Source organism: Parasteatoda tepidariorum, chromosome 7 (assembly GCF_982258835.1).
Source record: "Parasteatoda tepidariorum strain Cologne lab strain chromosome 7, Ptep-v5.0, whole genome shotgun sequence".
Lineage (NCBI taxonomy): Eukaryota > Metazoa > Arthropoda > Arachnida > Araneae > Theridiidae > Parasteatoda > Parasteatoda tepidariorum.
Window position 1 is genome coordinate 74991127 of NC_141761.1, and position 576716 is coordinate 75567842.

At 28.4% G+C, this 576716-nt stretch overlaps 1 protein-coding gene across 2 annotated transcripts; it reads left to right on the forward strand.

Moving 5' to 3' along the window:
• Positions 1 to 12883: 12883 nt before the first annotated feature.
• LOC107449400 (lachesin-like) lies at positions 12884 to 316465 on the forward strand. 2 transcript variants are annotated; one of them, XM_087168085.1, is made up of 12 exons: positions 12989 to 13233; positions 137389 to 137454; positions 150144 to 150209; positions 223801 to 223907; positions 249651 to 249858; positions 262555 to 262713; positions 264539 to 264574; positions 284862 to 284993; positions 295180 to 295467; positions 303018 to 303086; positions 311804 to 311887; positions 314781 to 316465. In XM_087168085.1, exons 1-12 carry the CDS (start codon positions 13140 to 13142, stop codon positions 314882 to 314884), a joined length of 1413 nt encoding a protein of 470 aa, XP_087024211.1. In that variant the 5' UTR covers positions 12989 to 13139; the 3' UTR covers positions 314885 to 316465. The 2 variants fall into 2 exon arrangements, with proteins under 2 accessions (XP_087024212.1, XP_087024211.1); XM_087168086.1 differs by lacking the exon at positions 137389 to 137454 and having other exon boundaries at positions 12884 to 13233.
• The last annotated feature ends 260251 nt before the right edge of the window (positions 316466 to 576716 follow it).

Here is a 576716-nt window from a genome sequence, read left to right on the forward strand (position 1 = left end):
CTTAGAGTATCAGACCGTCATATTAACGTGTCATTGCACTATAAGTGGAAACTTTTGCTAACTTTGGCTACATATTTTAATATTTTTTCGATCTCATTCTTGGTCAAAAACATTTTATTGCAAACGCCTGTGCCATTATCTGTCTGAATTTATTAAGTTTTTAATTTCCGGTGGTCTGGTACTTTTATTATCTGTATCTTTTCAAAATATGTCGCGATTGGGTGTAGGCGTTCGCTATGTTAAATTTTACCATTTCTAAACGCTGACTTTGTACACTTTAATTAATATCTTGCTGTTTATATTTTTATCTAAAATTTTTATATTTCTTTCTCCCAATTATTTCTGATTAAACGACATCTTTCTTTTTATTTTATCCCCTCCCTCTGATTTTATATAAATTTCTAAAGTCACATCACTTTTCCATTATTAATGGTGATCTATTCTCCATAGCAATTTGTAAACAATATTCATGATGAAAAACGCAATTAAGTGCTTATCATCAAGCCATATCCATCATTTCGTTAATAATTAAAAATTTTTAATTCTTTTAAATTGTTCTGTGACAATTTCATTTTATTGCTGTCATATACCAATATCAAAGTCAGTGTTTACATTTTCGTTAGTTTTTGATTTTAATTCCACTTAGGTATTTAATTCCACTTTTTTACATTATCTTACATATGCTAGGGCTTTATATTTTTATTTTGTGTTTAATTTTTGCTTGCCATTAAATTGTTTTCTATCATGTCTCTATGTTTTACTATCTTACAACTAATATTTCTTAAGTATCCACATATTTGTACAATGTTCTGTTACATATTTACACATAGCTTGGGGTCATCACTTAACAAGATTTGCTCAACGGCATAGTCCCTGACCATATCATCAGCTGTTGTTACCAAAAATGCGTTTAACAATTAAATCTTGTCTTAAGTTTGCAACTTTTTCGTCATAGCGATTCCCTATAACCAATTAATTTTTATTTACTATCCCTGACCAAGTGTCAATTTGTCAATAGCAATTATTAATTTTACCAATTTCAATCATGTCTTAAACATGTTTTGTATTTACCAATGTTTCTATATTGCGTTCTCCTTTCTAACTGTGCTTAACACAACTCAACATAAATTTCCTGAGCTTTATATCTCTCACTAGTAGGGGACCAACTACACTGGTTATCATAAATTAAGGAAAATTCACAAAAATCGCGATAACTCAAGAAATTACACATGGAATTTTATGAAACTTACCCACAATATACAACACATAGTAAGGTATTAAACAACATAAAAAGAAATTATCAGACATTAATAGTAGTATAGAAATTAGCACATGTATAAAATAAACAAATTGGAAGTATCGGTTTGCAATAGAAAAAGTACCTTTAATATGGAATATGATTGCCTCTAGAAGCAATACAGCACAAACAGCGATGTGTGATGCTTTCAATTATGCGGTCTATCAGTTCAATAGGAAGTGAGAGCCATTGCTCTTGTAAAGCAGTTGCAAGCGTGGCAAGGGTCTGAGGGGGCGGATTGATGGCAGATACACGCCTCCCTAGAGCATCCCAAACGTGCTCGATAGGATTCAAGTCCGGGGATCGAGCTGGCCACTCCATGCGAGTAATTGTTTCCTGTTGAAGATAATCATCAACAATGCGAGCTCTGTGTGGTCTTGCATTATCGTCCTGTAACAGGAAGCAATCACCAATTGCCCCGGCATATGGGCGCACATAAGCATCAAGGATGTTGTCTCGATAAACCTGAGCATTCACGGTTCCCCTTGGAAAGACATGGAGGTATGTGCGCCCTCCTAAGGATATGCCTCCCCAAACACAGACACTGCCTCTTCCGTATGCATCTCTTTCACGGATGTTTGATGGATGATAACGGGTCCCAGGTTCTCTCCATATCAAATAACGTCTACTGTCACTTTCTAGACTAAACCTGGACTCATCCGTAAAGAGAACAGGCCTCCATTGATCTGACGTCCAGTGGACATGTTGTCGGGCCCACTGCAAACGGTCTCTCCTATGGCGTGATGTGAGCGGCACGCAAATGGCTGGTCGTCTCGCATACAGACCACCTTCGTGGAGCCTTCTGCGCACAGTTGACGTTGACACCAACCTTCCGGTGGCTGCAGCAAGAGAGGATCTAAGATGTGTCGGAGTAGCGGTTCTATTCCTGCGTGCACTTAATGTCAAATATCGGTCATCGGCACTGGTCGTAACAGTTGGCCGTCCTTGACTGAACCTCCTAGATGCCGAATCTGTGGTTTGAAATTGCCTCCAAAGTCTATGAACCACAGATGGACTCACATTTAGCCATCTGGCCACTTCTGATTGACTCTGCCCTGCCTCTAGTCTCCCGATGGCTCTCCATCGTAGTTCTTCAGGCAAATGATGCCTAGAGGTCATTATTACGAATTGGCTATCTCAGATTTTCAATGTCGCAATCACAGTAAAATTTGTGTGCTTTCTCTCAAACTTGGACTTTTATGCTCCAGGCAGATGACGTAAGCCGAGTGCAGCGCCACTAATTTGCATATTGCAATTTTACTCAGCTACTCTTAGTGGACAACATATGCAAATTTTGCACGGTTTGGCTTACTTTTGAAAGAGTTATCGCTATTTTTGTGATTTTTCCTTAATTTATGATAACCAGTGTAATTTAGCCTGTTTTCTATTCTTAGCCTTTCATAGTCTAATACCATCTTTTTTTTATAGATAAAATTTTGTTCACATGCCACCACTGGTTGCATCGTTACATATTCGGCTTTTGTTCTGTTTTGGTCTATTTAAAACTAATTTCGCTTCGACCACCGGCACCACTCTTTATCTTTTGAGTTTTCATAGTATTTTATTGTTTCATAGTCTGTTTAATTTTTAGCTTAGTATCACAGATCAAAATTTAAAAAAATTTCATACTCGCTCCGACCATCGGACATTTCCTGTTTTTTACAGCTTTAAGAAATATTGGTTGCCTGTACTCAATATATTTTGTTCCAAATCAACATAACCAATATGCTATAAATTTACCACTCGCTCCGACCACCGGCAAAATTTTGCCATACATGTATGGCAGAAATTTGCCATATAAAAAAATGCTATAGGATATTCCTATGGGGTTTTGCCTATGGCAAAATTTTGCCATACGTATATGGCAAAAATGCATGGCAAAATTTTACCATAGACAAAACCCCATAGGAATATCCTATGGCATTTTTTTATGGCAATCCTGTGGCAAATTTTCCTAAAGGTCAGAGATGACAACATCACAGCGATGCTTAACACAAAAAGCCTAGTACTTCCGGTACCTAACGACAGATGGTATCATTAAATTACATAATTAGGCTACAAATGTCAATTATCTGACAAAATGCCTGGCATAACCTAACACCAATTACCAATTAAAGAACCATGCTAGTGATAATTAATTATAAAACTGTATAGTTTAGTAACTCGTAAAGGTAAAGAAATGGTGTTCCTAACCATAAACTTCAAAATTGATTGGATAGACAGATTGCTGACAGTCATTTTACCATAACTATAGAATGAAACCTCTAACAGTTTACTTAGGAGAAATGGAGTATTTTTCCTTTACTCACTGTTAAAAATTCTGGATCAAGTTTCAGTAAAATGCACCAGCACTCAGGGGGCCGTTGCCTTTTAGCGTAAAATTTATTTTTATCAGAAAACGTTACGGAACAAAAAAAATCTGATATACAGTAATTTTTACACTAATACGTATTACAATTGAACTCACTGAATCACTCTAATTATATAAATACTGCTGTAAAAATTACGGTATAATATTTTACGGTAAAAATTGATTTTACTGAAAAATTAGTTTTGACTGTAAAATGGATTTCACGGATGATGCACCTAGAGTACCGTTACGTTATACCATAATTTGGTGCAGTATTTTTTTTACAGTGCAAGAGAAATGTGACAAATTTCTTACGCTTGGAAAGATTGCACAGTGCTTGGTGAATCCAAATGCTAAAAAACATTCCAATTTTCATTACAGTTGAGTTTTCAAATAAAAGCATAACAGTAAAATAATTATGTATGGCTATAAATAAAAGGTGTATACAGTAAAAAAGTCTGGATCAAATTACGATATAGAGTACCTGCACTTTGGGTGCCTCATCCGTAAAATTCATTTTGGCGTAAAATATTACACCGTAATTTTTGCAGAACTATTTATTTAATAAGAGTGTTTCAATGAATTTATGGCATAGATTACTGGAAAAGTTACAGTATTTCGGATTTTTTTCCCTTAAAATATACTGGTAATAATAGATTTCATGGTAAGAAATACTTAAATATCTAGAGTGTTGTTACTTTTTATCATAGTACTTTTGATATTTTTAAGGTGTAATCAACATTATTGCTTGTTAATTCAGCAAAAAAATCAATATTTACTATTTTTTTAAAAATATTTTGTTGTATTACGCACAAATTCACTTAGAATCGCTATAATTATTTGCAATAGACCAAAAGAAAAAAAAATATATTGCATATTTAACACAAAAAAGCGCAAAATTTTATACCTTAACAAATATTTTTTGTATCTGATATAATCCATCTTAAGAAGAGCAGTGTTTATTCTGATCACGTGCCAAACCAAAATGTGACCACCAACTATCCTCAACGCTTTTATTTTTCGATAGAACATCTTTAAAAATACTTTTGAAAATGTCTGTATAAGAGGCAGAATTGTGTTTTGAAGTTAGCCGTTATAAAGTAAAAAAATTATGACTTTTTTTATTTTGTCCTTCTTGAAACTTTATACATTGATTTTATTTTGTATTTTTCTTATTACTTTTTTTCCACTGACTGGAGTACGTGATATTCTCGAACCACTGCAATTTTAAAGCCAGTCATGTATTTAACAACTTTTCATGTCTCGACAATTGTTGTATTTTTTTATTTTTCTTTTGAAAAAAATATTTCTTTGTTCTAAAGCTATTTCATTCGCATTACATAGAGAAATATTTATAAATGGCTTAGTATGTATGTATAATATAAGTACTATACATAAAAGAAAAAGTTAAAAATCATTTTATACCTGCTGTAAAAATACGAATTTAACATTTGTTTGATAGTGATTTCTTCATGAATGATTTTGATTTTTTGAGTGATGATTAGTGATTCCTTTTATTTATAATAACAAGAAAAATATTAAAAATATATATGCTTTGATATGATTTATTGCACTTCGTTATTCAGAAGATAGGATTTCGTTTAGGAAAAGTAGAACTTACTAAGTGAAAAGTTTAAATTTTTTACCTTTAGAAAACATAGTTTTTCACTAGTTAAACTAGTTTAATATGTACAATATTGTATTTATAAAAAAAACTACTAATATTAAACATTTAAGAGTTTTAATTTTTACGAATACTTTGAAATTGTTCAGTGGTGTCTGTTAAAGAATAACATATCTTCCTTTACATTTTAAATGCATTAAAAAAATTTGTGAATAAAAAATTTTACAGGAAGCTGTATAAGCGCATGTAAATATGTTTAAAAAGAATAGATAAATAGTAATACATAAATATGGTAATATATAAATAATATATAAATATAAGTAATTCAGTAATATATAAATAATATATAAATATAAGTACTTCAGTGATTTATAAATAATATTATATATAACATTATAACATAAAAAGTTCTTATAAACAGGAATTTCTAAAATTTAAATTAAAAATAAAGAAAGAAATTTCGCTTTGTGGAAACTTTGTAGAAATTTAGCATTTAAAATAAAATTTTTATAAAAATTAGCTTGTTACTAATTTATTAAAATTGATGTGTATATGCTAGCATGCACATTTTAAAATTTTTGACTCAGTGTAATTTTATATTAGCGAACTGAAATATCATAAAGTTATTTATCAGATATTTTCAATTTAAATTAAAATTATTTTGAAAAAACTGAAATTTTCTTCTTTCTTCGCTAAACATGTTCTTTTGAGATTTTTTTCCGACTTTTTTTGAACATCTTTTAAGCAACAAAAAGTCCACGACACATGCTTGCTCCACTCACCAAATCCCATTATTGTGTTTTAAAATTTCTTTATTTATTATTAATATTTCATTTTTACCAAAAGGCAACAATTTCTAAAAAAAAGGAGATCGTTTTGTTTATGCAATAAATGGCTTAGTATTTGATTTAAGAGCATTATTTGATAATTATCACTATTAAATGATATAAGAAAATTTCGTTAAGATGCTAACTGTAACAAATACTTACTACATAGATTTGAAAAATTATCAGCTGTACTTGAGAATGAAAGTAAGAAAGAAAAAAACTAAAGTTAGGGAATACCGACATTTTAAAATAATAAATGAGAAGTAATTTTACTTATTAAAAATCTAGAATAATAACCTCATTTCATATAACATTTTTATTTAAAACGTTTCCACAGTTTTGATCACTCATGAATCTTTTATATTTTGACGAATGTCGATATAAATGTGGTCTGGTAACATGTGGGTAACATCTGGTAATCTTTTTCTGGTAACATCTAATATTTTTCTCTTATTTTTTATTTAATTTATTTGTTTTATTCTTTTTTTATTTTCTAACTTTTGATATCAAGTCAAGCGAGCAAGCTCATGATACGAAAATCTTTGGAGAGATACATTTTTCTTTTACAATGGATATATATATATATATATATATATATATATATATATATATATATATATATATATATATATATGTATAAGTTCAAAATGAAGAATAAAACAAAGAAAAATAATAGACATATGAAAAAAAGGGGGTGGGAAATAATAAGTAAAAAATAAAAAACAACATTTTATTTAAAAAAAAAAAAAAAAAAATGAATTGTTAATAAAATAACCGGAAAAAAAAGATATAATCTTTTCTTCAGCCCACACGATTATATCCGCAAAACAGAGTGCTTTCTGATATTGTATCAATAAAGCCAAAGCAAAATTTATTAATACAATAGTGTGAGGAGCACTCAAAAAAATATTTTTTATAAAATAACTACATAAAAAAAGATCATAAAAAGTAAAAATAACATGTAGAAACAGATCATAAAATAAAAAGAAAAAACATTAAAAAGGGGGGGACTATAAAGCGAGTAGCAAAATCATAACAACTTACATGGACTGTTATTTTTCAAGAATGATTTAAAAATGTTTTCGCAGAGAGATTGCCAGATTACAAAGTATGAAAACAAAAGATGAAAACAAAAGCGCAAATTGAGTGTAACAAGAGGGTTTTAAAGTGTCGTTCTTACTGCACTGCTGAAGTGATTTGTTATTCTGGGTTTTGATTTGTTAGTTACCAAGGATGGGCCCGAAATGGATGTGCGCAAGGTAATATTATACTGGGTAATTTTAAAAATTGATCATAAATAGTTTTAGAAGATAGATGTTTATTTAAGAAAAAATATAAAATAGAAAAGAGAAACATAAATTGCCTGCTTTGCAAATAATTTTAGCCGCGGATTTGCACAATATGGATTAGCACATAGAAAAATTATTTAAATTATCAAAGAAAAAACTTTTCAATAGATAATTTTAACACGGATTTGCCCGAAATGGATTTGCACATGGAAAAATTAAGAAAGAAAAATTTTAGCAGATAATTTTAACCACGGATTTGCCCGAAATGGATTTGCACATGGAAAATTATATAAATTAATAAAGAAATTTTGAGCAAGCAAATGATACTTATTGTTTTTCTTAACTTTCTTAGTGTTTTCTTGTATTTATTTATTATATATATATATATATATATATATATATATATATATATATATATATATATATATATATATTTATAAATGTATTTATTATAAAATTTAATAATAAATACAATATTACAATATCTGTATTACAAAAAGATTTATGCAACTAATAGTAAGATCTATCTTAGATTCGCATTTCTTTAAAGTGATCCTTACACAATCAATACTTAGTAGGATAACCCTTATTTTTTAAGACAGCTTCACAGCGTCTTTTCATCAAGCGAACAAGTGTTTGGAGTTCATCTTTCGTAATCATATGGTGCAAAGAATCAATTATAGCTTCAATATAATGTCTTTTATTGGATGCACGTTTTTTTCGTATAAGAATTTTGTACAAGAACATTTAAAGTCCTATTTTAATTAAGCTAATTTTAAGCAATGTCATCAGCAAGAAGAACTAATTGGACATCTACAAAAATAAGCCGAATTGTCATATTGAGAGAAAATGGCCTCTCTTATGCTGAAATTGCAAGACAAGTTGGTAGTTCAGTGACTTGTTCTGGTGTACGAAAGTTCGGCTTACGTTTTGAAAAAACGAAATCAAGGGAAAATAAAGCCAAATCAGGCCCAAAGAAATGCACAAGTGCGACTGTCGATAGAAAAATGAAACGGCTATGTTTTCAAGACAGAAAAATTTCATCAGATGCCATTAGATGTGAAATGAATGCAGCGGGTATTGCAGTAGGTTCAAGAACAATAAGAAGAAGGTTATCAGGATTTAGACTATAAGCTAGATTTCCAAGGAAAAAACCATATTTAAATCAAAAGCAAAGCAAAAAACGAGTTTAATGGGCAAAAGAACACATTAAATGGTCACAAAATCAATGGAAGCAAATAATCTGGAGCAATGAGAGTAACATATCGCTCTTTGGTAGTGATAGTAGAAAATACGTGAGACGTAGAGTAGCCGAAGCACTTCATCCTGATTGCATTGAAGCAACTACAAAAACCCCAACAAATGTCATGATTTGGGCATGCATGTCTGCAGATGGTGTGGGCCGAATTCAAGTGATTGATGGCATCCTGAATGCCAAAAAAATACATCGAAACTGTCCTGAAACCAAAATCGATACCTTCCATCAGGGATCTCTTCCCCAACAACGCACCATTCATTTTTCAGCAGGATTAAGCTCCATGCCACACAGCAAAAGTATGCAAAGCATGGTTTCAAAATAAAGGCATAGATATATTACCATGGCCAGGAAACAGCCCTGATCTAAATCCAATTGAAAATTTGTGGCGACGTTTGAAAATTCTTGTACGAAAAAAAAGTCCATCCAATGAAAGACAACTTATTGAAGCTATAATTGATTCTTGGCACCTTGTGATTACGAAAGATGAACTCCAAACACTCGTTCACTCGATAAAAGGACGCTGTGAAGCTGTCTTAAAAAATAAGGGTTATCCTACTGAGTTTTGATTGTGTAAGTATCACTTTAAAAAAATGCAAATCTAAGATAGATCTTACTATTAGTTGCATAACTCTTTTTGTAATACTGATATTGTAATACTGTATTTATTATTAAATTTTACATTAAATTACATTCAATTTGATATATAAACGTTTGTATTTAAGTGAAAATTAATATGTTCTATAAGCACGCAAAGTTTAAAAACATGAAACTTTCAAAAAATGTCCACACTTTTGGCCACACTGTATATATATATATATATATATATATATATATATAAAGAGAGAGAGAGAAATATTCATAGATATTCATAGCCAAGTCTTCTTTTAATTTTATATTTCATTGTTGATAATTCTAAAACTAAATGTAGAATCTTAAATAAGTTTTTTTCAAATATTTTTTAAAAGTTTTTTGATACAACTTCAAAATTTTAAGCTTCTATATATTATAGTCTTAGCTGAATAAAACACAAAATAAGCAAAAAATCATAAAAATCACAAAAAAGTGATTAAAATTTCAAAAATATTCGAACAAGTTAGAATAAAGAAAAAAGTTCATGATATACTCGTAAACAAAAATTCTCCTTTCTGCAATTGAGTCTTCAATTCTGTATTTGCAATCCTTCGTATGTATTTGCATCTGTTAAGAGTTTCGTAATTCGTATGTATTTTGTATTTCTTCCTACTAGTTTAACAGTTAATACTGCATTCACTAATTACTTATCCAATGTTAATTAATTTTTGTTCTAACTAACTATCTGTTTCTTTTTCATCTTACCTTCGTAAAAGTTTCTAGCTCCTATAATTTTTGCGCACCTAAATGCAATGTAATGGTAAGTTGAAAGCTCAAATCGGTGACTGAGGCAATCTTTACAATTTTTTAATGTAAGGAGACAAAATATGATTTCTATTGAGTGGTTAGGAACTATCATAATTGATTTTTATTAAATCCAATGTATCCTTGCTTAGTAAAGAGATTTCTTAGTTGAGGAAAATAATTGTCTCCCCATTTTTATTTCTTTTCCCTCAGATCTGAAGTCTTTACACATTTTGAAGTTTTTATCCCTAAAATAATTAAATTATTCTTCTATTAAATTTTTCTTTTGAAAACGTTTCTTTTCTGTATAATTTCCAGCTGTTTCTAAATAATCATATAATATATTTTTTAGTGTTTTAGAAAAGGAAAAAGGTATTGTTAGAAAAGCAAAAATAAGAAATAAGAAATAAGTCGTCAGGTGGTATGGAAGAGAAAATGCTTTCTATAGAATTTAATTATCTTTCATTTACACTGAACCGTTTATTGCTGGTAAGCAATTTAATTTTGAAACTTGATCTGCACTTTGGCATAAAAGGATATACCACAAAATACGAATATAAAAAATAATACTCATCTTACAAAGCAGAAATAAAATGGATTCAAAAATTAGAAAAACGAATAATTATATTGTACAACATGAAAATTTTGCTTTGAGTGAAAATATGTATTTCCTATTTATTTTTTGCTGATAATAATGAATCTATCATTGCTTTTATTCTTTTAAATCATCAGTTGTTTAAAAAAAAACTATCATCTTAGCTTAGCGATAGATTTTTTAACAGCACACAATGGCATCTTACAGGTTTTTTTAATTGCTAATGAATCCACTACCACTGGCAATTGGTAGCAATTGGTAAGCATTTAGAAAACTTTGGCTGATTTTGGCTACGATGTCCTTTTCTACCTTCTCGAATTTTTCTGCTCTCGATGCATTAGGATGTTTGAGAATTCAAGTTACGCTTGGCAACTTTTTTTCCTACAAAAGCAGTACATGATGCAAAATTTGTTCTTTACTGTATGGTACGTGAACAGTTTATTTTTACATAATAAATAATCACGTAATTTCCTCTATGGGGCAGAAAAAACTTTTAATTTTGCAGCACACATTACTTACTAGTTTAGTATTTTAAAGTACTGTTGTCAAAGTTCAAAAAAACCGTGACCGCCCATTTTATGAAGAATATATTTCTAGGTATGTAATTTTTTTTAAAATTTTAATTAGTGTCCAGATTTTAAAGCACGCATTTCAAGCTTTGTCAATATTACCCAATATGCATTTTGAGTTAGATCAATCATTCAAATGAAGTATATTTTTTACGTGAAACTATAGATAAATCAAAAATAGAAGAAAAAAAAGTACCTACGATGAATGTCATATCTTCGATAAGGAAACTTATACTTTATTTAAGATATTTTTTTATTATCTTTTATTTAAATCATTTGTGTGTTTGGTTGTTTTTCTTCGTGAGGATTTCTTTTTTCAAAACCAGTTATTTAAATTACTTAGTTAAGGCATTATTACATTAAATTAATTTCCATAATAAATCATTTTATTCTGTGTTAAATATTGTTTATCAATCATAACTGCAAGGGTGATGCTAATTTCTGAGAACGAAGTGGCTAGCAATATTTGTCCAATTAAACTTTTGTACTCCCTTGTTTTTTCTGTGAAGACATCGAAAGTCATCTATATCTTAATAATATTTTTTATATCTAATTTTTATTACTTAATAATAACTAACTATATTATTTTATTAATTTTAGAAATTATAAAACAAATATTTAAGCCATGAAGTTTAAATAATTTAGAGCTTAAATCAGTTCAAACAGCATTGTAAAGTACTGTCTGCAAAAAGTTAAATTTTTAAGAATTGTGCTTTTGAACCCAGACGATGGTAAATTTGCATTTTTACATTGTTACGTTTCTATGTTGATATAAATTGAATTAATTTCTAAGAAGAAAGTCTTATAAATATGGAGTTTATTTAGTTGAAGAACGAGAGCAGCTCCGAATTATTTTTACATATTTCTATCTCTGTACTTTTTCTTTAACTTAAATGGTTTGTATTCTTATATTTTACTATGGCAGAAGTATCGAATTTAACTAGTTAACAATTGAACACAATTTTCTATATTTTAAATTTGGTTTTTACACTTTCAAAATTATTAAAATAGCATATGCTTTAAATTTTAACTACAAAAATAATAAAGCAAAATGGCAACAAGGGATTTCTCCATTAATTTTCAAATCTCCTACCGGCAGCAGAGTTGTAGACTAATAAACCTCATATTAAAGAGTTACTAAATAATAATATGTAAAATTAACTCCTCACATAAATTAACTATATATTATCACTTCCGATATACTGAAAAAGATAAAATCCATTTATAATTTGAAGGCACGCAACTTCATTGAAAAAAATTGATAGAATTATCTGAATTGATGTTATTTTGCTCGGAAGAGAAAAAAGTAAATCAAGTCGATATCACAACTATTTTAATATCACTTAAATGCTATACCTTCTCATCATTTTCAACACTATTATTTTCTAAATTAATAAAATATTTTTATACCCGAAACGCATTTGTTACCGTCAAATTCTAATGTAAAATAGAGTCAACTTCACAATATCAGCAAAAAAATGTCCAATTGCGCTTTCTTGTCATATCTAACAAATATCATATTTTCTCCCCAACTTGACACATTTGACATCTTAAATGAGACTATGTCAATTCAATCTTTTCAACCCCAATTGGTCCTTATTCAGGACTTAACATCTTTCGCCCAATCCCACCGTGCGCACAATTTGATTAGAGATTGAAGCAATACGTTCTTTAACATTACTTTGCCACCCTATTCCGGACAGAATAGCGATATCAAAGGGAAGTAAAAGGAAAGGATGGCGCTAGCGGCGCTCCCGCCACAGTCCGGAATGCCCCAAAACCCTTCTATCGGTTTGCCGCTTGTTATTATAACTTTGGCTTGGAATCAGGCATGAGTGTGACTCCGGAATCTGCTTCGCCCCGGAGAAGAACGTTTTTAGTAGTGTAGTGTGTATGTGTGGACAAAGACGCTTCGTCATTCCTTAGAGCACATCTTTTCGGTGGTCCCAAATAGAGATGACGAAGTGGATATGTCTTTATACGTGTTTGACTATTTTGGGACTGTGTGTTCATTGCTGTGGAGTGAATTATTACGAAGACATTCCTCACAGTAAGTTTCGATATTTGCATTAGGGATTTTTTCTCCTAAACATATGAATAATAACATAACTTGGTCGACAGACAAAGAAAAAGGAATAAATGAATTCTCAGTATAGTCTTACCAATATTTGTACACTGTAAAAACTTCCGCATCAAATAATGGTAAAAAGTACTGACAATTTGGTGGTACGACCATAAAATTCATTTCCATCGGGACATGTTACGTTGCTAAAAAATCAGATATGCCTTAATTTTTACAGTAATAAATACCCCAAAATCATTGATTTACTCTAAATTAGTAAATATTACTCTAAAAATTACAGTATAATATTTTACCGTAACATTAACTTTATGGATGATGGATCCTAATTTTCGGTACTTTGTAACTCAATTTGAAACGAAACTTTTTACAGTGTAATGGAAAGCGGGACGATACATTCAATAGTTATAATTTTGAATTAAATAAATAACACAAAAATTTAAGCAATATATTTTACTTTTATATTACAGAAAAAAAAGAATAGTTTTAGTTTAGGTCACATGTGAATGGTCTTAATAAAATCAAAGTGGGATTGTATGGGATATCTAGTATGGGGTATCCAGTATATTATCTATATAGTAAATACATTTATGAAATAATAAATTATAGCATTTGTTATATCATTTCATTAAGTAATTTACATTCTAAATTTAAATCGGAAATTTTAAATTTAAATTATTATGCATAATTTATACTGTGAATTCTTTTAATAAAAATGACCACTCTAAATTTTTGATTTTAATTGAGGTATTTTTTTATACGGAATAATAAAAAAATAAATTGCGTCACAAAATTTAAAAAAAAGTTAATTTATTGAGAAGCACTATATTAGCCATATTTTGATAATTCCAATAACTCACAGTTTGTTTTAAATGAAAAAAAATAATTAAAATTTCAGTTAATAATATTTCCTGCCATTGTCTTTCTTCTATTCTCAATAATGTTTATAGACCTTTGTAAACATCATTACAGACCGAATTATGGCGATATAAGTATTTGATTCAGAACTACTTGTGTTTCAAGGTTTCATAAACTTTCAAGGTTTCATAGTTTTTCCATGCTCTGTTTCACACCAATAAAAAATTTAAGTAATATAATACGCTTCCAATACCTCACGTATAATCACTGCCCTTATGATTAGTTTAAATGATTTTTTAAATTAATTTTAATTTTGCTCCAATTATGCGATATACTAAATTTACAAAATTTATATTATTAAATAATAAACGTAAACAACAATTTAAATAGATAAAAATACGCAGTTAGTAAATAATGGAATTATGTTTTTGCTCATTAGCTCATTTGAGGCAGATTTAAATAAATTCTTTACATTAACTAATTTAAGTAACCAGTAAGCTCGTTATATAAGGTGTACATATTAATGTATTAATTGTTATATTATTGTAAAAAGTAAACACGTTAATTTTTTTGAATGTTTTTATTTGTATACTGTAGCAATTATTGAAACTAATTTGTTGTAGATGAAAATAATTAAAAGATAATTTAGATAAAAGTATATATCTCTCTCGATAATAAATATTAGATTTTGACGAATGTTCTAAAAATGTTAAAAATTTAAACTAATTCAAAAATTTTACAGCAATTAATTTAAGTTAGTAATTAAACTTTTATAGTGTTTTAAATTCTTATTTATGGTCGAAATTGGAAAACTACATAAACATACATTTCTACTTTTACAATTTTTACAAAATGTATAAGCAACTGTTTTTAATGTAGTGAATTCACTATTTTGCATCCATAAATTAAACAATATATATTTTAAAATACTTTTAAATAGGAATATCTATAAAATATCCAAATATATTTAGTAAAACATTGTTTAAATATTGACAATATTTAAACTGAGAAAAAATTATGGCCAAAACTACTGGAATACTATGAAATTTACTATGTTTCTGCGTCTGAGGAAATTACAAAACGTCCGCTAACTTTGGTTCGTTTGACAATAATTTGGTCAAATTAAAAAAACTATATTTGTGATAAAATATATATAATTGGTGATAAAATTTGGTAAATATGGTAAATATAGATAATTTTATTGCACCTTAGAGTATGGCATAAAAACTATTTGCATTTTTTATTAAATGTGTAGTAATAAAAACAATTTTATACCCTAGCATTTCCGGTAAAACATTACCATATGCATAGAAAGATTACCAAATGAATGATTTAAGTAAGGTATATTATGATTTCATTTACCAAAATTATGTTGGCGTTTTTTATAAACAGAAAAGTCGTTCACATTCCTTATGGTAATTTTACATGAAAATTTTTCCCGTGTGTAAAAAAAAACCTTTTTTAATACCTTATTTTCGAAAAAACATTCAAAGTTAACCACGTGAATTAGGTAATTTAGCGTTAAAATACTTGGACATTTTCAGGAATATTGACAAAACTGTGCGTACTGCAAGCGAAAAATTATATAAGGATTACATGTTTAGCACATTAGGTTTTTAAGATTTCGCTTTATATAAATAAATTTTTTTCTTGAAGCTATATAATTAATTTGTTTGGTAATTTCTTTTTCATTGATTTAGGCCCAATTTATTGTTATAAATTCTTTATTTTGTTAAATTGGTGATTTTATTATTTTTAAACTAATACTTTGTTTTTCGAACAAACATATTTTTATAACAAAATCAAATTTTCATTACTTTTCAACAGAAAAAACAACAGAATTTTTGTTGAAATTTTTAAATTTTTTGAATACAGATGCTCAGTGCAGGAAAGAAAAACATGTGATAAAATTGGCATTAACAAAACCCAGCTTTAACGCGTTATAGCGTATTATTAAAAGAAAACTATGACGCGTAATTTTTTCACCATGGTGACAAAACAACTTTTGTATTTTATGAGTTAAATGCAATTGGAAACACAACGATTTACATGATATTTTCCTTGAATATAACGTTGGTTATCTTAACAGCTGCTTACAGCTATAAGCTATTAGCTCTTATGCTAGCTGCTGTCAAAGAAACTTCCAATACTGTATGCAATATATGTTAATATCACATTATTAGCACAGATTAAAACCATAACTACCTAAATCAATTTCTTATATAGCAATTTTCAAATGAAATTTGAAAACACTACAATTCTTTAAACAAAAAAAGTGTAATTAATCTAGTTTAAGCTGATTAATTTTGTTTTTTGAATAAACTTGCAGAAATAAATATAATTTTTATGGCAGTAAAACTTCATTCACGATGTTGTTCATTAAATTTCTATTCATATATTGTGTACTAAGGAATTTATTAAAGCTTTATAAAAATGATAATTTTATAATAATTTTGAGCTTTTACTAATAAACGAAACTGAAGACAATGAAAAATGGATTTTATTAATTCTATGATAATGCCTTAGAAATGTATATTATTCACTTAATCAGTTTCGTTTCACGCAATTAATCAAGAAAAATCAGCGGGAGGAATTTGATAATATGCGTTCAGAAACACTGAGATGACAGCAATAATTTAGTCGCCTGGTAATTGTGAAAAATATTTCGCAAAATATTGATAGATTTTTTTATGATAATATGATAAGAAAATAAGAGATACTTTTAATATTTTATAGTATTAAGGCACTTTATAAGTGCTTGTTCTTTTTTACAGTAAATAAATTGCACCATCAAGGGATAAACATGGATTAGTTGATAAAAAATAAAGTATTATATTAACTTAGGTAAAGCGTTTTTAAATTCAAAAATGAATATTTGTTTTGATAATTAGAAATTCAGAAAACATTTTTTGACATTGGATTTTTTGAATTCTGTAAAAACCTCTTAGAGTGTTTGTAAACATATTGGAATATATGCTAACTAAAGCATTTCTGAACGAATTATTGGTTTTCAATTAATCATGATGATCTTAAACTCAAAAACTACTTTAAAAATAAATGTTATACTGCATTGCGCAATATATTTTGTAGATATTTTTTTTGAAATTCATTAAATTATAAATACAATTGCTTTTACATAATGTAAAAGTTGTTTAATCTTTTTCCCATTTTGTGAATAAAAAAATATGTTTTTAAAAATTAGCAATGCAACTTTAAAAATAATTTTCAATTATAGATGTACGCCTTACATATTTTAAGATGTTCTAGATTTTATAATCTTTATTTTAATAATTTCTCGTTACACTTAAATATCTATTTTAAAATATTTTTAACCTATCTGAATACAAAGAAATTGATGAACAAAGAGTTAGTCAGATGCATATAATGAAAAATAAAGCTGAAACAAATTGCATCATATAACTTATCCTTTTCTCAGTATCGGTATATAAAGTCGAAAATTACCAAATTATTCTCCTTTGATCAGCAATCATAGCTCGCAATCTAATCGTAAATCATCGCCTCTGACACGCTTTTGTTTGCCAATTATGAACACACTGTTGCAACGTTCTGGCCAGATTAACTAATTTACGATTTTCTCTTGAGTGAGCTGGTCCTTTTGTCTGTACTTCCGTCTTTAATTTGATGTATGGGCAAAGTGGAGCTGCTCCTGAACTCTACCCATTTGTAGGGTTTTAGGACAGCGGGATTTTGCGCTTCAAAGTAATTTATTCCTTTGGATCAAGTCCAAGTGGACGGCACTTGCTTTGATGAAGAACCATATGGCTTGTCCTTGAAGTTTATTAGAAAGTTATGGTGTTCTTTGCACACAGAGCTCTGTACTGGATTCTTCATTTCAAATTTCGTTTAATGTAGGTGGAGCATTATAGGTAAGGAACATACATTAGAGGGGGAAAGTAATTTAGAACATGCCTTATGATGGATGCTGTAAATGGCTCATTAAAACCCTAAAATGAAATTTAAGATTCGCTTTAATAACTTAAATTATTGTGCGCAACTGGAGTTTTTGAAATGATATTTGGAACTGTTACAAGGAGATGTTTGTTAAATGTTAAAACTTGTATTATGGAAATGCTGCTACTATAACAGCTCAAACTGTTTGGAAAGCGTTTGAGGAAAGTCTCATACAGGTTTTGATTTTGTTTATTTATTTTTGTGCTGAATTATTAAGTTTACTTTTTTTTATTTATTGCTGTTTTTTGAAATAAAACGAAACAATAATGATTTTAAAATAGTTTTGATTGATACAATATAACGATTCAAAATGTTTATTATAAGAGAAGACTTCCTTTGCTTACGTTCGTAATTAAGGCATGCCGTTTTGCGTCAACTGAGCTGTTCAAAATGCTTTTGAACTTATTGAACTTATTTATTTGAAACTTATTTATTACTCATTTGTATCGTTTTTTTTCAATTTTTTTTTCAAACTACTATAAAAGATGGTTTTAAATGATGGTTAGTAGACAATGGTTACTTTAGAATAGTTTTCATACATAAAAATGGGGTTAAATAATAAATCATTGAGACATAATGTTTGTTTGATACCAAAAGTCACATTTTTTCTGCTATATTTAAGGTATATGATTTAGCAAACAGCTCAAAGAGTTTAAAAGTAAACAAGCGTGCTCTCGCAAACTCAAACAGTTTGCGAGGCATGCCGAAACCAAATATATTCGCTTTCTTTTCTTTATTTGATATAACGGAAGTCAATGACAATGTTAGAAATTTCTCACAAATGGAAAATGTCACAATGGAAAAGAATAAAATTTTTCAATATTTATATTATTTTTTTAAAACATTTGGCTTTGATGTAATTACAGTAATTTATTTTCGTGGAAAAAAATATATTGTTTGTTTAATTCGGGTAATTTTTAAGAAAATATTCGTATATATTTTCCTTTTTCTTAAATAACAAATAAGAGTATTTTTCCTACATTAGTAAATAATTTGTTTTTAGTGAATAATATTGGGGAATGATGTAATTAAAAATAATTAGCTAGCACAATTCGTAATCAAATTTATTTTTAATTAAATTTGTTAAAACAAAAGATTTTTTTAAATAAATAAATATATTTGGTTTAGTTTCCTTTTATTTTATCGTACGTAGGGTTAGAATTAATATACTACGACTCTGCAGAGAGAAATATAAATTCTTTTAAAAATTTACTATTACCAAAATTTACTATTACCATTACTACTACCATTAATAATTTACTATTAATGGCAAAAATTTACTATTACCATTAATAAAAAAACGATATTAATTTGTTATGAATCTCATTAAAAAGATTTGGTGATATTTAACGTTATGGATTTAAATGATTCTGTTTTTAGTATTTAAGAACTGTAATAATTTTCCGCTATTTTAATTATTCATAATTGAAAGATTATTTATAAAATAAAATTAGCTCCAATTTTTTATTTAAAAATATGATACAAAAACCTTTTAAAAACTAGTAAAATATTAAGCTAGAAAATTTTTAATAAATTACGATTCTTTTTTTATTGCATTGCGATTTTTAGTATATGAAACATTTTCTAAGCATAAAACATAAAGTGGATAATTTAGTTAAAGTGACGTTTATCTAAAATCATAGATCAAGTCTCAATTTTCTCAAAGCACTAAAATTGTTAAGAGGAAAATTAAATAAGAGCAAAACTCTCAAACTTAAATATTTTTTTTTCTAAAAATAAAATGCTTATTAATGATTTTACTTAACTATATTATACAATTGAACGGAAATACATTTATCAATTACTTTCAGAAATATTTTTTTTTGTAAAACCCATTTACATTGTTTAAGAAAATTACTGTATAATAATTTTTAAAGCAAACTTTATAAGATAGTTTTAAAGATAATTTTTAAAGCAAGCTTTTTGAGTTCAAAATTAATTTTCAAATTTTACCGAGCTCATAACGATATCTGTAAATAAAACGTATAATGTTTGTTAGAGAGCTGTACTCATTCGTTTTAATAAAGCATTAGAAGAATATGTGTCTACAATGCTTGTAAAATAGTTAATGCAGAATTCAAAAATAATATATTCGAAGATTATGGTGGAATTTCAAACTATTGAAACGAATATTTCTGCCCGAATTTAAAAGTGGTTTTCTTAAGTTAATGTGATACTTGAACTGGATATGCAAAATCCATTTATTATATGACGCATAGGGGATGAAATTTTATACATACATAAGATGAAAATAGAAAAGCAAGCGACTGGTATGATATTTCCTTGTATCGAATGTAAGTTTTCGAAAATCACAGGTATCAGCAAAAATAGATAAATATCTAGAAAATAAAATGTAAATATTTTACATACTCTTTTATTGCCACACTTTACAACTTAATGATTTTGTTATTTGAATTATTTTATATTTCTGAACTAAAGAAACCTCTTTTCAAAACATTCATGCAGAAATAATTACATTTTAGTACTATTGTAAAAGAAAAGTAATTCACTAGCCTTTTAAACATTATTTAATTTGCTGATATGTAAAGCTAATTTATTTTTTAGTGACAAGTAAAATATATATTCCTCATCTATGAGTATGTCTAACTTCAGAATTTTTTTCCAATGGAATGTTAATGTTATTTTTATATTTAGGGAAATCGTGATCATTACATAAAGTATTATTTAAATTTGTTTCCATAACATAAACGTGATATTTTATTTACATAAAAGTATTTTTCGTATCAGTTAAATTAAAAGTTTAAATACTTTAAAAAGTAATTTAATGAAAAATAATCAAATAAGCATTAATGGCTGACTTTTTACCAAACTTCAGTGATCCTAACTTGTAAAAATATAGCATTCTTGTACATAGGCAAAGACATTTTTCATTGAAAAAAAAAAAGAAAAAACTGTAATTTTCTTATTTTTTTTCGAAGTTGCATCACATATCTTATTAAGATTTTCCCTTTCGTACGAAATCACTAGATAAAGATATTTATAAAGGTTTAAAAATAATAATAGCAATAATAATAATTCTGGAATTATTTTCAATCTTGAAAACATCAACTATCATCTTTTAATTTCATTTCATTCCTTATTATTATCTTGTTTTTGCTCATTATTTAATTGATAATTACAAAATCGATACATTATTGTAAAGATTATTGTATACGTAATCGATATAGGAAATCGATGTATTATTTAGCGTAGCATTATTGTATACGAATAATGCTACGCTTACTCTGCTTGAAACTGAGTGATGAAATTGTGAGCAAAGCCTTAGAATATATTTAAAAACTGTCATAGCAAAATTTTATTTGTATTGAAAAAAAAAACTTCCATTTTACATTACAAAATGGACATTTATTTTTCTTCATATTAAAGACGCATCTATCTCCTCAAAGTTTTAGTATTTATTAGATTTGTAAGATTTACGGAGATAAGATATTTAAATTTCTATTGAAAATGTATGTGTTCAAACTTCAAGATTTCAGAAAATGTACGTCTTGAGAAATTCAGAAGAACCTTTCTCAGATTTTCGAAGCTTTAATCCTCAATTGGAAATAATATTTCCTTTTACTGATACAATATCTGGCATCTCTTTTGATCTTACTAAAAATTTAATAGACTTATAAGTTTCATTTTAAAAAAAAAGATATTTGGAGATTACTTAATTTATGATATTTTTTGCAGTACAATTTTGTAAAGTAGTAATTTAAATATTATAAAATCTATTTTAGTTCTTCTTCTTCTTAGTTAAATATATAGTTGAATTACTTAATTTATTTCTTATTTTATTTTATTGATTCGGATTATAGTAATTAATATGTAGGGAAGGATATCAAGAGGTGAAACAAGTCAAATCAAAAATAATAAATGTGGAATTTGATGTAAGTGTTAATACTTTGGATTCAAATTGTTTTATTTGCTGCAATTGATATCAGAAAATTTCAGAAGATAGATAGGAATGGAACTATATTTTTTCCCTTGGGCTTCTTGCAAATATTGTTTGAATTTCTTAATGTACATTTCAATAAATAAAATTTAATTAAAAGTATTGATTATAAGTACTTTTACTTTATATTTCAGCAAAATGAGTTTGTGGATGCATAAAAATCAAACTAAATATTATTACAATAAATCATTCCATCACTTAATGTAAGCCTGCGAAGAAAACAAAATAGTAGAAAGGTTCGATTAACTATCGAAACTATTATTAAAACTATGCATTAACTAATAAAAGCAAAAAAAAAAAATTATAACTTTTGAACTTAGACATTTTTACCAGAATTTTCCGAGCATGAACATAACTGGACAGGTTTCTTCGAAATAAATGTGTTTTTATCTGTATATATACTTTAACTTCTTAGCACAGTTTATATGTTTCCGTGTAGCACTAGGGCATATGATATCAACTCAGAATTCTATCAGCAATTGTTTTAAAAAAATCTGTTTTATTACTTAAATTACTCGACGCAAAACGCTACGTTCCACTTTGTCAACTTTCTGGTTAATGATTTTATAGGACAAAATGTTACAAAATTATTTCTTTACATACACGCTATTTGTGGAGAAAAAACTTTCGTCAATGCATTTACTAAAACACTAGGCAATTTAATCCAGAACATAGCAAATTAAATTTCATGAAAAATACTCCTTATAATTCTTTCGGTTTCCTAAATAATCAATTCTTCGAAGAAAAGGATATTTTTGTTGCGTACCGTAATTTACTTTGTGCAGCGGGGGCTACTTTGTGCAAATTCGAATTTGGTACTTTTCAAGTGCTGCTATTCGGAATTATGTTTTTTTCAAGTTCAAAATGTGTGGAATTTGAAGATAGAAGTCTCCTCTATTACTACAATCATTTTTTTGAATTTTAAAACAATCTCAGAGTGTGTTTTGCTTATCCAATGTCAACAACTTTCCGAGAATGTCGGACGTCGAAAAGTGCGCGTGGAAACTTTAACTGTGAAATGCAAAGACGTTGATAAAACAATTGTCGTAAGTGCAAAATTTTTTATTCATATATTAATAAACAATTATATCATGTTAGCGCTAAAAAAATTTGAAAATTAATAACAAATAAACGGAAAATGAAAAAAAAAATACACTGTGGGGCTACTTTGTGCAAAGTTTCATTCGTTTTTTTTTCGACAGAAAAATTGTCAGACGTTATAAAAAAAGTACCTGGAACGAGAAACTACCGTGATTACACTTTAGAAAATCTGCAACAATGTTTGCAAGCAGTTGCTGGTGGTATGTTGATTGCAGAAGCTTCTCGGAAGTACAAGATCCACAGAAATACTATCTCTAATAAAATTCACAAGAAACACGTGAAACGTGCTGGTAAACTATTATTTTTCTTCTACAAAGATTTTTCGAAGGAATTAATCAAACGATTTAACACATAGAAACATATTTTATAGGACATCAGGTGATTTTGAAAGAAACTGAAGAGCAAGTTCTGTCATGTTCATTTAAGCATATTATGTTCAAATTTATCAATATTATAAAAGTTAATGAATATGTAATGATTATTATTTTTGAAATTTCATCCATTTCAATGTTAAAAAATGTATATGGTTTCCTTTTGTTTAAACTCAAATGTTGTGAAATGAACATTCTTTTTAAGAAAAAAATTCTTTATAAAAAATGGTTTTTTAACGCTGAAAATTATTTTCAAACTAATATCTTTACACATCTTGATGTTTTTTTCATTAAAAATGTCAACAATTAACTTTTTTAGCAATTTTATATTAATATTTTACTAAAAACATGATTATTAAACTGAATTCCTATCGCAGCATAAAGTAGCCCCACTTGGGGGCTACTTTGTGCAAGGTATGTTATAACTTATTATTTGCAAATATTACATACTAATAATACCAATATTGATCAAATTCACTCGTCTGAGTCCAGTTATGAATATAATATCGATAAATTTTACTAAAGTTTGAATTAACATAGTTTTTTTACATGCCTAAGTTCAAAAACTGCGAAATCCTGCACAAAGCAGCCCACATGACGGTAGGCCTTTTGAGAAGTAAGAAATGTTTAGATTTATAAATTTAGGTAAATTATTTTACCTATATTTTTCAACTGATGAAAAGGCTGTTTTGCTTGAATTTGAAAATTGTATTTATTTTATGATATGTGGAAATCATGATATCAATATGTATATACAATTTTCTCTTTTAGAATCTTTGAACTTATTGGCAAATGTAAATTTTATTGCTAATTTTCTTTTAAGGATAAAATTGGCTTGTTTGGAAAAAATGTTGCAGATTTTCTTTTTTTTTTTGTCTTTCGTAGTACGTTTTACTCTCCACATCGCGCGAAAGCGGGTTAGTTCCATGAAAAAGTCCTCTACTAAGACAAATTTTTCTCAATGCATGATCCAGGAGTCTCCTTGTCTTTTAGACTGGGTTCAAAACTGCAAGGCTATGGAGTTGAACATTAGTAGTCTCAAACCCGAATTTGAATCTAGTGTTGAACAAGAGTTTTAAAATAAAATAATTAGGTATTAGAGTAGGCTTATATTGTATATCAGCGGGACATGAAAGTCAGTCACAACAAAACATCAGCAAAATATTTTCTGGCATTTCGTTTCATTCTGTTCCTATAAGGTATGCTCCTTATATTTTATGAACTAAATTTCATCGATTTGGGCTTATGTAGAGCGCAAATTACTAATTTGTAATTCTTCAACAAACACGGGAATAATTGCTTGTCAAAGGATTCCTGGTAAAAAATTCAAGCATTAAGAACAGTAATCTCACAAACGTTGTAAAGAATTGCAATGCTACAGTAAGTTCCACTTCTTGTTGAAAAATTCCTCAGCAACTAGTCTGCTAAGCTTATGTTACATTTCGTACAGTTATAATGATTGTCGGAGTGTCGCTTTTAGTTTGTGCAATCGTCCGCAAGCACATAGGAATGAATACTAATCAGTACATGGTAATCTTTTTGTTATGCACTTATATAGTAAATACATAGCTTTCATTTTAAATTTCAAAATATAAATATCCTGACGAAGAAGTAAGACTAAAATTACTAGGAAATTTTCTTCTTTTCAAACGTAGTATCCCTGTTAATTAGATTTTTTTGCGAAAACAAATCATCGCCAAAATTTACTGAGGCAAAAGACCGTAATCCCACTGGGTCTGGTGTTTACGTATAGCTCCATATTTAGAGTACTATACTTTCCCCAAATTGCCCGTTTTTCAACTTCCACAAATAAGGATAGCATTTTTTTAAAAAAAATTGTTTTGATGTTATATCAGTTGAAATCAAAGTTACGTGACTTGAACGTCATACAATGCATTTTTATTATTATATACATGACCTGGTAACGTTTGGTAATTTCATCATTATATTTTACAGCATGGCATGAACTAAACTGTTAAGTTTGCTTTTCAGTTTTGTAGTTCTTACTTAATGTGTTTGTCAACTAGAGTCACTGATTTCGAATTAAAATTAATGATGCTGATTTCCTTCTTTTTCTCTTTTCTTCATGATATTAAACGAAAATACATGCTTGAAAATAAATAAGTTGAAATAGGCAAGTTACTTTCCAGTTTTAATGAATTTTTACTCGTTGAACCAAATCAATCGTTATAGCTGAGAAAGATCCAGAACTGTAATTTGAAAGCAGGTAAATTTAGAAAACGAATGCCAAAAAAATAAATTAAATGCCGTACATATTTGTTTCATTTACCAGAATTATATTCTTATTTTACCCGAAATGTCTTTACCAAACCAAACGGTAATTTCACTTGATTTTTTTTAGTGCACTTTCTAAAACAAGAATTTTAGTCGTAAACCCATTATATCCTGTTAAAAAGAACTACATCAAAAAAATTTAATAAATGAAACCAGCACTAGAATCACATGTATTTGATAAAATCTGAATTTAACAAAAATCTTTTAAAAAAATAAAACGTGGAATTCCAGTTCAGACATTTCTGAAATTTTATTTAAAGTCACGATCCTCAAATAACACACGCTGTCATGTTAAATTCATGAGTTCAAATATAATATAAACAAACTGGCGACTCAAAATATCATATGATACATATTTTGCCTTAGGTATTTCATTTACTTCAAGGACATGCTGTTTACATTTACAGTTTTGTTTAAACAGTGAAAAAAGAACCGTAATGGCTCAGGGGATGGATCGGGCGCCTTTCACATTGGCGAACAGGGTTCAAATCCCAGTAATGGCTAGTTGATACGAATCAATATCCAGGTCCCAGCGACCATAGTGCTGACGTGAAATATTCTCAGTGGTAAACGGATCACGGGTTAGAGTCCTCTTACCATCAGGCTAACCGTGGGAGGGGCTCTCGTGGTCTTACTCTCCATGGATCGCAAATGCGGGTAAATTCCCTCAAAAAGTTCTCCACGAAGGAAAATTTCTCCCAATAATTGATCCAGGAGTTCCCTTGTCTTCTGGATTGGGTTCAAAATCACAAGGCTACGGAGTTGAACATTAGTAGTCGTAAAACCAGAAACAATTGCGTCGGCTGTTCAACGACGGCTATAAAACAAGGTAAAAGATACACAACTCAATTACAGACTCGAACTATCTAAAGTGATTCAGATATGTTTATTTCCTATTTCCTCAATTATGTAGAAAAACTGCAATGTCGTAAATAATTTACATTCCATACATTTTAATGCTACATGGTAAAAAAGGCAGGATATACTCTAAATAGCTTTTTGCTGTGTTTTTTAGCATATTATTTGATAATCTATAAAAAATAAGAATACAAATCAAAGCTAATTCGGATAAAAATGTATCTATAACTGATATAATTTCCTTGTGCAAAATGACAAAGTATGGAAATTTTAATTATTGGGAATTTCTATTATGTAAATCAATAACATGAATATTATAAGTAATCATTTGTTTTAGATATGAATATACTGTAATCATAATAATTAGTATGAAACAGGTGATTATTTGTGTTTTCATTAATTTAGTTTTATTTTACGATAATATAGAATTACTTCTGATTACCATTTCTTTAAAAACAAAGTTTAGAAATAGGGTTATTGCAGGCTAAATGTAATTTTCCTGAATTAACTTATTGTTTTAAGGCGGAAAAATAAACAATAGCGTTAGTAAAGAAAACTTCTGAAAATTAAGATTAAATTCTGAAAATTAAGATTATTTACAAATATAAAACAATTTCGAGACTTGAATGAAAGCTTTTAAATTGATTTCAAAATTATTCTAATTATATCGAGAGTTTATGGATTGTAAAAAGTACCTTTACCGAAAATAAAAATTTATTGCAAACAATTATTTCTCACGTGATATTTAATATGCTCTGCCGTTAATTTTTCAACTGAGAATGATTTTCATTCGTTTTGGAATAGATTCTATTACAGTTTTCGACAGTAGTTTCATCTTACCTATTATATTTAAATCAGTGGACATATGAATCTCCCATGTAGTGGTACATTTTTCCTAGTTTGTATTAGCAGATACATACATACTCTTTATAAGATTAAAATATAAAGATTTCGGGGTAAAAAACCCCAAACAATTTTCGCAATATATATATATATATATATATATATATATATATATATATATATATATATATATATATATATATATATATATATATATATATATATATATATATATATATATATATATATATATATATATATATATATATATATATATATATGTATATATATATGTATATATGGATATTATAATGGTACTAAAAATGATTCTAAATTGCAGAATTAACGACTGAGTCTTTACAATAATCTGTTGATTTTTGGTTATGATTAATGGATTTTTTGTTAAAACTGTTTATTTTATTCAATCAATATCAATAAACTCTCGATATAATTTGAGTAACTTTCAAATTTTATTAAAATCTTTAACTTTTTTTTCTTAGAAGTATAACAAAAAGTGTTTTAAAAATAAGTAGAGAAATTATTTTCCATTTGTAAACAATCTTAATTTCCAGATCGAAATTTATTTTACTAACGTTATTGTTTATTTCTTCTCCATAAACAAATAAGCTTTTTTTGGAAAAAACGAAACAAAAAATGAAATTAAACTGTTGAAAACACGTAAGAACGAGTCTGCTTCATATTTGCTTTAATGATCATGTTATATTAATTTGAGATAAATGATTGCTTATGTTGTTCATGTTATTGATTTACATGTTAAAAATCAAGACTAATTAAAAATTAGGAAGACAAATTTTTAAAATATCATATTTAAAAGTGAAGAAAATAAAAAGAGAACACTTTTCGAGACGTAAGGCTAAGCAGCAAGACATGATCCACTGTTAGAAAGTTTTTTAAACCATCATAACTTTTTCTCAAATTAAGATAGGAATAAAATTTGAATTATTTTTTTGATGTTTCAAACATAACTCTGGTACCTTTAACTAATTGCAAGATTGCGTTATTCTTTTTCCTCTTTTTTTTAAAGCACATTAAGTCATTATCTCTATTTTCCAAGCACTCTACTTACCAATAGGTGTAAAACATTTTCTATTTATATAGTACAACTCAGCTTACAAGGGAAACTAGGGAAGTGTGACTCGCCAATTTTGAAATAAACTAGTGGGATGCATGCCTTATGAGGAATAATTTTAGGGGACAACATTCGTTTCGGCCCATAGAAGGTCCTGTGAGAGATAAAAAATAATTCAATATATAGAAAAATCGGTATTTTATTACTTCAATGCAGACTATTAGTTATTGTAATTGTCTCATACTCCAATTAATTTGTAATTAATTGGATAATTAATTAATTGGCTAATTAATAATTTAATTAACATTCGTTTCGGCCCATAGAAGGTCCTGTGAGAGATAAAAAATAATTCAATATATAGAAAAATCCGTTTTTTATTACTTCAATGCATACTATTAGTTATTGAAATTGTCTCATAATCCGATTAATTTGTAATTAATTTGATAATTAATAAATTATTCAGAAAATTAATTAATTGCAAATTAATTATTAATAAATTGCTAATTAATTATTAATTAATTAATTGATTTGCAATCACATACTCCAATTAATTTGGAAAATTTAAAAAAAAAAATTTGAAAAATTAGATGTCAATTTTTTTTTAAAATTAACCTAACAGGTTTTTCTGATGAACTACAGATATATAAAATTTTCGAAATCAATTTTAACAGTAAATATTATATAGTGCGTTAAAGTACCACAAATTTAATTGGAGTCTGAGACAATTACAATAACTAATAGACATGATGCGGTCATTGAAGTAATAAAATACCGATTTTTCTATATATTGAATTATTTTTTATCTTTCACAGGACCTTCTATGGGCCGAAACGAATGTTTCCGCCTAAAATTATTCCTTATAAGGCATACATCCCACTAGTTTATTTTAAAATTGGCGAGTCACACTTCCCTAGTTTCCCTTGTTAGCATTGTCACGTGGAATGATGAAGTTTGGTCATCAATGATGTAATACAAAGCTTCCCGATCATAAGTGTTAAATCGCATTTTATTATTCAAGTTTTTTTTAGTTATTTGTAAAACGCAGATACAAACACAGAATATTTTTTTAACTAAAACATATGTGAAAAATCATTTCCATATATTTTGTTCAATTGATAAAAATCAAAAATAACAGTTTTAATTAATGCAATTTTAACAGTTCCGCTGAAATTTGATTTCTGTATTACGCTTAAGCAGGCACCAATACTGTTTTTCAATTTAATTTGTTACACCTTTCATTGAAAACATCGCATGTCTATTTCATCCCGTAAAGATCAAATCATTCTGTTTATTTTTAAAACAGAATTTCCAAGAATATTTTAAAAATCACGTTTTCAAATTGAAATATAAAAGCTGCATTCCATTTTATTCCCCATGAATTATTGAATCAGGGAAATGCTTGCATCACTCAAAAATACTCAGATAAACATCTGATTTGTTTTCTTTTTTGAAGCGAAGGTTTTCTTGATCTTTTGAAAATTTGCATTCACAATGAGAAGGAATGTTGAATAATTTAGAGTTATAGTAATTTATAATAATTTAAAGCTATTTATTAATTAACAAAATAATAATCTATTTATAGAACTCCAGCAATATTTTATCTTCATTTCAATTTGAAATGTTAAACCTATCTTGAATGTCCTATTTTACTCCGCAAGAATAATAGAAGCAGCGAAATGTCTGTATCATTCCAAAATACTCTGAGAAACATTCGGATTTTTTTTCCTTTTTTGAAGAAAAGAGTTTTTCAGCTTTCAAAAAAATTTTACACTCATTAAAAAGATCTAGATAAATTTATAGTAAATTATAATTTTCGAGAAATCCGTTTTATTTTGTTATAATTTATTTCTTATTTTTCTCGTGTTCTCCCTTCATGTTCATGAATTTCCCTAATTTTCCCATGCCTTAAGACCAATGATTCTATATTCATGATATTAAAATTTTTCACATTACATATTTAATAAAATTAATTACTACATACTACTGTTGATTGCCAATATCTTCACGTTTATCATTAATATGATAATTAGTAATCCATTTGTGAAAATCTAGATAATAAAATACCCTTTCTTTGGAAATATCTGATTTATAACCAGGGATGTTTAGTGCATATAAAAGAGTAATTAAATACACTAATCTTTAATAACTGTTACAGAGATTCCTGAAGCATTAAAGTTCTTTATTTCTTTAGTAACGAAATCAAATGCCCCATGAGGTTTAGATAACATGCTCTAATCCCGGCATTAAAAATAGATAGTCAAATTCCTCACATTGAAACTTTTCTCGAACTTTGAAAATGATCTAGGCAAATTTATAGTAATTTGTAAGTTTCGCAAAATCACTTTTATTTTCCTGTAATTTATTTTATATTTTTCCCGTGCAAGGTCCAATGATTCTATCCTCAAGTAATTAAATTTTTCACATTACATATTTAATGAAACTGGTTACAACATACTGTTGATAATTGCCAACATTACTATTTGTATCATTAATATGATAATTAGTAATTGAATTATGAAAATACAGATAATTAAATATCCCCGCTTGGAAAATAGCTCTAAGGGTATTGAGAGCTTGTTAAAGAGTCTTTAAATATACCAATCTTTAATAACTGTTACGGAGATTTCCGAAGCACTAAAGTACTTTATTTCTTTAGTTACGGGATCAAATGCCCAGAGAGGTTTAGATAACATGCTCCAACCCCGGTATCGAAAATAGAGAACTAATCTGTAGTCAAAGTCTCTTCGCCCGGATGTGATCTTGAAATACAATGAACTACTGTAACTGAACGCCCTCAAATCTGATTTGTATTCATTTCCCGCAAACTCTGATGATCGTATTATTCGGCATTTGTTTTGTTTTGTTTATTCGCCAAAGAAGAAAAAACAAAAGCATCTGAGCGAAAAAGGAAGAACCAAACCACGTCATGTCCCCAAAGATGTATGTATTTTAATATATAAATACAAAGGAAACTTTTCATTTCTAGTGCAAAAATTATATTGCCTGAATCAAGATGTGAATATAAGAATCTGTCCATTAAAATATTTTTGTATTTAAGAACATGTTTAAATGTTTATAGTGTTTTTTTTTGCTCAAATAAACTTATTTTTATTTAAGTATTTAAAATTTTTTCATGTATGATTTCATTTTAAATCTCATTTCATATTCATGACATATGTTTTAAAACAAAATTTCAAATACATTTCAGAGTATTTTGAGCATTTTCACTACTCAGATCTTAATGCAACATATTTTTTTGGTGCTTTTTTCAACCGGTTTTCTTTACTTTTATTTTTCCTTTACTAATTTACTATATAATAAACTCACAATGAATTGAAACGACAGTTTATACACTCACAGAAACAGAAATTCTGCACTTTGATGATTCAGCAATCATTGAGCTGAATTTCGTTAATTTTGAGAATCATTTCGTCAAGAAATCTCTTGATTTGTGAGGAGGCACGAACTTTCAAATATATGACAAAATGTTTTTTTGACTAGGAACCGCATATATATATATATATATATATATATATATATATATATATATATATCCATCCCCCCAACTTTAAAAAAGTTTAAAAGATACAATAAAATATACTCAAATTTCTCTCTTATATCAAAATTGATATTCACATCGATTATTTTGCCTTTAATTAGCTTCTAAGAAGATTTTCAATATATTCAAATTATGGTATGAAATATGGTCTCCTTTGCTATATCAATAAAACCAATTTAAAAAAACAACAACTTTAAAGCAAGTACATTAGTGCTTGAAACAAAACTCTATTTGCCTCAAAAAAATATGAAGATTGTAGTAAAAATTACCATCATTCGAGAGCTCAAAAATAAGCGCCCTTTCTCAAGACTGACTCATTAGACCTGAATAATGAAGACAAAAGTGATTTAAAGCAGAAAATGTATGGTAAACAACGAAAAAAAAAATAAAGGGGAAAAAAATTTCATTAAAAGTGGCAACCGAGAGCGAAACGGAAAATAAAAAAATAAAGAGAAAAAAAAGCTATTAAAATCACAGCGTCTAAGTGATAAATCTGGACAATATACATTTCCACGCATTATGCAGAGGTGGTTTGGAACTCATGTCCTTAAGAAGGGAATTGGCATTCATATGAAAGAAAGAACAGTTTTAAGCATCAGAATGAACAGACATGACGGGGGCGGAAATAATTTTGGCATTATTGGAATTTAATTTGTTCCCAAGATTACAAAAATATATGACAATGGATAATGTATCACGTTCTTGATAACGGCCGCGTTTCTTCAGTTTAAATTTTCAATTTTACTACCATCTTCATATTTTTTGAAGCAAATGAAGTCTCATATCGTCAAGAATATGTTTCTCTTCAGTCAATTTCTGGATATTATTCATTTAAGTACAGTAGTGTTTTTCTAAAATAATTAACACATATACAATATTTCGCACAAGATAAACTAGCAATTTTACTATTTTAAGAACTTTGTATGCTAATCTATGCATTGCAAAAATGAAATCGTTAGTTAAAATATTACCAACGCGCATGTGAATTACATTTCATCGTAGGTTCATTTGTAAGTCAAGATTTAAGCCTTAGTCTAGACAGTCTTCTAAGTTTTACTTTGTCATTCCTACACATATATCAAAAAGCGCAATTCAAAGGCACTAAGTCCACATCAAAGACACTTCAAAATGTTTACAGATTTTTTTTGAGAGGGACAGAATTCTATGTAATTGAACATTTTGATATAAAGTATTTGAAATACTTTGAAAAGCGCGGTAAATATATTGTAAAACCTTTTTTTTTTTTAATTTAGAAAAATATTTCTTTGTAAGAAAAACGAAACATTTTATTATAATTGGATACAAAATAATATAATTTATAAACATGGCTATGTTTAGAGCTATAGTATACAATATTAAGCATTTATATATTTTTTTTATATAATCTAGACTTATTAAAGAGATGTATTTTAAATATATAATTACATATTTAAGAGAGTGCTCTACAAATTGATTTCCAAATACTTTTATAACGAGCGATGTCAGAAAAGACAAGTGCAGTTTACAGTTATCTTTCAAAACCAAGTATGTTCTTCAACAAACAATGAATTTCAACCAAACATGATAAAAAATTAGATTAAAATGGCTCTCATGATACTTTGAAATAAAAACCACATTCGCAAAATTATAGGAATTCCAGATAGCAAGCAGTATTTTTAAAGCTAAGAGACTAACTTTAGAAGTTGAAAAAGCTCTTAAACCAAATATATTAATAAAATTCTCCCTCTTCTAATGAATGTAAAGCCGTTAACATTAAAATTTGATCGATAGTTTTTTTTAAGATCAAATTGAAGGGATATACCTTGAGCTTGCTTTCTCAAAATACAATTTGAGATCATTAGAACAATTTTTTTGTTTAAATAAATTAAAGATAGCAGATAGCATCCACCCCAAAAAAGAAATTAATTAATATTCTCATATAGAGATATCATAAAATGTAAATTACAATACCAATATGTCAATCAAAGTACTGGAAAAAGAAATAATAAATACTTGTAAAAATATTAATTGCTCTAAAACGTATTTATTACAAGAAGCATTAAAACAATTCAATATATATAATTTTTTTCGCAATTACACTTTTTCCAACTACTTTTTTTTGTATTAAAGTTTTTATCCGTACTTTTTGGAAATATTTTTTTAAAATATGTTTCGTATATTCTCAAAACTCCGAATCTTGAAGTGCAAGAGGGGTTCTCTAAAAAAAAAATTCATATATTCTTTACTTATTTGTAAATTTCTCAAGGAAGTATTATATATATATATATATATATATATATACTTCCTAAGTTCATAGCTTTGGCATATATAGCATTCATAGCATTCATTTAATTTACAAATACGAATAAAATGAAAATAAGTGTAAGTAAAATTCACCTGTATGCAAAAGGGTCAACTGTAAATTAAGTAAAATAAAAGCTTTAATAGTATGTCATTAAATTAATTAAAACTATACCAATTGAGTTTGACCACAACTTGTTTAACCAACTTTAGTCGAATTATAAAAACACATGGAGGAACACTCTTGAAAGAAATGCTAAAATGAAAGTTTGAAGAAAAGTCGTAAAAAAGATAAAAGTCCAAAGTCGGTAAAAAAAATAAAGAAAAATGTCTTGAAGCATGATTTTTCTTGAAGAACCAGTCAAACAGTTAACGAAAGAATGTTTGGAAAAGAAGAAAACCCTCTTACAGTCACAGCCGAAAGAAGTAAAGGTGTCCTATCGTCAGATCATCTAATCTGATTGGTTCGTCTTATCTAAGTATGTCTTGTGGTCCCTAGTGTATGAGAAACGTTTCGTCTTAAGTGTTGTGAGCCAAAACTATCTGGTGGAGCGGATTGTTTTACTTTTAAACTTTATGTTTTTTACCTAAGATTCTTTCTTTGAACATATGTATTCACTAAACTTGAAATATTTTAAATATTTGTTTTTTGAAAGCTATGGAATAAAATGTAGTGTCATAATATCATTTTTTCCGTTATAAAAAATTATATTTTTTAAACTATTGCTAAGAGTTATGCTTTAACATACACACACACTTACATATATATATATATATATATATATATATATATTAATTTCTTACTCATTTTTTCCACATTTTAGAAGTTTATTTTAATCCTGGTGGCATAGAAAGAAGTAGGCCTTGTAGAGAGCCAATTGAGGGCTAAATCTCTTACCTCTTCATGGGATTCAAATATCTCTACCCCAAGGTTTCTTTAAGGGATTCAAACAAAGGATACTCCTTGGGCTTTTTGCTGTGTTTCTACAGCTTTATGAATAGTCGCATAGTCCTATTTTAAGAGCACATTTGCCAATCAGCGAATCGGCAGAACAGGAGCAGATTCATTTTTCCTACTCCATTCCATACTGGAACGCTTTGTTTCAGGACTGTAGTGGTGCATTCAAGAATCATCACTAGTTATGATTCGAGTTCTTAAATAAATAATTTTCTGCCTCATTGAGTCTCAATAATTTTTAGCAAATGTCTTTTCTTGCATTATATTGATGTGTGTTAAAAATTCTAGGCACCAACCTTGCTGAGAGTCTTCGATGTTTTAAATTGCCATTCTTCCATACTCTGGCAATTGTCATTCTTCCATCTTTGCATACCTCTATATGCCTGTGAATTAGTTATGGATAAGAACTTCGTCAATTTTCCTTTTCGTTTTTGATCGAAGAGCATGATTCAAGTTTTCAACTTCTTCAGAGTGTCTTGTTTAAAAAACTTATGCCATTTGCATACTTGATCCCTCGACAAGGTACCAATGCGGAACTGTACCCTTTATCTGTGTAAAATTTCAGTAGGCTTGATATTTTCGCTTGTTAAAAATTTAAATATTATGCGTTGTGCTCACTCATGATTCAAACTACTGAAAACAAAAGGAACTTGAAATAAACTAAACACTGTCAAAACCTATTTAAACTCTAGATAAAGTTCCATTGCTGAAAATACAATGAGAGTAAAAATTGTGTGCTGCTATTCAAAAGAATATATTTTATGTTTAATCCATCTACATATATACAATATCAACCAATAAGTATTTGGACAACTGTGTCCAAATACAATTTATTTATATATTGTATAATATATAATACAATTAATTACAATACACACAATTTATTTATATTCAATACTTAGTTGGGCCTCTACATGAGGTAATTAACCAACTTTATCCTCCATTTCACGCTTTCTACAAGTGTTTGAATAATGGGCAGTAGTATTTCTTTCACTCGCCTTGGAGAAGATTTGTAAGTTCTTTAACCGATTTTGGACGGTTTCCATACCCTTTAATTTGGTGATCCAAATCATTCCAGAGGTTTTCTATAGGATTCAGGTCTGGATTCTGGGCAGGCCAGTCCACTCTGTTCACTCTATTGTGATCATACCCATTTATGGTGGATATCGCAACTTGACAAGTGACGTTGACATCCGGGAAACAACAATGATCCTACCAGTAAAATTGCAACGGCGTAGGAAGCACATTAGTGCTTAGAATAGTGGAGTAGGATACGGCGTTTAGTTAATGTAGGTAAACAGAAATAATTATTTTTGAAATAATTCAAGTGTAATATTGCTTTTATAAACTAGAAGCTTAATTGCTATATCCCAGCCTTTTTTGCCTCTTATTACGCTGCAATCAAACCGTTCGCTATTGGAAAATATTTTTAATTTTTCTCGTATGGAAAATTGTGTTACATGTAATATATAGCACAGCTTAACTAATATACAGTTTTCAAATTGCTTTCGAGTAAAAATCAAAAATTTTAATGTTGTTCCTGGGGTTTTTTTTTACTTTGTTACCATAACTATGGCATTAAATTATTCCTGTTTAGTAGGCAAAAATAGGGCTTATGGCTTTCTGAATGTGATATTTTAAGATAAGGAAGTTTTTCAAAATTTGTTATTACATTTGCTGTGTTCTAAGAAAATGAAGCTTAGTTAGGATTATTTATTAACCTTCCCCTTTTCTACTGGCATATTTTTTTTAAAAAAATATTCACTGTTTTTATGTTCATTTGAATTTAGATATTAAGATCAAATTATGATTTTCGGTTTTATATAAATATACATCTTTTCAAGTAATTTGACTGGTAGTTTCCTTTTTCCACTCTGTTATAATGGTGATGGCAGTTAATTTTAAATGCATGTAGTTTCAAGATAAAAATTAGCTGAATAAGTTTTGTTTTTTATTAATAATAATATTACTATTGAAAAATAAAAATAAAATTTAAAATTTAATTTTAGATAGAAATTTAATTTCAGGAAGGAAAATTTAATTTCAAGTAATATATGCATATTGAAATCAAAGAAATAAGCTATCCAGAAAGAAAGAGAAATGGAGTGAAGGTATTTATTTGTCTAGAAGAACCGTGAGAAGTCGTCTTACTATCATTGACGACAATGATGCTTAATTAATGTTGGTAATACTGGTAATTGGTAATGTTGGTAATGTTGGTAATTGAAATAAAAAAAAGTAACTTCTGTGCTAAAAAGCAAAAATAAGGAGGAAAGCACTTTGGGCAACCGTAAAAAATCTGCATATTATTATTGACACTAATGTTCAATTAATATTAGTAATGTGTAGCAAATGAAGTAATATAAAATAAGCTATGTGTTAAAAAGCCATGCCCATGGAAGAAAGATTAATGGGAAATTCGCTTAAGAAAAAATTAAAAAATCGCCATTCACAGGTGACGCCTAATTCATATGTATACCTGACGGTAATACGTACTACTTATACTATTATGGTAATTGGCGATTTCGTTTTGATAAGAATTCTACAACGAGTTTTCCGTAGTTTCAGATTATACTTTTTTCTAGTGGTAGCTAAGATAGTGTATTAATATTCTAATCAATTAGAATTAGAATAACTTTTATTCCATCTCTGCTTTTAATTATTTTAACGGAAAATCAAAGGTCTGATAGAGAAATGGTCATGCTCCAAAATCTTTATAAAGTTCTGTTTTTCTTTCTTCTTTTTTTCAATTAATGCGGCTTTATTGGCGGCCACTGACAAATACGTATGAACTCAAATGTTAAAGGGTTACGAAATAAGTACCAATTATACTTATACAAAATATATCGATATATTTGGTGATTATTAAAACTGCACCAATCAATTTTAATACCTATACTTAGAAATTAAGTGTTTTAAGCCCCCTCAAAAGGGATATGTACCTGAGAAAATCACTTAATAGTGGTAAATTTTAACAATCATGAATCAGTAACGAGTAATAGCATCATGTCAAGAGATGCTAAATACATTTTATCTTTGTTCTATTGATATGAATTACAAATAAAAAGCTCTTCTTAGTTCAATAACGTAATGCCCCCAACATATAACATTAAGCAACATAGATCACAACGTGTAACATTAATTAAAATAAGAAGATTATTTTAGCTATAGTTAGTGGAAGAACCATATAAGTGCCATTTTCAGAAAGAAAAAAAGAACACACGCATCCGAATTATTTTATTACCAATTTATTAGAAGGTGGGACAAATAATTCCTTGTTTTATTTTATTTACCACTGCCTAATCTATGTGAATCTATCTAATCTATAAAAATGAATATCTCTCTGTGTGTTTCTGTATCCTTTACAGACTCATAAATCATCCAAATGAAATCGACGAAACTTAGCATACAGATAGTTTGAAGCACGAGGCAGGTAACTGTCAATATTAGAGCATTCTACGACAAACCGGTCGAACGGGATGTGCGAAAAGCGAAATGAAATTTTCTGATTGGCTAAACGTTAGTCATTGTCTTGAATTTAACTATAGACAATTCAGTTTTGTCACATATTTTGAGAATAGCACCAGTGACAATATCTAGTTTATAGCTCTATTTGATAAAAAAAATAGTTCATTGCACGAATTTAAATATGGAATTATTTTACATTCGCTATGTCAGATAAATTCAATGAGCAACATGATGTGACGACACGCGAGGGTTTCGTCACCAAATTTGTACTTTTAAAGTTGTCTGATACCACGCATTTTTTTTTTTAAATTTATATTTCTTTTAAAACATTTTTCCAAAAAATTTTTAATTTAAAATCATCGGTAATTTAATAGAAAAAAACATGCATGCATTTAAAAACAAAACTAATGGGAATGTTGTATTTATTTATTTAGGTGAACCGTAAAAAATCGCCACATTATTATTGATGCCAATAATTCTTAATTAATTTAAATAATCTATGCATATTGAAATAAAAGAAATAAGCTTTGTTCTAGAAAGCGAAAGTAATGAAGTTAAGCTATTTATTTGTCTAAAAGAAGCGTAAGAAATCGTCACATTATCAATGACGACAATGTTGCTAAATTAATGTTGGTAAATTTTTTAATTAACACAACTAACTGATCAAAATTATAACGAAAATATTGGAGAAAAGATACTTATTCATTTTGTTTCAACAACTTATTACTATCACTAATAATTTATTAATATTGATACTATGTTTTAATTGTAATAAAATACTATAGGGTATGCGCAAAGTTAAGGGAGAAAAGATCAATAAAAAATTAGCTTAGGAAAACCGTAGAAAATCGCCATTTACAGGTGACGCTTAATTCATATGTATCCCTGACTGTGATATGCACTACTGGTATTATACTAATTGGTGCAGCTTGAATTCTACAACGGGTTTTCCATGATTTCAGAAAATATTTTTCCTGTGGTAGCAAAGACAGTTTATTAATATTCTAATGAATGAGAACAAAGGAACTTCCACTACTAAATATTTTAATTGTAAATTAAAGGTTAGATAGAGGCATGGCCATTCTTCAAAATCCCTATAAAGTTTTAATAAGAATTCAATTTGTTTTTTTCTTAAATTTCATAAAACTTAAATGTTGAAGGGTTGTGTAATAAGTAAATAAGTACCCAATATGCTAATTTGGCTATGAAATATTATAATGATATATTTCGTTATGATTAAAACAAAACCAATACTAAGCCGTTTAAATACCGTTACTTTAGAACGGCCCCTCGAAAAGGATATGTACCGGAGAAAATTATTTGATAATGGTAAATTTTGACTTAGCCGCGAGTAATCGCATCATGCCAAGTGATGCTAAATACATTTTCTCTTTATTCTAATAGGATGAATTACAAAAAACACGTTTTACTTACTTAAATAACGTAAAGCCACCGTAAATGGCAGCATATAATATTAAATAAAAAAAATTAAAATATTTTAGTGTTATTAATTGAGAAGCTTAGTGGACGAACCAGGTAAGCGACATTTTCAAAACTAAGAGAAAGTTGCATCCGAACTTTTTTATTGCCAATTAGAAAGCGGGACAAATATTTCTTTGTTTTTATTTATTTACCACTGACTATTGTTACTAAATGCATGCATTTTAAATAAAAATAGCGCAAGCATACTAAAAACTGATGTAATTAGTTATGTTACTATTTAAGTAAAGGCAAAAGCAGTTCTGTTACATTAAACATACCCGTATTGATGCAACCACTTTTTTATTCTCTCTGATTCATTAATTCCCCAAAAAAAGTTCATATACCTCGTTCTTCCACCAAGTTTTTAATTGTGTCGGTACATTATTTTCAGTTTGGAGCATGATTTCGTAGCGTTTCTTAATACTGATTTATTTATTTTTTATTTACTTTTTAATATCCCCCTGCGAAGCACGGGTATTTAGCTAGTAATATATAAAAGTAAATTCATACCACATGTTGGTAACAATAATATTAGGGATAAAACTGTGATGTTTACTGTTTTAGGTAACTTAATTCGTTCTTTAAACATTTTGAATATACGTAACAAAGATGAATATAAAACAGATTTTAGTAATTTTTTTAATTTTTTTTTTCTAATTTATTTATTTTATGTTCCAAATAAAAATGTGAAATACTCTAAGTTTCAATTCCAAGAAACATTCCAATTGAAGCTGAAGTTTTTATAAGTAGTTAATCAAATATTTATTTTTTCAAGAAAAAAAAACTTCCAAATGGCTTTCTATTCTGAAAAGTATTCAGGTACACACTCTTTTTAAATTATTTCTTCTATTCAAATCTTTTAAAGATAAGATCAAAAGATTAAAGTTAAATTGATTAATTTTTTCAACTAAATTCTGGAGTCCAAATGCAAGCAAAACAAGTTCTTTAATATTAATCCTTTTATTTATTTGTCCAATACAAATACTAAGTTAAATTTTACTAATTAGTTACTAAGTTCTAGATTATGCGTGTACTAAATATTTTAAATATATCCTCGCAAATTTTTTTAATATCACTCGACTTTAACATTTACAAATAGAAAATCAAGAACAGCCATCATTTTTATACTTTAGTTCGGACATATACTTCGTAATATTTTAAAATATGTTCAGAATTATCTCTTACATCTTTGCTTCAAATGTCTTGAGAATCTCAATGCATTACTATTTTAAGTGAAACTTTCATTAAAATTTAACGGCACTGCCCCTCAGGCCTTACATACTTAGTTCAGCTCCCATAAGTTTTCTTTACTTGTAGTTATTTTGAGTGATAATAAAGCTATTCATTCTTCTATGCAAGCGACAGTTTTGATCTAACCTGAAAAGAGAAAGTTATTTTCTATGAAAGCATTATCATGTAATGCTTTGTTTCTTTTAATGTCGTTTTCTTATTTCATTAATATTTTCATAAATTAGGAAAATTAAAAGCGTCACATCATTTCGTGATCTGGTAACAAAATTCAGCTTAATATCTTTTCAAAAGTTGATTTATTTTTTCTATTTGGAATTCAAAATTAATAAATATTTTCTTAAGCATTTCAATTACATTTAATAATGTATGAGCGCTTTGAAATGAAGAAAAAATATTCCTCATCTGTTAAAAGTGAATAATATATGCTAATGACCCAATTTCTTAGTAGGCAAGAATACTGGTTAACAAATGCAAAATTAAAGTTTAAAATTAAGGGAACCGTTTATTTAAATATTGATTTACAGCTTACCAGAGCAACGATTCACTTTTAGATACTGAAATTAATAATCATTTACCATGATTTGACATTTTTCTATCAAAAATTGATCACCAGCTACTTCTGTTTACTATAAACATTTCGCTGTTAGTAGATATTTCCAAATGTCCTATAATAGTTAATATTAGAAATACAATTGATGTATTTCTAATTGCCATATATTCCTTAAAATGTATTGTGAAGTATAAAAGTAAATATATAAAAAATAATTGGGGCCTTTAAAATTATTTCTACTTTATGTAATTCCATTTCTTCTTATTTTTGTTATCGTTAATAGAGCTTTTCTATTTCAATTAAGAATATATATATATATATATATATATATATATATATATATATATATATATATATATATATATATATATATATATATATATATATATATATATATATATATATATATATATATATATATATATGTATATATGTATATATATATATATATATATATATATATATGTATATATATATATATATATATATATATATATATATATATATATATATATATATATATATATATATATATATATATATATATATAATACAGCTCTTAAGCTATACCAAAAACAGCTTATTTGTTTATGGAGAAGAAATAAACAATAACGTTAGTAAAATAAATTTCGATCTGGAGATTAAGATTGTTTACAAATGGAAAATAATTTCTCTACTTATTTTTAAAACACTTTTTGTTATACTTCTAAGAAAAAAAAGTTAAAGATTTTAATAAAATTTGAAAATTACTCAAATTATATCGAGAGTTTCTTGATATTGATTGAATAAAATAAACAGTTTCAACAAAAACTCAATTAATCATAACCAAAAATCAACAGATTATTGTAAAGACTCAGTCGTTAATTCTTCAATTTAGATATATATATATATATATATATATATATATATATATATATATATATATATATATATATATATATATATATATATATATATATATATATATATATATATATATATATATATATATATATATATAATAGTTAAACCAATAAAATGTTTCTTTTACGAGGCATAAAAATTATTGTAAACAGAACTCTGACTTATGAAATATTGAAATATAAGAAAGAAAAATAAATTCTTTTATTTGGCCTTTTAAACATATTAATTTAACAGACAAATTTAAATAATCTACAATTATTTCTTAAGTAAATATCTATTCACTTTTAGTTAAACTAATATTAGTTTTATATAAGAATAATATATCAATGTTAGGTTACATACATATTAGGCTACGCAACCAGTAAAATAAACTCGTTCATATTAACAGAAATTAAGATTGATAGGATTATATATAAATAGTAGATTGAATGAAAATTCACGATGTTGTATTTTCTCATAACGTAGAACAAAATATAAAATCTAATATTTATAACCAATTTAATATTCCAACTTAGGTAATATTATTTAATACAATAAAAATCAATTGTAAAATATTCTTGGTTTTAAAAAAATAAAGTCATATCATTTTTGCTTGAAAAAAAAGCATTCAAGGAAGGGAATAAAATCTTCTATAAGAAGAAAAGTATGCCAAATAAGAAAAATATGATTTTCCAATTATATTAGGATATCTGAGTGAAACATAAATAAAAATCTTACAATCTTCTCCTTGAACATTCAATTTTAGCTTTATTTTCTTCTTAAATTCTCCTTTTACTTTGCTTTTTTAGTTTTACTTTTGATTATAATTATCCATTTATTACTATCATTATTATTATTGAGCATGAATAATCAAAGTTATACTTCGAACTACGATGAGAGTTTCTTTTTCCCCTATTAGTCATAAATTTGCAAATCACATTCGCACTTAAATTACTGTTTTATTATGACCATGAAAAAAATTATCAGAAATTGAATCAGAATTTTAAATATCTATCTATATATATGTATATATATGTATTGTACTTATTATTAGTACTGTATTTTTTTCAATACTTTAGTACCAAATACGAAACCTAGAAGTTATGACGAATTTTAGATTCCAGTAATGGTAATAATATTTAATGCAATAAAATCCATATTAATTTGATTAGTTATAAAAAAAACCATGTCGTTTTCACTTGAAAAAATAAAATACTTTAAATAAGAGAATAAAAACTTCTAAAAGAAATAAATTATACCACGCAAAAAAAAACGTGATTTTCCAATTATATCAGGATATCTAAGTGAAACATAAATATCAATTTTATGATCTCTTCCTTGAACATTCAATCTTAGTTTTACTCGTAAAAGAGCATTAATGGAAGGAATGTTAAAATAAAATTTACACTGTTTATTAATTAATGTTGCTAAAAGAAAATGCACTGTTTCAACAATCTTTTTGCATATTAGCAGTAAAATGTTTATTTGTTTGGTTTTATCTTCTATTAAATTAAATAGACCATTAGATGTAATTGCTTTGCCGCAAGTTTTGATATTTACTGCTTTAAACGAATTGCATTAAAGGAGTTTATAAAAATTCGCAGTCATAATCTTGGAAGTACAAGAGTCTGAGGCGCGACTGTTATTTTCTAAAATGTTTTTATTGCTCTTATATTACATTTCTCTAATTATGAAAGTCATTACGTTTTCATTTTAGAATAAGTAATAAAATGTAAACAGGTAATGTGTTTGAAATTGCTAATAAAAGTAAAGCTCTTTTAGAATAAATACTCTTTGGTTTTTAATTGACCCTCGTACGTCGTTGCTTAATTAAATGGTTAGTTTTTCAATTTTTTTTTACAATTGTGTATTGTTTTGTCTTGTTACTTCTTTGTGAAATTCAATCCTCTTAATTTCTACATTACTTCTTTATTGAGTTAATTATATTATTTTTTAAAACTTACCATTTTCTTGCTTCTTAATCTATGAAAATTGAAATAAAATTTATGCTCCTTTTTTACACCTATTTTAAATTAATTGCAGAAATAGAATATAAAATCATTATGAGTAGTTGAGAATAACGTAAATTTACTTTTTAAGGTAACTCTTCAGCACTGTTATTCTGAAATGTTTAAATGAAATCAGTTTTCTATTTTACCTAAAGCTGTAAATAAGAATTATTCTTATTTCTTTTACACATAACAGCATATAATAAGGAAATGACTATCATTTAACACATTCTTCTAAGTTTGCTATTTTACTAAAGTAATTTTTTGTACTGTTATATTTGAAAACCTAAATCTTGTCACGTTTAAATTACATATTATGCCTCCCCTAAAGTCTAAAAAAAAGAAAGAATATATGTACTTGATCGTTAAATAATAGAATATTCCAGTATATGTAGTTTTCATTAAAGCAGAATAAAAACATGCAATTGCAATTAGCATTGCAATCAATTTGGTAGTATACTCGGTTTTCAAAACAATTTTTTTGTGTTATAGAGTCTATAGTTTAGAACGAAGTTTCCCAATTGTTTTAGTATCTCCCCCTACTTTATGGGACAGAATTTTTTTTCTCATGTTCATTAACATTTTCCATAAGGTACACGTTTAATCACACAATTATTTTTTTAAATTCCTTTTTACCTGAGCATTCACTAAGCTTAACTAATGCTTAACTCGCTCTGTTTAACTGGAACAAGTTGACCAATGCATATTTTAAGCTTTTTGGGAGCAAAATGAAAGTATATGTTGGGCTGGAAAAGTGTTCTGAATTTATGTTCCAAATTTATGGTAATCGGTTAATTTTAAAAACTCCGTTTCGAAAAAAAAAATCAGTTTTCCTAAAGATGGTGGTTTTAATTGTAGAATTCTTGAACCACTTAGTTATGCACTCCAACTCATTGAAGGAGTTTTTCATAGAGTGCGTAAATGTTTATAAAATCAGTGATTTACTACCCAAGAGCACTATTTAAATGAAAATTAGCGTGTTTTTGAACACCATATATAAAAAAAATATCGCAATGAGTCTGTGACTTGAATCGATTACTTTCAGTTATATGCAATAGCTGCACAGATAACCATTTTTGATTTACGTTTCCTTCTTATAACTATTAGAGTAAAGAAACGGAATAATTATTGCTTAATAACAAACGTACAATTTTAAAATTTGAAACAATTATTTTTAAAAAATGCGCAAGATATAATTGATGGAATTTACTTCGTAAAATATAAGAAACATGCCTTAGAACACAGCAAAACACAGAATAAATCGAGCACTTACTATGGAAAATGCTAGAAAACAATTTCTTGATATTTTATTGTGACTGACTTTCACGTAAAGCGGATATACAATGTAAGCGTACGTTAATACCTAACTATTTTATTTTATAACTGCTGGTGAACAGACGATCTAAAGTCGGGTTAACGACTGCAAATGTTCAACTCCGTATATTTGTAATTTTAAACTCAATCAGAAAGATAAGGGGACTCTTGAATAAGTTATTGAGAGAAATTTACCTTTGTGAAGGACTTTTTGGTGAAGCTAACCAGCATTTTCGTTACATGAGGAAGAAAACCACGAATACTTCCTACGGTTAGCCTGATGGCAAAGGGAATCTAACTCATGATCTATCTACCGCTGAGGCTATCTTACGGCAGCACTGGATCAACTCATTTGAAGGCAAGTACTCCGTCCTCTGAGCCATCGCTTCTCAATGATCTCGATTTTTTTACTTTTTATTTTATGATATTTTATTACCGCCATTGAACTGCCGACCCAATTTTGAGTTTATGACTGCCATTGTTAGCTCCATGGCCTTGTAATTGTGAATCCAATCCAGAAGACAAGTGATCAAGTATTTAGAGAAATGTGCCTTTGCTGAGGACTTTTTGTCGGAACTAACCTGCAATAGCATTACATGGAGAGAAGAACCACGGAAACCTCGGACACTGGGTCGAATGGACTCTGATACACTATTCGACTACCTAAGGATATATTACGTAAGCACTGTGGTCAGCATGACCCGGGTGCGGAATTCGTAAAGACCAGCCATCACTGGTATTCCAACCCGGATCACCGTATTGGGAGGCGTACGCTTACTCCCTTGTACCACCACGTGTCTAACATTTGATGTATATCAGGAATCACATGACTTAAGCATATCCAAAGCTTTAAAAAATTCTACAGACATTTCTTTTAAAAAAGTGCCAAAAGTGTGAGTTCCAGGATTGTAGGCTAGTATATATTAAGCACCGTTCCTTTTCTTAATATCTACGTAATGCAGAGATTCAGTAAAAAATAAAAGCTATTTCCTAATTTGTACCTTGTTCATATTTTTAAACTCTAAAACTGGCATGATATAAAAAATAATTTAGGATAAAGAAATTTATTTCATTATGTCTACACTTTCTTAAAATCACAATATTAAAGAGAATACTTATCAACGTATGTAAAATTAAGAAAGCAGCCATTTACTATAGCTTAGAAATAAGGAAACTTGTAGTTCTATAGTTCTTGTAGGAATCTATGCAGTTTACTTTTAAAGTTCACGGTCTCGGAAAGTTTATGGCTTTGAAATATTTAAACGTATTTTCGAAGAAATTTAAAATCAAGATAAAAAAAATAATATATGTATATATGTATTTAAATAAGAGGCAGAGATGCAATTGAATTATATTTAGTGCCGACTTCAAGACAGATACCTTGTGCAGAATATGCGTGTGCATTTTAAAATTTTAATTTGATAAATTAATCGAAATTTCTGAAATATTTTTTTCTTACCGTTCATTTCTTACCGAACCCTTTTTTACAACATAATTTATTTATCATATCACTTTGATTAAAAAAACTTGCGCTGTATAGTTGCATTATTTTTAGATTATTTTGCATTACATTACTGTGAATAACCGAAATTGGAGGTTGTTGAATTCCACCGGGGAATGTTATCACATAGTCACTTTGGTATATGTCCGAAATATATACAAGGTTTAGTTAAGTGCTACTGCCCGGTATACATTTTCCCGGAACTCCAAACACTGATGTTTCTCCTAATATCAACGAATAAATTTATATCAAATAGGATATTACAAATATTTGTTATATCCGATTTGATAATAATTTATTCGCTGATATTATTATATTTATTCTATATTTTAATATCATCCGAGGATAGATTAGGAGAAACATCAGTGCTTAGACTACCGGTTAAATGCATACTGGTCAGTGGCACTTGACCTTTAAAAACATCGATGTAGGGCATACCGGGCAAATGTATACCGGCAGTGGCGCTTAACAAGACATAGTATGTATTATGGACATTTACCATAGCGACTATGTGATTGTCAACAACCACAAATTTCGGTCATTCACAGTATATATATATATATATATATATATATATATATATATATATATATATATATATATATATATATATATATATATATATATATATATATAGATAGATAGATAGATAGATAGATAGATAGATAGATAGATAGATAGATAGATAGATAGATAGATAGATAGATAGATAGATAGATAGATAGATAGATAGATAGATAGATAGATAGATAGATAGATAGATATAGATAGATAGATAGATAGATAGATATTTACGTACTTCTGTCTGCAAATTCATTTTTGGGGTGAAATTATCATACTTAATCATACTTAATCTCATAATATCTCTCTTTAATATCATACTTAAAAATGATTTTTTATGCTATCGTATTCAATTCTTTGTTGATATTTGTTTATTGATATACTTATTTATAAAAACAGTCATGTTTTTTTTGTTTAAAAACACTATTTATAAAAAAAGATCAATATAATGTAAAACTTTTATCTAAAATAATTTTTTTTCAGTTTTAGTGTATGTATTGTTGTATGTAAAATTGCCTTTTATTTATCTTTTTCGAATATGTTCTCCTCCACGCAGAATGTATTTACAAAATGTCCTCATGATTAACGCATACCTATAAGTATAATATACATAAATATTAGAAGTACATTTAAGTTTTACATTCATTAAATAATAACTAATTACTTCCAGAAATACTACTTCTTTCCATAAATAAATTTACAGATTCCAATTTAAATGTTTGAAAAATATAACTGCACTGAAATATCTAAAAATAAAGCGTCCCACAGAACGGAAACAATTCTTTACATTTATATTTTCCGAAATTTATTCGAAGTGTAACTGGAACAATCAGAACACCACTCACGTTCGAGACAGAGACAAATTATACTTCAACAATTTTTCCGTTTCCTGTACGCCATTCATGTTGCCATCCAAAACAACAGAAAGCTACATTATGCGGAATGCTTGTGCTCAACGCTAACAACCTCTTTCCCATACGAATTAAAACGAAATTTGTACATGTATCTTACAACAACCACATTGCAAACGAGCATATCTCGTGACACTACCGATGTGTTCCACTATTTTTTTTTATTTATCACAGACAGACATTTTTACTAAAAAGGACAAACTGCGTGAAACAAATGACTACCGTTTGGATGTTGCCAATTTCATGTTTAGCTTACTCTTTGTAAATGGTTATTATTTTTCGAATTATTCTAGAGAAATGTTTCTCTCTCTTCGTTTCGAGAGGTTCTTTTTTTCCCAACATTTTATTTTAACATAGAATTTTTTAAAGTGATGGAGTGTTTTTTCTAAATCTTTGTTTAAACATTTTAATTTCTTTTAGTAATTAAAACATAATTTGAAGGATGTTGAGCCTTATTTATTTAAATTATATTTGTCAAATATAATTTAAATAATTATAAACGTAATTATAATAATAATAATAATTTAGCAAAATCATAACATTGAACCTACATTGAATAACATTGTTTACATTGAATAAAAACATTGATAACATTGAATAAAAAAATACATTATTTATATCTTTATTTTATTTATTTCATATAAGATTTCATGTATTGTACATTGAATAAAAAGGGCGAATAACACTTGAACATAGTAATATTTACTGTGTTTCTGGCTCTGTGGGAACACCAAAATCTCGATGAATTTTAACCGAAGTGTTTTGATATTGATTTTGGTAAAATTAACCATAAAATAATTATTTTTTACCACATAAATGTTATTTTCTATATGTTTGGTATTAAATGAGGTAAAATTGTAATGAGTAACATTTTTTTTCCATCATGACACCTTAGAACATGGCATTTATTCTGTGAAATGTACTTTCCTGGTTTTTAACAAAATGTGTGATAATGACTTGTGATGGTGTCACTGTTTGTAAATGCATCGAATGTCAATGAATTCGAATTAAATTAAATGATACTGATGTTTCATTTCTTATCTTTTAAACAATTACAGGTTTAAAAATAATTAAATTGAAGTGTGAAAGGTGTTATTTTTCGGTTTTAATGTATTTTTACTGTGGTAAATTGCTAGTCCTAAGAGAGATTTTGTGTGTGAGATTAAAATCATCACGAAACTGTTACTATTCGAACGGAAAAAAGTACTTAATGAAGGATTTAAATACTGTACATTTGAACTACACAAAAAAGAGATATGCTTTTTTTTACTATAAATATCATTACCAAACATTACGGTAATTTTGCCAAAATTTTTTATTTCCGTGCATAATTAATGAATTTTTAATAGTTTTCGTTTTTCAAGAACATGAGTTACCTTTATTTATATTAAAACCATTACTTTGCATTCGAAATTCAAAGCATCGAAAAATGAGTTGGTATTTTGAATATTTAAACTTGAATTAAACTTGAATTTTCAATATTTAAATAAATAAGAAATAAATCAAAAATAAATCATTATTGAGAAATAATGGTCAAAAGAATCAACTTTTAAAGTGCTAGATCAAAATCTTTAAAATTTTTATATTCTCAATGCATTTTATAGTTATAGATTAATATTTTACAATAATATTTTACTATTTACTAATACTATATTGTATTTGTGTTTATTTTCTCAGATTCAAAGATAAAGATATTAAGCATAAGCATTTGCAGTTGTAATTTCAACTTAGTTTATTACATTTACAAAAGGATTATTTATTATATTGTTTTTATAAGGAGTTATAGGAAAATCTAGAGTTAAAATAATCGAATTTATGTATAATATTTTACTATTTACTAATACTATATTGTATTTATGTTTATTTTCTCAGATTCAAAGATAAAGATAGTAAGCATAAGCATTTGCAGTTGTAATTTCAACTTAGTTCTTCACATTTACAAAAGGATTATTTATCATATTGTTTTTGTAAGGAGTTATAGGAAAATCTAGAGTTAAAATAATCGAATTTATGTACAATATATATATAATGAGAATTAACATGTACATTACGGATTTTAATGTATAATTCTCAAAATAGCTTTACAGTTAACTATTTTAAATGATTGACAAATTTTTGATTCCACATAATTTTATTTTACTATTAAATTGATTAGAAGCGCATGTATTTAAAGTAAGAACTGTGTTTAATGTATGTATAGTGTTTTCCTACAGAACGAAAAAACGTTATTATTGAAAATATAAGAAACCAAGTGAATCAAACTGAATCTTACTGAAATTGGATTCGGTTTCAGAACATTTTAGATAATTACCGAATTTGGAGTATTTAGCATACATTATACTATGCCGAAGATAATCGACGTATAAAATGCAATAATGTAAGGATATTTCCTAAAGTGCAATAATATATTTATGTCCTGCAAACTATATATAAAACAACGTTCGTTAAATTTTCAAAATACAGAGTCAACCTGAAGCAAGAATAGAAAATAATTAAATTAGCCAGATAAGAACAAAATTCCTAGTCAGATGGTAATTAGTTCATAAATAAATACATTTTTTCCAAAATCTCTTAACGCTAAAAATACATTTATCATGTCATTAAATAAAACTATTTTTATGTTTCACTAAAATATATATGACGTGACTAGTTAACAATAGTAAAAAATATATAGATTTCTAGTTTAATATTTCTGAGAAACACTTTATCTGTTTGATCTATAATCCTACCTTATTTTTTTCCGACCGTAACATATCTATTTAAGAATAACGATCCTGGAAAAACAAATAATCCTCAGTTTAGTTAGGATGAAAGCATTCGCATGTTTTCACAGAATAAAATGGATATCAATAAAGAAGGAATATTAGGCATTATTATTATTTTGTTGTTTTTTATGCAGGCGAGTAAAATTAAACAATTTCCTCATATTAATTAATATCCAAAAAAATATGTTATGCCTTATAAATCATGTGTCCGCTCTCCTCTATACGCTTCCATCACTTATGAAGGGAAATTGTGTGATTTGAGAAAAAGAAATAATATTTCTTCGAATAAAAAAAATGTGACATTATTTCTAATTCAGTTCTTACTCTAAATAGAATAAGGGCAGTCTTGAGACAACCGGACTAATAGCTTAGAAGTTACAAGTGTTTTAAGTGAAAAAACAGCTAGATTTATTGTACTAATAGTATAGATTTATACTTTTCATGCATTTGATATAGCTAACTAAGCAAGTGATGCATTGTTCCTACGCATTTTGTTGCGCTAAATCGAATGAGTAGATATACAAATCAATAGAACAAATTATTCAAAAGTTGCAAGTTTTTACAGACAATAAATTTTTAAGTACACATTTGTATAAAATTTGCATTGCAATCCAAGATTTATCTAAACATGTAATGCATATTTACCAATACAATTTTTTATAAATTGTATGAGACTAATCTCGAGGAGATTGGACAAGTAGTTTAGAAACTCGTTTTATGTACAAAAAGTACAATTTTCTACTTGTACTTATTTACGTATCTCACATTGCTATTAGACAATTGAGGTACTTTTTCTATTTATTTTACTCATCTAATTGAATGAGAACAAACAAGAATCAAAAGAGCTAATATTTAAGAAAAAATTAATTGTTTCTTTATTAAAACTACTATTTTTCGTTAATGTTAAGACGTTAATGTTAAATGTTAAGACTAAAACATCTATAATTTTTTAATTTGAGCCAGATTGTTCTGAATTAAATTTGGCGTAAAACTACGAAATATACGAAAAATACATTGCGTGTTCGAATAGTTCTCTGGTGGCATTGAAAAATGTATACATAATTGCGTGTCAAATATATTACTTTTTAAACATAAAAACCATAGCAATGTTTGAACAATTACTTTTATTCACTCATTTATAGCCTCACTCGATTCATCTTAAAAATGCATAAAACACAGTGTCTCACTCATTTAAGTAGCAAATTGCAGGTGCGCAAATAGGTACAAGTACAATTTTGAATTTTTCGTATGCAGAACACTTGTAACTTCTAAACTATTACTCTAATCGTCTCGGTCTTATAAAAATCAGCATGAAAAAATAAATCGGAAAATATACCTCATTAGCCTGCCTAGAAGAAATTATGGTCCCTCACTTAAAAAACCCATTTTCTCTGAAAAACAGGTAAGCTACAGATGAAAGTATGGGAGTTTTGAAGTATCATGTATAAAAACATAACAAAGCTTTTTGTCAAAAATATCTCAGGTGTAATTTTTTTTGAAGAAATTCCTTTGTTGTTGATGCTATAATTACTGAACTAATAACAAAGTACATAATGCTAAATGAATTGCTTTTAATTAGTTATTAAGTGCAATCAATAGAAAAGAAAACAAGATAAAGTAAATGCATAACTAATCTTTTATTAGGTAAAAGAATAATGCCTTCTCCGTTTCTTTCTACAAAAAATTAAATATTGTGATTAGGTAATAAAGGAAAAACTGGAATCATCATCTAATTGAGATATAAATATTGATTGACCGTAATTTTTTCCATCTTAGAGAGAGTTTTCAAAAATTATTAATGTACTCTCAATGTACATACTTACTATTATGAATTAAGTAGTAGAAGCAAATCTCACAAGTTCAAACGCATTTCTCAGAGAATTAAAGCTAAAATTAGTTCAGAACACGAGTATTTCGATTATTTTATTCCACACGCCATTCATATTACGTAACATAAATTCCCTCCACGTCACGTCACATAAATTTCACAAAATATATTTTATCAACATTATCTCAACATTATCTATACGTGAAACAAGTTATTATCGAAGGTAAATACATTTCCAAATTTACTCTTGAAAAGAAACAGTGTGAAATTATACTTGATAGTTGTGTCTCCACTGTAGGGTTTTCCATTTATTTTCTGATGAGAAATTTTATTTCTATATTGTTTCTTCGTTATAGAAATTCTCATCAGTTAAGTAATTCATTCCCTTAGTGAAACCTTAAAAAATAATTTCATTTGGTTTCCTCTCTATTAGGTATATCCTAAGCATTATTATAAGAAGTTCCTGAGTACAATTCGCAAAACACTGCATTTAATTATCAATCATTAAAAATTAAAAAAATAAATATGTTTTCCTATCACCCAAACTATTACTTTTTTTAAAGATTTATGCAATTTTTCTTAAACATAGTATCCAAATTCAGACCCCGAATCTAAATTCAGCAGCAATTTGCTTACACAAGTAGCTTCATAGATCTTGAAAATACTTTTATGCATAAAGTATCTAGAGTTACTTAAATCATACTAGTTTTAATATTTAATTTTCTTCAGATCACTTTTATTTTTAACAGATCACTAAAATCATATCATTCTAAAATGGAGTAATTCAGCTAGGGGAGGGTGTCCTAATAATAAACTCTCAAACGTTGTAGTTTTTGGGCTTTCATCGCAGCGTTTTTTATTTTATTTCTTAAGAGAGATCTTCAACTTTAAAATAAAAAATGATTATTGCCTGAGTTTAAATTTTATGATTATTTATCATCAGAAATAAAAAACACTGAAAATACCCATTTTGCCCTACAAGGGACCTAAAGCGGGTTAGCCGTTCGGGCAAAGCGGGTAAGCGCCATAGATTTTACAAATATAGGCGCATATAAATTTTCTTAAACATTAATAATGAGATCTTAATCACACGTATAATAAACGCTAAAAATAACATAACAAACGCTAAAATAACAAAGTAACAATTTTAGACTTATTTTATCAGTATCAAATTATGATTTGTTATTCTTGGCATAGTTCGCAAAAATAAGACCCTCTTCCTGAATAAGTTGCGCAAGCCTCATGAGCCCAGTCTTTACAATCTCCACATTCCATCCAATCTTCTATCGGTGGGTCCTCATAAAGGCACCCCCACAAACAAGGCAAAAATATTATATTACAATTTTTTTCTTTGAAGATCTTTGTTTTTTAGTTTTACCTGGTTTACTTGTCGGAGGAAGATTTAAAAAAAAATTTTTAACAGCAGCATTGTTACTAAGACGTTTCCTCATTTCTTCCTTTTCTATTTGCATATTTTTAAATGGTGAACTTATTAAGACTTCAGCTCTTTGAGGTTTACGTTTACGGCTAGTTTTGTTCTGAGTAGGTTTTGGTAGCGATCTAATATCCAAAGGCTTCACATGAGGTGTCAATGGCTCTTCTACTAGTTGAAATGAATTGTCACTAGTTGTCGTAGAACATGAAGGATCATCTTCAACAGCTGGATCATACGAAGTTTCTCCGTTTGTGCGTCGTAGCGAAATCCTTGAAGCTTGAGAGTAATTGAGATCCACGTTTTCAAATACAGATGTAGAAGTAGAGCAATTAGAATTATTAGAAAGACGACCAGCATTAGTAGATTTGATCTGCGATGGACTATCGTTGGTGTTTTCAATAACCTCAGTCCTGTATGCCTAACTAGCTGGCAAAAAGTCAGCATCACTAAATATGTGTCGGTTCGTGGGCCGTATTCCTGAGGATTTAAATCCTTGAACAGCATTTCGTGCGCTAGCTGCTTTTAAATATGATTTTCCAACAAGTGAAGCTACGTCGTACTGAGTGATTATTCTACCTACATGGCATCGTTGAAAAGTAGAAACTTCTTGTTTAAAGTAAGTTTTGAACGGTCCATAAACGCAACTGTCCAGAGGTTGCATGCGATGAGTTGTAAGAGGGGGCAGCGATTAAAAAATCACATTATTTTTCCTAGCATATTCAAGGGCCTCAATATATTTGTGAGATTCATTGTTATCTAATATTAAGATTACTTCTTTCTCAGGAGTTGGACAGGTGTTCTCGACGAAATGATGAGGCCAATCTAGGAATTTCGGTCCATTAATCCATCCGTTGTCAGTGCAAGCACCTAGGGAACCAGGGGGTGCTCCATCTAACAATCTACCAACCATTCTTTTTCTACCATAAATAAAAAATGGAGGTGTAAAAGATCCAGCCGCGTTGCAGCAGCGGATAACAGTCATCAATTTTCCTCTTTCCGCGCTTGAAATTACACCCACCTGTTTTTTCTCTGATTTTGACAAAATTTTCGGAGGTTTATTACTAGATGCATGAATGTCAGTTTCATCCATATTGTAGATTCTTGTTGGATCAATGTCATGCTCATCACTTTCTCTTTAAAACAAATCATAAAATCTGTAAACTTGAGGCCGATTGAAACCTCGTGCTCTTGCAAAAATACAGAAAAGTTAGTATAAAAATGTATCGGGTCAAATCGTGTATCTACCCGTTTTGCCCTACCCGCTTTGCCCAAAAGCATATTTTTTACGAAAAAAATTATAACCTTAAATTTAAAAAAAAATTTAAAAAATTGAACATCGTAGTTTATAGGTGAATAGTGTTAGAATAATGTAATAATATTGACAATAAAAAAATAAGCCGGCTTTCGACTAGCCACAAGCTACATACCTTGTTTTTTTTAATAAACTTATGAAATTTTTCTTATTTTGTGCTTGGTTACGCCATGTCGCTTTACTTCCGCTCCACTGGGACTGATTGAAACTCGTGAGTATTCGGGTAATCACGGCATACTTAGATATCGCTGCTTGCGCTCCATGCGGCGGGATACGTATGCCTACCCAATTTAGGCGACCTACACGCTTTAGGCTACCCTCCCCTACTTATTTAAATTTTTTGGTAATAATATTAGTAATTTATTTTTTTCGTAATAGTAAATCGTAAAAATTAATTGTGAATGTCAGTGGTATGATTTAGGAAAGTGGTTGCCATTTCTTTCGAATGATCCACGTATAAATTGAGGTTTTCCGTGATTGAAGTTTGACGTGCAAGAATCGTTAAACCCTTTTAAATGGCATTTTCAATATAATTATTCAATATAATTTTCAATTAGTTTAGAAATAGTCTTCACCCCATTTTTGACATTAGGGGTAAGTATAATTCAAATCGCTTAAAACTCAATCTGTTTAGTAGTCGAAATAGTTAAGGTAGGTACGTTGCTCTTAAATCATATCCATACCATTCAGTAATGCATACGTAGCGCTTCAAGCAAAGTGTTAATCCATGCTTTTACAAAATTACAAAAAGGCATAACAGCAATGAGATGTAATAAATAATCTGTATAATACTGTAATTCTACTATATATTTACACTGGATAACATTGAAGGCTGAATTTAGAACTAAAAATCTTATATCAATTTTAAATAATTTCTACACACAAGAAATATTATATTACTATTGCAACAAGCAAGGACACAGATTAAGTCCTTTTATTCCGAGGTGACGTTCTATACACACACACACACACACACATATATATATATATATATATATATATATATATATATATATATATATATATATATATATATATATATATATATATATATATATATATATATATATATATATATATATATATATATATATATATATATATATATAAATAAATACAAGAAAACACTAAGAAAGTTAAGAAAAACAATAAGTAACATTTATTGCGCTTAAGCTGCAAGTAAACAGCACTCATTAGATAAGTTCAAAATGAAGAATAAAACAAAGAAAAATTATAGACATATGAAAAAAAGGGGGTGGGAAATAATAAGTAAAAAAACAACAAACAAAATTTTATTTAAAAAAAAAAAAAAAAAAAAAAAAGTGAAATGATAATTAAAAAACCGGAAAAAAACGATATAACCTTTTCTTCAGCCCACACGATTATATCCGCAAAACAGAGTGCTTTCTGATATTGTATCAATAAAGCCAAAGCAAAATATATTAATACAATAGTGCGAGGAGCTCTCAAAAAAATTTTTTTTATAAAATAACTACATAAAAATATATCATAAAAAGTAAATATAACAAAGATCAAATTCCAGGATAAAGTACTGGTATTTCAGATGCATGATCCGTAAAATCCATTTTTACAGTAAAATATTATTCAATAATTTTTACAGTAATATTTACTTAATTAGAATGACCCAGTGATTTCAAGATGAATATTACTACAAATATTAGGGTATTGCAGATTTTTGTTCCGTTATATGTTCCGGTGAAAATGGTAAAGTGGATTCTACGGTAAAAAGTACAGTAATTAGATAAGATTATTACTACAGTGTATGTTGTTCCTCTAAATTGGGCTGAACATAAATTCAAAGTTATATATTAATTATCTTTCAGTATTTCATGTTATATCATATTCTAAAATATGTTTCTCTTTGCCCTTAACACAATTAAAATAAATCATAACATTAGTTTATCCCAAAATAGTTATATTTTCCTATGTGTAAAATATCTTTTCAGCATAAAACTATTATTAGAAGTACTAACTGACTAAAAAAAAACAATAACTAGCAAGTAATTATGATATTATCGTTCTTTTGTACAATAACATCATTTCGTGAGAATGTCTATTTGCTCTTTATCGAGAAAGTGGCTATTTACATTCGTAGCACGCAAATTGAAAACAGGAATAAATACTGCGAGATAAATATTTACAAATGCGGAGCTTTTAATTCTTATTATTCAATCATCTTATTATTTCTATCACAGTAATTTGATCCGTAATTTTAATTCATTGATTCAAACAACTCATATATAAAAGATGTTACTTAAGTTGATAATGTAACAGTGCTGTCCGTGAAATAAAAGCAACAAAATAAATTTCATTGATAAAAATCTCAGAAAGATAAGAATGTGATGTAGAATGATAAGAATCGTTGAAAGTAACCATTGATTCTCAATTTAACATAATTTGAAGCAAAATATGCACTTATTAAACAAAGTTTACAATATTTATTTATAAAAAAGGGCTACATAACATTTTTAAAAATATTGTTAAAACTGCATAATTTTGTTCGGAATAGTGCTGGTGCCCAACCTGATAGGCAGCCAAATCGTGGCATTTGTTCATACCACATCCGTGAAAATAATTAACAAAATAACCTTTCCTATTTTTAAATAATGAATATATATATATATATATATATATATATATATATATATATATATATATATATATATATATATATATATATATATATATATATATATATATATATATATATATATATATATATATATATATATATATATATATATATATATATGACGCTCGGTGGCTGAGCGGCAGCGTTTCGCGCTGTCGTGCCACAGGTCCCTGGTTCGATCCTGGGGCCGGGGGCAAGGTTGACTCAGCCTTTCATCCCTTTAGTGGGTCGATAAATGAGTACCAAGCATGCTTGGGAACTAAACACTGGGGGTTCCGCGTTCGGCTGACCACCTGACCGGAATCCTGCACACCAGAGCCCAAGGTCAAGAAAACTGAGATGGGCACAGTATGCCTTGGCCCTCTATGGGCTGTCGTGCCACTTAGTTTAGTTATATTATATATATATATATATATATATATATGTATATAAGTTCAAAATGAAGAATAAAACAAAGAAAATTATAGACATATGAAAAAAAGGGGGTGGGAAATAATAAGTAAAAAAACAACAAACAAAATTTTATTTAAAAAAAAAAAAAAAAAAAAAAAAAAAAAGTGAAATGATAATTAAAAAACCGGAAAAAAAGCCGGAAAAAAAAGATATAATCTTTTCTTCAGCCCACACGATTATATCCGCAAAACAGAGTGCTTTCTGATATTGTATCAATAAAGCCAAAGCAAAATATATTAATACAATAGTGTGAGGAGCACTCAAAAAATTTTTTTTTATAAAATAACTACATAAAAATAGATCATAAAAAGTAAATATAACATGTAAAAACAGATAATAAAATAAAATAAAAAGAAAAAATAAAATAAAAATAAAAAACATTAAAAAGGGGGGACTATAAAGCGAGTAGCAAAATCATAACAACTTACATGGACAGTTATTTTTCAAGAATGATTTAAAAATGTTTTCGCAGAAAGATTGCCAGATTACAAAATATGAAAACAAAAGCGCAAATTGAGTGTAACAAAAGGGTTCTAAAGTGTCGTTCTTACTGCACTGCTGAAGTGATTTGTTATTCTGAGTTTTCTGAGATTCAACAATTTGTTAGTTACCAAGGATGGGCCCGAAATGGATGTGCACAAGGTAATATTATACTGGATAATTTTAAAAATTGATCATAAATATTTTTAGAAGATAGATGTTTATTTAAGAAAAAATATAAAATAGAAAAGAGAAACATAAATTGCCTGCTTTGCAAATAATTTTAGCCGCGGATTTGCACGATATGGATTAGTACATAGAAAAATTATTTAAATTATCAAAGAAAAAATTTTAATAGATAATTTTTAACACGGATTTGCCCGAAATGGATTTGCACATGGAATTGTATAAATTAATAAAGAAATTTTTAGCAAACAATTTATCCACGGATTTGCCCGAAATGGATTTGCACATGGAAAGATTAACAAAGAAAAAATTTTAGTACATAATTATAGCCACGGATTTGCCCGAAATGGATTTGCACATGGAAAAATTACATAAATTAACAAAGAAATTATTTAGTAAATAATTTTGGCAATGAATTTTGGCCTGAAATGGATTTGCACATGGGAAAATCATAAAAATTAACAAAAAAAAAAATGTTTAGAAAATATATCCACCAAAATATACGATTAATTCAATGATTTTATATAAAATTTTATTACATTAGTTGGGTATCCATTGTTTTTCATCAGATTTTGAAAGAGTTTATCGATTTGTATTTTGGATAAATAAATATTACTACATATTCTTTTAATTCTGTTCATTTCATTAAAAGTGGTATTTAAATAGATGCTCCTAGAAACATTAGAATTCCAAATAACTAGTTTATTAATATTAAAATTAAAATCATTTCTTTTATCGTATAAATCAACAAAGCAGATATTTTCAACTTTCATAATACCCAAATCCAAAAAATTGAAATTAATATTATCATCATGATTACGAAGTAAGATTAATTCCTCAGGGTATATATCACTCAATAAAACAGTAAAATCTTGGAAATTAAAGATAATTAAGTCATCAATATATCTAAAAACAAATTTAATACTCAGAGTAAAATTTTTTTCATAATAATGCAAAAATAAGTTAGCTAAGAGAGATGAATAATTAGATCCCTGTGGTATTCCATTAATTTGAAGAAAGATATCCCTTCCATTGTAAAGATAATTACTAAAAAGACAAAAATTAATCAGAATTTCCCAATAATCAAAATCGCAACAAAGGATATTTTTAAAATCATGGTAATAATTCAAAAGGACATCTTTTAGTTTAGAAAGGGGAATGCTATTGAAAAGATCCTGGAAATCAAAAGTCGCAATAGAATTAATTTTATTATGTTTAATGAAATCTAAAATCGGTTGATTATTAGTGATTATCCATGAGAAACCTTCTTTAGTAATATAGTTAATAATCTTATTTAAGTAGTTAGAGAAAATGGTGCCAGGTTTAGTTAAATAAGTATTCGACCCACATGTGATAGTTCTAAATTTTACTGGAATTTTATGAAATTTAGGACTGATAATTAAGTAAGGAAATTGTATATTGCTAATTTTAATTTTTAATCTCTTGTAAAAAGCTAAAATTTTTTTAATGGCAATATTATTATTGAAATTACTAAGTTCAAAATTTTTACTATTTTTTAATTCCGTATTTAAAAGTTCAGCATAGAATTTTTTACAGAATATAGCATAATTATTGTTAGCTTTGTCTATGGGAGTAATTACAAAATTTTTTTGAAGTTGCTTAATTGATTGAACAATATTAGAAAAATTTGTTGAATTGTTATTCTTATTTAAATTATCCTTATTATTGAAAATAAAGTTTTTAAAGTAATAATAAACTTCCCATTTCCATTCTGTTAGCATACCTAAAGGAAAAGAGAATCTATTTGATATCTTTAAACAAAAACTATTGAGATCATTAAGAAAGTATTTTAGAATCTTATTGATTGATATATGGTAAATGGGTCTAAATTTTGTGCCTTTTATCATTAAATTCCTAAGTTCCAAGTTTTCTATAATATTTAAATTACCAGTGATAATATGTTTATGATGTTTATCAACAAAATCAAAATATTTATCCTCCTCACAGTGACATTCATAATCGGATATATTAATACTCCCTAAATTTTTGCTTATATCATTATAGTTAAAAATGGTTCTACCAAGTGATTTGTTATATTTAAAACTTTTAATAATGTTAAAATCTTTTAATGGAAATAAAGCTTTAAAATTTTCAAAAATGTTGCGAAACCTGATCTTATCGAAAATCAGGAGAACCATTTGGTAGAACCATTTTTAACTATAATGATATAAGCAAAAATTTAGGGAGTATTAATATATCCGATTATGAATGTCACTGTGAGGAGGATAAATATTTTGATTTTGTTGATAAACATCATAAACCTATTATCACTGGTAATTTAAATATTATAGAAAACTTGGAACTTAGGAATTTAATGATAAAAGGCACAAAATTTAGACCCATTTACCATATATCAATCAATAAGATTCTAAAATACTTTCTTAATGATCTCAATAGCTTTTGTTTAAAGATATCAAATAGATTCTCTTTACCTTTAGGTATGCTAACAGAATGGAAATGGGAAGTTTATTATTACTTTAAAAACTTTATTTTCAATAATAAGGATAATTTAAATAAGAATAACAATTCAACAAATTTTTCTAATATTGTTCAATCAATTAAGCAACTTCAAAAAAATTTTGTAATTACTCCCATAGACAAAGCTAACAATAATTATGCTATATTCTGTAAAAAATTCTATGCTGAACTTTTAAATACGGAATTAAAAAATAGTAAAAATTTTGAACTTAGTAATTTCAATAATAATATTGCCATTAAAAAAAAATTTAGCTTTTTACAAGAGATTAAAAATTAAAATTAGCAATATACAATTTCCTTACTTAATTATCAGTCCTAAATTTCATAAAATTCCAGTAAAATTTAGAACTATCACATGTGGGTCGAATACTTATTTAACTAAACCTGGCACCATTTTCTCTAACTACTTAAATAAGATTATTAACTATATTACTAAAGAAGGTTTCTCATGGATAATCACTAATAATCAACCGATTTTAGATTTCATTAAACATAATAAAATTAATTCTATTGCGACTTTTGATTTCCAGGATCTTTTCAATAGCATTCCCCTTTCTAAACTAAAAGATGTCCTTTTGAATTATTACCATGATTTTAAAAATATCCTTTGTTGCGATTTTGATTATTGGGAAATTCTGATTAATTTTAGTCTTTTTAGTAATTATCTTTACAATGGAAGGGATATCTTTCTTCAAATTAATGGAATACCACAGGGATCTAATTATTCATATCTCTTAGCTAACTTATTTTTGCATTATTATGAAAAAAATTTTACTCTGAGTATTAAATTTGTTTTTAGATATATTGATGACTTAATTATCTTTAATTTCCAAGATTTTACTGTTTTATTGAGTGATATATACCCTGAGGAATTAATCTTACTTCGTAATCATGATGATAATATTAATTTCAATTTTTTGGATTTGGGTATTATGAAAGTTGAAAATATCTGCTTTGTTGATTTATACGATAAAAGAAATGATTTTAATTTTAATATTAATAAACTAGTTACTTGGAATTCTAATGTTTCTAGGAGCATCTATTTAAATACCACTTTTAATGAAATGAACAGAATTAAAAGAATATGTAGTAATATTTATTTATCCAAAATACAAATCGATAAACTCTTTCAAAATCTGATGAAAAACAATGGATACCCAACTAATGTAATAAAATTTTATGTAAAATCATTGAATTAATCGTATATTTTGGTGGATATATTTTCTAAACATTTTTTTTTTTGTTAATTTTTATGATTTTCCCATGTGCAAATCCATTTCAGGCCAAAATTCATTGCCAAAATTATTTACTAAATAATTTCTTTGTTAATTTATGTAATTTTTCCATGTGCAAATCCATTTCGGGCAAATCCGTGGTTAGAATTATTTACTAAAAATTCCTTTGCTAAATAATTTCCCTTGTTAATCTATACAGTTTTTCCATGTGCAAATCCATTTCGGGCAAATCCGTGGATAAATTGTTTGCTAAAAATTTCTTTATTAATTTATACAATTCCATGTGCAAATCCATTTCGGGCAAATCCGTGGTTAAAATTATCTGCTAAAAATTTTTTTATTTGTTAATTTTTCCATGTGCAAATCCATTTCGGGCAAATCCGTGTTAAAAATTATCTATTAAAATTTTTTCTTTGATAATTTAAATAATTTTTCTATGTACTAATCCATATCGTGCAAATCCGCGGCTAAAATTATTTGCAAAGCAGGCAATTTATGTTTCTCTTTTCCATTTTATATTTTTTCTTAAATAAACATCTATCTTCTAAAACTATTTATGATCAATTTTTAAAATTATCCAGTCTAATATTACCTTGTGCACATCCATTTCGGGCCCATCCTTGGTAACTAACAAATTGTTGAATCTCAGAATAACAAATCACTTCAGCAGTGCAGTAAGAACGACACTTTAGAACCCTTTTGTTACACTCAATTTGCGCTTTTGTTTTCATATTTTGTAATCTGGCAATCTTTCTGCGAAAACATTTTTAAATCATTCTTGAAAAATAACTGTCCATGTAAGTTGTTATGATTTTGCTACTCGCTTTATAGTCCCCCCTTTTTAATGTTTTTTATTTTTATTTTATTTTTTCTTTTTATTTTATTTTATTATCTGTTTTTACATGTTATATTTACTTTTTATGATCTATTTTTATGTAGTTATTTTATAAAAAAAAATTTTTTGAGTGCTCCTCACACTATTGTATTAATATATTTTGCTTTGGCTTTATTGATACAATATCAGAAAGCACTCTGTTTTGCGGATATAATCGTGTGGGCTGAAGAAAAGATTATATCTTTTTTTCCGGCTTTTTTTCCGGTTTTTTAATTATCATTTCACTTTTTTTTTTTTTTTTTTTTTAAATAAAATTTTGTTTGTTGTTTTTTTACTTATTATTTCCCACCCCCTTTTTTTCATATGTCTATAATTTTTCTTTGTTTTATTCTTCATTTTGAACTTATATACATATATATATATATATATATATATATATATATATATATATATATAATATAACTAAACTAAGTGGCACGACAGCCCATAGAGGGCCAAGGCATACTGTGCCCATCTCAGTTTTCTTGACCTTGGGCTCTGGTGTGCAGGATTCCGGTCAGGTGGTCAGCCGAACGCGGAACCCCCAGTGTTTAGTTCCCAAGCATGCTTGGTACTCATTTATCGACCCACTAAAGGGATGAAAGGCTGAGTCAACCTTGCCCCCGGCCCCAGGATCGAACCAGGGACCTGTGGCACGACAGCGCGAAACGCTGCCGCTCAGCCACCGAGCATCATATATATATATATATATATATATATATATATATATATATATATATATATATATATATATATATATATATATATATATATATATATATATATATATATATATATATATATATACATATATATATATATATATATATATATATATATATATACATATATATATATATATATTCATTATTTAAAAATAGGAAAGGTTATTTTGTTAATTATTTTCACGGATGTGGTATGAACAAATGCCACGATTTGGCTGCCTATCAGGTTGGGCACCAGCACTATTCCGAACAAAATTATGCAGTTTTAACAATATTTTTAAAAATGTTATGTAGCCCTTTTTTATAAATAAATATTGTAAACTTTGTTTAATAAGTGCATATTTTGCTTCAAATTATGTTAAATTAAGAATCAATGGTTACTTTCAACGATTCTTATCATTCTACATCACATTCTTATCTTTCTGAGATTTTTATCAATGAAATTTATTTTGTTGCTTTTATTTCACGGACAGCACTGTTACATTATCAACTTAAGTAACATCTTTTATATATGAGTTGTTTGAATCAATGAATTAAAATTACGGATCAAATTACTGTGATAGAAATAATAAGATGATTGAATAATAAGAATTAAAAGCTCCGCATTTGTAAATATTTATCTCGCAGTATTTATTCCTGTTTTCAATTTGCGTGCTACGAATGTAAATAGCCACTTTCTCGATAAAGAGCAAATAGACATTCTCACGAAATGATGTTATTGTACAAAAGAACGATAATATCATAATTACTTGCTAGTTATTGTTTTTTTTTAGTCAGTTAGTACTTCTAATAATAGTTTTATGCTGAAAAGATATTTTACACATAGGAAAATATAACTATTTTGGGATAAACTAATGTTATGATTTATTTTAATTGTGTTAAGGGCAAAGAGAAACATATTTTAGAATATGATATAACATGAAATACTGAAAGATAATTAATATATAACTTTCAATTTATGTTCAGCCCAATTTAGAGGAACAACATACACTGTAGTAATAATCTTATCTAATTACTGTACTTTTTACCGTAGAATCCACTTTACCATTTTCACCGGAACATATAACGGAACAAAAATCTGCAATACCCTAATATTTGTAGTAATATTCATCTTGAAATCACTGGGTCATTCTAATTAAGTAAATATTACTGTAAAAATTATTGAATAATATTTTACTGTAAAAATGGATTTTACGGATCATGCATCTGAAATACCAGTACTTTATCCTGTAATTTGATCCGGAAATTTTTACAGTGTATTTTATTATATTATTATATAGATAGTAACCGTTTTAAATTTACCAATCATAATTTCCCTTTTCCAAGTTATTTCTAAGCTTAGGTTGTGGAATTAGATCTATTATATGAATTGCAAAATTATGAAATGTTTTGCGTTAAATTAATTTATAATGCAATGGCGAACCATTTCTATTATAAAATGCATTGCGAGTTGTTGTCCTTATTATGGTTTTCCTTTTAATAATCTGGGAATAATTTTCACTTAGTTTTACCCGGTTATGAAAATCCTATTATTGAAATTATCTTTTGTATTAACAGTAAATGTGTTTTGAAACTTGGGGAAAAACAAGCTACAGTACAACAAGTTTCTCCTTTTAACCATTTCATGAGGGGTGAGATAAAACAGTCCCAATGTAAAGACAAAGCAATGTACAATGTAAGAAATTTAAAGACAAAGCTAATCAATTCAGCTAGGACGTAAATATGATGACCACACTTCTATTGACTTTTGATTTGACTATGACTATATTTTTTATTATTTTAATGAATATTTTTATATTTTTTATTATTTTAATGAATATTTTCATATTTTTTAATTATTCTGATAGTATAGTTTTGAACAATTTTTTTTTCTCCCATGAAATATAAACTCTTCCGATTTCTCTAATTGACTCAATTCCAAACGTTCAATACTTTTGCGGTTGTAAATATATTTTTCAGTATTAACTTTTTTTTTTATGAATACGCCGATTAGAAGGATTACCTTCAATAGTTAAAGTTTACACTGCTTTTCTCGAAGAATCATGAAGTCACGTCTTTATCTGGGACGCAATTCTTGGTGTAGCAATTTTGACATCAATTATAATGGGTGAAGTTGTAAATAAAATATTGTTTTCGTTACAAATTATGGCAAATGAATTTCTTTGCCTTCTTTAAATAAAATGAGAAAACTATATTTAATATACATGGACAAATTATGAATTTGCATGGAGAATTATAACATCTGAATCTTGTATTTTACACGCATGCACTAAGAAGTAAAATAAATAATCTTACATAAAAATTTAATAAACACCATCAGTATGTTTTAAATGTTATTAATTAGAATTTTAAGTACAAAGCTCAAATCATTACTTCATGCTAAAGATGGGGTCATGTTCTCCTCAAGGTCATCTCTTATGTTAAGGCCAAATCGATTAAAGATTTGTGAATCACTGACCATGGACATTTATTAGAAAGAGCTGGGCGCAAAAAATACAACATTACGAGTATTTTAATTAGCAGAAATACTCAAATGGGAGAACAACAAAAGCATTATTATCTCGTAAGAGTAAATTTTGTATAGTATTATATTTATCTACCTGTAGCCCTTTCTCCGGATGTCCCCTGACGGGGGCGGGACGAAGTTAAGCTTTGATCTACCTTCAGCCCTCCTGTACATTTTCCTGAGATCCACGGCAAAAACTAACACATAAACTATGTCAGTAACTTACGGGCATCCTGGGGACTGTTATATTTTACCGGAATTTGGTCTGGAACTTTTTGTGCGAGAACACTTGTTATCGTAGGACAACTAATACTCATTCTGAGTTTTCCGAATTGATTTAAATAAACAATTGAACCCGCATAAGCCATTATTAATTGACCAATTTTATGAAACAGACTTTTAAATGCTATCAAAAATAATAGTAGCATGCAACTTTCAAAGGAATAAAAAAAAAGAACAAAATTAGGGGTCGATTTGGTCACCCGTGACCAAATTAACTCGATTTTAGCAACATAATGGTAAATATAGTAAAATGAATAACGCTGATAAATTATTTGAAGCTGACGTAATTTTTCTGTTGGAAAAAGTTTTCGTCTAGACGTTAGTAATATTTTGCATAGAAATGGGTAATGAAATATAGTACAAAACTATTTGTTTTACTTGGAACCGATTAGATTGAAATCCCTAAATCAATTTATATTACCAGCGCATGCATATTAACCACTTGTTAAGGCATGGTTAACCAACCAATAACCCACGTGATCTATTTTAACACCAATGTTTTCCCTTTTTAGTTTGCTCAAGTTTTACTAATCCACACACGTTTTACCCATCTCAGTTTGGCGTGAGTTTTATAACCTCATTAAGATGTCGCCAAGCCATTAATCATAAAAGGGAATTATTGCACGCCTTTGTTAAATGCCGCAGAAAGTGACAAATCACGTGTAGGTTGTGATTCAGAGCATTTGACATCCTATTCAGCATGTTCTATTTATCTGCCAACAATATTTGAGAATGACATATTTGGTAGGAAGAGGGTTAACTTTTAGATTGGGAGCAGCTCGTCCCCTGTCATCCCGACCCTTTCATAAAGTTTCCGTTTTGTTTTCAAACCTTTCATTCTTTATCACGCTATATTGTATAATTTATACGAAGTATTTTTCTTGCAATTTCCTTTTTAAAAAAATAATAGGCTGTGATTTTTTACTATTTTTTTATTATTTCATTTTAGGGATTATAAAAACGAAATAATTTCGCAATAGTTTCAAAAAGTTTTAATACTCCCCGAGCAAATTTATATAAATTTTTTACTCCGTTTTTCTCACTGTAAAACATTTTGGTGAACTGATGAAAGCCTTTTTGGTATTGAGGTAAATTAAACACATTTTTAAAAGCATAAATGCAATTGAAATATTAAATAAAATTGATAAAATAACAGTTGTTTAATTACTATTATTTAATTACTATATTATTAAGAACTTGTTACTTACTAGTTTTTAGAACGAAATGTTTTTGCAATCAAGACAAAAATTAATTCGAATGCACTAGGAAATATGTATTGTTAGTTAGCAAGCAAACTACAAAAATGACTAATTAAATAAATAAAATTATAACGCAAAAAAATAAATAAAAATGTGACTACATGCACAGCGAAATGTTTTAGTTTACCTCAGCATTATAAATAGTGGCAAGTTTACAAAAAAACATTGTATAAAGCAGTTTTTTTACAGTGTATAAAATAAACAAGTATGATGGTGTAAAATTGTAATAAGGATAAGAAATGACGCAGTTATTTTATAAAAATTGCATGAAACAAATATTTTTATAACTAAGAAATCTATTTATCTTGATAAATTATTCATTTGATTATTTCATAATCATGGTAAGGATGCTTTTATAAATATGAATTAAATATTCAATATTTATTATTGCATGCATAAAACTATATGTACCAGCTTTAATAATCTTAAAACACTCTTAGAATATTGAAGAAATAACATTATACGAAATAAAAATGTTATTTTTTAATCAAAAATGTGCTATAGCTCTTTTACAGATATAATACTTGCTTGTCTTCTAAAAACATTCATTTTTTATTTATTATTATTTTTATTTATTTATTTTTTAAGTTAAGTTTAATGAAATCACTCTTTAAGAAATGGTGCATTAAATTTCCATTTCAGAAATATGCATTTATTCCTTAATTTAGAAGAGTTAAAATAAATTCCTTGCAGAGTCGTTGAATATCAATTAATAATTTTCATTTTAAACATGATAGCTTTTTTCTCACCGACTAAAGTGATTTAAGGGTTACTAATCCAATTAAACCCTTTTTCGGCACTGATTCAAGGAAAATGAAGTTATTTTTTTATTTTTTTAACTAACTACAAAACTAAGTAAGTAGCCTTTTACATTTTTACTATCAATGTGACTTGCACATTTCATTATACAAGTTTTTCCGCAAAGACCGCCCTTACTATGATTTTTTTTTAAATTGTCATTAAAATGAAACCAAATAGGTTTGCACATTGGGTTATTGAAAGCCGACAAATCGCAGTGTAAGAATACGCGCGTAGCAAGCAACAATACTGGTTTGGTTTTAGAATTGAAACAACTTTAGCTTTTAACTTCTCATCAAACCTGTTGTAATGTTTATTGTTTACACTTTCTGCATTGTGATTTGTCAGATTTTGCTAGCTTTTTTCTTTTCTCCACTTTTAAATATTAATTTGCGACCACAAATGTGCATCCTTTTTGTTTTCATTTTTCAATAAGCATTCTAAAAGTACATATTTGTCAGAACAGTCAGTATATTAAAATGTTAGAGGAAATTTTCCTTATTCTCTTAGATAATCGTAATAGCTAAATCTTACCATTTTTCATTACATTATATTTTGTACAATATTTCTTTGATTAGCCTTCTGAAATTAGAGCTTTAAAAATGTATTTACCATTTATTGCAAATTTTAAAACTGTTATTAAATCTTTTTAAAATTATTGTTATTAAATCTATTTGATTAATGGCAATCTTGAAAATTAAAATAGATGGCATTTTACTGTCTAACTTTTGACTAGAAGGTAATTAGTGATTTATGAGTTTTAGTATTTTTAAACTAAAATGGATTCTGTACTAATAAGGAAAAACTTTTTTTTTCTTTTGATAAAGTAAAACAAAGCATAATAAAAAAAAAAGTTTTCGAAATGAAGTCTTCAATGGTTAAGTGCTGCAACTTTTCTTTTTTATTTATTTATTTACTGTTTACGCCCAGTGGTCACTTTAAGACAGAGATTCTTGAAAACGTTTCTCTCCCCTTACCCCTAGATACCCTGGTTTTGACGTGTGTCTTGTTTCACTCATTTTATGGTACCCCAGGGTACATCTAATAGTACGGAAGACTTCTAAATTTCTGAGAGATTCCCAAAGTTTGCTCAACCCCTAGATCGTGGCGCATAAAACTTTTTTGCTGTATACCCGGGTCTTATTTAACAAGACTTCAGATTCCTTTCGCTTTTTACGGCTTGAAGCTTTTTTCTTCTCACTTAAGAGATACCTTTGTCTAAAGAAGAAAATACTTTTCTGCACTTAAGATTTTTTCCCGTAATTTAAAGCCTTTCCTATGTTCTATTTTCTATCAGTTTTATAACTTGCTTTACCTCCATAGGAGTTTGAACTTTGAAATTATTTTATTATCAGCAATTATAGGTACTTTTATCAACAAAAAAAAACTTTTAAAGTAAAATATATATTGTATGTTCAAAAGTTTTTTAATCATGCAGTTTTTAAATCTAATATACATAATTCTCTTACGTGGCTCCCAAATTTTGGCTGTATTTCTTTTCGCCGGTGGCAACGTTCGCTTTGTTTTGTTTACGTTACTATTTTTCTTACACGGCGAATCAACCAATGATTGCCGCTAAAATTGTCGCATGCCAAATCTAGCTGAGGTGGCTCAACATATAGCTCTTTTAAAAACGGAAACTGAAATAACCGGCGAGCATCTGCTGCGGCAATCTCATACTATTAATCTAGGCGGAGGTGAGTAGTCTTTGTCGATAGATCTCTATTTTAGTATTTTGTCGAAAGCGCTTTTTTTCGCGAATTCGTATATTACGAATTTATTTGACGATTTTTGATTTATATCACGAATTATACTATTGAAAATTTCTAATAGATTTAACGAATTACATGTCATATATTTGAATTCAAATTTATTTTAATGACTTAGTATTTACTAAAAAGATGTAATTTAAAAAAAAAATGTTGATATGGATTTGAATGATTGTTTTTAATTCTTAGAATTTTGTGCATTTGCAATGTGCGTAAGTTAGTAGTGAGAGAAGCAAACCATATAAGATTGCGTAACAATTTTCGGAGGTTGGCGAGCGTTAGCGTGCAGGGGGCACAACCCACCAGTATTATTAATTATAAAAAGTATCAAATATAACGAGTCATGATTGCTTGTAAATAATACATGATTATTAAGTTAACAATACATAACACACTGTTAAAAGTTTCATTGTGAAATAACATTAAAATAACTGACAGCAGTCTGTTCATCCGAATAACAATAATGTTTATGATTAGAATTTTTTTTTTACAGTCAAGGTTTTAAAGCAGCTTAAAACAGGTTTGGTTAATAAACCGTGAATAGAAAACTATTCGGCTTTTTAATCATTTACAGCTATAGACATGTTTCTACATTATAAAAATAAAACTTAAATGAATGTTCGAGTTCTTTGAGTACTGCGCCATTTATGCGTCAATGATAGTTCCGTATTTTAGTCCAGGGTCACCGATTCACGGGTGGAGGGCACTGGAAACACTTTGTGCATTGAAAGTGTGGAAGAAATATTGTAGTATCAAAGCTGGGATTCGAACCACTGTTCTGACGGGCCTGAGATTGGCCGATTAGTTCTTTCAGCTACAACTTATAACTAGCTTCACGGAAAAAAATGTCTAGATTGCTCGGATAGAATTCTGGCTTTTAAACCGTATTAGGTTGAACTCCGACCTGCCCCAGGGGGGCATACGGAGATAAAAGTTAAATTATTTCATTAAAAAAAATTTCTCTAAGCCGTATTAGGTAAATACAATCAATAAAGATTTTTCAAACACTTAACGGTTTGAATATCATCTTTTTTATGGTTATTTTACTGTTTTCGTTGAGTATTGTAAAATAACAATTAATTAAATTGCTATACTACCATTTCTACTGACATTTGTACAATATATAATAATTGAAGTTCCTTCTAGTTTACAACAACATGAGTCAGTGGCGAAAATCACGAGGTATTCAAACTTGCACACATGCTTGATTCTTATCAAGACTCGGCCAAAGTTACAATTGTTAGAAATTTTGCTTCGTCTGAATCAATAAAAAATGCATGAATTCTGTTCCTTCGTATTTCAAACGCTATTATATTTAAAAACGTGTAAGTCTACCTACTTATTAACTGAGATAGGAGCCATATTTTCAATATTACGTCTTAGACAAATTAGTCTCCTACAAAAGAATTCACGGAAGAATCGAAGTAAACCAAATCAATCGCATCAAACATCAATTTACGCAACTTTTGAGAAATCGCATTGAAAAGAAAATTATGGCTGAGATTACAAGAATATGGAAAAATGAGAATGTTATGAAATATATTTCAATACTGACGTCTGCTTAAAAATTTCTGTAATGATATAAATTTATAACTCACACAAAAAGTTTATTTTCATTAAAAAATAAAATTTGCATACATACAGAACATATAAAATAAAGTATGCTTTATACTTAAAAAATATGGATAAAATTTGGTAATTTTATTTTAACTTAGATCATAGTTCAAGAACAATTTATTCGGTTAAATAAACTTCTCAGTTTGGTATTTTCTCACAAAAGATTTGATAATAATAAATATAATTTAAAAAAGCAGAATTTTTGGCATACCGTTACCATATGAACGGAAAAATTGCCAAAATGAGTGGTTTATATGTTGTATATTTTAATTTTAATAACCAAAATTATGCTTTATTTTACCAGAAGTGTTATTACTACACATTGCAGTGATTTTAACAGAATTATTTCTCCATGCGGGATTATTTGAAAATAATCTAACCCTTTTTGCTTACAATTGTTGCTGTGTAGAACATCCAATAGGTCATCTATTGTAATGCTCCTGTATCATTTCAAACATATACCGAATACAAGATGGATATAAAATAAAAGTACAAATATGTACAATACGTAAGATTAATATCTAAAATAATCGTAAAGTAGTGGTATCTTTTCCTTTTTTGTCCTAGCAACCATGGCGAAACTTGCTGATCGAATAGTGACCGCTCTTTCCCTCAGACAGTTGTTATTTTCCCCCCATTAAACTGATTTTTTCATTAAATGCGTGTTATAATCTGTTTGCCTAAAATTTCCACTTATTAAATTTAAATCAATGCTTGAAACAAACTAATTTTCCTCCAAACATATACTGTTGAAGCAAGTACAATTGAATCAATAAATTTTCAGATTTATCAGGTTGAATTATCAAGTTCGGAAGTACCAGTTTCTTAGCGAAAATAAAAGTAAGAAGATGACTTAATGATTACCATTTCGCAACCCAATCTACAAACGTAATTGGATTACGTATACCAACCAATTTCGTATATCAACCAGTTTCGTAACCTAATTACCCCTTTTAATCTAAACCCTTTTTTGCACAAAAAAAAACGGATTCCCTCATCAAAATACATTACACCTCATTATTAAAACGATAGTAAATTAATAACCCAAAGGTTTGAGACAACCCGATTTTTATACGTTCTAAGTGAAAGCTTTTCTGCAGCATTGTAGTACGAAAATTAGATTAAATCGATTTTAAAATAATGTAAAAAATTAAAGAAAAAACATCTACAATCGTAGGTAAACAAACTTGTTATAATTTTCCATCAATCAAGTTTCGTAAAATTTTTTGTATATACTAAATTATTTATTGTTCTAATTATTTATATACTAAATTGTTTATTATACTAAAAAGTCGCCATGTTGTAGTCTGATAGCAACCGAAAACTTAATAAGAGTCACAAAAATAGTTATGTGGATACAATTTCTACGGTAACTGAAGAAAATTGGTTAGATTTAAAGTTTGTCCCAATAGAATTGGAAACTACATGTGCTGCAAATTCTGTATAAATACAATAGTTGAATAATTTTAAATTTTAATGACTATGTAACAATCGTCGGATTTGTTGAGAGAAACGAGCAAGGAACATAGCTTAATATTGTTAAATGAATTCTTTACTCAATTACTTAAATAAGATGGCAAATGTAATTAAATTGTTTCATTAGTTTAAGTCTATACAATTAAGCTAATTTCATCAGATTCCGCTAGTGAAGTTACTAGAACAACCTTCTCTTTTCTGATATTAGATAATGTCGTCTGAACAAAATTTGTAATTATTAGGTACGTCTAGAAGCTGAAATAATGTACAATTGCTGGAGTAATGTATCAAAAATTTTATTTTAGAACAAAGGAAAGCCAATTCTGAGTTACTGGCTACCAATATTCAACTCTGTAGCCTCACAATTTTGAACCTAATACAGAAGACAAGGGAACATCTGAACCGAGCATTGGGATAAAATAGCCTTCGTGGTGGACATTTCGATGGAACTAACCCTAATTTGCGTTACATTACGAAAAAACCCACGAAAATCTACTTCGGTTAGCATGAGGGAAATAGGTACCTAATGCCTAATCCATCTTTACCTGGACAAATTGGTGGGTATTTTTATTTTTTGCCAACTTTTGTTTTTGTGCTATTGAACGTGAATTTGTATTTTGAACCCAAATCGGTTTCCGTAGAATATGTTTTTTTTCCGGGAAAAGCAGGAAAGTCTGTTGCAAATAATTTTTGTTTCAATTTAGGACAGAAAAATTCTAATGATATCTCTGATAGCTAGAGACAATTTCTACAAATTCCATACCTACATATTTCCTTAGGATAATAAATCAAAAGTTTACGAGCTCTGGTAAAGTAACTATTGCACTGAAATTTTAGCACTTCAACGGAAACATTGGTGAGTATAATTTATAGTAGTCAGAAAGTTTTGAAAATTTCCATGTCAGGTCTTGCTATGTAGGATTTAAAAAAATTTCTAACACCTAACGGGATTGCTCTCTTATCCACGAATAATTATGAGCTTCATTTAAACTTTCCCAAAATCATAACTTTCAGGAATTTTTTCAATTTTTTGATTTTTCGCTCCTTTACTTAAATTTTTCTCAATTAAACTTTGGAATAACCCTCATGTGCTTATTCTAATCTCCCTCATCAATTTACTTACAGCCCATTGTCTTTATCCCCCCTTTTTATCCCTATGCCCATCTTTCTAATAACTACAATTTGCTTAAATCCTCCACTGTAATTATGACATTTCATCTTCTCTTTCAATTTTTACGGAAATAAAGTATGAAATGCGAGTTCTCTCCATGTTTTTATTTTATACTATGGAGCAAAAAATAACCCCTCCTGTTCGAGTGCCTATCCCTTAAATTCATTATTTTAAAAAAACTTTTATGCTTTTTTTTCCTTAATTTTAAACAATGAAACTTTCTTTTTCCTTCTCTAAATTTCACAAAGAATTGTTCTTCATCTAAAAGGAATCTTCTTCTAGGTCATCTACATCATCTATTTTATAAACATTTGAACTTTCTTTGCAATGTAAACAAAGTGAGCAGCGTATACTCGACTTCCAGCATTTACATACTCCTATACACGCTTTCTTACTATCACATTTCATTTAATAAGTTTAAAACTTAAGAGCAGGAGGCTGAAAGGTTAGTCATCGGTTCAAGACCAGCAGTTGATATTTTCAATCCCCAATTCTTTGCAGGTTTTACAAAGCCAAGCCATTGATGAATTTGAATGTAATACTCTAAAATGTGAACAAGGTGAACAGCGTATACCCAATTTCCAGCATCTACATACTCCTATACACGCTTTCTTACTATCACATTTCATTTAATAAGTTTAAAACTTAAGAGCAAGAGGTTGAACTGTAGTCATCGGTTTAAGATCAGCAGTTGATCTTTGCAATCCGCACTTCTCTTCAGGTTTCTGAACTCCAAGTCATTGATAAATTGGAAAGTCGAACCTGTAATAGAGTTGCTTGGCAGCGTTTGCTGAGGGTGACAGAGTGTGTTTTGTTGTATAGGCCGATTTTACAAAACAATGATGACGCCAATGATCATACATGGCAATACTTATACATTCCATACTTGTTAAATGTAGCATTTTTACTTGTTTTTATGTTACTTCTTGGAGAAAAGGTATTTATAATGAAAATGTCGAAAGAAATCGTTATTTTCCTTTAAAGTTTTTTTTAAAAAAAATTCCGTGAAAAATTGTAAAAATATATATTTTAAAATTTATAAATTTAATGCATTATATATTTCAGCTATCTTCTTTTTCCATACACCTCTAGGCATTTCAATTTCCTTAAGGGGAGAGGGTAGCTTTTTGAATACTCAATAGCATTTTTTCCAAAAGTCACTACAAGTTACGACAAATAACGAAAGAAAAAACAAACTTCTGAAAATTTGGTAGTTTTAAAATTAACATAATTTGAAACTCCTTTTTATATGCAAACACTGAATTTTAATTCCTTATTTGATTTTTGATATTTTTACGGTTCACTATTTCAATGCATTTCGTAACATTTCGCTGCATAGTTTTATAAATGTCAATAAAAATTTAATGAATTTTATTTTTTTTTTAAAGAAAAACTTTTTTTTTTTTACCTTAAATTGCATAAAATCTTTTTAATGCCTTTCAGTTTTTGATTTCTTTGAAATATACTTTAAAATCGCTACTTTTCAGTTTTGTACTTGTACTTTTCACTCGGTGCTCTTACAAATCAAAACTTTTTACTTTTAACAAATTTTTTCTGCTTAAAGCACATATGCATTTACTCGTTACTTTTTAAAGGTAATGCTTCCATACATGCCAATGATACAATGTTGATTGTATAGAAGAGCTGTCTATTTCTTAAAAGCAAAAAAAAAAACTTTTCCCCTCACTCTCGGGTATCATTTTGGGTCTTAAAATGTATTAATAATTTTAATCAAGTTGGGACTTGCTTTAACGTTGTTATGTACTTCATTTTGCCAGCCCTGTCACGGGATGGAGCTGAGCCGCTGTCTCCAAAAGCGTGGAAGACAAAACACGAATTATATTGTGATTGTTTTCGTTTTCTCAATTGTTATCGCTTATGCCTTTTAGTTTTGTACATGATTTCGTTCAGTAATGATTTATTATATGATATACTTTTTTTTCATCCCCGTAAGAAAACTATTATTCATCTATGTAGTGAAGAAATAAAAATTAACAGCTTTTGCTACTCTACTGGAGGTCGCAAAAAGTATGTAAAGAGTTTGATGGAATAATAACATACTTTTTTATAGAAATTATTATGAAACTTTCAACGAAAATATTATGAAAATCTGCACTGTTAACAATGAAAATTCAATTTTCATGGAACTATTTTGCATTTTTGTCGAAATTGTTTCCTGGTAGGTAATTTGAGTAAACATGACGGAATAATTGCCATCACTTCTTCTAGGATTTCATCAAAATTAAAAAATATTTTATAATTATTTAGAGAAAATTTATAATTATTTAGAGAAAAAATCCTGGAAGCATGGTATCTAACGGGAAGTATTGTTGATGACTTCCTAGGTGGATCAACGTAGCCCCAACTACACATGAAAAACACATTAATCATACAGATAAGTTAAATCCCAGCACAAAGCGGGATTTAAACCCGGAATCTTACCACTATGAAGCTAACCTCTTGACATTCATACAGACCGGTCTGCTTTTTCTTCCTTCTAGTTTCGATCAACTAGTCTCGGTCCTGCCATCTAGTGTGGAAGAAACTAGACGTCCAAATTAACATGACCAACGGTATCTCACCCATTGTGGTGGTCCTGAAAGAGTGGACACCACCTCTGGAGAACGCACTAGGTCTGCTCATCGGCAAGACCGATTGTGCAGCTCATTGGGAATAAAAAAAAAGTTTCGATCAACTAGTTCTTCACACTATTTAAGTTGTTAATAGTCTAGTTTACAAAATGTACTGGATGAGATTCCAAGTTGACTAACCTTTTTCTTACATTAAAACCTACCGTCCAAAATCTAGTTTTTGCCAAGCAGTTTAGCTTACTCTACGACACTATTTTATTGCTAAAAATTTTACGGGTATGTTCCTTACTTATCCTCTATTTCAGCAATTATTCTATGATTCTCGTGTTTCGTCACGAATCACGTAGTTTCATGACGAAGAGATTCTCAAAATTAGTTCAAATACAACTGAAAGATTGATGAATCATGAAAAGCGAAAGTTTTGTAGCTGAAAGTATATGCATTACCGAATTAATAATTAGACTAAACTCCAATTCAGTGCTTATTTAATTTAAATTTGTATGATATTATCTCCTTATTCTAACGAACAGCATTTAACAAAATTATATGTATTACATAATCGTTAATCCTTTTTTATTTTGCACCATTCATTCGATACATCATGCTCGTTTTTTTTTTGCTAATTAAAGATAACGTGTTTATTTTTACACGAATCTTATTGCTTTAAATTATCGTGAGATGAGAAAATGGCAATTTGTACAGGGATGTCACTATTTTATCTCCGAAAGATCTAATTAAAGTACCGAAATTCCGCTGCATAAATAAATGGACCTAATTTCATCTATGGAGGTAGCAATTAAGTTTTCAACCAAACTCTTGAATCAGGATGTCAGTTTCTGTAGCTTTTTTTTAAAACTGCCATGGGAAGGTTCGAATTTCTCCTATGTTAAGGTATTTAGGTTTATTCTACTTGTTATGTACTAATTATATAAATGTAAGGTAGGAAAGTATGTTTTACTTAAATATATATTTTTTTATCTTTCAAGAATGTACGACAAAGCACTGTAATTAATGCTAGAAATTGTAATAACAGAATTCTTTTTTTTTCAATCAAATTGTGACTTTTCAAAACAACCACGGTTTAAGTTATAATAAAAATATTAGAAAATACAAAATTATGAATATAGTATTATTGCTATATGCAATTATTTAAACGTAATGTATTATTTTTTTATTTTTGCTCGTCATATTTCTGCAGCCATTGTTTTTGGGTAGTTTTAGTGTATTTCAAAATTTCAATTATGAATTCAATTTACATGCGCATAAAACACCCCAAACAAAAATATTGATACAAATTTCATCGAAATACTAATTTTGGCCACGAGACATTGAATGCTAGCCCACTGCGCAGTGTTGTGATCGGAGCGAGCCGAGATCAGCAATCGTTGGATCAGTTGACGAAGGGATTTGGACTTGGATCACTTCCTTCGGGGTCAAGTGTTCTGCTTTAGTGGCTTAGTATAAAAATAATAAAATTAAAAAAAATTTAACTGTTTTTGTCTGGCTTGTTGAAATAATATTTAATTATGAAACTGCTTATAACTATAGTGACCCACTCGTATTAAATAAATGTTTGGATACTTAACTTACCAAAAAGTTATACTCTCGTAGAGTATCAATTTGATCTTTAAGTCGAATCACCGCAGTTTTACGTATACGCTGTTCAAAATCTTAGAGTAATTGCTGAAATAGAGGATAAGTAAAGAAAATACCCGTAAAAACTAGATTTTGGATTGTAGGTTTTAATTCGTTTCTGATAAGGATGACATAAATACAAATAAATAAGTAAATATATATATATATATATATATATATATATATATATATATATATATATATATATATATATATATATATATATATATATATATATATATATATATATATATATATATATATATATATATATATATATATATATCGGTTATAGAAGTTTTTCTTATTTGAAGAAAAGTGATTTCAAAGTTTTTGCTATGAATTTTTCCAATTGATAATTGTTACCAATTTTAAACCATTAGAATCCTGAAAACTAAACATTTGTTTAACACACTATTGACTGTTTACTGTTTCGGAAATCAAGATACAATCGTCGCACTTTAACCTCTTCTTAAGCTGCAAGTTTTAAATTCCATTAGATATCTCGTTTTTTTTTATTAAAAACAATAAACATATTTTATTTCAAGCTATACATGATTGTTCAATGTAAACAAGAGTAATATAGATAATAAAACATTATATAAATTTTAAGGCAAGCATTTTTAAAGTGCACTAAAAGGGAGAAAACAATCCTATTTTCGTAGGACCAAAAACAGGAAGCATATGGCTCGTAGCTTTCGAACGCTTCGGGGGGAAATTCGGTGGTGTAAGTTTATTACATAAGTAATGCGCTCTACGTTTTATTTTAATTTTTGTTTAAAAAAAACTGGATTATTTTCTGCTTTTTTAGTTAATTTAAAAACATTTCTTATTTTCTTCTCTTTTATTTTGTGCCTGTAATTGTATGCCAGAGGGTGATTTCTTTTGGGGTGGGGGTGTGGGAGAGATATTTTTTTTCATCAATTTTAAATTGACCGAAGACCATATTTACATGGTTTATTCATGAAAAATTACAATACTATTTGAAATTATAAATTTAAAAAAATATATACATGAGAGAGGATATATTTTTAAGTTCATAGGCACATTTTTCCCCAAAATAAACCGCATTTTAAAAAATAATATTTTAAAAACAGAAAAATCAATTATTTTTAATGTCTAAGTTTTCTGAAATAGAGAATTTAAGCAGCAGGCGTCAGAATTTTAGAGACTAATTCATGTCAAAACAAGTTTTGCAATCAAAATTTTTCTCAGAGCCGGAAAGATTATGCTTTACTTTTAGAGACTTGTTGAAAGTGCTGCGACGCTCCAGCGAAATATTTATGACCGAAATGCCTCCATAGCTACAGTTTCACTTAAAGCAACATGTTTTGAAAAGAAGTTAGTTCTGCTTAGTGACCCCTTTAGACGGAAAAGGGAGTCGGAAATCAAAACTAGACTGGAAAGAAGCCAAAAGATTTGAAAGCCTCGCTTAAGACCTAACGAGCCTTGGCCTACTCGAGAGAAAGAAACAGATTACACAGAGATTGTAAAGAGGGCTTAGTGAGAATTATAATGTGCAATAGGATTTTTGAAGTTTGTGCAGATTTTATGATTTTCATCAAATAGTTTAAGTGTTATACTTTCAGGGTAACTTGTTTCGGTAAACCTAATCAATTTCAATGTAGCCTATCTGAATGCAATAAATTCATATGAAAACATTTATATTTATTTTTCTGAAAATACCCAAAATTGTATCAAAAATTTTAAATTACAATGAAAAATATTATTTTCTTTTCAAAATAAAAAATTTGTTTCTTCGTTACTCAGGGCTGAGAGAAGAATAAATCTTATTTAAAAGAGTTGCTGATTGTAAGGCATATTTTAATTGCTAGATTCGAAACCATTAATGGTTTTTCAAATGATTAAAAGAATAATATTTCATATTATGTTAGAATACATTTTAATAATAAAATACCTATTGTATAACCTCCAATGTGGATTAGAAATTCCTTTTACTGTTCATGAAAAAAAAATACTTGCTGTACTTGAACCATGTTTATAACATAAGGTAGCATACAGGATATGTGCAGCCAAAAACTACAATTCACTTCCAAATATCCTAATTGTCAATTATTTCAATCTAAAATATCTTATATATTTATTTCATTTTTGCATTGATTTTCCTTCAATTTAGGCATTAATACCTATATTCTTCTGATAATTCTTTTTGGTCTTGATCTAGACAACAAGTAAATTATTAGACTTACATTTTTTTTCTCCAAACTAGTTTAAAAAAGATTACTGGTCGTCAAAATTAGCATCCCAGTTTTAAGTTACAATAATAATCTAAAGTATTGCTACCTTATTTAAACAATTTATTATAGCTTTTGAAAGTTAATGAAAGAAATGTAGCAGCGAATGCACAATTGTTTATTGTGCATGTTTAGCTGCGTAAGTATATTTATATATTTAAACTCGTATATTTAAGTTATACAAGGAGACTTAAATTTATTTTTCTTTGCTTCTCTTTTAACTTTGCTCGCATGATTTTACCACACACTTGTTACACTAGTTTTTTTTGTTAATCTACACATTTCTGACCATTTTTTCAAAAAAAGAAAATAGTTTAAAAATTCTTTATTGTATATTAATGATTTGAATTTTCGTTAGACACTAATGCAAAACTTCTGAATTGGTGTAAGAAAAATGACCATTGTTTCATTAGGTTTTAAGCATATTAACAATTATTTATTAGTTTTAAAACATTTAGAAGTGAGGAAATTTTTAAATTTGTTAAAATAATTTCTAACTGACATTCAAAATAAGTTTAGAATTTTATTTACTACTTTATATTCATTTAAATTGGATTTATGCCTCATATTATTTACTAATCTATCGTAAATACAATTATTTTATTTACTACTCAATGGAACAAATCCATCACCATTAAATTCCTTTTGATTTCTTTTATCTAAAAAACTAGCAACATTGTTGCTTTTAAAGCACACTATATTTCATAAAACTATGAAAACATAAAATGACAGCAAAATATACATTTTAAGTTATCACAATTTTAAGGATTTTGAACTGTGCAATTAAACGTCAAGTCAACGCTGATGTGAGACTGCTTATCTGAAGCTGTGTATCTTATGGAGAAATGCGATATTGTATACTCGAATTATATGGACATTGGAATTCTCCTGAGCCCGAAATTGGAACAAATTATGCCGCAAGCAATATTCTGAGCTAACTAGTCAACTCTCCTATCACGTTATAAGCATTCATTGCATTATGATTGCCTAAGGCTGCTTCATATGTCTAACTGTCATCTAGCTGCCCGGGCACGGATAATTTTAGCAAACGGAGTAAGTAAAAATTTATCCCTTTCAAATAGCGGTTAACAGACAACTTTGAATCTCTTGGGACTTATTTCAACGTTTAGTAACATTAATGCAAATTTAAATAAGTATGAATGTCAGTTGAACGAAATCTAGTGGTAAAATTCTTGAAAAAATATCTTATATATCAACATATGTTATGATAAATAGATTTTCATTCGTAAACTGAATCGTACATGTTGAGTCTTATATATTGATAAAAATGTTTAAGTTTTAAATATTTTTAACCAACCTTAAGTAATTAAGCAGATTAAGCTTTGAGTATTCTGAATTAATTTTGAAGATAATTAATAATTGTTCTTTAGATATTTAAAAAGGAAAAAAAAACTTAAGTTTATGAATTATTTTTATGTTCTCTGTAAAATATCATTTAATTAAAAATTTATTTAGATGCAAAATCGTTAGAATAATATTTTCAAAAATAACAGAGAAAAAATTCCTAAATTAATAATATCTTATTAAAAATTTTAAATTTTGCGACTACTTCGAATTTAATTGAAAAATCACTTATTTGTACTTTTGAAATATATTAAAAATTGCGTTGTAAAATTTAACTAAACATGAGAATTTTTTTTAAAAATATAACTGGATCTATTCACTTACCACGTAAAAACAACGTACACGCAATATTATTTTATGTCTGTGTAATCATCGCTAACTAAAGTGAGTTTTTAGTTTTTAAAGACAATTTAAAGACACGTTTTTTTTAAAAGAAATTTAAATATCCTGTAACGCTTTTCCTTCATGTGTTAAAAAAGAAGAACAACCTTATTATTCTATAAAAAAAATATAAAAATTAGTCTCAGCATAAAATTGTATTCTTGAAAATTTAAGTATACTTACGAAAATGTTTACAACATTTGTGCACAGCATTAAGTTAAAACCTTATTTCATCGTCTTATTTTAACTTCGCTAAATCTATATGACATTGATTTAATAAGCTTAGGGTGCTCTTCTTTCGTTATTTTATTTCTTATGCATGTTTGCTTTAACTAAATATTTGTTGCATAATATTACGTAGAAATAAATAACAATGCGTTGCTACATCAATAAAATGGAAATATTTATAAGCATTAGCTTTAAGAGATGAAACTAACAATAAACTCAAGGAATTTGTGGGTGATGAATAAATATTTTAAGTATTGTGAATCAACAAAAAAGAAATAAATATTTTTTAAAAAAATTTAAAATAAACGCTAAAAAAATTTATGAATGTAATATAAATAAAATGTGACAAAAGACAGTTCTGACGTTTTTATTAGGTTGGAAAATATTATTTAAAACTAAAATTTGAGAACAACAATTACAGATGTACATTTTTCTTCTTTAGCTTACTTAAAAAAATATGCATGCACAAAATACTACAGAAGTTTGCATAACTTCTACATAGATTGAATAAGTAAAGAACGAAAAATTATTTTTCCTTTCAGTGCTTTTTTTCAACAATTTGTCACTTGAAATGTGTCACGAACATATGCCTAAGCCTTTATAAAAACAAAGGTAGTTCGATTTCTGGATTAGATTGCCGCTATTTTCAGGAAAAGGCTTTACTTTGTGTGAACGACATATGAAAAAAGTTATTTCAACTATTTTAAGTTTCAAATAAGAATAAAAATCACATTTCTCATCTTAATCATAAATAAATTTATTTCTCTTTTCCTATAACAATGTTTTATTTTGAAATTTCTTAAAACTAGATGATATTGTTTTACTAAAAAATGCATAAAATACGCATCTCTGAAGTTGAAATTGCTTAATCATATGTTATGGACAAAATATACAGAAAATAATTAATTTTTAAACACTTATTTAATAAAGATAATTGTTTCTATCTATCTAAATAAATAAAGAAATTGATATATATTTCTGTTACGTTTTAAGTTTTGCAGTTAAATAAGCAGAAATCTTTTAAATTAAAGTTAGAACTCTAATCTTTTAAGCAAAATTATCAAGCATTTAGTGCCAAATTTTTTATTAGCTTGTTTAACTCATTACTTAATTATAAGTTACATAAAAAATAATTATTGAAAAAAAGTATTTTTCAAAAAGAAATGCAGTTATTCAATATTTTTAAAATAAAAATAAATAGAAAACGAATGTCCAACTTAAACTATTTAAATAGTTATTCAGCAAAAATGTTAATTTAACGAAATATTTTTTGGCTATATAAATTTACAAACTCAAAACTAGACATTTCACAAATTCCTTAAAATTCCTAACAATAAATAGATAACGAATAAACATCTTTAACTTATTCATCATATTAAATAATAACTCCCACGATAAAATGAGCTTAATACCTCCGATCAAAAAGCTGCCAGGCAGGTTCCTATAAAATCTAATAAAATGGCATATCATTGTTAGAAAACACAAAAAATGCTTAGAAAAAACCTAGGAAAAAAGAAAAATAGTCTCATGACAGGGCATGAGTTTTCGAGAAACTAACAACGAAACTTAGGCAAGAGTAAGTTTCCGTTTCGAATTGCCACAGGGAGCCTTGTTAGATGAATAGCTGAGCTCCATATCTGGTACGGGAGTTTATTGAATTCCTTTCTATCAAGTTATTTGTTGAAGTTATTGGATATTGCCAAAAAGACAAAGGTTTTTTGTTTCTAATTCAAAATCCGCTAAGCCGTAAAGCAATACAGCAGTTTAATATTTCCTTCAACTTTTGGAGAGTTATTGTTTTGCGTTAGTAACACGAGTGATTGCGTCGGACAAAGTAAAGTACACCATGATGGAATTATATTTGCTCAGTGAGATACTTATCTATTTAGAATTAACCCTGTCAGGGGGGGGGATGAAATAATATTATATAATATTATTTAAATGTAATTATTGTAACTTAATATAGTTCAAATATTTAAAAATGTAATTAGAAAATGTATTTTCTCGAAAGTAAATATATGTTGTTGCTATTTTTAAAATAATTGAAAACTTCTATGTTCTTTTTATTTATTGTTGCAATAATTAATAATTAGTCTTATTGAAAATATTTTAAATGTCCAAGAATTTAAATACTTATAATGTGTTTAAACTGTTATGCTTTACATGCCAATAAAATAACTTATTTTTGTTTCTCTAATCTCTTTTATGAAACTACAATGAAAAATCACTTTTTCTGTTTTGAAATTTAATGTTTTTATTATGTTTTGGTGAGAAAAAAGGAAACTGGAAATTACAAAATGTGTATTGAAAAATGAGCAGGTGTGCAATGGAATAAAAAAATATATAATTAGATAATTATTTTGATACTAACTGTAATTATTTCGATACTACACTTTAATGATTATTACTATATTAACTGTTAAACATGTATAAAAAATCCCATGTGGGTTGCTCGATTGGCCAGGGAATGAGACTAGAGAATTGTAATTTGACCTGTTAAAAGAACTATTTTTGTTTATGAGTTTAACACAATCTTATTTGTAATTCCAATATTCCAATTTGAGGTTAAATTGCTGCAATTTTAAATGCTTTTTTGCAAATTTTTTCTCCCTTTATTAGTTTAACGATGAATTTTGTTTCGTTGAGTTAAATGTCACTTTTGAAATTAGAAAAGGCTTGATGAAAAATGTACAAAGGACTTTGATTATAGAGTCAAGAGAAAAATTAGGATACGATTATTTGTTTAAGAAATATAAACTGCGAAATTTGCATAATGGAAAAAAAAACAAAATGACTGATCTAGTGCCCTCAGAAATGCAGGTACAGTGTAGAAATTTGAGTGGCTAATAAGGCCGTTTTCAATTTTAAACTAAATGCGAGTGTTTTTCGAAAATTTTAATTTGCTTAGAAGTTCAGTTTTCTATTTAAAGATAAAGAACTAGTTCAGTTTAAGGATTTTATTTAATGTTTTTTTTCCACTTTTTACTTAAACTAATAATTATTTTTCATCTGATGCTGAAAAATGTATATCTCTCGTGATCGTGCTCCAAGCAGGAACACTGAAATTTGGCATACTGATAGTTCAAAACATATGTAAAGTCACGGACACTAGAATATTTTACTACTATCCGTTAGAGTGGGATGGTCCCAAAAGGAAAGGAAATTTTCTGACTAGTTACCGATGGGTATTAATTTAAATTAAACGAGTTAAATAAGACAAATTTATTTTGTCAATTGTTTGAAAGATAGCATCAGTGATATTTTCTATTTTATAGATCAATTTGTTAAAAATAAGAGTTTACAGCACGTACTTTAACATTTGAATGTTTTCAAATAAATCCGACAAAAAAGGGTGAAGTGGTAGCATGAGAGAACTACGTCAGAAAATTAGTATTTCTAAAGTTAACTGAAACTTCATGTTTACTTTGTTTGCAGTGATTCTTTTTTTAAGGTGGTTCAATAAAAGTAAATAATTTAAAATCAATGTTAATTGAAGTTCCGAAAAATTAGCTGTTATTCCAAATGCAAAATTAAGTGAAAATTGGTATTAATTTGTTTAGGAGAAACGTAAAAAAAATCGCTCTTCTATCTCTGACTCCAATGATTCTAAAATATTTAGGTGATAGATGCATATTGAAAAAAAAAAGAAATAAGCTATGTACTAAAAAGTAAAATCAGTGGAGTAAAGGTACTCATTTATTCCAGGAACCGTAAAAAAGCGCCATATTAATATATACACTAATGCCTTATTAATATTTGTAATGTGTATTAATTGAAATAAAAAAAAATACTTAGAAAAGTTAATGGAGAAAAGGTACTTATTTGAGTTCGGGAGCCATGAAAAATCAATATAAGCAGATTACGCTTAATTAATTTTGGTAATATGTACTATCGGCATTATGATAATTGGAGTAGTTTGAATAAGAATTTTAGAACGGCTATTTCGTAGTTTTAAAAAATTTATGTTTAGAAATGTTTCATAAAGGTTCAGAACATGAAGCGAAGATAGTGTATTGAAATTTACATGAATTAAAATGTAAAGAACATTTAACCTTCAATTCTTATAAATATTTTAATAGCATATTAAAGATCAGATAAAGAGATAATCAGGCTATAAAGCTCTAATAAAGGCATTCGGCTTTTTCTGTCACTACTAATAAATGTATTTAGCACAAAAATCGAATGATAACGCGTTATGTAATAGGTACCAAATATACTGATGAATGTATGAAGTATTACACTGATATGTTTCGTAATTATAACACTACACCAATACTGTGCAGTTTTAATAACGATTGAGGAGAAAAGTGTCCCTTTGAAAGGGATATATATCAAAGAAAATTATTTGGTACATTTTAATTTAGACTATCGTAAAATTGGCCGCCACCAATAGTACTAAGCCAAGTGAGATGTTGAGCACAGTTAATCTCTGTTGGGATGGGATGAACTGGAAAATCTCGTTTTTAATTTAATAACGTAAAGTCACAGGGAAGGGCAGCAAATATTAATAAATACATATATTTAAATTATTTTATTTTCATTAAATGTGCTGGTATGTGCCTTTCAGTTCTGTGCTTGAATTTTTAGTATTGTTCATTTTTGATTTATGGATTCTTTTTTTTTTATTCACTACTTATGAAGAGCGGGTATTCATCTAGTTTTACGTAAAAATTGCAAATTAACACTATTGTGCAATTCAAAAAAAAAAAAAACAATGTAAGTACTTCACAATTCATTCCGAGAAAATTGGCTTGGCAACTATTTACCTCCTATTGCTAATGCTATGAACATTAACATAAAATTTAAAAAAACTGATGAAACAAGTTTTAATTTTTTTCAAAAAAATAATATTTGCAAATATTAAAAAAATTCAAATTTGAAATGTTTGGCTCTTACGTTTAATTTTCAACAGAACGGCAGATTGCATAGAGCTTACAAAAATGAAACTTAAAAGGCATGTCACCCAATTTTATCGCTTTAAAATATTGCATTTTATTATCTTTTCATAGATGAATGATAGAAATATCGCAATAGGAGATTTAATAAAAATACATGATTCAAAATATGAATATAATTAGTGTGACGCAATCTAAAATCAAGGAATCCACATTGAAAGTTTTTTTTAATTCATCTTTATCAAAATCTAAATGACATATAAACTATTTATTTTCCTGCACAAAAATTATCACTTTTGACAATGATACTTAAAACACATCTCAATATTTTTTTATCTCTTTAAAGAAACATTAACTTAAAAATAAATAAGGCAAATGCAACAAAATAACCTTTTCAAAGAGCTATAGTAAAAATAGGCATTTCTCAATGTTAGTGTATTCAATAAGACTTAATAGGGAATCATCGAATCCACTTTTATTGAATATTAATATTTCATTATTTTATTCATATTTATAAATATTTTAAATATTTTAAATATATTACACTTGGAACCAAAATATGTTGCTTTAAGAGAATAATTTTAAAAAGTATTAACCATCCTATTTTGTGTTATGCCTTCCAATATTACAAAATGTAAATTTCTAAGGTCATTTAAAAGTTATAAAATATAATTTGAGATTTTAAATGTAATTTTTGTGAAGTAAGAAGCAATTGATAAAATATTTGGAATAATTTTAAACTATTATTTATTTAGACTAAATTCTTAAGAATTAAACAAAAAAATATTTTGTTTCCAAATTCAAGTCTATTTCAAAAGAAACATCATAAGTATTTAAAACAACTGAAGCATTAAATACATTCGTACACTTTCGTTTTAATGAATCCAATTTTATTCGATTATATTTCATTTTTTCTCGATTTTAATTTTCCAGTTTTTGTAGTTAATTTTTTTTAGTATATGCATATTTTATTCTAAAAATCTTACTGCACCACACAAATTTCAGCTATGACAGTGCGAATATTTTCTCATTTCGAAAAAGATATCTTTGCCTTGATTTAACATTCTTCGATGAATTTAAAATTGAATTTATTCTCAAAGCTTATTTTTATAAACACACTTTTTCTCGGTTATTTTAAAAATATGTAATTTAATTTATGAGAGAAGAAGATACCTTAAGATTTTTAAAGGATTACACGATGTTCTTATAGAATCTTTTTAGCTGAAAATATATTTTCCTTCAAAAGTTGAAATACATAAAAAAAAATGGTGAGAAAAGTATCGAAAATCGTTGCAGGCAGTCTGCCAGGTTGTATATATCTCCCTTTTTCTTAAAACTTTTCTTTCTTTTATCTGAACTGTTATTACAAAAGATATATATTTTTTCTGTTCCCATGTGTACTTTTACTTATCTCGAAAAACTTTTATTATTTGATTATTTACTTCGCGAAATATTTTTCTTACTATGTGGTTTGCTTTCTTCCTCAAGTATTCAATTGTATACTTAAAAATTTGATGCAAGCTCTCTTCAGAATTGTTTTAAAGTATTATTTCGTCTTAAAGTGAAACAACAAAATAAACAAGTATAGAAAAATACTGATAAAGTATACTTCAAAATATAATGATAATAAAGTTCAACAAATCAAACTTAGACATACATATTAATTACGTTAAAGAAAGTGAAGGATTTAGGTTTATAACTATTTTTTTGATTTAAAAAAAAAACAACTTTCTGATACATTTTATAAGATTTTATTTAAATATTAACTTTTACAGATAGGCATAATATCCTTAGTTCTTCTTAACTTCTCAATTGTTTTATTCTGTAATTATATTTCAAATATCTTCTATAATTATATCTTCATCTTTCAAAAGAATAAGTTTCTAACAAAATTTTATGACTTTTATGACATTTATCAATTATTTCATGGATTTTTAGAGTAAAGAAAAATACACTCATGGACAAAAAAATTAGGACACCAAGAAGGAGTCTTCAAAATGAAACGAAATTTTACATACGTAATGACTATTTTGATATAAGTAAATGATTAGAAAATCAAAGAAAAACGATAATCTTTGATTTTTTAATCCTTTACTTGCATCAAAGTAGTCATAACGTATGTAAAATTTCGTTTCATTTTGACGACTCCTTCTTGGTGCTCTAGTTCTTTTTGTCCATGAGTGTATGATATCTTAAGGTAAACGAATTTTGTTTTTAAATTAATTTTCTTTTCAATCATTATTCAAGAGTGCTTTCATAAAATGAAAATCGAGGTTCCACATCGTTTTTATAAACTAATAATTATTAATCTGTTAATTAGTATCGTCAGATTTTTTCGTCTTTAAAATACTTCAAAATACTGCATAACCCATTTCAAGCTATATAATTAATTTATAATAAAAAATAATGTACTATCTATAAATTCTACATTCAATTTAGTTTGTTGAAAACTTTATTAAACTTGTTTTTGTACTTTATATCGTTTGTTGTGAATTTCTATAAATATCCTCATTAAAGATTTCACGACATTTCCTTTAAGCACAATATTCTTCATTTATTCACAACAAATTTGAACAATTAAAAAACTACATTGCCGATAGTTTATTGATTTTTATTTTAGTTAATTTTGCTATATAACTCTTAGTTTGGTTAGACTCATTTTATCGTAAAACATTTTATAAACATGTTACATAAATATTATAAAAATAAAATAAAAGCTAAAACCTATAGCTTCATAAATAATATTATAGAAAGGTATTAAAATAATAAGTATGTCTTATTTACGTGCCGATCATAATTATGTACGTGTATTTTACATAGATGTGTATTAATTTTACGTATCTATTGTTAAAAGGTATACAGTAACTGCAACATCATTATTAGCTCCATAATTTTACAATAAACTATTATGAATTATAGCTTAATAAAACTGGTTTTTGAATTATATCCAATGCAATATTTGATAAAAAAACCAATATTGTCTGCATGTATTTTTAAGCTGAAATATTTTAGTACTGTATATTACATACTTTCCGACTATATTCTTCGTTTTTTAAATTCAAAATGAAAGAAAAACAGGTTCTTTATATATTCAGTCACTTAAGTAATCCTTAAATGTGGTGATCTAAAACTATTTTGATGTTTTTCATACATTGATAAAGCTATAAGAACAATTTTTAGTCTTGTGTTACAGAATATCATGGCTTTAACAGGTTTGCAACTTAACTCACTTTTTATACAGAGGGAATTAAATACAATGAAAATGTTCTTTATTCATTAGTCCATACACATTTTTTGTGCTCATTTAAACTTCTATTCAAAAACCCTATTTTAATCATATTTAATAATCTAATTAATATCGATTATATTTGTACATCGCGAAAAGATGATATTTGAAAAACAATATTAAAATTATTAATAATGTAAAAAAACAAGAAAAATGCTCTTCTCTTGCTTTTTTAACTTTTATTTAAATAAGAACTAACTTAAATAGTTATTATATAATACATAATAACTGGAATTTGGTATCAATGGTTTTAAACAATTAATTCATTAAAATATGAATGTCATGTTGATATATCTCAGCATATATATATTTACATAGACTGGTAAGAACACAATGTATTTTTTGCTAATTTTATATACATTTTAGGTTAAGTTATGCTTAAAAAATCTTGAACCGTTTACAACTCAATCATATCCAAATAATAAAAACATGAATGAGTTTACACTTATTTGAACTTAATAGCTAACACGTCAATATAAAAATCCAAATATGTCAATTGCAGCTTTTTTTAAATAAAGTAAGATAAAGAAATATGACAGAGTTGCCAGGAAAATTTTTTAGTAAAAAATATGGTTTGAGGGAAAAAAAACGAATTTGAAGAAAATAAAGCTCCTTAGTATAAGCAGAAAAAAAGTTGTCAACGAAGACACTTGTCAACAAAGGTAAAGCCGGATTTAACAAATTCGTAAAACATTTCACATCTTGTATTTTCTAATATCATCTGGAATAGCGATATATATATATATATATATATATATATATATATATATATATATATATATATTAAAATGAACCAATCACCGTCATTGTTTCAGCATCATCTAAAATTAAATACCACATACAAAGGCATATTTTGTGCTAGGTAAAATTTTTAAAGTGTTTGATGCTTATTCATTTCTTCATATGCGCACATTTAGCAATTTTATTATTTAAACCCCTTTTTTCAGATAAATCTTTCGTTAAATTCCCTTTTCAAGCTATGTCCATTTCTTGAGAAAACATTTTGATCTACGTTCAAAATAAACATATCACTGTTATCGTTTACAATCTTCTAAAATTAAACACCTCACAAAATTCTTAAATCTTTATACCTGCTAAGAAGAACGAATATTTGTGTAAAAAGTACACCTGGAAGAAATATAATCTAAGCTACAAGAAAATGGTTAACTTTACTGTATTTCCGGTTCTATGGGGACTCCAAAAAGTTTAGTAATTTTTACGGAAGCATCTTGGTAAGGATTTTGGTTAAATTATGCTTAAATATAAGCGTAATAATATCTGATAAAATTTAGTAAATGTAGCAAAATTCTGTAACTTTATTGTTATTTCTTAGAGCATGGCATAAAAACCATTTATTTGTAAAATCTGCTTTTCAGTTTTGAATCTTTTAATAATTTGCTTAATAATAAGAACTACGATTTAGAAATCCAGAATTTTCGGTTAACTGTTATCATATGAATGGGATAATCATAATATCGTAATATATTAGGTTTATAAATAATGTTATTTATATCTTATATATTTTTAGTTATTTATCGATCATTTATATATTTTTAATATTTTTTATCAGAATTATGGCTTTTTTTACCAGAAATGTAATTACCATGTATGGTAATGACATTTTACCGTAATGGTACAAAAAAATAATTTTATCAGAATTTTTTTTCTCCATGTAGTATTACGAGAAAAGTTTACTTTTAACTTTTGCTATTAAAATTAATAAGAGGTAATAAAGTAAAAAGTCAAATGAAATCAAAATTAGATATTGAATGTATTATTTATATATTTTATTATAACAGTTTAGTTTTCCGACATTTTACACATTTGTGTTAACTTTGAAATTTGTGTTTTTTTTAATTATTTTCCAGAATTTGCTTCTTTAAATTATGTTTCTTTAATAGCTTTCTAAAATGCAAACGTGAAAGTTGAATTATTATTCTTAGTACCTCAAAATAAAAATTTTAAATTAATAACATGTAGGGTAAAAATACTATTTACTATCCTCTCCCATGTGATTTAATAAATTCAAAAAATTTTTGACTCGTTCTCGGAACCAAAATATGATGGAATTAACTTGAGAACTAGTCGGTAAACATGGCAACTAATAGAATAAGCTGAGTTTTAAAATGAGCTTATTCCGTTAGTTGCTAAGAGTTTAATCGATTTCTAAGAATTTTATAAAATGCAACATGCAGAATTCGAATCTTTAAATTAGCTTAGGAAATACTGAAACAAAAATTAAATAGAATTACAAACATTCTGGGTGTGATTTAATCACTATTACTATTTTATGTGTAAAGGGGGTTTGAATGTGGTAATTAAATGAAGATATTTATAATATTATTGGATTTCTATGTAATGTAAAACTGAATAATGCTTTTCTGAAATTGATTTGATTGTATGGTTAATTTCTTTGTTCAATATTACAACATATTTTATATCAGCTGCTGATTTTAGCTAAATTAGGTAAAATTTTGCTGCATTTCTTGATTTGGAATCGACGCATATAATTATAAGAGAAACAAGAAAGAGAATTTTTTTTTTGAAATCTTAAGTGTAACATTTTAGCATCGAACTGTGAGAGTATGATTCCATAAGCTATGTTAAATATGGAATTTGTTGGTTGCATGATTTTAGAATGAAAAATTTTACTTCTTGCAAACTTTGAAGGGCGTTTCCAAAAATGAGCAATTTCATTCGCACTTGCAAAATATGCATACTTCTATAATATGTATAGTGGCGTAAGGAGATAGTTTTATATTTGAAATCACAAGTTAGATAAAATATTTTTTTTTAATCCAGGAATGAGTTTTAGTGTTCCGTGATTTGTGAGAAACATTAAAATAGTAATATGAGTAAAATTAACATAATTCCATAAATATAATAAAATAAAGAACTTGTGCTTCTGTTTGTCTATTTACATCCTTATGTTCTATAAATACGAAATTCAATATGTCGGTAAATGAGTACAATTGTAAACAAATTACGAAAACCGATTTTTAATTATATTTTTATCACAGAGACATTTAAAAAAAGAAATTTTCAGATTAGTTCAGAGGAAGCCATTGTGTTAAAGTAAACTGTTAACCATTGAAATTTGTCAAATAAATTAAAAATTACTTTAATGAAATTTGATAGCTTATAGCTAGAATCAAAAAAGCTTATAGCTCTAATCAAGAAAGTACAGAAAAGTTTATTTTTCTTTAATATCTGATTACTTTTATTTGCTATGCAAGTCTGAATAATCAACGTGATAGGTGGGCTGCAAGACCAAATTATTTTTTCTAAGATCATCTGAAACTACGTGTTTATTTTGTTCACAATTAAGCTTTTAAAACGGGTTAACTATAAATCTAAAAAAAAAAAAATCACAGGTAATTGATATAAAACAAGTCGTGTATTTCAAATCAATATTAATTTTAAAATTTTAGTCATTTTATTTAGAATAATCATAAAAAAGAGCCAATATAATTATTGATACCGAGGATAATTAATTTTGGTAATAGTTGCTAATTAAATTAAAATAATGATCTATTTACTAAAGTGTAAAATTAATGAGAAATGGTACTGATTCGTAAAAAATTGACAAACTATTACTGATCCCAATAATGCTTTTGTTAATTTTAGTAATAGGTATTAATGACAAATTAAAATAAAAAAGTAATTTCTAAAGAGCAAAATTAAATGAAAGTATTTACTTGTTATTAAAAACCGTGAACAATTGTCATACTATTTTTTACAGCAATTGTACTTAATTTTTAAGCACTACTTGCATTATGGAAATTTATGTAGTTTAAATATGAACCAAATATAATCTTATACAGGTACGAGGTGTTTAATGAGTTAATTTGGAGCATCAGCTGCATCAATACTGTGCATTTTTCTGATATATACAGAGGGTTTTTTACTGTTTTTACTGAGGTTTTTTTATTGAGGCCTTTTACCTTTGTTTTTTACTACCAAACAGAACCAACGGCACCTTTGTTTTTTACTACTCAACAGAAGAAAGTACCTTTATTCTGAAATTTTTTAAACATCATGAGTTGACTCGAGCAATAGCATTATTACAGATGATACTGAATATAGTTAATCTTCATTTTGAGAGGATAAACTACTAAACACGGGCTTTGAATAACCTGGTAACATAAAGGCACCGAGAAGGGCAGCAAACAGTAATAAATAAATATTATACTATTTTTAGCTTTATTATCTGTGTCGTTACTTATCTCAAAGTTATGTGCACGGTTTTTTAGCATTGTTCAGTAGTGATTAATTCATGCTTATTTTTTCCAGCTAGTAATGAAAAAATAATTTCAAACAAATTGGTAAGAAAAACTTATCTTTCAAAATGTTTAATATAAGAAGGTTTTTCTTAAAATGTTCCATTAAGTATAAATTTACTGTTTAATTTCCAAAGTATTTGCTTTTGATATTGGTGCATGAATTCATTGTATCACTTAAATAGAAAAAAATATATACTTTAGATAACTCTGAACTACCTGCGAGCGACAAGATAAGAAAGAGGGATTTCATGAAACGGCTGAACATAATGACGGCATTGACTTGAGAATGGAAGAGGTAGGGAATTCCTGAAAGACGGCAGAAGAAAACTTCGAAAAAACAAAAGAACGAAATATCTAGAATAAAGTAAAAAAAAGACAAAAAAAAGAGCCATCATGATATGCGGCTACTTATGCTTAATGGGTGATATGGCCTAGATAGTCGGGTAGACTTAGTGGTCATAGTCATGTTGATGTATATGTATGTCGATGTTGCGACTGAATTTCCTATTCTAAGGTTTGCACCTTCTGTTGATAAAGAAAACATCACAAGGAAAAGAAAGGAAGAATTAAGGATTAGGGACCATCTGCAAGTTGCGACATGGATAGAGGAACCTGGCCCACAAATCATGGCAGGAATAAAGGCAACTTTTTTTCGTCTGAAAAAGTCGATGTGTTTTTTTACAAAAAAGAAAAAAAAATGAGGCAGAATATCCGTCAATACTATAAAAAGGATGAGAATTCCTTCTGTTTGGCATAGAAGAAGGGATTTGTGAAAAATGCTGTTTTTCCTAGGTGATCCATGAAAAATTCATAAGTTAGCAAATAGGAAATGAAGACAGGGCTTAGGGAGGTGCAGTAAATTTTTCTTTGCTTCATGCAAAACTTTAGAATAATGCTGGTTTTTATTTCGCAAACATTTATGTTTTGTGTGTTGTGTAAGGGAGGGGAATAAATGTAGCTAAGTAAGCTTAACGTAAGTCGAATAATGTTATTAACAATATATTAAATAACAGGAAATGATCAAGCAACAAATTTTACACTCCTAAACATGATTTTAGGTTTCATGGCAAAGAAGCTGTAAAAATGAGAATTTTTGACAAAATCTTTTACATACTACAGAAACATTTTCAAAAATGTAACATAAAGAAGCATTACGCATTATTTATTAAATGCAAAACCTTACATTAAATTTTCAAAACTATCATATGATTGTTTTGAGATGCATTACATATTATTTATATAATGTATTTTTTATATTTAATTTTTCAAACTACGATGCGCTTTTTATGCACATTAATGAGTGATTCTCATGATAAAATTATTTAACCCGATGAGTGACGTGAAATTATGGTTCTAGATTAGGCATGACACTGCGTCACAAATATGATACGATATAACCATAAGTGATTATTATTAATTTCTATACATGTTTAGTTATATACAAACGTAACTTATATTTGCAACTCTAAATCTATCGGCCGTTATCTAATATGTCTTATATAATTTGACAAAATTCTTATTTTGAAGCATTGTCCAAATATTTATGATTTCCTCAAAAAAGGAAAATACATACAGAAACAAACGCTTTTTATCAATTTACTTAGAAATGATGAAAGCTCTAAAAAAGTATCATTGCGAAGATTTTTCTTTTTTCTTAATGTGTTGCATTGTGCACAAAAGAAAATTAACGGACCAATCTGAATAACAATTGATGTAATGATCGGATCTTCACTTTCTAGAACTCAATCTCAATGGCTCATGAGGGTGACCTCAGATATGCTAATTATTTTAATCAGATGATATTTTAAGATGCAAAATCAGAAACAAAAACGTATTTACTTGGAACAAGCATAATTTTTTCAATAGATTCGGATTTCAGATCCTCAAAATATGGGGGTAGTCGAAAATCTGAAAAATATGTTCCAAATAGTTGCCTTTTTTTCAATATATAGAACCGTTATTGAACAGCCTACCCAGTTTTGAGTTAACCATTGCTAATGATTAACTCCGTAACCTAGTAATTTTGAACCAGATCTAAGAGACAAGGGAACTCCTAGATCAAGTATAGGGAGAAATTTACCTTCGTGGAGGACTTTTTGATAGAGCTAGCCCGCATTTGCGTAATATGGAAAGGAAAATCACGAAAACTTCCCACGGTTAGCCTGACGGCAAAAGAACTCTAACCCATGAGCCGGCTACCACTGAGAATATATTTTGGAAGCTTGGCCAAACTATAGGGATCATATTCACCGGAAAACGGCTACTCCCTATATTTTGGATGTCAAAAATCTGAATCCGTCAAAAAAAGGTATGTTTATTCAGAGAAAGTAAGTTTTTGTAAGTACTAGAATGTGAAGATCCAATCATTAAATCAAACGTTTTTCTGAGTTAACCATTTTTTTAATGTGCGTTCTGTGCAACATTTGTAGTTTTAAACCCAATAAAAAGCAATATTTTGTCATAAATAGGATTGCAATCATTAACATACGTCTGTAACTTTTGCCAAACCTTAATAATTAGTTTATAAATTCTCATTTAATTAGATTTCGAAATATTTATCAAAGACATAACAACTTCCACAAATTTAACTTAAAGTGAAGTACTCCGAAAATAGGAAATATTCTTTCTTTTCTTTCATTAAAACAACCTGCATTTGCATAGGAAAAAATCCGGTTACTAAAACCAGTTACATCATATTAAAGTGGACAATATCAAATTTGAGGAAAGCTCCATATTTCAAATCTCTTCTGCGAATAAAACGTCAGTTTTCATTGTTGATATCAAAGTGGAATTGCTTTTAGACAGCCTCTTTAATGAAATTTATCCCAGTATTCTTTGATTAAATAACATAGTTTGGAAATTTGTTCAATGTTTGTGATATAAAGGGGAATTTAAAAATATCTACTTAGATAAGGCTTTAAGATATTTAAATTATGAAAAAAAAAGATCTTAAGACGTTTATAGTATCTAACTACACTTTAATATTTTTTTCTTTAAAATAAAAATTGAATGCAATCAAATTAATTGTAGTAAAATCTTAGTTGATTCTAGAATTTTACACAAGATTATGATCCATATCATTTTAATCGCATTTACAGGCGAGAATTTCTTTCCAAAATCCAGGGCAATTTGTAAACATGCATAGAAAAAATCCTAAAATACAAGCAAGTGCTTTTTTTATTGGTAAATTTAATTATTGTATTTATTTAAAAGGATGTAGGCAGTAAATATTGGAAAAAGAAGGAAATAGGAAATTTATACTTATAATAAAAGAAAATAATATTTCGATTACTTTTTCGGTAAATTGATACCTGAATCGTATGCAAAAAAATAAACTTACCGTCCTGAATAACTTTTAATCGAAAGATACGATCTTCAAAATTTAGGACTCAATTTTAATGGTTCACCTCAATCGGTAATTATTTGCTACTTTTTTATTATTTTATTAAGTTACAGCTTAAGTTTGTTTTTTAATTCGTTTTTATATTTGAAAAAAATTTGACTTGCAAGGTGTAAAAATTTTATAAATCTTATTAAAAAATGTAACCTTATATGACAAAATACAAAATGTTAACCGAATCGGTAGAATATAATTCCTAAGAAATCGAATTTTAAATTTGCGATTTTTTATACTAACATATTTTAATTATCCATGCCAATAATATAAATATTTCATTGGCTTTCGTTTAAGTTTAAGAGTTGAAATAGAAAGTACTTAATTTGAATAAACATACCTGTGTTTCGTCGGATTTGTATTTTTGTCCCTCAAAATATAGGCAGCAGTCACAATCTGTGAAATATGGTTCCAGCAGTTTGGTCAAAAGAGCAATCCCAAGTTTGGACATTTAATATTAATTTTATGTTTTGCTCAGTTCATTTTATTTAAATTCCTTTTTTAGGCAGATCGTAAATTTTTACACATAATTTATAAAATCGTTTACACAAAGATAGTTTTATGAAAAAATAAAATTTTTGCCATTATTTGTTAATTTTTATTATTTTATTTAGATCAAGCTGAAAAAATGTTAACTTGTAAAGCGTAAAATTTTTTAAAACATTTTAAAAAATGTAATTTTATGTGACAAAATACAAAAGTTTAACGGAATCGGTCAAATAAATCCTAAGAAATAATATTTTACTTTTACGACTTTTTTATACTTCCATATTTAAATTATCCATACCAATAATAATAAATTTAAGATTTTTTATCATTTCATATTTAAGTTATCCATGCCAATAATATAAAAGTTAAGCGGACGGAAAATTTTTACACATAATTAATAAAATCGTTTAAGTAAAGATATTTTTATGAAAAAATTAATTTTTTGCAATTATTTGTTAGTTTTTTATTATTTTATTTAGTTCAAGCTGAAAAAATGCTGACTTGTAAAGTGTACAATTTCTTAAATCATTTTTTAAAAAAATGTAATTTCATGTGATAAAATACAAAATTTTAGCGGAATCGGTCAAATAATTTCTAAGAAATATAAATATAAAAGTATTAATATAAAAGTTTCATTGGTTTTCGTTTAAGTTTAAGAGCTGAAACAGACAAGTTCGAACTCTTGAAATTTCATATTTAACCACTTGTTCAAATTTCATAACCAAGAGTGAAAAAAGCAAGCATTGTTCAGTTATAAACAACTGGTATGTTTTCAACGATTTGTCTTTTGCAAGATTAAATAAAATGTTCAGAAATTTTAAACTTTATAATAACATTACGTATTCTTTACAAAATCCAAGTTTCAAAGTCACGATAGCAATTTTTATGTAATCCCTAATTAAGTGTTCTGAAAATAAAAATAATGCAACTTTAAAAAAAAATATTTTACTCACTTAAATAATGGTAGAAATATAAAAAAGGAAGAAGTGTCAAACGCAGATCTATTGCTTTCATAGAACATGTCATTTTAAGTAAGTCAAAACAGCGTTTAGTGACAGATTTCGAAGAAAGATAAATATTTTTCAAAGCAAACTGTTTAGATTTAGAATTATTGCGAAACCATCATTTCTTATGTCATAGAATTAAATTTTGTAATCCTATTTACGTAAAATGGAGAACTAAAAAACAAAAAGAAAACGAAAAAAACTGAATTACTTTTGATCTAATCATCTTAAGTTTTTAATTGCAATCTTACATTATTAGAAAAGTTTACCTAGTGTGTTCTAAGGTACTTAAGTATAAGTTAATCTTATATGTGCGCATCGTATAAATGCAATGTGAATTATAATTACTTACAAAATGAACATGAATAAAAATTTTTCTAAGTAATCATGTGAGATAAAATGGTTCTTAGATATTTCAGACATAGGGATGTAGTTATGATATACTTCTAATAAAATATATCAACTAACTTCCTGCATTGCAAAACACACAAAATTTCTATTAAATATATAAATAATATTTTGAGAAACAAAATTAGATACGAGATGAAGCGGGAATTACACTAGACGAGAATTTGAATTTAGATTTTTCACCCTTAAAACGGAAGATGTAAGTAACATAAGATTGAAAAATGTGCATGTCTGAAAATATTTTAATTTTACGCCATGTTTGAAACAACATAAACGAAACAAAATATTTTCGCCCATTGTTATAAATGTTCTTTATCCAAAGAAAACTTCCTTCGACATAAAAAGTCTTCAGTTTTCTTTATATTTATGTTATTTTGTAAAGCAAGAATTAAATTTTTAGCAAAATCCATAATTTTTCCTTTATTTATTTTTAATTTTTATTTCGCAACAAATATTTAACTAATGTTCGTTATGGGCAATTTTGAGATAACATTTAATCATAATTAGTTGAATTTAAGTCATTTTTTAATGTGCGTTCTGGGGAATATTTTTATTTTTAACTTTGTTGTTTGAATATTTGTTTCTTAATTCATATTTTCATTGATATTTTATTTATTCAACAATTTTATAAATATAATAAATTTTATTAGTTCATATTTATCCGCATCATATAAAATATAAATGATTTAAAAAAAAAACTAATAAGATTCCGATAAGATCTACAAATAACCGTTTAAAATCTAGCATTGCTTTTAAATGATAAATAATTTTACTTGTTTTATTTAAAAGTAAGTTTTATATCATAGACACATTAGTTTTTCGTGCATTTGCCTGTAGATATCTTTTATTGGAGTTCTTTTTCTTTTCTTTTTTCAGTAAATATTTATAGCAGGGTAAACCTAACAACTGGTAATATAGTTACATATAATGGTGAGGTAGTGTAGTTTAACAGCTGCAACAGAAGTTATCAGTCGCATAATAAATTGGTGATACTTAGAGCCAATTTTTTTGTCTTTTCACTTACGTATTCCTTAATAAAAAATATTATAGACTATTGACTTTAAAATCGAGTTTTAACTATTTGTAAATAATGAAGTATGATGCAAATTTTCTTAAAAAAAATTATTCTCGTTAATAATTTTTTTCTGTTCTTTTCTTCTTCAAATTTGAACGAAAGTAATTTTTGCAGGAGTATTTCTTTCTCTCCTTTTTTTCTTTTTTAAATTTTTTTTTATGAAAATTGAATTAAGTTCGTGTTAGACTATCGTTACCCTTTTAAACAGTAATTGCTAGTAAAAGGACATGGAGGATATAGTAAAAAACATTTAAATACTTAAATACAAAAAAGGAACAAATTTCTATATTTAAAAAGGAAATTCATGCTAAAAACTTTATTTTATATGCCTTTTAAATGATAGCTTTTTATTCTAACTCGTAATCAACTGACTCAAAAAAATTAGTTATCCACGTTTCATTAGCTTGGGTGATTTTTTTTCTAATTACTTATCCCTTCATAAAGAAGAATATCATTTCCACTTGGCTCATACTGGTGGAAATATTTCGGTAAAAATGGTTATATAGCGATTTATTTAATTGCTATTTTGTATTCAAACAGTCAAAAAGATAAAAACCATAAAAAAGATGATGTTCAAAATCTTAGATATGTGAAAAAATGTTTATTAATTATCTATCCACGCTAACTAGGCGACGCTTAAAAAGCTATTTTGTTTCGTGGTGTAACAGTATGCATACTGTAGCGGAAAGGGATAATCGGTCAATCTTATGACAGGGCTGAAAAGGGGTTCGAATACAGCGTTGATGCTATAATATTCCTCCCCTCCCTCAATGCATAAAGATTTTTCATTATCATACATTTTTCATTCAGTGACCCTCGACTAGTAGAATGAAAAATTATCATTCACGAATAAATGGTGCAGCTATGTACGTTTAAGTTTCTTTTTTTGTGGTGCAGAAATTAAGCTAGTTTGAAATGGTTGCAAAACCGAATGGTTGCGTATTCACGGTTTTACAACCATACCTGTTGTAAACTATTTCAAAACCGTGAAGGAAAAATATTTTTTCCTATCTATGAACTGTATGGTTAATCAAATGAACAGACTACTGCCGGTCATTTTATTGTAATTTCTAAAATAAAATTCTAACAGTGTAGTTTTACAGACTACGTTCTCGACTCGGAGCTTTAAAATGTATCATTGGAATGAAAATAACAAAATAACCATTTAAAACAAGGATCACACATTAGTAGTAGGTTTTAAAAGCAATACTTTGTCACTTACATTATTTTTCTCACGCTACTGGAATTCTATTCAATAAAAAATTTGGAGTAAACTTAAGTACTTTACAAAACTCAAGTGAGTCTAATTACGAAGTGTTTAAAATATCCATAACTATTAAAATACACCCAGCCATTTTTTAAGCCTAAAAATACAAATATGTCTTGTTTTGTTTATTCAGAACAAAGTTTTACACTTTTTTTTAAAGTTGGATCCAAGAAATCTCGTTACCGAAGTAGCCCAGATTGAGTGTATACAATTGTAATCAAGAAACTGCATTGCGAAATATAAATTTATGATATTTTTTTTACTATAATAATACATAACAGATAAAAAAATATAGACATAGTATTAATAATAACAGATTAAAACATGAAGTGATTTAATATAAATTTTCTAAAAAAATACTGTGTATTGATCTCTAACTAAAGTACCGCCTTACTTTTTGCTCACCTCCTTTAGTATCAGGATTTAAAAATTTGAAATACAATCAGCGTCTCTTTATATTATTCATAAGCATAGTTATTGTAAATTGTATGAGTATAAAAATATTAAGAATTTTTTTTTCGTGTATAGCCCTTAATGACAAAAAAAATTAATTCGACAAATTTGAGAACAAATTTGGCAAATGTATAGTAAATAAATTATGTAAATTTCAATATTTTTCAAATTTCATACTTTCAAATTAATTAAAAATTATGAATTGATGTGAACGTTTGGAAAAATGCTTTTATTTTTTAAAAAAAACTGTTGAATACAGAAATTGACTTGAGAACTACTTTGAAAACAAAAACAGATGCATTTATGTACAAAACCTAAGATTGAAAAAACCTAAGTTTCTAATTTATAACTTTCAGTATCTGTAACATATACCCTGCATGCACTAATACCTGTATACAGACGTATAATACAAAACATATCTAAAAATGTGTATAAAACCTGTAATACAGGACATATATAAACATGATAACAAAGATTAAATTATCTGTTAGTAAAATTTGAAATGAAATTTTAATTTTACTTTCTCTTCATAGAACAAAAGTTTCTCTTTAAACTTCTATTTATTTTTTAAACCAAACAAACCGCTTTGAATTTAAGCAAATAGAGATTTGTTTAAACGTTTTCATACTGAAATAGCTGAAGAAAATATTTATACAATTCAGGAAAAAAGGTATGCTTGTTTCAAAATATTTTCAGTTATTCAAGAAAAGAAAGAGAAAACTAGAGTTTTTTTCGTTCCACTCTTTTAACATTTTTCTAACTTCAAATGCTTTTATCTTTAAATAATTCATGAAAACGATTTTCTATGCTTTTCTCTCTTAGCACGAAACTTTTTCTGTTAATAAAATGATTATTTACACTTCGCAATTTTATAAATATGAGGAGAATGCTTCACAAGTCCTAAATCAGAAGGAACATGAATTTTCTATTTTCTAAAAATTTCATGTTTTTTTTCTAAAACGTTCTCGCGTTATTTTTAAATGTGAATATCATAAAGTCTTTTTAACATTTGTTGTTTTCAATTATTAAAGTTATAATTTCACTATGAATAAATTATTAAACTAATCTCCTTGAGAAGTTAACTAAAAATGGAATAAAAAAAATTAAGTTAAGATGAATTTAGTAGAAATGCTGACCTAATAACACTTCAGATAAGATGAATAATTACCATTTAGAATATCATGAAATTGATGCAAACTCATATACCAAATAACTACTTTCCATTAGTGACTGTCAAATTTAAGGATTAATTTAAAAAAAAGGAAACTATATTATTACTGATTACAGTAACGTAGGATTCAACTGGTTTTCGAAAGTTAGCTCAACATGTCCTTCATTCAATGTCGAACTTTAAAAAAAACAGTTAAACTAAATTCAGTGAATAGAAAGGTTTAATTCATAAACCTTTTGTGATAAAGTAAAAAGAGCAGATTTTATAAAACATCAAAATTAATACTGAGAACTTCCTATTTAAATTCAGAACTCTATTTTAATTGCGCGAATACGAGGCAATTAACTTTTTAATAATAAATTAAATAGCTTTGATTACCAAAAGTAGAAATCTTACCAAGAAGTTAAAAAAAAACTAATTGCATGAACTTCAATGCTTCTAAAACACTTATAAGAAATATGTATGAAGGTATCCCTCTTAAAACAAATGAGCTAAAATGAGAGAAATTTTCTAATATTTTTTTTGAACAGGGAAAAAGTAATCAAAATAATACTTGCAACCTCAGAGGAGCTAAAATGATGACTTCTCATGATTATGATAGACAATAAGATATCTTTAATATGTCTTGTAGATTAAAATATATTTAAAACGAGTTTAAGGTTTTTCAATTAATTTGCTTCATCATAGAGAACTATAACTTCTTCAAATAAACTGAAATGCTGAATTTTATATTTAATCTAAAATAAAAGATACTTTTATCAATATTTAAATCTCCTTTTAATTTCAATCAAAGCATACTCTGATCTTAATTATATTTTCAAAAAAATGAAAATTAATAATTAGAATATGATTTGAACGAAATCAGTACCGGAATATTTCTCTTTCTTTCTTAAATCGATTGATTTTCCTTAGTATTCAACAGGAATTTATACCCCCAAATAAAAGAATTCTTATAAGACATACCACAGATCCTAATAAACTTCCTTTAAGACTCATCTTTAGTTCACTGACCAGTGGTCAGCGTGTGATGAGAATAGAAACCACCCTCATAAATGATGCCTCATATCATTTGGGGTTACAAAGGAATGGAAAAACGAACCTTGCTGATGCCCAGTTATTATTTCCGCTATCTCTGCAGTTCTATATTATCATTTTTTTTTCTTTTGCGGCCTTCTTCATATCCTTCGTATTATGAGTCTATGATTTCTGTCATTTTCAGAAACATTTACCATGCGAAGAGAAAGGTGGGGGTGTTGACGTATATTTCTGTGATAATGTCCTGTAGAACGATATTTTCTAGATATTTTTTTTATTTTTTCTAGTGTGTATACACATAAAAGTAATTCTAAGTAAAGGACGTTACTTTCGTTCGTGCGAAGCTTCCTTTTTTTGAAAACGTTGGATAGTCAACTTCAAGTTGATGTATTGCATGTCTGGTTCAGGTGTGGAAAAAGTCTTTTTTTTTGTACTGTTAGATAACAGTTGGGAAAGGAAAGGTATCTTTTTTGTAGTAAAAAATAAAATACATTATTTTCTATATAAGCTGAAAAATGAAACAAAATTTATACTTGAACACACTATTTCAGAAACTGACGCAATTGAGTTTGACAAATTCTTTTAATGCATTTGATTTTTTTTTTTTTTTTTAAACTTAAGTTTGAAATCTTTTCCAAACTATTAATTGAAAAACAAGTTTACTTCTTTCTTTCTTATTTTTTTTATCGATTTTTTCAACAAGGTGATAAATTATACTGTAACATATCCCAGCTCAAATTACAGTGCAAAGTATCGGTACTCTGGTTGTACATCTACAGCTAACAAATAAGGAAATTGGTCTCAAGATTCGAAAAAAGAACAGTAAATATCGCACTATAATTTATAGTAGTAACAATATAAGCAGTTCTTTTATGCCGACAGTAAGAATAGAATATTAAATATTTCAAGGCATTGCATTTTTTCGTTATTAATGTTTATACTTTTTCATTTGCTTTCTTTTTTCCTTATTTCAGTAGAACGAAACAATTTTACTGGCTAGAAAACATTTATTCGTTGGTCAGTTTTGACTTAGATGCTAATCTCCATTTAGTTCCATGCATACACAAGGAAGACTTTTGTAACGAAAGAAATGCACAATTTCATAAAACAGAACGAATCATAGCATTGTCTCGTGAATTCGCAAATGAAATTGATATTTCATCATAATGTATCAATGATATTTTTTTAATGATAAATATTGTTTTTAATGCTTAAAATTTTGTTTTAATTTGTTTAATACTTCCAAAATGTTTGAATCATAAAGATCTAAATGAATAGAGACAACAGGAACGCAACTTAAGTTTACTTTTAATTTTTAATATTTGTCTGTCACGTACCCCTTAAATATGGCCAGGAACATATTTTTTTATTAAGACTATTTTTATCAGCCGTTTCTTGAAAGTCACGTAACTTTGACACTGACCAGGGGACGTGAATAGCATCATGCCCAGTACAAGATCTCTCAAAACTTTCAAACTTCCCCAGCTGGAGCCATGGTGTCTCAAAGAAATCTGCACCCGGCTCGCACCGACCACATTGTTAACGTAAAATATCCTTAATGGCTGACGGATCACAGGTTAGAGTCCCCTTGCCTCCAGGCTAATCACGGGAGGTTTCCTAGGTTTTCCTCTCCATGTAACGCAAATGCGGTTTAGTTCAATCAAAAAATCCTCCACGAACTCAAAATTTTCCCCATACTTGATCCAGGAGTTTCCTTGTCTCCTAGATTGGGTTCGAAATTGCAAGACTACGGAGTTGAACATTGGGAGTCGTAAACCCAAATTTGGGTCGGGTGTTCAACGACAGTTATAAAATAAAATGAAACTTCCCCATCTTCAGTAATGACGGATATATAGCACACTTTTGAGAATACGCGAGTTGTTTATTTAATCGGTCATCACACTGTAAGAAGATTCTCTGAAAAAAATAGTTAAATAACGATTTATGAAATTGTTAATTTACCTTATTTGACCAAAACAGTAAAGTAACAGTATAAAAATATTATTTGCTAAAAAAATATTGTTTTCTAATTATAATGCTTGTTGACTGTTGTTGTTTATTGACTCTAATTATTAATGTTGAAAATCGTTTATTGACTATTTTCACTTAATACGGTTAAATCAGAATTTTATCTGTGCCAATTAGCCAATGAGAATTAAGCGCACATTTCTCGAAAGTTGGAAGCTAAGCCGTGTGATAAGGTTTAAGAGTATATATTCTATTTCCCACATTCGAATGCTTAACACAATAGAGAACGCCTAATAATCTTATTGTAATAAATGTGAGGTGAACACCTTAAGAAATCCCTTAATTCGTTGCAACTAAGTACAAATATTGGCCGAGAGGGCCAATCAGTTTATCCCATAACTGTCTAAAGGTATTTTTTTTTGACAAAATATCCCTTTCCTTCAACAGATGAGGTGTCTCAACCATTCAACACTCGTCAATCGGCGTATCTGGATCACTGTGATAAGAAATTGTCATTCACATAAGTGATGGCTGCTCCACAGCGCTACTCAACACAACAATTCTAGTAATTTTTATCTCCTACAATCGATGGCACCACTAGATAAACAAATTAAGTCACATTCCAAGGATTACTTGACTTAACATGCTTCTGCCATAATTTAACTTCAACGTCCATTACTTAACAAAACGCCTAACGTAGCCTTACTCCAATATCCAGTTACATTTCGTTTTTACTGTTTTTGAAACCATGCTAGCTCTAATGGCATTAATGGTCATACCAGTTGTAAGCGATTTCAAACTTGTGAAGGTAAAGAAATGTCTGTAACCGTACGCTTTACAGTTCATTGAATAAACAGACTTCTGTCGGAATAATTTATTGATGAAAATTTTAAGAGGACAATATTTTAAACATAGACAGGGATTTACGTTACATCTTAATCAATGGCACTAATAGAGCTCTAAAAATAACGCTATAATCATTTTGAAATGGAAGAAAATGTAATAAAAATGTAAAACATCATTTTTTGATATTTAACACATGCGAATAGAAAATTGGTATATTTGTGTGTAATACTTATAATTTTTAATATCTGTCTTCGTTTATTTTTTCTCTTATTTATTTATTTTCAATGTAAACGTCTCTATATTTTTTAAAATTGACTTACGATATCTGAAACTGTATAAATAAACGCACAAACAAATAAAATGAAGTATAACATTCGGCCATTTAGTTAACAAATATTTTTATGTGCAAGATTTTCAAATATGTTAATTGCAGTTAAAAAAAAACAAATCACAAGCATCAATTATGACGAGATAAAATATACATTTCCTTAGAAAAAAGATAGATCGGTTTTATAATTTAAAACAAAAGAAGAATTCGTAACTGACGTATTGATTTAAATTAAAACTTTTTATAACTCATAATAGTATAACTTTATATAATGAAATATATAATTAGAATATAAATGTGCTTACTTTAAGGAATTATTTCTCTCCCAAAAGAAAAGTGTATTTATTTTTCTGCGAAAGAGAATATTGACGTTTGCCTACTATTGTATAATCTTATCAAGTGAATCTATCAAGAAAAAAAAATTTTTTTCGAGAAAAATAATATCAAACACAGCCCCTGACTCATAAGTCACTCTTTATTGCAAAATATGAAAAGAACAAATCTTTATGTGCTAACGTTTTCTTCATTCAAATACTGCTATTGTGCCTCTATCGCAAATCAATACAGTTAGTCGTAAACAAAGAAACCTTCTTACGACCTTTTATTTCCGTGCAAGCAGGCAACTAAATAGAATAAAAAAATCATTTAAAAAACCTCGTAAATTAGGAGATAACAAACAACCAAACATGCATATACAAAGGCAACACCCGTTCTGACACTGCGATTCAGAACTGGGTGCTAACGCGAAAACGGAAATCGATGGAACCACGAACAATCGGAGGGAAATAATTTTCTCTGCAAGAATTTTATCCATTTTCTACAAAAGTGAAGGGAGTCAGAATTGAAATCGAATTCTGGTACTCGTTTCTTGAGGAGAATAATGCTTTTTGAGTCAATCAACGCTTAGCGAGTCGGCAACTAATTGGGAAGATCGCTTTTGTATCGGTATTCGGAAAAGAGTCATCTTTTAAAAAAAGACTTATCTCGAAATCTCGTATTACTTATTCCAAATCAATGAAAGAGATTCAATAAATAGGTTCTTAATTTAGAAATATGACAAGGAGATTTTGAAGCTTCTATCAGTAAAATATTTCAAAAAACTATTTATTTTTTTTGCAAATACATTTCTGTTTGTCACGTTTGTATGTTTGATTTGAGGAAGTTTTCCTTCATCCCTATTATCGACAGTTTTCTGTAAAAAATTCTGGATCAAATTAAGGTAAAATTCAAAGGCACTGACAAGGCCGATACATTTTGCCCTAATTTTTACAGTAATATTCACCGTGAAATCACTGCATTACTGTAATAAAATAAATATTCCTGTAAAATTTAAGGTATAAAATTTTACGATATAAATGAATTTTACGGATGCTGCACCTCGAGTACCAGTAGGGGAGAGTAGGGTAAATTGTAACAGGGTACGATTGTAACAGAGCAAAATTTTTGAGTGTCGGGTTCTAGATTTGGTTCCTTGGTGGCGCACAAGGTGTATTTAATAAATCTACATGTACTACCCTGCTGGCAACCATTTTTATGTACTTTTGAAAGAGTTATATCACAAAAAATATTTTCACGCTGCTTTTTTTGGTATTAGAATATTATATTGTAACAAAGTAATTTTGTCTAAACAAATAAAAATTATTAACTGAATATGTAAGTGGACACCTTAATTAACATTTAAAAAAAAGTTTAGTTTTGTTAATTAACTAGCATTGTTTTTAACAAAGAAAGCTGAAATGGCGTCTTGGGGACAATTTTAACAAGTTTTAAAGGGACGATTGTAGCATCTGAAAATAAATAATCTTATGTTTACAAACCATTACTTAACTCTTTAAGAACCACCAGTAGTTTCCTATATCATTTATATTATGTTGCATTCGCATTATTTTATTTGTCGCCTTTCACAGCATAAATTAAAATTTTTAACCCCTTAATGTTAAAAGTTTAACCCTTTAGGTCTCTGCTCATTATTATTTTTAAGCCTAAAATATCACTACTATTTTGATCAATAAAAAAATATATCACAACTATGATAATATGTATAAATAACTATGTTTTAGTTGAATTTATGATCTGCTGCAATGAACCCCGTAAGTGGGGACAATTGTAACAAGTGCACGACTGTCAAAAATTGTTAATAACTGATATAATAACATTTAAAATAAGGTATTTATTTTTTTTCTAGTAGAGGATAGTCTACTTTACTCGTTTGTCAATTAATACTAATAATATATTGAATTTTTTGTTAGTTAAAAATAGTTAAGTAAAAAATGTTACAATTGACATCACTCTCCCCTACCTTTTATTGTAACTTGATCAGGAATTTAATACAGTGTTATGATGAGTAAAATTTCATGTTTTCACAGGCATTAAGCTTCAGTTTAAATAAAATGAATCAACATTATAATTTTTGAATATAACTATTTATTGAATTAACTAAAACTATTTTTCAAATTATTCATTCTAACATTTTCAAACTTATTTGTTAAATTATAATTTTCGAATTTGATGTTAAAAATTGTTATTATAACTGATTTGTATTTAAATTCTAAATTAAAATAAATTTTTAACTGCGGAATTTCTATTTCCAAAAATAATGTGCACATTTTTGTGCTGGAATTAATCTATGCTGTATAAATTTAGTTCTGATGCAATTTCTGTATATATCATGTGCTTTTCTAAGGGTATGTTGCAATATACGAACTTTTTTTAAGACAAAATATAGATATCGATTTAAAAAATACCAAAACTATTGCGAAATATTAAATATGTTTCGCAAAAATATTTAAGTCAAACAGTTTTATAAAGACAATTGCGAGCTATTAATAATTTATTATTATTTTGATCTTGATGAAAATGAAAAGAAAATACTAATAGTGCGGAGTTTGGATTATTTCATTCTCGATACATTCCAATACATTTTATTTAAGAAAACCTCTTGACCCTTACTGTGGGGGAAGTTTGGTCCTCCATCCTTAGCCGCCAATATTCGTATAGTGGAATTCATGATTGTTCATTTAGGCCATTTATAAAAGTAAATGTATGAAACAAAATGAAAGTCTCCAGGAAATTAATATGAATCGTGAATATGGAAATCCAATTTATTAAGCAATATTTCTTGAAGATTATAAAGAATGGCCATCAATACAAATCATCATGATAATTACTAATTATCAAAAATAAATCCCTTGCAGGGATCAAGGAAATATAACTTCCACATAAAGAAGTTTTTGTTAGCAATGCATATCTTTTTTTTAAAACCGTTAGGATGACTGAGACAGGAGCGCCCCCAAGGGGACTCCTTGTCATCACAAATTTTGAATTCCAAGTGAATATAATTATTCCCAACGGACGTAGAAAGTATGGGTAGAAGATCCATAATTTGGCGATTTATCATAATATATCATAGCCAAAACAAAGGCCAACCAGCATATCAATATGGGTTTAACGGAATACCTTGGCGATGACGAGTCGCCAACAAATTTATGAGAATTATTACAACCATGCAACCGAAACATTTAGCCGTTGGAAATTTAGACTAAAAAGTTATAAATAGATTTTTGTTTTCGATTCGAGGCGACAGTGAATTAATAAGTCTGCACAGTAATGAAATAAAAATTATCCGTTACATTGATCTAGAAGAGAAGAAATAAATATTTTATGTTCGTGTTCGTTTTAAAAGATTAAGTTTTTGATTTATTTTAAATATAATTCTGTTAATAAAAATAAGCTTAAGTAATAAAAGATATTTTAAAAGATAGGAAATAAATATGTAATGCCAATTGTGGCATCACACATACTTATAAATTTTATTCAGCATTGTGGGGGAGAATGTATATTTTCTTCAGGACGTCCACAGAAGAAATTAATTATAGAACTCTAAAGTGTAGAGCATTTTCATTGAAGCTGTTGCGCAATGCGTCAAATTGTAGCATGGCAAATCGTCATTATTTCGGTATATTTGGAGATCAGTAGAAAGGATTCATAAATCTCTAAAATATACAATTCTGTTTTTGATAATTCATCAACCAAAGAGAGTTACCAGAGAATTGTAACATGAGTATATACATTCAGTTAATAATTTTTGCAAGAATGATGGTAATAAATTTATTAATTTAATGTAATTCATGAATAATTTATTCGTAAATTTATGAATTAGCGCACAGACTTATTCTTCTTAATTCTTATTATATTCTGCTTAAAGTGCAGAGATTTGTATTGTTAGGGATGCATGTTAATAATCTCCTACTTATGAAAATATTAATAAAATAATCAAATAATTAGTTTTAATGACACTTTTTAAATTTGTGAATATTTATTAATACACTGCTAGAATTTTCATTTTAAAATTGTGGTAAAATTGCCAGCAACAGTCTGTCCTCTCAACTAAGAGTAAAGTTTGCGGTAAAAAACATTTTGACATTTAAAATCATTTAAAAACTATGAATAAAAAACTATATGGTTTTCTAACCATTTACAAGTAGCATGGCTTCAACACCGTGAAAAATTTAACTGAACATTGGCGGTTAATTAGCAGTTAATGGTGCTGCTATGTATGTGTGAATAAGAGTATTGTATTCTAATAGCCCACAATAGTAGAGTACTGGACACTGAAAACTCTTTATGGTTATAAAGGGAATGGAAGGCTCGAATTGAACGCTCTGAATCGAGCCCTCGCTCTGTTTATCATGAGCTTGACTGATTAGCCCTCTCATCTATAATATGTACCGATTTTCAAGAAACTGAGGGACATCATTAGGTGAGTCTAGTTAGTGCGACAAAATTCTGGTTGTTTAACCGTATTAGGTGAAAGCAACCATAATACTATATTAGGAAACAAAATGCTTTCTTATTAAACGTTTCTTACGAGAAATTTAATTAGTAAATTTGAAAATGAAATATGAGTATTAATAGTTTATATCAAGGCGTATGTTAAATATGAACTGTAGTTTATTTATGTGAATTTTATGTATAGGTCGAAAATATAGTGTGAACCATAATTATTAAATTTAACTAAAAATAAATTACTGAGTACTTTCTCTGCCATATACTCGATTGTTTCAAGCACGTTTCAAAATGAATAATGCAGCATATTTTTTCTAATATTACGAATTTAATAACTTTTCTTTCCATTTACTTCTCACCCTATAACCTCAAATTATTTCAAAAATATAATTTTTTTCGCAATATTTTCGATTATTTTCTTATAACCATTAAATGTTCTTCTTATGGAAACCTTTGCAGATCCATTACTGAAATCTTTCAATTTTTGTTTTCATTTCTGAAATTTATCTCTGTTAAGATTTTTGATCAATGATCGAGTAACGTAAGTGTTTTTTTTTTATTTTTCATGTAAGTATAACAATTTTACATTAATTTCCTCTAGGGTCTCAATGATTGTAAGTTTTTAACCAATATCTTAGTTTTTATTTTTTTACTCTCTAGAAACGCTATCCAAATTTTATTATTCTGATAACCTTCATTTTTATGTTTAAACAAGAACTCTAGCTGCTTTATTTCGCTGCTTACTTATTTACATATCAATTTCTGTTCTACCTAAAAATTTTAATGTAACTAAACAGTGTTTAAAAGAAATACAATTCCATATAAAACAACAACATTTATTTCAATTTATATTCATAACAAAAGTTTGAGCAGAAAAATGCTAAGATTATTGTTTAATATGGTATTTGCAAATTAATTTCCCTCGATATTACTGAGGAAATTACAGTTTTCATTATAAGATGAATTCATTTATATTCTGTCTAATTCTTGCATCATGACAGTTCTACTTTTTCTAAATATGTTTAGTTTATTGTATTTGCTACTTGGATTTTTATAGATTTGGTTGATTATTTTCTTCTTGTTTGAAATAGTTCCTGAAAAAGGAAATGCATTATTTTAAACTATCGATAATATGGGAGTGCACTTTTATTCGTATGGGTATGCAGTTTAGTCGTTAGTTACGAAATCTTATTTATTTTTGTATTCTAAAATCTTCAGTGTCAAAATCTGTTATCCGGCATTTATAAATGACATTTAGAATCGAAATAACTTTTATTTCTTTTTAGTTACATGTGCTATTAATTTATTTTTTAATAAGTAAATATGAAGGTTTTTTGAGTCGAAGAAAATGTCATGCTGGGAAATTATAATTAATTACTACAATTTACCAAGTATATTACTTTATAATTATATTATTAATATAATATTATTGTTATTATAATACTATTGGAATATTAATATTTTCTATTATTATTAATTATTATATTATTACAAGGTTTTTATATTATTTTATTAAAATTAGTGTTTCAATTTTAATGTTTATGAGAGGGATTTTATTTACCTATACTGTTAGAATTTTCATTCCACAATTATGGTAAAATTACCGGAAGCCGTCTGTCTATCCGAGCAACTGTAAAGTTTACGGTAAAAAACAATAACTTTGAAACTGTTTACAACTAATATGGTTGTAAAACCATTAAACCAAAACTGTACGATTTTTTAACCCCTGTCAGCTATTATACGTGCGCAGTTGAAAGGAACTAAGATTCATGGGTTTAGCGTGTGCGATAAAATTCTGACTGTTTAACCGTATTAAGTGAAAGCAGGAAATAAACTGTTTTTCTCATAGTTTACGGTTTGATTACCATCTTATTTATGGCTATTTGACCGTTTTGTTTGAATATGATAAAAAACAAATAAATAAATTGTCATATAACCATTCTTTCCAAGAAATGATGAACAGTGTATTTTACGAAAAGTAATTTTTGTAAAGACAGAGATTCATATAGAATTTAAACCCACTCTCTAAAGTAAATATATGTATCTCATTGCTAAAAAAAATTTAAAGGTAAAGCAATGATTTTAAAACTTATAAAATGTTTAAAAATATTACACACAAAATTTTATTTTGTAAAATTCTTCACACTACTATTTTTCAACTTTTGTTTCCAAAAAGTGTCCCTCAAAAATTCGACGGTTATTAACTGATAGCACTGATCTACATAATTTAACATTCTGTCTGTAAAATGAGTTTGAATAGCTGTTTGTTTTGAATCTCAATTTCAATCTTTGATCTAATTATTTTTGTGAAACAATCAAGGTATTTTTGTTACAAGAAACTTACTGTTCATACTATTGGAAAAAAAGTAAATTTATTTAAGATACTCACAGGTAAAAATCTAAGGCAAAGTGCTTTTTGAGTACTTTTGTACTGAATTTTATCGAGTAAACCTTCTTTTAAGTGTTTAGCAGCAGTTGGCAAGCGTATTTGAATCCCATTCCTCTTGATAACGATTTCCTAATTTTAAAATATTCTGGTAAAATTCGTTTTCCAGGTTTATCGCTCAATGCAACGACAATTTTGTTAATAAGTCCAAATGTGCATCTAAAAAATAAATTTTTTGGAACAGGTTATATTCCAGAGTCTTACAATTTTAAAAGAGTTCGACAGTTTCGTAGTATTCTAAGTTTATCTATTGTAAAGAAATTGAACTGCCTGAGATGGTATTTACATTAAAAACCATTTATTAATTGCATATTTGCTTTTATTTTTAACGCAAAAAAATTCTAAACATGAAGAGAAACTTTTTTCGTGATATTAGGATTTAGCATAGAAAAGCACACAAAAAACCGCCAAATTTATCCTTTTAACGAAATCAATTGGCCCCAATGTAACGAATTGCTGTCTTGTGTACAATTGATTAAAGTTTTAGTAAAAAAAAAAGGTTTAGTTTAGCTGATAGAGGATAACTGATAAGATATCAAGCCTATTAAAATTATTTAAATCGAAGTTAAGGGAAACAAATAATGGTTATTTTAAGCGACATCAATATATTTAAATAGTTTGGTAACTTAACTTAATTAAATTGAATTTCTGCTGAAATCGGGATAAATGACAAAATCTGTAACTGAATTTTCTTTTAATCTGTAACTGAACTGAACATAATCTGAACTGACATAAATCTGTAACTGAATTTTCTTCCATATGTTACCTGTGTATACAAATAAAAATTATTTTCTTTTAGATGCCAGCAAAAATATTAATATTCAAACAATGATTTAAATTTGTGCAACAATTAAGGGCTCACAATACCTTTGAGACAATTTTTTTAAATAAAGGTATAATCTTTCATTTTGAGGACGCTTTGCATGCTTATTTAACTTATAATCAATAATTTATCGTCAAAAAATAATCAAATTTTTTAATTTCTTATAATTTGAAAATAATTTGAAATTTTTAAATCCCTATGGCTTTTCTATTTTAACACATTTTCAAAAAAACTCGTTTTTCTTAGTGTTTACAATATCCATCTTAACAATTTTATGCATTCATTTGCTGATATGTCAATTAGAATATTTTTTTATAGATTATTTTGTAAAAAAATAGAAAAAAAGGTTAAAAATTCCTGTTCGGTATATATAACATGCTGTAAAAATTGTAGTACCTCGTAAAATGCTTATTCCATGCATAGTTTAAATAAGTGCATTATACTTAAGGTAAAAAGGTTTACTTCAAAGCTTTTTCTTAAATAAAAAAAATTCCTTCGGGATTTAGTAAAGATTAAAACACAAAACCATGATCTATGAATAAAAGCATTTTAAAGTCTGTCTGCTGAGCAAGTTTCTGCATTAGGGCAATCTAAAATCAGTCATAACTTTTTTGAAAATGTCGATAGAGAAAGGATTTTTTTTCAGTACATTTGAAATAGTTTGAAGCTTTTTTTATAACCAATTAAAAAATTTCCATATTTTGGTCATTTTTTGGGTACTGTGACCATTTTACCAATTTTACCAATCATACCAATTGTATTAAAAAAAAGTTTTTTACTTAAATAAAGTCGTTAGTGTATTTAGCTTCAAATAAAGATAAATGTCATTTGAAAAAATCAGTTCTTATTAAAAATACGTATGATATCTTGCCAGCGAACATTCGTAGACGATTTTTACATTGTTTTATCGTATTTAATAAATAATTATTCAGTAAATTATAATGAAACCTGGTCAAGGTCAAAATAGAATTGCATTGTCTAAAGACAGCAAACCAAAATTTGCAAAATTACTATTTAAATTACAGTCATAAAATATTCCAAAATATCCCATATGCTACATTGTATATGTTACATGGCTGCATGCTTCATTGTGTATCCCATATACTACATTGTGTCCCATATATATACATTGTAATAGATTTTTATGTTATAAAATCATTCATTTTCTCAAATCAATTTCTTATAAAAAAAATAACAAGCATTAACTTATTAAAACATCAGTTATATGCACAGTATTAAAATCTTCATGAATATAAATGAAACCACACTTTTCCTAACTGACTAAAATATTTTAAAAAATAGATTTATTTATTTTTAAATTATTTATAAATGAAGGTAGTTTAGTTAGAATTTCGAAAAACAGTTACTTTAAATCTGTTTCTTTAAATCAAACTATTTTTTAATACAACTAATTTTTCCAATCTTAATTGCACGATTCAACATTATACTAGAGATTGTTGGAACTTGAACAGTATCTTTACTTGAATTATTGTTCGATATTTAATAAAAATACTTAAAAGTAATATATTTATCAAAATCTCAGTAAATATGTAAAAAATCAGTTGCGCAAGTAATATCCAAAAACTGAACAAAGTGTTTTGGTGAATAATGTCTGAATGACATAGTTCTTAGAAACTAAAATATCAAGATATAAATATATTTAAGCTTCATTGTATTTAATATTCATTCTAAGATAATATTCAATGTGAATAATTGTGATTAAATTCATAAATATGCGAAGCAAAGGAAAAAGTATGGTCAAAATTACCTGAATATGGTAAAATTTAATTTTTTTTTGATGCTATGGGAGCACCAAAAATGGTCAAATATTTTTTGGAGCTAATTTGTTAAGCTAATGAAGTCAAATCAATGAAAAATTTTTGTTTTATAATATGTAATAAAATTTCCGGTAAAAAGTGCGGTAAAATCAGATGAATTTATCATGGTATAAAAGTTATTTATTCGATTAAATGCTGAAAAAGTACCAAATGAATCCTTTAAATGCCATATATTTTGATTTTATTAATAATTTTTTTTCTAGAAATGTCATTACCATACAGTACGATAATTTTTATAGAAATATTTTTCTGTATAATGAATTAAGCATTAAGAGCATAATATGAGTATTCATTCTGTATAATGAATTAAGAATTAAGCATTTCTGAATAAAGCTTTAAATAAATATGAGTTAGATGGCTAAAATATTTATAATTCTCAAATGATTTAAAATTCTATTTGTACTTTAAAAGTGCTTTAGATATTTCATTTAATAATCTACCTTTCAATTATCTTTACATTAAAATATCATATTTCAAATAAATGTATTTTACATTATAATTGCTATATATTGCAAAATAAGAAAAATATCGAGTTTGTTAGCATATTTTAAAAAGCAAAAATAAAGGAAATAAAATTTTAGAAAAACAAACAAACAAGAAAAACTAACATTAAAGAACTTAAAACACTGAAGTGTACGTTTTTTTATACAAATTTCTTTTTTTGTACAAATATTACATCAGGGGAATGATACTGTTGAGTTTGGTTTCCGCATTTTTTGCATTAGTTTAGTTATTAACAAAAAATTCCAAAGTTTGATAAGTTTCCCTCGCGAATTTCAAGAATTCTAAATGAAAAGAACTCTTAAAAGAAACAAAAGTTTCAATTCCTTTGAAAAATAAAAACTGCTTTAATAATTAATTTTCAAATAATACTTTACTTACCTTGCTTTTCCGCAAAACTTATTCTGTTTTTCTCCCTTCGTTAACAATGAAAAAGAAGAAAGATATTGGAATTTGGAAAAGACAATCATAGAATATGGTTTCAGTTTTTCTTAAAGAATTTCTTTATCATTATGATTATTTTTAACATTTTCTTCTTAGTTCAAGATAGAATCTAATTTTTCCATTTCCTTTTATTAAAGTTTTAAAAAAAAGTGAACTATTCGATCTCTATCTTTACCCTAACTACCGCAATGAAAGAGCGAAGACAAAAAATTTTCGTTAAAATAGGAGGAAAAAAATGTTTTCTTATGAAAATTAATCTTTAAAGAAAAAATGCTTCTATTCGTATGGAATAAGTGCTATTAAAATGTTGAGAAAAATTTAATCACGTCGTTTTGTTTTTAAATATGTAGTAGGAACGAATTAAATTATGAATAAAATTAGCTTTATTACTTTTATAGAACTAATTTGATATTATATGTCAGTCAAACTTTTGTAACATGGATTTACATTTGAAAGACATTGTTAAATATTTTGTTGTCTAATTTGATTATTTTAAAAGAATCCTGAATTTACTCTTTGCTGAAAAGAAAACCATCATTGTTTATTATCACTTAAATAAACATGTCGTTATTGATATTTTTTTATTTACTACATTATTTATACCGAAAGTTAAATTCGTTCTTTTTTTCTGAAACTACTATTGTATTTTTTATTTGTTAGGACAGACATTATAGATTTGTTTTATTACAATAACTACAACATATACTTATTAGAATATATGTATATATTTTGCTTAAGTAAAAATTAATTTATATTAAAGTTGAATTCAATATTTTTAAAAGTAATCACTCAAGCAAATAAGAGGAACCCCAAAAGATAATGTTTTATGTCTATTTTCATTCGGATCGTCCTTAGATGAATTCTGAGAATTATTAAGTTTTGACAAATCAATAACATGAAAAATCAGATTTTCTCGTGAGTTATTATACAGTAAAGATGGACTGCGCTAGGGAAAAGTGGCTCCCGTCCACGCTTAGATGATAAAGAAAACAAATAAAATTATAGTGTAGAAGATGACTTAAATACTTGTGAGGAAATATTGATTGGGAAGGGTATTTAAGGAAAAAAAATGGAATTTGTCGTATAACTCGACATTTAAATTTTATTTCTCTTCAACATTAAAAATTAAAATTTTTTTAAAAAATTTCCAGATGTTGTAAAAAATCTTGAAAATCTTTTTTTTCCTCATAATCAACTCTTATGCAGACAAACAAATTCCCTTGTTTGGTCTTCAAATATAATTTTCCCCATTTTTTATCACGCAATAATAAACATATTTTTAAACATTGTAACACCTGATTTCTTATACGACGAGACGAAAAAAAGATTCTATTAAGAAAGTGGTTATGTTTTTTAACTAAATAAATATTTTCTTCTGATAGCTACTAGTTGATTTTTGAAAAGAATAAAAATAATTTGCTTAATATGAAAATAGTCCCATTTCAGATAAAAATAATTTTTGTAATTCATGAGATGTATATGTCACGCTAACACAACATGAGTTTCATACTCTTCTGATTTTTACAATTGGTGATTTTCCTTCAATTATTATTGAATTTTATATTAGTTAAAATATTATTTAATACATATTTTCATCATGATAAAATAAATATATGTAATATTGCCCAATCTATTTCTATTAGCCTACATCGATTTCCCATTGTAATTAAAAATTTCAAGGGTAGTTTAGAATAAATCAAAAGGAATGAAAAGTAAAGTTTAACTAAAATTAAACTTTTAATATATAGAGTTTTAACATTTAACATAATTATAATTAATAGGGTATCAACTAATAGGGTTTTATTTAATAGGACATAATATTTTCCTCACAACAGTTTATTTTTAGAATTCAGAAAAATTCTCTTCCAGATTAGAATAAATTTCGTAGAATTTTCGAAATTCGCGAAACGTATATGTCATGATAAGTCAACATTAATTTCATACTTTCTTAATTCATACAATTGGAGATTTTCAAAATAGACATGATTTTTCTTAAATTATCACTGCATTTTATTAGTTAGAATATAATCTAATACATATATATATTATAATGATGTAAAATCAGATTTTCCATTGCCATTAAATTTTTTAAAAGTAGCATAGCAAAAATTAAAAAAGAATAAAGAATAAAGGTACAATTTAATAGAAAATAATAATCTGCTTTTTGTTATAATAGTCGAGTTTTTGAATATAAAAAATAAGGAATATTGCACGAAACCAATAAACGTAGGCGTGAGTTGAACTGAATTTTTTTCTTTCTGTCACATTTTTTTCTGATTTTATTTTCTTATTTTACGATTTGAGAGCAAAATGACTGAGATATAATGAATGGAGCTGATGATCATAGAGAGTGATCATTATTTTAGAAGTAGCAGTAGGTTTTTTGGTACAAACCACAGTGATAGCAAAATTTATCACCAGCATTTGTTTTCTCAAAGATTAAATTCATTTTCTCCTTAGACAAAATTGAAAGGTTTTGTTGGTTTTTCTTTTTATGTAATTACAATAGAGGCTAGTTGAAATAGATCAAAAACACATTTTAAAAACATGTTTCTCTTACAGTCAATGCTCATTTTCTCAATTTAATTCAAAATTGAAATAAATGAGGGTGGCACTTCAGTGTAATAGGTAAAAAGTTATAACAAGTAGGAATTATTATAAAAAGATTATTTTTTTCAAGTGGAAAAAGGATAATTATAAATCAATCGATAGATACAAAGTCATCTATATTCCTTTTCTTAGACAGAATTGAGATATTTTGCTGCTTTTTCTTTTAATCTAATTACCGTGGAGGCTAGTTGGTTAAAATCAACAGTACATTTTAAAGAAGTTTGTTTCAATGCCAATACTTAGTTTTTCGATTGAATTTCAAAATCAAAATAAGTGAGAATAATGTTTGTTTGTAAATGGATAAACAACGATAAAAATTGTAGAAATCGGAAATAATTATATGAATATAATTCTTTGCAAATAGAAAAACGTAATTATGAATCAAGCGAGAAAAATGAGTTCATCTAACTAAAGAGGTAAGATCTTAGTGAGTACAGGGTGTTTCACAATCAACAACCTTAATACGAACTTCCGATCTAACTGCAATGAAGAATTCAGGCCTTAGGGATCACAAATTAATATTAGTGAGGGAAAAACAAAGCTGATTTAAAATCCTGCAATTTTCATTTATGAACGTAATATTGTAAATATCAGATTCAGTTTGGTTGTCATATCGAATGCGGTGGTGATTCTTAAAATCACCTTGCACCCGCTTTAAGTTTAAGCATTGAAACATATCTCGAAGTTTTTTGAAACATATCTTGAAGTTAGTTGATCCCATCAACTTAAATAATATTTTGTAAGGTTTTGATAAAGATTTCTTTCTTCTTAGATATAAGATTGTTGTTATTAATATTTTGAAATGCATTTTTAAAAACAATATACAGTATGTATTTAAAGAGTGGCATTACTAAGTTCGTAGGAACATGTCTTGAAATAGCAAATAAATATAAATAAGACTAATAAAAATAGCATAGATTTTCTTTTGACTCCCCAAAATATTAAAGCATTCTTAATTTAAATCAGCATTTCCAATAGAAAGTTCGTAAGCATGTTTTTTTAACGGCGTTCTAACTCAAATGATGGTCAATTTTGTAGAGTGCATAAGTTTATTTTTCTTTATTAAACTATGAAGGCTCTTTTTTTAAAAAATAATTAATGCGAAAATAATATTATATAAATTAAATAAATATAAAACTAAAAATAATAATAATTAAATTAAAAAAATTGTTTTATATATATATATATATATATATATATATATATATATATATATATATATATATATATATATATATATATATATATATATATATATATATATATATATATATATATATATATATATATATATATATATTTATATATATATATATAATTTTATCACTGGTGAAAGTTCAAAAACATTGATTTACATACAGAAAATTGATTATGGATACTGAGTCATAAACATTGTTTACAGTACAACTTATGTATTTTTCCTGATAGATTACCGCATGTAAAGACGACAAGGAAATTCGCTCAACTTATCTCCGCTTATTTCTCATTTCTTTATTTTAATACTAAATTGTTTCTATTAGTAGAATGACTTAAAAAACTTTTTACCATTTCAAAAATATTTGAAAGTTCAAGGATTTTGCTTTTATTGCAAGGATATTTTTCGATAATTTCTTACTAAATATGTGTACATTAAAAATAAAAATATAACACGAGTTTTCAATTTAAAATGAAAATATTCTCTTGATGTCTGCGCACTGAATACTTTACTTCTTGATCTGTTTCAGTGATTTTACTGGAAGATAGAAATTTTAATTTTAATAATTGGATTGATTGTTGTAATTTTCTAATTTCTAGAAAATGAAAGAAAGCATTGAATGAAAAAAACTTTTGCTAGCTTCTTTATTCTTTTAAAATACTTTGAAGATGAATTCGGTAATAACACGTATGGAATGAGTTTTCGTGTTTAAAAAATTATTCTAAAGTTTCGTAACCTTAAATTTAAACAATTAGAAGCTGGGTACAATAGAACGCATTTTAGTGCATAAAACAAAGCAAGAAAGGTTTCATAATGTTAATGTGTTCATTAATAAATGAGCAAATAATTTTCGTAGGTTAACATGTGAGAGAAAAAACCTTTAATGATACTTTAAAATAACCTGAAAATAAATCTTATGCTGCCTTTTTGGCTATCATCGTCTTCCGGTAGTGGGTGATTAATTGATTGTGAACAATAACAAGATTCCTTAACCTGAGCTCCAACTTAAATAAGTACGGTAAATCTCCCCACTTATGTAATGTTTACGAGACGAAACATGAAAAAGCTTGACGGTAAAAAAATATTTGTAAATAAGATTTTTTTAAACTTACACGTAATTTTATCATTCGTACGTTTTTTTATTTTCTTATTTATTTACTTTTTTTTCAGTTTTAAAAGGTCATAAAGCATAAATCTGTTTAAAGAAGATATCTAGACCTAAATAGAAGGAAAGGGCTATCATTATTTGAGTTCCTCTTTCTTTTTATTTCATATTTTTAGCTAAAATTAAATAGATTTACAAAATGAATGGTATATAACCCTAGTCATATTGTAAAAAGGTTAAAGTACAATTAAAAAAACAATAGTGAGTGATTTTAAAGCTTAGACAAAAAAAGTTGAAAATAGTAGCAGGGAAATCATATTAGGATTTTTAAATGTTATGATCAACTGGACTTATCTTAACATAGTTAACCATCCATAGCAGAGCCGTGAGGGCTCAGGAGATAAAGTTCTCACCTCTTAACTTGATAAATCGGGTTCGGATCCCAGTGATAGATTGCTGATACGAATTTGCTACTGATACTAGCATTCACTTTGATACTTGCGTCGACTGCAGTGCTGACGTCAAAAACTATCCTCGGTGGTAGACGGATTATGGGTTAGAGTCCCATCGTCACCAGGTTAACCGTGGGAGCTTTTCATGGTTTTCATCTCCATGTTACGCAAATGCCGGTTAGTTCCCTAAAAAAATCCTCAACGATGGCAAATTTCTCACAATACTAGTCAGGTATTCCCCTGTCTCCTGAAATGGGCGGAAGGCTGCGGAGTTGAACAATGGTAGTCATAAACTCAAAATTGGATCAGTTGTTCAAAGTTTTCCTTTTACCTTTTCCTTAATTTCAATATGTTTCAACGCATTAGTCATTCAACTGTTGTTTAGACAAAAAGCACTGTGTTTTGAACATGTAAAACCTGATGATATTTTCCTCATTTACATCTTAAAGAAGTATTTTGTTTCAAGTGATAAAAGTCTTTCATCTTTTTTATAATAATTGGGATTGCCATTTTGATGCTGAATATATCTATCCACTTTGTGAGTTTTAGTTGTTTCCTTTTGCGTACGTTTAAAAAAATAATTCTTTTAGAATGATCCCCACACATGATTGATCAGTTTCATTTTCTATTTTTTTTCAAGTTTTGTATTGTAGAAAAATTGCATTCTGCATGATTATGGTAAAAAGTTAGAATTAAAAAAAAATCCATTGTGGTCTCGAAAATTAAAAAAAAGGCTCACATCTATTTACATTTATTTTTTAATCAGATAAGATACTTAAATAGGAAGCCTTTCATTAAAAATTTATGATGAATTGTAAAAATGTGGAATTTAAAAAAGTTCCGGTTCGGAAAAATTATAATCCTTAGAAAAAATTATAAATGTCCTGATTCAGTTTTTTTAATCGATATATTCACGCTGGCGTTCTTTGAAAATAGTATTTTACATAAGCGATGCAAATTTTTCACAAATGTATCTTAAAAGTTTAGTAAAAATAATCTTCATATAAATTTTTCTGATATGACGCCATGCATATTCTTTGAGTTTCATTCATTTTTTAACAGAATATTTCATGACCCTAATGGAAAAAAGGCAATTTTATAGATCCAGAAAAAGTTTGTTAGAGGAAGGGAAAAAGAGGAGACTTTTTGACAGACAGAATAAAATATAGGAAACTTTATATCAATAATATATTTAACTTCACGCGTCCAGTTTTGCTTCTTGCTACCAAGCAGTCTGTCTGGGATTTTATGCTTCTGAGTGTTGAAAAGTTTAGAAAGACATAGATAAATTATTTTTGTTTCATATATAGATTATTCAAACAGAATTAGAAAAGTTTATATGAACAGCTCTCATATAACAAACCTGAATCATTGGTTTTATGCATTTTCTGTTAAATATTGGTATTTTCACGAAAGTTTTAAGAGCATTATGAAAGCGTTTTTAAGGTCATGGTAAGCAGAACTGGTTAACTTAATCATTGTTGTTCATTGAATCGATGACGATTATTATACAAGCTGCATAATATTGGCCAGATTTCTTTCATGCCTGAGAATCAGAATAAATCTTATTTTAAAAGCTCTTCCCTGAAGTTAGTTATCTCAAAATACTCATAATTTAAAGCTATTATAAGTTGGACTGAAAATTACACTCTAATCCTCTGTCTGTAGCGATTGTTAGGCTATCATTAAACGAAAACGGAAAAAAAAAATTTCTGAACGTTGACAACCACCCTCGTTCTGTTGATGATGCATAAATTATGACTGTAATATTTTTACTTGTTGGTTTTCAGCATGAGCTTGCATATTCGAATCACAAAGTATAATAATTGGATCCATTGTGTTTCTCTCAGTTCATTTAAGTTAATCATTTTAATTCAACAGAGCAAAATAAAAGTTAATAAGAAAGAAAGAAAATATGTATATATTTTAGCTGAGCTTAATGCATATTCTAAAAAAGATTAAAAACAGCTAAAAAAATAATCAGAGACCTTAGAACAAATTCGTTCAATACGGTTTTGTTAAATGACGTCAGTCTGATAAGCATATCTGGATGAGACATTACTTGACCTCTTCGTTCTGAATGGCATGCAACGCCCCCAGCTGGTAACGTTGCATTCGGTCAATGGTAGCAGATCTTTCTTCAAAACAGCTCGGACACATGGTTAATTTAATTTCAAACCGTTGGATACATGGTTGTCCCTCACCATTGGACACATTGCTCGACACATGGTTGATTCTATCGTTCACCCTTCTTCTACATGTTAACATGGCTCTTCCCAATTTACTATACCATGCGGTACTCAAGAAACTTCAACAGGAATTTTGCCTGCAGATTTTCTCAGAAAACATAACTGATCTCCACCAATTACATCTACTTCTGCGTTTCTGGTTGCAGTCGTATTACACGGATAGAAAAAATTCTGGTAAAAATGCGGTATTGCATAGTTATGGCATTTCTGATAGAAAAAAAAACATAATTCTGGTAATAAAAAACAGATTATACGTCATCTAAACCATGTAGTTTCTCAATTCAATATGGTAACAGCTTATCGGAAATTCAGGTTATCGAAATTATAGTATTTATACCACATAATTAATAAAAAATACAAAACTGGAAATTAAATTTATTCGAATAAATCGTTTTATGAGAGACTCTGAAGTGTCATAGTAAAGTTATAAAATTTTTTCACTAATACCAAATTTTTTTAAAATTATAAAACCATATTTTATGGTTAATTTTAACAAAACCATTACAAAAACTCTCTTTAGGTAAAAATTATCGAGTTTTTGATGAATTGAGTCAGAAAAACAATACATTTTACCATATTTTGTTATATTTGACTATACTTTATTTTACAGAGTATAAATGCCAGGTTTTCAATAATTCTTGGAAAAAAATACTTAATAAAATTGTGCAGAACTGTAAATATTGTGCTAATTTTTTGGTATTTCATTTATAATTTAATATTTATCACTATTATTACTAAATAGATTCTTAATGATCAAGTCGAGATATTCGTTTTCAGATTTTCAATAACAGAAATAAGGACATAATCAATTACTTATATGGTTATGTTTCATGGATTATTAATTGAAATAAAATGGAAATGAAAGCTTCTATTACTTCAGATTTCAAATGTTATTTTAGCATAAACATTAATATAAGTTAAAAAAATAAACCTGCTTTAATATTAGCTGAATTTACATATATTTCTGACAGCAATAGAAAGTGTACTTTAGCAAAATTAATTTTCCAAGCTCCAAGCGGGAATCCGTTCCATAATTAGATTTATTGTGCTTTAATTTTTCTGACGTTTTTCTATATTAATTCCCAATTTATAATATTTGCATATATTGATGCAAACTGATTTTATATAGCAATATTAATTATGCGATTCATATTGTTTTATATAGTTTTGTTCAACAGGGAATGTGTAGAAGTTAACAAATATATATCAGAATTGGAATTACTATCATAAAACGGTTATGTATTTTAAAGTTTTGAAGGAGTTTCTTTATATCTTATATCAAATTCATAAGATTCATAAGATTTTCATAGCAAAGATTCACAAATTATAATTTATATAGTATTTACAATACAGTTTCAAAAACTTCTAAACTCAAACATTTTCCAGAACAAATTTATTGATACAACTGCTCTCTAACTGTTTATGCTAGAAATATTCATGCACAAACTAGTATGATTTAAGCATTTGCAAAGTATAAAATTCTATAAAATTAAAGTCTCTTCTTAAATTACGTCATTCATACACTAGTTAATATTATGGGAAATTTTAAGAAGAGTAAAGTTTCATCTTGATACAAGTTTTTTTTTCGTGATTAATACATCTTTAGAATGATATAACTCACTTAACGTAGAATAGCGTCAAAACCTTAGTACTTGCTTTTAATTGTATGCAGTTTTTGTGTTCACATATATGTTTATTGTAAATATTTACACTTCTAGCTAAAATTTCACCTTGCTCCCAGTTAGGCTCAAAATTGGCTCAATATGGGTCCTATAAAACATACACCGATGGACCAATATTAGGACAACTAGATTTTTAAATATTGGTCCTTTACCGGTCCAATATCTGCCTATATAGGGGTAATATAGAGCCTATATTTTCTGAATAATGAATATAAATCATCGGAAGAATCTGTCAATTCTGTAGAGAGCAGATATTGGCTATAAAGTGGCTATAAAATATTAGGGGAATCAGTCAATTCTATGTAAGCCAAATGTCAGAAAAATAACTGGCCTTTGAATCCTTATTGAGTCAAGATTCGTGAATATTGGTCCCATGAGGGCCCAAGTTATTTTGCTGCTAGGGCACATGTATCAGAAGACGATAAATGATTTAAATTGTTTTCTAATTGGTTTTCATTGCAAAGTTTAATTTTGAGTTGATATGACAAACTATGATATGAATAGCTATGAATGATGTGACTAACTGTTTTTTGAGTAACAATGTGAAAGTATTTTTTTTTAAAAAGCTAGTTATTTTCAAATAATTTGAGTTTATAGAGCCTGGGAGCTGAATGGTAATGCTTCGATCTTCCGTGTCACAAGTTCGGGGTTCTATTATCGAACCGGGTAAGGTTGACTCAATCCTTCATGCCTTCAGTGGGTTGATAAAGTGAGCACCAAGCATGATTGGGGACTAAACACTGGGGACTCTTCATTCATTTGAGCACCTAACCGAAACATAGGCGTCTGCACCTCAGAGCCCAAAGTCAAGAAAACTGGGATGAACACTGTAGGCCCTGGCCCTGAATGGGCCATTGCTCCTCTGATTCCAGTTAGAGTTCTTGAAGAAATTACTTTATTTGTTTCCTAAATTTCAAACAAAATTTATTTAGTTTGATATTTGCGTTTTAGCATTTTTATACATTACTTCCAAAATGCAATAATAAAATTTATCCTTCAGAGAGCGAAAAAACATTAACAGAACACAAATAAATTACCTTTAGAAAGTATTTACCCATGATTATCAAGAAATAAATAGTTCATAAATTTTTCATTTTATTAATCTTTATTATATTTATGAATACGTGCCATATTTTGCATACATAAAAATGTATTTATGAATGCATTTATGGAAAGTTCGAAACATTTAAAGTTTCATACTTCCTTTAAATACTAAAAAATACCAATATAAAGTTCAATTATTTTTATTATTAAATTGTTCGAGTTAATGACGAAAAACAATAAAAACTAGGTCTTACTTTCTAATCGTAAAAATTGAAAAATAGCAGAAAGTTTACAAAATATATATATACAACAAGTAAAATAAAACTAGCCTTATAAAGAAGCTAAATTTATTTTGTCACTTCTTGGGAGTTGAAAAAAAATTCTTTTCAATCTCAATACAAACTTTTGAACACATAAATAGGACTCATCAAATGAATCCTTGAGCTGGCCAAAAAGCAAATTTGAAAGCTATAAATCATGTGCATTAGGGATCTAGTCTTTGTATGTTGTGCTTTAATGAAAGGAAATTGTTAAGTATTCAAAATTTAAAGTGCGTCGAAAGTTTTGATGATATTCTAACGAACTATTAAATGATGTATTCTAGTCGAATCACTTTTGCGTTCCATATACAGACCATTGGAGTTCTCTATAATCGTGCCTTTAATTATTCGGAGGAATCAACATTCTAAAATGCGCCTGCGCCGGAGAGATCCTCTTTAATCATGTTCGTAATTGCGAGCCGTTAATGCGAATTAAAATAATTTTCACATTACGCTCTAAGTTATGCGTGAAATTCAAGCAACTACCAGGATGTTTTCGCAGTAAGTGAAATTTGCTCAGATTAATAAGCAAATGGAGTTGTGCTGTTGCTCTAATGATTCTTGAGTCCTTTACTTAGTCAGGTATTTCAACCTAACTCATTTTATTCTTATGAATATGAAGAAAAGTTTGGCTTTCAAAGGAATTATTGTTCTTTTACAATTTTAACAGTGAATATTGAAACTTAATGCTAGCTACAAGTTAGTTACTCGCATAAGCTAAACTTATTTTAATAGTTATATTCGGATCGATGTCAAAGTGACTCACTGAGTATACGTGAGTTCATTTGTTGCTCCAAAAGGAACTAATATCAGGTATAACTGGTTGATTTGTATACTACACAATAAGAAAAAGTCCTGTAATATTAAATAAAATCTTTAGCAGCAAGATTAATAGTATGCTTAAAGTGAAACATTAACAGACATTTTCTGTTACAAAACCTTACAGAAAAACTTCGTCCGGAAATTTTTTTTAATAAATCCCTGTAAGAGTTTGTGCTGTCAATGTAAAAAATTTTGATGGTGATTGCGAGTCATATGATTTTACATGTCTTGTGTCAAAATGATTAAAATTAAGGCGAATAAGTTTACTGTTAGCATATATTAAGGAAATATGCTACTGAAGATAGTGTATTACTGAAAATACTATATTAACAAAAATTTTTTGTATCAAAATCTTACATAAAAATTTCGCCCGTAGCAGATTTTTTTAACAAAGGAGCAGTAAAAGCCTGTGCTGTCGATGTTAGAAATTTTGAAGTCAGTTGCGAGTCAGATGATTATACCTGTCTTGTCTCAAAATGATTAATCAAATAAGGTAAATCAGTTTACTGTTAGATTAGATCAAGAAAAGAAGTAATTGTATGTTCACTGTGCGTGATAGCTAAGGTTGCGAAAAATATGTGTGTTGACTGCCGGCTGTGAACGAACCATGGATCTTTTGGCTCTTAGCTGGATGGTAACTCAAGGAAAGATGTTATTCACTAGGGTGGAATGAAAAATTGAATGTCCAAACTCTTAAGAAGTATAACTTAAAAATTGTTTTACATTTTTTTTAATCTATCTACATTTGCATTTGAGTTAAGTTAAAAAAATATTAATTTAACTTTCACTTAAAAATATTTTTTCTACATCGTTTTTAAGAGCATTACCTAGTGGTGTTAAAACGATTTAGAAACTATTATCTAGTGTGTTATCTAGTGTGTTCAGTATGGAAATACAATGCTGAGCTGTCCTGGCATATTTTACAAATTGTCTTGGTGATTTTTACATAGTATTCGTTTCCTCTCCATGATACCTAGCGAAACGTTTTTGTTTATAGTCAAGTGAAATATGTAAAAAAAACCTTCTAATTGTATTATTTTTAGAAATATGTAAGAGCCGAAGGATAACACGTTATCAGCCTGTAAGATGGTAATGGGATTTTTTAATTATTAAATATCACCTAAAGCTTAAATCCGATACACGAAAAGAGTCCATTTTTTCATTTATTATGGAAATTGCTTCTTTGAGAATTGAAAGTATATGGCATTAGACTTCGATTAAAGACATATCTCATAATCAAAATACGAAATTAATTATAGTTTATCACTTAAAATGCCTAGAATTCTTGAAAGAGATAGAAGAATACAGAAGATAAAAAAAATCCTTCTAACAGTAATAATTTTTTGATACTTACTCTTGTAAGTTGAAAGACTTTAAACAATGTAAATGTCCCAGTGAAAAAATATTTGTCAAAGAAGAGAAAAAAAGCTTTTGATGGATCATAAATCGGTAAAAAAATGTTAATTGGTACCTTTGATATTTTAGAAACAAAAGAATTGAGGAAAGAGATGATAGAATTCAAAAATTAGATCTTCATTATGCTTCTGTGGCAAATAGAAATAAACAAAAATATCAGGCTGTACTTTTTTTACGAAATCCTTCGATATCAAACAAAACAAAAAATATTCCAAAAGCAGAAAAAAAGTAAAAGCAAAAGCCTTAGCAACTTCTTGCGTCCAAAATAAAGCCAACGCTCTCTTTACCATGCTCATCAAAAGCATGCGACAGATCCTGAAAAATTCCAGAAAAAATTACGGTATAAATTACTGGCACTTTGGACGCATCATCTGTAAAATCCATTTTACCGTAAAATTCATTTTTCCGTAAAATTAATATAACCGTAAACAATTTACTGTAATTTTAACAATAGTTTTTACTTAATGTTTGCAATTAATACAATTTTCGGTAAATATTACTTTAAAAATTACGGTGAATCAGATGTTTTGGTCCGTAACATATTCCGGTAAAAGGGATATTAAGGTACAAAGTGCTAGTACCTTTTTACCGCAATTTGAACAGCTCGTCATGACATAAGTACAGATATTAAAATAATAATTAAATTAATAATTGAAATAATAGTTATTAAAATAAAAATTGCTTCTTGAAAAAGCAAAATAGCACAAAAAATTATTAGATAAACATTGAGGTCTTAGTATTCCAAAATCTATTTTTATCTCAGTATTCGAAAAAACAATCTTTATTTCTTTACAAGATGATTTAAATTTTATCGGTGATATTACAAAGTAAATATAGAGCATTAGATTTTTTTCTGAGCTTGATTTAAAATATTAATTTAAGCATAAAAAGCCAAAAAAAATATGTATAAAGGTAATCTGTGAACACAGATCTAATGTCTCTATTTTAATTTCGGAATAACTTAAAGATATCGGAGGAAAAATTCATAGTTTTCATTTTATAAAAAGTTTGCATTGAAAGCAATTATTTTTTTTCAGGAAAGGAAATAAATATACCCTACTAACAAGTTTATGGATGCACAATGCTTTATAACGAGATTTTTAAACATATCTAAAATAAACTATATTCTGTGCATTGAAGAAAATTTTTTTGTTATCTAAATTGCCTCCACTCAAAAGTAAAATATTGTATTGTGTTTTTGAATCTCTTCGTGCTTAAAACTAATTTTTTATTATCTTTTCTACTTTTTGGAAATAAATGTTTAAAGTCGGAAATTTCTTGATATGACCTTATTTGGAAAATTGCTTACCGCTAACAAACTCTCAGATATTATGTTCGTTAAAATATATGGAAGTTTCGAGTTCATTAATATAAAAAGGAGATCCTGAATGTCGCGAATATTTTTGATGCTAAATAAGTAATGAAATATCTGCATTTCGAAAAAATGTTCAAACATTTTTAATGCATTAATTACAGAGGAATTCTGTCAGTTATGTTCCAGTATCTTACGCTTGAAAACACAGATTTTAGGCTATTTTTTCAGTGCATCAGAAGAAAAACTAACTTCTGTAGAGTTTGTATTTCATTGATTAATACAAAAATAAATTTCCTTCACTAAAGCATAGTTAAAATTTACCAAATCAAATTAAACCAGCTAAAAATACACCCACAATTCCATCTTAAACATTATATTACTTTTCAGAAATTAGGTTATGTTGTGAACAATAAGCTCAAAAGAGGAAATTTCATTATATAGATAGCTTTCAAAAGTTTCTATTTTTTAGGTTATATTTTAGACCATTATTTAGTTATTTAATAATTCTCATGTCTTAATTTTGCAGCTCAGCTTCAGCAAAAAAAAATTCTGCTCACGAAATGTAGGGTAGATTATTATAACTATTTTCGAAATTACAAATTTTAAACGAATTTCGATTAAAATGCATAAAAAAATTTTTTTTTTATAAAAAATATCAATTTCAAACATTATAATATATGTTTCTATTTATTTTAATATCTATATATTGTTACGTAAATCATTTGAATTCAAAGTATGAAAATATATTTATGATCTCATAATTAAAAAAAAATTCCGAACTATAAAAATACCTATTTTCTTATATATTTTGCAGCACATCTTTTATAATGCTGCACAAAATGCCTCACTAACAAAACGCGTCGCAAAAATGTGGTAAAAAACTCAAATCATAAAATAACTTGATAAACTTTAGTAGCATCACATTTTTATTTTTAGTCGCATATGCTATTTTTATGTTTCTATTCTAAAAATTATATTCCTAGATTGGATTGAACATTCAGTGGTTAAAAAAAACTGCGCATAAAAAATTATAATTAGATCAAAATTTTAATTCATATGATTTGTTTTATCTTTATCATGATATCATGATGGCAACACATCCGTTTTTCAACGCCAAATTCTGATAGGTATTACACCACAGTTTTTACACTTTACCAGATATTTGATAATTTATTTTTCAGTTATTAAAGCAAGAAATACGCTTAAAGCATCGTATAATCAGTGAGATTAAAAATATTTCCTTGCAAATATTTTAGCAGTCTAATTATTATAAATGTCTATCTTTTAATGTGTTAGTTTTTACGAAAGGTTTTGTTTTGTTTGTAGGGTGGGGAACCGAAGGAAAGATTCATTCATCAAAAATCAAGCGAATTCGTCACCATCGTTATAAATGTAAGCTTATTATATATTTCTCTAACACTTAAGCACATTTACATGCATTGGTATTATAGATAAGAGTAAAAACCCTTTGTAAATATTTCAAGATGTAATATTGTTAATCGCTGTGATACTAAAAAACTGTTTTGAGAAAACGGTGATGTAACACACTAAGTAATACCCTAATATAAATCATTATCAGTAAGAGTTCGAAGTCTAAATTCAATCAAAAATGATTAAGCGTAATATTTAACGCGATAGGAAGATTGATGAGATAGATGTTTCCTTTTATTTTTTTCCAACAAAAGGGAAAAAAAGTTTAAAGTTTATAATGTTAATAATGTTAGTTTAAATTTTATTTTTAAACATATTTTGTTTATTTTTTTCTGTAAAAAATTGCGCATGAAAGAGATCATTAAAAATATCACTCTGCTGTAAGACAAATGTTACAAAATAATGCAAAAAGTTTAGTTTAAGTTATCAAGTTGAGTTCTGAAACTGTTAAGAAGAGAAAAAATTCTCACCTCCTAACTATTAAGGATAAATGTTTCTACTAAAGTGAAAAACGCAAATCAAGTATAGAAATGAACAATTGTGCTTAATTCCAGGTTTTTTCAATTTAGTCAAAGTAGCTCAAAGTATACCCTATCTTTTTGGATTCATATTTTTATTATTTTATCAAAAACAAAATTTGGTTAATTACTGCACAATGCAACAATAACATTATTTTCAATGAATATCAGTTTATTTGATTTTTTTATGACAAATAGGAAATTAACATTCAAACATTGTTTTTTTAAAATATTAACCACAGGGTGGATTCTAAATATTATAATACTTAAAAAAAAATAAGAATTAATTGTAATCGGTTATTAGCTCAATTTCTTTTTCATTATTTTTGTGGATTGGAACTTTCTATAAGTGAAGACGATTTTTGCTTGAAGCAAAACAATTAGAATAAACTTAAAGATGAAATTGAAAAGGTTTATGGTTAAATAGCTTTTAGATCATGGATTTTCTGAAAGTCGAATTGTTAAGCAATTAAAATCTCATGTGTATGTAGAACATATATATGTAGAACTATAAATTGATTATTGGATTCTAAAGATCGAAACAGGTCTGGTCCTCCACTCTCAGTTCGTAGAAAAAAGTACATTAAAGGAATTCGTGAAAATATACAAAGGCATTCACAGGGCTCTAATAATAAAATGACTGCAGAAAAAAGCGTGAGTTGAAGAACTATGCAAGTAATATGAAATGAAGAAATGGGACTTCTCCCTTTTCGCAAAAGAAAAGTTTAAAGTTTGACAACTGCACAAAAATTAAAATGATAACAAGGATGTATGGAATTGCTAAGCCGGCATGGTAAAAAAAGTGTTGGCTGAATAATTCTTTCTGATGAGAAAATAATTTGGAAAGAAAAAGTATGTTATAATGCTAAAAGATAATGTTATATATTCAGAAGCCTTCCATGATATTCCCGAAAGTGAAAGCGCAACGCTTCGGAGCAAAAATTCTGTAATAATTTAGGCTGCAGTGTCATATAACGGACAATTTCTTCTGAAATTCATCGATAAAGGGGTGCAAATCAAGGCTGAATATTGCAGAAAGGAAATATTGCCAGCATATTTAATGCCGTATGCTGACATATTGTATCCCAAAAAGGATTCGATATTTCACCAAAATTCTGCACCGTCACTCCGAGTTAAACAACACAGGCTTGGGTCCATGTCAATTGTCCGAAATTTTTTTAGCAAGACGATTGGCTTCGTTCTTCACCTGATCTAAATCCTTTAAACTATTGTGTACTGTATTCTAGAGTATAAAGCTAATGCTAAGCAACACAGAAGTTTGAAATCCTTTAGACGCTTCTTTATTGCTTAAATGGGATAAATTATCTCTAAATTTGATTCGTGCTCGACAGTGGCATTTCAACAGTGGCATGACATATTATCGTAATAGATATTATTGTAATAGATATTATCGTAATAGATATTATCGATATTAAGATATTATCGATATAGTAGTCGATAAATATGATGGTCGATTCGAATAAAAAAATTTTAAGGTAAACTTCCATTCATAGTGTTCCTCAAATTTGCGTACTTACCTTTTACCATTTAATATCTGTACAACAAAACGATTCGATATTTTGCAACAGTATCTTGTAGTCACACTGTAATTTAAACAACTTATTTATAATGTAACACATGCTTCAAAAATTTGAAATTCATTTTAAATTTTAATAAAACAGGGATTCTTAAATATGTTCCGGGACATAAATCACAATATTAAGGCAATAAACTATGGAAACTGAAGCGGTATGATACTACTTGATTAAAAAACTTCATTCGCCCCAAAAGTATACAGATTGAAAATCACAGTCAACATATTTCAAGCACTCAAAAATAAGCGCTCATTTTCGAGAATTGCCAAACGTGGATGAGAAAAAAAAACGTGATTTGAAATGCAAAACTTTAAAGTTGTCAACTAAAAACCGATGAAGAATTTTCGTATTATCATTTTTATTATTTGAATCAATTGTTTTCAGTTCCATTTCAAATTTCTATTTCTAATTATATCATTATATCCATTTCTCATTCTTTTATACCATTTAGGAAATTTTAAATAAGTAAAAAAAATGAATAAAAATGAAATTTAGCCTAACTATACAGACGCAGAATAAAGTTTTCGTCTGTTATACGTTTTTAGCTCTAATTCATGAGCAGCAAAGGTCGATGGATAACTTTATTGCACATTGTATGTTCTAAACGTAAGTGATACGCAACCTGACAATTTAAATGTAACTATAGTGCTGTCACGAAATTCAATGTAGGAATCAATTATTTTCATTTCTGTTTCAAAAGTACTAGTTCAATTATATCATTATATCTGATTCTATTTCTTTTATATCACTTAGAATAATTCAAAATGAAATTTAAGAAAAAATACTAAAAAATAAAAACAACGTATATATTAGCAGGACCATAGAAACACAGAATAGATTTTTTACGTGCTCGTCTTCGATTCTTAGTTCTTAGTTTTACTCTTTCTTAGTTCTATTCCATGAGCAGTAAAGATCAATGGATAAATTTATTCCAAATTGAATATCCTAAACGTGGGTGATACGTAACCTGGCAATTTAAATGTAACTATAGGGCATTCACAAAATTCCCAGGAAGAAAATAAAAGGAAGAGATGAAAAAATATAAAGAGTATCCAGAACGTTTAAGCTTGATATTCTTGTCTTCATTTCCATTTCAGGGCGGCTCTTCGGTTTGGATTCCTTTGTATTTTTTTTTTATTTCCTGTTTTCCTTTCTTAATTTACAAACTGCGTGTTCACCCCTGTTGCTTTGTATTTATTTTGGGAAAGCACGGACTGTTTTTACGGACTGTCAACTCGAAAACAGTTCATGACGTTTGGCAATGCCTTACATTTTCATTTCGAAATCATTCGAGATTTTTGAGAAATAACCTGTCAGTGTTTTTAAAGTGAAATAATGTCACATTTGTCTCATCTAATATGTTACCTTTTTTTTTCTTGTTTACTGGATTATTAATTATATTTTGGAGTTAAATTGATGTTTTTTCAACAAACTTGTGCATGGTAGCTCTAAGTTAAAATTTACACTAAATTTGAAATTTCATTAAAGTTTTTAAACAGTTTTTTTATTTCCTATAACAGTAATTCTAATTTATGTGATAAGAATGTAATTTAATAAGCATTAAAAATATTTAATAATTTTTTTTGCAGACCTTAACATATCAAATAGAAATAATAGTGAAAATAACCTAGAAAAAACTTCCCCTCTCCCAATTAATTACGAATTCTTATTCTACTTTTATCATATTAATATTTTTTAATTAAAATGCCTTTCGTAATTTGTGTTGCTTTTCATCGTCAAATGTTTAATTTTGAACTGCATTGCCTAGGTTGTAGAAATGATTTTTTACATTAATTTTGTTACGTTTATATGAACGAAAATATTAAAAAAAATTAAGAAACTTTTTTGCTTTAAAAATATTTAAGTATATGGTGTCTACTAAGTTTTGATTAACAAAAATCAATTTTTTTTCCACAGGAGATCATAAACTGATAGATAATCTGTAAGAAAAAAATACGTTCTTGAGGATGACGTAAGAAATAGTGTACAAAATTAACTGAAATTTTAATTTAATATTTGTCAAACTATGAAAAAAAAACTAGGATAATAAAAAGGTAATGACGCCGAGTTTATTATGAGTTTTTGAGCATCAAGTTTTGCAATAAAATTTCATGTAATTTTCGAAATTATTTATCAAGTTTTGAGATAATAAATAATAAATTCAGCTTCAAGAAGGTGCTCAATTCAAGTAGTTTTTCTTCAGGAAGAAAATTGAGAATTAAAAATGCTCTGCTAAGAGAATCACAGAATTTTTTTTTTATAATATTCAGATTTGAAGATCAGACTGGCTATAAATATCATCAACTTCAAGGTATTACTAATTAAAATTAGTCATGTTTTGACACATGTTCTCCTTTATAAGAACAGAAATGGGTAAATGGTGAATAATATTTTATAAGGAGCTATGATCTATGTGTAATACCTCAGAGAAAGCAGTGAGCCTTCACTGAGGATGCACTCCAGGATACAGGATGCAGGAGAGTTCACCCATATTGATTCCCGCTTGGATATAAGTGCAGTTAGTCTATGATTTCATCACTCAGACTAAGTTTCCAGTTAGTTGGTTCTTAGTTGATCCCAGACTTAGTTTGAACAATAACTATCAACATTTTTAGGTACAAAGAAATGCAGAGTTTCTGTACCCACCAATAACATCATAAGAACTAACCACCATAGAATTTGAAGTGTTATGATATTGGATTGATCTTGGACTGCTCTAAATCTTTGTGTCTTTCAAGGAAGACATTTTGACTATTCTGATATACAGAACAGTCTTAGAGCCCTATGTAATATTGTACAAAGTCGCTTTGCATTCTAATTTTTCATAGAAGAAAACACGCCACCGTATAAAGCTAGCCTGGTAATTGAACACATTATATCAGAAGGGATTCAGAGAATGTAATGACCTTCAAATCTCTAGACCTGATTCGCATAAATCCTATCAAGGATCTTGGCCAAGTATTTGTAACTCGCCATTTCTTCCGAGAACCATCTTAGGTCTAAGATTGGCGTCATTGGAGAGGGATTTAGCACTCCACGACTTCGAAATTTACCTTGTAAAGAAAATTAAAATTTGTCGGGAGACCTGCATTGTCACCAATGAGTGTCATACCATACATCGTTTAGCAAGTGATTTTTTACTGTATATTTTTTTAAAAATATTATTGATGTCCATTGAATCCATGACGTATGATCAGTTTATTATCATGATTTTTGTCCCAGTAAAAAATAGTCACATAAAATTTCACGTTATATGGTTCACATTAAAAAAAAAATTGCTAGGTTTTTTTTATTAACTTTTATTAGATATTCTCAATTTGTATAGAATAAAATGAAATTCCATAAGAAACATTTATCTAATTTATTAAATATTGGAAATAAGTAAAGCGCTAATTCTGTTAGGAGGCATGTAATATTTTATAATATACACATGAAATTCACATGTAAAATGTTTCCGAAAGCTTCAATTTAAAAGAACATCGAAGTTTTTGTGAGTTGGAAAATTCTTAAGTTAATTAAATTTAATAACTTTTTTATTTTGTAGTAATTTGATTGCTTATATTCATATTTATTTTTCATATTAATATCTTATTACTTTAGAATACAAAGTATTTTATGTAATATGATAATATACAATATTCTTGCAATATAATACTCTGTTGTAGATTCATCTTTTTTTTATTTTAAGGGAATATAAAGGATAAAAATGCTAAAATGCAATATAAAAAATAAATATTAGCTAAAGTAAGCTATTGACTTGTTGATTTATTTATTATCTTAACTGATATATCATCAAATGATTTTATTGTATTTCCCATTTTGTATATTAATAATTTTTCAGTTACCACAATCAGTTAGGTTTTTGTAATAAGTTAAAAATACTAAAATTAATTTCTCAACTTCTTCCCAATTAAGTATTTAGGAGAATTTTATGAAATCTTTAATCCCATGGAGAAATACTTATTGTTTCAAAACTGTTAGCTTAACAAGAAATAGTTAAATATATAATATATTTAAAAGTAGTTGCTTTATTATAGCTGCTTTAATTTTCTCCAAAAGTAAATTGAATAATTACTACAGTTAGTAGTAAAGTAGAAATTATTATTTTTAAAAGTGAATTTTCGAGTATTATTTGAAATTAATGCAGTCTTTTATAAAGGTAAAATAAAACTAAGGTTCTGAATATTTTCTTTGACAACACTACACATTATATGTATCTACACTAAATAATTGCTAATCTATGTACCCACGATAAATATAATATCAATTTTGAAAGTATTGTTTAAAAAATGCTGTATAACATAATAAAAATATATATTTTATAATACAAAGATATTATTTAATAAACTGTCGAGATTATTATATAATGGAATAGATAAATATATAAACACAGAAGCTTCGTCTGAAATTGTTTTTCTCTTCGAAAAGAAAGAACAATAAAAAAACAATGTAGTTCGTAATAGTTAAGGAAATCGCAAATATCATAGGTTATTTTAAACTTAGAGAAATAGTTAAACAATGTCATTGAAAAGGACAAACATAGAAAATGATTTTTCATGAAAAGCTAGCTAGATGTTACCTGCGACTTAGGCCTCTCGGAAGTATTTCTATTACCATTTTAACTATTTTCAAGAGTTGGTCACTACATTGTCAATGTTCTCTATGCATTGAATTTTAGTAATAATTTTAATTCTCTCCGACATGCTTTAAATCGCTAAAACCTCCTAACCACTAAAAAAAGAAGGTAAGTATATATATATATATATATATATATATATATATATATATATATATATAAATCTCTTGTCACAGTTTTAGTGGTTAAACTCCTCCTAAACGGTTCGACCGATTTTGATGAAATTTTATATGCATATTCAGTAGGTTTGAGAATAGGTATTTAACAAATTTCTTTTCATTTTTTGGACAAATTTAACTTGTATTTTAAATATATCTTTATTTAAACGTATTATGATCCAAGCTGGACATAGAAACATAATGAATTAAAAAACAATATTCAAGCACGTTGCAACAAGGCAGATTAAACTCTAAAACTTATGCTCGCCCTTAAAAGTATATCATCAAATATATTTGCAAGTATGTGGATAAAGACAGTGATATGGCAGTATTTCGAGTTGAAAATACCAATGTGACTGCTCTTCCGGTGAATAACAACGATGAAATAACACTGTTCCAAATTGGCCGGTACACCAGTTCAGTTGAAGCTGCTTGACTTATCTTTGGTTTCCCAATTCATGAACGGGAACCAACCGTTATTCATTTAACCGTCCATCTTGTAAACGGTCATCGCGTATATTTCACGAACGAGACAGTGATTGACCGAGCTATATAAATTCACCAAAAACTACACTCACCGAATTTTTCGAATTGCGTAATCGTGCGGATGCTTTTGGTGCCTTTGCACGGACATTACTCTACTTAGAAGTACCACACTATTTCAGTTGGGCTCAAACAAAAAAAAATGGACTTCCCGCAAGCAAGGCACACCGGTTGATGCATGTCCCGGTTTATTCAAATCAAACACCTTGGGGAGAGTATAGATGTAAAGTCGATGGACATCAGCATTCAACGTTTAAAGATGCATGTCTTGCAGTCGGCTTGCTGGAAAACGACAACCAGCGGGAATGCATGCTTTGCCGAAGCAGCATTGAACTGTACTGCAAAGCAAATTCGTCTACAATTCGCTATAGTATTAACTACGTGTTTCCCGGCCCGTATAGAAACGTTATGGGAAAATCACAAAGATTCAATGACTGATGATATACTGTATCAACATCTCACACGTTTCAACGATCTAACGATAGTATTCAGCTATGCTATGTACAATGAAGCACTGATTGCTATTAAAGATCTTTGCATTATTATTGACAACTTGCCGCTCAGTCATTTAGGTATGCTTTCGCCAAATTGAAGTGCATCTGATTTATTAAACAATGACATGAATCGTGAACTTCAATACAATACGATAAAAATGGCAGCGATTGTTACTCGCAATGTTCCGCTAATAAATGAGGAACAAAGGAACATTTATGACCGCATTATGCTTTCAGTTTCAGCAGGACAATGTTGATTTTTTTTTGGGATGCACCAGGTAGATATGGCAAAACATTTATTATTTCGCTAATTTTCGCTGAAATACGATGGCATCGCGTTGGCCGTTGCATCATCTGGCAATGCGGCAACTCCATTGGATGGAGGCAGAACAGCTCATTCAGTATTTAAGCTGCCACTAAATATTCAAAGCAACCCAGATGCAGTGTGCAACATAAAAAAGAAATCGTCTAAGGCTACAGTATTGAAACACTGTAAAATTATCATCTGGGAAGAATGCACTATGGCACACAAGCATTCACTTGAGGCGTTGAACAGAACATTGAAAGATATTAAAAAAACAATGACAAATTATTTGGCTTCACTCTGTTACTCCTTTCAGGAGATTTTAGACAAACACTTCCCGTCATTCTGCATTCAACGTACGCTGATGAGATCACTGCTTGCAAATCATCTCCACTGTGGCGTAATGTTGAAAAAATTCAACTAAAAGTAAATATGCGCCTCCAAATCCAAATTCTTCAAGATCCAGCTGTTGAAACATTCTCGAAACAATTGTTAGATATCGGTGATGGAAAAGTTACTAAGGATGAGACTGGAAGCATAAAATTACCGAACGATTTCTGCACAATCATTGATTCACAAGATGCTATCATTAACCTAATATTTCCCGTGATGTACACACACAATACAGGGGCGATTTTAGCAGCAAAAATATGGACGTCAACGAACTAAATCTGAAGATACAACAGTTATTGCCAGGTAACTTGGTGACATATATATCCGTTGATGCAGTTTGCGATCCCTTTGAAGCTGCAAATTTTTCCAACATTTTTTAAACTCATTGGATTTACCTGGCATACCACCGCATAATTTAGTACTCAAAGTTGGATCTCCGGTTATTTTGCTTAGTAATTTGAACACACAAAGGCTGTGCAACGGCACGCTATTAGTCGTTAAAAAATTAATGAACAACGTTATCAAAGTAATTATTTTAAATGACAAATTCCGTGTTGAAAGTATATTTTTTCCACGAATCCTTATTATCCCCACAGATGTGCCAATTTAATTTAAACACATTCAGTTCCCCATTAGATTGGCATTTGCAATGACAAGGCCAAGCAATGTCTGTTGTTGTCCTAGATTTGAGCAAACCATGTTTTTCACGCTGAAAATTGTACGTGGCATGCTCTCGATTGTGCAAACCATCCAGTTTATTTGTGTTAGCTAAAGATGAAATGACAAAAAATATTGTACACTCCATTTATAACAAAAAGTTACAATAAATTTAAAAAAACTATTATTTGATGTGTTAATATTTCCACATTCCGTCATCGTTCACAGCACTCCATGCCTCTTCCACTCATATATCACACACGCACACACTTACAATAAATAAGATATATTTTCATACCCTAGAAATAATTCATATATCAAAACAACGTTTGCCAGGTCAGCTAGTATATATATATATATATATATATATATATATATATATATATATATATATATATATATATATATATATATATATATATATATGTATATGTATATATATATATATATATTTATATAGATAGATAGATTGATTGACTAAGAGGGAGGGATAGAAGTACGTCATACTTTCTTTTTATTGAAAAATATTTAAGAAAAAAATTAGGTGAATTGAAACATTAAAGGTTTTTAATTGTTTGCTTCTTTATCCTCATTTTACAAGTTTAAATACATAATTGAAATGTAACTCTGAAAGACAAAAATAGCTGATGTTCCTAAAATAGAATTCGTATCCAGTCGTTAAATTATCCCCATATAATATTTATCTCTTAGCATCATGGAATATAAATTACATTTGAGAAAAAAGGTTTGGCATTGCCTATATTTACGGCACAAAAGGTCAGTCAAGAAAAATAATTGAAAAAAAATTTCTGACAAAAAGTGATTTTAATCTTCTTAATTTTTTACAAATATATTTCCTTCTTTAGAAAGATTAAAGTATGCAAGGAGGGTAAAATGTTAAATATTCCACGGTTTGTTGCGACTGAAAAACGTTTCCCATTTTAATTAGAATTAATTAATTAAATAAATTAGAATTTATTTGTCTTAGACTTAGTGTCCTGCAATTGTAATTCTATATTTTCTATTGAACCAAGCACAATACATTTGAAGTCCAATCATATTATTGATCTACTCACATTTCCATCGATTCAGACGATGGTATGTTGCAAATGCATTTTTTTCGAGATCATCATATATAATGTTTCAGTTGTTTTTTGAATAAGTGTATTGTGGAAAAAGTAAAGGGTTTTTACAACATCTCATTGGGTTTGTTGTCAAAATTAAGAGCATGTTAAGTCATGGTTGACGAATTTGTGGTCAGTATAATGTTGTCAGGGTAGTAATCTTTGCCAGCAGACTTACTTCACAAACTAGCTGGTATTAACCGATCTGAATTTGAATGGGCTTTTACCGAACACTGAGAATCGATACGCTGATCTCGTTCGTAATTTTTTTCCAGATATGTTTGTTTTTGTTTAATTAAAAATTCATTGATTTAACCAAAATTATTATTGTTTTCCTTCTTATTTCAGTGAATGCATAAATACATAGCATATTACAGGATAAAATATAAGACTATTAAAAAATCATTTAATCAATGATTTGACGTGTCTGTACTTAAGCGAATAATTGAATTGCAATATTTGCGCGTTTAAAAATAAATATAGTTATTTATTTATTATTTTTTTTAAATTTCTCTGTTATTCTTTTAGTGACTAAAAAAATATTATAATTTCGCTTATTGGAGGGAAAAAATATGGTGCTAAATTTAGTTTATTTTAAACCTTTATTTAAATAATTCTAAAAAATTTCAGATCAAATTAGAGTTCAAAATACTGGAAAAGTGAGTGCAGTATCCGTAAAATCCATGATTACCAGAAAATGCAATACCGTTTTTTTACAGTAATATTTATTTAAATACAAGGAATCAATAATTTTCCACAAATTTTTTGCTGTAAAATCACGGTGTATCAGATTTTGTATTTTGTAAAATGTTACAGTTAAATTAGTGTTTACGATAAAAAGTACTGACACTCCCATCCACACAGTTTGGGGATGTAGACACATAGTAGGCTTTTTCATTGTTTCGGATGTTTCTAGATACCATCAGAGTAGTAGCATATCAAACAAGTTTTGTAAATAAGTTTAATTTGTTGACTTGATTTTCAAAATGAATTTTTATTTATTTATTTATTTATTTATTCTTTTTTTATTAAAAAATTTAATTGATGCTTTTTATTTATATTTCGTCACATTTAAGAGAAAAGTATTACTTGGGCATCTTTCTTCCTACCTTTTTCCTAATTATTAAAAATGTTTACATTTTATAATGAAATCACAGCAGTATTTTATGAAATTAAAGAATAAAGCCACCATTATTATAAATTTTTATTACCAGAGAAAGGAAACAAAATATTATCTATGACGCCTTCTAATAAAAGTATGTTATTTTTTTATCTAAGAAAATAATACTTGTTTTTTTTTTCTTATATAGAATTTAAAAAAGAAATAAATAGTATTCTTAAAAATAAATCCCTTCAAAAATGTAAAAATTTACAAAATACTTTTAATATGTCTATATATATATAAATTTATATTTAACTTTGGAGAAATTGAATTCTAAATGCACCATTTTTTATAAATGAATATCGATCCATTCCCATATCGTAATTTTTACAACTTTATCTGTAATCCATCCCGTATAACAAATTAATTAGAAAAGTGTTGCACCGGCAGTTTCATGAATGGAAGAGCGATAGCGAGCAGGAAAAAATTTGAGAGACATTGAAATATGAATTTTAGGGTGTTAAACAAGACCAAGATCGAAGTAATCTGAAATAAGCCGCATTAGCATCGGAGTGTTGAGAAAATCCGATGAGGGCATGGAGCTCACCGCCTTTTAAAATAACAGATCTAAGTTTAAAATTCTTTTTTTAAAAAGTATAATATTCCAAAGTTCATTTTGTCTGAAGTTAAACCTATGACGATAAAATAAAACATATATCATATTATTATCGTTTTGTCAATTATTCATTATTCAATTATATTATTATAAGTTTACGTAAACTGTAAAATAGGTTTTGAAATTGTAATTTGAAATTGAAAAACAAATATTATATTTTTGAAATGTATTCGAAATGGTAGTCACTCTGGGCTGCAGCTCTGGGGAAACAGTGAAACAGGCGAGCTTTAACAAAAACAGATCGCGAAACCTCATTAAAAGCTGTTCCGAGGGCTAGTGAGTGGCATATTTTAAAAATACACTGTACCTTTAAATAGATTAATTAAGCAAATAATTACTTTTTTGATACCCAATAACGACAAATTAAATGTTTGTCTTTTTTATATGCTTTGAAAAAATTTAAATTATTTTGATCATTATTTCTAATTTTCATTTTTTTTTCTATTTCAGTGTTTGAAAAAGACATGTTTCCTTATTTATGGGCGCATAAAAAATATATTCGCAGACGATCAGAACGTAAGTAATTTTTTTATTTAAATATGTTCTTGTTTTATTTACACATTTGCGCGGTGTGTTTTAAAAGAATATAATCCTTAAAAATTTAAATTAAATATTCTATGTATCCTTATTTATAAGAAAACTAGTATTATTTTATTTTAAAATATTTCTTTTGTTTTATTTACTTTTTTTTCCAATTGAAAAAAAAGACAGACTTTGAAATAGAATTGACTTCTGATAATATAATTGAAAAAGTAAAGTAAATTAATGAATTAATAAAAATGGCCAATGTTGTGAGTTAGAAAAAAAGCTTTGATTCATGTTAAACTTAAGAGAAAACTTTTGCTTTTTCCTATATATGTCTACACTCGGAATTTTTTTATTATTATTTTTGTTTTTTCTCTTTGCCATTTTTAATACCCTAGACGTCCTTTTGAATTTTAATTTTACTCCATAATTTTCTAAGTTTCCTGACCATTTCTGAGCATATCTAAGCAAGTCAATTCTTAAAGTGATTGGAGCTTGCACCAGAAAACTATAATTCACTCCTTTGCCTATATACTTTCTAAATTTTTTTTAATCGTAACTCAAATAATCATTGATTTTTGCATGCAATTCGCACTAAATAAATTATAACTTTTTGTTGATATCGAAATTTTTTTCGATCAAATTAACAAAATGTGAAAGTTAATTTTTCAAAAAACATAATTTCGAACTAATAAGTGTCTTAAAATTCACCAATAACCTGAAGATATTAATTATAAACTGAGTGTTTAGGTTAAAGATGTCCTTAAACATATAAATCCCCCCTCCCCAAAAAAACTGTTTTTCAAAAACCAAAGTGGAAGAAACTTAAAATTTATGGTTTGTCTGCTTGGGAAGAAATTGTTTTAGTCGCCATGGCTTAAAAGAAATGCATTAATCGTCAGCAGATGACTCTTCTTGAGATAAACAATTAAAATAATTATTTCAAATTAATCACTATTTGAAGCAATCACTATTCGAAACGTTGTAGAGTTCAAAGACAAAATTTATAAAGGTCTGTGCAAATATATTTGCTGGAATAACACGGAATGCATTAGAAAACTATGTTTTATAGTTCTTTTCTTTTTCAGTACATAATGTTAACTGTTGTTTAGCTTCGCAAGCAGTTTTTTCTTCGATTAAGATTGTATATTTTGGTTTAAATATCAGAATCAAAAAAATGCACACTTTTCTGCTTCTTCAGTTATTTTTAACTGTTTCCTTTTTAAACGAACACTTATAAGCATGGGAAAAGTTCCACAATTTGGCAAGTTATCGCTAGATAATATTGCCAAAAATGTAGCTATCCCTGCATTAATAATATTGAATTTTAAATTATCTGGATACAGCTTAATCTTTAAATAAACCAATAAAATTTAATAAAGCCCTGTAACTGAAACATTTTTGTGGTTAGAGAAGTAAAGTAGCTAAAAGAAAAATAAAGTTAAAAATAAATTTTGTTCTTGGATAAGTCGCTACACTGCTTTAATGAGTTATATATTTGTATTGAATTAAAATGTTAGCCGTTGCATTGATTGTTAAAAGAATGATAAATTTTTTTACATTCGCATTTTATAAACGAGATAAAATTTAATTATAATTGAACTAAGAATGATTAAAAAAGTTTAATTTAAAAAATTTAAGAAATTTTAAAAGGCCGGAAATATGTAATGCCTTTTATGGCATCACATTGTGATATCTGTTAAATTAAGTATTATAATATATAGTTTACATATTATTTCTTTTTTTCATTTTGTAATCGTCGTTTAACAGCCGACCCAATTTTCGGGTTTACGGCTGCTAATACTCAACTACGTAGTCTTATAATTTTGAACCCTATTTAGAAGACAAGGGAACAAGTATTGGGAGAAATTTGCCTTCGTAGAGGACTTTTTTGATGGAACTAACCGACATTTTCACTGCATGGAGAAGAGGAAAACGAGAACCTTTTACGGTTAGCCTGAGGTCAAGGGGACTCTAATCCATGATCTTTCTACCACTGAGGATATTTCGCGTCAACACTCTCATCGGTGCTGGGTGGATGCAGTATTCCTAGCGCAAAGCCATCTCTGGGATTCGAACCCGGTGCACCTCATTTGATGGCCAGCACTCTATCCCCTGGGCAATCGCGACTCAATTTACATATCATTATTAAAACCATGGGGAAAGGTTAAGGATTGCAGACACGTTAGAATGAATTAAAACTTCTAAAATATTATAAAACACTTTTACTTCACTCAATTGGTGAATCTTTATAAATTAGAGACAGAATCCATAAATATTATTATAGCATGTATCTTCCTTATCTATATTTGTTCTTTCGTGAAATTTTAACTATTCCACAATTTTCCATACATGGAAAGTCACCTTATGTTGCGGAAAGGAACATTGTAAATCACATTTTTTTCATCAATAATCTACACTGTACTTACTTAAAAATATATTGCATGGAAATCTAAATGCTACTATTAGCACCGAAGTATCGTGTTTCGAATATTCTTTTCGAGTGTTTAGAACAGAAACACTTTAATCATACTCCAAATGCAAAAAACTTGTTGTTTTGTTTTAAATCGTGACTCATACATTTAAAACATTTTTATATTTTTTCTTGAAACTTGAATATTAGTTCATTTTTGTAACAAATCAAAAATATCGCAATATACATGGATGCATGTTGCCTTATTTTAGATTTTAATCTTCAATATCCCGGTAATGTGTGAATAAACGGTATATACTTAGGAAAGATTGCAGACACCTGAAATACATTTCGGGTGAAAGACATATTTGTTTTACTTTGCACATTTTAGTGTGCAAATTAGGAACAAAAATAAAATATTTCGGATTTTTTTTGTTATTAGCTTCAGATAGTGTTATTAAGTTAGCAGCATTAATGTATGGTGCTCAAGCTTATATCAGCATTGTTATTGATAAATAATTGATATAAATATTTCAATCGAAAATTTTTTCCAATGCCCACCTGAGGAATGCTCTTTTGTTAACAGGCATCGGAAGGGCAGAACTGTTGGCCCCTTTTACTGAGGCTCCATATTGGATGGGCCAACTCTTCTCCCAGTGAAAGGACAGATAGCACTGAGAATAAAAGAAGATCTATATCTTGCCTGGGATTCGAACCCAGAAACGTTCTGATGCAAGGCCAGTTCCTTGACCCCTACGCATGCCAGTCGGCATTTTAATCGAACATGTTATGAGTAATTAATTGATAACTATTAACGTTAAAATGAAAATACTTTTTACTTATTAACAAGCTTGGAAATTATATAATCTTCATTTTTCACCCAATTTGCTAAATCAAACTAAATAATCAATGAATAATTAATTTCAAACTGTCCCAGTTTATTAAAGATAAATCTCGGACAAACTGAACATATTAAGGAGGGAGGATCATTATACAGTATGATCACTACGATTCTACATATTTGCAGAACAGCAGTACTGCAGTGTGTACTTGAATAAACAAGCTTATAGTTAACAGCAATGTCAAAAAAAGCATATTTATCTTTTTCTCAAAGCAAATTCTCTCCATCTCTTAATTTTCTATAAAATTCCAATAGTATTAAATATTTTAAAGTTAAACTAATTTCTATAACTTCTGATTCAGGTACCTATTTTCAACTAACTTTGGCTATCAGCGCCTATACGAGTCTTTTTTTTTTTTTTTTTGGAAGTGGTTGTCTTTAAGTAAAAGACCTCGCAATCTCTTCTACCAGTATAGAGAAGTTTGGAGAGAGGATTGCTTAGGAGAATTGAAGAACGATGCACCTACTTAAAAAAAAATTAAATGATCACAACAGCCAAATAAAGCAATTGAACAATACAAGGCAGCTATTCAAGGGATAGCAATTCTTCATAACAAAAGCTACATGTTATGGTTCTTTCTTTCGTCATTATTACTTCTTATTTTATTTCGCTTTAATTAAAATTCATTAGTTTTACTCATTTCTTAATCATTAACTTGAATTATTTACTTCTTCAATTTTAATATTTGCTTACAAAAAAATCTTATAAAATAGGACAAGAATATTATTAGGTACAAGTATCATTCACGATTTAATTGCAGGTATTTTTAATAAAAATCTTTCCTAATTATGCGCGCAATCTCACTCCTACCCCATAAGGACAGATTGTTCAAGAGATCTTTTTTCGTTTTAATACAACTGTTGCTTAAAATTAAAGCACAACGACAAAATAATTATGAAAATGGATGAATAACAATGGTTAATTTAGCAGAGAATTAATATTTACTCTCCTTTTAAAATTACTTTGTTGAACTGTGAGCAAACTCTCCTAGCTTTATCCCGCGAATTTTCTTTTTACTTGGATTTTTAAAACGAAATAATCGATAATTAATTCGGGAAATATAACAATGGTAAAAATCATTGTTTTTTCTAAGTTTATCTTTTTTTTCTTGGAGAGAGCCTTATTGAGCTTTTTTAATTACTGAAAATCAATTTTGTTTCTTGAATTTTAGTTGACTTGGATATAAAGCTGTTTCATAAATTTGGTTTGGCATACTTCAGATGTAGTATATTAAAAGCTCATTTTTTTCCAAAATATGTAAGATATATTGCATCCAGCTAGTATTTATAACTATAATTCCTCAATTTATTCTAAAAAATGAATTGATTATTAATTTTATGTCGTAAGAATGAGGTTTCAATCTTTCTCTTTTTAATTATGCAGTTTTCCTACTAGTTGCAGAGCTTATTAGTTATGCTTTCAATTGATATTCAATGAAAACAATTTATGCTATGTATATATACGTTTTATTTTTTGTCTCTTATTTCTTATAAACGGCGCTGAACAGCCGACCAAATTATGAAAATAAGACTGTCAATATTTATCTCCGCAGCCTTAAAACTTTGAGCACAACCCAGAAAACAAGGGAACTCCTGGATCAAACATTTGGAGTAAATATTCATCGTGAAATGCATTTTGATGGAACTAAAACTTATTTGCGTTACATGGGAAGGAAAAGCACAAAAATCACCCACTGTTAGCCCGAAGATACTACTATAGATACTTCTATAGGATATATTACGTCAATACTGTGGTTAGTGTGAAGAGGGAACAAAATTCATACCAATCATGTATCGCTGGATATTGAACCTGTGCCACCTCATTGTGAGATGAAAGCTTTATCCCCTCAGCCACGCTCTTAGAAGTTATATTTTCATCATTTTATGCGTTTACAATATTTTAAAACTTAATTGTGCTAGTGCAAAATTATTGCTTGACTTGAAGAATTATGCTTTTAATATAGTTAAATGGAAAGCAATAGTTGGCTGTTAGGAGAGGAATGCAAACTTGCATTTATTCAATAATTTTAAAAAATTAACATGCGTCAAAAACAATTCTTATTTTGATACATTAAGTAAAATAGGTAACTGCTAAAAAGACAACTCCATAAACCATGGAAAGTGGGGAGTTTAAAAAAAGTGTTCCTTCAATGACTTTTCAGATAAGATTTGCATCACAAAATGAGCACATGAAGTTAAAAACATTTTTGTTTCCTTTTTTAATACAGCTATAATTATAAAAGTAAATAACTAATTTATACCAGTAGAAATTTTTTCACTTATTCTACTATCGTAATATATGAAGAGTGACTAATCTTTTTGAATTAATTTTTGTGTTTGATGTTTTGCTTTTGTTTTTGTATTTTGTATATTTCATCTCCTTCTGTATTTGCATTTTTGTTTCATTTTGATCTCTGTACGGCGTTAGGATAATGTCCGTATCGCCTGCTGCATTGGAAATAAAAAAAAACTATCGTAATTCTATCGAATGGGTTCAAAATTTCAGATATTCAAATGGAAAACAGTTATTAACTTCCTAATATATATATATATATATATATATGCAACAAAATAACTAAATACAAAAAAAAACACGAAGAAAATTAAGAAAAACAATAAGTTTCATTTATTGCGCATAAGCTGCAAGCTGCAATTCTGTTTTTCGTTTCATTAATAAAATTCTATATAAAATCATTGAATTAATCGTATATTTTTGTGGATAGAATTACCAAAAAATGTCTTAGTTAATTTGTAAAATTTTCTTATGTGTAAATTTATTTCGGGTAAGTCCATTGCCAAAATTATTTACTAAATAATTTCTTTGTTAATTTGAATACTTTTTCCATGTGCAAATACATTTCGGACCAATCTCTGGTTAAAATTATTTAATAAAAATTTCTTTGTTAATTTATAAATTTTTCCATGTGTAAATCCATTTTGGGCAAATCCGTGGCTAAAATTATCTACTAAAAAATGTTCTTTGTTAATTTATATAATTTTTCCATGTGCAAATCCATTTCGGGCAAATCCGTGGGTAAAATTATGTGCAAAACAGGCAATTCATGTTTCTCTTTTCTATTTTATATTTTTTTCTTAAATAAATATTTATTTTCTAAAATTATTTATGGTCAACTTCTTTAAATTCTCCAGTATAATATTACCTTGCGCACATCCATTTCGGGCCTATTCTTGGTAACTAACAAATCAAACGCACTTCACAATGCAGTAAGACAGGTCACTTTAAAACAAAACGCCTCTAGTTACGCTCAATTTGCTCTTTTGCTTTCATATTATGCAATCTGGCAATCTTATTATGAAAATGTTTTTTAAATCATTCTTGAAAAATTTCCCGTTCATATAAGCGCATTTGAATTAGCTACTCGCTTTATAGTTTTTGTTTTATCCTGTTTTTCTTTCTATTTTGTTTCATTTTCTGTTTTTACGTGTTATTTTTACTTATTGTGTTTTATTTTATTTGTTGTAATTGTAAAAGGAAAAAAAAAGAAAACTTTTTAGGAGTGCTCCTCACACTATTGTATTAATATATTTTCCTTTGGCTATATTGATACAATATCAGAAAGCACTCTTTTTTGCGGATATAATCGTGTAGGCTGTTGAAAAGATTTTATCTTTTATTTTCCGGATTTTAAAAAAATTTTTTTTATCCCTTTTCTTTCCCCCAGATGTTTTTTTTTTTACTATTATTTTTCTTCGCCCCCCTCTCCTTTCATTTCATTTGTGTGTAGTTTTCCTTTGTTTTAACTTCATTTTGATATATATATATATATATATATATATATATATATATATATATATATGGCGTTACATCTGTACGTGGCAAGTTTGTATGATATACACTAATGTGACGAAAGTGATGGGGTAGAAATATAGAAATATACAGATGGCTGAAGTATCGCATCATGCAAATTGTACATAGGTAGTACACTCATGTTCTACTCTCGTGTGCCCTTGAATAGGGTGGGTCGAGATAAGAATAAACAATATAGGTAGTGCACTGTCATAGCACTGTCTAGAATTTTATTTGCGTTCAAGTTATTCATATGAGAATGTTTCTGATGTAATTATGATCACAAGGTGAGAACTAACAGGCTTTGAACGTGAAATGACAGTTGGAACTAGAAGCATGGCGCATTTCATTTCGAAAAGTTTGACGGAATATATATATATATATATATATATATATATATATATATATATATATATATATATATATATATATATATATATATATATTATATACACACAAAATATATATATATACACACAAAAGGATCATTTTACATAGATTTTTAACAAACAAATGTAAATATAATGCTGTAAAAGTATTAGTCACGAGATTAAACATTCATTTAAACACGTTTTTTGATAACATTTAAATTGAAGCTCTAATTTTTATTAAATACTAAAAAACGTCTAAAATAATTCTATGATTATTAATGAAATTTTTTTTCCATATTGCCTAAATAGCACTTTCATTTTCAGCAGATAGATTTCATTAGATAATGAAATAATAGACGATAAATTTTAATAGATAGATCTAATAAATGCAATTAAATCTATTAAAACTATGATTTCAGGAGAAAAAAAATTCATTTCCCTAACAAACATTTTTTTTTTTCAATTAGATAAAAAAAAAATTTTTTCAACGCAAGATATAGCTAATATTTTAAACTTAGTTAAAGATCTAGCAAGATATTGAAAGTAAAATAATAGTTAAGCAAAATAATTACCTTACTAGTTTTGAGATTTTTTTAATAAAATTTTTCATAAACTTGAAGGTTGTTATTAATTAGAAAATCATCTCCCTATTCAACAAAATTACAAACTCTTTATTTGATATACAAAAATTTATGAATATTTCATTTGTCATTATAGAGATTTTGTCTTTGATAATTTAAACTATTTTTGATAAGCATCAGATTATTATTTTTTCTGTTACCGTCTTTAATTTCGCGGCCACCAGGGATCTTACTAATAATGAAAATCTTAAAAAAAATTATATTTTTAGGTTTTAATTTAGACCACCTCTCTACTTCTAAAAATAAGTTACTACTTTTAAAAATAACTACTTCTAATAATCTATTTTTATTAGAAACATTGAGGCGTTGATTTTGAAATTATCATACAAACATAAAGAATTTTAAATGGAAATATTATTAATAAGGAAATCATTATTAATAAGGAAATAAATAAATCAATTAGTTTCATTATTAATAAGGAAATAAATAAATTAGTTCTTACTAAAATTTAAATTTTAACTGCAAATTGAAACGAAAGAAGGTAAAAAAGTGAAGACATAAATCATTTTCTGCATTATCACGATTGATAAAATTAGAAATAATCTGGTATTATATGAAAAAAAAGTTTTTTTCAAACAACTTACTTTTGATGAACTACATAGCAGTATTCCCTACAAAAAACTTAACACCAATGGTGATATTATTATCAATAAAAATAAAGCTATTAATAAAAGACCTACTATTAAACTAAGTGTTATAAATTCTTTTGTGAATCAAAAATTCCTTAAAACCCTAACAGAATTCAGGATTATTGCTAGGGGCTTGAATTATAAATATAAATAAAAAAGCCTTTACTTTGAAACATCCCTAAAAGTGCACTAAAAATAACAAGCATACTAAAAAGAATAATAAACGGAATTGGAATAATAAATATAGCTGAGACATTTTAAAAGCACTAAAATCTTAAAATAAAATTGATTGTCTATGCGGGATTTTGTTCTTTTTTGTAAAGACATTTCTTACACTTCTTTCAATTAAGACATTTCTTAAAATATTATATCCCTTTGGAATCTAAATGATATAATTGCTATGAAGAAAGGTGATAGTTTCTCGTTTATGTTAACCTAAACATTAAATATTTTGTATTTAATGATCACCCTATTCAACAAAATAATAGTATCCCTAGATTACAAAAAAAAATCAAGTTCATTATAATTTTTAAAATAACTTGATAATTTTGAAACAGATCTATTTAGCACCGCCTTCCCTTTTCCACTCCTTTAATTTTATGTTAATTAAAATATTATACATATATATATATATATATATATAAGTAAAAGAGACAGTTAAGTAGACTTTATATAAAAATAAAGTATCAAAAGTAGATTAAATTATCAGGCATAGCTTCTCTTAATATTAAATCATTTTATTATGTCTTTTAAAATATAGTAAAAAGGTTACGCAAAAGAAAAATTTAGTTTACATTCGAAATATATCACGATGTATTGGGGGAGAAAGATTGATTATTGTCTTGATAATTTCACTCTTTAGAGGGCTAATAATATTTGAAGGAAATTAAGAAATTCGTTTAGGTAAAATATTTGTATTAAAACATACCTTTTAATAATTATTTTTTCAATGTTAATGTAGAACAATAATAAATGAGTAGAATCATGAGAAATTGTATTAAACAGTTTGAAATGCATTACTTTAAAATTTATTCCTCGAAAAATTTACAATAACACTGACAATTTTATGCAAGTATGTCTGTTTTTTGTCCTTTATCTACAGAGAGAGAAGAAATTTGGAATATTGATAGTTCGGTAACAATAAAAGCCGTTATTAGAAAATAAAATTTCAATTCAATCCTTCGTAAGAGCCCTTTAAAAAAGTGAATTTTTTTCATTGGGTAGTGATAAAAATTAAACAGAAAACTATTATTATTATTATTATCATTATTTTTTTATAAGGAGAAGATAATTTTAGTAATGCTCTACGATCCTGCTTTCTGTTCATTACACGTTATTTAACATTGACTTATTTTTTTATTATTTTTGTAAGTGATCAACATGTCAATGGTACTTTTTGTTAGTGATCAACATAAGTATTGTAGCATAAACGGACTACGTTTTAAAGTTAGTATTTCTAAAATTTTCCACGTGTTCACATTTTTAAAGTTACTCTTTTAAATAGCATTTATTTCAATTTTAATAATTTAAAATCAACAGCCATTAAAATAAAAATTATGTACTGAAAAGCAACACTATTGGCGTAATAGTACTAATTCGTTTAGAAGAAACTTAAAAATTTACCGCATAATTATAGATACCGATATTGCTTATCTATTTTCGACAATAAGAAATACTTGAAATAAAAACCAATTAACTATGTAAAGTGCAAAATTAGCGACAAATTGGTACTAATTCGCTTAGGACATAGGAAAAAGATCGCCATACCCTTTTTGGCTCCAATGCTGTTTAATTAAATTTGTTAATAGGTACTATTTTGAATATAAAAATATGCTATTGTACTAAGAATGAAATAAATTGAAGAAATCTTATTAATTCATTTAAAAGAAACGTAAAAAAATAGTCAAACTATTATTTACGTTAGTGATCCTTAATTAATTTCTGTATTATTTATTAATTGAAGCAAAAAAAAGGCCACCCACTAAAAAACGAAAGAATAATAAAAAAATGGTACTAATTCTTTTTAGAGAAACGTAAAAAAAAATTACATACCTTTTTTGACACTAATGATGGTTAATTAAATTTACTAAAAGGAACTAATTGAAATTTAAAATAATAATAAGCTTTGGATTGAGAAGCAAATTTAAATAATCCTTATTGCTGATTTGTTCTGGAAAAAGATAAAAGTCATTTACAATTTTTAACCCAAATGATAGTTACATAATTTTGGTAATAAGTGTTAATTGTAAAAACAATTAATTTTTATATTAAATTACTAATTTGATGTAGAAAATGGCATTAATTCGTTTTGAAGAAGGGTAAAAAAGCTGCCATACTCTTATTTACGGAAATTATTCTTGATTGTTTAAGTTTATATGCACTACTGATATTAGGAGAATAGGAGCAGTTTTGATAGGTAACAAACATACTAATATAAATACAAAGCATTTTCTGAGTTTTCGGTGCCTAAAAACTGCGCCAGTACTCAGCATTTTGCTATTCATACTATGAAAATTGGTTTATTATGATCCCTCAAAGAAAATTAATCTTTATTTTGATTGAATGAACAACTCAAGACACACTTTCCTCAATCTAATTACGTAAAGTCACCGAGAAAAGTAACGCATAATAAATTATTTTAGGCTTATTAATTGTGTCGGTACATGTCATTCAGCTCTGTGCGTGGTTTCGTCGTCTTGTTCAGTACTGATTTTGATTTGTCAAGTCTTTTTTTTTTACGCTGCACGAAAAACGGACATTCAGCTAATGCTACATAAAGAAGAAAAAAACAAATAAATAAATTTTTTCTATATATATGCGAAATAATCTAAAAAAGCAATTCAAGAGCTCAAACAAAAGAATTTAATCAGAAACGTTAGAAGCTTTGAATGCACAATTTTCTGCATTTATTTTCTTTTATGTTATTTTAATAACTCATAAAAGTTATCTAAATTAAAATCTGAACAAAAGTTATTCGCATTCTTCCGATCGTTTCTCGTCATTAAGAAATCTAAAATTTCTCTGTAGTTAAAACAAAACGACGAAATAAAATAAAATCATAAAAGTTCGTTAAAGCAGTGAAGAAGATAATAAGGGAAACGCAAAAATCTTCGGAAATAGCCAACAAGCAAGAAAACTTAAGGATTCCAGCCAGTCTCATTAATGTTTCTCCTGGGGTTATTTCAAAAGCCTGTTTCCCCTTCTTGTCAATGAGAACGAAAAAAAAATGGAAAAAATGATAATAAACTAACTCCCGAAAATACAAAGGAGACAGCCTAAAAAATAACAGACGCTATTTATTTTCTCAACCAATCGATACTAACTTTCAAGCTCTCTCAAATAAGCGAGAGTCTTATTTTCTAGAATTTTTGGACGGTTCGTTAATCAGGTTAATGCTCACCGGATTCGTATTTGTTGTTACACGCAATAGTAGAAGGAAAGGTATTTAACTGGGATACAATATTCTCGTTTTGTTTGATTAACTTACTGGTTATTTTGCTTCTAGAGAAGCAAAAGCACAACACTAGTGAAGCAAGCTAAACACATGGAATTCCGGTAAACAGAAATAAAAATTTCTTCAAAAGCCGTTCGCCTTGTTGCCCTGCAAATATCATTAAATGAATATTTCCTTTTCTATATTTATTTCTTCTGTTCAGAAAAATTCTTGCGCTTACTTATTATTTAAAGCACACTCTGTTTACCTTGTAAAATTACATTGATTGAATTTTTAGATGAAAAGAATTATTTTTATATTTTCCAGGATGTACGCATGCATTTTAAGCTTAGAATTTTCTGGAAATAAAACATTCAGACAGTGTTTTTATTTTGAATACTGGAGCTCTCGTGATAATATAAATATTTGAACAGAAAGGAGTGCTTAAAATAATTAATTTCATTCATGATTTCAAACATTAGCTAATAGCTTTGACAAATACAGGTAAAAAAACTTTTTTTAGATTCTGATTATTTGCAACCGAGGAACAAATAAGATGTTTGCACAATAAAACAATTTTATTATTTTGCTAAACTCTAAAGTAATTACTACTGTTTTAATCACGATTCTCTAAATTGTAATTCAGTAGAAGATGGTACTTATATGCACTCAAATGCAATTCTCGAGAGTAATAATTTTCATTCGCTGAATTAATGTATGCTTATTAGTTTTAAAGCAAATGTTTAGTAAAATTTAAACTGAGAACTATTTTGAAAATATTTTATATTGCTCAAGTAGTGCAAGACAAAAATGAAAAAGCGTATGATATTCACGAGGATAATTTCGTGTTCATTAAATTTTAATTTGAAAAAATGCTAAATTCGATTCTAATCGAATTACGCTAATTGCAAAGATTTTAATCTCTTTTATATAAGTATGTCATTGTCTTAATTTCAATTGAAAAGAAAAATAGATTAAAGATCAAAATATTTAAGTTATTTATTGACGTTATTCATTGTTATGTATCTAGAAAAGGACAAATTAAATCTTGTAGAAGTAATTTATTTTAAAATTCTTCATTTATGCTAGTAAGTTTTATTTTTGTTTTAAAGCTAAATGGAAGTGAAGTAATAAAAATCGCAATAATAATATATATTTTTTTTACATTTAATTTAACTACCAAACCAATTTAATGTAACTACGAAACCATTTAAGGTAAGGAGCTTATCGATGAGTAAATATAATTTTTTTTTGCTTTAGTACAAACTGATATAAAATTTGAGGGAAATTGGTCGAATGGTCCTCGAGAAATCAAATTTCAAAAAAGTCGTAATTCAAAAATTCGATTTCTTAGGAGCTATACGACAGATTTCACACACAAAAGTAAGTTCTAATATCCGATTTCGTAACTGTAGACATCGTCTGTACTGAATAATTGGCATATTAAATGATACTCCTTAGATTACTATCATTAAAAATGAGTCCCAAAATTTGGAGATCCGATTGTTAGATCATAAATTATTAAGGTTGGTCCATTTCTTATTTAGCGCTTTGCACATAAATCTTAATATAGATCTTCATGAACAGGGGCATAAAAAACATTGGAAGTAGAATAATCATTAAAAACAGAAGAAAAAGTTATAAATTGGATGTTGTAATGCAAAATTCTTTGCATTTATATTGAAAATTTTAGAAATATAAAAACTTTTTTCAAGAATAAATTATAGGAAAGAGGAATGTACGTTGTTAACTAAATTAATCATGTCAATGATTTATGTTTTTCACTAATATCACTTTATTGCTTATACAAGTAGTAGATTTAACGCAATGAAAAATGTCTCTCATTTCTCAAAAGTCTGAGCATGAACAAGAAATCAAAGAAAATTCTTAATATGTTATAGAGACACATTCCTACACTAAAAGTTTTCTAACCCAATCTAACATTAGTTATATGAGAAGACATCCTGCAAGAGACTACATAAGCCCTTAATAATGTACTTTACAAAATATTTAATAAAACCACTGCAAAAAATGGATGCTTAAATTTCACGAAACTTATATCGTGAGTGAAGAAACAATTTCCTGGTATATGATCTGAGTGAATATTTCATCAGAAAGACGAAATATCTATCACGCTTCTTTGCGGAAACTACTTTCGACAAAATTAAAGAAATATATCGTCATTCTTTGATTCATTAAGTATATAATGATATCTAACGGTGGTGTTGTTACTAACTTTTTCATTTGCAACTATTTAAGTGGATCCACGTCACCCCAACTACACAAGAAACACAATCAGAATCAAGAAATTTATTACATCTATGCCCGAAGCGGGAATCGAGGACGGTATCTTTCTGGTACGAGGCCAATTCTTTCAACATCATACAGACCGGTCGTTTCTATATGGCCATTTTAATTTCGATCATCTACACTTTATTCTAGTTAACAATCTCTCGCAATGCACTGCGATAAGGTCCCGAGTTGAGAATGCATTTTCATCACGCATTTGAAATTTCGCGGTTCGTTGCAAATCATGTGATTTCGTAACAAAAACAGCTCAAACAGCGAAAAAACAACTTAAGGTTTTTCTGAATCGCCAGTTTTATTTCCGAATGAGTTTTTTTATTTTATTGCTTTATTAAGTAATTGACCCATGTCCAATAGGTCGTGTTTTTGATCACCGCTGGACGAAGCAAAATGGTGGTAAGAGAATGTTAAATCTGTTGGGGTCACAAAATCCTCCAAATTTCTATAACAAATCAATACCTCTGAGCGTACTAGATTGGAGATTGATTATGATCTGATTCAAGTCGAATATAATATCTACGAATCATGATTATTCAATTCATAATCACTGAATCGATGGGGATTTTTTTCTTCTACAATAAATCAAATTAATTACAAAGCAAAGGTATTATGCTGAAATACTACACACTATAAATCCCATTCCCACTTAATTTGTTTACGGAGTCAAAATCAATCAAAAAATTTAAAACATATATATATATATATATATATATATATATATATATATATATATATATATATATATATATATATATATATATATATATATATATATATATATATATATATATCTATATATATAAAAATCTCTTGTCACAGTTTTAGTGGTTAAACTCCTCCTAAACGGCTTGACCGATTTTGATGAAATTTTATATGTATATTCAGTAGGTCTGAGAATAGGTTTATAACTAATTTTTTTTCATTTTTTGGACAGATTTAACGTATATTTTAAATATATCTTTATTTAATCGTATTCGGATCCAAACTAGACGTGGAAACATAACAATTAAAAAACAATATTCAAGCACGTTGCAACAAGTCATATTAAACTCTAATACTTATGCACGCCCTTAAAGGAAGAGCATCAAATATATTTGCAAGTATGTGTATAAAGGCAGTGATATAGCAGTATTTCGAGTTGAAAATACCAATGTGACAGCTCTTCCAGTGAATTGGGTATAATATAAAAAAAAACACAACTACTTCCACTTAGTAGGAATAACATTTACCATGACGCAATGCTAAATTCTATGCCACTATCCACATAAATCAATTATTAATCAAAAATCGAATATCAATTACTTTTCTTTATAATGCAATAAAATCTGGCGAGCAGCTATTTAAACGATCAAACACTTCGTTTGTTTATTTGTGGCTTGAAGTTAGGCTCGCAGAAAATGCCGTTCATGGGTTAAATTTAGTAGGAATAACACAACCTGTGACGTAGGCTATAGTATACCCAATAGCAACGACGAAATAACGCTGTACCAAATAGGCCGGTTCATCAGCTCCAATGAAGCTGTTTGGCGTATCTTTGGATTCCCAATTCATGAACGGGATCCAACCGTTAGTCATTTTAGCCGTTCATCTTGAAAACGGTCAGAGCGTATATTTCACGAACGAGACAGCGATTGACCGAGCTACAAATCCACCGAAAACTACACTCGCCAAATTTTTTGAATTGGGTAATCGTACGGATGCTTTTGGTGCCGTTGCACAGACATTACTCTACTCAGAAGTACCACCCTATTTCACACGGGTTCAAAAAAATGGATAATACGCAAGCAAGGCACACCGGTTGATGCATGTCCCGGTTTATTCAAATCAAACGCCTTGGGGAGAATATTTACGGTCAATTCAAGGCAGACTGAGTGCTTTTATTTTCGACTGTTGTTGGTTAATGTCACCGGCTCATTGTCATTTCAAGATATACGTAAAGTCGATGGAAATCAGCATCCAACGTATAAAGATGCATGCTTTGCACTCGGCTTGCTGGAAGACGACAACCAGTGGGAATGTATGCTTGCTGAAGCAGCATTGAACTGTACTGCAAAGCAAAATCGTCTACTATTTGCTATAGTATTAGCTACATGTTTCCCGGCCCGTATAGAAACGTTATGGGATAATCACAAAGATTCGATGACTGATGATATACGGTATCAACATCGCACACGTTGCAACGATCTAACGATAACATTCAGCGATGCCATGTACAATGAAGCACTGATTGCTATTGGGGATCTTTGCATTATTATTGCCAACTTGCCACTCAGTCATTTCGGTATGCCTTCGCCAAATCGAAGTGCATCTGATTTATTAAACACTGACATGAATCGTGAACTTCAATGCAATACGATAGAAATAGCAGCGATCGTTACTCGCAATGTGCCACTAATGAATGAGGAACAAAGGAACATTTATGACCGCATTATGCTCGCAGTTTCGGCAGGACAAGGTGGATTTTTTTTCCTGATGCACCAGGTGGAACTGGCAAAACATTAATTATTTCGCTAATTCTCGGTGAAATACGATCAAATAATGGCATCGCTTTGGCCGTTGCATCATCTGGCATTGCTGCAACTTTATTGAACGAACCAACGAATTGAATCTGTAGATGCAACAGTTATAGCCAGGTGACTTGGTGACATATAAATCCATTGATGCAGTTTGCGACCCCATTGAAGCTGCAAATTTTCCAACAGAGCTTTTAAACTCATTGGATTTACCTGGCATATCACCGCATAATTTAGTACTCAAAGTTGGATCTCCAGTTATTTTGCTTCGTAATTTGAACCCACCACGGCTGTGCAACGGCATTCGATTTGCCGTTAAAAAATTTATGAACAACGTCATCGAAGTCATTATTTTAAATGACAAATTCCGGGATGAAAGTATATTACTTCCACGGATCCCTATGATACCCACAGATGTGCCAATTCAATTTAAACGCATTCACTTCCATATAAGACTGACATTTGCAATGACAAGGTCAAACAATGTCAGTTTGTGTCTTAGATTTGAGCACACCATGTTTTTCACGCAGACAATTATACGTGGCATGCTCTCGAGAGGGCAAACCACCCAGTTTAATTGTGTTAGCTAAAGATGGAATGACAAAAAATATTGTATACTCCATTGCACTAAGAGATAAATATTGTTGACTAATATTTTCAGAATTCGTTGTATATATAATTTATAAAAAAAAGTTACAATAAATTAAAAAAAATATTATTTGGTGTGTTGTTATTTTCACATTCCGTCATCGTTCATAGCGCTCCATGCCTCTTCCACTCATATACCACATACGCACACACTTACAATAAATAAGATATATTTTCATACTATAGAAATAATTCATGTGGCAAAACAACGTTTGCCGGGTCAGCTAGTATATATATATATATATATATATATATATATATATATATATAAGTATATATATATACATATATACTTATATATATAAGTATATATATATATAGTAAGCTATCTCCTTTAAAATTAGACGCACCATAAGATTCCATGTAAAATCGTAATTATCAGGTGATACTATGCAGCTTTATTGTTTTTAAGCAACTGAAACTAGTTTGCGCTTGTTTAGGTTCGTATATAGATTTTTTACTTAGACGATAAATTCGACAATTGGATAAATTAGACGATATATTATAGAAATATAGATTAGTTATTACATCAGGTATTATATTAGTATGTTATAATAATTATACCAAATTATTAGACGCACTTTAGTGTTTTAATAATTGCATGCTTTGCAATAGTTTGTATGCAATACTTTTATATTAAAACATGCATGTAATGAGTTTTATTCAGGATATTTTTATATACTTCTTTTTTGCATTTATTTTTAAAGTATTGCATTTCAATGATACACGAACAAAGTGATACTAAGTGATACACGAACATAAACAAGTGTAAACCGGTTTCAGGTGAGCAAAAACAATAATGCTGTATAGTGTCACCTGATTATGAAGATGTTACAAAGAATCTTAGAGCGCATCTAATAATTTGGCCAGGTACTCTATATACTTTTATCAACTCTACTTTCCTTAAGTATGGTAAAAGCTATCTCCTTTAAAATTGGTTTACGTTTAATCGAATGCCAGATAAAAGAACGCATACTGCAAACCTTAGAGCATACAGATTATTTGTCATGTTTTTATTTCAGCTGGATACTACAAAATATTTAGTTTTGGTACTTAATCTTATTTTGATCAAATTTAACAAGCTTTATGTTTTTATATCGCAGAAATTAATTACTTTATTCTCTTATGATAATAACTAAGTAATCAATAATAAGCTTCTTTAAATAAAATGCATAAAATAAACCCTATCGAATCTTCTCTTAATCATATCTTCAAAGTAAAACATGTATCTTTCTTATGTATCCTAATTGAAGATTAAGATCATAATTATAGCTAATAAGATTTTTCCCTCAAGTGAATATGATTATATAAATATCTGAATATGTTACGTATAGTTATTGAATCATATAATAAATAAGAAAAGGTAATTTATGTTGTAGGAAGCCAATTCAGTTCGTTTTCCCAAGTGAGGGTCGATTGTTTGGGAACATCTTCGGTTTAACATCCCGTGAGGATACTTTGTTTGAATTACACTGATTGCTTAGGAAAGTAAACATAGCTTCGTAAGATGATTTTTGTTTTCTAATTTTCTAATTTAAGATGTTGAAGTAAGCCACTTTGTTTTCCTGAAATCGAAAATTAAGCGATTATTAATTTGGTTTTTTAAAATAGTCTGTATATATGAAATAAAATATTTTATTTTATTTTCAGGAAATACATGCATTTTATTTTGATTAAACGAACAATTGCTAATCAGTTTTTAAAATACACTTTCAGCATTTTAGAGTTATGCTATTTCTGTAAAAATTTCCTAATCGAATTGCGGTATAAAAGAGTTGTATTAGGGATACATCATCAGCAAAATCAAATTTACCGTAAAATCTATTTTTACCCTAGCATCTATTTTACCGTAAAATAATATACCGCAATTTTTACAATAATATTTATTTAATTAGAGTGATTCAGTAATTTTACTTGTGTTATTACTGTAAAAATTACGGTATAACAGATATTTTTGCTTCGTAACATGTTTCGGTAAAAATGGATTTTAAATGAGATGCTTTTTATCAAAGCATGATATTTCCACAGTCAATTTTTTTTCAAAAGAGCATATTTCTTTAAACTGGTTTTATGTTAAAATATGTGCGTCAAATTTTCTGAAACTGCCCATATTTGTCCCAAAGTACTGAAAGAATATCTTTAAATTAGATTTTTCTTAAATCAAAGTAAGATATTTCCACAGTCCATATTAAAGAAGCAAAAGAAAGGACACTTCTTGAATTTATTTAAATTTTTCGAAAATGCAGATTTTTTAAAACTGGTCTCAGGTCAAAACATGAGCGTCATAATTTCCGCAGTGGATCACACTTTCCCAAAAGTTGCTCATTGAATGTATTTAAATAAGATAATTGCTTTTTCTCCAGAGCATATGTTAGTTGTTTTGTGTTAATTATTACTGTAAAAATTACCACATGCCAGTTTTTTTCTTCCATAACATGTTCTGGTAAAAATGATTTTTACGGAAAAAAAGTATCGGCACCCAGAGTGTCAGGAATATTTAATAATTGAAAAGAATTAATAAAGAATTGAATAGGGAAAAGGAATATTTTAAATATTAGGAATCTTATCGAAATCTTATGAATTTTAGAAACGATAATAAATAGTTTTTTTAATATATTGAATGCAATGCGTTTAGTTTTACATTAACAACATACATTCTCACAAAATTGATTTTTAGTTGAACTGTAATGAAGCTACCTTGAATTGCAAAAACGGACGAATTCGATGCAGATATATAAGAGCTCGATTAAACCATGTAACCGCTCAAACTCAAATGAATTATCCGTAATTACGTTGAAGAAGAACAAAAAGAGAATGCATATTAAAAGTTGAAGGAAAATTGAACAATGATTAAGTTCAATACGCTCAAAACTTCTAACACTGTTGGGAAAAACAAGCATTTATAATTTTAAATTTTCATCATTCTAACTCATATCATAAAGGAATTTATCATCTAAAAACAATGACTATTAAAAACCTTAAATGCTAAAAAAAAATTTATCTTAAATTTCTAATGCTTTAATGCTAATAAAATATTAATGCCGATGAACTATACTGTATTACTAAAGAAATATTTAGTAAAAAATACATAATTGAGAAGTAACATTGATTGAATTGAGAAGTAACAAAAATACATAATAAATTGAGTAAGAGTTTGGTACATTTTACCACAATTACAAAATTTTATCACACATTATGAAACTATATTTTATTTTTTAATTTTACCAAAATCATTGACAAAGTGTTTCGATAAAAATTGTCGAGTATTTGATGATATCATATAATGTCATATAATTTGATGATACCATATATGTAGTTTTGACCATACTTTTCCGCTCAGTGTGTGTCAATATATTTTTGATCAAATCCCACGTTAATACTGATTCTTCATTGCAGTTTTAAAAAGTGGTTTATTTTGATGATAAACAATTTTATCATAACATAAAATTGTTTTTGAGTTAGAAAATAGAAATAAAACTTACTTTGCAAGTTTTTGCTTATAAATCTTTTAAATCAAGCTTTTAGGTGCTCAGAAGATCAAAATAAATAAGTTGAAATATTTTTCATTACGACCGTTTCTTTAAAAAACATTTTTTTTTCAGATTTCAATAATTTAATTATTTGAGTTTCACAAATTAAAATAATAATGACGTAATGGAGAGACTACAATTAATTCCAGATTAATAAATGAATTATAAATGTCCTTTATTCCAAATTTTACCTTGACTTTTTAGAGAAACAAAAATCGATACATTCATTTTCTCGACACTAAGTTGCCTGATAACTTTAAATCTATATTCTCTTGTCACGGCAGCTCATTTGCCTTATAGATATGTTTTTCCAACTACTCATTTTAACAATATATACATTTATTCGCTACTTTTTTTCCGACACTGGTGCATTTTATCCGAGGGATACATTGCCCAGCCAGGCTGGAAAAAAAATAAGATTCCTTGTTTTCAACTGCATAACCTTTTGAAAAAGGCTGAGCTGAGCCGCGATGGCTCAGGGGACAGAGCGGTACCCTTCAAATGAGGTGAACCGGGTTCGAATCCCAGTCGATACGAATTCCGCATCCGGCTTGCACCAACCGCAGTGCTGACATGAAATATTCTCAGTGGTAGATGAATCAAGTGTTAGATTCCTTGCCGTTTGGCTAACCGTGGGAGGTTCTCGTGATCTTCCTCTCCATGTAACGCAAATTCGGCAAAGTTCCATCAAAAAGTCCTCTACGAATTCGTCCAATACTCGATCCAGGAGTTCCCTTGTCTTCTGGATTGAGTTCAAAATTACAAGGCTACGAATTTCAACATTAGTAGTCGTAAACCCAAAAAATTGGATCGGGTGATCAACGACGGATATAAAAAAATAAGACTGGGCTACTTATGACAAGAATGTTCAGGTTATAATTAATTACTGTTTATGTAGTAACTGTTCATGCTGTAAACTTTTTCCTTTGCCTAAAAAAGAACATGTGCCCTTCCAGAATAGTTAAATCTGGGCAGCATTTAAATGTAAGAAAGTGCATTGGTGGAAAAATGAGTTGTCGGGGAAATGAACAAGTCTGGCAAATTTGCCTGTCGGACAATCGAGGAAAAATATACCATATCTAATACAAATTAATCGTAGCAGAAAGCATTTAAAGAATTCAGGGCATAAAACATTTGGATCTAAATTAAATAAGAATCTTAAAAATATTTTTATTCTTATTATTATGCTAAGTGAATTGCCGAGTTACAGGCGAATATTACTTAAAGGCTAATATTAATTATTAAGTTATGGGTGATCTAATAGATCGCCTATAACTCATTTAACTTACTTTTTCCATTGCGAATGACTTTTTATATTGTTATTTCTTGTTAAAGCTCCTCTTTTCTATCATAACTACTAATGTTCAAATACTATTTTGTGTATTTTACTAGTGTTTCCTGCCTTATAATTTATTTGCAAATTATTTACATTGTAAAACTCCAACATTAATTTTTGAAATTGCAAGCACAACTTTCTAGAAAAAAACTTTTATAACTTGAATTATGAAATCTCGCTTGAAAAAAATAGTTTTGAATAATCCGAGTGTCATGGACAAAATAATCTTCATAATTTGGATACTAAACATACACACAGTTACCATCTATAACGTGCGATCTGACGGTATAAAAACTTAAAAACCTTTGTAGCATAAGTTTAAAAGTTCTTAAAATATTATTATTCAAACTTTAGTTTAGCTTCCATAAAATTGTGATACCAAGGAATAAAAGCTTATGTCATATCCTGAAACGTTGTTACGATTCAGGATAATTTAGATTCATTATCTACTTCAGGATCCTGGAAAATCCGGCAATTTGATCTCAAAATACTTACATTTTTTGTAAAAAAATACGATGTATTGGAAATAATAATAATAAAGCAATCATTTGGATAAAGAAAATATTTTGCGCTATATATTTTTTATGTTGTAAACAAGAATTATAAATCGAAAATATGTGAAAAATGTTGGTCGTTAGATAACTATGCTATGCAATTAGCTTCAGTTTAAAGACAGTTTTTTTATTGTTGAATAATTTATGGACACATTAATTTTTTTGGTGTTAGTAAAGCATTAGCACGAAGAAACAATATGAACAATTATGATATTTCAGGAACGATTTAAGCTGCGACAAAAAATTTTGAGAATTTCAAAATGATTAATTTCAAAATTATTAGCGACATTCATTCTTTTAGAAATTTCAATGGCAAGTAATATTAAAATTGATTTATTAAACAAGAAAATTAGTGAATATATAATTGAGTTTGAAAGTAATTCAAATCAGGGGAATGAGTCTAAATCATAATATCATAAACTTATTGTTTCTTTATCTAAGCTTAAATATGTAATAATAGAGTCATATTTGCAATATAATATGATTTTAAATGAGAGTTTTCAGCAAGCCTCCATAGGATGATTCTTAATTGATAGCTGCGGATTCTTGTTTCCATATGCAAATTTAGAGGAATGTTTACAAGTGTTTTTGTTCTTCTTTATTTCATTTTTTTTTTCATTTTATAGAAATGCTAGTTGGTTCTCATAGTTTTTCAATGCAACCAAGAACAATCCAACACCCATTCTCCACATTTATATATTTTTTCCCTCTCTTTTCTTTTCACCTGTTTTGATATACAGTAAGTTCGGTGAAATGAGAAATTGCTTTTTCGAAATCTAACTCTCTTTTCAGTTCTTGCTGGTCGGTGTTTCTGAAAGTATCTGAAGAACAATGTGTTGAATAAGCGTTCGTATTCTCCAAAAAATAATATTCATATATGCATGTATATTGATACAGCAGTGCAGTATGGGATAGAAAATGCGCTGTCATTGTGCTCTTTTTGTTTTAGACAGTAGATACTTTCATAAAGCAAGGATCAGTTGCTCTTTCTGCATCCGTTGCTTCGATATTTTGAGAAAAAATGAAAGAAATATTTAGTGATCAGCATATCATTTTCAGAGTATGAGTTTTATGTTAGGATTATGAAAATATTTGAAAGAAACTGAATTTGCATTGTTTATGGAGAGTTTTTGGAATGCTGCAGCAATTGAGTTAGATAAAAAAAGCTTCTCTCAATCTCTCTTTTAAGGTATACGTTCATTTTTGAGATGTGTATCCACTTTAAGGAAAATACTCCTTGGCTCAGGAATATTACTAAACTTTTTTTTTCTAAAATAAATTATTCAATTTTTTGAACTAAATTATAACTATGGTTCATTTTCTGAATATGTATAGTAATAATTTTATACGAAATAAATATAAATTGCGCACAAATAATTTATTTGATGTAATTTAAAACTTAAGGTAAACATTTGTTTGTTTTTTTTAATTCTTTATGACACATAATTGAAAATTTGTATTGATAATTCGTTAGAATTCTACAGATTTATAAAATAATCATTATTATATAATTTAAATTACTTATGTTTTGTAATTTATAATTGAAAATTTGTATGCATTTCATGCAATTACTGATGTATTTTCTGAATTGTTTAGTCTAGGTTTATTACATAAGATATTGAATCATGTATTAGCTTTCCTAGTTAATTACCACACATACCCTGCAAAATATTTTCCAGATCAAAATGCGGCATTCAGTATCAGCACTTTGAATACATCATTTGTAAAATTCAGTTTACGTTTATACTATGATTTTTACAATAATATTTTTTAAATGAATTGGATTGGTAATTTTACTGTAAATATTATTGTAAAAATTACGGTGAATATGATTTTCAGTTCTGTAAAATGTTTAGGTAAAGAATAGATCTTACGATTAAAGACACTGACACTTTTTACTGTAATTTAATTTGGAATTTTCTACAGTATGCATGACGCAACATTATTCATGATTGAAAATTCGCAAGTATTTCCTACTTTAACTGATGTATTTTCTGAATTGTTTAAGCTAGTTTTATTGTATTAGATTTAGAATAAAACAGTTACTTCTTTAAGTAATTAACACACGGCTTCCTGAAAAACTTTTTATTTCTCATCGCTACACAAATGTTCTTCCAAAATATTTTTTTTATTAATTTCAAGAATAAAACTCTTATATTTATTTAAAAAAAATAATAATTTAGCATTTTGCTTTAGATCGTTTTAACCGTCCGCTAGCATTCAAAATTTTGATTAATGCATACCATTTGCTTTATAAAAATATTCACAGTTTCAAGTGAACAATATATGTAGAACTGAAATTATTGAGCTCTAGTTCTTGAGTTCGAGGTAAAATATTTCCAAAAAACAAGAATTTTCAGTCATATAACCATTTTTTATAATAACCACGTATATATATATTCATTTTATGAACTGCTAAATTTGTCAACAACCAGTTAGTACAACTGTGAAATATTAATAAGAATCTCAGTAAAATTTTAATATAAAACCAAATAGCAAATTATTTTTATTTTAGTAAAATTTAGCACCTTATAGACTCAGAAAAGCATTTGAAATATTTTTGGTAATGGAATATTTCCTTATTGTCCAATAAATATTAATTGAGCGAAGGCCTGAATAAATATAAAAGTGAAAGTTAGTGAATAACCTTAAGTCTATTTTTGCAATATATATATATATATATATATATATATATATATATATATATATATATATATATATATATATATATATATATATATACATGTATTTCTATAAAATAAAATTCCTTTGCACTTAAGATAATATTGAAAAAGAAAAAATATCGTTTCTCGAATCCTTTTCCTCTCATTTAAATCCATTTCTATTTTGAAAAGATATGTGAATGAATAGGGAAGTTTTGAAATCACAAATCTTTAATCAAAATAGTTCCAGCCAAACATTGCAGAGAGGTTCCATTTAAAAGGTGGGAAATTCATTTTTTTTTAATTTCCTTACATGAAAATGCACCGATGAAAGTAAAGAGTTTTATAATAAATTTTTTAAATACTTCTTGGATTTATATGTCCAAAATAATAATTATTTCCATTATAGAGATAAACACGATTATTTTTCTCCTCATATGTATAGCAAAACGATATTCATCTTACATCATGCTAAGTTCGAAACGTTTCATTTGATACGGAGACATGTTATTTATATTTTAGGGTCAGGAATTCAAAAATCATAGGAAATCTTTAATTTTAATGAAAATCTTAGTAGTGTATTTCCACCTCAGACAGAAGTTTCATAATCTTCCGTTTGATCTAGAGTTCTTCAAGAAACTCTGAGCGTCTTGAACATATATTATTTAATTTCTGATTTAAAATTTAAAGCTATTTACGAGATTTCTATGTATAATTTCTTTTTAAATAGAACAGTTGAGCAGTTGAAGAAATATCCGCTCACACTATTATATCTTTATACTATTTTGTTTTACGGCTGTTTGATATTTCTTAAAATATTTTATTTTAAATATTATTCATTTTTTTTTAAATATTATTAAATATATTTTATTTTAAATAAAAAAATTTCTTCTTCTCATTTCATTACACTTTATTGCATTATTTTCTATGATTTCTCTATATTTTGAACTTATTTTATGAGATTTATATACTTGCTGCTTGTGCGCAGTAAATAGAACTTATCAATTTTCTTAATTTTCAGCGTTTTTCTCTCCTTTCTATATATATATATATACGTAATTGACTAATCAAACTTGTTTTATAAGTATACTTTAAATGCTTTTTACATCATAAGGTTGTTAAGTAAATTGTTCATTTCATTTTTACACCGTCAATATTTAAAGAAAAAAATCTTATTTTAAATAAGTTGTTTGCATGAATAATTTCCTCCATTATGAAAACCCTTTTGTTTTCAATAAAAAATTAAAAAACGCAAGATGTTAATATTTATTAAGTTTAGTTATTGATCCAATGTGTATAAACTATAAACTTGTACAATAAAGAGTGAAGGATGGCTTAGAATATTTTACTTTTTATCCTTTATTGCTCTTTTGTTCTTTTATGTCTTCTCGTGCGCCAGATGTTTTAGATATTAGGCATAACAATTTTTCTACCAAGCGAAACCTCTATCATCGTAAATTAAGCGGCTGAATTTATATGGTGCCTTTAGAACATACGTAAAGTATGGTAATTCTCATTCTGGATTCGTGAAACGATAACGTAAAGAAAATTAAATCCTGGAACTGAAACTGGAAGAGTTACGATTAAATTTCGCCCATTTTATAAAATAATGTAAAACCATTTCCCTTCGTTAAATAATGGCGGTAATATCTTAAAATACCAAAAAGAACACATCGCCAACATCGTTTGCGAAAGAAAGGTGGAAATGTAAAGAAAAGAAATAATGAAGCATATTTTTTTCTACTATGACGTAATGATATCTATCATAATAGGCATAATTTAAAATATGTAATATCTTTTTAAAATCTAAATAAAAAATTATTCACGCATAATCAAAAAAAAGCAGTCATAATCTAATAATTCAAAGATGCTATGACATATGTATTTAAAAGATTCTGTACATTTTGAATCGTAAAACTATAAATAAAAAAGCTTTTGAATAGTATTTCAGCAAATATATTTTGGTGAAAAGATTTCAAGAAATAAATTTTCATTGAAATAACTATTAAAGCAATATGTTACTTTATAATTGTGATTTATTTTACCATCTATTGTTGAACGAAAATCTTTTATTTTAATATAAGTATCTGAAATAAGAACCATATTTAAAAATATGTGTGAGGTTGTGTGTAAGAGGGTGGTAAAGGCACGTGTATGCTTAAGTTTAATACTCAGTACTAATAGAACTGCTCGTGAACACGAATTAAAATGGACGACGAAAAAATTCAGTCAAAAAAGAAAGAATATAATTTATTTATTTGTTTCATAAATATGATTTCAAACACTATAAGTAACCCCGCATTGATACTGAAACAAGAGTAATATGCTTTATTCTTAATAGCCAAAATCAATAGAAAAATGTGAAAACTAAGTTGTTTTTAAATTGCGAAAATTTCAAATGAAAGATATTGAGTGAAAAAATCATGTGTCAATCATAACTCCTCAGTGTAGTGATCTTTATTATACTGATTAATTAGTACTGACTATTAATTAAGATACAAAAACCACTGAAACGTTTTTCTCTGAATGAATATAAATTTTTACTCAGATTTCGTTTTTTTGAATTCTAATATACAAAAACTTTTACATTATTTTAAGTTTTGTAATGGTAATATATAGAAATCGAACAAAAGTCATATAATCGTTTTTCATTTATAGTATTTAAAAAATCATAGATTTAAACTTTTATATTTCAAGGATTATTTGACCAATTTGTGTCCCTTGAACCACTGAGTTAGTACAGATTTTGTATTTTATTAAAAAATAGGCTTTATAACTTTCATTTTTTTAAACGCAGTACACACTACTATATTGTATTAAAACAAAATCATGAAAACAAAAATCTTATTTACCATTAATGAGGGAAATATAATATTGTCTTCTTAGATAGTTATCTTTTTTACAGTTGTCTTCTTAGATAGTTGTCTTCTTTAGATTTTTAATCTTTTTTTTTTCCTTTTGGGCCACGCGTACGCGGATTAGTTTCAAGTAAAGGTAGTGAATGAACGCGAAGCGTAATTCGAATGTTTATTATGAATAAAGAACGGTGCGTGCGAGTTTCTGCCTCAAATTAACTCGTAGAAAATATCTTTATAGAAAATAATGTATATAAAAAGATTTTTTTCATTTTAGTTTTCGTAGAAGACACTTATTTTGTAACGAGGAAGAAAAATAATTCCACAGAAGTGATGGATATTGGTGAATTTTAAAAAATGGCACAAAATGGACGAGTAAAATGGACAAAGTTTTCGAATGAAATATTAGTTATAAGTTATATAAATAATCAAAGATACTGCCAAAATGCATCTCCAGGGATACTGATCAAAGGAAAGAGAATCGGTAGGGGAGAGTGGGGTCAATTGTAACAGGGTACGATTGTAACAGAGCAAATATTTCGAGTGTCGGGTTCTAGATTCGGTTCCTAGGTGGCGCACAAGGTGTATTTAATAAATCTACATGTACACCCCTGCTGGCAACCATTTTTATGTACTTTTGAAAGAGTTATATCACAAAAGATATTTTCACGCTACGTAAGTACTTTTTTTGGTGTTAGAATATTATATTGTAACAAAGTAATTTTGTTTAAACAAATAAAAATTATTAACCGAATATGTAAGTGGACAACTTAATTAACATTTTAAGAAAAAAAAGATTAGTTTTGTTAATTAACTAGCATTGTTTTTAACAAATGAAGCCGAAATGGCGTCTTGGGGACAATTGTAACAACAAGTAAAGGGACGATTGTAACAGCTGAAAATAAATAATTTTATGTTTACAAACCATTACTTAACTCTTTAAGAACCACCAATAGTTTCCTATATCATTTATATTATGTTGCATGTGCATTATTTTATTTGTCACCTTTCACAGCATAAATTAAAAATTTTAGCCCCTTTAAAGTTAAAAGTTTAACCCTTTAGGTCTCCGCTCATAATTAGTTTTACTCCTAAAATATCATTACTATTTTGATCAATAATAAAATATATCACAACTATGATAATATGTATAATTAACTATGTTTTAGTTGAATTTATGAACTGTTACAATTGACCCCGTAAGTGGGGACAATTGTAACAAGTGCACGACTGTCAAAAATTGTTAATAACTATTCTAATAACATCTAAAATAAGGTTTTATTTTTTTTTCTAGTAGAGGATAATCTACTTTACTCGTCTGTCAATTAATACTAATAATATATTGGATTCTTTGTTAGTTAAAAATAGTTAAGCAAAAAATGTTACAATTGACCCCACTCTCCCCTACTGATGGGTGAATTCGAAAGCTTTTCCTGATGCGCCACTATACATTGATACGGTAAAATTCATAGGCTGGTGATTATATATAATAACCGATAGTTATGCATAATCATCACTAAATTTGGCAAATATGAAAAAGTTCTGAAAATTTATCAAATTTAGCCGTTTGTTTGCATAATTTTCAACTCATAATGTTAAATTTGATAAATATCAAGACTGATTGGGCCAGGAGAATAGAGTGCGGTTATTTTTGAGTAGTTACTTCTCATAACGATATTTTTTCGTATAGCAATAGGGCCAACGAATAACCATATTTCATATTTTGCAATTAAAAAGTCTATAAATGGTTATTTTAAATCTCATACATTTATTTAGCTCGAACAAAATTTGAATAAGGGTCTGACAGTTGTGCAAGGAAAAAAAAATACAATTTGCATGAACTTGTGCAAAAGAAAACATAAAAAAAAAACACACACTGCAGTTGCATATATAAAAAAGAAACTAAGCCTATATTCTGGAGAAAAAAATGTTATTACTTTAATGCTATTACTGCAAATTACTAAATATTTGAAGTTTACTTATTTAATCACATTAGACTGTTATGACATTTAGAATTGCAACGCTTCTCAGATTTTTTACATTTCCACTTATCAGACTAGCATTGTCCCTTACAAACGCATCGCTAATATCCCTGACCTCCAGATAGACATGTCTTTCTAACGCATTCTTGAAGTGATATTGCTAGATCTGGATCATCGTCAAGCATAAATTTTAAATAAACGGAAAAACAAAGAACATTTTGACTAACTAACAAGAATTATGGAGTTTTTGCTATCAAGGGGGAGATTTTTTTATTTTTTACTTAAAATTTGAAAAATAATGCGTCTAAACAAGTAAAAGAAATTTCCTTAATTTTCCTCTGACAAACTAGTAATGACTTCACGTTTGTGGAATGGTAACATGGTTCTAGCCAAAAGAAAGATTAAAGAATTGGATAAATATAATTAAAAAATTTCCATCTAAGTTCTTGATTATAGCCAGGTGTCTAAAGAGCTAAAATATCAGATTTTTAAAAAAAAATATTTTTTACGTTTCTTACGTTGTTTAAAATTAAATTAAATGCTGTTCACTTAATTTAAAGGTTGCAATTTTTTTAAAAGTCAGAGAAAAACTTATTATAGACAAAATTTATTAATAATGGAAGGCTTGAAATATAGAATGTAGAATTATTGAAATTTGTTACAAACAATAATTGAACTTCATTAATTGAATTGAACTTCAAAGTCTTAAGCATAAATTCATTCTATAATTCATATAAAATGAATAAATTATTTAGTTCTTTGAACTGTTAGATTGAATTTATTGTTCTGTTTAAATTTATGCTTAGATACTTTCTAGGAGTTAAGCATTTAAACGTTGTTACAGAAAAAAAATAGCGCTTTTAAAAATATTCTTCGTTTTATTGTAGTCAGCAAATTAAATTTAATAAATAATTATACGTTTTTTTTAACGATTTGCAACCATCATGGTTTTAAAACATAAAAAATAAATTTAAATGGGCATTGGAGATCGGCATTTCGTTAGGTGATGGGCTTTGGAGTTAGTTTGTGATTGAGTTGTGTTTTATCAAATGAACTGTAGAATATGGTTCAATTAGACTATCTTGGTGCTTCACCAATCGTAAGAGATGGGGAATACAAGACTTTTTTGAACTTGGCCACTTTATGGTGCTGTCATCTATGCATGAATAAGAGTATCGCATTCTAATAGTCCAGGATCACAAATTGGGGAGTGCACTGGAAATTCCTCATGTGTTGAAGAGAAAGAAGGAAATAATTGTACTGTCAAAGCTGGGATTCGAACCACTGCTCTTTCGTTCAAGAGATAGACAGATTAGCCCTCGTGGCTATAATATGTACCCAGTTGTAAGGGACTAAGTGCCTTCATTGGGTGGGCCGATTTGGTGCGATAAAATTCTGGTTGTTTAACCGTATTAGTTTAAACTAGCTAGCAACTGGTGATTCTCACAGCTATAAGTTTGAATGCCATTTTATTTCAGGTCATTTGAATGATTCGTTTAAATATGGCAAAATAACAGAGTATAAACTTTCCAACAGTGCATAAAAATTCATTTTATTTCCATAGAACAAAGGAAAACACGAAAGTATTATTACTAAATGAATTGATAATAAGAGTAAGCAGCTCTAAATTACTCAATTCCAAAGTTTCAAAAAATAAACTTTTGAACTTTATATCTCTTTGCTGTCCTCCTTAAAAATATAAATGAATATTTGAAAAATTCTGATGATGATATTATTGAAAAACATAATTTAAAAACAAAAACACTCTAAAAAAAAAGACCAAACTAAAGTTACACCAAAAGCTGCTGCATAAGTTCGGCAAAGCTTATAAAAGGTAATGAGTGCAAGGGAAAATATCTTGAGGACAAATTACTAAACAAATTATATTGCTCTTATAAGAGCCCTATTTCGAACAAAATAATCTCTTTTCAAGAAACTGCATTAAAATAAATAAATTACGTTTACAAATATTGAAATATTTACTTACAAGGGTGTTATTCATAAAATAAAAATATAACGTTTTTTTTACTTAAAAGATGTATTAGATTATAATTTATTTATAATCAATACGTTACTATGTTTTTTCAAAAAAAAAAAATCAAATTAAAAATTTAACTGAAGACACTGAATAAAAAATTTTTTATAATATGCCAGAAAAGCTTAGCGTAAAATTAAATTAAAAATAGGAAAGCATTCCGAATAAACATATTCTTAGTAGTATTCATCAAACAGTTAAGTAAATGTAACAAAAAGAGTATAAATCATTAAATTTTTAATTGCATAAATTGCTAAAGTAGCTCTGAAATAAATTAGGTATGTAAAATTTTATTTAAGAGAAAAAAAACAACGATAAGTTTATATCAAAGAAAAAATATTTAAATGAATAGGAACGTTAATTTAAAAGCGAAAATACTCGATGCAATAAAGTTAAAAAATTAAATTTGCTAAATATCTTCTTTAAGTAAACAGCACTTAAAATATAGCTAATACTCATGCCGTATCATTTGATCAATATTTTCGTCGTAATTTGTTTGTTCAAGAAATATTAACATTCAATTTTACGATATAATTTATCTAACTTTTGATTTTTAATTTTTCAATTTATTCGATAAACAAATGTGTTTTTTAAACAAAACAAAACAAACTTTTGCTTACGTAACTACACCATAATCGTAAAAAAACAACTTTGATGTTATATTTTCTTTTTTTAATTGATACATTGAGTAGACGTTATTAATTCATATACATATATATATATATATATATATATATATATATATATATATATATATATATATATATATATATATATATATATAAATACAAGAAAACACGAAGAAAATTAAGAAAAACAATAAGTTTCCTTTATTGAGCTTAAGCTGCAAGTAAACAGAACTCATTAGATAAGTTCAAAATGAAGAATAAAACAAAGAAAAATGATAGGCTTATGAAGAAAAAAAAAGGGGGGGGGGGATAATAAGTAAAAAAATAACAAACAACAGTTTTTAGATAAAAAAAAAAGAATGAAATTTTATTTAAAAAACCGGAATAAAAAATATAATATTTTCTTCAGCCCACACGATTATATCCGCAAAGCAGAGTGCTTTCTGATATTGTATCGATAAAGCCAAAGCAAGATATATTAATACAATAGTGTGAGGAGCACTCAAAATATTTTTTTATAAAAATAACTATAAATAAAATAGATCACAAAAAGTAAAAATAACATGTAAAAACAGAAAATAAAATAAAATAAAGAGAAAAAACATTAAAAAGGGGCTATAAAGCGAGTAGCAAAATCAGATCAACTTACATGGACGAAAAAGTTTTCAAGAATGATATAAAAATGCTTTCGCAGAAAGATTGCCTGATTACAAAATATAAAAGCAAAAGCGCAAATTGAGTGTAACAAGAGGGTTTTAAAGTGTCGTTCTTACTGCACTACTGAAGTGATTTGTTATTCTGAGATTTGATTTGTTAGTTACCAAGGATAGGCCCGAAATGGATGTGCGCAAGGTAATATTATACTGGATAATTTTAAAAATTGATCATAAATAGTTTTAGAAGATAGATGCTTATTTAAAAAAAAATATAAAATAGAAAAGAGAAACATAAATTGCCTGTTTTGCAAATAATTTTAGCCGCGGATTTGCACGATATGGATTAGCAAATAGAAAAATTATTTAAATTATCAAAGAAAAAAATTTTAATAGATAATTTTAACACGGATTTTCCCGAAATGGATTTGCACAGGGAAAAATTAACAAAGGAAAAAAATTTAGTAGATAATATTAGCCACGGATTTGCCCGAAATAGATTTGCACATGGAAAAATTTTATAAATTAGTAAAGAAATTTTTAGCAAACAATTTTACCCACGGATTTGCCCGAAATGGATTTGCACATGGAAAAACTGTATAGATTAACAAAGGAAATTATTTAGTAAAGAAAGTTATTTAAGTTATATATTTACTAAACATTTTTTTTGTTAATTTTTATTTTATTTTGTTAATTTTTTGTTATACAGTTTTTCCATGTGCAAATCCATATCGTGCAAATCCGTGGGTAAAATTGTTTGCTAAAAATTTCTTTATTAATTTATACAATTTTCCATGTGCAAATCCATTTCGGGCAAATCCGTGGTTAAAATTATCTGCTGAAATTTTTTCTTTGTTAATTTTTCCATGTGCAAATCCATTTCGGGCAAATCCGTGTTAAAATTATCTATTAAAGTTTTTCTTTGATAATTTAAATAATTTTTCTATGTGCTAATCCATATCGTGCAAATCCGCGGCTAAAATTATTTGCAAAACAGGCAATTTATGTTTCTCTTTTCTATTCTATTTTTTTCTTAAATAAACATCTATCTTCTAAAACTATTTATGATCAATTTTTTAAAATTATCCAGTATAATATTACCTTGCGCACATCCATTTCGGGACCATCCTTGGTAACTAACAAATCAAAACTCAGAATAACAAATCACTTCAGCAGTGCAGTACGAACAACACTTTAAAACCCTTGTGTTACATTCAATTTGCACTTTTGTTTTCATATTTTGTAATCTGGCAATCTTTCTGCGAAGACATTTTTAAATCATTCTTGAAAAATTTTTCGTCCATGTAAGTTGATCTGATTTTGCTATTCGCCTTATAGACCCTTTTTAATGTTTTTTCTTTTTATTTAATTTTATTTTCTGTTTTTACATGTTATTTTTACTTATTTTTACTTTTTGTGATCTATTTTATTTATTGTTATTTTTATAAAAAAAATTTTGAGTGCTCCTCACACTATTGTATTAATATATTTTGCTTTGGCTTTATTGATACAATATCAGAAAGCACTCTGGTTTGCGGATATAATCGTGTGGGCTGAGGAAAAGATTATATCTTTTTTTTCCGGTTTTTTAAAGAAAATTTCATTCTTTTTTTTATTTTTTTTTAAATATATAAACTGTTGTTTGTTATTTTTTTACTTATTATTCCCCCCCCTTTTTTTCATATATCTATAATTTTTCTTTGTTTTATTCTTCATTTTGAGCTTATATATATATATATATATATATATATATATATATATATATATATATATATATATATATATATATATATATATAGATATAGATATAGATATAGATAGATAGATATGAATTTTTTATCTAATTATCCTAAATTTAGAAAATAAACTTTAAAATATTAGCGCGAAATGTACTTTGATTCACTTCAGAAAACCCTTCTGCTCAAGTATAATTTATTTGTAAATTTCTCGTAAAATTCATAATACCATTATTTATTTTTTGAAATGTTTCCATACTTGAGTTCTTACTATAATCATGGATTCAAATTAATGGTTTTAATAGAATAATTTTGATAGAACGAGTTTTTTTAAAATTTTTATAGTCAGGATGAAACTAGTTTGGTGCTCTCAATCTATCAATTTCGCAAATATTATGCACTTATACAAATATTGCTCTGAAATCTTTATTTTTCATAAGGCAATTTCACTCCTATTTACTATCGATCTTTTATACATAAACAAGTAAAATCAAATCTCAAAGTAAAAATTACATAGTTATTTTATTGAAGTACTATAATTTTGACGATTATGATGATCATTAAAGCAGAAACACGCATGCACATATGAAATATTATGAGTGGCTGCGTAATTTAACTTTTTTCAAATCGAAATAAAAGTGGACTTAAAACTTTTCAACGCAAAAAATTGCGAGAATTTCATTCCTTTCCTATATAAAATAAAAACGTGAATAACACAATAAGATGAAATTTCTCAACAAAATCTAACGTGGTCAAGAGCATTGGGAAATCGTTATAAGAAAAAAATTTAAACAAAAGAAATAAAAAACTTATGGGATAAAGAACACTCAAAACAAAAAATAAGAGAATCCTTGCCAAGAAACTTGAAAAGAAGACTGAGTAAAGAAGCAAAGACTATTCAACCAAAAAGACAGAAAAAATAGAAGGAAAAAAAAAACGAATCAAACAATAATAATAATAACAACACTGCAAGTTCGTACTTCGATACAGGAAGAACGGCCATTGCGTTGGAGACAGGACCGTGTAATGGCAGACGAAGAAGAGAGAGTACCTCATACATGATGACATGCTTGGTACCTTAGATGACACCTAACGTCAGGACGACTTCAAATGAGTCACTGTGATTTCCACGCCTAAGTTTTATTCTTCAAAAAAGGGGGCACTTCGGGGACCCAAGAGACGGTCCTCTGAAGCACTTTACCCTATTTGTTTGTTTTTCGTCTTTCTTCTCCAAGCAAGTTGCATAAAAACCAATATCGCACTTTAACATTTTTCCTTCCAGTTGTGAGTTTTTTCTCCCTAGACCGTTTCTGTGTCTCTTTTTCTGTATTTTGTTTTGGCTATGATATATTTTCTCAGAAGATCTTTTCTTCATAGCATTAAGCTGTCAAGTTCTATTTGGTTATAGTTTTTGAAGAGTGTAGTCTATCTGGATTACGATATTCCGTTATATATTTCAAATCTTTCTCCCTTTTTTTTTGTCTTGAATTTAACTACCAGAGATCGATAAAAGTATTTGACATATCAATTGTTTTCAAATTTTCCTTAAAATTTAGAGGATAATAAAAAATACTTTTGAAAAAGAGTTCAGTCTTTTTTAGTAACTGCTACTTGGAAAGATGATCAAAACAAAACTTCTCCATTTCTACCTGTCAATATACTAAAAAATCCGATTTTAAGTTTCCGGATATTTTTAAAATACTTTTTTTACCCTTGAATATAAAAAAGCTAAAAATATAGGAAAAACATGGAAAATTATAAAATAAAGATTAATGAAAAAAGAGGAAGAAAAATTATTAAGTTAAAATATTGTTAAAAATATTTAAAAAACAAGCAAAAGCATTCTTAAAATTTTGAAAAACAAAATAATTAAAATATATAATCTCATCATCAGCTCATACGATTATATCCGCAAAAATTAGTGCTTTCTAATGTTGTATTAATATAGCCAAAGCAAAATATATCAATACAATAGTGTGAAGATCATTCAAAAAAATTTTAAAAGAAAATAGTACTCATTAAGTACAAAAGTAAACAAAACAAAACATATCAAGCAAAAAACAGAAAATAAAATTTAAGATATATACAGAACAAAACACAAAACGAAATCTATAAAGCCAGTAGCAAATTTACACGTTCCAGAATTTTTAGAGAATGATCTAAAATATTTTTGCAGTTTGACAGATTACAAAATATGAAAAACAGAAGCACAAATAAATTGTGGAAGAGTAAATAGAGGGATCTTTTATGGCTTGTTGTACTGAAATACTGAAGAGCGTTTGATTTTTAGTTACCTTGGATTAGCACGAAAATAGATGTAGGTAAAGATATTAGATATATAGGTAAAGATTTAGGTAAAGATATATAGGTAAAGATTTAGGTAAAGATAAAGATTTTGTTGGTACTAGATATTTTAAAGTTTATAATTAATAAGATTGATTTTTAATTCTACTATTTCAATACCATGGTTTATTGTCATGAAAAATCACCAAATTTCCCCACATTTAATTCATTTATTGTAAAGCCAAATTTTATTCCTAATTTTAAACCATCATTACCAAACTGTTTCGTTAAAAATTACCGAACTTTCTGGTGATCCCTATGAGCCAAAAGTACCGTATTATAGTAGTTTTGACCACAGTTTTTACTCAGGGTATGTATTAAAGTTTTTCTCATCTCATTTAGCTAAATTCTTAAATTTAAATATAATTCATTTATCCATTTCTTAATAAAGAATAGTAGCAAATGCCGTTATTCTTTAAAACATTCTTATCTGATTGTTTTAAAGAATAATGGTATTTGCGACCATTTTTTATTAAGAAATGGATAAAAGAATTATATTTAACTCATTAGATGATTGAATCAAAATAAAATTTTATAAATATATAGTCTATCTTTAGCATGTCAAAACATTTACATAAATATTCATGGCGTAATATAATATTCTGTCATAAATATTTGACTTCATTTATGTCTCATAGATCACTAATCAGTATAAAATCTCTTAACCAAACTCATCATTTTTGCTACAATTTTCATAAATATTGGTTTTCTAAATCAAATTTTAGAATAATAGATCAGAAGGAAACAGAACTTTCACCCTCTCTATCCGGTTATTTATTAAAAACGAGATTTTTAAAATATGAAATTCTTTCATCACTATTGTTTTATCCTTTGATAAAACAATAGCGAAACAATAGAAACTCCGAAGTTAATCTCCAGAGGAGTTATGTATCACATCTTCAAGATCGAACTATTTTCTAGATCTATCAAGAATAATTTGGAACTACTTTAAAATATAATCTAAATCTACGATCAAAATATAATTTTAAACTTCTTCAACAATCATAAATTTTTACCTATTTTGATTGATTTGGCAAATATTCCTCACGCAATTAGTTTGATGTCTGGTTTACAGAGACAGTAAATTTATTGCTATACTCTCTGAAAAATTACTACTAAAAAATTGATTTTGTTTTAACACGCCAGTAAAAAAAAATCGAATTTACAATCGAAAAAAATTAATAAAGTTATAATTCAATAGGTAGAATATTTAGGTGTTTAACTACTTTTTATTTAATGTAACATACATGAAATTTTATCTTAGAAAATAAAATTTAAAACTTTCCCTTAATATTTAAAATAATTAAAATAGATGCACGGCAATATTCTGGTTTCATGTGACTGTGGTGTTTCAAAATAAAGACTAAGATACTTTAGTTAAACGTATTTAAGCAATTAGTCCAACGAGATTTGCATTATGTTATTTAAAAGTTGAATAACATTTGACATGATTTTTTTTTTAAAATGCATTTCTGCATCTTCTAAAAATATTTTGCGCAGAAATATATAAATTTTCAATTAATTGCTGTTTGAAAATATATTTGCAGCTTAAAACGAGAAAATAGTGCGGTCAAAACTAGCAAAATATGCTAAAGTTTACAGTGTTTCTGGCTTTTTTTGGAAGCATTAAAAATATAGATAATTTTTACCGAAGTACTTTGGCAATGATTTCGTTAAAATTAACATCAAACTATTGTTTTTAATATGTGAAAAAATTTGATAAATGTGGTAAAATTTGATAATTTTCTCATGATTCCTTAGATCATGGCTGAAAAATATTTATTCGGTTAAATTCCCTTTTCATTTTTGCATTTTTTACTAAATGTGTGGTAATACGAACACCAATTTTGATAATCAGAAATTTAGAAAATCCTTATCATATTGATGGAAAAATAATCAAATGAATGATTTGAAAATCGTATGTTTTGGTGTTTAATACCAAATTTTCCTTTTCTACCTGCATTACCTACTGTACGTTAATTTTACCAGAAGTTTTTAAAGACATGGACATAAAATAATATATTCATATCTTATTATTCAAAATGGTAAATACCGAATACATTTCGAAATCGACACATTTAAGGCGTATAAAAACAATAATAGAATTTGAAAAAAAAACGATTGAGATATTTCCAACAGAAATCCAGCTGAAATTAAAAAATGGTCTAAAATAAAATACAGTTGTAAAATAAATGAATTAAAGGGCAATTGTTTGATTCTTAGAAAATAAAGAGAGAGAAATTAAATAAAGAGAAATTAAATAGAGGTAGATTTGTTCTTTGTTCAATTTTTAAATAATGTAATTTTTTTTCCTTCTTTTTATCGCAACCAATAAGTAAATTCGAGTTTATCCTTCTAAGTCAATTGATTTCTTGTAGCAAGCTGATTTGGTGAAAATAATAATTGAAATTTATCTTAAAAACAACCAAAAACTGTGATTTTTACAAAACATTCAAACAATTTAATTTAGGTAAACACTTTACCTCATTAGAATCACGAAACAAATTTTTTGGAGACGGGGTTAATATTTATGCATTTATTATACACGCACACTAATTCTTTATTTTATTATATATATAGCATATAAAAAGTATGCTTGCTTTTTTTAAACTAAATTGTTCCTAATGCGTCTGAAAACTTGTGTCAATAACCAAACACACAAAAAAAGAATATATAAGTAAAATAAAATAATGAAACATTGAAAAATTCGCAAATATGTACTGTAAAAATCTTAACTTAGATGAATTAGACACCAAATAATTAGACAAGTACAAAGATGAATTAGACACCAAAATGGGGTTTGTCATGCGAGGCCGGAAGCGGCCAGTATTTGAGATGGTAACCACCTAAATAACCACGCATGACTCTTTCATAATACATGGAAGAGCCATGGTGACTTAGGCGATAAAGCGCTTGCCTACCAATGAGGTATTCCAGTGAGGACTGGTAGATACAAATTCAGCACCCATATCAACGTCGCACCAGCCACAGTGCTGACGTAAAATATCTTCAATGATAAACAGACCATGGGTAAGAGTCACCTTGACACCAGGCTAACTGTGAGGTGTGTTTCGTGGTTTTCCTCTCCATGTACCGCAAATGAGGGTAGGTTCCATAAAAAAGTCCTCCACGAAGGGAATTTTTTTTCCAATGATTGATCCAGGAGTTCCCTTGTCTTCTGAATTAAATTCAAAATCTCAAGGCTACGGAGTTGAACATTGGCAATTGTATACTCAAAATTGGTATAGACGACTATAATATAAAAATAAAAACTGATAATGACATTTTGTTTATGCAATTAAAGTTTGGCTTCTTTTTCGAAATTTAGCTAAAATAAACTTATAGTCAAGTCTAGGCAGATTTTTTTTCATTCTAAGAATAAATTTCAACAAAAGATACTTTATTTAGATTTATTATAAACTGGTGTCTTCGAAAAAAAAAGGTGTATTAACTCACACAGATAAATATAACTTTTTCTTCAAAAGGGAACTAACATTCAGGTTGACTTTCTGGCAACGCATTTTTCGGGAAAGTACGCATAAAAGCCACGTAAGAAATCAGCCACGCTTCGTAAATCCAAAAAGTGTTAGCAGTTACCAAGCGTTTTCTAATCAAGGTAAGTGCTTTGGACGGAAATGTTTTCAGTTAACGAAAATAATAGTTCTTTCATGAAAATATGAATACATACATTTTTTTTTTCATACTAGAATAACTGACATTATTTCGTGTTTATGGTAGAAGCAAGTTCATACGTATACTATTTTGAGAATAATAACTCTTTTCTTATTTTAGACTACAATAAATATGGTATGGATATAGATATTATTTTCTGTGTTGAGAAAAACAATAGTATTCCTGTTTATTAAAGTAATATCTTATTTATTTTTTATAATAAAATTAATGCTTATATATATATATATATATATATATATATATATATATATATATATATATATATATATATATATATATATATATATATATATATATATATATATATATATATATATAACAAGAAATTGTCTTTGAAATGCTGTCAGAAATTTATCTGTAAAAATGGTTGAAAAACAATTCATTGAATTGTTATTTTACTATATTCAACTAAAACAGTTAAGTAACCATAAAAAAAGCTATTATGAAAAATAATTTATTGATTTTTTTTTCCATCTACGACTGAACCACCAGAAATCTATCAACGCCAACTAGGACTAAATTATGGTTAAGTCATTTTGCTCTGTGTAGTTGGATACACACCGTAACTTCAACATTTAATTGGTCTATTTCATAACTGGCTGAACAGGGGTCAGAATCCCAGAGTTGATACTTAATATCTGTTTTATCCCTGCAATGCATGAAGAATTCTGCTGTATATTCAATCGGTGACCCTGGACAATTTAAATACGAAACTCTCATTCACGCGTAAATGGTGAAGAAACTACACAACTTAATATCCATTTGCGTTTTATGTTTATGATTGAGAAAAACTACGCAAGTTGTAAGTTTTTTAAAAATTTATAGTTTTGTATTCACGTTTGTTTCAGACTGTTTAAAATCCATAAAAGTAAAGAAATGTTCCAAGCCATAATTTTTAGGGTTACTTGGATCGACAGTTATTTTAAAGTAATTTTAGAATTAAAATTCTAAATGTGTATAATTAATACTTTGTAATTATACGTTAAAAACTGTAGTTATTGGAGTTGAGTTATAAAATCTATCTTTCTAAGAATTAGAAATTAGAGAATCCTTTCTAAGATTTTTTAAAAAAATTAATTAGGATTTGTTTTCTGAGTTTAATTGGATTTTACGGTTTATGTTTTCTTTCACGTATGTTAGCGTAAGACTACAATACTGTTAGAACATTTTTTTTAACACGAATTGATTATATTTTAGAGTGCTTTAACTATATTTCAAGAACATCATTAAACTACCAATGTATTTTACTAATCAATATACGTAACGAAAGGTAGTTTGTGTTTGAGTGTTCGATAGTTAGTGTCATGAAAAAAAATTTAAACAATATTTTCTAAAGTGCTTCTGATCTGTTCTCTATTGTATTTAAATAATTCGTTTGTTATCAAAATTATTTTTCCTTTTTATTAAATGCAAATAACTTTGTTTGATAAAAATATTTTTTGCTGAGTCATTAATCATGTTGTAGCAGATGTTAATAAATTTGGTATCTCTCTTACACAGCTGTTTTTAAAATCATAAATATTCATACTTTTTTTTTTCTAATGCTGACATTTTTCTTTCATCAATATGAAGATAAATTTGTTACAAAAACTGTTTTTGATCTTAACATTTTTTAAGCGTTGCATCCCTCTTATGACATTTGTTGATAAAGTGACACATTTGATATTTACCAATATACTTGATATTTGTTGAGCTATTCTAAACTTCGCATATTTTTAAATAATTTTCATTTTTATTTTGTATAAACATCTAAAGCTTCTTTATATTTTTTAAAGCACTTAACAGTACATGCTTCTTAAATGCACTGTTAGAAATACGGTTAAATAGAAATTCTTTTATTTCTTTTTTACCATATTCAATCAAAACATTTAAATAATCATAAAAAAGATATTATCCAAACTGTTAACTGCAAACAAACTCGTTTTTTGACAGTTGTCACCTAATATGGTTAAGCAATCAGAATTTTATTCGCGCCAAATAATCCTACTTATTTTCTTGCTACTATATACATAATGTAGTCGGGAGAGCTTATCTGTCAATACTATCTCCGGCTAAATAGTTGAGTTAGAATCCTATCGTTGACGCAGAAATATCTCTTCTCACTCTTCAACATATAAATTGTATTCCTTGTCTTGCACTCCTCAATTGGTTACCCTGGACTATTAGAGTGCGAAACTCTCATTTATATTATTTTTATAATAGATGACATTACCAGTTAAACTAATTAAACCACATTCCATGGTTTACTTTATAAAAACAAACTCAGCAACAGCTAGTCCTAATGACCTTTACCTAAAGGAGAGCCAAAATCTAATTTCAATGTTCAGTAAAATTTCCTTTTTACGGATTGGAAACAATGTTAGTTGTAACCGTTTTCAAAACCGTCAATTTAAAATATTCCTAACCGTAAAAACCTTATGATTGATTAGATGGACACACTGCTGCTGGTCATTTTACCGGAACTTTAAAATTAGAATTTTAACACTGTGTTGGTGAATATTTAAATGATATGAATTTAGTTGAGCCTATAGAAAATTCAAAATAAATAATTCTAGACAAAAGAATTTTCCTTTAAGAAAAATTTTAAAAAATTAACTGTAAAAGGTGATTTTCAGGATTCAGCAATGTAATAGTCTCTAAAGTGAGCCCTTAACTACAGATTTTTGTTTTTGAGAATCATTTCGTTTCGTGTGTTACTTTTTAAGCATCTATTCCTTAAATCAAAATACTATTTATGATCTCACAAACAATGTACAATTCTTTGTTTGCGATTTAAAGAAAATTTTAGCACAGTCTTATTACTAAAATATTTTTTACCTTCACTGAAAAAAAAGATTTGGTGCATTTTAACAACAAAAATGGCGCAGGGAAATACCGAGGATAAGTCTTGGTTTATCCAAAGCCAAGGATAGTTTTCAATGTAGTGTATTCCGTTCTCATAAGTACGTTTGTAATTATTCATTCACTGGTAATTTAAAAACTCTTGATGTTAGGACAGGGATTTTTTTCGATGCCCGGTAACCCCTCAGTCGAACCATTTATATTTGCAAATTTCATATTTTCAACTATATTAAAAGAAATTCTGCTTACTATTTTATTCTTATTTCATATGGTCTTATTTGTATTTGTTTAACTATAATTTTACTCAAAAATAAATCAAGTTATTTTAATAAATAAACTATGAAGTAATCACTCTTTTGTCGCTATATATATATATATATATATATATATATATATATATATATATATATATATATATATATATATATATATATATATATTACTGTGTTCTATTTTATTTGTTGAAATTTTTTTGTAAAATTTTATGAGTGCTTCTCACACTATTGTGTTGATATATTTTACTTGGCTATATTGATGCAATATTAGAAAGCACTCTTTTTTGCGGATATAATCATGTGAGCTGATGAAAAAATTATATCTTTTATTTTCCGGATTTGTTAAAAAAAAATTTCAATTTTTTGTCCTTTTTTCCGGTTTTTTGTCATTTTTATTATTATTTTTCTTTTTTTTCCCCTTTTTTCACTGCTCTGTAATTTTTCCCTTGTTTTTTCTACTTTTTGAACTTATTTTATGAGTTTTATTTACTTGCAGGTTATGCGCAATAAATAATACTTATTGTTTTTCTTAATTTTCTTCATGTTTTTTCGTTTATATATATATATATACTAGCGGACCCGACAGACGATGTCCTGTACACACGTCATTAATTGGAAAATTTCAATTTTTTTTTAATAAGCTGTAACAATCTGGATCGTTTTGATGCAAATTTTTATTAAAAAGTTATCATATTAACGTCATTTTATATATCTTATCACAATTCGACCAATCGATAGCGTGTGAGTATGTGTATACTATCAGTGAAGTTAAATGTAGAGGTTGTTTTAAATCGAAACTTAAACTTATTTTAATTAAAGGTAAAAAAAAAGAAAACTTAAACTATTTTATAACAGATATATTTTTTCAATTAAAAAAAACTTAAGTTATCGTAATGCCATTAGATGTACAATATTTTTGGTTAATCCTTCAGGAGCAAACACAAACAAATTCGAGGGTTTTCCAACTCTGGAACACGCAACATATAATTGACCGTGAGAAAAGCACGGGTTTTCTAAATCTAAGCCACAAATTGTCATTGTTTGACCTTGTGACTTATTAATAGTCATAGCAAAAGCTAAGCGGATTGGAAATTGCAAACGTTTGAATGGTATAGGCGAATCTGAAGGAATCATTGGGATCCGCGGTAGAAGTACAACTTTACCTTGAAATTTTCCACTTAAAATAGTGGCTTCCAAAATGTTACCCATGATTTTTTTATGACCAGTCGCGTGCCATTACACAATTTCGGAGCATTCAAATTCCTAAGCAAAATTATAGGTGAACCAATCTTCAATCGCAAATTATGGGGTGGCATTCCAGGTAAATCCAGTGAATTTAAAAACTCGGCAGTATAGTTGACAACTTCATCAGGATCAACAACAGTGTCAATCGATTTGAATGTAATTTCACTACCAGGCAATGATTGTTGTACTTTAAAATTGATTGCGTCAACATCTAAATTTTTTGCGGCTAAAATAGCTCGCTCACGTAGCCATGCATGATTAGAATAATTATGTGGCAAATCTGGAAAGATACTTTTTATTAACTCCTCTTTGGTAGGCACCATGTTGCAAAAATTCTGTGGGAGTCGAATATATTGTGTATCTTCAAACAATTGAATTTTACCATTGCTAATGTCTAACAGTTGTTCGGAGAATCTTGACGCTAATGGATCATTTTGAAGTTGAACATGCATATTAAGAGTAAGGCATAATTTACTGACACTTCGCCACACATAAGATTCTTTCAAACATGTGTTTATTTCGTCCGCATATGTCGCACGTGGAATGACGGGTAATATTTGTCTGAAATCACCTGACAGCAGCAGTAGAGCTCCACCAAAAAGCCGAGTATTATCTTTGATATCTTTTAGGGACCTGTCGAGAGCTTCAAGCGAATGCTTGTGGACCATTGTACATTCATCCCAGATAATAATTTTACATTTTCTCAAAACTTCAGTCATGCCTGAATGCTTCTTTATGTTACACATTGCTTCGGGATTGGTATGAATATTCAAAGGTAATTTAAGTGCTGAATGCGCTGTCCGTCTACCATCAAGTAAGGTTGCTGCAATGCCTGATGAAGCAAGCTGCGTGCTCTCCATAGGGCACTTTGTCTGCTTTAATAACAATGGCGTAGTTGTCGTTTTGCAGTCTGCTGGAAAGAGTCTTGAACAATCGTATCAATTGGTTATGATTTTGCAGGAACGTTTCCAAATTGTCGACAATTTCTCGTTCCTCCATCTGCTCTATATGGTTGTATACGCAGCGTGTATGAGTTTGTTGCTCCTCATCGCCCATAAAGTAAATTTGTAAGAATTTTGGATCGACATTAGGCATTGGAAGCAATGAACCAATTTGGCGGTACACTAGACCTTGAATCTTAAATGTAGATTCAAAATTACGACCATCCTCATTATGAACAATTTTTGTTGCTCCAAATGATGTCATTTGAAAGCAAGAATTGAATTTACGAATTTTCCGCAAAAACAATTTCGATTGAGATGCGGTAATAATGTTTTCAAAGGTTCCGGTGGTGGATTTAACGGTGGAAGTGAAATTTTTCCAGATGCGCAACATAAACCAGGCGATTCACCTTTGTACTTTAAAGCATGACAATATTGACACTCGTTGTCCATGCGACCGATTAAGATTAGTGCATGTGACGAATAGTCTATTTCAGGGTCATATTCAAATGCAAGACGATTAAGTGATGCTCGTATCAATGCTTGATTATCTTGCATTCGCCGTTGGTCACGTTCTCTGTTTTCGTTGGTCGCTCGTTGGCGTGTCTCTCGTTGTCTTAATGCATTTGCACGAAGACGTTGATTGCGTTGCTCTGAATTTTCATTTTCACGTGAAGATGCAACTTGATTTCTTAAATTCACATTATCCGTCAAGTGTTCTTCAACTGTTTTATTCAATCGATGATCATGGACCAATTGAGCGTTTCGAGTACGTCGACCAATATTTCTTGCTCTTTCACGAAGACGTGGCATTTCTTTGTAAAACAAATTACTGTAAAATAGTACATAAAAAGTATGAGTAATTTATTGAAAATGATATTTTAATTAAGTAACAGGACTGAAAAGATTTATTGTACCAAATTTTAGAGAAAAAATTTGTAATTTTATTTTTTTGCTTTTTTTTATTTACTGTTTCAAATAAGAAATTTTATATAAAAACAATTGAAAAAGTTTTATATGAAATCAATTAGCTTCACAAATAAATTTATAGGTTACAGTGGTTGTTAACCAACGCACGTATAAATTCAATCTAAAATTATAAAAAATACTCACTTCAATTCCGTACTGAATCTACAAAATGTGTAGTTTTTTACATTTTTAAAATGCACACTTCAAAATTCTACAAACACAATAATAACACGAAATTACAAATTCTATTCAACGACTCTTTTTCCTGCTCCCTATTAAATTATATATCTATCAAAACAAACTAAAAAAATATTTATAGAAAAACAAAAGTTTTATGACTTTTATTATTTTTATGCTAGTGAGAACCAAAACAATATGGAAATGAATGAGGGAAAACTGGATCCTACCACGTGATTTCCCGGCCAATAAAAATGTAGCGTTAAACATTTAAAGCTTTCTTGTTGGAAGTCGCATTTTTTCCCACTCAATAAAAAATTAATTAAAAAAACATTGTGAATCTAATTGTGAATCTAAACCATTCTCGAATCATTCTGAAGGTACACAGAAAATTTCATTTAAATCAGTCCAGCCGTTTAGGAGGAGTTCAGTGACATACACACGAACAGACGAAATATATATATATATATATATATATATATATATATATATATATATATATATATATATATATATATATATATATATATATATATATATATATATATCATATTAAGAGATAAATATTTTCATATTTTCATAACATGTAAATTAGGAGCTTAACTGGAAGATGTTATAGATGGATGAAGATGGAAAATAAGATGTTTTTATCGACCCATCATTATCACCTTAGTTTGTAACACTGCTCAATGTTGGCCAATGCTTTTCTCTGAAAAATTTCTCCATAAATTTCTTTTTCGATTTATTTTTGATATCCAATTCTTTTCATTAATTGCAAGAAAGTCAGACTCAACCGAATCAACCCTTCTAAATCAAATCACACTTTCCATCCAATTCATTCTATTTGTTTATATATTTTATAACGTCAGGTTGTTTATAAATCTTGTATAGTTCAATGTTGAATCTCATTTTCCAGTTTTTGTTTTCATTCACACCATCAAGTATACTCCGCAAATTTTTTGTCTCAAATATTGCGGTATCAATCGACTAATAAATCTAAATTTAAATTACATTTCAGTTATCATTGAATTATAATTTAAACATTATTTCTTCATATATTTATCATAAAATAATTTTTTTCATTAAAGTAAAAATTATAATTTTGAGACCTAAGTCTCGCGTTTTAAGAGAGTGAAGGTAGATTCTTCTTAATTTTTTGTTTCAGAATGATGCACAAATTAAAAATATTTAATTTTGAAATGGAGCTTTAAATAACTGAAATAATTTCATTTTATTATATAACATATGGTATTAAGTACTTTTGTAGAAGATCAATTTATATTCTTCATCTGCGTGAGTTTAGTTTATTTTCTTCAAGTAATGCTTGCATCAAGAAAGCTCATCCTAATAGCCCTCTATACCACATCAACATTTGCTATTCACTTTGACCAAAGAGAACCAGCTGCGGATCCATAAAAAAATGTAATTTTTTGCAAGACCATAAGATCCTTTCGACCATGAATAGAGAGGATCCTTTTAAGGGTGTACCACCCCTTCGTTCTAATGTACCCATTGCGTGCCTTCAGTCATAAGAAGCGATAAGTAGAGAAAATCAAAGACATGCGCTAAACTGACTAGTGACTGTGGTTTCTTACAATTTAGTAATATGGTGTTTCCGACGTTTTGGCAGATTTTTTTTCTGTTGTGAGTTGTCTGTCACGCCAAAGAATCAATAAAAAAGTGATAGCCAATGTTTATGTGCGATGCCATCTTCCAAACTACAAGTATAGGTGGCGGAGAAAGCTGAGTTAGATATACTATTTTCTTCTTCTATAAATGACGTCAAATAAAAAAAAAGAGGAAAGGATTGTTTTTGTCGTTTCAATGCCTGTAATTTAATTCTTTCGCTAGCCGTATTCAGGATAATTTTATTTGAAGTCGCACGAAAATTATTTTTTATTTAAGGATAAGTGTAATTTGCGTGCAGTTTATAATGGAATTTTGCTTTGTCAAGTATTTTGATTAGTTGGTCGTTATTGGTCCAGTTCTTCCGTTTCAAATTTTGTTTCTGGAACAAAAATTTCATTGTGATTTTTTTTGTATATCTTTACTTTATGATTTTTTTCTATTTATTTAATTTTTCTGCAGAAATAGGTGTAGTTTTCTGCATATCGTTAGCATGAAAAAATGTAATTTTTACAATAATATTTACCGAGATTATATAAATATGACAATAAAAACTACGGTATAAAATATTGCTTTAAAAATGGACTTTAATGCTTAGTAGGATTTTAGGTATTATAAATTTATTTGATGCTGCATGTAATATGCAAGTGCTGCATGTAATGTGCAACTTTCATTTGATCGGGGTTTTTTTTTGGGGGGGGGCAAAAAAAATTTGCATTTTTGTTAAGTAGAATGCAAATATTCAAATATTATTTATTGAGTTAAGTAGTAAGATATTCCGGATCAAATTATGATAAAAAGAAGCGGCACTCCATAGGCCGCACTTTACCTAGTTTTAACAGAACATGTTCCAAAACAAAAAATCTGATATTCTGTAATTTTTTCAGTAACAATTATAGTAAAAATATTGAATCACTGTAATTAAATAAATAACTCTATAGGAACAATGTTCACGAATGATGCACCCAAATTGCTGGTACTCTATACCATGATTTGAACCGGAATAATTTACAGTGTAGGGGAGAGTGGGGTCAATTGTAACATTTTTTACTTAACTATTTTCAACTAATTAAAAATCCAATATATTATTAGTATTAATTGACAGACGAGTAAAGTAGACTATCCTCTATAAGAAAAAAAAATACCTTATTTTAAATGTTATTATATTAGTTATTAACAATTTTTGACAGTCGTGCACTTGTTGCAATTGTCTCCACTTACGGGTTCAATTGTAACAGTTCATAAATTGAACTAAAACATAGTTAATTATACATATTATCATAGTTGTGATATATTTTTATATTGATCAAAATAGTAGTGATATTTCAGAAGTAAAAATAATAATGAGCAGAGACCTAAATGGTGAAGCTTTTAACTTTAAGGGGTTAAAAATTTTAATTTATGCTGTGAAAGGTGACAAATAGGATAATGCACATGCAACATAATATAAATGATATAGGAAACTATTGGTGGTTCTTAAAGGGTTAAGTAATGGTTTGTAAACATAAGATTATTTATTTTCAGCTGTTACAATCGTCCCTTTACTTATTGTTACAATCGTCTCCAAGACGCCATTTCAGCTTCATTTGTTAAAAACAATGCTAGTTAATTAACAAAATTAGGTGTCCATTTACATATTCGGTTAATAATTTTTATTTGTTTAAACAAAATTACTTTGTTACAATATAATATTCTAATACCAAAAAAAGTACTTACGTAGCGTGAAAATATCTTTTGTGATGTAATTCTTTCAAAAGTACATAAAAATGGTTGCCAGCAGGGGTGTGCATGTAGATTTATTGAATACATCTTGTGCGCCACCAAGGGATTAAATCTGGAACCCGACACTCGATTTTTTTGCTCTGTTACAATTGACCCCACTCTCCCCTAGAGTATTGCTGTCAGTGTCTGTGAGTAGATAGGAAACTAAATAACCATTCTTCGCTCCATTTTTTAATGTGTTTTTAGACAAACATAATTTTCTTTTCTTTACATTAATTTTAATAAAAACAAAATTTTTATTTTTGATAGATGTCAAAAAAACTTTTAATTTCTATTTCACTAAAACAATGCCTCTTTTTTTCTAATTTCAAATTTTTAAAATTACCAAGAAATCCAAATATGCAGTTTTATTCTTCGCCGGTGTAGAAAGTCTTTAGTTGCATACATTATTTGTTGAGATAGAGAGAGTGAGAGAATAAACTGAATACATCTGATCATTCTACCCTTCTCTAAACGTCTCCCCTTGGTGTAATTTATTTTCTAAAATATCTCAATGATTTTCGATCCTTTTTACTAATTAAGTTGGTTGGAGCCGTTTTGTTGGCACGCACGGGAAGAAAGTGGATAACTCCGTTTCAAAAAAGGCGCACAATGCAATTATCTGAATAAGAAAGAGCTTCTGTGGAAATTTTGTCGCTTATCTGAATGCGATTAATGATTTATTTAACTCGACATTTTTGAAAAATCTGCTAATTAACGCCATTCTTTTGCTCTTCATCCCTTCCCTATCCACCTCTTGAGAATCAATAATTTAGTTAATCCCAATATGAAAAGGAGAAGATTTTCTTCCCCATCTTAATGAACTTCCTGGACTCCAGGAAAAGTTTCCGATGTATCTGAAATACGCTTTTCGATCGACTTTGGGATTTCTAATTCATTGAAAACAAAGTAATTTCAATGGAAAAGGAGAAATTCTTAATGAAAAAAGCATTTTTACCCTTTTCCTTTGCCACTATTTTTAAGAGAAATTCACTTATTTAAAAGCAATTCTTTCAAAATTGATCAACTTGTCGGAAAATTTATTCTAAACTGATTTTGTTTAAGTTTCTTTTTGGAAGGGGAAATTAAGAAAGGTTCCAATTTTCGGATTGAGAAGTAATTGCGAAAGTTTGGATTTAAGGTATTCTTTTAAACGCATATTGTTTTAATTTTGTAAGTTATGCTTTGAAACTTATGTTTTGAAACATAGACAAATAAGATTTGTTAATATTTGTTTTGTGGTAAAATCATTACTGAACCATTTACAAACTCCATATATACTTAAATATAATGCTATTATAACACGGTGAAGTAAGTTTTTTTCTTTTTTAGATGTCTTGTTCAATATAAGACATCTGAAAAAATAATAAATTAAAAAATGATCTAAATTTTTTTTTTCAAAAAACTGCACTTACGAAATAGTATTAAAACAAATTTAAAGAACTTGCGCTGAAAAATTTTTATTTAAAAATAATGGTAAATTAGCAGGCATCCATCCAATTAACCGTAAAATTCACAGTTAGAAAAACCGTAAAGTTACATAAACGTTATTTCTTTACATTGGTGGTTTTAAAGCACTTTACAACTGGTATGGTTAAGAAACCGTGATCAAAAACTATAGGGATTGTAAACAATTACATCTAGAACTGCTTCAAACCGTAAAATTAACATTTAACTTAATATTTTAATTTATTTTATCACCGTTGTTGAACAGCTGGCTCAATTTTGAGTTTACTATTACCAATCTTCAACTTCCATCGCTTATAATTTTGAACCTGTACCAGAATACGAGGGAACTTCGCGGCGGACTTTTTAATAGAGCTAACCGGCAATATCGTTACAGCGAAAAGAAAAGCACGAAAACCTTTCACTGTAAGTCTGACGGCAAGTTAACCCTAACCCATAATTCGTCTACCACTTAGATATTTTTCATCAACACTGTAATCTGTGCAAGCCAGTTGGCAGGATCAGTTCGTGTCTACTAGCCATCACCGAGATTCGAACCCGGGTCACGTAATTGGGAGGCGAGTGCTCTAACCCATGAGTCACCTTGGCTCTTAACTTAACGCTTTTTTATAACCGTTGTTAAACAGCCAACCCAATTTTGGATTTAGGACTACAAGTGTTCAAACCCATTGTAATTTTAAATCAAATCCATAAGTCATGGGAACTTCTGGATCAATAATTATCGGGAGAAATTCTCCTTCCTGGAAGGCTTTTTGATGGAACTGACCCGCATTGAGTTTTGACTTGTTAAATAAACAACGGAATAATTGGTTTATCTAGGGGTGTGATCTATGATTAGAAATGAGAAATATGAGGTTTTTTCTTAAGCAACTCTGTGGTGGGCATCTATAAGCAAATGAGAGCTTCGTTTTTCAATATACCAAGTTCACCAATTTTATTTTTGTAATTTTTATAATTTTCTAATTTCATAGCCATCGTCTAACAGCATACTCAATTTTTGGGTTTACGACTATTAATGTTTAACTGCGTAGCTCGAATTCGAAACCCTGCCTACAGCCCGTCATGAGATCAGCCGATTAGTTCTCTTGACTTGACCCACATTGCATGAAACTAAGTGGCTTCATAAGGTTAGCTTGTTTTGTTTGTTTTTTAACCGTATTAAAGTGAAAAGAGTCAATAAACGATATTTTTGACAGTTTGCAGTTTAACAACCTTCTTTTTTATTGTTATTTTTCTGGTTCGGTCGAATATGGTAAAATTACAATTGATTATTTCGTTCTTTATTAATTTTTTCTTCTTTTCTTCAATATTTTTTTACTTTATTTCACTTTTATATATTTTATTATAAAAAAGTTAAACATGTTTCAGGACATGGTGTGTCAAGCGTAAACTTGAAATTTAAAAAAAAATGGACCACCATGAATAACTTTTCATTTAATGAACGAATTTTCAAGATCTGGAACTCATTCTTCATTGCAAAATACAAACTTTAAGCAAAATTTGCCGAATAGTTCCTGAAGAATCGACTTTTTTAACAGTCGTATATTTAAAAATAATTTTCTCAAAACTAGTCGATCGAGTTAGACAAAATTTGCATTTCGACATTTAAAATTGCATTTTTTGAAATCATCTAAAAAATTTGTCTGTTTTAAAATTCAAAATTTCACAACCATTATTAAATAAAGTAATAAAAATGTAATAAATATTTTTTTAATCTTATACTTTGCATGAAATGGTCTATGGATAAACGAATTTTATAATTGTGAACAAAAATGTTTCAGTTCGCTATAAAAGTTTTCGAATTATGGATAAATACGTAAAAAAAAATTAACCTTAAAGGGGCTAAACTTTGAACCACTCAGCTGACCAAACGATGGGGACAATATATCCCAGCTTGCGGCTACTCACTATATTTTGGTGGTAAGGAATCCAAGTCAGTCGAGAAAAATGTATATTTGTTCAAAGAAAGTACGTTCTTGTGTCTGATTTCGTAACCTAAAATATCATCTGCACTAATTCATGAGCTTATTTGAAGTCACATCCTTGAACCCTTAAGATTGAGTTGTAGCACGTCAAGATCCGATCATTGGATCAAAAGTTATTCAAGGTGGACCATTTTTCTAAATTAAAGCACTGTACATGCTTTGTTTTCTTTTCTCTCTTTATGTAAAATACTTGAATAAAAATACTTGATAAGTTAGTAGGTACTTAATTGTTAAACGAATAAACTTGAGTTTTTGGTAGTGGTAAACTTGAAAAAAAAAATTTTCTTTTTTGGAGCGAAAAGTTTTAAAAATACAAAAGAAAAATATTTACTAAAGGTATTTATCAGTAATTTTATATAAATAAATGAAATTTGTTTCGATCAGAATTTTTTCCATGAGGATACTTTCAAGCAACAAAAAATTAAAATGTTATTTTTGTTCTTATTTTATAACTTAACTTTTAGGAAGCGAAAGAACTCATTTTCGTGTCATCTTTAATTAAGTAACATAGTTACTGAAATTTTTGGTCTAACATGCAATTATGAGTATTTTAGTTAATGAATACCAAAACATAAAATCACAAGTTAGGTATATAAATCCTACCATATTGCTATTTCACATATTGCTATATTTTCAATTGAAACACTATCATCAGCATAATTTAACAACTAGAGAAACAAGCTAGCTGTTTACATATTACATAGAGTTGATACAGATTTTTATTTAGTTTTCTTTCTCTTATTTAGCACTTAATAAGTATTCTGATAATTTATAAATTTTGAATTCTGATGAACTCAAAACTTAAGAAAAATAAATTAATTTAAGTATTATTTAATAAGACGTTTCAATATTGATTTCTAAATGATGACATTGTATAAATAAAAACATTTCTATTTTCCTCTAAGATTTACTTTTGAGTTTTCTCATTGTCTTAGTGATTTGAAAAAATTGGAGAATGAAATAAATGCCACTAGAAGCCTATCATCAAGGATTAAATCCTTTGGGTAATGCTTCAATGCTAACGTCTTGAGGGGGGGAAAAACTTTGAACAAGGCTATTAGATTCCACTCACACTAAAGCTACAAAACTTCTTTAAGTGAGTTGAAATTACAATCTGAGTGGTTCCAAACATTTACAAGAACTATTTGGAATCTGCTGGAGCTGAAATTAAAGGAAATTACACGCTTTTCCAATCAAATCTCTAAACTTTACTCTATCATTAAATAGAAGAAGCTTATCAAAGATAGGTTACTATAAAAAAACAGCAGTTTTCTCCAATTTCTAATTTTATTTCTTTTTGAAATGGTTTTTAAAAGAGTTGACTTATATTTTACCATAATTATCAGTTGACTATTCTTTTTCGGGTGATGAATACTTTTAGTAATAAAATTGTTTAAGTTGTAGTTAATTATATAATTAACAAACAATGCACTCAATTGATTATTAGCACGTATTATTACAAGAAGCTTTTTCATGCATTTCAACGACGATTAACAATTATAAGTTTCACATATTTTGCAAACTTGGAAACAGAACAAAAAAACATAAATTGTGAAGTGAATCTATCTTTTGATTTAATGAAAAATATTTTTATTGCATATAGTGTGGCTATACAGTCCCTGGTTATATTATTAGACGCTCTATATGATCTATCTATATTATATAAAACGCTAATACGTACGTATGTATCAATAAAACCGATGATATTTCTTTTCTCGCGCTGGCAACAGTTTTCATTTTTAATTGATTGGATTCGGCGTGCAAGAGCACGTAGTGAGCATCATATGGCTAATCCATGTTACATAAAACGCTAATACGTTTTAATTGATAGGCTTCGGTGCGCAAGAGCACATAGTGAGCATCATATGTCTAATCGGGTGAATTCTCACTGAATTATGAAAAAAATTCTCACAAAATTATCTTAATCGAAGCCGATGCTTTACATCCGGCGCTCAGTATTATTTCATATTGTTTTACAACACATGGTTTTAGCCCTCTGGTGGGAAAGACTTTAAAACAAAACTTACAACAGTTACTTTTCTCAACAACTGAAAATTAGAATAATGTGATTAAGAAAAATATGTGAACTATTTGCAATTAATATTGAAATGCACAGGTTTAGACTTTTCTACAGTGAAAAGTTTTCGGAACTTCAGTGTTCAAAAAAGTATACAAAAGCTACACGTTAAGAACGCATCCAATGAGCGAGCAAAGCGAGCATCGGATTGCGAAGCAATCCGAAATGAACTGCGAAAGCAGTTCCGGGGGTTGGCGAGCGCTAGCGAGCAGGGGGCGAAGCCTCCTAGTTCTATGTAAAATCTTAATTGTCAGGTGATACTATACGGCTTTATTGTTTTTACGCGACTGAAACCGGTTAGTACTTGTTTACGTTCGTGTATCAATTTGTTAAATTAGACGATATATAATATAAATTGGATGATTGGATAAATTGTAAGATATATCATAATAAACATAGATTATTTATTATATCAGGTATTATATTAGTATGTTATAATAGTTAGACCAAATTATTAGACGCACTGTAGTTTTTTAATAATTGCATGCTTTGCACGGACTTATATGTAATACTTGTATAATTAAACATACATGTAATGGGTTTCATCAAGAAATTTTTTATATACTTATTATTTGTATTTATTTTTAACGCATTTCATTACAATGTTAACCAGTTGATACATGAATGCAAACAAGTGCAAACCGGTTTCAGTTGCGTAAAAGCAAGGAAGCTGTATAGTATCACCTGATAATTAAGATTTACCATAGATTCTTGTAGTGCATCTATTAAATTGGCCAGGAACTGTAATAATACTATTTTATACTTTTGGATAATAAATAGAAAATTTCTCCTGCCGCAGCGCTACCAACTCATAAAGTGTGCTAACAGAAATAGGAAAAAAATTTTTTTTTCATAAACAAATGGAGATATCATGCACCTCCCATGGAGATGCCACGAATATCCCTAATCATATGCTTTAAACATTTAAAAACATGTTATTTTTCCAAACTACAAGACATGTTAAATGCAAACATTCTGATATTTTTTTAAAATTTATTTTGCATTGCTATTAGTTAGCATATTATTAGTTTTAGTTTTTATAGCATTAAAATACATTATTAAAATTTTCTAAATGATATCTTTAACATGTTCTACAAAAATGATTATTATAATCAAACGCACATAATATATCAAAGGTAACTAATGCTTATCAATAACCACAATTTCAACCAATTATACACTTGTACATTCATATATGTATTTACTATTTACTCATAGGCTCTACAGTCCATTAAGGGCCTTGGCCTCCTTTGAAACACAACTCCACTTTTTTTATGCTTGGCCTATACCCTGCAATTTTCGATTATTATTTTTTTTTTCAGTTTTCTTTCTTTCTCATTCAGTTATCCTTTCCTAGGTTGACCAACCCTTCTCTTTCCCTCTAGTTTTTGTACATTCACATACAATGCATAAAAACGAACATTTTCTCGGCCACCGTACTGCCAACTTATGAAACATTATTCAAATAGAAGCAGAGGAAATTTTTTTTCTAAAATTCGTCTTATCATGCTCTTTTTGTCACTCTTTTCCTTTATTTCCTCCAATCCTTTGCTTTAAATATTTAAGAACTATAGAAAAAAACATTTTCAAAATATTAGACATATTAAATACAAATACTTTCATAAAGTTTTAATTTATTTTACCTCAATATCCGTTAAATTATTAATAGTATAATTATTCATAGTAAATACCTTTACTTCTGTTGAGAGCTTCTTGAATAAGCACTATTTTAAACTTCTAGAGCTCATTAGAATAAATAATATTATTAAAAATTTCTTAATGAGTGATTATTATAATCAAGCACATATAATATATTAAAGCCAACCTTTATGTCAACGTCCTTTAATAACCACAATGGCAAACATTCATACGCCTGTGCAATGTATAGAATATTTATCATTTTAATCAGAAGAGTTCTCAAGAACATCATGCTACTTCCAAAAGAGAATTGTTCTCAAAGCATCTCATAAGCATATAAAAGTTTCAGATAGCTAGTTGAACTTCTCGCTTCCAGAGGAATATCTCTTCCACAAACAGGACCGAAATATTAAGTCTCGATTCACTCTCTGAACACACGCATATTCTCATATATCTGACATTACACTGCTTTAATATCAGAGACGGATAATTAACCTGGACCTCGGGGAGAGCAATTCCTTTGTGACATTACGACTCTAACAGCACACAAAAGGCTTCTCTCTCTCTCTCTTTAAGGTCTTAATGCTGGTGAATGAAAGATATGGGAACTTTGCTAACATGATCAGTTACCGAGCAACCGCAATCCTTAGGGTATTTTTTTCTCTCTTTTATTTAATCCTTACAAAAAACATATTTTAAACACGCATTTTGCTAACATGCCGATGCATTATACAATATTGAGTTTAACATCATTGGCGAAATGGTTTGGTTAATTTTACTACATGCTTTTATGTACATAAATTTGAAAGAAAATAATTAATTAATTATTATATATTAGACACTCAATTCCTGTCGTAAAACGGAAAGTGGTGCATCTTATTCATTAAAACGTATTTTATTTATTTAAAAGTCAAGCCATTAAATAAACTCATATATCAATTGCTTAGAAAATAATAGCCAGTAAGTAATAAAAATTAGAGCCAAAAATAAAACGGGCCACCCTGAATAACTTTTGATCTAATGATGGAATTTTTATGTTCCAGAATTGAATCTTAATGGTTTGAAGGGGTGACTTTAAATAGGTTAATTATTTAGTGCATACGATGTTTTAACTTACGAAATCCGACACTAAAACGTACTTCTCTGAATAAACATACCGTTTTACAACAGATTCGGATTCGGGAAATATAGGTGGTAGAGGCAATCATTGAAATATCGTTCAAATAGTTTGGTCAGAAGAGTAGTTCAAAGTTAAGAACCATTAATTCTAATTTAAAATTTAGCGTATGTTACAATATCTGGAGAATTTTTTAAGTGTTTTAAAATATTTCATACACAATAATAAAATTCGCTTATCCAAAGATAATTCAGAGGAAAAATATTTTTTTTAAAAATATTTTTTTAATTTTTATTATTTTATTTAATAAAAGTAAGGCATAAAATTTTTTACATCATTTTAAAGTATCTAATCTTACATGACAAAATATGAAATTGGAGCAAAATCGGTTAAAATGTTCCTGAGAAATCCTGTTTTAAACATATATTTTTTTTAAAAATCGAGAACTAGTCAATCAATTTCGGTCCAATTTTGTATTTTGTCTTGCTGAATTAGATATTTTAAAATGATGTAAAAAACGATGCAGTTAAAAATAATAAATATTTACTAAACTTTATTTCTGCATTGAATTATCTTTGGGAAAACGAATATATAATTGTGTGTAAAAAATTTTCAATTCGCCTAAATAATTCTCGAGATGTGGTGAAATGTGCAAAAAGTAAAATTACTACTAAGGGATCAAAACTTTGGACCGCTCTCCTGACTAAACTATTAAGACTATGTTTCCATATATGTTGTGTCAGAAATGCAAATCCATCGAGATAAAAAGTATGTTGTTTCAGAGAAAGTATTTTTTGTGTCTGAATTCATAACTTAAGATATCATCTGCTCTAAATGTCTACCTTATATGAAGTCAATCCATCAGAACCATTAAAATTGATTCCCAAAACGTGAAAATCCGATCATTAGATCAAAAGTTATTCAGGTGGTCTGCACAATATATCTCTTAAATATATTCTATTAATTGAATGATTTATAGCTATGAACTACTAATAAACCACTCATTGAGTCGTCATTAATAAGTACAGAGAAAACAACTAAATTTTTTTCTAGTTACTGGCACAGCAGAAATTTTAAGAATAGAAAACAGAATCATTTTGGTTCAAGAACCTTCTGTATTCTCATTTAACAAATTTAAGTCATAAGCTCATGCATTCTTACATGTTTGTTTTTTTGTACGATTTTGTTTTTCACATACTTTTTATATGGTATACTTATTATGTTTCTTTTAATTCATGTTAGTAAACAGTTCTATAGTTTTGTTCCAATTATGCTTCTGACGAAAGCTTAGTAATAATTTAGTTTTAAAATTAAATTTGAATGATGCTTAAAAATAAGTGCAAAAGAAAGATAAACTTTATCCTCAAAGATCTTCCCAGTGTGCCTTTTCTAATTTTCTTAAATTTTTCTTTGATTTCTATTCGGTTAACTAGTTTATCTAATAATAAAAGACTTTAAATTGTTGCTTCTCTAAACGTTGGAATTTTGAACTTCATATCAAAGGAAATTCTAGAAATTATTTGTTTTAATTGTAATGTCGAATGTCGTTATATTGTAATGTATAAAAAATATTGAAATACGAATAAAAGCGAAGTTTTCAAGCACTTTTAGAAGTAAAATTCTCATTTTCGATGATTCAGCAGTCCTTGAATCATTTGTGAATTTCGAGAATAAATTTAATATCAAATTATGTGATTTGAGAAGAAACGCGAACTCTTAAATAGATGACGAAAATGTGTCATCTACTCAAAACCTCATAGTAGAGACTTTGTAGAGACATGTGAGAGACTGAATACATTTAATGACACAATTGATAATGACTAGAATGACGAAACTAGAATTAAGACTAGATAATCAGAAATAAAGAGACGAAGAAAGTCGATGATAATTAATGCTAGTCAAAGAGTTGGCCTCGTATTAGGAGAATCCCGGGATCGAATCCCGCTTACGGCATAGACGTAATATATCCATTTGTTCTGTCCTTAAGTCTTGTGTTCTTAGGGCGACATTGATCCACCTGTATGTTGCTCACAATAAAATGATGTTGTTTGAAAGTTGTTCTTTTGTTTGGTAAAAAATGGAATGATGAAATATTTCATTAATTTTGACAGAACTCGTCCCCTCAAAAAAATTGGTGAAAGTTCGTCACTTTGACGAAAAAATCACTCCTTGCATATATCAGGAAAATGTTTCGTCGAAAAAGAAGAAAGTTTCGTCATATTTAAGTATTTATTACAGCGCGGGTTGTAACTCAGGGATTCGAGCTTTCGCTCCGAATGATTTGAATCTTATCCAAGCGATGGCTGGTAGACGTGAATTCCACTCCCGGCTTGCACCGACAAAAGTGCTGATGTTAAATATCCTCAGTGGTAGACAGACCATTTATTAAATCCCCTTGATGTCGGGCAAATTGTGGGAGGTTTCTGTGGTTTACCTCTCCATCTAACGCAAATTGGGGTTACTCTTATTAAAAAAAGTCCTTCACGAAGGTAAGTGTCTCCTAATACTTGTCCAGGAGCCCCCTAATATTCTGCATTGGGTAAAACTTACAAGTTTGCAGATTTGATCCTTAGTGCCAGTTATAAAATAAAGTATTTTTAGGATAGCCGTGGTGGCTCAGGGAGAAGAGAACCTACTTCCCAGTTAATGTACCTGGTTCAAATCCCAGTGATGGCTGATCTAAACGAATTCCACACCTGGATTACACCGACCACAACGCTGTCAAAAAATATCATCAGTGGTAGGCGGAACATGGGTTAGAGTCCCTCTGCTGTCAGACTAACCTAGGGAGGTTTTCGTGATTTTCTTCTACAAGTAACGCAAATGTGAATTATCTCTATCAAAAAAGTCCTCCGTGCAGTAACTGTCTACCAATACTTGATCCAAGAGTCCCCTTGTCTCCTGAATCGGTTACAAAATTACCAGAATCTCATTCATCGGTAGTCCTAAAAATTGGGTAGGTTGTTCATCGACGGTTATAAAGCAAAAATAAAAATTAAGACATCCTAATCGAAAGCAAATTACTTGTTTTAAACAGCTTGATTTTTACAACTCTATAAAGTTTATATTTGAATTGGAAAAACTTGAATCGTTTATAGCGTTTAAACTTAAAGAATGTGTTTAAAATCATTCCAGTTTTGTGACTTTTTTTCTTCACATACCACTTTTCTTCTTAAATCGCTAAACACCCAGACTCATGTATATTGGTCTGATAATGAAGATATTATTGATCTTTTGTGCTTCCAAGATGATGCAAGAAAATATCAAGACTTAGAAAGGATCAAATGTCCTTGACTTTTCCAATATCGAAGTTCTTTCCGTAGTAAAATCTTTCTTAGATTTCGTATGAATAGCGAATATTTCTTATACTTACATTTCTCCTGTTTTTTTTTTTTGGAACTTTTTAACAAATATATTCAATCCGCAAAGTAATTTTCGATTTCGTTATTTTAATCAAGCATTTGAATTAACGAAAGTTAAAAAATTGAATATTAATTTGTTGTATTGAATCCTTTTAAACGAATCTTAATTTTTCTAACACTTTTTTTTCCCCTGCTTACGCAATCAGTCGAATGCAGTCAGTATATAAATATAAAATAATCCTACTGTTTTATTTAAATCAAACATTTATTTTGATTAATTTTGAAAAATTTAACACTAATGAATGCGATGAATAATGTTGAACGGATGATAATTTCTCTATTTATATTTTTTACGTCATCAATTCTATATTAAATAATTTTTGTATTTTTTTTTTCCTTTTAAGACAAAATTTTCCCAGAAATTTAATAACATGGTGATAAAAAAAAATAAAAAATAATATTAATGAGTTAGTCAACATATATATATATATATATATATATATATATATATATATATATATATATATATATATATATATATATATATATATATATATATATATATATATATATATATATATATATATATATATATATATATATATATATATATATATATATATATATTCTTCCTCTTCTTCTCATTGGCACGACAGCCCCAGGATGGGCATTGGCCTTCTCAACAAGCCTATGCCAAGACATTCTTCCCTTAGCCAAGGTTCTCCAGTTTATTATCTTTAAAACTTGTAGGTCCTTTTCAAGGCAGTCTAAAAATCTTAGGTTTGGTCGTCCTCTTTTTCTTGTACCTGTTGGCCTGGCACTGAAAATTTTTTGGTTGTCCTGCTATCCTCCATTCTTATAATGTGGCCTGCTCATTTAATCCTTTGAATTTTGATAAATTTAATGACATCAGGTTCTTTATATGCTTTGTAAAGTTCCGTGTTAGATCTTCTAAACCAGGTACCGGTTTTACTTATTCCACAAAAAATGCTTCTCAGTAATTTCCACTCAAATCTAGCTATCATATTTTCATCTCCACGGATCATTGTCCAGGTCTCACATAACATATATATACATTAAGTGACTACTTTATTTTCAAAAGAATTTTTTTCTCAAAATGCACAAAAAATGCGAAACAAAAGATTTTGTTCTTAAAAAGGAAATAATTTTATTTTTTCTTTATGTTTTTGAAATGGTAGTTTCGATGATGTACAGTAGGCTAAGAAGTAAATAGGTAAAGACAAATTCATGCTTTACTCTCACACCCTCCGACTCTCCAACTAAAAATTGAGGGGAGGGGGAACTTTTGCTTTTCTCTTACTGTCAGGTAAGTCTAGAATTTTTGTGTCAAGCATAAATTAGAAATAATTTAAAAAAAAGATAACAAACAGAACATTTTGTTTCCCATAAGCTTATTTTTCTTTCCTTTTCTTCTCTTTTGATTTACGTATGGACATTCTTTATATAGAATTATTTTGCACTTAATGAATTATAACTACTTTGCGTGAAATGGTCAAATTTTTAAAAGGAAAATCCTTTTTCACGGGTTGAGAAAAATAAATTAAATCTCGGCAAAGAAACACAGAATTTGCAAATGAAAATTTAAATAATTAGAATAAATCAAAGATTCCTATAGTTTGTAATTATTTAATTTAAATTTCATGGGTTCCAACCCATGAAGATTAAGTGAATATTCACTCACCTATGAAATTTAAAATTATATTTCTTAAAACTAAATTAGGGAAAATAAAATTAAATTTCTGAAAAACAAATAAAATACAATTTAAATATAATTAAAAATCGTGAGTTGGGTCTCACGTTTTCTAATTATATTACATAAAAAATGCTTGATTTTCTTTATTAGATTAAACACTGGTACATAATAGTTACTCGATATGTTTTATTAAACTGAAATAAATTTCGTTCATTTTGCTTTCGCAGCTAAGTAGTTTTAGTTCGCATTGCTGCGCTTGAATTTAAATATACTCACACTAATACTTGGTGGTTCTCTGATGAAATATCATATCGATAACAACTTAATGGAATTTAGAAATAAAGTTGTCTACGAAAAAAATAAAAAATTCTCGAGAAAAAAAAATGGATGTTCGAGGAACAATTACTGAGTCTGACAATATTTTTTTGTATTTTCTTTGTTAATAACTAAGGTAAATATATCAAGTGATAATGATTTGAAGAGCAATATGATTTTAGGTAGGTTTAAAAATAAATAGCTAGCTTTTATAAAAGCTAGAAGCTTTTTCTAGCCAATTAGTTGAAATAATTTAAAAAGTTACTAGCCTGTAAGTATACCTAACAAATGAGAATAATTAGAAATATATTGAGTTAATCAATAAAATTTCAGTTAATTAAGCAATGCAAGAATTTCAAGAGTATAAAAAATGAGAGCCAAGTTTATGAATTGGTAGTTGTAATTTTTTTGATCAAATTTTTCCTGATTTCCTTTCAAAGTGCTGATAACTACTATAAAGAGCAACGAAGACATACGAAACAGCTGTATGTGTTAAAACAGCTATTTATGGAAACTTTGTATTAAGGAATAGAAAATTTTGACCGGCAAAAGATGACGTAAAATTATACCACCTTGTTAACGATGTTAAACAGTGACATACATGAAAAAAGATGCTGAACTATAGTTACACAACCGAAATATTAGATATAGAAGAATGTGTCCACTTTTCAAACATCTTATTCATTATAGAAGCAAACAGCAATGCAGAATCAACCAAATCAATTCTCAGATTCAACCAGATTCTCTCTTTTGAATTAAGTAAATTAGATAAAAATAGATTCTTGACTTTTGAAATGAATGAATTACTTTGAGCTGCCTCTGAAGCTGTAAATATATTATTTGAGTAATTCCGCAGAATCAAAAATTCTACTTAAAATTAAACATTCTAACGTCATTGCAGTTATGAATAAGGGAATGAAGATGGTTGTTCCTTTGTTGTGTTTCCTTTATAGAAAAAATGTTGCTGACCACGTCAAGAAACTAACTTTCTGTAAATTTAGAGACTTCCTTAAAATGGAAACACCTAACAGGAAATAGATTTCCTCTGCAGAAAGTGGAATTTAAAATTATGTGCCTTAATTGATGCAAAAATCTGTCACTTTGCAAAAAACACAGCAGACGACTAGTTAGTACGGCTCTGGCCTATACATGTTTTAAAAAAATTAAGAGACTCTAACTTAAACCATTTTTAATTCATTTTAAGTTAATTAAAAAGACATTGAGTTGCATCTTGCACAGGGTGATTTAATTATTTGAATTCTTTAAATTAAATGGCATTTCATTTTGCTCCATTATCACTATGCGATATCAATAATTGCGATTTCAAGTTTAACGGTAAAGTATTTTTCTAGAAAGCTGAGAGCTCTCTATTAAAAGCCATTTAAATTCAATAGACTTGCTACGAGGTGAAATTCAATTATAACAAGATGTGTACTAATTATACGAAGGTTTTGAAATTGAGTTTAAAGAATTCCACCGGGGACTGATAACATCATGTTATAATCTAAAGATCACTAATTCAATCCAATTGAAAAGGAACAGTTCTTTTGGCGAAATTTCTAATTTATCCTCGTTTGGGCAGGGTTCTTCTTTGTGTTAAATGATTTATTCAAAGTAATATCTGTAGAGCGGAATTCTCTTCGATCTGCTGAGTTACTAGTAGAATCCCCGCCAACGATTTATATATTTATAGATGCATTTCGAGAAATCATTACATTTTATCTTATCGCGTGTCGGTTAAAGATGCTAGCCATACATAGAATATTACTTGCGTGATAGAGTATAAGCTTAATTAAAGATCCGAATGCTTCTGGAAAAGCAGTAACGGGAAGAACGCGTTGAAAAGAGATAGTCCATTAATTATTTTCTTGTCGAAAACGAACTTGACAACGGAATGCGTTCCAGGAATTTGGCGAGCTTTGTATTCCGAATAGAAGTCCCAATTGCTCATTAAAGAGGATTGGGTTTATGAACTGAGTTATGCATTTTATGTATTCCTATATTTTAATTTGTAAACGGTAAGTTGGAATTAGGGATAGAGAGGAAATGGGATCGCATTTAAAATATTGCGTTATTAAATGTATTTGTCAGATCACTTGTTTACGGAATAAAACCTTTTATTATATAAGATGATTCTCAATTATAGATTTTACCATTTTTATAAATACTATTCAAAATGTTAAAAAAAATTTGCAATATTACCCATATTGAAGTATAATAGAGCCATTTTAGTTTTAATACTTAAGATAATTTTAAATTAACGAGAAAAAAAAATTAAAAAATGAGAAAAAAACGATTGATGATTTGTATCTAGTACTAATGACACATATCGAAATAAAGTATGTATATACTATGTATGCATACTGAGTGTTTCATAACGCTTAACATAGATTTTTAATCTTAGCAAAAAATGAAGCAAACAAAATATGAATATTCCAAATTTCAAGCCAATATAATTCACCTGGAGAAAACACAAGCGCGAACTAACTAAAACTTCTATCGATTCGAAATCAAACTTTCTTAGTGATTGCAAGCGGATTTGAGATCACACTTTCTTAGTTTTAATTACTACTATGAAATTACTACTAAGGAATTACTACTAAGCAGTTTAAAGTTCACTATTCCTCTAGGACCACTATTGCTCTTGGAGGACATTTTATTGATGTGGTTGTAAGCGTAAAGATAAACGCATTTTAAGATGCATGAAGATGCATCTTAAAGTGCATCATGGCCCATGATACTTACCAATTGCGCATGGTGCAAATTTAAGATGCATCATTGGCAAATCTGCTTTTCTGACACTGGTACTATAATTTGGGGAAGGTTCAGTATATTCAATCAGTACCTTCAACAGCTTTGCTTTATCAAAATTAGTGTTTATAAACTAAACTAATATTTTCAGAGCCCCCTGTCTAAACTCCATAGAGTAGTTTTAAGGCGAATTAGAAAGCAGAATATGAATACAGCCAAATTGACCAGCCACACTGCCAGCTGTTACATTAATTGCGGCTGACGCCTGGAAGTCAATTTTTGTGTCCACTTGTCAAAAACAGCCTGCGAAGCCTAGACGTGTGCAGGCTGTTATTAATGAAAACGGGGGAACAAAATTGCATCAATATGTGCCTCAAGGCTCTGCGAGTCCGTACCAATAGGTGTCTAGGTACTTTTGGCCTTGCAGTGCACTAAATAATAGGTCAAGTTGTATAGTATTAAGACAAGTGATTTTTTAAAGTTCTTATTCATTAAATTTTTAAGAATATTTTCTCATGCATTTATTTTTCTTTATTTGTTACATAAAATTATATGCCGGTTTACTTACTTTAAAAGTTTTTGCTGTAAATTACACGGTTTGTTTTCTCTATTATAAGATCTTTTTATGAATATTGGATAATGTGACGAAACTGATTTCGAATCTACACTCATTCCAATCTGCAGATTTTCTTAAATGATATTCTTAGTCTATTTTTGTGGAAATTTTATCATACGTAGATAGGGGTGCTACCTTATTATGAACTGTTTCTTCAGGTGCTTCTGAATAGGCCATAATAATCGGGCTCCCCTAGTCGTGCACGATCACATTTATGCGCATGAGTTTCCATGTAATTTTAATCCTGATGTAGAAGAAGTTTGTAGTAACAACTATGCGACAACTTGTTATTTATAGCATTTTTAAACATGTCAACATATCAACAAAAGTAGTCTAAAATGTCCTTTTGTAAAATTCTATAGCTTTGACAGCTATTCTAACCCAAGTTAGTCAAGATAAAGTATTTGTACTAATGCAACAAAAACTTGTTCCTCAGTGTTATCCCTCAAATTGTGAAAATATTATGTTTTTATCTCATTAAAATTATGTAATACTTGTTTCTTTTCCCCTATCGTCGTATTCCTTAAACCTCTACACAGTATTGACATTGTGACAATTCACTTTTTTCATTATCCTTTTGCATGCTTTGATTCAAATTTAAGAATGCCTCCTTTTTGATTTTCTTTTTTAGCTCTACCCTTATTATATATAACTGCATACATAACTGATGATTCAAATGTCAGAAATTCTCCGAAGTTTTATTTTCTTTGTTATTTAGGAAACTAATTACAATTAAAACCCATGACACTTAATGCACTCTTTAATCTATAGTTTCGTTTGAAGATTTGTCAACTAATAATGTAAAAAGATACTTCTGTAAAATTATTTTTTTCTTATAAAACTATCATATTGAGTTTCATTTGCTATATGATTAAAACTGCATTGCATGAATCAGAATAATTAGTTAAATTTGGTTTGCTAATGTAAAAAAATAACATTTATTATATAATTAAATTTGCTTTGAAAATTAATTTTTTTATTTGAATCAGTCACAATAACTGAAATTATTACTTTGAAAAGACTGAACATCTTTTGTTTAAATTATTTAACAAAATGTATTAAAAAGGAGAAACGAGAATCTATTGAAATGAGAAAATTAATATTTTTTCTTAACCTGGTGGAAATTGCCTTTTAAATGAAATAATAGAAAAAATTTTCAATAATAAAGAATGTTTTTTTACAAACCTTTTTTGTTAAACGATACTTACTGGGTTTTGTATATTCATTTTTTGGCAATGTAGGCAGTTACATATATCATGAAAGGAATTTTTAAGAAAGAAAAATACTTCGAAATCTATAATTTGATAACAATTGTGCAATACTTAGGTTATTTTTAGAAAAAAGAAATCTGAGATGTGAAATACAAAGAATCATTGTCAACAAAATTTTTAAAGACCCTTTGTTACGTTTTTAATTTGTTGTTTTGATAATATAATTTATAATTAATTGAAAAAAATATGTAATTAAATATATAATAATAATTAGAATAAAATTAAGATTAAAAAAAATATAATCGAGAATTTCTGCTAGTTTTTTTACATACTTGCCAATTTTAATAAAATACAAAAATTGATAATTATTCGAATGATAAATAATAAATATTATAATTTAATAAATTAATTTTAATAAAATTCATTTCTAAAGTATCGTATTTAAGCTTAAAATATCCAGAAGTATATATAACATTATTAGTAAAAACAAGTAAATATTCTCATAAAGTTACTATATTATCCAAAGTACAATTTTTAGATAACCGTTACGCCAGCAAAATGTGTATGTACTTTTACCTCATAACTAGCTGAATATTCATTTTTTAAGGGATTAAATAAAAAACGGATTCTACTAATAAATGTTAAGCTCAAACATATAGCATATGAAGTGAAAAACATTAAAAATAACTTCAGTTTAAATTTTTTAATTATATGATTGCCTCTTTACTAGTTTAACTGTTAAGAGGTTCGACTCGAAAAAGACAATATTATCTTTTATCTTCATTTGCCACAAAAAAAGAATGATGTTAATCAATTAACGTTTACCATAGTCAAGCAATTTTTGAGATGAAACAGAACATTAGCGCACAACGGTTTTTATTTAAGTTACTTTTCCATTAATATTATTCATAAAAAAATAATGAAAATGATATTATACGAATAGCTTTAACAGTTCTAATATAGAGCTGCTATTCATATATTAGATTTTTTTTTTACTTCGAAAGTCATTCCCGTTGATTTTACTTGTAGAACTAAAATTTGGTTAATTTGTTTTGTCAAAACTGTGCTTTCATCTATCAAGCAAAACAGAAGTTTTTTAAATCGTTCAAAAAGTATAGCGTGAAACTTGATTGCAAAAACACTTATTGCTATTCCTATAATAAATTTTTTCCTATTATTCTCTTTTTATTAATCCTCGCTGTATGAATTAATGAAATTTTTTTAACGACTTTAATTAATGGAGACTTAAATTTTTGCTCGCATCAGGCACCTAAATTTCGGTGCGAGTTCAGCAAGGACAAATAATTATGCTCATACTGTCACATCAATTCTTATTTTTAATAATATGGATTACTATTTGAATGCCCGTCTTTAAAGGGGTGGAAAATCTCTTTAAAAACTCAATGAATTAATGCTATGCACCAAGCTCTAAACTCTAAAGCATAAAATATTTTTTTTTTAATTTTAATTATATTTTGTCTTTCTCGGTGACTTTACATAAAAACATTTAGAAAAAAGCACATTTTTTTAGAATTTGAATTTATCAAAAAGAAAGAAAAAAAAACTACACTCAAGAATTTTAGCACTAAAAATGACGAATATTAGTGCTTATATTGCGACCTGTCATTACTAGTCAAGATGTAAAAATATCAATAATGTTATCGATGAATCTGTACTTTAGTACAGAATTTAATTTTTTTATTTCATAGGAATACCTGTAAGCAATCATTGTGGCTTGCAATCTTTGTGGAAAGCAATCATTGTGGGTAGCTCGATCCTGATTGGTTGTTGAAACGTGGCATTTATTTACGTTATTAACTGTCATTTTATTCCATTTCGAGAAAGCCAAGCCAATGAAGTAACAATTCTTTTAACTGACACATTCTATATTCTTTTACAAAGATTGTTTCACATAGATTTCAATTCTTTCTCTATATATTTCTTACTTAACACAAAGACAAGCACGAAACCATGTAGAACACAAACTAACTAATTATGCATCGAAGTAGGTTCGTATACAAAACAAAAATATATCACCGTTACCATAAAACGTATGAGCAAATAATAAATCTAAGTTAAGTAAAAAACGCAGACGAGAAAGAATTATATTTCAACAAATTTGATAAGTCTTATGGCGCTGAAAACTAAGTAACTACGCGTTAATTAACACTCTAACTTATGGTGAGAAACTTAACTCTAACTAGACATTTTGCTTATAAACGGACGTCATAGATCACATGTGTGGTTATTCGTGATCTTCTTCTTGAAGTGCCAGTACCCAATTGCAATTGACTTTTCATATTTAAGTTTATGGAAGCACGCTTCAAAAGTGAAAGAGTAATTATAAACAAAATAAACACCTGGATTCCTATCGATTTTCGAACACTTATTATAGGATATTGTTCAAAAATGGTGTCCATATAGATTTTTAGTTATGCTTCTCAAACAAAAGGAATAAAAAAATTAGAGATCATGCAATAACTTTGAAACTTGTTTACGATTAAATTGAGCTGCTGGAAAGTAATCTTAACTAATGACGTCCATTAAATAAATGGAAAATTGATTTGTCTGCAATTTTTATGGAATAATGAGCGAGTTTTAAAAATAGCCCTTGCATGCTCTTGACGAATTTCAGGATTCGTTGACAAATTGCAGTGGATTTATAAAAAAGACACAAGCATACACATTTTTCTCCATTTAATATATTAATATTTCATATTAATATGTGTCAATTAACTATTACGTCTGACGTAGTTAGCCTATTTTAACAAATAATTCATTAATTTGGAGTTAAATGACTAAGGCATCGTGGTATCATTTTTTCCAGCTTAAGATCTTTCAAGGTGACATATTTATGAATGAAGTAAATAAATATTTTTAAGTAGTAGTTTAAAACTATCTACTACACTTTTTTTCTACTCCTCGCGGAAATTATTTGGGCTATTACATAACCGTGTTTTAAATAAAACGTTAATATTGTGCCTCACCGTGTAGGAAGAATCTGCAATCTTTTTTCAGCAAACATAAATTCGTATTATTTCAACATGAATTGTATTAGCTCGAGGCTATGTGCATGTCAAGCGATAAAGAGACGGTATATAGAAAAAGGTTCGCTTAAAAATGATTAAATAAAACTCAGGTAAAATGCGTGAAAATATGTTATAAAAATGGTAAGAAAAAGCAACTCGGATAAAAAATCAAATAGAGTGTGTGCGAAAAATCGAATAAATTAAAATGGTGTAATGGTTAAACATGTACACATCTATTATTTGTATGTTACAAATCTAACCATTAAGGCTCCCAGGAACTGAACTGTCAATGAGGAGGATTGGGATTCGATTCTTAGTGGCGGCTTAAGCCAACAACTCTAAGAAGAGATATGTTTTGCTATTAGACACCACAAAACGGGTTATAAGTAGTTCAAGAGGGTTAAACAAGAAATCCGATTCTTGAGTATTCCGAATGTTACTCCTTTCTTATTCACTCCCACAGCGAATTTCAGTAGTCCGGACTTGTGACACCTTTCTAATACGTCATCTCTCTGCAGTTTAAGTTTGCCACGTCGGGCTGCTAAATTGATTCTTGCGGAGGCCTTCTCTGTTCTAGGATGCGTTGCTTAAGCCCACTACGCTTCAGATCAATGGGAGGCAGTTGAGCCTGAAAAGAAAGGACATCTTGTGAGTAACGATAACCGCATTGTCACAGTTATGCTATTTGTCACAAAATTGGTGCACCTTAAAATCAGTGATTCACTCTCTCACAACGGAATGTGAAAGAAATGCTTTACTCTGCATATTAAGTTGTATTTTTCTTCTTCTTAGGAACGGAGCCTGGTCCTGTATTTGCCACTGAAATTGGAAATATTACAGCAGCAGTAGGACGAGATGCTAAATTGGAATGTAATGTAGATAGACTTGGTCCTTTTCGAGTAAGTATAGATACTATTTCATTTACCACCTTACTATTTTTTTATTTTATTTTAGAAACTATTTTTCAACTTTTTTATTCATTTTTTAAATGCGATTACAGTTTTTTAAATATTAGGTAAATAATGTAAATTTGTGAATCAAAATTAGCATTAATTAAAACATACGAAATAAAATTTTTTAACCAGTTTAATAATATCACACTGAACTACATTAACTATTGTTCGGAAAAATAAAACGAGTTATCTGAAAATCTTTTATTATGCAGTAGGATAAGAAAGTTGCAACAAATTCACACTTGTGTGATCTTGTGAAGATTTAAACAACGTAACAAATAATGCAGAAGCTAAATGAAATGCATTTTTACTGTAACTTGTTATTTCTTATATCACTCATTACTTAGATTTTTATGCTGGAATTGCTAGATAATTTTTTATCAGGTAAATCAATGTTGTAGTTATCTACAATTACTAGACATTTTGATATCAGCATTTTTTGCAACACTGATCTCATACCTATGTACCAAAATTCCATTGTAAATTAAAAAAAACAAGAAATTTTAAAATGAAAGGAATCTTTCATTTTAAAACGTTAACTGATGAAAGGAATCTTTCATCAGTTAACGTTATTGACATGACTCGTGAGAGCTGCCTTCGCGCAGTGGTCTCCGGAATGCATGTGAATGAGAATTAGATTGTTCTATGGTATAAAGTAAGAGTAAATTAGAAATTCGGGAGTTTCCTTTCGGGACTTCCCCTTCGGGACTGGCTGGCGCCTCTCAATGTCAAGAAGGATGTTGCAACTATCTTAAAGTATTACGTGATGACAGATGATGTGATCTGCTGACATATTACACCATAATATTGTAACAATAGCTCTAAACTCCACACACACACGCACACGCACACACACACACACACACACACATATATATATATATATATATATATATATATACATAATTTTCTTATGGAGTTTCCGCAACATAACGCGTTTTTTTTCAGAAAGTGTAGCTTTTATTTGATTTTTTAATAATTTCGATTTCGTTTCTTATTAGTGTAAGCACCGCACGATGGTCTAAATCGAAAAGAAAAACTAATCAATAAAGCCAAATAAAAATTGCAAAAAGTTAGGTATGTTATTAACATTTCTAAAAAATGATATCGTCTCATTTTCTGAGATAAAAAGGGAGTGTCGTGTTTATATTCAACTTTCACAGTTTTCCGTGACCACAATTCGTCGCCAAAACAGTTCATCGTGGATAAAATTCGTCGCAACGACCAGCACAATTTCTTGCAGTTTAGGTGGGATACATCTGTTTACGAAGACAAAATCCCTGCTCAGTCTACAAAATCTGACCAAATATTTAATTTGTAACCGTTCAAATAATTTGAAAGGATTTAAAGGTGCAAGTGTTCGTGATTTGCTTAGATTTGCTTATAAGGTACAGAGGGGAGTAAACAATATTTTCGTAAGACACTAAATTAAATTTGTTTGTCTATGAAAAGATCTTTTTGTATTTTCCTTAGTGGCTAGCATAATAATTTTACGAAAAATAAAAGCAGAAGTTGAAAAATATTTTTGTAATTAGCACTGTTCTTTTTCTTTAGTAGCAGTTTCTTTTTTCCATAGCAAAATCTTTTTGTATGCGCCACAACATAGTTGCCCCGATTTTAAAGGGTATTTTTTGCATTAAAAAAGAAGAAGTTTCTAAATGTAGCTATTACATACGATACTTTTTGAGCAAATACTATAGGTGCTTCATTGCGCAAACATAGGCTTTTTATGGTATCAGGTCAATCGAAATTTTAAACATACATATTTAAAAAAAAAAAAGGAAAACTAGAATTAGGAAGGAATCAAAATATCTAAAGTATTTTTAGATTTAGAGATTAAATTTTTACTCATTAAGGCACTATCTCAATGCTTCAAGGGGCAGTACTTTAAATAAAACTAATTAAACACTGCAGGTGACACATAAATTATGATATCGTATAAATACATACTTTCTCTAGAGAAATAAATCTTTTTTCGCGGCGAAATGAAATTTTTGATTTAATCATGATTTAGAAAACCTTGTCCAAAATGCTTAAATAGGAAAAATTTCTAGTATTTTACTGTAAATTTTATTCTTTACATGTAACACTATATATCTAGAACTATTTAAACGAATTTGAAAATATTAGTACAGAATTTAAAAAAATAATTAGTTTAAAAATAATTTTTAATGATTTTTAATCATTCAATTATTTTTAATCATTCAATGAAAATTTGAGCACGTTTCTTTAGTAAGGTAATGTAAATTTTTATAAAGCCTTTTACATGACAAGATGATTTTTTCGTTATAATTTTTTTTTTAATTCCTAAAGATTGCTGTACTAAGAGCGCTTGAATTTTTTAACAAATCAGAAATTGTTGAACTTTTTCAAAACTTGAGTTGAAAATATTATTATTTTAAGCAACTGAGCTGCTTAAAACTTCCTATTTCGAAAGCTTGCCAAAATTTTTAATATTTTTTTTATTTATTTTCAATTTACTTTCATTTATAAACTATTTCGTAATAGACAATACCTTTTCTAAACCCAATGTTTGCAACATCGAATAAAAATAAAAATTGTGGTAGAAGAATTGTGTAATTTTCGCCGATTTTTAAATGATATGAGATTGGCTACCTGGGCTTGTTAGCAATTTAAATAAACAATTTCTATTTTATTCTCAAAATAAAGTGAAATTCAAAAATTATCATTCAAATGATAAGTAGATATATTCTTGGCAATTTTGAACTTCCCCTCCCGAACGAAATAAGGAAATTACAAAAAAGCTTCCTATTCTGAAAGAAGAAATTCTTCTTCTCTCGTCTTCTTCTTATTATCATCCCTCTTCTTGTTTTTTTCTTTCATTATATACTTTTAGTAGGGGGAAAATGAGTACTACACCAAACTTATCGGATTGGCGACCTCTCTTACTGTAATGTTATGGGATGAGCTCTACACCCTACTTCGTCAGTATGGATAGTTCAACCCCACCGAGGTCAAAGATGAAACAAACAAGCTAACTTCCTAAAGTGTTTAAATATACTAAAAAAGAACTGACTGATTTCAAATCAACTCAGAAACAAATAAATTTGCTTCCATGTAATTTTATAAATTCAAATTCCATTATAGTGAAATTTAAGAAAAATACTGCTAACATCAAATTATTATATTTCAATTGAAATTCAAAATATTAAAATCAAGTTAATTTTTAAGAGGTCTTTTAATTTTATTCTTTCAAGTTAATTTTCCTCGAAGATTAAAATTAAATTATTGTTTCTTTGAAATATCAATTAAATCAGACGAGTTTCCTTTCAAAAGTTCAGAATTTTACAATATGTTGTATATTCAAATAGATCAAAGAAATTGAATTGCAATATTCATTATAGACAAGTTTCTAAGAAAAAGTTGAAAAAGTCTTTCCATAGAAGATATTCAATTGGACTTTGGAATAATAGAGAGCTAATCAAAACAACGTTTCAATTTAATTTCTAATATTTGAATGCATTTACAAAAACATTCAAACAAGATTTATTAACGAAAACACAGAAACTGTTTTAGACAATTCCAGACATAAAGCTAGAGTATTACTGATGTCGAAAAGAATCAGCAGAAATATTTCAGTAAAATTTGATGTTAAAGTCTTATTTATTTTATTTCAATCATACATTTAGCTTTATTTCTTCGAAGCGAAAGTTAAGGCTTAAATTATAAATACAAAATATAACAAAATTTTAATGTTTCAAAACTAATTCCAAACATTTAAATGTATTATTATAAATTGACATTAATCCTTTCCAGCATAGGTATATACGATGACTTTTTGACCAGCATAGGTATATAGGCTTTTTTTTTTGACAAAACAAAATAAAATTTGAAAAAACAAAATCTGTAAAATTTGAGAATGTCAACTTAAAAGTATTTTTTTCATTTATCTCTTTATCAAGTTTACTATGCTAAGGACAAAAATTTGAAGCTAAAATATGTATAAAACAGTCATCCTTTAAGATCGCTTACATAAAAATAAATTTTTACGCATTTGTGGCTTTTACATGGAGCTGACTATAAATACAAAAAATATAACTCCTTTTACAAAAAAGATGATTAAATATCAAAATAGGAAAATATCATGTATGGCAGAACATTTAGTTAATGTTTTTTTCATGGTTAAAATAGCATTTTCCTTTACATTATCTTCTCAATATCATGTAATACAATCCACAAGCAGTGAGTTTATTTAACTCAAATGGGGTGGTAAAACGAGACTTTAGTGTCATATAGATGCCAAAAACTTAAAAAGAATAAAATATTGGTAAAATAAGACTGTAAGAAAATTCAGAGCAAGTTTATGTTTGTTTCTGAAATAGGAAAAGTGACAAGGTAACACTATTTTTCATAATTTTACCTTTCCGCAAAATATACAAGTTTAGTTGAATGATGGCTTTTTATCACGCTACTCCTCACATTGTGAGGGAGTAGCGTGGCAGCACGAATTTGGTTTTTCAAGTAGGACCACAAATGCTCTATTGGATTAAGGTAAGGTGAATTTGAGGGCCAAGACAAGACTTGAAAGTCACTGGAATGTTCCTTGACGATTCGACCCTTATGACATGATGCATTATCCTGTTGGTAAACACCATCCCCCGCAGGAAAAACTGTTTGGCATGAATGGGTGAACCTGGTCTGCAACTATGTTCAAGTAGCTTACAGACGTCAGGGATTGTTCTATGAGGATTATGGATCCTAATGTGCCCCATGAAAATATTGTTCCTGGGCGAGAAACCACGAAAACCTGGGCGAGCCCATTGTTATAGATGGAGGGTGGTCATAATGTAATGGCTCGGCTCTTCGGTGTATATATATATATATATATATATATATATATATATATATATATATATATATATATATATATATATATATATATATATATATATATATATATATATATATATATATATATATATATATATATATATATATATATATATATATATATATATATATATATATATATATATATATATGTGTGTGTGTGTGTGTGTGTGTGTATGCAGATAGATAGATAGATACATCCGTTTTACCAACCAATTTTATATTTAAATAGATTTCAAGTGAGACCTCATATCATCACTTTCTTTTTCGCATCAAACGTATTATATACCCGGTTATTGTATAAAATTACATAAATTTCCCTTTAAATATGTATATTGATCTAACTATGAAATTTCAGGAAAATTTATTTGCATATTTTAAGACTACAGGTAAAAAAATTCTGGTAATATTACCGCATTCTAATAGATTGTGATTAGCGCACAGCGAATAGAAAGGAATTAATTTGGTAATTTTTCTATTCATATGGTACCAATCTAATATGGTATCATGGTAATATTACAAAATTATACCGCAGCTACCAAATTCTATCATGTATCATAAAACTATATTTTATTGTTAATTTAACCAAAATTATTACAAAGCACTTTGGTAAAAATAATTGTTTCCAATTGTTACCATAGTCTCATAAACATATTATTTTAGTTATGATCATTTTTTTTCTCAGTGTAGAAATCACAATCAATATAAAAAAAATAAATTAAAGAGAACATTCTCTCTTATTTAAAATATTAATACTTAACTAAACATTTAAAAAAGAAAAAGTAAATGCGAATATTATAAATTTTTGATATTGCTAATAAACTTTTTTTCTTGAATTTTAACAGTTGATTTAATTTTATCGTTGAATAATTTAATAAAAGCGAGAAAAAGAGTCTGTAAGTAGCATTTTTTAGAAAATGAATAAACATTTATTTTATTCCATCCCAGTAATCTCTTAATATTGATCTAATAATAATCATAATATTTAAACAAAAGGGGCAGAACCTCAAAAAAATGAGACAAAAAGTAAGTTGCTTCACAAAGAATCAATGCTTTGGAAGTGTTTATCCTAATTCAATCTACAATGTTGAGAAAATAAAACTTATTGATTATGGCATTAACGGTTTAAATCTTCGTTCCTACAGTGGAAGAGTTTTTCGATTCTGTTTCAAAGCCTTCTCGCTTCTCTTTTTTCGTTTCTTTCTCAGCGTCTCTCTTCTTTTATTCGAACGAGAACTAAACGAACCCCAAAAACGATATCTGTTTAAAAGGAGAGTAGAAAAAAAATGAGGTATTGAAAGATAAAGTAACGGAAGAGCAAAACAGCTTGTCACCAATACCGTGTTGCAGGAAGATAGAATTATGTTGAATCAGCTAAATAGTGATTGATTATGCTGTTCGATAAATTCACCCAGTGGAATGTATAACATCCCCAAAAAAGAAAAGCGCTGAAAGAAAAAGCCTCAGCAAAAGTAAAACCTAATTTTGGAGAAAAATGAATGGACGTCGCTTTGTTTCACGTAAATGTCTTGGGGAACAAATTTTATTAGGATATTTCATTATCTACTATTAGGATGAAATGTGGGGTGATTTGATGCTTTCTTTCAAGGGAAAAATTATAGGAATTTAGTTGGAACAAAAGTTTTTGTTCTATGCCTTTTTTTATAAATTGCTTGTAGAAAAATATTAAAATAACTCAAGCATATTGTAAAATATAATCATATCTTATGATTTTCGTGTGAATTCATTTTTTACTATTAATCGAAAATCATAAATGTGAATTGCAAATATTATTGAAAACTATTTGTACGTATGTATGTGTATAATATATATATATATATATATATATATATATATATATATATATATATATATTATTTATATATATATATATATACATTATTTATGCAATATATATATTATTTGTTGTAGTTTTTGTAAAAAAAAATTTTGAGTGCTCCTCACACTATTGTATTAAAATATTTTGCTTTGGCTATATTGATACAACATCAGAATGCACTCTTTTTTGCGGATATAATCGTGTGGGCTGATGAAAGGATTATATCTTTTATTTTCCGTTTTTTTTTATAAAAAAAATTAAAAAAAAATTTCAGCAATATATATATATATATATATATATATATATATATATATATATATATATATATATATATATATATATATATATATATATATATATATATATATATATATATATATATATATATATATATATATATATATATATATATATATATATATATATATATATATATATGCTTGTATGTATTACATAAATGAGTTTTTTCTTATCTTTTAAATTTGGCATTGCGTTACATCTGTACGTGGTAAGTTTGTATGATATGCGCTAATGTGACAAAAGTGATGGGGTAGAAATATACAGATGGCAGAAGTATCGCAACATACAAATTGTATGTAGGTAGTGCACTGGCAAGAATTTGATTTGCGTTCAAGTTATTCAGATGAGAATGTTTCTGACGTAATTATGATCACAAGGTGAGAATGAACATGAAATGACAGTTGGAACTAGAAGCTTGGCGCATTTCATTTCGAAAATTTTGACTGAATTCAACCATCCTGTATCTGTTACACATATCAGAAGTGTGTGGAGAATACCTGATTTAAGGCATAGTCACCTACCATGGACAACGTAGTGGCAGATCGCCTGAACATAATGAACGAGACCATCGACGTGTGAGTTTAATTTTCAATGTTAACAAGCAAGTAACATTTAGTGATATAACCGCAAGCATTAATGTAGGACGTGAAAAGTACGTTGTCAGGACAGTGCAGCGAAATTCGACTGTAATGGGACATGGCCGCAAAAGATGAACTCGAGTGATTTTACTAACAGCGCGACATCAAGTGCCTATACGTTTTCTTGGGTCCATGAACATTTTTCTTGATCCCTAAATGACAGAAAAACTGCAACTTAGTCATATAAAACACGATTTCAGCTGGTCAGAGCAAATAGTAAAGTTCGAAAGTTGTGCAGACCCCACGAAGTTATGGACCCAAGTTGCCAACAAGGCACTGTGTAATCTTATGGCGGCTCCTTACTAGTGTGCTTTTCTTTTTCATGGCATGGACTGGGTCCTATGTTCAGATTGCACAGATTAATGGGAAAAAATCATTATTTATGTTTCCAAAACTATCAAGGTGAAAAAAATATTATTCACAAATAAATTTGCGGTTAATTGGATGGATATGTTGCTATTGGCTATTTTACCATAATTTTCGATTGAAAATTTAAACAGTGCCTCTGCAGTGCCGAAATTACAGTGTGAAGGAAAAAATGTTTCAACAGAAAGTGCTTTACCATTATTTTATTCTAATTTTGTAATAGAATTGCATTTTGAGCTAAGGCAATTGCATTTTTATTCTCAATACTCTTGCATAAAAACTCCGAAACGCTTATGTATTAAATTTTTTTAGAGACGCTTGATAATGCCTACATGTTTCAAACATTCAAAAGCTGACTCTTGAGAAAAGAAAGCAATCAACAGTGTTTATTATAAAATTCAGCACATTTATCATAAAACTGACAGTATGTAATTTAGTTAAATGCAATTTTATAATTTAATATTTAAAAATAAGACCTTTATGAAATAATACAATTCCCTCTCTTACAAGGTCTGAACATACCAACTTTTTAAAGCTTTAAGTGGAAGTGAATTTTATGATTTGACACATTATTTTTTATTTATTACTTAGGGTTTATAATTACTTTCACCACCATTAAGCCATATAAACAACAGAAATAATGTGAAATCCGATAATTATGCATTGTGACTCTTATGGTATACCTAAATTCAAAAATTATTCTAACCTCAATAATTATTTTCCCACAACTTTTAATATGTGGGGATCTAAGAATTGCAAATTTTCCCCAATGCAATATTGTGGATCAATTTAAGCGAATATTGAGTATACTAAGTATTTAGATAAATTTATTCCTAAACACAATTATATCGATGGATATTATGAACAGATCTTGTAATAATGGTATGGAGTAAATATTTTTTTTTAAAAATGTAAAAATATAAGTGATTTTTTAAAAAAAAAACTGATATGGTCACTTTTATCTTTCTACGATTCATATTTCGAACAATTTGCTTTGCAAAGTACACTATCATATTCTGTATTAATACTGGTGAGACTGATTATTGCTGTATACCTAGAAAGTCTGAAAGGTCTTGACCTTCCCAGATTGCTTATGTAACACATATGACATCCAAAAACCTTAAAAAAATATGATCAATTTAATAAGAAATATAATAGAGACTCGGCCATTGAAATTCCATGGTATTTAATTCGATTTGATTAAAGAAAATATTAAATTAAACGAAACACTGACTTTTAAATTATACTTATATATTTGTTTCTTAGAAAAATAATAATTATACTTCAATTATACTTTTCTCTACAAATAATAATTGAAGATGTGTTGAATTTTTTTTAATGGAACTGGGGTAAATTATACCCAAACCATTCTGTGGTTATGAGGTACCTACCAAAATGCCTTAAAGCCCCTCTAGCTATACCCATTATTTTAGGTATAAAGATCTATATATACGTTCCTATAAATCTAACGCATGAATGAGTGGCAATTTTGCTAAGCATTTCATTGTATATAGAAACAACTATGGGTTACCGCATTTGATATTCAAAGCAGACTGTGGAAAAAATATGTTAAGTCCATTAGACTAGTCATTTATATAGGCAATTAGGCTAAGCATGACTTCATTAGTCACAAAATGAAACACGCAGCAAAAGATAAAAGACAAAGATTCAAACTTCTGGAGAATCACTCATATAAGCACATATTTTTTAGAAGGTCAACTTTTTTATCGCAATACCATCATATCTAATACCATATATTTTTCTTTACAGTCTTTAGTACCTAATTGCTTATGAGAACAACTATGGGTTACCGCATTTGGTATTCTATTGATATCGAGGGAACGATGTTAATTATAATTGATTATTCAGTTATATAGGCAATTTTGTTGAGCATGACTTTATTAGTTACAAAATGAATCTTGCAACAAAAGATAAAAAACCAAGATTAAAATTTTCGTAGAATCACTCATATAAGCCCATATTTTTGTTTAAAGGTCAACCTATTTAAAGCAATATCAGCATATCTAATACCATATATTTTTCTATAGAATCTTTAGTGCTTCATTGTTTGAAAAAAGTACTAAGGGAACCGCATTTGGTATTCCATTGATATTGAGGGGAAAATGTTAATTATAATTGACTATTTATTTATATAGGAAATTTTGTTAAGCATGACTTTATTAGTTGCAAAATGAAACACACAAGAAAAAAAAAATAAGGATACAAATGTCCAAACTAAAAAGAATAATATAAGCGGGTAAAAAATTCCTGGAATTAAATATAAGAAAATGTATATAATGAAAAGTATCTCACATATGCAGTTCTACCATCATTTTTCATCTTATATTAAAATAACGAAATTAAGTTGAGAAGTTCCCTCTGGCTATAGAACGTGTTTAATTATAAGCCTTATCATCATTAAATTTTTCTCCAGAATTCCTTCGGAGACCATCCAGTGCTTCATTCAACAATTAAACTACTTATCTATTTACGGTTGAGAAAATAAATGGTTTTGAATGAACGAAAAAATATGCTTGTAATATTATTTTTTGCTTTGTCCGTTACATTTGTCATAAAATTATGCATAGCGTGTCCTGAAGCTCATTTTGTCATATTTCTGTTTTCCAATTTCATTGTTTCGTTATTAATTAATATCGTCATATCATGAGCTTTTTCATTACCAAATGTTAGATTGAAATATTTTTAATTAAATGTATAATTACTTGAGCTGCTTTCTTTCTAATTTTGGCAACTATTGTGTTATTTTTTTAAGAGTAAAATAGTCTAAATTCGCGCAATTAGTTTAAGTTTTTATTATCTAATTAAACTTATTAAAAATTATGTCATGTACTTGAAGATTCAGCTCTCATTAAAGATCCCAAGACAAAACAAAGCGACAAAATGAAATTATTGCAAAAATTAAAAATTCATGGCGTTTAATTGGAAAATTAAATGTTCTTATGAACTGAACCCATTTTAAGACAATAATCAAAATCACAAAAATTTAATCATTAACAATATTTTTGCTTTAAAAACGAAAAGTCCTAGGATTCGATACAATCAGCCTTTGACACGGGACCTATAGTAAATTTGTTATAAAAAAGTGTCGAACAATTAGAATTGCAGAAATTTATTTTCGTTAATGAGTAAGCTTCCTGCAGTGATGGGCATCAATCACGGAAATTTTATTCATGACTAAATTTAGTCAGAAGGAATTTATTCTGAATGATTATTCATATGAAAATTTAGACATTATTCATCATTCATTATGTAAATTTTCGAATAATGATTGATGAATAAATTCATTAGTCATGACCAATTTTTCTCATTAAAATTTTGAACAAGCAGTGACAAATGTAAGCTTTACGTCATTTTCTTTGTAAGTTGCACGTCGATTACAGTAATCGATTACAAATGTAATTAATTACAGATAATGATTGCTTAGTAATCAACTACTACTTGTAAAGATCATGATTTCAAGTAATCACAGTAACAAATAATTATTATTTCTCATTACAAGTGGTTGTGATTATTCATAATCACTATAAAAAGTGATTACATATAATCAGAATTATAAGTAATCAAGCCCAGGAATTGCAAGCTATCGTGACAACTTGTAAGTAAGATTACAAGAAATCATTACTACAAGTTATCATATTCTAACAATTACAGGTAACCTTAAATTCAAGTAATTATGATATATATAATTACAACACGGTTAGATTTAATTATAATTTCAAACAGGGCTTGATTACATTGTGATAGGGATTATCGGTAATTGAATACTTTTAAAACAATGCATAAATTGTATATGTAACTAAATTGTTTACTTTACTATTGTTTACCATTATTAAATGAAAACTTTTTAACATAGAATTACGTACGAAATTACGTACATGAATACACGAATAAGATTATATTTCGATTACATTTTATCATAATAAGAAACTATTACGAAAGATTATGATTGAGTACGAAATATTTATGTTTTCGTGCAGTAACTATTTTTACAGTTATTCTTATTAGGGAATCTATACTTCTAATATCTTACTTCTAATCGTTAGAATATGATTCCTGGAAAAAATTACTGTTTTAAATCTTACATATTGATTATATTGATTGCTTAAAATAAAAGAGCTCGGTCATTTGTAATCATATATTATCGCGTCTTATTGTGATTACTGGTAATCATAATTAATTTTTATCTTAAATCGTTACTTGTAAACTATAAAAATGACTAAAATAAGCTTATTACTGCGTACTTTTTATTTGTAGTGTTCACAGTCGTTGTCACTTAGAGTATTCCTTGCCTATTTCTATTGATCAGTGAAATTATTCACTTATTCTTGACTAATGAATAAAGAACAATGATTTAAAATAATGAATGATTTATTCTTTAATCAAAATATTTCTGATTAATAAATAAATCTTTATTCATCATTCAGGAAGATTTTGAATGATTATTCATTATTCTGAATGACAAATGCCCATCTCTGATTTCCTGTAACTTCAAAGCTTTAAACACAGTTTTCAATAAATTGCCTATTCTTTTAAGTTTGTTGCTTAAACTACAAATAAACTCTAGGATAAAAGACAGATTTATTTCCAAACAGGAATTCGTTAACGCAATATCAGCATGCGTTTCCTATTTGTAATTTATGGCCGATATCATTCTACAAAGCTAAATGTTGAGCTAAACTATCCAAGTCTATTTTTGCAAGTTAAAGTTTGTCTACTTTTTCGTAATATACTAGCTTATCCTGGAGAATATCAAACTTATTTATAGTCTTGATGTACTCAAATTGATCCAAATATCGGCCTCTGTAGAATTGCTAATTTCTTCAGTAGACCCACAATGCCTGTTTTATTTTTAATAAATTTATTTATTTTAATTTTAAAATTTAATAAATAGCAAAAAAATATGTACTGGAGGAACATAAATGGTTTCATAATGTGGGCTTAGTTTGTGGGTGGATGTAATTCGTGTTTGTTTAATTATGCTAGGTGAAAACAAATTAAAAAAATTTCTGACAGTTAACAGTTTGAATACCATTTTTTATGGTTATTTGATTGTCTTGATTGAATACGGTAAGATAGAAATTAAATGAATTATCATTTAATCATTTATACGAGAAATTCCAAACAAAGTAGATATCCGTCTTTTGCGTGTTTTGCCTTCGCTTCTGGATTTGTCATTCTATTTTGATTTTAAAATTTAATAAATAGCAAACAAATATGTACTGGTGGAACATAAATGGTTTCATAATGTGGGCTTAGTTTGTGGGTGGATGTAATTCGTGTTTGTTTAATTATGCTAGGTGAAAACAAATTAAAAAAATTTCTGACAGTTAACAGTTTGAATACCATTTTTTATGGTTATTTGATTGTCTTGATTGAATACGGTAAGATAGAAATTAAATGAATTATCATTTAATCATTTATACGAGAAATTCCAAACAAAGTAGATTTCCGTCTTTTGCGTGTTTTGCCTTCGCTTCTGGATTTGTCATTCTATTTTGATTTTAAAATTTAATAAATAGCAAACAAATATGTACTGGTGGAACTAAATGGTTTCATAAGGTGGGCTTAGTTTGCGCGGATATAATTCGTGTCTGTTTAATTATACTAGGTGAAAACAAATAAAAAAAAATTCTTGCAGTCAACAGTTTGAATACCGTTTTTTATGGTTATTTAATTGTTTTGGTTGAATACGGTAAGATAAAAGTTAAGTGAATTATCATTTAATCATTTATACGAGAAATTCCTAACAAAGTAGATTTCCGTCTTTTGCGTGTTTTGCCTTAGCTTCAGGATTTGTCATTCTATTAAGTTTTAAGAATGAATTCTAAAAGCAAGATATCCAGATATTCTATAAATCTTACGCTCATTTATATTCAATTTAAAATACTACGAGCTATGTATATTTTTTTCAAACAAAGTTATTTGTTTAATTTTTGAAAAAGGTTTATTGTTGAGCAATAAAAATATATATTGTTTTAAATTATCTAAATTTAAGACAAATTTCTGAAACAGACTGAAACTAATAAATTTTTAAAGGGGAGGTTTGAAGCTAAAAATTCATGTATTTAATTTAGTTTAAAATTCAAATGTGTAAACTCTTTAGATGTAAATGTGCTTGAAACTAAAACAAAAAATATATTTTGATTAGACGAAATGATAAGTATAATTTTGGTTCTAAAATAGTTATAGTTCATTAGGAATTCAGATAAGAAACTAATTAATTTTAACTACTTGAATTTTATTGCAATATTGTTTTCACCATAACTTATATAAAAGCAACTTTTTTAACTCGAAAATAAATAAATCAATAATAAAATCATAAAAATAAAATTACTAAATAACATAAATAATTATATACCTAATTTTAACATATTTTAAAATTTAAAACTCCTACTTAAAATTTTTCGATGCTTCTAAATTATAAAATAATTACAATTATATCAAACATGCATTTTATGCATTTTTCTTTAAAAAATAAAGAAATATATTCAGTGTACGTTGTATCCACCCTTTGTATATATGTTTAGAATCTTAACCTAAATATAAGTAATTAACAATCAGAAATCAATCTATAATCAGGAAAGAAAAAGAAAAATTTTATGAAAAGTTGAAGACTTATCAAGGAGGGATAAATTAAAGACATCAAAATCAATTCGATTGTTTGAAGACTGTCGCACTCCAAATTTGCAACAGTACAAAATATCTGCATATTTTCTGTAGATACATCAGAAAATATATTTCTGAAGCAATGACTTTATAATTACTTCAAATTTACAGTAGCCACGAACTAAAACATGGGTTTAAAGTTTGGTTACTTTTTAAATTTATGACTTAAAAGTGACTTTACATATACTACGAAAAGTCTGTAGAAAATTGCTATTTTTTTAAAAATAAATTACTGAGAAATTACTTCACATTAGCTGCAAAATAACTGAAGTATTTTTACAGTTAAGATTGCTCTACAGGAAATCTACAATTGACTGTATAATAACTTCAAAGCTACTTCAATTCTGTAGAAATACTGCAGTTTATTTTTATATGTGCCTCCACGATACTAAAAATCGTCAAATTTTCATATGCCCAGGTACCCATTGCTTCTTGGTTCCGCCGAAAAATGATTGAATTTTGTTTCTATTTGCAGAAACCAACATTTACTTACATCTCCCAAAAGAATTTCACTGCATTTTTCCTTGTCCAATAATTATATTTTTGAGGGCATATTTAGGTTGAAAAACATATTGAAGCAAAAAATATTTCTTTGAAAAGATTAGGAATTCTATCAAATTTTTGTAGATGCATTGTGTTTTGTATAGAAATGCCTGCTTCATATGGATATGGATCAGATGTAGCATGGAATCAAAAGTGAATGAATGATAAAAATAGAATAGGGTAATCTCATGATCGTAATGCGTAAGCATGTAGTTTATACACGTCAAAATATATTTATTGAAATATGACGAGCAGAAAATAACTGTTTTTATAAATGCTTTTAGAAGTAAGTGAAAGGGAATCATATTGAATTAACAGAACATTGTTATAGTTAATTAAATGCTTGCGCAATCAGATTATCAAGTCTTAAAACATTGCAAAGGTGTACAGTCAGGATAATTTCCCGACGTCCGCCAGTAAATAATGGAAGATTTATAATTTTAAAAATTTTCATTGAGATTTCTTTCCATGGTAATTTTCCATTCTTAATTATATATTATAATTGTAATTTTCCGTTTTAAGATTTTTACAGACAGAGAAATATTGTAAAAAGTAAAAGAAAAAAAGTAAATGTTTTTCCTAAAAAGTTTATCAACACACTTTGATAGGTTTCATTTTAATTATTCACCCAAATGAAGTTTTTTTTGTTGATTTAAGTACTTATCTCGTAATTTCGAGTTGTATTATAGATTTAAAAACATTTCAGTATCTTAATTTTCTAATTTTTTTTAACATTTCATGCAATTGCAATTACTGAATAAGTAATGATTTTGGTAAAATGTTCAAACTACAAGGAAGCAATAGTTAACTTACATAAATTACTGTAAATTTCCTTTTTATCATACAACTATTATTTTCTATTCCATTAAAATGAATTCATCCAATGAAAATTGGTTACAAATATACTTATATCTTAATATTACAGAACAGGCACATTTTTGTGAACAATTCTAAAATTTGCGAACCAGAACAAGGGAAACTTTGTACGAAAATGCATCATAATATGAAATAAACAATAATAAATTAATAACTGAGTGAAATCAAAATAATGAGTTAATGAGAATCACAGCCAAGTAGTCCAAACACTTGAGAAGGATTTAATGTGAGGTTTAATCACTCTTTATGGCAAAGCAGGTCTCACAGTGAACTCTTACGATGTTTTATAAGGTGACAAATGCTTTAGGGTAATAACCTTATGTATTTCGAGACAATGAATCCAACTCCTCTGTTAGGGCAGTTTTCAACACTTGGATGTTTCTAGTGAATAGGTACCAATCGAATTCTAAACATTCTCGATGAGATTCAGGTCAAGAGATTTGGTTACAGTCATTACATCCTCTAAATATCTTTGGATTAAAAGAATTCTTCTAACGAATCAACTCTGTGTTGACGATTGCTGTCATTCATAAAACTGATCCAGCAATGTCAGTACTCAAGGGTCGAAGATCTCTGCCCTGAAAAAATTTCGCTCTCTTGACACCCAAAGTCCCAGAAGAGCTCTTCTGACACGCAGGGCTTCAACATTGGACACACACTCAGCGGGACTATTCTCTCTTCACTAATGATCAATGCTCCTGGACATGTCTGTATATGTAAAGAACTAGGGAGACGGGACCATACTTTCAAAAATACGCAAGTGGATACTATGAAGGTCAAATTGTTTTAGTATATATGAGTCATTTTGAATCACCCCACATATTTAGTGAATTGTATTTCAAAGAGACTCTCTGATTTATCTGGTATATAGGGGTGAGAAGTGCAATTATAGCTCACCGTACGCTTCCTAGAAAACTCACAAGGCTGAAACTATCATAATTGAGGTGTGGTTTATTGCCTTCTTATGATTGCAAATCCTGTAAATTGCAAATGACCATCGTGTGATCTGTATTGCCGTCAAAAAGGAAGCATTTTCATATCAAAACTTTTTAAAAGCTAATTTCGCTACTTCTAGTGTTATTAAGTATTATATATTAAGTATTAGTATATTAAGAATTATTTTTGAAGCAGAAGAGATTGTGTCTAATTTGTTATGATTTTTTTAAACTGAACACTATTTATTATTTACATCAAATTTTATTTTTGATGATTTATAAATCCTAAGATCCAAATCATTGCTTACTTAAGTTTAAATAAGCTAACCATTTAAAAATAAACAGTTTTTCTTTAATTTAATGCAACTAAAATAGATGTATGCAAAATATCCAAAGATAGGTGCATACATGAGATAGATATATGCATAAGGTAGATAAATACATAATAAAAATTGATTAATATTCATTTTTAATGTGCTTAGAAACTAAATGTTAGAAATTGCTACAAAAATCTATTAAACAAATCTAATTAAGTAACTTAGCATAATTATTTTTTAATATTTTAGAAGTTTTAAATTACTTTTTCTTTACTTTTAATTAAATGTTACCTTTAAAATAAATAATACAGATGTTATCTATTTTTTTTCTCATTTAATAGATAACCGTGCAAGGCATAAGTTACGAAAAAAACAAAGTTTCGTCAATCTCGACATCAAAGATTTATCGACGATGGCTTGAATCCCTGGAGCATTTAATAGAGTGCATCCGACGACTTTTTTTTTTCCCAATTCTAAAATTCTATCAAAGTGAAATTTATCGAGTACATTTTTCACTGAACTTAGTGACTCGAAGAATGTAGATACTGCTTTTAATCGTGTTGTGCCCAGTTATCAGAAGAATTCCAAATGCCTCTTATCCTTATTTTTTTCACTTGAAATATATTATATATAGTACAATATTTTACATCAATTTTATGCTTTACCAATTGTTGAAGATGGAAACAATACATTATCATATAAAAAAGATTACGTATATTTAAAATGAATACATTCACTTAGATATTAAAAAATATATAGCTTAGCTGAATAAGGATAGGGGTATAGCGAATAAACTGCCTCTTTTTACACAAACTTTTAATAACTGAAAAAGCTGTCATTGCTTATAATTATTATGAAAAATGGGACACATCATGATCTGAATATGAAAAATAATGATTTAATTAATTGTATTACCTGTATTTTAAGTAGTTATTTTGTCTCTTACTCCTTGACACAAAAAAGAATAAAAGACTTTGACATCCCTTTCAGATTTTCTTTCTATAATTTGTTAAATGAGTTTAGATGTTCTTTGGTGTGGTCATTGTCTCTTCGATTTTCCAACACTTATCTTTCACTAAAATCCTTCTTCCTACTTCTGCCTTCACCCGTCCTTATCCAATAGCGGGCATCCAATAGCATTTTTTAGCATTTTTGGAGAAATATGGGCATTTTCTGAAAATTTGACTCACATATTTTAGCATGAAGCTAGTTTTCAAAGTTTCACTCTTTTCAAAAAAAAAAAAAAATCACAAATTGTCCTCTCAATATCTTCTTTAATATGGACAGTGGAAATATCATGTTTTGGTAAAATAAATCTCATTTAAAGACGTTCTTTGAGCACTTTTGGACAAATATGAACATTTTCATAAAATATGACGGACATATTTTATCATGAAACCAATTTTAAGAGAATCGTCCTTTTCAAAAAAATTAAAATAATTCACTAAATGTCCGCTCAATTTTTTCTTCTATATACACTGTGGAAATATCAATAATCTCATTTAAAAATATTCTTTGAGCAACTTTTGGAAAAGTGAGAGCATTTTCAGAAAAAAAAATGGCACTCATGTTTTAACCTAAGAATCGCTCTTTTCAAGAAATAAAAAAAAATCTCAAAATGTCCGCTCTCTTTCTTCTTCTATAAGAACTGCGGGTGCATCATGCTTTGGTCAAAAAAAATTCATTTAAAGACATTCTTTGAGCAATTTTTGACAAATATGATCACTTTCAAAAAATGTGCCGCACATATTTTAACATTTTAATATATAACAGATTCCTTTCGAAAAAATTGAAAAAATTCACTAAGTTTCCGGTCTATTGCTTCTTTAATATGAAATGTGAAAATATCACGTTTTGGTAAAACAAAATCTCATTTAAAGGCATTTTTGAGCTCTTTTGGAAAAATAGGGACTTTTTCTAAAAATTTGAAGGACATATTTCAGCAGGAAACTAGTTTTAAAAGATTCGCTCTTTTCAATAATTTTTAAAAAATTCACAATTTGCCCGATCCATTGCTTCTTTAATATGAACTGTGGGAATATCATGTTTTAGTAAAAAATAAAAACTCATTTATAGACATTCTTTGAGTACTTTGGAACAAATATGGGCTTTTTGTGAAAATATGACGTACATATTTTAGCATAAACCAGTTTTAAAAGATTCGCTTTTTTCAAAAAAATAAAAAAAAAATCACGAAGTGCCCTCTCTATATCTTCTTTATTATGGACTGTGGAAATATCACGTTTTGATAAAAAAAAAACTAATTTCATTCTTTGAGCACATTTTTACAAATTTGCTTTTTGTCATAAGATGTGACTCACATATTTTATCCTGAAACCAATTCTAGGAGAATCGTTCGTTTCAAATTTTTTTAAAAATTCACTAAGTGTCCGCTCTATTTTTTACGTAATGTGCACTGTGGAAATATCAATAATCTCATTTAAAGACCTTCTTTGAGCAATTTTCGGAAAAGTGTGAGCATTTTCGTAAAATATGAAGCTCATGCCTTAACTTGAGACCAGTTTTGAAAATATCATTATTTTTGAAAAATTTTTAAAAAATGTAAAGGGCGTCCGTTTTATAGTTTCCTTAATAAGAACTATATAATTATCATGTTTTTGGAAAACAAATCTCATTTAAAGAAATTCTGTGAGCATTTTCGGACAAATACGGGTGTAGAGACGGAAATTCAGGTGAAGTTGGAAGTTCGTATAGCATACTTGACCAATTGAAGATCATGATGAAAACAGAGGATGATAAAAATAGCAGTTGAAAATGAAGACCGGATCATAATTAATATAAAGCTTTTATTTAATATTTGTAGAGCTCAAGATACAAAATATATGTTTTATCCATAAGACTTTCAGTTAAATAAATTTTGCATCATAAAATGATAAGGACAGGCCATGGCAGACAAATCCCTCACGACCAGCTTAATCAAAAGCCAAATAAAAAAGTATGTGTATTTGTTCCCAACGAACACAGGAGAAGCATGGGTAGGTGATCCGAAATTGGCGAATTATCGAAATATAACATAGCCAAAACAAAGCCTACCCGGTATAATCAATGTGGGGTTCAAAAATATCTTGGCGATCACGAGTCGCCACCAAATTTATGAGAATTATTACAATTACGCAACTGAGACATTTTTGCGGTTAGAAATTTAGAATAAAAAGTATAAATAGATGTTTGTTTTCGATTAGGTGCGGCAGTGAATTAATTAGTCTATAGTATTGAAATGAAAAGTTAACCGTTATATTGATCTATACAAAAAGAATAAATATTTTATGCTCGGTTTACAAGATTAACTCTTTGATTTATTTTAAATATACCTCGATTAATAAAATAAGCCTAAGTATAAAAGATATTTTAAAAGGTTAAGAAATATATATCTAATGCCAATTGTGGAACCACAATGGGCTTTCTCATAAAATTTGACGTACATATTTTAACAAGAGACCAGTTTACAGAGAATCACTCTCTTCAAAAAAATTTTGAAAAAAAATCACAAAATGTCCGCTCTATTGCATCTTTGATAATGACTGTGGGAATATCATGCTTTAATAGAAAAAGAAGCTCATTGGAAGACAATCTTTGAGCACTTTTTTTTAAACAAATATTGGCATTTTCAGAAAATTTGACGCACAAACATGAAACCAGTGTGAGGGATTCGCTCTTTTGAAAAAATTTAAAAGAATTCCCTAAGTGTCCGGTCAATTGCAACAGTAATTTGATTGAACTTTTAGCCTCTATGTTAAGTAACGCGAATTTGCTTAAATACAGAGCTGTATAGCTCATCAAATTTCTTGAAATATAATTCCTTCTCGTCTAAGTCTTTTACTTAACTCAAATGTGTTTCAATATTTTTTGCAGAAATTTTCTCTCTAAATTTGCAGGAATTTAGTTTAGAGTAATTTTTCTTCATATTGCGTTGTAACCAGTAGGAAAACAGTTTTGCAAATTTATAACTTTTATTTATTCAATTTTACAACTATACCCTTACAAAAAGTAAGGTGTTTTTAAGGGATTTTTAAGCTTCATAGACACATAAACAATAGCACCTGAGGTAGAAAATGAGACTATATGTTGTGCAACAAAAATGACCTTATTAATATATCTTAATTTCAACCTTATTTATACCTCATAAAATCATCTTCATAAGTAACTCAGTAATACTTTCAGGATAGATTGAGTGAAATTATTAACACCTCGGATATACTTATTCGCTTATAGACTAGAAAAATTACCTCTGCACCTAAAAAATAAGCTCTCTCTAGTATTAAGCTGGTTTCTCTAAGTAGATTTCCAGCAATCTTATAGAAACCTCAAGAGTTAATAAAAGATCTTCATACACCTTGATTATACACTTCGTGAGGTTGATCTTTTGCGGTTGTTTTTGGAGTCAACTTCAAATAAACCTTAAACAACCTACCTAACAGCCTACACCTCAGGAACACCTGCGAATTTTTGTAAGGGTCATTACAGTGTCAGTATTTTCCAGATCAACAAGAAAACCCTGATTCCCCAAAGTGAGTCGAATTTTATTTTTGCTTTGATAGAATTAACTTACGCCATTATCAATAACATGTATTTAATTTCGGAAATTCTTTACATTTTTTTTCTTTTTCTACTGATTCTTCCTTTGTTGATCTTCAGTGCCGATAAAGTTTCTATCTAATGTGAAACAACGTATTTGTCCTTTCATCTCATACTAATGCTGATAATAAATATCCATCTTGTTCTTTTTTCAAATTTTAAGACTGTTCTAGGAATGCCTCACAAAGTCTAGAAACCTTAGTAAAAGGGTCTGTTAAAAATTTTCCATTTTGCAAATTTTCAATACTAAACAATGATCCCTGGCCCCTATATATCGTTTCAGATTTATTTTCCTGAAAATAAGCCGCGTTTTTATAAGGCAATTTGCGAGATTATTTAACAGGAGCTGGAATCTTGTTGACAAATTGCAGATAATATACATAAAGAAAATATTGTTTAAAGTATGATTACGGTAACAAATAAAATAAATAAATAACAAAAAAATATTGTCCTATGTCATTCAATATATTAATCGATATTTACCAAATTTCCACATTAACTATAACTAACAATATTTTGGAAGCTATTAACCATTTTTAATCACCTGTAACTTGGTAAAATTTTAAAATTATTATTATCAAACACAAAAAAATTGCAAAGAAAGAATCAAAATTTTTCCATTGATGATAAATTATTATTGTCCGACTCCTTGATGCTGCTTATCCTTATAGGTGTTTCTATTATTTTTTATTTTATTAGTTGAGCTATGCAAAATATTTTTTTTAATTTGAAAGACAATAATGTCATTTTTTTGTTATAATACATATTATGCCTAAATATGTTTTAAAGCGTAAGCCTTCTAATCTTGTTTTAAAGAAGATTGCGTCACTGCCATATCAATATTTAAACTTAAATTTCAGTACATATTTTTAAATAGCTATCGTTTAATTTTTTGAGAAAACCTTTATTTTATATAACCAACTATTTATAAATATTCGTTTCCTATTGGTGCAGAAGTATGTAGCTTGAGTTAAAAACATTATTTTGTATTTAAAATTCAAAGAGCAAGAAATCTATTTTTTTCCAAACCTTTCAAATCGAGTTAATAACTTTAATAAGATTAAGATAAAATGTAAGTAGGGAAAAATTGTCGCAGACTTTGATAAAGCTTTTTTCAATTCTTATGGTTTGATATTTTTCACGAAATAAATTCCCTAAAGAATTCTGAGTTTTTAAAGTTAATACGGAATTAATAATCCTATATATCTAAGAGCCTTCGAATATAATTGTTTTTTATTTCTTTTCTTTTTCTTCGTCAAATGTAAGTTATAAGGACATTAAATATTGTTCCTAAAGTATGTAACATCCCTATCTCATTATTATTAAATTGTGTTGAAAATAGCAGCATTGTCGTTATTTGTATGAAAGAAAAAAATAACGAAAATATGAAATAAACAAATAAACCTTATATCATATTTGTTTTAATGTCTAAGGGATAAGTCACTATTCTTTTGTGACTGACCACACCCAGTTCCTTACCGGGAACATGATTTATTTTTTAAGATTACAAATACAAAAGATAAATCTAGAAAGTACAAAAAATAAATCTAGACTAAGGGACACATGCTTAAGGACAGTAAAAAACTGAAGTTAAAAGAATTTAAATTTTTTTTCTCTCTAGTTCAATATATATATATATATATATATATATATATATATATATATATATATATATATATATATATATATATATATATATATATATATATATATATATATATATATATATATATATATATGTGTGTGTGTGTGTGTGTGTGTAACATGAAAAACTTCTATTAATCTTTTTCTGTTAGTTCGTCACTATAAAACTTAATTCTAATTAATTATTCAAATCGAATCTAAATCTATTTTTGGCTCAAGTATGCATAAATTTAAGTAAAGACATTTTTCCCTTTAATCTTCGTGGGAATCACTTGACCTATTTCATAAACCAAAAGCAATTTCTAAGATTTCCCTCTTTTCCCTAAATAGAGACATTTTCGGATTCTTTGCAAGGTTTTCCGTAACCAGAGTAAACTACACTTTTCACCTGCCACTCAACTAAGAATGACATAATAAATTTCTTTGCTTTCATTAAAATCCTGTGTCTGTTTTAAAGAAGATATATATATATATATATATATATATATATATAAAGAGGATATAGATATATATAAAGAAGATATATATATATATATATATATATATATATATATATATATATACAGTTATTTAGAATACGACAAACATTTATGTAGTTCTTCTATGAGAAATTTATTTAAAATTATCAAAACATTATCAAAAATCAAAATTATCAAAAGTATGTCCTTGAAAATAGCAATGCATATTTGAATTACATAATTAATAAAATGCAATAGGGGTATGATAAAATGTAACAGGAACATAGTAAAATGTAATAAGAGTATAATCTGGAAAAATATAGTTAAAACAAGGATAATTTTAAGTAACAATGCATTCTCTATTTTATAAGGGTTATGGGTATGTGTTGGCAATTGCTTTTCCAAACTGCTTCCAATCCAATCACTATTGGTCATTATAAATCGACATAAAAATCGAGACATAAAAATCTGCACTAATTGGTCACTAAACAATTAGTGCAGATTTTTATGTCTCGATGTATGATCGAAGAATCCAATATAAAGCAATAACTATATCGTAATATTTTTCCTGTTTAAGCTATTATTTTTATATAGATCAACATTTTGGTTACTGAACTAAAATTTATCATTATTCACAATAATATCGTATTCAACTACACTCAAGACCAGATTTTTTGTTGCAGTTTTATAAATGCTTGATTTTACCAAATTTGGGGGTGGGGGTTTCATATCTGGAATAAGCTTTGATCATGAAGTTAAAGATAGTTTTTTAACTAACAAATGACAGTTTTAGCTTATTTTTTATTGAAATCTACAAATTTAAAAGCGTTCTATATAACAGAGAGAGACGCAAATTCTGTGAGAAATTTTAAGGGATTTTAGTGAATTTTCTTCGTGTACTTCAGAACAGATGACAATAAGGAAACTCTCCTAGCCGCGTATGACGACATCTCTGGGCATAGATTTCTACTAAAGTTTTACTCAGACGAAACTTCCCTAGTAGTTTGTCAATTCCTTTCGTTCAAATAGTTTGTAAACTTGTACATTTTGTCATGAAATAGACTAAAAATGTAATAAAAAGCAAGAAAAGCTTTATCTTAAATAATTATATCATTTGCAAATTTAAAATAAGTAATACTAATGTATCTAAGTTTTTTAAAAAATTTCATGCAGCAGAAAGTTGCAAAAAAATTATAAAATTGATAAATAAATGAAATGTTTGTTCCTTGACGTTAATATCGTTATGTTTACGATATTAACTTTTTGAAATATTATAGATATTGGAAGCAAAAGTATCAAAATCGATACAAATACCTATAAATGATCACAATTTTTTCATATTCTATTACCATTGATATCGTTATTAATCGTGGTGATTTCATATTTAATACACCTATCATATTTTATGATTGTGTTAAGCGGTGTTCCGTGCGGACCAAAATCTGGCATCATGCCTACGAGTCAACGAACTTCGCTCCATGCTCCCTATAAAGGATAAGTTCCTTTATACCTTATTTAAGTTTTCAATTTAATTTCTTCAAGATCAGAATTGAAATGTTATCATATATAATCAAATGTTATTATATTCATAGAGTCAATTAAATGAAACTTAATTTTCTTTTCTTTCTTATCATTTAGATAGCATGGCTTCGTGTTGAAACTAAAACAATTCTAACTATTCATCGTCATGTCATTTCACGAAATTACCGAATCACACTAAGCCACAGTGACAACAGAAATTGGGTTCTCCACATAAACAAAGTTCAGGAGGAAGATCGTGGAGGATATATGTGCCAAGTAAATACAGTCCCCATGTTAAGCCAAATAGGATATCTTGATGTAGTAGGTAAGTTAATATGGAATTTCTCCAAGTGTATGCAATAGTTAAACGTTACCTTTTTAATGTCACAGTCAATGAACTTATTGCCATAGCTAATGTTTTAGTGAAATTTAGTACAATATTCAGTGCTTATTTAAATGTGTTTTTATATAGTTTAAGCGTCCTTTGAAAATAACTAAACTTTTATTTTAAATGCAGCAGTAAATCAGCTGCCAGATATTGCTGAATTTTTGTAACTGCAACCAGTTATTATTATGCATGTTCTTTGATATTGTATTTTTGAGTTGTTATTTTCTGATAAGTAAAATCTCACCACCACCGATGTACAATGAAAAAATTTCGAAGCATATTACAGTATGAGGTATTCATTTTTACTGCAAAATATTATAACGAGGATTTTACTTTAATATTTATTTAAATAGAGTGATTCAGAGTTTACTGCAATAATTACTTTAAAAAGTTACGGTTTAGCAGATTTTTTCTTTCTCAACATGTTCCGCTAAAAATGGATTTTATGGGAAAAAGTTTCGGCACCGGGTGCCGGTACTTTTTTCCGCCATTTGATCAACCATATTTCACAGTGAAGAGCTGCGTGTTAATTTCAAAAGTTACTAACTACAGAGTGTTACTATCTACAATGTAGTTCAATTTCTTTTTTACTGCCATATTTTTTTATTATCTCATACAGCTACTAATAGTTATACTTATAAGAACTTTTTTGTCATCTTTTTCGCTTTGCTAATAAATTTAGCTGTCGAAAACACAAGTTTAATGCTGAAGTTTCATACAAATCTTAACTATCTCACTTTACTTAAAATTTAACCTATACTATAGGATTAAGGTGAACTTCATCCAATTGTTTGAGAATAGAGAAAAATGTGATTTTTAAGAGAATTTGTTACGATTTGAAAGACGGGTTACGGGTAACGCCTTTTTTTTTTAAAAAAAACTATAATATTTAAAATTTGAATATTCACTCCAGTTTCCTTTAGGATCAATTATTCATTGTTTCTCACTATGTAGAGAAATCTAATAATGGTGTCCTAATTTCCCATTGTTTTTGGCTCATTTTTATTGACCGATAAAACACATGATAGGAACTTCTTTCATGCAAAATATTTTTGTAATAAAATTTAAAAGCATTTAGGAGTAATATTTACTTTGTTTTATAGTGCAATGACATTAATAAATTTTTTATTTTGATAATTTTACTCTTCAGAAATTAATCAAAATTACTTCAAGAATTATAGAAAAAGGGTAATTAAATTAGTAAAAGTAATTAATTGGGATTTAAAACTAAAAAAGTTTCTTTTTTATTATAACAGAATTTTATGATATTTACCTTATTACGCTGGGCGTTAAGTTAAACTTTTTTACATCAATGTCAAACTTATTAACCGTTTAACATTATTTTATTTTGGGAATTACATTAATATGCTATTATAAATTGCAGATGAAGTGATTCATTAAATGGTTAATAACTTAACGATCAAATTGCACAAATGCATGCAAAAATTATATTTAAAACATGAGCCTCCTTGGTTAAAAAAACATATTAAATTACAATTGTGGAGTCACTAAACTTGTTTTAGGAGTATACCTTTAATTTCAAATGTCATTAGAAAAATCGATTACATAGCAAAATAATTTATAATTTATGTTTATTTATTGATCTCAATAGAATCATAAGGAAATGTTAGGCACGTGAAATAGGGGTACACGTTTAAGCAAACAAAATTCTTTTTAGTGCTCATAATTTCAACTTTCGTAGAAAAAACCTGTTTTATGCAAAAAATTAGCAATGATTACAAATACATCATCGTCTTCGTGAGCTGCAGCAAACAGTATGACCCTAATAGCTTACATAATTATAGCGTGCACACTAATTATGGTATATATTGTTTATCGAAAGAACAAAACGAAGAACAAATTTATCTCATATAATGAACCTGACATTATTAACTTTATTCAACAACAAAGAATAAAGTGCCCAGGCCACATTATCAAAATGGATGAAAACCATACCACAAAAAGCGATTTTATGCCAGACCAGTTGGCACATGAAGAAAAGGCCGGCCGGATTTGATATGAATAGATGGCCTAGAAAAAGACCTTATGGTCTTAACTAAAAACTGGAAAACACTAGTTGGAAAAAGGTTGGCCTGGAAACACCTTTCCTGCGCTGTCTAGCCATTGATGATGATGATTGTTAATCAAGCAAATAATTAACGATGTGTATATTTCTACCTTTTTCAAAACACTTAAAATTAAAGAAAAAATAACCAAGGTACATTTTTTTTTAAAAATTCATTTTACAGAGACAATCTTGTGTAACATGGATTATTTCATTAAATACAGAAAATCAATTTTTATAAAAAGTTTCATATTTATTATTTACAGTTTTCTGATCTATTTAATTAGTTAAAAATATGTTAAATCTAGTACTTCACAAAATTTTTGAAAGCGTACTGTTCTTGCATAATTTTAAGGACATTATGCTGATGTTAATTGATTTGCATAAATATGAAAATTAGTCATTGATGTAGAAAAAAGAAGTGAATACCAATATAAACATTAGAGAAGCAAGGGGATTAAAGAATATTTAATAAATCAATATATTTTTTTAAACTTACTTAAAATTATGGAGAAATATTCCTCTTATTTATTATAAAGTTTCAATTCTGATTTTATAATTCTAGGAAAAAAAGAAACTAAGAACTAATTGAGCTCATTTTCTTAACTTCATAAATAATTAATCATATTTTTATACTTTTCTCTTGATGTAGCTTCAAACAGAATCATTGCCATCCATCATAGTTGTTCAAAAATCTTTGATGAAATTATGTATTTGAATGGCTTTCTGAAATTGTGTCAGTAGACGGTTATAATTAACCGATCGATAGAGTTGCGAGAAAATGTCACCAGATGCATTTGACAGCTTTTATCGTAAATGAACACTGTGCGGTAGTGATAAGAGCAATTTGAACTTATGAAATGTGTTTCTCCCATCTAATTTAAACTGATATATTCTTTTTACAAGTGAATTGTGAGGAGAATAATTATATCAACGAATATCTCTTAAGGAGACATTAAAATTCAAGGCTGACTGATAAATTTAAAAACTTAGAATGTTTCTACCACGATGAGATTGTAAAATATTTTATTTAATAACACATGCCACACTGCTATTTAATGATATATGTGAATAGAAATATGTACACAGAAGCAAGCAACATATTTTGATTAAATATTCACTGAATAGTTTCAAATAAAACTGTGTCCATTTATTTATGTATCAAATGTTGGTCTTAAAAATGTGAAAAAAATGTTTTTAGCACGTTGCCAGATACGAAAATTTGAGCTATTGAAATTTGTTTTGCTCTTCTAATTTTAAGTTTAACATTTATTTTCAAAATAAAAAAAAATTATGAATATTTTTTTTCATAATTTCCTGATTGTTAAATTTTAGAAGCTTAGAATGCTTAGATTGTAAAATATTTTATTTAGTAACAAATATTACCCTACCGTTTAATAATATCTATATACATATGTGTAGTGAAACAAGAAAAACAGTTTATTTAAATTAAATCTTTACACATTCGTCTCATGTAAAACTGCTTTAGTTTATTTATCTATCTGATGTGGGTTGTAAATTTATTTTAGCAAGTTCACAAATATAAAAATTTGAAATCATGAAAGTTGCTTCTCTCTTCTAATTTTAAGTAAAGCATTCTTTTATGATTAAAATAAATATATGAATATTTAGTTTTCATAATAAAGCAGCAATAGTAATATGTGTATACATATGCGCACCGAAACAACTGAAATACTTTATTTCGATTAAATTTCCAAGTATTCGCTTCTTGGATATTTAACTTTTTTAATTTATCTATGCGTCAAATGCTGGTCGTGAAAACGTGTAAAAAATATTTTTCACACATTCCTAGATACGAAAACTCAAACTTGTGAAATATGCTTCTCTGTTCTAATTTTAATTTATATATTTTTTAATAATTGAAAAATAGTTATGAATATTTATTTTTCCTAATTTCCTTAAAATAGTAATTATGCCGACGAATATCATTTAACTACATCAGGACTTTGATCACATACGAGATAACAGCCCACGGTATCATATATGGAAGTTTTAGCTTTACCCAAGATCTCACAAACATAATAATAATATGGAAGTATATGGAATATATGGAAGTTTTAGCTTTATCCAAGATCTCACAAACATAATAATAATATGGTACTCTTTTATTACATATTGTATTAGTATGTATGAGCAAGCTTTAAATCGTGTAAACTGAAAGCATGCGGTACTGACGAGGGACAACTTTCTTCTTAATAAAATATTTAAAAGAATTATTTGATAATTCTTGCTGTTCGTAAGGTAACGGTTTATCAGAAATTATACTTCTCAAAATTTCAGTTTTTAACACTCATTTATTAAAAAATACAAACTGAAAACTAAATTTAATCGAATAAACGGTTTTTATGTCATACTCTAGGAGAGCATGAACATTTACCAATTTTTACTAAATTTCTCAAATTTTATCACATATTATAAATAATATTTTATTAATAATTTTAGCGAAATTATTACAAAAGCTCTTAGGGAAAAAATAATGTGCGTTCGGGTGTTCCTCCAGAGCAGAAAGATATTAAATGTCATCATATTGTGGTAATTTTGACATTTATTTCTTATTGAGGGTGAAGGAAATATTCTTAAGAAAAATTTTCTTAAAAGATTAATAGAAATTTCAGTTGTGTAGTATTTTTAAACTTAAAATGAGCATTTCTACATAGATATGCATTTAAATTTTTATTTCGCATAAATTTCCAATGCTTTCAGAAACAAGATGCGTTTAAGTCATGTCATTTAAAGTGAAACTGAGTGTTAAAATTAAATTGCTACTGTTGAACTAAATTTTTAAACATTAGAACAAAATTCGCAAAAATTGTGTGCATGGAAAATGGAGCAAAACTAGAACATTGAAATGAAGGAAATAGTTTGAGTAGAAAAGCAAGATGTACCTGTTTATATGGTTATTTAATTCCAAGATTTAGAATGGAATGATGCTGAAATAAGCATAATCATTAATTTAAAATAACTGAGTAAGAAGAATTAGTTAGAAAATTAATTAACGTACTTGAAATCAGTATTGGATTCAAAATGACAATTTAATAAATTTCCTGTTCGTCATAAATATTTATTGTGTTTTACCCTTAAGCACATTAGTTTTCCAAAGAATTCTTATCCCCACTGATTGAATTAAAGTAGCAAACAGAATTTCATTACCTATAAATTCCAACAACGATCCCTTAACGAGTTTGCTATTTTAAGCCTCAATGCTAATTAGGCATCCGATAAATAGAATTTCAATGCCGGAAGGAAAAGTTTATCTGACCGATGTAAATAAATTTATTTTGGGTCACACTTTGGGGAGAAATTTCGAGTTATGTAAGCATTTTTTGTTTTCTCATAAATTATTTTCTTTGCATATATTTTGCATACTGTATCAATAGCATCGCTGCCGACATAGATAATGAAAAATCCAGTAGATTTTATGAAATATAATTGTAATGATAATTGTTTTATAATGTACTAAATACTTTACACATAGGGAATGTTAGGAATTTTCATAGTCATCAAAATAGAAAACTGCTATATTTTCCAGTTCATGCTTGAAATAGTGTGTATTATGTTTGCTCATACATTTGAATAGTAAAGTGCATTTATTTCATGAAAAATAATTAAGAGTTTCTAATTAAATTAAAATGGGAATTTTGAATAAAAAAACTGAGCATTTAAGAAAAAAAAGTTTTAAACTTATTTCTATAAAAGAGGCTCATTTCATTATGTATTAGTAATACCTATTTCAATATTCAAGCAGGCAAGAATTTGTGCAAAAATTCTATTTCAATAGGGTTTACTCAATTTAAGGGAATTTTTCAAAAGGCACAAAAAACATGGAGAATTTTTATTAAACCTGTAGATCAGAAGGAATTGACAAAATCTAGTAGTGTACTGGAAAATCCAGTAGAGTTGGCAGCTATGCAATAAAATTTTTATTTTCCACCTTTAAATCTACTCTACCAAATCAAAACTTATCTCAGATAACAACTTCATTATTCAAAAACAATATATGGTTGTTGTGCTATATTTATGATTTATATTGTATTTACAAAAGCTGCTTAATGCTGTAATTCAACAGAAACTTTTCAATTTAGATGGAAATGTAGTGAAGCAGAAATAAATGAAAACACGACAAAACTCGTCAACAGTTTCCGACAAAGTGTTGCTAGTCTGGCATCACTTATTCAAAAATATTTTTTAAATAACGAATAATGTAAAACTATTTGCTTTTAAACATCCACCGTTTTCGGCAACTACTATTCTTTAAACAACATGAAGCTCAAGCATATCTCTTTATTAGAATTTACGATCTACGGTCGTAATTGCTAGTGTGCTGCCTGTCTAAAATTTTCAATTAAAATTTGCTGCGCCGTAAAGTGTTAAACCAAAAAATGTTACATATTTTGCGAATAAACTTAGTAGATCAGTTCTCGTGTCCTTAAAAGGATTTAATTGCTAGTGTGCTGCCTGTTAAAAAAAAATTTCAATTAAAATTTGCTGCGTCGGTAACGGTAAAACGAAAAAGTACATAATATTTGACCAATTAACTTAGTAGATAAGTTCCTGTGTCTCAAAAAAGGTTCAATTGCTAGTGTGCTGTACGCCAAGAATCTTCAATCAAAATTTGCTGCCCGTAAAAGAAAAGACCTTAAAGAGTAACATATTTTATCAGTAAGCTTAGTAAGCCAGTTCCAGTGTTTCTAAAAATGTTTAGCGCTGAAATAATTAGGGGGAAGCTCGCAATAGTTTAGATCCACTATATAAACCAAAAGCTTATCCCCTCGACTTAGGTGAGCTTTAGTCACCATCTTGAATTTACTTAGGTGTTGAGAGAGTGAGATATTTTAACACTAATTTATATACAAATAAGGTATTGTCACCTATGAATTTATTTTTACGTTGTATCATGCTGTGTAAATATTTGCATAATGCTTTTGTACCAAAAAAAAAGGGGAACTGCTGAGATATGATCAAAGAAAAACATCATTCTTTATTATTTAGCATCTATAAAATTGACAAGCATGGTCATTTTTAAGACTTCAAAAACACATTATATTCAAAAGTATAATACTAAGCATCTGCTTTACATATGCTAAAACAGTTTTTTTTTCCGGCATCGATTGTTATTAACAATTTTGAAACGCTTTTTGCCGTCGGACTGAAGAGTCATAAGACATCCATAAGACACGTCTTAACACGAAGAAATTCAAATTACCAGTAAAATTATGGAGAGATATCCAAACTATGGTGATTGATAAATAATACAAATAGATAATAAATAAAAACAAAATAAAATTTAACCAATATCGCGTTATTGATGTTAAATTTTAAATGATCCGGCTTCAGTTTAGTGATCAAAATGAGCAATACAATTTAATATAACTCTATAACTGAAACATTTTCATGGTTAGAGAAAAGAAGCAGTTAAAAAAATAGAGTTAAAAAAATTTTGGTATTCGATTGATCACGACACTGAATTTATGCGTTATACATTTGTATTGAATTAAAATGTTATCCGATACATTAATTGTTAAAAGAAGAATAAAAGTACATATTTTTACATTTTATGAATTATGATAAAAATTAATTTAATTAAAATAGGATTCAGAATAGTAAAGAAAATCAAATTTGAAAAATACCGGGGAATAAAAATAAAAACTAGGAAATAAGTAATTCCTATATTAGCACCACAATTCTCATAGGAAAACCTACATAAATCTGACAATTGCATTAAATAATTTTATAAATAACATAACTTTCTAAATTAAGTAATTTTATAAATTTTATTAATTTTCTATCCGCTTTGGTTATTTTAAACCTAGTACGAATTCATAATAATATTTTCTTTGTGTTTGCTTGCATGTTTAATTAACATAACAAATTTTAAAGAATCTTGTACGCATGTATCATAATGATACTTTATTTATACTGTGTATAAAAAAATTACTTTACTAACTCTTATTCGCATCATATGTGACTGTTATAAACTTTAAAGTTACTGAATAACAAAAATGATGGTGCCTACTTTACACTAAGAGGTGTAAGGAACATTCTTGGTGTTTCACTTTTCCTAACACTAAAATTAGTTCTTGGAGTAGTCAAAACCAAGAACCTAGATTCATTTATGTTGTTTTAACTAAATAAAAGAACCATCCTGCAAATCTTTATATCTATCTTCTGTCGAATCTCCTATTAGATAGTATCTTCACGTTTAAGGAATCAATCTTAATGACTCGATGGTATATACAGGGTGTCTCAGTTAAGCGTTTCAGAACTCCTAAGAGGGGTAGAGTGCGTCCTGACGACTCGAAATCATACAATGTGGGGTCTCAAATGCTTTCAAGAGGCGGTAGATGGCGTTGTATGAAACTTCCGAGTTTTCCAGTAAGATGGCCTCCTCGGTCACCCGACCTATCATGTCTTACTTTTTATTTCTGGGGTCATATGAAAACACTGGCTTCTGGCACCCCTGTTGACAATGCTGAGGAGCTGGTTGTAAGAATCGCAGTAGCTGCCGGAGAAATTTGCGATATGCCAAGAGTATTGCAGAATGTTCGGATGTCCATACGCCGGAGATGTGAGGTGTGCATTGTAGCCGGTGGCAGAAACTTCGAGCACTTACTTTGACCCATGTACCTTAAGCTTATTTCAATGCATTATTAAAACGATTTTTCACAGACCGTCTCTTTTCTTTATGGAGCTTCTGTGTACATTACCGCTTCAGGAAAGCACTTCCGACCCCGCATTGCTATATGATTTAGAGTGGTCAGGATGCACCCTACCACTCTTAGGAGTTTTGAAACTCTTAACTGAGACATCCTGTATATATATATAGTTCAAAATGTAGAGAAAACGTTTTCCTGCTCGGTATATATATATATATATATATATATATATATATACACTGGTTATCATAAATTAAGGAAAAATCACAAAAATAGCGATAACTCTTTCAAAAGTAAGCCAAACCGTGCAAAATTTGCATATGTTGTCCACTAAGAGTAGCTGAGTAAAATTGCAATATGCAAATTAGTGGCGCTGCACTCGGCTTACGTCATCTGCCTGGAGCATAAAAGTCCAAGTTTGAGAGAAAGCACACAAATTTTACTGTGATTGCGACATTGAAAATCTGAGATAGCCAATTCGTAATAATGACCTCTAGGCATCATTTGCCTGAAGAACTACGATGGAGAGCCATCGGGAGACTAGAGGCAGGGCAGAGTCAATCAGAAGTGGCCAGATGGCTAAATGTGAGTCCATCTGTGGTTCATAGACTTTGGAGGCAATTTCAAACCACAGATTCGGCATCTAGGAGGTTCAGTCAAGGACGGCCAACTGTTACGACCAGTGCCGATGACCGATATTTGACATTAAGTGCACGCAGGAATAGAACCGCTACTCCGACACATCTTAGATCCTCTCTTGCTGCAGCCACCGGAAGGTTGGTGTCAACGTCAACTGTGCGCAGAAGGCTCCACGAAGGTGGTCTGTATGCGAGACGACCAGCCATTTGCGTGCCGCTCACATCACGCCATAGGAGAGACCGTTTGCAGTGGGCCCGACAACATGTCCACTGGACGTCAGATCAATGGAGGCCTGTTCTCTTTACGGATGAGTCCAGGTTTAGTCTAGAAAGTGACAGTAGACGTTATTTGATATGGAGAGAACCTGGGACCCGTTATCATCCATCAAACATCCGTGAAAGAGATGCATACGGAAGAGGCAGTGTCTGTGTTTGGGGAGGCATATCCTTAGGAGGGCGCACATACCTCCATGTCTTTCCAAGGGGAACCGTGAATGCTCAGGTTTATCGAGACAACATCCTTGATGCTTATGTGCGCCCATATGCCGGGGCAATTGGTGATTGCTTCCTGTTACAGGACGATAATGCAAGACCACACAGAGCTCGCATTGTTGATGATTATCTTCAACAGGAAACAATTACTCGCATGGAGTGGCCAGCTCGATCCCCGGACTTGAATCCTATCGAGCACGTTTGGGATGCTCTAGGGAGGCGTGTATCTGCCATCAATCCGCCCCCTCAGACCCTTGCCACGCTTGCAACTGCTTTACAAGAGCAATGGCTCTCACTTCCTATTGAACTGATAGACCGCATAATTGAAAGCATCACACATCGCTGTTTGTGCTGTATTGCTTCTAGAGGCAATCATATTCCATATTAAAGGTACTTTTTCTATTGCAAACCGATACTTCCAATTTGTTTATTTTATACATGTGCTAATTTCTATACTACTATTAATGTCTGATAATTTCTTTTAATGTTGTTTAATACCTTACTATGTGTTGTATATTGTGGGTAAGTTTCATAAAATTCCATGTGTAATTTCTTGAGTTATCGCGATTTTTGTGAATTTTCCTTAATTTATGATAACCAGTGTATATATATATATATATATATATATATATATATATATATATATATATATATATATATATATATATATATATATATATATATATATATATATATATATATATATATATATATATGCTGTATATTAAAATGCTGTCGACAGAACTAATATTTCTATAGTTTATAATGTCTGTATGTTATAAAAAAGGGATAGTTTTGCACTTTTTAACTTCACTATTTAGGCTTCTGAGATTGCAAAATATTGAATCGTATGTATTTTTTACGCTTAATTAAATCAAATATATAGAATTTAGAGTAAAAATGTTTAAAGTTAAAAGAGTTAAAAGTTCCGTTCGAAAAAATTAAATATGCGCATTTGTGCAAGTTTGTGCATATGAAATTTTTACCTGAATAAGAGAGACACTGCTTCATATATATTTTGTTTACATCAAATTTAAAAAAATTATAAATAAGTCAATCGAACTAATTTTTAAATATTTCGGATTTGGTCCAATATTTCGTAGTTTCGTATTTAGTATATCCCTTATACCTTTTGAACAATAAGCCTGATCAAATTAAATTTTTTTTCACCCGGTTTAGTGTAAATAAATACCTCACTTGCCTATATTGTAAAGTTTAAGGCTCCATTCCCTTTTGAGCTCCTCTCTTCCTCAGTATATTCAAAATCTCAGCTAAAGTTCATCTTGGGAGAGAGGTCAAACTTCAGGTCAATTAAGGGAGAATGAAATAATTTATAAAATAATATCATTTATAATATAATTTACAAAAGGCATCTAAAGTCCACAAATTTGAAGCTCAAAGTTTAGAAGTAACTCATATCTTATCAAATTTGTTAGATGAGAGTGCTTGAAAAAGTTTTTGCCTCACCACACTTTAATTACACACTAATAAAAATTATAAAATCAAGTATCCTCGCCTCTCTATCAACAAGGTTGATAAATTTTACAACTTTTTTTTCCGTTTTTATACAATTTAATATCCAGTAGGTAGTTGTATATATATATATATATATATATATATATATATATATATATATATATATATATATATATATATATATATATATATATATATATATATACAACTACCTATTGGATGTTGGTTCATCAACCCTAAAACCTTTTTTAGATAGCTTAATTAAGACCAAAGACTTCATCGACTACTAGTTTCGACTACGTCAACACCAATAGTTGCACAGAGCACTACTTTAGTGGAATAAATCAAAATATTGTATTGCTATTCTTTCTTTGAGTACAAAATTAACATGTGTGGATCAAAAATCATTAAAAATATATTTTCCAATATTTGTAATAATTGCTTATGAGGTTTAAATAATATATATTTAAATTATTTTGATAGTACATAATTCAGACATCCAATAATTCAGATTACAATGCGTGAAATATACTAAAAATATAAAAAATATAATTAAAATGATTCTGTAAGGTTTCGAAAATGTCAGAACTTTTCTTCAGGGAAATGTAAAAAATATTTCTCTATACAAAAAAGCAAGCTTTCAACGACATGCGTTTTACGTGGGAGGCATATACAAAAGCGAACAATGTAAAAATATTTTTTTTAAAATTTCTCCATATTAACATATTTAAATATTAATTTCAACTAAAGTATATCGAGTATTAAGATTTTGTCAGAATATATGTATATTTTTTTAATGAAGTACACTGGATAGACCTTAAAAATGGCATAGGTGCAATCAACATCAAACAATACATGTGTTACAACAACACACAATGCAACAAAAACATGTGCTTCATCGAACAATAATGAGAACAAATTCTTAAAAAGTAATGAAAAATGTCAAATATTTTTTGACAAAATGTGTTAAAGATCTCTTTTATTGAAAGACAAAAGGGTACGTGAATGAAAAAATTATTTTCCCCTTCAAAAAGGACATTATTTAACTTCCAAATGACAGGTTTCTTATCTACAAAAATAATTTTAAAAAAGTTAAAAGGGGAAATGAAAAACTTAAATATTTAATAAAAAGTATCTTTCGATGATACAACTAAAATGATGATATAACTGATATAACTAGCTTTTGGTGTTGCATTTAAAAATATAAATTAAAGTTTTCATTTTTTTCATAGAAAAAATAATAAAAAGTTTTATATTATTGTATTAATTCCTATAATTTCTATTTCAGTTCCACCAGACATAATCGATACAGATTCAAGTTCAGACGTTCTTGCGCGGGAAGGTTCAGATGTAACATTAGTATGTAAAGCAAAAGGTTATCCATCGCCAACGATATCTTGGAGAAGAGAAGATTATCAGCCAGTAGCGGCAGGAAATTGGCAAGAAGGTCAGCTATATTTTACTTTTATTTCCAAATTTCCATTATTTAATATTTTATAAAGCAGATTCCACTTTTATTAAAAAATGCATTGGTTATTTCATTTGTCAACTTGTCGGGAATTGTATATACAAATGGGCTTCAACGTTACGAAGCAGGATACTATTTAATTTTTTGTTATAAATCTTCCAAAAATTGTGTCCTGATCAGATCTACAATGAGACTTCCCAGTTACAGATAGTTTTTCTTTGAATAACGCAAGAAAGAAACCAATGTATGATGCAGGAAAGCCTGCAGCTTTCAACTTCTGAAAACACCGGGACTATAATGCATGTGGTTGAAAGAAAGAAATTTTTAATATATAAAAGTTAAGTTAAGTAATCTAAAAGTTAATATCTTCTGAAAATTTCTTGAATAAGGCAAAAAAATAATATCTCGGGTTGTTGTTTCTTTTGTATTACGTTTGTAATTTTAAACATTTTGAAGGATTTAACTCTAAGAACATTTTTAATAAACCTAATAATTATAGTTTACTTAATAATTATGGGCTATATTAGAGTTTTTCTCCTCGTTTATAATCTTTCAAATATGTTTAAGTTATTCGTGCGTTGTTCTTCACACTTGAAGGTTAAATTCTGTAAATCCTTTTTTATCCTAAAACCAACACAGCATTCGAGACTAGCATTATCATTACATTTAGAAGATTTAATATTTAACTATTGCACATGGTATTCTTCGAATGGTATTCTTCGTACCATTCGAAATTTTTCGTTCCTTTATGTTCTTTATTATAATCATGTTACAGCAAGCGTATTAAAATTTTTCTGAATAAATAAATAAATACTGAAAGTTTAAGTGAAAGAAAACTATGTATTGCAAAGGATGGAATCAATAACGCAATTAGAAATCAAAATATTCAGAGAATGTTGCACTAATAGTGAAGGTATTTACTTTAATAATGCTGATATGTATAATATTACAACGTTGAGGACAAGTGTAATATTATATAACGTTAATGTTAATTATAACAATAAAGGGAAAATTTTGTTAATTATATAAATAAATGTCGTAGAAGAAAGTGAAGTAATTTAACAAATGAATAAATAAATGAGCAATAAAAAATTGAGTAAAGGAAAACTATGTTTAAGAGAGGATTCAATTATCTAAACAATTAAGAATAAAAATATATTCAGAGAATATTACACTGATAGTTACTATATTTACTTTAATAATGTTGGCATTATAACGTTGATAACAAGTGTAATATTATGTAACGTTAACGATAATTATATATTAAAAATCATAGTTACATGAAATTGTAACATGATTCTTGGTAATTATATAAATTAATGTGGCAAGAGTTATAGTAAAAGTGAAAAAAAAGTAGAATTTAATGATATTCTACAGATAATTTAGTGTGATTTATATTCCATCAATCGATTATGAGAAAAGCTTAAGTAGTAACTATATTTACTTGAGTAATGGGATTACCCAAGTAATAGAATAAATTCAAGAGATATTTCATTATTTTTTAAATAGCGTTTTATGTTTCAAGAGCTTAATAAATCAGGTACAAATTTGAAAGAAAATTGTGCATTAACTTTTGTTTCGCTTTTTTTTTTTAAGAATCGTATATTTTATTTTAAAAAGCTATAATATTGGAATTGTGATCAATATATGAACTTCTTTTTAATAGCTTATAAAACAGGCAGCAATTATAAAAATAAGCAGATTAAAAGTATTAATTATTTAAGAAATGGTAAACATAAAATTTAAGTAATTAATAACGATTATTAATTTATTTAATTTATTATATTCTTTAATTATTTTTCAGATATGTCTCAATCAGAAGATTCTAGAGCAAATAAAAGTAAGATTTTTTATTGAAATACTGATGTTAATAACCGATTAAAATATGTCTGGGTAAATTTGAGACAATCAGGGTAATCGCTAACTGATTGTGCTTAAAAATTGACTAATGAAAACTTTGATAAAATATTAAAAATTGTGCATTTAGTTAATAAATATACTTTGTTTTCCGTCACTTTTTAATAGAATTTTTTTTCAAATTTCCACGTATGACATTCATACGTAATTTTATTCATTGAGTTGCTGATTTTATTCGAGTATCTTAAATTAATTAATATGTATTTTCTTTATGCTATTGTACTTTCAGTTTGAACTGTGACTCTCACAATAAAAAATTACTATCAATAGTGTACACATCACAACCAAATGTTTAAAAAACTTAAAATATTTCTACCTATAATTTATTTAAACCACATTAGTGACCATTTTTACCTTAATGAGAAAAATTTGCTGGAATTTTCTGTTGCACTCAAAATTACTATTATCCATTCAATATCCGTTTTTCTTGTTTATTTCGTGATCAGGAAATTATTTAAGGTTTCTAATGTATTTTGAATTAATATATTTCAACACCCTGGAACCCACTATTACATATTATATATTTTAATACCCTCGTATAATATGGACCAGAAATATTAAATAGACCAGGCAGGAAAAACAATTTGTTTTGAGACTGCGTTGCTCAATATGCATGGCACAACTTTTAAGTGCATTTAGCTTTATAAACATGGCAAAAGCCAATTGTAAGGTTGATTCTTGGTTCATAAGGATTTTTTTTTTCAATCAAGGTTGCATAATATTTTTCAAAATGAGCTGGCAATGTCTCATGATCTTCGGTCCTAAATTTTATCTCAGCTGAATCTTATTACCATTCAAGGTTTTGGTGAGAACTCTTTTTTTGCCTTACAACTTTCACCATTAAATTAATTATTTTTTACAAAAAAAGATGCAGTTGTTTTCATTCAATTCATCTGAAGATTTTCAATTATTCCTGAATTAATAGGCTTTTTTTGTAATCTTTTAAATTATTTATGCTCTTAAACAGTTAACTTAAAATTTTATAACTTTTACCAGTTCTTTCTCGTACCGTCAAAATGAGGGCGTGAAGTTTTGGCCTCAACTTCTTGCTTTCATGAAATTTCTGGGCTGGAGTGTTCAAAAGTTAAGCGCCAAAGAGACTAAGACACATATTTTTATGCCCGAATTCATGTCCATTTCTCAATTTACACAACATTACCAGATTTGTAGTATATTTAAAGATAGTTTATTTTAAACTGGATGTAAACAAATATCAAATATTAACTCTAAAATCAACCCAAAAGTTCAAAAGGGATACATATACTATGTCGACACTTATTTTTACATATTTTTTTTGAATAAATATGTAGATACTTTTAAGACCGTTTTCTTCAAATGCGACTATTAAGAGTTTAAATTTAGTGAGTAGATTTGTTAAGTTTTTTTACGAGACATAAAATTATAACAATAGAGAATCACGTTTCCAGTACGAATTTTATAGATAAGTCCAGAATTTTTTTTAATTACTCATTTATAATTGAACTGTGTCTCATTTTTCTATTTGATTATTTATTTTAATCAGTGAATATAACATACCAACTAGAGAATCTTAGATAGAAAATCATGTCCATAGTACCAAGTTTTATAGATCAGTCAAGAAAAATTATTTTAATATTTCTTTTACATTAGAACTATGTCTCATTTTTCTTTCCACTTATTTATTTTAATCAGTTTTCATAATATAAAGGGATTAGAAAAATATTCTTTACCAAAGAAATAAATTAGGTGATCTCATGTCTTATGGTTTACATTTAGAGCAAAATAAATCTTAATCAGAATTTCCTTAGGTTTATCACTAATCCCATAATGTACGATTGTAACTGCTGTTTCCAGAAAGATGAATGGTCTAGAAACGATAATGGAACTATTTCGTTTTGTTCGCAGTAATTAACTACTGTTCCGTTAAGATCCTCTCCTATGATTGCCCAGTAGACTGTAGGAAGCAGGTCATTTTAGCTCTATGTGGACCCCTTATATTAATGGTAGGGTTTTCTTTGAGAATTAGGCAAAGGCACTAATCTTTGGTGTCTCTTTGATAGTTTGGATCAATTTCTTTAAATCTCCTCAATACTATGGATCGTAAATTGCACTATTAAGCACGCAACTTCTAATAACTATTAAGCCTCATCGTGATTAAGTATGACTTTTGAAATCTGCTTATCTTATAAATTATCGAGGTACGCGCATTATAATGATCGTTTATCCGGATTGTTTGTTAATTTCAACATGATTTATAAAGATTTCGATGTCGACAAAGTATCTCATAACATAAATATGTCGTTTAGTTTTTAGGAATTAATCAATACGGTACATACAACTGGTTTTTTTGTGGCTCTAGGTGCATCCCTTCAATTGATGTTATTGTTTCCTTCAAGAATTAGGCAACAAAACTATATTTCAGTAGTTCTGCAAATGAGAGAATTATTAACTAATAATTAAATGGAGCTAACGTTTATCCTAAAAATTGTGCTGTTCAAAAATTGATTTATATACACTGGTGGGCAAAATTAAGAGATGGAAGACATTTTCTTAAATATCTCAAAAAATACCTAATATAAATAAATGAAATTTAGTATGGATATAGCTTATTTCATGATAATAAAGTATGCAAAACAAAAATGAAAGTGCCATTCACTGGCAAGACCTATTGCCAATAAATCCAATGCAGTCTGAACTTAAGGATAAAAGATGACGATAAAAGTGAGGCTTGTACAGTGTGTGTTGCCTCTAGTATAGTGTATGGTCACCCCTGATAGACAGACAGCATGCGCAACGAGTATGCATGCTGTTATTAAGGGAATTAAGGAGGACTTGTGGAAGAATGGGTGGGTCACCCATTCTTCCACCAGAGCAATTTTTAACTCCAGAATGGTTCTGGGGGGAGGTTGGGGCATCGCAATAGCTCTCCCAAGAGCATCCCAAGCATGTTCAATAGGATTCAGGTCAGGGAATCCGTTGAATACCCTCGCTTTCCAGTTACTCATCAACCATGAGAGCCCTATGTGGTCACGCATTGTTGTCCATAAAAATGAACTCAGGGCCGACAGCGCCCCTGAAAAGACGCACATAGGTCTCTAGGACCTCCTGTCTGTACCTCTGGGCATTCACGGAACCATTGTCAAACACATGGAGCGGTGTGCGGGTATCTTGCATGTGCGAATGAATGTGCGAAAATGCTTTCCATCTCTTAATTTTGTCAACCAGTGTATATTAGTGTCAGAATTGTGTTTAATAAATATTTTGGTGAAATCGTGCCGCGCATTATTACAACTATGCTTAAAATATTCTGAGGTCAATAATTGGTTAATGTAAACGCGTTAATTACACTAAGGAAAGCTTATTTGATTGCACTGGGTTTTTTAACAGATCGTAGATACTTTCATATTACTGGTTTCAACTTTGCAATCAGTTTCTCCAAACTAAATTTGTTAAATGTTATTTTTAGTTTATTTTTTGTCGAAATGTTCAAGTTCAAAATCATTATGCTGAACAGGGGGTCGCGTAAATGTTGAGTAAAAAAACGTTAAAAAAACACTATATATAACAAACTTCTAAGGGATTTAGGGCATATCATCACGTTTAAAAAAACGTTTTTAATCTTTGTACATTTCGACAACGGACTAGAAATATTACTTTAAAAAAAATCAAATTTACAATCTGTATACCCGGACTAGGCATGATCAAGCATTTGCATAAATGCAACAAAAATTCTCCTCACTGTCATTGTGCTCCTCACTGTCATTTTCAAAAAGAATTTCTGCTTGCTCTTTTTTTTCATCTATTATGAGGTATAGAAATATATCTTATCTCTATTTTGTATACTCGACACATACATAATTTTGATCCAAACATAAATTTCTTTTTCAATATCTTAACTTAATTCATTTCTTTTTTTCTATTTATTTAGTTGTAATTATTTATAGATTTAATTATTTGAACAGTTTGGTAATGTAAATAAAAGAATTAGTTGCATGTAAAAAAAATTTCTTCATTTTTGTTTTTTTTAACTTATTGGTTTTGCATAAATATTCATTGTCTCCATTTAGTATATCCATGCACATATATAATTCTAATACACACATATATCCCCTCTCAAGAGCATTACTCATTTCGTTCTTTTTTTTACTTTTTTCTTTTATTTATTTATTTAGTCTTTTTGCACAGTGCGAGGAAAAAAAATCGATAATGTCTGAAGAAATCTCGGCGCCCACTTGCAAGGAAACAGGGGAGAAAAGACATCGTAAATGATGTAAGACGTTGGACATCCAATTTTTATTAGGTTTTTCGAGGAAATAAGGGTTTTATGCACTTTTTGAATATTTCATTAGATACATAGGCGTCCAAGCATGTTTACGTTTTTATCTCTTTTTGCGTTTACTTGTTCACCTTAACTTTTTTTCACTATTAATAAGACTTCCCTGACAATAATAGAGTTTTGCTTTCTTCCTCCAGTTGAGGAGAAAAAAAATATTTCTTTTTATTTTACGATAAATGAGTAAAGAGATATGGGTGTATACTTGATAGAAAGGAAGATAATTTAAGTGTTTTAGTAAACATCCAGAGTCAATAATATTTTTTAAAGTTCAGTATTGGTTCCTAAAGATTTCCGTAAATACTTAAAATAAGTATAAATTTAAATCTTTATAAACTAAGTAAGAATCCGTTCATAAATTGTAAAATTTAGCATTTTTTTTTCTTTTTTGGAACAGTTAAGTATTATTTAATGTGATTTGCTCGCTCATTTACATGTCCTAAGGAAAACAAACATAATCCCAGTAGTTCAGTTGATCGCACTGTTCGTTTTAAATTTTTTATTGAGAAACAAAATACATATTGTTAATTTGCCGTACTTTTTTGTTTTAAGTTAAGCTTTTAAATTTTGAACACAAATCCAATTCATCAAGCGAATAGACGAATTTAAATTCAAAAGATAACATTGGAGTAAATAATACCCGTATTAAAAAAATCAGTGCATTTTCTTATTTCCTTTCCTTTTTTAATGCCATTTTTAAATAGATTATTAATATATTTCTTGGAAGTTTAACTTAACAAATAACAAATTAATAATTTAGCTTGATAATTATGATCTAATCCTTTTCTTTCTAGCTTTAAAAAAACCATGTATTTTGTTTCTTTTATTTGATTCTATTGACTTTTGCTTTGAAGGCTTAAATTTTGAAAAATTATTAAAGATACTTTAGTTTATTTCTCTCAAGAGTTCACTGTAGTCTTTTTTCAAGTTAGAGAACGATATAAGAATAACAAACCTTATTACTCTGAAGGACTGGATTTATATTTTTACTCCATAATTGCTTTTGAAGAAGTTCTAGTTCATGAACTTTACCTAATATTATTTTATAACGTAGTTAAATACCAATCATAACAAGAGAAAAAAAATCCACAAGAAAAAAAATATTTATTTGAGACTTTCGCTGAAAAATGAGTAGAGCTTGTGAACTTTCATGGGCGGAAAACTACATAACTTAAATTAACACAAAACTTCAAAAATGTTGATTGTTCTTTCTTTTTTTACTTATAATGTATTAAAAAAAGTGTTATAGTATTTTAGTATTAAACTAAGTTAGTGTTTCGGTAGTAAACAAACAACAAAGTATCAATGCCAAATGTGTCGTTCCTACACGAAGAAAAAAAAAATCTCGAAAAATTGCCGAACAATATAATATTTTTATTTCAAAAAAAGCCTTAATTCTGATTTTAAAAAAAATGGTAAATTTTATGAGTTTGCAACAGTGCAAGACATTGCTATAGTTTGCAAAAAACAATTATTTGTAAACTGGCACCTAATAAAATTCATTAATATAGTTATTTCATATAAACAGAAAAATGTGATATTTATCGTAGTTTTTTTTCGAAATCAGTCATAAAGAAATGGCATTTTTTTAATGTCCACTGTAGATTAGTTTTTGAAAACCATAAAATTGTTATGGTAAACTCTTATAAATATCCTTTTCATTATAATGTTAAATAACAGAAAATATCTTTTTTTTATGGAATAAAACCTCTTTTTTATTTCGATAAGAGTACTAAGAGTTTTTTTTAAGAAAAAAAACAATGCAATTTCAGTAATTTAAGAAAAATCAGAACAAAGGAATGGAAATAATTTCTTTTTGAAGCACTTTACTAGATTGAATAAATCATTTCTTTAAAAGTGAGAAAGAAGATGTAAAAAAGACCAAGCTTAAGATTAAAAAAATGAGTTTTTGTTTTATGTGCTTTTTACGACTGCAGATGATTTATAATCCCGGATGTGTGTATTGCCGCAATATTTTTTTTCTCCTTTTCAAATTCTGTTCATCCAATTGTTTCTACAGAAGTAGGAGATCTAGTAGCTATTCAATTTGAAATATGAACTTTAATATCAATTGTTGTTTATCATGAAAGAAGGTAAATTATCAAATTTAATTTTAATAAAATTCAGTCGGCTAGAAAAACTTCATATTGGAAGAAATAAAAAAAAGCAGTGTTGTGTTTCTTTGTATACATTTTTAAACTTAAACTTAAATATCAAAATAAATCATTAAATCAGACAAATTAGTGTAACAAATTGACAAAGACGAAAGTTATTTGTTTTATATTCATTGCTAGTATTATGTCTTATATGAAATTATATTTTTTTGCATCTGAAAATGCACTCTGAATAATTGTTCTTGGATTAATAGAGTAATTTTAAAACACTCTGCACTCATCTATATAATAATTATCCAGTTCTTTCTATTCCACTATTAACTGAATTAAAGTACACTGTAATTTACTATATTCCATTATATTGAAATAAATATAGTTTATTGATAACTGTCTCTTAAAAAGTTATATTTTTTCCAATAAAAAACTCAAAAATTGGTTTATTTTTTTAAGGAAAAAAAACTATCATTAGACTAAAACATTCTTAAACTGTTTATAATCAAACTGCTCATTTTTTTTCTGCAATCAATAAGACTAGGTTTGGAATTTGGAGCTAAATGCGATTTTTTTAATGATTTGCTAAAATACTGAACGTCAGTATTATCAGTAATGATTTTACTACATTGATCATGTTAGTAAACGTGATTTGTGTCTCTTTTTTTAAAATAAAAATAAAAGTACTCATACCGATGAATTATAAACCTTAAAAACATATTTTATTGAACTTCATTTGGGCACGGATATCAGCCCATATACACGACAGCTTCCATTTTATAAGCTTCTGGAGTGTATTTACGGCTAAAAATTCCTTGCATCGGTAGACTTTAAGATACTGCAAACTAGATGGAGGAAGAGATTTGTGGTAGATGTGCATTTCCATCAAGGACTCAAACATTCTCCATTGGGTTAAAATGGAGATTTTTGGTAACCAGAGAAAGTGTTAGAAGTCAGATTTATGTTCACTGTACCGATTTTGTAGGTTTCTTTCACGGTGTACAATTGTATTACTATCTTTGAAGTATGCGTCACCATTGAAAATTTTTTTACTTGACCTGCCATTTCTAGGTTTACATTCGAAAAATATTAGGACATTTCTTTCATACTAGCTGTAACAAGTCATGATACTTTCACCAGACGCTTGCTTACTTCGAACAAAGCAAGACGAGTTCATGGCTTCGTGGGGCTCTTGCCAAACCCAACGTTTTCCATCAATTAGTGCCCTTTAACCATCCACACAACATATTTTCCGTCCTCAGATGTGCAGTGTCGTCTTGCCCTACAGTAAACCAAAATTGGTTAGGAAGATGCTCTGCTGAATTTTTTTGTTATCTGAAACACAGTTGAGTAATACAGTTAATCTAATATGACGAATTGTACGACTTTTACGCCAAAAAACAGTAACGTAATCTCGACATTGAACTGGGTTTGATTTCGAAAACATTTGAGATGACTTCTTTAGAGAACACTTGTACTTATCTCTTCACAATAGTGGCTCCTGCTTTTTACATTTTTCTGCGTTTATCATAAAATCCATCCTCATACCTCAGTTACACTAGTATTTTTAAGTGATATTTCAATTACATCAAAATAAATTTTACATATTACGAGCGTTTATTTGAAATTTTCATAATTTCTAATTTTTACATGCAAGAAAACAACTAATTCTAATTTTTTAAAACAAGAAATTTCTTACACTGATCACCAGTTTTATTTTGCGAGATTTTTGGGTGGTTTTCGAAATTATTTATTAGAATAAAAAGATATCGTAAAATAAATATTATGTGAATGAATGCCTCTCCCAAAACATATGATTTTCCTGAAAATTAAAAGATGTTTAATAAAAATTAAATAACAAACATACCAGAATAGGCAATACTCAAAGTATTTGATGTTCCTCATTAACTTTTCATGACAACTTAATTAAAACGTTAAACAATTAGTGATTTGAATATGCTTTTATGGATGGAAAAACAGATATTGTTTTACAAACTGTAATGAGTATGAAATAGGTATTATCAAAGTTCACTATATTAAATAAGCTTCTCGACTACACACTTTAATTAAACAAACGTATGCTCCCTTATGAATGGTAAAAACAATTGTTAATTAACTTAAACAAAAAATTAAAACATTCTTTAAATTCCTTATATGGGTGTTATTATAAAAGTGGAACTGAAAAAAAAAACTGGAAAAAAGTGGAAAAAAAGAAACCAAGCTAACATGCATTTTCAAGAAGCTAATCCGAAAAATTAATTATTTGAGGGATTTTTGACCTAAAAATTAAATCCGAGGTTGGCATTCTTAGATACAGTAATTGCTTTCTTAACCCTTCATCTACCTTTTTGTTTATTATAAAAGTAATTTACTAGATTTTTTTCATCACAAAGCAACTCGTATTTTGTTTTTTCCAAATAGTCTTAGCAGTTGGCGGTTTTTCCTACTTTTTAAAAGTTGTTTGGAGGGATATCACTTACTAGGAAATAAGATATTTATCATAATAAATTACACTTTTATAGAATATTTTAATACAGAGAAATAATTAGGTATTAAATTTAAAATAGAAAATTTCCTCAATATTAATCTCTAACTTATGAATATAAGTATGTAATTGTCTTTCCCGAATCCATTTTTTTATTTTTTAATCAGATATAGTAAAACCTAGCTACAACAATATTTTGGGGACCAAATAAATATATTGTTAAACATTATTATATCGAAGATCTACATACTTTGGGGACATAATAAGATTTTTTTAATTTTAATGTTATATGTATATTAACTATAAATTTATTTATACATTATACAAAAATTATTTTGCAAAGTAGTAATTATGGTTAGATAGGAAGTCAGATAGGAATGTTACAGTTGTGACTTCTTAAGAGATAAGGGAATTAATTCTAAGAATGGAAGTTCGTGGGGTGATCTATGTTCATCTGTGATGGGGTATTGACATCTGAATGCAAGGGCCATTAACTGTGGAAAGGAAATAAGATAGGTGTATAATCAGCAGTGAGTCTTTTCTTGTCAGAAAAGATCGAAAAAAATAGCAAATATGATAAAATAAGATTGTTTTCATTTTTTGAAAACCAATAAGAATGGAGAAAATAAGGATGAAATTTTTTTCAAAAAAAATAGTTTTACAGGGATTTATTGCTTCAGAAAATATCTCAATATTGAGAGGTGGATAACATTAATTCATATGCTAGTTCACAGGGACCACGAAACATCATTGTAATAGAGGGAGTTATTGTTGTATCGGATATCGTAGTAGCGAGAGTTCACAGTAAAATATGCACTGATGCTATAATAAATGCACTGATGTTATTCTTTCTTAACTTTTTCTTCCTCTAAATTCCTTTTAAGTATTCTTTTTAAGCTGTATAATTTATTTTTATAACAAGTGCAAGAATTTTAAAAATACAACAAAATTAAATGTTTGATTTATTTCTGTCATAAATAAGTAACCAAAAATTCTTTTACGATGAGCTAAGAAAAGAGCCATTTTAACAAGAAAAATAGTTCAAAAGCATAAGATGCTGCCTATGTGCTTATCTTTTGATGTTGTCTCAATCAATTACAGCTTGTTATACTGCTTACTGTGAAGGCAAAAAGAACAAAAGTCATGTTTTTTAGTAATTGGGTAATTTACTTTAAGCACGTTCAAGGTTTCTCGCAGTTCCCGCAAATGAATGTTACTGACGTGGTACAATCATTTATTCAAAGCCTTTCTTTTATTTTATCAGGTTATAATAAAAAAGTTGACAAGATTCTATCAGCTAACTTTTTGCAAATTAATAAGACTTGATGCATTTCCATTAATAATTTTATTAAGCTCTAAATCAAAGTTGTTATAGCAATTCCTTTGCATTTTACTTTTTACCTAATTTAATGCAATATAATGTAATATATTATATTATATTATAATATATTATATTATTTTATATTATATTATATTATATTATATTATAATATATTATATTATATTATATTATATTATATTATATTATATTATATTATATTATATTATATTATATTATATTATATTATATTATATTATATTATATTATATTATATTATATTATATTATATTATTTTATATTATACAATAATATATGGCAATAAAATGTGATGCTTTAACGTTACAACCTAATTGATTTTTAATTTTATGATTGATTTGATGATTGATTTGATTATGATTGATTTGATGATTTTATTTATTTGATTGATAGAATGATTTTTTTTTTAAATTGCAACAGTCTAAGTTGCAGTTTTAAAATTACAATTTAGATTACTTTATGGAAGCATTCCTCAGTGCAGTTAAAAAAAATTTTCCTAAAAAAATATACTGTACACAAAATATACTTTTCACAAAATAAAAAATATACTTTTATAGAATTCACAATCACAAAATAAAAAATATACTTTTCACAAAATAATAAATATACTGTACACAAAATATACTTTTAAAAAAATATACTTTTCACAATCATATAATTGTATTTTTACCATTTATTAGACTACATGACCAGCCATTTATTAGACTTTGACCAACACAAATTAAACAAAATATTTCGCAAACGAGAATTATCATATAATTGTATTTTTACCATTTATTAGACTACATGACCAGCCATTTATTAGACTTTGACCAACACAAATTAAACAAAATACTTCGCAAACGAGAATTATCTAATTTTAAAGATGCGTCGATTAGCAATCGGTGTAATATATTCTGTATAAGACGAATTGCAAGAGAGAAATACTTGTGATATTTTATCGATTACCATTTGTGAGTTGTTAAAATATTAAATATTAGTATTTAATGTTTGGAAAAAATAATATATTAGGAACATTCCCAAACAGATAACATATTCAGAACGCGTTAATAAAATGAAAAGGAAAATGCAACTAAGTGTGTTCATAATTTAATTTTATGAGCTATAAATATTAAATATCAAACCAAATCCATAATGACTTCCTTCAGGGGACTATTTTAACGCCGTTTTGATTGATCGTGCTCTTTTACTCAACTTTAATCTTTTTAAATAACAGGAGTTGCGAATTTACTTACAAGGAAAACAAATTGGATTTTAATGAAAAAATTTATTTTCCGTTAAAATTTATTTCACAGTAATATTAAATTTTACGATAAAATTTGATTTTACGATAAAATAGGATTTTACTGTAAAATTGGATTTTACGGATGATACACACAAAGAGCCGTTGCTTTATGCCGTAAACGTATCTGAAATTTTTTGCAGTATAGTTAAGTAAAAAATAAAATAGTTTCTGACAATTAATATATATTAAAGTTATTTCCTCACTGATAACATATTTAAAATGTCTAAACAAAATCAACGACAAAAAAAAATACAGTAAAGTGTGTTTATATTTTAATTTTACAAGCCAAGAATATGAAACTTTAAACCAAATCCAAAGTGACTCTTTCAGGAGACTATTTTAACGTCCTTTTGATTGATCGTGCCCCTTAACTCAACTGTAATCTTCTTAAATCACAACATGTGTTACGAATTGACTTACAAGGAAAACAAAATGAGTATTTTCTTCTCTGAATCATGATGTGCTCACAAAATTGTTGGTATTATATTCATAACTTTGGGCCATAATTCCACTCTCTCCAAGCATCTAGCACAATGTCAGCATCATTACCGTAATTTGGTTTGTTTACCGGAGGGGGGTAGGCATTGTTAAGGAATGCCGGCCATTTCTCTGCCACAGAAAGCTGCATTGTGTTCTGACAGGGTTGAAAGTACAAATAGTTCAGCATTCCAAAAGATCTAGATACAAAGTAATAATGCCTGAGCCACTTCAGAATATCCGCCTCTTCCGTAATTGTAATCGTAACCGCTTGACTGCAGAAAGCATTTGAATTTAGATTTTGTGCGAATTCTCGAAGGAGGCTTACAGTAATTGTTTAAATAGTTGAAGGAATTCCCTATCAATCTATGTCTAACAACTTAAAATAAGTTTAGTTGTGGAAGTGAAACGACGCATTAGTAAAGGAAAAGCGCATGGCATGTGATTTAAATAAAATGAGCTAAATAGCTGCGAAGTCTTTGAGTTATTTTGATGCATTTTTATTAGACATTCAACCGTTTTCTACATTAAATTTCTATTTATTTATAAACGTACCCTGATTACATTTCGATTAGATTTAAAGGAAAAATGAATCATGATTCCAATTTATTCTGAAAAATGAGGACGAAGATTTGCAAAATCTGTGTTTAATTTTGACGCAATTTATGAAATATTCTTTTATTTAATGCTGTAGTGCAGTAATACTTATAAATACATATCAACAGCTTAGTTATATGCAATGAAATATCTAAATTTCATTTTCAGTTTTCAAAATTTAGTTCATACTTCTGCGTTGCATAAAATCCGTTTAATATTACTTCTCAGTTTCATTGTTTTTACTAAATGTGTAGTAATAAGAACTATAATTTTGAAACTCTGATTTTCCGTTATACCGCTACCATAGGAACTGAAAAATTACCAAATAAATAGTTTTAATACAGCCTACTTTAATTTTTTAAACTGAATTATAGCTTTTTTTCTGCTTGAAATGTCCAATTATGTTGGGGAACACGTTTAAATAACACAAAAATATTATTGAAAATTTCTAATTAATATATATATATATATATATATATATATATATATATATATATATATATATATATATATATATATATATATATATATATATATATATATATATATATATATATATATATATATGAGTCGCTCAGAAGCCAATGCGGTTAAGTCCAAAACACAAAAATTGACAAAATTAAGGTTTTTTGATTCACTAGTTTTTAAAATTCTTGGTTTATTAATTTAATTAGAAAAGTGTATGAAGTCTTTTTTCGAGGTATAACATCTGCAAAAAAACAAGATATGTCAGGATATGTAAATAAAAACGTAAGTATTTTTTGAAATAATGACAGCATCTTAAAAATTTTAGGACTTATACTTTGTGGCAGCTGAAAAAGATAAGAAATTTATGTAAAAGTAATAAAATAACATTTATTGTCATAAGTTTTATGTTTATTCATCATAACTGTTAATACTGTTGGATTATTTCAAAAATTATTTTTTACTTCAAAACTAGAGTGGCACTTTTCTTTGTTTTAGGAAATAAAAATAAAATAAATAAAAAATAAAAAAAAATAAAAATACCACATTTTAGGAAAATACTACGAAAAATACCATACCCCTTTTTCTTGGTGAAAAAATAATACCGTAGTATTAAAAATACTACGTCTGGCAACCCTGTTACTATGAATTTCTTGTTCCTCAGTGTTACCAACAAATATCGAAAGAAGAAGAAGAATTTAATTTTTATATCAAAGTTTATGTAAAAAAATATTGATAAGAGGTCGACTTATTCACAATGGCTTCTGAAATTATTATACAATATATTCAGAAGCTATTAAAAAAAGGGCTGTCTCACCTAGAAAAAAGTAACCAACGAGTAAATCCTTTAATAACTAAGAAGAAAATTATTTCTTTCATCAAAATTTCCAAAAATCAGAAAATATCAAAAAATGGACTTAACCGCATTGGCTTCTGAGCGGCTCATATATATCTGCACCTCATAATTCGGTGTCACCCTTCATGTATGTAACGAGGACTTGCGAGTATTTAATGTCGCCTGTGAAAGCCTTATACTATTTGAGGAAACAAAACTCTCAGCTTCACGAGCTGCTTAAGAGTTACATAACATAAAATAAATAAGAATAACAATAAAATTGTTTAACGTTTTTCATTCATGAATAAAAATAACTGTTATTTTAGTCGCTAAATAATAAAAAAATGCTTCTCTCTTTAAATTATATAATGGTATTAGAGCTTAGATTATGCGAGGATAACCAATGTTTAGTTTAATAATGCAAATATTCCATTAATGTGTTATATTTAATAATAAAAATGTGAGAACGCAAATAATGTCCAAAATCATTTTCTTGAGAACTATCATCCGAAATACGCATTATTAAAAGCATATCTATATATATAAAAATCTCTTGTCACAGTTTTAGTGGTTAAACTCCTCCTAAACGGCTTGACCGATTTTGAGGAAATTTTATATGTATATTCAGTAGGTCTGAGAATAGGTTTATAACTAATTTTTTTTCATTTTTTGGACAGATTTAACGTATATTTTAAATATATCTTTATTTAATCGTATTCGGATCCAAACTAGACGTGGATACATAACAATTAAAAAACAATATTCAAGCACGTTGCAACAAGTCATATTAAACTCCAATACTTATGCACGCCCTTAAAGGAAGAGCATCAAATATATTTGCAAGTATGTGTATAAAGGCGGTGATATAGCAGTATTTCGAGTTGAAAATACCAATGTGACAGCTCTTCCAGTGAATAACAACGACGAAATAACGCTGTACCAAATAGGCCGGTTCATCAGCTCCAATGAAGCTGTTTGGCGTATCTTTGGATTCCCAATTCATGAACGGGATCCAACCGTTAGTCATTTTAGCTGTTCATCTTGAAAACGGTCAGAGCGTATATTTCACGAACGAGACAGCGATTGACCGAGCTACAAATCCACCGAAAACTACACTCGCCAAATTTTTTGAATTGGGTAATCGTACGGATGCTTTTGGTGCCGTTGCACAGACATTACTCTACTCAGAAATACCACCCTATTTCACACGGGTTCAAAAAAATGGATAATACGCAAGCAAGGCACACCGGTTGATGCATGTCCCGGTTTATTCAAATCAAACGCCTTGGGGAGAATATTTACAGTCAATCCAAGGCAGACTGAGTGCTTTTATTTTCGACTGTTGTTGGTTAATGTCACCGGCTCATTGTCATTTCAAGATATACGTAAAGTCGATGGACATCAGCATCCAACGTATAAAGATGCATGCCTTGCACTCATCTTGCTGGAAGACGACAACCAGTGGGAATGTATGCTTGCTGAAACAGCATTGAACTGTACTGCAAAGCAAATTCGTCTACTATTCGCTATAGTATTAACTACATGTTTCCCGGCCCGTATAGAAACGTTATGGGATAATCACAAAGATTCGATGACTGATGATATACGGTATCAACATCGCACACGTTGCAACGATCTAACGATTACATTCAGCGATGCCATGTACAATGAAGCACTGATTGTTATTGGGGATCTTTGCATTATTATTGCCAACTTGCCACTCAGTTATTTCGGTATGCCTTTGCCAAATCGAAGTGCATCTGATTTATTAAACACTGACATGAATCGTGAACTTCAATGCAATACGAGAGAAATAACAGCGATCGTTACTCGCAATGTTCCACTAATGAATGAGGAACAAAGGAACATTTATGACCGCATTATGCTCGCAGTTTCGGCAGGACAAGGTGGATTTTTTTTTTCTGATGCACCAGGTGGAACTGGCAAAACATTAATTATTTCGCTAATTCTCGGTGAAATACGATCAAATAATGGCATCGCGTTGGCCGTTGCATCATCTGGCATTGCTGCAACTTTATTGAACGAACCAACGAATTGAATCTGTAGATGCAACAGTTATTGCCAGGTAACTTGGTGACATATAAATCTTTTGATGCAGTTTGCGATCCCATTGAAGCTGCAAATTTTCCAACAGAGCTTTTAAACTCATTGGATTTACCTGGCATATCACCGCATAATTTAGTACTCAAAGCTGGATCTCCAGTTATTTTGCTTCGTAATTTGAACCCACCACGGCTGTGCAACGGCGCGCGATTAGTCGTTAAAAAATTAATGAACAACGTCATCGAAGTCATTATTTTAAATGACAAATTCCGGGATGAAAGTATATTACTTCCACGAATCCCTATGATGCCCACAGATGTGCCAATTCAATTTAAACGCATTCACTTCCATATAAGACTGACATTTGCAATGACAAGGCCAAACAATATCTGTTTGTGTCTTAGATTTGAGCACACCATGTTTTTCACACAGACAATTATACGTGGCATGCTCTCGAGAGGGCAAACCACCCAGTTTAATTGTGTTAGGTAAAGATGGAATGACAAAAAATATTGTATACTCCATTGCACACAGAGATTAATATTGTTGACTAATATTTTCAGAATTCGTTGTATATATAATTTATTAAGAAAAGTTACAATAAATTTAAAAAAATATTATTTGGTGTGTTGTTATTTTCCCATTCCGTCATCGTTCATAGCGCTCCGTGCCTCTTCCACTCATATACCACATACGCACACACTTACAATAAATAAGATATATTTTAATACTATAGAAATAATTCATGTGGCAAAACAACGTTTGCCGGGTCAGCTAGTAAATATTTTAAAAATGAATGAACTCTATATATTTAGGTAAGTTTTGCAGCAATAGTTCTAATAAAGATATTAGCGATTAGCTATGAGTAATTTTTAGTAACTGGTACGAAATATGTTGTGCTACTAAAAAAAAAAAACTTTTAGTAAATTTTTCAAAAAGCTTTTAGGAAGTAACGTTTTACAGTCAACAAAATATGGGAGATCAAAAAGGTATGGTGGTTAGGCGAAAACCCACAATGTCATAAAAAGTGGAAATGAAAGAAAAATAAAAGAATTTCCGCACTCCCATAAGTACATAAACTTTTAAAATAAAAAGTGAGAACGTAATATATTAATTAATTTATGTAATCTATTACGATATAATTTTATTTGAATAATTTACTTATTCAGTAAATTAATTGAGAAAATCACAATGACAAGATTAGTCATTTGATTCAATGAACCTTCTTCAAATTAATTTAAATTGTAAAAACCATTAAAACCGTTTGTATCTTAAATGAATTATTTCTAGCTTTTCGATTTTTTTTTTTGCAAATTTAAAACAGAAACTTAAAACACAAATCGCTGAAACATGATATAATTAAAACTTCGTAAAAATAATCTTCTTGGTACAAAAAAGTGAATGAATCATTCACACCATTTGATAATCCATGTTTTAAATTAGATTAAATCGTATAAATCATCAGAATAAGATTCCGATTAGATCTGTTTTCATTTAAGCGATAAAAAATCCGCATGGATTTTTATTTGTTTATCTACTTAATGAAACGTACGTTAAAAAAAAAAGTTCGTTAGAAAAAGTGTTACGCCTTATAGACTAACAAATAAGCCGTCGCTGAAATGCTCACGATTTAAAGAAATTCTCACACTTTTCCGCCGTTCTTTAATGAGAAAATTCAATTTCCACCTGCGCTTGCATAAACTTAATCCATTTAATTAGTACCGTAATTAGCGCGGAAATAAGCTAAGAAGAACGCTCGAAGTAACATTACTATTGGGATTCACTGGTTTCTAAGGTTTCATTTAAAACCTTTTGACGTAAATATCTTTCACTCTAAAAGAATAGATTTTTTCGGTGATTTTTCAGAATAGATTTAATTTTGTTGTTTGGTTTCGTTATTCAAAAGCAGCAGAAAAAGCGCATTATTTCTCGTTAATTGCCTAATTCTGAGAGTGACTTGGGAGTTATTTAAGGATGAAAATGATTATTTGCGAAAATATTGCAAAGTATTTTTACTTACTGCATCGATTTAACATGTCTTATTTTCGAAAAATAAGCAATAATGTCTTTATTTTTGAATGAAGAAGTAGTATTTTTTAATTAAGTAGTCTTGGCTTTTTAAAATAGTGTTTTTATTTGTTCTGATGGGCATTTCTGATAGCTATCAGTCGTTTTGTTCCTTCCCTTGCATTGTTTGAAGGCTTATTATTCAAGACTGAAATTCATAAATTAGGAGCTATCTAATGCACATGGCACAAATACGTAGTTTTATAACAAGCACCAAATTGAATTCATGATGCGGTGATAAAGAATTCCTTGATAGCGTTCCTTTGTATAGAAACCTGCGAGCCATATTCAAGTTTCAAATTATGCAGAATAATTCCTTGGGATCTAGTCTGGTAAATCTACGCCACATTTCGTACAAAATCTCATGTTGAAGAAGTGACACTGAAACTGGGAGGAAATTATCTCTTGTTCAAACGCAATAACTCAATAATGTGGGTCTTTTATCCGCAGAAAAGATTAAATTTCATGTTTTATGAATATAAAAAAAAAACAGTAGCACCGTTGCATCCAGAGTTAAGATGTGGTTCCGTTAATTAGAGTACTATATGTTCTAAAACATGTACTTTAATCGGCCGTTTTACAACGTATACAAATAATGATAGGTTTTCAAGAGATTTTTTTTGATTTTATGTCAGTTGAAAGTAAGAGCTTGAAGTTAAAAAAAAATTTTTCTTCTACTTCATGTGATAAATTTACATTTTGATTTGCAAAACAGTAACACACGCACACTAACATTGCAACACTACCATTCTTTCTTGTCTAGGATTGCAACAAAAATAATTGCTTAGAATCAGTGCGTGCAGCGTGCAAAATAATATACGAAACTCCCGGAATAACTTTTAATCGGATTCTCACGTACTAGGACTCCGTCTTTATGGTTTAAGAATGTGATTTCAAATATGCTAATTAATTAGTGCAGACGACATTCTAGGTTACGAAATCAAGCACAAAAACGTACTTTCGTAGAATAAACACACAATTTGCGATGGATTTGTATTTCTGATCCTCAAAATATAGGGGTATGCCGTAATTCTTGGAATTATCGTTCCGATAGTTTGTTCAGGAGAGAGTTTGAAAGTTTGGGACCTATTAATGTTAATTTTACTTTTTGCGTATTTTACTATATCTTGCAAACATTTTAAGTGAATTGCAAAGTTTTTGCACGCAATCATAAAGCTCGTTTATCCAAAGATAATACCATGCAAAAGATAAATTTTGCTAAACATTTATTATTTTTTATTATTTTATTTAATTATGGTGGGAAACTTCTTAATTGCAAGGTGTACAATTCCTTGCACCATTTTAATGGAAGTAGATTTACAAGGCAAAATGCAAGTTTGAGCTAATCGGTGGAATAGTTTCTGAGAAATCGAATTTTAAAAAAAAGTCCTATTTTTAAATTAACAAGTAAGTATTTTAAGCAATCATTGACATTCTTTAATTAGTCCCTTTTGGTCATTTTGTCTGTTATAAAAAGTAAAGCAGTCCGTCGTTAGCAAGGGGGTCATAGATTAAGAACCTATAATTTCATTACCTACGACATGATTGCGGTAATATGGTCAGCATTATGCACATGCTGTTCTTATTTCTCAGGCAAACTGGTTCATATCGAAATAAAACTGGGTGGATTTCGACCCGCCCCTGGGGATTGAATCCCAGTCCTTTACAGTGACAGCTCAATGCCTTTTTGGTTTCTTATACTTTTTTATTTATTCATTTACAACTTTTTATTTACTTTAAAAATAATATCTCTGCTGCTATTTCTATGTGGTTTTTATAAAAATAAAATTATATTTCAACGAAATACACAAAGTTAGCAATTTAAAACTTCTATCGTGCGATATTAAATATTTATCATTCCATCACTTTTATACATGTAGTATTGATCTGTTTGGTTGCATTGCTACGATTTTTTTAATTCTTTTTAATAATTAAAGGGCTCTAATTTCAAGGAAAAAATTGCTTTCCTACAGATCTACCATATCTTCTACTATTAGATGCTCGCAAAACAAAATTTCGAAAATAAATAAATAAATTATAAAAAATAAATGGTTTCTGCTTCGTATTTTAAATTTTCTACGCTTATCGCATTTCTTTGATGGAATAAAATACGTTGTTCTATAAAATGTATGAAATATGTACTATTTTTATTTTATTTTAGATACCACTGTTCATAAAGGAGAGAAACTAACAATTCAAAAGGTTAGCCGTCTACACATGGGAGCATATCTTTGTATAGCATCTAATGGAGTTCCACCATCTGTAAGCAGACGAATAATGCTTCAAGTAAATTGTAAGCAATATAATAAATTTTAGTTTTTTAATGATGCTCTGTATAAACATGTTTCAGAAACTGTGCTTATTTAATTTTTCGATCAGGTTAAAGTAAGATGTAACGTCTTTGTGCATAATTCACTTTATATTTTTTATGTATATATTTTTCATTTTATGTACTAGCTAAATGGTTTTGTTAATGATGATAGCATAACACACAATAACTTAGAATAACATGATAATTTTTTAACCTCCATACTTAAAATTTAATTACTTATCTTATTTAACAGTTTTCATAATATTGCTCTACACTGTAAAAAATTCCGGATAAAATTACGGTACATATAGTTACTTTGGGCGCATCATTTGTAAAGTCCATTTTACCGAAAAATGCATTTTAAAATGAAATATTATAGATGTTGTAAAATATTATTCCGTGATTTTTGCAGGAATATTTGCTTAATTAGAGTGGTTCAGTGATTTTACTGTAACTGTTACTGTAAAAATTACGGTGCATTAGATTTTATGCTCCGTAAATCTATTTTATGGTACAAAGTACCATCACCTTGAGGGCCACCATATTTTGCCGGAATTTAATCCGGAATTTTTGCAGTGCAAACCACGTTAGAAAAAAAATATTTAAAGAAAGTCAGAGCTATTTTATTTGATTTGACAATAATATATTCTGAATGTAAATCAGGAATAGCTAGAAAAGCAATCCAAGAGCATTTCTACAATAAGTATTTCAATAATTCTGAAAGTGTTAATTGCTTAAAAACTTTCTATTTTGTTTGTAAAAAGAACGAAAATCACCTATTTTTCAGTCGAAATGAAAAATATCTCTGATTTGTAGAAGTTAATACTTTTGAAAAATATATTTGCTAACACAACCTTTATCGCCGATTTGAAAAAAAGTAGCTTATTTTTTCTTAAATTTTTCGGTAAAACTTAAACGACCCTATATTGCTTTGACAATTATTTGAAAAAATTTGAAAAATTTCAAAATGAACTGCTTAGTATTCAAAAATTATTTAAACCGTACAGAAATGTTGATAATAAAATTTATATGGAATATGATGATGCTGAAAATTTAGAAAATAATTCAGAAAAATAAATTTAGAAAAAACCCATAGCTATGTTTTTAATCCAAAAAATGGAAGAGAAATTATCTAAATTTCACATTAAATAGGAAACGTTTAGTAAAACCTTAAAATATCTGAATTCCTTAGAGTAGCAAAATTTTTATTTACGAAATTACCTGCTACAACAAATGTATATTCCTAAAACAAAATTTACGGGAAAGAATTAAAAGCTCTTTTCTTCAACAGTTGAAATACAGCGGGGAAATTGAAAAATGGTTTGACGAATGATTGCAATGGAGCAAATTATCCTAAAGTCCACTGGTACACCACGCAAGACAAACGACCGCTATTTCTCACAGAATTGCAAATTTTATCGCCATCCTCTTAAAGCTGTATCTCATGTAAATTATGCCACTTTCCTTCGCTTCATTCGGAGCCCGATATTTTTTAGTTGTCTTTTTTTTTATAAGTGTTATTTATACTCCCTTTTCCGGGAACTTAAACTTTTCTCCGTTAAGATATTAAAGAAACCGTAGCGAGATCATTGATTTAATTACTGAAACAATCGATATTAAAATATATATCTTTAAAGTCTACTCACGTTAAAAAAAAAACTTATTTTTGCATGATATTAAAAAGCTTAAAGGGATAAAAAAATGTCTTTATTATTTTGTGATCAGAGTAATATGTTTTCTTACTGATGGTTTTTAATACTTTTGGAAATTATTTAATTAAATATCTTCTTAATTAAACTTTGGCTAATACTTATATATTTTTCATATTTTGTTTAAAAAAAAGTTATATCGAATGACAGGATTCCTAGAGAAGACCAAATAAATTTTTAATTGACCGCCTCTCAACTCTATAGCAATAACTTAAACATTGATTATCATTTTTCTCTGAGAAAAATACATTTTTAACTCAATATGCGGTTATTTAATTTTTATTTTAAAACCTGTTTTGAACAGTCGAAAAATTTTTTTGGGGTTTACGACTACTAAATTTCAACTCCGTAGCCTTGTAATTTTGAACCTAATCCAGAAGACAAGGGAATTCCTATAACACGTATTGAGAGAAATTGTGCCTTCGAGGAGAGGACTTTTTGATGGAACTAACCCGCATTTGCGTTACATGGAGAAGAAGTCCATGAGAATCTCCCACAGTTAGCTAGGACTCTAACCCATGATCCGTCTATCTCTGAGGATATTTCACGTCAGCTCTGTGGTCGATGCAAGCCAGATGCGGAATCCGTATCGACCAGACATCGTTGGGATTCGAACCCGGTTCATCTCAATGGAAGGCAAATGCTCTATCCCCTGTGCTGTCGCGGCTCCAAGATACAGCTAAGTGCTATCTTTAATTGATAAAAAAAATTCTAGCTCCAATTAAGTATTAAAATTTCTGCAGTATTAATTATACAGTTAAAATTCTTCACTAAAAATGAAATAAAGGCATAGTATAATGATATAACACGAGTAGAAATACTTCGAAAGTTTAAACGCTTAAGATGCTCATTATTTTAAGATTGATTCCTGGAAGTTCTTAAAAACTGTCACTTTTCCATTTGATAAAGCATTTCTTTATCATTTTACAAAATTTTAACAGAAGGGGCACATAGATTATTTCACATTTAATCCTACAGAGTTAAAAATTCCGAATCAAATTTCGGTGAAAAATACTGGTACCATGGGTGCAGCACTCGTAAAATTTATTTCACCTTAAAATTGTACATCATAATTTTTACTGTAATATTTGCTTAGTTGCAGTATTTCAGTGATTTTATAGTAAATATTATTGTATAAAAATTACCGTATATCAGTTTTTTTCATAAAAATTTACGGTAAAAAGGAATTCCATTGTAAAATGTACCGGCATCCTGAGTATCGGTAGTTTGTACCGTAACTTGATCTGTAATTTTTTTCAATGGGTGGCTCATAAAATTTCTTTCATTACTTATTTACACAACTTACTATAAAAACAGATAAAACTAACGGGATTAAATTTCCCGTTTTTAATAAAAATGTTTTAGTCACATTTAAATAAAGTTTCCTATAATTATACTAAACATTACTAATAGTTTCTTTATATTTAATATCGCAAATTATATTATTCTTCAATTAATTCGCAGATAAATTGTCTAGTTTTAGAAAGTAGCGTAAGAAATCTTTTTTTTTTGTACGCTTTAAATGAAGTTTAATTTAAAATTTGATTAAAAATCTAGCAATTAGATTTAGAAAACTTAGCCAAACTATTAAACTATTTGAGATAAGTAAAACTAAGTTTTAATAACTGATTAATGTCATGCTGCTCAGTGACAAATTAATTTATTTAAGAAAAATAGAACAATCAGAATTTTGAGTATTTTCAAGGAGTAATATTTATTACTTCACTAACTTTAATATATATACCTTGCAGGTATAGATATTTTTTTAATTGTAAGAATTTTTTTTAGTTGTTGAATGGAAAATTAGAAATTTTATTTTTTGAAGCTGTAATTTCCGCCCATATGATTAAAAGTTAGATTGTTGAAAATATAAAACTGCACTCTAAGAAAAGGATACTCTAATATCGCGAATTGTTTTTCGTTTTTGAGGAAATCGTTTCCTGGTATATATTCCGAGCAAATATTATGTCAAAGTGACGAAATAACTATCGTCACTTTGTCAAGGAAATGAATTTCGTCAAACGTAAAGAAATATTTCTGTTTCCAATTTTTCCCCTAAAATAATACCATGAACAACAAAACCGAAAAAGTACCTTGAGACACTTGTAGTGTCTGATGGTATCGAACATGTGATATTGTTGATTACTTTTTCCAAAGCACCATTTAGGTAGTCAACGTCACCACAACAACGCAAGAGGAATTGGCAGAGCAGATAAATAAATTGCATCCATACCTGAAGCGGGGCTCAGACCAGGGATCTTTCTTGCATGAGATAAACTCCTTGAGCACTACATGGACCGGTTGACTAATTCGGTCATTTAAGTTTCAATTGTTTAGTCTTCGTGTTAGTTGATAATATCCCAGAATGCACTGCTTGAGGCTTCGAGTTGAGGAAACACATCATATATTAACGCATATTATTTTATCATATATTTATCATACATTAGCGCATTTCGTCACACATCACGTGATTTCGTGACGAAATGATTCCCACAATTAACGAAATGCACCTCAAGGATAGCTTAATTGTCAAAAGTGAAAGTTTTATTTCCTAGAGAGTGCTTTGGATACATTAGCACACTATGTACATTAAGTAACATAAAATTATATTTATAAGAAGACACTGAATGACTCTTTTCATTTAAAGAATATATTATAAATTGATTTATAACATATTCATTTGTTATGCATACGCTATATAGTTATGTAGGTTTATAGCTGACTTAAACTAGCTTTGAATTACTAGTGAAATATGCTTTCAAAGAATTACAAGTTCATGTTTGTTTAAATCACTTTATATACCATCCTTTATGGTTAAATTAGTAATGAATTCAGTACTGTGATGTAATTTTGAGATACAATTGCTAAAAATATGTTTGAAATATATTAGAATGCTTTAACTGTAGACAAAGAATATACAGCATAATCTTCGTTCGCATATTGTCCGAGGAATATATGTATATTTTTAAATATTTGCATAATTTAAACCTTAACTTTTATCTCCTCTTAGAAACCTTTTGTAGTAAAAGAATTGAAATCAAAAAACATAAAAGTAATTTTAAGAGTGGAAGTTATTTATTTAAATTAGAAAATGGAGACTCGAAAAAGCTTAAAATTATAAAGTTTTTAGTTAGCATTGATAAGCATAAAATTATTTTTTTATAATGGAAACAAGAATAGTATTTGTATTTAAAAGCAGATATACCAATTTTTGATTTTTTTTATGCCCTAGCAAGAATCAAACAAATTTTTGCGTAAGACATTTTCTCAGAATTATAGAGAGCATTTCCTTCGATGTTTTCAAAATGATAATCGAAAAATCTAATGTAATTGAATACAAAAGAAACTTCATAGACATCTAAATGAAATTTAAAAGTTCGTTTTCAATGTTGATTTTTTTAGATTGAATCTAAATACGATATTTTTAACCATTCAGTTAATTTAGATAACAGCCTGGATCACTTAAATAGTTCCATTATACAGTTACATCATTATTTTTACATTACACAATACACTAATCATTCTCAAGAAATATTCTACTTTTTTTGACACTCGAAGCAGCTTACCTTTGTTATCTAATTATCTTCGACGGACAGTGCTTTTAATCTGATGGGAAAAAAAAATTATAAATTTTTTTTTCTATAAAAGTCAGATTATTTAACATTCTTTAACGACATTTATTAAATAGTTTATGGCAAGCAGCAGATTGCTCATTGGATCGTGCCTTTACCGCCCGATGAAGGAACGAAAGTTCGAATCCAAGTGGTGGTTAGTTGTTACAAATTCTGCACCCACTTGTACTGACCGCAGTGCTAGCGTTAAGTCGAGCGTCTTCAGTCGTAGACGGATCATGGGTTAAAATACCCTTGCCGTCGTGATAACCGTGGGAGGTTTTCGCGTTGTCCTCTCAATGCGGGTTAATTTCATACGAAATTCTACCTCGAAGGCCAGTTTGTCCTAATGCTTGATCCACGGGATTCTTTGTCTTCTGGGTTTGGTTCAAAATTACAATACTACGTAGTTGAACATTGATAGTCGTAAATTCAGAATTGGGTCAGTTGTTTAACTACAGATATAATATAAAATAAAATAAATAGTTTATAGCATAAAAATTTAGTATAATCATGTAGCAAAAATGGAAATCATACTTATTATGTTTCGTCGTTAATATAAATAGGAAAAAAAATGTGAGACAACTCGAGGAAAGTTTGTTCGAAGCATATGATTTTACGATCTACGATACATTGTTAATGCTTCATTAACTCAAAAGGTTACTAACTCAATTTCTTTTATTATGTCTTTGAGGCGGTCAGATATGCTGTGAAAGAAGCTAAAATAGAACTTGGCAACATAATAGTATTGTTATTCTAAACGGAGTTACATCTTGACTACAATGATATTGCTGATTGCATTGTGGAGGTTACATGAAATCTTGGTGTAGTAGAGCTCTATATTTTAATAACTGTGGTTAGAATGTCATCTAACCATGTTCCTGATCATACAAAATCATATTCGAAAACCATAAAAAACTAGTTTAATCTTATGTATTTTATCACGTAATAAGGTGCGCAACCAATCAGAGTAAGGCATTTTTGTAACAGATTCTATGATATGTAAGTCTGGTTTGTATAAGTCTACTATGTCTGGCGTTTTTGCGTCTATAGTGTCTGATTTCTTACATTTAAATTTTTTGTGTATTGTTTTATCTCCGCTATTATATATTTACAAGAAGCGTATTTCTTTCCAGATATTGTTTGCTTACATGAGATGAATCGATTAAAACTCTCGCTCTCATACTAAGAAAAAAGTAATGATCTAAGTCTCTTTTAAACAGATTTATAAACATCAGAAAATTGTTGCAATGGCATCTTCTCGTTAATTGCGAAAATGAACCATCCTGACTAACTTTTGATCCATTTAGAGGATTTTCATGTTTAAGGTCTCAATTTAATGGTTCGATGGAGTGACCACAAATATACTGACTCATTACTGCAGACGATATTTTAAGTTATGAAATCAGACACAAAAACTTATTTTCCCTGAAAAAAACCTTTTTCTCAACGGATTATGATTTCTGACCCCCAAAATATATGGAGTAGCCACTATCTGAGAGATATGGTCTGAATTGTGTGGTCGGGAGGTTTGGAACCAATTTTACTTTTTGCGTATTAAGCCATATCTCAAGATCTTTTTAAGTGAATTGAAAATTCGTTGCACACAATTATGGAATATGTATTTCCTAAGACAATTCCATGCAAAAATAAATTTTTTTAAATATTTTTTTATCTATTTATAAAATGACAGACAAAGAAAGTTTAAATTTTAAAGTATACCGTTTTTCACATCATTTTGAAGTATGCATTTTTGAGTGACAGAATACAAAATTTGCGCGAAATCAGTCAAATAGTTCCTGAGAAATCGAGTTTTAAATACTTGACTGTTCTAAAATTCAATTTCTTAGAAACTATTCGACAGATTTCGCTAAAATTTTGTATTTTTCATGTAAAAATAAATTTTTTAAAATTATGCATACCGTACAATTAAATTTTTTTCAATTTTATTATATAAAATAATAAAAAATAACAAATATTTACTAAAAATTATTTTCTGTATGGCATTATCTTTGACAAAACGAATTTATAATTGTGTATAAAAAATTTTCAACTCGCTTCAAACGTTCCCGATATATGGCGATAATCGCAAAAAATAAAATTAATATTAGGGGCCTAAACTTTGAACAAGTCTTTTGACCAAATTATTGGGACCATATTTCTCAGATTGTGAATACTCTTAGATTTTGAGGGTCAAAAATACGAATCCGTCGAAAAAAAGATATGTTTATTCAGAGAAAGTACGCTTTTGTGTCCGATTTCGCATCTTAAAATATCGTCTGTTCTAATTAATTAGCGCATATGAGATCACCTCACATTGTGAATTGCATATACAATAACTTCAGACATTAATAGAGTCCATGTCAGATAGTGTTTCTATATTTTGCATATTTGTGGTTTTATATACGATTATAGCTCTACATAAGAGTCTCGGTGCTGCCATCTAGTGTGGCAGAAACTAGACGTCCAAATTAACATGGCCAACGGTTTCTTACCCATTGTGGTGGTTCTGAAAGAGTGGATAGCACTTCTGGAGAACGCACTAGGTCTGTTCATGTGTGCGCACTTGTGCAGATCATTGTAAATAAAAAATATGCGATTATACACAGGTGAACCAATCAGCTTCTTCAGTGTCTATAAAGATCTTATGTAATTTTTTGAGAAATGATAAATTTCGAAATAACAGATAATATTTACAGTTTATTTCCACAAGATCTATAAAAATGTGTTTTAGAAATAAGCAAATTCGTATATTTTCGAATAAGTTTAAAATTTAATTTTCAATGAATTAAAAGCATGATTGTAATGTTTACTAAGTCTATTGAATTCTTAATTACGAAGTTTTGTTTCAATTGAAAACAGATGCAATTTTAAACACTCTTTCAAATAAATGTTTGACTAAATGAAGCATTCAAACGCTTTTGAATCTTACAACAACTGACTTACACGCCTTTCTCCATCACAACCAAAAGAATATAGGTTGCATGTGTACAGTGAGATTTATTAGATTTGGAACAGAATCCAAAATGTATTAGAATCTTTTTCTTCCAGCTCAAACCTGAATTCAGAATTTCGTAACTCTTTAAAGAGCAGTTGTCGAATTTGTAATGCATTAGATCTGTCTTGTACAAGTGTCATTCTTTTTCTTTTCGATGCAAAACGGAACAGAATAAAATTTAAAACCATATCATAAATTCAGTGGCAAAAAGAACTAAACTCTTTTCTAAATTCTCTGATATATACGATTCGATAACTTTTCTTTTCTACCATTTTGATATCTATATAAGGAATGACAGACTTGGCAAAATTTTGTTCTATTAAATCATGAAATATATTTGCCAAAATAGCTTTGTATATGAACATTTATCAGAGTTTCAACAGGGTGTTTTCTTTAAAAAAAAACTATTATTGTAATTAGTTAAATTTTTGAAAAACAACTGCAAACATTTGAAACATTACTACTTCATTTATTTTTTTACAATTCATTTCAGTAGTTTTGATCATAACTCCTCCATATTTACAAGAGTTGAGTATTTTATTTTTGTTTAAACAAACATAATTATAGATGTGTATTAGAAATTGTATATTAAAGATGTATGGATGTAACAAAATTTTTTTTTATATTTGCTATTTATTTTAAAAACAAAATGTACTTACTTTAAAATCTAAATACTATTTGTTTAAAAATAAAATAAGCTAACAATTGTTAGCAAAAAAACTCTAAGACATCAAATATTTAAAGTAAATAAATACCTATGATAGTTGTAAACGGAGTTAATAAAATTAGTATTAGGAACTTGCGTTTTTACAATACTGGTGCTGTATTACTGTAATAATAAAGCATGAAGAGAATTTTGCTACATTTAATATTTCATATATTTGGTGCATTTTTTATTTCTTTTTTACATGTTTTACATGTTTTGAAAAAAACATGTCTTGCATTAAATTCTGATTCAGTCATTGGTAAATGTTTAAAGATGAAACTTAAATCAAAATAATTAAAAAAAACATTCAATAATTAAAATTTTACTCGAATTTTAAAACACTAGAGGTCAAAGTTAGTTAAGAAATTGCGCTAATTAATTTGTAAAAAAGTTTAAAATTATCTCCATGCGATTTTTGAAACCAAGGATGCTCAAGTAATTTTGATAATAAAGGCTAATTGAAATTTTAAATAAAACGTTAGCTGCGTATTAAAATCCAAATCTATGGAGAAATGGTTTTAATTCTTTCGGGAGAAACGTATAAGACCTGAAATGTTAAGATTGACATAATTTTTGCTTACTCATTTTTGGTATATGCACTGCTGATATTATGGTAATTGGTGCAAATTGGTACCAAATATCCTAATATAGTTCCCAAGTATTGCATGAGTAAATTCGGTTTCTATCGAAACTGCACAGATACTGTGTCTCTTTATTATATATTCTTTGGTAATAGATTTATTACGGCCCCTCGAAAATATAACACAAAAAATGTCGCTTAATTATGGTAAATTTAAAATATCATGAGTTGGATTTGAACAACGACTTCGGCAGATAATACTGAATACAGTTAATTTTTATTTTGAAAGGATGGGCTGCTAAAACATGTTTCCTCTAAATCTAATAAAGTAAAATCACCGTGAAAGGATATGAATAATAATAAATTAATAAGACTTTGTAATTTCTTAAGCTTTATTAATTGAGTCGGTACATAACCTTCAGATTTTTTGTAATATTGTTCTATACTGATTTGCTGATCCTTTCGTTTTTTTTTCATTAGTACGAAGAATGAGAATTCACCAAGTTATTAATAAAAATTTAATTTATCATTGTTATTTAATAACATGCGTATTTTGAAATGCAGTTACCCCGATGATATGGATTCCTAACCAACTAATCGGTGCTCCAATTGGTGGAAAAGTTACTCTTGATTGTCACACTGAAGCTCATCCCGAATCAATCAACTACTGGACGAGAGAGGAGGGGGAAATGGTCCTTCAGAGCCCCAAGACAGACGTCATTCAAAAAGTTACAACGTACAAAGTTCACATGATTTTAACAATTCATCGTTTAGTTCATTCAGATTTTGGCACATACCGATGTTATGCTAAGAACTCACTTGGCTCAACGGAAGGCTCTATTCGTTTGTATGGTAAGTTGAATTACCATATATTAGTAATTCATTCTTAAAGATTTCAAGACAACCAAATTGGTTACAACATGCTAGTTTTATTAAAATTTATATTTTGTTAAATTTGTTTTTAAAGGATTACGCATGAATATTTTTCAGAAAAAAAATTCTTGTTTAATTTTTATTGTCTCTATATTTTTTCTCATTTTAGAAGCATCATCGAAAAAGTTAAATTTGCTACTTTTTCGGAATTAAAGAGTTTGCCCATGCGAAAAACTATATAATTTATAGAGTTAAATCATGTTAATATTTTTTGCAAAATATTGTTTGCCCACGTGAAAGATCTAATAATTTATAGAGTTAAGTCATGTAATATTTTTTTTTACAAAATTCAAATATAACTCTTAAAAAAGTACAGAATAATATATTAAATAAATAATCCTAAAACACTGAAGCAGTATGATATTACTTGATTAAATTAATTCACTTTAAAAATATACAGATTGGAGATAACAGTAGACATGTTTCAGGCGCTCAAAAATGGGCGCTCATATGTCAGACAGGAATGAGAAGAAACAAAACTGATATTAAATGTAAAATGTAAAAATGTCAACAAAAATGGAAAATTAAAGTAGGAAACAAAACTATGAAGCTCTCAGTAGCCGAGAAGGAATAAAAATAAATATGATATCAGTTTCATCAACATCGCGTGGAAATGCATTTAATCCTGCTTTACCCCCCTCAAACGCAGTGATTTTTTTCGTTTTGATTTGTTTTATTTTATTCTTTTTCAGCTATTAAGGTTTTTTTTTAAGTTTTCCTTTCCACCTTCATTTTATGATTTTTGATGGAAACTTTACGTTTTAAATTTCAAATCATTTTCGTTTCTCTTCATTGACGTCTGGCAAATTTTGAAAATGAGCACCTATCGTTAAGCGCTTGAGACATATTCACTGTTATTTTCGATATGTATAATGTTTCGATAATTTTAAATCCAATTAAGTTTTCTGACCAAGTAACAAAATAATATAATTATTATGGATAAACTTTCGTGACAAATAATCGAAATATATTTCTTATTGAATAATTGCAATAGTGATCATACAATTCGAAACTTCAAATTTGTAACAACATGTTTTATAACATAAAATTCATGGTGCATATTTGTGAAGATATTTTTTTATTATTTGCATGCATGTCAGAAGCATTTTCCTTCAGATGCATGTATTGTAATCAATTTATTGTTTAATGTTGGATACAATTTGCAAATGACTGCAAGTAAAAAATATATATATATTAAATAAAAATTAAGCAAATAAAAACCAGGCTAGTCCAAATCTCTAAATTCTTGCCTCGTCTTTTTAAATATTTTTATCATTTTTTTACCATTTAGAGATTCATTTATCAAAAATTATAGTAAAATATTTTTTTTTTCTATTTGAATGTGAATATTGTGGTAGAGTTCCTAAAAAATCAATTTTGCTTTCTTTTTACACACATTAAGACTCCAATTAGAAAACTTCCAAAATTGGATACCCACATTTCGTTTTAACTTTTCCTGACACGCATCCTTAAGTATTGATTTTATTTCACTTTCAAAATCCATTCACCTCTATACAAAAACCAGTAACTCAATTTTTAAGTATTATATGAATCTATAATGTTTGAAATGTAAACAATATAGAAATACTTTATATAATATACTAATATAGAAATTTCTACTTCAAACCATCTACACTAGCTTTAAATTTGATAAACTAGGTTTTATTTTAAAATAGAAAAAAATATTCGGACCGCATTTGTTTCAGTTGATAAATGTGCTTTCAGTCAGAATACAGACTGGGTTATGTCAACAAATATGTTACGTTGCATTGCAAATAGCTAACACCTACGTTGTATGTTTGATGGAATTATTGCTAAGTTAAATCAATTATAGAATTCCTCAAGAATCGCTTCTAATAGTTAAATAGAATCGGAAAAAAATATTTAAAAGGACATTTTGTACAATGAATATTTGCAGCTATTTTGCTAACAATTTTATTCTACATTTTCGATACAGCAAGCTTTAGAGTTTTTATTTATTTATTTTTTTTTAGTTATTTGTCATATTTGAGTAACATGCGCACTGGTAATGAGAAATTTTTCCTGTCAAACTGTCATTTTAAATAATCTTTCAAAACTCTCTCGCAAAGCACATCTCTTTATGATGCTTCAAAAGGTTCCATTTAATAAAATGTTCTATTGCTGCGAATTTAAATTCAATTTATTGTTTCTATGTTTAATGCATTCTCATATCCTTTCTATGCTGAAAAATTTGTAACTCATATTTGATATATATATATATATATATATATATATATATATATATATATATATATATATATATATATATATATATATATATATATATATATATATATATATATATATTATCTTAAATAAATTTAAAATTTTGATTCGTTAGTATGAAGCCCTTTCGTCAAAATTTTAATGTGACTTCTACTTTCAGTAACATTTTCTTTCATAAAAATTATTAATTTCTTAATTTTTTCTTCTTTTTTTAATGTCATGGTATGTAGAGTTTTCTTTAAATTTCCTGCAATGATTTATTACTGAAGGCTTTTTCTTGGTCCTGAATGTAACATAAGTTGATTTTTTTTATTCACTGGTCAATACTTTTAACTTTTTTTAAAGCATATCAAGCATTTCTATTCGCAGTTGCAAAATATTTTCATATTTAGACTCAGTAACGTTTTAGTATTTTTTTATTTTTTATTGTTTTAATTTGTATTTTTTTTCATAATAATAATCAGAGAAAAAATCTAGTACCAGACTGCATTAAAATTTATTTTTTTTACTTGCTGTGCTATTACTTAAAAAAATAGCAATGTGCTTAATTGCTGAAGGTGATGCTAAAATTCAAGCCTTTAATAAAATATTTCAAATTCATAATTTTGCTTTTTTATTTTGTTTAAACTATTCATCATATTTAAACTATCATCATTTTTATTCGTAGGCAATATTTTGTTTCGTATATTTCTCGGATATTTTTATTGCGATTCTTTCATATTTTAATGCTTACTTTTAATAACAAGAAATGAATTAACATAACAAATGATTATATGGGGTTGATGTGACTATATGGTGTTATAATATAAGCTCAAATATTAAGCTTCACGTCATAATTATGTTGGCTAATTAATAAAAAACGTTTGATAGGGCGTTTATTTATTAAATTAGACAACTATTTAATATATTTACAATTTTTATCATCTTTTTGTGTGATTAATTCTTGTACAGTGTATACATTAAGGGAAAACTATTGTTTCGAAATATTTTAGCATTTTTTCCTCAAAGCAAATTGCTGGTTAATTGGGAAATTTGTTTAAACAGTTATAAATTGAGTTTCGGAGCGTAATTAAAATTATTAAAGAGAGGGAAAAAAATTATGATTAAATGTTAAAAAAATTTCTCCGATTAAAAAATATGCTTCGCTTCTTGTAATTTTGTAATTGCGTGATCATTCTGAAAAAAATAAATAAAAAATCAACTGAAGGTTGACCAATAGAATGAATAGGTGATGAATTTCTAATTTGTTTTTTATTTGTATCAAAAAGTAATTTAACGTTTCGCATAGTTAATTCAGAACGAAATTTCGAAATAAATATTTGAGTGTAAAATTAATGAATATTGATGTTCTTTAATAATATTATGTGAAATAATTTGAATTGCAACGTTAAGTCATTGAGGAAATATATTTACCAAGAAAATACTTTTTTTTCTAATTTTAAACTGCTTAGCAGATTAATTCCAGTAAATGATTACATAAAATATTCTGCTTTTAAAAGTTTGTTACTTTAAATATATTTAAATTATTTTTATTCAGTTTTTTTATTTCATGAAAAATATACAAATATATTTTAGTGAAATCATGAATGAAACAGTTTTAAATAAATTATCATAGTAGTATAATATGTTAAGCTATCTATAATATTTGTAGAATATTCCTCAAAATTACGCTTAGTTCAAATATTTCAGCTTCAAATAACATAAAAATCGAAACCAAATTATGGTGGATGCTGTTTTTTAATTTGTTTATATAGCTGTAAGGGAATAAAATGTAAATTATACAAGAATAATTTGAAACTATTTTTACGAATCTAATTCAAATCGTATATATTAAACGTGAATTGCAGTTTTAAAGTTCCACTTTTCAAACAGCTTCTCAGTTTTAATAATATGTAACAAAAATGCTAATTAAAGCTGATTTGGGTAAAGGTTTCATTGTTTTTGACACAGTTTATTGACTTAGACGATGATATCATTACACATTGTACTATGACGCAGGAGCTAACAATTCCAAAAATTAAAAACAAGATGCAATTGCTTGAAAATACATAAGTTTTTAATACTTACGACTAATTTTAGCTTATTAGGACTAATTTTCTTTTAATTAAGTATGCAGTGATTAAATGATAAGGATTAAAATAATTCTGAACAGTGAGAGTTGAGTATATAATACAGAAGTTTGTTGAATTCGGAAGAATTGCAAAAAAAAAAACGAAAATTTCTGAGCATAGGTTTAAAAAATGGTAAGGAACATCAGAGGTTTATCGGTGAAATGAAAAGAATTCAAAAAGTTCTGTTTTTTGGATTAATTATAACAATTGGTGGAGTTTTTTTTTTTCTAAATAAAATATGATGTATTTATCTTGAACTTAGATAGAAGAGGTTTCAAACATGAAGCAGGGACGAACAAAATTATACAACGAGTAATTTTTCTAAAAATATTACTAAAGCAAAGGCAATACTATATTGCACTTAATAAATGTTAAATTGAACAAGAAATCTATGCAAGGTTTTAAATGCATCCATGCACACAAATTGTAAAATACACTTTATATAAATAGTAATTTGTTGTGTTAAAGTACAATATGAGTTAAAGTATAATATTTTGTAAGTGAATCATAAGTTTAAACTCTTAATAACTTTGCTATGAAAAAAACTGTACTGTGAAAAAATTCACACTTTCTTTTCACTTCATTCTCTCTTATGATTAAATGGAAAAGTATTTAAGGTATTTACATAAATGCATTTGAGAAAACAGCAGCATATTTTTGGTTACTAAAACCAGAATACACGTTGGTACTTAAGAGATTCATTTGGTAATTTTCCATTGCATATGGTTTACAGGAAATTTTGCATTTAAAAATTTTAGTTCCTTTATTACCATATATTTAATAAAAATATAAAACTAAACGTAAATTTTACCAAATTAATGGATTTTATGCCATTATCTAAGGTATCATGAAATTCTTTACCAAATTTTATAACTTATTATAAAATTATTTATTCTTAATTTAACAACATTAATACCAAAACACTTCTAAAAATTATCGCTATTTTTGGTATTCCCATAGAGTCAAAAAGTTAACAAATATTCCCATATTCTAGCTGTTTTGATTACAATCATTTTTCTGCTTAATCCAATTGTTTGCCTAATAAACTCCATTATTCTGAACTATTCGATTAAACTACACCATAAACAAAAATAGGTTAAATTTTACTACATTTATATGTAATCATACTATATCACCGTAGCCAGCGATGCTAAATGGTAAGAAGATTAAACAATTAAAACAATCACTACTAAACTACAACTAAACACTTTTCTACTTATTTTTTTTTTTAAAAATTGAAAAAAAACTAGGATCTTAAGATACAAGTTCCAGTGGTAATTGAACTGAGAGCTCCTGTCCTGGCAGATTCATCATTCATTCATTATGATCTCGAGAAAACTTATTCGCATATTACTGTAATATAAGTCTGTCTTAAAAAGCTTTAACGCAAGAGAGAAGCACCAAACTAAAGGAAGCAGTAATTACAGTACCTTGAAAATTACAGTACCTGAAAACGGTAGTTTTCCTATCGTAATTAAACAAAGTTACATTTGAAATGAAACTGTCCTTTTTTTTTATTTTACGATTCTAATTACATGATGACTTAAACTTTGATTTTCTGTCAGCTTTAATTTAAACTAAAAAAAAAAGATTTACTTTTTAAATATTTAATTTCATTGTATTAAATGATTAAATATTAGTTCTCTTTTAAAAAGCTTGCACAAAAAACAATTTCAAGCAGTTTTCTTGCCATTCATTACGAAATACATATCCTTAAGTTTCCTGGATGATGTGATATGTTATTAAGTCTTTTTAAAAAGAGCAGGTGAGATAAAATTTTTGTCGCAATTGAGTTACAATCAAAGTTGTTGTTTTCATAGTATTATTTCTTTTGTTTAAGAAATTGATGAATTTGAAAGTACCGATTAAGTTACCCTGTTGTAATTTTGGAGTGTGATGAACCATAATAGCTTTTTAATTTGCTTCTACCTTTATACGATGCAAAGTTGCACCATATTAGCGTATAGATACTTCTTTCTTAACCATGATTGCATCGTTAAATGATTAAGTATAAACAAAAGGTAGTTCAATAAACAATTTATTAAGGTTCACTCAAGCTTGCTTGGTACATAGTCATCAAAGTACGGTTCTTGGAATTGACATTGAACTGATATTTTTGATGTGGGAGCTATAAGCTACTAAAACTACACAAATGAACAATATTTAAAATATAACGATACGTTTCAAGTGCTCAAAATTTACAATACTTATTTTTCTTGTGAACTCACCAGTCAATTCCATGCTACAAATGCAACAGAAATCGATTTATTCAATCAGAAATATATTTGATTATATTATTATTTTGCATTTTCTTATTGCATTTCACATTTTTTGTTACATTTTTCATTTTTTGAAATATGTTTTATATAAATATATTTTACGAAATATATTTTATATTACAAAATATATTTTTGAATTTTAATTAGTTTTCTGTATTAAATATATTTAATTACCAAAAATATAATTTATTTATTTTTTACTAAGTAGTGTTTCTAATAATTACCCTGAAGTAGTCTACAATTTTATCGATCTACCGAATAAAATGTATCTTGTCCTCAATATCTGTTATCTCTCTCTATTTTCAGTTATAAATAGGTTTATTCTTCTTTTTTTAAAACCTTTGCTAGTGATCATTTATTACTGTTAAGTCAAATAAAGTTAAAACATACGTATGCTGTCTTCCAATTACATCCCTTTTTCATTCTGTGTTTTTATCCATGTTTTTCATGAATAAAAAAAAATGTGCAATAAGTGTTATGTAGTAGAATGATTCAAACTTTTTTTAATAATTGAGCTATTTGCCTCAAATATTTCCACCAATAATATATTTCCGCAATTATCAAACAATGGAATAATGAAGAAACTGTTTATTATCAAGATCAGCAATCAGAACCGAAATCAATTCTGATTTGATAGTTTAAGTACTTAATTCTAAACTCTTAAAAATAAAAAATTTATAACCCTCCTAAAATATAAATGAAGTTAAAAAAAAAGCATTGGGACCCTGTTCGCTTTTAGAAAAAAAATTATTAATCGCAAATTTAAATTTTTTTTTCTCGTTATATTTCTGTATTGGAGGTATACTCATACACATATAATTTCAAATCATAGAAATCCATGTTCCTCAACAAGTTAAAGAGCCTTCGACAGCAAAAATTCAAAGCGTGGATGGAACTTCAGGTAAGAGTAGTAAAAAAGTTAGACAAGCATCCGTAGTTAGAATGTTGCATTTATTATCAAAGCATGAATATCTCGCACTTGCTTGCTAGCTTTAAAATTTTTTAATGCACTATTACATTTTTATAAATACTATTAACCTAATGTTCTTTTGCATTATAGATACAGTCTCTGAATTCTATAATATTCTTTTTTCTCGGATAAACATTTGCAATTCATTTTTTCTAGGTGCAATGCTATACCGAGTACAAAAAAAAAAAAAAAAGACTTAGAATTTCTTACAATTAATCAAAAAAGAGGGAATATTTGAATTTAATTATATAAGGAGTGAATTATATAGTATTTCAAATTTCATCCATATCATATTTATTTTTCGTACTGAAAAATTAATTTTAATGAAGTTCGAAACAATTTTCACTAACCAATTAATAATTTTGCCCGAACAAAGTTAAGATGCTGTGAAAAGGTTGTTGTTGTTTCTAATGAAACTTGGACAAGTCACGCTCTCGCTAGTCATTAATATTTTGCGGATTAAGTCAGGAAGGTTGATAAGGAAGCGCCACAAGAATGATACTACGTATTAGTTTAGAAGTCTGCTAATGAATGGTAGCACAACTCATTCATTGGGCCACTTTCTCAATTTAGACATAGATACGAAGGGGAAGGAAATTTTCTTTAGAACTTTTGATGTTTAGATCCTTGTATCCATGGTACTGTTCAGCAACCAATTTCCTGAATTCTAGGAGCACGTACATATTGCCTGAACTCAAGTGTATATCTGTTTTTTTCATTTTATAACCATTGTTAAACAGCTGACCCAATTTTAAGTTTACGGCAACTAATATTCAACTCCGTAGTCTTGTAATTTTAAACCCAGTCGGGAAAACAAGGGAACTTCTAGATCAAGTATTGGGAGAAATATACATGTATATCGCCATACATCGCTGTCCATATGTCGCAGTCCATATACCATATGTCGCTGTCTAGGATCAAACCCCGCCTCTTCGGGACCGGATTTCAAATCCCTATCCAGTGGGCTATCATGCCCAGACTTCTTGATTTGCTCGGTCAGTGTATTTTCTTATTAATTTGCCCACCTTTTCACATTTTTTCCTTTAAAGTGTTTCTAAGAGATGTCTCTAGTAATCCAGGAGCGATTGAATTGCAAAACTGCTTCAGAAACAGACTTTTCCGCTTTTAATTTAGAAGGGAGGAGGGGCATTTGTTTTAAGTTATCCAGTGCATTAAGCTTTGCGAACAGTAATTCTTTCCCGTTTTCTTATGAAATAAAAAAAGAATGAGAAATGGTAAGTGACTCATAACTGTGACAACAACTGACAATTGTCTGGTTAGAGATGTTTCTAAAAATCACCTCTAACTTTCTTCTAAAAATCAAATAGGATTTTGAAATTAGAAAGTTTTATTTTAGAAGTTCTACTGATATTAAAAAACATCCGAAATTGTTTAATTGTTTACTTTCAGGTGTCTTTTAAAAATCCCCTTTCCCAACTTAAGGAAATGGTAAATTTGTGAAAACAATTTTCTCTTTATCTCGCTCAAATATTCATCTGTTGCCCCTATTGCCGATAGTTTTGTAGTACTTCATTTGCTATGGATTCTAAAAAAAAAAAATACATCAAGGGTTCTCATAGAATGACAACATGTTAATGACTTTCTTTATAATTTAAATCTTGCTTAAAATAAATAAATGAATGATAATACAATTTTAGAGTTTAATTTTAATCTGCGAATATTCCATTGAGGGAAATTAATATATATTCTAAAAATATATTCTAAAAATATATTCTAAAAATATATCTAAAATATATTCTAAAAATATATTTTGAAAATATATTCTAAAAACATATTCTAAAAATATATTCTAAAAATATATTCCAGAATACTTAAAGAAATTAATATTAGACATTTTTTTTATTTTCTATTTTTCATTTGATTAAAGTAAAAACTGCTAAAATTATTTTACTAAACATGTGCTTGGATTCTGTTTAGTGTCTCAAGAAACATAATTTTTCAGTTTAATTCTAAAATATTGATTACCAAAATAACAAACCAATATCTTCTCTTTTAAATTACAAAAATTTTTTCACAGTCAGAAAATACCCATCACTACCATGCATTTATTTAAAAATTACTCTTTTTTTTCTTTAAGAATACATAACTTAGTGCAAATATTTGTTCAGATTAGATCTTGAAAAAAATAGAACTGTAAACAAGTTGATCAATTTCAGTTAAAAAATTTACATGCTGTTACCTACAAATTTATTTTTTTGCATTGAGTTAAATTTTTCCTGAAAATGGTTGCTATATAAAATTATCTTGTTTTACAAAAGAAATATGCTATTTGCCACTTTTATTAATATATTTTACCTTTTGTTTAATTTACATAATTACTACAATTCTCTAGACTCAGAATACAAGCCTTATTTATGTTTCTATCTATTTCGACTGATAAAGTCCACCTGGCAATATTTGTATCATAAACATTTCAAAAGTTCCTACCAAAAGCAAATCTCCAATTAAATGTATTCATCAAGTTGCTGTAATAGCACACCCTAAATAAAAGTTGATTGTTTATTACGAAGCAAAATAAGGAAATTTTCATCTAAGGTGGTTAAAATACGATAGCTCAGCTATACAAAGATAGGAAATAATTTTGAAAAATTAGAGAATATTATCGTCAAAAACGAAAACAATCAAGAAATAAGTTATTATGTTCCTTTTAAATATATCAACATTAAAATTGCCTTTCTTGCAGAAATCATAAAGAAATAGAAACATTCATTCATTTTGATTGTAAGATAGTTTGGTATCATTGTAAAAAACTATGGTTATGGTAAAGAAAAAAAAAATTTTTCCAAACAAACTTTAAGTTAAAGAACTTCTATCCCTTAACAAGTAACGAGGTTTTAATATAAGGAGTTTTTACTTCTGTTGAAAATTGAAAATCGTCACGCAAGATAATTCCTAAAATTGCCCGACAGATTATATTTTTGAGTGAATATTTTACTCCCTTCTTGTTATTCTGTCGAGTGATTAGCCAAAAACCTACAAACATTGTATAAATTGATTAGTCGAAGAATATAATAATACTCACGTTTCATACTTTTCTTAACAGTGACATGTATTCTATAAAATGAATAGGCATTATATAGGATGCCAACATCTATATTTACAGAGCTGAATATACAGGCAAAAATTTTAATTTTCACTATAAATTATCTTTTCATTGTATTAAAAACAAAATCAAAGAAATATAAAGCTCTAACAATTTTTAATCAATTGATTTCAATTGAAAGGATTTATTTAAAAAGCTCCATACTTAGGCATTGTATAAACCCTATATTTTCAATTTAATTCCAATCAAGAAAGAACAAAGTTTTTAATGAAAATAAATTTTAAAGTGGGAATTTTTTTGTTGTTGTCAGATCAGAAATATATCAAAAGAAATACACAAATACAAGTAAAAAATTACAAACTTAATTTTTATATAAAGTTTTTAATGGATATCTTAGATATAGCAAAACATGCTTAGATTCATAGATGGAAATGCAAGATTTATTTCGAAAAAAATGGAGATTAAGTCAGATTACTTCTCGTTTGGATTACTCCAAATAAAAAAGCAACGATTTCATAACGTAATACATCGTTAAAAATCTTTAATTAGCATATATTCTAATCAAACAGATGATGGAAGCTTTTTTCGATTTATTATATTTTTCCCTAATATTTTTTGATAAAATCTCCATGCATTTTAAGTGATTTAGAATTTAGATTGTAAAATTTCAATATATATATATATATATATATATATATATATATATATGTAACTTAATTTTTTCGAAATTCCTTTGCTTAGATCGGCCTTAAATATTTGCAAACAATTAAAATGCAATTAGCAAAGTTAAAAAACTACTTAACAAAGATGAGGCAAAATACTTTACAAGGCACCAAGAGTTTAGTTTTTGAGTTTAATAAGCTCTTAATTTCCATACTTTCACACAAAGTTGGAAAACGATGAATTAAGCTTCACTGTAAATAATTCCTTATCAAATTACTTTATAAAGTAACAACACTTTGGCTGCATCATCAGCGAAATCCATTTTTATCGTAAAATATTATATTGTAATTTTTACAAAATATTTATTTAATTAGAGTTGACGGTTTTAGAATATACGGTAATTATTATGGTAAGAATTGCGGTTCATCACATTTTTTGTTCTGTAACGGAATTATCTGTGTGTCTGTACTTTATACCATTATTTTCATCTAGGATTATTTACAATGTTTAAGTTGTACAGAAATTAATAATTTAATTTCATTTTAACTTAGAGATACATTAGAAATAAGTATATTTTCTACTTATTCATAATCATGAAATTATAAAAATGCTTTTTGTATGACCAACTCTCCTTGTATCCCAAATTTATACAAACAGTAATATTCTCTTCCAATTCTATTGAAGACTATGATATATCTACAGGACCTTAGGCAGATTTAACATAGATACCTCAGACGTCATTTTCAAACCCATAGTAAGCCTCTGGGAATATCGTGATAACAATCTTCCCACAAGCACGAAATCTATGACTTCCACGTTTAATGACGATAAAGCTGAAAATCGATTTGGCAATGCTTTAATAATATCATTTTTCAACAGCATTTAAGAAAAATTAACTGTTATTAAAACGTTAATTATGAGTATTAATTTCCATAATTAATTTATAATTTTAAGAAATTAAAATGATATTTGTATATTCCATTACCAGTATGTTCAATATTAAATTATATTACAATTTAAATACTAAGCTATTAACTACCAACTACTTAGCAGTAAATTCCAACGTTATGAAGAAACTTTTAATGTGAATAATATTTTTTGAACTGCATGAAATATAGCTTATTTAGAGTAATATTTTTTTTCAACGTGAACTTAAAAATTCAAGCAATGTATGGTAAACAAACCATTATTATGGTAAATAAAATTAAAATATACGGTATTAAAACCATTTATATGATAATTTTTCTTTTTATATGGTAACTCTTTACCACAAATTCAGGTTTTCAAAATTATTGTTCTTACTACCATATATTTAATAAAAACTGTAAAACTAAAAAGTAAATTTTACCGAGAAAATGATTTTTATGCCATGCTTACAAATATCACGATAAAATGACAAAATTTTATAATATTTACCAAAATTTATCACATATTATTAAATCGTATTTTATTGTAAATTCTTCCAAAATCAATACCAAGATACTTGTGGAAAATCAACAAGCTTCTTAATGTTTCCATAGTGAAGGGAAAACGGTAATTTTTACTATATTAAGGTAGTTTTGACCATATTGTTTAATCTGCGCATAATTTAAAAATTATACAACAGCCATTTAGAAAATTACTTAAGTATTTTGAAAGCATAATATTATCTGCTTAAGGAACTAGCTTAATAATCTTTTGGTCACACATCAAAACTGAATAGAATTTTTATTAAAAGCTTGAGGAATCTCCCAATGAACCAAGGCACAAGATTTTTCTGATTTGCACCAAATAACTGCACCAGATGCTCATGCATCACTTGTACACATTATAGATACAAGGGATTGGAACAACTTGTCTAAGTTTATTAAACGTAAGGATCACACTGTCTAGACTATAAACTTTTATATTTTACTTCAGAATACACGAAGAATTTCCTGGCATTTGGAAGGTTTTTCGACTGACGGATTAAGTCTACTTTAAATAAATCATTTTAGAAACAATATCATAAAATGTTCAGTGTTCAACAGAGAAATAATTTAACTTAGATGTGTGCATAATTTACAAAGTAATTTAATACATTTGCGTGGTGCTGTGATTGAAAGATTTAATTAATGTAATTAACTGACTGCATTGATATATTAAAAAAAAGTTAGAAAAGCTGTGAATGATTTTTTATCTGTTCTATTACTGGTTTTTAATTCTAAAAGTTTCTCCGAATCTTAAAGATGATATATTATCCAAGTAAATTCAAAGTAATATATCGGGTTTCATTATTTTTTAAATAATGTAATATTTGAAGTATACTGATATAGACGAGAATATATGTTATGGAAATGGTTGTCTAATGGTTGCTTGTTGGTTATTTTTTCGTCTTTTTTTTTCCTTTAAAAACATATGCGCTCTTACTTAGTATTTAGAATGCATGGAAACCAGTTATAATTCTAGACATTTAACACTTTAAGCACCTTTTCTTTCTTAAAATTCTTATCTAAATAACATCGGACTTATTATGTCAATTTACATGATAAATGAGAATAACAAATGTTTTAGATGTTCTCATTAAGAAATAGTTGATGTTTGCAGAATACTATCAAAATTAATTGATTAATGAAGGAAAACGACACAAAAACTAGAGATATATAGATTCTTACAGATGTTCTCAAATCATTTATAAAATATCTGGTATACTCATAAGCCTGATTTTATTGCTCTTTTTCTTAGGTTCTGGCAATATTTTATTCATAAGTCAGCAGAGAAACGTTATTTTCAGCATTTTTGTTTTTAAAAAAAATCTGTTTTATGAGTAAAAAAAAACTCTATTTACCAAATTATTAAACATATATAAATTATGCTCAAAAATTCCTTTTTCCTTAATAGTTATGAGTTTTTTTTAAACTTTGACAAAATATTTTTTTATTTAATAAATTTTCCAATCTTTTAGTATTTTTTTTATTTTGAGACTTAAAGTTCCATTGGAATATCATAAGTAACTAAAGATACTTTAAGAGCAGAAATTATACCATAAATGCAAAAAAAAATTAGTCTATTTTAGTAAAGAAGTCAAATCATGAGAAAACGTTCTGATAAATGTAGCAAAACCGCTTAAAATAGTTAACACTATCCTCGGTATAACTATTGATTGTATGAATATAAATACCGTCGGAAATTTTAAAGTCCCAAGACAGGATGAACAAGTTATAAATTTTTGATTAAAGTTAAACTTTCAATAGTTTGTTTTAGAACTAGCTGAAGATTTAATTAAATCAATAAAAAATATGGCAGACTTACTTGCAAATTTGATTGAGAGAGAAATAAGAAAATCGAGCAAAAGCAAAATCTCATAAATTGGCGTTCTGGAACGAAATATGAACAGATAAATACTTCTATAGGCGATGTTAAACTTCAAATAATCCTGCTGTTAACCAATATTGATCAACGGAAAGTCATATTATATGGACAAACAACAAGTCCCGATGGGATATTTTGTTCCCTTCCATTGTTATTTAGATATAATTTAAGCGGGACTTGTCCGTTCAGAGCATAAAGAGTAAATAGTCTACCTGTGTTTATTTTACACCGAAAATCAAAAGTTTGTAACTGAATTCTGAACAAGCAAATCTCAAATTATTTGAAATTCCGTCTGATGACCTAAGATTTATGGAAATCTTCATGCCTACAAACAATATACTCCTCTTACAGGGGTCTGTTTAGAAGAAATTTGGGTTCGTTAACGGACCCTTCACAAAATATCTTTTCATAAAAACGGACCCTTCACAAAATATTTTAACTTAAAAACGGACCCTTCACAAAATAATTGATCTCTTAATCGGACCCTTCACAAATTTGTTTAACTTCATTAGTGTTTTGTTAATCAAATAAACCCTTCCCGGGAAAGGGGGGGGGAGAAAGACAGATGTAAACGAACTAAGTTTTGTCTTTGTTAGTTGCTTCTTCTTTTATTCGTTCGAAATGAATATTCTGTGTTCAGCAATATAGGCGAAATACCAAATATTTGTATGTTGCATCTCTAATTTAGTTGCAGCAATTGCTGTTTATCTTTTCAAAAAAAATTTTATTATAATTTACAGTGCTGAGCTTAATCTTGTATATCTTTACATTTTAAAAACTCCTTGGAAAAGTTTTTTGCAATAACAGGACCTTATTTGCACAAATTCACAACAGCAGGACCCTGGTTGAAAAAAATGTGACTTAACGTTTATTTTAAATTCACTAATTACAAGTAATTTTTTCACAATTTTACAAAAACGGACCTTTCACAAACTGTCTGGACAGACAGCTGTCTTAAGCAATGAGTTACACCAAGCGCGCGGTATTATAATATTACAGATTAACGAGGTTGTCTATTAAGCGAATACCTCCTAGACGAGAGATAATCTCAGAACTGGTTACCATAAAAAAGAAATTTGATATTTTATTAGTGCAAACATAATGATATCAATAACCCCCACTGCGCAGATTAGTAATCAGAACACAGTTAAATCTTTCCTAATTTTCTACACAGCGCAGTTTAGGTTCGTTACGTCGGACAACTAAATTGATCTGTGGGGAAACCTTTTCTTTTCTAGGAGATATTGTTAAATTCTAAATTCATAGTAGTTTATCCTTTTTGATGATTACTTGTATTCAAATTATTAATATATATAATTATATATATATATATATATATATATATATATATATATATATATATATATATATATATATATATATATATATATATATATATATATATATATATATATATATATATATATATATATATATTAAAATAAAATAAAATGGTTCAGTTGAAGATGTGTTAGAATAGTTGCATTTTGATTTCCCGTTGCATGTCTGCGTTTAAATTGACTTTTACAATAAATCTTGTTGTAAGTCCAGTTTACAATGACTGCATAATATTACTTTTATTTATTTTTAGTAAATGGAGACATTTCTGATCCGGATGGTGAACTTGTAGATGATACAGAATTTAAGTATGCGAATTCATCCATGGAAGTGACTGGTAATTATTTTTAAGACAATTTGTTTCTATTTTGAACATTTTAGTCAGTCGCGCTTACTGGTAAATACTATAATATAAAAGTTATTAATGTAAATATTATTATAGGTACGCATGAGTATATTATTGCTAAGAAATTAAAAGAGGGATTCAAAATAATTTATAATAGTTCACACACAATTTTATGACCTTAATAAAATGATCTCTATCGATATCGTTTTTAGCCACAGAAAATGATTAAGTAGTACGTTTTAATTTTAGTCTGTTCTACGACTGCTTTTAATGTGCGTCATTCTTAAAATAATCGCAATGCCATCATTATGACAAGCATTTCTCAAAGGGAATAATAATTAATGTACTTTATTTCGATAGTCTGTTCTACGACAGCTTTTAATGTGCGTCATTCTTAAAATAATCGCAATGCAATCATTATGACAAGCATTTCTCAAAGGGAATAATAATTAATGTACTTTATTTCGATAATCTGTTCTACGACAGCTTTTAATGTGCGTCATTCTTAAAATAATCGCAATGCCATCATTATAACAATCATTTTTCAAAGGGAATAATAATTAATGTACTTTATTACTTTGAAGACTAGTTTCCAATAAAATTTTCTCTACTACATTACTTTTAAACTATATAATGATTGAATAAAAAGAAAACAACGGGAATAACGCTCAAATAGAGATACAAAAATGGACAGATAATTTTCGATCTTTTATTGTTTCCTTTCGGAAACAGAATAAAAGATCTAATTCTGCTTGAAATTGTATAATTGTATTTGCATTCAGTTTCCTCCTTCCTATTACTTGTAGCTTTCAGAAACAAAATAAAAGGGCTAATTCTGATCATAATTATATTTACAATGAGTCTTTTTTTCTTCAATATTTGTAGCTTTCAGAAGAGGAAATAAAATGGCAGCAATAATAAAGGGAAGAGCTGACAGCTCGTCTTTTTATTTTTTTCTCGCATGGAGAGCATTGCTTATCTTTTTGACATTTACATTTTAAATCAGTGTCCTTTTTCCTAAGTAGCATAGTTTAGGTTTAATGGCCTATGCCTCGTTACTTAAACCTCAAACTCCAATTTTTAACTAAAGTTTAAACATTTTTCTTTTAACTTTTTAATCATTGGTATGACTAATTTATGTAAAAATACAGACTGATGAGTTTTAGTTAAATGCGAATTTTTTGTTCCTTTAAATTTTGTTAAGTTTTCTTGCTAAGTTAACTATAGTTACCCTTCTGAAATTAATGTCTACTTCAGCAAATTTGAAATAAAAAAAAATTACTAAAGTGCTAAAAATATATAAGATAATAATAAGCGTCAATACACTAATTAGCTACATTTAGAAGTAGGTGAAAAGGTTGAAATAAAGAAGAATTGAAGGGCGGTAACATGGAACACCTATGAGTTTCATCCAGCATTTAAATTCCCGTTGACATTTTTCACCTCTCTGATGATTTGATTAATTTGGATAATAATTTCGTTTTGCCCTGATTAAATACTAATTTGTAACGGTTAATAATGATATTTTTTGATAAATGATTAAATATACATATAAAGGATGGATATAAAACACAGTGTTTATTTACGTATTACCCAAATTTACGTCTCAAATGCGCGTTCATTCTTGGAATTCTCTAGCTTTTAGTTTTAGTTTAATGAGATTGAAATTGTAGATGTTTTAAAATGAAATAAAACCACAGATTACGCTGGAGAACATTTTTGGTTCATGGTTGTTTACGTCACTGATTTTAAATCTGCAATCGATTCGTATTAGCTTAAAAATGTTATATGTAACAGGGGGTCTCGTAAATATTGCTACAAGCTTCTAGGGAAGTTAGGGTTTATCATCAGGATTAAAACTTCGTAAAAATACGTGCTCGGAAATTTTGCCATACGTTACTAGGGAAACTCCCCTGTCATGATCTATTTCTTTGAGTGCTTCTAAACAGGTTGTGGCGTAACTACTACTACGAAAATTAAACATCAATTCACTGGTATATAAGACATGCTAACTTGATTCAATCATGAGGTACCTTTTGATAGATGAAGGTTGGCATAGTCGATAACTCCGCCCATCTCACTGGTGTCCTCCGGATGTGATTTGTACACGCAGTAACGCCCACTTCGCAAAAATCTTGACAGTAACGCCTACTTTGTTGGATGATCCACATTGAGCAGTTGACTTGCTACTTGTGATGAAAATGCAACACAGGAGCAACAACGAAAGCTACGACGCGATGATGTTAACAACTCTCTCATTCAGGACTCAACAAACAGCTCTCCCGGTCTTTCACAAGAACAGCAACTAGTGAGATACGAACATCGAATTCTATCCCTGTTAAAATTCTGGTGGGGGAGCATTGTGGAGTAACTACCACTACGAAAATTTAACATAAATTCACTGGTATATAAGACATGTAAACTTGATTCAATCATAAGGTACCTTTTGATAGATGAAGGTTGGCATTGTCGATAACTCCGCCCTCCACAAGGTCATAATAGGGAGTGCCCCTAGTTGCGTATGAAAACATTTCCGTTTATAGGTTCCTATATAATTTCAATAGTGATGATATGTCCTAACTCAATTATAAGTTTATAGCAACATTTACGCCATCCCCTGACGTATATAACTTTTTTAAACTTATACATGTCGACAAAAATTAGACTAAAAACGTTATTTTGAAGGGAAAAAAAACTGTAGTTTTAGAAGCAAAACTTACTTCATATTCGAAATCACCGCACCAGAATTAAGCAAGATCAAGTATAAATGCAACCTAAAATTTGTTCACCAGTGTAATGAGTATCATTTTATTTCATCGCTAAAAATTTAATTATTTTAATAAATTCCTGATTTTAAGCTTACATATATTTATTTTTGGAACAGGTATAAATAGCAGTTCAATACTGTCGAATTCAACAGATTTCAAATTAATTTTGTTGGTACTCTCCCTCATCCTGCGACTAAGTATGATGTTTCAAGTCACTTAAATCCAAGAAAATTATTCCATTCCTCAAGCAGAAGATGAAGGATGAAAACACAGATATCGTGATAAATATTCGACTTGTTTTCATTGTACCAGAGCTATCACTAACAAATTTCTGTGATGCCATTAAATGTGTTACTCAATCATGAATATTCTTCGATATTCCGTCAACCTGTATACAGTATTACTTCCGTTTTTACTTTGTCTTCGTGGTTGTTCTTGCTGATTGTACTTAAAGAAGAAGAAAAAAACTACTGGAAAAATATTTTTGTGACATGACAATGACGGAGCTCATATTAGTATAAAGTGTTTTCCATTTGGCGACTCGTGAAGGTTGTACTGACACTCAAATCAATGTTATCTTCGCAATCTTCAGATTTGTTGTACATCATAAAAAAGCTTGAAGTTCAGGATATTAAAAGGCTTTACAAGGATATACTATCTATTTAGCAAAAATGCAGTTGATTCAGAATCAAATGAGGGTAAAAATAAAATAAATACAAATTAGAATTACTGAAACTAATTTGAAATTGGCAATGTTTTTTCTAACCTAAATAAGGACGATGATATACGTGATTTCACATTATAACAGTTAAGAATAAATATAAAATTAGAATTTATTCAATTAAATCAAATGTAAGCATTACAAAAAAAATACTTGCAGGGTGTCCCAAAACTCATGGTACATACTTTAGGTGGTGACTGAAGACTACTGGACTAGCACAAATCAACATTAGTGTGTTAGCGCAAGAGTGCAAAACACGCTGTGTCACGAAATGATGAGAAACAAGACATACATAGATGGAATGAAAATAATCCGATAAAATGAAGATAAAGATTATATTTAACAAAAGGAAATTAAACAGCACTAAGTCTCACACAGCAATTGCTCAAATTTGCGGTACCAACATTAATGCGAGATTCACTAGTCGAAGGAATGACTGACCCATTAATTGACGAAAACACGCTCTCTCACGGAGTCAGTAGCTTTCGATCCGGGCAACAAGGATCGGAAGCAGAATCAGACCATCAACAGAATCTATATTCAACGGAATCTATTTCAACAGAATCTATAAGACCATCGTTGTAGATGAGGTACTACATATGACCAAATAAAAAAAGGTCTAGATACGAAATTAAAAGTCCAGACATAGAGAAGTCTACGAGTCGTTGTATATATTTTTTAAATGTTACGACTTCAGTTGGGATCATGGAATGTATGGTGGTTTGTACTTGCCTAGCTGTACTCTGTCAGCTTTAATGTATGAATTTTGGGACACCCTGTATTTACAATTTTTGAAGCCATTTCTCTAACATTGTCGTAAATCAATTTCAAACTGGACCGATTTCCGGTGAATTGGTTTAAAAGGAATGGATAATTAAATCAAGAAGACAAGAAACTTAAATCAGTAATAAATCGAAAATATTGCGCAACCCTTTGTCAGAAAAATTTAAATTGAATTTTGAAAAACAAAAAATTTCAGGAAAACAGTTTAAAAAACAAATACTCTTTTTTTCTTCGAAAAACTTACATAAATGGGATTAGCGTATTAATCTTAATTGATTGTCTTCCAAAAAAACAAAATGCTTATTCTTTTTTAAAGTAATTATTTCTATTAAATAAAAGTATTTGAAACTCTTGCAGTTTATCGCACAAGTGAATATTATCTAACAAAAATACGTTGAAAGATATATTTTTCTTTAATCAATCATACAGCAGTAATTAAAATAAATACATTGAAGCTGTAAATGATTATTTGAAACTGATTATTTTAAAATTTTTTTAATTTTTATACCTGCTGCTCACCTGCTTTTAACTACAAGATATGTTATGAAAAAAATTCGTTAGTAATTGCTTCCCTAACTTAATGCATATATTTTACAATCTGAAAATATATAATATCCTATTAAATTTTCAAAGTAAAATTAAAACTATTAATTTAAAATAAAAGTTAACTTCAAGCATTTAATTTTAATAAATACAAGATCAGAATTAAAATTTGTCCAAATTTTGAGTTATGTTATTAGTATATAAATTTGAATTATTTTCCTATATACATGAACTAATATGTAATTAGAATCGGAATAAATTCTTTAGGATATATTCCCATTAAATTCGAAATTGAATTCAAATTTTTATTAAGGAAAATTTGATAAAGTACTTTTGTGATTACATCCTTTATTTATAAATATATTGTTATCTGAAAATTTACTTTATCCTCATAAATTTTCGAAGCAAACTAAAAAACATTAATCTAAAATAAAAATTGGTCTGAAGTATTTCTTTACATTACATATGTGAGCTGCTTTAAAATTTACCAAATTTTAAGTTTTGTTGTTCTCGTGTATATTTCAATTAGTTTCTTATTTTCTTAAGAAACTATATCATTAGATTTGGAATAAATATTTTAGGATTTATTTCGATTAAATTCGATTAAATTTTCCGATTAAATTTTTAGTGATTGCAATTTTTAATTAAACTAAATATTTTATGATCACAAAATATATGTTATTCTTATAAATTTTCTGAACTAAATTAAAATGACTTTATTTAAAATAAAAGTTAACTTCATACATTTTATTTCAATACGCATTTCACATACTTTAAAATTTGATATTTGAGTTTTGTTATTAACATATACATTTGAATTAGTTTTCTACTTTCTTGCGTTGCTATGTTATTAGATTCAGTATATTTTTTTACCAGGTTTTTCTCTCTGTTTCCATTAATACTAAATAACGTACATTAACGAAATGAAAAGATACGAGCGTATAAAACTAAAACCTCAATTCAATCCAGAAGTATAAAAATAAAGAAAGCAAATACCCTTAAGCCTGAATATCCTGAAAAGTGAACGAGCTTTAAACTTTTGAGAAAGAAATCTCATAAACAAAAAAGCCAGAGGTAAGAAGCAATTTCAAAACATTTTTTTGCGAATTACGTAATTGAATGTATAAGTGAATCTTATGTTTTATGTGTGATGGCTCTGCTTTTAAAATAAATTCAAACATAAGTTAAGTGATACTGTGATTTGGTGTTGTAAAAATGTAAAATGAATTGTTATCTATTATGTACAAATACACTATGGCTAAATATTATTGTATCTGAAGAATTTGAAATGTAATAAACTATTACATTCAAACACACGAATGGTTCTGATCAAACGGGTTTAGCATAATTGAAAATGTCGAGTTTGAATATTAATAATATATTTAAGTGAAGTTTCTTATAAAAGTATCATGTTTTTTTTTCCCCGAAAATTATTAAATTTTGCATGTTTCAGAAATTCTCCAACATTTATTATTTCTGTACCATGTTTATTTGTCTAATGATATGATACGAAATATTAATGATAAGTTATGTTTGTTGTAATTAATTTAAAAAATAATTTCTAGTCCTTTGATTGGAAAGAAAATATGAGAAATATAAGTTTAATTTTAAATTCGACAAAAATGAGAAGTATAAATGTAAATTTCATTTAATATTAAAAAAATATGAGAAATATAAATGTAAATATCATTTTATATTCAGAAAATGCAAAAAAAATTAAATGTAACTTAAGTTTTTCATTTGATTAATATGAGAAATATAAATGTAAATTTCATTTTGCATTCAGCAATAAGAGAAATATAATTTATGGTTTTATTCCAAAAGCTTTAAAAATATTATTTTTAACATTTTTCTTTTATATTCGAAGAAGTAATTTAAATATAACTATGCGCACAACAATTATTTCTCTTTACGAATTATTAGTTAGTTCTCTTCGTTTTAATATTTTTTAAATAAAAATATAGTTACTCATAAGAACATTTTAATAAATCTTAATAAAATCATCCATATTCAGGTTATTTTTAAAATCTCCTTAAATCTCGAAACAACTACATAGTTTTTAACAAATCTTAAAAATTAAATCGTTATTAGAACTAATTTTTAAAAAATCCTTGAAGTACATCATTATTTTTTAATGATTTCACCAAAGAAAGTTCGCTTTAAAAATTTGATTGTTTAAGAAAAAATAACTCTTGTGAATTTGGGTGCTTAAATAAATTAAATGAATATCATATTTATTACTGATATATGAGAGTGGTTTATCAAATAGTTGCAATAAATACCACACTCGCAAAATATACTTCAAAAAGATCTTCATATCATTGTTACTTACTACATAATCTTTATATATAAAAAAAGCTTTTCTTAATGCTGAGAAATGTTTTTAATGCATTTTAATAAGAGTTTCTTAAAGGAAATTGAGTAAACTTTCTTTAAAAATTACTATATACAAGACTCGTTTTTCCAAAAAAATCAAATAATAAAATTCATATTTCCAAAAACTATCCAAAAAGTTATAACTATTATGATAAATACAGTTATAAAAATTATGGAGGATAATAATTACTTGCTCTGATTATTTTTTAGTATGGAATTGATGTAATATTTCAAATTTAATATATTTAAAAATCAAAAAATTATTTTCAAACTTGAAATAGTGCTTAAGAACACCTTTTTTTCACCTTAAATGTTTAAAACCTTTTAAGTACTTTTATTACCTTAGAGCATAAAGTTATAACGCAGGTAAAATTAAATTTATTATTTTTTTTAAAAATTCAAATATTTAATTGCCAATTATTTTAGTCCTAAAAATAATAATTTATGCATTAAGAGCAAAATTCATTTATAAATTTATACTTGAAAGCTGAATTTCGAAAATTTTCAAAAGCTATTAGCTTGTATAAAAAAAAAAAATTACATTTTTTAATAACGAAGATTCAATTTTTATTATGTGTTACAACCAGAAAACTTGTAAGATGACGAAAAACTAATTAAAAACTTTACTCTTTTTGAAAATTTCTGTAGTGATTAATATTGTATTTTATATTTTTCTATTTATAACATTACATTATTGTTTTTCCATCTGCACTAAGTTTCCAAATATAGTCATAGCATCGTTCAAATGAATGCTCTCTACATTTTATTGTATCTGTATGCAAACATGGCTTAGATCAAGACCATTCAGAGAATTTTCAAGGAATTATGCATGAAACTATGTTGATAAAAACACGATTGTGATATTTCAACATTATATATCTGCATATGAGCAAGTTCGAGATTCCAGAGATCATTTTTCTCATTTGTAATTATAAAATTCTAGATGTGCCAATTACTGAAGAGGGACTCAGAATAATTTAATTTAATTAATTCCTTTGGTCTTCATAAGAGCAAATGAAGGGCTAAATAGTAATTATAATAAATTTTTGGAATAAATTTGTTTAGATATGTTATAGAAAAAAATGTTGTTTTTTTAAACTTTCAGACACCGCTTGGTACTTCATTCAAACATAGAACATTCAAACTTCTTCCATCAAAACGTTTTCTTCACAGTTAGAAATTTCTCGGTAAAAATGGTTGAATAGCAATTTATTCAAATGTTATTTTACCATATTCAAGGAAAACAGTCGAATAACCTAAAAAGTTGATATTCAAACTGTTAAATGTGAGAAAAACGTTTATTGATTGTTTTTACCTAACACGGTATAAAAACCAAATTTCTATACGCGCCAATCAAGCCATTTTATTCTGTGCAGCAGATACATACTGTAAATGAGAGGTCTAACCGGTCAATCTCATGATTGGCTAAGCAGGTGTTTGAATCCCAGAGTTGATACCACAATATTTCTTCCATTCCTTTAACACATAAAAGTTTATATTGTCCTACTCTCTTCAATCAGTAACCCTAGGCTATTAGAAAACGAAACTATCAGTCACGCATAAAAGGCGCAGCACCCACGGAACTGTAATATTCGTTTTATTTTTATGGTTTAGAAACTATGCTATTTGTAATTGTACATAAAACAGTATAGTTTTACATTCGCGGTTTTTAAACTGTAACAGTGGTAAACTGCTTCAAAACCGTAAAGGTAAAGAACAATAAAATAAACATCCGATTTACCATAAACATAAAGATTAATCAGATGGGCAGACTGCAGCCGGCTATACTGAATAATTTCAGAATGAAAATCCTAACAGTGTTTATGTGAGATTTTTTTAATTATTATTTTTATTTTTATTTTTAATGAACTAAAAAAAAAATCTCGTGTAAATTTTAAGCAGATTGCGCAAGTTTGAGTTTTTCAAAATTAACTGGTCTGTTACATACGATGAACTGTTTCACTTACGTAGATGCCAATCGCACAGTTACTATATATTTTCAAAGAAAGTATGAAAACGTCTGCGAAAATGAATCAATGAATCTAGAGAATAGTTTTATAATCGAATGTAACATGCTATAGCACAACATAAAATTAAAAAAAATGTTATTAGATGTTTTAATGTTTGTAGTAAATGACGAAAAATCATTAAATGTTTTTAAAGCAGTTATGTGTCTTTATTATTGAAAATGTATGAATACATTCACATATGCTATCATTTTAAATGGTGATCAGTTGCAATTATAAGTGTGCGTATTTCAATTAAAATTGTTGAAATTTCTGAATTCAAACCAGTTCAACACTTTAATTTTATCTACAGTGTCTCATCGCAAATAAAGCTAAATTGATTTCGTACCTTTATTGGATGAAAGGATAACCAATGAATCAAACAAATATATTAAGTACGTCTGTATCCAAACACTACAAAAAAAAAACTCACTATTCCACCTACACAGACGAAAAAAGACGGAAAAGGGGGGGAATGCCCCATTGCTATGAAGATGCTGATATACACTTAGACTCACAAAATGGACTTAAATACCAAACACATTTATATATGACTTGAAATATGCTATGTTGCTTACCCAGAATGCAATGTTTCCAGTATCAGAGGATCTTGAGGACCTATCCATACCTAGAGGACAGTAGTATCAATTCTATTTCAGGTTTCAATAATGGTAGCCTTCACTTCTGCAACACATTAAAACAGCCATTTGTTAGTTAATACAGCCCTACTGAAGATAGCCCTCACGGTTTCTTGGGAATCAAGGTAAAGAAATTATGGGTAAGAACAAACCAATCATGACAACCAAATCCTGCTAGGTGAAATTCACCACTATGGAGGTTTTTTTTAAACATAAATTGAGACATTATCCTGCTGAAAAATCTGGTATGAACCACCAACTATGTTTACAATTAGCAATAAAGGGGTTTTTAGCAGTTTTTTTAATAATCGGTAGACTTCATGCACCCTAGGAAGAAGCCAAGTTAAGTTTACTACCATATAAAGGCATTCCCATACCATTAAATTGCCTCTTTTTAGTTGCAAAAACGGACAGATTTCCTCTTTTTCTCCCGTCTACTGTTCTATTCTATATATGACACAAACAATTTGCTCTAAAGAGAATTAATTAGTATCTTAAATTGAAATCTATCTTGAAACGTAGGAGAATAAGGACAAGAAATGAATGTTCCAAACAGTTTTGCTTGCGATTTACGTAGCATGAGTAAGAAGAATTATGATTTTTCCTTTTTCTTTTTACTGCAAAGTGGATGCTCATTAATCGCATGTAGATTCAATAGTGGTCAACTTAACCTTGTCTTTCTCCAATGCCACCAAGAGGCTAGAAATCAGCAAAAAGTGCTCGAAACCCATTTTTTGCCATATTTTGGAGAGAATGAGTGAACAAGTAAGGTTTTTCTCAATTATGTAGAAAATTTTTCATAATGTTGGTTTTATTATGTTTATATATATGTATATATATATATATATATATATATATATATATATATATATATATATATATATATATATATATATATATATATATATATATATATATATATATATATATATATATATATATATATGTGTGTGTGTGTGTGTGTGTGTGTGTGTGTGTATATATAGAGAGAGATATAACAGGGGGCTTGTGATGAGTGGCATGTAACAGGAAACCGTAACTGGGAGGGTATCCTCATACCAGAAAGAGGCCGTTTCAGACTTTTGTGGAATTAAAGGCTACCCTCAATAAACCCTGACATAATATTGATGCTACAGTATTCCTGATATTAGTAATTGGTAAGCAACATTGACGGATTCAAGTCGTAGAGAAATTGGATATTATCAGATGCATCTTTATTTCGATGGGACAATCTTTTCCTCCTTTCTTATTTTGATTTATTTGATTGTTTCTTTTTATTTTTCTTCCTGTCGAGGTGGAGTAGGGAATGATTTACTCCTTATAGGTATATATTTGGTTATCTACTTTCTTGATATACACAGATGATTCACATTGGTTCTCTTTGCCTCCAATTATAGCAAAAAACCAAGTTTGATTCATTTAAATAGGACTCACCATATTTATGCTCGTGCTCAATCCCAGTGCTTCTTCATGCAATCATACTGATTGTTTTAGTAAAATTGATCTTATAAAAAACTGATGTTTTAATCCTCAACTCATTTTGCAGAATTTTTAGAGTTATTCAATCAAGTTTTTTTTTACTTCCAATGCCCTCCTGTGTTAACATTTTGTCAATTCAGGCATTAACAGGACAGATTTGTTGCGCACTATTTCAGAGGCACTATAATAGGTGGACCAACTTTGCTCCCACAGTAAGGACATATAGTACTGAGAATGAAAGAACATCCATGCCTCGCCTAGGATTTGAAATCAGAACCTTTCTGATGCAAGGAAAGTTCTCTAACCCACAGTCAACTCAGCCTTAATTCAAGCTATAGGAATAAGAAAAATATTTCTTGCATTCGATATTGCTGAGTTAATCTGTCAGCTATGAATAGTGCTTAAGTTATTAAGTGAGTGAGTTTAGTAATAAACTTGAATTCAGTGAAAAAAAGACTATTGTTTCTCGAAAACTACTTTGATCGTTTGAAACTGGAGTGTAAATAAAGGAGAAAATAAGGTGCAATAACATTTTTTTTTGTTGATCTTATTTAGAACTAACAATTGAACAGAAAATATAATGGCTTAATTTTTCTGCATTAAGCAACAGGAAACTGAAAAGGGAATTCTGAAATAAAATGCCATTTTGATAATTACACAGCCTTTTACTTATTAATTTAAAATACTTGGAACTTTTTTTAACAATATACATCGAATAGTGCCAATAGTTCTTCTTGTATTTTTGAACAAATTTAATCTTGTGAATATAATTTTTGAAAGCAAATACGTTTTTAGGAAAACAAATGTAAAATCGAAGAAAGATTGGTGAGAATTTGTAATTTATCGCATTTGTATATTTACTCTTTACGGTCTCTGGTTTTGCTCAAATAGCTTGTGACGAAAAGTGTTAACGTTTCAAAAATGAAATAACCAAAGACCAATATATTACTTAATGTGCCCATTTCTTTATGATATTTGAGGAATGAACCAATAATATATGTTCCTATTCTCTATATCGCCATTTATTTGACAAACGGGTCACGTCTCATGACCACTTTTTATATGTCCGCTCCATAGGGAACTTTTAGAAATGCACGTGCAAGTCATGCTAAAAATTCCTCCGCATCCAGGCTTCTTATCTCTTTTACCCATTCACAGAACACTCAATGCCCGAGTCTATAAGCTGAGAATGACTGTATGTTTTTACGACCATTTCTTTTCTTATTCCCAGCTGTATTGATTGCCAGAGATGAAAAAAAGGAAATTATGCTTCCATTTTGCCTAATGTTTCGCAAATATACAATAGGCGAATTGAAAACAGACTCCAAGGAATAAATCAAAGATCTTTCTTTCAAACTTTTTCTGCCTTTTACCATGAATGAGTAATTTATCATCGATGTCGTCTTGAGTTTTCAATTTACCTAAGAAGCAATGCACATAATGATGAATTTTCAAAATCTTCGGGAATTAAGTTTACATCATAAGTTTCCAATTCATTTGATTGAAAAAGATAGTGATCTCCTGCTAATTCCTTAATTGTCAGAATTCATGAATTTTTTCGTTGATGATCAACTGTTTGCAAAACTTACAAAGTGTGCGTATAGTTTAAATGTCTGAAAGTCTGTGAATTTATTCGAGAAGGAAAGCAGCAACGATCACTTACTTATTAAATAACTACACTCTATAAAAAAAAAATCGACGCACAAAGAAGCAATCATCCGATTGCTTTGAAATTTCGTATGCTGATTGATTTGATTGAATGTAGAGTTTAATGGCACAAAATCCAAATGTGGACATGCTGCGCCAAACAATATGTTTATACATGTCAAAATTGAAGTGCATACTTATTTTTCTAAATATAATTAAAAATTGATAAAATCATATACAAACAATCAACGGTAATATTGGAATAAAATCACGTCAAAGTTAAAACACAGTAAAATAGTATAAAAGTAAGAATATCCTTCTAAAAATGAATAAATTCATGAACAGAATAAACTTATATACAATTTTAAATGCCAATAGCACGTAAAAATGCAAAAATGTTCGGATGATGGGAGTCACCTAACAAATCTCCCATAGATAAAATAGAACTGCCAAAAAAGGCAAGACGATGTCTGTTAAAATACGGGCAAGTGATTAAAATATGGTGAATCGAAAGTAAAACATCACAAGTGTTACATTGAAGAGGTGGTTCACCAAACAACAAATGTAGATGGGTCAGTCTGGTGTGTCCGATTCGCAGACGGGTAAGCTTAACATCTGCACTACGTAGTCGCAACACAGGGAAGGGTTCCAAATTTGACTTATGAGCGTGCAACTTATTATTCACTTGGTTATCCCACTGCTGCTGCCATAAAGATTTTATATACTTTTTAAAATGTATTTTTACATCTGAGAATGGTATAGATAAATTTAAAGTAGTAGTAGCAGATCGCGCTACTGTATCGGCTAAATCATTGCCTGGGATTCCAACGTGACTTGGAACCCAGCAAAATAAAATATCGAAACCATTTTTATGAAGATTAAATAGCAAATGCTGTATAAAACACAAAATGGTATGAGTTTCATTGTCAAAATGGTTGAGTTGGCGCAACACGCTCATACTATCTGAGTAAACGCAGTATTTTCGATTCAAACTAGCTGAAATAAGCCTTAATGCCAACAGAATTGCAACTGCCTCAGCGGTGAATACGGAACACATAGTTGGTATTTTATAACTGTAGGTGTCGTCAGCAATAACAATACCACAGCCTACATAGCCAGGACATTTTGAGCCATCTGTGAAAACCGGAACATGTTGACAATATTGATGACGATGAGCTTTGTATAGTTGCTGAAAAATGATAGGCGCAACATGAGATTTACTATGTACATCGAATGGAGAATGAAAATGATATTGTGAAACGTTCCAAGGTGGAATAAGCGAGTGATCGACACATTGTGTTGTTGAGTCACAGATATTGAATGATTGGTTGAGCGAGCACATGCGAGCATTAAAAGGGCGAACATGTGAGGGTCGAGCATCATAAATCCGCTCTAAACTTACTGGAAGTGTTTCAAGTTTAAGAGGGTGTGATGTGGATGAGACTACGTGAAGAAATTTCGTATGCATGAATGTTTTGAACAGATATGGCTGGAATGATGCCGACTGGGGACGTATAGTCTTTAGCGACGAATCCCGCTTCCAACTGTGTCCTGACGATCATCAGAGGCAGAGGGGGGATCCTGCCTTCACTATTGCACGCCATACCGGCCCTCAACAGGGCATTATGGTCTGGGGTGCCATTTCTTTTGACAGCCGGACCCTTTGGTCGTCATTGGAGGTACACTTACTGCACAGCGGTACGTCGACGACACCCTGAGACCTGTTTTGCTACCGTTCCTTTTGCATCACCCTGGGCTGGTTTTTCAGCAGGACAATGCCAGACCACATACGGCACGTGTTGTTATGAACTGTCTGCAAGCTAGTAAAACTCTTCCTTGGCCTGCCAGATCACCAGATCTCTCTCCCATCGAGCATGTCTGGGATATGATGGGAAAGCGATTGCCTCTGGCACGGAATGTTGATGACCTCGTTCGGCAATTGGATCGAATTTGGCAGAAAATACAGCAATTATCGGTCTATGCCACGCCGTGTGGCAGCTTGTGTCCAGGCTAGAGGCAGGTCAACACCTTATTGAACTTGTTACTGTAACTCTGTAACAAATTATTCAATTGTTCTGAAATTTTAATCATTTACTATACTGTACATTGTCTTCCTATCCACCAATTTGCGTTTCAATCGGACAACTCCTTCTTGGTGCGTCTAATTTTTTGTTATAGTGTGTATTTAAATTCTGGTGTTTGCGATAGTGATTAGTTAGTTGCAGGACCTACAAGGTGTACAATCTCAAAAATTGTAGGACATTGGATTTAAATAAGAAAGGAGTACTTACTTGCTAATTCAATAATAATATGATTCCATGAATTTTGTGCTGCTGACAATCTAGTTACCTTTTACCACGAATGAGTAATTTATCGTCGATGGCTTCTGGAGTTTTCAATTTGCCTAAGAAGCAATGCACAGGATGATAAATTTTCAAAATCTTGGTGAACGACAATTACATCGTAAGTTTTCAATTCATTTGATTAAAAAATGATGGTGATCTCTTGCTAATTCATTAATTCAGCGATTCTCAACCTGTGGGGCGCGCCCCCCTAAGGGGGCGCAAGCACACCAGAGGGGTGGCGCGAGAATATTCAAGAGAAAATATTATTTAAAAAAATTGATTAACTGGATGAAAGGAAAGCGCACATATACATAGAAAACAAAATACATTTTGACGCATTTAATAACTTATTAAAGTGATACAACTTATTAAATCAAAATTGAAGGTGGGGAGCCAAGCGTGGCTTGTCCTTAAGGATTTTTTTTTATAATTTTCTGATTAAGTCTGTGTATCTGAATTTTTTCTGTAGCATCTTACACCTATCTCTAATATATATCATGTATACTTTTAATTGTAAAAGAAAATTTCATTTATTTTATAGTACAATTTTAAAATTTTAGCTTCTGCACCTAAGGTTTCGCACAGGTTCCAAAGGTGAGCCATGTTTTGAAATCACTCTTACTCAAATTATCTTTAGAAAAAAACACTTGGACTGGCAAACTTCTTTTAAAAAGGCACTTTAAGTGTCTTGCTGATAGGAACAAGTTTCCCGACTTTAAAAAAGATATTTGTTTTCAGAGTGCATAATTTGTTTATTGATTTTACTTTGATAGTTCTTGTATGAAGTCATTAGCGATTCTTTTGAGTTAACTCATTAGAATTAATCAAGAATTATTGAGTTAATTTTTTCAGAAGGATTTGCCAACAAGTAAGAGTTAAATAACCATACTAGAGTTAACTAACTAAACCCATAACTAATCTAAAAATAACCAAATTTGCAAGAAAATACCAGAATCGACCACAAAAACACTCATAACTACCACAAAAATAAAAAAAAATACCACAAAAATAAAAAAATACCTGAAAAATGACTTTAAAATGTAAACAAAACAAAAAACTTGAAACAAAATATCGCAAAGTCTACTAAAGTGCAGAGAACGTCAAAATATTATGAAAATTTAAAAAATACCTAAGTTCCACATTTGCTTAAAATGAAATAAATCAATTGGCATTTAAATCAAGCATTCCTTTTTGAGAAATAATATGCTACGTAATGATTTATAATTAACTCTTTTATAGATTTCACGTTTGCTTCCGAAGGTGGCCCGAGTGTCGCGCGATTTGGGAACATACATAAGGTCTCTCTTACCATTTGCACGACATAAAACTATTAATCTGATAGATTAATTCGAATGAAAGTAATGTGGTTAAAGAAAAAGAAATAAACTTTCAGAAAACATATTATAACTCAAAGTTTTAAGAATTTAAACGCATTATCTTCTCACCTGGAAATTAGAACGACAACTGCAAATAATTAAATCACTTCATACAATGGAGGCCATTCAAGGAAATACCTTCCAATTCAGCCTCGTGCACCTCAGATACAAGACTTACAATGCAGAAGGGACATCTTATGATTCAAAATAAATTTACTTTTACTTTGGGGGGGGGGCTATGTTAGGAGCACTGGCCACCTTTGGCTTACCCACCTTAATCAAACATACTAAATTTTTAAAAAAAATTATAATTTTTAGTGACTTCCTTGGGTCTGTCCTGCAGAGCAAAGTTTTTTGAGGTGAGGCTTAATATTAGAAATAGCCACTCTCAGTCCTGTTTCTATATTTAGCCGTGATCTATATTTTGTCTTCAAAGAAGCCACAGCAGAAAATCCAGTTTCACAAAGGTAGGATATTGAAAACGGTAATAAAATGCGAAATGCCCTTTGTTTCAGTGCAGAAAAATCCTCCTCCTACCAAAATTCAAATAGTAATTTATTACTAAATTGCATTTCAGTTTCGCCACTTGTCGTGAAGTCTATGAATTTTTCTTCCTCATCAATTGAGAGTCCTTCGGGAGTCTTATGAAATGGATTCCTAACCCACTCCTAACTTGCTAGCAGTTTGTCATGAGCAGGAAAATACTTTTTAAAATTCTTCGCCAGCATGGCTAAATGATTTTCAATGGTTACAAACGTAACTTTATATATTCTTCTTCAGCCTTATAAGTTTTAGTACAATTATCCACATTTGCAAACATTGTTAGGTTTTTTTGCTTTAAATTTCTGCCCCACAATTCTAATTTTCTACAAAAAGCATTAACTTCATCACTCGTATCCAACATATGTGTATTTGCTCCTTGGAGTTTAAGATTCAAGTTATTTAATTTCTCGAATATGACGACCAAGTATCTCAATTTCATCACAAATAAACAATAGTGAAAATTCCCGGTTTCCGGTCTGTTATCTTTTAAGAAAATGACGATTTCTTCTCTTAATTCATGAGCACGTTGCAAAAATTTCTCACGTGATAAACATCTTGCCTCACATTTAAATAGTAACTCTGAATGTACTGAACCCATGTCATTACAAAGAGCAGAAAAGATTCTCGATCTCAGGGTTCTCATTTTTATATAATTTGAAATGGTTACAACCGCAGTTAATACAATATTTAAACCAGGACGTATTTCCTTCGAACCCAAAGCTTCTCTGTGGATCTTGCAATATGTCCAGACGCATTGAGGCGATTTTTGTTTTACTAGTGCTTGTATACTTTCGAACCTTCCGGATATTGAACTAGCATATTCTGATGCATATTCCAGTGCATATTCCGATGCAATTTTTGCATTCTGTGTTTGCATCATTCATAACATCATTTAAAATAGCAAATAATGCTATCGCTGTTGTTTTGAGTTCTATTGATTTGCAGAAAAGTAGTTCTACTACTGACATATTATCACAAAATCAAACATAGGCAATGAAATGAGCATCTTTATTAATATCTCTTGCTTCAAAGTTTATTGAAAACATTTTGTCAGGCAACATCGAGAAAAGCTGACACTACATTTTCAGCTGTATCACCAATTCTCATAGCAACAGTATCATTTGAAAGAGGTATGAACTGTAATTGTTTTGAAAAATTAACTCCAAACATAGTTTCTGCAATCTCAATTGCTGTTGATTTTTACTTTACTTTTGTTTTGGTAGTTAGTTAAAAATAATTTAAAGACAGAATTAAAAATACTCAACATACATTATTGTTGCATACATTTTACTGCAAGTGGGGGGCGCGATGAAAATTATATTTGAAAACTGGGCCGCGAATACTGAAAGGTTGAGAAACGCTGCATTGATTGACTGAATCCTCGAATTTCTTCTTTGATGACCATCTGGTTTCATGACCTACACAGTATGCGTATGATTTTAATGTCTGAAAGTCTGTGAATTTATTCCAGAAAGAAAGCAACTGAGATCACTTACTTATGAAATAACTATTTAAATCCTAGATTTTGCGATGGTGACTAACTAGTTGCCCGAAGAACGAGGTGTACAACTTCAAACACTGTAGAACTATAGATTTATTTAAGAAAATAGTACTTACTTTCTACTTCAATAATAATATGATTCCATGAATTTTGTGTCGCTCACCATCTAGTTGCAATGGCTCGCAAATTTGTTCTTATAACTGCAAGGGTTGAATGACTGTTACTTGATTTGGAGAAAAAAAGACAGAATAAAAAAAGCACACACTCACTACTTCAATAACCTCCTGAATTCATAAATTTTGTATTGATGATCATCTATTAAGGAAATCTACAAAATTAACCAATAGTTTCAATATATGAAGGTTTCTAATATTGTTCACAGATGTGAATCAGTCGAAGCGTGTACGCAATAATACAACGGACGTGCCATTTAATCAGCAATATATATTTTTCTTGTGATTTTTAAGGATGTATAAATCATTAATGTATCTTTTATCCGACTCCTTTTTGGAAAATATTTTGAAAAATTAATTATTAATTGATCAACTAGATTATATATAATTAAGTCAAAAATAAATTTTTCGTAATGCAATTTTCTGCTGACCTTCGAAAGCAAAAAAAGATTTTACCATATTACTTTGTTTTTCAAAAATGTTCATTAAAATCTCTCTCCCACAAAACCATAGTCATTAATCTAACTTATTTTTCATTATTCTTGGTCACATTATCGATAAGCAGAGGAATAATAGTTTCCCTACTATATAAAGTGGCGGATGCTTTTCATTAAATTTTTTTATTTGAATTTTTTTCAGCTGGTACTTGAGGCCATCTTCAGTTCTCAACTGCTTTCTTTAATTTCGTAAAAAAGTAAATGTAAAATTATAATCTTATTGATTCTTAAAATATGAGATGAGCTTAAGGTTTTGACTGGGGCTCTGGAAAAAGATAGCTCCATGCCTGATGCCTCTAAAAATTAAAATAGCTGGATATGTTATTAAAGTTGATATTTTGCAATAGAATTTTAAGTCTTTTCTTCAATTTCCAATTACTTAAACCCAAATGAATACCGACTAATAAGTACAAAAGAATTCCAATCTGAAAATAAGAACATCTTTTTCAAATTGCCACAAAATTACTTATAACATATACCAGTTAAAAATGCATTAGTTTTTCCGATTTTAAGCATAAATTGAGACTATTGGTGCAAAAGCAGGTACATCAATTTTTCTTTTCAAATTTAATTATTTTATGATTTTTAAAAATCTCTCTGCTTTGATAGACCAAGAACCGTGTACATATTTAATCAGTCATCTACTGTTCAATTCATAATGACAAGGCAACTACAAAAGACTACTGTCCTTTTAAACTTATTTTTGGCTTTCACCAGCAAATTTCACCAACAATTTTACAAACAGTTAGTGAATTTCGATTTAACTAGACCTTGCATCAAACCTCTCAATCGCACATGTTGTTATATTTTTTATTTTATTTTATGACCGCCGTTGAACAGTCGACCCAATTTTTGGGTTTACGACTACAAATGTTCAACGCCGTAGCCTTGTAATTTTGAACCAATCCGGAAGACACGGAAACTCCTGGATCGGTACCCCCAGAGGTATTGATTTATTATGGGAACATGGAGGACTTTGAGACTCGACAGATTTAACGTGCATCAGTCACCATTCACTACACGGGGAGTCTTCGACCAGCAGGGACCGAACCCACGAACTCTTGGACATGGGCCCGGCACCCCACTGGCCAGGCTATCCCGGCCTAGTAGCGACAATTTAATTTTACATAGATTAACTAGCAGCGTTACATTACAGCCACAAAGAATGGACATCGACAATAACAGTACAATATAAAATAGCTAGCCACGTCACATGTATTTTTTTTATTTTTTATATTTTTTAATTTTTTTTTTTTTTTTTTTTTTTTTTTAACATTTAACATAAATGGCCATCACGGGTAGCTGAAAAGCTCCGGACTCACTGTCTGTCCCCAGGGACTGGGAGCAGGGTCAGTTGTGAGGCTTGTGTGGTATGTATGTTTTGTTTATGTTGTGTTGCGTGTTTTACCTATTTTACTTATGAGTAGTAGTTGAGGCAGTGTTGTGGCGGATCATGATATAGATTACTGTTTTTTATTGTGTGTGCGTTTATAGACAGTTAAGCCATCTCTTGTTTGTGTGGATCGAGCTTGAGTTACATGTTGTTATATGTAATTATTAATTACTTAAACGTCTCTACTCTGAAAAATTGCATTACACAAAGTTTTGTATTAACGCCACTGCTAATACAGATCAGCCGAGTTTTGCTGGTTATATATCGAATCTCTTACACAAAATAACAATGTTTTATTTTATGTTATTTCATTTCATGTTTCATTTCATTAGCGCATTTGATTGATTTTTTGTACAAAATTCACTTATTTCCACAATTCCAAATGGTCAGATTTAACATCAGAAGTGTTGTAGTTTGGGAAACTTTATCGAAGTAAAAGCCTATAATTTCACACCCTCTCGCTTCAAAACGCTCAAAAATCATTAAGTAAAATTTCTTTATTTGTAAACTGAATTAGAAAACCAGTGTATCTCAGTGAAATTGACACCAAAATCAATGAAATTTTTCGGTAAAAGTACAAAAAAAAACTAGTCAACTTGCTAGTGTTTCATAGATTTGCATTTACTTGATTTTGAATCCATGATATTGAGTCTGGTGATCATTTTAATTAATGTGCGCATTGAAATTAACGGTTTTTCTTGTTATCGCTTTAATAGAACAGTTTAAACTACAAAGACTCATCTAGATATAAAATATCTTGTGTAAAATGTATTGCAAAACATAATATTACATTTTGTATAGTTGAAATATCTTGTTTAAGAGCTCAAAATTTAGATTTTTAGAATTTTTTCAATTAATTTAAACAACAATGCCTACATAGTAATGTTCAAACTAAAACACTCATAGGCTAAATATACAAAACAATAGTATTGTTTATATAATATCGTGACAATAATCTTTATTATAAAACATACTTTAGACTTTCGGAATCAACAATGCGTTTTTAATGACAAACCATAGACATAAAAAAGGAGTTTAGAATCCTAATAACATTTAACTAATTCTTTATTCATCGCAATATATTAGATGTCTTAAAATGTCGACAGTTTTAGTCAATATAATACGTTTTTAACAATAACTTTATAAAAATTTAAAATAGAGTTTAAATATTTTAATAAGCAGAGAAACCACTGAGTTAGTCAGTCTACAGATTTATAAAGTTCCATTGATTAATGTCAACGAGACAGAAAAAAAGGCTTTTCAAATCATAAAAGCATACCCCATTCATTATTCGTAGCAATATATTAGATGTTTTAAAATGTCTTCGGTTCTAGTCAACAAAATACTTTTTTTTAAACTAAACATAAAAATCGATTGATGGCGTCGCAGTTTTCTATTATTGTCTATACATTTTTATTGGATGGAAAATCACATGATAGGATGCAGTTTTCTCACATAAACTTTCATATCATTTTTGTTTGGTTGTCATCAGCATAATTCATATTGTTTGGTTCTCATTAGCATAAAATTTATATAAGATATAAAGTTATTCGCGATCGCAACGCTCGAGTACGCCGTCTAGCGGGAGCCTGTAAATATCGGACATTAATTTATCACGTTTTCATTTAGTTCCATCAAAGTCATTGACTGAATCAGACGCCATTCTTTAGCAGCAAATAAGAAACAAAATTTCCCTATGGAAAAGGCCGAAGAACTTGAAAAAAATCTCCAGAATATTAGTAAATCTTTCAGGAACAGAACACGCCAAACATTTGAAGAAAAATTCCTCAATAATTTTTAATTTCTATTATCAACAAACTTGCAACTGATGACTTCCGATTTCGGATACTGTTACAGATGTGTGTATTAAGGTAAAATGCATTTCTTCTGTCTTCAATTCATTACGAATTAAAGTGAAGTCAACATTGCTTTCGTCATTCCAGTGAATAAATATGAATTCAGAACATACAGAATTGTAATAGTTATAGCATATTCTTCTTCGTTATAGAATATTATATATTTCTGTATCCATATAATTCGGAAAACAACAATAAAAAATTATCCAAGTTACTTGAAATAGTGCCATTTGTGCTGATTCTTAATTAATTTAAATCGTTTTCTTGGTAAGTTTTTTTATTTTTGAAAGAATAAGTTCAACTAGAATTCAGCTATTCTGTTTTTAGCTACATATTCAAATTCATATCAATTATAAAATTTTGCTGTGTAGTATGTTATCTAAAAGTAATGAAGGTATAAACTATGTATCTATTATTTGAGAATAAAGTTTTCAAACAAGGAACATATCATTTTGGAATTCTCCGGGAATCATAAATCAGGTAAGTGCAATGATTTTTACAATAAAAAATTTGCTTGTAAATATTTTTTTTTCATTTGATGATGGTTCTCTACAGAATGGTTTTTTACGTCTGATTAAGAACTATAAGAATAATAAAAAAAGAAACAATATGAAAGTTTTTATTTCAATGTTAATAATTCTTAAAATCGTTTTTTTTATCCTAAGAATTCTTTATTTTCCGTTTTTTAGTTTATAATTTTTTGATAAAAATTGTTCTCAAAATACTTTTGAAAAATTAAATGGTATAACATTATGTGTTTATGTATACTTCTTGTATATTCCAATGTTTGAAATAATATGATTCAGAAAAGTATGGAATAAAAATTCGGTACTTACGACGTATTAACGCCACCGCCGCTACAGATTTGGCGGTTTTTAAGTGCCGCCAATCTACACTTAAAATTTTTGCGACAGTTCATAAAATAAAACACTATTTAAAATCAAAATAGTTAATTGGATTTCGGTGGAAAATGAGCCGATATAGAGTTTAGCATAGATTCAAAACAATCATATCGCCATATGAACTCTGATGAATAAGATTCCAAATGAAATAACATTTCCAAAACGTACGTTTGCCAAGATAAAGTTTTATGTTGTGGGAATTGGTACATTTTCGTTTTTTCGGTAAAATATTTCCCTCCCGAAAAAATAAAATTGCATCTTGTTTTGTTTTTGGCAAATCCCAAAGACGAATATTCGTAGCACTAAAAATGGCGACAAAAAAGAATTGTTTTTTTTTTTGTTTTTGTTTCGTCAGCATTCTTTATTTTACGTTTCTTAGTTTCTAAATAATGATTTTTATTGAAACTTGAAATTTTTTGATAAAAATTGTTGTCAAAAAACGTTGTTTACAAAATTAAATTTCATAAAATTATGAGGCTTATGTATACTTTTTGTTCATTTTAATTTTTGAACTAATATGATTCTTAAAACTATAGAATGTAAAGTTTAAATGGGCCTTTCATGTTATATCATTAAATTTAGTAATACTATTTCTCGGGCATTAGGTTTTAACTCTTATAAGAATATACATATTTTTTTCTGTTAATGTACAAATATTTTTCCGATGTGTTTTGGATATTCCTTCTCTAATAAAAAGAGATACCATTTTGTTTCCGGTTGTACAAGAAAGAATATCAAGCATTTTTCTTTTTTAAATTTAATAAGCCACATTAAAGAAGGAACGTTGCAATGCTACACGCTACATTAACGACGTCTCCAGAGTAACTGAATGACGGTTCATATGGAAATCGCAGGTAAGCGTCTCATACAACAACGCCCCCTATAGTTCGTTGCGATCGCGAATTGTTTTCCTATAAATATTTTTGCTCCTCCAATTTAAAATTATATGTACTGCTATTATTATGTTTTTAATTTTGTTTGATTTCTAAATTAAAAGCTTAGGAGTATTGTTATTAGATTAATGTAATTCTACGTTGCAGTTTAAGATAAAGTTATTTAAACCGGAGTCTGATTTTACAAACCATTTTACAATCATTATTTTTGGGAGAAAAATCACATTAATATATTACTATGAATTACGGTTAAGATAATTCGTAAATAATTTAGAACTTGCCTTTCAGCTTCACCCACAAAGTGATTAATGCAAAAATTGTATTTAAAATACATCTGTTCGCTTACAAATCAAAAATAATAAATTACAGAATTACAGCTGTGAACTTACAAATTTTGTTAGAACAATATACTTATAATTTTGAATGTTATTTTAAAAACTGATTGCTCAGAAAAATGATTTATGATCACTTATAGATCTTAATAGTATCATAAGATAAATATTTAGACGTGAGAAGTTGAGGCACAAGAGTTATGTCACGTGATCACGTCCAGGTCACCAATGAGGGGAATGTTTAACTATCGACTATGTCCACCATCATCTATCAAAAGGTACCTCAAGATAGAATTACGTTAACATGTCTTATATACTAGTGAATTGGTATTTAATATTTATAGTGGTAGTTACTCCACATTACTCTCCTTTCAGAATTTTATCTGTGAAAGAATTTGATGAACAGATACCACTAGTTGATTCATGCTGTTCATTTATTTATATTAATTTCTGCTCATTATAATTTTTCTTCATCTTTTTTTTTTTTTTTTTTTTTTTTTTGCTTATAGCATTTTGCTCATTTTCTTCGTTTTTGTTTTATTAATCGGGCGACTTTATTTACCTTACCGGATTTATTTATTAACTTATTTTTTTAAAAAAATAGCATTTCGCTTATTATTTCTCTCTTTTTTTTCTTCATTTTCTGCTTATTGACCGGGAGACTTTTATTTACTTCACCTGACTTTTTTTTTCTGAGCAGTACATTTTTAAGCAAATAAACTGTTTAATGTGGATCATCTATGAATGTTGGCAAGTTTATATCACGTCCGGGTCACCAATGAGGGGAATTAATTATCGACTATGTCAACCTTCATCTATCAAAAGGTACCTTAAGATAGAATCAAGTTAACATGTCTTATATACTAGTGAACTGGTATTTAATATTTATGGTGGTAGTTACGCCACATGTTTTTAGCACATATATTTTTATTTGAATAACTTCAATTATTCAATGTCAAGAAACAGCAATTATTGCGATAAATCATCCAGGCTGGAAAGCGTCAGTGAACAGGGGACTTAGCCAACTTCTGTTTAAATAATAAATTTCAAAAAACTGAAAACAGACTTTAAATATTTTAATAATCACAGAATCCAATAAGTTTGTCAGTCTACGGGTTAATATTAAAGTTCCATTGATTAATGACAACGAGGCAGAAAAAAAAGACGTTTAAAATCCTGATAACGTAACTCATTCATTATTCTTAGCAATATATTAGATGTCTTAAAATGTCTTCGGTCTTAGTCAATGAAAACACGTTTTGCATTGTTTGATAACTACGTATGGAAGCTTTCCGAAGGGAGCTTCCCACAGTGTTCCATTATAAAGTCGACAAGTTAATTTCCTTCCAACTCAAATGCGAAACCATAATTCAGAAACGTAATTTGTAACAGGTCAGCTCCTTCGCCGAGTGTCACTCTCTATTATGACCTTTCCTCATTTTCTTTGGTATCACACTAGTAATAAAAGGGCACCAGATATTAAAGGGAGCTAAGAATAAATAAAGAAAGGGCGGAATTTTTGGTGATCACATTAGAAGTTCTTTGATGGCTTTATTCTTCTTTCGAAGAAAGGGGTTATTAAAAAAATCAAGTAGTAATAAAGAAAGCGATATGAGAACATTTAACTTCAGAGGATAATAAAGGGGGGACATTACATTATCATATTTTGGAGAAAGTTTTTAACATTTGTTTCTGCTGTCTAGAATTAATTTGTTTTTATGTGTCCCTAAGCTGTGATTATTATCCAAATAACTTATTTTTAAGTATATATTTGTTTGAAAAATGCACACTATTTTTTTCATATGTCAATTTGTTTCGTTGTTAGTAATTTTACTACCTTCAGATAGAAACATTGAAGCATTTTTATACATGAAAATAAATAATAAATTAATATGAAAGATTTCAAAATAATTGCACTTAATTCAATTATTGTTCATTGAGTTCGAGTCAGAGTGTTGATACTTTTGAGAATGTCTTTTAAATGAAAAAATATTTTAGGGAATAAATAATTATTAAAATAATAAATTTATTCTTAAATTCCAAATGCTATTTCAAGCTACTTAAGTTTATAAATTAAAACTAATTCCAGAGTAGAATGTATTTCATGTACAGTCTTTATTTTACATAAAATGGTATCATATATAGCAAGAGTCATGCAGAATCTGTTTTCTAATATGGTCATGCAGTTTTCTTGAGTTATCAAATACAAATATTTGCGAAGGATTACTATTAAGGACTAAGAAGGTAATCTAATGAATTACTTAACCATCTTTCTATACCATGCCCAAATGCTTTTTTTGTCATAAATTCCAGATTGTCTGTTTGTTTCTAAACGAATTTTTCAAACTGAATTTTTGCGCTGTCCTTTGTAAAATAATTTTTCAATTGCTATTGCTGTTGAAATAATATCAGGCTCACTTTAAGCGACTTTGTTCATAATAAAATTTTGATATTGATGCTCTGCCTCTAGCTTAGTCATTTAGATAATGGTTTCGATACAAGATTTTAATTTGCTAAAAATATGATTATTTATTTATTTCAACAAACTCAATTTTACAACTTACTTGTATTTAGACAGACACGCAGTTGTATGTATGTATGGATAGAACTTATTTTGGAGGAAAAATATATTTTATATATTACTTACAAAACCTACTTTCAGACTTTGACAAAAATCATTAATTTCTTCTCAATATTTACCCAAAGTCTCTCCCTAATTCTTAGATTATACTTAGAGAATATTTAATTTATAATAAAGACGAAAACTGCATTTCCATGAATGTCTGATCATGATATCTCGTGGTATTTCTATTAAAACAAAAGTAAGCAAAAAAGAAAGTACTGATCACAATAACTCTTAAACAATTTATGGTATTTTTTACTACTAAGAAACAAGCTTAAAGAATAAGAAGGATGTCTAAGTATTATAAAAATTATTGTGACAAAAAATTGTTTCAAGAAATAATTATTTTTTTCCTCGGTTTGACTAAACTGATGATAAGATATTCATAGAGTAATTAAGTCAACTAGCACTTTAAAAAAATTGAATAAAAATTTTTCTGAATGTAAGAAAATTAAGCTGCCGTCCAATGCAGTCTTGGAAGTATGGGAGCCACTATTGGAATCACTGTTAGGGCCGTGATGCTAGTAATCAAAATTTAGGGTACAGTTAATATCATTTTTATCAATTATGAATTTATATCTATCTTTGATACATATTAAAGAAAATTGGACACATTAACATTTGTGTAATTTGAAGTAAAAATAATGTTCTAAGAAGTTATTTTTATCATAAAAATGATTAAAAAATTTTCAGTTGTATGATTTAAATGTTTCTGAATCATCCTAAACAATAAAAATTTAGAATTTAGACAAAATTTAGATTTTGTCTAATTTTTATCTAATTAAATTTAGATAAAATTTAGGAAAATTTCAAATAAAATTTAGATTTGAAACTTTACCATCGTATTGCCCCTTAATATTAACTCATAATATTCAAACTCTGCCAGGCATTATAATATAACGTACTATACTACCATTCCAAATTAATTTGTTATTGACAAATTAGGAAGCCCATAATTGGGAATATTTAAGTATATATGTATATATTTCTGATTGTGTATTTATGCATTAAAATGTAGAAATTGTTCTACATATACTGTACATATCTATGGTCCCATGTCTCCCCTTAAAATAAACCTTAACAAAACAATAAAATAACAAATATTTTATTTTTGTATGGAAGTGATTTTAGATAGGCAAGCTTTATAACAAACAGGGTAGTTTCTGTCGTTACACGGTTAGTTCCATACATTTATCTCTGACTATAAGATTAAGATGTGGTAAATCTCCACCGGTATATCTCCATTCTTAGGTGTTTGGAAAATAACTTGCAGAAGTGCTGATTCGTCCTGTGGATTATTATTTTCAAGAGATCGATTAATCTGAAAGAAATCATGTATATTTAAGCATAAAAAGTACGTTTGCCATTTTTTCTTCAATCATATACACCATTTAATTAGCACAGGCTTGTTTCAGAAACTTAAGTGTCATCCAAGATTTATGTGTTTCATCATTATTGTCAACACTATTTTGTTCAGCTTCACACTAGTAAACACTAGGGAGCAATTTTTTTTGTTTACTGCTGTGCATGATTTTTCAACAGATCGTACAAACTTCTGCTTTGTTTATTTCAATCGTTTTCTATTTCCAAGCTTTTGCTTCTTTTTTAAATCACTTTTTTAGTCTAATCTTTGTTAAAATATACAAGTTAAGAAATGTTGTATGTAACTGGGGATCGTATAAATGTTGCGACAAACTTCTAGTGGAGTTGGGACACATCATCAGTTGTTGGGAGTTGGGACACATCATTGTTTAAGGATCTTAGTAACGAATTGTTGCCATACACCACTATAGACGTTTCCCTATTCTGAAGTGCTTCTTAACAAGTCATAAAGGGGAAGTACCGCTAGTACCCACATTTCTGAGCATGACTTTCGATGCATTTTTAATCCTGATGCTGTGCCTCAACTTTCCTAAAAGTTTGTTGCAACATCTACGTGAACATCTGTTATATATAGATTTTTTAAACTTATAAATTTCGATACAAAATAGACTAAAATGTCTTTTTAAAAACAATATGCAGTTTTTGAAGCAAAACTAATTTCAGATTTGAAATGTCCTCGCATTAGACGAGATCAAATATTTGTATAAATGCAGCAAAACATTTGTTCCACAGTGAAATTGATATTAAGATTTCGATTGACTGCAACACGCTTGATACTCGTTTGCTAATCAAAATGTAAAACATAGTTACTGAAAATAGCTGTAAATCTATAAATCTAATGAAATGGTGTTATTATTCGCTTTTCAAAAATAAATATAAATCATAGTTTACACAATTCAATCCGTTAGAAGATTGATGTTAAGCTGTTGATACTGTTTAATGCGATATATTAATTGATAATGTTTGCTTTATTGCTACTTTGGAAAATATGAAAACCTAGTAGTTTATCCACTTTGTAAAAAAAACTACATAGAAATATCTAAACTAATCAATGACGATCTATATGTGATTTCTTGAATAGCTTTCGGTTTAAATATAACGTAGCTAAATATTAACATTTGATTTTAATCCCAGTTCGCGAAAGAATTGTTTCGGAAATCTAAGATTAAAGTTTTCCTTGACTTTTGAAAAATGCAATTTGCATTTAGCTAAACATGTTGACTATTATATTCTAAGATAGAACTTTAAGCGCTTCTTACTTTTATATCTTACTTCTTTACTTTGATATAACATTCATATCTTACATTTTTCATGTCTCATATATGATTCATATCTCATGTATCTTTCACATCTCATATCTTTATTGCCACTATTCCAGGCCCATTCGTAGTCAAAACTGTTTTTATTTCAGAGAAGTCTGAAAGGTGGCAATCTTAATAAACTACAACGAGTTAATTATTGTTGCACGCAATTTTCAAATCGAAATAGTTATGGGTTTGAAAAACGTATTTCTTCTCTCACTAGAAAAATTAAAATAGTGACGCATTCCGTAAGTTTTAAAAACCCATGATTTAAATGTAAATTCAAAATGTTATTATGAAATTTACTATTTATGATAAAATAAACCGAGCTTTAATTCTTAGCTGTTAGCAAACATTCAAAATCATTCTTCAAACTACTTAAAAAGAAACAGTAATGAAATTGTTATCAGTTTATTAATGCTGTTGTTATAATTCACTTTAATATCATGAACTAATTTGTACATTAACAATTCATTTGAAAATGGGATACTTGTATCTCAGTATTATGAAAAAATAATTAAAATTGGTAAGCCACGTCAATCATGAAAAATTCGCACTTAATAACTCGCTAAGAGTTCATGGTCATTATGCAAAAAAATTTTTTATTTTTTTCACTTGTTATCGGTGTTGAGTAGCTAATGCTCATAATAGATAATAATGTTCAAATCCATATAAATTGTAATTTCGATAATAATTTAAATTCCTTGAACAAGAATCATGGAATTCACCTTTGTAGTGAGATTTTTTAAGTTATAGTAAAAATATTGTCAGTCTAATGATAAAAGGCTTTGAAAACTGACGATTTTCAACAGCGAGCCATTACTGCTGTAGGAGTAGGAGTAAGAGGGGAGCCAGTATTCGAATTAACCAGCAATATCTGAGACACGAATACCCAGAATTAAAAAAAAGCAAGATAAAGTATTTTTTTTTCACAACTGAATCGCAAGTAAAATTCACACTTTTTGATTTAATTTAATATGTCTGCAAGACTGTTTGACTTATTATTTACTATGTACGAGCTTGCTGCCCCGTTAGGCACCGTTTTGCCAAATAACAATTTTTTTTAAAAAAATTCTTTCGGAGTATTACAATTACTTATGTACTTATAAGGCAGAATAAAAAAGTTTTTGCTAAAAAAAATTTTTAATTTAAATTTATAACTCGTTTTCGAAACGGGAGTTTCGGCACCGAATATAAGATAACATATAGTTCATTTTTTTCTTCAATCCTTTGGTTCTTTAACTACGGAATGAAAAAAAACTTATGACTTTACACATTTGGACAGTTAGAGCATGTATAAATAGTCATGTCATAAATAAAATATTAAATTAGGAATTACAACGAAAAAAGCAATAAAAATAAATTTTTAAAATTTACTCTTTCGTGTTGTATGCTTATTTATATTACTACATTTCTTAAGACACCACATTGTTCTTCCAAGAGCTTCAATATTTTTAAAATTCAATATATAACACCAAACTGCTTACCATATGGTCCACATTCCCTTCAGCAATGGATATTTCTTTTATGGATATTTTATACAAGGTTTCTTTTGCTTTCTTTTCTATTTATTTATTTGGATTCTTTCGGAGTTCTTTAGTGTAGTCATTTTTCTGTAATTGTTCCTGTGATTCTAAATTCTTTATGTTACAAAGTTTCTCATAAATTTAAGAAATTGTTGATAAAGTTGCTAAGAATTGTCAAGAAGATTAAGTCTTCATAAATAGTTGTGTGTCACTTAGAGTTTTTTACACATGATATGAAATTTTAAACAACTCTTGTTCCTAAAGCTAGTCGATCTCTATTGTCAGACACGATTTCATTCTCGACATACACTGAATTGCGAGAGTATATTTCGTGACAAGTTATATTTTGCAAACAAAGAAAAACGGTCCATTGTTTAATTTAAAAAAAGACCACCTACCCCACATTTGCAAAAAATCCCCATACATTGCGTTCCAGAACTATCAAATAAAGACATCTGAGTAATTCATTTCCAATCACACTCAATGTCAACGAGTTTACAGGCAGATACAAAGGGAGAGTAAGTGTTAAGAGAATTTGACTATACTTCGTGCCTCATATGGGGACCATAGAGCAGAGAGGTCATTCTCAACTACTTCTAGTTTTTGAGTCAACTTTTAGCATGTATTCAGGATGACTTACAAAGATTTTGCTCAATTTTAGAGAAAAAAAAATTCTAGGAATGTTTTCCAAAAGGAGTATAGGAAAAAGTCTGAAATTTTCTCATTATATATATTTTCATTATAAAACTCATATACTGATTGAAAAATTTAAGTTCTCGTAAATTATAATGTAATATAATCATAGTTTATATTTAGGGATGCAATAATAGAATCTAAACTAATCCATGGCGGGGAAGCAAGTAAAAGTAAGCAAAAGTTGTTTTCAAATCGTAAGCATTGGAGCCTAATAGGTGCTTAAAAAAACTAATCCTTAAATATTCTTTTACAAAAAATACGCCTCAAGTTACAGGAAGAATGATTTTAAAATTCAGAACTTCTCAAAAATAATTAGCGGTCAAAATGACCTCTTCGGTCATTCTAGTATTAACGTAATATGGCAGCTCATCTCCAAGACTTGCAGTTTGCCAAGCCCAGTATGTTATTTAGAAGAAAAAAATTATCCGAAAATGAAATGAAACTAAAGGACTTTGCTGCATTTCGCGTGCCACTGTGGTAACATTTGACAGCAAAGAAAAATTTTTTGCCTGTAGAAACAAATAGTTTCCCGTAAAGAGAGTGCTCTAAAACTGTATTACAAGAATTGCTATAATTTTTTCATATAAAACTGAAAAGCATATTTATTTATGTGTACTGAAAAAAAAATCTAAGTTATCCATTAAAATATTTTAAGTATTGTTCATTGGACATAATAAATCAATTCACTGTACAATAAACTTAAAACCATAACTTATCAGTAAATAAAAAAACGTGAATTTTTAGAATGTTTTTTTTTTCTTCGCCTGCAGGAAAAGTTTCTTTGACTCTCATCATTAAATCATTAATTAACCTTTCTTCATTTTTGAAGGATTATAAATTGAAATGAAAACATTTCTCTACCGTACTCTTTTAAATTCAATTAATCATTGAAACAAAGGTACGGAGTTCAGAGGAACAATTTAAAGTATTTTACAAATGATCCCCGGAGCTACAGCTCTCTTAGAAACTTTTCACCTTTCAAAGGAATTACCAAAGTCTTTTGGGAGACGTTGGTGCCATTCTGTCTGCTCCATTTATCTTTTTGAGCAAAGGAGAAGATTATGGGAGAAATGAAATAACCTGTCAGTATAAGCTCTTTTATTCGATTAAATTCAGCGTATTTCCAAAATAAATCGATATGAAGTATGCAATCAAAGTCATAAGTTTCTCTATTCAAAACGATTAAAAAATATCTAATTGCATCTGATCAAAGTGCATAGTGAAAAAATTAACGAAAATATTTTCCCCTCACTTGCAATTTAAATAATAGAGTAATCAGATTTATTTAAACGTGTTGAAAATACTTTTAATAATAAATGCTGAAAGATAAGTAAAGAGACTACTTAAGATTTTGAATATTTAATCTTCGCATCTATTGCTTTTGCTCTGGCATTATAGTATCCCCTTTGAATGAAAACTCAATTTAATTGAAAATTTATTTTTATTTACTTATTTTTCTGTTTTAGTATTAACGTAATATGACAGCAAGACTGTGTGGCTTGCAGCTAGCTATGGTCAGGCATGTTATAGATAGAAAAATAAATGTTCGAAAATAAGATACAACCAAAGGTTTTCAGGTCTTTGAGGACATATATATATATATATATATATATATATATATATATATATATATATATATATATATATATATATATATATATATATATATATATATATATATATATATATATATATATATATATATATATATATATATATATATATATATATATATATATATGAGTTCAAAATGAAAATAAAACAAAGGAAAATCATAAACAACTAGGAAAAAAAGGGAAAAAAAAGGATAATTTCTTTTTAAAAAATCAGGAAAATAAAAGATATAATCTTTTCATCAGCCCACACGATTATATCCGCAAAAAAGAGTGCTTTCTGATATTGTATCAATATAGACAAACCAAAATATATTAATATGTGGCGTTGCGGTCTGAAATGCAAAGTCCGAACTATGAATCTCTGACGTTGGACTACGTAGCTTGCAGCCGGTAATTGACGTAAACCTCATACCTGAATGGAGATATGCGTGAAGGGCGAAATCAGTAAAACGCGCACAGTATGTTTTGGATATAACTTGGCCGCATCCTCACAGCTTGCTCTCTCTCCCCGTCGGTTCTAGCTAGCAATCAGGCATGTTCTCGCCGGTTACCTTTTCGCAGTTTCTTTCTACGCTGCCTCAATGTCAAAGTGGTTAAGTTTTATATATGTTATAATGTTTTAGTTAAATTTACAAGCTTTCTAAATGTTAATAAAGATAGTTATTTAGTTAAACTTAGTGTTATTTATGAAGAAACCTATAACCCGTTCTCGGAAACATTTTCATGTTGAACGCTTTCCTAGAGTTATATTTCTTTTTAGAGTTTAAGTGGGGACTCTAACAAAGATACCAAACAACCCCACAAGTGGTGACCCGTACTTAGAAATAGCGACACCCTTCTGAATCAAGGAATATGTGCAATTATGGATTACTATTTTTATTGAATGTGGCTGGCCTACCTGGTACGCAGTGAGTAGTTACTTCCTGGTTAATGTTTCTCTTTTTCAGAGCTGTGCATTGTGCCATTTTTATAGGTTTTAATGTTTCTATACACTAGTGCAATTTAAATTTAAACGCATTGAATTTAATTAAACTCTCATGGACTTGTAAACAATTTGAGTTGAATTCATAAAGTACAATGTAAAATTGAATTAATGCTTACGTAAACTATTCATAATTTTTTTTGAATATTGTACTAGTTTTTAATACATTTTCAAAGGCATTTAACTCGTTAACTTGATAGTATAATGGCTGAAAACGAAATAGCCAGAGTTGCATTTCGAGCTCCACCCGTTTGGAAAACCGAAATAAATTTATGGTTTCTTCAAGTAGAATCAAATTTTGTGATGTCAGAAATTGAAAAAGAATTAACAAAATTCCTCTGCGTCGTTGCAGCGTTAGATATGGAAGTTCTTTCCTATGTGAAAGATATCGTTGAGGTTCCCCCTACAGATAATCCATACACGGTTCTTAAGGAACGTATTGTAAAACATTTTACACAGTCCGAAAGTTCGCGATTGAGGACTTTGTTACATGAATTGTATTTAGGTGAGAAAAAACCAACACAACTATTACATGAAATGAGATCGTTAGCTGGTAGTCAAATATCTGACGATGTATTAAAAACATTGTTTATTCAGCGACTCCCTATTAATATTCAGCAAATATTGTCAATTAGAAAAGACAAACTTGATGATTTGGCTCAAATCGCGGAAATGTTGTTTCGGTACTTCAAGTACAGAACATAATATTTCTTCCGTTGATTTAAAAGAGTTACAATCTCAAATTTCTGAACTTTCCGAGAAAGTAGAAAAATTGACTTTTCGACAAAAAAGTTACAATGGAAGTAAATTTCGTCAACGGTCTGGTTCAAGGCCTCGTTCGAATTCGAATAATGTCAATAATACTTCGGGATAGCAATATTGTTGGTACCATTTTAAATTTGGTAAAAATGCTAAAAAATGTGTCGGTAAATGTTCATACTCGGAAAACTGAATTCCGCTGCTGTTTCGGTGACGACAGATAGTGGGTTAAAGTTCAGTCGCCTCCACATATTTGACCGAAAATTAGGTTTTAATTTTCTAGTTGATACTGGCGCGTCAATTTCAGTTTTTCCTCGCGACCCACACATTCATAAGCAACCGACTACGGAGATAGCAATCTACGCTGCGAACGGAACAAAAATAAACACATACGGTTTTCGTAGATTAACGTTAGATTTTGGCTTAAAAAGGCAATTCAAATGGAAGTTTGTTATTGCTGATGTAGTACTACCTATCTAGGGTGCAGATTTTTTAGAATTTTTTGGTTTATTGGTTGACATAAAAAATCGCAAATTGATTGATAGTACTTCGAGATTTTCAGCTAAGGGTACACGGGTTCGCGGAAAATCGTTAGGTTTAACTACGATTTGCGGAAATACTGAGTATCATAGGCTTTTGTCAAAATTTCCCGGTATTACAAATCAATCTTTTCTAAAGAGTCCTAAAAAGCACAATGTTACTCATTCTATCATTACAAGAGGTCCACCGGTTTGTGCAAAGGCTCGACGTTTAGCCCCAGACAAACTTAAAGCAGCTAAAAAAGAGTTTGACATTCTTATAGAACATGTTATAGTTTCTCCTTCAAATAGCCCATGGTCTAGTCCCATTCATTTAGTTAAAAAAAAGAATGATGAATGGCGGGTATGCGGTGACTATCGAAAGTTAAATTCGGTCAATTTAGAGGATCGTTATCCCATACCGCATATTCAGGATTTTTCATCTGGCTTAGCTGGTAAAACTATATTCTCAAAAATTGACCTGGTAAAAGCTTACCACCAGATCCCATTAGACGCGGATTCAAAATCTAAAAGTGCGGTAATAACACCTTTTGGTCTTTACGAATACAATTGCATGTGTTTTGGATTATCAAACGCAGCGCAAACTTTTCAAAGGCTTATTGATCAAATTCTACAAGGATTAGATTTTTGTTACGCATATTTAGATGACGTGTTAGTCGCTTCCGCAACTGAAAGTGAGCCTATGATGCAATTGGAACAAATTTTCGAGCGGTTGAAATCGTTCGGTATTATTTTAAACGTCGAAGAATGCGTGTTCGGCCAAAAGGAGTTACAATTCTTGGGATTTCTTGTTAATGCTCAAGGTATTTCACCTCTACCTGATAAAGTAACTGCTATTCAAAATTTTCCCTTGTCAAAGACTGTTGAGGAATTGCGCCGTTTCTTAGCTATATTAAATTTCTATCATAGATTTTTAAAAAACGCCTGCTACCATTCGGGCCTTCCTACACGATCTTTGTAAAACTAAGAAGAAAAGGGATAAAACTCCGATCACTTGGTCAGAGGCAAACATTAAAGCTTTCGACGCTTGTAAAGAATCCGTTGCGAATGCGGTAACATTAGCACATCCGATAGTGAATGCGGACATTACATTAATTGTAGACGCTTCAGATATTGGCATTGGAGCAGTTTTGCAACAGATTGATAACGATATTGTACAACGATATTGTACAACAATTAGCGTTTTTTACACACAAACTTACAATTACGGAGCGTAACTATAGTACAGATGATCGTGAGTTACTTGCAATTTATAGCTCTGTAAGGCATTTTAAACATATGTTAGAAGGACGAAAATTTTGCGCTTATACTGATCACAAGCCATTGACGTACGTGTTTTGTAAAAATAATGGTAATAACTCGCCTCGACAAGTAAGACACCTCGAATACATTTCTCAATTTACTACAGATATACGCTTCATTTCGGGAAGCGAAAATTTAGTGGCAGACAAACTTTCCAGAGTTTCTGAAATTCATATATCTGATAATATTAATTATGAGGAAATGGCACGTGCACAGTCTTCTGGGGATGAGTTGCATGAGGCTAGACGATCAGAGGTTTTGAAGCTCAAACCTATCGTATTCACGCCAGATGGTTTAGAACTATGGTGTGACACGTCCACTGGCAAGGTACGCCCTTACGTACCTCAAGCATTTCGAAAAGTAGTTTTCGAAAATCTTCATAACTTATCTCACCCAGGAGTGCAGGCAACTGTTGACTTGATCCGACAAAGATTTGTCTGACATTCCTTAAAAAAAGACGTCTCGGAGTGGACAAAATCCTGCTTGCAGTGTCAGAAGTCTAAGGTTCAACGACACACAAAGTCTGAACCTGGTATTTATCCTCTTCCACGATGTCGTTTCAGCCATGTCCACATAGATATAGTAGGTCCATTACCTCCATCTAAAGGATACAGGTATTGTCTGACATGCGTTGACAGATATAGTCGATGGCCAGAAGCATTTCCAATGCCAGACCAGACAGCAAATTCAGTGTCTGAGAATTTCTTTTCTGGGTGGATAGCTCGCTTCGGAGTACCAGATGTAATAGTGTCCGATCAAGGCACACAGTTCGAAGGCAATCAGTTCCAAGAATTGGCTCGATTTCTTGGGTGCGAAAAGAGACGGACCACAGCATACAATCCCGCATCAAACGGAATCGTAGAGAGATTTCACCGGAAACTCAAGAACGCTATCAAATGTCACTCTACTGGCCGCTGGAGTGAAGTTCTACCAGTAATTCTTTTGGGCATTCGTTCCAGTTTGAAGCCTGATATCGGCATTTCAGTTGCAGAGTTAGTTTACGGCTGTTCTTTAAGACTGCCTGGAGAATTTTTTAGATGTCATACAACTGATTTACCACAGTATCATGATTTCCTAAAGGTTTTACGGGAATACATGAACAGATTGCGTCCTGCTCCAACATCTCGCCACTGCCACAAATACATTTTTGTGCATAAGGATTTATTATCGACAAGTCATGTTTTTGTTAGACAAGACTGCGTGCGCAAGCCCTTACAGCAGCCATACGATGGACCTTATGAAGTATTACAGCGTAATGAAAAATTTTATAAGCTCAAAATCAAAGATAAAGAGGTCAACATAGGTATTAACCGCCTAAAACCAGCTTACATTTTGAGTGGAGTTGACAATGCCAGAGAACTCCATTCAAAACGCACTGGCCATTTTTTATTACCTTAATGCTTGTATATCGTGTTATGTTTGCATGCACAATTTTATGGTTATAACTGCATACATGATTACTGTTACATTGTTGTAATTGTTTTTTTGTCGTCTTTCAGATTGGAGGGGGAGTACCTGTGGCGTTGCGGTATGAAATGCAAAGTCCGAACTATGAATCTCTGACGGTGGACTACGTAGCTTGCAGCCGGTAATTGACGTAAACCTCATACCTGAATGGAGATATGCGTGAAGGGCGAAATCAGTAAAACGCGCACAGTATGCTTTGGATATAACTTGGCCGCATCCTCACAGCTTGCTCTCTCTCCCCGTCGGTTCTAGCTAGCAATCCGGCATGTTCTAGCCGGTTACCTTTTCGCAGTTTTTTTCTATGCTGCCTCAATGTTAAAGTAGTTAAGTTTTATGTATGTTATAATGTTTTAGTTAAATTTACAAGTTTCCTGAATGTTAATAAAGATAGTTATTTAGTTAAACTTAGTGTTATTTATGAAGAAACCTATAACCCGTTCTCGGAAACATTTTCATGTGGAACGCTTTCCTAGAGTTATATTTCTTTTTAGAGTATAAGTAGGGACTCTAACAAAGATACCAAACAACCCCACAAATACAATAGTGTGAGGAGCACTCAAAATTTTTTTTTATAATTGTACATATATATATATATATATATATATATATATATATATATATATATATATATATATATATATATATATATATATATATATATATATATATATATATATATATATATATATATATATATATATATATCATAAGTATTCACAGAATGGCAGAAGATTGGTGATTTGATACCTGAATTCAAAAACTGGTAGAGACGAAAATGCACTTGGATATATAGAGAATCATATCCTACGTCACGAGTTCAATGACAACGGAAATAGGCTTTTTGACTTTGCTGTTGGAACAAAAATGATCATAGGAAGCACATATTTTAATCATAAAAACATGCTTAAAGATACGTAGCGATCGCCGGAAGGAAATACATTGTATCAGATTGACTATGTTTTAATAGACAAAAGACACAGAATTAGCCTTCTTGACGTACGGAGTTACTGGGAAGTAAATGCTGACTCCGATCATTATTCGGTTCTATCAGAAGTGAGAGGCAAGACTTTGAAATGTTTTTACTAAGGAGATACCAAAAAAAAAAAAAAAATGGAAGCTTGATACAGATGTCTTAAAAGAGCCTGAGATTATAAATTTGTATAAGAATAAAATAAACGGCAGACTTGCAATGACTTAAGAAGTAAGCGATAACGACCACAGTCGGGAAAAACTGAAACTTATTATAATACAATCTGATAAAGAAACTCTGCCACTAATAAAAAAAGCGAATTCAACGGAATGTGAAATAATTAATGAAGGAAAAAATCGAGATCTGATGATACAAAAACATTATACCAGAAATTCAAAGGTAGAATACAATGAAATCAGGAGAAATGAGAAAATAATGTTTAAATAAAAGAAAGGACTCAGAGTTGATATATGTAATAAAATAGATAATATAAAGATATAGATATATAAAGATACATAAGAAGCAGAAAGAAGTAAGAAAGCTCTACAAGATAGTAAACATCTTTAAAAGATCCCCCTCATCCTTTTCCCCCAGATCTCATATGCGTCGTGCTGAAAACGAAGAACTTATTAATAATAACTTATTAATACTAAGGAGATGAAGAAAACATTTTCTCCTTCCAAGGATACGATACTTTAAAAGAAACAGAGACAGGAATAATCAAGATCCGATAAGACGAGGAGCTAGAACCACCTTCCTTAAAATAAGTTGAAATATCAATAAATGAACTAAATAACAACAGTTTGGCAGGGCTCGATGGCATCAATGCCAAGCGCCTGGACAGAAGGGAGCCTAATCTCATCAGGGAAATACAAGTCATTTTAGTTCGTGTATATACAGTGGAAAAATGCCCATTGAATGGGAAAATGGTTCCATCTGTCTATTATACAAGAAAGGAGACAGACAGGACTGTAAGAACTATAGAGGAATTAATTTCTTGAACATATACTACAAGATATTGACAAACATCCTCGCAGAGCGACTTGTTACTTATACTAGCAGATCAATTGGGAATTACCAGTTTAGATTTCAAAAAGGCAGATCAACGACAAATCAGACAACTTAAGATAGCATCAATAGAGAAAAGTAGTATCAGGCAATGTCTGATTTGGGTATCCCTAAAAAAATTAAAACCTCTTACTTGAAATAAGATTAAAATTAATACATTTTTTTTTTCAATTTAAGGGTTTTAAAACGAAATTTTGAAAAGACCAGGTGTTTAGAAATAACGCTGTGTCTAGCAAAAATATTATATCTCATAAGAAAAAATCATAACTCATAAGAATTTAAAATTTCAAGTGAGTGCGTGGTATTTATTTATTTATTTAAAAGAAAAAAATTTTTTCAGCAAAATGAAATGAAGCATTCTATAGTTAAGACTTTCTATCATTCGATAATTTGTACATTAAAGTACATTTGTAAATCCCAACAGTAAATAAAAAGTATGTAAACGAGTGGTGTCTGAAATGAGAAAAATAATAAGACTCAATTTATCATTGGGAATAAAATTTCACATTTAAAATCCTCACTCCAAATCATCATTAGATCTATTACTTTTTAATGAAATCACGAAACGCAATTAATAGGTAAGGTATATAAATAAGATTAATAGTTAAGGTATTTTCTTTATTGATTATATGACGAATTTAATTCTGAAAAAAGAAAATTTAAATTAAATTTATTCCTTAAATTTTCTTAATTTTAAAAATTTAGCATTCAGTGAAAAATAAACTCAATTTTGAAGGAAAAGTATTTTTTTTAAATTTTTTTTAAAAACTAATTCTACATAGTTTTGTACCGATAACAATTACTTATTACTTTGTATAGAAGAAAATGGATTATGTCTTTTCAATTTACTTGGTCTTAAATCAAACCTAAAAAAAGAAATCAAGTAAATTTCCATGCCTTCATTTCAGTTCTTGAAAAAGAAGCATGAAGGATCGGGAAAAAATTTAAAAAAGGAAATCAGTACAATCGGCAATCGATATTTTTAACTTTATAAGGCCGAAGAGCCAAAGATTCAAACTTAGATTAATGATGCTATCTTCACAGTCTATACTGTATAAGAGGCGATTTTCAGAATGGGATTTTTTCCCCAAAGTTACTAACTTTATTTTTTCTAATGCCTCTAAATCTTTTTAAAGGATAAAAGTAAAAAAGAAAAACTATGTACCAAGATCGGTGTCATTTTTCGTGCGACTCCATTATTTATTGACTCTTTTTTTTCTTTCTTTCTTTTTACTACATGCTCCTCCATTTTTCTACGACTCAAAATACGCTAAGAATTATCTACTTATTATTTTATTCTGGAAAATTGTTTATAAATATTTCCTTAATAAATTCTTTTAGATTGATTTTGAAAAAAAAGGTAAAATGTATTAGGAGCTTATTACAAAAGATATATTAGAAGCTAACATTTTTAAAATTGTTCAATTAGTTTACAAAAAAATATTTGAAAGAAAACAATTCTAAAAAATGTATCATATATAACTAAGTATAAAGATTAATTGGGTTTTTTCTCAGTACTTGTGTAATTTTATACTAATATGGCTTTTTGCAACTATAAAAATTATGTTTATTCTAACACAGAAAAATTGCGCAATAAAATTTCTTTAGAACATTTTATTTTATTTTATTAATGAAATGAAAAGTAGAGTTTCCATTTTTATGAATTCAATATTAATATAAAATTTCAGTCTTTTGCATCGACTTAAAAACTGTAAATATTCTTAACTGTATTAACGTAATATAATGCAGATATTTCACTTAGAACGTGGTAAATTATTAAATTATGTCCATTAAAAAACATTTATTTCAGAGCAGCTTAAAGAAACAAATAAAAATGGAAATGCATTTCATTTTATTTCAAGGTAAATCAGCAGTTGATTTAGGCAATAAATGATTAATATGGCGTGCTTCTAATTTCAAATCAAATTTAGATAGAAGGAAAATTGAGAAAGTAATACGAATAAACTTGCTTATTTCTGTCGTCTTGATACACTGTAAGCAAATTTCCGTAACGTCAAGCATTTTTTCGAGCAAACAATCCGGATTTCTATTGATTTCCCTAGGACTACTACGAAAATAAAGTTTATTAGCAAAGATTTTCTTGTTTTATTAATCCGGAGATACCAAATACTAGTCATAATATAAGTGTACATACATGAAAATGTATGCATGTATTTTAAGGGGTTATTTATTATTTATAAGCTTCCTAGAAATTTCTAAAATACTCTTTGAAATCATTTCCTTATCCGTAATCAACTATTAATGTCTTAAATGAAAACTTCAGTTATAGAATATATAAACGAAGAAGTTCAGCTCTTCAAATACGCAACTAACGCGAAAAACTGCTCAGTGCGGTAAATTATACCAGAAAAACAATTTAAAACGCTTAACTCATAACAACATACTCAGATTTATTAGAGTATCATATGAACTATGATCCAGAGCCCAAGAAGCAAAGCGAATGTAGAAAAGAGAAGTCTAGCTCTTCGATTATGTAACTAACGCGGGGAACTGCTTAGTACGGTGTGTTATATCAGAAAAACAACTTAAAAAGTTGAAACTTATACCAACATGCTCAGATTTAGCACAGTATCATATGTACTAAGATCCAGTGTATAAAAAGCAGAGTGACAGCAATAAGTACGTCAACTGTGAACCAGATGCTGGGCAAACTTACATGTTAGATTTTCTACTGTGCATCCTGTCACCGCTATTTTATTCGTTCTTTCTATATCGAAATGTGTTAGAAGATTTAATCTACATATATATATATATATATAAGCGTACTCTCAGTGACACATATTAATTAACAGTACATTACTGTTTGTCTTTATCATCAGTGTAAAAATGCAGAACTAAACCAAAATAAATATAAAAAGAAAATTCTTCGTCTCCTCCCCAACCCCAGTAGTGGTTGGGTGTAGATGAGGATGCAAATCCGTTTCAATAATTTCTGCTATGCCCTTAAATGTTATTTTTGCACCGAAATTTGGGGTGCTGGTTTACATTATGCCTATGAAAGCTGGCTTTCTTTCCCTATGAGTATTTTTTGGGTCAGTTACCCTGTATTCTGATTGCTTTAAGTTCTTCCATAATTATCTACCATCAGCTGGATTTATCTTGATCAACTCTAAGAGACAATATTTGTGATGTATAGATTTTAATTACTTGAAGCTTAGATTGAATTCTCAAAGAATAATAGCTAAAACATGGATATCAAAGTAATTGTGTCTGTTAATTAACTATTAATTACTTTTCTATTAGCTATAAATTACATTTCTTAATTATGTCATAAAACCTGATGAAGCCATTTAGCTTTTTAAGCTAAGTTATAAATATAAGTCGATCTGACTGCTCTCACGATTTGCAAAATTGGGTTTCGACTACTAAATTATACATCTCATATTTTTTTACCACTTTCATAAATGGCTTGTTACTAAATAATACACTAGTCAATAGATGAAATTGGATTGCTGGAACTTGCAACTTTATCAAGATTGCAACGTAACATTTCTTCTCATAACCATTCGTCTCACTAACTAATTAACTCTAATATTATTCACCTGCCCCACTAGAGGACACCACTCATTCAATTTACAAATCCGCCTTTCACTTAGCCAAACACATCGCTGTCACAAATTAAAGCTGCTGTTATAGTACAGAAGCGTTATTGAAATATAGAAGGTTTTTGAATTTTTAATAATAAAAGTTTCTTGATCTTTACCAGAAATATTACTTCTATGAATTACACATATTGGCTATGCATTATCTCCCAGGAAATTTTTGAATTCATTGTGCAGAAAAAGAAAAAAATACAACAATCAAATCAGAAGTGGAAATTGACTTAATGTTGATACATGATTCGTTCATTAGTATTGATGCTGATTCATTATAAAAGTATTATAGATATGAATTGGGCATGTCAGAAATGGAAATTTTAGAAAGGTGCTAAATTCTAATAATTATTTTAGTTAGATCACTTACATTTGCAAGGATAAAATTTTAATATTTCATTTTCCTTGCACAAAGGAAGTTTTAAACTAAGTGCATTATTTAAATAAGTAAGCAACTTACGGAAAAATACAATATATATATATATATATATATATATATAAACTGCTGTTTGTAGAAAATGCAACACCATGAAGGAATCATCAGAATCAAATGAAATTCGCAGCAAATGTCAATTATAGGATATTATGCAAATTAATAAAGTTTCAGAGCCATCGCGCGTGCGTGGCGCGCGCAGCGCCCTCTGAATTGATGCTGAAAGCGTATAAATAAAGTGCTGTAGCGGGACGTTGAAAATAGTCTATGATTATTTGTTAGTGGCAAACGTTTAGTGAGACCTGAGTATGCCTCCACGACGGAAGAATAAGAAATTCAAGCAACTTACGGAGTTTGAATGAGGGAGGATAATCGGCCTTCGAGAAGGAGGATTTTCCTATCGCGCAATAGCAGCTCGTATGCAGCGGAACAGTTCCACAGTGATGCGAGTTTGGAAGCAGTGGACCGACGAGCACCGAACAACTCGAAAAACAGGCACTGGACGACAGAAGGTGACGTCAAAGCGCGATGATCGACACCTGCTCCGCATGGCGGTGAATGATCGCACAGCTTCCTCCAGGCAGCTGGCAGCACATTGGTCTACTGCTACAGGTGTACAATTGTCGGCTTCGTCAATTCGTCGTCGTCTGCTGCGCCGTGGATTGCGTGCAAGGGTGCCATTATACAGGATTCCCCTCACGGCGGATCATCGACGGCTGCGTCGGCAGTGGGCTCTTGAGCACAGAGACTGGCGAGCTGATTGGCACCAAGTTGTCTTTTCAGATGAATCACGCTTCAATTTGTGGACCCATGATGGCCGTGTTCGTGTTAGACGTTATTTCCGGTCAACGCTGCCTTCCTGAGTGTATTATTGAACGACATAGTGGTCGAACACCCGGAGTTATGGTCTGGGGTGCGATTTCGTATCATGGACGATCCAATTTGATACGAATTGAGGGTAATCTCAATAGCAACAGATACGTCCGTGAAGTGCTACAGCCCGAAGTCGTTCCTTTCCTTCAAGGCATCCCTGGAGCTATCTTTCAGCAGGATAATGCACGCCCACATGTTGCGCGGACTGTTAGAGACTTCTGTTCAGCACAACGCATGCAACTTCTTCCTTGGCCTGCTTATTCGTCGGATATGTCGCCTATTGAGCACGTGTGGGATATGGTTGGTCGGCGTCTCACTCGTGATCCGCGTCCTGCAGTTTCCAAAGACGAACTTTGGTTGCGCATACAAGCGATATGGAATTCTCTTCCTCAAGCAGATATTCAACATCTGTTTGACTCCATGCCACGTCGTATAGCAGCACTTATTGCAGCGCGTGGTGGCTGCACCAAATACTGATTTCGGACGCTTAATTTGTTTCTTTTGTTTTGAAAATTTCATCATTTATTTGTATCAGTACAAGTCGTTTCTGCATTAAATTTCATTTGATTCTGATGATTCTTTCATGGTGTTGCATTTTCTACAAACAGCAGTTTATATATATATATATATATATATATATATATATATATATATATATATATATATATATATATATATATATATATATATATATATATATATATATATATATATATATATATATATATATATATATATATATATATATATATATATATATATATATATAAATACAGAAAGAAAAAAAAGAATTAAATCATATAATAAAAAGTGACTTGTATAATTACACAATTTCATTTATTTATACTGCAATATTTCATAAATTAATAATCCCTTAGAATATCTGTCTTTACATTTATAGTAATTTTTGTAAAAAACTGCAACTATGCAACAAAAGTAATCATTACAATTCTTACTTAAAAAACTCAACAAATAGGGGAAAAGTAAACAAATGTAACTTCTATTATCACCCTTATTCGTTTTCTTGTTTTCAAAGAATACAGTTTGCTTACATATATTTAAAAAAATTATTTCTTTGACACAATACACATTCATACTTTATTTGACTTCCATTTAACATCGTAAAAAAAGCTATGATTGAAAGACTATTCAGAATAAATCTATACGCTGAATAAAACTTTTAGCCTTAGATGATTTTCAAATCAATCTTCGGTACCTTTTTTCGAAAAAAAAATGAAACACACACAAAAGAGTTATTTCAAATACGGTATTAGATCATCATTTTTCATTTTCCTTTCTGTCCATCAAAGATCGAATACTATGTAATTACTTTTCATGATACATTTATTCTTCAACTATTTTCCTGAGAACTTAGGCTCAAGTTGTATTGTATATAAACTGATATTAAATTCTCTAGTTAATTCAGATTCACTTTATATCTCTTTAATGGTGGGAGCAATCAAATTGTATTCAATAATATTTTTAATATCAGTTACGGACGAAAAAGTAACTAAAATCATGAAATTAGGAAAACAGTAATCGTTAACGAAACAGCACAAACATAAGATAGTAATAACTTTGTAATATTTCTATGTATTCAGTTATTAGTTTATGAGAAGGGAGCTTTACTATTTTATTAAAAAAATGGGTTGTAATAATTTAATGCATGCGAAAACATAGAGTAATTATTTGGAATTTATTTACTTTAAAATTACTTTAAAGTTAAAAGATAGTTGAAATAAACTATGATTTTGTTCCCTTTTTCACCATGCTTGCATTGTTATATTATGAATGTTCTTTATTAGAGGATTAAGTATTTTGAATTGCAGAATTTTTGGTAACCATATACTTTTATGCGCATAAAATTTTTAAAAGAAATGTCCTAATCTTAGTTGCAGGATAGATATAAGCATAAGATTATGTTCTCTCATGGAATGCTGATGCAGTTTCAAACGGGAATAAGACCCAAATTGGTATGCAAAGTATGCAGATATATATCTAAGCTGTTTGCCCTATACACACAATAACATTAACGCATGAACATTTTTAAAGATAAATTGAAAATGAAAGAAAATTAAAAATCAGTCATTTAGTAATTATTCTACTAAAAACTTGTATTGAAAAATACAGCTATCATAAAAACAAAAATACTTTAATAGGATTATTAGTGCTGATTTCAATAGGTATAATGGTGGGTCCATTACTTACATTAAAAACCATATTTATTTATTAGTTACATTTTGGTGAACAGACTAGGTATCTCTGACAAAAAAATACAGCTATATTTCTTTATTCAATTTCAAAACTCTCACGTTTATTCTGCTAGAAGCTTAAATTGGGAAATACGGCTATTTCAAAAACAAAAATAGCTTGCTGACCTTAGTGGTGATGATTTTTGTAGGTTTATTGGAGAGTCCAAAACATACTATAAAAACCATAATTATTTATAGTTACAAATAGGGAGATCAGACTATCTATCTGTTACAGCGGAAATAAAAACGTAACAAACTATATTTTTAATCAATTTTGCAACGATCAGACTTATACACTTTTATCTCTAAAACCGAATAACTTCAAAATTATAAAAAAAGAACCCCTTATTAAATTGTTCTTTAAATATGAATGTGATCTAAACTATACTAGTTGAATTATCTACGATGTGATGAAAGTGTTTTGAGACAACTAACTCTCATATTTTATTATACCAATTTGGAGTTTATTTTTTATTTTATTTTAATTTTCTTTCAATAAATAGGTTATGCAGTTTATTATGCCACAAATTCTTTTCTAAAAGAAGTACTTAGATCTAATAAAATCCTGTTTTTAATTTCAGTAAAACGTTACAACTTTAGGTCTGGTTTTGATGAATGTATTTTGTCACTTGCGCAGGCTCCTTAAGAAGCAGAAAAAGAAAAGATCATCGAGACAGTTTTAGTGAAGGAAAGAAATCGACTTTTAGATTTTTCCCTTTTTGTATGTTTCTATATACCTACAATCTTCCTCTTTTGTAGCAAGGTGTTTCTTTTTCCTTTTCTATGTTGCACTTGTATAGTGTCTTTCAAGCAGCAGCTTTACGACTCTACTCGTATAAATTAGGTACATAAAAGTAAGTGTCCAGCAACGTGGTTTCTAAGAAAAGAAACTAAGATCAATAAAAATCTTTCCTGCCCATAGAATTTCTTTCTTATTTCCAGATTTCGAGTGTCGCAGTGGATGTCGTTGATTTTTATAGCTCAGAAAAATCCAGGTGGAGGTTTTAAGCCTTAAGGTTTAAGATTCAAGTGTGGCAATCATCACAAAAAGCTCGAACAGTGGCTTATCGAAAAGAGGAGGAACGTTTAAAATAGCTGAATGTGAAAGCTCCGAATGTCTTTGTAATATTTTTTTTCTCTATCAAAAATTCTATCGGACTTGTTTCCTTAAATGTCAGTTAGAGATCACGATCAAGGTATAAATAATTATTGTTGTTGTTGTTTCTAACACCACTGCCAGCTTGGTGAACCCAAGCGAAACTAAGGCAAAGCGTTTCATATTTGCCAGTGGCGCCATATATGGCCGAGAGCACGACTTTTGTCACACACACATCCCGGTTTTTTTGGCGGACCTATTCATTCATCCATTTTATTCATCAATAGATCGTACTTTTGTCCTGAACCAGAGAACGATCAATTTGCAATTCAGTGCTCCCAGAGTTATTGAATTGTTATGGGAACTTGAAGGACTTTGCGACCCGACAGATTTAACGTCCCCATTTACTACACGGAGAGTCTCCGGTCGGCGGGGAAAGAACTCATGACCTTTTGTACCTGGGCCCGACGCCCTACCAACCAGGCTATTCCAGCCTAATAATATTTACAAGCTTACCATGCAAAAAATGAGATGGAATAATTAATAATAACTTAAATCTTGGTTTATTAACGAGACAGTGGACCTTTAAAATCTTAGAAAAGAAATTGACTTAGACATTTTAATATTTTTTACCATACGTATTGATTAAAAAAATCTAATTATGTCTTAACTGAAGATATTTTATATGCCAAGTTTTATTTAAAAAATGCATGAAATTTATAAATATATTTAATAATTCTATTACTTAGATAAATATCATCAGAAATAAGCCTTGCGTAGCAGTTTTCTCAGTTCTTATTAAACCAGAAAGATCAATTTGCAATTCAGTGACCACAGTGTTACTGATTTGTTATTGGATCTTGGAGGACATTGTAACCAGACAGATATAACGCACTGGTCCCCATTTACTAGACGGGAAGTCTTCGGTCGGCGGGAATCAAACTCACGACCAATTTGGACATGAGCCCCACTGCTTACCAACCTCGCTATCCCAGCATAATAGTAATTATAAATTTACCATGCAAAAAATGAGATGGAATAATTAATAATGATTTAAATCTTGGTTTACTAACGAGTCAGTGAACCTTTAAAAGATAATAATAAAGAATAATAAAGAAACTTTTTATTTTTTATCATATGTATTGATTCAAGAAATCTAATTACATCTTAACTGAAAATATTCAGGGTATTTTATATGCTAAGCTTCATTTAAAAATGTATAAAATTTCTAAATATATTCAATAATTCCATTACTTAGATAAATATCATTAAAAAAATTTTTTCCGAAATATTTTGTTTTCAATTTTTATGTGGTGTTTATTCGGTATTTTTGACTGTCCTTGTGCCAGAATGGCACCATTAAACGTTTTTATCTTCAGCACGTGCTAGGGTCCTAAAATTTAAACATCGTTTACAAGAAGCAATTTCAAGCAGGATCTACAAGAAGCATATTCTTTAAAAATTTCCATAAGTCGGTTCAGGAGTCATTTGAAAATGAATTTCTCATATTGGATATAAATAAATTCTTCGCATTTTCAGCATAAGACAATGTTATAATTTAAGTAGCAGATGATTCTGTTTAAAAGTTGATTGCACTTTCTTAAATGCTAAAATATTTTTTACAAGATCATTGATCAACAGAGATAGCTTGACCAAGTCTCCGAATTTGCATTTAAAAAGTTATATGAATCCAACTGTTTATTTTGTTTATAGTTATGATTTTCAAACGGATATTTATAAAATAAATAGTTTAATAAAATTAATAGTAATTGAAACAAAAACAAAAATATTTATGGGGCATATTATTTGAGGGACAAAAAGTACTGATTCGTTCAAGAAAACCGTAAGAAAGAGACTTGTGATTATTGACGTCTATGGTACTTTAATTTTGGTAATTAGTACCTCTGTTAAGCCTCACTATAATGGCCAAATGGCTATCTTTTCTGACAGTAGTGGCTCTTGGAAGGACTTTCCCATGCTTTCTTTCGATGGATCCAGTATCCTGGATCTGTTTCCATTAGTTACACACGACGCTGGCCGTTAAATTGAGCTCTGGACCAGAGACCTGACGAAACCTCATCACGCCATTCAGACTCCGCCACCTCAGTCCCTCAGCTAAACATTGGTGGTTACACATTTTTACTGTTACAGTTTGAATTTCACCTATTGCTGCAAAATAACACTAAGAAAATTGCTGAGGTGTGCTAGCAAATGAAATGCGTCTTAACTTGATCGCACTTATAAGGCCTGTTTCTCTACTGGTTCCGCGTACACACATGTATGCACTTACATATTTGATGTACAAAATTTGCATTTTGGCCTTGAAGCAGTGGTTTTACGTGCAGTTCAGTTCTTTTCATGAAATTCGATAAAATATGCAAATTATATAAATTTATTTTACCAGTGTAGTTTCATTCAGCAATCGCCTTAAAGATGTTAAGATTTAAGACAGATTTCGTCACAGTCTTATGATAGAAATGTTAGAAATTACAATTGTATGAATCAACAAGGGCAAATTCATTTTTTTATTATTATATGAAATTATGTTTGGTTCAAAAATCTTTTGAAACATTTAACACATCATCATTTCACAATTCCTTATAGTCTATATTGTGAGTTTAAGTTACTAACTAAATTTTCTCTTGAAGTTATGTTAATTATTTTTTTTATTATTTAAATGCCATATTTTTACAATACATGTAGTGAGATGCCATTAAATGTCTAATTCCTGGGAATGAAAAAATTGGTCCTTAAAGGCGGCAAGTTATATACTATAAGTGCAAAAACATGACGAATTAAAAATCAAGACGATTTCAAATAGAAGCTTTAAAGAAATGTAAATTAGGAATAAGGAATGAGAAATAATAAAAATTCAATCAAATTTTATTTTTTAATATTATATTTGATTTCGGAAAATATATGAAAACTATGAAGATTCGGAATATATCACTTTGATATCCAAATTTCCTTAAACACAAACATATTATCCATTGAAAAACATATTGTGTGTTTCTGTAAAAACTAATTTATATTAAAAATCTTCCTTATTTCATTTATAGTAACTTAATAAATTCCTTTCAGTATTCATTTTCCCTATCTATGCAATTTTGAAAAGAATAAATGAAATGAACTTAAAACAAAACAAAAAAAAATCGCCAAATACTTTAGAAGTATAATTACACTTTCCGAAAGCAAGCTGGGGAATAAAAATCTTCTTATTGCTTATAGATCAATAATTTTAGATTACATTTACGAAAGTAAAACATGAGACTCTAGTTCATTAAGACTTTAGAAGATATTTATGAATGTAGAATGTGTGACTGAAGCTCATTTCTGCTTAATATTTCACTCTCGTTTCTCTTGAAATTACGCAAATGATTTAGTTTTATCAGCTTCAAAAATTGCTGCATGTTTCATGCTGGATATTTCCAAATTAGCTGATGCAAATATTTGAAATAGAAAGAGGGATCTTTCCCGAGTGTATTGGTTTGGTTTTCTTGCGTTAATGGAGAAACTCTGTTCGGAATCATCGACTACATTTAAAATAAGTACTTAAGTAACATTTCAATTTAGATTTCAATTGTACAAATTGTGATTTTTTTCAAGTCGATTTCTGTTTTTTTCGTGATATTTGTTTGAACTCCTTAATGGAGAAATTAAACTTTAAAAGCAGAGAGTAATGTGAATTGGTTTGAGGCGTCAAAAATTAAGTCATTAGTATTATTTGCTCATTAAACATTCAGGCTTCTTTTTTAATATAAATTTTATCGATGTGTTTATTTTTCTATATCAATATCTATGTCAAAATTAATAACAATATGCTTCGCTTCATTTTTGCTATATATATATATATATATATATATATATATATATATATATATATATATATATATATATATATATATATATATATATATATATATATATATATATAAATTGTAGCTTTTAGAGAGATATCGATTGTAGATTTAAAATCAGCCATACAAAAGTATCCAAGATCTGTAAAAGAATTCTCATGCAACATGGAAAAAAAATGTTCCACAGAGTAATCAATAATTCAAAATACGGGAATGTTCTTTAACAAATTTAATTTTACTTCTTCATTCCTGGTTCTTCAGCAATGAATTGGAAGCAGAGGAGTCAGAAATGGCCTGTTGTGATACTGGTTCCTTAAATAATTTCTTTCCTCCTATTCTGATATCAGATTGCTATTTCTAGAAGCCTAAATTCTCTTATCAATCACTTGATGTAATATTTATACATTTTGATGCATTTAGATGTTTGTTATCTTTTGTTAAAAATGAAACAGTAAAAAAAATCATCCAAATTAAATTTTTCATTGGTTTTTCGAACTCAACAAATGAAATGAATTATAATCTACCAGTCTTTGCTTTTAATTTATTCATTAGTACAACATACATTTGCAGGCTTGGGTGTTCAATTAAGGCACATAAACCTTTGTCAAGTAGAAGAGCAGATGAAGCAATACAGAGAAGGACAACATGAAGATATATCCATGATAACAGCGGGATTCGAACCGGCTACCAACACACGGTATCACCAGCTGAGATCCTCCAGGGCAAATATAACAGCAGTTAATAAATAAGTTTGGAAAAAAATGAAAAACTGATGACGTAATTTTAGTGAGATGATGAAATAATGAAGCGTATACGAGTTAAGCAAAACGTACTCAAACTGAATCTATTATTAAAAATTGTTGTGAGGAATAAGCTACATCTACAAATGCAGTGCGTCAACATTACAGTTATTTGAACTAACACTACAATTAGAGTTAAGGCTATTTTTTTAAAAATTTAGTTTTTAAATAATGCAAAAGGATGCCCAGTGGCTGAGCAGTAGCGCTTCGCGCTGTCGTGCCACAGGTCCCTGGTTCAATCCTCGGGCCGGGCAAGGTAGACTCAGCCTTTCATACCTTCAGTGGGTCGATAAATGAGTACCAAGCATGCTTGGGAACTAAACACTGGGGGTTTCACGTTCGGCTAACCATCTAACCGGAACATCTGCTCCTGCACCCCAGAGCCCAAAAGGTCAAGAAAACTGAGATGGACGCAGTGGGCCTTGACCTTCGATGGGCCGTCGCGCTGCTGAGTAATAATGCAAAATATAGATATCAAGAAGTATAATAATAGGCATCAATAAGTATAATAAGCTTTAAGCTTCATTTCAAGCCTAAATTTCATTCCGACAATGCAAAAATTGTTTCCACCCTTATCACATCAGCTCATCTTGATGCTCTGGAATCTTGTTTTCTTCATATTGAAGTCAATTCTCTTGGAGATGGCAAGACATTCTCTCCACCTCTCCATAATTCGTGAAATGCATTTTGCCCTGATTTGCATTTCTTGACCATGGTGGATTTTCTGGTATCGTTTCTCCTTTTTAACTATTTCTTACTGCACTCTCTGCCACTTTGGCTCCTCTTGTCTTGTTTCTTTTTCTCCTATTTTGTTCCATTCTCCATTGGTAACTTTACGTTTTATGTCTCTAATCTATTGTTGAGAGCTTGAAACATGTCAATCCATATTATAATTTTCGTATTTTTTTAAAGTAACCACTATTTTGATATAAATTGATATAGTCACCACTATATCAAATTTTCATTAAGTGTTACTTTACATCTACATATCCAATCACAAAATCAGTACAATTTACTAAGTCAATAATGATAACTAAGAGGCAAATAAACACACTGATACTTTACTTTATTTATTCAAATTGGAAAAGCGCACAAGGCAGCTGAATCTAAATTTGTATAAACGCCTCCTTTGCTTTAAGGAGTCGTTTCATTCAACTGTTGATTTAAAATTTGCACCTTTTAGGTTTGATTCTTTTCAAATTTATAGTGATATTAATTTGTGGTAAAGTGTTTTTTTTTCTTGTCTTTTCATTAAGGGGCCTCGGGGCACTGTTAGTTTTGGTTAAATCCACTAACAGTAGAAAACCTCCTGTGTGTTTGCAGGCAGTGTGTCCCCTGATGAAGTACTGTTCAACAAACACACATTTATGTATTATATTTTATTTTTAATTATTTAGTATTTATGTCTTATTTCTAGTTTACATCTACGTAGTAATTTGTTTCTTTGCTATTACTTATCATGTATCTTCATTACTTATATAAAAATATATTGTTGAGAAATCAAGTTATAAATATTTATCAAATGACTGTCATATTTTATTTTTAGCACAATATAATTAGGTAATTGGGGAAATATTTACTTGATATATTTTTATTAATGGAATGTTGTCGAAAGGCAAGATCGCGATGGGGAAAAAAAATTCAGATTTCTGAAGAAACCGCAGTAATTTCAGTATAAAAAAGGAATGTAGAAGAAATATTACGTCGCTAAAACTTTGTTGTCGTCAAAAATAGAAAGCTAAAATAAATCATTCTTGGAAAATTAAAGTAAAGAAATGCTTTATTTGAGATATATATGGAATGCATGAAATAAGATTCTATCCAGGTATGTGCTTCTATATTTACATACTTTAATCTCTATCACTTATAATAAGTGTGGTAGCTAGTATCTTATTTGTCTGCGTTAGAGTCGAAAAAGTAAAGTAATAGCTACCGTGTATATAAATAGAAAATGATAATTATATATACAAAGCAAGTATAATTCTAAATTCTAAAAGAAATTTGATATGTATGATTAGAAAGAGGAAAAATTATAACAATATCTATGTTTCACTAAAAATAAAATATTTTGAATAAAATTCATTTTTTTACTCATATTTTTTCAGATTAAGATGTAAATTGTTCTTAGTTCGTACGTAATCTGAAATTATGATGTATATACTACATATATTGTAATTCTTAAAATTACAAGGAGAAAACATTCTGATAAAATTACAGTATTGTATACTATTGACATTTTAGTAAAAAAAAATTATATATATGTACTTCGGTAAAAAACCAAAATATATTTTTTTATAAATCCTTTATTTGGTAGTTTTTCTTCCACTTAATGATGGTTTAACAAAAATTTAGGTTTTCAAAATTCAGGTTTTTATTGCCACTCATTCGATAGAAAATAAAATACTGAAAAGTAAATTTAAGAGCATAACGCTTAAAACATGATAGAATTACCAAATTTTTCTTCATTTACTAAATTTATAACACTATATTGTATGCTTAATTTAACCAAAATTATTACCAAAACGCTCCTGTAAAAATTACAGACCTTCTTAGTGTTCTGACTAAACTAGAAATACTAAATAAATTTGCCATATTCTGAGAATGATCTTGTTTCTAAAACTGTGCTTCTTTTTCAAAGAAACTGTTTTCGCAATGACTGTTTTCGCATGATAATGTGTGTTGCTAATAAACAAAAACACAAAATTTACAAAGCATGTGGTCACAATAACTATTAATTTTTTCATAATTATGTTTTTTTAAAAGAGTTTTGTTATTTAAAACACTAAAAGTGGTGGCAACCACTTTTTACACTAAAAGATAATTGTTTGGTGTAATCAAGTACATTGTCCTTGTAATTGGGAAACACCAGGAATTTCCGATTTTTGGTGAAAAACAGTTGTTTTTATTTTTGATACTCAGTAACACTAAAATCCATAAGGACAAATAGAAATAACACAGGAATGAGTCAGTAGAGTTACTTATTATTCATGAAATTATTTTAAAAATTATTATTTATTGTTAAGCTGTGAGATTGCTAAGTTTATTATAAGGTCATTTTATTATTGCCTTTGTATTCACTCAATAATTCTGAAAATAAAATTAGGGCTTTAAAATAGCCATTATACATCCATCCAGTAAAGAACGATATAACGAATTCAAGATATGCTTGGCTGAATGGAAGTGGATATAAATAAAATGATTGAAAATTATTTATTATAATCAACACATATATTTGAATTTCCTTATGCTAACATACAATTTTATCATACAAAAACGTGCATGCCTTTTGTAGCACCGAACTTCTGTTTCAATGGTTGTAAGCAATCTATCGTTTATGATTTCCAAACCAAAGCCAAAAATTTTGCTCCGGAGGGGAAGATTATTCACGAATGTTGAGAATGCGTGAATTGGAAGTAAACATTTTCTCTGATTAGTGTTTAGATTTAATTACACCTGTTAAAATATACATGAATGCTCCAGTTTGACTTGAACTTTAAAGTGTTAGATGTTCTTTTGTGGTTTTTCAACACCAATTTCAAAGAGTGTTATAAAGGTGTTACTTTTTATATTTTCGCATATTGGTTAAACAAGTGTAATTTTCTATTCCTTACGTATTTGATTATTAAGGTGTTTATTTTCTGTTTTTTTACATATTGGATTATATAGGATCCATTTCCTACTTTTAACATATTGTATTATAAAAGTGCTACTTTCTGCATTGTTACTAATTAGATTATAAAGCGGTTTATTTCATGTTTTTCACATATTGGATTATAAAGGTGCAGTTTCCTATTTTTTATATATTGGATTACTAAGGAAACGGGATATAATAATCGACTATATAAACCTTCATCTATCAGAAGTTACCTCTAGATAGAATCAAGATAGCATGTCTTATATACTAGTGAATTGGTATTTAATAATTATAGTGGTACTTATGCCACATTTCTCCCCTTCCAGAACTTCATCTGTGCTAGAATTCAATGAACGAATACCAATAGTTGATTTAAACTGTTTTTTTTATTTATTTAATTTTTTATTATTTATTTATATAATTTTGCTCATTGTATTTTTTCTTCAGTTTCGTTTATTTATATCTTTTTGCCCATTATTTGTTACTTCAAGTTTGTTCATTGACTGAGAGACTTTTTATTTACTTCACCAGATTTTTTTTGGAATACTATATTTAATGCAAATGAACTGTTTAATGGGGACCATCTATCGATGTTGGTGAGTTCATATCGCGTCCAGGTCACCATTGTTGGGATATCGACCATGTCAACCTTTATCTGTATAATGGTACCTTTAGATAGAATCGAGTTGACTTGTCTCATATAGTAGTTAATTTGTATTTAATATTTGGTAGTTCACAAAGGTGTTACTTTCAATATTTTAACATTTTGGATAATAAAGGCGTTAATTTCTTATTTTTATAATTTTGGTTAATAAATGCGCAAAATTCGTATTTTTTATGCAGAAAGTGTTTCAGGCGAAATTTTTAAAATTCAAAGCGTCTATAAGTAAATTTGAAATATAAATAGCTCTATATTTTATTTTTTTAAATAGTATAGGTATTAATTGAAGGGAATTGTGAGAAAGATCGCCCTATAGATTATTAATTTGATTATGCTACAAATCGAAAAAAATTTGAAATTTCTGATAACAGTTTTATCTGCATATATAAAATTTAACGATGTTCAGATAAGAAATATTTAAAATGTTGTAATAAATAATTCTAAATAATATGATAATAACTTTTATCAACGATTCATAATGCATTGCATCATATATAAATAATGTAATGAAATTTAATTTTTAAAATAACTCATGCATTTCTTGAAGTTAATTTGAAATTTACATTTAAAAAGAGATTATATCTTTTAAAATTAAATAACTATAAAATCAGCAGCTCAGTGATTAATTCTTGGTATTGCCCCTTTAATTCTGGTTAATAACACAATTTTTCTTAAGTTTTCTTTTAGTTAAAATTTAATTTAATTTATTTTTCTCCATATTTCTCTCAAGCTTTTACTTCTCCACTAAACATTTCAGTAATAATTAAAAAACCAGAAAATTGATATATATTATTCTTAATTTAACATATCAAACCTCTTTCTGCTTACGTAAATATTAATAAAACAAATTTTCTCATCGAAAACTAATTTTGTTTAAAAGTTATCTGTTTATTCTCATTAGGGACTAAGAGGCTTGAAACGTACTTCGATGATTTAAATATTTATTAAAAAAGGCATGCAATTCAACCGATACTGCAGTTAAAACTTGTTTGCTGTTTTTGGATTTAAAAAAATGAATATGCATGATTCAGCAATTACTAATGCAGGTAATAAACTGACTAAAATTAATTTATTCAACTTTCGTTCCTTCTGTTTGTAGTTAACAATTTTGTGCAAGTCTTTTCCTATTTTCTTGGAAAAATTATAAATTAAATTAGTTCAAAACAAAAATACGAAATATACCACAGTAAAAATTTCACTACAAAATATATTTTTTAAGATAATATTTGCTTCTTTCCCATTTTATTTTTTAGAATCAGAAAAATTAATTAATTGTCCAATCACAAGCTGATTTTTATTGATTTTTTAGGTATTTAACGTAATGATATTGGGAGAAAATGAAATATAAATGCATTAAAATATTATTAAAATGTATTGAAAGGTTATTGAAATGTATGAAAAGATTATTAAAATGTATTGAAAAGTATTAAAATGCACTAAAATAGTAAATGTAATATAATCATTTGAAACAATTTATTTCAGTTGTAAACATATGTAATAAATTTTAGTGTCTATATTAAAAATTTTAGTGTTTTCCTTGCCACTTTGTCGTTATGTGTAATATATAATTGAATTTTTACAATATTTAAGCTTATATTAATTAAGTAAATTACTTTTACTAAATACGTCTGCAAAATTCAAGACTTGGCCAGATATTAACAAAGTTAATAATAAATAAAAAAATTTAATTAATATAATGATTCTAATCAATTAAAAAACGGATATTTGATTAGTACAATACAGCAGTTTTACTTCTGTTTATGCTAATCATTAATGTGATGGCTCTAGCATGAACTGAATTGGTCAAATCTTATTTCAAACTGCTAATATATATATATATATATATATATATATATATATATATATATATATATATATATATATATATATATATATATATATATATATATATATATATATATATATATATATATATATATATATATATATATATATATATATATATATATATATATATATATATATATATATATATATATATATATATATATATATATATATATATATATATATATATATATATATATATATATATATATATATATATATATATATATACAACTAACCTAACCACTAAACCTAAGTCAAAATATAAGTAAGTCAGAAATTATTAATTTTAATGGAAAAAAAACAGTCAAGTTTTTTTATTATACTTATTTATTCGTTTGACATTTCTATCTAGCCAAATAAGATGCATTTTCTTATGTTTATTTTTTCATAATTTTTCATTGTGGCAAATAAGATCTTATTTAAGCCAATGGTCCTAATAATCAAGTAGTTAAAAAGATTCTTGTGCATTAAAAATTAAGTTTATTCAGTTACTTGTTTAATATTGCTATTTGGGAAATGAAGGTAGGTTTTTTGCACTGAGCAGAGGGAAACGTAATAAAAACACTATTATCTAGGCAAGTATTAATACATTGTTTCGTGTGCATTTTCTTTTTGTTATATTCAATGAAATTTGAAATTAAAATCAGGTAATTATATCCAATAGTTTCGAAGCTATAATAAGATTAATTTGAAAAGCGGTGTATCAAGTTTTTTGATGAAATTAAAATGCCTTATAACTTAATGACTTTTCACTTCGTCAACGTGGGTTTCGTTCTTATATAATTCAGCAAAAAAATGTTGAAAATATTAATTCGCATGTTTTTTTTTTACTATAATCCAATAACTGTACTTTTTATGCATAAAAGTATTCTTTTGCCTAAATTGATAGTTGGTTTTTAATTGGACTTCGGTTCGGTCTTTTTCTAATTCAAATTTTCTAACATGAATAGAAAATTATGCATTTTAATCCAGATAGAATATCAGTCCCGGAAACAGATATTTATCAAAACTTCTATTAATTTTATTCTAAAACGTAATGCGTGAGTATCAATGTGTTTTAAACAGTACCTCATTTGTCTAGAAAGTAAGAACTTTCTTACGATTTTGATCCACTCCATATCATTGTATTCAAGATTGAGAATCTGATTTTAGTTTAAATTTTAAGAGAAGTAAATTTCTGAAATTCATATTTGAACGAAAACAAAACTATACCCCAGAGAAGATTTCTTTAAAATAAATATATCGATACGTGATATTAAATAGGCCATCAAATAATGCTAATATTTTGTTTAAAATTTGTTACAGTAAGTTTTCTTTACCCTATTCTTAAAAAATAAGCTTCTACGTCTCTTTGACCTCTACAAAGTATTCAATCAGAAAGAGAAGTGAACTTTAACAACTAACCAAAGAATTTTCAAGCTTAATATATTTCAAAACATGTATGGAAAATAACAAGACATATCGAACACAAAAGTAGTACAAAGTACTCGCATAGTATAGCAATTTAGTGCAAATAGCGAATTTAAAATTCCATTAGCTTTTGATGCTGAATGCTTATTGAATTTACTTTTTATATTTTTTCTTCTTTATTTTGTATTAATTCAAGTCAAAATAAATGTCTATTATATTTAGCATTTTAATAACTTATTGTTTTGAAATGCAGTATGAACACCGATGTTGTTTTTTAAATTTTCCACACACGGCTCACTTTCAAACAATATCTTTTTAAAATTTGCACTTATTTACTGTTATTTGGATAAAAAAGAAACAGTTATTAATCATTGAAATTTACAAAACTAATTAACAATTACAAAATTTCTAAATTAATTAATGATAAAAATATATCAAATTACATCTTTTTGGATTTTATATTTTAGTACAAATATAATTCCGATAATCCAATAGATTTTTTAATAACTATTAGACTGTTTCTTTTAATTAAAAAAATATACCACTACTTGCAGTTTTGCTTGTAATTAGAGAGTCAGAAAAAATGTTTTTAAAAAGTCAAGGTCTCCCATTTTCGTCAAAACGTTAAAGAAAGAACACACACCTCGATTATTATTTTTATTTTTCATTTAGATACTTATTCACTTTATTTTTTTTGTAATTTTGAGAAGAAAAAATATTTAAAAGTTTTTGAAACAAACTCTTCGATTTGTTGTAATTTGAGTTTTACATTGCCAGAAAACAAAATACTCGGAATTTTGTATTTTTATGTAAATATGAGAAAATGTAGAAAGCATTATACGCATTACCGAAATGTGAGCTTTACTAAATCTATTCTAAAATTTTCAAAATATTCTTGACTTTAGCTGACAGGATTAATATCACACTTCGTTGGTTATTTAAAAGATTTATGATCGAAATTCCATCGTCTCTTAGAGAATACTTTATGAAAGTACATTTTTTTTAGTTATCAGGAATCTAAGTTTGCTTCGATAAGCTCTACTCCAAGAAAATAATCTGGAATAGCGGGGAAAATTCCCCTCCCCACATAGAAATACAAAATTCCACTCGGCAGCTCCATCTTAATACTCAAGTGTTTTGCTGACTTGACACACACTATTCATTGTATAGATTGTAAAAAAAAAATGATAGAAAGAAAGATCTACTTACTGGCACTGAAACTATTGACGACAGCATTTTACCTCAAATGCGATGAAATTTCTATAGCTTTTTTTTCATTTTAGCCTACTGTTTGGATAAAAATAACCCACAGAAGCTAAAGTCTCCCAGCAAATTTCTAACAACATTGAGTTAAGCTCAGTTTAAGCCACGTGGATGTATTTCTAAAGTAGCATTTCGAATTCAATTGAAATTACTATATGAAAAACTTTTTTATCAACTTAGCTAAAGTTGCTAGTTGGGGCAATAAGAAATTGAAATAAAGTTTCAATTTAAGATTATGGTTCTGATATATAGGTTTTTCATGGTTTGATTTACTTTTATTTAGAAGCTGATTATTTTTTTCGCATTTTTTCTATTGAATTCAAGCAAAATATGTGTTTTTAGAGCCTTTTTTTATCCATGTTGTATGCTGAAATATTTAAATTTTCAGGCCATATTTTTGAAGGGCAACTGAATAGATTTCTGAAACGTTTATTTATTATTCTTTCTTAAGTTATAGTATTACCTAGAATAGATTTCATTTCTCAACAATGCATTCTTATAGAACTCTTTCCTTTAAGAAATAAGAAAAATTAAATTAGATGTTTTTAAAAGTGAAATTTGAGATTCATATTTATTTGGTTAGAACTTAACTCACATATTAAAATATCTTTTATAGTTTAAATAACAAATGACCAATAGCATTACATTTAATAATTACATTTAATAATGCATACCATAAAACCGTGAGATAAAATTTTATAATAGATAGTGTATGAAAAAAAACTTAAAAATTGGTTTAAAAAAACTAGTTTTGTCTTACAGGCAAAAGAAAAGATCAATTCTTTACAGAATCATTAAATTTTTTATTGATTAAACTAAAATCTTGCTATTTTGCTGAGGGATAACTTCTATTGAAACTAAACGAATATTTAAAGGAATTTGGTTTAAAATAATGATACTGGCACACACACACAGTATATAGCTAGAAACGTAGGGGATGCATGGCATAAAAGATATTAAGTTTTTTAAAAGGAGAAGTTAGGAATTATTAGAAAATAAATAAAAGGAACAAATATAATCTCATCATCAGGTCACACAATTGTATCAGAAAATTTGTGTTTTAATATTGTGTTAATACAGCCAAAGCAAAATATATCAATACATTAGTGTGAGGAGCACAAAAAAATCTGAAACGAAAATAGAACCTATTCAGGAAAAAAATTAAAAATTAAACGGAAATGAAAAACAACTATTTTCATCGTTAATCTCTCTCTTTCTCTTTTTGTTAATCCCTTTTCTCTTTATTATCATTATTATTATTATTATTATTATTATTATTATTATATATATATATATATATATATATATATATATATATATATATATATATATATATATATATATATAAAAGTGCTTTACTAAATTGAATAGAAATGCTAAATCTCTAATTTAATCACTAAAAAAACAGCAATATAAATTAAATTTAAAAAAAAGCTAGGCAAGCTTTTTCGCTATTTTCGAAAACTTTTTTTAAATTGATATTTCAGTAAAAAAAAATCGTTTAGCTAGGCATACAACAAATTTATAAACTTTTATGATACTTGAAACTTAAAGTTTAAAAACCAAATTAAAAGTTTTTTTCAAAATAAACTAATTTTTCTTATGGCCGCTATATAGATTTTTGTCTTTTCATAAGTGCAATATGCCCTAAGACACATCTAAATTGTTTGAATTGCAAAGTTCTGCAAATTAAACATTTGCTTCAGCTATTTTAGAGGATTAATTCTAAGTAACTGCAAACATAACTGAATTTTTTTAATGAAATACTTTTTTTTTTCTATATTGAATTCTTACAAAGCTTTGATGGCTGAGATTTGTTGTGCTGAGAATTTTTTGAAGTTTTTTCGATTGGAAATAGATAACGTGATTATTATAAATAAACTTTCTTCTACATTTAACGACAAGAACTAATACTTCTACAATGACAAAAAAAATTCTGACTACATTACCATACTTTTACAGTACAGGCATTTCTGGTAAAAGAAACTAAGATTCTGGTAATTATACCTAAATATACGTTTCAACCATTCATTTATCAATTATATCGTCACTATGGTAACTGTTTACCGGAAATTCTAGTTTTCAAAATTACAGGTCTTGTTGCCATAAATACTGAAACAAATACAAAACTGAAAAGTAAACTTTACCAAATAAATGGTTTTTATTTCATGATCTTAAGTTTCAGGATAAAATTACCAAAATGTTCTTCGTAACTGTGACTCATTTTACCGTTCAATTTCAGTTTGAAATAAAGTTTTACAAGAGACGTAAAGAATATGTATCAAGTGTTATAGTGGGATTCAAACTCCCTGTATATAAGCTTCAGAGCGTTTAGTGAAATAACAAAACTGCATGGCGAGGAGTAAGTAAAATAGTTGTATAGTATTAAGATCTCCATGGACGTGGGACCTTACTCTCCGCTAAGCTCTTAGAAGTGAAGAGGTAGCAGGTTGAGTATTTTTGTGCGGTTTTTCGCATTTGAAAAAAACCAAACCATTATTTGCATTAAAAAAACGACCCTGTACATGTATTTAAACCAAATTTATTTACTTACAATATCACATCCGTAGTTGCTTTTTAATTCTAACCGGTCAACTTCATTTTAAATAGTGTTTTTTCGGAAAGATGAGATCGCTAAAATTAGAGATAGACAAGATACATACAAGATACACACTTAGATACATTGATCATGTCTCTGGTTGTGTGTTTGTACTGTCTTTCTCTATCTTGTACTATCTGTATTTTAACTTGAAACGACATGTAAGTCTAACTTCGCAATGAACACACAAGCCTGCTCGTGTGCTTAACAATAAACAAATAAATATAAATAAGTATAGATGTATTCAAGTTCACTGTAGGACTTGAACCTCTGCCTCCATGTTTCAATTTTAGGGTGTTGGAACAGACCTGATGTTTAACAGTTAAGCTACTGATTCAGTTTAGCCATATCCAGACATTTTTGAACTTAACAATGCTTATTTTTCATAGATTTTGATGTTGATCGATGTTATATTAAAGACTACATAGAAAAAAAAAGATCTTTAACCGAAGAGCAAGTGTTAACAAGTGATTACTAAATAAAATATAGGATATCAAACTGAACATTTTTGTGTCATCTTAAACTATATTGCTACTATTAAATTTACCAACTTTTAGTTCAAACTACACTACACTTTTAGTTCAAACTACTTAACAATGCTTATTTTTCATAGATTTTGATGTTGATCGATGTTATATTAAAGACTACATAGAAAAAAAAAGATCTTTAACCGAAGAGCAAGTGTTAACAAGTGATTACTAAATAAAATATAGGATATCAAACTGAACATTTTTGTGTCATCTTAAACTATATTGCTACTATTAAATTTACCAACTTTTAGTTCAAACTACCAAATTTTACCACATTTACTAACTAATAGCTTGGTAATAAAAATCATAGTTATTAAAAATTCATTACCAAAGTGTACGGTAAAAATTAACCTGCTATTTTGCGTCCAAATAAAGAAAGATAGAAATATCCATTGAGCTAGAAACACGGTTGACCATGCCTTGCGTCTTTAACAAATCGCAATGATTTTTATAAAGCATTTTAACAAAAATAAATTTAATAAAATAATCTTTAAAATATATAAATCACATCAATATTATAAAGTTTATGGAAACTCCAATCTATATAACTAGTTCCATAATTCTTTCTTAGATAATAAATTGCACTTGTTTCATCTTTCTCATTGGGTTTCAGACAAGAAAAAACTTCAGGTCGATATAGTAGTGATTAGCACCTGACCCATAAAGAGTTATCGTATAACACGCAATTTGACCTACAGGAAAGTTGCTGACACCAGTTATTTTTACTTCTGAACGTGGCAATTTTTTTCTTTTCTGCAGCGTAGTTATCGAACAATAAATGATTCTGTCGTGTGCAGACTGTAAACAAGATTGTTCCACATGAAAGCAACATAACTTCCAATAGATACAAAGTAAAAAATAAATGGTGAAAATTTGTTGGGTGTTTGATTTTTTTTTATAAAAAAGTAATTTAACAGTGCCTTTTGAAATTATAAAGCAATATTAAAGATTACAAATATTCAATTTTATAAAAATTCTCGATTTTCGAAAAAGGTCTACACTGAGAAAAAATTACGGTTAAAGCAACAGAATATAATGCCGACCAGCCTGTGTAGGGGGCAAAGGACTGTCCTTGCATCAGAAAGGTCCTGGGTTCGAATCCCGGGCAAGGCATGGATGTTTCTTTCTCTCTTTGGGTGTTCTATGTCCTTTCTCCTTTGTGTGTGAATGTGACCCACCCTATAAACGGGTTGTGGTTGTGTGAATGGCGTGGCAGAAGTCAAATTCCTGGCTATAGATAGCGCCACTGAAAAACAGGAACAATCGCACTCCCACTGCCTAAACAGGCATACGAAAAAAAAAAGAAGAAAAAAACAGAATATAATAAAATTTACCATTTTTCCAGCCCCATGGAGACACCAAAAATCATGGTACTTTCTTACTCACGAAGCTCTGGTAATGATTTTGGTAAAATTTACGAACAAATAATGTTTTATGATATCCGTTAAAATTTGTAAATGGGAAAAAATTGGAAACTTCATAATACTATATTAGAGCCTGGTATAAAAACTGTTTAATTAATCAAATTTACTTTTCAGTTTCTTATATTTACTAAATGAATGGTAATACAAACTATAATTTTGATGCAATACGAATGGGAATCGTGATGTATTAATTTGTTCACATTTTGGTTTCATTAACCCGAAATGTCTTCACCATGCAGTACGGTCAAAATTACCAGATTTTTTTCTCTTCCCTTATTATTTGAAACAATATGATTATCGATGCATTTTGTAAAAAAAACCTATTGTGAAATTCCCTTTATAGTTTATTTCTTTAGTAATTAATGGTATTTTTCACATCTATATTGCTTAAATACTTTTATATTGATTTTTTGTGTTAGCAAATATAATGAACACTAAAAATTAGACATTCAAACTTCTCAATAATTTCTTCCCTAATGACGAATTTGTATCCTGAGAAATGATCCGAAAGAACGTTTTATTAAGACTAGAAAATTTTTATCTTTGATTGAGGAGACATTTCAAATAAAAGTATTCGGCATCATGCAACATATCAATGGCTCAATTGATTATTAAATACAAAGCTAATTATTTGTTTCTATGATAACAGGGATATAGAATTTATATAGTCACATAGTGCGAAGTGTTGAAATGTTTTTAAGTGAATATATAAAACTGAAAATCTTTCTCAAAGATTTAATTTTCATTTTATTTAAAACATAAAAACTGTTTTAAATGTTTTAAAAAAGAATGTCGTTTGGTAAAAGACGCAGAGAATGAACTGGGTGTAGCAAAATTTCCACAAAAAAGGTTTCGTGATGAAATCGTGTTGATAATGTTGAGTTACACCAAAAAATCACCAGAAATATCTTTCTTTAAAAACCAACTCTGCATTTTACCATCGTTAACAGCATTTTTCCCAAACACCTGATTTATAATGAGTGTATGATCTACAGCATTATTACCAAGTTTAATCTCATAAAGAATTTATTGTAAAATCACTGAATAAATGTAATTAAAAAAATATTGTTGTAAAAATTACGGTATGAAATTTTACTGTAAAAATAGAATTTACAGGAAAATGGATTTCACGAACGCTGCTCTAAGAGCCAGTACTTTTTACTGTAATTTGATCCAGATTTTCTAAAGTGTGCACCAATCAACCTAACATAATGTAAGTGTTGACAAATATATGAGAATTACAATTAACCAAGTTTTTTCATGAAAGAATTATTGTCAAAAGCTCTACAGTTGATGAATTCGTATTTAGAGGAGTTTTATTTCAGACAGAATAACAATCTGAAAAACATTTCAAAAAACCTATTAAAAGTATATATTTTTCGCATTGTTGTCTATATTTGAGAATCTTTGTTTGGTTTTTTCACGAAAAAACATGTCCTTATAAAATTATTATTTAGTAACTAAAAGTAAAATGTACTCTTTAATTCAAAAATAGCATAGTTAAGAATGCAAAAAATGGTGTAATAAACTGCATGTTAAGCGCTGTAGGTGTGATTTTCTATTTTCTTAAATAGCCAATAAACATTTTAAGTAGGAAGTAATAAAATCTATGGCCATATAAAACTAAATACATCAAATACGTAACTCATTGTTTTATTTCCTTAACCAGAAATACAATTATGGATTGCAGGGTAACTTGGCAAAGCTGTGTCGTATACTTTAACGATTTTGAACAATCTCATCGTTAACGAAGGTTCACTTATTTGGCTCCTATCGATTTAACATTACTTCATTTTAAGCTAATCCTCAGTTTTCCCGAAGATGTGACATAATGCATCCCAGCCATTCCCTACATTGTAATTAAGTGAAAGTATCTGAAAGCTTACGGCGTCATCGTTTCCTTTAGATTTATTCAATATCCTTTGTAGAAAAGACAGAATAAAATATATGTTTATTTCTAATGCATTTAGGAAAGCGATGTTTATGAGAATTTTATTGCTGCGTTATTATAAACTTAAATTATTTTGCTTCAAGTAAATGTATGGGTACAGAATACGTTTGCTCACCTTTGTTAAAAGTTGGTTTTGAACAATAAATTCTAACAGGAGTTTAAGCTTTTGTTGAAATAAAGTTTTGTATACAAATCCAAAACAATAACTACTTTGAATTTCAAATAAAGCGAAATATCTGATGGATATTCAATGCAATTTCTTCTTTCATAAATAAACATTTTTATTACAAATGATAAAAAAAAGTCTCAACTAAATTTTGCAATGAGAAACTAATGAGGAATGGCATCGTAGTGTGAATATAGATAAATAAAATAAATGACAAATGTTTTTATTAGTCTTACTAGATGATGTTTCACTTTTTATTAGCAAAACTATTGAGTCTTCTTTACGAGAAATGCCAATGTGTAATCTCATAATATTGAGATAAGATAACTTTAAAAACCTAAATGTATATTAATAAAATAAATAAATAAATATATTGTTATAGTGCCGCAGCTATTGAGAGTGATTGCCTCTTCATCACTTGTTGTAAATAAGAAGGCGTTTTAAAATGGGCTTACAGATGGAAATGCGCAAAAATTACAGATATAAAAACTGTAAACGTGTTTTGATCAGATGATTTCAATTTATTTTAGTTAGTTTTAGGGTAAAGGCACTATGATCATGTTTATGGAAATGACTAACGTAAGGAAATAAGATATAGAACATGAATACATCAGAAATAGTATTAAATTTTTAATTTTATTTTATTTTACGATCGTAGTTGAAAAGCCTACCCAATTTTGAGTTAACGACTACCAATGTTCAACTAATTAGCCTTGTAATTGTGAACGCAATCCTGAAGTCAGGGGAACTGCTGGATAAAGTATTGGGAGAATTTGTCTTCGTGAAGGACTTTTTGATGGCACTAACCCACACTAACTTGAGTTACGAGGAGAGGAATTATATGAAAACCTCCCACAATTAGCCTGACGGAAGTTAACGCTATTTAGTTAACACTAGAACAGACGGACTCTTAACTTACCAAAAACGAAGCAAAAAGAGTCATTAATTTTTTTTTTTAGTTTTATGTTGGAAAGCAGAAACTTAGGTCGAAGTTACGTGGCCTGTTCACCACTCGATAATTTTTGTTTTTTACAATTTTAGTAGTATTGCAATAACTATTCGTTGGTACAGTATTGTTCGAAACAATTTTGGTCAAAAAATAAGAATTTCGAAGTTTACGTATATCATCATCATCAACAAGAACATATTGATCAAAATAACCAATAAAAAACTGATCAAAATGACCCCCACGGCACTTTTAGTATTAATGAACAGAGAATATGTTGACTTGAAACATAATGATACGACAAATATTGCATTCTATATTATTTACTACTGCCTAATATGAAATAACAAATCATACAAGCATACTAAAATGAGATGCGATCAGTTATGTCAAGATTTAAGTAAAGGCAAAAACATTTCTGTTACATTAAACATAACCGTATTGATGCAATCGTTTTTTGTTAATTTCTCTGATTTATTACTAGCCCTTAAAATTTCAATAACTTTCAATTTCATTTAACAAACTTTTTAATTGCGTCGGTATATGTGCTTTAGTTATGAGTATGATTTTGTAGTGTTTCTCAGTACTGATTTATTGATTCCTTACTTTTTTTATTCCCCCCCCTCGTGAAGAATGGATATTCAGACAGTTAATAATAAAATATGGATTTATAATTTGCGATAAAATTTGGTACATGAGATAAATATTGGTATTTATCTTGGTATTATAACTAAGAGCATGGCATAAAACAACATTTTGTTTAAATTCAATTTCAGTATTGTTTTAGTTACTAAATGTAGGATAGTGAGATCTACGATTTTTTAAAACCAAAACTTTTGGTAAACCATTACCATATGAACACAAGAGTTAACAAATGAATGGTTGAAATACAGTATATTTTAGTTTTACAACCAGAATTATGACATTTGATTAAATGTAGTTACCATGCATAGTTACCAGAAATGTAGTTACCATGCTGTAATTTTAACACATTTCTTATTTTCTCCATGCATCCTGTACTCCTAATGCATTTAATTTTCTGTTCATTAATTCGGGTGAATAATACTGCCTATTTACAGTTAGTAATATTACATTTTCTTATTAAAGGAGAAATTTTAATTCCTTTAAATTCTTTTTTTTCTTCTTCTAATTCTAAATTTCCTTTAAATTCTAAATATTTCTGTTTTCATATTCAATACAATATTTTATTGGCAAAAAATGAGTCCCCATTTTCAATTTTATTTTTCTAGCATCACATTTTAAATTTAATCAGTCTTCCTATTCTGAAAGATACTTGAGAATTTGAGAATTCGGGATTCTAGAAAATTTTAGGATTCTAGAAAAGTATGGAAGAAACACAATTATTTTCAAAAAAAAAATCTTTTTAAATATCATTATCATTTTCAACAATATATTTTATTTTACTCTTATTGTGATATTATTATAATTATTCTTAATAATTTAAAGAATGCAATTGTTAATCAAAACCCGAGTTAACTAAATGTTAATCAATTAAACAGATTAAAATCGGTATCTGTGCATTCTTTTTTTCAAAGTATCTAATATAAATTTCTTTTCTTCGGCTTCGGTTATTTGATTTAAAACCTTTCTTTTTGAAAAAGTATGTTTAGTAAGTTATTTGTATGAAGAAAAGTACACTGTAAAAAATTTAGTGAACCTTAACACTATACCTGGAGGAAGCTACTTTACTTCAAAATAATACAGAACCGAGGATATTTTCTGTCTTATTGAAATACCTAGAATGTTCTATACACTTGTCGGTATAAAAGCAGAAACCATTTTGTGGTATTCTGTTACGTGAATATTTATAATTACAGTAATAAGATCCGTGGTTGCTGAGGGGATAGAGCATTCGCCTTCCAATGAGTTGCCCGGGTTCGGACCCGGATCTGGCTGGTCAATACGGATTCTTCACCCAGCTGTTCTGACGTAAAATATCCTTAGTGTTAAGCGTATCATGGGTTAGAGTTAAACGTCAGGCTAACTGGTGGATGTTTTCGTCCTTTCTCTCTCTTTGTAACGCAAATGCGGCTTAATTCCATCAAAAAGTCCCCCACGAGGGTAAATTTCTCCTAATACTTGATTCCTGAGCTCTTTTGTCTTCCTGATTTAGTTTAAAATTACAAGGGTAAGAAGTTGAACATTAGTAGTTGTAAACCAAAAAAATTGGGTCGGCTGTTCAACGATGGTAATAAAGAAAACAAAATTGCAGAAAGATATGATAGATATAAGAGTCAGCAAATTAATTTTTTACAATAAAATATAAAAAATAGAATCATTAATTTAGATTGCATAGATACACTTATACTGAAAAAAATAAATTTGCAAATACGAGGGCTGTTATTTAAATAAGGGTCGTTTGAAAGTAAAAACCAAATGGCAGAAAACTTCAAAAACAGCCCGCTTAGCACGCGTAGTACAGATAGAATATTTTGACAAATTCAGACTAACTTGTTTGAATATTTTGAAGGGATATTCTCTTTTTGTCATTTTATTAACTATTTGATAAATGCTTCTTAGTTTATGAATTACGACGCTTCATGTAAAACCAATAGTTGTTAACTTGATTGACCTTAAAATATGTAAATAAATAAAAAATAAATAAATAACTAGAAGTCAGTAATGATATTACACCGGGTTAGCTCCCGTACAAAAATTTAAGGTGTTTTTGAGGTTGTTTTGAGGTGGCATGCTTTATTTGAAGTTTATTTGAAGTTGACTTCAAAAACAACCTTAAGAGATCAACCTCCAAATGTGTATAATCAAGGTGTATTAAGTAGTTTTATTCACATTTGAAATTGATGGGAATCCACTTAAGAGTAATCAACTTAGGGAGGTTATTTCTAATGGTGTACGGGACAACTTTTTTACATATCAAGCAAGGATGATGACATTGAGGAATAAAAAATCTCAGACGATCTCAACTGAGAGCGATGCTGAGTAATATATGAGGTTGAATTTGCAAGGCGTAAATGAGGTAGAAATTGAGGTTTATAATCTACAGGTGATATCTAAAGTACACCAACATCAGTGTTTTCGGCAGAAAAACATTTAACTTATGATGTGAAAGCGCGTGAGATTTGCTTAAACTTTACACTTTACAAGAGTTTAAACTTAATTTTATCATTGATATGCCATTAACCAGAGATGTTGCGAGAAACCTTATTTCAACTATTTTCGTAATCGTGACAGACTGAATTTTTTCTTCAGAGTCACGTTCCAAGCAGAGCCACGCTTCGTTCCAAAAGTTTTTATTTTTGTTTCTGATGCCAATACATAAATTTTTTGAATATTTTGAATGAGTTTTTCTCCCTTTTTCTTTTTGTTAACTCTTTTATAAATGCTTTAAGCATATGAATTACAACGCCTTGCCCGTACGAAAATTTACGCCCATACAAAAATTTTAGGCTCTTTTGAGGTTTCAAAGTTGATTGGAAGTTTATTTGAACTTGACTTCAAAATTACATTTTAGGAAGGAAAAATCTTGATCGATCTCAACTTAAAGTATTGCTGAGTAATATCTGAGGTTCATTTTGTGAGGCGTAAATGAGGTTGAAATTGAGATTTTTTAAGGAGGTTATTTTTACAGCGAAACATAACTTCATTTTATATCTCAGGTATAATTTTTACATCTGTCAACCTCAAAACAACCTCGAAAACACCTTATTTTTTGTAAGTGTGGTTGAGAAGAATCGCTTTCGACTGAATTACCTGTACATTTCCGATCAAATGTCTCTGATGGAAAATATATAAATTTTGGCAAATAACAGAATAGGCCTTAGCAATATGTTCGTCTATTAAAAGTTTTGATCAAGCTGCTATGCGTTAGAAATTCTTTTACCGGTCATTGGTTTTATTTCTTTCTGAGATTTCATTGATTTATTTCATTTTACTATCTTTGAGCTTGATCTGCGTATTGTGGCCTATAATCAGCCAATTGATGTTAAGATATCGAATAAAGAAAGTTGGAAGTGTATTACGTGAACGAGTTAAGTTATTTTGTAATTACAAGAATTCAGATTTTGTACATAAATGGTCTAAATTTTCAAATTGTATATTTTGTTGCTTATACTAAAGCTTTCATGAAGTACTGTTAGTTGCTTATATTATGTGCTTATATATGAAGTATTATTTGTTGCTTATACTAAAGCATTATGAAGTATTATGTAGCATGAAAATATAATTGTTTTGTATAAAATAAGGGTTTTACAGACATGATGAATGTACTTTCGCTGAATATCAATAATTAATGTCTAAATATATAGTTCTTTTATTCTAGTTCGTGACATTAAGTTAAGTTTTTTTTCACTCTTTACAGTAATCCAAAACCAACAAATTAAATTTTTTATTATTATATTCTCACCGACATAAATATGTATAAAGCATTAATCATGGCACAATTATATATATATACATATTTATATACATATAAGATAAAGTTGAATGACAAGGAATTTAATTAATATGCAATACAGTAAATAAGCGAAGAGATATTTTATAAAAGTATTTAATGAAAAATAATAACAGCGAAATATATGCGTTTGCGAAGGGTTCTATTTACATATCTGAATGTTGCCACCTTTTTTTAAGAAAGTTAAACTATTCTCTTCTGTAATAAAATATATATATATATATATATATATATATATATATATATATATATATATATATATATATATATATATATATATATATATATATATATATATATATATATATATATATATATATATATATATATATATATATATATATATATATATATATATATATAATATATATATATATCTATATATATATATATATATATATATATATATATATATAAATATATATATATATATATATATATATATATATATATATATATATATATATGGGTCATTCTCACAAAAACAGTCATTTTCATGTCCCCAGTATATTTTATGTTTGTTTTACAACTTACGAAAAAAATTTTTTCAGGGAAAGTGTCCTTCAGAATGCAAGCTAACAAAAGAATAAAAATAAAATTATCAATTTTTATTTTTTATTAATTTTAGGTAATAAAAATATACCAATATGTCCTTCCCTCACTTGTCCCCACTGCTGATTTAAAAAAAGAAAAAAATTGTTTCTGAAATAAAAAATTTTTTTTTACAAATTTGTGTTTTTTATTTGAGAATATTGAAATATAGAATTCAGAAAATAAATTTTAAATTTAATTTCTGATAAAAATATTAACACAGCACTATTTTAAACTTTGTCCCCAGTGTTTCGCGTCATTCCCTCACAACAATGTTCTTATCACTTGCAATCATCTTAGAATAAAAATATTTTAATAAAAACTTCAGAAGTTAACAACTGGCATCATAGAACAAAATTGCAGTATGTTTCCATCTTCAACTTAAAGAAGCTTTGCTGTGGAATAAATTTGAATGAATCAAACCAGGTAAAATTTTTTACATTTGTCATTCCCTCATGTCGTTTTTTAGAGTAAAATAAAATACAACTTTATCGAGAAAGTAGATAATTATGTGTTGCTTTCTTGTATGAATATAATTGTATGTGATTGACTTCAGAAATTAATAAAGCCTAACTGTTATTTTAAAATTTTATTGAATTCGTCATTCCCTCACTAGTGTATAAAGTGAGGGAATGATTCAAGATGAGTATATTATAAAAAATGTTTTTGTTCAATCGTGCCAGCCAATTTTATTTCCCAAACCTGTAAAAACTATTAAATGTATAAGACTAAATTACAATAAATATTAGATATACTTAGTATGTTATCATTTTCAAACTTTAGGTAGATGTAACTTAGATAAAAACATGAATTAAAATAAAATATCATTCCCTCACTATTAGTGTCAGTCCCTCACTTTTTAAATAGTGAAAATAATTAATTTACTTATTAATTAATTTGAAAAATAAATTAATAAATTAATAAATTGATTTATTAAACTAATTAATTTATTTATTAAATTAATTAATTAATTATTAATCATTATAAATTAATAATTATAAATTAATTATTTAAAAAATTAATTAATTTAAATATTAAGTATACTTTATAGGATATATACTTTCTTTATAATGCCATTACATATTTCTATTAACATAGAAAGTTTCAGAGCTTTTTGTTCACTTTAATTTTTTGGGATTTTATGAACTGAAAAATGACAGTTTTCGTGAGAATGACCCATATATATAAATATATATATATATATATATATATATATATATATATATATATATATATATATATATATATACATTTCATTCAAATTACCGAATTTTAAGGCGATTTCCTAACATTTTCTTCGATCATTAAGATAACAGGAGACAGAGTGTTTAACACAAAGTTTAGTTTTATAATTTTGATTCAGCACATCCTTTCTATTCCAGCTAAGTACAATAAGTTATCCGTATAAAAAAATCTGCAATCAGCTCAGAATAAATTTAGTATCACAGTGAATTTCAAATAATTGCAAAATTTTTTTTAAAAAATCTAATTATTATAAAAAAATATATATATTTTCTAATTTTAATAATCGACTGAGTTTAAAAGAGATTTTTTTCCCTTTTCCACGATTACTAAAAGCTTAGGAGCTAAAGAGTCTCACATAATGTTTTATTTGATAACTTTGATTCAGAACATTCTTTCTATTCCAGCTAAGTATAATAAGTTATCTGCATTAAAAAATCTGCAATTAGCTTAGAAAAAATTTAGTATCACAGTGAGTTTCAAATAATTGCAAACAATTTTTAAAAAAAATCTAAGTATTCTAAAAAAATAAATTATTTTCTAGTTTTTATAATTGAATGAGTTTAAAGGTGATTTCTCCCCTTTTCTTCGATTACTAAGAGCTCAGGAGTCAAAGCGTCTCACATAAAGTTTTATTTGATAATTTTGATTCAGCACATCCTTTCTATTCCGGTTAAGTATAGTAAGTTATTTGTATGAAGCAAAGTACTCTTAGCAGAATGCATTACCGATCTCTAAAAAGAGGTTCTTTTCATAGACATCAACAAAAGGGAAGGTCAATGAAAGTTTTCCTTCATTGCTGGCAACAAAGCACCCCTGAATCAATCCGGGGTAATTTGATGACTCCCTATCAGGAAACGAACCTGGTAATCGAGTTGCTTCTAAGTTAGTTTCAAGTGTGTACTCAAGAGAAAAATAAAACACAAAATGTGCTTCACTTACACCAAAAGGAAAATAAAGAGTCCATATGGTGAACAGAATCGCTTAATGTTCTGAGAGTTCCAAAGGAAAAAAGTTTGGTTACGAAAAAAAAGTAGCCTTTCTTCCCTGATTGATTTTAAATAAGCTTTACTACTCTTATAGAATTTAAAAAAAATAAATAAAAAAAACCCGCTCCTGAACTTGCTATATGGAATATATTTTCTTAGGACAAAAACGCGGGTGTTATTTTCGGAATTAAAACACTGCAAGGCAGCAGTGATTTCGGCTTAGGGTGTTTCAAAAAGCTCTTTCGCCATAGAATACAAAAAAAAAAAAAAATTCGAATGCCTTAAACTTGAAATAAAACTTTAATTCTGAACTATATTTACATTTTTGCTTAAAGAAATGCTTGAAAAACTTTTTAAAAATGTTTTTTTTTGAATATTAAACTCTTAAAAGATAACTAATTTGGTGAAATGTATGATAATTATTAAATAATTGAATAATTTCCAATTTCTGAAAATTTTATAAGTTGTTTAAAATTTTTAAGTATTTTATAAATTTTATAAGTTACAATGCAGTGTTTAGGTAAAATTTTGAAATGTTGAAAAATTGAATTATAAACATTGATAATTAGTTCCATTTTTAGAAAAAAATGAGACATTACGTTAGTTATAAATGAGTTTTTCAAATGACTGTGGCTTTTTTTTCCTTTCGTGCTATTTTCATTTTAGGCTCTGTGGATAGTGGTTAAAGAGGGACAAAATAGTGATCTAACAGATATGAATAATTGTTATAGGTTCAGAAAAGTTATAAATATTATATAATGGTCACTAAAACTTCTTGTATAGGCAAATCATTCGAAGAAAATTTAAAAAAAAATTCTTTAACCTCAAACTTGTGTTAAAATTCAATGTTTTGAAAAAAAAAAATAGCGAAAATTATATTAGATAGGAATACATTTTCGGGAACAATTCATAAAATGAATTCAAACCAGGGAAAAAAGTTCTCACTTACTACATTAATTAATCTATTATATGTCGCATAAAAATTTTAAATACGAAGCTAAAAAATAAAATAATCTTCAACAACAATTAAAAATTTTCTAAACAAGTTAAGTTAGTTGATTTGTAATTTTTTAAAATTTTATTTCATATAAAAAATAATTTAATCAGGATTTTTTTATCTTTCGATCAAAAGGAAAAGTTTAATAAATATTTTGGATTGAAACTAAACGTGAAGTTCTTTGCTGCTTTTTTTGAGAAGATTAGTCGTTATAAAGTTAATATTTAGCTAATATTACACAGGCACTAGTATTTGACGCTAAGAAGTTTTTATTAAAAACAGATATGTATTTTTTTATTGACAAAGAAATTTTTTTCCGTTAAACACCTCTAACAAAATATATTGAGCAAGGGATTTTTTTTAATTCCACTCTCACAAAGAGAGTTCCCATCAGAGTCAACAAACTTGCAAGGAGATAGCAGCTGTATAAGAAGGTTCTTGGAGATGTTAGATAATGTGAAATGGAACAAAAAATAGAAGGAAAAAATTGACATTTGAGTTTATTTTTTTTTTCTTTCATATTCTTAAACATTTAGTATTTTCTTAAAATAGCATTTCATGTCCATGCGGTCTTAAAAATATGTTTTTGCTCTTGCCATTATGGAAAAGAAATAAGTTGAGTGTATTTATTTGTTTGTGAATTGAAAAGTTGTTCGAATGAAAATAAATTTCTTTATTCTACAATTATGTAACTTCAATTATATAACTTCATAAATACAGGTACTGTTGTAGAAATTATTTATTACATTATAATTCGAAAGTGGCTAATCGCATGGATGAAGGAAAAAAATGAGGAAAAGTTTGCATACATTGAGGATTGCGATAAAGAAAAAAATATTTTAATTTTTTTTTTCAATGAAGAGAAGGCGGAGTTTGAAATGTCTCAAAAATAGTTTGATCGTTTCTGTTAATAATCTTGACAATAATCTTAATAAATGGTGTAAAGGGTAAAAAAATAAATGTGTCATGCTGAATAATTTTTGCTCTAATTATTGGATTTTCACTACTTGGATGTCAATTTCAATTGTCTTAAAGGAATGACCTCAAATATCTAAATTAATTATTGTTAGCCATTAATTAAATTTGGAAATCAGATACAAAGCATATTTTCTCTGAATAAACATACCTTTATTTCAACGCATTCGACCATTACAATTAGTAGCAATCTAGAAAATATCATCATATTTGCTTACAGGAAATTTGACAACTAATTAAGAAATTATAAACAAATTGCACACAATTATAACTGAATTTTAAAGTATTTTAATTAACTTAAAAACTTACAAGAAGTACGATTCTCTTAGCTAAACTTTCAGAAAAATTATTTCTGAACTATAGAATAATTTCTTAGCATCTAGTCCGTGCGTCACATTTGCGTACCATTGTGGTGAGTGACAGTGCTTGACATCGACTGTGCGATATCTTCAGCAAATACTTTCGCATGAATACTATTCAGAATTATGGTATTCTTTTTTTGCACCTATAGAAAAAGTATATAGTTTTGATTTTGCAGTTCAAAAGAAGAATATCAGGACGAAGAAGTTGCACTGAAATTAGGAGGAAATTTTCTTTTGTTCAAACGTAGTGTCCCTGTAATGTTTGTTTAAAAAACGAAAAAAAAAATTCTCTGCATAACTTACTGAGGAAAAAACAGGAATCCAGTTGGGCCGGAAACTTAGGAGAGGTTCCATAATTAGAACACTATACTTTCAACAGGTAGTAATTGATTTGTCTGTTTTTCAACTTGCAAAAAAAATAGCCATAAAAATTTCTTTTCTTGATTATGTTACATAATCAAAAAAATATCAGTTGAAATCAAAGATATGTTACTTGAATGTCATACAATAAATTTTCATTATTACATACATGTCAGTAACTTTTCCTTAGCAATACTTCATTTACCATTTCAATTTTTCAATTACTGTAACAAATATAACTGTTTATAATCAGCATGTACATGGTTTCTTTCAGACAAAATTAAAAAAATATAATTCAAGAAAAATCAACTAAGCTACTTCTGTAATCAAATCTAAGATACCATATAATTTCACGAAAACTGTTGAACCTGACATTTTTTTAAAACGATTGACCCTAATTTATGTTCTACAATTCATCTTCATAATATTAGCAGTTCTGCAAAGTCCAAAACAGACATAAAACTTCAAAAATTAGCATTTGTCTTTTGATAGTCAAAATGACTCCTTTTGGCTGTTTAGTATGTCCATAACTATTTATTTTACTTATCAACAGAAAGCTCTGAAACTTTGATATAGTATACTGCGAAACGATTTAGAAAAAGTCAAAAATATGAGATTTGAAATTCAAGAGTATCTTCAAAAATAACGTAGGAAATTGCAAAAAAAAATATAAAAATGGCCCCAACGCCGCTGTTAACAATAGTTATTCAGGGTGATATCTTTTTTTTTAACTTTATATATAATATTTGAATTGTACATTATTCTGTTTCGTAAAATAAGATAACTGATTCAATGTTTGTCATTGGGATTAACTAAGATAATGGGGCTACAATATTTCTATTTTTTCTTCATATAAATATAAATTTTTGATTTGTTGATGATAAAACTGCAGAGTGTTAATGATGAAGTTACATTATTTGTTAGATTTTGTAATTCTTAGAATTGTTATTCTGATCATATAGGAGTTTTCTCCATAACATTAGTTAATTCTTTAAAATTATAACATACAATACAATTGAAAATTATATCAGAGTTAACATATCATTTGAAATATTACAAATTATATTTTCAAAAAATTATACTACTATAGGGGCTATAATTATAGAAATTAAGAGGACTAGAAGACTATTAAGGAAACATTTTACATTAATTTAAAACAAGTAATTTTTAAAATATATATTTTTTACTCTATTCAATGAACATTCTCTTCATCATCAGAAAATATTCAATGTCGTCAATGTCGGCGAATTTGTTTATGATCTGGAGATGCCGTTATGGACATTATATGTTTTAAATAATTGTAATATAAACAGTATATAGATCTGAAGAATTGAAAATCAGGTGGAGCATTGTTGAGTTAGCATGATGATAAACTCATATCCCCCCACCCAAAAAAAAAGTTTGCCTTGCTCAGAGGGAGCTTGCATACATATGTTATAGAATAGCGTATTTTATTTTTTATACTCAATGTGTGATTTTCAATCAATGGATGTTTTTCAAATATAGATTGATATATTACATACAGTTTGTCATGACATTGAGATGATTTAAGCTTCAGAGAGGCTGGAAAAGCTAAAAAGAATATGAGGAAAACAAGATAATCTGTATGGCATGTGGGACAGATTTCTTAACAAATACGTGGATTTTTTGGCTTGAAAGAGATTGAAAACTGTTTAGGTTTATTTTTTAATGCGAAATAAAGAGAAAAATCTAATGGGTCATGATTTCCTATAATACAAATCACATTTTCATGGCATTAATAACAATTCTAGTTGCATGAATCAAGACTGTAGGCTGTTCACTGACTGAATTGTTACAGTCCTCCAACATATAATACCCAACTTAGTCATATTTCACAACAAGTATATTGCGAGAAATCACAGTTTTCATGCATTCATAACTATTATAAAGAATTTATTTATCATTTCAAAACTTCAAGCTACCACAAGCATTTTCTGCCGAACTGTTAATGAAATAAGTTGCATACAGTTAGTCAACTAGCTTTGATTACTTCAAAATGATCGCGTGAAATTCATACACTTCTCTATATCCTGCATCCTTCTCTATAACGCTTCTCTATCTCTATATCTTGTTATAGTGAGTGTTTTTGGATGATCTTTCAAAGTATGTTATAAGCGTTCGACAACTCCTCAATTCTCTGATTATGTTTTATTCAATCTGTTATTCATAACATTCTTAACTCATTATAGACAAAAATTGCTGCCTTTCTGATAAAGTCAGACGCATGCACGGAGAAAAAAAATTTATGATCAAAATTATCAGAAAATGGAACGGTGTTTCTGGCTTTATAGGATAACCAAAAGCTCGGTAATTTTTACTGAAGCTCTTTGGTAACAATTTTGGAAAAATTCCTTAATAATAATTTTTTTAGCTTTATAATGCACTATAAAATTTGGTAAATTTGGTTCAATTTTGTAATTTTATCATGATACCTTTTTTAGGTTAAATCTACTTTTCAGTTTTGCAATGTTTACTAAATATGTGGTAATACGAAATGTAAATTTTTAAATCAGAATTTCTGGTAAACTGCCACTATAATTGAATTGTGAAATAAATTGTTTAAATATTGTGTATTTTGATTGCTTTCTTTATTAAAAATGTAATCATATGGTATGGTAATTATCATATAATACGGTATTTTTATAAATTGTTTTTCTCCGTGAAAAATTACCAAATCTGTAATTAGACATTTACAGACGTCTAACGAACTTGGATAAGCACCACTAATTTTAAAGTAGAATAACTTTTCTACAATGGCATTCCATGTATATATATATTTGTATATATATATGTATATATATGTATATATATATATATATATATATATATATATATATATATATATATATATATATGTGTATGTATGTATATATATATATATATATATATATATATATATACTTCTACTTAATTAAACCGAAGAAATTACAATAATAAATAAACAAAATTAATTATTAATTATTTACAAGTAAGCAGGTTACTTTTATCTTAAAATGCCTCTGGCGAGATTTTGATTTTGAAGTACACATCGAGTTGATAAATGATAAAAGAATATTTGCACTTGCAAAAATAACATAAATTTCTGGTCTTTCTAATATCTCAAATATATACTCAAGGTATAACACACATCAAAAGATTTAACTTTCAGATCTGCGAATTTTAATTCATTTTATTTCAGACAGAAGCTAATTTCAAAATTAATGTTTGAATAAATCTAATTTTGCCTCAAGGTGTCTGGATTCATAGTATGGTAGACTTTTAATTTCGTAATTTCTAAACGGATAAATAGTAGTTTCATCTGTAAAGTTTAAATAATTTAAATTGTATTCAAGAAATCTAAAATTATTATTACCTCTTAATATTATATATAACAATCATATGCACGGTTCTCAATGCAAAATGATTTCTTCAAATAATATTTACATCTGCAGTTGAAAAATATATTATTAAAATTAAAGCACAATGCTTAAAATTTAATAAAGATCATATTTTGAAAGAACACGAATATAAATTTATTGCGAATGAAATAGAAACAATTTGAAACTTATCAAATATTTAGATTTTTTAGTAATTTAAATTTTCTTGATCTTATCTTTGACTGATATATTAAGTATCAGGAACATCGAGAGATATTTTTATGGTTATGAAAATGCAGTGTATAGTAAAATATAAATAGCTTACATGTTACTAAAAATTAAACTCAGTGGTGCGACAGCCCATAGAGGGCCAAGGCTTACTATGCCCTTCTCAGTTTTCTTGACCTTGGGCTCTGGGTGCAAGAGCAGATGTTCAGGTCAGGTGGTCAGCCGAACGCGGAACCCGCAAATGTTTAGTTCTCAAGTATTTCTTGGTACTAAATGTTATCTTACATATTATGTTTTAAAAATAATTAATGCTGCACTCAGAAAAAAATATGGTGAAAATTACCAGAATATGGTAAATGTTTCCGTTGTTTCAGATGTATGGGAACACCAAATATATCAGATATTTTCACCGAAGCGCTTTGATAAAGGTGTTGGTAAAAAATAGCAATAATATATGATTTTATAATGTGTGATGCAATATGGTGAATAGGGAAAAATCTTCTAACTTTATCATGATCCATTAGAGAATGGCCTAAAAATTATTTATTCAGTTATATTTAATTTTTAGTTTTGTATTTTTTACTACATGTGTGGTAATAAGAACCATAATTTTAAAAACCCGCATTTCCAGTATAAACGGAAAAATTTCAAAATGAATGGTTTACATATCGTATTTTTCCGTTTCTATTACCCAGAATTATGTTTCTCTTTTCCAAAACTGCCATTATCATTCAGTATTACAAATTTTTCAGAATTTTTTTCTCTTTATGTATTGCATTATTAAATTACATTGATACTTACAATTCTATTTTAACGTAATTGTATCTACAATCGAAATCTATGAATTCTAAAATGTTCACAAAAATTCTTATTCTATGAAATTATTTTTTAAAATTATTAAAATTAAGTCTCTTTACACTAAAAATATTGCCGATATAGATTTTCTGAGTACGAACGTAAATTTTACATTGATATTCATTCTCAAGATAGAGTTTCTAGCACATTTCAGAGAAATGATAAATTTGAATATTCCTCAAGTTATTTACTCATTGGAACCCTGAGACCTTAATTTAACTTCAATAACACCAAAATTCCTTTCCAATCGTAACGCTTTTGCTCAACATGATGTTGATGAGTCTTGTGTTATTCGCATAGATGAATTGGTATCAGTTACTCATCGAAAAGTTCCGTGCCCTTATTTGCCTTTTTCAGTCACTGTTGTTTTTCTTGCTTCCTTGTAATTTTCTTCTTAATTTTTGCTGTCAGCAGCAGTGTCTTTTACTATTATTACCAGTTCGGTTTTCATTATTCATGCGTTATTATCTTGAAAGTGAGCCCCAATTTAGAGCTCTTGAAACAAGTCGATTTTCACTCACCAATATATTCTTCGTTTCTCTCTTTCTTTGTTCATCAGATTAGTTTCCATGCGTTTAGTTGTATTTTAACATTAAAACATGATTTCGGATCACATGGATTTTGGACTAACCTAAGATTGCCATTTGGGGTTAATTTGATCCGCATAAAAATTTGATATTTTTTCAAAGAAAATATTTCGAAGTTATACTTCTTATGCGACTTCCAACAAGGTTGCGTTGAACGTTTAACGCTAAATTTTTATTGGCCGGGAAATCCCGTGGTAGGATCCAGTTTTCCCTCATTCATTTCCATATTGTAAAATCCCTCATCCATTTCCATAAAATATTTCGAAGTTATACTTCTTATGCGACTTCCAACAAGGTTGCGTTGAACGTTTAACGCTAAATTTTTATTGGCCGGGAAATCCCGTGGTAGGATCCAGTTTTCCCTCATTCATTTCCATATTGTTTTGGTTCTCACTAGCATAAAAATAATAAAAGTCATAAAAGTATTGGGGAAAAATATACTTGAGGATGCCCCTTGGCGAAATTGGCGACTTATGTTTGGCGCCATACTTGCTTGCCCGGATTGGCGTGGTAATCCACAAACAGGACATTTATATCTATTACTAATTAAACTTTCATTCATACACCCACCCTCAAGTATAGTCTACCCAAGAATTGTTTTTCTATAAATATTTTTTTAATTTGTTTTGATACACATATAATTTAATAGGGTAGTATTTTTTATTTTCAAATTTAGTGAATAACAATTGTAATAAATGAGTGAAAACAATCGCACGGAGAATGCGACGGATTTAAGGTTATGTCAAGGTACGTCTCTTGTGAATATCAATTGATTGTTAGATTTTCTCTTCTGAAATTACATTATGACGCATTCACATACATTACTAATACAAATACATTTTCCAGGGGGAGACGATGAGGCAACCACAAGCACTTCCACTGGTTCAAGAGGTCCACGAGGGAAAAATGCACAATATTACCGTAATTACAGAGCACGGAAGCGAGCGGAGCAGGAAAAAGAGTTGTTGAATAGAACTAGTGATCCTTCCACGACTGCTGATTCCTCTACAATTAACGTCGCAGGTTGCGAAGTTTAACTTCTTCCACCCGAAGGGACTCCACGCACTATTTTTTTTATAGATGAATACTGTTAAAAAAATAATGTGGAAGAGTTTTTAGAGATGCTAAAAAAGTTGTTTGCTTTTATTATTAACGCAATGGCATTGTTACATAATTAAGTAATATTGTATTGCTGAATTTTCTTTCACCAGAGATCAAGTAATACGAAAATAAGCAAACAATATGAATATAAATAATATACACTAGCACACAACGAAGTTCCATCACCAGGTAGTACAGTATTCCTCTAGGTATTTAATATATCCGCGTGACATGAAAGTCAAAACAAAATATCGAAAAATTATTTTCTATCATTTCTCATAGTTGATATTAGTTTCATTCTGTGCCTTGCCATGTTAAAAGTCACGCTTCTTAATGTCAAGCGACTTTATTAATTCCTTAATGAATTTGATTATTCCTTAGCATCTAGTCTGACAGCACTTGGCTTCTACGCTGCGATGCAGTTTGCAAGCGCGTTTGCAGGAATAATATTCAGAATTATAGTATTCTTTTTCGTTTGCATTTATATAATAAGTAATTAGTTTTCATTTTGCAGTGCAAAAGATTTATTTAGTAAAGAAAAACTACATTAAAATTACGAATACTTTTTCATTTATTCCAGCTCAGTATCCTTGTAATGTCGGGTTATTTAATGAAAAAAAAATCTTCTGCAAGTTTTATTGGAAGAAAAAAGTGACTCCGCTGCATCGGGAGTTTAAGTAAGGAATCATAATTAGAGTGCTATACTTTTCTCTAGTCGTAACTCATTCGGCCGTTTATCAACACAAACAAAAATAGGCATTCATAAAATATTTTTTGGACTTTACAGCAATTAAAATCAACGGTGGCTTGAGCGTCACACAATAAATTTCATTAGTGATTTCATAATCTAAGATACGATATAATTTCACGAAAACTGCAGCGTGGGGCATTTTTTAACACGGTGGAACTTAATTTTTGTTCTAAAATTTACTATACATAAAGCTTGCATTTCTTAATATACCGCAAAATAAAAAACAAACATGAAACTTTTAAAATGAACGTTTTTATAGGGTTCTAAATGACCTTCTTTGGCTGCTTTAGGTATTTGTATAATTATTTATTTTACTAATAAACAAAAATGTATGAAACTTTGATATAGTATACTTATAAACAATTTAGGAAAACTAAAAAAAAATATTAGCTTCGAAACTCAGGTGTACATGATGTTAAATTATGAAATAAAATATTCACCTGCAACATCTCTGAAAAAAACATAATTTTCAGATATGGTGTGAAAAAATGTTATATTATATTTCGCGTAACAACTTAGTAAGAACTATTTTAGCAATTATTTTTCAATTTCTATAGTTCTCCTTAAAATCATAGCAGAGTTGCCTAGAATACATTTTAATGAATTTCTATAAATAGGTCATAAACAAATCATTCGATGTCAAGAATAACATAGTTCGAAGCGTGAGAATAGATTATTGGCTTAATTTTATTGTGTTTTGTTCATAGTACTTGATTAATACACAAATGATGTGTCAGGGATTTCAAACTATATTCCATTTGATCAAGGCATTTAAAATAATTATTTTAGGTCATTCTAAAAGTTTTATTAATATACGAACCAAATTTTGATAGTATTATAAAAAAATTCTCTAGCAATAAAAAATATGAAGATCTCAACTAAATATTACGTTAAAAAGAGAAATTTTTTCCCAACTCGTTATAGATTCCTCCCTTATATTTCTTCTTTACCCAACGTAGGCAGAATACATTTTTCTCGTTAAATACCCTGTTCGCATGCTGGAATTAAACTTTCAGGAAAGAGGAGCGGGCTTTTCACAAAACGACCATAACTTAATTTACCCTTCCAAAAAAGTTACGGAAATACGATACATCAGCTGTTGTATCCTCCTCCTCAAGGAGTGAGAAAGAGGAAATAAGGGGAAAAAAGAGTTTTTATCCCTGCATGGAGGTAAGAAAAGTGAAGGAATACGTTTGGAAAGAGACTGGGCTTGAGTGGATGATTCGTTTTAGGGGAAAAAAGGGAATACGCGTGAAAAGGAAACCGATTAGGCATTACGATCTTTAGGGATACGGTCTCCAGTGTGTCTATTCATCTGAATGGATGAGGAAAGATTCTATGGTAATTCACAGTAGCGTCACCCACTCTAGACACCTACTTCTTCTACTTTTCTAACTTTTTTATACTACCCATTCATCCTGCAAGTTGAGAGCTTTGATTTGGTTTCCTATTCTAAAGTTTGTTGGGCTTGGCGTCAAACACAATCTTGCTTAGAAGAGCTCTTTGGACAAATGAGATTGAATCCGCAGGGAAGTTACATTTTCCTAGAGAAAATGTTCAGAATTGCTTCCAGAAAATAAAGTACTAATTATTTAATACAGTCAACCTCTTTTTTTAATAGATTTGTATATCTAAAATTCAAAGGTCACAAAGACTAATTTTTACAATAAATGAGCAATTTTTTATATTTAGGTTTCAATGAAAAGAGCTGATATTGTTTTGTGCAACTTTTTTAACTAACCAAATCTTAAATTCTATTTTAATTAAATAAAAATGCGTAACCGGTTATCTCGATCGACCTTATTTTGATAGATGTGCAAATCTAAAATAAAAATGTCACAACGACGCATTTTTTACATGCATTGTAGTGAATTTTTTCTTTTTCGTTTCCCAGGAAAGACATTTTATTTTACATTTTATAACCGGCTTTGAACAGTCAATCCATTTCTGAGTTTACGACTATCGATTTTCCTTTCCGCAACTTTGTAATTTCGAACCTAATCCTAAAAGCAAGGAAACTCCTGGATCAAGAACTTTGCCACAAACTAGCCACGGAGGAGGATTTTTCTCATGGAACTATCCAGTACTTGTGTAACGCAGAGAATAAAATTACTGAAATCTCCCACGGAAAGGAGATTCCGACCCATGATTAAGTGTACAACTGAAGATATTTTACATCAGCTCTCTGGTTGGAGTGAACCGAGAGCAAAATTTGTATTGACCAGCCACAGCTAGGATTTGATCCTGGTCACCTCATAGGGAGGCAAACACACTATCCCCTAAGCCACTGCAGCTCAAGAAATGAGCTATTGTCATTTTAAATTTTTTTTAACTAGCCAGGTCTTGTAGGTATTTTGAATTAAATAAAAACCTGCAACATAAATTTTTAATTTAACTTTAATTCCTTAGACATTTAACTTCAATTCCTTAGACATTTAACTTCAATTCCTTAGACATTTAACTTCAATTCCCTAGACATTTAACTTCAATTCCTTAGACATTTAACTTCAGTTCCTTAGACATTTAACTTCAATTCCTTTGATCCTAAATTTAATTTCAAATTTCGTTTCCAGTGCATTATAACTATCACAAACAGCTAACAAGCAGAACAAAAATCCTATTTGAAAATATTTTATATCAATGATACTCTGTTACAAAATAATTCACGTAAGTTTCAGAGTTGCTGAATAGGGGTTAAATTAAATATTTTGTTATTTGATCCAAGTACAGTAGCACAAAACTATCGAATTTTTTTTTGAGTAAACTGATACAGAAATACAATTAAAATTCTTATATTTAACATTTCATCCTTACGATGCCCTTTTTAGAGACAATAAAAGTCTCTTTACTCCTATTTCATTTTTGTGTGATGTATTACTGACTTCATTTAATTAAATCTTACAATCTTCTTTTTATGTTCCTCTCTGAATGCTAAATCAGAAGCGCAATTCTATTAATGTTCTCAACATCTATAAAAAATATATACACCTAAAAATTACAAAATGTTTTAATTTGATCTGTTTCATTTATCTCTGATGGAATAGAAAAGAATAAAATATATTTTCTACAGCTCTTCAAACTATTAATAGTGACATAAGAATAAAAAATTAAATAGATAATTTACATTTTTTGGTTTCAATTTTCGATAAAGTTACCTTTACTGGTGGTAAGGAAATTATAATTTCATTCAAACGAAATCTTTCCGTATGATAAAGTTATTTGTTTAAATTGTAATATGGTATAGCCTGAAGACTATGCATTTCATAATTTCACTATATTTTTTAAAAAATTTAAATCCAACTATGTTAAATCTTTAAAAAAGAATTGTGATTGAAAATGAATAAATTTTTAAAGTTTTCTCTATCTAGCTTTATTTTCTTCAGTTTTCGTTGGAGTAATTTGAATTATTCGTAAGCGTAATTTATTATTTTATTTTTGTAGTACCATAAAGAAATATTTCCATATATTCATCTAAGACGATGTTAATAAAGGACGGGGGATATTTGTTAATATATATTTCTCTTATGCATATGATATTATTATGAGAATTAAATTAAATTTATAATATTGAGTATAGTCATAGAATTAAAAGAACTATAAAAAGCAAAATTATATTGTTTAATTTTCTAAGGAGTAACCTTCTTCTTTTGAATAACATACTAGAATAACATCAGTATTGCCTTGTTAATAACTAAATATGATTTTTAAATGCATAATCATAAAAAAATTATATACATGTGCCTTTTTGATTTTAATGAAATAAGGAAGATTTTAACACGAATAAATTTTAAAATAATTTAAATTTTGAAGCGCTTAAACAATTAGTTAATTTGAAAATTTTATAAATGAAAATTTAATCTTTAATCAGTAGTTATTCGTAATTTCAAAATAAGCATCGATAATTATTATAATTTAACTAAATCTCATGCAAATTACCATGCTTTAAAATACAAACAATAGTATGGGAAGCATGATATTTCCTTTTCACCATTTTAGTTTGCTCTAAATTCTATTTTGCTCAACACACAGAGGCGTCTCTTCAAATTTATTCTTATTACGAGCAACCTTTTACGACAAATATTTTTCATTATTATTTGTTTCGTAAATCAATGAACTTAAACTGAAAGGTGTCTTGTGCAATTCCAACAAGTCTTTGTCTGTACAGCCAATCTGATTTCAAGCTCAACAGAATAACTCGAATTATACTTGTATGTCTTAATTATAATCAGCTAATTGTATCCTTTTATCGGGTAAGATTAGTGAAAAATGTTTTGATGCTCCTAGCTAATGAATTGTTTACTATTTATTTTCATTTTTCTTCTTTCAGATAATTCATCATCTTCATCTGTGGAATGCGTTCTGGCATTCTCTTTGAGCTTTTTCAATCTAAATTTAGTCTAAGTGGTAACCTCTCACTCCATTGACTCAATACCTGATACTTGGCCGTTAGCTGGAATGCTTGTCTAAAGGTTTGTTATGAAGAATTTTAGAAAGGTTTGTGTTCAACTTCCAGGCAAATCTCATGCCATGTACCTTGTTATTGGTAGTTTTCTAAATTATTGACTGAAATCCCTTTTATTCGTACCAGTGGAAAAAAATTAAATAATCAATAAATCAGTACTAAGCAAAACTAAAATCATATACAAAACTGGATGACTTGTCATCTAACAAAGCGAAAATAATTTCCCTCTTTTAATTTATGGCCCTTCAACATTTCTATTTGATACTTTCTGTAATTAGATTTCATCCTATCAAGGCCAATATTAAATGTATCCAGCATTATTTTGCACGTTGCTGTTTCTCACGACCAACTGACGATGACAAAAATTTACCACAATCAAGTGATTTTCTGCAGTAATTATCACTTTCGAAGGGTAACAAAAAATATTTTTCCACAGTTTCAAAACAGCACTAAATTGATGCAGATTTAATCGCCACCAAATATGCTATTATGAGTATCTTAGTTGCTGAATCAGTTTACTTAGTATCCGATAAAACTTCAAAAATTTCCGTAACACCAGTAGAGCCATGTATCATAATTAATTAAGCATTATTGGCGTTAACGGGGATTTTTTACGTTTCACCTATAAGAACTACTACCATTTTTTTCTTTATTTTGGTTTTTAGCGGAGAGCTTCTTTTTTAAAGTTGTTCAGTATCTAGTACCAAAAGTTATTCAGCATTATTGGCCCCAGTTACAGAAAGGCGATTTTTTATGTTTCTCTTAAATGAATTTGGACTGTTTATCAATTGCATTTTCCTTTCAAGTACATAATTTTTTTTTTTCAAATACTGTTGATCTTAAATAATTTAGTTTCATAAAAACACAATTTATATGCTTAAGCATAAAAAACAAACACTTGGCTTTAAATAACTCTTGAAATACTAATTTGATCCTAGAAATACTTATCGAAATACTAATTTGAGAATTTATCTAAGCATGCTACAGTGGTCCCAACGATCATATAGTTTATCTGTCATAACGACTAATAAATTATTTATTTTTAAAGAACTTGTAATAAACATATTTTGTTACACTAGAGGGCTGCGCCTTCTGCTCGCTAACGCTCGCCAACCCCAGAAAATTGCTACGCAATCTTATATGGTTAGCTTCTCAAACCAAGCAAGCTTCGCTCGCTACTAACTTAGGTACATTGCAAATGCACAAAATTCTAAGAATTCGAAGCAATCATTCAAATCCAAATAGCAACTATTTTTTTCTTTTTTTAAAAATTACATCTTTTTAGTAAATACTAAGTCATTAAAATAAATTTGAATTCAAATAAAGACTCATTTTTCAATGAATAACTAATAACAATAATAAAACAAATAAATTCGTGATATAAATCAAAAATCGCCAAATAAATTCGTAATATATAAATTCGAGAAAAAAAGCGCTTTCGACAAAATACTAAAATAGAGATCTATCGACAAAGACTTCTCACCTCTGCTAAGCTTAATAGTATGAGATTGCTGCAGCTGAATTGATATTTCAGTTTCCGCTTTTAAAAGCGCTATATGTTGAGCCACCTCAGCAAGATTTGGCATGTGACATTTTTAGCGGCAATTATTGGTCGATTTTCTAGCGCTGCCATTCGGGGAGTTGTATTGAGGCTTTTTTTGTCGCCGTGTAAGAGAAGTATATATATATAGATAATGAGAGCTATAAACTAGAGGGTATCAATGATGCCATCTTTGAAATATTTGAAAAAATAATGAAACCATCTATAGCTTAATTTGAAACAGTGGCGAATATTAAACTAACCAGATAAATTCTACTTTTAAAATATCTCTGCCGAATGATCTAACTAAAATTTTTAACTGAATTTTAAGATTGAGTGCTAATTTGGGGACCTACTGTCCAAATTTAAGGAAGTAAGCGCAAACGGTTCTACATTTATGAGAGAGACACGCATACAAACACACAAACACTAGTCATAATATTATTATAAATTGCAGCCTTCAAACCCTATTTAATTTCCAATGATGAAGTATCAAAAAAATCATTCCTTAATTTTTGTAGTTCCTATGTCATATTAGCAGCCTTTTTCCGAATTTCATGCTTCTTGTTGCTCAATTTGTTTGAATGAATCAGTCTGTCAGTTCAGACATGTTTTTATATGCCATATGACGCTATAATATCCTTAAATATATTGTTAAGCCATTGGTTTTATCTTTTTAACAACATGCCATCGAACTTTAATCTTCCAAAAATGATTTATAAAATCCTTCTGTCAAAAATTTCTAAGAAGCATTCCTGCTTTTATGCCCCATTTCTGTTGTTACTGTTCTATAAAGCTTAATACATATGTTTTTTTAATATCCATTAAATAATACGTTTTCTCCGTGTGTTTCTTTCGGGTTCCTTTTAATTATTTAAGCGCATACTTTTTACTTTTTGTCAGAAAACTCAAAAATTAAATTTCTTATAATTTTGAGGTACGCTATACCATGTTGAATTGAATCTAAGTGCACCGAATTACGAATATGAGATATTAAATTCAAAATCATATTAAGTTGAAGAAAACTAAGACATAAATCAACTAAACATTTATTAACAACAGAAACATAACAAGATAAAAACAGAAACGTAAAATTAAGTATGAGTGTGTGATAGAGACTGAGTAAAGTTCGACGCTTCTTAAATACTGGGGAAGAAACAAGGTTGCCGATCGTGTGTTTGTCATCCCGTTGATTTCCTTGCCGACTACGCACCATGCCTGGCCCCACAATAGCACTGTAACTTAGCTGCAAAATCAGAATTTCAAGCGGCACTATAAAGATAAAAAAGTAGACGTAAAATTAAAACTATTGGTTAATATTTTTCCTTAAGGAAACATTATTTATTGCCAGACACTGCTTATTATAGGTACACATTCTTACCATGCATGAGCTGAACAGATGTTGTGAGTCCAACTGAAATAAAATCAACCTTTGTGAACAATTTCATTAGCATGAAAAGGATAATCATCACTATATGGCGAGGAGGAAACTCATTAAATATTTGTGAGGGTTGCAAGCATGGTATGCAGAGAAACCGAGCCCTTTCCCCATGGGGTAAAATCCTAGAATAACCCACCTCTTGGTGACCTTTTCTAATTTCGACAAGTTGGCGATCAACGTTGCTTTTTGATTATTAAGAAGCAATTTAAATTTTTACAAATTTATTAAATGGAAAAATGAATTAATAACGGTTACAAATGAAATAACGGTTTAAGAAATAGTAATCATGATCCAACAAAAGAAATAATAATCATGATTCTAACAGCAAGAGATCAGAAGCATAAATGAGATGGATTAAAAACTCTTACCTCTTTTCTACCGAAGTCCAACTCTCGCGTAGGTATAAATATCAAACAACCAATCAGGTTTAAAAATTTTGGTGGTGTGATTGGACGCTCAAAATAATTTCCCCGAAATGTCTTCCGGAAACCTAGTTTGGCGAGATTTAAAAAAATCCCCACGGGATGGGCTATTCTAGGATCCACCCACCCCATGCAAATTAGAATCTACTGATTAGCAACAAATATTGCTAGAAACCTTTTTATTACTTTCTTTTTAAGAGAATTGGTGATTCAAGCTAGGATTTCCCGCCGGGCAATGCTTTAAATCCCATTTGAAAAATTTTCACGATTGTTTTAAAATGCATAATTAGGTGCTTGTCAATGAAGGGCATACCCTTTCTTCTTGTGTTAAATCCTTCAGAAAACGAAAGGGGGTTAACCTCAGTTGAGCTGCAATTACCAAAAACTATTACTTTAAGTCTGTATCAGAATTATAGGCTGTCATCATTAAATTTTTTTTAAAGAATAATGATAATATTATCCTCCAGGGTAGAGTAATTGTTACGCATCACCATATATTTCATGTTATACAAAAGCATGGGAGATATATTGGCTATTTACTGTACTGGCTTTATTTCTGTCGAACACATTTCTTTCTACTTTTTTTAATTTATTGTATTTTTTTCTGACCAGGTTGGTCGAGAACTGAGTTACTCCTAATAAATAAGTGTCGAGACATTGAATTTGCATCCAGTTATGAAGCAAAATATAGTTGGCTTTTTTTAAATGGGACACAATGTATTCATTTGTGTTCAGAAAATAATAAGGGGGTTAAATATCAAAAGAGATATCAAACTTTAATTGATTTTAAGAGCTGAAAATAATGAAATATTGCATTCATCTTTCAGCATAAACTCATTAAAACTATCAAAATCATTTAAATTTTTAAACATATTGTTAGTTTAACATTTTAATACATATAAAGAACCATATTTTCCGAAAAAAATAATTACTGAAAAAAAATTCACAATATACACACACAAAATACAACGAGCATAAAAAATTCCCTTTGCGAGTTTCAAATATCTTTTCAAAATATGTCTTTAATTTGCCATCGTCACAGACATCAACCTCTTCCTTTTTTCGAGGAAACTAGAACTGAAGAACATCTTAGCTCTCGAATATCTAAGACAAATTATTCTTCAGAATTTCTTTGAAGTTCTCTTTTTGAGAGAAGGTCATATTTCGGAGTGAAGAATTTCACCGTTCGAATTGAACTTTTCAGAAAATGGCTGTTTTTAATAAGTAAATTTTTATTAAAATTTTTGAGACGCTTTATTTGATATGATTTTTTAATCTAAAAAAAAGAACAAGAATACACGAATGTGAAGAAGGCTGAAGAAGGAATATTTTCTTAATTAATTATTTTAAAAGGGATCTTTATCCAATATTTTTTTTTTTACTCTCCCCTTCAAGAAAAATATTTTTCTTTACTTTAATTGTATGAATTGTGTAAGCAATTTTTATTTTTAACACTTAAATAGATTTTTCGTATTTGAAAAAAATGTAAATGTTTATTACAAAAATTGCTAAGAATTTTTTTTTCAAATTTGAAATAAATACTATATAATTTAAATGTTTTTTTTGCATAATAAAAAATACTTGATAAATGTTTTCTTTCTTTTTTATTTTTTTTAAAAAATGGATGTTTAATAAATTAGTATTTTTTTTAACTCTCTTACTTTCTCTAGAAATAAAGATATTTTCATAAAAATTGTTTGTACATATTGTACAAGTATTTTTTTCTTATTTTTAAATGATACAAAATTACTTTTTAGCGTTTTTGAAAATATTTAGTTTATCAAAGTATATTTTCAAGAAACAAATTAAAATATCCGGAATAAATGCTTTGCTTATTTTATATGTATTCAATTAAAGCAATAAACTTAATTTACGTAATTCTGCAAAATATTTCAGGTGAATAAATACACGTAAAGTAAATATCGATATATTTCTTCACTGAAGACCAAAATGAATTTTTATAAATCTCTAAAATGTTTTTTCTTTGAAGTTGTGTCCCTTTATAGCATTTTTTTAAAAAAAATATTATATACTTAAACGAATATATATCATGTTTAAACATTTAAATGGAAGTTAAGTTTTAAATCCAATGCATTATCTTTAAAGGAAGTTGAAATCTAAACTCTTAACAACAATATTATTATTTTTAAGGAACGTCAGTTCAAGTTTTAACCTTTGAAATGGTGAGAGAAGCAGGCTAATACATTCTACCAAAAATAACATTACATATATTGATATTGTTAATGATGAACGATTGAACCACATTAAAATCACTTTCATTGTTACATGTCCATTTAAACACATATAAAGAAAGCAATCACGCATTGTGTTTGGCTCAGCCGGATATATATATATATATATATATATATATATATATATATATATATATATATATATATATATATATATATATATATATATATATATATATATATATATATATATATATATATATATATATATATATATATATATATATATATATATATATATATATATATATATATATATATATATATATATATATATATATATACACGTCGATTTCAATTCTTGGCAATCTAACATGGCCTTCTTTGCCGGGAGGTAACTGCACAATTCGGCCCAATGGCCAATCTAATCTTTTGATGTTATCAGACCCAATTAAAACTATATCACTGACAGCTGGTTTTGGATAATTTCGTATCGTTTTTCCATGCTGCACCTAAACTCCGAGATATTCGGATACAAGTCGGTTTTGCAGAGCCTTTTAGAAAGTTTGATGGTATCTGATCTTGCGGTTTAAAATTTCTTGATCTATTGAGTCGATGACCGGAACTTTCCACTCCTCAATGTCATGTCAAAGCATAGCTGGAGTGACAGGTATTACTTCGTCTTCTCATTCCGAGAAATAGGTCAAAGGTCTTGAGTTAATTACAGCTTCACAGTCGCATAATACCGTAGACATTTCTTCTTGGGATAAAAGCGCATGTCCTAAGACTCGTTTTAAGACATCTTTCATCAATCGTATTAGTCGCTCCTACCAAACGCCCACCATGGAGCGGTTGGTGGATTAAACTTCCAGTTGATAGCATTGATAGCTCTTTGCGTTACGATTTCATCCCGATTAATAGAACTAAGCAAGTTTGAGGCTCCAAGGAAATTTGTTGCATTGTCGCAATAAATAATACAGCATCTTCCTCGTCTAGATACAAACCGACTCAAAACCATGTAAAAGGCTTCTGTGGAAAGGCTGGTGACTAACTCTAAATGGGAAGCTCGATAAACAGCACAGGTAAAGAGTGCTATCCATGATTTTTGGTTTCCTTTTTTGATAAATATCTCTTGCAGATGACGCATCGTGAAACACCCTTCCTTGCTGATTTTCCTACCTTTGGAATCCAAAATTTTTCTCTCAAGATATACAACAACGTTTGTTGGCCACAATGCAAATTTTTCTCATGATGAAAAGTTATAAGTTTCGTAACTACTTCATGATCAGATGAAGGTACAATCGAAATCTTCATTATCTTTTCTGAAAATTATTTTTGCCTTTAGAAAAAAATAGTCCTTCATCATCTTTAAAAAGTGCAAGATTCTTTACAAATTTATTATTTTCAATTATGAAACATTCCTGTTGTATCATCTTCAGTACAGCATTCTCTGCTTTGGTAAACTCGTCAAAAGTAATCTCACCACTTCTTTTTGGTTCCTCTTTTGAAAGACAATTGCGCTTAAATCTTAATATCCAGGCTATTAAACGTACAATCTTTAGATAACTTGAAAAATATCAGCAGTATCATTTTCGATTTAATAGTGTCTTCGATCGCTGTCAAGCAGATTTTGATGCTTCTTTTAAAATTTCTTCCTCGTCAAAACGTTGAACTGGTTCCTCAAATATATCGTCAATTTCTCTTAACCATTATGGTTCTTCCCACCACTTAGAAGGAATGAAATGTTTTACCTTTCTAGTTAAGATATCAGCCGGATTTTGATCACCTGGTATATGATGCCAAGATGAAGGATTACTTAATTTTCTAATTTCCTCAACACGATTCCTCACAAATACTGCTCAGCTTTCTGATCTGGATATCCAGGCAATACCTGACGTAGAATCACTCCTATAATAGCTAGGTACTTCTCGCCACTCTAACACTTCTGTTACTGAGTTTGCTAAGTGAGCTCCTATCAATGCAGTCAATAATTCTAACCTGGGAATGGTTGATCTTTTAATAGGAGTAACACGAGATTTGGCAGCTAGAAGTACGAGTTTAATGTCTGTTTTTAATTTGAAACGCGAAAGTGAGCAATTTGGTAAGTTTTCTGCAGTCACTCCAGTCCACCTAGGAACAGAGATTTCTCCGATTTCACTTAGTTGATTGAACCATTGAACCATTGTAAAAATTCCTTTCGAAGGTCGTCTCTAATTTCTTCTTCTCAAGAGATTCCTAGTTTCCATGCTTTTTGTAGCAACATTTTCCGATAAAGCATTATTTGCTAAATATAGCCAATCGGGGCAAATACTATATGTGCTACGGATAAAATTACCCTTTTAGTGATTTTTCCTAAATAAACTTCTCTCTCCAGTTCATATTAACTTTAAATGTATCTGATTGGTGATTCCACTTCAATCCTAGTACTAACAATGCTGCAATTTCCTGGTTTTCTAAATATTGAACTGAATTTTCCCAAGATCTAAGGTGAAATCATCCTTTCTTTATAAGTTGTGTTGATGAATAAACAAAGTCATTTTGTTCTTTTTCATCAATCAAACAAGCAACCACATTGTCCACAAAAAAACATTTTTGAAGTTTACGTCTGAATAATGAGTCAAATTCATCGGATTTGTTGATATGATATTCAATGCCTAAGAGGAATGGACTGGATTTCACGCCAAAAACAACCCTTGTGTGGCGATAGAGCTTGTGAGTCTTCAGGTCTTGATTCTCCCACCATAGGAATCTTAAATAACAGCTGCCTTCTTTAGCAACACTAATTTGTAAAAATGCTTTCCTAATGTCAGCTGTTGCTCCAATTTTATTTTTCGAAGCCTAAGAAGGATGTCAAGAATAAGTTCTATTAGATTTGAAAAATATTGACAAGAAAAATATTGCGAAACAAAAGAAAATGTAAAATGTTAATGCTTAATTTAACGAAAAAATCTCACCTTGTGAGAAAATACGTAAGAAAAACTCCAACTAAAAGAAGAAAAAAAATTACTACTACTTCCCTAAAAAAATGAAGAAAAAAACGTGAACCACCAATACAATACGTCCTTTTTTAATTTTGAACTTTTTGCCAACCTGGTTAAATATGACTCATCAATCCTCAACAATATATATATATATATATATATATATATATATATATATATATATATATATATATATATATATATATATATATATATATATATATATATATATATATATATATATATATATATATATATATATATATATATATATATATATATATATATATATAACCCCGATTATTGTCTCACAATAATTCTCGTTTCGCGGCAGAAAACAGTTTTTCTACTAAAGTTAAAATTATTCACTTAACATATATGTACTAAAGGAAATTATGCTTGCCTACGCTTGCGCCTTCACTTCCCACGTCCAAATCTTATTTTTTATTAGTATTATAAATATTTAGACCTATTGGTAAGCAGAATTAACTTTTCTAAGCAATTATTTTTTAAAATAACAATTATATTGTTGTAAAAATATATCGTTCAAACGAATTTGATGAGTTCACAACCGTAATTTAATATTTTCGAATACTAAATGGGCGGATATCTTAAATACTATTTTTGCTTGTATCACATTTTGCATGAAGCTGATCATTAAGTTATAAATTATTTAACAGATCTCTTTAACTGTAATTTATTACTGTATATTAACGTTATTTGCGCAACAATAATAACTGTAAAACAGTTAATAAGATTTGACCACCTTTTTAGCCAACTTTATTTTAAAATGTAGCTCAGAATTTCATTATAATAATAATAATACAAATATGCAACTATTCTATTAGTCTTAAAGTCGAAAATTGAATTGAAAATGTATTAATAACAGTACAGGAAAATAACATTAAATTAGAGAAACAAAAGTCTTTATAGAAAAACAATTCGCGATCGCAACGAACTATAGGGGGCGTTGTTGTATGAGACTAATACCTGCGATTTCTATATGAACAGTCATTCAGTTACTCTAGAGACGTCGTTAATGTAGCACGTAGCATTGCAACGTTCCTTCTTTATTGTGGCTAATTAAATTTAAAAAAGAAAAATGCTTGATATTCTTTCTTATGCAAACGAAAACAAAATGGTATCTCTTTTTATTAGAGAAGGAATATCCAAAACACATCGGAAAAATATTTGTACATTAACAGAAAAAAAATATGTATATTCTTATAAGAGTTAAAACCTAATGCCCGAGAAATAGTTTTACTAAATTTAATGATATAACATGAAAGGCCCATTTAAACTTTACATTCTATAGTTTTAAGAATCATATTACTTCAAAATTAAATTGAACAAAAAGTATACATAAGCCTCATAATTTTATGAAATTTAATTTTGTAAACAAAGTTTTTTGACAACAATTTTTATCAAAAAATTTCAAGTTTCAATAAAAATCATTATTTAGAAACTAAGAAACGTAAAATAAAGAATGCTGACGAAACAAAAACAAAAAAAACAATTCTTTTTTGTCGCCATTTTTAGTGCTACAAAAATTCGTCTTTGGGATTTGCCAAAAACAAAACAAGATGCAATTGTATTTTTTCAGGAGGGAAATATTTTACCGAAAAAACGAAAATGTACCAATTCCCACAACATAAAACTTTATCTTTGTAAACGTACGTTTTGAAAATGCTATTTCATTTGGAATCTTATTTATCAGAGTTCATATGGCGATATGATTGTTTTGAATCTATGCTAAACTCTATATCGGCTCATTTTCCACCGAAATCCGATTGACTATTTTGATTTTAAATAAAGTGTTTTATTTTATGAATTGTCGCAAAAATTTTAAGTGTGGATTGGCGGCACTTAAAAACCGCCAAATCTGGAGCGGCAGTGGCGTTAATACGTAAGTACCGAATTTTTATTCCATACTTTTCTGAATCATATTACTTCAAACATTGGAATATACAAGAAGTATACATAAACACATAATGTTATACCATTTAATTTTTCAAAAAAAGTATTTTGAGAACAATTTTTATCAAAAAATTATAAACTAAAAAACGGAAAATAAAGAGTTCTTAGGATAAAAAAACGATTTTAAGTATTCTTTACATTGAAATAAAAACTTTCATATTGTTTCTTTTTTCATTATTCTTATGGTTCTTAATCAGACGTAAAAAACCATTCTGTAGAGAACCATCATCAAATGAAAAAAACATATTTACAATATAATATTTAATAACAAATTTTTTATTGTAAAAATCATTGCACTTACCTGATTTATAATTCCCGGAGAATTCCAAAATGATAAGTTCCTTGTTTGAAAACTTTATTCTTAAATAATAGATACATAGTTTTTCCCTTCATTACTTTTAGATAACATACTACACAGCAAAATTTTATAATTGATATGAATTTGAGTATGTAGCTAAAAACAGAATAGCTGAATTCTAGTTGAACTTATTCTTTCAAAACTAAAAAATACTTACCATGAAAACGATTAAAATTAATTAAGAATCAGCACAAATGGCACTATTTCAAGTAACTTGGATAATTTTTTATTGTTGTTTTCCGAATTATATGGGTACAGAAAAATATACTATTCTATAACGAAGAAGAATATGCTATAACTATTACAATTCTGTATGTTCTGAATTCATATTTATTCACTGGAATGACGAAAGCAATGTTGACTTCACTTTAATTCGTAATGAATTGAAGACAGAAGAAATGCATTTTACCTTAATACACACATCTGTAACAGTATCCGAAATCGGAAGTCATCAGTTGCAAGTTTGTTGATAATAGAAATTAAAAATTATAGAGGAATTTTTCTTCAAATGTTTGACGTGTTCTGTTCCTGAAAGATTTACTAATATTCTCGAGATTTTTTTCAAGTTCTTTGGCCTTTTCCTTAGGGAAATTTTGTTTCTTATTTGCTGCTAAAAAATGGCGTCTGATTCAGTCAATGATTTTGATGGAACTAAATGAAAACGTGATAAAATAATGTCTGATATTTACAAGCTCCCGCTAGACGGCGTACTCGAGCGTTGCGATCGCGAATACCTTTACGATTTTTATTAGTTTTAAACTGATGGCAGATAAAACAATCTGAAAATGAATGAGGAAAAACTGGATCCCACCACGTGATTTTCCGTTCAATAAAAAAGCACGGATAACAATGCAAAATTACTCAAAAGAAAATAAATATTTCATCAAACTTTAGCATTTAAGTTTAGTTGTAACAATTCAGAAGACAGCTCAGAAGACAGCATATATATATATATATATATATATATATATATATATATATATATATATATATATATATATATATATATATATATATATATATATATATATAAACAGACTGTCTCAGGATTATTGCGACAAAGGATGCATCAATGGGGGTGGTTGCAGACATCATAAGAATTCGACTTCCATTGTGGGGAATCGGTTTCAAATCCCAACGATATGATTGCTGCCCGATGCGAATTTCCTACCTGGCTCGCGCCGAGCACACTGCCAACGTAAAACGTTCTTAAATGTAGACATATCATGATTCAGAGTCCTTATGCCGTCCGGCTAAACATGCGAGGTTTCCGTGGCTTTCCTTACAATTTTCGTGTTTCGTATTTTCGTGTTCCAAATGCATTTTATTTCCATCAAAAAGAGCTCCACGAAGGAAATTTCCCCTATTACTTGATCCTGGTGTTCCCTTGTCTTCCAGATTGGGTTCAAAATTTAAAATTACATACTCCATACATACATAATACATTAAATTTACTAATCTTAAGACCAAAATTTGGTCGGCTGTTCAACGACGGTTATAAAATGAAGTATAAAAATAATCCCGGGAAGTATGTATACATATATACTTCCCAGGTTTAATATATATATATATATATATATATATATATATATATATATATATTATATATATATATATATATATATATATATATATATATATATATATATATATATATATATATATATATATATATATATATATATATATATATATATATATATATATATATATATATATATATATATATATATATATATATAAAAGTTTAGTAAGCAAAAATTTTAGTTAAATTATTGTAATGCAGACCTTTGCATTATCAATAATATATATAAATTCAGAAGATAACTTTTTTTCATAGGGTTGTACCTTTTACTTTGAATTGTACATTTTGAAGTACATTTAGACTAATTATGAAATAAGACAGGACAAAAGACAGGCGATTTTAAGTTATGAAAAAAATGTGCTATCTTAATTCTCCTCTGTCATTAGTTACTCTCTAAATGATACGTCAAGTCATAGAAATAAATGTTTTATTTTAAGTTAAGAGTTTAAAGAACATCTAAGTAACGGAAAATCCTCAATTTTTCACAGTTCAAGTAGCTCGTTAAATTTGATAAGATTAATGAATAATTGAGAACCGAAAATGTGTAGAACGCACATAATTACCATGTTCCTGCACTTTACTTTAAGGGATAAAAACGTGTTGAAATATAATGATAAAGGAAGGGAGATTTTAATTATTATCTTAGTAAGAAATATTCTGTTTCAGCGATAAATCGATTGCTTTTTTTTTTTTGTCCCATTTCTTTTATTTTCCTTTTAAAAGAAACTAAATCAACTACAAGCAGTTTTTGCCGCTTTGAAATGTTGCATTTGAGTTTCAAACATTGCACAAATATATGATATACATTGCAGATTTTCTGCAATAACCTTGAATAAAATGTGTGGTTATTGTCCTTTTATTGTTTAAAAATTCAATGTTCAAAAAGTTACAGCAATTTAAAGAAAGTATAAACATTTCTTTGATTTTAATGAATTTAAATGTGATTATTTAAAGTTTGTTTTTGAGACGGATCTAGTGAATTATTTATTTTTTTGCGAAAGGAACTTTAAAAGAGCAATTATTTCTTTTAGAGGTTGCTGATCATTCTTATAATTTGATTGAAATAAATTTTCTCAAACGTTACAGAAAAATGTATTTATAAATTACACATATTTCTAAAATTTCCGTTAGATTTATTTTTAACAGTAAAAATTTAACATTATTTTATTATTTACAATGCTTATAATTACAATTAGATTTAGAATTAAATAAGACCTTTGTGGAATAATTTTTGAACATTTACATAGTATTTTCGATCAGTGTCATATTCTACTTTTTAAGGTGGGGGTCTTAATAACGCTTTTAAAACTAAATAAAAGTTTAGACTTAAAAGCTCAGTTTTTCGCTGGAATAATGGAAAAGTTCTGTAATTCGCTGGAAGCTGGAATAATGTTTAAAGTTAACCTTTTATTTATTTGATTTTTGTGTCAAACAATGGCAACGATATTCATAAAAAATTAAAATTTAAAGGATTGATTATTAATAAGATATAATTCGAACCATTTTTGTGATTTTAACTGAAATGCTCCTATTTTTAAATCTAACTATTGCATGAATTTTCCTTCACAGAATTTAAACTCGTTTGATTAAATCCGTTTATGTAGTTAATTGGAATATTTAATTGATAATTAACAATCTAGGAATTAGTATCTAGAAGATACATAATCTTCGTTATGCCATTTTCTGTAATAACGTGTTACTATCAAAATATTCAATGCCAAACATAACTTTAATTCAAATGAAAAACCGAAATCTTAAATGTTAAAAGATTTTATTGGCAAAAGCTTATTATGAAGACAAATAAATTCCTATGGCAATAACAAAATATTCAGGGAAAAACCAAACTTTATTTCGAATGAAAAACTGAATTCCTCCTGAACTGAATAATTGAGCATATGATGAAATGCATTTATGGATTTATTGACAAAAGCTTCTTACAAGAAAAAGAAATCTCTTTGGCGATAAATAAGTTATTCAGTGCCAAACCAAACTTTATTTTCAATGAAATCAAAATTCTTATAAGATTAAAGAATTTATTGATGAACGCTTCCTATTCAAAAAAAAAGAAATTCATACGGTGACAAAGGTGACAAAAAAAATATCGAATGCCAAACCTAACTTAATTTCGAATGAAAAACTGAATACTTATATGATAAAATGATTTATTGACAAGAACTTCCTTTTCAGAAAAATAAATTCCCATGTCGATAAAAAAAAAAAATACTCAGTGCAAAATCTAACTATATTTCCAACGAAAAACTGAACTATTACAAGATTCTTGTAAGAAAAATCAATTTAATTTTACGTAATAAAAGTTTTCTAAATATATTATTTATTTTTTTAAGTAAATCATTAAACCTATTTTGAAATGTATTTAAAGCACATAACTTTTAATCCATATTTATTACAATATTTATCACATTACAATTGGCCTGATGAAATATTATAAAAGGTCTAAAATGTGTAAAAGAATAAAATTGAGTTTGAGTAAATAATAACTGTACTCTTAGACGTTACTTGCGTTCGATAGCTTTAAATATTCAAATTTTCAAACACGCTTCTCGAAAACATTTTGGATTTACTTTCAAATTTTCAAAGCATATTTTAAACCCTCCTCTTCGATCAGAAAAAAAAACTGTTGAAGATAGTTCTCTAAATATATTTATATCCCACAAGAAAATACTCTTCGAAGTTTTCCCATTTGTGTACACTGTGTCATCTGCCAAAAGGATATTTTTAAAATTCTTTTTTTTATCTTCTAATGCAAATATTTGGAGTAACAAAACATTTTTATTGCATATAAGTAGATACATGAGCAAAGTCAAAGAAACGTTTAGGTAAAATCTCCTAAGTGAGATTAAGGATGACAGGGTACTTTTTTTGCTTCATTTTAAGGTTTATTTTTGCGCGAACTTTATCCTAGGGATATAACATATTTTTTTTAGGTTAGAAAAATATTGGAGCATTTTTTCTGGTTGCTCTTTTCGCACTCAATATCTTTTTTATCGCCAGAGGAATTTCTTTTTCTTAATAGGAAGCTTTTGTCATGTCATCCCAAATTAAAACTAACACACTTTTAAGATGGGTATAATTTTTAAGTGAACCCAAAAGTCTTTTAAGTTATTTTTTTTCTTTTAAGTTGCAGGAATTAAGGCTCTAAGCTTTTTTACGTTAAAAAAGAAAACAACTTAAGAAAAAGGAATTAATAAAATTGCTAGTAATAGTTGACTATACATGAAGAATTAACTTTATTTGGTGAGGAAAGGTTTTATTCTTTATACTATGCATTAGTAACTTTAGTTTCCACTTAAGATTAAACGTAGTTTGATTATGCATATTTGAAATTTAAAAAGAAAAAAGATATGCTGTAGTCCAGCTATGTAGGCTTATGCAAGTTAACATTTACTACTTTTTGAGTAGTTTTTTTTGAAGCATTTAAAAATGAAATATACTAGTTATTGAAAGCAAAAAAAATAACTAAATAAAATCAGAATATATTTTTTACCAAATATTTATAACCTAAACTGACCAGCAAAGTGTCATAAGAGATTCATGTTAACAATAATATTAATAACAGCAAAAAAAGATATAGTAAGGGAGTTTTGAAGTAAAGGATTACATTAAGATTCAGACTTTTTTTGAGCTAGGATACTCCACCATCTGTTTGCTCCAGCCACAAAGTCTTTGTTGTCTGTCATTCGCATTTGTTAATCTTAAAAATTGTCTTTTTTTAAAAAAGAAGGAAAAGAAGAAGACTATTTTTTTATATAGTATTTTATGATTATAATTTTGTGTAAGAACATCTTGTTATTATGTTTATCGTAAAAAATGTAAAAAATGCTTGTTAATATTTTATCGTAAAAAATTAACAATTGCTTTTAGCAAGTCGAATTTGCTAATTACACCAAAGGTTAAGCTCAGCCCTTGCGTTTAGCATTAATGTCAGTGATCGTGATTTTCAAAATTAGCTTAACATATATTTATTTTTACAGATTGAACAAATACTTATTTTTTAGTTTACTTTGAACAAATATGTCTTTTTCTCTTTGATTTGAACAAATATTTATTAAATTATTTACTTAAATTACATTTTGCTTTACTTTAACTTTTTTTTATTTTTACTTTACCCTTTAGCTCATACTTTGTTATATAATTTACACTTTACTTTTTACTTTTACTTTATGTCTAATTTAGTTTTTTTTCTGCTTTAATTTTTATCTTATTTTAAGTTTTATTCTAGTTTCAAAAATAAATTTTCCATGTGTCCTAAGAAAATAACTGTAAAAACAAAAAATAAAATGCATTAAAAAAAGTGATCATGCTAAAATTCTGGAAAACCTATGCTTATACTCATTCGGGTTCTTCGCCAACATCGGTTTCAAACTCCAAGCATCGAATCAACTTATCATTACTTTCTTTTTGCTGTACAAAAACTATATGACTTGGAAAATAGAAATAACTAAGGGGTAGATTAAAATATTGATGGAGTATCTCGGAATAAAATAATTTAACATTCGAGTATTGTTAACTGTTCAAGTTGCAGGTTAAAACTACATACAGCTCCTCTATAGACCTCAGGAATGCAAATACAGAGTTGAAATTTAGAATGCTGATAGGGAGATACTCACTAAACTTAACAGAGGTTTTATGCATTTTCGAAATTCCCAATTTGTTAGAAAGCTTTTACAATTTCAAGTGTTTTTTTTTTCTAAAATTTTTGGTTTACGTTAAATTTTATTCTGCAGCGAAAATTTTATTAGACTTAGAAATTTAAAATTACGAGTTGTAGTTAATTTACGTCCCACTAGAGCTGCACAAAGGGCAATTGGCGTTAAAATTACGAAGGTGCGTAGAAAAATATACAAGAAATGCTAAGAAAGGAAAAGATTTGTCTATTAGCTCAAGAAATATCAACTATTATAAGGAAAATTGTAAAGAAAGAAGCTGTCATCCGATTTATTACCCACTGAAATGCACCTACAAAGTTGAAATTTGAGGACAATTTTCAATTATAAATTTAACACTAGTTTTCCCTTTCTTCAAAATCTAATTTGTTTAAAAGTTACTGCAATTTTAAGAGTTCTTTCGTGATTTTTTGTGTTAAATAATGATAAAATACCAATTTTTGTTAAAGCATTTATCACTCTCATGATTTTTATTTTATAAGCTTGCGTTTGACACTTGAGTTATGTAAAAGTAATTATTAAATGTTAACAGACAGGAATCTTAACATTTATATTAATTATATAAGAGATAAAAAGAACTGTTCCCAATGCAAACTAGTGAATGATATAAGATACACCTAAGTTCAAATTTTTGTTTTCAAGTTCAGTTGATTGTTTTTCAAATTCGGGTATCCTTTCTTATCCCTAAAATTAATATATTAAAATATGTGCTTGTTTAAAATAATGAGCAGTGTATATTTTGAATGATTTTTAAGCAGAATTATGAATGCAAAGCAACCTCAGAGATTTCTGGTGGAGTGAACAGAAGGCAGATCCTTCCAATATTTTCATTTATTTATTTATTTAAAACAAATATGAATGTTATGTTTTATATGTTGCAAAATCTAAGCTATCAGTGTCTGGTCTAGTTTTTTCAACGTTTTAAATTTCTTATATATAAGTTCATGATCACTAATGGGTTTGCTTTTGTTTTCACTTTTGTTAAGAGGATAAAAATGGATGATATGATTACGGATATATCTGTATAACGATTTGAGTTTGCAAACATGGAAACATTGCGCGTACATGTTTTCATTTAGGAGACCTGTAAACATGTACAAAAATTTTAAGAATTTTTTGTGTTTTATCAACTATTAAAATCTGTATCTCAACGAATGAGACAGTTTGCAAGAAAAAAATCGATTATATGATTTTTTTTATTTCAATTTTTTTTTATGGGTAACAAGCACAAATAAAAAAGAGTTACAGAGAGGATATCATTATTTTTGTTTTAGTCTTTTAGTTTTTAACATATAAATCACAAATTTTTACAAAGCCTAAAATCACTTTGTAATCAAAAGATTTAGTTTAGTCTGAAAATAAAATTCTGCCTGGTTAGGCTCGCAAAATAGGAATATTTTAAATGTTTCCTATTTTATGTCCATTAAATATGAAACAATAATTATTTTTAAACGACTTCTCAAAAAATTTTTATTGTAAATATTTTACAATAGCTTATAATTGTATATGCATTTATATTCTATTTATTATATTCTATTTATTATATTCTATTTCTCATTTTATTTAGCTTTTTATTATTGTAAAATTTTCGATATCAATTTTTAATTATCCATAAGACAATAATTTTCGACTGTTTTTTTCCTTCATTTTTAACATTTCCTAAGCAGTAATAACAAACTGTTCTTCAATTCAATGAAAGAGACGCAGATTTTTGGAACAAAAATGTGTGAATAAATTAATTTTATGTTCATTTAAATGTATAAAAGCAATCGAAATCTTCATTTTTTTTATACAAAGTACATTGTTTTGAAAAGTTTTTTTCCTTATGAATTTTAAATGAAATTTAAATTTAGCTATATTTCATTATAAAATAATTCTTTGAAAATAAAATGTTATTTTTTTTCTTAATTTTGTTTTAAATGCTGCTTGAATTGAAATTCTTGAAGTGATACCGATTATAAATTATGGTTACGAATTTTATTTTAAAAACAAATATAGATTTAAAATTTTTTATTTAAACAATTCTGAATAAGTTGTATGTTAGCAATCTACCTTTTGTTTAAATGCTTAATTGTTGATACAATTTAATGTAGTAATTAAAAAAAAGTATTCCTTTCGTTTTCCCCATTTGTTTTCCAAAATTGCATTTTAGTTTATTTTCTTGGAGAAAAACATGTGGTAAATGTACCATACTGTGTAGTCATTATTATATCTGAAATATGCGATATATAAACCATTCATTTGGTAATTTTTCTAGAAAGAAAGTGGTTTCCAGGAAATTCTGATTTTCAAAATTATCAATCATTTAGTAAATCATTGAGTTCATCAATGGTTTAGTTTCAAAATTATTATTCATTTAGTACAATATATGAAACTGAAAAGTAAATTTAACCGAATAAATGGTTTTTATGCCAGGGTTTAAGGTATCAGGACAGAATGAAATTACCAAATTTTATCACTCATCATAAAATAATATTTTGCAATTAATTTTATCAAAACATTACGAAATTAAAATGAAATTATCAATTATTAACAAATTATTATCAAATATTAGTTATCTGTAATTTATTATCAAAACATTACTAAGTTAAAATTACGGAACTTTTCGGTGCCAGAAACACAGTAGTAGTTAATAAAATTATGGTGCCAGATCCACGTTGAAATGCTCAGTGACTCGTCAGTTTCTTATTTAAGTAATTATATATATATATATATATATATATATATTTAATTAAGTGAATTTTTTCTGCATGGGAAATTACTTACAACATAAATTTTTTTCCAAGGAAGAATAAATGTTTATAAAATGGGATATATCATATTCATTTATTCATTTTTATTTCTTTAGTTTGGCTGAGATAGTACAACGAATATATTTAACGAGTATATTTAACGTGAAATCTAAGCACGAAAATTCAACAAAACTTAACGTTTTTTTTCCTCCTTTTGCATTTATATAAATCCACGCACTAGCTCGAAGAAAATAGCTTTATATGCTTTCTTCTATCTAAAGAAATATATTTTCTTTTATCGTAGTAGAAGAGTTTAAAAGTTCTTATTTTTATGATTTTCTCTCCAGAATCTTAGTATAAAATCCCAGTACCTAGTCTTTATTCGAAAATTCTAAAAACTACTTGCATTTGGGATGCAAATAGCAGTTGATTCTTTGGCTTAACAGAGTTTTCCATTTGTTTTGTTCCCCTCACAAGAGATTTGCGAATAATGTAATGTTTTAACAATGATAAAACAGTTTTTTTGGTTTAGATTAGATGCATATGTAATCCATGGAGATGTGTAATTGCTTTTTAAAAGAAACTTGCATATATTTGTTTCACATCTCCCAAATGTGAAATAAATAATTGATATTAGAAAATCGAGATACAACTGAAGTATTCCGTTTTTTAATCATATTTGACACTTAAGAAAAATGAAAAAGTCTTAGAAACAAATAATTGTAAGTTACCTGCAACTATTTAAACAAAATAAACAAAATAATTCCGCAAGGAAAGCATGAGCATCTATTTAAAAACTAGAGATGTCTTGTTTCAAAGTATTAAAATATATATTATTTAATCTTTAAGTCATTATACTTTTAAAATTTATATTTTTATTTGAAAGTTATTACAAATGCATTTATTTATTTTATTAACAAATGCAGAAGTTTCATATTAATATCGAAGTATGCTACATATTATTAAAATAACAATGCATTAAAATCTTTAAATTCATGCCAGCCCAGATGAATATCCTTAAAATATAAATTGTTTACATTAATAGTTTCAGACTCTAGCTCGAAAAATAGAGTGCTTGGGATAAACGTTAATAATATTTTTAAAATTTGCATTTATTGCATTATTGCATTATTTGCATTAAAATTGTCTAGAAGTTTATATAGAAATACTTTCAGTTGAAATTTATATGAAAACTAGTTTAATCCCATATATATTTTTTTAATTTTCGCACTTAGTATTGAAATTTAAATTTAAAATATTCTTATCAGAGAAATACCACTTTTATTTTACTAAGATTTTATTAACTCGATGGATTCTTGCTATCTTTGCCAGGGAATTTCGATGGATATACGTTTATATAGAGAAAATCTTGAAATCAAAATTTAGATTACTTCACGGCTTGCTCTAGCACTCAAAATCGTACTGAAGAATTCTTATGACTATCACAAATGGACAAAAGTAGAGAACATACTAAAAATCTCAAGATCCAAAACAATTCTTAAGTGAATAAAAGTGGTGCTAAATATAATACATTAATTTAAACTAGAAATTGTCACAAATAATTAAAATAAGGGAATAAATAACATCTTTTGAAGTTCTGTAGGCTAAAATACCACGAAATCTTTGCTGCTGTTTGTTGGTACAACACTTTGTTTCTTTACTTTTCGGTTTTCTTTTCCCAGCTAAAAGACACATAACTACAAATTATTGATGTTCAGATCAAGCACTTTTTATAAAAAGCATATACTTAATTTTATTTATTTATTTCAATTATTTGTATTTTTTGAAAAAATTTCTTCTTGAAATTATTTCTTAGCACAGAAACTTATTTTTTAACCACAAAATTACCAATTTTTCCGGAATATGATAACATCAATAGCTCTATAAAACGTGTCAAATAAAGTTTTGATATTTTTGTTAAATCCAATTATTTTAATAATTAAATGATTTTTTAAACTGCTGAAAAAAAACACAAATAATTAAATTCGAAAAGGATAAAACTTCTTTGAAAAAAACGCGCTAAGAAGCAGCAGAAATTTCAGAAAAAAGTATCAATACAAGAAACGAATGAAATAAAAATAAAAATATGACCACCGAAGCCGACGTTTTCAGGGGGTACCGGCCTCGGTAGCCATTAAAAACAAAACCATTTCTATTTGCAAATACTTAAAAAATCTCCCTCAGTACCCCGATGGTTTTGTATAGAGGTCCAGGAAAAACAAGATACATTCAAAATAATTAACAAATTAAGAAAAGAAAATCAGAGTGTCATTACTCACTAGTGAAGTAAGGTAACAGATTCTCTAGCTCAAAAGGTACTGGTAAATGTTTTCTTTAAGCATTATATTTGTGTATAATAGATATTTTAGTTAGTTTATTTGCATTTTAAACGATAGAATAAAGTGTATATACCTATAATTTTGAGATTCAGCCAGACAATAATACCTTGTCCGTCACTCTATATTAATTCAGCGAGAAAACATTTTTATTTCTCTTTCTTTCGGTCTCTCTAGTGAAGTTAGGCAGCATATACTTTAGCTCAAATGGTACTGGAATTATAAGACAGAGAGAGGGACAAAGACAGACCTTCTCATCCAAATTGACAGACATTCTAATTCTAATTTTAACTTTAATTTTATAAATTATCGGAAGATAAATCATGAGTTCAAATTAAAAAATAAAATGTTTTTTTGCAGTCTTTTTGGAAAAATAAATTGTGTAAATAGGTGATTTGAACATATTTTCAACTAAATCTACATGGTTCTTAAAAATCTACTTTAAAACTATAAAAAATACTATAAAAACATATATAATGGTGGAAAAATAGCAATTTTATATGAAATTAATTTTTTTAAATATTTATCTTTTGAATAAATATAATTTTACAACAATGATCATAATTAACCTAGTTATAACAGTGACGTGAAGTTGGAAAGTTATGGATCATTTATCTGCTTCTATTCTGTCTTTAAAACTGTTTTCGTTTATTTCATGTAACGAAGCAAATTTGGGCTTTTGAAGTTTGTTTTGATATTTACAGTGATACTGACTGCTTTCAATAGCACTCTCTATTTTATTATTAACTGTTTCGAATTCACGAAACCATTTACTATTTCAAAGATAAGTAAATATAAAAAGTAAGATAAATGTTGCTATTTCTGCTTATACATGATTTTTTAATACTTATTGTAATGTTCATTTATAATATTACATCCCTCTGTTTTAAACTTATTTTAGTAAAATTACTGTTTTTTAAAGAGTTCGGCATTTTACTTCAGTTTGTTTGTAAATGCCTGGCAGAGAAATGGAACATAAGTATTATTATCAAAGTCTAATGGCCAAGGATGCAGTCGGTATGATTAAAATTGCACAGAACGCCATGAAGAAGAACAAGAAAACTATAAAGCATTACTTGAAGTTATAAACTAAAAAAATCATTTTTATAAATGTGTAAAAATAATAGTATTAGTTTAAATTCAAAAACTTTTTGCAATTAAAGACATTTCTATTAAACATAGTGACCTTAGATGATTGGTGATCATATGAATATTGAAATATTTCTGCAGGCACTTCGATTCAAACATTTTAGTCTCTTTGTAATTGAAAAATGCCTGCAATCACTGAAAAAAATTTATTACATTTCTGTCAAATCTTAACGTATTTGTAAAATTGAAAAGAATGTGTGAGTACACTGAAAAAAATAACTGTAAATTCTACAGAAAAATTTTTTTTTTCTTAAATAAACTGTTTAAAGATAAATAAATATTTTTTTCTGTTTTAATCGTACCCGCATGTTGGAAAGATTCACATTTTTTATACAGGAAGTAACCTAAACTTGATCTTTTTTAAGTCATTTTGTGACTTAAATAAAGATCAAGTTTTTCTATACCTGCTCTTAATTTTCAAAAATTATTTTATAGCTTTGAACATTGTATAAATTAAAACGCTATTTGACCTTATTATCAAATTGATACTTTACCTTAGTATTATGTCTTTAGTTATTATGTTTGGGAAAGTAAAATTGCCAGAATTTTTTTTAATATTGGGTCACTGTACTTTTAAACGTTTTTGCACTTGAGTATGATTTCAAAAATGAAAAATTTTAAGATAATGATAAATTCAGTATTTAAAGGTGCCGTGACTCAGGGGACAGAATGTTTAGCTCCCAATAATGTGACGGTTTTGAATCTCTGAGGTGACTGGCCATACAAATTCTGTTTCGGCTCACATTGATCATAAAGTTGACTTAGTTTTTTCACAGATTTTTTTTTTAAATAACAGCTTTTTTTGTTAAAATAGAAAGTTTCATTTGTTAGAATGACTTTATTTATATGCTGAGAAAACAGGCTACGATTTTTAAATAACTTTATTTATCTTGTGAAATAAACAGTCTTATTCTGTCACAGCAGCTGACAGTTTTTTTTTTTTTGTAAATTTAACCGATTTTTTTACAGTGTAACTTTCCATTGTTTTTATTAGAATTACTTTTATAATAGTTAATTAAAAAATAAATATATAATTTTATAATAATTAATAAATATATAATTTTACATAATTAAATATATAATTAATAATTAAATATATAATTTTTTTTAATAAAACTCTTAGAGCTATGTTTTTAATAAATAACAATATATGCATAATGTTTTAAATAATAAAACATTATAGTTATATTTTTATATATAAATAAAATATAAAACTGAATTTTAAAAATTTTATTAAAGACTCACTTCAAAATGGAAATAAAAAAAAAAACAGTTTCCAGAGTTTGGGTGTTCTCATTTCATCAGTATTCGGTTATTTTTCTTATTTCTTCCACAACTTTTTATTTTATCTTTACGTATTTCTTTTTTCTAAAAGTATTTTAATTTATTAAAATATATTACTTTTTTCGTATTTTCAGGAATAATAAAGGGAGTTATCAACTATAAAGAATAGCAATACATTGAATGGAATGCATGACTGAATTTTAATTCGAAACAGGACCTTGTTTCCAATAAATAAAATTTTAGGATTATAAGAAAAACAGCGAAGTAATTCTATATGATATATCACAAAAACATGACATATATTGAACAAAAACAAGTTATTATTACATTTTTATTAGAAAAAATGGAATATATAGTTAGAGTTAATTAAGAATTTTCATATGACTACAGCCAAGTGTTTAATTAAAATAATGCAAAATTGCAAAGAAAAAAATCACAGTATAGTGTTTTGATGCACTCTTACCAGATTTTTATGTTAAATGAAGCCATAATACTTAAAAAGTGTCTAAAATATATTTTATAAACTTTAACTTTGTATATAAAATCTCTAATATTTTATTAAAAGGATTATTTATGATCTTTTTATTCATATGATTATTTATCATCTTTTCTCGGTTCAAATACATTTCTCAATCAATTTCTTACACTCTATATGAAAATATTTTTAATACAAATTTCCATTTTTGAATTAAACGTGCACATATTTTTTATTTTAATTGCAACCTAGATTCATAAAAAAACCTCTATTTATTTAAATTTAGGAAGTTACATTATTGATTTTAGAGCTTAATTTTTCATCTCAACATTTGTTGACTTGTCCCATGTCATCAATCACTCGGAAGTTTTCCGTGAACTTTAAACAAACGCTAATGCATCTTGTTATATTACCGTCGCCATCAAACTGTCATTTAATAACACCGAGATATTTTCTTGCGTATCACAAAAACACGATCTCTTTCAAATTCTATTTTTCAGGAAAAAAGCCATTAAATGATAATGCAAATATATTACTTTAATGCACAGTGTAATTAAAGTATATTGAAAAATTCAATGTTAATTTTGTACATTTATTTTAGAGAAATGTAAAATGTGAAAAAAATAATAAATAATTTTAAACATTAAATGTTTTTCAATTTAATAGTTTTTTATGCACATAAACACATTTTTAAAACAAATTATGGATGAAATCTTATGGAATTTCATTCGATTCAAGAGAAACTAACCGTATGGTTATAAATGCTGTGACTGATAAAACTTTTCTTTCAGTTACTTTATATCTTTCAATTAAAAATTGCTTAAATCGTTATGAATTTAGATAAAAAAAAGTAAAGAGAAAAAAAACTATCCTGTCTTTTCGTAATCTTTGGATAAAAAAAGAGGGCGAAGATGTGTTTCAAAAATTTGTGAAGAAGGTTTTTGAATTGTGAAATCATTTATATTAGTATTGTGAATAGCACAGCAAGTTAAAATAAAGTTATGTAATGCATATAAGAAAGATTAATAGTTTAACGTTCATGCAAACGTGTTTCAAAAATTGTTGAAGATGATTTTTGAATTGAGAAATTACTTATCTAATTACTTATCGTATGGTGAAATGCGCAGTTAGTTAAAAGGCAGTTATGGGCTGCATATCAGGAAGACCAATATTATAAGCAACATGTAAATGTGTTTCAAAAATCGTTGAAGATGACTATCGAATTGAAAATTATTTACAGAAGTTTATTGAAATGAGCAGCTAGTTAAAATACAATTATGGGGTACATATCAGAAAGATTAATATTCTAAGTAACATGCACACAAATCAATATATTGCACGTTATTATTAAAATATTGATTTGAATAAACATGACTTTAGCTACTCATTGCTTAGTTAATTTGTATTCAAATACGTTTTTTCTTATATAATCATTTAATTACTTTGCAGTTATTTTTCTTGACATTTATTTTGGTTTGTCGTTAGTATCAGATAAAGGTACACTTACATTTCAACCTAAGAAGAAAATCAGATATAATTCATTCATATTTATTTGACTTGTTGCTTATTTAACGCATATTAAATAAATGAAAATTGATGTCAGAACTCAATGTTTTGGGGCAAAAGAATACATTTAATACAACTGAACTAATTTTAAATATAGCAGATCAAATTAAAAAGTATAATTTTACGGACAGTAGGTTAACCTTTAGATAAATTTCTTGGAAAAAGGTATTTAGGAAATTTGAGACAGTATATTAGAAAAAAAAAGAATATTCAATGACTTTTTTCTAATGATGCGGACTTAACAAATAATAAATACACAAGCAGAAGAGAAACTGCAATTGTAATGAAAATGCAAATTAAACAATAAAATTTATTTCAAAGTAAAGCAAGTTAACATATGACTTTTAAAATCATTATAAATTTTTTTAATTCATTAATAAATACATTGATGAATCCTGATGAACAAACACGATTGTTTAATATTTATTATGTGATGTAAAATATTACAATAAAGGTATATGAAACTAAATTTTTTTACTTCATTCCTATTAGAAGTAGTTTTGAAAATTATTTCAATAATTCACTAATGAAAATTGTCTGACACATAATGTTCATTCACCTAAATCTATTTAAGTTATAATACGAGGGTTGTCCATAAAATAAGGTTCCCAAGGAGTTAGGAAGGCTGTTAAGCGGGATTTGGTGAGACTGGCGTGTTACTTGGCTCCCTTTCCCCCAGTTCCCACTCCGGCGAGATATCTACAACGTTAATTCGTGAAAGATGGAGCTTCCATTTGCTTCTCACGCCAGGTGCGAATTACGCTCTGTGATTTTTTTTTGTGTGCAAAAAATGTTACTCCGGTGGACATTCATTCCCTACTCTGTGAGGTGTACGGGGAAAAGTATATGAGTGTGCAACATGTGCGCAAATGGTGCAGAGAATTCAAAGACGGATGTACAGACGTCCATGACGAACAACGTTCTGACCAGCCATCGTTTTCGGACGAAGCGATTGCGAAAGTGGAAGAAGCAATGCTGAAAGATCGAAGGGTGACGGTTCGGGAACTCAGCGAGATGATCCCTGATGTCAGTAAGTCCGGCATTCACAACATTTTGAGAGACCGCTTAGGATATGCGAAGGTTTGTGCAAGGTGGGTCCCGAAAATGCAGACGGATAACAACAGACGGCAAAGAGTGGAAGCCGCCCGCGAATTTCTTCATACCTACGAAACCGATGACGAGGAATTTTTGGACTCTGTTGTCACTGGGGACGAGACCTGGATCCACTACATGACACCGGAAACAAAAGAACAATCCCGTTAGTGGAAGCATCCCGACTCACCAAAGCCGAAGATGTTTAAGCAAATTCTGTCTGCCGCCAAAGTGATGACGAATGTCTTTCGGGACAGGAAAGGATTGCTGTTGTGCGAATTCCTGCCTATTGGCACAACAATTAATGCGGATCGCTACTGTCGGATGAAAGAACCTTCGGCACGCGATTCAAAACAAGAGGAGAGGCATGCTCACAAATGGAGTGCGTCTCCATCAGGACAACGCTCGTCCACATACCACCCGTGTCACAACTGATCTCGTCAACAGATTTGGATGGAATACTGTCACCCCCCCTTACAGCCCAGACTTGGCCCCCAGTGATTACCATCTCTTTACTGAATTAAAGAAACACTTGGGAGGGACGCATTTCACAACCGACGAAGAGCTGAAAGAAGAGGTTTTAAGCTATCTTTGATGAGCGGTGGCAGAGTTCTACGACTCAAGCATGAAGAAGATGGTACACCGCATGTAAAAATGCATTGATCTAAACGGCGATTATGCCGAAAAAAAGAGGGAAGTCTAAGCTTTCCAAACATGTATTATTCAATGCCAATAAAAATGTTTTTCATTGTGAAAATTCGTTGGGAACCTTATTTTATGGACAACTGTTGTATATATCGTTAAAAATTTTTTATCACTGAATTAAAAAAGTTTATTTTTAGAAGCAATTTTAATGCACGAAAGAAAAATATGGCATTATTGTCAGATATTATTCCTTGTTTCTTGGAACTAGGAGAATGCATTTCAAAATTTGTTATGGGAATTCAAATTAAATTCGAACTGAAAAAATTCAATTGAATAAATTTTTACTACGTCTTTTAAAACATGTAATTACAATAAATTTATATAGAAAGATATGATTAAGGTAAAACTCACATGAAACGTGTGAAAAATATCTCATATTTAAACTTTGCTTTATTTTTCCTATTTCTGACAATTTATTCTTACGTCTTCAGCACTGTAAAGTTTGTGTTGTATAGTTGTCACCATTTTTGGTGTTGAGGTCAGCAAAGTACAATTTTAAGTAGAGAACTGAAATTTTCATGAAAAAAAATTATATGAAATTAACAAGATAAAAAATTCTTGAACGAATTAAAGTGAATGTATTACTAAAAAAGTGTTAGTTCCTTAAAAAAAATTTGTTTTTTGCAATGAAGCCATTAAGTTGATACTAAGGAATAAGAATATATGTATAGCCTGTAAGCAAACTGACAAGAGCTGATAAGTTAATAAACCTTGTGCTGTATCATTGAAAAGGTAAACAAAATATTAAAAGGGTAAACTAACAATTTGACTGGAAAAAATGTAAAAAATCAGTTAACCGTTATATCAAAAAGATGCCAACTATGCACTAATTCTTGTTTTAGTACATGAAAATATTTTTTATTGATTAAAAATAAAAACTTACCTAAATTTGAAAAATTCATTTAAGAAATAATTATAATTTCAAAGGGAGCTGAGAAATCAATACTTTTCCTATTTCTAGTTTTCCTATTTAAAATAATGAGAAAGGAATATAACATTTTGATCGCCAAGCAAATTAAATTTTCATATTCACAAGTAACCAGAAGCAAAATAATTTTATCACTAAAATTTTAAAATCAAATTATGAATGAAATTAACGATACGATTTTTTGCAGTTTAATGAAGTCAAATTGAAAAAAATCAACAAAAGTTTATGTTGAATGTTTCAAAGTAAGATGTAATTTACACTCCCTTACGAATTGGATACCAAAGTTTCTATTAATAGAAAAGAAAAACATTATTTACAATTCGATTTCATTTTGCCTCGCAAATGTCAAAGTTTTGACATTTACTAAGCAAATGTCAAAATACCTACCTCATTAAATAGTGAATGATCCCAGCATGATGGAACATGGCTATGGAAGATTTGAAGATTTTGTTTCGCAGATCAGAAAGAGACAATTTTGGATCCTGTGTGTGAAAAAAGAGATTTGTTCCTGTGATTAAATGAACTAACGATCTATAAGCAATCAATAATCATTCTATTTTCTTCACATTCATAGGGACTATTTAGAAATTGATAAGCCCACAAATAATTACCCTAGCCTTTCAAATATTTAGTCATCTAAATATGAATTGCAATAAAATATGAGTTTAAAAATATATATTTACATAAAAAAAATTCCAATTTTGTATGGATGCTTAAAAATTCTAAATTAACTATGAACAATAATCTAAGTCATATCCATTAGAGAGAAATTGAAATCATCATGAGCTGCGTGAAGATATTAAATTGCTTTGCTTTCTGATATATGTATAAATTAGTTTTATTTAGTTAACAGATATATCCAGAGCTGCTCGCGATTTTTGAATCAGTGTTTCTCGAAATTGGAAAAATAACACTTTTTCCTGTTAAATTGGCATTAAAGTCATTCAATTCACAAATTTTTGTTCACCATACGTGATATATGTTTATAGCAGCATGTTTTAATGACATAAAAAACAAATAACAAAACACATCCGTTTTAAACCTTTCGAAATGCCACATCTAAACTCCTCAATCAAGCTATCAGTGAAGAATTTTTTGATTTTAATTGTAATAATGCCCATTATTAATTCTATGGGGAATTCTTTGATTGGTCAATAGCTTACGAATCTGTGTTTAGAAGGAATTTTATGGTTGATAAATAATGATTGCAATGTCAATAATGTAAAGTAACAAAATAAGAAAAACAAAAACATAATTTAATCAACTTTGTTTTAATGATCGGATTTTCATGTACTGGGTGTTAATCTTATTAGTTCGAAATGCTGAGCTGAACTAAACAATAAGCTGAATAGGTGCGGAAACTGAATTGGTTAAAATATTGACTAAAGTAATAAATCTGACGAAAAAACTCACTTTTCGGGCGAAATTTGACCTTTGTTTATCAAAATAAGAGAAGTAACACCAAACTAAGAGAACGGTCAGAATAGTTTAGTCTGGGAAGCATGAGGTATACAAATTTTTAAATAATTTTAATAACTATGTGGAAGTTTGGACAACTTAAGATCAATTTCAGTTTTTTTTCCCTCGCCGCTATATCTGGTAAACATTCTAAACGAATTGATTAAGTATTCCCAAGAAACTGAAGCGGAAAGACACTACCTGATTAAAAACTGCATTTATTTCAAAAATATAAACACATGAAAAAACTGTCGACATGTTTCAAGCGCTTCAAAAACAAGCACACATTTTCAAATCTTGTTGGACGTGAAAGTAAAGAAATAAAAATGATATGAGATAAAAACCTAAAGTTTCGAGAGAAAAATGGAAAAATAAAGGTAAGAAACAAAGAAAGAACAACCACAGAAGCCTAGAGAGAGAGAAGAAAGGAAAAACTGGGCCTACAAGATTATAGAGACCGAAAGACAAAGCAGGGTAAAATAAAAATTTTCACGAGTTATGGAGAAGAACGGAGGAACTATTGTTGTTAACAAGAGAATCATCATTCAAATAAATAAAACAAGATACCAGGGCATCAAGATGAGCTGATGTGATTTGGGTGGAAATAGTTTTAACATTGTCGAAATTAAAGTTATGCCCAAGATTCCAACAATGTGAAGTAAATGAAGATTTCTCAAATTCCTGATAACTGATGTATATGCTGTGTTCCTTAAGTCTAAATTTTAAGGCATGTTCGGTTTGGCCAGGTCACACTGTCAAGGAATGTGGTAAATGCCCCAGTGGTGGTTTTGAATGTTAAAAGGATCTTCAAGAGATTTAAATTTAATTTCTTAAAGACTTGAAAATGTTTTTGAAACTAAATCAGAACAGAATATTGGCAATTTCATAACATACGGTAAAAAAAGCGGAAGTAACAGGCTCTCTGTATGAATTTGCAGGAGAGGGGCGTTTGAGTTTAGCAAGAGCTGCATCAACTACAGAAGGGTTGAATCCATGGTTAGCAGCAAGCAAGAGGATGGAGTTAATTTCGGAGTTTAAAGAAAAATAAACAGAGGTTACAGGTTAAGTAAGCGGAAAACGAAAGTATGAAATCTAAGCATTTTCTGTCAATTAGGGTGATTAGAATTAACATGGGGGGGGGGAGAAATGATAACATGTTTACGATAAACATAGGTTGAAAAGGATGAGGTTTTTTAGTTACAAGAACATCTAAAGAAGATAAGGATAAATTAATTCCCATGCCTAAAGTAAATTGAATGTTGGGCTGAACAAAATTGACAACTGAAAGTAAGTCTTGAAAATCTGAATCACGGTCTCGTCTACTAAATCAAACGTTTTTCTAAGTAAATGATTCTAAATATAAAATTATTAAAGAAAAATAACAAGACAAACATGTTGCAATAAAAGATGATGAATCAATATGGATCTTGAACAATCTGATAAAAGAAATAATATAAAAAGCAGATGTCAGCGGATTTGAGGGGATCCTCTAGGTGCAAGATGTTGAAACTTAATAGAAGTCCCTATATTGGGATAGAATAGGACTCAAGCCACATTATTAACTTTATTAATAGAATTTTCCAAAATATAGAATAATTCCATGAAGTCAAGGTTTGTAGATGAATGATTTCAGATGAAAAAAAAACTCAAACCTATGATAAAAATTCCAATATATGGCAAAGAAAGATTGTTCAATATGCTGATTTTGGACATGCCTCTTACATTAAGTCAACATTTAAAGTTAAGTTCAGCTTGACCATTATAGGCAAGACCACACTGACAAGAAATTTGATAAATAACCCAGATTTTAATTACATGAATAGAGCCTTTAATGTTAGGGAAATTTAGTTTGTTTTATGGGGATTTGAGAAAAAGAGATACTTTTTATTATGACGCAAAGCAATAAGATGTCATTAGTCTTATTATTATTATTATTAAAATAGCCTTCAGATCTGAAAAATATGAAATTATTATTATTTGTGTTGATATGCATGTTATGTCCAGTGTAAATTATTGTTATTGGAGTTTTACCCCAACTGTTTTTCTGAATTTCAGACTTTTTCAAGCCTAACTCCCAAACTTTTTTTTTTGAATAATACATTCGAAAAAGATTTAGAAGTAAAATCAATATATAGTGCTTGTCAAATGATACTTAGCTCGATAACTCTTCAGAATAAATATCAAAGTCTCAGACTTCAAACGCGAGATGTAAAGGAAAAATCCTCGTGAAAAGTGTCTATGGGACATAGAGCAATTTTTTACTCCTTTAGAGACCTAGATGTAAGGCGTCTACTTGTCTCAGATCGTGCCTGCCGTTTCTTCAGGTATTCCATCCATAGTCCGTAGTCTCATAAAAGCTACGTCAACATGGCAGCTGCCGCAGTTTCCTTTTGTTCATTTCGCTATAAAACTGCGCCTACAAAGAAACGTGATCCCAACTTATTCACCAGAATCACAGCTGCCAAATCATTGCAGCAAAGAAAATAAATCGGAGGATAACAATCAAAAGAGGGGAAAAAAGCCTCGCGGGAAAGAAACATTCACGCGTGTTTTCTTTGCACTCTGAATCGACTTTCGTTTCCATCCCTCGACACCTCCCCCACAAAAAAGGGAGTGAAACCAAATATCGATGTCGTCGCGTCGAATGTTTATTTCTTTTAAGTCTTTTCACTGAAAATACTCTTTTTTATTCCCATTCAGATAAGCAAAAGGACTTGAAAGATATATTTTCTAATTAATATTGAAATGTACTACTGTGTTTATGAAATATTTGTTTGAATGGAATAGGCATTTAGAAATTGATCAATTTCTCAATTTCTGTAATTTGCCGTAAAATATTTTGTATGCAAATTAGCAGTTTTATGTAGTTAATAATTGTTAAACTTTATTCCTCACAGAACGTTACCAATAAATGAATAATGAATTGTTAAATTATTTTTTGCATTATTTTTTTTGCAGAAAAATAAATTAAAAGCAATTATTAATTGTATGCTGCGATTTGTAATTATATGTTTTTACTACGTAGGAATCTGTGGTGTTGCTGGTTAAGGCGTGGCTCACACCGCTACATTGAAAACTGGAGGTAGTGAGTGTAATTACAGTACATTAATTTATACCTACAAATTAAAGAAAGGTATTTGAAGCAAAACATGTAATCATTCAAAAAGATTAATTGCCTGATTGTTCAAAAAAAAAAAAAAAAAACCTTGCACAAAAAAAATATTGTATATATTTTATGTTAAACTCGGTTGTTTTTCAATTATACATTTCAACAGTTATTACGAAAAAGCTAATGAACATTGTGTAACTTGTCTAGAATAATATGCCTACATAACTGCCAAAAACGTCAATAACATTAGATCTTGAAAGAATCTTTATCTTGTAACCGGTTTATATAAAAAGTGTCTCTCTTAATAGACACATTTAGCTTGGCTCTTCTCTTACAATTTCATCACTAATAAAAGCTTTGAAAATTGCAGGTTTACTCTATAGAAGTAAGTATCATCTAGGAAAATTACACACCAGGAATAAAAAAGAACAATATATACGTCCAGATTTCCCAAAGTTTCAAATGCGATATGAAGGAAAACGTTAAAAAATTTAAATTATAAGATCAATATTAATTTAAATGATGACGTAAGAGATTTATTTTATTTATTAAATTGTGCTTACAAAATTTTGTTATGTTTATCTTAGGTTTCATATAAAGTGGCTTAGAGAAAGAGTTTGATCAAAAAAATTCAGTTTGGATTGTTTATTTAAGAATTTAATTACATTAAATGTTTACCTTTAATTACATTATAATATTCATTACATTTGCAGCATATATCAGTACCTACAGAATTGGTCCTAACAGCATTATTATATTAGGTGATGTCTATTATAAAATGTCAATGTTTTAAGTGAATACATAACACTGAAAAAGCTGTTTATTTAATCAAATCATGCTCCATTTGCTTCAATCCACTTTTCCCAACGACAATTTAATGCATATTTGTATGTTTTAAAGAAACTCTGAGAATCAGTAAACTCTGATGTAAATTTTTTAGTCAGTATTCAATTTCCTACTGTTTTGGCCAGTAAGTGCTTTAAATACTCTAATGATTAAAGTAGGTTGGTTATAGATCTGATAAAAGTGTAGGGCAATATTTCATTACTTCGATTACATCGGTTCAGTATTGTTTAGCATGCGTTCAAACGATCCAATTTATTTGACTCGGTTAGTTCATGAGGTACCCATTAAACCCTCTTTTATTTTCAACTTGCCAACTTCAGAAAAGTGTCGCAAAGTCAACCTACATTTCAGTAGCAAGTTTCCTTGTAGATTCAGTTGTATTCGATTCCAGGAGTTGTGATGTTGCTACATCACACGTGCGTTGTTTTTCTACTCCTCAATAGTTTTTCAGTTTTCGTTCGTTTAACCGCAATAGCCTTTCCCTACATTTAACTTGATCAACTAATTTTTCTTATCGATTATCCCCACTCTAACTTTAACCGTATTTCACTTTGCTCCTTTCCGCGTGCCTTCTTGGCGTCAGTCGAGGAAGCTACCGTGAAAGAGAAGCATTGCTCTCATTTTTTGATAACTTCAAGGCAATGGCCTTCCTGCTCAGCGATTGTCCCCTTTTTTTACAAGAAATAAGTATGGAGACTCATTATGTTAAAATCTCATCGATTAATTTCAAGACTCGACCACATTCCATTAATATAAAATAAATAAGTCCAGGCACGTGTTCCTGTCGCCAATGATTTGATGTGATTTCTACAGCCATGTTGTGCATGCGGCACAACTCAGATGATTTTTGATTTTCTAAGAACTGGAATCCATCTTCCTTCGAAATGAATGTTATCCTTTAGTCTAAGATGTCAGTTTTTTCCTACGATATCCCGTATGTGTTAACACCACCTGTTCGGAGCCACCTGCATCTAAGAACCCGTGATGAGAAGTAAAAAATAAAGTTTCCTAAAATTTTCTACAAGAACTCTCTTAAATTTTTCATATCCAGTGTGCACCATTAGACCACACGATCCTGGAGATCCTTCTGGAACGAAGGATCAGGTAAATTCATTTGAACACTGTTTTTAAATAATTACGATCACATTTTATGTTTTCACATTTATATTATACATTGCCATTAGTGCCTTAAATGCTTCCTATTATGATGTTAATATTTTAATTTAAAAATTGTAATTATTTATTTAATTCCAAAATTTATTTTGAATCGTAACAATACAACAGGAGAGTTTTCAAAAAATCATTTTTCACCAATCTTTTGGTTCTTCCTCGCGGTAAATTTTTAACACTAGAAGAGTCGTTATGGTAAATTTTGATAATTATTTTTATATTTTACTCTGTTTTTGAAGATACACGTGAGCTTCGAAGATTATTTTTTGTACTTTTCCTAAATTGTCTCAAAATATACTGTATCGAAATGTCATGTTTTTATGTTGATGATTAAAATAATTAATGATAGAAATGCCTAAAGCACCCAAAAAGAGTGATTTTGACCCTTGTAAGATAAACGTTCATGCATAAAATTTTATTTTTGCAAGACTACAAATCGTGTACATGTGTTTTGTAGAAAATAAAAATTGAGAGCACTGTGTTACAAAAAATGTCACTTGACAGTTTTTGTTAAATTAAGTAGCATCTTCGTCTTCAAAGCAGCTTAGTTGAGATATTATTGATATGGATATTCGTTATTGCGGCTGAAAAAAAACACGTACTTCCTGATTATAAAAGTTATTTTGTTCTAATCCTGAACAAGAAAGAACTGTCAGTAAATAGTTATTGCCTTGTAAGCCAAAATGCAAATTTATTGCAATGCGAGCATGCCAACTTAAATTTGACTTCAAGTTTTTATTTTTAAATTACATAAAATTAAAAAAAAATTTACTATCTTGTCTTTATTTGTGTGTGTTCAAAAATGGCCCAACTGAAATACAACTCTGGAATGATATAGTTTCCTAAGTATGGAGCCAAACCTTAAGAGGATGCCATACCACAGGAGAAAATTTTCGTCTCAAATTCTCTTTCACCTTCATAACAAATTTAAAATTTAAAGTATGAAAAAGTGAGTTCAGGCAAACCTAGAGTAAGTCAATGTTTCAAATAATGAAAAGAAATTTTTAAAGTATTGAAATGAAAATAAATTATGCTTAGGATTTCGGAATGGAGAAGATCTTTTCCAATAATTTGTCTGCCTTTTTATCTTCCGATATTTTTTTTCAGCAATTGAAACTTCATTGATTACTCTAAGTTTGCCTGAACTCACTTTTTCCTTCCTTTAAATTTTAAATTAGTAATGGAGGTGAAAGAAAATTGGCGATGTAAAATTTCTCCCAGCTCCCGAGCGCTGTGGGACTACTATAATTATTTTCACCTCACTAATACTTGCAGGTGGATGTTATTCGTTAAAAGAAATACACATATAATTGGGATTGTATGTCTGAACAAGAGAAATTTTCAGCGTCTGTTCTTCATCATAAGATTCATCTTTTGCCTTGCAAAATGGAAATAAAGCCATAATACTGAATAGAATGCATGTGAATGTGTTTGTAGAAGGCAGCATAGATTAGAAGCCAAACACAGTCGCTTAGTACAATCAAACAAAATATTAGCACACTAAAAGATAAGGAATTATTCTACACGACATGAAACTTTGAGGTGACTCGCATTTTTTTACTATGTTTGTGATTTTGTTGTCCTGTAGTGTTTGGATAGTTTTCAAGGCTTGTTTTATCATCCTAACTGCGCATTACATTTTTGTGCTTGTCGAAGAACTAAGAGGTAATGCTTGCACATCAGATAACTCAAAATTTATAAAATTCAGTTTCTAAAACAAAAGAGATACAGCTTTTAATATTGCAAGGAACTCACTAAACTTCTGATAGCTATGCGATATGCTTGATTCTAATTTGTCAATATTTTGTCATTTTCACATCAAGCGGTTATACTGTTTGCCTACGATAAAGATTAACTAATGTTGGAATTTATACATTTTAAAATATGTATGCTAAAGCGTGTTCTTTAGATTCTAGTCTTTCGTAATAATCTAAAAAATCTAAAAATCTTTAAGTAAATTTTACCTAAAATAAAAGAGATACTGCTTTTAATACTGCAAAGGACACAATAAAATTTATGATAGCGACAAGATATGCTAGATTCTAATATGTACATTTTTTGTTCTGACTTTCCCATCACGCGGACATACTGTATGCAAATAGTACAGTTAAACTGTTGGAATTTCTACATTTCCACATTTTTTTCCCACATTAATGTTGGAATTTCCCTCATTTCCACATGTATGCTAATGCGTATTGTTTAGATTCTTGCCTTTTGGACATTTTTGCATTTGCTCCGGCACAATAATAATCTCTATTGCTGTAATATTATTCTCGATTGCTATTGTGTCTTTATTAGAAATAACAAAATATCTATCCCTAAAAACCCCCATTTATTGCATTTCTGACAATACCAATAAAATAGCATAAAATATCCATAAATAACAATTCAAAATTATTTACTTTGCAACAATATCAAATCGACCCCAAACTGCAGTTTACGGTTAATCAACTTCCGGCTGTTCTAGTGTTAAGGGAAAATTTACCAGAGCGAAATTTTTCAAACAGACATTGTACTTTTTCATCGTAAGCTCTTAGTCCTCCTCAAATGTTTGATTTATATTGCATACGGCGTTCATCGCATTGTTAACAAGTTGATAATCATATAAAAAATTATATAAATGTCAGTTGAATTTATGCCATTATGAAATTTAAAACATGTAACAAAATAGAACACTCTTAAGAAAATCTTCTTTATTGAAATGTGACTCTGGCAATGGACGGTAAGTTCATGGACAAGATTATGCAAAAAACAAAAGCATAACAAAAACAGAGAGAGAAACCTTCATACGTAATAAAAATCTGAAATTTCATATGCACCAACCTAACAGTAGGTAAGGCTCCATCACTCTACTGTTATTATATAAATCTATATTTTCACGTCGGTTAGGATTTTTTCGAAATTACACAGCGAGAAACTACAGTCATCAAGAGAGAAAACTACTTAAAACAGAACAATCCGACTAAACAGCCATTCCCTTACTTTAATGGCAATAATTTCGAACTTTTCCATGCTGTTCTCAAAAGTACCACGGCCATCCTGTAAGAGGAAATAAGGATACGTATTCTTCTAAATAGCATACAAGGATCTCTATGCCTTGGTCAAATTGCAGCTCTTAAGATGGCCGGCAAATACCCTCTATTTCCTCGGATATTTGCCCGTAAAAGGATCCTGGTGGATAATTAAACCTATACACGGTTCTCACCCCAAGGAAGAAATTCTCAACTAAAGAGGTGACAGGCTAAATGATTACATACAATCTACGTCTACGTCGTCTCCACCTACGTGACGTTAATGGTCAGTTCCTCCTTTCTCTTTCTACATCAGATAGTAACGTGGATTTAGAAGTCGAGTAAGTTGATGTTTGATGACTGGTCTATGCGTGTGGTGTTTATCTCGATTTGCTTTTCCCGGTCATTTAACGGATTAGGGTCGGATAAGTTTGATCGTTTTAGAGGCTCGTAAGGGATATTGTTTGCGGATGTTTAACGGCCGTGAAAATTATGACATCATTGCTTTGAAAAGCCGTAAATGTATATGCTTTCCAGAATGAATAACTTCGGATACATACTAAGCGCAGTGTATACAGAATTTAAAACATCAATGATTTATTAAATCAATAGAAGAGAAAAGATTGGTGTTAACTGCATAGTTTCACTTAAAACTGATTAGAGTATTATTTAGATGATTTGTTGTTAATCATGTTAAAATTTATTAATGAATTAGGCTTAAGATAAGAGATAAGGATTAACCTGAACTGAACAAAAATCTCTGAACATGAGATTACATATCATGTATATTTCTTCATAAATGAGCATCAAACTTTTTGATTCATGTCTAAAAATTACAGTACTAAGATATAAAATCTCTCAATAGTTACAAATGATGATATGTTAGTTTTGTTTATAATAATTGAAAATTGGAATTTTATAAGTGACTTTTTTCATTAACTTTTATTTATTGTTCTTAGTTTATTACGTTTTATGTGTATTTAATTTAATAAGGGACTAGGATTTTGTTATCTTCAACTTACGCATGGAAGTCACGTGTGATCTAAATAATAAAAGAAATAGCTTTGAGAATTATAATAGTTATTTACTAAAAAATCAATATAATTAAGGTGAAAAGAGAAAGATGGAATTATTCAACAATGCTCTGAAAAATTATTAAAAATAAAACAACAAGCTGAAAGCCTTAATAGCTTTTTATATTGTGATCATACTGTTATGTACTGAAATCGAATGTCTATGCAGTAGCCTGTAAATAAGGTGTTTTTTTTTCTTGGGCTGATGATAGTTTAATTTACGGAATTAGACACTAAATAATAATTACTCATTTTTACTAATATATCAATATAACTCGATAAAAAAAAATGTACGTTTTCAAAAAAAAATTCATTTTTTTCGACGCATTTAGAATCTTTACGAATGGTTGAACCATTAAAGTTTGCATCTCAGTGTGTTAAAATCCTATTATTAGATTGAAATTTATCAAGATGTTCTGCTTTTATTTCGTGCACTGTTTCAATTACACATAACATAATATGTGTTATTAAAAGCACGCTTTACGAAAGAGCTTCGATTATTTATACAGTTAAGCATCTGACTATTTCTTCAAATAAATTTTTCAGGGAAATATTAAACCGAGTTTAGGTGAAAAATCGCCTAAACAATTGCTTCGAGCCGCCTCTGGAAACGAGGATGAATAAGAACCTTTAAGCAATCTCCTACCTCGAATCCCAATTGAGTTTTAAGCTTTTCATCATTTAATTGTGATGAAATATTTAATTGTGATTGCGATATTTAATCATTTTTTTTCTGTATTTTAACAAAACAGTTTAATTATAAATTGTTGATTTTTTTTTCAAAATCCTAAAGAGAGTGACACTAATGAAATGGTCCTCTATTGTAGAAAGTGCATAGTTTAATTTTGAATGTATTTGTAGCTCAGTTGTGTTTAAAACCAAAAATGAGAGATTTTTGTAATAAATTATTGTACAAATTTTTTAAGTAAAAAATATTGCAGTTCGAAACTTTAGAAAACCTAAAGAAACAAGTCATGATTACTCCAAACTTTGATTTAAATAATGTATAATGACATAAACAATGCTATTTTAAATATCGTTCTTGTATTCAGTGCACTAAGAAAAAAAAAGATAAATTTAATAATAACAGATCACGGACTTTAAATACAATCGTTGGATACCTGTTATTAAGCTGTTTATGGTTACGTTATGTTGAATTGTTGATAAAGGACATCTTTTCAAACTTTTTTTCATGTGATCATCTTGGAATCAGTTTGGAGCTGCTAGCAGAATTTTGTATTTTTCAAAATTTTGGTAATCTGTACTTTGTTAAATTTATTAGTGTTTTTTATTCTTCTGTGCGTTATTTTTAACAAAAAAAACTTACTGTAATATATTTTATTGAATTTCACTAAAACTTTTTTTTTATCTTTCAAATTTAATTTTTAAGAAAAATCAAGCATTATTCTACGTTTATAGTCTGTGAATAAATATAGAAATAAACAATTTTTGCTAACAATAGGACTTATTTTATGCTCTCTTATGTTGCGTAATTTTGAATGGACAGAAACTTTCCTAGTATTAAAAAAAGCAAAATCTTTCTAATGATGAAAATACAAGCTATTATTTATTTTATTTCATTTGTTTTAAGGAAAACTAAAAAGAAATACAGAGGGATTAAAAAATGAAATGTATTAAGCATATCAAGCATTTTCATTTTGATGTGTTTCAAGATTTTCAAGAGAATGAGTTTTATTTATCTCTTATTCACTTTTACTTTTTAATACTTTAAATTTATATTAAAATTGTGTTATATTTTTTAAAATTCATTTTATTAATGTAAATTGAACTTGATGTGATTTTACATAAAATATGCAGAATTCTTCGAATTACAGAATGTTATATTTCAAATATTTTTCGATCTTAATTGATTAAAATAATAATGGATATTTTCTCACGTCAGATGTCATATGTGTCGAACTAAGGCAACCTAAACAATATGAGAGTATAATAAATAAATAAAATTTATTTTCAATTCCAATTATTTGAACAATTCTAGCGTTAAGTTTTATCAGAACTCACATTACCTTCATTTAGTTAATACTTCAACTTTCTTAAGAATAACTGAAGTAAAAAAGTATTAATTAAACTTAAACTTTATTTTGGTTAGGCTGCTTCATAACAAGGAGAATGAGATAAATGTTCGCATGATTTACGCTTAGAAATAACTCCTAATTCATAAAAAAAAAAATAACTCGCACAAAGGTAGGCTACTTCAAGAGGTTCTCAATAAGGTAAAAAAGTTCTGAAGAAACCATGCCCGGGAACTTCAGTTCTTGCTTTATAAATTTATCTATACATGATTAAAAGTTTCCAGATTTTTGCTTGCTTTATTGAACTTTAATATCCTGAGGCTATTTAGAATTCAGATTTGAAACAGCATCAAAAGAAATACTTAAAATATTTTCTTCCTTTACTCTGTTCTCATTTGGTAAAAATACTGGATTGAAAATGCGTTTTTTATCAAAGAGTTTGCGAACAAATGATTTTTTTTATTTAAAAAAATAAATTAATTATGATCTGGAAAGATAGCTCAAAGAATAGGATTTTTTGCTTTATTGATTTCAAGAGTGTAAATGAGAAAAAGGAAACTGAAAAATTATTTAAACAATTTGAAGTAAAAAAAGTTTTCTGGGAACATAAAGATTTTTATAGCAATTGTGAACATGTTTTGCATTCCTGTGTTCTCATTTTAAAGGATTAAATCATTTCCTCTAACAAAGTTTTTTTTTTAATTTTGCTCATTTGAATTAAATAAAAGCACGAACAAAATAAGAGTTAAATAGAAATTGCAAAAAAATAATTAAAAGTAAGTTATTATAATATTTCGAAGAATTTTATTTCAAAAAAGTGTACAGCCCTTATAAATTAAAATAAAAGAATATTAATACACCGAAGAAAACAATTTTAGAACATTTTTTCGTACTGTATGGGGATGACATTTCCTTCTGGTATAACCATTCATTTGATAATATTTTGGTTCATATAGTAACGACTTTCAATAAATTCTGGTTCTGATTTCAAAATTACAGCTCTTATCATAGCACATTTTACAAAAAATAAAAATAAATAAAAACTAAAAAAACGTATATTAACGGAATAAATAGATTTTATGCCATGTTCTAAGGTATGATAATGAAATTGCCAAACTTTACCATATTTGCCAAATTTTATCATACTTAATAAAAACATGTTCTATTGTAAATTTTACCCAAATCATTATGCAAATCACTTACGTGAAAATTACTTAAATGTTATTTGAGGATATTTGATGATAATTACGAAAATATTCAAGTAATCGTTACTTATAGTAAGTTTTAATTTAGCTTTTTCAAAGGCATATATGAAGATTGATTTGAAAAGAAAAAGAAAGAAAAATAATTTCTATACACAGAAGAAAATAGGAACTAAAGAAAAAATAAAGACTACAAGTGATATGTAGGGCATTTTTTTGTTAAATCGATCAGCATTAAAGTTCTCCCATTTTCTGTAATGTTCTAGTAAGCATCTAATCTTCAGAATTTCTGAAAATTATTAAGTACACTAAGGTGAAAATCATTTTAACTTAGTAAAGACATTTTCAGAAGCTAAAATCTGACGTTAAAAATTTACATTGATCTACATTGATTGAAAAATTACATTGATCTCTTAGCTGATATTTTTAGCTCTACGATTCTGGAGATAAGAATCTGTTACAAAGATGAAAAAAAAAACTGTTACAGATTTTTTTCTTCTGAATTTGAAAAAGAATTTGCTCAATGAGCCTGGTTACGGTTATTGAGGATGATGAACGTATGAATTGAAGAATTGTCCGGAAATGGATATTAATTTCAAAGGTTCCTTCCATGCATGAGATAATGGTTATTTAAATATAATATATTAATTTCATAGTTGCCGTGAGAGCTGTGGTGGCCCAGATGATGGAACGTTTGCCTCCCAATGAATAGAACCGGGTTTGAATCCCAGTGAAGGCTGGTCGTTATAAATCCACACCCTGCTCACACTGACCATAAAACTGACGTAAAATATCCTCAGTGGTGGACGAATCGTGGGTTAGAGTCTCCTTGCTGTCAGACTAACCATGGGAGGTTTTCGTGGTTTTCCTCATCATGCAAAGCAAATACAAGTCAGTTCCAACACCAAGTATTACACGAAGGCAATTTCCTCTTAATATATGATCCAGGAGTTCCTTTTCCTTCCGGATCGGGCTCAAAAATACAAGGCTACGGAGTTGAACATTGGAAGTCATAAACTCAAAATTGGGTCGGCTGTTCCATGACGTTAATAAAATAAAATACAATAACTGCTATAAGTTTGTAACAGTTATTAGTTAGGCCAAGTCTATCCTATCTTTATCTGGTTGCCCTTAATTATAATTCGAAAAATGAAGAAAATAATGCTTTTGAGAATATGAAAATTCTGTTTGATATATTTTGTTTAATATTTAAAATGTTACTATAATGCTGTAATGTGTAGAATCATGAAAGTTTGCAAAAATTAAAAAAAAAAAAAGCAACAACAACATTGATTTACATAATTTTCTTCTTGGCAGAAAAATCTCGCGAATTGAGCAATTTGTTTTTTAAATAATATGTTTTGAAATGTCTAAGTTATTCATTCGAGAGACCAGATAAGTCTTTACAACAAAACGGTACATAACTTCTATGGCTTTTTTTTTAATTATTATTTATGTTTATTTTAATCTATGGCTTTTTTTACTTTTCTTCGGCAAACAAACTGAGGTTTTTTTTTCTTTTGAAACTTTTACAGCCAAATGCAGGAATTTTAGGATTATTCGAATCCTGTAAATTTGGTACACGATTTACCTGATAATTTTAGGACTTTTCCCTGTAAAATAAAATCTGCTTTATTATTGATATTGGCATTTTTTGGCCGCAAATGAAAGATATATTTTCCAAATTACTCTATTTGATAATGAATTGGTTACTTAAAGCAAAAAAATTAAAGTAAAATAAATAAGAAATGAAAAGAACAATATATTTATTTATTTATTTATTTTATTTACTTATTTTCGTTTGATTGACACAAACTGATATCTGACCTTACAACTCAAATGCTGTATGGCACTTTAGTAAATTTCGATGAGTTAAAGAGTTATAACAGTAACTTTTTCAATTCCGTATGGGTGATTTTTCGTCACATTATATTTCAGGTATTATACTACAGTGTATTTCAGGCTTAGATGTGAGCTTAGGAAAATTTTAGAGAATAATATGAATTAATTCCATGAATTAAGCTCGGAACATTTTAATGGATTGATCCCCATGCATAATTGATAAAATTGCATGAATTGGCGAATTTTATTTAAATTATATTTAAATACTATCAAGCACTATTATTAAAAAAAATTAATTTACAAAGATTGCATAAATTCCTTTATACTTATTAGACATAAACTATTTTGTAAAATAATTAAACTAAAATTAAATTTAAATACCATTATTAAAAAAATATTGATTTTATAGTGAAAATTGGTAAAACTAAACCAAAAACTGTATTATTTTTTCATCCAAAAATTTTCTTTTTCTTTTTTTTATGTACTAATTAGTTACTGGATTCATTCAAAAATTAAGATCCATTGTGCACTTTTTATTGCCTTAAAAACGTAGATAATAATTAAAAAGACAACATTGCTACTTACAAACTCAAGTTTTTTTTAAAATTTTAATAATTCTTAATAATTTTTTCTTCATTAGATAAATTAAATTTAATAGAGTTTAAGAAACGAAAATTTTTCTAATATTAACTTCTTTTCAATATACGAGTCACTGGTAAAGCTAAAAAAACGAAAACAAAGAAAATTAGCTTAACTCTTTGATTTGAAAAAATTATACTAATTAATTGAAATACATCTATTTAAGCACATGGTAAAAAGTAAAAAAAAATTTTATTATAAGACTTGTTTGCTGTATTTCTGCAACATCATGCAAAACAATAAAGCATTGATTGTAGCATTTCTGTAAATTTGTTATGAATGATATTAAATTTATATATGATATAAAATAGAACATAACATATTATACTGTTTAATATTTTACATAATTTGACTATATAAAGAGATATAATTTAATAATATAATTAAATTTAAGTAATATTCCTGAAAAAAAATAAACATGCGAGATTTTTAAGCAACACATTTAACTTCAAATCTAAAAATCACCTCATTATCGCTATGTAGTAGAAAAAAGTTAAGTTAACCAAAGTTAAACAACATGTGTTAAAAGTAATATCATATGATTGCAGTAATTGCCGAAATCGACTAACAAATTTCTTTTGCTAAAATACTTACGATTTTTGTGTTGGTTGCAAATATCCAACACGGTGACCTAACAGGGTCAATGTAGTTGATTTCGTAAAGAAAAACGAAGTACATTCTAAAAAAAAAGAAAAGAGAAAAGAGATGATAAACTGTATAATCATTTCTTACATTGCATCGACACACTGAAAGGATGAAAGACTGATTCAAACTCACCCGGTCAGAGCAGAATTAATGAAAAAAAATATTAGAAACTAAAACTTTTCGTTTCGTTCTGTTAATTTGTTTCGTAAACTTACATATATACTATACATTTTCTTATTTTGCAGTTGTTTTTCTTTATTCGCAAACACATTTTTGAAAATTTATAACCGTAAGTGGTTTACATTGGAGAGGAAATAATAAAAAACACATTAAAAAGGTAAATTTCTTGTTTCGGTTTTGCTCATTTGCTTTGTAAACTTACAAGCATACAATAAATTTGTTTCTTTCGTAGTTTTTTTTCCTTATTCGCAAATACTTTCTTGATAACATATGAACCGCAAAAAAGCGATTTACATGAGAGTAGAGTTAAGGAAAAAAAAATATTAAAAATGCAAAATTTTCGTTTCGGTTTTGTTCGTTTCTTTTGTAAACTTAAAAATGCAATATAAATTTGTTTCTTTTGCAGTTTTTCTTTTATTCGCAAATATTTTTTGACAACTTATGATGTAGAAAAAGGGGGTTTATTATACATAGGAAAAAAATTAAACTGGTAAAGGTATTAAATTATGTTAACCAAAATTATTAAAAAATAATAAAAAAGGCTGTGTCTGGAGTGTAACATAAAGAATTGCATAAAGATTGAGAAAGAACTTGAATAATCAAACAACTTACTCAAGTTAATGTGGGCTGGGAAAGCAAATGTTGAATCCCAAATGAAACCTATAATTAAGTTGATTTCCTAAAAAGTAAAATTATCTTCAAAAATACTGATAATCTTATAAATAAAGGCTATAAGTGACAGTCAATTTTTTTATATATATATTTTTGTTTCTTACATAAAAAACAAGATCAAAAATATGCGCTTAAAACATGAAATATATGCATTTATACTGTTTTCTCCACTTTTAAAACTATCTTCTTACTAATACCGAGCATAATTCCATTTTTACATAATAAATATTGAAAAAAAATTTACTTTTACTTTAAATTATTAAAACTTAAACAAAAACAAAAATAACACAAATTTTATATGTTTTAAATCGGAATTACAGTGCCATTGTTTATAAATAATCGTATTTATAACTTCAATAGCTTAAGTTTATTCAATATTTATCTTTTAACAACATAAATAATTTTGTAAAAGTCATGTAAAACATGTAAAATAATATGTTTTCTTCTTTTGTATTATTTTCTAAGAAAGAATTTTATTCTATTTATCACGCACTCGTATATAGAAGAAGAACCATTTCGTTGTATAAAAGCTTATAACTGATTTATTCGAATATTAATGGAATATTTGACTTGAATTGACTATTTAATTGAACTGACTAATGAATGGAATTCGTGTATTAAATATTTTAAAGCTGTACTAAATCTTAGCATTAATAACTTAAACAAAAGAATAAATCTCTAATCTAATAAATTGACATTCTTTCAAATTATAAAAATTTAAAAAGCTGCATACTGATACACTTATAATCATCTTTAACCTTAGGATTTTAATTTTAGATATTTAAATAGCACCAATAAAAGCTATATAATTCATAATTTATCAGTTGAAAGTTTAATTTAGTTTAATGAAGTCACATAGTTATTGTAGTATGGTATACTACATATTAAGTAAAATCAATTGTTAATTCTAATTTAATTATCCAATTTCATTATCTAATCATCTTAATTTATTTAATCATCATCATTCATCTAATTTAATAATCATTTGTTAATTGTTAATTTGTTAATAATGTATTAAGGGGGTTCAGTACCTAAAAACCTTCAAAAAATCGAATTTGAGATTTTGATCAATAATTAAACTAAAAACTATTAGCTTTCTAACGATATATTGCTTTTGTTTGAAATCCACGTAGAAGTGCACTTAAACTTAATTTAAAAAATGTAAACAAACCGAAAACACCCATGTCGCGAGCACTTTTGACAGACGATTTCGTAAACATTATAATGTCCATTATTTTTTGCATGTGCTATTATAAAAGACATTAAAAAATTATTTATAATTTCAACTTTACAATATCTTTAGTTGATTGTAACTTTATCTGGATTATTTGTTTGTTCTTTATTTTCATGCGATTTTCGAGAATTTTGAATATAAAACTGAGATTTACATTAGTTTGATTTGTTAAGTCTATTTATGTTTTATTCTTTTATTATACTGTTATTAGGTCATTATTTTTACGTTTTTTTTCATTCTTCATTACGTTTTTGTTTACTTATAAAAAAGAGAAGAAAATAGAGTACTGAAATGCAAAAAAAAACATTGCTTATGGACCAGGATTGTTTTGAAGCTGTCATTACCGGCATAGATTAGGAATTTCGTTTACATTATTCGAATTTACCTTGGACATCATTCTAGCTACATCATTTTGATTTTTTGTTTAAATGTTCTTTACATAATATTTCTAATTTTGAAGTAAATTCTTATTTACAGTTCTTTGTTAATTATTTCTGTGTTTAGAATATTTATCTTGAAATATGCATTTTCTTAGACTTTTTTTGTAATATTGTTATTTTTTTTAACAAAAATACTTTTAACTCATTTAAATTTAAACAAAACATCTTGGTAAAGACTTGAATATTCAATTTTCATGAATAAAATTTATGGGTGATTTATGAATTATACAATTTTATAATTATCGCATTCAGTTTGATCATTTTAAGGGCTTTTTTTTCGCTCGAAAAGTGAGGAGAGTATAGTATAAAAACCTATTTTTCAGTCAAATAAAAGAAACATTTAAGAGTAATTTGTTTGAAATGTAAGCAGTACGATATTTATAACTTAGAAACAATATGATTTTTGAATTTAAATTTCAAATATCGTTGGTAGTCTAATTTTTACGCTTTAAATGCAAATAACTCAAAACTATGTTTTGTTTGCTTCGATGTACCTTTTCTTGAAAACTATTGATCACAACACTTTGATTTTTGATTTAAAAAGTTCCTTTAGTACTGTAGTTTGTGCTGAAGTGAGCAGTTTTTTTAGAGAAACTTAATATTTTTTTTAATTAAAAATTTTCGGATGAAAATGTGAAGCTTTTAAAATTTTCTGACATGCTGTGTAATTTATTTATTTTTAATTTCTTTTAATTTACTAAATTTAAAAAAGTTCACTTCAGTATAATCTAGAACATCTATTACATACACAAAAAAAATTTCAAAGCTCTAACTACGATACTTTTTTTAAAAAGGTACATCGAAATATGCCATTTTAACATTGTCAACATAGGATGTACCGAACCCCCTTAAACGCTTAAATAATTGTAACTGTTAAATTTGTGATAAACTTTTAATTGTATGCTTTTTTAATTTCTTCCTTTTACACTTGTAATTAATGTTATTTATTTATCAGTATTCAATAATTCTTTGCAATATATTTCATGTAATATTTAAGTTTTACGCCTCAATTTGTTTTGTAACCTTGGGAAAGTAATCTTTCTCTGTATTTATGTTCTTCCTTTAAAAGAAGATTCCTCCTTTTGTTACTTGCTGACAGCAAGATGTATGTCCAGTCAGCAAACCACTTTTGTTGGATGGAGAAGAATGACACCAAGTCACCTTTCCCACGTTTCGGCTTGCATCAAATGCAAAGCGCCCCTTTTGATCTTATGATGGCGCCAAGAATGTTCCAGAACATTCCACAAAATTCTTTTCCAGGTGTGTCACCACTTTAGACAACCCCGCTTCATGTTTGGCATGGAGGTTAACAATTAATTTCACCAGTTGGCCAATATTTGCAGCTCTGTGATTTGCCCCTCTGATCCTTCTCCAACCAACCGAGTGGTTATTCGCAAAAGTTTAATTTTTTTGGCGAGAGTTTTCTCCCCTATCTTCATAACGAAGAAATAGTCAGTAGTTGCCTTGTTTTCAACATTACTGTATGTTTGTTTCTGTACTCGGCTGAAGCCGATTTATTTTTCGTTGGCATGTTTGCTAACTTGTCCAGTTTTTTTTTTATAATGCCTCCAATTGTGAAATAAATGTTCTTTTGCATCTTAGAGAATGTATCTGGTGAGTAATTTTGCAGTGTAAGTTGTTTTCTCTTCCTTTTTTTTTCAGCATGCTCCTTTGTTGCGCTTACCTTAATATTTGCACCCACATCCACTGTTCACCATTTATACCTTTTCGGCCTTTACATAATTAGTATCTAAATTTTATTTAATCTTAATTTGACTTAATGTTAGTCACCCCCCTTTTTGATTTAGCCACACCACAGTTATCTAGTTTCGAAACTGAAGGACCATATACATATTTATGTAATATAGTAAAACAAACCTGTGGTTTTTCGAATTAATATTAAAATGCAGTAGCTTTAAGTATTTATTAAATGTAATTTCCATGACTCGAATAATTGTGAAATTTCCCCTGCGTCTAAACTATTCATATTGTCAATACTTTATTCACAATCTGAATTCAACTATATTCTGTACCATGAATAATAAATGAATGTAACACTGTCAAAATTTTCATTGTAAAATTATGGTAAATAACCTGCATCGGTCCATTGATCCAACTAGCCGTAAAGTTTGCAGTAAATAGCAGTCTACCTTTATGTTTTCAAAACTGTTTGCAAGTAGTATGGTTATGTGAACATGAATACAAATCTGTGTGGTTTTATAACCATTTACAAATAACATGGTTTCAAAACCATAAAAAGAAATTTAACTTGACATGGGAGCTAGATTTTCGTTAGGCAATGGGCATTGCAGAGTGCAAGTCATAAATTCGGGAGTGCAGAACACTTACAACTTTTCATGTTTTTGAGGGGAGAGGAGAAAACATTGAGGTGTCAACGCTTTGGGTCGCATCCCCGCTCTGTCGGTTATGACACCGACAGATTAGCCATCTTGGCTACAATACGAATCAAGCGAGCCGTGATGGCTCCGGGAATAGAGCGTTCGCCTTCTCATGGGGTGAACTGGGTTCGAATCCCAGCGATGGGTGATCGATACGAATTCCGCATCTGACTTGCACCGACCACAGTGATGACGCAAAATATTTACAATGGTAGACGGATCACGGGTTAGAGTCCCTTTGCCGTCAATCTAAGCATGAGAGATTCTCGTGGTCTACCTCTCCATGCAACGAATGCTGGTTAGTTCCATCAAAAAGTCCTCCACGAAAGCAAATTTCTCCCAATACTTCATCCAGGAGTTTCCTAGTTTTCTGGATTGGGTTTAAAATTACAAGGATATGGAGTTGAGCATTAGTAGTTGTAAACACGAAAATTGGGACAGCTGTTCAACGACGGTTCTGAAATAAAATAAAAATAATTATGCTATTCGAGCCGTGATAGCTCAAGTGATGGAGCTTTCGCCTTCCAATGAGGTGAACCGGGTCCGAATCCCAGCGATGACTGGTCAATACGAATTCCGCATCCGGCATGCACCAACCACAGTGCAGAAATAAAATATCCTCAGTGATAGAGGAAAAATGGCTTAGAGTCCCCTTGCCGTCAAAATAACCTTGGGAGGCTTTTGTAGTTTTTCTCTCCATGTAACGTAAATGAGGGTTAGTTCAATCACAGACCTCCAATAAGGCAACTTTCTCACAATACTTGATCCAGGATTTCCCTTGTCTTCTGGATAAGGTTTAAAATTACAAGGCTACGGAGTTGAACATAAGTAGACGTAAACCCCAAAAATTGGGTAGGGTGCTCGGTGACGGCTATAAAATAAAGTAAAATATGTATCCAGAGACAATGAACTAAGTGGCTTCATTTGGTTGGCTTAGTTCTTGCCATAAAATTCTGGTTGTTTAACCGGATTAACTGAAAGTAGTTAATAAACGGTTTTTCTCACAGTTAACAATGTGAATACCATCTGTTCATAGCTATTTGATTGTTTAGTTTGAAAGTTGGAAAATTAAATAAATTGCTATTTAACATATTTTCCGAGAAATTTCGGACAGTGTAAGTGAATGTAATATGTTTATAAACCTTTCATATTTGGGTATCGTTCAATCTGTGATTTGTATAAATCTGTTTTTTTTTTTTAATTTTATAATAATAATTTAAATACTGAATTGTACGTTTCAAAATTTATTAAAATAAATTTAGATGCATAAAAAAGAATAATTGAATACGCAATTAAGGCATATATAAAGATACTGATCTTGATAAGTAAAAGTTTAAAAAGTATAGTGAAAACTAAAATTCCAACACAATTTTTTTTTATTCGGTAATAATGCGTCTAAAAACATTGTACTGTCAAATATAATAATGAAATAATAATTTAATGAAAAGAAATAATTTAATGAAAAGAAATGTAAATGTTTAATAATAATTTAATGGAAAGAAATGTAAATGTTTAATAATAATTTAAAGGAAAGAAATGTAATTTAACTTTTAATTCCTATTTAAAAATACGCAGAACTGTAAAAAAAGAAATACAAAACCAAACACAAAGCTGTTTAAAAATTGTTATTTATAAACTGCTTTAATCATCACAACTCAATATAAAATTTATAAGTTGAAAACATGTGTAAACATGCAAATAATATTGAACAAAAAAGGGATTTTTCAAAAAATCAGTTTATTTATACAACACAATTGCTAGTAGATTGAACTATAGGAATTGGAGATAGAAGTACAAGAAATACCTTGAAAGTATCAAAGCTTAAACTGAAAATAAAAATTAAATATCAAGGTAAATCCCTTAAACTACCCATATAAATAAAGTAGAATACTTATATGTATGTTTGGAAGTATTCACTTTATACAAATTCTCAGTTCTGAAACGGTCCACATCCTTTCGATCACCAATTTGAGCTCTTTATCCCAATGGAAGACTTTTTAATATGATTTGATTAATATTTTATAACAATAGTGATTTAATAGCTTACTGCTCTAATCACTCAAAAATTATTTTTATCACACGATTTTGTGAATTATTTATCTTTGGCTCCTTTTTGTTACATTATCATCACAAAAATCAACGTTAATAATTCCTTGACATGCAATGACGACGTCACCGAACTCAAATTTTATAAGATATGTGAAACCACGCGTTTCTTACTTTGATACTTACGCTTTTAAAACGCGTTTCTATGAACTTAAAAAACAGTTTAATAATATAATTCGTTATACCAAGGGAAAATTGCGGTAAATTCTGGTTATGACGGGTTTAATTATATAGATAATTTTTCTTTTGTTGAGTTGAATTTCTAACTCATATTACGGTAAATCTAATAATATAAAGCTGTAAAATAATATACAACAAATAACAGAAAAATAAAGGTTTAGTATTAGCTGTCATTAATGTGTAGTATGGTAATATTAGGATATTTATCCGTTTTGGAAGGGTGGTGAAAAACCAATTACCGCACTATCTATTTCAAGTATAGATTGATTTATTAGGCTCTCATTTCTACAGAACATATACCGGCGATATAATTAGTATTTAATCTCACATCTAATTAAGCACCACTGGCGTCAATAACGTCTTGGCGATTTTAATCAGGAATCGAAATAAATACTGATATTGGTTCGTCAAATAAAGGTTTAAAAAATACTACTAACGTTACTGATAGTCTTTGAAAAATTATGATAATAAAATTGTGTCAATATATGCAAGATGAAATTAAAAAAATAATTTCTGTGATAAAAGCTCAATTAATGGAAATTGCGAAATTATTATTGAAGTCATTGATAATTAATTTCGGAAAAAAAGTACTAATTGATATAAAAAATATGTTTTGCAAGAAAAATAAAAAAATAAATCGCCATACTATTTCAGACACAGCAACGATGCTAAATTTATTTTAATAAGTGGAAATATTGTTCGCCCTTTTTAATAAATACTCAGTTTACTAATATTGGTGTTAAGATATATACTACGGAAATAAGTTAATTACGATCTACCGAAAGTACACCTTAAAGTGCCATTATGATAAGTTTGCAATGTAATTATGCCAAGTGCAAATGAATACAGTTATTCTTTTTCAATTTTAGTGGCATGTAGTAATTCAAAACCAGTGGCATGATTAATTTAATGACGTAATGCCATCGGTAGGGGCAACAAAGATGGAAATTTTTAAAAAATGGAATTTTTTTAGCCTAATTGATTGTGTCGGCTTATGCCTTTAAGTTCCGAACATGATTTCTAGTGTTGATCAAACCAATTAACTGATTATTCACTTTTCTTAACCCCGTACGAAAAACAGGTATTCAGCTAGTACTTAATGAATGACAATGCACCTAAAACAATGCACCTTTTCTCATTAATTACTCCACCATACTTTTATCTTAATTTTGCTTTCGATAAAGGCGCTTTTTTAAAGGAAAGTTTTTAATGTTTTGAGTATTTTTTTTTACAAAATGTTGACAAATTTTCTGTTTAAAATTAAAAATCTATGAAAATCAAATGATCTTATTGCCGTCATTAAGCTTAAATCTCGACAACTGACTGTTGTGGAAGTACTTTAATTTTCTTATAGATAATATGGAAACATTTTGATAGGATTTAAGGAACATAAGTTCTAAAGAAATTCTGAAGGAAATCATCCACCATTTTAAAACTATATTTTGTTAAATTTTATGTAATTTTAAAGATTTTTTTAAAAAGCTTCAAAATAAATATATGGAAAGTCATTTGATGCCTTTTAAAGAATATAATTTTGGAAGTAACTTTCTCCATTTTTTATTCATGTATTTTGCCGAAAATTTTATTGAAGTCATTTTGAATATTTTCTGCAAATTTTAAACCAGAACTAAATATTTTTTGCACATAATATTGGAAAATGTGTGAAGCATTTTAAAGAAAACGAATTACGTAGAATATCTGAAGTAATTTATTATAATTTTAAAACTTATTTTTTCATGAGAAAATTTTACTAAATTCATTTACCTCAATTATCTTAAATTATAAAGCCTGCATTTAGAAGAAAATTTTATTGGAGTTCTTTTACAAACTTTTAGTTTGAAAATAATTTTATTGCTGATAGCATTAGATTATTTTAAAGCATATTAAAGAAAATAAATTACGTTGAAAATCTGAATTAATTTATCATAATTTCAAAACTTGTTTTTTCATCAGAAAATTTTACTAAATTTTTTTTGAATATATTTTACGAATTTGTTGTGCGAAAATAAAATCTGTAGATAATTTAAAAATTGAATTTTCGTCAGAATATTTTTAATATTTATTTCAGAAAAAAAGCACCAAATTTTAATAATTTCACCATCAGTTTTGAAACACTACCTATAAGAAAGCGTCATATTTATTTTTTGCATTATGCTTGTTTCTTTCCAATTGACACTGAAATTTATTTGTGTGTGGGAAAAGTGCTTGTTGAATAAAAATAAACCTCTTATAGTTATAAGGCTCGTAGTAAACAGAAATATGTTCCTCAGTCTTCTAAGCGGAAAAGAAAGAAACTCCAAATGTGAAATAAGACGGAAACATTTTAAATTGCCAAAAAGTTTTCTTTTAAGAAGAAGAGCTGAAAATATTGGAGGATTACCGTTGGGTATGAAGCAAAAATAAAATAGAGGATGTAATATCCGCATTCATATATCTATACTCCGACTTCTATTCTTGAATTCGTTTCACTTCGGGGTAAATATAAAGCTAGGTACACAGATTGAAAAAGACTGCAATGAAGAAAGAACTTCGAATAAGATATATTTCATATGATATTAAGAGCTATGTAGCTGTAAGCATATCGGGAGGGTAACAATTTATTTTCTTAAGTCAAATATTTCAAAAAGATTTTATTTTTGCGAAAATAACATTGAATGCATACCTTTTTCGAGAAAACATTATTTACGAAAAAAAAATTTATACTTTTCTTGAAATTTATAAAAAAAAAAGATATCGAGAAAAAAGTAATGAATTGATTATGATGTTTGGTTCTTCTTTAAAATAACTCTAGAAAAACAAGAAATTTCTCGATTAAATTTAAGAAATTTGGTAACGGAAAAATCAATTAATTGTTATAATATGAGGACAGGCATGGATTTTTGAATCTATTTTTGATCTCACTTTACTTTTTTCGGAAGTTGACAATAATTTTTAAATTGCCAGTCAATAAACATACAAAGATGAAAAGATATAATCTTGATAGCGTAAGAAAATATTTAACGACGGATATGCTCGAATTGTATTTTCGCATGGTAAAAACATCAATTTAGATAACACATTTTTTTTGATGTAAATATATTAAATGATAAATATGACACACAATTAACTCAATGATTTTAAATACGATTACATAAGTTGGATATCCGTTGTTTTGAACCAAACTTTGGAAAAGCTTGACTACTTTTTATGGACTATTTTTTTCTTACTGCGCATAAGCCGCAAGCTTATGCGCAGTAAATAATACTTATTAATTTTATTAATTTTCCTCGCATTTTCACTCTTTTCTCTTCACCCCGTATGTCTCTTTTGTGCTATGTTTTATTGATCATATGTAATGCAGCTTTAGTGCTTAAAATTATCTACTACTTAATAATTCGCTTAAATTTATAATTTATAATTTTATTTATAATTTCGTAAGCATTTAAAAAAAATAATGCATTAAGTAACTTAATTGATTAAAACATTCTCTTAAATGCTAATGATTCCTCAAATATTTATTTCCTGATTGAGAATACACAAAAGTTTATTTATCTGTTAATGTATTCTATGTTTATTTTATTCAGGAATATAGTTTTTAGGATTTTTTCTTTTTAAACTTTTTTAATTCATTTAATTTATATTCGATTAATTGCATGATTTGAGTTATTTATAAGAAATGGAGAATTGTTTGAACTGCTGTCGTTAAACAGCTGGCCCAATTTTTGAGTTTATGACTAGAAATGCTCAATTCCATAACCTTGTAATTTTGAACCTAATCCAGAAGACAAGGGATTTTTTGAATCAAGTATTAGGCGAAAGTTGCCTTCCTCTGGTATATTTTGGATGGCATTAGCCAGCCTTTCCGTTACATGGAGGGGAAAACCATGTAAACCCCTATGGTTATCCTGTCAGCAAAGGGACTCAAACCAATAGTTCGTTTACCATTGAGGATATTTTTATGTCAGCACTGTGGTCGGTGATAGTTTGGAATTCGAATCGATCAGCCATCACAGGGACTCGATCCCGGGTCACCTAATTTGGATGTGAGAGCTCAAGCACCTGAGTTACCTCGGCTCTTTTCATGTACATTTGTAAATTTCTTAAACTAAAAAATATATAAATTAAATTAACACTGTGATAAATTAAAATAGAATCAGGATTATTAAACGTGGTGAAAATTTGTTAAAATAAAACATTTTTTTTTACATAAAATAGCAAATATAACACGATAATAATATTAACTTTATTTGCTATAATGACATTATGAAATACAATACTTACAAACCTTTCCCCTTTTTCCTATTCTCCTATTTTCCAAACAAAATTTTAAAAAAAATAAATATTTTATTTTTTGAAATCCCATTTTACCCACGAATAAAATCGATTTTAATTTCTACTTTAAAAGGCTTTCAAGAATCACTTTTATTTGTTATAAATAATCTCGGCATTTTTGTATGTCAGTATTACTCAAAATTAATAACAAGAAATCTAAAACGAAAACATTTATTACTTTTCATTTATTCTCCGTCGAAATAGCAATACTTGTTTATCTAGGATTTCAATTGTTTTCAGAAAACATCTGCCAACAATAACTTTTCTTTCTTAACATTCTTTTTTTTTTCCTTTTCAGAGACTCAGGGACAAAGTGATTAGGTATTTTGCAAACCAAACAAAGCATTCAGAAAAAGTTTCTCATAATTCATTATGATTATTCTTCAATATAATGACTTAATTAGAAATATTTAATAAAAAGTTGTATCTTATTTTGAATTAAATTTAAAAATAAATATCATTTCTTCCATATCGAAGGAAATAAAATATATTTAAAACAGAAAGGAGAAGATTTTTTTCATTTATAAAGAAAGTTATTTACTTTTTAATAGAAATGCTTTGTGTTATTTTCTTTTCAATTTAAATATTAGTTTTTGGCTGTTCGAAAATATTTACTCATTTTTTAGAGTTGTAATTTTTCTTTTTTTATATATAATAACTTCAAATAGCCATTTTGTAATTATTTAAGAAGTTATTCGTCTAAAATACGAGATTCCTTCCATTTCATACTGAAAAAGCAATTGCTCTATAAAGAAAGTGGCTTCACTTTGTTTAAGTCAGCCGGCCAGGTGGCCGAGTGGTTAGCGTGTCTGACTGCGGAGCCAATGGCCGCGGGTTCGAATCCCGCTCGAGGCATGGATGTTTCTCTCTCTGTGTTGTATTCTGTTGTGTGAATGAGTGAATGTGGCCCACCCTATGAACGGGTTTGTGGCAGTATGGCGTGGGTAACGTTGCTCGCCTCCGTGACTTTGGTTCACAGGTGCCCACTGGGTAACGCTAAATGAGCAACAATTCCGGCATCTTCTATGGCGAAGAACGAAAAGTTCAGTGCCTGCCGTTATTAAAAAAAAAAAAAAAAAAAAAAAAAAAAAAAAAAAACTTTGTTTAAGTAAAACAATAAATATTATTTGAGGTGTTTTACCCATTTTCCTCCACGTGTGGTGCTTATACTTAATCAGGATCATCGCCTTCAATAAGAGTATGGCTCTTTCCTGGGTTCTTCTGGACAAATTTAAAAAGTATAACTATAAACGAAATGAATATGCGAAAATTTAATGCTCAGATAACATTAGAAATTCTAATTCAATGATATAGATCTGCTGTATTAGAATTTTTATTCTAAAATTATGGTCTATTGATTCAATTAACTGTACAGTTTAAGGTAAAGCTTTTTTTTTTACCTTTACGGTTTTGAAACCGTTTACAACTACCATGGTTACAAAACTAGTAATACAAAATAATAAGTTTTTTTTTACCATTTACTATTAGCATGGTTCCAAAACTGCAAAAAAAGAGAAGAAATTTAACAAGATATAGGAGCTAGGATTTTTGTTATGTAATGAGTATTGGAGAGTGCAGGACACAAATTGATGAGTGCGGAATACTGGAAACTCTCTAAGTGTTGAAAGGAATAGGATAAAGGTAGTGGTGCCAATGCTGAAACTCGAACCACAGTTCCGTTGGTCAGGGGAACTTAGTCTCCTAGGCTATAAAATTTAGACAATTGCAAGGAACTAAGTGACTTCATTAGATGGGTTTAGTTGTTGTGATAAAATTCTGATCGTTTCACTGTATTAAGGCAACAAGTATAAACGGAGGAAGCAATTAATAAACGGTTTTTTCTCTCGGTTAACAGTTCGATTTCAATCTTATTTATGGATATTTTACTGTTTTGTTTTAATATGGTGAACTAACAATTAAGTAAATTGCTTTCTAAGAGTGTGGCATGTCAACTTCGTTGATAATTGAGCATATTTGACCTAATGAATAAAAAACAATTAAAAATTTAAGAACTTACAATAAATCAAATTTTATTGAATAAAGATGTAAATTAGAAAACTTAATTGATGGTATTTTTCAAACATTTGAAAAAAACAGAATAGTTTAGAAATTAATTTTTAACAGCAGCCAGTTTTTTACCAATTAGAAGATATCACTTTCCAAAATTCTCTTTCAAACTATCTAATAGAATTTTGTTAGTAGTTATTAGTACTGGGGGCAAAAAATTGCCTTTTTCATTTTTTCTCCAAATTTTAGGATGAATTAGAATAAGAATATTATTAATTACTCTTAGGATTTTCTTTGATTAATTCAAAACTTTTCACCTGTTGACAGTAGATATTGGATTAATACTACTAATGATATAGCTCGTTATTTTAAGGTAACGAACTATGTAACGTTCGTTATTTTTTAGTAACTCGAATAACAATATACGTCGCTAAATATTAATTGCATTTCAATTAAAATAGCTAACCCGATAACTTTTTTTTATTCAATTTATTATCTTAATTAGGAAATTATGTTCAAAAGAAACCATGAAAATTTTAATTCAAAATCACTATTTGATATTTCAGGAATGTGTTACTAAATATGGAATACTTTACTAGTACACAATTATTTTAACAAATTTTAAAAAAAATTAAAAAGTTAAAATAGGTGATTAAAATTTGGTACGTTTTAACTAGATAGTTTTTTTTAAATTTAAAATAATAAAATTAACTTTTTAGATAGATTTGTATTTAGTTTATAGTGTGAGGAAAATAATTAACGATGACGTTATTGTTAAGTATGTCACTACTTCTGTTTGATAAACAATTAAAGCATAATTTACGTAGCATGGAATGTACATGCATATTTCCTTTCAATGTCAAAATTAAGTACCAGGTACTTTATGCATCTAAACTTTATAAATGCCATGGAAACAAAATTAGAATCTTCAGAGTAGAACTGAGTTCTCAACTTCCAAAGTTTTGCGTTAAGGATTTTGATTATAGATTACATAAGTTGCATTTAAATTTAAATAAACAATGTTTTACGATTTCTCAAAAATGTTAACTATTTATTAACAATGGTAGTTTATTGGTTAATTTACTGAACTATTATTATGAACCATCAGAGTTCGTTTCCTGGAGGAGGACTTAAACACTCACAGCTTTAGATTAGTGGGTATCAGCTCAGCAGGACAGTAAAGGCATCAAACGGGGAATATTGATACCACATTTTCTGGTTACAACAAGTCTTAATCAATTTAATTCACTTGATTGACATCTTGTTTTAATGTAAAGTATTTCTGACTTATTTCTTAATTACATGTAGTAATGCGATTGATATCCTAGACCAAGTACACACATGTCTGCTTAAATGTTATTGAAAGATTAATGCAAAGGAATGTATGTGATTAACTTGGTCTTAAGTTCTAAAATATTTATAAATAATTTGATTAACATGTATTATTACTACAAGTGAAAATTCACCTCGCTTTGTAGCGTTCAAGGTACTTCCATGTAAAATGAGTTTATTGCATGAAAGTCAGAAAAAAGTTATGTACTGCAATGAAAAAAATACATTTTCAGAAAAATTACCACGTGGAAAAAAAGTTCAGAAAAAATTACAATACTTGTACGATAAAGACTTTTCTGGTCCAATTAACCATAATTTTGGTAATAAAAAAAATGTATGGTATTCGAACCATTCATTTAGTTGTTTTACAGTTTTCTGTGGTAATTGTTTACCGGAAATTCTGGTTTTCAAAATTATAGTTCTTTTTCCCATTTATTTAAAAACAAATATAAAACTAAAATGTGAAATTAAGCATATAAATGCTTTTCATGCCATGCTCTAAAGTATTACGGTAAAAATTACCAAACAAGCTCATTTTAAATGGCAGTTTATTTAAATAGTTTATAGGAGTAAAGGCCTGGTTTCTTAGGACAGGACGCCGTCAGCTGGAAATCAGCGCTAACCTCTGATTGGTCCATTTGTGAGTTTGATAGTATACGCCATCGAACGCTCATCTTGAACTACAATTGCCGTCCAACTCAACTGCAGTTGGATTACAACGTGACGTTAACCACAGAAGCAATGGCGGACAACATCCAACAGCACATTGAAATCAGCCAAGATTTTGATTTTGACATTAAACATAGCTTCTTCATTTAACATAGCACTCTTCATTTAGCTCAGCTATAATGTGTTTTTTCTAGGACAAAGTCATTATTTGTTCTCTAAAACACTGGTCGACAAAAACAAAATCAATACAAATTCAAAATAAATATTTGTTTACGTTATTAACGCATGCGCAATGAGAGATAATGTCTGCGTTGGACCGACTGCTCACGCTGAGCTAACAAAAAAGTATTTTTTTGGCGTCAGCTCTACGTCAACTTTCCGCTGACGCCCAGATAAGTCGCTAGTTCTAAGAAACCAGGCCTTGAGCTAACAAACCAGTATTTTGTTGGCGTCAGCGGGACGTTGACGTCCCACTGACGCCCAGATAAGGCGCTTGTCCTAAGAAACCAGACCTTTAGATGACTGTTAATTATTTCATACTACAGCATTTCTCAATTATAAAAATGGGTAAGAGGACATGAATAATGGCTTCAAATATTTAATTAAAATGTCTTAAGGATACTATACTCAGGGATAGTGGATATTCTTTACTTATTCAGACACGCATTATGAGTATTTACTTGGACGCGTATATATATTTTTTTTCAAATTGCAGAGAATAGCAAAAAAAGAACTTATTGATGTCTCAAAAACATACAGCGCAATTTTACAAAACTGAGGAAGAATATGCATCCAGTATTTTAGTGCGATTCGAGCCCACTTCATTTAAGATTCAGAGTGGTTAGTGGAATAGCAATACTGAACGGTGAGGTGCAAGTTGAACTTACATATATTATTCCGCGAAGTGTTGTCCTTCAGAGAAACGCTCCAAAGCGTAGGGATAGTGTGTTCAAAATATTTTTGCTGCTCTTTGTTTTTCCTTTTCATACTATCTGTTCTGTGATTTGACAAGAGACAAGCTATCCCTTTAATTGAGCACTAGAGCCCGTATATGCATGGAACCCAAATATATTTATTTGCTTCAGTTAATAACTTACATGAAGACAAAAAACAATAACTGACGAGAAACAAAGATAGATAGTGATTACTAAATAAAATAGAGGTTAACAAACTGAATATTTTTGAATAATCTCCAACTGTATTAGAACTCTTACAAAAGGCATGTCAGCAAGTTTTAATTTATGCTGACAGTAGACATTAGTATTTTTTTCAGTGCACACATAGAACCATAGAAAAATTAAAGTCACATAAAAACAATAGAAATGTCTAGGTTTCAAGTAACTAGTCAAACTTGTAAGTTTGTGTAAAAAATATTTTATTTTAATGCCAATCGCCACACAGTTTAATACGAAGAAAAGTCACATAAAAACAAGTGAATGTGAGTGTTCATGATGGGTAACAAAGAGAAAAATCTTAATAATGAATTGATGTTTGATTGGATTGCTATAATTTCAGCACTATACTAAAGTAAATAAAATTATTTACAAATTTCCATCTCAATTACATTTTCTACGCTTACTTTAGATTCCGATTTGTATTTTTTTTCATAACAAAATGTTGAATTTAGAGATTTCTAAGATTTCCGAAAAGAAAGTGAAACCGTGCAGGTTTAACTGAATTAAAAACTTCTGTGGATAAAATATCTTAATTGTTTTTATCTATTTATTTGTATTGATAATATAGATGATATTGAATATTATAAATTGGGTTTGGTTATTTACTAAATTTTTTATTTCAAAAAGATTAAAATTATAAATTAGCGATAAAATAATGCTGGAAGCAAATAAAAATTGAATTTAAATATAATCGCAAAATAGTAAAACTAAAAACCTTTTTCTCACCAGAATATAAGAGTGGGAACTTTTAAAATACATATTTTTTCACAAGTGAGTAAATTATCTTTTAAAGTACCATTATGTTACAAAATTCTGGAGTAGTCTTTCATTACCCTTTGTTAAGCTTCATTATGTAATTAGTTGAATTTTAAAATAAAAAAAATAAAAAAATTCTGATGTACATTTTATTATATCCTAAATATAATGAAAACAGAAAAAACGTATAGAATACTGTAAAGAGTTAAAATTGATAAATATGTGATGACACTTTAACACGAAATAATAAATTTTCAGAAATTTTAATTTTCCATTAAGAATTGATAATAAGCTACCTAATTTTATAAAGTGGGATACATTTTCAAAAATGCGCATAATTTGTGTAATTTTATTAAAGAAAGTAAGTATTTCCTCAGAAATAAAGTAAACAGTGAATCTAATTAATGAGTAAAACTGTTTATAACTAAACAATTTTTCTTTTATATGGTGACTTCTTAAAACTTTCGTCAGATATTCATAATTATTGAAAGACGTTGGCGACTTGTAACAAATTCAAGATCAAAAATCCAAAATGTTTTAAAATATTAAAATTAAAAAAAAGAAGACAACTTACTCGGGGATCATTTTATAGCAAAAATAATGTGATTTTCTAAGATGAAAGATTAAAATTTTGACCTGACGTGGTGACAAAGTTAATTAAAGAAGATATCTTCGATGAAAGATTAATTTAATGAAAACCACTTTTAATGACAACTGAATCCATATTTTTTCATAAAAAATTTCAAGGGATGAATCTTTGCTTTTATTTTCCAGTCAGTTCATGTTAATATTCTGATTTTCTAAATCATGAAAGAACTATTTTAATCTTCTGACTTATCAAGACTTTAGTTTAAATTTAATTCGATACTAATTTTTTTTTACCCAGTTTTAAATTTAGATCATCAACCTCTTATATTTTCTTTCCTGAAATTACTTTACAGAAGACCATTTGAACTTCATGGTTTCTTTGAAATTCAACCGGTTTGCACATTAACTGTCTAATATATCCCATTTTATGAAAATAATACTCACTTTGTTAGACTATACAATTAGACTATGCATTTAGAAAAAAAAAGGTATAGTCGAAAAAACTTTTAGTTTATCGTAGTATTTTAAGCATTTCTAGCTCTATAAGAACACCAAAAACATAGGTATTTTTTATTGAAGCACTTTGGTAATGATTATATATATATATATATATATATATATATATATATATATATATATATATATATATATATATATATATATATATATATATATATATATATATATATATATATATATAAAAACAGAAATGTAATTTTACCGGAATTTTCTTTCTCCTTGTACCTTTCTGTTTGATGTATAGTTTTATATAAAACGTTATATAGAATTTATCATTCCAAACTTAAAATTAAACTGGACACATAGAGTACCTTTATAACCATAAAATTGAACATTTTCATTCTAAGAAACTGGCAACAGTCATGATAATTGGAATTGAACAGTCATGATAATTGGAGTGTAATCTGAAATGAAAAGTTTGTTGCATCTAAATTTCGATTTCCTAATTCAAAAACAAGATTTAGATTGTTAAGAATTTTAAAGTTATAATAAAATTCTTTGTACAATTTTTGTTTTCATGAAAGCAGTTACTTTCATCCAAATTTCGATTTCCAAATTCGAAAAAAAAAAGATTTAGATTGTTAAGAATTTTAATGTTATAATAAAATTTTTTGGGAAATTTTTTTTTCATCGACTTTTAATTTTCACTTTTAATTTTAACCTATACTTATATATATATATATATATATATATATATATATATATATATATATATATATATATATATATATATATATATATATATATATATATATATATATATATATATATATATATATATATATATATATATATATATATATATATATATATATATATATATATATATATATATATATATATATATATATATATATATATATATATATATATATATGTGTGTGTGTATATAAATTGAGAATGATTTACTTTACTTAAAACAGAACATAAATAATATTTATATTTGTAATAAATAAATCTTACTTTTCAGTTTCATGTAGACTGGGGAGCTATCTCCCCTGCTCGATAACTCCCCTTAACGCAAAAGGTTTTTTGAGGTTGTTTTGAGGTTGGCAGATGTGAAAAATACACCTGTAGAAAATAATCTTATGTTTCTCCCAAAAAACCTCCTTAATAAACCTCATTTATGCCTCACAAAATCTACCTCATACATAACTCAGAAATAATTCTAGTGTAGATCGGGTGAAATTATTCTTATCTCAAGTATGCGTATTTGCCTGAAGTGTAGAAAAAATAACCAGATTTTTTTTATCAAAAATATTATTATCACAGAGACAGTAATTTTACAATAATTTCTGTCTCCGTATATAGAAATAAGGATCTATTTACATCTAAAGGGAAGTATATTTAAATTTGAAATACATTAGTTTTAAAAGAAAGCTGTAGTGCTTAACTAATTCTTGGTTTTGGATATACATGTAATACATTGGATATACATTATATTATTTCTTTACATTGGTGTATACTTTGGATGTAACAAAATGATGATTTTGTGTATCTGTATGCCGCTCTTATAACTCCGAAATCGTATATGTGCTTATCCTTAAATTTGAGAAGCGGTTACAAGTGGCAATTTTATCCACATTTCCGAAAAGTCACACAAACATTTCAAATAGAATGCGCGGGAGAAATGTCTCAAAAAAAATTTTTCTTACTTTATTTTTATTAACTTTTGTTCTGCCATTGATATAAGCTAAACTGTTATATCAATGACAATTATATTTTTTTAAACATGTTAAAAATATCATTACAGATGTTTACTATAATATAGCTCGATTTAATAAAAAAAGAGTTTATTGTACATTCTTTAATATTTAATTGTTCTTTTATCGGTTTATCTGATAAGATAAATGATTACCGCGTATGATATGAGATGGTTAAGTGACCGAATGAATCATAACGTTATCTGAAACCATGAGTTCATTTTGCTCATAATTAAGCTTTTGAAAAGTATTTCAATAATATAACCATAAGAATATAATAAACTGAAAGCAATGTTGTTTTTTTTTACAAAATAAAAAGTATAACTAGAGTATATTTATATTTTTATTTGTTATATGACATTATTAATAACATTAATTTTTTTTAAAAGCAATTTTTCCCACGAATAAAGTCTATTTTAAACTTTATTTTTAAAAGCTATCAGAAATGACTTTTATTTATTATAAAAAAACCGGCTTTTTTATATGTCAGTTATAGTCAAAATTAATAACAAGAAATCTAAACCAAGAACATTTATTACTTTTCTTCCATTCCCTGTCTACATAGCAATGATTGTTTATCCAGGATTTCAATTGTTTTCGAAAAACATCTGCCAACAATAAATATCCTTTTTTAATACTATTTTTTTACTCGTTTCAGAGACTCAGGGACAAACTGTTTGGGAACTTCGTAAACAAAACATTGCATTAAAAAAGCTTCCTCATGCTTCATAATAATTATTCTTTAAAGTATCTTAGATTGAAATCTTTAATAAAAAGTAATATTTTATTTTAAATAAAATTATAAGATTAATATTATTTGTTTCATAGGGAAGAAAGTGAAAGATATAAAGATATTTAAAATACAAAATGAAAAATTTTTTGAGCTTAAATAAAATTATTTACCATTTTATTGATGTGCTATGTGCTATTTTCTTTCTTCATCAAAAACTAGGCCTTGACTACTTATAGATATTTAATGATTTATTAGAGTTATACTCTTTTTTTATTATGTTTTATTTTATTACAGTCGTTTAACAACCAACCTAATTTTGGGTTTCAAACAATTAATGTTCAATTCCGTAACCTTGTAATTCTACAAACAATCCAGAAAAAAAGGGAACTCCTGGATCAAGTATTCGGAGAAATTTGCCTTCGTGGAGGACTTTTTCGATTTAACTTACCCGCATTTGCGTTACATGGAGATGAAGACCACGAAAACCTTCCACGGTTAGCCTGATGGGAAGGGGACTCGAAACCGTAATCTGTCTGCCACTGAGGATATTTCAAGTCAACACTGTGGTCGGTGCAAGCCGGATGCGGAATTCGTATCGACCAGCCATCTCCGGAAATCGAACCCGGTTCACCTCATTGAACGGCGAAAGCTCTATCCCCTGAGTAATGACGGCTTCTATTTTATTTTAATATTATGTCGTCAAAATATAAATAATCGCTAAAAATACGAAATTTCCCATTGTATACCTCAAAAGCAATACCGCTCTAAAGCAGTTACGCTGTTTTTAAAACCTCCTCCTATAAAAAAGGAAAAGTACCGAAGAAATTATTGTAAGCTTAGTCTATCATGAGAGCAATAGCATATATGCCCAATGATTATGAATATAGTTAACAATATTTTGCTGAGTTGAACTTCTCAAAATGCTTTGTTTTATAGAAAATCTTAAATCTCATTACTGTGAAAAAATGTCTCTGAAAATTCAACGAAAATGCGTCAAAATGCGTTTAATTTCAAATGCGTGCAAATATTTCGAGTTTAGATACGGAAATATGGTATAAAAATAATTTATTTTGCATTATAATATATTATTAGTCATCGCTCTCAATCTAATCACCAGATTAAGAAAAGTATGCAATTTCTTCTGATTCCTGAATTATTTCAAACAAAAGCATGCTTTATTAAAAGTGCTGATTTTATTAAATTTGATCATTGCTCATAATTACGTGAAAATGACATATTCGCACGAAATAAGATTTTGAGAGTATAACATTCTCAGAAAGTAAGACAAAATTATAAAAAATGACTGTAGTTTCTTTCCATCCAAGATGTTTTAAAAGAAACATTTGTATTATATTTCTCTAAGTAACATACAACATTCATATGTGCTATAAAATATTCTTATCAGTGTTCGCAGCCTTAGATTCGTAGAAATAATGATTATTATTATAGAGAAAAACAAATCTTACTCCTCTCTATCTATCTCTCTTTCAAAAAAAACTACGTTTTCAGTTCTTACTTTTAAGTACTTCGAGATCTAGTATTTTATATTTATCAACTTTCATTTGAATTTTCAGTGTTGTAAATGTAATAAAAACAAACGTATCTAAAATGACGGTGAGTGGATTTCGGGATTCATACACATATCCATTTCATTTCTATCCGACTTGCAGAATATTCCCGCGCGAGAGGACAGGATGTACGATAGCTAACAATGTCATAAATAAACATAGAAAGTTTCCAATATCCTCTGCTTCGCATGTAGAATTTAGGAGTATAAATATAAATGATGTTAGATAACTCGGCGTATCACTTACATGCAGACACACACATATAATTCTCTTTTCACTTTTAGTGCTTTCAACAACGCTGCTTATTTTATAGCATACACTTTTTTTTTTATCAAATCCTATTCTGAGATTCCATTACTTATTCATTTGAAGTATATGGGCTGTGAATGTGTGAAAGATGACATGAGGCAATATTCGATGACGCCTTTGGCCAGATTTTTAAGTTGATCTAACTTCTACTTTTCAGTAACAAAGGTTGAATTAGGATTTATTTTAATAACTTGCACATTGTACATCAAAATGACTTGTATGATAAGCAGTGCAAAATTCTAAAAATGGAATATCTATATGTATTTTGACTTAATGATTAGATTTCAACGTATTAACGATAATTTTTCATTATAGAGTTGGAAAATATAGTATACAGTATAAAACATAGATTTGGAAAATACAGTATAGTATATTAGTTTATTTAAAAGAATTAGCATTTTTGACATTTAACAGTTTATTTTTACATTTTTCAGAATTCACTATTTCTCAGGAAGTAATTACGTCAATGATATCAAATTGTATAACTGGATATAGCAATAAAGAAAACGAAGGAAATAATAGGAATAAATAATAGGAATAATAAATATATATATATATATATATATATATATATATATATATATATATATATATATATATATATATATATATATATATATATATATATATATATATATATATATATATATATATATATATATATATATACAGGGTGGTCCCAAATTCATGGTACAAACTTTAATGGTAGGTACAGGACATTGTAACAATGATTTATTGTATAGGAATGTATAGTCGCAAGTGACGCGGTGAGGCGTAAACAGGAGAAATAACGGCTGAAAGGAAAAACAAAGATTTTATTGAAAGCGTTGTTGCAAGTGTCATGTTTACAGTAAATGTTCAAAATTGCGTCCACCAGAAGCGATACATGCTTGACATCGATGGTGGAGCGATTGGCGTACACGTTCAAAGATGCCTGGTATTTCACGCACACCTGCAGCAGCTACAGATATGCGAGCGACGAGATCCTCATCTGAGTCAACTGGAGTCTCATAAACAAGATGCTTTAGATGTCCCCATAGAAAGTAATCGAGGCTCGATAAATCGGGAGATCGGGGTGGCAAAGGGATTGGTCCACCACGCCCAATCCATCGAGCACCAAACGTGGCATTCAGGTAATTCCGTACATCAATGCTGAAGTGTGCTGGCGCCCCATCGTGCTGAAACCACATGCTGTTACGAATGGCGATCGGTTGTGGTAACACTTCTCTCAGTTGTGGTAACACTTCTTTCAGAAAAATAAGATAGCTTCCGCCACTGAGTCGCGTGGGTAGTAAGTATGGGCCAATCAAGAAGTCGTTCACAATACCAGCCCACACATTAATACAGAAACGTTGTTGAAACGCATGTGGACGCGTTGCATGTGGATTATCGGTTGCCCACACATGGGACTTGTGCGCATTAAAGACACCCTCGCGTGAAAATGTCGCTTCATCTGTAAATAGCACATCACCTATGAAATCCGGCTGCAACGCACATTGCTGCATCACCCACAGGCAGAAGTTCACGCGGAGAGGATAATCTACCGGATTCAATGCTTGTACTTTCTGAAAATGGAAGGGGTGTAAGCGATTTTCGTTTAACACTCTGCATACAGTCTGATGACTGACACCTACGTCACGCGCAAGAGTTCTTGTGCTTTACTCGGGTCTATCAGCCACAATGTTCAAAATGCTTTCTTCCTGCCTTGGAGTGCGTACAGCTCTTAATCGACTTATCTTATCATGTCTGTTGACGTCAAACGCACCTGTTTCACAAAGTTGACGATGTAACCGTTGAAAAATTCTATGATCCAGCATTCGTCGATCAGGATACTCCGCGCGATACATTCGTAACGCAGCTCTGCCGTTACCATTTGCACGGCCGTACATGTAATGCATGTCTGCTTTTTCTGCATACGTAAAGTCACCCATCGTCTACGGCTGCACAATTGTGAATGGCGCTTTTCCCTACTGCGATGCATCATTTTCAACTGCGGCTAGACATCTACTGCCCTCTACCGGCAATGATACCAACCGATCACTCCATTTTTCTTTCCTTTTATCTCCCCAGTTTACGCCTCACCGCGTCACTTGCGACTATACATTCCTATACAATAAATCATTGTTACAATGTCCTGTACCTACCATTAAAGTTTGTACCATGAATTCGGGACCACCCTGTATATATATATATATATATATATATATATCCCAACTTTATTTATTTTCATTTAATGTGTGATAAATCGTTCATCATACAGATTCCGTATACAGTCGAAAAACAAAAATCTCATCAGTAATTGCATTTAGAAAGAAAAGCAGCAAGTCAACCCTTTTGAGAGCAAAACTCTTATAGAAATTATAAGTAAAAACATTGAACTTCCTCTACAAAATTGAGAGAAATATTGGTTTAAAAAGCTAAAGTAAGCAACGAAAAATGAAATAACTTATTTCTGATGAAATACAAAATCTAAGCGCAAAAATTTTCTTCCAAAGGCAAAGATTGGACTTGACTCGAAGACATTAACGCTCCATCCTTATCAGTTTCAGTTTCACATCCATTTCTGGCTTGTATATGAAATGCACACCAACTAATTATCAAATGTAGCTAGTATAAGGCTTCATTTAAAATATTTCAATTAGTGGAGCAATTTATTTGTAGTTAATTAGATTGCCTAATATATTCCGTGAAATGTAGTGAAGAAAATAGTTGTTAATTTTTTTTAATTTTTTTTTATTTTTTTGAGATATTAGATGAGTTAAGAGTACCTGAATTTTATTATTTATGTCAAACAAGGTTGAAAAAAAAGCGTTAAACTGATGTTATTTTATAAACCCTATTTAGTAATCTTTATCCTTTGGTAAACAGTATCATTTCAATAGAATTTTTAAAAAATAGGCTTAGTGGTACTAAACATCTGGCTTGGAATTTAATAATAAAGAATCCGTACGGACATCATTATTCTTTAGCCCGAAGGGGGAAAACAGTGCAGCTTTGAGCCACGCATCACAGATGCACTAGAAATCAGATGTGCTGGATTTTAGTGAATGTTACGCTGAAATATGCATGACATATTTCTTGACATTTAAATACCAAATTATTATCTTATTTAAAACTTTTTTTCAGTAAATAAAAATCATTAATATATTCGGCAATCTTTTAATACCACAACCTTGAATTGAGTGCAGAAGAAATCAATTTTTTAGAGATTCCAGCTACATCTTCCTGATATATTAGCATAAAATTACATTTTTATTGTACATTTTTAATTATACCTTCAAGCTAAACAATTGAAAATATAATGAAGAAGAAGATTATAGCAATATTTAAAGAAATAATTTCACATTTTAAATAATTTTGCTTCCATTTATATTCATTTTATTCACTTTCCTTTCTTGTTTGGATTGCTTACAGAATAAATAGATAAGAAAAAATTTATTTGCCTTAACGTGCTTAAAAGACATTGCGCTTACAATTTTTCGTCAAATTAAGCAGAAATATTATGCTTTATTATGAGAGAACTCATGCTTAACATAAATTATCTTAACTCAAATTTCATTTCATTAGAAATAAACTCAACGTTTATTTTTTTCTCCAATAAGTAAGAAAATGATGATATTCAATTCTTTATAAATGTGAATACATGTTTTTAGAAAGGAAAAAAAACATTCCATATTCTTTGTTACAGCAGCAATGTAATGATTTCAACATTGCAAAAATAGAATGAAAGAGATAGAGCAGATCAGTATAGGGGGGGGGGCTTATTATGAACCAGCATTTTCCTTTATAAAGCAGGGGATATGTTCTTTTGTGATTTCATATGAATGGAAAGTCGTAATTTTCCTCATGGGTGTTAACAAAGATAACTTCATATGGATTTAATGAAGCATGTTTAAAAATAAATCCACGCTTTTTTTTCTTTCTCATAGAAACGTTTTTTATTTGTACTTTAAGTTCAGAGTAATTTTTTGACGCTGTTGATAAACTCAAATAGTTCTGGACAAGTGCACAAATTTAAAAAAAAAAAAGACATGGTGAGATGTAAGATTATTTCATTAGTAATAATCGTTACCGTCAAGTATTAAAATGAAAGCATTTACTAGTATTTTAATGGAATAATATTTTTGTAATTTTTTATTCGTTTCAGGTAGTGTATATTCTGTTTTTCAAACAAAAGTTAAATTGTTGTTTTTGCCGTCCAGGTGGCCGAGCGGTTAGCATGCCTGACTGCGAAGTCAATGGCAGCAGGTTCGAATCCTGACCTGGACATGGATGTTTCGCTCTCTTGTGTTGTCCTTTGTTGTGTGTGATGTGTGAATGTAGCCCACCCTATGAACGGATTTGTGGCAGTGTGGCGTGGGCAATGTTACTCGCCTCCGTGACTTTAGCTCACAGGTGACCTTTAGGTAACGTGAAATGAGTAACACTTCTGGCATCTTCTAATGCGAAACGAATAAAGTTCAGCGCGTGCCATTTGTTAAAAAAAAAATGTTGTTTTTTATTGATTATAAATTATTGCTCTCTAATTGATTCAAAGCAAATGAATTTATTTCTTTTAAAAGTATAAATAAATTAATGATTTAATTTTTGGTGAAAATAAAAACATTTTATACGCATAAAATAAAATGTTAATCATTCTGCATACTTAAGATAACTACTTCTATCCAACAAAAATTAACTGGAGCATTTCTGTCTTTCCACTACATCAACAATTATCCTCCGTGTTCACTTTTACAAAGAATTATTATTACTGTATCTTTACAATATTTTTTGTGGATAAAATATCCTACTGTCATTACGAATGTTCGTATTATGGAACACTAAATAGTAAGATTAAAATTTTATACGAAATAAAAGTAAATTGGATCATTTTTGGCATTCCTGTACACCAGTGTTTCCCAAACTTATGACTTTTGTGCACTATTTCTACATTTTTCGTAATGCTGTGTCCCACTAGTAAAAAAATGAATGTATTTTTTTTTAAATGTTTATTTTTCTTTTTCGGTAAAGAGTTTTGGTAATAAGTTTATTTGCATCAGTGAGAAGGATGATATTGTTTTTGCTGTGATAACAGTTTATCATAATCCGGTTATCTTGTAGTCAATTTTAGTCTGAAATGTGATTCCACGTCCAATAATCTTTTTCTTTTTTTCGACTTAATGTCCTCGAATGCTGAAAAAACGTCTTCACATAAATATGAAGTTGGAAAAGGCAGAATATATTTCACAACTTTTTCTGTTAAAACTGGATACATATTTTGCATTTGAAGCCAGAATGATGTTGAAATATCCTCCTGGTGTTTACTTTTTAGGAATCCGACTGCAGCCCATTCGAATAATTGCTCTTCTTCAGTATGCGACAATGCTTCTAGCATGGATGTTTTATTGTTATTAAACGAATTCATTCAATATTTTTTTTAAATCGTGGTATTGTAGAAAAATTAAAAATCCCAACTGGCTGTTGACACCTCTGATTGTTAAATGTTAACTCTGAAAAAAATAGTCAATAGAAAAAGACGCAATCGTAAATTTTCATGGCTAGCTTTGTTTTCAAATAACACTTCTTGAAATTTTCGTTTGTTGCAAGATATTTCGCATAAGAACGTGTACCCCCGCTAAACCGGTTTCGTACCCCTGGGGGTGGGCGTACCACACTTTGGGAAACACTGCTGTACACCAAGAACTATCCTCGGTCTTTTATTTTATCAAGAATTATTATTGATGTGTCTCTACAACATTTTAGGGCATGAATAAACAAATATAAAATACACTTTAATATTTAACATTATAAAATGATTTTCATCCCTTCATAAAATTCAGTTTTTAGTATAAAGGGTGCTTGATGAAAATTTTAAAAAATTCTCCCCATTTCTTAAAACAGTACTGTAAACTATAACTATGAACTCTACGAGCTTATTATTGAACGGAAATGAATTTAAAAAGTAATAAATTGCTTGTTTAAGCATAATAGATATTACTCACTTTAGATCGATACATTTGATGAGTAAATAGACAAAGTGAAAATTTGTATTTTCTGTTCATAACACCCTTATAACTAGTAGACAGATCATCTCGTGATTGGACATATTCAGTTCAGAATAAATAAATACCTTAGATACAATGTCTCAGGAACCTGCTTTGTAGAAATTCAACTTATTTTTCTCTAAAAAGAGGAAATCATAAAGAGGAAAAATGGTGAGTTTTCAGGCATCATATATGATATAACATAGATTTCTGTGAAAAAAATAATGGATATTTATTTTTCTGAAAGAAGAGCCTAATTTTACTGGACAACTAGGATTATTTATATTATTTTGCTGAAGATTAAAGTAACAAAAGTAAACCATTTAAGACATCGAGATAAATGCTCATTTCTGATCTCCATTAAGGGATTCAACAAAAAAAAAATCTAGTTTTTCTCCACAATTACGTAAAAAAATATATACCAGGGAATCCACGCGTTGATAGTTAGGGCGGAGGTGAACTGCAAAATGATTGATCACGCGCCAAATAACTAACAACGTCAAACAGCTGGAGGAGATATCCTTTCGTAATTTTTTTCTGGAGCAGAATAACAGGAATTAAACAGAATTTTTTTTCATAGGTTTCTATAGAAGGATTCTTTTCTGCTTTATTTCTTTCTTTGATTTGATACCACTTAGTTTCATATATTTTTTTCCCTTTGTAATTCTCGATGCTTTACTTCATACGCCTTTATACTGGTTGTGTTTTTATCCTGTCTTGAGATCCTTTACTGTCGTGATACTCTTACTTGGCTTAAGGCATTCTTTTACATCAGATAACACTTTTGGCAAAACAGTGGTATGATTCGTATACAGTTCAATAGAGATTCTTCAATTTCTTGAAAAAGAATGAAACGAATTTTAATTTATTGATACAGAAAAATAATTGAACTCTGGTTTTTCAAATCTGTTTATTGCAGTAATCATAAAAATTAAGCAGAGATAAGAGAAATTTTATATGGAAAATATTTATTCATTAATTTTAATGCATTCAAGTTCAAGATCAAGAATAATACAAAAATCAAAAAATTGATACTAAAATCGAAAGCAAAGTAAATTGTAAATTGTGAAATTTTTTACCGCTTATCTATTTATATAGTTCTCTGGTATTTCTCTTTCTATCAGTAGCACTATAGATATTATTTATTTTATTAGGTTTTTTAAGTAATAATTTAGCACTGTAAAAACATTTATAAAAATGAAGTCATTGCTGCCATCGTTGATGCTTCAGAAATTTTTCACAGTAATACGCATTACATTTTTACAACTATTAAGGTTCAAAACAATGGAATTGCAAAGTCGTTATTTATAAGCGAAAGTCAATTCGCCTATACATCTTGATTTTTTGCCACTTTTCCGTAGTTGTCTCTAATATAATTAATATGATTTTTACAAGGTATAAATATATATATATATATATATTTTTATTTCCAATGGCAGGGAATACAAACAATAACACAGAGAAACAATAAAAATAGAAAATAACAAAAGACCGAAGTCATCTTTCCAAAAGCTCTCTCGCATGCCAATATCTTGCGGTCTCCGATTCAAGTCCGTGGAACCTCCTACCGCAATGGAGGTGCTCTCTATTCATTGGTGCTCCAGAACCACACAGTTGACACTGAGGGTGGTCATAAATACCTATACGATGCAGGTGTTCTCCCAGACAATCATGACCTGTTAGGAGTCTGAAGGTGGCTATTGCATCTCGGCGAGGCTTATCTGGCTCTGCTTTAATAAATATAAAATCTAGAGTACAAAGCAAAACGAAGATGAAGAGAGAAAGTGAACTAAGATCGCGAATCCTCTGAATCAGTCTGTGGGGTTAGTAAGCCTAAATTTCCCCATGCTTCAACGGATGAAAAAAAAATACCTTCACCTCTTTACATCCTGAACAATTTGTCACTTAACATGAAGATGCTTCAACTAGCTAAAAATATGAGAGATCACTGCACTCTGAATTATAAGGCCATTGAAAATTTGTTAAATAACATTGAGAAATAACAATGTTACGTAACTTTAAAAGCTCCAAACTTAAGCTTTAAAAGCTTCAAAGTTCCCAAATATCCACATGATTTCCATTTGTGAGTAATCAAATCTACCTTTATACCTTTATAATTCACTCCCGTCTCACACTATTTTCAAATTAGGATAGAAAACTTCACAGTTACCCTTAGTAGCGCAGCAACCATTTACATATTTTAGCTCACAGCCGCTTTTCTATATATTGGAAATAATTTTATAAGAATAGCTGAAGGGATGGATACGGAATGGACAACCTGCACTTCATAGTAATTTATGCCCTAAATGATGTATTACACATAGTAATAAATTTTTAAGAAATTTCCATACTGTAAAGTAATGATATTTCTTCTAAAGTAACCCATAGTTCAGGTTATGATAATCGAAATATGCTGCATTAAAACCAATCATTCGCTAATTTTTCCGTTCATATTGTAATGGTTTTCGAAATTATAGTTTTTATTACCACACATTTATTAAAAAATACAAAACTAAAAGATACATTTAATATCACAAGTTGTTCTCATGCCATGCGAGAAGTTATTAGGATAAGATCTCCAAATATTACCCTATTTATTAATTTTTTCGCATATTATAAAACTATATTTTAATGTTAATTTTTCTAAATCATTAGCAAAGTAATTTGGTAGGAATTACCAAGCTTTTTGTGGTTTAAAAAACTCCAATTATCAAGCTCACATTGAGCAGGAAACATGGTAATTATTACCACAGCCTGCAAGTTTCAAACATACAATTTTTTCAATGCATTTTTTTATCAAAGCATTAAGGATGGAAAGAATTTTAAAAGCATTCCTCAGACAAGGTCTATGAAAGGTCTTCCTTTTATTAATATTTGAAAATAATATAAGAAACTTTATTAATTTTCTTTATAAATATGTAAACATTAAAAATTTTAAGTATGTGGCCCTTTTTTCAAACATGGAAAGACTCAAAATTACAAATTTTAATTGCATAGTTTAGTTGAATTAAATACTGCACACATTATAACTTCGTTATTTTCATGAAAAATCCCATTCTGGCTTTTAAAGCAAAAATAATCATACAATGAAATGTTTGAATCTTAAATAATGCATAAAAATAAAGCCATATTTTTTACTGGAATTCCGATTCTTAAAATGAATCTCATTTCCATCAAAATATAAAAACATGTAACTTTTCGAAATACAAAATGTAATTTTTTTAAGAATTTGGAGTATTTTAATTTTTAGTATAAAAATTTATTAACTTTCATATAGATGCTTATTTAAACTATTTATAAATGAACACATTTTACCGGAGATATTTTTAATAGCTCTATTAATAATTTATTAATAAAATATCTCAAAGTATTTACCTTTTTTAAATTACAGAAATCAAGAAAAAAATTTCTAAAACAAAAATATTTAAATAGTTTAAGCACTGCTAGATTTTTGGAATTTTGTAAACAGAATAATTAAATTGTTATCATTTCCTTTCGCTACAGAATATTGCAATTAAAAAAAGAACTATCCTCATTTTTTGAAATATTTGCTTTATTTAAAAAAAATGTATATCGTTTTATTTCTCAAAAGCAGTTCATACCTAGTTAAAAAAAGTTTATTTATTTTCATTTAAGCGTAAAGAAAATAGAGATTTAGCGAAATTCTTTTTTTTGTAAGTTAAAAGAAGGAATTAAGCTGTAGTTAAATATTAATTTTGACGAATTTCTTACAATATTTTTTATATGATTTTAAAAGTTGTTTATGATTTCGTTTTATTAGCAATTACGTTTAGAAATGCATTTTTAAATAATTTTATCATGATGATTTTTTTTTTCGTTTTTGGTGGTATATTGCTTTATATAGCGAGATAATTTTTGTTCTACAAAAAAAGAATTAAAAAACATCGCAATACATTCATATATTGTACGAAATTGTTTTGGTTTCATTCTAAATATGTATTATATAGTTTTATGATTTTTTTCCACCTGCATTATTTTATTTAACGTATTTTTTCATTTAATCCAAAATGATTTCCTTTTTGCTGATATATATATATATATATATATATATATATATATATATATATATATATATATATATAATCAGAGTTATAAAGCGCACTAATTTTGGTTCAAGTTTATAAATAACAACATTAGGCTAAAAAATACTCTTTTTATGAAGTGTTAAAAATCTTAAAATGATTTAAAATAAAATAATTCGTATGTAACTGCTTAGTTATTGCACGAAATTGTTATTGTTGGATCCTAAATATATAACATAGGGTCTTACAACTTATTGCTTCCACAACATTATTTTGTCTGTGTTTTATGTTATCACTCCCCAATTTTGCTTTAACAGTAAATGATAACAAGAGAAAAATTAGTTAACTAAAAACTTAGTGAATTTTGGTTCTTATTAAATCATAACACAGTACAGATTCTACCTTAATATACCAATATATATATAAAATTGATCAAATTATCGTACTTCTTAAGTTTTACTATGTTTAAAATTGGACGGAGACTTTAACAACAAATTAATTTTAAAGAAAACTAGCACCACGTTACACTTAGAAATAAAAAAAAATTAAAAATAAATCATTAAACTTTGAATCAATTTTCTCTGAGAATATTCCATGGAAAAGTAGAAGCTGGTGAAAAATAGACTCATATTTTTCTGGAATCATAGCAGATTTAATTTTTCTTTAAGATCGAGACAGTGTAAGAACGTTAAACACAGTAACGGTCATTAAAATTGTTGAACAAGAAAGGTAGCACCCAGCATTTGAGAAATTTTAATGTTAGATGTAGCATGATGTGATATAAATGATAAGATTCTCATGATATGCCAATTCATGTGATGCAGTAGCGAATATGTATAAAAGCAGAAGTTTGACAGTAATCTGTAAAAAAAACTCGGTAAATGTTTAACCGATACTTGATGCAAAGTTTCTAATTGCACCATAGTTTGGTTGAATATAAAATTGTTTTAAAGCTGCACCATAAATTGGTAATTATGATCTATAAATATCTTCATGGTGCAATTGAATGCACTATGTGGAATACAAGCTTTAACTGTGCAATTGATGTGCTATGAGGAACACAAGCTTTAACTGTGACCGATAACTAATTTTTTAACTGTTGTCTGCTGGATGATTTTGTTGTTGAAGCTTGGTATCGTCTCATACACGTCTGTCTTTGACATTGTCTATTTCTTTTGAAGGTAAGTAAATTTTTCTTATGTATTTGCATTAATTACAGTTTATTCTTTTCATATCCTCTTTAAAAATTTTGCTGTTTGTTCTGAAAGAGATAGCTCCAAATGTCTTCCAGAAAACTATATTCGTTGAATGAACATTAAAATATTTTAAAATCGTTATTAGCTCTCTTTCAGTAAAGAAGAAGACGCATCCATTTTATGCGCATAGAAAGTATAATACCAGTGACAAATGAATATTAAATACGATAACGTTTAGCAGCATCACTTTCAACCAAATTTACTGCTGGTGAAAAGTTTCCAGGTCCGTGTTTTAATTGCCTTTTACTGAACGAAAAAAAAGTAAGTACATTCTGTTAGGATTACAATTTTTATCAATATTTGTGCTTCTGTTTTGATTTTTGTGTGGCATCATTTTGTATTGCTCATTTTCGTTTGTAAGGTCACATAATTATGGGAATTTTTGTCGATGCATTCTTAAAAGTTATTGTAGTAAAATTTTCAAAGATAATTATACTCAATTTTACCTCAAGTTGTCTCTAGAGCAAAAGGAAGGTCGGATTGCAGCTGTCGTCATGGAAACTGGGTTTCTCTTTAAGCTGGTTGGGTGCACGAGGTAACAGAAAAGCAAGAAAGTGGCCAACATTGGTGTTAAAGAAAACAAGGTGCTAAATTGTTTTATTCACCAGGAATCTTGCTGAAATTTTTTTTAAAAAATGCCTACAGGAACAAGATTTTCTTACAGCACTTAGAAGAAAGCTGATTTTTATTATGATTTTTAAAAAAGCATTTTTTTTTTTTAGCTAAGCGAAATTAATTTTAAACGAAGCAAAATATTGATTTTAAGTAAATTTTTTTTCATTAAATCTAAATAAAAAAAAGACTTAGATACTCATAAATACCTTGCTTTAGATTTTTCTGGTTGATATATGTATATTAACTTAGCCCAAATTGGTGTTTTCAGGTAGAGGGAAAAGCCAACATAAGCATGAATCGAACTTTTTAATTAATCATGAAAAAGATCATATGTATTTTTTATAATGCTTACAGTTTTTTAAAAAAAATTCAAAAAAGTTTTTTTTTTTAATCAGGAAAATAAATTTGTAATTCTGAAATATATCTACTTCCATGAAACAAAAGAACTTCACTAAAAGAGACAGTCCTCGCAAACAATATACATGTGGAGTTTTTGCATCATCTACATGAATACTGCTTGAGTGTTTAGCAGCTGCCATATTCCTCTCTTATAGACTGAATACAAGTTCTTTGATCTATCAAATTGTTCATTTAATATTTTAACGGTTGACAATTCAGAATACAATACATAGAATACACAGAATACAATTCAGAAATTTGCATGAAGAAAAAATCTACTTAGGTAGTTCGCCGTATTTTATCAACAACAAAAAAAAAATTATTTTAAAATATCAGAGCCTTCCTTCCCTTTCCAGGATCTTTGTGGGTGAAAAGAGGCTTAAGATAAAAATACCCGCCCCCTCCCCTCATATAAATAGTTAGTCGCGAAATATTTTTTCAGATGTTGAAATGTATAAACATAAGACATAATAGCAAAATATTTTAATTTTTTTTGTCCTTGTTTTTTAAAAAATAGTAATTAAAATATGTTTGCTTTGATTAATCTTTTTATGCTAATAAAAAGTAATTATTCAAATTTTATGTCTTCTGTTAAATTATTCCAATTCCTATACATTTAATTAGCATAAATTACATTTCTCTCATGAATGCTGTGATATGTATGAAAATTATAATATATCTCACTTTTGAAGTTAATGTTCGGCATAAAAATTATTACATACTTATTCAAATATCAAAGTGATTGTAAATGAATAAATTATGTTTGAATATTGATCTGGATCTGTTTACATTTTGTTAGCATTTTCAAGTTATGTAATTATTCTTACATTTCAGAATTTACTTCAAATTTATTACTTCCCTACTCCAACGTAATTAAAATTTGAATGTTTCCTTAATTAGATATTGGGGGTTAATCAATACAATACTTGTCTACTTTTATATCCATTTTTTTGTGAAAGTAATATTTTCATATATAAATAATAAAGTACTTTCAGAATACATAGTAATAACAATATTCTTCAGCCTAAAATTATTTAAATTATTTTTTATCCTTTCTTCTTTAACACATTAGTGGTACATATATATATATATATATATATATATATATATATATATATATATATATATATATATATATATATATATATATATATATATATATATATATATATATATATATATATATATATATATATATATATATATATATATATATATATATATATATATATATATATATATATATATATATATATATATATATATATATATAAACTAAATACAAAAAAACACGAAGAAAAAGAAAAACAAAACATATAAATACACATATATATATATTACATGACATATCTAAATTAAAAATAGACTTTTTTTTACATTTATAGATTTGAATAATTTAATTATGATTTGATTTATATAAATTTGGTGCTCTACTTGCATATCAAATAATAAGGAAAAGTTACACTTTGTAACTGGTCCATATTTGGTTTCATTAAATAACCCACTTATGATAGAGCCTGTTTTTTTAATTTTGGATTAATATGATATATTTGGGATTATTTTAATGCAATATTTTCCTGTTTTTGGGTGCTTTATAAATACTTAATAGTGCTGTTTACTTTCTCTTATTTTTGGGCCCTAAAAAAACCTAATAAAAGTGCAACGTTACCCTGTCTTTTAGCACTTTAAAATACCTAATAATAGTGCAACCTTGCTCGCTGATAGTTCCCTTAAAAGCCCTTATTTTTAGCGCAACCTGTTCCTGCTTTTAGGTCCTTTTAAAACATACATTTTTGAGGCAACAACCTCCAGAGATTTGGTGCTTGTTAAATTACGAAAATATAGTAAAACTAAGCACCATTTTATGTAGTCAGCAAATAAATACCAATGTTTGTCCTCAAGATAGCTTGAAATCTCTTACAGCTTACATAGCTAGAAATATTTTCTCATACTCATGTTGCATCTGACCGTTATTTTCGGTGTAAAACGTTCTTGCATTGCTTCTTTTAAGAAGAAAAAATGCATGTCAGAATATGAGGGACATTGATTAAGGAAAAGTTATAGCTTGCAGAGGTAGCTGTTTATCGTCCCGCAAAATAGTTCCTAATATCGGCCGAAATCTCTTAACTGTCTTCAGAATATCGGATAGATTGGTTCAGGACAGTCATACAAAAAATCATGTTGGATTTCAGTAGACCTTTGCTACTAACAACTGAGAAGCCATGTATCTTATCAGCATGGCTACGTGAAGTTGCACACCCATTCTACTAACCTTCTCTCTGGAAATATAGTAATTTGAATGCTGGCAAATTTGTACTCGGACTGTTCGTCAGCATTTGGCAATTGTATGAGCTGCCAGCCCTGTCATGCGGTGGTATAGAGAAAGCAAGCCAATTTTCTTTCGGCATCTTCCTGCTGGTTCATCATCCACAATAATGGTTTTCGAAACAAGTGGTTACTTCCTTTTTTATTACGTTTCAGACATTTTGAATACTATCCGTTGCATTAATACTCGTGATTCTGTTTTATCTTTGATTCTTCACAACCTTATTTTTCATCAAGCAACGTATGGATGTCTGTTTCTCATTCTCTTATGAGTTTCCCTGATACAAAACACGTCTTATAGGCACTGATCCGGAGACGTTTTCGTTCTTAAACTCTTAAGCAATTGAAGACGAACCGTCAACGAACAACACTGCAATTTGTCTTCACTGCAAGTCATCATTGGGGAAACAATTTGAATAGTTAGAAGTGAATATAACTTTTTGCGGTAGTTAAGATTTGTGGCAAAGTTTAATAACGGACATGGAATAAACTGAGTCTTGAACAAAATTATAATTCATAAAAGCCGAGTGTAATATATTTTTTCAATAAATCACTTGACTGATTCTTTACAGTAAATGATAATAAAAAAATCGTAAGGAAATGTGGAATAACTGATATTCCATAACAGCTTCTAAGTGTGTCACTAAAAGCGTTCTTTTAGTTAGAAACTTGTTTGTTTTTCAAAATGAAATTAAGAAAAAGAGCCTTCCGTGGCATTCTAATACAGACTCACGCCATTTTTTCCCAAATGGTATCATTGATTCGTTGCTATTAGTCTTTTTATTCGAAAAAGTGAAGGTCGTGGCTAATACAATTTAACGGCTGATTACTTACTAGCCCGTTGTTCAATTACGAGCTTTTGCTATAGGCTTCTTTCTTCTTCATGTTCTTTTTCTCTGTTTCAGTCATCAGAGATTGAGACAAAAATATACTTTGTTTAAGAGTTTTTTTTCCCTCCACCCTCCCCTTATGTTTTCTGCCTTCCTTAAAGCACGGCCCTACAATTGTCTTTGGTTGTGTCGATGCTTTTTATCCTTCAACAATGTAAGCTGTAACAAAAATAAATAAAGATTTATTTGCTTGGTTAGAGTTTTTTTTCCCTTTACCCAAAACGGTTTTCAGTTTCTTACAAAAGAAAATGAGACGCTATCTTTAAAGCTGATGAAGAGGCTGGAGTAAAAGTCTAATTACTCTATTTTCTATTTTTATAAATAATCGAATTGCGAATTGGTGCAAGCCGAAATATAAAAAATAAAAAAAAAACGATTTGCAAGCAATTTCTTTAAATACAAAAAAAAAGATATGGTCCAGTTAGCAAATTGCTTTATTCAAACAATTTGACTGCTGTAAAAACTTTTAAAACAAAATGTTTCTTTTTATTTCACAGAAAAAGTATTTAGAATGCTTATTAAAAAATCAATCGTGTAAAATAATTGAGTTTTCTATTGTAAGTATATAACGCTAATAATTTATTTTATCGATTACCAAATTACTTGTTTACTCCTTTTTTAGGACAGATACAGAATTTTTAATAAATGCATTGAGTCCAAAGTTGATAATGATACTAAAATTATAATGAATTTTAATTATTTATAGTTTTGCAATTTTTAAAATTTTTAATATATATATATATATATATATAAGTCAAAATCAATAAATAATTGAAAAAAAAGGGAGTAAGAATAAATTTAAGAGAAGCCTGAAAAGAAAGTAAGGAAAATGTATTATCTCGTCATCAGCTCGCACGATTATGTTCACAAAAAATAATGCTTTTAATTTAAAAGAATGTTGTATTGATATATCTAAAGCAAAAAATAGCAACACAATAGTGTGAGGAGCAGCAAAAAAATCTAAAAATAATTTATTAATCAAACGATTTTTATTAATTAAGCGATTAAAAAATTATTAATTAGACGAAAATAGATCAAATTAAGCAAATAATGCAAAATAAAACAGATCAAGCAAAAAATAGAAAACAAAAATTCAAGAAAATGCAAAATAAAACACAAAATATAAAATATAAAGCGAGTGGCTAATTCATATGTTCTTCTTGACGGCATCTTTCAAAAAATATAAAATATAGAGCGAGTAGCTAATTCATATGTTCTTCTTGACGGCATCTTTCAAAAAATATAAAGCGAGTAGCTAATTCATATGTTCTTTTTGACGGCATCTTTCAAAAAATATAAAATATAAAGCGAGTAGCTAATTCATATGTTCTTCTTGATGGCATCTTTCAAAAATTTTAATTTTATATTTGTATAACTATACTTTTTTATCATCTTATGATTTTTAAATACTTTGCAAATATCTTCAGCATATTCCAGATTACATTGGTTTCCGTGTTCTTGCAAAAATATCTTCATTACTAGCTTGCCAGATTACAAAATATGAAAACTGAACCGTATATAGAAGATGGTAGAATCGTTTTATGGCACGTTCTTCCGTAAGTGCAGAAGCATGTTTGATTTGTTTGTTATTTTGGATAGCCCGAAACTGAGTGTGAACAAGGTATAATACTGTACTAGATTATTAAAAGTTTATACTTAATAGGGTTAAAATTAAATTATAAAATTTTAATATTGATGATTTTAGAGAGATTATTAATATTTATTTATTTTTTTTAATTTTCAAAAACCCTTTATTAGAAATTGGATGATTTCAAGTCACGGACTCGCACGAATTGGATTTGCGCACTTCAAAAATATAAGTTAGCAAAGAAATTTTTAATAAATTTATTAATAGTTACAACATACAATTAGCTTAATGGTTTTATATCAAATTTAATTACAATTGAACATTAATTTGGGTAGTATTATTAAAATATTTCTTTCAAAATTCAAATGATGTTACTCTTTTACAAAATTTCTTCATTATCTTTAGTATAAATGTAAAATATTGATTTGTTTACATTTTTTTTAATAATAAGAAAATAAAAAATTTAGAAATTTAAAAAAAAATCATCTAATAAAAATTTATACTAGTTGATATCTTGTTGAGGATGGAGATGACAGAGTATCATGTTTGTGTATTCACCTGAAGGACACTTTTTTTACAAAATAGAAGACAAAAATATATCAAAGAGCAAAAAAGTCAACAAAAAAAAACAAACAACAAAAAAATTCAAAATTTAAATTTTTACATATTTGGCTCTTCGTATAAGCTTACAGATTGCGCTTTTTTAATTTATTTTTTATCAGCTCTAGAAAATTATATTTTAGAGCTTATGCTGATAGCAAAAGGGAAAAAAATAATTGTCGAGTTGCTTTTCTCCAAATTTATTCTTGCGTAGTTGTTTCAATTGCTGTACTTCACTTCCAGTAAAGACAGAAAATTTGTCATGCTTTTCATTTATAGTCTGTATTATCCTAACTTTCACTGGTAGTCATGTAATAGGAAATATTGTCTATGAAACATAGATTAGAAGTTTTCCTGCGTAAAATGTATTTAATTTATAAATGTCTCCTTTTAATTTATAAATGTCTCCTAATGAAAAAAAATAAACATTACTGGTTGGCTGGTTGAAAAGCAGTACAGAAATAGCAAAAAAAAAAAAAAAAAATGAAGTTATTGCTCTTAGAAAAGCAGTATTCCAACAAATATTTCAATCAACAATAGCTATTGTTGTTGTTGCTTATCCTCTCTGTCTGACGAAGTCAGAAAGTCATTGGTGAGTCATTGGTACCGAAGTCATTGGTGAGGGAATGTACAGCTTCAGTTAGTCCAAGGACCGGAGCACCAGTAGGTAGAAGTTTGTCTTGGCTCCTTCGCCTACTGATATTTAGCTGGGCATAATGGAATGGCTTTCACGCCTTGGGTACCCCTACCAGGAGTAAACTCCCGACGTTCTTCACCCATTCCACCCAGGGTCTCCCTCCCGCCACAATGAGCAACAATAGTAGAAATATGATGCCGTAACAAAAAAAGTAAGAAGTAATAATGGTAAAAAAAATAATATTAAAATAGCAGAAATTAAAAGCAACTGATGATAGAATTCTTATACTGGAATATAAAACATTCAAAGGAACTGATTGTAGAACAGTAATGCTAGAAGTAGAGACAAAGCATACGTTACTTGCGAATAGCATCTGTTCTAGAAAAGTAGGAAAAACAAGCAAGTGGTGGTATTGATTGCAGCTTGCTCAGTAAGATATTCAAGAAGCACAGTTTTTGTATGCTGGATAAGCAAGGGAGTGATCTAAATTGGCTTAATTCACACAATGTCATGCTAATAATTATCAAATATTTAAGCAATATCGCAAATATTTAAGGTAGTTCAAGCGGGATTTTTTTTACTTGAATACAGCATTTTATGCTTGTCTTCCTGCAAAAATTAGCTTTCAATGGGGAAAAAGTTACTTTTTAGCTTTTTTTGGTGCTTACAACTATGATGATTAGAGTTTCCTACTACAAAACCAAGGGTTCTGTGTTCGAATCCTCAAAAATGAATCTATGATGATTCAATTTGGAATACATGGAATTTTTAAATTCGATCTTTATTTGTTGCAGAGTTATTTTGACACTTTTTTGTTCAATTGTAAAACACCCTTTTCAAAAGGTTACCTGACACGATTTTATTTGCGATTTTTAATTTCATTTTATTTATTTTCTGGGGGAAAGGGAAAATCAAATCATCAGTTTTGCTTTTTGAAAAAATAAAAGCCTCCTGCTAAAATCTTAATTTGTAACATACTGTAAAAGATTACAAAAAATTATGATCTTGTTTAAATGTTTCTAAGAAAAAAAAATAAAAATACAAGAAGACTGGCTCGAACAAGAATTCATTCCGGTTAGCAGTGGTCGTTTCTAGTTTCTTATTTCAAACTTAAATAAAAACAACTCCATACTATTGTTATAGACATTTGATATTTAAACTTTTAAAGTTTTAAAATGTAACTGTTCTTAAGGATAATTTACCTCTTTTTCGTCAGAAAATATAAATGACTCTTAATCTGCTAAACCAGCGTCTATTCTGGAAAACCACTGAGTGATTAACAAAATCTAGTCCCGTAGCTGCGTCAGCTTCAACTTCACATTGGAAACTCATTCCAAAAACTTCTTTTTTTGTCCTCGCGCATTTTTCTCCCAAACTTATTTTTTTTAGTTGATTTGGCTCTTTCTTTGTTTTTGCTATCCTTTAATCGCTTGTAACACATTTTCCGTTAGTGATTATCTGAGGAGAAAGCAAGCTTGGTCTATCGGAACGTAATTAGGGGAGTTTGCGCAAATCAATGTCATTATCTACGGCGGAAAGATAAGCGAGTGATTATTTATTATGCTAGTTGCATACTTATTTTCTTGGAAAGTATGTGTTTTTGGAGAGACATAAAAAACCACTGAACTTTATCGTTATATTCTAACATTTCCCAGTTGTGCCGCAAATTTAAAAGATGCAATAAATTTTAGGAAGACATATTTGTGATATTATTTGCAAAGTTTTCGAGAATAAAACCGAAATTAAAATTGGTAAAATGAATTCGGAAGCGTCTTGTAAAATGTTAAACTATTTTGAATACTTTGCATTTATAATTACCATATTAAGTGATTAATATCGTTGCAAGTAATTACTTCAATTTCTTGAATATTACCAATGATTTTTAGAGAAAGAAAATTTTGTGGAAAGGATAATACAGTTTTAAGACTTCAGTTTATAAGAGCAAAGACACGCTTCAAATGTGGTAATATTATTGCTAAGATAAATTATAACTATTTTTTATCAATAATGTAATTTTACAAGCAGCAGTGATACATAATGAAAGAGTATATATTTACTCAATAAGAAGTTCCATGAAAACATTTGCTTACTTCTGATACAACACAAATTTTTGTTGTTTCATTCTTTTATATGCAACAGCACTGCAGTAAATCGAAAAAGATTCTGTTCGTTAATCATTTGTTCATTACTTATTCCCACTTATTTACCCTAGTTTAAACCGGAAACTAGTTTAAACTGGATTAATCATTGGAGAAATGAAACTGTTCAAACTTCTTCTTATCCATTACAGCCGGTGCACAGCCAAGACAATTTACTAATCTAGATCTTTTCGATGCTATATTTCTTCGTCGATTAACTACCAAGTACTTTAATAACTTTTCTACACTATCTAACCGTTTTGTTCCAGGTCTCCTTCTTTTTCTTTTTCCCTCTATTGTTTTAAAGGTTAATACATGCCTTAAATAATAATAATATTCAGAAACAGTAGAAATGCAAAGATTAAATAAATAAAAATTAGTAGATTTAGAAGCGTTTTTCTGGAACTGGGGAGCGAGATAACGCAGAGCATCATAAGGGACTTGTATGCCTCAATGTCCGACCGTGTTGCCAAAGAAGATACTAAAACCTAGAATTTTGATGTTTTAATCACTTACTTATACTTATTTGTGTGCACAGTCTCTTCCTATACAGTTTTAAGTGCGCTAATTCTTATACTAATAAATGTAACTTCAAAACCGAGAGTCGTCAAATTAGAAAGCTACATGTATTCAAAATTGAAACAGTATATACTTATTTTTGAGCAAATTGCATAATCTCAAAAGGAAAGAATTGGAAGAAAAGTTTGAGAGAGATGTTCATTGGCTTACGGCAATATTCTAGCCAATTACCTCCGGTTCGCACTGGAATGCTTTAAACACCATAGTTTTTCACAACCTAGTCTAGGGAGATTTATAAGGCCTTATACAATGGCCGCGGCAATAGCATTTCATGACATACTGATTTTTAATACTACAAAAAGTTGAAATTCGGAAACTATGATCTCATTTAGTAAGCTGATCGGTAATGTTACTAACACTTTTTCCCAAATAACATTTTAATTCACCACCATTGGCCTCACGAAAAATATGTAATGTTTTTAACTTCCCCTAAACGAAGTGCCGATTACCCATTAGTTCACTTTTCGGACACGGAGTAAAACACATTTTGCTTCATTTCAAACACATCGATTAAAAAATAAAAAATTTTAATAAAAATAAAAACATTAAAGTCTGTTTTTAAAGCAGACTACAATACAAAGCAAGTAAACATCCATTTAGAATGCTTTATCCTCATTCTACATAATAAAATTTCCACTTTTCTAAAAATAAGTCTAAAAAAATGCAATTTACTTGAAAAGCTTTTCAGATCAGCATTACCTTCAAGCATCTGATTAATCACTAAAACTCAGAAAAAAATTTCATGAAAAACTAAAAGCAAGCGAAAAAAAGATAATCATAAAATAAAAAAAAAGTAAACAAAAAGTTTCCGGTGCCATAATACCCCACCATTACCACGGCAAACGACCCTATTCCTTCATCCAATTGCAAACGACTGTAAAAGAAGTATAAAACACTCAGTGAAGAATACGGTACCGTTTGAACGACTACCACCAATTTACTAACAAAGAAAGCAAGAGACAGTCCAACTTAGAAAAAAAGTACAAAAAACCAACACCATGGACGCGGCATATTCTTCCAGAGTTGTCCCCGTAAAAATCAAAATAAAATAATAAAAATAAAATGAGAGAGCAAAATAAATTGAAATGAAAAGGAGGTGTTTTCTTTCCTGCTTTCTACTTGTGCGTGTGTTTTAAGGCCATTATCTTAGAATTGAGGAAATTTTCTTTGAAGGTGGGAAGGCGAAAGGGATGTGAAAATAGCAGAAAAAGAAAGTTAACAACAAAAGAATGGGAGAAAAAAAAAGCCATTGCTCGCTATGCAAGAAAATGCGCTGAAGTTGCAAGTACGTACCCGGGCATCTTTCACCTCCAAATAAATGAACTTGGGGTTAGAACACAGCATTTAATGGACTTTCACCTCGGTGGACTGAAAAAGATTGAATGTCCTTTCGTTAAAAGTGAGACGGTAAAAATATTTCGGAAAGGAATTGTGAAATTCTAAAAATGTAAGAATGTTGAAAAATTTTGACAGTAAAAGAACAAGTAACTTGCTTGTTTCTTTTAATTGTCGAGTGCATGCCCTTTTATTGTAGCAATTACAAAATTTCTAAAAAGATTAGAAAATAAGCAAAATATATAATATCTCACTTGGATGGAAGTTCATAATACTTTATACTTTTCGCCATTTTAATACTAAAAGGGAATATTTTTCGGCATAGTAATGACATACATTTTTACGACATAGTAAATACTAATGAATTGAAAAACTTGATTAATTATAAAATGATGTTTAATTATAAAATTATTGTTTAATTATAAATGTTGTTTAATTATAAAATTATAAAGCACAACGCTGAAAGCACCAAAAACACGAGATTTTTTTAAGCGATTTTTTTAACTCTTGTCTCGTGTAAGCTGCAGATATATAATGTTACGAAAATTTCTTGCTATATGAAATTTTTTATCTGCGATCTTATTTTTGATCGTTACCCGTACTGTTTAAAGTATCTACACTATAAAAAATATACTTAAACAGAAGTATTTTCTCCTGTTAAAATATTTTGTTAAGTATTTTTGCATCGCATTTGTGAACTCACATCATACTCACAAATAAGAATAACGATATGCGCAACATGCAATTAAAATGAGAATGTTTTGCTTCCATTAAAGCAGCTGAATATTAGCACGAATAATTGAGTGGAGGATCTAAAGCTTTGAATTCCTATAATATCAGTAATATTTTGAGATAACATCGAGAAAGCTAATTAAAACTGGATAGTTAAAATGAATGTTTTTTTTTACTCAATATGTGAGCATTCTTTTCGAGACGCGAGCACAGGCTTTTGCATCCATTTGCTGCCAATGTGCCAGTATATATTTCATCGTGTAACGCATTTTGTTAAATGATTATTATTGTTTCTTTTAGTTAATACGCTATTTGGGAAGTTTGAATTATTTCGATTTCCATTTTAGAAAGTAATTGTACAATATTGTCGTTACTGAAGACTGTGTTTCATCTAGTTACGTCACTAAGAAGTAAAAAAATAACAACCGAACAACGCCAAAGAATGTTTTTTTTTAAACGTAAACAGAAATTCTCTTTAAAAAACATTAATTTCTTTTAATAATTGTGCTATTGATACCGCATATGAATATTTGTTTATAACATAAAAATATTTTATTAAATTTTATTTTGGCATATTAATATTCATATGCTAAGTATTTGACAACCAATATCATTACTTTAATTCAATATGGTGTATTTTTGTTAAATTAATAATTTTTAATTAAGAATAATGATTGTGATTTAATTACCACCTAGTTAATGTAGTTTAGTTTGTGTGTCAACTAAACTATGTTGTTTTATATAATACTTCCACAATATTGAGTTTAAATATTTTAAAGAATTGTTTATTATTTAAATAATTGTATATTAAAATATTTGTTTTATTTTGAATGGTTAATATCTATTTGGAATAACTCTTAATTTAATTCTTTTTAAGAAAATGCAACAATATTCTTATTTTATTTCACAATTTTTTCACTGGTAATTCCTTTTTTATTAATGATACCCATGTTGTTGCTTTTGTATTATCACCATCTTAAACCAAGTATAGTTTTTTCGTGGGAATAAATGTGTGTTGTGTAACTATCAACAACTCTCTCAAAAATGCTAACACCTGAAGTCAGTCTCTGACCTTCAGGTAACTTTAATCCTTTGCTGGTAAACACCGAAGTTTCAAGAACATTCTTTTTCGTCTTGCATCACCTCTTTCAGCAGACCTAATTTGGGCATTAATTTTACTATTTTTCTTGTCAAATGTGGCTTATTGAGCTTGAACTCTCATAAGGCGCACATTTGTTTTCGAGCCAACCGTTCTAGCCAAAGATGTTGACATAAAAATCGAGGATACGTGATGTCATAGAGAATACATAAAATGTTTGTCTTGAAATTTTTTGTTCCTCTTGGGGAATATGCTGGCAACATACACTTTTGTGTAGCAACAAAATACTCGCATTTCAAATACTTGGTGGAAAAAAAAAAAATTTCGGGTGAACCAAAAACCCAGATTCAAATTATATTTGGTAAAATTTTCAATCATCGGTATTTTTGAGTACGGCTCTATTTCTTAATTATTCAAACAATTATATAACAAAAATAATTATTTAACTCGAAGTTTTGAAGAACAGGAGTAGTCAATTGTGTTCTAAATCGAGTCTGAATCGGAAATCTAATATTATCTTGTTTATTATATTTTTCTTTAATATTTGAGCTAGCATTTCTTTAACAACAATAATATTAGTTAGGCTGGCTTAAATTTAATTTTTTGTTTCTGATTTTAGAGCGTACGTCGGTATAGGATAGTAAATAGTATGGTTCCTTTTGTTTAAAAATCATTCTGATCAGAAAACAAAACAGAGTGCAAATAAATTACAGACATATTGGATTCAAACTGGAAGCAAACTCTGCAGAAAACTGTAATTTGTTACTGTGACTTTTATTGAATAACTTTATTTACATTATTATACAAATTGTATTAAGTATAGACAAATGTGCGTACATAATACGCATTTATTACCATTATAGATATTGTAATCCTGAAAACATTAGATATATATGAATTTAAACCATTGTGTGGCCTTATACGGAAATTCAAAAAATATTAAAGTATTAGCCATGTTCATTGTTGAACTAAAATTTATTTTGGTTTATTTAATTGTTAAAAATACTGATCTTCTAATTTGCATATTCTCTAAAAAAAAGTTTAATATTCCGAACAAACCAATTAATGCTTCTTACATTTGTTTACAATGTTCTATAGAGAAATATATTTAAAAGCTATATTTGTATATTTGTCATGCGTTTTGGTGTTTTTTGTAAATTCAAACTTCTATTTTCAACATAAGTAGATTTGTTTTTTTAACTGTCATTTTATTCAAATGAATATGCATGTACAGTTCACCAACGAAAATGGACCACCCTGAATAACTATTGATCTAATGATCAGATTTTCACATTCAAAGGACTCAATCTTAATAGCTTAAAGTGGTGACCTCAAATCTGCTGATAAATAAGTGCATATAATATTCTTAATATATTCTATAATATTCCTTTTATAATATTCTAATTTCTTATTCCATAATATTCTTCTTTGGTTTATTCTTTTTGCATTATTTAATTAGATGATAAAACAATGGAAACATGCAAAAATATTGATTATTACTCAATATTATACAAATATAAGCAATACTCCTTAAGTGAGCGGGGCTACCCGACTCTCCCCTATATATAAAATTTTGAAGAAGAATTTTACTCAATAAGATTTTCTTCTAGCTGCCGAATTTGGTATATAAATGTTTTTTTAAATCAATCATCAGTATTTTAAGAGTTTTAGAAGCAAATCAAGAATTATATGTAACTTATATTAAAAGCATGTTTGCACAATGTATTTTCGTCTTATTGTATTACCAAATATTTAAATCAAGTGCAAACTGTCACTTTAACGGTATAGTGGATTGCTACTCAATATAACAATTCAGAGATTTTGGTTTCGATTCTCAAGTGTGTTTAGATGGAATAGCTGTGAAGATAATTATTCGTATTGCGAAAATTGGGTTACGATTAATACTATCTGTACTAGAAATTGATCCGTATTTTAAATTTTAATCATATAACAAATATATATATATATATATATATATATATATATATATATATATATATATATATATATATATATATATATATATATATATATATATATATATATGTCATGTCAATACGTAATTATCTATGTTCAATTCAAAAGCTATAAAGATTTTTCTTAATAAAAAGGATGAGTAATATAGAAAAGGAAAGAAATAGTCTTTTCTTTTCATTCGAAAATATATAAAGGTTATTTTATCGGTAACAATAAAGTCGATAAATGTTATGATTATAAACTACATTTAGCTTTTATGAACTTTAAGGCATTAAAGCATCTGCTGCGTGATTTTTTAATTCTGAACATAACACAGCAAAAAATATTGCCGTATTTCAAATGTTTTCTATCATACTATCTTAAATACGAGATATTTAATAAGGTTTACCTTCTACATATATACATCTTGCATCTTAAGGTTTACATTTATTCTGAACACTCTGCTGATTAAAGGTAATATTATTAAAAAAATACTAACAACATTAGAAAAAACAAAATTTCATGAAGCTCAAACTTTAGGGAATAATAATTCTTATCATTTTTTTTTTTTTAAATGTCATTTCAGTTAAAAAGAAAAAGAAGAAAAAAAAGATTGTATACAAATTAGAGGACATCATATAAATTTTCTCGAAACAATATTGAATATTTTTTAATAGAATAAAAATGTTAATTTCGGGAACGTCTTGCAAAATGTATTTGATCTTATATATTCGATACAAAGTTTAATTCCAAAGGAATATTACAAATTGAAATTGAATCTGCTTGAAAATATTAGAAAAAAGACATAAAACTATTTAGATATTTATTTTGGAATAAATCTTGAAAGTAAAAAGGAATCATCTGTAGGTAGAAGTATATTAAATCAAGTTAACATGCATTAAATTTAGATTTAAACTCAGAGTTTAATGTCTAAAATAATAATATGAATTTATTTTTTTATGTCAGAGTTTTATTTCTGACATATTTACAATGAATTTGTTGCTTGATTTATTTTAATGGGTATTATAGTCTTTGTGGCGTCTTTTACTCCTGTAATTTATTTTTATCAATATTCTTGTTTTATAAATGTTTAAAGTTATTTAAAAACATCAAAGAACTTCAGAAATAAAATTGTAACTCTTAATAAATATTGACACAGAGAACATGAAGTTTTAAAAGTAATCACCTTTTTTAAAGACCTGTCATTAAAAAAATATGTGTATGAAAAATACATAGAAAATAGAAATAAATTGCTAGAATGCTAGTTGCTATTAATTTCGAAAACAACTACTTAAAAAAATTCAATTACACTGTAAAGTATTTTGAACCAAAGAACTGTAAAAAGTATTAGCCTCCAGAGTGCAGCATCTGAAATGAATTTTACCGTAAAATTAATTTTACCGAGAAATCAGTTTTACAGAAAAATTCATTTACATCGTAAATTTCAGTATTTTAATTTTAAAAAGATATTATTTTTAATATCGGTGATATTAAATATAATTCAGTGATTTTTGCAGTAGGTATTACTGGGAAAATATCAGTATATCAAATTTTTTCAGTAAATATTATTTTTTTTTGTAAAATTGGACTCCCTGAGTGCCGTTCCTTAAATTGTAATTTGATGCGGAACATTTTGCAATGTAGATAGAAAAAATATTTAAATAATTGAATATGAAATATTACGTTTGAACTAAGGTAAAAATTTAATGAATAATATGATTTCTAAAGGCGTGAAATTAAAAATAAATTCTTTTCTTGAAATTCGAATTAATATTCACTATTGGGCATTGAGAAATTTATTATTTTTACATATTTATCGAACACAGCAATATACAATTTCAATGTCAACTTTAGTTTACATATTTTCATCTGCATGCTGTTAATTTTAAATTCTTTTCAGGATGTTTACATGTTTTCATCTGTATGCTGTTAATTTTAAATTCTTTTCAGGATGTTTTCTGTTCTATTTTAGACGAGATTTAATTCTATAAATTCGTATTCATTTGAGAATTAGTTACACTGTATTTTAAAACCACTTCATTAGCGGGTTTTAAAGTGTTCTTGATTCCTGAAACTACTTTGCTTAAAAAGTCGTTATTTTTTTGATAAAGTATTTTTGAATTAAGGTTTTTGAAATATAGTTTTTCAAATTTTAAGGAATATGAATTATTATTATTAAAAATTTTCAAATGAAATCAGTAACAAAAATCAAAAATTTAACGGAATTAGGTAAAATAATTGAGTTTTTACTAAATGACTGAATATCTAAATTAAAAATTTATACTTTTCCATCCAGGAAAAAATTATAAGTACTTTGTGTATTACTTTGATTTATTATAGAAATAGTAAATTCTATTTACTACCTTAAAAATTTAGCTATTGAGTAAGTTACAAAAATGGAGCGTATAGTTGGGAAGAAAAATTATGAAATGGATTTGAACTTGTTTACGCACTAAACATGTGTAAGCAGTTTGGTTGCAGGAAAAAAAAATTGTATGTCAAGAAAAAACTTTAAAAAGAAAGTTTATTTAACCTAACAGCTGCTTCATATTCAGTATACTTCTTTGGAAAATTAAAATTCTTGTTAAATTTTTTTATATAAATTTCTATCACTGAGACAGAATATAAGGAGACATAAGCTAGGAATTGAAAAGAAGAAGGTTTCCTCTTTCTTTTAGTAATCTGCCAATAAATAATGAATTATGGATGTCTAATTTTGAAAGCGTGTGAACATTATTGGGAGTTTTGATATCAATACTTCACCAATATCCGTTTCTTTCAAGAATGAACTTACTCAACTTTTGGAATCTTAGATTTCAGATTGAATTATACCTGATGAATTCATAAATTTCCTTTAGTTTTATTATTATTTCAATAATCATTCCATTACAAGTCCTAATATTACCAAGGGAATAAATATTGCTCATAATATTATTTTGAACGAGTAGTACCCGCATTCTGGTATACAAACACAGAACACAATTTTATTGCGCAACTGCTAGCATTTTCAGCCAATATCCATATCGTGGGAAGAACAATAGTTGATTTTCTATAGTATCAATCTATAGTAGAGGCTTTCTTTGCTGTCGAAGATGGAGCAAAAGACATAGGATTGTCTGTCAACGATGAAAAAACTAAATTCGTGATAATAACAAGCAGAATCGCATATCTTCTATCACCGAAAATTAATGAAGATGTGTTTGAATGAGAGGTTCAATTAAATATTTAGACGAATTGGTAAGCAATAATAATGATATAAAAATTGAAATATTAAATCGAATCCACATGACTAACAAAGGCTATCATGGATTGAGAAACCAGTTCAAATCTAAATACATAAGTTGTGAAACAAAAATACAGTTGTACAAAACGCTAGTGAGATCAATAGTTTTATATGGCACTGAAATTTGGGCAATTAAGAAAGCAAAAAAAAAAGAAAGAAAAAATGGCTTTCGAGAGAAGAAATATTAAGAGACATTTTTGGAAGCAGTAAGAGAAAACGGAACTTGGAAAATTCATAATAACCATGAATTACAATTCAAATGCAAAGTTCCCAACACAGTACAAATCATCATGGTTTCTCAAATGAGGAGGCTTGGACATGTTTTTCGATACATCGATGAAACTCATGTTAAAAAATAAATTTTCAAACACCAAAAGGAAAAAGAAAAAGAGGAAGACCTAGAAAATGATGGTTAGATAGAGTAGTCAGGAGATTAAAAGACTTCGTGGTTAATAGATGGGGAAATCCAATCTATTTTTTTCTTTCTTGAAAAACCAGTTTCTAACGGTATCTGTCACATGGGAAAGAAATGTGTTCTCTTTTTTAATAAATTTACAGTGTTTTGAACAAATTACGTATACGAGGCAAAATTTAGCGATTGGTCACAAAATATATAATTTGTTTCTTGCAATCAAATAATGCATTTTTTAAAAATCTTTTAAGATTGCCAAATAGAAATTTATGTTTAGTAAGTCTAACTTGAAGACTTACTAAAAAGGGCTTCTATAAATTCAATCCATATTCAAACCAGTTAGCTACCATATTTGGCACATGGGGAACAAGTATGAGGAATTCTCTCTCAACCAACGCTAGGCTAAAACTAATATGGATTCTATTTTCAAATAAAGGAACTTTTTATTGTTATATTTTTTATAAATGAAATAAATATATGGGATAAAACATATGTTTCTTAGGGAATGGGGAATACTTTGAGACATTCCAATAAGCAGCAGAACTCAAGAATTTTTGAATGGCGGTTGCAAAGACGTTTTCCCATATTAATACTTGTCGCACAATTCAATGCTTCCAAAAAACATTGATTGTTGTTAGAACCATTTGAATATGTGGATGTTGATTGCTTTATTCATTTGAAATCGTTGACATATAATAACCTTTTGGGTTCAAGCAATATGTAGAATAATAGCACATTCTCATGTTGTTCGAAATTCCTAATTGTCACATTTCAAAACCATCTAGATTTATTAAAAAAAATATAGTTTGGGTTTAACACCCTGCTATATCAGTATTCATTAACTGTACCTTATTTATTTTTAATCGCAATCAATAGCACTATTTTGGTTTTTAATGGTTAGACGGGTGTATAGGGAAATTCAAATAGTTTTCTTTTATAAAATTTTATTTTATTTAGTTTAATTTTATGCATTTAAAATAAACAAAAGTAAAAATTGGTGGAGGTCTACATTGTTTTTCACATTAGATATCTACATGGTTTACAGCGGGCTAGCCAAACAGTACCCAAATTCATATTGAGTGCAAAAAGGTATTATTGAACTCTGATGATGCAAATTTCAGTTACTCGTAAATTATTTTTTTTGATTATTTTAATCCTTTCGCTGAGTTCATTCAAAGAAGGGACTAGAATAATCAAAAACACATTAATTGAAATTGCAGGAGCAAAAAAAAAAAAAATAACGCATTTCAATTTAATCAGAGATATTAGTTAGTCTTAGAATTTTTTAAATCCTCTGATTTTCACAATTTCAGTTTAAATTTTTTGTCTTAAATATAACTCATAATAATAAATATGTATAACTGTTAAATGCGTGTATTAAGCACTGTTGATACGTAAAACTATGCAAAGTTCACTGCATTATAGATATTTTATATTGAAAACATAATATTACTGTTGTAAGACATACTCTTTTATTTAAAATATAGAACATGAATTATATATTAATATAAAACGATGCGTAAAAACAAGTTAAAAGTTTCATAAAATGATTTCGATAAAAATTTCAAGTCTATGAATATTAAAAACTAAGTTAACGCTGCTTATTTTCGTTTTTATTCTATTCTTGGAACTTTCCATAAAATTGTTCTGGTGGATGGGTAATCCCCGGGTGAAAACCCGGGTGGATGAGCGATCAACAGAAGTTCAGAAATGGATAGAGTCCTAATAGGGTTCTTTACCCTTATCAGATTGAAAATCTTGGAAATGATAAGATATAAAAAATAAATTTTACCTCACCGATTCAATTTCAAACTGATAAAAGAGATATTCAATCTTCAAATGGAAAAAAAATTGTGATCTTTATTCCTGGAGATCAAATTCAAAGAAACTTGAATAACTAAGTCTCAAGTCAGAAGCAGAGTTCATATTCATCCAACTGATATTTCTTTTCCTTTTTATTGTTATTCGCTATATTTAAATTTATAAATATTTTATCATTAAATAAATACATTTCAAAGAAATAACTATATATTAATGCCAAAGAATACTAATATTTTTACTAAAATGTATTTCTGGCTCCAAGATAAATTCTAAATGTACAGTGGAAATTGTTAGTTACTTTACAAACGAAATAACCATTGATTTACTGATTTAAATCTCAAGTATAGTAAATTTAAACAAAATTCATAAGAGTGGGTCGATTTGTTTTCTTAAGTTCGAAATTGACTATTATAATAAGAATAAAAACGACATATACATTTTTTAAATGGGTTAATATCACCATATAGACTTTTACATATTAATATCAACTTTCTTAAAATTAATGAAAACTTGAAAATAAACACTCCTTTATCTTTAGAGAAAATAGAGTAAGCTAAGAGTTTTGAAATGAACAAGCTTTAATTTTTTTTGCGTTTGATAGCTTTAATAACCTAAATAAAAAAATATTCCAAACACTAATGAATCTGCTTTCGCTCAGTTTTTTAGAAAGAAAAAAATGAACATACGTTGTTCATATTTTTTATAAAAATTGTTGAGCAGATAAGCCTCTTTTTTGCGCTTAAGACTACCAATGTTCAACTACGTAGCCTTGTAATTTTTACCCAATTTAGAAGAAAAAGGAACTGTTGGTTAAAGTATTGAGAAAAATTAGCCTTCGTGGAGGACTTTATTATGGATCTCTTTTACGGAACTAACCTGTATTTATGTTACAAAGATAGGAAAATGACGAAACCCTCCCACGGTTAGCCTGACCTCACGGGACTCCAACCCTTGATCTATCTAACACTGAGGATATTTTACATCAAGACTATGGTCGGTGTGAGCTGGGTGCGGAATTTGAATCTACACTGTGATTCTAACCCGGTTCACCCGTTATTGTAGAATAGAACAACTCTGAACTCATCACGAGAAGATAGTTGCACAGTGCTCTGAAAAAAAAGGAACACCCTGAATGACTTTTGATCCTAATGATCGAATCTTCACGATTTAGGATTCTATCTTTTTGGTTCGAGGGTTAAACTCAATTATGCGAATTAATTAAAACAGACAATATTTTAAGTCAAGAAATCAGACACAAAAAAGTACTTACTCTGAATAAATATGCCTGATCTACGACGGACTTGAATTTCTAACCTTCAAGATAAAGGGGTAGTTGCAATCTGGGAAATACTGTCCCTAAAGTTTGATCAGAAGAGCGATTCAATGTTTTGATCCTTTAATGTTAATTTTACTTTTTGCGTATGTCGCAATATCTCAAGCAAGCGAAATGAAAATTGTTTGCAAACAATTTTAAAATTCGTTGATTCCAAGATAATTCTATCAGAAATTTTTCGAATTGTAAGGTATACAATTCTTAGATTGCGGATGCAACCATTTTAAATTACTTAACTTTAAGTGGTAAAATCTGAAATTTGGCCGAAATCGGTTGAATAGCTTATGAAAAATGGAAGCTCAACTATACAACTTCTTTGCAATTCGATCTCTTAGAAACTATCTGACCATATTTCCCAGATTGCGGCTTCCCCCCTATATTTGGAGTTTCAGAAATCTGAATTCGTGGAAAAAAAATGTGTTTATTTAGAGAAAGTAAGTTTTTATGGCTGATTTCGTAACTTATAACATCATCTGCATTAAATCATTCGCATATTTGAGTTCAACCCCTCGAACCATTACGATTAATTCCTAGAATGTGCATATCCGATTGTTCGATCAAGAGTTAATCTGAGCGGTCTCTTTTTTGACACACTGTAAGTAACCTCTACCCAACGAAACCATCTGATTTTCTTATGAAGTTATATGCATTACATTTACAGCTAGTTGCAGATATTTTCAATAAGTAGCATTCTTTGATTTATTGCATTGATAAGGTTTTTCTTTTATTTATACCAAACATGTAAAGTTTGATTTTTTTTTTCGAAACAAGAATGAGGCATAACTTATCTAAATCATAGTGTAACTCGAATATATTTCCTTTTAGCTTCATGTTCTCATTTCTTTTTCGATATATCTGTCACTAGTTTAACACTCTTTTCCACAGACTTGGACAAATACGAAAATTTTGGTATGTCTCTGATGTGGGATTAATGAGTGATTTAATACCATTTTCATTTAAGTCTTGTAGCATTGGAGGAGGATCTACCACGCGAGAATTCCAATTACTGATTTGGTCTTTGTTCAACTAATTCCCGTCAATTATCAATAGCAGCAGTGTGCTTTAGGAGCTATTTCATTGAGGTACAGTCCAGAAGGCTTGACAAAATGCTAGCATGTCTCCTTATCCCACTCCATACGGCCCACTGAATCAGGTTGTCAAATCTCGATGAATCGACTCAGAGAAAAAGAAAATTTTGTTCTTCAAAGATAATTTTTCATCATCATAAATTAAAATAATTAATTGCAATTCGTCGTGGTATATTCTTGCTGAATACTGCATGGTTTATGTTAAGATTAGATTAAATCGCACGTTGACTCTGACTCTATGCACATTAGAGAAATACTAAAATATTTCTATCTCTCCGAGGTTTTAGATAGGTGTGATAACTTGTGACGTAGGCTTCGATTAAAATATGAAGCTGAAGATGGATAGATTCTAGCAACACTGAAGTTTAGATCAATTATGCCTCATTTTTTACAAAAGATAGACTTTAGATTTGTATTAGAAATGAAAATAAAACAATGCACAAATCCTTGTCTATTTAAAATCTTTGTATATATCTGTAAATGTAAGGAAAATACTTCAACAAAAATTGGATTGTTGTCTGGTTAGAGGGTTGGAACTTGACATGTGAACTTGACAGGTGATCTTTATGTAGTGAGCTTTGAATTGTCATGATCTTACATACTAAGTTAGTTTAGTTTACTTTACTTTACTTTATTTACTTTAGTTTAGTTTACATACTAAGTTACTTAATTAGTTTAATTACCCTCTCCTTTGCTGAATTTTTTCTTCTTTGTGATCGTATAGGAAAGGGAAAAAATTATACGGTAAAGACATTTCTAGTAAAAAAAATCTAGTATAAACAGCAAAATATATAATTTTTATAAAATTCCTACAACACATTCCGTTTATATGTTACCACAAATAATTATTTTTAGAGTGGTTATCTTATGTATAAACACATTTAAAGAAACTTATCATTGAAAAATAAATTTAGCCTAATAAATGGTTTTCACGCTTTGTTCTAAAGTATAACGATGAAATTTCCAAATTTTGCCATATTTACGAACTTCTACTTAAATTATACCTAATATTACTCCTATTACCAAATTTTAATACATACTGTAAAACATTATTTTTCTTGTAATTTTGCCAGAAACCATACAAAACGAGTCGATAAAAGTTAATACGTGTTTCAGTGTTACAATACTGCCAAAAGCACTATAAATTTAGCCATATTTTAGTAATTTTGACAATACCTTTTTTTCTGTAATTATTGAATTAAATTAATCTATAATTTTTCGGAAATAATTATACATTTTGTGTTTTACTTGTTATTTCTTTGATTTTAGAACCAGTTAACTAAATTTCAATTAGATTCTTTAAAAAAAAATTAACAGTTCTTAACAATTTCCTCATTCATATGCCATACTTAATTTATATAGCAAATAAGGCTGTATTTTTTTCATCAATTCACTTTTCAGAATCATAGCTTGGAGATAGTCACGAGTTGGAAGTTGGATCAATAGTTGAAAAATGCCTAGACCTCTTTTAATAACAGTTTTTCAACAAAATATTTTTGTATGATTTGGTTGAAATTTTGGCCAAGAGATAAACTGTGTTAAGACATTCTTTCTTCAAATGGATGCCTAAATTTCAACTTCATCTTTTTGTAACTCTTTATTTTTTACTTAACGATTTTCAGCACATAATCTTATTTTAGGCACCTGAAACCCTATTGTTACTCTATAAATTCTATAAATTTGAAAAAAAAGAGAAGACTATTCTTCATTTACTTAGTACCATTTTATATTATGATTTAAATTTTAAAAAAAATATTTGCGCATGCATATTTTAATAATAGATGAACCTAAAGGGTTTAAATGTCTACAAAACATTAAGTTGATACTGAACCGCGTGGTTTGAAACATTCTTAAAAACATTTGATAACTTTTATAATTTTTATGTTTCAGGTTAATTTCGCTAAGAAATTTTATTTGAATTGATCTTGATTCAATATAATTTTTTTTTATTAATTCCTTTCAACACAAACAATTATTTTCCTTTTTGACTTAAGATATGAACACAATTAATATAACTTTTTGACAATTGCAATTTACTAATTAGGATTATAAGCTGTTTTAGACTTTTACTTATTTCTCTTTTATTTACAAAAATGGTACATTATACAAGACACTTATGCATTTTTCTCATCTAACTACTCCAAACAAAATCAGCATAAAAGGATTAAATGCACAATAACAAGGATAAACAATAAGGAGAAAAACAATGAAATGGAAAAAATAGAAATATTGAATTTGAGATTCGAAGCTAGAAAGAAAAAAAATTCGAGTAGTTTTAAATACCAAAAATAAAATAATTACGTCAAACATAGAAAGCACAAAAATATCTAGAATGCCTGATGCTATAACTAAAAATTTAATAAATTAATAGCTCAAAATACTTTTAAATGCTTGTTTAAGTTATCTAATACTTCAACTGAATGCATAAACTAATGTCTGGATTTCAAATATTAGAAATTCCTTGAATTGAGTAGAAAATAGTACCGCAATGTAAGCAAAAAATAATAATGGACATTCATAAAGACACATATGATAATTTCCTAAATTTTGAATTTTGATCAGAACTTTAACAGAGTTTAATTCAAGAAATGAAACTTTAAGCACAGAGTAAATGTGAAATAAAAGTAAATGAATACACTTCAGTAAGACTGGAGTTCATATTTTCCTTTCTAACTCAGACTCTAAAATATGTAGAAATTTTCTTGAGAGTAAATCTTAGTTTCAAAACTACAAGAAAGATTTACTATTTTCTCAGAAAATTCATGTTCTTAAGTCTAAAAATTCATTTCACCTCTGTTTAATTAACGAAAATTTCTGTGTGACATTATTATGAATGTGACTACATAAAATCTGTTGTAAGGGAATTCTGAATTTAACAGTTAGTAATCAGATATAAATATGTCTAAAATTAAATATTTCCGCATAATATTGTCAAAATATTTTGAGTGTAAACTTCTTTAATTTAGTTGTTTAGATTTGTGTCATTAATAATTTACATCTTATCATAACATTTCAATTCTTATCTTAACTTAGATCATCCAGAGAACAAGATAATAGAGAAAAAAATAATTGCTTTTAAAATTGATAGAGCCTGTATGGCAAGTCTAAAACATGTAAAAATAAAGAGTGTATGTTTTGTAGGAGAATATTTCTTTAAAATTGAAATTCTTCTAAAGTGCAAAGTAGAGAAGAAGGAAAATAAATAAATGAAAAGTATAAGAGTTTTTACAAAATTGCAATGAAAATATTTTTATTGAATGAAACATTTATTTAAAAAGGAGTGTTTGAGAAGAATAAAATAACATTCGCAATTTTTATAAAAAATATCTGTGAAAAAAAACCCTAATCGTTGTAAAAATGAAATGATTAATGTACAAAACAAATGAAATAAAACGTCTTATAAAAATATAGAAAACACGTTTTGCAGGATTACAGTTTAGGAACAACAGAGAAGAAATTTGCTTTTGTTATTATCATAGTAAAAAATAATAAATAAATATTAATACAAATGACGCATTTAAACTTCAGTAATTTTTTTATCTCAAGCAGCATGCAATTCCAATCGATAACTTTGATTATTTTATAGGAGCTTTAAGTTTAGTTTAAAAGTGGATACTTTTGTGCTCAGTACTAAAACTACATAAAATAGTCTACAAAAATATATTGAATGTGTATTTTTCATAATTAATTGTCTGATGAATGAGAATCAATTAAAAGTAGGAAACAGGAAAAATTAATTTTAATAGCTACTTAAATAACCTAAAACTTATGAAATATAAAAACAATGAAGAAAAAAAATAATAGTCTGATTTAATAAACATCAAACAGAAAAGAGATTTAATAAAAACCCTGAATAGAAATTTATGTTTTATATTATGCATTTTAGGAAAATTATTACAAAAGAAAAATCTTTATGTTCAATATCAACTTTGAAGTTCTATAATTAACTGTAGCATATATTTTTAAAATATATAGCACGAATAATAATATAGTACTATATTTGAATTATATTTCTTCAAGAATTGTCGGGCAGTTATTTATTTATTTTAGCTTTTATAATTTCATTTTAGTTTATTGTACGCTCTGACGTCTAGACATACGGATTAAATTAAATTTTACACAAGTATTGTAACAGTTGGTTAAGGAAGCGTAATGAAATTGAGAAATTAAATTTGCATACGAAAGTCTAATCGGAATTCTGAAACGGAATAATATATAAACATTGTTTCATTCACAATAACTAATTAAAAATAGAATTAAAACTCCATTAATATTTATGATACATCACACTCTTGTCTGCGTGCATATTCCTACGCATTTCACAATGCGGAAATTTTAACTTATATTACAAGCGTTTTAATAAGAGATTATTATATTGTACCATCTACTGATAATTTCATTTATTTTTGTTTCACCTAATTAAAAAGTTATTCTCAAGCGAAAAACCAAATTTATTTAGCTTTTAGCATTTTTGTTTAATAAAATTTAATGGATTTTAATAATATCATGTTAAAAAATATAATATAATAATTGAGAACACAGTTTTTAAAATGTGAATTAAAGTAAATTTTACATGATACATATTTCATATTTTTCTTATTGTTATAAGTCAAGTTATAGTTATAGCATACCCTCCAATTTATGAGGATTTTGAAAATAATTCTTTCTAGTGGTAGCGAACCAAAGTAGAAATTTTTAAAGCGAATGGATCTCTCATAAAACTTTTATCAGAACTTAAGAATCTAGCCATATGGCCTGCACTTTTATAAGTAATAGTGGACAAGTTACGCTAAAATTAATTTTTTTTAAATATTAAGACACCGTCTGAAAAGAAGATTTCTGAAACTACGGAAATTCCGTAGCAGTTGGAGGGTATGTATATAGTCATGACGAGTTATAGTCATAATCAAGTCTTTTATAGTACAGTGAGATATTTTAATTTGATGTTAAGCGTCGTTAATAATCTACAAAAAGGGCGAAATATTTCTCGAAAATTACCGTACTGCATGGTAATGACATTTCTGTATAAAAAAAGGAATAACAGCAGTAATAAAACCTAAAATATACGGTATTTATTTGATACTTTCTCTATTTATATGACAACGGTTTACTCAAAAATATCGTCTGCACAGTTCTGCATAGTTTTCATTACCATACATTTAGGTAATAGTTCTTATTACCATACATTTAATAAAAAAATTATTGAAATGTAAATCTAATTGATTAAATGGTTTTTATGCCATGCTTTAAGGCATTATTATAAAATTATCACATTTTGCAGCATTTGCCAAATTTTTTAGCATATTATAAACCTTTATTTAATTGTTAATTTTACCATAATCATTACCCACGCACTTCGGAAAAAATATAACTGAGTTTTTTAGTGTTCTCATAAAGCCAGAAGCATGATAAACTTTACCATATTCTGGTAGTTTTGGTCATTCTTTTTTTATCGGTGAACAAATTCAATGAGAAAATATACAAGGTTAAACGAGTCTTTCTCCGTTCTATAACAGGAACAGCCAATATTTTTCAGACTTGAAAAAGACAGTTAAATTTTCTATGATAACTAAAACTCTTTGCATTTTCAAATTGTTTATGGCCCATATCTCTTTAATGACATTTGATTAATAAAATTTTGATAAATTTTCATTTTATATATATATATATATATATATATATATATATATATATATATATATATATATATATATATATATATATATATATATATATATATATATATATACAATTATATATCATCAAATATAGGTATAGTCAACTTTTTTTTACATATTTACTTAGACTGTTGTATAATATCCAGATAAATTCTTATTACTTCATTCAAAAATGGTTGAAACTTGAAATGATATCATATATTTATGTGATATATCATTATTATTATCATATATTATGATATATATCATTTATTATAAATGATATCATATATACATCTACTCATATATTTAGTTAGTTCTCCAGATATTCTTAAACTGATCAGACTTTTAACTGATAATAAGTATTTTTTTATCATCGTAATTTCTGTCTGTAGTGATCAGGGAACAATTGAAACTTGTCTTATTCTCAAATATTGAGTGTCAGTAATGTCGAAAAATCATAGCGATTTTGATTTTTTAATTCCATCGTCATCACGAAATCGAGTAAATTAAAACTGGCTGTGAAAAATATAGTAAAAAAAAGATAAATAATAGGACTCTCATAAAAAAATAAAAACTTTCTTTTAATGCATATTAGAATTATTTAAACTAAAATGTTTCGGTCCGTTAAAGTATGTTAAGGAAACAAATTAAAAAAACATATATTTTTCTCCGATTGTAATTAGCTGTATACTTAAGTACAATTTTATCAAATAAAATTACTAAATGTGAAAACATAAATATCTTCACAAAATTAATTACATTGTAGTCCTTTCAACTGTTATTATGAGAAAGTTTTAAAAATTATGAAATTGCATATTTCAGACGCGTCACATTTTCCTTCCAATATGATTATAAACAAATGTAATTTTCAATTTTTCGGATATTTGATACTAAAGGCGGAAACATGTTATTCTTTCTCAGTATATTAAGTTAAACAAGCAAATGGGTAGGCGGATAAGTGGGTAATGAGTGCTGCGAATCGAATAATCTGCGTGGGGAAGGACCTTATAAAAAACGTTTCTTGAAAAAAAATTAATTGTATTATACATTATCAATTGGGCATATGTAACTTGAATATCATCAAAACTAAGCTGAATTTCGATATTTCTTTTAACTATTCCAGAAGGTTTTAGTTAAATAAGGTTGACTTTAATAATATTATTATAGTTAATTTGGCAAAGAAAAATGTAATTCTGCTTCATAATTGTGATTTTCTAAAACTCTTAAGAATTCCTATTTTTAATGAATGATGTCGAGAACAAAGAATTGTAGGATCACCTAATCATTCACTGATTAACGTTGTATATATATAACGTTGCATATTTCGAAACGTGAATTTGATCTTCATTTTAATAAGACTGAGATATAATTTTTTTTTCATGTTTAACAATTTTATAAAGGTTGCAGTACATTTTCCTTGAGTTACTCTTTGCGTTTATAATGTGTCGTCCTTTCCTTAAACAATTAATAAATGTCTCATTTCCCCTCTTGATTTAATATCTCACAGGATAATATTTTGATTGCAAAAATATTCACATATTAGCATACATGATGTTTTTTTAAATTTAAACAGGAATAGTATTTATCCTATTTTTGTTTAATTTTGCAGAAGTAATTTATTTTGTTCAATATGATATACATCTATGCATATACATCTATCATAATACTTTTTTCTGATTCAACAAACTTTTGATTTATTCTTATATTTTCGTGCATGATCTCTTAAAATTTTTTTGTCAAGCAAATTTATTTTAACTTTAATTATCCGATTTAATTTTAATTAGCATGAGAAAAATTGCTACATGTTGATAAATTCCCACATTCGATTTTAGAAAACTATGCTCAGTAATATTATTTTTTTAATATTTGATGTTTAACGATTTATTTCAAAATCTTACGTATAATGATAGACGTTGCTTGTGTAATTAAAAACTATAGATTCCTTTTAAATCATTTTGAAATTCAAACTATTAAATTCTTAAACTATTAAATTTTTAAACTTTGAAACTTAGATAATTGTATTTTGGTTCAACTATTAATAAATGTAAAATGCATATTTTTTTCTTTCTAACATTTCAAAATCATTAAACTAGAAAAGTTTCATTAATATACCTACTCCGTAATATTGCGATGCATTTAAAAATAAACTCAATGTATATATGATGTATTTTTACCATTACAAAAAATTTAAGTATTTGCAATATGCATCAAATATTGTTTCATGTAATATTTGCTGAACAGCCACTAGTTACATATGGGCAAAATAATAATAGAAAATACACATTTTTCCAAATATTTTATTTTCATAGCTTAATTAGATAAAAGTTTTCAGCACTAAACATTTACAATTGTAATTTCGTTAACAATTATGATTTTGCCCTTCAGCAAGCTAAAGTATTTTAGGGTTACGACTTTTTCAGCATTAGCTCAATTTTTTCAAACTATTTTTTAAGCTTATATAAGCTAATGTCAAATTTCCGTTCAATGGGAAAGTAGTTCGTCACAAGAAAATTTGACTTAAATTTTGAAAAGAAAGTTAACGCTTAGAAATTTAAGATTTTTAACAGCACAAAATAATTAACACTTATTACAACAACTCGCAATAATTAATAGTTATAAATAGTATTTCATTTGGAAAATATTGAACTTTGTAGATCTTTCAAAAATATTAATAAAGTATTGTAGAAACGCTGTTTACTTACTTGCTTCTTATAAAATATAAATAAAAGTTATTTTTGAAGTCACAATTTACTAAAATGGAAAAAAAAATGCCAAACAAAGACGGTTGCAGCAAACCTCTTTTTCAAAGAAAAATAATCGCAAAACATTCTGAAAAAGATATAAGAAATTGCAACTCTTGCTCAAGAAATGCTCTTAGAGGGTTGTTTTAACAGCATTTTGGTCTCTAAATCAGAGTATAATAAAAATAAAGTAAGCATTGCTTAAACCAATAAATGGAAAGTTGAACAAGAAACATTATGATATCGAATGCGTCTTTGATATGAAAGATACTAATAAAAGTTATATTTCAAATATATCAGTTTTGGTTCTTTTTCTATTGATTCTAGCTAAATTAAAAGTTTTTTAGAGTGTCATTCTTCTCAAGATGTGTCACTCTTGTTTCATTTATAAGAGAAAATGGCCCTTAAATATCGTAAAATTTACTTTTTTTTCCTAATACTTTTTGTGTACAGAGACTAGAATATATATATATATATATATTTATATATATATATATATATATATATATATATATATATATTTATTTCATTTACTTACACTACATAATCGAACTTACTAAAATATTTTCTGTAAAACAATATCATCAACGTATTAAGTTATCTTAGTTATCTTGCTTATTTGCACATAATTAATATTCTTCATTAAAATATCTGATTGGTTATAAAGCAGATATTAAACAATAGGTGCAAAAACGATATCAAAATGTGTATTTTCTAATAAAAAAAATTTTGGAAACAAGCTTAACAAATGTTACTAATTTCATAATATTTCATGTAAATTAAATTCACTTTTTTACTTTAACATTTAGTTCTAAACACATTTTATACAAGAAAGAAAAACTGTACCCTTATAGAGAAGTTCTGGCAAATGCTACTTTTTCCATTTAATGATTTTAAAACTGAATTCTAACTAATACATCCTTTCTTTTTCCTCATTAATTAATAACTCCTTGAATTCAAAATTTAATTTTTAAAGTTTCAATATTAGTTTAGAACCAAATGTTTATCTTTTGGAACATTTTCATTTCAAGGATTCTAGATTAAATGTGATTTATTAGATACGTTTTATGCAATTGGTATAATTACACTTATTCAAGATAAATAATAGCTTACAAATGATAAAAGGGGATGCATGGGTCGAGGCACAACTTCTTTTGACATGATTTAGCAGGTAGCTAATAATAAAGTGATAATGACGGAATACCTAGAAATCGTGCAAGTTATGCGCTTATTGATACTTCGTAATTCTTTTCGTTTTTTAAAAAAAATCCGTCTATGTCTTTTTCTTTCTTATTCTTGTAATTTACTTTACATTCATAAAATATTTTTGCGACCGCATTAATTTAAAATTAAACAGAATTATGTCCTGTGTTATTTTTATCAATTGCGCATTTTACTTGCTCTTAGCATCATGTCAAAGGAATGCAAAACGATATCACACACAATAACCTTTTTAGCCTGTTATTAAATTCCATGTCTGATGAAAATTGTAATTGTAATTTTGCTTATAAAAGAAATGTTTTTAGAAGATAAAATAGAAAATCAAATCATGGAGTCAAATACAATTAACAAAAAATACGAAAAAGCGATAACTTAACTTTAAAACTTGATAAGAATGAGAAATTTGAAGAGCTAGTTAAATTGAAAAAGCTGAAAAAACCTTTTAAAAAAGGGTTCTGAGCACATGAAGAGTACCCGTGTTGACTTGTTTAAATAATTATTTCTGGGGAGTATTTAAAAAGAAAAAGTAATATTTTGCAATATTTTGGACCTCTATTCTGTTCTTTTCGAATATATATACTGATACATCGCTGAACGATCACAAGCACCATCAGTGAAAATGCCTCAGTCAAACGCCCAAGTTTTCAAAATGAAACTTCGTCAAACATGTCCTTAAAATGTTTCACTTATTTTTTTTGTTTGGTAGACTTTAGATGCTCTTTACTAGCGAAATTATAAAATTTCAAGTGATTCGGTTTATCGTTTATTAATTCGGAGTTTAAACAGTTAATTAATTACATATTAAACATTTTAATTCTGTGAAATATCTCTCAAAAACAATTTTGGAATTGATAAAATTTATTAATGTACTTTCTGTTAAATAAATTTATGTTATGGCATATTTTGATGAAATTTAAACAATTAAAATTGATTTTTTGAATAAGATTGATAAATTAAAAACAATATTTATGATTCTCAGAACATTTGCTCATTTTACACGTGTATATATATATATGGGTCATTCTCACGAAAACTGTCATTTTTAGGTTCATAAAATCCCAAGAAAGTGGAGTGAATAAAAAGCTCTGAAAATTTTTATATTAATAGAAATATGTAATGGCATTATAAAGAAAGTATATATCCTATAAATTATACTTAATATTTAAATTAATTAATTTTTTAAATAATGAATTTATAATTAATTTATTTTTAATAATTAATAATTAATTTAATAATTTAATAAATAAATTAATTAATTTAATAAATTAATTTATTATTTTTTTAATTTATTTTTCAAATTAATTAATAAGTAAATTAATTATTTTCACTATTTAAAAAGTGAGGGAATGACACTAATAGTGGGGAAATGATATTTTATTTTAATACATGTTTTTATCTAAGTTACATCTACCTAAAGTTTGAAAATGATAACATACTAAGTATATCTAATATTAATTATAATTTAGTCTTATATATTTAATAGTTTTTACAGGTTTGGGAAATAAAATTGGCTGGCAATATTGAACAAAAAAAAAATTTAATAATATACTCATCTTGAATCATTCCCTCACTTCAGCGTCATTCCCTCACTTTATACACTAGTGAGGGAATGACGAATTCAATAAAATTTAAAAATAACAGTTAGACCTAATTAATTTCTGAAGTCAATCACATACAATTATATTCATACAAGAAAGCAACGTGTAATTATCCACTTTCTCGATGAAATTGTATTTTATTTTACTCTAAAAAATGACATGAGGGAATGACAAATGTAAAAAATTTTACCTGGTTTGATTCATTCAAATTTATTCCACAGCAAAGCTTCTTTAAGTTGAAGATGGAAACATACTGCAATTTTGTTCTATGATGCCAGTTGTTAACTTCTGAAGTTTTTATTAAAATATTTTTATTCCAAGAAGATTGCAGGTGATAAGAACATTGTTGTGAGGGAATGACGCGAAACACTGGGGACAAAGTTAAAATAGTGCTGTGTTAATATTTTTATCAGAAATTAAATTTAAAATTGATATTCTGAATTCTATATTTCAGTATTCTGAAATAAAAAACACGAATTTGTAAAAAAAAAATTATTATTTCAGAATTTTTTTTTTCTTTTTTTAAATCAGCAGTGGGGACAAGTGAGGGAGTGACATATTGGTATATTTTAATTACCTAAAATAAGTAAAAAATAAAAATTTATAATTTTATTTTTATTCTTTTGTTAGCTTGCATTCTGAAGGACACTTTCCTTAATTTTTTTTTTCTTGTAAGCTGTAAAACAAACATAAAATATACTGGGGACATGAAAATGACTGTTTTTGTGAGAATGACCCATATTTTTATATATATATATATATATATATATATATATATATATATATATATATATATATATATATATATATATATAGATAGATAGATAGATAGATAGATAGATAGATAGATACAAGTAAAATAATTTCGTTAATTTGTGACTTTGTACGGCATCTTTTTTTTTTTTTTATCTAAAATAAAGAATGACAATATTTCCAAATTTTTAATTTGCTTATAAAGGTTTTTATGACTCATTTTATATCGAGGTAAATCGATAAAAGCAAATAAGGGAAACAATTCTAGAATTTTTGAGTAAGTTAAATTTAATCAAGTTTGAAATAGCTTGTCAAATTGAATGACAATAACTTAATAAATCTATAAAAAGAAAGAAAAACCCACTTAAAAAATGCGATCTTTCTGAACCGATAAAATTACCTATTTAAGCTTTTTATTTATTCTGCCAAATTTGAATCCTGCACCTGTCAAAACTGTTTAATACATTTAAATGCCGAAATTTAAAATGTTTTAAAGAATAAATAATGAATATATCTTCCTCCTTAGTTCTGAATTTTTAGTGCTGCCATCTAGTTCAGTAAATATCCTCACGCATATCATCCCTATTCCTTTTCAAACATCTTCCTACTTCGACGAAATATCTTTCTTCAAATCTATTATAGTGCCATATATTCATTTGCATGTGTAAACTGCTCAAGATAAATGCATTTTTGTATATTTTCACAAAGCCGCAAGTTAGAGATAAAAAATGGTCATTACCAATAACGATTAAAAATTTCAAATTTAAGTATCGAAAAATTTTCTGCAGCTCTAGTTTAGTCATTTTATAGAGATATGACAATAATTTTCAATACACTTTACAAATTTTAGTGGGATTTAATTGTTTAAACTCATATCCATGTAAGTATTTCAAACTAATAGAGTCCAGGATTTAAATTTTATAATCATCGTCCACCCCTTTTCAGCCTATGTAGAAGGCCATAAATGCCTGTTTCCTTTTAAATAACTTATAAAGTTGATTTTTTTTGGATTAATATTCGGTTATTTTATTTATAAAAATGCTTTTTATGTCACTTTAGTAAAATGTACACTCTATAACAAAAAAATCGAAGCACCAAGAAGGAATTGTCCGATTGAAACGAAAGTTGGTGGATAGGAAGACAATGTATAGAATAGTAAATGATTAAAATTTCAGAACAATTGAATAAGTTATTGCAGAATTACAATAACAAGTTCAATAAGGTGCTGACCCACCTCTAGCCAGGATACAAGCTGCCACAGGGCGTGGCATAGACCGATAAAGCTCCCGGATGGTCGCTTGAGGTATTTCCTGCCAAATTCGATCCAATTGTCGAACGAGGTCATCAACATTCCGTGCCAGATGTAGTCTCGTTTCCATCATATGCCAGACATGCTCAATGATAGAGAATGATCTGGTGATCTGGTAGGCCAAGGAAGAGTTTGACAAGCTTGCAGACAGTTCATAGCAACACGTGTCGTATGTGGTCTGGCATTGTCCTGCTGAAAAACAAGCCCAGGGCGCTGCAAAAGGTACGGTAGCAAAACAGGTCTTAGGATGTCGTCTATGTACCGCTGTGTAGTAAGTGTACCTCTAATGACGACCAAAGGGGTCCGGCTGTCAAAGGAAATGGCACCCCAGACCATAATGCCTTGTTGAGGGCCGGTGTGGCGTGCAATAGTGAAGGCAGGATCCAACACGTCTTTGATGATCGTCAGGACACAGTTGGAAGCGGAATTCGTCACTAAGGACTATACATCCCTAGTCGGCATCATTCCAGCCATATCTGTTCAAAACATTCGTGCATATGAAATTTGAAATTTGGAAGCAATCGGATGAATGCTTCCTGGTGCGTCGATTTTTTTGTTATAGAGTGCATTTTATGAAATACCAAATTCATAGCTGCCTTTGTAACGTTTCCTGATTAAGATTATTTGTACCCGAGCTATATAATATTTGAATTTAACTTTATAAGCAGAAATTATTTTAACGTAGCAAACACCTAATGTTGTTTAAGAATATTGGCATCGTTTATATATATTTTTTGACCACTTATATCTAGTGGTAGACAAAATAAAAATAGATAAACTTTAAGAAACCAAAAGAAAAATTTCGAAATTCATATTATATTATATTATCACTGTAAATGTAGAAAGTAATTCTCATACAAAAACCAGGAAATTTGGCAGTTATGCAAATTATATTTATAATATTATATTTAATTATATTTAAGCATTTTTTACCATATTTTATATTTTACCAAAGCTACTTGATGTCTTGGGACTGACGGGAGAAATAAGTCCATCTGAATAATTTCAAAATGAAAGATAAACTAAAGAGAGACGGTTTCTTTCATGGACGTGTGATTGGATAATCTTCCACTTAAAACTAATTACGTTTTAGATTTATTTTTAATCAATTTGAGAGTATAATGCTCAGATAATTATGAAACACTAAAGTGCATTTTTAGAACTATGATCAACGTATCTCACGATTCTTTAATGTTTCGTGAAATATTATTGGTATTATATAAACATTACTCATTAGTGAATGTATTGAAGAGTGGAAATATCATTTTTGATTAATGTTTGAAATGTGATAAAATCATTTATATTATTGTAAGCAATAACATTAAATAGTTACCTTATTTTAAGTAATATCTTTTTATATGTCATAACATATCAGATGAATCAGTAAATGATATTTGATGATTTCTTCAGTATTCCAAAAAAATATTTTTTTAAACGAAACTAAAAAAGAATTGTTTTAACAAAACAGAGTATTTTATAAAGAACAGATGCTTAAAAAATAACTGTAAATTTAGAAAATAAAATAAAGAAAACAGAAAGTAATTTTAATTTTCCTTAAAAGCTTTAAATTTATTTGTCAAGTTTAGATTAAACTTATGACTATTTCGTGACTCATACATTTAAAGTAATAAATTTTAAATACATTTTTCTTAAAATTGTAGATGTTAGGTGACACATTAAATTTATGAAGGAAAGCAATGCGGAGGATAACTGAGAAAATTGAAGTAGTTCTGACGGGAAAATATATCATCTGTTACTATAAAATAAAGCATATCTTTGACTGCAGTTTATTAATTTTTTTTTAACTATATATGAAAATTATACTACTCCAGCAATTATTTTCTTCAATCAAGGACAGTTGCTCTGTAAATAAATACAAATAAGATTCTGAGCTAATAAATGCTAAAAAGTTCTAATAAATGACAGAGATAGTTCATTTTTTTATGTTTTTGATGATTTTAAACTAAAATTAAAGCAAAACGGGACATTCATTGAATTCACAGATATAAATTTTCATGTCCTCATTAGAAGACAATTTTTATAGTTTAGTTTCTTACCAAAAATTATCCTTTAGAGTTAAAGTTTGAAAAATTAAGTTGTCCAATTATGAGGGTCCGTACACTCTTTTAATTTGGTCATCTTGATAAAATAATGCAATTATTTTAAAATTAATGATTTTTTTTAAAAAATTAACTTGTATACTAATTTATTTTCCTTTTATTTACAATATTTATTACTAAAATTCAACGAAAACTCGAGAAATATGTAATAAATGTTAAAATTATTTGTAAATAAGTTTTCATTAAATATATGTAGGGAGAATAACACTATTTCATCTTCGATAGACAAAAAGGAAATAATTAAGGCCACAATCTTTGCAGTAATAAAATGAAAGAATTTAAACCTTTTTTTTTATTGAGCACTGTATACAGTATCCTTTCTGAAAATAGGATACCGAGCACAGAGTGCATTAAAAAAACATCATAAATAACTTTTGATCTTACAATCGGATTTTCACGTATTAGGACTTGATTCGGGAGGGTGACCTCATATAGACTAAAAAATTAGGGAGTACGATATTTTAAGTTAGGGAATTATATGCACCACACATACTTTCTCTAAACAAACATACATTTTTATACAAAGAATCTCTGTATTGAATTTCTGATCCTCAGAATATTGGTCATAACTTTAATCTGTAAAATATGGTCCCATATTTTGATCAGGAAAGTAGTATGGATTCCTGAATGTAAATTATATTTTTACGTATTTTTTCATAGCAGGAATTATTTAAAATTATTGAAAAAGAAACTTTAAAACCAGTTCTAAAATTTTATTATCCAGATATTAATCTATTTAATAATTATTTTTTTAACCATTATTTGTTATTTTTTACTATGTCATTCATTAATTGTAAGAACAAAACGTGAATTGTTAGATGTGCAAATTCTTACATTATTTTAAGGAATGTAACTTTTAATTAGCAGAATAGAAAGTTTTAATGAAATTGATCGAATAGCTGCTAAAAAATCGAATTTTAAAAAGTCGTAGGTATAAGCTTTGATTTCTTAGGAAATATTCGAATGATTTTCTTTCTAATCTTGTATTCTGCCATATCAAACTGCCTACTTTAAAATGATGAAAAAATTTGTACACTTTTCAATTTAAAATTTTTTGACCTTCTCTAAATGAAATAACAAAATAATAAATAATTATTTATAATTATCTTTTTGTTACAGTGTTAAAAAATTTTTTTAATTCACTTAAAGAATTCTCGATAGATAATTAAATGTGAGCAAAATAAAATTTACATTAAAGATTTCAGGTTAGTTTTAAATTTTAATCTGTCAACTGTTTGTTTCTGTTTCTGTAACTTAATTTATCATCTCCGCTAACTAATTAGAATATTTGAGATACACTTCTCTGAACCATTACGTTTGTGTCTTTAAGCGTAAACAACCGTTTATTAGATATACTTATTCAACTAAGTTTCTTTTCTGTACATACTATTTAAATTGTTCCAAAAGTCATTCTTTCCTTAATTTTGTGAACGATTATGGAATTTTCCTTTTTATTTATATTTGGTTTGAACAAATTTATCATGTAGTAAAAGTGCTTAAACCAATTACATAAATTTATAAAATAAAAACCAATCACATAAAAATGTTTAAACAGTATCAAATAAATCAAAAAGTTAACATCTTTAAAACACTTTAATATCCAAATATATAGATTACAAAGCTAATAACTTTAAGGCACTTTATTCATAAAATATTCTTCGTTAAAATTTTTTAAAAATGATAATTCATTCTGTTAAATGAGTCAGAGAAAATTTTCTATGTTATATATTTCATATAGAATCATAGATTATGTGAAAGAATTCTATTATAAAAAAGTAAATCTTTCTTTTTTAATGAAGAATAATATTGTTCATAAATTTACAATATATAAATTATTTAAGAGCATTTAAAAATTAGGAAGGGAAAGAAAAATGTTGAAAAAGTTAAGTTACGTACACCCACCATCCCAAATGAAATATATCAGGAAAAAGTAAAACATTATATTGTACAGTATATTGTGCAATATCATTTTTTAAATAATCTTAGCATTGAGATTTTTAATACAGGCATAGAAATATATTTGAGAATCTGAAATCAATTTCAAATCAAATACCAGAAATAAATGCGTAAAAATTATGTCCAAAAATGTATCAGTTCTCGTTTGGTGTAAATGATCGATAATTTAGTATAAGCTTATCCCATTGTAAGCATTTAGATTTAAGTTACATCTTTTAAATTGTACATTAAAGCTTAATTTAAATTTATTGTTAAGCTAAAATTAAGTGTTCCTTTTCTCAAGCGGTTTGGGTTAGTCAATCGAACTCAAATATTATACTGATACCATATATTGTATAAAACAGAGCAATTTGGATACATTACTGGTACTATGTCCTATATCCAAAAACTCGAAAGTCTACGTGCGAAACGTTTAACAAAAATTATCAATATTTATTATAGTTTCTATCCTTGATGTTAATGTTCAATACAAAAATTTAATATTTATAAATACTAATAACATTAATCATAGGTTAAATGCATGTTTATAATAGTCACTGAATAGCTTTACATGTTAATAAACATGGTTATCCGGTATTCACACTTTAAAATACCAGTTTTCATTTAAAAAAGTCCAACTAATAAAATTATTTTTATAACGAAAAATTATATTCCATTTTTTTCTCCCAATTATTAACTTTATGTTATAGAAGTAATACGCATAAAAAGATGGCAGCACCATAAGAAATAGTGAGGCTCATAACAAAGGTTTTGTTTAAGAAATTGAATCGAAATAAAAGTTTCATTTGGTCTACTTTGTTATAATTACCATTTTTAGAGGAATATCCACATATTACATGTAATGTGTAATCATAATTCTCAAAAAAGAATAAAGTAATAACTGAAAAAGCTACTATTACTTTGAGTTTCCTAGATTTCATCTATTAAATTAGAAAATTTTTCAACTTTTATTTTTAATCTTTCATTAAGAATTCTTAATAGTCAAAATGTTCCAAAAGAATTTAGACTTAATTATTATACATAATTCTTCTGTTTAAAACAAATTTAAATTTCTGAATATATGCTTTTTTCTAGCAATTTAACAAATAATTTTCTAATTTATAAATTTATTTATCTTTTCTTCTATTTATGTTTGTTCAATGTATGCTACCTGTTATACATGCACTTATATTGCGTCAACAATAAATCTACATCGATAGCTTTAAAAAAATAATTTGAAATAAAGTTGAAAAAAACTTTAAAAACAAGCCATGAGCAATTCTAAGCAACACAATTAAACAGAATTTTCTATTTTCATCAATAGATGTCGGCACCAACAATATGAAAGAAAATGCGTAACAGAGAAATAATCAGTCCCAAATGTCCTCCTCACAAAAAATAAATAAATACATGTAATGTTAAAATTGTCGGAGTTTTCTCATTTATCTTACTAATTTTATCTAGAATAATAAAAAAAATGTGCCTCTGATTGTGTCTTTTCAGAACCAGTTGTGAAATTTGGTTAGTGAGCACAAGGGACACTTTTCGCTATTTATTCTAAAAAAAAAACAATTAAATATTTTAGTCTGTTCACAAGCGATGTTTGAAAAGTGAATTTTCCTCATTGGTTTGGTATTAACCATTTATAACTTAAAATCTAGATGATTCGATTTTTAACATTTTGAATGTTTAATTATTTTTATACGCAGCGTAAGGTATGGTCAATAATCAATGCGTTTGTTCTTTTAGAGCTATATCATTAAATTAGTACTTCAAAAGTTACCTGAAAATGCATGTATATTTTGATTTTTGGCATGCTTCTACGTAAAATTGTTTGTTTGAAATCAGTAGCAATTGAAATGAGAGAAAAAAACGCAAAGTACAAAACAATTAAATTTAATGTATAAAAGGTATTTGTGCAGTCAAACGTACAGTGAGAAAACTCCATACAATAACTCACGCGAATGATATTTTATTTTTAGATAATAGGGATTATATTTTGATAACTGAGCTTTTTTAATAGGTACAAACTATATATTAGTACTGGTTCCAAGATATCTACTTTGAGTGCGTAATAAGTTTTTTACTACCTCTTCGAAAGGGGTTCTCTTGAAATCTGCCTCTTCGAAAGTACAAAATAAAATTGCTCTATTTTCGTATTTTATAACATTGAATTACCTCCTGTCAGCAACATCATGCCAAATGGTTCTCCGTGCAATGATCCATACTCGATTGCCTGCAAAGACTAATCTATACGAATTCCACACCCGTCTCGCACCAAACAAATTACTAACATAAAGTCTCCTCAATGGTAGACGGATCATGGGTAAAAGTCACCTTGCCATCAGGCTTACCGTGGGAGATTTTCGTAGTTTTCCTCTATATGTAACGCAAATGCGGTAAATTCCATCAAAAAGTCCTTTGCGAAGGCAAATTTTATCCCAATATTTGATCCAGAAGTTCTTTTGTCTTCTGGATTAAGTTCAAAATTACAAGTTTACGGAGTTGAACATTAGTATTCGTAAATCGAAATTTTGGGTTGGATCTTCTGCGATGGTTATAACATAAAATAAAATAAAATTTAACTATGTCAAGCCACAAACAAAGGCAAAAAATAAAAAAAAATTAAAAATAAAAATAAAACTCTTTTACGTTTAGTTATTAAGTTTTATGCGGGATTTAGCAGTATTTATCAATTTCTATTTATTGATTCTTTGCATTTTTTACCCCGTTAGTGCTTTATATTAATTATGAACTGCAACATATATCTTAAAAATAATTTCGAATTTAGAGTGTCTTAGGTGTATTTCTATCTTGCTCTAAAATGTATAGATTAATTGAACACCAATTTTGAACCACGGCAAAAAATCTTTAAGTAATTGTTTTAATTTAAAAAGATTTTGGAGTTTTATGATTTGAAGTGATGCAGCAATATATGTTCACTAACTATGTCTCATAGATAGGGACGTTCAGAGAATATTGTTATGTATCTGTCCAAACTAGGGATCAAACACATAATGATCATGTAATTGCGTATTATAATGAAACAGACCTTTTAAACTGACAAAATTTATACAACCCAATAGTCGCATTGATATCTGTAAAAGTGTTTTCCTGCTATTAATGTTTATATGCGGAGAAACAAACGGCTAGACTCATTTCGAATTCAAGAGTCAAACGTGTTACTCGACAAGTTTAAAAGTAAAAAATAATAATAATAAAGGTTGTTACCTAAATATTGATGTTTTAAAAAAAATCTTCTCGTGAACATTATATGTGTTATAAATGGACATTAAATGTGTGCAAAAATAGTAAGAAAACTTAAGCGAAAAATTATCTTCAGAAGTAAGAATATGCAGTGACTGTTGCCGAGCTGGATAATTTCTGCCACCGGAACAGCATCTATGCAATTAGAAGCTTGACTTGCGACACTTCTTCCGGCGATGTGTTGTAACGAGTCAAGTTATATTAAGAAACAGTTCTGTTTTTGTAAATAAGAAAAACATTTATTTCACAACAGCAATTAGAGTAACGAAATTAAAGCACCCGTAATGGGTTAGTAATAATTTTGCAAAAAAATACGGAAAAACCCGTAATGGGTTGCTATAAACATCAAATTCACGAACATAACTATCTCTCAAAAATTCAACAACTCTCTGATGTTCCATCAATATCTTGTGAAATTTCCTCGAGCTTTTATTTTTAATTTATCTTGTTAAATATATTTTTTTATTTATGCTTTTGTCAACCAGATATTTTTAGACTTTATAGTTTTTACAATAAATATTTAATTTAAAATAAATTTACTTTTTAAACCGACAAAATTTATTCACCTTATTCTCAACCGCGTTTCATGTTCTCTACAGTGGGAGGTAGTATTTGTAGAGGTTGTTTCAATTTCTGGTATAAGATTCAGGTAGAAAATTTCCGCTGGTGTAAACCAAATTGCATCTTAACTATTATGTAATTGCATATAAATTTAGGATAATTTCTCAAAGTACTTTTTATTTATATGATATTTTAAAATATGAAGAACACATTTTTTCACAAAAACATGGCAAAAAAATCTAATTAAGAAAAAGTAAGTATTCCGAGTATATACAAACAAATCCGGAGCGTCAAAAAAAGAAATAGTCACTTTAATGTTATGACGTCAGAAGAGGACCTCAAGACTTCCGGAAGCGTTTGTTTGTGCTTTTAGGATACATGGTGAATACAACCTAACAGTTTCATTGTGGTCTGTAAAAGTGTTTCCCTGCCATAAATGTTTTGATGCGGAAAAACAAACTGCTGAACTCGTTTCGAATTTAATAGTTGAAAAAATGGTAAGAATATGCAGCAACCGTTACCGTGCTGTATAATTTCTGGGCTCAGACCAGTATCTATGCAATTAGAAACCTGAATTGTTAAATTTCTAGTAGTAAAATTGTTAATGCATGCATTATAAGGATAATTTCTTTTATAACAAATTTAAAATTTAAGCAGACAGAATTCAAGGAACACAATAATCGCATTGATATCTGAAAAAGTGTTTCTTAGCTATTATTATTTTTATGCGGGAAGAAATTGGCGGCTGAGCTCTTTTTGAAATAATGAGTCAAAGTTGTTTTTTTAAAGTTGTTTTAATGTCAGAAATTTTTTTTTCAAATATTAAATAAATTTCTCAATAACATTTCTTGTTTTTTGCTTAAAATTTCTATAAAATCAATTTCAAAGTTCAGCACAATTTGTAGACCAAGGGGGGAAAACAATTGTTCCATAAAAGTGTATGTTATTGGAAATCATATCGAATATATTATTTGACTCCTGTTCGGAAATTGATTTTTTTTCCTGATGGTAAGTAAAAAATTGAGCTTAAAAATTAGTCTATATCTGCTCTTACCATAAACAAAGAAATATTAGAAATGTTTCGTTTGATTCAGAATGATTACTTCATGTATCGTATTATTCACTGTTTTTTTATTTTATAAATTTTTTTCTTAGTTTTCTAATATTAGTGTTTAAGAAGGCAGTTTTATATTAAAGGGGAAAAAAGAAAAGCATAATTAGTAAAATGAAAAATGCAAAAGACTCTTTTAAATGTTTCTCACTTATATTTTCTAAGTCAGTTACTTTTATTGTTAACAATTCGAATACATTTTGAAACGTAACGCAAGATCCAAAAATCATACATTTCTTTTACAATAAGTACAATAATCAATAGTATTTAAATTTCAAATAACAAAAAGATCACTATAAAAACGATTCCAAGCTGAAGAAATGTGCTGCCATCTAGAAATTAAAATATTACTGATAAGTATTGCTGAAGGCTTATACCAACCAAGCATTTTCTAATTTCATTGTTTAAAATAACAAATATCACGTTCGTAAAAACTCTGAACCCGCCGAAAAATTCTTTGCTAAATAATAATATTAAATGTTTTCTGAAAATTTCTTAATAATTTTTAATATTTTCTAAGTACCTCAAGGTATTGAAGATTTTTTTTTATTTACGTGAAAGTATGAAAAATATGAAAGTATGAAAATCTCCTAAGTGAAAAATATGAACAGGTTCACTGTCTTAGGAATATGAAACAATATGAAATTGAGCTCCATCTATTTTGAAAATGCATCTTTTTAAAAATAATTCACGAAGTATTGGATTTGTAATTTCGCTGAGACTTATTATTTCTTTAAATGTATGTATATTACTTTAAATCGACACGATGTTTAACTGAATTAGATAGCAAAATACTTGATTTTATAGTTATATATCCAGTTACAGAAATCCTCCAGTACGGCAGTGGACGTTTTGGATTATTTACTATGTAGATTATTTTTGATGTAAGCCTTCTTACTATTTTTTAAAAGCAAGCAAAAATTTCTTTAAAACAATTTTTCAAAGAACATTTAAACTTGTTTCTGAAAAAAATCAAAAAATTAAAATGAGAACACATTGCAAAGAAAAAAAAATCAGCATTGTTCTGAGTTGTAGAATCATCGTGGCAAATGTATTGTTCATAGGGAAGAAACCCGTGTAAGATTTATTTTCAGTAGTTATCATCGTACTTAAAATTGTGCGCTAATGAGATTGCGAATGGTTTAACTGAAGAGGGGATTCCTTTTGGTGGTGGTTCTCTTGCTTTCTGGGAAGTAGCTTCACGGTTAAAAATGAATATCAACTCCTTTTGGAGAATGTCACCCATTCATAAGTGGTATTATTGCAACCTTTCTTATGATGCTTTGATTAAATCAAGCAGCAGATGCACGCAGACAGTACTTGCAAGATTCTGGACACTTTCGTTCTTAACGTCCTGTGTCAAGACTTATATTCCTTTCTTCGTGTCCAAAATGCAATATGACTCAATCTTCTTTTGCTCATATCATGACCAGCATTTGTTGGCAATAACAAAAACTATTCCCGAGTCCTAAAGATGTCTGCATAATTTAAAATAGCACGGGTTCATGGACTTGATCTCGATGTTACTGTCTAATAAGAAAAATAAGAAACAACAATACAATGCGTTGTATTTATACATGCTACGTAAATTATATTTTTCAGAGAAAACTTTAACAATTATTTACAAATAATAAGCAAAATGCAATAAAATTTTGTAATAATAGTTTTTTGTTTGTTTAAGGAATAGTTAGTTTAATACAATTTTAGAATATTTGTGTCACTCTTATCTGAACATTCGTTGAAATTATTTTCATTCGTTGAATTATTTCATTATTATATTCATGTTATTATTCACTGAAATTAATCTCATTCTACCTAAAAAATAATTAAAAAAACATTAGCAACAAGAAAAGCATAACACATTTTAAAAATTTTCCAATATAAGCTTTCGTTCTGAAATCAATATTAAAATTTCAGGGGGACCGGAAAGTACTGCCGTTTCGGTGCATTTGATATTAGGTATCAAGATTTTATTTTGAATCAATAATGTATTCACCCTCGTTAGTAACAACCTTTCAATACCGGGAAAAGGTATTGAAAAAAAGGAATTGGTTTTAAAGACTAACGAATATTTATTGCGCCGAAACGACATTGCTTTCCGGATCCCTAATATATTAAAACTACTCACTTAAAATAGTCTTTGATCTAATGATTGATATTTTAATTAATAAGGTCCATAAATTGAAAATTTATACAAAAATATTCAAACAGTTTGAAAGGGAAAAAAATGAAAAGATATTATCGGTCTTTTTTCTACCCAAAAAAATACTAATGAGTTACTAAGGTTATGCAATGTCCCCATACGTCTTTCTGTTTGTTCTACAGAACATTTTCATCCTTACCTGCATTTTGTGATCAATTAGAAAGCATTTTCAGTATTTTTTCTACCCTATCACACGCTCTATGAGTTACTAAAGTCGCGTAATGTCCCTACACATCTTTTCGTTTGTCCTACAATGCTTTTTATTTCTCGTATTTAGACATGCTGTGCATTATTTTCTTTCTCAGTTACAACAATTTCTACTTTTAAAGAATGTTCATAAAAGTTTAAACATAATAACTGCAAGAACTACTTTGCTCTTTAACTAAAATACATTAACTGTACATAAAACTCGACGTCATTATATCCCAGATCTTGTTTCTTCACTTATTGGTGATCGACGAAAGCAAACATGCGATTATCCGAATTTAGATCATGAACTATTAATGATATATGGCCTTACAAAAATAATAACCAGATGATAACAAGGAAATTGAATAATCATGACTGTAACTAGATACAAATTTAATAATATTTATCTCGTACCGATGATGGTTTGTCACAGAACTTAATTTTTCACTTAGTAATCGACGGTAGTAGACATTCGGATAATTCGACTTTGAATAAGGAAGTGTTAATGTTCTATTGTCCATGATAACTGCATAACAAGAAGATGAAGAGAAAAAAAACATTCATGACCATAACGAGATGCATGCTTAACTAAGATCTTTTATAAAAAAGATTATTTCGTATTACTGTTTGACGCTAGCAATAGTGAAGTAATCAAAATTTCACTTATAAAATTATATTAATGGAAACTGATTACTCGCTTACGATATTTAACAACAAAAAAAAAACTTTAAAAAATTTTCAGAAATAATAAAAAAGTGAACATAATGATTTTTACAACAAAAGCACATTTAATTACTTAATAATATTATTTTATTAAAAAAATTAAATTTTTTCTTTTTTTCGAATTCTACATTATTTTTTTAAAAAGAAAAATACATGTTAAAGCTTAATTTAATAAATAATCATAAAGAACTTCTTTCTGAGACGCACCCATAAGTACATTTAAATTAAGAGAAGAAAACGGTGCTAAAAGTAAGAAAAAATAAAAAATAAAGAAAAAATAAAATTATGGAAAAAGAATTTTTTATTTACGTTTCAAAAAATGATTCAATTAAAAATATTCAAGTACTTATAGAATATTGCAAAAAATCTCAACACAATAAATGCTGCTAACGAGTATCGCAAATTCTATGATACTATGAATAATTTATAACGTAATACTCGCCAAAGTTTTTCAAAATGTTTCATGTCAACGACACTTTAGATAGGCAGCTAATTGGTTACCGAAGTTCTGTTTACATCTAAAAAGGTCTTTTCACGTTGGATTCTTTTATAAAAAGAATGAGAATAAAATTAAAGGAAGAAAATTCTCAACAAAATGAAATATCATCAATCTTTTTCCCTGAGACAGGAACTTAGGGCGATGCATCAGAAAAGAAAAAGGAACGGTTTTTTGTAGATAAAAAGGATGTATAATCTTATCAATTTGTTTAGTCAAAAAGTATCTTAAAAGAAATATCCAAAATATTTCATTGCTTGATTTATTCCATACTTTGTAATAAAAGGAAATCTTGAAAGTAAAAAAAAAAGAGGAGTGTGTTTGAATTCTGTCTGTTTTTTGTTATTTTAAAATAAATTTCTTATTGCTGGCAACAACTTTAAAATAAAATAGTATAAAAAAGCTACATTTCTTAAAATTTCGAAAAGTTTTCTGGATTTAGCAAAGATTAATAGCATAATAGGGTTTGACAGAATATTCTTAAATTCTATTTTTTTATTTATTTTGAAATGAGAAAGAGTTCCAGTTTGTTTTATAAGTATAAAAACAGGATCAAATGGTTTTCTCAAGTTGGAATTGTACTGATAATAATACTTAATTTTATTCAAATAAGGTTTTTGGTTTTGGTTTAAGACATCGTGTATGTAAATAATTTTTAACGACTCAACAAGACAAAGACAAATTGAAAACAATCGGCAATATTAAATATGGTTTTTATGGATGTACACACCAGTATGTTTGAAAGGAATCCATCCCAACTCTCTCTTTCTCTCTCTTTATATATATATAAAGTAAACGACAATAAATTCCGAAATAAAACAAGTGGTTTTGAACATCTACACCTGAAAATCAAGCAATAAGCTTGTAACTTGTATTGATTACTTTGGTTGCTATTTTCAACAATTGCATAAAATTTCATAAATGCTTATGAAGATTTTGACATTTTTATAAAAAAAAAGCTTTTTCTTGCATTTGCTCTTCTTTTGTTATATCATTAAAAATATTAAATGAAATTAAGCAAAATTTTTGAAATTATTTCAAATTAATTTGAAAAAAAATCATCTGAAACTGCGCAAGATATGATCATTTAAAATACTTTTTTTATGCTACGCATACGCATAGAAAATAAAAATATTTCTTTTCATATTTTGTAGTAAATCATGTTTGGCAGCTAATGAAAAATTTCTATTGGGAATATCTTAAAAAATTTTTAAGAAATCAAGCAAATTTATAAGTAGTTTCTGTAGGTTTTAATAGAACGTTTAAAACGATATTGGGTTTCCCACAAATTTTGTCTTGTATTACGTAACAAGATTTATTAAAAATGACTTCGTCATTGCAGAAGATCATCCCCATAAATATATGTTAGAATTCAAATGTTTTTCTCCTTATACCACCACATTCCATTTACCTCTTTACCTGTGTCATTTTTTAATTTTATCCTTTTAAGAGAAACTTTAGTTTGCCTCAGAAAATTTTTAATCCTAGAGACACTTTGTCTTGAAAAGGGGACACTTGAACTTTTGAACGTTTAGTTGACTATTTTAATTATTTTATTAATCTTATTTTAAATCTTATTTGTTTTTAATGTGATTTTTCTTATTTTTACCATGATGTTTCACCTGACCATACACTTTTTACGTTTTTTAACTGTATTTTTGACACTTTCATATTTGTTTAATTTTACTCTTTTAGATGCTTTAAGCGCTTATGACTTGCTTTTGAGAATTATGGTTCGCTTCAAGATCTCTTTATTAAGCCGGACACTGGGACTGATGGTTGCTGTTCCGAGGCCTTTCCCTTCCATGTATAACTTTTGGTCATTGGTGAACTCTTTTGTGATGGCCATGCAATTTGATGTATTGATCCTAAATTTTATATTGGAATTAACTGTAAATCCCTTTTTGAAATATTATGATTGATTTTAAATTTTATAAATCCCAATTGGGATTCCGAACTATTTGCTCTTGCACGGGCACATTTGGCTTTCATTCATCACTTCCTTTTTTTTTACACTCCTTCATGGTTTAAAATATTTGATTTATTGTTTTGAATTTACATGTCACGGATATTGTGATATTTTCTAATGTGTATGTATCTTTATTAGTTTTAATTTTACTTTACTGTAATTTTGTAGCGTCTGGCTCTCACGTGGCAACATGTAAGCCCTTATCCAAAAACTCCTCCGGGGGTTGGTCAGTCTTTATTAATCTTATACCATCACATTTGGTGCACGGCCGATTGTTGTAAGTTTATTATGATTTGGTTATTATGATTTGATTTTAAATTTTTTCCTATGATAAAAAATAAAACTCGCGAAGTAAACCTTATGATTTTGAGCTTTCTTTTAAAAATTACAAAAGATTTCTTGAAACTTCTTATGTTTCTTAAGTACTCAAATAAAACTTTTTCATTTGTTGTTCAATACGACTCATTAAAAAAAAAAAATGAAAATAATTTTTTTTTGGCGCATGCGCTGTATAAAAGGAAAACTTTAAAGTCCTACATCTTGCGCAGATTTAAGCAAATGTTTTTAAAATTTTAAACTATAATTTTCCAATTATTGTTAAATTGTTGAAAAAAGTTTATTTATATTTTAAATACTTTTAAAGTTGCAGCAAAAATACTTTGAACTAAATAATTAGCTTTTTTATAAAAAAGTTTATCTCCCAAAATATTTAAATGAAATTTACAAAGTTTAATGCAGATATAGAAATTAACTACCAAAGTAATCGGTGCAAGTTACAAGTATTTTGCTTGATTTTCTGGAATGGGATGTTAATCACTTGTCTTTCTTCGTCCCTTCGTTCTTTATTGTCGGTCTCTCGGAGAACTTGAAATGTTGTTAAATTTAAGAGAAATGTTAAAAACTGAAAGTGTCTCTTCCATTATTGTAGGGTATATATATATATATATATATATATATATATATATATATATATATATATATATATATATATATATATATATATATATATATATATATATATATATATATATATATATATATATATATATATATATACACAACATACAAAAAATTATTATATTTTTTATTATTATAATAATTTTTTTTTTCAGGGATGGGACAGCTTTGCAATTTAAATTGTTATATTTTTACAAACTGGTCACTTGTAACTCAAAAAGAAGTGGATACACCTTTTAATTTTGATACTATACTGTAAATCAATTTTATAAGGTTGTCATTAATTTATTTTTTCTAATCAGGGTGTTCAAGTTTGTTGTTTGTTAAAAAGTTATTTGTGATTTTTTTTTAAAATTATAAGTTGTTTATTTTAGTAAAATATGTGTGATCGCAAATATGACTTTCAATTTGAATTATAAATTACCCAAAAATAAAATAAAATTAAAAGAATATTGACGTCATTTTGAAATTACTTTAAATTAAAGCATTGGATCTGATTATGTAATTATTAAACGAAGCCAAATTGATATTTTTCTTATTGTTTGTAAATCAAAGAAAGATAAAATAGACTCTCAAGCATTTAAAAAGTCTAACACTTACTGTGTGTTTATTACCATGTGTAAAAATCTTAAAATAATTCATTCAAACAGAAGTTTGTTACTCTGATAGGATTTTCATCAAAGGCTGAATAAAAAAGAAGAAAAATGTGGTGGAGCAACAAAATAAAAACAAAGAAAGTAGATTTCGATCTGAAGTACTAGATATCACATCAAAGCTTGAACCGAAAGTGAAAGAATAATGCCATCAAGATATTGTGAAAGCGCATCAATCTTTCCCTACAGCTGGATAAATGCTCCTGAAACTAGTTCGAAGAATCCAAGAAAGTATGAAAGAAAATCATTTTTCGAATAAAAAGCGAGGGAGGGGAGGCGTTAAAGAAATATATCTACCTAAAGATATAAAAAAATAACAAATATCTGCAACGCAAGAGAAAAAGCAAAACATCCCTAAAGATAGCGTTGACAACAGGGTTAGAGAAATGAAGGGGAAAGGAAAAAATCGTGAGCAAGCAAAAATAAGAAATCAACCAGGAAAAGACAGTGTTTAGCGTAGATAAGAAACCCCCTATAGATAGAAAAATAAGGCAACAAGAAAATCCTGCGGTGCGTATCAGGTGCTGATAGAGATCCAAGGAAAGGAATAAGATGGCCTATACCAATAAACCACATGGGTCCCCTTTTTCACAGAGGTTCGAAAAAACAAAATTATACAAGCAGATAGAATTTGCTGTCAACGATAACACTGCTCAGAAATGAAATGTCTAACTAAAAATAACGAAATAAACTCTTTAATCTTATGCATTCTTTTTTAAAGCAAACGGTATCCTTTGGGAATGTTAGAAATGATAAATCACACCAACTATTTGATCCAATGATCACAGTTAAGTGTTTTTTTTGTTTTAACATCCTTGGCTTTATTCAAAAGGAGATGGCTTTGTTTATAAGAAATGGTGGCAAATTAGGAAAAATATAATTTCGCTTCTTAAGTTTCAAAATGATAACTGTAGTTTTAAAAATAGGTATACATATTTTTTTTTGATGATTAAGGATTTATCCTCAAACAAATTTGCATAGTACAATTATGCGATTTTAAAAGTAGTTTACTTAATATATTTATAACATAATTGAATTTAAAATGCGCATAATTTAAACAAAACAAAAGATTTCTCTGACTCACGTGTGTTGAACTACGGAGGATGAAATTTAAATTTTTGATGAAAATCTTGTAAAATTAATTTCAAATAATTGGAGATTTCGAGCAAAACTGTAAATGAATTTAAAAATTCATTTGTTTATAATAATTCAGGCGATATATTGCTCAGTTAAACATTTTTAAAACAAAAGTGTTTCAATCACATATTAAACAGAAATTATTAAAAAAAAACATTTTATCCAAATAAAAATATCTTCCTTCAAAAAAGTATTTGTCTTGTGACTTCCGATGTAAAATTAAAAGTTAAAGACATAATCCCAGATGCAGATAAAACTTGAAAAGTATTGAAACAAAGACAATATTCAAAAAGTAAATAAAGCAAAAATCACCATACATAAAACAAAATTCAAAATCAAACAAAATTCAGCATAAAACAAATAACAACGTTCTACAAGAGAACGTTGTTATACTAAGTAATTCAAACAACTGCATGCTCATGTTTTGCTTATTTCAAATTTTCAATTGCAGGACTCCGTAAATTACATAAATTGTTTATTTTTTCTTTGTTTTTCGTTGCATATACAGTATTAAAAAATATGTTCTTAAAAATTAGGAAAAAAGCACATGTCTATTTTTAAGTATTTTAAGCTTGAACATTATATTGTGTAGTCACGCAAGTACATATCCTTATAATTAACACATTTTCAAAAACATCAGGTTTAATTTTAAGAGCAAAAAACTAATCATTTGCAAAGCAACTTTATATTCATAAACAATGTAATTTTCTTATTTTAGTGATGTTTTCTTTTAAATATAAGGAATTTTGAATGAATCAAGAAATTAACTTGAAGCAAATACGAAATAAATTTAAACACAAGATAAATACAAATATAAGATTAATTATTCGGAGAACCAGTGATGAAAATGGGAGAATAGATGAAAACGCTTGCGGCGGTTTCAAAAAAGAGAATTTGTCATTTGAAGCTGCTGTTTACTAATAGTGGAAAGACGTTATGTGAGATATTACGGAATTGCAGGTAAATTTTCATCATCACCACAGTTCAAAAATCCCCATTATTGACCTTGTACTAACGAGTGTACAACCATTGTCCCATTTCTATATTTTAAAAGCTCATATCACAATTCCCTTAAAACAGATAGAATATCTCAAACTAAAAACGCTCTTTTTGAAAAAATAAGAGGAAAAAGCTTTTCTTAAAAATTTCTTTCATTTCACTTTTTCATGCACTCTCAGAAATAAAATTCTCTCTTTTGACAATTATGCTATCTTTGAGCTGCATTTTGTTAATTTTAAGAATTTTTACGTCACGAAATTACATGATTTTTGAGAAAATGTGAACTTTCACCTATGCTTCCTTCACTTGGAACTTCATCACCGTCTATTATGCGAGATTGTTTACTAGAATAAAGACTGGACGATCGAAACTAGACGGCAAATGCAGTTTGTGAAATATGTATCCTTCCTTCTTTTTTTCTTGAACTCTTTGCAATTCACCTATCAAGTGCATACAATAAAATACTCAACAATGTATCCCATTAGTTAGATACCAGAATGCCCTGCAAGAGTTTCATGATATTTTTATATTTATTTATTTATTTTAGACAAATGAAATAGTGACGAAAGATTTCCTCATTTTTGGCGAAATCCATTATCTTGAATTAGTAGCGATAGTTAATTCGTCGCTTCGACAAAATGTTTTCTTGGAGCATATACCAGGAAAAAGCTTCGTCAAAAAAGAATAAAGTTTAGTGAGATTTGGAGGTCCATTTTTACAGTGTGAACTACGAATTTGCGCCAGACACAGTGGGGCAGTAGTAAACATGATAAGAAAAATAAATCAACTTCCACACTTTTCGAATCTTATTGAATATCAGAATCAGTAAGAATTTCCGTAAATGACTGTAACATTTCTTTATTGGTATTGAGTATAAAAAAAATAGAACTTTGTTCCTTGAAAAGTAAAATATTATTGTTGATGCAAGCTATTTTAAGTAGGGTTGTTAGTTTCATAAGTTCAATCAAATTATCTATTTGTACAGTACGCACATTTTCTATATGTTTGTAAGCAAATTTTTATATTGATCGTTATTTAATAATAAATAAACAAATATCTATTTATTAGTTTACTTTATATTCTGTTTTTTTTCTTTATTTAATACTTTAAAATTTACTTTAGACTTTACATATTACTTTATACTTTACTTTATGCTTCACATTGAAACGTTAATATCTTCGATTTCATGCTGCTCTAGTGCTTAATGAGTCTGTCAAAATTTATATTTGTGCATACATTTGTTTCTGAATTAAAATAAAAATTTTCAGTGAAGTTGTCATTTAAATAAAAATTATTGACAATTTTAAGTCTTTAAAAATCTCGTCTATCTAATATTACTTCTGTTATTTACTATTATCTACTTCTATTTCTTTTACTAATATTTAAATTATATTCACGAAAAGATCATACAAATATAATTATTAGAAGATATGGAGAATAAGAAAGTAATATTATTTTATCAAAAAAAAAATCAACTGTTCCGTTGGCAGTTAATGAATTTATTAAGTTTTATTGAGGCATTTATCGGTGTGAAAATTAGTATGCTGCAGTATTTAGAGGAATATGGTCTTTAAAACTTAATTTGGTCACCTTAGTTTCTGGAAATGCTAGAAGGAGAATAAGTTTAAAATTAAGGAAAAAAAATAAAAAAATAGTAAAAGTTCAAAGTATTAAGAAAAGAGATGAATAAATGAAATAGCTTGTATCAACATGGATATATCTGATGTTTCTTTGTAAATTTATGATACAAAAGTATTAGGTTTAAAAAAACACGAAACAACATATAACAGGAAATGTTGTTACAAAAATAATATTAGAGGTGGAAATTTTAGTTCAGGATATTAGAAATATTTCTTTCCTGCTGGGAAAACATAAAATGGAAATATTCTTTCATTTCATAGAAATATCTGAGAAGAGATAAAAGAAAACAGATAACTGACGATTTCCAGACTTTCTGCTAAGCACCAAGAGAAATAGGACTGAGCATTTTCGGCCTATCCAAGAAGGGAAAAAAAGTATTTAAAGAAAACGACCAAACAATGTTTGAAGAGAGAAATCTCAGTATAATAAAATAAAAACATGGCAAACTCAATGGGTTCTATGTTGAAGAAGATAAAAGCTAGAAAATCCCTTCATAATCCCCAGGCACAGCTGTTTCCCCTTAAGCCCTGGTAAGGTTCTCACGTTTTTCCCTTTATAAGCAGAGCCCTGTGTACTTCTTGATAGATGATAGATTTTCATCGATCGGGCAAGAATGCTTGAGTCATGCTTTCATAAAATTTAGAGGAAATTAAAGTCTCTACTTCTTAGTCTCGTATACAATTTCCTACTTCGAACTATAAGAATTCACTTTCCGGCTTTTGAGAAAGAAAATACTAGTAAATTTGAGACATATTCGTTTCTTTTTAGTTTCAATTCGACTTCAGATTTGTTATGAAATATATAGATAAAAGTTAAAGTCTTATCAGAAGTTGAAGAAAAATAGTATTTCATTGAAAAGCATTTTTTTTATCAAATAACTTACCAGACAGCTGAAATACTAATCTGATTTGAGCATGCATCTTTAATTAATTATTGTTACACGATTTGCATGTACACTGGAAAAAATGTATGGTCAAAACTGCCAATATATGGTAAAATTTATCGTATTACTGGATCCATTACTTAAAAGCCCGGCAATTTTAAAATGTAAACTTTGGTATTGAGGTAAAATTAACAGCAAAATATTATTTTATAAAATGCGATAAAATTTAGTATAAATAATAATTTTTTGTAATTTTATTATGATACCTTAGAACATGGCATAAGAACTACTTATTTGCTTAAATATACTTTTCAGTTTTGTGTTTTTACGACACGAGTGGTAATAAAAACCAAAATTTTGAAAGGCAGAATTTCCTATAAACCTATGCTTCTTGAATGGGTAAAATTACTAAACTAATGATTAATGGTTTTAATACGTTATATTTTGATTTTATTAATCCCCAGAATTTTTCCAATTTTTTTCACTGCATATAAATTCTTTTTTTTTGTTGTTGTATAAAATAAGCACTAAGAAATAGTTAAAAATAAAATCGTTAAAATATTAATTGTTTATAATTATCCCTTTTGCTGCATTTGATTAAAAAATTTGTGTAGAAAATGTGTATCTTATTCTTCACTTCTTCAAGGGGTATTCAAAACGTTAGGTAAACGTTAGGTAAAGGAAATCTATAACAAATGTTATCTCGACTTATTAATTTCGTATGCAGTTTTACTTTTACAGTTCCCCTTTCCTAGTAATAATTATTCTTTTATGAGTAGCGAAATTTTTTATCACAAGAAACTAAAGCGGGAAGAAGCACTTGGAAACATAACTTTGATAATGTGGAAAACTTCATTTGTCTCAGTAGAATAAAAAGTTGACATGTTTCGAACTCGCGAAAAAAGACTTCTTAGGATTCAACAATTGCAAGTAAGGAAAGCAAAACTGATCTAAAGAAGAGATTACAAAGTTGCCAACGAAAATATATAATGGAGAATGAAATAAAGGTGATCAGCAAAACTAGTTTTTACCTTCTCTTTTGCTTTACCCTTTTATTTTTTCTATGCCTTATTTCAAGCATGTATTTTTTTTTTCATTAATTTCAGGCTGGCTTTGAGAACGGTTGCTAATCTATTTCCGAACGTTCAAAACATGTCGACTTTTTACTTTTATACTTTTTGAAGCCAATGAAGCGCTCGACATTACCAAGTAATTCTTATTTCTCGATGCATTACACAAAAATTTCAAAATTCAGCAAGAGAAAACAATTTGTTAAAATATGTCTGTACGAATATGACATAGTTCGGATCAATGCCAAATCAATGAAAAAATGCATTTTAGTAAATAAATAAAGAATTTATGCACAATAAGAAAAGTTTAAGCAAATAAAGAAAGATATCTAATCACCGAAACGTACACCCACAATCAGTTTGTATTTATTATAACAAATTGAAAATGGTACACATTGCCAACAATAGATATGATTCCTCGAATATCTATTCACTTATGAGAGCAATCTGGATATTTAAACATAATTCGACTTGGTTATTGATAATAGGATGTTTCCGTATTGTGTAAATATTTGCTTCACTATGCGGGTGGTAAATGTCAAATAGATGATCTCATTCGTCAAAACACAGAAAATAATTGACGGTTTTAACATAGCTTACAAGAAGTTTATATATATATATATATATATATATATATATATATATATATATATATATATATATATATATATATATATATATATATATATATATATATATATATATATATATATATATATATATATATATATATATATATATATATATATATATATATATATATATATATATATATATATATCCTAGTTTTGGTTTTACCACTGTTGTTTTCCGACTTTTATCCATAGCAAATAGTTCAAACTGAAATAGAATGCGTTTAATGCTACGTACTAGGTCAAGAGATGTTTGAAAATCAAAAATAAAGACACTTAGTGAGACGCGTAGTTTTTTCTTATTCTTAAGCTAGTATTGTGACGTCACAATGTGAAAAATTCAGAGCAAATATATGGGCTATTTAATCATTTTTTAAAAATTATATCCTCAGTGTTTTTCAATTCGTTTCCTGTACCTAGCATTAATTTTTCAGATAAACACAGTAATTCCGAAATTTTCAATCAAATGGAGATGCTAACACTTTGCTACACCTATTCAACAATTTAATGATAGCTGCCGCCTACAAATTAATGTTCTAAATACTTAAACCTGAGCACATTCTTGACTGCTAAAGACTCTCTTTTTGAGACCATATCGACCATGATTTCTTAGAGTGAATTTTGTGATGGACTTGCTTTAACTTTGCTGATTGCTGGAGAAAAACTACAACTTATAATTATGATATTACTAAACTAATGGCAAATCTGCAAAAAGAATATTATTAACAGAAGAAAAAAACTTTCACGTTACGATGAGAATTTACAAAGCAAAGAACGTGCTACGTGAGGTCAACTAGTGTGGATACTATTTACTAGCAGTTTAGTAGCGTAGGATGCAGATACGGCTTTTATGCGTTTGTGAATTTACATAAAAACCAATTCCCTGGAAATAGTAAAGCTTTGCTAGAAGTGAAAAGACTTTGCTAGAAATGGTAAACTTTACCGCGTAGTTTACACTGAAAGATTGACTAAGCATCGCTATTGCATTCGTTTGGAAAAATCTGGAAACGTTTTAGTGTCTGCGTGATTCAATTCGTAGCAGATGTATTGGAGTTGATGGTCGTTTATTCCTGCATACATTAGTTTCCAATAACGAAGATTATTTTTTGCTAACAGATTTCTCTTGCCCATAACTTAGACTTAGATGTTGGGTAGATCCAAAGAGCAGGCCATATCGACCAGAAGGATATTGTATCCGAACCCTAAATCATAATTAACAAGAAAGTTTTATAGTTGAAATAACTTTCAGCAAACACCTGATAGGAATATCTTGCAGTTCCAAAGCTTTAATTATATGTTGCCCTAAATGCTCAAATCTTTGAGCAGAATAGACATCACAATTACAAAGTATATGTCGTGAAGTCTGCTCCTCAAGATGACAACCTCGACAAAGAGGATCAGTTACAACACCAATTATGTATAGGTGTCTCCTGAGGGTGCAGTGTCCAGTGAGAAGATCAATTATCTTCCTTAAACTGTTTCTGTTTAGCTTAAGAAGCTCTTTATGAAGCACACTAGACAGTCAAGATTCAGCTCTTTAGCCTATCCCTGTCCATCCGAGTTGCTTATGGGAAATTATGCCAAAGAGCATAAAAATAGATGCCCTGAATGATGTGCTAGAAATTTTCAAAGCTAGTTCAGGGCCCCGGAAAAATGCACTGGGGCCACCCTGTGCTGCTTCGTCAGCCAGCTCATTACCAGAAATACCCATATGTCCCAATACCCAATGTAGGTATACATTGTTACGTGTAGAAAGGTCGCAGAGTACCGAGAAGCACTCCCACACTGATGAAGAGGTGAAAATTTATATCTCGACAGTGATAGGAGAGTAGCCTGACTGTCAGAATAGATTTGGATAGGTATATTTAGATAATCCCTGTCTAAGCTTATCCTGCAGCACAAGAAGATTACTTAGACCTCAACCTGAAAAACAGTTTCATAATTATCTAGAGGAAAGTAGACTTTGGTTACCTCGTTGGAGCAGTAAATTCCTGCCCCTGATTTAAGACCAAGCCTTGTTCCATCAGTGTACCATACCAGACATTTGCTTTTAAGACCCCAAGGATATTTAAGCCATTCATCTCTAGAAGGAAATCTTAGTTACATATAATCACTAGGCATAATAAAAGAAGGAATATCAGACACCTACGAAACAAGGTGACCCCAAGACCAGTGCTTGAAACATTCCTTCCACGGGTCAAGATACATAGGATGTTTAATACCCGTCTGAGCTTAAGTTTCAATGCACAGATTTAACAGGAGAAGCCCAAGTAAGTTCTCAAAGGCAGCCGTGGGACTGGTCCCGAGACAGCCTGACAAAGCTACGCAGACCATTCTTTGAAGTCTGTAAAGACTATACCAGGCGGGTCTAATCCTAGTCCTAGACCACCAGACAATAGAGCCATCTGTGACAGTAGGACTGATAATCAGTGAGTACACCCAGTAAACTAACTATGGGGCATAATTCCCAGGTCTTACCAATAGCATTTCTGCCAGACTAGAATATGTTTTTGGTCCTGAGGATACAATATTTTAGATGATAACACCAGTGCAATTTAGAGTCATAAAAAACACCCGTGACTTTCAGTGAGTTCCCACATATAATGAAGGTAATACACATCACCTAGAGTAAAACGCCTTTTCCTGATGAAGGCCACAAGACTTATGTAGGAAGGGTTAACACATAGGCCAGATTCAGAGCACCATTTAGCTACTTCTAGAAGTGCACTACTCATGATTTCAGAGACTGTTTTCCCATACTTGCCTCTGACGACAATGACACCATCATCAACATACCCAGCACAGGAAATGCCAAGATTAGCTAGCCGAACTGGGTCATAGGGTCATAGAACTCTTGCCCATAGAATCATGTATTTTAGTAGTGTAGTGAAATTATTTATTTCCACAAAAATTCATTAGCAAGAGCTTTGACAATTTTTATTTGAGCTATAACAATTGATTTTAGCATCGAAAAGCGCAAAGAAAAAGTAATACATTAGATACATTAGGTAATGTTTTTTCTTGTACAAAATGCTTATTTAAGGAGTTTTTCTATTATTTGAAATAACGAAAATTTAAATCAATGACTGCGTTTTACAAAAGTTTCATCCCGCAGTGGACTGATCATTAAGACACGGTTCCCAGCAGCTCACCGAACTCAAGCAACACTGGCTACGGTCAGTGTGCTGGTGGGTGAGAATTTGGATCAGTCTGCGTAGGGACCGAGGGTGTGCGGTATTTGTCCTCGTTAAACTGTTCTACCGTAAAGTGTTAGACTTCGCGTGCACGTCGTCGGGCTACCGAAGCGGGGTGCCATCCCCTCTGCAGAGGATCAAAATTGTGATGGCATGTCTTCGGATCATCCTCAGGGGTGTTTCCCAGACCGTTGCCAATAGCCCATCGTGCAGCTCTAGTTCGACGTAAATTAACTACAACAACTACAACAACAACAACAAAAGTTACATTTAAATTACCCATCTAACTTCTTCGAAACTGAAAGTCAAAAATAGTGAGGGTTGATTTTTCGAAACTTGATTTTAAGGATACGAACTTTTGAAGCTGCTATAAAAGATTGATCTAATTAATTTATCTAAGAAAACACATGTAAGTTTGAAAGAAAAATACAAAAATAGTCATTGCTTAATGCTTAAACCAATCACCAATTTCTTAAAGAACATCCCGAAACTCACTTTTTTGAAATTTTCTAACCAATGCGTTTTCTCAATCCAAAAAAAATAAAATCAAATTTCCATTTAACTCAAAATATCCTACATTTTTCATACATTTTGAATAAACGTCCGGCATTTTATTATTTAATCAGATTTTTTTTGTATTTTTTAAAAAATAAGTACCGTAAACTTATTTTTAAATATTTTTTTCTTCATATAAGTACAAATCATGATCAAAAATGTAAATTTTTAATATGCTTCATTATCCCTCTTTTCTAATATGCATATAAAGATCACGCGAACAAAAACACATTCTCCAAAATACTTCTTTCGGCCGCAGTATTCACTAAAGATGAAACGACGTTTAAAGCTGGGTAACAGATGTATGGAAATACTACGAAGCAGGAAAGCTTCAAGAGTATAAAGAAAGCTTCTCACAAAAGCTTTCCGAGAGCATCGTATTGAGGAAGACGCATGGTCTTTGAGTTCTTCAGAACTACAGAGCTCAGCATCAGTTTAGCCGCATTGTTCACATCTAGGGCTAGAAAAGTATGAAGATTCTGAATCTTTTGTGTATTACTTGATCAAAACTGTCTGCTGCTAGTCTTTGTTTTCTACAATTTCAATGAAAATTTCGGACGAAAACTTCTGATAATGTATTCAGAATAATCGATCGTCTGGAATCGAAAATAGTTGGAAAATAAATCTTGCATATAATTAATTAACGTCAGCTGTTGCGTTAAATATACATATCTTCTTTAGAAAAACCTCCCCTTTTCAAATTGAATGAATTTTACTCGGAAGATTCACGCCTTAGTAGAATTGTACATAATGAATAGCAGAGGAAATGATAATTCTATACGAATGGAGGATTCTTTTGTTGTACACTTGGACAAATATATTTTTGCAAAATTGTGTTTCATTTTCTGACAGAATGTCTCAATAATACATTGTGTTTAAACTCGTGTTTAACTTTTTATGATGTGTTTACAGTGATGACTATTTCTGCTTCACCAAACGATTTCATTTAGTATTTTATTATTTAGATCCAGCGAACTGAGATTAATTTAAAACTTAATTTGAAATCAACAATCTCTAGTTTGTTTTAAGTTAATCGAATTAAGTGGGATTTTTCGAAAAGTTTCTAGAGATAAAAAATTAGAAACTGAAAACAATTGAAAATACTAATGCTTACTCATATGTAACATATACACACGCATTATAAAACTTTCAGATTCTAATAAGTAACAAATTTCACTTTCAACATTTGATTACATGTTTAAAATGACTTTTCTTAGACTTTAGAAAGAACATTTAAATTGAAATAACTACCCGATAATATGGCTAATTTTAGCCTTTTCACGATACAAATGAGAAAATTCTAGACCATTCAATAATTTGTTCAAGTCTAATATTTTTTTAGTTCAACTAATGTAAGTTGTTTACTTTAACTTTTGTGCGTTTCTAAAAAGTCTCTACTTGGATGATTAAAAAGCAGAAAGAATTTACCTTAATGCAAAAGCTATTTAACTTTTTTAAACCCTACCGAGCTTGGGGAATTTTTAAGAAGGCTCAAATTAAGCAAAAAAGAAATTATTATTTCCTTATTTTATCTATGAATGCAGCACAACCATTTCAGATGATCTCATGCAAGTGAAAGAAATTTGATTTTTGGTTTCAGGGCAACTAATTAGGAAAGGGAATTTTATCAAATGCTTGTCAAGGCAAAATGAATTCACGTGATCAAGCATTGATTCTGTGTTTAGTTGTTGCTCTATTGAAAGACACTTGAGCCTTAGTTATATTAGTACTCTCCTGTAGCAAGCTGGGGTCTCAAATCTACAATATAAGAAATTTCTTGAAGTTTAAATCATTCAAAGAAGATCTAATTCTTTGATCAAAAGTTATTCAGGGTGGTCTGTTGTTTTATTTAGCCTGCTGTACATATTATGTATTTATGTAGCATGTACATACAACGTACAAAGTACATGTAGGCAATGTACATGTAGGCAATGCATCTACTTATGTATATGCATACAATATATAAGGGTGTTTCTTTGGAAACATGACAATTCTTATCAAATTTTTTTTTCAAATTTAAGGTCTTCAAAATAATCAAAAAAATTTTTGTATATTTATTTAGTTACATTTATTAATATCTTACAGACAGCAGTGTAGTTTATTGACATTTACTGAAGAAAAATAAAATAAAATAGAAATTAACCTAAGCTTCAATGCCAGGAAAATGACATATTAGCTTAGAAGTTTAAGAAAACAGTCATTTTACGCTAATAAGTAACTCAACTTAAGCCTTTATGTTAGATGAACCATAACTTGTTTAAATTAATTATTTTTATCTGATGTAGAAATAATCGAAAATGTTTTTGTTGCTGATATGTACAGAATAAAATTGAGTATGATATTCAGACATTAAATAAATAAATAACTTTGATTACATTCAAGCATATTACAATCATACATAAACTTAGTATTAGGTTAATATTTGCTTTAACTCTTGAGAGTATACTGTTTAAAAATTTTCCAGTAACACTTCAAAGTCCTGGCATTCATAAGCCAGGAAAATGACAGCCAGGACATATTTGCCCTTTTATAGCATTTAACTTTACTTTAATTTAACATTTTGGCCCAAGACGTTTACATTCTGCTGAAAACAACAGGATTTCTTGAATTAACTCAGATAAATCTGAGTAGTTTATGTTATTAAGGGTTTCAAGAAGACAGGAAAATGACAACATAAAAACTAACTCACCTTGAAAAATTTTTTGAAGTAGATTTTGAACCAGAAAGTTGGTTCTTTATTCATGCAACAAGACATGATCAGATAGAATGGTATCGAATCAATCTATTAACATAAGCTGACATGATTAACATGATTGCTGGCGCTATCTATTTTCGTTATAAATCACTAAATAAAAGTAGCCAGGAAAGTGACAGATTTTCATGTGACAAGCAAATTATTGACAGAAAAAATTATTTTAAACAAAGTTTTTGTAAATAATACCCTCCCTCTGCGTTTATTCTAGAAATGGTTACAATGGTTGGGATAAAAATCATTAGATATTGAAAAATTTATGCGAAGTTTTGAAGCTAGTTATTGTTGGAAATATTGTTTGTGACATACCAGAAACATGACATTTTGAAATTCAATTAAATTTTATAAGTATACAAAACAGTCGATGCTAGTGCAAAGTCATTTTAAAATGCTAATAGCAGTGTTATTTATTAAAATTTAAAAAAAAAATCTTTTGCAGATGAAATTTTAAGTTACCAAATCAGGCACAAAAACGTACTTTCTCTGTATAAACGTAACTTTTTTCTCTCGATAGATTCGGATACGGGCCCTTAATATATAGGGGATAGCCACAATGACTCCTTAATGTTAATTTTATTTTTGCGTATTTCGCCATGTCTCCTCAACTTTTTAAGTGAATTGAAATTTTTTTTACATACAATTATAAAATTTGTTCATTTAAAGATAATTCGAAGAAAAAAATAACTTATATTAAATATTCATTATTTTTATTATTTTATTTAATTATTATTATTAATCTATTTAAGAATGTATATTCAAATGACAAAATGCAAAATTTAAACGAAATTGGTCGAATTGTTCCAAAGAAATCAAAATTTAAAAAAAACGCCGCATGTTTAAAACTAGATTTTTCAAAAACTATTCGATCATTTCGTTCAAATTTTGTATTTTGCTGTGTAATATTATATTCTTCAAAATAATGAAAAAAAATTTATACCTTTCAATTCACACTTTTTTCAACTATTATTAAATAAAATAATAAAAAAAAAAATAATATTTACTAAAAGTTCTTGAGACGCAGCGTAATGCCCGAAAAATGAAATTAACATTAATGGGTCAAAATTTATAATCGTTCTCCTATTCAAACTCTGTTTTCAAGATTGCGACTAATCCCTATATTTTGGGGTCAGAAATCCGAATCTATCGAAAAAAATGTATGTTTCTATAGAGAAAGTACGTTTTTGTGCCTGATTTCGTAATTTAAAATTTCGTCTGCACTAAGTAATTAGCATATTTGAGGTCACCCGATCAAACCTATAAGATTTTCTTATAGGTTTGATGAGATGACGTGTAAATTCTAGATCGTGACAAGTAGTCCTAGAGCGGTAAAATCCGATCATTTGATGAAATTTTACTTAAGGAGATCCTTTTTTTATTCTGCGCACTGTACATACATCGCATGTACTGTCTACCTTCATATCTAGTATGTCCTATCGTACTAGAATTCGTACTGTAATTGCAAATTATATCATTTGTAATTTTTGCTTATAGCATCGTAATTATTTTGATAGTTATCGTATATTATTTGTTATAAGAAATAATGATTACTGGATGCCACATCTTTCTTTTTAGAATTATAATCATGATAACATGTACTCTGATATTTTGATCACTTGTAACCATGAATACCTGCTATCTTTTCTTGTTTTGTCTATGTTTAATCATCCCAACACGTAATCAGATATCCTGGTTACTTGTAATCGTAATTATTTGTAATTTAAATTTTAAGCAATTGATTACATAGTAGTAATTATATGCAAAAAATCATTGATATTGTCGAATACTGTAATTGATACATAGCTCTGACATACTGTGTTGAGCAATGTCGCATACAAGGACTTAAAACAGTAGCAATTTGTGTCACTCAAGGAATCAGGCTCTAAATGCGACAGTTACTTTGCAGCACTTCTAAATCTAAAACAAGTGATCTTTTCCCGTTTATTCTTAGGAAAATTTCTAAAGTTGGTCAAGACAGTGATGTGGATGAGGTTGTATCACTTTTGACTTCTATTTCAGGTTAAAAGGTTCGGGAAAAACGTAATATTTAGGACATTTAGTGAAATCATGAATATAAGAGAAGAAATTGCAACGAGAAATAGCCCATTAAAAATGTTTTCGGATGATTAGAAATAAATCGGGCTACACTCCAGAGATACGAGATTTTAAGTCTATCTCATTTACGAATGATTCATGAATTCGGATTTAAAGTAACTGATCATTGTTGCATTTAGGGAACGTCGCACTAGGCATTTAAGGTGTTATGGCATAAAAGACGCAGTGCCTGTATCAATTGTAAACAGAACCTTCATTATAACATACCAAAAACAAGCATACATTGTAAATAAACTTAAGTGAGATAAAACAATGCTTTTTACCTTTGAAAAGTTGCAAACTAAACATGCTATTTTGAAAATTTGTTGTTTACATTTAAATTTGATGTAAAAAAGGTTTCATGAAATTTTATATATATATATATATATATGTATATATATATATATATATATATATATATATATATATATATATATATATATATATATATATATATATATATATATATATATGGTAACACATTTTTAGAATTAAAACGGTGAAATAGATGTTTTATTAAAGCGGAAATAATGATTTCATAGATAAGAAATGACGTTATAAAAAGTTAAGAAAGCGCATTTTTTTTTATTATCAATCATTTTATAACTAATGCTAATAATTGAATTAAACATTTTTTAGACTGCAGATTTCACCATTTTTTTAAATATTTAGTTTTTATTGTTTTTTGAGTATTTATATATAGTCCTTATTTTGCTACGGTAGACACGGAAGGGTAATTGTTTTTCTCTGCACTTTCCGTGCATAACAGCAACATTTAATCTCAATGATATTTTTAGAAATTTCTTTAAACAAGGATTCTGAAAAATTTATTTCTTAAAATAAATTCTTAGCTTTTTTAAATATATATTTGTGCTTCATGAATTTTACATTTGTGTGCAATTTTTTCAAAATAGTTTTATAATAAACTCACTTATTTACTCATAAAAAATATTTTAAAGGCGATAGTGAGAATTCGAAAAATGGTTCATAATTTTAGAAAATTTTAAAATATTTATTATTTCTGCTTTATCATCTAGAAATAACGAAACAATAGTTTCTCTGAAAATACTAGGGTATCCAAATGAAATTATCTTAAAATGAAGCTTCCTAAACAATGCATCATATAATATATATCCCAAAATTTAAAATGATCAAATTTAATAATGTCTGCAATATTTCTTTTTAAGTACGCAATACGGTAGGGAATTTGGAATTAGTGCTTTATATGTTATCCTCTGACACTTGTTTTCTTTAACTGGAAATTCATATATGCCTTCCACAAGATAAGAGAATTTTTAGTTGCCTTTATTTGTATTTGGCTAAGAAAGTGTTCAAAATATTCAAAACATATATCGTTTGTTGTCATTTTCTTCAAATCCGTTAGAATTCCTAAGCTGCAAGCGATATAGATCTTTAATAAATTATCAAAGGCCCATTTGGTTCATTTAGATCTATTACTGAAACACGCTGATACAGAGTGCACGATTTCATGAGATATGATGATATAAACCACTTTATAGAAAGTGCTGTAAATGGAAAAGATTGTTGGGCAGTTTCAAAATTTTGTCAATCATACAAGTCATTATTTTTACGCTTGCATTAGTTAGAGTTATGGAATAATAGTATTTTTTTTTTTAAAAACTAAAATATTTATCTAAGGTTTTAATATTTTTACTAGTAAACATTAACCAGTAATAATGTGATAAGTTTCGCCTATAAAAAATGACTAAGTAAAAGTTTATAATTTCAATCCTAAGCACCATTCGAATAAATTTAGGAAACTAGTTTCGTTATATATAGAAAAGCGCAAGTTAAAGAGCTAATTTATAAGTGGGGAATTTTAGAACATTTAAAATATAATCTGCTTTTTGTTTGCAAAATAAGATGCATCCTTCATATTTTTGTGATTTCAGAACTAAAAATATAGGTCACTCATTTGAAAATAATATGCAGTTATATTAATATTTATCTAAGCATCATATTCTTTAATTTCACTATTTAAAATTTCTCTATTACATAATTAGAGCCAAAGTATTATATTTTTGCTCAAAGACTGAAACTGGAGGTATAATGATAATTATTACCTGATTAAAATGCCACATGCTTAGGCATATTGTTATAAATTACTCTTTTCAATCAAGTATATTGTGTCCTCAATTATTCAACTCCAAAGCAGCGAAAAAATTTATAGCCTAATAGCACATAGGATTAAGTAATGTACATAAAATTTAAGTAATTTACCGCCAACATGATAGACAATCTGGAGTTGTGGGTCAAATCGTAAAAAGTTTAAAATTAATTCAATCGATTACATACTAAGGATACTAAAAAATAAGAAACTAACCTTGGATAATAAGAAACTAACCTTGATATTTCAAAAAAAAATCCACTTTACTCATGGTAGATTTTATAAGTATTTAAAATAGGTATAAATTCTCTGCAGGTATTCTGTTACAAAAAAATAAGGTGATCTGGAAGTTGTTTTAAGGTTGACAGATGTAAAAAATACATCAAAGTTATAAAATTTGGCACCAAAAATAACTTCCCCAATAAACGTCGATTTCAACCTCATTTACGCATCACAAAATCAACTTCATATATAACTCAGAAACAGTTTTAGTTTAGATCTGGTGAAATTATTCACACCTCAAATATATGTATTTTCTTTAAGCGTAGAAAAAGAATCCGTCCACCTCAAGAACAACCTCACTTTTTTGGTTGCTGCAACGTAGATTTCCATCAACTTCAAAGCAGCCTTCCTAAGTTGGTTGCTCTAACGTAGATTTTCATCAACCTCAAAACAACCTTCCTAAGTTGGTTGCTCTAACGTAGATTTCCATCAACCTCAAAACAACCTTCCAAAGTTGGCTGCTCTAACGTAGATTTCCATCAACCTCAAAACAACCTTCCTAAGTTGGTTACTCTAACGTAGATTTCCATCAAATTCAAAACAACCTAAAGCGTGAATGAAATAGGTTTAGTTTGTTTTTGAAACCAACTTTCATTAAAATCTCAATTAAAATCAACATTAAAAAATACTTTTATGTAAGGGTTATTACACTCCCTGTATATATTTTATAAACTTCAGAAGGATCTGTAGATAATAAAATATTAAGTTATCTATCATTGACGCTTGATTTTTTAATTATTAAAATTATTTTTAAGCTGATGGCAGTAGAGGTTCCATGGTCCGAAAACAGAAGACTTTTTTGTGTCAAGAGTGTTTCTTTAATAAAACTGAATCTAAAAAGTTAATAAAATAAGCTCAAATTTTACATCGTTACAGAAACGAAAACAAAATTTATAAATTATTATTTTATAAGTATTGGAAATCTAACGGAAGAAATACGTATTAAAAATAAATAAATAAGCTATTTGAAGGAAGAAAAAATTTGTCTCCGTATGAAAAAAAAAAAACCGGTGTAGAATACATAAAAATGATCTAAGTTTTTTTTCCCTATTTATTGATAACAATGTTTAAATAATCCAGAGTGAGTTGAAAAAGTTAATTTAATAAACGGCTGAAAGGAAATAATATAATTTGGAAAGTTAATTCCGATTGAATTTGATATACAATTGTTATCTAAATGAACTCTTCGACTCATAATCCAAAAAAAGAAAAAAAACAACTTGAATAATTAATTTTAAATTAGAAACATTATATTATCCTTATTTTATGTGTAGCTTCCTATTTTTAAAAATAACATAATTAAATTTAGTTTTTATTTTTTTATTTTATTTTTTAGCGAGAAAAATATAATCCTTTCTCAATGCAACAGAAAATACTACACGCCAAAAAATTTTAATTCCAAATCGATAAAAATGTTTTTCAACAATTTGCTTCGTTTAGAGACTTATACGTAGTCAAGTTAGCATTATTTTTTTTAAATTATAAGAGAAGGATATATAGAAATGCTGGAATTTTTTAAAGTATACTAGTATACTAATAGGACAGAGAATAAGCAATTAAGTATTAGTATACTATTTTGAATTCAATTAGATCTATTTATTTAACAGTTTTCTGCACACGTACATTCATAAAAGGCTTTGTAAAGTACGATTGATGTTGCAAATGCTAATATTTTTCAAATGCTTTTTTAAAAATGTTAATGTTGATGTCCTAAATATTATTACAAAGTTTGTTTGTTTCGAATTAATATTTTTCAAAATTTAAAAAAAAAATCTAATACTTTCTTTTTCTGAAATTTGTACTCTTTCTAAGGACAATAATTTACTCAAATGTAACCTACGTAAATGCAAGATAACTCGAATAATTCTATAGTTATTGTTCTTATTTTTACATGGCAATATCTATATTCATTGTTAAAACATAATTAGCTAATTCCATTTTGCTTAACTATTCAGTTATATTCAATACTTATTAACAGACAAAATTTGGAAATTTTATTTGAAATTAAACTTGATCACTTGTATCCATCAAATATTTGTACAAGCATTCGTTTTATTAAATTTATGATAAAAATATTTTTGCGTAATAACAGAAGTGCCTAAAATCTGTAAGTTTTTGATAAGCTGAATACTAAGTTTCTTTAATTAATCACGGAGAAAAAAAATTACCATTAAAGTTCTTATTACCACATTTTTAGTAAAAACTACAAAGCTAAAAAGCAAATTTAACCGAATAAACGTTTCTTATGCCATGCTGCGGCATAAATTACAGTGCTTTTTGGTGTTCCCATGGCTGAAGCACGTTAAGTTTTATCATATTCTGGTAGTTTTAACCATACTTAGTTTCTTAATGTATGCTCTTAAAGATAAAATGTGTATTTGTTTAAGTCAAAGAAATTAGAAATAATAATGAAAAATAATTTTGAAAACTATGTAATATTCTTTACAGATTATCATTTATTAAATATTCGTAAAAAATAGTTTAATAATGTTTCTATCACTGGACATATATTTGATTTTAAACTGAACATAACAGCCTGAAATTTATCAATCAGAAATCGAATGAATTATAGTAATAGAAGAATATTTTTTTTCCTCTTTTTTGACATTATAAGTGCAGGAACAGGCTTTTCAAATCACAGTAGCCCATTAGTCTAATGGAGAAAAATTTCTGATATTCTATTGTATTCCCCCTAACAATTTTATGCCAAGTACAAAGCTCATTTTGCTCTTCCTTTTGTGTTTCGACGTTGCTATGCTTGGAATTTTTTCGCCAAATCTATGTTAGCTCTTTCCCTTTCAATACTTTCCCTCACGTTCAGCACACTGCTATATGTAGGGCAAAAGATCGAAATCATCTCTTTTTTTATTTCAATACCTTTTTATACCCCACTCCAACATTCTTTTCAAAGCTGTCTGCCATTCATTTTTTTGTGTATTTTCTTTCATTTAGTACATTTATATTTTTTTGCTTCGGTATTGGTTTTCAGAAGCGATCGCCAAGAATTCATATTGCTGTGTTGAACCTGTCATTTCAAAACAATCTCCAGTCTTACAAACTGAGGGCTAGAAGTTCAGCGTTCTTTTCAACTGTTCAATGGATTTCGATGTTCTAGTGTGAAAACCATGATTTTTATGTCGAGATCGATAGTTAAGCAAATGTTTTTTGCTCTTTTTTATCTCTTTTTGTTGATACTATTTTTGAGAAACTTTTTCATACATTTTCAGTTTGATTTGCCACATGGAAACTTTTCAATGACATAAAAACATTTGTCAAGACGTATAAAAGATAATATAATATTTGCATAGAAACAGATAACAAAGTATAATGAATTATAAAATTATATATTTCAACAATGTATCCTTATACTAAGATTACATAAGGAAACCAATAAGATTACATAAGGAAGATTTTTTTCGTACTTTTTTGCTGATATTATTTTACGATACTTTTTTATATCTTTTAGGCTTGATTAACTTTATAAAATCTTAAATTTGCGAAAGCAATTGTCATGATTCATGAAGAAAGAATATAGTATATTTAATTAAGCACATTAGCTATCTCCATTGACATTATTTTACGAATTTCTTTTATCAATTTCGGAATAGTTCACCTCATTAAAGTTTTTTAAAGGCACAAAAACATTAGTCATGACGCATCAAAAAGCATATTTTATATTCAAAAATACATAGAATCTACCAGTAAGATTGAATATCAGCATAAATATCTGTATTCGCAAATATGTATTTTAATAAAAAACTAAAATTCAAGTAAATAAAAAGTGAAATTATTGATTTTTTTAAAAAACAAAATTAATGCTAGCTTCGCCGACCGGCCTGTGTTGGGGGCAGGGAACTATCTTTGCATCAGAAAAGTCCTGGGTTCGAATCCCGTGCAGGGCATGGATGTTTCTTTCTCTCTCTATGTCCTTTCTCCTTTGTGTGCGAATGTGACCCAACCTATAAACGGGTTGTGGTTGCGTTAATGGCGTGGCAGAAGTCGAATTCCTGGCCATAGATGGCGCCACTGAAAGACAGGAACAATCTCACCCCCACTGCCTAAACAGGCATACGACAAAAAAAAATGCTAGCTTCACTTAAATATATTTATCGAAGTATTTAGATTAACTTTTGTCCTCTTATTAGTTGAATTAAATATCAAATGAATAAGATCAAAAAAAATATAAATTGTGTATCATTAGTTAAAACCATAACATTTTATGCGTAGCAAAAACTTTAGCAAGTAAAAAAAGATAAGAAAATTGCTTTAATAAATGTTATTCTCTATAAGAATCGCACTAAGGTGATGAGCTACTTGTGTCATGAAATATCAAGATCTAATGGATCTAAAGAAAAGTTTTATAAGAAAATATCAATACAGATACAAAGCTCGCTTTATATTTACTTAATATATAACTTATTATAACTTTAAAATCTTGCCATTTACTAAAAGAATATAACAATTATTTTTATTACTCCTAACTACTTACATTAATTAATCTTATTTCACTATTGCAGTTCTTAAATCAATCTGCATATGTTTAAAACATTCACATAACTGCCGCTTATAAAACAAATTTCATTCTTTTCTTCATCAAATTTTGATCTTATTTAAAGCACGTTATCCATGTACGATAATTTAAAAGCACTAAGAGGCTTTGTTCTCCTCTCCATCTGCTCGCCGAACCCCTTTATTGTTTCTCATTCATCATTGTGCTTTTATATCATGTCGATATTCGTCATGTGCTTTTATATCATGTCGTCATTTCATGTCGATATTCGTCAATATTTTTTTTTCAAAAATACAGCATGTCTAAGTACATCCTTTCAAAATATACAGTTATTATAGCTTAGGGCAGTGTTTCCCAAAGTGTGGTACGTGTACCCCCAGGGGTGCGGTAGCAGTTTAGCTGGGGTACGTGTTCTTATGCAAAATATCTTGCAACAAACGAAAATTTAAATAAATTTTGTTTCGAAACAAAGCTAACCATGAAAATTTACGATTACATATTTTTTTCTATTGGGTATTTTTTGCAGAGTTAACAGTTAATAATTAGTGGTGTCAGCAGCTAGTTGTGAATTAACTTTTATGCAATTTGTTTTACAGTAAAAAATCTATTAATTTTTTGTTTATTAGTGGTACACAGCGTTATGAAAAATTTAGAAAGGGTACTCAAAAATCATAAGTAAGGGAAACACTGGCTTAGAGTAAGATCATTTAGTTAAAATGAAAATTTAAATACAATTTTTATGCATGCACTAAATCAGTACAATTCTTTATATTCTTTCCTTTTCCAATAAACATTTTTGTGAATTCAAAATTTTAAATTTCTGCACGTGTGCTTGAAAAGAAAATTTTTTTATTGAAATTATATATTTATTCATTACGTTTTGAAAATTAATGCTTGTTTATATGATATAAGTGGTGTGATTAATCCAATCTTTAGTGCATAGTGGACGTTGCATCCTTGCAGTAATAGGCATATATTTGGCATTATCAGATACATTTTCGTTGGTTATGAAGGAGGGATAAAAGTAAATAAACACATTCAAGCAAAATTGATTTATTATCTTTTTATCTTTTGAAATCTTATTATGAAGAATAGGGCTATGAAGAATAGGGTATTTTGTAAATCATAAAATAAAAAGAAGGTGTTACGTGAAAGAGACGTGGAGATTGATTTCTATCATCAAAAATTCAAAATTAAAATTAAAATTGAATAGTTGGGCTGAAGCCCCCAGTCCTAACGTCCTAACACCAAGAATTCAAAATTAAAAGTAAAATGAATTGTTCCCAACGGATAGTTAAGAGCATAGGGCAGATCCATGGTTGGCAATTTATGGAAATATAATATAGCAAAAAACAAAGCCCCCGTAATCAGCATTAAATTTAAAATAATTTGACTATAGCTAATCACCGAAAAGAATTAGTAAAACCCTGCAACTGAAAATTTTTGTGGTAAGAGAAATAAAAAAAAGGAGTTATAAATAGATTTCGATGTTCGATTTAGTCGCGACAGTGAATTAATGAGTTTTACATCTGTATTGAAAAAAAAGTTGGCAGCTACATTGATTGCTAAGAAAATACACTCATGGACAAAAAAATTAGCGCACCAAGAAGGAGTCATCAAAATGAAACGAAATTTTACATACGTGATGACTACTTTGATATAAGTAAATGATTAGAAAATCAAAGAAAAAGGATAAATTATTTCAGAGAAAAAGGCAAAAGAACGGAGGAGTTAACACCCCGTTGGACCCCCACTAGCGCGAATGCACGATGCTATACGATCGGGCATTGAGGCATACAAGTTCTGTATGATGTCATGAGACATTTCGTTCCATATTTGCTGCAACCTTGCCTCTAGTTTGTACAAACTCGTGGGATGCCCTACTCACTGTCCCAAATGATCCCAGATATGCTCGATTGGAGACAAATCTGGGGATCGAGCAGGCCAAGGAAGGGTAGTAACAGTACGGATACAGTCTTGTGACACCCTTGCCGTATTAGGCCGAGCATTGCTTGTTGAAAAATGGCTCCTTGGAGCCGTTGCATGAGTGGCAACACATGTGGATGCAGGATTTAATGGAAATACCGTTGGGCTGTGCCACGGAACAAAACTAGGGGTGACCATGTATTGTAGACAATGCAAAACTCCAAACGGAGGCGTCGATGGGTGGGTGTCATGGGCAGCACACGTAATGAGCGCCGCGATACCAACTGTCTTTCAGCCAGGCGCATTCCTATGGTTCGAGAAGACACAGGGGCCCCTAGTGAAGGTGCTACCTGTGCCTGGATGGCGGCCGATGAAGCACTTGGCTGTACGCGTGCAGTTCTTACGATGTGGCGGTCTTCTCGACGACTGGTCAGTCGAGGGCGTCCTGAGCCTGGTCTTCGAGTTCATGACATCTCTCGGGTCCACTGGTCCCAACACCTTCTCACAACACAATCAAAACGGCCTAATTGACGAGCTACTCGCCTAGCTGACCACCCAGCTTCCATGATCCCGGCAATTCTCCCCCTCTCAAACTGCCACAACTGCTCGTATTGTCTTCGAACATGGCGTAATGGCATGTCTACCTCAGCTCTTCCTTTGTAAACGATTCAGCACACTCAAATAACCTGTTTTATACTCCACAGAGTACGACGTTCAACGCCCTCTATCGGCTATACGTATTGCGCAATCACGCTGTTTTTCTAATCATTTGCATATCTCCCCGACATGTACCTTCATTGCAAGTTTCGTAACGATCCCACAATTATTTCTTGGTGCGCTAATTTTTTTGTCCATGAGTGTAATAACATATTTATTAGCTTTTTATAATATGAAATAAAAATTTTATAATTGGTTTATTTTAATTAAAACTTTATTAAGAAATTAAGAATGAGCAAAAAAATAAATTTAAGAATTTTTAAAAGCTAGGAATAAGTAATGCCTATAATGGCATCCCATATGGTCAGAAATTGCTAAAGGAAAGCCGCTGCAGTCATGTTTATGATGATTTAATACGAAATTATACTAAATTACAGTATTAGCAAACCATTTTCGTATTAAATTTAATAAAAAAAAATATATATGATGTCTCTGACAGCACATGCATTTATCGTGAAAATTTGCTACGACTAAGATGAAAAGAATAGCACTATTAACAAACATATGAACTATTTCCATCATTTTATAATAATTTCCAATGATTATACATGCATGTAAAAATAGTTTATACTGAATTCTTTTTATTTATTTATGTGTTGAAATTCCAAGAAAAATAAATTTATTCTGGGTGGGGGGGGGGGGAGAAGTGTCCGTTACAAACGTTTATTTTTTCAGATGCAAATTTTTATATTTTTAATAGTGTCTCCTGTGCGCGTAAATCATAATTAACTTGAATAGACTATGCATTAAATTATATATAATTTTTTAGATTACTTATAACCACTGTAAAAAAGTACAAAAACGATTAAGAACATAACGATAGAATTTTTTTTTTCAAATTTTGGCTGTCAGAAATGAATTAAATGATGATCAGTTAGTGAGTAATCAGTTAGCGCTTGAGTTATATATACTTATTTTTTGATAATTTAATAAAAAAATAACTTTTCAAATACTTCAAAAATATTTTTTTTGGAATAATTGTTTCTAAAGAAATCAAATATTCTAAAAATCGAAAAGGACATACTTTTGTATTGCACTATTACTGTGTTGCATAAGATGTTTTTTTAAAACTAGTTTGAAAATTTTGTCAGGTATATACAAATATTTGCTTGCCAGGAAAAAAGTATTTATTTTCTCTGTTCGATTCGACAGAAAAACATGGATTGTATACGTAATCAATAAATATTGTATAAAGCATAAAATTTAATTTTTCTGCAATATTATTTTTAGAAATATGCGGAACCTGACTGGCACTTAAGTTATAATTTTTTTTTCGTTTAATTTTTTTTATGTGCAATTTTTGTTAAAAAATGTACTTAGGCTTTAAAAATTTAATAAAAAGGCAACTTTTCAAAATACTTTAAAAATATTTTCATTCGACTGATAGCTTCCAAAAAATCAAATATTTTAAAGATCGAAAAAAAGTTATTGTATGGCACTATTACTGTGTTGCATAATATATTCGTTACAAATAGAAAAAAAAAATGTTTAAAAAAATACTTTATCGAAATGTAGACTTTATTATATATTAATATGAGTAATTTTTCTTCAAGAAGTTGTTTTTATACGTTTTATTTTTATTAGCGTAAAGTATAAATCGTTTTGCATGCTAATGTATTCCTTCTCAGAAATTACAGAAAATATTTCAATTTTCGTTCTACCAATTAAAACGACAAGGTTCAATCGAATTGCAAAAAAAAAAAAAAAAAAAAAAATAAATAAAACACGATGCATTTTTTCCACGTTCTTTTCATCTTTAAGAGAACAAGTTAATATAATAATATTCTTTAAGATCTCCGAAAAAAATGGAAAAAAATACTAACGGTGTATTCTTCCGCGTTTTCAATTATTGTAAAGTTTCTCCTCTTTTGTTTCGAAGTGAAAAATAATTTGATTACACATAGTTTTCTCCAGTTTCTTTGTTAGATGCTGAAGAACGTCATTTTGTTTTCCTCACAGTGCACGAGAGACTGTAAACAGACTCAGGAGAAAGCAGCAAATGAGGTTATATATGTTCGTGAAAATGAGGATCACGCAAAAAGGCGATGAAACATCTGTGCGTTTCGCATAGCAAGCATTACATCGCAACTTTAGAAGATGAATGGTGTTAGTTCATAGCTATAACAATTAGATTCTTTTGAAGGTTCACGTATAATTTTATAGCAAAGCATTAGAAAATCGATTTTTTTTTTACTTTTTATTTATAATTTTCGATTTATTTTATAATACTGAATAAAATTTAAGAAAATGTTACTCTGAAAACCGGAAATAGCTTAAAATACAGTTTAATGTAAAAAAAACATAACAGAATACATTCCATTTTGTCAAATAAAATTATTTCATAATAAAAAGATGATTACAATATACATTTACATCTCTTATAAATAATATACATTTAAACTTTTAATATTTCTTACATTTTGACAAATGATTTGATTGAACGCAATGTTTTAATATGAACTTTCGTCACTATGAATATGTTTATTTTCTTAGATAGTATACATATATATATATATATATATATATATATATATATATATATATATATATATATATATATATATATATATATATATATATATATATATATATATCAGTCTTATATATTAACTGATAAGCTTAAAACACATGCTTCTTATCAAGTTTAAGATGTAGAAGTCGGTCCCTCACAAAGTGTCATAAAAAGTCAAGATGAACCAGATAAGGACAAATAAAACATTTTTTTCAGAACTTAATGAACAATAATTCGTTGATGAAGTACACATTAAGTTAGTCCAAAAAACTTCCCAGCACCAGAAAGGTGCCATCCATTTATCGAATCAAAATCTCTAAATTTTATCATTTGAGTGACGTTTCATTAAGATAAGAATATCCTTGCAACCACCTCCCCTTCAGAACCTCACTTTATATATTGGGACAGCCCAAAAAATCGTGTCTTTTTCATATTTTCATGGCTAGAAAAATCTGGGGCCAAATCCAAACATCCTCGTAATGGAGAAGCCATCATTGTACATAGCCAACGAGCACTGTTTTAAGTCCATTAATAAAATACCTTTTTAAATGTATTAGCCTAAGTCTCGTCAATTATCTATCCTTTAATGGCATAATATTACACACACACAAATATATATATATATATATATATATATATATATATATATATATATATATATATATATATATATATATATATATATATATATATATATATATATATATATATATATATATATATATATATATATATATATATATATATATATATATATATATATATATATATATATATATATATATATATATATATATATATATATATATATATATATATATATATATATATATATATATATATATATATATATATATATATATATATATATATATTAGAAAGAATACGAGTATTGTGGAACACCCTATGCCAGAAAATCAAGCAATAAACTTGTAACTTGCATCGATTACTTTAAATGTTGTTTGTAATAACCGCATATTTTTTTTAAAATGAATTCTATTCAGAATCATGTCATTCTTTTTCTTTTACACCTACATATTTAGAATTTAGTTTTCATTTTGCTGAAATTAGGAGGACATTTTATTTTATTTAAACTTAGTATTCCTGTAATGTAGTTTTTTATGAAAGAATTCATTTGAGAGTTTTACTGAGGCAAAAGACAGAAATTCCGATACTTCTAAAGTTTAGGTGTGGTACCATAATTAGAGCATTATATTTCCCCCAGGTTGCATTGCATTAATTCGTTTTTAACTTTCTCAATTAAAACAAGACATTTAAGATAAAGTATTTTTTGTACTTTATATCAGTGTAAATCAAAGTTATGTGGCTTTGACGTCATAAAATCAATTTTCATTATCTTTTTACATGACTTATAATTGTTTTCAAACAATACTATCTTGTCCAGTATTGTAACAAATACGAGGGTTGCTATTTATATTTCTGGCCTAATAATGAAAAAACAAATATGTAGGATCGAAATTGGTTTTATTGTTTTTCAAAATTTTCTCCATGATGATCAATACACTTTTGCATGCATTTGAACCAATTTTCAAAGCACTTTTTCCAGTCCGATGGAGGTAACTCCAAAACATGCGTTTTGAATGCATCAACCGTTATTTCGGGGGACGAAAATCGTTGTCCACGTAATTTATTTTTGATGTGTGGGAATAAGAAGAAGTCATTGGGTGCCAAATCAGGGCTGTACGGCGGATGACCCATCAGTTCGATCTTTCGCTCCGTCAGAAATGCCTTTGTATGAGTCGATGTGTGAGAGCTTGCATTGCATGATGAAGAATGACTCGCCTGTTCTTCTGCTTTTTTCGAATTTCTCCGATGACTTCTGGCAAACAAATGGTCGTGTACCATTCAGAATTGACCGTCCTGCGTTGCTCTAACGCCACTGTTGCCACATGAGCGTTAATGCCGCAGAAACAGGCAATCATTTGTTTCGATGTGCTTCTTCCTCGAAAAATTTTTGTTGGTTTTGCCTCGTCTTGGAGACCCATACATTTGATTGCTGCTTTGTTTCCGGCTCATATGCATAGATCCATGATTCGTCACCTGTGTAGATGTTATACGCAGCCTTTGATGTACTCTGAACGTATTTTTCCAACATTTCCTTGAACCAATCGACACGAGCCTTTTTTTGAGCGTTTGTCAGATTATGCGGGATCCAACGCGAACAAATTTTTTTTACGCTCAAATGTTCATGCAATATTTTATTGATGCTAGTCATACTAATTTCCAAAGACGCCTCTATCTCACGGTACGTCACATGACGATCTTGCTTTATCAGTTCACGCTCAGCATCGATCTTTTCTGGCACAATAACGGATTTTGGACGACCTGCACGGGATTCGTCCTGGATCGAACATCGACCACGATTAAATTCGTTATACCTATTTTTTACAGTGATGTAGGATGGCGCTTTATCACTGAATAAAGATTTAAGTTCATCGAAGCACTCTTGTCTTGACAATCCGCGTCGAAAGTTAAGAAAAATAATGGCACGAAGATGTTCACGATTCAATTCCATTTTTTGAAAGAGAAGAACTTTTCAATTTACTGTCAACAACACAAATGAAGCTATAATGGTAAATCGTCTACTGAATTTATGTTTAAAAATATCAAACTTTCGATTAAAATTGTCTGCGGTCGCCTAGCAACACTTACTGTTGCCAAGGCCAGAAATATAAATAGCAACCCTCGTATAATCGTTAATAATCACCATATACATAGTTTTTATCGACACAATAACGAAACTATAATTCATTAAGAATAAGTTGTCTAGTAAACTAGACTGCTTGGGTAATTGGACAGTATATACTTTCACGAAAACTGTCGCATTTTTCAAAAAGGGTGAATCCTAATTTCTCTTCTACAGTGTATCTTCCTAATTGTAGTTCTGCAAATTTAAAACTCACGTAAAACTTCAGTATTCAACATTTTTCTTATAAGGGTTAAAATGTATACTTAGAAACAATTTAAGAAAAATCACAAAAATATGAACTTCGAAGATCTGGTGTGTCTTCGCTGTTTAAATAAGAAGGGACAATAAAACAATCAAGTTCACCAAAGCGGCACTTCTAGAGTTAAGACAATGTTTACAGATAATACAGCTACGCTGTTAGAAGAGTATATGCTTTCCATCATAAGGTGGTTGAAAATGAGAAATGACAATAGTAAGAACATGATGTTCTAGATCTCCCTCGTTCACATTCCTTCTTTTTCCTTCTTTTTGTCGTTTCATTTAATTTTGATTTTTTTTCTACTTACCTCAATTTGTTGGTTATACACCTCATTTATTCTATGTGTAATATAATTCAAAATATATGGTATTTAAATCATTCGTTTCCGTTCATGAGGTAACGGATTACACGAAAATATGGTTAAGGAAATTACAGTTAGGAAGTATAGTTAAGGAGTTATGGTTAAGGAAGTTCTCATCACCACACATTTTGTATAAAATACAAAATTAAAAGGAAATTTAACCAAATAAATGTTTTTTTTTACCATAATCTAAGATATTATAATAAAATTAAAAAAATTCACCACATTTATGAAATTTCATAGGTTCTTTAAAACTATATTTTATTCTTAATTTTACCAAAATCATTACCAAAGCACTTCCGTACAAAGTACTGAGCTTTTTGGTGTTCTTATAGGGACAGAAATACGGTAAATGTTTCAATATTCTAGTAGTTTCGACCATACTTTTTTCTCGGTGATTGATTTAACAATCATTGATTTGAAATTGCTTAATTTTTATTATTGTCTTTATTTTTAAACCATAACGCTAAACAAATCTCGCGGTTTCAGGTAACTTTAGAAATAATTGTTTTACCGACTGATTTGCTATTGCATATACTGCTACGATACGTATCTGTATAAGCTGCTATGATATATTAATAGTTGAGCTAATGTGTCTAAATGAATAATATTATATATATATATATATATATATATATATATATATATATATATATATATATATATATATATATATATATATATATATATATATATATATATATATATATATATATATATATATATATATATATATATATATATATATATACAGAAAGAAAGAAGTGTTTCTCCAGGCCTAAAAACGCCTAGCAAGTACGCAATTAAGAGGAGTACGTATCTGTACTAATGTGAGATGTAATACGAGCGTACCGTATTGATATGTCACGTCAGTCTTATTTTGGGCAGCTAGAGTCAGAAGGCCTCGTTTTAAATAAGATACCATGTATCACGAGACGAGAATCTCATGATCCACCCATATATGAGATCGCGGTCATTAAAGGGCTAAAAAGCAGATAATAAACTTTGCTAGCCATAAGGTAGCAAACATCATTGATGATAACTATAAAATATTTGAAGAACAGAATCGTTAATTGGCTACTGAAAAGCTATTGTAAAGTCTATAAGAAAAACTTACTTTTCAAATAGTTATCTAAAACCCTAGGGTACCTAATTGATTTTTTTAAAAATATTTTTGGGTTTAGGAGTTTTTCATTTCATCTGCTGCCCAAATTTCAGCACCATAGCACAAATTATCCAGGAGTTATAAGAGAATGTAACAAATATTTATTTAATTAAAAAAGACAAAATGTTAAACTATTTTATAGTTTTAGATTTGTGTATACATTGCATTGCATGGATTTGAGTAATAAACTCATAACATATACTAGAGCAACGGTTCGCAATTTTTTTCGATACAAAACCTTAAATATTCAACATTTTTCTAGTTGAACCCAGACTTTTTAAATAAAGTTTATGATGTTACAGTTTTGATTTTAAGTTATAATTTTGTTTTTGCCGTATTATGTGAAAATGAATAAAATTAGCCGAATTACGGTTTATTTTGAAACTGTTATTCATCTAATTTGTTTAAGGCATTATCATTAGAAAAAAGTATATATTATTTCAAAGAATGTTAATTTGTTATTTCATTGGCATTTTATTTGAAATAATTTTATAAAGGCATTCGAAAAATTAAATAAATTATGAATTATAGGTAGGATTTAAATGTAATCAAAGGTTTGAAAACTAATCACTGGTTATGAAAATTAATAACTTGTGGAACCTCATTCAATCTTCCAAGGTACCATAGGATTCTGCGGAACACCATTTGGGATGCGCTGTACTAGAGTATGTAAAATAAACATAGCACAATTTAACTTTCTAAAATAGATCTTTATCCGCTAAACAGAAATGTCAATTATGTTCCTTTAACTTCAACGCTTAGTTATCAATCCGTTAAAATACACGGTTTTTCAATTTACTTGATTAAATGCATTGGTGTTGATATCCTCAAAGCCTATGCGCTTTGACATTTTATTCTAACGTCATGGAATCAATAGATGGACCGATTGAATCAATTTATCCGAGAATAAGTGTAGTCTTTATTAGTCTTTTTTAGTTGAAGATGTACTCTTCGGTTGCTTCATATACTTTAAGTGATTAGTTTTTATCAGATTGGTAAAACGTAAGGGTAGAAAGCTTCAAAATGAATAAAATTGAACCTTTCTTTAAAAAAAGCTTTTTCTTCATTTCATTGAGATAAAACAAAAATAAAAATAAAAATAACAACAAAAAAAAATTATAAAAATTAAAGTTTAAACCATTATATATTTCTTTTTTTTTTATGAAGCTTTTCTGTCTTTCATTCATTTAAATTTCAAATCTTATCTACAAATTCATAAATATTTTTTTCTCTTATCCAGTATTTAAAAAATATTTTATTCGTATTTTGGAAAAGTTTTTTTATTTATATTAGAAAACAATAATTATTTTCTCAAAAAGATAGAAAATATAATCTTTATCTAATATTTTTAGCCAGTTTCATTGAAAATAATTTCAATTCTTTAAAATAATTTTGATTTATTGATTAGCATATACTTTAACGCAAAAAATACACAGGTATCATTAAAAATCATTTTGAATTATAAGACAAATTGAAAGTTAATTTTTTTACAAATTTTCGCGAAGCTTGTTTTCCAGATCTGTAAATTACAATAAATGGGGTTAGAAGCAATATTAAATTCATATAAAGAAAATTTTTTGCAGTGAAGAAGGTATATACGTAAATTTAGTGAAATAAAACTACGTATTCGTTTGGTATAAATATGTATTAAATAATATAATAAATTTAGTTGCTAAATTGAAAGTTATTGGAAATTGAAGAGTGAAAAAAATTAATCCAATTTAATATGTTAATTTATGTTGATAAAAATGGAAATAAGCAGAAATTATTTAATTATTAATTTTGAGCATAAAAAAATAGAAAATTGTTTATGATGTAAGGGGAAAATTGTAATTCTAAGCATATTCCAAACTTCTGTTAAAATAGTATGATTAAACTATTTTTTTTAAATATTAATGTCCTTAAGGAAAATAGAGTTAGAAAGAAAACGAAAGGGTAAATAAAAATCCATTTATATGTAGAATCATCCAATAGAAAATATATACGTATTTAAGTCAAATATAATAACATATCCATTTGATACAAATTTATAATAAATTAAAAACTAAAAAGTGACTACAAATAAATGTCTGATACAACATATTGAGGATACATTAAAAGCTCTTGAAAATAGAATTCTAGAAAGGAATTATTTTCTGAAGGACGAAAAACTTACTTTCATCTGCTGCAAAAAAAGACATTTTATTGAAAATAATCTATCTAGAAACATGATACATTGACATAGAGACAATAATTGCGAAAAAGAAATTCTTGGAAATTATAGCGTGAAAATTATTTAATCCAATATAATATATTAATTTATGTTGATAACAATTAAAATAGGCAAACATTATTTAATTATTAATTAATATTTATTTTTTGAGTATAAATAAAACATAAAACAGTTTATGATGAAAAATAAAATTTGAAAATTTAGGCTTATTAAAAATTGCAGTTAAAATAGCATGATTAAACTAATTTTTTATGTATTTATAATTTAATGCCATTAACAAAAATAGTGTTAGAAATAAAACTAAAGAGTAAATAAAAATCCATTGATATGAAGAATCACCCAATAGAAAATTTCTACGTATTTCAGTCAAATATAATAACATATCCATTTGATATAAATCCATAATAAACTAAAAACTAAAAAGCTACTACAAATAAATGTCTGATACAGCATATTGTTGATAAATTAAAAGCACTTGAAAATAGAAATGTAGAAGCGAATTATTGACTGAAGGAAGAAAAATTTGCTTCCGTCTGCGACAAAAAAGACATTTTCTTGGAAATAATCTATCTAGGAATACGATATATAGACATGAAGTCTATAATTTTGCCTCAATTTTTTATTTGAACAAGTCTTTGAAGTGCGTACTTTCGATAAATCATGTTCTGATGACAAATCGATACAATTCAAGTGCCGTAATCTTGCGCTTCCCTCACAACCAATATTCTTCCCTGTCAGTAGAAAGTGTTCTTCGTTGTCTTGGCAACGCATTTTGGAGATCTTATCAATTTCCTTGATTGTGTTGCAAATACTATTACAAAGTTTATATTGGGAGTTACGAGATTTAAAAATACAATGAGAGAAATCCGTTAAGTAAACGTTGAAAGGAAGAATGTGAAGCAATTGTCTTTTTTTTTATTTCTTTGCCGAGACAGGGTATCAATTCTTAACCTTAATCGCTTTCAATCTCATCTTTTTAAGAATATAGATATATTAAACCATCAACGGATATTGTTTTGTTTGTTTTTGGGTCAATTTATTGCCAAGATTTCATTACGTTATTGAGGGAAGTTTCTTTTATGAACAAGTCATGTGAGCGCTAGTCTTTTGTAATGTAAGGAATCCCAGTTTTATTTTTTTTTCTCTTTCGTGAATTTAGTTTAGTGTATATTATTTTTCAAGCAAAATACTTAGGTTTTAAATTTTAAATTGTTCAAGATCTGTTTTCTTTTAAATCTGTAATGTTTTTGATACGTTTAATTTCATTTCTCTGAAGAGTTAGCGATTTACGTTTTAAAAGAAAAGGTTTTATTGTTATGCAAGACAAAATTTAAATTTATATCCAAATTTTAAGACAATTTATCAAATAAAATTTATATCAACTTTAATCTTAACATGCATTTACTCTAGCAATAATCATGAAGTGTGGTAGTTCAAGAAGTTGAACTATAATGACAATAATAAAGCTTTTTATAAATAATAAGAGGCTTCACCTCCTGTTCGCTTAGATTAAGAATTATAATTCTCACTTATATTTTTTTATTTCGTCTTTAACACAAATATTTCTAACAGAAAGTCTGAAATTAAACTTTTTTGTTTCAAAATGAACAAGACTGTTACTTTATGTACGAGCATTTTGTTAATGTTTTAATCGTAATAAAATAAACAATTTCCATGATTTACAAAAAAATCATCAGTACTTGTAAAAAATGACTTAAGAGAAACATGTTATGAGACTCAATAAAAAGAAATAATTGCGAAATAACTTTGTTCGTGGAATAGAGTTTCAATAATTCAAATAGAGAATGGTTTTATCGTTATTTTTCGTTGTTTTTTTTTTCTTTCTAAAATTTGCCTATGAATGTTACGATTTATCTCTGGCAGCATAAAATCTCTCTCTTTCTAGCTACTTTTGATTGACATCTATTTAAAATCAAGCTTATAAAAGGAAGAAAGATCTTGTGAGGGAAAAATAAATTTTCTACAACAATGAAAAAAGAGTTAATATTTAAAGCAAAAAAACTCTCGTTAAAATAATAACAGAAAATGGTCTTATTAGCACGTCGAGTTTCAACTTCGAATTGCATTTTTGTGGACATTCGAACGAACAACGCAGCTTTATTTACAAGTTTAATTGATAATAACTTTCGAATTAATGGTCAAATATAAAATTTTTTAATTAATCGTAATTCGTGTACCCTTTTCAATACATCTCTGTAATTTAAAGTCTTACATTTTCTGCGCAGCAAACAAAATTCAAAGTTAAGCTGAACACCCGAAACAGTTCGTAAATAAAGTTTTTTGTGAGTTATAATAACAGTGAAAAAAAGTTTTTTTTTCTTCTAAATGTCAAGTGATCACATGATCATGGTCAAGAATATCACTGATACATATCAAGTGATCAACATATACATGTCTTATATATATATACATGCAATAGTAGTCAAAATCATATATAATGAAATTTATTCAATCAAGAGATTGATCAGAACAAACCATGTCTCAACAAATTAGTCTAGTTCTTAACCAAATGTTCTAAGGCAATTCAAATTAATAGCAAACAACAAATTCAAATTAAATTTTCGAAAAGAACTTTGGAAGGAAACTGCAGAATTAAATTTTGACATCTTGACAGGGCCACATTTGCTTATGAACTTAATATAGATATTTTTTATATAAAAATATAGTGTTAATTGTTAATTCCACACAAAATCTCAGGTATCGAGAAGTAATTAAATAAGTGATGCAGCAAATTTTATTCTAACCATTCCATTATTAATTCAGAGGAGGCATTTCACTATAAGTCAATGAAATTCGTAAGTCAATGAGTTAAGACCCGGGGATCTCTTCACTGTCACTCTGTGACTAGTTCCCCACTAATTACTTATTTATGCTTGCTATTGTTTGCACTTTTAATTTTACGGAATCCAAACTTGAAACCTCTCTACTAACCACACTACTGGGACCATATTTCCCAAACTGCGGCTACATCCTACTTTTTGTGGTGAGAAATCCAAATATTTCAAAAAAAGGTATGTTTATTCAGAGAAAAAATATTTTTTTTGGCGTAATTCATAATTTAAAATATCTTATATGATAAATGTTTAGCATATCTGTGTTCTGGACCCCGAACTATTAAGATTAAGTCCCAGAACGTGAAGATCCTATCATTTGATCAAAAGAAATGCAAGGTGTTTATTTGTTTTTTTTATTATACGTACTGGATTTAAATTAATTATTACTCATATTTTTACGGCTATCTATGTCAACAATTTCTAATAGATTTATTCGTTATTGACTAGATCCAAACTTGAAACCTCTCTACTAACCACACTATTGGGACCATATTTCCCAAACTAGATGACTTATTTGCTATAGACGTGTGCCTTATTTAACACCGACAATTCAGCTTCTGCAGATTTGCTCGTGCAGACGCAGATGGCAGATACTGAGATTATATATACTTTCCAAAGTAACGAAAGAAATTTCAATGCACCAATCTTAATTTTAAAAAAAATAAATAGCCCAAAATAGCCGTTGAGTAAATGAACATCCCATCGACGTTCAATTTATTTTAGCTATTAAGATTATCAGGTATTTAGATTGAGATCTGATACCAAACAATTTCAATATTTTTTTTCAGTAAGTTTCATTTAAGTTCCAGTTTTTTTTTCCCAGTAAGTTTCAGTTTCATTTAAGCAGAAGTGTCGTTTAGTATCTATTGCTAGTGACTATTTGATAAGATTATCAAGAAATTCAAGTTACTCGGATAGTTTTAAAAGAACTTCATACTTATGATAGTCATACCGTCTTTTAGATAATAAAAGCAAATGCAGTTATGTTAAGAATAGTTTCCTTCATTTACATATAAAATATCCTTAAAAATTGAAAACTAAAGAGCCAACTTCCATTCTAAATGGTCCCGCAGTGGACTGATCGTTAAGGCACGGTTCCCACCGGATCACCGAAGTCAAGCATCACTGGCTGCGGTCAGAGTGCGGGTGGGTGACCACTTCGATCAGTCTGCGTAGGGACCGAGGGTGTGCGGTATGGATCCTCGTTAAACTGTTCTATCGTAAAGTGCTCGACTTAGCATGCAGGTCGTCGGGCTGCGAATTGACAAAACATACCGTAGATTGCAAAGGGTTGGCGAAAATTTCTATTGGCGTTAAAGGAGCGTTCTCGCAAATCGCCAAACAGCTGTGTGCTTATGATTTTGTTTTGTTTTCGGTATCGCATAACATTCAACAAGTTAGATATGGGTGCGACATTTCAATTAAGCGGGTCTTCATTTGATTCTTCTGCATCAAATAAAATATAAAGCGTATTTTTTTGTTATAGCGCCGACATAATCGTTTGTATCTGTTGACTAAATTGGGCTTATTAGCGTTTTTTAAAAGGTCGTAATAGAACTAAGAAAAATTACACATTATTACATATTCTATAGTTTCACAACTTTCATTAAATGTATTTCGAGTAGGGAAATTCTTTTCCTGCTCATCCACTAATTCGAACTAATAATTTCACAATAACCTTTAATCCTTAATAATGAAATGATTATTATAATAAAGTTTGCTTACTTAAAAGATTAAAAAATTTTTTTTTATTCTTTAGCAGAGACTTAGTTTCCAATTCTATATTCATTAATTAAACTTAATGGTTCTGCTCGATAACCAGTTACAATTTTTTTTAAAATTTTGTTTAATTTTCTGTTATTATGGAATTCTTTAAATATTTTTCGACGTAGAGATTATTTAGCAATAATGCGAAAAGCTGAAATTTATAAATGTATGATATTTATAAATGTTTAAGAGAATTTTTAACAGCTATTTTGTACTGATTATTTTAGTTGAAATGCTCATTATACGCAGTTTCATAATAATAATCGTAAAATTCATTGAACTATTGAGTATTACACTTTAAAATGCAAGTATAATTTTATAATTATTTCATTTTATAACTGCAAAACGGTAGATAAGTAACTTCGTTATAAAGTTTTACATGATACGAGAATATTATACGATTGCTTTATAATGAAAGAACAACAATTTAAGTTTTAAACTTTTTGTGGAAAAGAAAAAATTGAAAATTTCTCCTGTCATCGGTGTTAGCGATTAGAGAGTCTTTTATCGTATAAATATTAAGTCAGTATTGTTCCCTTATAAATAAAAATGCATTTTGCTCCAGAAAAAAAATTACTTAAATTTTGTCTATAGAAATTCCCTAATTATAGCAGCAAAAACTTTTAAATTTCTAATCAAACTTTCCTTTATTATAATTTTGTGTAAGTAATTATTATTAATAATATAAATGACTATTGAAAGGAATTAATTGAGAATGTTCAATTTTAATGAATTAACTGTTTACGCAATCATATTAATAATATTTTTCATAATTTACAAATGGAGAAAAAGTCTTTACAATTTAAAATTGAAGAGAAAAATATAGTTGAGATCAAATTTATAAAGTAAGCACAACCTGAAGGAGATTGAAGTAATCCCATTAAAATCAAAATTTCAAAAGAAAAAAAAAATCACGTTTTAGTGTACAGTGAGCAGTAAACAAAAATCTAAAACTAACTTTTGATCTAATGATCAGATGTTTACGTTCTAGGACTCAATCTTAATGGATCGAGAGGGTGAATTCAAATATGTCGCTTAATTATAGCAGACAATATATTTTAAGTTCGGAAATCAGACACTAAAACGAGCCTACTTTGAGAAATTTTTTTCCTGCGTATTCGGATTTTTGATCCCCAGTATATAGGGATTGCCGCAATCTGGAAATATTATCCCAATAGTTTGGTCAGGAAAACAATGCAATGTTAGGATCCCTTAGTGTTAACCTTACTTTTTGCGCATTTCACCATATCTTGGGAACTTTCCAGTGAACTTTTAAGTGAATTGAAAATTTTTTGCACTCAATGTTTTAATGTTCATTTAATTTACAATTTCCTTCATTCCCTACCACTATTGTAAGATATTTACTTTTCACCCAACTAGTAAAATTAAAAAGTTTAGAATTCTTTACAAAATCACTCAGGCAAAGTGATTGCCTTTTATTTAAATCTTATTTAGAAGGTATTTTTCTTAAAGTATTTCATTTAAAGTTTTTATCATTTTAAGTTGAAATGAATGTCGCCCTGCTTTGCATAGTTCAAAAATCATTTCAAAGGAAACATAACTTAACATTAAACACTCAGGACTTACAATTATAAATCAAACAATCACTACACTTATTTATTAAAAAACACTCTTATGAACTGATAATAAATTGATCTAAGTCCTAAATGTGAGTTCTATAATATATAATTTATTTAAACTTAGTATATACATCTGACCTCTGTTGTCGCCAATGGCTCAATTTTAAAACATAGTTTTTCTTTTACAAATTTTCCAATATTTTCATATGAAGGATAGTATTAAGTTTGAGTATT

Bases quoted from the DNA above. Each gene is read 5' to 3' on its own strand.
- LOC107449400 (XM_087168085.1), top strand. From the start codon at position 13,140: ATGACGAAGTGGATATGTCTTTATACGTGTTTGACTATTTTGGGACTG. The intron at 303,087-311,803 runs GTAAGAGTAGTA...ATTTATTTTTAG, and splicing joins AAGCGTGGATGGAACTTCAG to TAAATGGAGACATTTCTGAT. The intron at 311,888-314,780 runs GTAATTATTTTT...TTTTTGGAACAG, and splicing joins TTCATCCATGGAAGTGACTG to GTATAAATAGCAGTTCAATA.